Source organism: Manis pentadactyla, chromosome 16 (genome assembly GCF_030020395.1).
Source record: "Manis pentadactyla isolate mManPen7 chromosome 16, mManPen7.hap1, whole genome shotgun sequence".
Taxonomy (NCBI): domain Eukaryota; kingdom Metazoa; phylum Chordata; class Mammalia; order Pholidota; family Manidae; genus Manis; species Manis pentadactyla.
Window position 1 is genome coordinate 64,151,258 of NC_080034.1, and position 576,716 is coordinate 64,727,973.

Sequence of the window (576,716 nt, forward strand, 5' to 3'; positions counted from 1 at the left end):
GTAAGTAGGTAAGAATATTTTTTTGCACAGGTCCTTTTAAGCTTTTAAAAGCATCAATGGGTATTTTTGATTTAAGCTGTTTCTTAACATGCTTTTCTCACCTAAGATTTATAAATATTTCATTTTTTTTTCAACAGCTGTGTGGCCATGGCATAATTACTTAACCCAGATCCTACTAACAAACATTTACATTGTTTCCACCTTTTCACTGTTGGGAACACCCTGAGGAGAATCCAACTGCATATATATCTGTATTCTCATATATGCTGTAACATGATCCTTATAAATGGAGGGGCTGGGTCCAGGGTTTTAATACTTGATGTTGTCAAATTCCCCTCTGAAGCTGAATTCAGACTTCCACCAATCTGAGACACTGCCTTTCCTGCTGAGACCCTCACCAACACTGCCACCCCTTCCTCCTAGGACGGTAGGATTCGTGAGCCAGAAATGGAAAGATGGTTGAGTTTTACTTCAGAGGAGAGGAAGTGGCCCACATGGCTTGGAGAATGCTAAGTAAGTCAGGATGATGGGATCAGATCCCTAATTTGAGGAGAACCCACTAAATTAGCTCCCTATTTGTAAACTCCAGAAAACAGACATTACGGAGTAGTTGCCAAAATACTGGTTTTGCCGCACTGACCTGGGCTGGAAGCCTGGTCCTACCTACCCTTATGTGAAGTGTTTTACATTTCAGGTTCCTTGCCTATTAAGACAGGGATGAAAATATCTGCATTGCAGATCTGGGTGGAGGAGTGAGTTACAACTATACTATACATACGCAGATTAAAAAAAACACCTCTTAAACTTGCTTAATAGTGAATTAAAGAAGTTACAGATGCTCACATGTGGTATGATATGAAGTTCAAAAACAGGCAGAACTTGGTAATATATCTTAGGAATATGCATCTTTGAAAGGGAAGAAGTTCTGGACGTGGTCACCGGGGCAGGGGCAGGCAGATGTGACTTGGGGAAAGTTTGTCATTCTAGTTCCTCCCTTGGTGTCATCACACAGGTGCTCCTTATTCTTTAGACTGTACACAAGTTTTATGTCCATGTGCCCATTTTACAAACATGAAAAACGTGAGAAACTTTAGAATTATCAGAGAAACATTTCAAGTGTGTTAAGAAATATTAGTTTTATTTAACCAGTTTTCACAGCTGAATATTTATTCTATAAAAACTTTACAGATTGTACAGTTTATATATAAGTCAAACTACTGAACGAAAAAGTAGGTCCCACAGATGCAAAAATACTGCACCAACCAATCCAAGGTAAAGGCAGATTTACACACTGTACAGCTCTCCACATGGCTGGGAGGTGGTCGGTTCTAAGTATAAACTTCAAAACTGTACAAAAATAAGGTTTTGATTTTATTTCATTCTTCATACATTCAATATGATTGCAAGCTCAGAAGCCTAACAATAGGCATCTGTAATCAGGAATCAGTCCCCACTCCTGAAAGGAATGTGAATGTCTATTTACACAGGGCACTCGTGAACACGATACTGTAATCAGCATATCATGTAGACATGAAAGTGTCTGAGACCAGGAACATTGAATGTCGAATATAAGGTAGTTCTTTTTTTTAAAAAGGAATTTCTGCATTTAATAGTGTGCCAAAAGAATTTTAACTTATTAAATAAAATATATTCTAAGTGAAACTAAAAATTACACTTTATAAACATAAAAATACTTTTTTTGGTGTAGTACATCAATATCTGCAAATAGAAAACCAAAACTGTATGTATATAAAGTAGTATTTCTCACCCAGCAACAAGAAGCACTTATGTAGTTATTTTTCAAAAAGGTCAGAAAAACTATTTAAAACCCACTAAGACTAACTTAGATACTCATATTCATACTTCAGCTGAGTGATTCTCTAATACATCAAAACAAGCTTTCTTCAAGACAAACAGTGGTTTCATGTTAACTGGGTAAGAACCAGACTTATTAAAAAAGAAGGAAGAATCGACTGATTTTTCAGTGTGAACCCTCAGGGTTCTTTAGTTTGGGAGTATGTTTGTCAGTGGGTTTTTCATCAAAGACTTATCCTAAAAAGTAAGTTTTACTTTTGATTTAGAATTTCCCATCTCTGAGGTATTTGTACCTTTTTGGAGACAAAGATCTTCTGAATCTCTGTTTGGGACAGGGGAGGTGAGGCTGGCTAACAGCCTCTTTAGATTCTGTGTTACAGAAGGAAAAATAAGGAAAACGAACATTACAGACTTTTCTGCCACCCAAAACCAAAAACAGCAAAACACACTTTTCTTTTTTATACAGTACTAGCTAAAGATAACAAAAATTAGAGCTTCAAAGAGCAGTCTAGAGCTCGCCATTGTACTTCTACACTTGTGTGTATATTAAGTATAAAATAATGACGTTTGGATAAAGGAGCTTTGTAGGTACTTATTTTAAAGTTACAGTACTTAAAAACTCCTTGATAATAAATAACGTGGATGTTTCAAAGTCCTGCTTCCAAGAGCGAACTAAGAGTGAACTTGGTTCAGGCTGAGAGGACGGAGCAGGGCACCATGGCACCCAGATGTCCTGCTCTACAACTCCAGCATCACCACAGGAAGCCTGCCAATCAAAACTCATCGATTTTCCTCTGTAGGTATTTCAACATGGAGTCCATCCCTTGAGCGGAGCCCCAGATCTTCTTCAGGACTTCACACTCCCTCTCATTGGCCTGCTCCAACTCCATCTTCATGTTGCAGCGCACGAGGGCTTTGGACTCCTCAAGCACCTGGACAGACAGCAGCAGTTAGGTGGTGTGTCTGGAAGCACTGGCTCCATTTCACCCCCAAAATTATGAACACCAGTTACCCAACTGTAGTAATTGCCTGTCAATAAAATGGCTACCAGGCATCTTTTCATGATTCACATCAGGCCTAATAAATGAAGTACATTTCACACTAGACACTGGACAAATGCTCAACCTCAAAATACCCATTAAGCTGTGACCAGGAAGAGCTGTGCCACCTCCACCTCCACCCTCTTCCTTCAGGACCAGCCTCGGCCCCACGCTGTTGCCATGGCAAGTGTGCACCCCTGACCTGGACATCAACTTTTGGGATGCTCAATGCAACCTCTGAGAGGCCTGTGGAGGGGATTTACTAACCAGAATTTAATTTTAATAATGAGGGTTGTTATGTCTGGGATAGTTTAGATGGGAGTTAATCAGTTAATATTTCACCTTACAATTTGCTGAACACAATTTTGTTTGAAGACTGAATATTATCCTGCACATTCAAACAAAAACTTAGGTTTGGTGTTGGGTGTAGGGGAAGAGAAACATGATTATATGAAAGGGCACTGAAAACAGTAAAGAACTATATATATATACATATGTTGTTTTAAAACACTTTTAGAGGACATTTTAAAATCAGTAAATCTCAGATTGAAATGCATTCCTTTAATTCTGGTGCATTTACAAAGGGAAGATGAGCAGGTCTGGGGCCTGGCACACAGCACAGCTCCCATTAGCCTTTCCAGGATGAGGCTGAGCTGCGAGCAGGGGGCAGGACACAGGAAGTGTGTTCAATGTGTGAGCTCTCTGGAAGAAAAGGGGACAGTAAACATATGCAAGAAAATGAGTTCCACGTACAACGGGATTACATGAGGCAAGCTCCTTAATGCGAACCATGACTTCCTGGGTGAAGGTCCCGGGCCAGAACACCTGCGAGACCAGGCCTTTGCCACACGCCTCCTGTGCGGTCAGCTTCCGCCCACTGAGCAACATTTCATTTGCCTGAAAAGAAGAGTTGACACTGACATGAAATGGGATGGGAGGCAGGCAGAGAAGACCCACCCCCAAAATCCATCCCTCAAACTCCAACCAAAATGGTTGAACAAGGTAGCTGAACTCCGTCTAAACACGGAGCCCCAGCAGGGATGCGGCATACACTTCCCCTGGAGTTGCCCCTCCTCCCACATGCCCTGCTGGGCCCAGCCGGACCACCCCGTTTTGGAGCCGGCACTAAGAATCAACGCTGCAGGGCACAATGTCAACGCATGACAAGTGATGCACTGGGCAGGGATTTAAGAAAAAGAATGCAAAATGCTTATTTCATGATGTAATACAGAATCACAGGGACTTAACCAAGAAATCTAAGTTTGAGGTCTGTTGTTGTACTGCAGTCAGCTTAGGAGGGTCTGACTATAGTTACTTCACATGACTCAAGGAGACAGTTAACGTTTGTTTTGTTTTAAAAACACACATATATAGAGTGAACATGGCCACAGGGAAACCTCACTGACATGGCCTCACAGGCCTGTAGGCGGAGCTCTCCTGCTCACTGTTCCTGGTCATTTGCAGACCGACCACCACCAAAAGGAAGAATGAAGGTTTCTTCCTCAGGTAACAGCCCAGCCAATGGGAGACCATTAAAACTCAGCCAATAAGCAGCCACAACACATGTGACTCCTCGTTTCCTTCAATAGACTTTTTGCTTAGAACACTGCCCCTACCCTCATCCTTTATAAAAGAGCTATGCTGCGCATTGTTCTCGACTTGCCTGAGGATTTGACATAGCTTGTTTGTCCTGAATTACAATTCTCTCCTGGTCCTGAATAAGCTCAGTTTTCTGGTAAAGTAACTGAGAACTTTATTTTTGGTTAAATATTTATATACATGTATATATAAACTTGATTTTAACTGTCCTGGATTCTACATCACTTTCAAGTTCTCAATGTATAGGGATTTTTTAAAATTTTGTTATCATTAATCTACAATTACATGAAGAACATTATGTTTACTAGGCTCCCCCCTTCACCAAGTCCCCCCCACATACCCCTTCACAGTCACTGTCCACCTGCGTAGTAAGATGCTGTAAAATCACTACTTGTCTTCTCTGTGTTGCACAGCCCTCCCTGTGCCCCCCACGCACTATACAAGCTAATTGTAATGCCCCCTTTCTTTTTCCCCGCCCTTATCCCTCCCTTCCCACCCATCCTCCCTAGTCCCTTTCCCTTTGGTAACTGTTAGTCTGTTCTTGGGTTCTGTGATTCTGCTGCTGTTTTGTTCCTTCAGTTTTCCTTTGTTCTTATACTCCACATATGAGTGAAATCATTTGGTACTTGTCTTTCTCTGCTTGGCTTATTTCACTGAGCATAATACCCTCTAGCTCCATCCCTGTTGTTGCAAATGGTAGGATTTGTTTTCTTCTTATGGCTGAACAATATTCCATTGGGTATATGTACCACATCTTCTTTATCCATTCATCTACTGATGGACATTTAGGTTGCTTCCATATCTTGGCTATTGGAAACAGTGCAGCGATAAACAGAGGGGTGCATCTGTCTTTTTAACACTGGTGTGCTGCATTCTTAGGGTAAAATCCTAGAAGTGGAATTCCTGGGTCAAATGGTATTTCTATTTAGAGCATTCTGAGGAAACTCCATACTACTTTCCACAATGGTTGAACTAATTTACATTCCCACCAGCAGTGTAGGAGGGTTCCCGTTTCTCCACAACCTTGCCAACATTTGTTGTTGTTTGTCTTTTCGATGATGGCGATCCTTACTGGTATGAGGTGATATCTCATTGTGGTTTTAATTTGCATTTCTTTGATGATTAGCCATGTGGAGCATCTTTTCATGTGCCTGTTGGCCATCTGGATTTCTTCTTTAGAGGACTCTTGATTCAGCTCCTCTGCCCATTTTTTAATTGGATTATTTGCTTTTTGTTTGTTGAGGCATGTGAGCTCTTTATATATTTTGGATGTCAATCCTTTATCGGATCTGTCATTTATGAATATGTTCTCCCATAATATAGGATACCTTTTTGTTCTATTGATGGTGTCCTTTGCTGTACAGAAGATTTTCAGCTTGATATAGCCCCACTTGTTCATTTTTGCCTTTGTTTCCCTTGTCCAGGGAGATATGTTCATGAAGAAGTCACTCATGTTTATGTCCATGAGATTTTTGCCTATGTTTTTTTCTAAGAGTTTTACGGTTTCATGACTTACATTCAGGTCTTTGATCCATTTGGAGTTTACTTTTGTGTATGGGGTTAGACAGTGATCCAGTTTCATTCTCTTACATGTAGCTGTCCAGTTTTGCCAGCACCATCTGTTGAAGAGACTGTCATTTCCCCATTGTATGTCCATGGCTCCCTTATTGTATATGAATAGCCCATATATGTTTGGGTTAATGTCTGGAGTCTCTATTCTGTTCCACTGGTCTGTGGCTCTGTTCTTGTGCCAGTACCAAATTGTCTTGATTACTGTGGCTTTGTAGTAGAGCTTGAAGTTGGGGAGCGAGATTCCCCCCCCCCTTTATTCTTCCTTCTCAGGATTGCTTTGGCTATTCGGGGTCTTTGACGGTTCCATATGAATTTTGGACTATTCCAGTTCATTGAAGAATGCTGTTGGTAATTTGATAGGGATTGCATCAAATCTGTATATTGCTTTGGGCAGGATGGCCATTTTGACAATATTAATTCTTCCTAGCCACGAGCATGGGATGTTTCCATTTGTTAGTGACCTCTTTAATTTCTCTTAAGAGTGTCTTGTAGTTTTCAGGGTATAGGTCTTTCACTTCCTTGGTTAGGTTTATTCCTATGTATTTTATTCTTTTTGATGCTATTGTGAATGGAATTATTTTCCTGATTTCTCTTTCTATTAGTTCATTGTTAGTGTATAGGAAAGCCACAGATTTCTGTGTGTTAATTTTGTATCCTGCAACTTTGCTGAATTCTGATATTAGTTCTAGTAGTTTTGCAGTGGAGTCTTTAGGGTTTCTTTTGTACAATATCATGTCATCTGCAATTAATGACAGTTTGACTTCTTCTTTACCAATGTGGATTCCTTATATTTCTTTGTTTTGTCTGATTGCTGTGACTAGGACCTCCAGTACTATGTTGAATAACAGTGGGGAGCGTGGGCATCCCTGTCTTATTCCCGATCTCAGAGGAAAAGGTTTCAGCCTCTCGCTGTTCAGTATGATGTTAGCTGTGGGTTGATCATATATGGCCTTTATTATGTTGAGGTACTTGCTCTCTATGCCCATTTTGTTGAGAGTTTTTATCATGAATGGATGTTGAATTTTGTCAAATGCTTTTTCAGCATCTATGGAGATGATCATGTGGTTTTGTCCTTCTTTTTATTGATGTGGTGGATGATGTTGATGGATTTTCGAATGTTGTACCATCCTTGCATCCCTGGGATGAATCCCACTTGGTCATGGTATATGATCCTTCTGATGTATTTTTGAATTCAATTTGCTAATATTTTGTTGAGTATTTTTGCATCTACGTTTATCAGGGTTATTGGTCTGTAATTTTCTTTTTTGGTGGGGTCTTTGCCTGGTTTTGGTATTAGGGTGATGTTGGCTTCATAGAATGAGTTTGGGAGTATTCTCTCCTCTTCTATTTTTTGGAAAACTTTAAGGAGAATGGGTGTTATGTCTTCTCTGTATGTCTGATAAAATTCTGAGGTAAATCCATGTGGCCCGGGGGTTTTGTTCTTTGGTAGTTTTTTGATTACTGATTCAATTTCGTTGCTGGTAATTGGTCTGTTTAGATTTTGTGTTTCTTTCTGGGTCAGTCTTGGAAGGTTGTATTTTTCTAGGAAGTTGTCCGTTTCTCCTAGGTTTTCCAGCTTGTTAGCATATAGGTTTTCATAGTATTCTCTAATAATTTGTATTTCTGCGGGGTCCGTCGTAATTTTTCCTTTCTCGTTTCTGATTCTGTTGATGTGTGTTGACTCTCTTTTTCTCTTAATAAGTCTGGCTAGAGGCTTATCTATTTTGTTTATTTTCTCGAAGAACCAGCTCTTGGTTTCATTGATTTTTTTTGATTGTTTTATTCTTCTCAATTTTATTTATTTCTTCTCTGATCTTTATTATATCCCTCCGTCTGCTGACCTTAGGCCTCATTTGTTCTTCTTTTTCCAATTTCGATAATTGTGACATTAGACTATTCATTTGGGATTGTTCTTCCTTCTTTAAATATGCTGGATTGCTATTTACTTTCCTCTTAAGACTGCTTTTGCTGTGTCCCACAGAAGTTGGGGCTTTGTGTTGTTATTGTCATTTGTTTCCATATATTGCTGGATCTCCATTTTAATTTGGTCATTGATCCACTGATTATTTAGGAGCATGTTGTTAAGCCTCCATGTGTTTGTGATCCTTTTTGCTTTCTTTGTACAATTTATTTCTAGTTTTATACCTTTGTGGTCTGAAAAGTTGGTTGGTAGGATTTTAATCTTTTGGAAATTACAGAGGTTCTTTTTGTGGCCTAGTATGTGGTCTATACTGGAGAATGTTCCATGTGCACTTGAGAAGAATGTGTATCCTGTTGCTTTTGGATGTAGAGTTCTGTAGATGTCTACTAGGTCCATCTGTTCTACTGTGTTGTTCAGTGCCTCTGTGTCTTTACTTATTTTCTGTCTGGTGGATCTGTCCTTTGGAGTGAGTGGTGTTTTAAAGTCTCCCAAAATGAATGCATTACATTCTATTTCCTCCTTTAATTCTGTTAGTATTTTTTTCACATATGTTGGTGCTCCTGTATTGGGTACATATATGTTTATAATGGTTATATCCTCTTGTTGGAATGAGCCCTTTATCATTATGTAATGTCCTTCTTTATCTCTTGTTACTTTCTTCATTTTGAAGTCTATTTTGTCTGATACTAGTATCGCAACACCTGCTTTTTTCTCTCTGTTGTTTGCATGAAATATCTTTCTCCATCCCTTGACTTTTAATCTGTGCATGTCTTTGGGTTTGAGGTGAGTCTCTTGTAAGCAGCATATAGATGGGTCTTGCTTTTTTATCCATTCTATTACTCTGTGTCTTTTGATTGGTGCATTCAGTCCATTTACATTGAGGGTGATAATTGAAAGATATGTACTTATTGCCATTGCAGGCTTTAGATTTGTGGTTACCAAAGGTTCAAGGTTAGTTTGTTTAATACCTTACTGTCTGACCTCACTCGCTTACTGAGCTATTATAAACACAGTCTGATGATTATTTCTTTCCCTTCTTTTTCCTCTTCCTCCATTCTTCATATGTTGGGTGTTTTGTTCTGTGCTCTTTTTAGGAGTGCTCCCATCTAGAGCAGTCCCTCTAAGATACCCTGTAGAGGTGGTTTGTGGGAGGCAAATTCCCTCAACTTTTGCCTGTCTGGGAATTGTTTAATCCCTCCTTAATATTTAAATGATAATCGTGCTGGATACAGTATCCTTGGTTCAATGCCCTTCTGTTTCATTGCATTAAGTATATCATGCCATTCTCTTCTGGCCTGTAAGGTTTCTGTTGAGAAGTCTGATGATAGCCTGATGGGTTTTCCTTTGTAGGTGACCTTTTTACTCTCTCTAGCTGCCTTTAATACTCTGTCCTTGTCCTCGATCTTTGCCATTTTAATTATTATGTGTCTTGGTGTTGTCCTCTTTGGATCCCATCTCTTGGGAGTTGTGTGTGCCTCTGTACTCTGAGCAACTATTTCCTCCCACAGTTTGGGGAAGTTCTCAGCAAGTATTTCTTCAAAGACACTTTCTATCCCTTTTTCTCTCTCTTCTTCCTCTGGTACCCCTATAATGCGGATATTATTACTTTTGGATTGGTCACACATTTCTTTTAATATTGTTTCATTCCTGGAGATCCTTTTATCTCTCTCTGCATCAGCTTCTATGCTTTCCTGTTCTCTGGTTTCTATTCCATCAATGGCCTCTTGCATCTTATCCATTCTGTTTATGAATCCTTCCAGAGTTTGTTTCACTTCTGTAATCTCCCTCCAGACTTCATCCCTTAGATCTTGTATATTCTCTGCAGCTCTGTCAGCACATTTATGATTTTTATTTTGAATTCTTTTTCAGGGAGACTGGTTAGGTCTACCTCTGCAGATCCTTTCTCAGGTGTAACTATCTTGGACTGGACCAGATTTTTTTTTGCCTTTTCATGGTGATAGCAGTGGCCTAGGCAGGTTGCGGGTGTGTCAGCTGGGAGAAGAAAGTCCTTTCCTGCTTTCTGGATGCCTTGCCCTTCTCCGCTGCCTGTGACGGTTACCCGCACTCCTGGAGTAGCCACCGGGTTAGTCCCCTAAGCTGCTGTGGGTGGGGTGTCGTCAGTGCAGCGGGGAGCCCTGCGGGGAGTGGCAGGCACGCCAGGTGCGCTCTTCCGTGCTAGCGGCGACCCTGCCGGGTGGCTCTGTAGCAACAGTGGCCTTTGGGTCTGGCCCAGGTGGCTGTGCTTTGGGCTGGGATTCCGGTCGGCTGCTGGGAGCACACCTGCTCCCTCTGGCTCCACTGCAGGTGCGCGTGGGGCTCTTCCGTGCAGGCTTCTACCGGGCTCCTCTGGCTTCACTGCCGCCGGTGCACACGAGCCACGCCCGGGCTGTTCGGTCGCGCCGCTGTGGGCTAGCACAAGCCTCTCCTGCGGCACTCGGATCTGCTCTCGGTTCCTTCTGGCGCTGCCGTCCCCGGGGCGTGCGGCCACTCTCCTGCTGCTGGGCCCGTGTGTCGGGTCCGCGTCAGTTGGAGGAACGACTGGCAGGCTGCCTAGTCCTGTGAGGGGCTTCAGAGCTGCACTGCCTCCATTGAGGGCGCCTAAGTTTCCCTGGTATTCCCAGCTGCCAGGACAACTTCATCCAGCTATGGGGTCCCTGTGTCTTTAAGACTTGCTGGAAGCACTTGCTTTTCTTTTGTGTCAGGGGCGCCGGTTGCAGGGACCTGCCCACAGGTTTTGCTTTTCTGTTTCTCTAATATCCAGCACCTCATGCACCTTATGTCTGCGTTCCGGGTCCGGATTTCTACAGCTGGTTGTTTAGCAGTCCTGGACTTCATTCCCTCCCTATTCTGACTCCTTTCTTCCCGCCGGGTTTTGGGGCGGGGGAGCGTTCGGGTCCTGCCTGGCCGCAGATTGTATCTTACCCCCTTTGTGTGATGCTGAGTTCTCGCAGATGTAGATGTATCCTGGCTGTTGTACTGCATCCACTGGTGTCTCTTTTAGGAATAGTTGTATTTATTGTATTTTCATAAATATATATGTTTTGGGGAGGAGATTTCCTCTGAACTACTCACGCCGCCATCTTCCAGTAATCTGTATAGGGATTTTTATCTCATTCAAATGACAGGTTCACAGATGCTAAAATAAGGAGAAAAGGGAAGAATATATGACAAAAGAAACTCAACACTATTCTGATGTGATAATTTCTTGTCTGTAGTTTATCTTGCATAGTTAACCTTCCGGAAGACTTTGATTGACACGAAGAAGCTTCTGGGGCTCAGGCAGAACACACTTTCCGTAGGTGACCTCCTTATCCAAAGAGGTAAACCACTGTTGTGAAGTGGCCTTAAAATTGAAGATCCCAGTTGACTGTACCTATGTACTTCCCATAAATGTGAGACGGTTTACTGCATGTGAAATCCAAAGCCTGGCAAGCACACAAATAAGAAAGTTGGCAAAGCAAGTGTCTGTGGCTGATTCACTGCTTCTGCCATATGGGTGGAGGCTGGAAAATGGCTGGAGAACCAAGTCCCCATGGAAGGACTGCAAGGTTAACACTCCCCACTCATGCTGGTTCCCAAAGCCTGTTTTTGAGCCAGGCATAGATAAAGTGTGAGCATCGGGAGAGTATGGAGATTTCTAAAAAACCCCTGAACAGCCTTTTCTCAGCAGAAAGGTCTAAAATAAACAATGGTTTCAGAAGTTTGACTTGCCCTTCCTGTTACGACAGTTCTTCTAAAGGAAGACCCAAATGCAAGGAGAAGGGCTGACGGAGGTTCCTGATGAGATGGCTTAGTGGGAAGTGCTCTATGGTAGCTCAGAATTTTCTATACCTAGTTTGTTTCTTTCACTCTCAGCATACAGTGAAGATAACATACAACTGAATCAGTTCTGCATCAAGTATGTCCTCAGGACCAACTCGAATCACAGGCCTCAGCTCAGGTAGCGCTCACTGCATGTTGCTTCTCTGGCCCTTCCGTGGGGCCCTCTGCCCTCCTGTCACTTTGCACATTATTTGGTGCCATCTGGAGGTCACTTATCCCCATATCACTGTTTTCTCCCCTCCTGTGTGTCTCTCATTTCCTTTTCTGGATCTCTCAGGCCTGTGCCAGCGCCAGCCAACAGCCTCCAGGAACAACCCTCTCTCTAGTCAGTGAACAGCCCACCTTCCTCCTTTCAGAGCCTGGCCAGCTCCCTACCTGTTGCCACTGGAGATTCTCTTCCTACTTAGTTTCTCTATTCCAGATGGTTGGCTGTGCAGGGCAAAGAAGAGCATTTCTAGATTTACCCAAAACCATGGATGGTGGGACTGACTTGAGGTTGCTAACATTTTCCCATGTAAGACTAGCCAATGAGTTGGTTTCAATTATAGTCATCAAATAAAACCTAAGAAAAATTTCCCTAGTAAGATTAGTAGGATTAAATATACTCAATCTGAGTAAGTATGTTCTCAAACATGCAATTTCCAGTATTTTGGTTTCTAACTTCTACCCAAATAAGAGATTTGTAAATACATGGTTATGGAGACATTTATCAGCTGCCCTTTTGTTCCAAGATGATCAACTGAACAACAGACTACATGTAGGCAACCCACAAAAAGACCTAATGTGGCCAAACCGTCCAACTGCTTTTATAGTGTAACTATCCAGACAAATGAAAAATGCCAGACTTAAGTGGAGACCTCATTTTGTTCAGCCCAAGTGCTCACATTAAGAGGTGTGGTGAGGAGCTGCTCATCTTGGGTGGGAGGGATTGGGGAGGCCTGCCATCAAGGGGGCAGCGGCTCTGCCACACAGTCCCTGGTGCTGGTTTCTGAACTCCCCAGAGGGGCCACCTCAGGGTGACAAGGCATCAGCCATTCATGGGGCACTTCTCTACTGTCATGCCAGCAGGACTAACAGCTGCCAGGGCTACAAATGGGAGCCTGTGTCCCTCAGCTTTGTGCTCCCCTCAACTGAGGCCCCTCAGTGTCCATCACTTGCGACACTTCCTGCGCATAGGTACAGGCTCACGGGGCAGGTCCTGGAGACGGACTGTGACTTTGTGTCTGGCACACAGCGGGCACCCGGCACATATTCCCTGGGGACCGCTAACCTATATGATCCTAAGCTAATTTCCACAGCTGGTCCCTGCAGCTTAGCTCCAAAGATCTCTACCCCTGCAAGAAAAGGATGAGCACTCAGCTTGTTTAATCTGTATCTTTTTTTTAATACTGGGGTCATGATCCATTTTTCGCTTGTCCTCCTTGCAGAATTTTGTGTATACCATGTGGGGAGAAGCAGACTGGTTCTTGCCTTCCCCTGGGCTAATTGCTCCTGCACCCCACAAGCTCCCAAAAGGAACCACACAGCTCGGGCTAGTGGTTTCAGCGAGCGTCACACTATGACCCCCAACACTCACTCACTTCCTGTACAGAGGTTTCCGTCAAACACTGCTCAGAAAGGCAGGCTTCATGTGGTGTGAGACTTCAGCTCTCTGCTCTTGCTTTAGAGCAGGGTTTCTCAACTGGGCATGAAAGATACTCCAGGCAGGAGGACCCTTTGGTGTGGGGATCGTCCTGTGAGTTGTAGGAGGCTGGGCTGCACCCCTGGCCTCTACCAACTAGCATCTCCCCAGATGTAACAACCAAAAGCCTCCAGACACTGCCACACATCCCTAGGGGTTGGGGGCAAAACTGCCCTGGTTGAGAACCGTTGCTCAAGGTGCAGCAGGATGTCATAGGGAGAAGCAAAAAGGGACGTCAGGACTTGTCCAGTGGGGAAAAATACAACTGACTGGAGAGGAGGCATCTGTTTTGTAACACCTTCAGGCTATCTGTGGAAACTGGAACTTTCTGAGCACAGCAGACTAAGACCTCCAACCTTGACCATCATTTGGTCCAAGGACTCCACTTCCAAAATGTCTGTCCAAAATGTATTTAAATGTCAAATTTGCTAGGTATTTTCCCCATCTGCTCTTCCTGTGTACCTGCATCTACATCAGACATCTGCTTAGATCCTATAATGTAAGAGCATGGAGTCACTATTATTTCATTTTTCTCTTAGTAATGACTCAACATGACCTTGCAAGGACTTTACTGATGATAATGAGTCTTTACTCCCAGAACAGTAGTAACTGTGAGGAAACAATCTATTTTACAGTAATTACTCAAAATAAATTTAAAGTAATTTTCTTGAGAATGACTCTTCCCCACCAGAATCAGCTAGTGACTGTTAGGTGGGTGCAGCATGGTGAAATGACAGAGGACTTGGATGCAACCCCACTTCTTTATCAGTAAAACACGGGGTGCCACCTTGAGATGGATAGATATGCCATCCTGACGGGTCCCAGGAAGCACTCGCTGCCCAGCTGTGGAGAGTGCTGTCTGCTGGGAGAGCTCCCAGGGCAGCCTCCCCACACAGGCTCTGTCCCGGGGCTGCCACAGGGAATGGCCGCACGGGGTGGTGCGGCACTGTCAGGGTGGCACCACAGCCCACCTGCGCCCTCTCTGCCTATCCTGCCTCCTCCCCACCTCGCCGCAGATGCTGACTCTGTGTCCTCTGCACGGAAATCCATCTCAGACTCTGCTACCAAGAAACTAACTTGTGACAGGTGGGAATGGGGAGGAAGTGGTGGTGAGAGGGATTTTGGAGCAGGATAGCTCCCCAACTGGGTGGCAATGACCCCTCACCAGCTAGATGGAGCTCCCACAGCACCCAGCACAGGGCAGGCCATGCACTGAAAACTCTCCCAGTGACAGCACAGTATTTGCCAGTTGCCACTGATGCAAGTAGAGGGGCTCCTGGGTAACAAGAAGGCAGAGAGGCCAGACCACATCCAGAACTTACTGCCAGAGTGGCCAAGCTCCAGACAAGGTTAATCACCCCCAAGGAAGGTCTGTTGGGCTGTGTGGGGAAGGGGGAAGAGGATGAGACTCTCAAACTTGGCAGTGGGAACTTTAGGCGGATGCTCCCCAGCTCTGAACCTCAGAGGCCTTGAGCCTGGAGACAACGGAAAGGTCTTTCCCAGCTTTAATCCTGCCCCACCTCCTGTCCTGCCACCAGGTTTAGTGACCTGTCTCCTCTCTCAAAGGAGCTGTAAGACCAGCCAGAATGTGCTGTGGGGGCTGGGAGAGGGCACGCAGGCCAAGTCTGTAGGGTGTGTGACACGGAGCCAGGCCACACGGGTGGGCAGGACCTCACTACTGGACTGGCTCCTGGAAGCATGGGGAAGTGGCGGCCCAGGCTGAGCGCAGCTGAAACACCAGAACAGCCACAGCCGGCAGGGGAGGGGTGGGATGAGATGCCTGGAGGGGCTTGTGGCAAATGTCAGAGATGGTCACAGCGCAGGCCCTGGGGCTCTGGACCAAGGTGTGATGTCCTCAGCAGACAGGCACATGCCTTTTAAAAACAATTCCAGAGTGCTTACTGAGCGCAGGTAGAGGCAGAGCACCTGGCCATGGGACAGCGAATGACCACATTTTGGTAATGTCCAGCCGAGCTCCTCCAGGTCACTGGGGCACAGGGCCAGTGCTCAGGCAAAAACACCCAAGGGTCCAGGCGAGCAGCACGAGTGGGGGGCCCAGACCCATCTCCCCCACCACTCTCCCAGCACCACCTCCTCACACCAGAGCCATGCGGGGCCCCTGGGTGGGCCTGGTTTGTGGTGGGCTGGCTCAGGGTGTGGGTGGGCAAGCCGCTATGCGGACAGCAACTTCACAGGAGCCTCACAGCAGTGCTCGGAAAGACAGTGACAAAGGAAAATGCTGCCTAGTAGGGGATGCGCCTGGTCACTCACCTGGAGTAGCAGCGGGTGGATCAGGTCTAGAACACTGACCGGGGGCAGCACAGAATGGGCTGGTCAGGGGCCTGGGGGGCTGCAGACAAGGGCGTCTGCCGTGGTGGATGTGAATGGTGACTAGGGAGTGTGCAGTTTCCACTGGAGAGCACCCACTGTGAAGGGCAGTTTGACAGCAAGGCAGACCAGTCTGTCACTGCTAACCCGGCAGTGGCACAAGGGACTCATGGGCAGAGTGGCCGTGGTTCGAGGTGGAGCTCAGCAGCACAGGCTCCAACCTATCAAGGCCAATTTGGCTACTGACTGGGCAATCTCCAGCGTGACACTGGTGCTGAGCCACCGTCTGCCGCCATTCCAGGGGAGACGAGTGGTTGGCTGCCAAGCTGACGCTGGGCCTGGGTCTGGCCCAGCCTCCCTGTCCACAGTACGCAGGCATCACCTCTGAGAGGCTGTGGGCGTGTCTGCTCTCCGATGGGCCTGCCAGGCCCGAGGACCCCCTCACAGCCGGGAGATGTGGCAGTGGCCCCACAAGCCCGGGGTCCTCTGGCCACTTCACAGCAGACCTCTCCAGAGGCTGCCAGCCTGACGGGGCCCTGGGCCGGCCTGCAGTGTGAGGGGGCCACCGTTGGAGGTGTGCTCTGTGAGGATGGGAGCTGCCTTCTGATTCATGGCACAGTGCACCAGACTGCCATTATCAAATGGTCCTGTGTCTGCAAGAGCAAGGACACGTGGGCCTGGGGAACAACGGGAGGAAGCAGGTGGCCGGCTGCACCTACCACCCTCCCAGGAATCCTCTGAGGGATGCCGTATTTCCTGTCCTTGCAACTTTGGGCTCTGTAGACGGGCCACGCTTGGGGGGAGCGGGTGGCTTCTGCACAACGTGCAGGGGGAGAACGTGTGGAGCCCTGGGGTCACTTGGTCCCCTGAACCGAGCTGTTAAATGGACACGTGTAGCAGCCGGGCCCTCAGACCAGTCGGGGCTGTGGGGCTGCGGCTCTTCTCTCACACTTCCTTATTTTAAACTGTTTGGGAATAAGTTTGGATTTATGGAACGATTACAATAACGATATAAAGTACTTATAAACCATTCACCCAGCTTTCCCTCCCCTTAACACATAACATGTTACAATGATCAAAACCAGAAAATTACCATCAATACGATACTATTAACAAAACCGCAAACCCTCAGCCCATCTCGCCAGCTAGCTTCCCTCTGCCATCCCAGGATGGCGTCCGAGGCCCCCAGTGCACTGAGCTGTCGGTCCCGAGGCCCCTCCTGCCTTCTGGCGAGTTCTCCAGCTGTGGCGCTCTGAACCCTGTAAGGACACTGTGCAGTGTCTGTGAACACGCTGCCCTTGGGGTGCACCTGGGCACCAACCAGTTGGTGCATTTGGAAGGGTGGCGTTCTCAGGGCAGCACACGGGGAATGTGGCTGACAGCTTTCATTTCTGCTGAAACTTGCTCATCAGTGAGGTGGTGCCTGCCAGGCTTCTCCACGGCAAAGTTACTCTTCTTCTGAGGATGCAAATATCCTTTTTCTCATCATACTTTTACCCATTAATATCAACATCCAGCTGGTTCGCCTGCAACAGTTGCCAAGTCTAATCCCCTTCCTCTGAGTCTCCCCCAGGAAGAGAAGCCCCGGAACCTGTAACGTGCATGAAGAGGCAGTCGGGGGGGAGGTGTGTCGCGATCCTCTCCCAGGGAGGTCCTGCTGCTGGTAGGTCAGCTCCTTCGGGGAAGCCCTCTGCTGCAGAGCCATCGCAACTACAGCACAAACGCTCTTCCTGGGCAGCCCACACTTGGGGACAACAGACAGACAGAAACCAGCCATGTGGGTCCACTACAGGCCCCAGGCTCTGCGCCTGGGGCGGTTGCAGCTCTGCCGGCTCTGCCTCCCAGTTCAGTTTCTTCCTCTGGCCAGCCCTACCTCCTTGCTGTCCCTTCAAGAGGCACTGTGATTTCTACTTCACACTCCACCTTAGTGTCTGCTTCTGGAGACCCCAACCCTATTTGTGACACTACCTTTTGCCCTATTTCAAGGAATAAGGAATGTGATGGCATAACTGCTTGATAAGTCACAAATTATAATACAAACACAATCTCTTAGTGATGGATGGTCAAACAGAAGAACAAAAAGACACAATATGGGAAAACCCCACTTGTCTTAAGCAACTGTGCTCCTTTGCTGCTTTCTCTGAAAAGTGCTTTTGGGCTAGTAGGTCAAGGACCTTTTGATTGCAAACTCTGCTGCTTGGATTACAAACGAGTATTTACTAATAGTGAATGTCAGTGTTAATTATGTAGAGAGATATGTAGGACCTCTTTGAGGAGATCCTTTTCTAGGAAATGATGCAAAACAGTGTCAGTAAATGTTCTATGAACCAAAGTATGAAAATCTTCCATGATTTCATGAATGAAAAGTATGAGTTTATGGACAGGAACTGAATTACAAGTGCATCTGATGGTAAGTCCCCACAGAACACCCCATGTATTATTTAGAAAATAATAACCCAACTAGATTTCTTCAGGAAGTTTTCTAGAATGATTTTTTAAGAACAGGTACTCACAGATGCTCCTCCCATAATCTTGGGAAACATAACGGTGGAACAGCCATCTGGACTTTGTCCGAAGGTAGTATAGGGTGTTTGGAACCAAGCCTTTTCATTGGCCCAAACCACATCACAGAGAGGCAGTATGGACGCTCCTAGCCCAATGGCTGGGCCATTTACTGCTACAATAATAGGCTTCTTAAACTGAATGAAAGTATTCACGAAGTTTCTAAAATGAAAAATAAATGGGGAATTACTCAAAACATTGTGTATTTGAGCAACAGAAAAATCTACTGTTACAGCATTCAGTATACTAAGATGTAAACTCTGTGGAAGGTATTTTTAGCTGAGATTGGTGAACAACTCCCAGAAGATGGGACCATGGGTTTATGTACTGTGTGTTGTTAAGATGCTATGCCATAGGTGGCTGCTGCCCCAGGACGGTGTGAAGATTACAGGTGAAATAAAATCAGAAGCTGCTCTGGGGCTCTAGGACCAACAAATCTTTCTCTTCAACCTTCCTTCCCTCTAAAGACACAGAGCCCAATAAACACTGTGGGCTTCAAATGATCCATCTAGAAGCTCTCCACCAAAAACCTGATGGGACATACTGAGACAGCCTGGTACAGAACAAAGAAACCATGGGGTCTGGGTCTGGATTTGGGGTATGATTTCACACCGCTCAGTGACTGTGAAGCAACAACAGAAACTTTGAGTTTATAGAGACTTACATGGAATGACCTGGGGTATGCAGAGACAAGAAGCTTAGAGGCTGGTTTAAGACATGAGATCTAGACAAGAACAGCCAACACCACAGACACATGCTTGCATGCTACTCTGTATTCTGCTATGTGCTGGAGACTACAATTACAACAGGGTTTCAAGGACAGCAAGACTAGGGCAGGGCAACCTTCACAGAGGATGTGGACTTCATGAAACTGAGCCAATGCTATTTCTGGATTTGTTTTAGGATCAGGCTGAAAAAGTAGGCTGCTTTTCAATCTAGGGTAGGGTGGTGCCACACCATAGTGGGAATGTGCAGCTTCCTCCCACCACCAGACTCTAATTTTATGCTCAGAGGTTGCTTCTTGTTATGATTTAATATAGTGAAGAAAAGGACAAACACACTAACATAAACACTAGATAATTCCTTTAAGGCGGATCAGAATTATAGAATAATAAATTCTAAACTCTACCCCATTGTTAGAACTGAAAATAACAATCTGGGTGCTCTCTGCAAATCAGCAATTTAAAAGCTGAAGCAAATCTATTCAGATTCTGTCTGAAAATCACGACTGCATCTCACTCTTGCCTCCTCTCCCAATAGTGACACGAGGGGCCAAACATTGTTTTTGGAGGAGGGCGGGCTGGGGAGGTTTGGAGGAGTGTATGAAGAACAGGGGATGGCAGGCACTGCAGTTTGGCATCATCTAAAGTAGCCTACAGTCAGCATGTGGACCCCAGCCAGCCCCTAGATCACTCAAGGTTTGTGGGCTCTTCACAGTGAATAGGAATTAACTCATTCAAATGAATGAGTCACACTAAGACTTTCTAAATGAGAGCCTGAGGCATTGTTAGGAAGATCACACTGGGTTTTAATGATACAGAGAGAGAATCTTTTCAATAGGTTCTTGAACTAACTGCGGACAATCTACATGAAGTTACTTCAGTTGTGCCACCTGTTGAGGATTTCAGGGCAATGACACATGAGGGAAATACATTTTCTGTGCTCAGTTACTGATGACTCTTGAAAAGGTGACTGCTGAAGTGTCTCCATGGCATAAAGCAGACTTTTCCAAATTATACCTCCCAGGTGCCCTGGAGCTGTTCCTGTGCAAACAATGTCTGAAAACCAGGGATGGATGGGAGAGTAACATGAAAGAAATGATTGAAATAGTGTAATAATGAAGTGATTCCATGGAGAAGTGGTAGGAGGAATCAACTGCTCCGTGCAGCAGCGCTCCTGGTCATGTTCAGGTTTGCATAAAAGAAAAAACACCTGCTTCTGTAACAGGTGTTGCCAAATCAAGGCTGGGATTTCACAAGCCTGGAGAAATTGTTTGGAGCTGAAGTCCATCCCCTGCCCCTTCATTTTGCCTGCAATGATAACTTAATCTGAAACCCATGGATGTTTTGGGAGGGGGTGTAAGACCATCTTCCCTTTTCAGAGGCCACAATCTGGGCATTCTGATGTGTGGCCTCTGAGATGCCAGAAATGAGCATGGTCTACAGAGAAATTTGTTTTGTTTAAGAAAAACAAAAAAATCCTTAGAAATGCTTTTGTGTAGTAGGAACTTCCCAGAGCCACAAGGGCTCAGCCACATGAGCTGCACATCAAGCCACACTGCTATGAGCAGGGGGATGCGGCAGCTGCCTGCAGGCCTGGGGCAAGGCACTCAGGAGCCTGGCATTCAAGGAGAGCCTGTCCCGCTGCTTTTGGGGGGCATAAAGCAAGTCTATTTTAAAACTTAAAATTAACATATGTGAACATTCAAGGGGGTCAGTGCAACTTACAGAGTTTAAATTTCTGTTACCTTTGAATTATCTGCGAATTGAGTTAAAGGCTGTGTTGGGTATAGCAGGAGAGGAATAAGATCATTACATTTGCCAAAAAATTAATTTTAGAAGACTTAAAATAAAATAAAAATTCTATCCATTCTTTTTAAGAACATCTACTACTTCAGAAACATCACCAAAAAGTTAGAAAGTCACATAAGAATAGTCTAGGAATTGTTTGGGGGAAATCAGGCGACCAGGATCTGAAGTTTTAATAGTCTGTTCATTGCCATTTCTCAACTTAGCTCTCCCTTGATTGTCAATGTCCAGAATAGGACTGAACAGGGAAGAGCTCAGGTTCTAGGGGACTTCTGCTTGCTGGCTTTCTTCTCTCCCCACATTTCTGCTCTTCTCACTCTGGGGTAGAAGATGCCTACTTCCGGGGAGAGTTGGTCCCTGGTCCTTCAGATACCAAGTGGCAGCCACTGGTTCCCACAGATTCCAAAGCCTAACACTATAAACTGATTCACAGTAATTTTGTTTTTGTCACTAATGTGCTAAACACACATCTGTAAACTGGTTATGACCAACAATCCCAGTAACAGAATTGGCTGTACTAGACACCTGACAATTTAATATTTAAACCTAATCTTCCTATTTCCCCTATTTCTTTTGGAAACTTGCTACAGTGATGTTTTTTGCCCCAAAGTTTTAAGGAATTCAAGACAAAACACTACAGAAACAAAAGAACTGCATATATTTTAGGTGTATGAGCCAATCTTAAACACATAAAAATCAATTTAAATGCAAATGGGCAAGAGTTAAGGTTAAGTGAATCTGGTGTGACTATTTTTTAGATCCTGTCAGAGTAAATTAAGATAAATTTACATTGACAAAAATATTTTCATTTAAAGAACTAAGTGGATTTCCCTACAGCAGGATTTGGCTTTTTCCTAGAATACCAATTTAGCTTTTTCTGGGGAGCAAGCAAAGTGACATGAGGGGAGGAGAGTTTGGAGAAGAAATGATGAAAATGGAATTTAAAGTTACCTAAAAGCTCAATGAGATCTCTCCTGAGCTATCTTTCCTCTGCTTTTCCTAACAATAAGAGCCATGGTCATTGTTCAGGGTAATGGCACCGGGGGAGCGGGCTAGACTGGGGTTGGGGCACCAGTGAGACTTACCAGTAGAGCTTAGCCAGGGACACGTGTATGGGAGGGGTGAGCGCTGGCCAAGTCCTATCTTCTTACAACAGCAGAGCTCCCCAAACCATAGTATTTTGTGTAAAGTCAGTGTGAACTTACAGAAAATAAACAAGTCACCACCAGAGCTGTAATAGTTTATTTTTAAAAAACGAAAAATAAATCCATTTACTCCATCCAGAAAAGATGGAATGGGTTAAATTAGGAATATGTATACATTGTCTTAGAGGTCAAACAGCTGTATTTGAAATGGAGTAACAAGATGGTCCCATCTAGTATACTATAAGTATGAAATTATTTAGGAGACCAGAAATAAGACTTAATAAAATCAGGTTATAAAATTTCAATCTATTTTTGAAACAACAACCACACAATAGCCTGAAAAATGGTGATGTTCAAAAAGATTAAAGAACAGATAACTGCCTGCATGCATGCATCTGTATATAGTATGAGAAAGCATTAATTTTCAAAATTATAAAAAATATTACAAAAGGCAAAAAGCAATGTCCATAACACCAAGGGGTGGGGTTCCAGGACTGTCTGATGGGCTGTTGAGGCAGGCCCATCAGAACCGTCTCAGGGGATGTGTCAGAGAGGTGCCCTGCCCTGGCCCAGGCCGCCCAGACAGAAAGTGCTCCCACCGATCCTGTGTGCCCCTCTAGCACGTGCAGCGGACCGGTGGTCAGTGCTCAGGGCCTTAGCCTTTTGGAGCCCAGCGAGTACCAAAAGAAGCTAAACTGTAACTCTCCAGTATCTGGGGATTCTGGAGAAGATCCAGCCTTTTTATTTCCATCTTACAAGGCTGCCTCCATGTCGTCACCTGTAAATTACAAAGGCATATGCAGAGGGCCCCTAGGGGTCGCCTGGGGATATGCCACTTCAGGGAGGGAGGTAGAGCAGCACAAAGGTCTTTCTGGTTGATGACTGGGTTTCATTCACTTTACATAAAATTAACCTCTGAAAAATTAGATACTTATGATTACATTTACAGTGATTAGGATGAGAAGTGAGGGATATAAACAAAATCTGTGTCTGGGTATGCTTACAGCAGAGTCATGTGGTTGCAGGGAAAGCTCTGCAGTGTCATGATACAGCAGTGGAAGACCCAAACACAGGATGGAAATATCTGAAGTTATACTGTTAAATGAAAAAAGCAAGTTGCAAAACAACACACAGTATAGTCCCACTTATTAACAGAACTAAGAATAAGTTTGTATTATTTGCATGTGTGCTTGGAATACATATTTGAAACTGTTTAGAAAAAGGTTGGGGAGGATGGGGAGGAATACAAATGAACAGTGAGAGAAAGGGGACTTCTATTGTTCATTCAATATTATTGTTTTATGTGTAGTTGGAACTCAGGATGAACTTGAACAAGAATGTTAACTGTTTATACTAAAAAAACCTTTTCATATGATGCTATGGAATTAGCTTGTCATAAAGCTTGGCTATTTATTTTAGAGTCCAGCAAATGGTAAGTTATTATGTGAAAGGGAATGCATCTTTATTTAAGGACTGAAGACAGAACACACTCATAGTGCAAATAATGGAAACTGTGGCCCTATATATACTCTGATCATGAGAACATTTCCTGAGTGCTCACTGGGTTTGAACCAGCCCCCAAATCAGTTTGCTCAAGGAAAGGAGTAATTTATGCCAGGCCCACAGAAAAGACAGATGACTTAATTTTGCTACTAGTGTCTCTTGGTGGAAGGAGACCTTCATTTTATTTGCAAGGTTTGTTTGAGCCTGTTCTCCCAGGTCTGGTACACTACCAGCCCGCTCAGACCAATGTTTAGAAATATCATTTATGCATACCTGATAGCTTCCGCCATTTTAGTGCTTTCTCTTTTTCTGTCATCTGTTAAACGCCGTATGAAATAAATAAAGTCGAGTCCACAGCAGAAGACGCTGCCCACGGCGCTGAGCAGCACGAGCTTGCTGTCGTCGGCGGCAGCCGTGCTCAGCGCACTCTGCACCTCCTTCATTACCTGAAAGTCACCAGAAGTTAAGGTGGCAAAGAGCAGTTCTGATACAGGATTCTAAAAGCACTTTATTCCTGGATAATCTGGACCATAGAACGTGTACAGTCTGAAACTGGCTCCTGTACCTACTGCAAGTTAACATGATTCGTAGAGTACTTTTGGTAACCAGAGATGGGGAACGCTGGGGGCAGAGTATAATCACAGAACTGATTAGGAATAGAGTACAATTACAAAGATGTGTGAATCTAAGTTACCTTAATACTCTAGTCATTGTGACTCTAAGTAGACAAAGCAAGTCCATATTCTAGTCACTTGGCATTTCTACAGTTTGGACAGCAGGTGGCACATCCAACCAGCTGAAAAAAACTAGTCCAGTTCCCTGGGGTTTTTTTTTTTTTTTTAAATACCAGTCTACTACAGTCATAGAAATCCTAATAGCTTGAGGCATAAATGTATTAAGTACAGTATGCTAGCACGAAGTAGTTTTAGAAGGCACAGAACCATTTAAAATCAGCTCTATGAAGCACTTACAAATGACCAATGAAGGGACTCTGCAGTTTAAAATGTACCAGGACAAGCCATGATCTGGTTTGTCATGTGACCCTGGTCAGGCACACACCCTTTCTGTAGTTGGGTATTCCTATCTGGACAAAGCCTGACCTACTGGCTCACAAGTAGAAAACAACGGCTCCTAGAACTGAAAATTTTAAGAAAGTTACTGTGTGGGTTCAAATACTTCCAAACTTAGATATTTCACAGAGTAGTCTCTTAAGCTTTGTAAGCCATCAATCTCCCTCCATCCTTGAAAGCTAACTTCACTAGGTGCCATCAGCATGAACATGTGTTGAAATCCCTGTGTCTGTAAGTCCAGTACAATGCAGCAGTCTGAGTAGGAATGATGGTAAAACACTCTGAAGGGGCTGGGACCCAGGGCACTGTAACTTTGTCTGAACAATGAACCCTTTGAGAATCTGAGAAAAGCTAAAGAATGGCATGTGCACACACAAATTTTATAAGTGTGCCTTCGGGGAGCCCCCTGGCCCCAGATTAAGAGCTCTGGCCCGGAGGTGAAAGAGGACAGAGGCAGAGCTACCAGCTCCCCTGTTCAAGCTTTGTCTACACCAGCCCACACCCAGGAGAAAGAGGATGGACACTCAACAGACACAACTGTTTCAGTTTCCCTGTGGTCCTAAGCGTTAACAGGAGCAAGACTGCCAAATTCACCTCTGCCTCCAGCCTCCTGGGGGGCACTATGCATCGGCCCAGAAGGAGATTGAGAAAGAGCACTAGGAAGGGTGCCAGTTCCGCAAAGCAGGCCCGGAAAACAGGCTGGAGAAACACGCAGCACAAATCAGCCCAGGGAACGTCTCTCACCTCTGGATTGAGTGAGTTATTCTCTGATGATTTTGTTGACAACAAGATGTGGGTGAAGCCATCCTGCTTCCTGACGACAATATCTCTGTATCTGTAGGCACTTTCTGTTTGCCTCACACTGAAACGCAACCGCTTGTCAAAAGGCTGGTCTCGTCTGTCGTCAATAAATTTCCTTTTCCCGGCTGTCACTCCTGTAACAGATGTCTGTATGTTGGTTGTCCCATTGGCTGTTAATGCATCCATAAACGGAGATGTACCTGCCAAGAGTTTGAAATCACAGTGGTCTGTGATGCCCTGCCAGTTCACTCCCCAGGGTCACCTCTGAATTAGGTAGTACTCGTTACAAACCCAGGGTTTAATATATTAACACAAGACTAAAACAATTAGAACCTTCGGAAAGTCTACTTTTAAAGGCACTTGTTTTCCTTCAAAGTCTGACAAGGAAATCACCCTCTTGCTTATCTTGCCTAAAAAATGAAAATGGAAAAGTACTTGCTGAAAAGATACTATAAAGTCTGTGACATTTGAAGAACGGGATTAAGAGAACCGGTTTTAGGTGGAGTACCTATTCCATCCAGGCTTGAGAAGTGGAAACAAAAACAGAACCAAATCAAGAAAATATCTTACTGCTAGAGCTGAGGCTATCTGCCTTTCAGCTGAAATTGCTTTTCCTGAATGCAAATCACCTGGTACAGACTTGGGATGCACCCATGAGGTTCGGCGGGTCCTGGGGCAGCACCTGGCCACCAGTGTAGAGCCGAGCTCCCTGGTGGGGCACCTTTCTTCTGATGCCCTGGGATGTGACTACTTAGAACAGATGCCCACTGGTCCCAGCTCTACATGTTCAAACAGCCCTTTAAATAGTTGAGGACAGCGCTCTCTCCTGCCATATAAAACATTCTGCTACTTCTCCCTCCTGGGTCAGCTCCTCAACATCAACTTGGTGGCTGTTTTTCAGTTGGTCTTAAAGATATGGTCCCCTGAACTTAATATTTTAATATTTCTTGTTATAATAAAGTCAAGAGTTTCGCTGAATACTTTCCTAGAGTTACCAAGACATGTCAGGGTTAAGAATTCAAGTAGTAAGGTAAATAATTATCTTATTGATATGAACTGTCTAAATATTATCTAACGTGGTAACAAATGTATAGAATCTTTGGGTGGGGGAAGAAGGGAAAGAAATGTAAGAAAGCTAGATCAGAATTTACTAATAAAATTAGCAATGGTAGAAGTTCTCTGAGGGGAAGAATATGAATTATGAGTCAGAAATATTTCCACTAGAGCAAAAGAAAACAAGTCAAGGCCACCAGAAAAGACTCATGAATGGACATTCAGAGAAGTTAAAAAATCTTGGTGAAAGAATTTGACTTTCATTCAACTGACATAAATACCTTGCAGATTTATTTAAAAAAAAAAATTCAATTTTTTTGAACTTTGAAAGGGATTTTAATCTTTGTGTGTGTGTGTGTGTGTGTGTGTGTGTGTGTATGTGTGTGTGTGTAGTACAAGAATCTGAAAGGATATGAAGATATGAAGATACATGGTGAAAGGCCTTCCACTCTCCATCCTGCCAGCTCAGGCCTCACCCTCTATAGTTGAGCCACCGTGTTTGGTTTCCAGTGATCCTTCCACAGTGTCTTTATGTATATGCAAGCAAATAATACAAATATTTCTCTTTTGCTCCTTTACACTCCTTGTGTAAAAAACACAAATGGCAGTATACAAAAGATGGTTGTGTCATATCCTGCTTATTCATTTGATGGTATTTTAGAAACTGTTGTCTCTCAAGTCATAGTTTCCTTCTTTTCTAAGGCTACACAGCAAGCCCACTGAACGGACGGTCTGCAAGTCATTTTACCAATCCACATTGCAATAAACATTAATATTCAATGATTTTTTGATATTACAAACTATGCTACGATGCATAACCTTGGCTTATGTCAACCCAATGCTGGCAAATCTACTGGGTAAGTTTCTAAAGGATTTGTAACCTGGAGTATTTCTGAGAGCATGTGGTAAGCTGTTACCAGTAGGACAAGGTTCCGCTGAATCAACGACCTTTTCTTCCTTTAAAGCTTCAACCTCTCCTCTATCAGATCCTTGCCTGCAAGTGTGTCTACAAATGCTCTCTGACAGCTTCTGCTCTCAGAACCCCACATTTGCTCTTCTAAGCAGTACCCCCCATCCTCATACCCATCACAGCCTCACCTGGCTTGTACTGAGTGAGTCTCTACTGTTCCCTCTGCCAATCATTCCTATGACACTCCAACCTGGAGCCAGAGGCAACATGACCAGATAACTAGAGTACTGAGAAACAGGTTATGGATGTTCTGAACCACTGAGTCTGGGTGCCTAGAGACAGGGAGCAGCCATGGGGGAGTCTGGTGCAGCTGGGGGAGGAGGACAGGGAGAAAAACTTGGTTTTATCCATGGCCACTGCTCAGGTAAAGATGCTACAGACCTTAGAAGAGGGGATGGAAGAGGTCAGGGTTGGAGGTAAATACTTGGGAGTTGGTCCCTAGGAATCATAGTTACACTGAGAAGTAGGAGTACCCAAGAGTGGGGGGCACTCCTCCGGGGAGAGCCACATGCTGGGCCAGGAGGCAGCAGAGCAGCAGGAAGGAAGTAACAGGCTTCCCAAGGGAAGGAGAGAAGGCCACAGAGAGGCGGTGGAGGAGGACACGGTGATGGGAAGGGAGAGTAGAAGCCATGAATAAACTTGGGCAAGTTGTCTCACTGGAGGGCTAATGGTAAAAGCCAGACTACAGGATACACTGAAAGACAAATTGTTAAATTAACAAACATAGATGTTCAAGTCAAGAATTTGTTAAAATGCTGTCTTAAGGAACACAAACACAACTGCAGGTGAGAGGACACTGATATTTAGGTGAGGCCGACCAGAATGATTTCCCTGCCTAAAAAGAGATCACATCAGGAATAATCCTGTGCAGAGGCAAGCTGCACGGCCACATGACTCAGGGGCAGGGCAATAACCAGAGTGAGTGAGTGGAGACAAGCCGGGGGCTCTGGCCTCTCAGGAAGAGAGGGCCCTGCGGACCACGCATGCCAGTGTGCCGATAACAAGTGAGAGCTTTTTGGGTCTTCAGGAGATACTAAACCTGAATTGGATTTTTAACTGGCATAATAGCAGAGCCCTGCACAACGATCCCAGCAGCACAGGGGAAGACAGAGCCCGCTGGCTTTGGATCAGCTCCTTCCACCCCTGAGCTGCTCGTGCAGCACACATTTCTCAATCCTCCAAGGAGTTTTCCCAGGGGCTCCCTTCCACAGAAGCAGGATTTCTGGGGTCTGTGTAGCCTTTATACCTAAGCTTCAGAAAAAGCCCCACAATTTCTTTGAGGCGATAGGTCCAATGGAGCTCTCCATGGTTCTGCAAATTTGGAAGCAGATTCATGTTGGCTCATGCTGACCAGGCCTTCATCTCCCTGTTGAAACTACTGGCTCACTGGTGACATTAGGGTTCCTGCGGATTTCAGAGCCTGTGATCTGGGCCAGTGCCTCAGCTACCACACCCACCCCAGTATGGCTCCTGGGACCCTCTACTGCTCACCTCTGTGGACATGTGACATGTCACTGTGCCCTATTTAGGAAGAGTCACAGCAGGATTGAGTCTCAGAATCATAGACTGCCAGCACTGAGCTAAGGCTTGACACTCACCTCCTGCCCTGTCAGTCAAGCGCCTTGGCCCCTCATTCATGACTCTGCAGCTTGGTGTCCTTTTGCTGCCCAGGCCTGCACCCACCTCAGGGACCCTGTCCTTACTCCTCCCTTTGCAGAGAATGCCCTTGCCCCAGAGCTTCAAATGGCTGCTCAAGTGTTACCTCAGGCAAGCCTTCTGGGGCCACCCCATGGATGCCCCCGCCCCAGCCTGCTGTCCTTGGGGCACTCCTCTCCAAAGTTCTTCCTCATGTGGTTGTATTTACAGTATGTATTGTCATGTACTCCACCAAGGTCCCCGTCCATCTCAGTCACGAGTGTGTCCCCGAGCTTAGAACCAACACTCTGTACATACTTACTGGATGGAGGAACGGGATGGACCTGCAGGGCCCTGCAGTTCACCTCCCTGAACTTAAGAGTTGACTAGGTGGGTGCCTGCCTGACCGCTGGGTGCCAATGTGAGAACAGTCAGCACTGTGCTTCAGAGCAGAATCCATTGCTAAGGTAAACACCAGGGTTTAGGGAAAAATATCCTGCATGATGCCAACTGTGAAAATTTAGTGTGGCTCACTAGACCAACAGCTCTCATGAAAACGCAGGAGCAAAGGCTGTCTCAGTGAGGGACCTAGATTTACTGGCATAAAATTCAAGTAGGAAGAAAACCCATTTTAGTTTCTCTCCTAGTAAGTGGTTTTCTTTTAATATGCTTGAAAGCAAAGAAGATAACCCCAAACATATATTGTTAACCTGTTAAAATTCACTACCTCCAAAAGCATGTTTCTTTAAAAAGGAAATGTGCCTCCTGCTTCCAACCATGAGAAACAGTAACAGGACTTCCTCACTTGCCAGTGAGAACTAGAAAACCGAACAAAATCCATGTAACAACTGTTTCAGAAACTGGCCAACAGGCAGTGCAGGACCACGTTAGCAGCATGAAGGGGGACAAACAAGGTGAGCCAACAGCCCAGCGGGCCTTCTGCCTGGAGGTCATTTCCACCGGGCACGTGCAGGGAGGGGAGCCCACAGACAGCCTGGTGAAAGCGCCAACCCGACCACGTACACTGCGGGGGAAGAGGCTCACGAGGCTGTAATTTGTGGGGCAGAGTATCTAAAAGGAGAGAGCTATGCAGAAAGTTCCAGAACTGCCTACAGATCCTCTTCAGTCTCTGATGAACACCAATCTGAGCATGCATAGGGTGAAATTTCACAGGGCTTGGCAGAGAAAATTTTCTGAGGAGAAAGAACAATTTCCTATAAACTGGATAACTGCGGAGTTCACAAAGGGCTGGGAGCCCTCAGCAGCCAGAGTGGAGAGACTTCAAGGAATACATGGGGCATTGGGCAGAGACCCTAGAACGGCTGCAGATTAGTTATGGAACTAGTCTCGCTCTGGAATAAAGGGTACTCTAGAAATGCATTAATAAACTTGGAAACTAAAGCCTTGGAAGGATCAAACTGATATGCAAGTTAATAACTGGTGCCAGAACAAACCCAATGCTTTTAAAAGCATACAGCAGAATTCAGCACCCCGAAATGCAAAAGTCACAACATTTAGCCACCAAAAATTACTAGACATGTGAAGTAGGAGGAAAGTAGGACCCATGATCAGGACTAAATCAGTTAATAGAAAGAGGTCTAAAGAGGAGATGATGGAGTTAACAGAAGAGGATGTTTCCAAAACTGCTGTAAATTACCTCAGTGTGCTCAAGGACTTAAAGGACGACATGAACATATGAGGAAATGGAAGATTAGAATAAAAATCCCATCTGGTATGTGTGATAGATTAGGTGCCACATGACAGCAGAGAACTTGAGAATGTATCAAAAGAGCCTCTCCAAAGTACAGCACAGAGAGGAGAGAGGAAAACAGCGAGCAGAGCCTGCGAGCCCTGTGGGAGGATGCTAGCGGGCTAGCATGTATGTGATGTGAGCCCAGGGAAGGGTGTGTGTGTGTAAAAAACACTTGCATAAATCATGGCTCTCAAAGTGTTTTCCATATTTGATGAAAACCAGAAGCTGACAGACCCAAGGAGGTTCACAAATGCCAACCAGGATAAACACAAAGGAAACCAAGACACATCACAATCAATCGGCTGAGAGCTAGTGATAAAAAGAAAATTTTCAGAGCTGGGAGAGGAAAAAAAGACTTTAACAGATACAACAATTTAAGAACAGCTGTATGTTTATCTTCAAAAGTATACAAGATAGAAGAAAGAAAAGGACTGGCATCTTTAAAGTGCATAAAGTAGAAAAAAATATCAGCTTAGACAGACAGTGCATGTGTAGCATAAATGTCCCTCAAAAACAAAGGAGAAAATTTGTAGCCAGCAAACCTGCACTATAAAGAGTGTTAAAGGAAGTTCCATGGACAACATGGTATCAGACAGAAGTGTGGATATAGTACACAGGAATGGAGAACACCAGAACTGGGGAAGATGAGGTAAAAATGAACCTGCACAGACTGCATATTAAGTTTAGTTAACTAAAAATGGAAAAGTAGTTAACTGATTGGCTTAATCACAAGAAAAACCCTTCTTTCACACCAACCTAACAAAAATAACTAAAAACCACTTTGCATACATGATCATCTTCAAGGAATGGACAACTTTCTGGAAAAATGTGAATTTTTCTGATACAGCAGAAACAAATAAAAATAACAATGGAAAGATAAAAGTAAAGTTCCTAAAGCATTATTTCTGAAAACTGGGTCGAGCAAGGCAAGGAACTGCTGACGGGGGCTGTAAGACTTTCGGAGCTGTACCGAAGCAGGACACCCAGCCAATGCATTTGGTGAAGAAAATTCAACTCCGATGGCACTGGTAGCACCCAACGCCGCCACACCCATCTCACTGATGGCCCACGGCATCACAATCCCATTTTATTAACAGCAAATACTGTAAAGTTATCCATCTCTCTCAATTTCAATTCTAACAGACTTCTAATCACAATCTCAGTGGTTAAGATTTAGGTGGAAGACAAGCTAAGAAATGTGTCAAAGGAGGGGCGGAAGATGGCGGCGTGAGTAGAGCAGCGGAAATCTCCTCCCAAAACAACATATATCTATGAAAATATAACAAAGACAACCCTTCCTAGAATAAAGACCAGAGGACACAGGACAATATCCAGACCACATCCGCACCTGAGAGAACCCAGCGCCTCGCGAAGGGGGTAAGATACAAGCCCCGGCCCCGCGGGAGCCAAGCGCCCCTCCCCCCAGCTCCCGGCGGGAGAAGAATAGGCAGAGCGGGAGGGAGACGGAGCCCAGGACTGCCGAGCACCCAGCCCCCGCCATCCGGGCCAGAGTGCAGGACCCTCGATACTAGGAAAACAGGGCAGTAAGAACAGTGAGCAGGAACTGGAGGCTGGGCACGGGAGGACATAAGAAAAGTACGCAACAATTTTTTTTTTTTTTTTGCTTTTTCGTTGTTTTGTTTTGGCGAGCGCTTTTTGGAAGTCTTAAAGGGATAGGGACCCCAATCCTAGGGAAACAGGGCAGCAAGACCGGTGAGCAGAGGCCTGAGGCTGGCACCAGAGAATAAAGAAAAACGAGCAATCACCTTTTTTTTTTTAATTTAAAATTTTTTTTTTTTTTTTTGGTGGTCGTTTTGTTTTGTTTTGTCGGGTGCTTTTTGGAAGTCTTAAAGGGGCAGGGCGGGTCACTTAATCCAGAGGTAGGGAATCCGGGATCTCTGGGCACCCTAACCCCTGGGCTGCAGGGAGCAGGGAGGCCCCTTACGGAGATAAATAGCCTCCCAGCAGCTCCTGCTCCAACGCGACTCCACCATTTTGGAGTAGCTGCCCGAGCCAGGCCACGCCCACGGCAACAGCGGAGATTAACTCCATAGCAGCCGGGCAGGAAGCAGAAGCCCTGTCTGCGCGCAGCTGCGCAGCACAAGCCACTAGAGGTCGCTGTTCTCCCAGGAGAGGAGGGCCACAAACCAACAAGAAAGGAAGTCCTTCCAGCCGTCACTCATCCCAGTTCTGCAGACTATTCCTATCACCATGAAAAGGCAAAGCTACAGGCAGACAAAGATCACAGAGACAACACCAGAGAAGGAGACAGACCTAACCAGTCTTCCTGACGAAGAATTCAAAATAAGAATCATAAACATGCTGAAAGAGATCCAGAGAAATACGCAAGAGAAATGGGATGAAGTCCGGAAGGAGATCACAGATGCCAGAAAGGAGATCGCAGAAATGAAACAAACTCTGGAAGGGTTTATAAGCAGAATGGATAGAATGCAAGAGGCCATTGATGGAATTGAAATCAGAGAACAGGAACGCATAGAAGCTGACATAGAGAGAGACAAAAGGATCTCCAGGAATGAAACAATATTAAGAGAACTGTGTGACCAATCCAAAAGGAACAATATCCGTATTATAGGGGTCCCAGAAGAAGAAGAGAGAGGAAAAGAGATGGAAAGTATCTTAGAAGAAATAATTGCTGAAAACTTCCCCACACTGGGGGAGGAAATAATCGAACAGACCACGGAAATACACAGAACCCCCAACAGAAAGGATCCAAGAAGGACAACACCAAGACACATAATAATTAAAATGGCAAAGATGAAGGACAAGGAAAGAGTGTTAAAGGCAGCTAGAGAGAAAAAGGTCACCTATAAAGGGAAACCCATCAGGCTAACGTCAGATTTTTCAACAGAAACCCTACAGGCCAGAAGAGAATGGCATGATATATTTAATACAATGAAACAGAAGGGCCTTGAACCAAGGATACTGTATCCAGCACGACTATCATTCAAATATGACGGTGGGATTAAACAATTCCCAGACAAACAAAAGCTGAGGGAATTTGCTTTCCACAAACCACCTCTACAGAACATCTTACAGGGACTGCTCTAGATGGGAGCACTCCTAGAAAGAGCACAGCACAAAACACCCAACATATGAAGAATCGAGGAGGAGGAACAAGAAGGGAGAGAAGAAAAGAATCTCCAGACAGTGTATATAACAGCTCAATAAGCGAGCTAAGTTAGGCAGTAAGATACTAAAGAGGCTAACCTTGAACCTTTGGTAACCACGAATTTAAAGCCTGCAATGGCAATAAGTACATATCTCTCAATAGTCACCCTAAATGTTAATGGGTTGAATGCACCAATCAAAAGACATAGAGTAACAGAATGGATAAAAAAGCAAGACCCATCTATATACTGCTTACAAGAAACTCACCTCAAACCCAAAGACATGTACAGACTAAAAGTCAAGGGATGGAAAAACATATTTCAAGCAAACAACAGTGAGAAGAAAGCAGGGGTTGCAGTACTAATATCAGACAAAATAGACTTCAAAACAAAGAAAGTAACAAGAGATAAAGAAGGACACTACATAATGATAAAGGGCTCAGTCAAACAAGAGGATATAACCATTCTAAATATATATGCACCCAACACAGGAGCACCAGCATATGTGAAACAAATACTAACAGAACTAAAGGGGGATATAGACTGCAATGCATTCATTCTAGGAGACTTCAACACACCACTCACCCCAAAGGATAGATCCACCGGGCAGAAAATAAGTAAGGACACGGAAGCACTGAACAACACAGTAGAGCAGATGGACCTAATAGACATCTATAGAACTCTACATCCAAAAGCAGCGGGATACACATTCTTCTCAAGTGCACATGGAACATTCTCCAGAATAGACCACATACTAGGCCACAAAAAGAGCCTCAGAAAATTCCAAAAGATTGAAATCCTACCAACCAACTTTTCAGACCACAAAGGCATAAAACTAGAAATAAACTGTACAAAGAAAGCAAAGAGGCTCACAAACACATGGAGGCTTAACAACACGCTCCTAAATAATCAATGGATCAATGACCAAATCAAAATGGAGATCCAGCAATATATGGAAACAAATGACAACAACAACACTAAGCCCCAACTTCTGTGGGACACAGCAAAAGCAGTCTTAAGAGGAAAGTATATAGCAATCCAAGCATATTTAAAAAAGGAAGAGCAATCCCAAATGAATGGTCTAATGTCACAATTATCGAAATTGGAAAAAGAAGAACAGATGAGGCCTAAGGTCAGCAGAAGGAGGGACATAATAAAGATCAGAGAAGAAATAAATAAAATTGAGAGGAATAAAACAATAGCAAAAATCAATGAAACCAAGAGCTGGTTCTTCGAGAAAATAAACAAAATAGATAAGCCTCTAGCCAGACTTATTAAGAAGAAAAGAGAGTCAACACAAATCAACAGTATCAGAAACGAGAAAGGAAAAATCACGACGGACCCCACAGAAATGCAAAGAATTATTGGAGAATACTATGGAAACCTATATGCTAACAAGCTGGGAAACCTAGGAGAAATGGACAACTTCCTAGAAAAATACAACCTTCCAAGATTGACCCAGGAAGGAACAGAAAATCTAAACAGACCAATTACCAGCAACGAAATTGAAGCGGTAATCAAAAAACTACCAAAGAACAAAACCCCCGGGCCAGATGGATTTACCTCGGAATTTTATCAGACATACAGGGAAGAAAGACATAATACCCATTCTCCTTAAAGTTTTCCAAAAAATAGAGGAGGAGGGGATACTCCCAAACTCATTCTATGAAGCTAACATCACCCTAATACCAAAACCAGGCAAAGACCCCACCAAAAAAGAAAACTACAGACCAATATCCCTGATGAACGTAGATGCAAAAATACTCAACAAAATATTAGCAAACCGAATTCAAAAATACATCAAAAGGATCATACACCATGACCAAGTGGGATTCATCCCAGGGATGCAAGGATGGTACAACATTCGAAAGTCCATCAACATCATCCACCACATCAACAAAAAGAAGACAAAAACCACATGATCATCTCCATAGATGCTGAAAAAGCATTTGACAAAGTTCAACATTCATTCATGTTAAAAACTCTCAGCAAAATGGGAATAGAGGGCACGTACCTCAACATAATAAAGGCCATCTATGATAAACACACAGCCAACATTATATTGAACAGTGAGAAGCTGAAAGCATTTCCTCTGAGATCGGGAACTAGACAGGGATGCCCACTCTCTCCACTGTTATTTAACATAGTACTGGAGGTCCTAGCCATGGCAACCAGACAAAATAAAGAAATACAAGGAATCCAGATTGGTAAAGAAGAAGTTAAACTGTCACTATTTGCAGATGACATGATACTGTACATAAAAAACCCTAAAGACTCCACCCCAAAACTACTAGAAATGATATCGGAATACAGCAAAGTTGCAGGATACAAAATCAACACACAGAAATCTGTGGCTTTCCTATATACTAACAATGAACCAACAGAAAGAGAAATCAGGAAAACAACTCCATTCACAATTGCATCAAAAAAAATAAAATACCTAGGAATAAACCTAACCAAAGAAGTGAAAGACTTATACTCTGAAAACTACAAGTCACTCTTAAGAGAAATTAAAGGGGACACTAACAGATGGAAACTCATCCCATGCTCGTGGCTAGGAAGAATTAATATCGTTAAAATGGCCATCCTGCCCAAAGCAATATACAGATTTGATGCAATCCCTATGAAACTACCAGCAACATTCTTCAATGAACTGGAACAAATAATTCAAAAATTCATATGGAAACACCAAAGACCCCGAATAGCCAAAGCAATCCTGAGAAAGAAGAATAAAGTAGGGGGGATCTCACTCCCCAACTTCAAGCTCTACTATAAAGCCATAGTAATCAAGACAATTTGGTACTGGCACAAGAGCAGAGCCACAGACCAATGGAACAGACTAGAGAATCCAGACATTAACCCAGACATATATGGTCAATTAATATTGGATAAAGGAGCCATGGAAATACAATGGCGAAATGACAGTCTCTTCAACAGGTGGTGCTGGCAAAACTGGACAGCTACATGTAGGAGAATGAAACTGGACCATAGTCTAACCCCATATACAAAAGTAAACTCAAAATGGATCAAAGACCTGAATGTAAGCCATGAAACCATTAAACTCTTGGAAGAAAACATAGGCAAAAACCTCTTAGACATAAACATGAGTGACCTCTTCTTGAACATATCTCCCCGGGCAAGGAAAACAACAGCAAAAATGAGTAAGTGGGACTATATTAAGCTGAAAAGCTTCTGTACAGCAAAAGACACCATCAATAGAACAAAAAGGATCCTACAGTATGGGAGAATATATTTGAAAATGACACATCCGATAAAGGCTTGACATCCAGAATTATATAAAGAGCTCACATGCCTCAACAAACAAAAAACAAATAACCCAATTAAAAAATGGGCACAGGAACTGAACAGACGGTTCTCCAAAAAAGAAATACAGATGGCCAACAGACACATGAAAAGATGCTCCACATTGCTAATTATCAGAGAAATGCAAATTAAAACTACAGTGAGGTATCACCTCACACCAGTAAGGATGGCTGCCATCCAAAAGACAAACAACAACAAATGTTGGCGAGGCTGTGGAGAAAGGGGAACCCTCCTACACTGCTGGTGGGAATGTAAGTTAGTTCAACCATTGTGGAAAGCAGTATGGAGGTACATCAAAATGCTCAAAACAGACTTACCATTTGACCCAGGAATTCCACTCCTAGGAATTTACCCTAAGAACGCAGCAATCAAGTTTGAGAAAGACAGATGCACCCCTATGTTTATCGCAGCACTATTTACAATAGCCAAGAATTGGAAGCAACCTAAATGTCCATCAATAGAAGAATGGATAAAGAAGATGTGGTGCATATACACAATGGAATACTACTCAGCCATAAGAAAAGGGCAAATCCTACCATTTGCAGCAACATGGATGGAGCTGGAGGGTATTATGCTCAGTGAAATAAGCCAAGCGGAGAAAGAGAAATACCAAATGATTTCACTTATCTGTGGAATATAAGAACAAAGGAAAAACTGAAGGAACAAAACAGCACCAGAATCATAGAACTCAAGAATGGACTAACAGGTACCAAAGGGAAAGGGACTGGGGAGGATGGGTGGGTAGGGAGGGACAAGATGGGGGAGAAGTAGGGGGGTATTAAGATTAACATGCATGGGGGGGCAGGAGAAAAGGGAGGGCTGTACAACACAGAGAAGGCAAGTAGTGATTCTACAACATTTTGCTATGCTGATGGACAGTGACTGTAAAGGGGTTTATAGGGGAGACCTGGTATAGGGGAGAGCCTAGTAAACATAATATTCGTCATGTAAGTGTAGATTAGTGGTACCAAAAACAAAGCAAAACAAAACAAAACAAAAACAAAAAGGGCAATTCCTGTGTGGTAACCTCCAATGAGTTCTACACAAGGGTATAAAGGGCATATAAAAGTGTAGGCAAAGGGTCTGTTTGTGTCTATACAGAAGATCAAAGCCTAATTGGGCTACCCCGAAAATGAACTAAGATACGATATGAAAAAGAACTTCCAACATCAGCACTCTCTGGAAGACTCATGCCAGAAGATGATCATCAAAAAACCCCAACAAAGATCCACGCACTGCTACAGCTGTAGATGCACTCATCCCACCAGCTCCTGGACTTGCCATGGGAATGAGGAAGGAGATATCTAAGCTGGCCTGTGCATACAGTAAAACAACAAATTTGACTGGATCTATACTGTTGGAACTCAACCAAGAATTTGGAGAAGTGCAAATTGTAGCGCTCCAAAATCTTACAACTACAGACTATTTACTGTTAAAAGAACATAAGGGATGTGAACATTCCCCAGGAATGGGTTGTTTTAATTTGTCTGATTTTTCTCAGACTGTTCAAGTTCAGTTGGACAATATCCACCATATCATAGATAAGTTTTCACAAATGCCTAAGGTGCCTAACTGGTTTTCTTGGTTTCACTGGAGATGGCTGGTAATTACAGATATGCTTTGGTTATGTAACTATACTCCTACTATGTTAATGTGTGTGCGCAATTTAAGTAGTAGCTTAAAACCTATCCATGCTGAAGTTACTCTACAAGAAGATATGTCAAAGAAATAATCAATCTTCCCATGTTTTCTTCCGCCTGCTACTTCTATAGCTTTTCTTCTTCTCTCCTAATTACAACCCTTAAATAGAATTCGTGCCTCATATCAAATTTACCGAGTATCATAATTCTTCCAAGTGGTAAAGATACCTCAAGACAAATGCTGGGCATAGAAGCCACAGGGCATAAATATGCAAAGAAGTAAAAAGCTAACCTTTTCAAACAATAAGGCTTCCCTCTCACTTACCAACTCCACATTTCCCTGTATGGCCCCGGAAGATGACTGGTTAGCCAGAGACGGGTAAGATTCCTCAAGGGAGGAACAACCTAAGACAGGCACAGTCGCAGGGGGGCCATCAGGTGAGAAATTGGGGATCAACAGAGGTGAGGCTTAGAACCTCACCCCCCCTGTTCTGAGAGAAATCTTCTGCATACGTGGATGTTTTATTGCCCTGGTCTAGCTTGGATTAACACATAGTCTACAGGCACACACCTGATCATCTACATTTGCTCTCTTACAACACTAAACTATGTTTTCTACCTTTATCTTGTATCTACCTACCACTTCAGCATTTTATTAAAAATAATAATAATAAAGAGAGAAATGTGGTATCCACATATAAATCAAGTATAAAAACCAAATGAGTATTCATATTTGAACTGTTTATAGTTCATAATGCATGAGCAAAATCGAAAGTTTCTGTGGTGACTGCCCGTGTACTGTTCACTATGTAACTTATTCATTATGTAAGAATTTGTTCTACATGTAAGAACTTGTTTGTTATGCCTCAGAAGATTGGAGACTGACGAAAATTAGGCTTGGGGTGGATTAATGATTGTGCATTGAGCATTGACTCCCCTATACAGAATTTTATTGTCGTTAACAACCATTTGATCAATAAATATGAGAGATGCCCTCACAACAAAAAGAAAAAGAAAAAAAAGAAAAAGAAGGACAGACTTTCAATGGTAAAATAAATAAGTAACCGGGATGTAATATATAACATAAGGAATATAGGCAAGATATTGTAACAGCTTGGTAGGGTGATAGCTGGAACCTAGAATTATGTATATAAATGTTTTATCACTGTGTTGTACACTTGAAACTAATGTAATGTAATACTGTGCGTCAACTACCCTTCAATAATAAATAATTATTAAAAAAAAAATAGAAATGTGTCAAAGAATAGGGGTGAAATATACCTTCTAGTCATACATTATGTAGCTCACAGGGCACAGTTTCTAAGAGTACAGGGAAAAATGGCCAACTAGGATCAGTTTAGGAATAGCTCTTATGATGACAATATATGCATTAGAAACTGACGTAAGTCAGACTGTTCAATAAGTGGTAATGACAAAATGGTAGTTAATTAAAAAAAAAAATCTAATACTACATACCAAAATAAAACATAGAGATACACAACCACAGAAAAATTCATGTGATGGAATAGAAACATCAAAACATGAAAATCTGATTTCACAAGTAAAAAATGAAAAAATCCTTTCTACCTTTAGGCTGGGAAAACTTTTAAATATGGCAATTAAATAAGGGCTGGTGAAGAGCACAGTTATGTACCAGGTACATTTCTAGAGCAACTTTGTAAGATGTGTCAATCGGCCTCTGTCCATGTAATTTTACTTTTAGAATTCGACTCCTAACAGAAGGAAAGAAATATATGAGAACATATTTTCAGATACAAAAGGTACTCAACTAACCTTACTTTAAAAATGGAAAAATTGTGAGGAGCCCTAAATTTCACAAGGAAATGGTTACATGACTTTGGGTACAAATCCACCTGACACATATTAAACAGCCATTAGGATGTTTATGAAGGTTTTTAAAATATAGGTCAGTAAGTGTGCATCACAGCGGCTACCATTTCACAGTACAGGTGACGTGTTATACCCATACAGGACATCCAAAAACAGAATCAAGCTCGTGTTCTTTTACTGTGTTATCACCCCAAAATTATACAGGGAAGAAGTGAAAATGGAAGACAACAAAATGTATACACAGTGTCAACAATGTGTAAGTGTGAGTTTATTGGGAATGTAAACACACAAAAATAAATGTTAATAATGGCTCTTTCTTGGTGATAGAATATGGGTGATTCTTATATTCTTGGTATTTTATAAATTTCTATAATAGTAATGCCATAACCTGGGTAAAAACAAGTTGAAAACAGACTACAGCATCCAAAATCCAGACAAGAATTTCTGGAGTATTATTTTTAAATAGATAAAGATTTGTTGCTATTTTTCCAAGTACATATCAGTTTTCGGTTGTTAAAGCAAAATTTGGTAAGTTTAATAATGCTGTCAAGGCCATATGGGTCTCAATTGCAAGAATAGTTCAAAACCAGTTTTTAACCATTTCAGATATTCATGGCCATTACTTTTAGTCTAAAGTTAGAGAGCAAGCACTGTAGTATCTACAGAATTATTAACCCTGCTTTATTATGGAGTTTAACACTACAAAATATTGTTTTCCATGCCTACTGAACCTGATTCAATTTAATTATACAAAAGCCCACCATTTTATTCCGATTACATAGTCTGCAAACTGAATTCATTAATGAAACTTTCCAAATGACTGTGGCAGTAAAAACAGTCTTTAAAACATCAGCATCCCTTTTCTCCATAACATGTTAAATGGATATTTTATAAATAATTGTAATAGTTTCTTTGCTCCAACTCCTTCAATTACAGTTCCCCACCCACAGGGTTGTTGTCTGGGTTTAAGGTTGTAGATACTCACTTCAAAAAAGCCATTAATATATTGTCACTGCTTTGCTCCAACATGACTGTTATATTAGGAAGAATTTGAGCATACTACAAATTTCACATGTATTTATGCCTGATTTTGTCTGGAGAAAGTTGTGACCACACAACCACACTCAGGTGAACCTAGCTGGGCAGGAATATACAAAACCCACATCTCCAACAGCCAACCCATCACAGGGGTTCCGGCTTTGTGTGACTGCAGATACCCACCCTTCCCCACCACCTTCACAATAACCCACGAACTGTGACCCTTCCAACACCACTCCCACCAGCAAATTGTAGGCCTTTTCAAGATAAAGTGCTGTATTTATTGTAGTATTTATGTTTTTAACCATTTAACTCATCAAATTGTGCTACCAGTTTTATTAGGGTCCTACCTTATTCTTAAACATGCCAGTGACAAAGGTTTTGAATGCTGGGACCGCTGTCTTATTTGCCCCACAAGTCCTGTAGTTTCTAGTGCATGATTTTGCATTGTGTGGTGATTTTTAGGAATGCACATGTCATATTACAGCAAAACTGGCTGTAACTTTTCTTTCCATTGCTCATTATTAAAGTCATTCTTTTTGCCTGGGCAGTTTACATTCTTTTTGCCTGTTTGAGAAAGAATTTATTCACAGCCACGTTTTAGACCTGGCCTTAAAAGTAAAACCATCTAACTAATGATTTGCTTCAAGAGGCCATACATAAACCAATCAGCAACTGCTCAATTGGGAAAAAGGATAAAAATGCTTATAATCACACCCCACATTCAGAGAGGGCTTCATTTTTCATCAGCCAGATCCTTCTGGGAGGACCTTGCTCATGTCATGCAGGGGCTCTGCCCACCCCACTGCAAAGTGCCTGGACACTGCTTTTCCTGCCCCAAACTGGGACGTACAGGTGAGGAGTCAGACATATGGGGTCGGGGGTGGCCAAGCCTTTTCAAAGCTGAATGAAGACTTTCCAACATCTGCAGTGAGCACAGTCTAATGGATTTTTTTCTACAACTCTTAATGGGTTCTGCTTTCTCTGCCCAATCCTTTCCCCGGTCACTCCCAAATCTCCATCTCTATCCACAAATCTTTCTCTAGAGTTTCAGGCTCACTTTCAAGGTAATTACATCCCTTTTTATTTGAAAGAGCAACACCTTCCACAACTGCCCGTAGGAGACCTGTGTTTTTATAACAGAGCAATGGTCCCTCAAGTGTAATTCCAGCAAACCTGGATGCATGGAGGTGTTCCTCCCCAAGCTGATCAGACCATGTCACTGGCCGCAGACATCTTTCCTGCACATCAGTTAGGGGAACATCTCGTCCTGGCCTGCTACCCTCCAGAGGGGTGAAAAGGAGGGTACAAATGGTCTTTAATATCTGCCAGTGCTGTGACTCCCAGTCCCCACAGAACAGTGCCCACCTCCAGTCAGATGTGCCGAGGACCACCTGCAGCTCTAGATTTGGCATGTAGAGACTGAGTGCCAGCCCACTTTCACATCAACACTGAGGCCCCGGAAGGCTTTGCTTGGGAGTGGCTTTATTTTTGTACACTGAATTAGGACAAACCCAGGAAAATAGCCACTTAAGTAGCCGGAGCCTTGTCATCATACACATTTAATGTAACTAAACTGAAATATAAGAAACCTTTTAACAGAATCAGCCTGTCTAATTTCTGCTGCACAAGCACATCTTCCCATCCTGTCCTTTCCCAAGACTTGGCTATGATGTGGATGGACGCCCTCCCCACCTCGCCCCAAGGGGCCACCCTGCCCCAACCACGTCCTAGTCATTAGGCACTGCTACTTCAGCCTCTGGACCCCAAAGATGGCAGAATAGCATAGCAGACAGGCCAGAATGTCTTTGGTGACCAGCACCATGCTTCCCATATAAACATGCTGGAAACCAAAACAATGTCCTGCCAGATCAGCCACACACCCAGGCCAGGCAAAACCATCAGTCACACCGAAACAGAAATGCCTGAGCAGTTTCCTTCCTACTCCAGTTGCTGTAGCAACTGTTATCCAAAAGGAGAGTAGAAGGTCCTCTTCTTTCAGCATGGCTACCCTACACCTAGTGTGATCACAAACTCTTGGGGTGCAGTGTTCTCTCCCCCTTTCTACACAGCACTGCTTTCAAGCTTGGGGACATAAAACCAATTTTGTGCATGCCAAGCAGTATTTTTTCACTTTAAAATAGAATAGTCTAGGAGAAACTGGAGACCACGGCATACCTCACTGAGGCCATCAGATAAAATGCATCTCTTGCCACAGGCTGCATGGAGAAGCTGAGAACACTGCTTTGGGCCGCCGCACAGGTCCCCATCTTGGGAGAAAGCTTGAGTGTGCTCCCAGGCTCAACCCACAGAGGGCCCTCACTGGCCGCCCCGATCTCAATGCAGCATTCCACTGCTGAAGGCAATCGTCACACTGGGCTCTACAAGCTGACTCCCCTGAGGACTCTCCCTGGACCCCAGCACAGCAGTGGATACTCGGGACACATGATAAAAGCATAAGGCTGAAATTCAAGTGCTCACTGAACCGACATGAATGCTGTCTGCTTTCTCAGCAGGGCCACCAAGCTCTCCCCCTCCCTGACTCACTCTGACCTGGGAGGCGGTGGCTCGATCAGAGAGCAGGACATCAGGTCGCTGTCCTGACCTGCCAGCTAGAGACCCAAGGGGTCACAGCCCTCTGGGGTCATGCCTCCTCCCTTGGCAATGGGAAGAAGGCATAGCTGCATCTGCTGCCCTGCACAATCACATCTAATGCATTAAGCCTTCCTCGGCCTCTGCACTGTTTCTGCGATTCGCCTGGTTCACAGCAGTTCTTCTGTTTCTTGACCACCCATTAGTCAGCCTCACTGTTTCTCTAGCTTCTAGTTTTGTTCCTGCACACAGGCCCTGGCCAAACCATGGCTATAACAGTTTCGTAAAACCTCTTAGTCAAGTGTTTTCCCTGTAAAACAAGAACCAAAAAACCCAACTTAAAACTTATCAGATGAATAATTAAGGTTTTTCCATAAGTTAGGTCTCTTTCACATCTCTGACGTCTCCTAAGAATTAGTGAGATACTCTGCTCCAGGTTCCAGCCACGACCATCCCCAGCAATTGAATAGGAGCCAGAGCCATGCTGAGCCTGTGCATGCGGGCTAAAAAACTGTACCGAGTGGCTACTGGCAAAGTATTGGCACCTGGAAAAACACACTGCAATCAATTTGTTCTTCAAATAGCAAGAGATTTATCTAAGACAATAGGCTGTGTAAAAGCCCTTTTAGTCCATGAAGCATAAAATAATTCCTTGAAACCACTAAGTAACTCATGAATGCTAGAAATATACTGAAAGCAGATAAATGGGAAATCATGAAATGAATCGGTCAAAAACCTGAGTTAAAAACACAGAATTAGGGAGCATTTTGAAAATCAACAGAAGGAAGGACATAAATGCTGGTTTCTTCAATTAAAATTATTCTGTTTAATAACTAACTTTTCAGAGAGAACCAATCTAAAAATACTAGTATGAAAAGCAATGAGACTTGAAAAATACTATTTTGAGATAAAAAGAAAGTAGTAATCAATGAGACTATGTAACTTTAAATAAACTTTAATAATTTCCTAGAACCTATATAAGACCAGTCTATTAAACCAAAGAATTATGAATCAGGAGACATACAATACTGTAATATTTGGTACGTGAGGGTTTTTAACACATCTATAGCAGGGGTTTTGAACCTGACTGCACAAGAGGATAACGGGACAGCGTTTTAAAAAAAATGCTCTTTGGACCACATCCCCAGCTACCTAGGGTTTCAGGGGGCAGAGAAAGGCCCTTTTCCCATATAATTCTGATGCACATTGAGGTTGAAGACTACTCTTCTAGAGTAAGTGGGTTTAGTGTCTTTCACTGAAGGAACATGCTTGTATTCTGAAACAGGATATTCAGAGTAATTCAAAGGACAAAGCCTGACTCAGAAGACTGAGCCTAGATTAGCAGCAACATTTCTTCCAATTCAGAGGAGGCATCATTAAAGTCCAAATAACTGAACAAATAAATAAGGAATGTGAGATACATACAGGATGGAAGCAAGGTTGGGAAGAATATATGGAGATGCCAAGTGGATAAAGAAGGGTATCAGAAATGTGGAGAAACCTGAAATAGTCAGATATTTAACATAATTGCTTTTCTCTAGTAATAAATAAATTTAGCAAGTAAATCAAGGATAAAGTAGTAACTCAGGATCTGGGGACCAGCAGGGAGTTTTTCAATGCTGGTCAACATGGACAGGATAGTACAGCTTTCTTTCCTCTTTAAAAACTGTGTTCACAGGAACACACACTCATTATTTCACAGTTAAGTAGCCTCAAATATGGCAACAGTCTAATAGTTGGCTCTTGCAGTACCTGTATTTACAATTTTTCACAGTTAGTATTATTCAGGAAAGTAAAAATGTCCACATTCTGACTGGACTTCACTTTGACAACTTTTCGTCTGTTTCTTATTCTTCAATAAAAGCAAGAAGAGAAATCCCAGTGATCAATCATCCTAGTTTCTCAGAAGAAGTAAGCAGAGGTCAGAGACACGGGTGGCTACTAATATCCATGGACTAGTCCACACTAGCCAGGTGTAGCACCAGGCATCTCAGTAAACCTCCACATCTTACGAGATGAAAACCCAAGGTCCACAGAGCTCAACTGCTTTGCCAGAGGTTGCTGAGTAGTGAGGGGCACCCAGCTCAGACTGCATTCAGGTCTACTAGGTGCACAGATGCTCTCTCAATCATACTCAGCCTCCTGCTGTGGTGGTGAAGACGTATCCATGTGAAAAGTTGCAGAGCAAAAGGTGAATGATGTGAAAATGAGTGAGCAGTGACAAGAAATGTCTTCCAGAAGGTTGGGAACATTCCCTGGCAATGTTTTATAACACTTCATAGAGTTGGATTTTAATGGGCTCTCAAATACTTTTGTGTATAGTGGGAGCTCAATAAATATTTGTTGAAGATAATTGGTAAAAAAAAAGACTACGGCATATGAGGGTACTATGCTGATAGCAAAGAAGTGGACGTGGCTAGTATGTACCCAGGGGCAGTGATGAAAAGTTTCCACTAAAAACCAAGATGGAAAGGAACAGACGAAAGTCAGCCTTCTAAGGGTTACACCAAGTTAAAAATAAAAAATTAAAGGGAATATGGATTAAATACCAGAGGCAACGGAGAAGGGCTAAAGGGGATCAACAGCTCACCTACTCTCTCTGTAACAATTAAAACTTCAGCCTAGCAAAGAGGAATGTGAAAGGCCCTCCAGGGGCCAGAAAGTATGTTTAAAGCCAGTCTAAACAAACAACAAACAAACAAATGAAGGGCTGTTGTAACTACCAACACATGTCTAATCGATCACTTATTACATTTTAAGGGCTCCAAACTGGAGTCTTCATGTTACTTGTAGTAACTAAAAGAAAGGACAGAAGGGAATGATTAGTCACAAATGGGGAGAAAATCCATGCTGGGGTCACCATGTGTGAGTCTAGTTCCCTGGGCAGAGAGATGAGTTAGTATGCAGTCATCACCGGTATTCCTGGTCCTGCAGACAAGTGTGGGAGAAGTAATACCGTGCATGCATACTGAAAGGCTTCCTCATTGTGCTGACGACCCATCCATCTCTAAGTCCTGCACTTCTATTTATGCACCTGAAAGCTGAAACTGTTATCATCAAACTGCCTACAGCAGGATAGAAAGCCACAATTTTCCAGAGAACAGTTCAGAGATGTATCATGCCAGGGAGACTGCTAAAAGAAAAACAAAGCTCATGTACAATTTTAAACTGACATAGGACTTGATTAGTAAAGAGGCTCTGCCATTTCACTTTAACCACTCCTGTTTACCCTAGTCCTGCCTGGACCTGTGGGGGGCATTGGCTGTGCCCCGAAAGGCTCTGCCTGCAGTGCTCACCTGCTCACACCCTGAAAGCAGGTCCGTGTCTCCAGGGGGCTTCTATGGACTATGACCTTCAGAAAATCATAGTTCCGTGTCAGCAGGTCAGCTTGGTCCCAGAGTTGAGTTCATCTACAAGCCACACTGACTCTCTTTAGGGCTCATGGAGACAGAAAACAACAGGGCCCCGTGTGGAGCCCTATCCCACAGGTTAGGGGGCACCTACAAATTCCCCTGCCTGTCACAGAAGGGAGGAACTCCTATTGAAACAAACCTCTGAACTATGTGTTACCACCTCAAAGCCCATTTTAACCATTTTTAAGTGTGTGACATTAAGTACACTAACACTGTTGTGCAACCATCAACCCCATCCATCTCCAGAACTCTATCTTCTTAATTTGGAACTCTAAACCCATTAAACAGAACTCTCCAGTCTCCCAGAAACCACCACTCTACTTTTTGTGTCTATGAATTTGACTCCTTTAGAGGCATCATATTAAGTGGAATCACATGAATTTGTCTTTCTGTAACTGGTTTATTTCACTTAGTGTAATGTCCTCAAGGTGCATGTTGCAGCCTGTGTCAGAACATCAATCCTTTCTAAGGCTCAGTAATATCCCATTGTATGTATATGTCACATTTGGTTTATCCACTCATCCTTCACCACACATTGAGGTTCTTCTACCTTGGGATATTTTGAATGATGCTATGAACATGAGTGTGCAAATATTTGAGTCCCTACTTTAACTTCTTTGGATTTACACCTTAAAGTAGAACTGGTAATTCTGTGGATTATAATAGAAATATCTATATCTGTTGATATACAAGTGGATCATATGGTAATTCTGTTGAGTTTTTTAAAGTTATATTTAATATTTCCCTAAATTAGCTAGCATTTTTAATTAGTAATTATAATCAAACTCCAGGAGAAGATTCAAATCATGGACTGGACTGTAACTCCTTCTACTTCCTTGCTAAGTTTCTTTGGTTTTCCTAAGATAGGGAAGAAGAGGTAAGGATGTAAAATCCTTTAAATGCTGGAGGGGGTTAATATAATCAAAGATAAATTGTACAAGGGTCCTTAGCCAATTCCGAGACTCTTAGTCTACAGGCAAAACCCTTGTAAGATACATTATTTATCTTTTGATGGCCAGAAATTGCTTTCTCCCAGCCAGTCTTGCAGTTTTAATGTACACATACAGGTTGCATGTTTCCCCGAGGGTGGGATCCAGGTCTCCGCAAGTGTGTGCCTCTGGTTCTGAGCACTAGCCTTGCTTTTAAAGACACATAAAGCTTGCTGGAAGACACTTAGACACCAAGAGAATAACGGAACTTGAAGATTTTTGTTCTTTGGGACAAAACACTTCAACTAGCAATGTCACTGTAAACAGTGCAAACACCTACAGTCAGCTCAGGGTATAACTAGAGATGACCGAGGGTCCTTACTCATGTGTTAGAATTCTGTGGTGTAAAGGTCAGGACTCTACAGCATTATTCTATGTGGAAGAATCCCCTGCCAGTTTTAATCTCCATTTTGAGTTGTGCTGAGCTCCTCAGAGATTATTAGTCCCTAAGGGGATTTCGACTCCTAAATCTAGAAAAGCAACCGAGTCCTCAGTAGACCAAAGGAAATTTAAGCATCCATCTTTACAGTTTTTTCACACACACAGCAGTAACACAGTTACAAAGCTATCAGCAACGAGCATTTCATAATCAAACTAAAGAACAGTGAGGAAGTGGAAATCTTTAAAAGTGCAATGTACTCTTTGAAGAGGTTGATAGAAAACTTTATTCAAGCATAATCAATCTTTAATTAAAGATGCAAATTCGAGCTACTGAGTTTAGTTTTCCTTGTGACAAACCAAAACCAAAAATGAAAAAACTATTAGCAATATAAATTCTATCATTCTAACTAAGCATATCAGGATAAATTCCTGAAGTAAATACAGTAAGACATGATACTTTAAATTTAGTGTATGTTATTTCATCATTAATAGCTTTGAAAATAAGTCAAATATTGGAGAGAAAACTTATTGAAAATCTGTATATTACCATGTCACCAAAAGTACCAAAAAAAAAAGGGGAACAGAAAATAATCAGACCTACCTTCCTCTTTAGTGCTGAGAATAAATGAATAACAAGAAAAACAAAAATACAAGGATAACAACTACCTACAGTATAATTCTCCAGCAGTTGAATCTTATTATTTACATCTATAAAAATTTTATTTCCTGCAAAAAATGTTCTACCTTATTTGACACAGGACTGAATTCTCTCAACACTTTTTTTCATAATGTTTTTCATTTCTAGAATCAACCAGCTTTTGTAACTATTGCTTTAGTAAGATAACTAATCCAGTACAATCTAGTTTCATTTTAATAATGGCTGTTTATTTCAAATCCTAGATATTAAAGGAAGACACTATCCTGGTTAGACACACATATATAGAGTATAACTAAGCTTCTACTCTAAATAAAATTAATTCACAATCTATGCTTCCTGCATCTAGTATATTCTAGGCTAAAATGTTCAAGGGCTAATTTTCTACCTCTAGTGCAGAGACATTTTACAAGAGAGCAAGACTTCAAATGCCTCCTTTGGAAGTACATTACTATGCAGAGTAAGGGTGGGTTCAGGCATTGGCTGGTATTCACAGTAAGGTCCACTCCTGCCTTCTATCTGCAATGCCAACTGCAACAGGCTGAGAATGAAAACTTGTCATATATACTTGCAATGTTTTCCAAGTGCTACCATCAGTGTCTTGAGTATTTCAACACCAGTGTACAGCAGGGGACAAAAGTATTAACTTTGCCATATGAACTATCATTTTAAAGCAGCCCTCCTTTCCACCCTGCATCTCATCTCTGAATTATACAGTTTCAACTAGAATAACAGATGCATTAATTTTAATTGTGTTTTCAGAGGCTTTCATATAGTGACTAGACATGTAGTTCCTTATCGTTATCGATCCTGAAGGGCCCGAGACCATTAAAGCTACAAAGGCAGTCTGCTGAAAGCACAACTAACCCTCAAAAAGATGAAGCTGGAGGTAAAAACATTCAGGAGAAAAGTAAATCCCATAGTTAGTTGCCAAAAAAAGAACACATAACTTAGTTCTGGGTTTTATAGCGGCTAGAGCGAGGTTGGGAACTCCATTAAAAAAAAGAGTTTCTAAGATAAAACCAAACCTAGTACTTAAGATAACCTGGTACTTCTAAAAGAAGTTACTCCCTGAGAGCCTTTGAAAAGACAAGAGAACAATACAACAGACACTCAGCCATCCCCAAGCCAGAGGCCAAAGGACAATATATGATGTAGCAGACGACAACCCAACAGAATGCCCTGGTACATAAAAACAATGGTTTTCCTAACATTTCCCTGCAGACAGGGCTATTTCTTTCTCCCTAAACACAGTGTTACGTGGGACCTCGGAAACAAAGCTGACAGAAGCAGAGTTGCTCTGCTGGGTGGGGCACCTGGTGGCCCCTCATCAGCCTCAAGACCAGCCTGTTGGTGCGGTGTAGACCGCGCAGGGGGTGGAAACTCGATTCAGGGGCCTTGCCCGGCAAATGGGGAAGTGCCCAACTTCCTTGGATTTATGAAGCACCATGAGAAAATGGAAACATATAATTTTATTTTAAAAAGAAACAGGCTTTGAGGAATTGAGAGATGCCTGTGTTCTCAGAGAGCTCAGCTGTTTGCCTAGGATGAACTACCGAGATAAACCTATGGTCAGGCTCCCTGAAAGGGGGCACAGCAGGCCTGGGGAACAGAGCTCCACCTGGATCTTGTCACTCACCCTTCCAGGCAGTCTCTGGCTGGCCTTTCAATTAGTTTTCAGACCATGTGAATAAGGTCAAAACTTAACCCACAGTGAACTTTCAGGAACTGTCCTAAGTATTTGTGGTATTCATTCAATCTTTCCTTTTAGTTCTTTTTGGTCAACATATTTTCATCTCATGATGACTTAAAGGAAATTTACTCACAGGAACATATATTTTATATGTAGAATATCATGAAAGTTTAAAAAACTTGTTATGAAGTATCATCTCCTAATGGATGTACACAGTGTAGAAGAATACAGTTTGTGTCAGAAAGACAGTCATTCCAAACATATTTGCAGCTTTATTTTCTCAGAACTTTAAATTAATTTCCACATATTTTAAGTTTGAAGCAATCAAGTTGCCCATACTGGTATTAAAAGAAACACACAAGACCATCTAACTTTCAAAGTAACAAAACCCCTAACATTAAGCTCGTACAAATAGTTGACTCTCTTGAGAGCAAGGTGATTCAATGTTTTTTGAAGGGCAATCTGACAACTTGTATCAAACACATGAAACAACAAAAAGAACCTCTGATGAACCTAAATCTAAGAATTTATCTTAGAGAAATAATCCTGGATATCCATTAGGATTTGACCAAAACAAAGTTCTTTGCCATGTGTCCGACTTCTGGAAGTTTGCTGTAAGAAAGACTATAACTACACCCAGTGACACAAGAAGGTAGAGATGATCTATATGGAGCCAAGCCTGACACACGGGCAGTGAGGTGTGTTCTTACATACACAATATGCTAAGCACAATGGGGGAACAGCTGGCTCTGTCCCATCCTCTCATTCATCCTCACCTACTGATCCATTTCCTAGTGTCCCAGTTACAAGGTCAACCTACTTTTCACCACTGTCCCACACACTGTGGTACAGCTGCCAGGCTTTTACTGTTACAGTAAAATAAGCTGATGTTTGAGCACAAGCTAACCACTCAGAGAAGTCCTACAGGCCATGCTGCTAGTGGTACAAAGGCTGAACAGCTCCAGTTGTGGCTCATCATGGATGATGCCATCTCTGGACATCCTGTATCTGCTCTAGTTACAAACCAATCCTGCAAACCCTGTGTTCTATTACAAACGACAGTCAGATGGGGAAAACAAATCAACCATTCAGAATTAGAAACAGATCTGTTATGGTTAAATGGTTGGTTAAAGAGCTAGACAAACTACAAGACAGTAAATTTTCTCGAACTCATCAGATAGAGGTTGCAAGGCAACCAAACAGCCTGAAATTAAAGGAAAGTCAAGCCTGTCCAAGGAAAGATGGGGGCATTCAGGGTGTCTCGTTTGGGGAAGATCATGAGAGGAAGGCAGGGTCTCTAAAAGTGAGTGAGAAGAAATCAGCTAAAACTCTTGAGGACTGCTGAAGGCTGCGTGTGGGCCAGCAAGACAGTACAGAAGTTCGCTCATAAGACAGACTGGGGTGAGGCAGGAGATAGGACACGACCTCCCTCACAGCAATGCAGGCACAGAGGAGGGGGTCAGCCACTCCTGTGGGAAAGATACAAGCCCTCTGTCTTGACCTTTCTCTCAGGCCTCTGGGGGAAGAGCAGCAAACTCTGTTGACCCATTAAAGCAGAAGGGAATTGGGTGTGGAGGAAAAACCCTTTCACCCCTTGGGAAGGAGAAAGAATCCTGCGAAAGCTCTACCCCCAAGGTTGAAGCACACAGGGTGTAACACTGAGATGGGACCAGAACAAAGAACTGCCCTGCTTCCACTGCCTCTTGTGTCCAGTAAAAACTGAGTAAGAAATCAACAGCAGTCTACTCCTAGGGGAGGTGCAAGAGCATGGAGAGAGAAAAGTCCTCTGTGACTCAGGCATACAGGGCAGCTGAAAGCTGGTGGCAGAGCACAAATATTGAGAAAAACCTTCTGGGCAACCACAGCAAAGCAAAACCCAAACGAAGCTCAACTCCTGACTAGAATGAGTCAATACCCCATACTACCTGCCTGAGAAGAATCAAACCCATTTCCAGTCATAAATAGTATTTATCTCAGTCTCTCCTGTTTTTCACAAGATGTCCAGCACTCAGTCAAAAATTATGAAATATAAATATCAAGAAATATGACTCATTGTCAAGAAACAAGACAATCAACAGAACCAGATGCAGAGATGACCCAGTTAATGGTACAATCATATGAGGACATTAGAATAGCTATGATACATATGAAAGGATTTACTAGAAAAGGTAGACAACTTGCATGAACAGATGGGCATTTCAGCAAAGAAACAGAAACTGTAAGGAGTTAAATGTTAAGTTAGAAAGAACAATAAACTCTGGAAAGAGTCTGATTTCTAGAGTTGTCACATTTTTTTAAATATTCGGTTTTCAACAGGAACAAATCAAAAGACATGTGAAGACAAGAAAGAATGATTCACACAGGAAAAAAAGTAGTCAACAAAATTGTCACCAAGGAAGTCCAGGTGTTGGACCTAATAAAGAATTTAATCAGCTATTTCAAACATGTTCAAGAACTAAAGGCAAGTATGAGCATCATGCCTCATCAAACTATTAATAAAGGTAGACTTTTGAAAAAAACAGAAATCCTTGAGTTGAAAAAGTATAATAATTGAAATGAAAAATTCACTAGAGTACCAGATTTGGACTGGCATTAGAAATAATCACCTAATCTGAAGATAGGTTAATTGAGATTATCTAGTCTGAGAAATAGCAAGGAAAAATAATGAAGAAAAAGAAGACAACCTGAGAGACCTCTAGGACACCAATAAACACACCAACATACATATTATGGGATTCCCAAAAGGAGAGGAGATGAAGGGTCAGAAGGAATATTTGAAGAAATAATGGACAAAACCTTCCAAAATATGATGGAAAACATTAATATGCACATTCAAGAACTCAAGGAACTCTGAACAGAATTAAAGAGATCTGTACCTAGACATATCATAATGAAAATACTAAAAACAAAGAGAGAATCTTGAAAACAGCAAGACGGAACCAAGATGTCATATTCACAGACCCTTGATAAGATTAACAGCTCATACCTCAACAGAAACCATGGAAGTCAGAAGTCAGTGGGGTGCAATATATAAAGTGCTGAAAGAAGAAGACTGTCAAGTAAGAATTATACAGCATAACTATTCCTTGATAATGAAGGAGAAATTAAGACATTCTCAGATAAAAACAGAATCTGCACTAAACTGACGTACTTTACAATAAATACTAAAGGGAGTCCTTCAGGCTAATAGGAAAGGACACTGGATAGAGCCACATGAAGAAATTTAAGACACTGGTGAAGGTAACTACATAGGTAAATATAAAAGGGCAAATGTATTTTCGTTCATAATTCTTTTTCTCGTATCTGATTCAAAAGATATTTACATAAAGCAATAATCATAAATCTGTGTTGATGGGTGTATAAAGTAAAATGATGGATTTTATACCACAACAATGGCACAAAGGAGAGGGAGGTAATGAAGGTATAGAAGAGCAAAGTTTTCTTTCTTTCTTTATTTTTATTATTATTACTTTTTATTTTTTTATTTTGCTATCATTAATCTACAATTACATGAAGAACATTATGTTTACTAGGCTCCCCCCTTCACCAAGTCCCCTCCACATACCCCTTCACAGTCACTGTCCATCTGCGTAGTAAGATGCTGTAAAATCACTACTTGTCTTCTTTGTGTTGCACAGCCCTCCCCGTGCCCCGCCCTCCACTATACATGCTAATCGTAATGCCCTCTTTCTTTTCCCCCCGCCCTTATCCCTCCCATCCTCCCCAGTCCTTTCCCTTTGGTAACTATTGGTCCATTCTTGGGTTCTGTGATTCTGCTGCTGTTTTGTTCCTTCAGTTTTCCTTTGTTCTTATAATCCACATATGACTGAAATCATCTGGTACTTGTCTTTCTCCACCTGGCTTATTTCACTGAGCATAATACCCTCTAGCTCCATCCATGTTGTTGTGAATGGTAGGATCTGCTCTTTTCTTATGGCTGAGCAATATTCCATTGTGTATATGTAGAACATCTTCTTTATCCATTCATCTACTGATGGACATTTAGATTGCTTCCGTATCTTGGCTATTGTAAATAGTGCTGTGATAAACATAGGGGTGCATCTGTCTTTTTCAAACTGGAGTGCTGCATTCTTAGGGTAAATTCCTAGAAGTGGAATTCCTTGGTCAAATGGTATTTCTATTTTGAGCATTCTGAGGAACCTCCATACTGCTTTCCACAATGGTTGAACTAATTTGCATTCCCACCAGCAGTGTAGGAGGGTTCCCGTTTCTCCACAACCTCGCCAACATTTGTTGTTGTTTGTCTTTTCGATGAGGTGACCCTTACTGGTGTGAGGTGATATCTCATTGTGGTTTTAATTTGCATTTCTCTGATGATTAGCGATGTGGAGCATCTTTTCATGTGCCTGTTGGCCATCTGGATTTCTTCTTTAGAGAACTGTCTATTCAGCTCCTCTGCCCATTTTTTATTTGGATTATTTGCTTTTTGTTTGTTGAGGCGTGTGAGCTCTTTATATATTTTGGATGTCAATCCTTTATCGGATCTGTCATTCATGAATATGTTCTCCCATACTGTAGGATACCTTTTTGTTCTATTGATGGTGTCCTTTGCTGTACAGAAGCTTTTTAGCTCGATATAGTCCAACTTGTTCATTTTTGCCTTTGTTTCCCTTGCCTGGGGAGATATGTTCATGAAGAAGTCACTCATGTTTATGTCCATGAGATTTTTGCCTATGTTTTTTTCTAAGAGTTTTACGGTTTCATGACTTACATTCAGGTCTTTGATCCATTTGGAGTTTACTTTTGTGTATTGGGTTAGACAGTGATCCAGTTTCATTATCTTACATGTAGCTGTTCAGTTTGCCAGCACCATCTGTTGAAGAGACTGTCATTTCCCCATTGTATGTCCATGGCTCCTTTATCGCATATTAATTGGCCATATATGTTTGGGTTAATGTCTGGAGTCTCTATTCTGTTCCACTGGTCTGTGGCGCTGTTCTTGTGCCAGTACCAAATTGTCTTGATTATTGTGGCTTTGTAGTAGAGCTCGAAGTTGGGGAGTGAGATCCCCCCCACTTTATTCTTCCTTCTCAGGATTGCTTTGGCTATTCGGGGTCTTTGACGGTTCCATATGAATTTTTGAACTATTTGTTCCAGTTCATTGAAGAATGCTGTTGGTAATTTGATAGGGATTGCATTGAATCTGGATATTGCTTTGGGCAGGATGGCCATTTTGGCGATATTAATTCTTCCTAGCCAGGAGCATGGGATGAGTTTCCATTTGTTAGTGACCTCTTTAATTTCTCTTAAGAGTGTCTTATAGTTTTCAGGGTATAGGTCTTTAACTTCCTTGGTTAGGTTTATTCCTAGATATTTAATTCTTTCTGATGCTATTGTGAATGGAATTGTTTTCCTGATTTCTCTTTCTATTAGTTCATTGTTAGTGTATAGGAAAGCTACAGATCTCTGTGTGTTAATTTGGTATCCTGCAACTTTGCTGAATTCCAATATTAGTTCTAGTAGTTTTACAGTGGAGTCTTTAGGGTTTTTTATGTACAATATCATGTCATCTGCAAATAGTGACAGTTTGACTTCTTCTTTACCAATCTGGATTCCTTGTATTTCTTTGTTTTGTCTAATTGCTGTGGCTAGGACCTCCAGTACCACATTGAATAACAGTGGGGAGAGTGGGCATCCCTGTCTTGTTCCCGATCTCAGAGGAAAAGGTTTCAGCCTCTCGCAGTTCAGTATGATGTTAGCTGTGGGTTGATCATATATGGCCTTTATTATGTTGAGGTACTTGCCCTCTATGCCCATTTTGTTGAGAGATTTTATCATGAACGGATGTTGAATTTTGTCTAATGCTTTTTCAGCATCTATGGAGATGATCATGTGGTTTTGTCCTTCTTTTTATTGATGTGGTGGATGATGTTGATGTATTTTCGAATGTTGTACCAACCTTGCATTCCTGGGATGAATCCCACTTGGTCATGGTGTATGATCCTCTTGATGTATTTTTGAATTCGGTTTGCTAATATTTTGTTGAGTATTTTTGCACCTACGTTCATCAGGGATATTGGTCTGTAGTTTTCCTTTTTGGTGGGGTCTTTGCCTGGTTTTGCTATTAGGGGAGTATTCCCTCCTCTTCTATTTTTTGGAAAACTTTAAGGAGAATGGGTGTTATGTCTTCTCTGTATGTCTGATAAAATTCCAAGGTAAATCCATCTGGCCCGGGGTTTTTTTTCTTGGGTAGTTTTTTGATTACCGATATAACTTCATTGCTGGTAATTGGTCTGTTTAGATTTTCTGTTTCTTTCTGGGTCAGTCTTGGAAGGTTGTATTTTTCTAGGAAGTTGTCCATTTTTCCTCGGTTTTCCAGCTTGTTGGCATATAGGTTTTCATAGAATTCTCTAATAATTCTTTGTATTTCTGTGGGGTCCATCATGATTTTTCCTTTCTCATTTCTGATTCTGTTGATGTGTGTTGAATCTCTTTTTCTCTTAATAAGTCTGGCTAGAGGCTTATCTATTTTGTTTATTTTCTCGAAGAACCAGCTCTTGGTTTCACTGATTTTTGCTATTGTTTTAATCTTTTCAATTTTATTTATTTATTCTCTGATCTTTAGTATGTCCCTCCGTCTGCTGACCTTAGGCCTCATTTGTTGTTCTTTTTCCAATTTCAATAATTGTGACATTAGACTATTCATTTGGGATTGTTCTTCCTTCTTTAAATATGCCTGGTTTGCTATATACTTTCCTCTTAAGACTGCTTTTGCTGCGTCCCACAGAAGTTGGGGCTTTGTGTTGTTGTTGTCATTTGTTTCCATATATTTCTGGATCTCCATTTTAATTTCGTCATTGATCCATTGATTATTTAGGAGCATGTTGTTAAGCCTCCATGTGTTTGTGAGCCTTTTTGCTTTCTTTGTACAATTTATATCTAGTTTTATACCTTTGTGGTCTGAAAAGTTGGTTGGTAGGATTTCAATGTTTTGGAATTTACTGAGACTCTTTTTGTGGCATATTATGTGGTCTATTCTGGAGAATGTTCCATGTGCACTTGAGAAGAATGTGTATCCTGCTGCTTTTGGATGTAGAGTTCTATAGATGTCTACTAGGTCCATCTGTTCTAGTGTGTTGTTCAGTGCCTCTGTGTCCTTACTTATTTTCTGTCTGGTAGATCTGTCCTTTGGAGTGAGTGGTGTGTTAAAGTCTCCCAAAATGAATGCATTGCATTCTGTTTCCTCCTTTAATTCTGTTAGTATTTGTTTCACATATATTGGTGCTCCTGTATTGGGTACATATATGTTTATAATGGTTATATCCTCTTGTTGGACTGAGCCCTTTATTATTATGTAATGTCCTTCTTTATCTCTTGTTACTTTCTTCATTTTGGAGTCTATTTTGTCTGATACTAGTACTGCAACACCTGCTTTTTTCTCCCTGTTGTCTGCATGAAATATCTTCTTCCATCCCTTGACTTTTAGTCTGTGCGTGTCTTTGGGTTTGACGTGAGTCTCTTGTAAGCAGCATATAGATGGGTCTTGCTCTTTTATCCATTCTATTACTCTGTGTCTTTTGATTGGTGCATTCAGTCCATTTACATTTAGGGTGATTATTGAAAGATATGTACTTATTGCCATTGGAGGCTTTAGATTTGTGGTTACCAAAGGTTCAAGGTTAGTTTGATTAATACCTTACTGTCTGACCTCACTTGCTTATTGAGCTCTTATAAACACAATCTGATGATTATTTCTTTCCCTTCTTTTTCCTCCTCCTCCATTCTTCATATGTTGGGTGTTTTGTTCTGTTCTCTTTTTAGGAGTGCTCCCATCTAGAGCAGTCCCTCTAAGATGCCCTGTAGAGGTGGTTTGTGGGAGGCAAATTCCCTCAACTTTTGCCTGTCTGGGAGTTGTTTAATCCCTCCTTCATATTTAAATGATAATCGTGCTGAATACAGTATCCTTGGTTCAAGGCCCTTCTGTTTCATTGCATTAAATATATCATGCCATTCTCTTCTGGCCCGTAAGGTTTCTGTTGAGAAGTCTGATGATAGCCTGATGGGTTTTCCTTTGTAGGTGACCTTTCTTCTCTCTCTGGCTGCCTTTAATACTCTGTCCTCGTCCTTGATCTTTGCCATTTTAATTATCATGTGTCTTGGTGTTGTCCTCTTTGGGTCCTGTCTCTCTGGAGTTCTGTGTGCCTCCGTAGTCTGAACAACTATTTCCTCCCCCAGTTTGGGGAAATTCTCAGCAAGTATTTCTTCAAAGACACTTTCTATCCCTTTTTCTCTCTCTTCTTCCTCTGGCACCCCTATAATGTGGATATTCTTCCTTTTGGATTGGTCACACAGTTCTCTTAATATTGTTTCATTCCTGGAGATCCTTTTATCTCTCTCAGCATCAGCTTGTATGCATTCCTCTTCTCTGGTTTCTATTCCATCAATGGCCTCTTGCATCTTATCCATTCTGCTTATAAATCCTTCCAGAGTTTGTTTCACTTCTGTAATCTCCCTCCGGACGTCTGTAATCTCCCTCTGGACTTCCTCCCTTAGCTCTTGCTTATTTCTCTGCAGCTGTGTCAGAATGTTTATGATTTTTATTTTGAATTCTTTTTCAGGGAGACTGGTTAGGTCTGCCTCTGCAGATCCTTTCTCAGGTGTTTGAACTATCTTGGACTGGACGAAATTTTTTTGCCTTTTCATGGTGATATCAGTGCCTGTAGGCAGGTTGCGGGTATGTCAGCTGGGAGAAGAAAGTCCTTTCCTGCTTGCTGGATGCCTTGCCCTTCTCCTCTGCCTGTGACGGTTACCCGCACTCCTTGAGTAGCCACCGGGTTAGTCCCCTAAGCTGCTGTGGGTGGGGTGTCGTCAGTGCAGCGGGGAGCCCTGCAGGGAGTGGCAGGCACGCTAGGTGCGCTCTTCCGTGCTACCGGCGACCCTGCCGGGTGGCTCTGTACCAACAGCGGCCTTTGGGTCTGGCCCAGGTGGCTGTGCTTTGGGCTGGGATTCCGGTCGGCTGCTGGGAGCACACCTGCTCTCTCTGGCTCCACTGCAGGTGCGCATGGGCCTCTACCAGGCTCCTCTGGCTCTGCTGCCGCCGGTGCGCGCAAGCCACGCCCGGGCTGTTTGGTTGCGCCACTGCGGGCTCACACAAGCCTCTCCTGGTCTCCTCTGGTGCCGTTGGCGCATGGATCTGCTCTTGGTCCCTTCCGGTGCCGCTTTCCCTGGCACGTGCTGCCACTCTCCCGCTACTAGGCTGGTGTGTCGGGGTCTGCGCCAGTTGGAGGAACGACTGGCAGGCTGCTTAGTGCCGTGAGGGGCTTCAGAGCTGTAGTGCTTCCCCTGGGTTTAGGGCGCCTAAGTTTCCCTGGGATTCCCAGCTGCTGGCTAATTGTGCCAGGACAACTTCATCCAGCTATGGGGTCCCTGTCTCTTTAAGACTTGCAGAAAGCACTCGCTTTTCTTTTGTCTCAGGGGCGCTGGTTGCGGGGAACTGCCCACAGGTTTTGCTTTTCCGTTTCTCTAATATCCAGCACCCTGTGAACCTTGTATCTGTGTTCTGGGTGTGGATTTCTAGAGCTGGTTGTGTAGCAGTCCTGGGCTTTCACTCCCTCCTCGTTCCGACTCCTTTCTTCCCACCGGGTTTTGGAGTGGGGGAGTGTTTGTGTCCTGCCTGGCTGCGGCTTGTATCTTACCCCCTTCGTGTGATGCTGAGTTCTTGCAGATGTAGATGTATCCTGGCTGTTGTACTGCATCCACTGGTGTCTCTTTTAGGAATAGTTGTATTTATCGTATTTTCATAAATATATATGTTTTGGGAAGTAGATTTCCTCTGAACTACTCACGCCGCCATCTTCCCGTGATCCCCCCCAGAAGAGCAAAGTTTTAATGTACTATTGAACTTAACATTTTCACAGATTAAATGTGAATTGTAATCTCTAGGGCAAAGTGAAAATATACAGTAAAGGGAATAAAGGAATTAAAATGGTACATTAGACGATACCTATTTAACATCAATGACAGAAGGCACTACACTAATGGAGTAATAGAGGGAGAAAAGGCATTAGGTATCAGTAATTACACTTCATTCAAAAGGCAGAGATTGGCAGAAAGACCTGGTTCAACTCTATGCTGTCTATAAGGGAAACATTTTAAATACAAAGACACAAGTTGAAAGCAAAAGATTCAAAAAGGTATACAATCCATACATAATAAGCAAAAGAGACCTGGAATAGCAATACTATTTTTGCTGTCTATAAGGGAAACACTTTAAATACAAAGACACAAGTTGAAAGCAAAAGATTAAAAGTGGTATACTATCCAAAAATAATAAGCAAAAGAGACTTGGAATAGCAATACCATGTAAGACAAAACAGATTTTAAAATAAAACAGTTACTAGAGAAAAAGGACATTTTATAATAAAAGTGCCAAGCCATCAAGAAAATGTAACAATTAGAAAATACATATACCTAACAAGAAATAATTATAAAATTGAGCAACTCTGACAGAACTGAAAGGAGAAATGAGACAATTTAACAATAACTGTTGAAGACTTCAATATCCCATTTTCATGGGAACTGAACTCGATAGCCTAGGCAGAAGTGTAGACAGAGGATCAGCAGGTGAAGACCTGAACAGCCTACAAACCAACCAGATCTAACAGACATCTATAGAATGATCTACTCAACAACAGTACGGCCCCTGAACAGAGAAATGAAAATTGGAAATCAACAGAAAAAGGAAATATGGTAGCCTCACATTAAAAAAGAAAGACCTCAAACTACTAGCCTAAGCTTCACCCTAAGACACCAGAAATCAAAACATAATCTAAACTCAAAGTAAGCAGGAAAAAAAGGGAACGACAAAAGTGAGAACAAAAATTAACTAAATATAAGCTAGAAAAATAACAAAAATCCAAGAAACCAAAAGCTGGTTCTCTGAAAAGAAAACAAAATCAACAAACCTTTTAGACAGACCAGGAAAAAAAGAGAGAACATTCAAATTACTAACAGGAATGAAAAAAGGGAAAATACCAATGACCTTACAGAAATGAAAAGGGTTATAAGGAAATAGTATAAACAACTGTATGCCAACAAATTAGATAACCTAAGTGAAACAAAGTCCTAGAAAGATACAAACTACTGAAACAGATTCACAAAAAAATAGAAAATGTGAATAAACTTACAGCAACATTAAACTGGTGACCAAAAAACTCCCTACAAAGAAAGGCAAAGGATCCAAAGGCTCCAGTGGTGAATTCTACTGAACATATAAAGAAGGATTACAACCAATTCTTCACGAACTCTTCCAAAAAACAGAAGAGGAAGAAACACCTCCACACTTATTCTATGAGGCCAGTATTAATCTGACACTAAAACCAAACAAAGGTATCACAACAAAAGAACACTACAGGCCAATATCCCTTATGAATATACAACTAAATCTGCAATGAGTATCAGCAAACTGAACCTAGGAGCATATACATTTCACTTATACTACAATCAAGTGGGACTTACCTCAGGAAGTTAGCACTGATTCAATATATAAGAATAAATCACTGTAATAAAGCCCATGAAAAAAAGAGGACAAAAAACTACGTGGTCATCTCAATAAACAGAAAAAGCTTATGATAAACTTAAACATTCTTTCATGATGAAAACACTGAAAAAAGAAAAAAGATAAAGAAAATTAGAGTAGAAGGGAACTTTCTCCACCTGGTAGTGAGTATCTATGAAAAATCCATGGCAAACATCAGACTTCATAGCAAAAGATTGAAAACTTTCCTCCTAGATCAGGAACAACACAAACATGTCCATTCTAATTGCTTCTATTCAACTCTACTTCAAAGGTTCTAGATAAGAAAATTAGGTAAGAAAATGAAATAAAAGTTTAGAAAGTAAGAAGTAAACTATTTGCAGATGATATAACTGTACTATGGAAAACCCTAAGGAACTTAAGTACATATGCACAACTGCTAGAACAAGTGAATGAGTTCACCAAGGTTGTAGGTCTACAACCCTGCTGAGGAATCAGACAACAATTGTATTTCTACATAGTAGCAGTAAAAAACTAAAAATGAAATTAAGGAAACTGCACATTTACAATAACATCAAAAACAAAAAATATATAGGGATAAAGAAATGTAAGACTTGTATGTACACTGTAAATAACAAAACCTCACTGAAGAAATTAAAGACCTAAATAAATGGAAAGACTTTCATGTACTCATAAATTGGATACTGGAAGACTTAATATTATTAAGGTGGCACTTCTCCAAAATTGATCAATGCAATGCCTATCAGAGTCCCAGGTGACTTTTTATAGAAATGGACAAGCCGATTCGATGATTCATATGGACTTGCGAAGAACACAGAACGGCAAAACAATATTGAAAAAGAAGAACAACATAGCACTCACTTCCCAACTACAATACTCATTACAAAGCTACTGTAATCAAGGCAATGTGGTACTGGCGCATGGACAGACATACACATCAATGGAATAGAACTGAGAGTCCAGAAAAAACCCCTATGTCTATGTCAACTAATATTTGATAAGGGTACCATGACCATTCAATGTAGGCAAGGATTCTCTTTTCAACAACTGGTGCTGGGACAACAGGATATCTATTTGCAAAAGAATAAAGTTGGATCCCTAATGTATACCGTACATAAAAATCAACTCAAAATGGATCAAAGACACACAAATGACAAGGAAGCACCTGAAAAGACGCTCAAAATCATTAGTCATTAGGGAACACATATCAAAACCACAGTGAGATACTACTTCACTAGCTTGGCTATAATAATTAATAATAATAATAATAATAACAACAACAATAATAATAATAATGAAAGAAAACAGCTATAACAACTTTTCCAAAGCACCTATCCATTTTAGATCCCCACCAGCAATTTGGAAGGTTTCCAGTTTTCTCTGCATTTTCACCAACTACTTGTTATTGTTACAGAATCTTTTCATGTGATTGCAAAGAATGCAGAATAACAAAACAATATTGAAAAAGAACAAAGTTAAGACTCAAACCTCCCGATTTCAAAACTTACTTCAAAGCTACAGCGATCAAGGCAATTTTGTATTTGCATATCTTTGGAAGGTGAAAAGGAGGGTGACTGACTGCTAATGAGTACGGGTTTCTTTTTGGAGTGATGAAAATGTTCTGGAGTTTGGAACATTGTGAATATAAATATTTGAATTTGTACTTTGAAAGGGTTAATTTTATGTTACATGATTTGATTTATCTTATTTTTTAAAATGCAAAAAAAGCACCTATCAAATACCAGAGCCTCAATAGATAGTTGTGGATATTAATTAATACAAATGTTTTCAATTTTGCTTACATAGGGTATTATATAGGATTAAAAACAGGGAAAGTTCAGAAAACTTAAATAGTTGGATTACTATTACAAGAAGGGAACATTATAGGTCAGGGTCAACATAAACTAGGGTCTCCCATCTATGGAGAACGTTAGTAAAGTTCCAGCCATATACACAAAGCATAAAATATCACAACTAAATTGGTTTTATTCCAAGAATGCAAGGTTGCCTTGGTGTTTTAGGGATGGGAGAAAGAACCCAATGTAATTTAGATGCTTAATGAAATAAATGAGAAAAACATCTCAATAGATGCAGGGAATTCATATTCATTCCTGACAGTTATTTTTTAAAAAACAAATTAGAAATAGAGTGAAATCTCCTTAACTAGTGTTGGTTTTCATGCTTAACTTTTCTTTGTATCCCTACCCTTTGCCATGCAACTTTACATTTTTCTCCATTGTGGACTGACTGTCACAGTCCTTCAATCTGGAAATAGAGGTTTGAAATAGGCTTTGAACAGGAGCTTGCTCTTTGACATTGCTATGACAGTATGCCGAGATTATCCTGCTGGAGGAGGAAAGAACTGATCTGAGTTACTTCAGCTGTTCCAGTTGAGGCCATGAAAGATCAGATGAGGATTTTAAATATTTACCCTCATCTGAAACAGTGTAATTCTGGCTCCTAGATCAGCCTATCTTGAGTTCTTTCCTAGTTCTGCCACTCCCTAGCTTATGTCCTTGAGCAAGTTGCTCAACTTTTCTCATCAACAAATGGGTTTCATAAGAGTAGCTACCTCCTAAGGCCATTCTGTGATCAAATGATTGATATATGTATAGCCCTTACAACGGTCCCAGACATGCTTTAAACACTCAATGGATACATGCTACAATTATTACATGCACAGTATTTTAGTTTACTCCTTTCAAATCTCTTTTGTAACTGATGTTATTTCTCATCTTCTGAACTATTTTTCAGTAACATCTAGAATTAGAAAAAAGAATTATTTTAAAAGACTATCACTGTATTATTTATACTTGGATTATACCTTTTGAAACAGAGTCAAATTCAATACTAATATGTCCCTATATAAGAAAAATAGGGTCTAAGAGAACATGTCCAGTGGCAATTTTCATTTCTTCATTGTCTTGTTGATCTCAGAAAGTCAGCCAAACCCAGACATGGAAGGAAGACCAGTCAAGATCAGAGCAGCGCACCCAACAATCCCAGATGAGTATGATAAATGCCGTATTTCCATAAGGTTTTGAGAATGTTTGTTACACAGCATTACAGTACTAGATGACTGATACACATGACACACAGTATTTAAAAATTTTATGGCCCGGAATTGGCCTAAGAACCAATAATGGAATAGAACAGAATGTGTTAACAGACTGACTGGTACACAGATGGTCCCTGGGAATATGGACTGTTCCTGAGTAATGCAGCAGTGGTCAAAGCGCTATAAAACTTGACTGTCACACATACACCAAGGCAAATTATAGATCTAAATGTGAATGCTTTTAGAAGATGACATAAAATAAGCGAATGGGTTTGGGGATTAGGGAAAATTTTAAACAGCACAAAGAACAAAAGAAATACTGATAAATTAGAGTAATTAAATTAAGAACTTCTGCACATCAAAATAATCGGAGAAGTAAAACAAAACAAAACACAAAACAAGCACAGACTGGGAAAAGACCTTCCTTCACAATCCCCCTAACAAAGGGATTGCATCAGGGACTGTGTACAGAGTATGAAGGGCTTGTATTTAGAACATGTAGGGAACTTTTATAAATCAGTAAGAATCAACCATCAAAATATCAGCATGCATCCTGTTCATGTACATGAGAGGCTGCGGTGAGAATACAGAGGGGAGTCTTAGTGTTTTAAAGATCGTTAGCGTGCCCTCATTTTGAGTAAAGGAGCTGACACCCGTCTTTGCCAACAAAGTTTTTCAAGAACACAGCTACATCCACTTGTTTACAGGCTGTCCTTGGCAACGTTCAGGCTACAACAGCATAGTTGAGTAGTTGTAACAGAGACTGTATGACTCAAAAGCCTAAAATATTTACTATCTGGCTCTTTACAGAAAAAGTGTGCTGAGCTCTATGCTAGACTGCTCTTACACCCAGCACCATCATCTGAGTAAGGAACTGGGGGGAGAGTTAGTTCCCTGGAAGATTTGGAGGGGATAACTGTTTGGCTATCAGGAACATTTTAAAGCAGAGGATTATTTTTAAAAGTCTAAATTTGTTTGCTAGACTTCCCATTCTCTGTTACAAGCAAAAAGTGTGGCAATGTCATAGAATTGCCAAAGCCCGACAACTTAAGAGAATCATGGCTCATATTTAAAAACTCTTTAAGAAGTGATTGTGGGATTGGTTTAGAGACACCACACTTGCTCCAGAATAGCTGCCTGTGATCTTCCCTTGAAGCAGGCAAATGAAACCAGGTGCTCATACTGTTGCTGAGGGATGGGCCATCTCTGGTTCAGTGACATGTATTTGGTATATGCTGTTTATCTGAGGGGCAGGTATATGGTTCTAGTTAAAAACAATCCCCAGCCTCCTCACACACTCCAATACTTCTCTTCCTTTTTTTTTTTTTTTAAACAACTCAGGCTCCCTTCTGAGTTATCACCTTCTTAATTGTATTTGAAATTTCAAAATAAGCATCAAGATTAAAAACAAAGGAAAGCAATGGTAATTTTAGGAGGAAAAAAATTATCTTGAAAATCATATTGATTTTTACTTTGATCATACGGTATCAGTGTGAATATTGAGTCTGCCTGTTTTCTATAAACTTAGAAGAGAAAAGAAGAAAAATTTGGCTCACAGGGCAGCATTACATATAAAATTTTTTAAATCAAGTGTTTCTGCTGCTTCTCCCCACCCCACCCCCAAAAGATTCTGATGTTTCGTGGGAGCAAAATAATGTCAGCTCTCTTGGAATAATGAAGACTAAAGCTCATAGTCTTCACAACTCCTAGAAAACTTCCCCAAAGCTTGTTGTATCTCATGTTTTTTTCCATATCACATCTATCTTCAGAGGTCTCACCACCGAGACGTCCATACCAAGAGTCTTATAATATGTTGTACCTTTCCAAAACATACTCTGAGAGAGGGAGCTCTCCCTATAGTAGGACATAGGACCAATCAGTTGCTACCTCTTCCAATTAACAGGCACGGCCTCTGTGAGCATGCAAATCCACTAACTGAAACCCGAAACTAAGAGTCTAGCGGACGTTTAACAGAGGCTCTCCCACACTGAGGGGAACCTGATTCTTAACAAGGACTTTCATGAAACTTGGCGCAGATCAACGTGATTCATGAGGAGGCTCTATAGTCCCTGTGACTGGGGCCTTTGATGGTAAAGTTCTAAATCAGCAACTTTAAGATATAATTTATATCTACGTCATTGTTTGATTTGAAAGGCTGACTTAAATTTTTATGTAAGTTACTTTTACATTAAAAGCACAAAATCTAACCATCATTTAAAAAATGGTGCCAACTTTAAACTGAGAAGCAAGCCAGGCACTTGTCCTTGATTCCAAAGGCCTGTTCTCATCTCAGAGCCTGTCCAACACATTTATTCTCCCCCAATTTTAATTTGGAAAGGATAGCAACACTTCTATTTTACAGCTTCCAAAATTCACCAAGTCCTGTACTAAAAGGGAATACTTAAAGAGTTAAACCAACTTTTCATTCATGAGAAAGCAGCGCAGCTGACCTACTCTGCTGTGGCAGCATTTGGGTGCAATGTTGGGAGCCTGGAAGTGGGAAAATGAAGCAAGCCTCACTCCTGCCCTTTCCCCTTGTTATTACTCATCCACTGGTTTATGAGAGCCAGCGTTAAAATAGACCATCTCCTGTGGTGCCAGTGTGTTTTTAAAAACCACGTTGGATATACTTGCATTTCCTGTGTCTCTTCCCTGCCATCATCTCTGTCCAGGCTTTCCCATGAGGATGACCTGAGAAAGTCTGGGTTTCTGGCCTCCCCGTCCCACATGCCCTGACATAAACTGCTAATCTGAGCTTCTAGCCTCTCCCCAGCAGGTAATCCAGATAGACTCAGTGGGGACCAGCAGGGTGCAGGCTAGGGGCTTCCTCCTCTTTTAACTTGAAGCCCTCTCTGCTCTGGGCTGTCATCCTGTGCCCCCACCCATTTGTTGCAGACTTTTGAGTATTTGACTTCTCACTAGTTTGGAAAGAACCTCCTTTCCCTCTTCACCTGGGGGTGGGCAGGTAGATGCCTGGGAGAGCAGACTTATAATATACTGTACCTTACCAAAACATACTCAGCTCCCAAGGTGGAGCTGAGAAGAGCCTTCTCATCAGAGAACAAGCTTCATGCTGCTCTTCCCCCACCTACCAAATACATCTAAAGCAACTATTTTGTTTGCTATCTTACCACCCAACCCCATTTTTTAATAAGAAAGCAGCTTTTCCCTACAGACAGGCTGCACCACACATCTGGGCTCCTGGTGCAGATGAGAGGGAGTGAGTCAGCAGTCCCTGCACTTCACTCCTAGCAACAGGGGCTGCTCTGAAATAAGGGATTTTAATTTCATTCTTGTTCACCTTGGGACGGGTGGGGGGAGGCTCCTTCAAGAAGCTCTCTGTGAATCCTGACGGACCATAGCAGGAGGCCCGCTACCTTCTTGCTCAGAGCACTTTGGCCAAGGTGTCAGAGGATCTGGATTTATGACCTACTTATGTCATTTACTAGATCTGTGACCTTAAGCAATTTACTGTACTTTTATCACTGAAGAAGGAACTGTAATATTGATAACATTTGCTTCACAGGGTAACTCTAAGGATAAACAAAAAATAAAGAAAAAAAGAATGAACAACAAAATATTGAAATTATGCAAACAATAAAAATATCAGATACAATTACTGATGTTGTTAATAGAAATGCTCTTCTTCAGAACAAAGCAAAGGACAGCAATTTGATGCCTTTCCCTAGAGATCTGGATCCAGTGGTTTAACTAGTTATAAGTCTACTTTAGTATAACTGGACCCCATGCTCCTCTGTGTAGGTGCATTCCTGATATCTGTGGGTATTCCGTGTTCAAGAATCTTTCTCTGTTCAATGCAAAGAATCTAAAGAGCTTCATAGGAACCCGTAAAACCATGTACATACGCATATGCAAGTATGATGATCAGGTGAATGATCTAATTGCTCCTCTTAACAAACAGCAGCAGAGAGGGGATTCTCAAGATGGCAGCATGAGTAGGGTGGTGGAAATCTCCTCCCCAAACCATATATATTTTAAAAATACAGCAAATACAACTAATCCTAAAAGAGAGACCAGAAGATACAGTACAACAGCCAGACTACATCTACATCTGCAAGAACTCAAAATCTCACAAAAACAGTAATACAAAACCGTGACCTGGTGGGACATGAGCACTCCCCCACCCCAGATCACCAGTGGGAAGAAAAGAATCAGAGTGGGGAGGAAGTGGAAGCACAGGACTGCTAAATATCCAGCCCTAGTAATCTTAACCGGGAGCACAGACACACATTGCATAGTGTATGGGATATTAGAGGAATGGAAAAACAAAATCTGAGACTAAGACTGTAAGCAGGTTCCCACAGCCGGCTACCCTGGAACAAAAGAAAAACAGGTGCTTTAAAAGTCTTAAACAGACAAGGGTTTAACAAATGGATAAAATTGTTCTGACACACTCAGTCCAGCAGGCTGGGAACCTTAAGGGACTTCAGGTCCCCCCCACCCCCTGGGTGGCAATGCAGCTCCAAAGCCCCTCATGGCAATAAGCAGCCTGCCATTCATTAATCCCTGACGGCACCGCAAACAAACTGGCTGACCCACCATTGCTGCAGAGCAGCCAGGGAGCGCACTGGCCCACAGCAACCACACAGTCTTCTCCCAGCATGCAGCTAACTGGGCCAGACCTAGAGGCTGTCCCCTATGCACAGGTGCCTGGTACAGACAGCAGAAACTGGGGCAGAATCCAGAGGCAAACAGGAGATTTATTCTCACAGTGAACATGTGCTGCTTGCCTGCAACCCCGCCAGTGCCCTAGGCCATTCCGAGGGCTGCATTGCCCATGGCACCCAGAGGCTGCTCCCTGAACCCGGTTGACCGGCACAGGCAGAGGAAGCTGGCGCAGAGTCCGGAAGGCACATAGTGGCTCTGTTCTAGCGGTGAACACGTGTTGCTCACCTGCAACCACTGCCAGTACCCTGGGCCATCCAGAGGGCTACCCCGCCCAAGGCAGCTCAGGGGTTTAACCCAGAGGCTGCCCCCTGATCCTAGTTGCCCGGCACAGGCAGAGGAAGCTGGGGCAGAGTCTGGAGGGCATGTAGGGGGGTTCTGTTCTTGTGGTGAACACGTGCTGCTCACCTGCAACCACTGCAAGTGTGTAGGCCATCCTACCCATGGCAGCTCAGGGGATTAACCCAGAGGCTGCTCCCTGTGTGGGGTTGCCTGGCACAGGCAGCAGAGATGGGCAAGACAACCAGCAAGCAGGAAGGGACGTTGTTCTCCCAGCTGATAAATGCGACACTTGCCAGCAATCAATTCCATTGCCATGAAAAGGCACAAGAACCTTGTTCAGTACAAAATTCCTCAAACACCAGAGAGGGCCTGGTGAAACTGAAATCACAAATTTCCCTGAAAAATAATTCAAAATAAAAGACATAAGCATGCTGATGGAAATACAGAGAAATATGCAAGAGCTAAGGGATGAATTCTGGAGGAAGATAACAGAAATGAAACAATGGAAGGATTTAAGAGCAGACTGGATGAGGTGGAAGAGACTGTTAATGGAACAGATATCAAAGAACAGGAATACAGAGAAGCCGAGGCAGAGAGAAATAAAAGGATCTCTAGGAATGAAAGAATATTAAGAGAACTGTGTGACCAATCCAAATGGAACAATATTTAATATTTCCATTATGGGGGTACTAGAAGAAGAAGAGAGAGAAAAAGGGAAAGAAAGTGTCTTTGAAGAAACAATTGCTGAAAACCTCCCCAAGCTGGGGAAGGAAATAGTCTCAGACCATGAAAGTCCACAGATCTCCCAACACAAGGGACACAAAGAGGACAACACCAAGACATATAATAATTAAAATGGCAAAGATTAAAGACAAGGACAGAGTATTAAAAGCAGCTAGAGAGAGAAAGAAGATGACCTACAAAGGAAAACCTATCAGGCTATCATCACACTTCTCAGCAGAAACATTACAGGCCAGAAGACAACGGCATGATATATTTAATGCAATGAAACAGAAGGGCCTCGAACCAAGAACACTGTATCCAGCAAGATTATCATTTAAATTTGGAGGGATTAAACAATTTCCAGATAAGCAAAAGTTGAGGGAATTTATCTCCCACAAAACACTTGCACAGTGTATTTTAAAGGGACTGCTCTAAAGGAAGTGCTCCTAAGGGTACATAGATGTCACCAGAGAAAATAAAACCACAGCAAAGAAAGTAGACAGACTAAATACTGACTAAATGTAAAATAAAATTGGCTATCCACAAAATCAGTCAAGGGAAACACAAAAGAGTACAGAATAAAACACCTAACATATACAGAGTGGAGGAGGAAGAAAAAGAAGGGCGAGAAATAAACAATCATCAGATTGTGTTTGTAATAGCATAATAAGTGAGTTAGTTAAGTTAGATGGTTAGATAGTAAAGAAGCTACCCTTGAACCTTTGGTAACCATGAATCCAAAGCCTGCAATGGCAATAAGTACATATCTTTCAATAATCACCCTAAATGTAAATGGACTGAATACACCAATCAAAAGACAGAGTAATAAAATGGATTAAAAAGCAAGACCCATCTATATGCTGCCTACAAGAGACTCACCTAAAACCCAAAGACGTACACAGACTAAAAGTGAAGGGATGGAAGAAGATATTTCACTCAAACAAGGAGAAAAAAGCAGGTGTTGCAGTACTAGCATCAGACAAAATAGACTTCAAAACAAAGAAAGTAAGAAGGGATAAACAGGGACATTACATAATGATAAAGGGGGCAGTCCAAGAAGAGGGTATGACTATTATAAATACATATGCACCCAACACAGGAGCACCAACATATGTGAAACAAATACTAACAGAATTAAAGGAGGAAACAGAATGCAATGCATTCTTTAGGAGACTTCAACACACCACTCACTCCAAAGGACAGATCCATCAGACAGAAAATAAATAAGGACACAGAGGCACTGAACAACACACTAGAACAGATAGACCTAACAGACATCTATAGAACTCTACACCCAAAAGCAGCAGTATAGACATTCTTCTAAAGTGCACATGGAACATTTCCCAGAATAGACCACATACTAGGTCACAAAAAGAGCCTCAGTAAATTAAAAAAGATTGAAATTCTATCAACCAACTTCTCAGATCACTAAGATATAAAACTAGAAATAAATTGTACAAAGAAAATAAAAAGGCTCACAAACACATGGAGGATTAACAACATGCTCCTAAATAATCAATGGATCAATGACCAAATTAAAAGAGATCAAGTAATATATGGAGACAAATGACAACAGCAGCACAATGCCCCAACTTCTGTGGGATGCAGTGAAGGCAGTTCTAAGAGGAAAGTATATACCAATCCAGGCCTATTTAAAGAAGGAAGAACAATCCCAAATGAATAGTCTAAAGTCACAATTACTGACACTGGAAAAAGAAGAACAAATGAGGCCCAAAGCAGCAGAAGGAGGGACATATTAAATATCAGAGAAGAAATAAATAAAATTCAGAAGAATAAAACAATAGAAAAAATCAATGATAACAAGAGCTTCTTCTTTGAGAAAATAAACAAAATAGATAAAACTCTAGCCAGAATTACTAAGAGAAAAAGAGAATATACACACATCAACAGAATCAGAAATGAGAAAGGAAAAATCACAGCAGACCCCACAGAAATACAAAGAATTATTAGAGAATACTATGAAAATCTATATGATAAGCTGGATAACCTAGAAGAAATGGACAAATTTCTAGAAAAATACAACCTTCCAATACTGTCCAAGGAAGAAACAGAAAATCTAAGCAGACCAATTACTAGCAACGAAATTGAATCAGTAATTAAATAACTACCCAAGAACAAAACCCCTGGACCAGATGGATTCACCCCTGAATGTTATCAGACATTTAGAGAAGACATAATACCCACTCTCCTTAAAGTTTTCCAAAAAATAGAAGAGGAGGGAATACTTCCAAACTCATTCTATGAAGCCAGTATCACTCTAAAACCAGGCAGACACCACAAAAAAAGAAAATTACAGACCAATATCCCTGATGAACATAGATGCAAAAATACTCAACAAAATATTAGTGAACTGAATTAAAAAATACATCAAGAGGATCACACACCATGGCCAAGTGGGATTCATCTAAGGGAGGCAAGGATGGTACAACATTCAAAAATCCATCAATATCATACACCATATCAACAAAAAGCAGGACAAAAACCACATGATCATCTCCATAGATGCTGAGAAAGCATTCAAGAAAATTCAATATCCATTTATGATAAACACACAACAAAATGGGTATACAGGGCAAGTACTTCAACATAATAAAGGCCATATATAACAAATCCACAGACAACATCATACTTAACAACAAGAAGCTGAAGCTTTTCCCTTAAGATCGGGAATAGGACAAGGATGCCCACTCTCCCCACTTTTATTCAACATAGTTCTGGAGGTCCAAGGCATGGCAATCAGACAACACAAATAAATAAGAGGGATCCAGATTGGTAAGGAAGAAGTTAAACTGTCACTGTTTACAGATGACATGATATTGTACATAAAAAACCCTAAAGAATCCACTCCAAACCTACTAGAACTGATATCTGAATTCAGCAAAGTTGCAGGATATAAAATAAATACACAGAAATCTGTTGCATTCATATACAGTAATGATGAACTAACAGAAAGAGAAATCAGGAAAACAATTCCATTCAGAATTGCATGAAAAAGAATAAAGTACTTAGGAATTAACCTAACCAAGGAAGTGAAAAACCTAGACCCTGAAAACTACAAGACACTCTTAAGAGAAATTAAAGAGAACACTGATAAATAGAAATTCATCCCATGCTCTTGGGTAGGAAGAATTAATATTGTCAAAATGGCCATCCTGCCTAAAGCAATCTACAGATTCAATGCAATTCCTATTAAAATACCAAGAGCATTCTTTAACGAACTGGAACAAATAGTTCTAAAATTCATATGGAACCACAAAAGACCCCGAATAGCCAAAGTAATCCTGAGAAGGAAGAATAAAGCAGGGGGGATCTCGCTTCCCAACTTCAAGCTCTACTACAAAGCCACAGTAATCAAGACAATTTGGTGCTGGCCCAAGAACAGCTCCACACACCAGTGGAACAGAATAGAGAGTACAGATATTAACCCAAACATATATGGTCAATTAATATACGATAAAGGAGCCATGGACATACAATGGGGAAATGACACCCTCTTCAACAACTGGTGTTGGCAAAACTGGACAGCTACATGTAAGAGAATGAACCTGGATTACTGTCTAATTCCATACATAAAAGTAAACTTGAAATCGATCAAAGACCTGAATGTAAATCATGAAACCATAAAACTCTTAGGAAAAAACAGGCAAAAATCTTTTGGACATAAATATGAGCAACTTCTTCATGAACATATCTCTCCCTGGGCAAGGGATACAAAAGGAAAAATGAACAAGTGGGACTATACCAAACTAAAAAGCTTCTGTACAGCAAAGGACACCATCAACAGAACAAAAAGGTATCCTACAGTATGGGAGAATATATTAATAAATGACATCTGATAAAGGGTTGACACCCCAAAAATATAAAGAGCTCACGCAACTCAACAAACAAAAAGCAAATAATCCAATTAAAAAATGGGCAAAGGATATGAACAGACACTTCTCCAAAGAAGAAATTCAGATGGCCAACAGACACATGAAAAGATGCTCCACATCACTAATCATCAGAGAAATGCAAATTAAAACCACAGTGAGCTATCACCTCACACCAGTAAGGATGGCCACCATCCAAAAGACAAACAACAACAAATGTTGGCAAGGATGTGGAGAAAGGGGAACCCTCCTCCTACACTGCTGGTGGGAATGTAAATTAGTTCAACCACTGTGGAAAGCAGTATGGAGGTTCCTCAAAAACCTCAAAACAGATATACCATTTGACCCAGGAATCCCACTTCTAGGAATTTACCCTAAGAATGCAGCAGCCCAGTTTGAAAAAAGACATATGCACCCCTATGTTTATCGCAGCACTATTTACAATAGCCAAGAAATGGAAGCAACCTAACTGTCCATCAGTAGATAAAGAAGATGTGGTACATATACACAATGGAATATTATTCAGCCATAAGAAGAAAACCAGTCCTACCATTTGCAACAATATGGATGGAGCTGGAGGGTATTATGCTCAGTGAAATAAGCCAGGCGGAGAAAACACAAATATGATATGATTTCACTCATCTGTGGAGTATAAGAACAGAGAAAAAACTGAAGGAACAAAACAGCAGCTGTCTCAACAGAATCTAAGAATGGACTAACAGTTAACAAAGGGAAAGGGACTGGGGAGGATGGGTGGGAAGGAAGGGAGAAGGGGAATAAGGGGCATTGCGATTAGTACACATAATATAGAAGGGCGGCATGGGGAGGCAGTATAGCACAAAGAGAAGTAATGATTCTATAGCATCTTACTACGCTGATGGACAGTGATTGTAATGGGGTATGTGGTGGGGACTTGATAATGGGGGGAGTCTAGTAACCCCATAATGTTGCTCATGTAATTGTACATTAATGATATCAAAAGATAAGAAATGAAAAGACAAAATATAAACAGCAGCAGCAGCAAATAAAACCTGACACCAGGCCAACTGCAGTTGGGGCCAGCACCAGAGGTGACTGTTGCATTCTCAGCACAAGCTCGGACACTTCCTTTGCTACCCTGGAACTGCTCTGGTTGGAATTTAGGGTCTGCTTCTTTCCACCAGAGTGAGATGGAACTTGGATGAGGTGTTGCTCGAAAAAAGGAGAGGTTGGGCAGGACCTCTTCCCTGGGAGCCTTCCTTCTGATTCAGGCAACTTGGTGAGTGTTATTTGAACCTCTGACCAACGTGTGATGCTGAAGGTGCTAAGCCTGTGGGCCCCATTGAGCACTTCCCATATCATGGCTGAGGGAAGTACTTTACAGGTTGTGGCTGCCTTTACATCTTACTGTGAGATATGCAGCGGGACAGAGTAGCAGGTGCTGGGTTTCAGGGGACTGCTGCCCTTTGTGACGTGAGCTGTTTGCATGGCACATCATCTCACAACATCAGTGCTGATGAAAAGGACTCATTCTTCCACCATCTCTCCACCCAATATCACAGCTGATGTCTTAGGGTCTGGTGGTGATGTTGGATGTTGGTGTCTTTTTATGTTATTTGCATGAAAAACACTGTACTCTTGCATAAGCCACTTTACTAACCAGCTTTAAAAGATGACACTTAAAAACATCTCTGCAATAATTCTTAAAGAAGTACTAAGGAACTAAGGAACAGTGTCAATGATTATAATGACACTGAAGAGATCTTCCTTGCAGTCGGTGATTAAATGTCAAAATGTCTAACAGTTCACATTATGTTTCCACTTCAACCACTGAAAAAACCCAACCCCCTAATCCTGCCCTACAAAGCCCAACATGATTTTGCCCCTGACTACGAGCTGTTTCAACCAAAGCACCTTTGGTCCCTTTATTTGATGAACAGGATACTACACCTGTCAGGTAGTCCCTGCAGAGAAAAGATGACCATCATGGCCACATACAGGCGAATATGGCCTAGAGTTGTCTGAATAAATGAGAAGTGGCCCTGCTAGCAATTTACTCCAAGAATGGGTCAGATCAAATTCTCCAAAAGCAGAGCCAACAGTTTTTTCTAATGGTCAGGAGGAAAAAAATTTCCAGCTAGGAAACAGACTAGAGGATGCCCATGATCATCTCAATGTCATGCTGGAGCACTGTGAGACGCGTCTGCCACAGATGATGTTATTCTGTAGGGCTACGTACCTTCGTCTGACTTACTATTAGTGCTCACCAGGTATTTTATAACTCTGTGAAGGCAGATGTCAATTTTTGAAAACCAGTAGTGATATAAACAAACAGCATTGCCTAGAGATACAAATGATGCCTGTTCAGGAGACAAGACTCCTCCAAAGGTTAGCTTTGTGGCTGTGTAGGACATTAACTGGTTTTGTATATAATGTTGCAACTATTCCAGTGTTTTTCAGTGAGCATGTATATATTCAGCCTCTTCAGTTTTCTTTGAACCAACTTTACCGTCCTTTTGATTCCTTTATTGATTCCTTATTAAAGAAATATTTGACACATATTCATCCCACATTTACAAGTCATGTTTTTACTTTCTGAAAATTATAATTTGACAGATGTTGACAAGTTTAAAACTAACAACCCTGCATAGTAAGTTAATACAACAGGCAAGTGATTTAGGAAGAACTTTGAGGCATTGAGCTACTGCACATCTCTAAGAACAGACACTCATATTGCTGGGGTTTCTGCTTCCAGCCACAAAGCTTTAAGAAACAGCCCTGTGAACCTCATATTTACTGTGAAGAAGATGGTGTGGATACAGTTTATTCCCTAAACCAGGCAAAGCTTGTTTTCAGGTCTTAGCACTGCCTGGTTGTGTCACTCCTGAGCTGAGTGTGTACGTGTGTGTGATCTCTGTGAACTGGATTCATGAGTTCACTCTTACAATATGCTACTAGACAGCCTGAAGCCAAATCTGGGGCCCAGTGGCAATATTCACTATCATGGCATGTTTTCTCTACATTATCACACCCTTGGCTTCATCATGTTTTAATTTCTATTTGTCTTGATGTCTTCACTTGGAAAAAACAAACAAAACCGGTAGTTCCAAAGTGTAAATCATCTTAAATTCTTTTTCAAGTAAGGCCTATAATATAAATCATCAGAAATACTCCACTATGGTTTAGCTGACATTGGCTCACACCTTTCTACCCAGACCATCTCTCCCAACACTGCTGCAGCTTAAAGCCCTACTAATCCTCAGGAGACACCTCTCCCCCCTTCATCCAGGTTCTGTAGATCTCAACCACATATGCCCTCTCCTTGAATCTTTGGGCTGCTTTCTCTTAAAAGTTGCTCAGAAGCATTTACACACAGCCTTTATGTTACAGCTTCTTCTGCAATTGGCTTCTCCTAGCCCAGCAAATACCAGCATTTGGAGGACAAGGACTAGTTACGTGTGTCACCAGTTGGACCACGTAATACTTGGCACACAATATGAAGTGTGCTTCATAAATCAAACTGAGGGAAGAAAGCAGAAAGTATAAAGATAATGGTCATTAAATACAGAGTACTCATTTATTAATGAGCACCTCCTCTGCCCAGGGACAGAAAAAACCATGGAGCCTACCCTCAAGGCACTTAATCTGGTAGGAAGAAAGGTAAGAAAATCAGAACGACTGTTCCACAAACCTGAGTAGGTAGACACTGCCTGGCACAGTTCCAGGTGCTTAAGATATGGGAGTGTATAAATACATATGGTGTGCGACATCCTGCAACTTAAATTAATAAACACTAAGTGTGAAACTAGAACTGTGGATAAATGCTAGAATGTTACAGTTGTAGAAGAGAGATGGTCTATTTTAGATGGTGGGGGAAGGGGTATGGGAAATCAGGAAAGGCTTCTTGGAGAGGAGGTGTCATCTGGGCTGAGGCCAGGAGGATAAGGAATTAACCCAAAAAACTGAAGTACCTATACAAAGTTCTGAGAAAGGAGAGAGCTGGACAAATTTCAGAAACTGTAGAAAGCCTAGTGTAATCAAAGCAGAGTAAACAACGGACGGGCAGCCCTGTAGGGTTCTGCAGATTATAGGAAGAAGTTTGAATCTGATTTCAAATACATCAGAAAGTCAAGGAAGAGACTGAACTAGCACAGCAATATCTACAAAAACACCTTCTGGTGGCTAAGTGAAAAACTGAGTGAAAAAAGACAATGAAGACAAGGCGTTGGTAGCTTGGACTAGGTGGTGGTGACGGCCAGAGGTCAGGTACAGAGATGGACGCGGGCACACTAGGGCGTGGAATGAAGTGGGCTTGGTAACAGACTGGATGGGAAGGGTGAGGGGGGCAGGAATGACTATCCATGGTTTTTGCCCTGAGCTATTAAACAGATGGTGGTAGCAATCACCGAGATGGGGCAGGCTGGAGCCCCTGTTATTCTTGCCAGGATAGAGGAGGCCAATAATTAACTCAATTCTTTATAATGCTCATGATGAAATTTACTACTTTAAAAAGTTTATTATAGCAACATAAGTGACAACATGATAAATATGTTGTCTCTGTTATATATTTGCTTCCATTCCCTTTCTAGATGGATTCCTTTACAAGATTTCTCTGTCTTAGAACAACAAAACAAGTATTTTCAGATGAAATGTTTTCACATGATGGAGAGCACCATCTCATGGCGTGGCATCATGAGGAGCACAAGCATCTGGGATGGTAACGGCTCATGCACACTTACTCTACTCATGGGCACGGGTGTGGAAACTTAAGCCCATATCTAGTCTATGCAGAGTATAGATTAATCAGGTAAGCAGAATAAAGCAAAGAATAGAGCATCTAGAAAGAAAGAGAATGTGATCACTTACCCTGAAAGGCAACTCCTAATGTAAGCACCACAGTATTAGAGATATAGAGCATACTTCCATGAGGATGTGAAAAGCTGCTGACTGGAGGATTTATAGTGAGTCAAACTGTCAAAGAACTGTGTGTGGGGTTCTGGTGGCTCTGATCAAAATTAAAGGTTCATTTTTTAATGGATGGAGGTGAGAAAATGAGGGAAGACAGTGGTAAGCTTACAGGTCAGGCATTGTCTTTTAAGTAGTATTTAAAAGTAGCAGGTTTTATGCTTAAAAAAGCAGACCCTACAACCCTGGATGAAGCCCAGCTGATTCCCAATCTCAGGGCGTGCCACTGACATGACTACCACCACAGGGAGAAGTCCCTGCAGCCGTACAACAGCAAAAGGCCACCTGAGGAAAGCTGCCCAGGGACACTGCTGTGTATCGTCTCTAAGTAGCCGGCCTAATCTGCAGAGCTAAAAGGCTAAGCAAACTAGACTGAAATGAATTATCTCCCAAAGCCAATTTCTAAAACAAACATCTAGCTTTAGTGTTTCTCAAACCAGGGTCCAAGGACAATACTATCAGGAGTCCACAAGGTGAACTAAATCCTAGTGATCTAGGACTTTATACCTACAAGGACTGGTGGTCTGCTGTGAGGCTTTCACAGGCCCCTTTCCCATCAGGTTAAATCAGGCTATGGTCAAGGATCCCCTTTGGCTGTGATTCTGGTCCGTCCTTCCATAACAATCACTGAGGGATCATATCCCCTCTGCCAGTGGGCTTGTACTCCTAACATCAGCCAGGACCCAGAACCACAGGACTCATAATTCGATGTTTTTCAACTGGGTGGAAGCATTTTCTCAAGGGTAATTGGCCCTTTAGAGGGGTCCACACACTGTGCATAATGAAGAGTAATGGCCCATGAGCCCCTGACAAGAGTGTATGTGTCTTTTTGCTTATAGACACCTAATGGAGTGGCAGGGAACTCAGAGCTAAGACAGAGCCACAGGCACAGAATTACCTATTCACCTTCCAAAGATATTTTGGTTTAAGATTATAACCCCATCCTAAAAAGCAAGAGATCAAGAGAGAACATTTAATTTAACATATCATTTTACAGATGAGGACAAAGTTTATTCAAAGGTCAAGACAGAAAGCTGACCTCAGCACAAGAGACTCAAAATATAAAGCAAAAACCTGAAAGCCACAACTTGCTAAGCCACATAAATACAATACAAAAAACAGGACAGTAATTTAAAAATCCAACTTTTAGTATTTGTGGGTAAAATTGTAAAATTTCCAGAGTATCTCACCTGGCTTTAGCGCATTTGCATATCCTCAGGGGTGGAGAGAAGTCATCTCCATATCAATGGGTTATTACTTGGGCAACAGAGGGCTTGTCTGAACCTGAGAGTTTAAAGGGAGAGGCTGGCTGCTTGCTTGCTTCTTCAGGAGCAGAGGAGGGAGATGGCCCTGGACTGCAGTTTGTAAGCAATAAATGGGTTTTAAACTTTATTTCTTCCTTTGACTGATTTCAGTTTTTAGAGGTATTTTGCCCCAGGATTTCCTCTCCCTGGACTTACAGAATTTAAGACTACTTCAAAACAGCATTAGAGCCAAACCCTGGCAGTCAGCTTTTCTTTCAGTTCTTGCACAAATCAGGAAGACAGATGCCGAAAGTACTGTGGTTTTTTTTTGCATTTTCCAACAGCACCTGCTTTCCACAGTAGAACATGTTAGTGACATCCTGTCTCTTCTGTGATCCAACTCTCAGGAGGCATCCATCTGACATACTTGAGCTCCAGTTTCTAACGTGGCCTGTTACACAGTGTATGTCTGGGGAGAGGAAATTCTGGGGCAAAATACCTCTAAAAACTGAAATCAGTCATACAGAGAAATAAAATTTAAAACCCATTTACTGCTTACAAACTCCAGTCCAGGGCCATCTCCCTCCTCTGCTCCTGAAGAAGCAAGCAAGCAGCCCCTCCCTTTAAACTCTCAGGTTCAGACATGCCCTCTGTTGCCCAGGTAATTTACCCATTGATATGGAGATGAACTTCTCTCCACCCTGAGGATATGCAAATGCGCTAAAGCCAGGCGAGATATTCTGGAAATGCTACAATTTTACCCACACACAGTCATGGTGCAACTCTCAAGATCATGGCAAAGGGCCACCTGAGGCGGTCACAGGCTCACACAGATGAAAAAATCAAGAAAACCCAGGGTGCAACTGCTCATTAAATGCATATTAGAAAATCCCTCATGAAGACTGGATTACTCTAAAGCAGAACATTTACCAGGGTGACCATTCCTTCCCTTAACAAACCAAAGACCAGACTGAGACTATTCCTTTGCCCCATCTCCTCCTTGTTGGCTATTATAAAGCTGTGGCAATTTTGTCCATTCAAGTGAGGTTTATCTGGGAAAACTGAAGCACATATTTGTGATGGGGAGGGAAAGAGAATATTTCCATTTTCCCTTTACAGTCATAAAGTAGTTTGAATCCCAGGAATCAGAAATACTGTATCCGAAGTTATACCCTGCATAAGATGTCTTATATTCCAAGGCTGGTCTGGCCGTGTGGCCCTGCCCTTTCTAAAGCTTTTACACCTGTCCTGTGGCAAGTTTAATGTGGGGAGAGGAGGCATGGGCAGAGGACAATCAGCACTCAGGTGACACAGTAATTAAACAGCGTGTCCTTCCGTAATCACGTCGGTCATGCTCACATTACATTTTCATAGTATTCCTACAAAACCAAAATGTCATTTAACCTTCAGAGATAATGCCAAGTGTAGGAAACTGCTATCCAGCTTTGTTCAAAGTGTCAGCCAAGGAAGAAAATAGTACAATTATAATGCTAACACAGAACACATAGCTTAAAACCATATCAGCAACATGAAAAATAATCTCTGTCCAGTTAAGGGGTTCAGGTAATATAATGTGTGTTACATTCAATAAAAGTCACATCACATGTCCCTGTGACAGGGTTTCACTTACTGGCCAAAATGCAAAACCCTCCCTCTATTACCAATATAAAATGTAATTAAAATTGTGGGCACGGTTCCTTATATATCATGTCATGTTACTATTTGACTTAAGATTTAATAAAGAACCACCTAATTTTTTAAAAGTCTCCAACCACTGTAGGGACACAGGAATTGCCACAAAAATTATAGTTAACACTAGAAACAATCCTGTGAAACCAGAGACAAAAAATCTTGATCACAAAGGTCCAACATGTAGAAGCCAGCACAGGGAAGTGAGGGCTTCCAGATGTGAAACGTTCCAACCCAGACAAAGCCTAGAGCTTCACTGATTTAATTCTCAGAAACAAATGTTATTACTTCTACCTTTCTACTTCAAAATAATCCAGCAGTTCATCCTTCCCCACATACTGCCTGTGAACCCAGCCGTCCCCCGGAATTAAGCGTGTCACTGCAGATAAGGAATCCAACTGCTGCCCTCCTTGGTGACAGTCTTTTCCAAAACTGGAAAAGACCTGGGTCTGGATCCAGGCAGGTGGGATGGACCCTGATCAAGATTGTCCTTTAGATATACAGGGACTCTATGGGTTTATTACTATTAATCAAGCCTTGTGGGGGTTGGAGAGCAGAGAAGCCAAAACACAGACACATGTTAATATCCTAATCATTTAGCCCCACTTTCAGTAGGACTGTGATGCATGGTCATTTTTACAATCATGCTCATGGGTTTACTTACCTGCTTATCAAACTTGTCCAATTCAGGTACACCTGGGAGGGGCTGCTCTCAGCTGGCAAGGGCAGTGGTTAACTTCCTAAGGGTGTAACTGAGACCAGGGGCTCTCACAGAGGTGCCGCCAACACGGGAACAAGGAGATAGGCTAGCGGTTTATGTCTCTATGTTCGTGCCCAGGCTTTGTGATGGCTCTCTGAGTGCCGGGATGGAGGCACTGCACACAGTACACAGAGGATTCTAAGTGGCCGCTAAGGTTCTAAGTACAATCCACAATTGCATTGTGGGAAGCACAGTGATTCACATCTTTCCTGTGACAGCACACTTCCTTCCCCTTGCCACACATATATAAATAAAACCTTAAGCTGTAGACAGAAATTAGACATGACAGTGATTGAGGTAACTGGGCAGAAAAAGTGGATTCTGTTAAGGTACTTTGCGAACCTAATATGTTTCCATTAAAATAATTTTTTAAAGCACAAACGATTCTTAGATAATGTAGTGGGGAGGGTAGATGAGACATGAGCATAAATAAACTTATATAAAGTATCATCTTCCCAGAAAGGGAGGAGGGTGGTGTTATGGTGAACCGAAGAATCAGTAACAAATCTACTTGCCTTGAAGAGCAAATACATTAATTTAAAATAACCTGGAGTAAAAAACACTTTGGAGGTTAAGATTTAAACTGTTTTCTTAATATTTCATATTTTGAATGCCCCAGCAGATCCTATTTATGGTCCTGGGATAAGAGGCAATTACATTAGATCCTTATCAGTAGGGGAGATGGGTATTTACTATATGAGGGTAATTACTTCCTTTACGGAAACAGTTTATTTCATCAGAGGTCATCATTTCAGAAGAACAGGTCTGCACAAGGATTAGTTTATTATAATGTCCTTATCAACAGTCTGGTGTATATTGCTAGTGCCTTAGGGAATGCTGCCTATAACTTGTTTTCAACACCATAACCTGCCCACAAACATCCTATGGCTCCATCCATTCTGGACCATCTCAGCCTTGACTCTGGTAGGCAGGCTGTTTTACCAATGTAGGTACTTCCTATTAACTATAATGGCATTCAAATGGATCCCCCTATGGTCAGAAACAAGGGCTCTTCCATGAACACCCCCCTCCTACCAGGCTAGGAGTTCCTATAGGTTAGTGGCTGTGTTTTATTGCACTCTGGGTTTCAGCACCCAGTACAGAGCCTGGCACAAGTAAATGTTCACTAAGTTAAAGACAAAGAGGCATGGACACTCCAGAAACACCCCTATGCAGGTGGCTGATTGTTAGCGTATGGCAATATATTCGATCAGAAGCTAAAACCAAGGTTTAAAACCTGCCTTAAAACCCAAGGAAAAACTATTTCAGGAACTTAGAATCAATGACAGTTAATCAGGAGCCAACAACTTAACTTGAAGCTAAGTAAAAATAAACAAGATGCCAGCTGCAGGGGCAAAGCCATGGATGGTAGGAGAGGGGAGATGAGCCAGTGGCCCCGCTCATCAGATTCTTTGGGAGAAAGTAAATAGCAGCTTCCTCCTCCCCTCGGCACCCAGGTAACGGCAAGCGGCTGCACTACACACGCTTAATGGCAGGTGGCATGCTCTTTGGTCATTTCATTTGTTGAAGTTGAATAAATTCTTCAACTAGATTTTACCGATAAAAATAGTATTGTATTGATTTTCAAAAAAATGGCAAACATGTTTGATGAATCACAAAAGAAGAAAATACTCTTATCTACTCCACACATTTGGTGGCCACCTACCATAAAGCAGGTAGTAGAAAAACAAGGATAAAAGTCTTGGTTCTTATTCTCCAGCAGTTCTCTGTACACTGGAGATACAACTGTGAGGAGGAATATGTCAAGTCAACTTAAGAGGACGTGTGCGCACAGAGCAGGCGCAGGGACAGAAGCACAGCCTGTTGACTCAACTGGTTTGGAAGAAGCCCCTAAGTGTTCAGGCAGCAGTGAGGTGGCCTGGGGAGCTGGAACCCCAGGCACATGGCCCCTGGCCCCAGCACTGCTCTGTCAGCGTCCCCTTGACAGTTCAGTGCACCAAACAAACACCCTTCTGTGCGTGGGGGCCACAACAGGCAGGCTTGAGTACTGGCCACCTAAGGGGTGTCAGGAGGACAGCCACAAAAGCAACTGAAACAAGTCAGAGAGGGAAATGGCAAACAAAGAACAGCAGGATTCCAGAAACAATTATTTTAAAAACAAAGATGAATCAAAGTGAGGATGTAGAGAAAGTGGGAATATAAAATGGTACAGCTGCTACAGAAAACAGAATGGAGGTTCCTCAAAAAATTAAATACAACTTCCATATACAATCCAGCATTCCCACTTTTGAGTATTTATTTGAAGGAATTCAAAGCAGGACCTCAAAGAGATATCTGTTTGCCCATATTCACAACAGACAAGAGGTGTAGTAACCCCAATGTCGACGGACGGGTGAATGGATGAAGAAAATGTGGTGGATACATATTAGGGAATACTATGTAGACTTAGAAAAGGAGGAATCCTGACACAGGCTACAGTGTCAATGACCCTCAAGAACATTATGCTCAGTGAAACAAGCCAATCACAAGAAGACAAACATGGCTCAGCTCCACTGACAGGAGGTTTCTACCGGAGTCCAAATCATAGAAAAAGAAAGTAGAAAGAGTGGTGGCCATGGACTGTGGGGGAGGGGAGAGAGCACTGTGTTTAGCAGGTAGAGTTTCAGCTTTGTAAGATGCAAAGTTCTGGAGATCTCCTGTACAACAATATGAATATACTCAACACTACTGAACTGTACACTTCCGAATGGCTAAGATGGCACACTTAATGTATATGTGCTTGCTACCAAAATAAAAAATGAAAACGAAGACAAGACATGGCTCATCCTGCTAAATGTTCTGGGAGTGACCTGCTCTGCTGATGAGGGAAGAACAGGGGGAGATCAGTGCCCAGGTCCTGGGAGGGCCTGGAGAGTCACAGGGGAGCGGGAAGGAGCAAGTCTTGGGACTGAACTCTCCACAGGGGTGGACTTAACAGAAGTGAGGATCAGGCTGGAAACACCATTTTTCTTGTAGGTAGACCCTGAGAGAAAGGGGCTAATGACTCCCAGTCTCTTCCCTTCTTCCAGCCTAGCATTCCTTACAGGGAAGTGGGCACTTACACACCTTCTCTACATCCCCGGCATCACTAGCTGTGGTACCAAGGGCAACTGGATGCAGTGGCCCCAGCAGGACGCAGGAAATGGCAGCCATGACCAGGCAGGGGAGAGGCTGTTGGGGCTCCCCCCAGAGGCTCTGAGGGGACAGTGGGCGCTGGGGATGAAGGCCAAGACCCAGAGCTGGAGACCTTGAGGAAGGCTGAATTCAACTGTGAGGTTGTAAGTAAAGCAGTAACAAGGGGGTAAGAGGGGTCAGAAAACACAGGCCTCACCAAGGAAGGGCCTCTGAATGAGCCTGGGGAGGCTGGGCTTGGAGCACTGGAGTGGGGCACTGTCCACCCTGGGCCAGAGCAGGTTCCCAGTTTCAGAGAGGGCAGGAAGGAGGAGGGGAAGTCCTTTTCCAGGAGGTTGAGGATACCAGGGAATTTGATGAAGACACAGTTATGAATGCTATAGGTGTGCTTCTAAGTGCGGGGACAAATGAGAAGGGGGAGGAAACCAGCTCCCCTGGGAAAAGTGCCAGGAAAAGGCTGTGGGGCTTTGTTAGAGGCTGGAGCTTGGGAGTGACAAGGAGGAAATGCACAGAAACACACACCGAGATTATTTCCATCTCAAGATGAGGGAGCACAGGAAACTGGATAGGGTCTACTGGTCTGAAGCTCATTCTAGCGATATACTCAGCTCTCAGAGTAAATTCGGGTGCTGGGCCTGACCTTTATCTATTAAGTTGCCTCCTGGACATTGCCATACAAAGCAGGATTATTCACTGGTATTTTAAAAAGATGTTCTGTACCATTAACCAACACTGTCCTTTGTAGTTTTTCCGACTCAAAGAATCATGCATCATCCCACATTTGCATGCAAGCTCTAAACTCGCCCTGCCTCTTACTTACTTGGCAATTTCTCCCAATTACCCCAAAGAATCTTCTGATTCTCTTTTTCTCATATTCTTGTTAGAAGACAAACTCTTATGATGAAAAAAGAAGTAACAAAATCTCCAAGTCACTCCTTCACATATAATGTTAAGCACCCGTTTTATGTAAGCAACTGGACTAACTGATGTAGAAGATTCTGAAGGAGGTTAAAATGTTTGTTAAAACAGAGCTTTCCCACTCAACCATCCGATGTTTTATTGAATTTACCCATCATTCTGGATCTCTTGTACCACATTTTACTTTCTTAGGCACTCCTTTAGGATTTAACTCTTCCCAACCCACTCTAGGTATCTAACCCACCTGACTTAAAGACTCCTCTACCCAAAGCAAAAGCATCTTGGGGAATGGCTCACTAGTGCTTTCTTGATAAAAAAGACTTTTAAAAATAGCCTTTCCTCAACTGTAATTAAAAATGTAACTGATTTGCAAATAAGGTGACATGTCAACTAAGGAGGAGATAAATGCAGAGCCTAGGCCCCAAAGGAAGGACTGCAGGGTTACAAAAAGGAGATGAATACCTGACTTACACACAAGCAGAAAATGAAAAACAAATACAGAGTTCCACCTCAGGATGAGTGAGCAGCATCGGGGCTACTGGGAGGAGAGGATTATGTACAGCTTGAGAGGACCAATCAAAGGCTGCAACATGCCTAACTGAAATTATTATTACTCAAACTGAAATTATTATTACTCAAATTATTAATATTTAATACTTCTGATTTCTGTAACACAGGAAGGCAGTATTCTATTTTAAATGTACTAACTAATCTTAATTGTATCCAGACTGCTGACAGCTCAGGCCCTATTTCCACTCCCATTATTAACAGACCTGGGTGAAGCTTACCTTACCCTTGGAACTTCTGGGGAAGAGAAGACTCTTTCCCGCCTGGTTTGCTAAAAGACGCCAGCTAGAACTGCGGACAGCACCTTGCTTCCATGTGGGAAGATCTGCCTGAATGAAGCAGAGAGGGTTCTAGAGGTGGAGAGAGGAGGACTGGGGCCTGGCAGCTTTTCAGGCGATGGACCCAGTATGCCTCGATCTTTTTAACCCAAGCCAACAGATGCTATTTTTGTTTGCTTTATCCAACTTGAGTTACCGAAGTCTTGACTAATAATACACTACTATCAATATTGTGAATTATCTTTATAACAAATCCCTTGTCACCAGTGTGACACAGAAGAACTAAACAGAAGTCAGAAGAAGGTTCTAAATGTGGACCCTGCTGTCCCAACAACTCTGCTGAGTGACTTTCATTAAATCACTCATTTTTACAACCAGATTCATTTATAAAACAAGCATTCTCTGAAAGGGTAAGAAGAATGTTGGAGGAACTTAAGAGAGAACCAATGCAACAGAACAGCATGCTCAGAGGTGAGACTGGATGATTTGTACACTGTACACACACAGCTGCTCTCCTCCCTAAAATACAAGGTGTCATTGGAGGAGTATTCTGGTGGACCAGAACCCTACTGCAGATGACAGCAATAAAAATGGGAATACAGAAGACAAGCCAGATTTGTCATGCATGTTTATCCCCTACTAGGAGGTACTAACAGGAGCAAACATTTTTTAAAAAGGAATTCCACTTGAACATGTGATTTTTTTTTCTTCTGCTCTTATGCCAGTTACAAAGTTCAAGGGGGTAGGAACAGTAGTCAGAAAGATTCTTTTCTGACATATGACCTAAGGAATCCAAATACCTGTTAAATTATAAAACTGCAAGGCAATAAAATACACCTTCATATATTCAAAACTAGAAACCATAACAATAATGCAAATTAATTTGAGGTTTTCTCATTAAATGGTGATAAATCCCCTAAGGCAGAGACTAGACAGCCCTGTTTATTACACCCTCAGGCCTGGAAGTATCAGTCCTTGAATGGGTACCAGAAGCACCAAAAGTCTGATCTCTTTTGAGACGCTCCATTTGGAAGTATGCGTACTACAGCTTAAACATGTAGAGATTAGTGTAGTCCCTGCATAAAGATGACATGAAAATTCATAAGGTCTTCACATTTTGAAAAAGTTAACCATCACCCCACCCCACCCCGCACCCCACCAAAATTAGGCAAATGTTATATAAAAGGAATTGGGACAATGAATACAAGTAGTTAATTGAAATCATGTTTTGAAATCAAAGGAATAAAATACATTTTCTACTTCTCACCTGGCAGATATTTAAAATTTGATCAAGAATAGGTGAATGGAGAGAATTAAAGATGGCGGTGTGAGAGGTGAGACAGAGGCTTCCTCCTAAAACCACATATAATACGAAAATATAATTAATACAACTAATCCTGAGAGAGCAACAGGAAAGAGGACAGCGCCAGACTGCATATACCTGGAGAAAAGAGCAAAACTCATGGAACAGGGTAATGTACCAAAGCTGTGGCCCGGCAGGACCCACGCCCTTTCCCCACCCCAGCTCACCAGCAGGAGGAAGAGAAACTGAGTGGGGAGGGAGTGGAGGCCTGGGACTGCTGAATACCTAAATCCGGAGATCTGCTCTGGGAGCACAAACATACATTTCATAGTGCTTTCATGACATTCTCGTGATTATGGGGTTGGAAAGCCAAGACAGGCAGAAATCCTGGAGAGACTGCGATTCCAGCTGCTTGTGGAAAGCAGGGATCCATATCTGGCTGCTCCAGGACAAAAGCTTATACCTGCGTGACGGGCCCACTGGTTCAGGCAGTGGAGGCAGGCATAGTGGCCGGGAAGCAGGAAAGAGCCCTTTCCTCCCGCCAGGCACCAATACCGCTCCCCTGTGACTGCCGACATTGCTTCAGGGACTGAGCAGCTTCAGAGAGTAGAGATTCTGGTTACTGGAGGGCGCCATACACAAGTATGAAATGCCAAAGGAACCTGGATCAGAGTAAAATCAATATGACCCTTCGGAAAGATGATATGGACCTCATGACTCTTCCTGAAAGGGAGTTCAAAATAAAAATCATTAACATGCTAATGGAGATATGGAAAGATATTCAAGAACTCAGGAATGAATTCTGGTGAGAGATCCAATTGTTTAAGAGCAAAATGGAGGGTATTAAAAGCAGGTTGGATAAGGTGGAGGAGACGACAAATGAAACAGAAACTAGAGAAGAGGAATACAAAGAAGCTGAGGCACAGAGAGAAGAAAGGATCTCTAAGAATGAATGAATATTGAGAGAACTATGTGACCAATCCAAACGGAACAATATTCGCATTATAGGGATACCAGCAGAAGAAGAGAGAGAGAAAGGGATAGAAAGTGTCTTTGAGGAGGTAGTTGCTAAAAAATTCCCCAATCTGGGGAAGGAGATAGTCTCTCAGGCCATGGAGATCCACAGATCAACCTACACAAGGGACCCAAGGAAGACAACACCAAGACACATAGTAATTAAAACGGGAAAGATCAAGGATAAGGAAAGACTGTTAAAAGCAGCCAGAGGCAGAAACAAGATCACATACAAAGGAAAGCCCATCAGGCTAACATCAGACTTCTCAGCAGAAACCTTACAGGCCAGAAGGGAGTGGCATGATGTATTTAATGCCATGAAGCAGAAGGGCCTAGAACCAAGATTACTCTATCTGGCAAAATTATCATTTAAATTATCATTTAAATCTGAAGGAGGGATTAAATAATTTCCAGGTAAGTGAAAGCTGAGAGAATTTCGCTCTCACAAACCATCTCTACAGTGTATTTTGGAGGGACTGCTATAGATGGAAGTGTTCCTAAGGTTTAATAGCTGTCACCAGAGGTAATAAAACCACAGTAAAGAAAGTAGAACAGCTAATGACTAAGCAAATGCAAAATTAAATTAATTATCCCCAAAGTAAATCAAGGGATAGACAAAGAGTACAGAATATGATATATAATATATAAAGAATGGAGGAGGAAGAAAAAACAGGATAAAAATAAAAGAACCCCTGGATTGTCTATGTAATAGCATATTAAGTGAGTTAAGTTACACTCTTAGATAATAAGGAAGTTAAACTTGAACCTTCAGTAACCACGAATCTAAAATCTGCAATGGCAATGAGTACACACCTATCAATACTCACCCTAAATGTAAATGTACTGAATGCATCAATAAAAAGACACAGAGTCACTGAATCGATAAAAAAACAAGACTCATCTATATGCTGCCTACAAGAGACTCACTTTAAACTCAAAGACATACACATACTAAAAGTCAAGGGATGGAAAAAGATATTTCATGCAATTAATAGAGAGAAAAAAGCAGGAGTTGCAGTACTTGCATCAGACGAAATAGACTTCAAAACAAAGAAAGTCACAAGAGACAAAGAAGGACATTACATAATGATTAAGGGATCAATTCAACAAGAAGATATAACCATTATAAATATCTATGCTCCCAACACAGGAGCACCTACATATGTGAAACAAATATTAACTGAATTACAAACAGAAATAGAATGCAATGCATTCACTTTAGGAGACTTCAACACTCCACGCACTCTGAAAGACAGATCATCCAGACAGAAAATAAGTAAGGACACAGAGGCACTGAACAACACATTAGAACAGATGGACCTAACAGACATCTACAGAACTCTACACTCAAAAGCAGCAGAATACACATTCTTCTCAAGTGCATATGGAACATTTTCAAGAATAGATCATATACTAGGCCACAAAAAGAGCCCCAGTAAATTCAAAAAGATTGAAATTGTACCAACCAGTTTCTCAGACCACAAAAGTATGAAACTAGAAATAAATTATGCAAAGAAAATAAGAACAACCACAAAGACATGGAGGCTTCACAACATGCTCCTAAATAACCAATGGATCAATTACCAAATAAAAACAGAGATCAAGCAATACATGGAGACAAATGACAACAAGAATTTAACACTGCAAAATCTGTGGGACGCAGCCAAGGCCGTGCTAAGAGGAAAGTATACTGCAATACAGGCCTACCTCAAGAAAGAAGAACAATCCCATATAAGCAGTCTAAACTCACAATTAATGAAATTAGGAAAAGAAGAACAAATGAGGTCCAAAGTCAGTAGAAGGAGGGACATAATAAAGATTAGAGCATAAATAAATAAAATCGAGAAGAATAAAACAATAGAAAGAATCAATGAAAGCAGGAGCTCGTTCTTTGAAAAAATAGAGAAAATAGATAAACCCCTAGCCAGACTTATCAAGAAAAAAAGAAGAGTCTACACACATAAACAGAATCAGAAATGAGAAAGGAAAAATCACTATGGACACCACAGAAATACAAAGAATTATTAGAGAATACTATGAAAAATTATATGCTAATAAATTGGATAACGTACAAGAAATGGACAACTTTCTAGAAAAATACAACCTTCCAAGGCTGACAAAGGAAGAAACAGAACACACCAATTACCAGCAATGAAATTGAACTGATAATCAAAAACCTACCTAAGGACAAAAATCCTTGGACCAGATGGCTTCACCGCTGAATTTTATCAAACATTTACTGAAACCTAATACCCATCATCCTTAAAGTTTTCCAAAGAGTAGAGGAGGGAACACTTCCAAGCTCATTCTATGAGACCAGCATTACTCTAATACCAAAACCAGGCAAAGATACCACAAAAGAAGAAAATTACAGACCAATATCCCTGATGAACATACATGCAAATTTACTCAACAAAATATTAGCAAACCGAATTCAAAAATACATCAAAAAGATCATCCATCATGATCAAGTAGGATTTATTCCTGGGATGCAAGGATGGTACAACATTTGAAAATCCATCAACGTTGTATACCACATCAACAAAAAGAACAAAAACAACATGATCGTCTCCATAGATGCTGAAAAAGCATTTGACAAAATTCAACATCCATTCATGCTAAAAACTCTCAACAAAATGGGTATAGAGGGCAAGTACCTCAACATAATAAAGGCCATATATGACAACCCCACAGCCAACATCATACTTAACAGTGAGAAGCTGAAAGCTTTTCCTTTAAGAATGGGAACAAGACAAGGATGCCCACTCTCCGCACTTCTATTCAACATAGTACTGGAGGTCCTAGCCATGGCAATCAGACAACACAAAGAAATAAAAGGCATCCAGATGGGCAAGGAAGAACTTAAACTCTCCCTCTTTGCAGATGACATGATATTGTACATAAAACACCCCAAATAATCAACTCCGAAACTACCAGATCTAATATCTGAATTCAGCAAAGTTGCAGGATACAAAATTAATACACAGAAATCTGTGGCATTCCTATATACTAACAATGACCTAGCAGAGAGAGAAATAAGGAAGAAAATTCTATTCACAGTTGCATCAAAAAGAATAAAATACCTACAAATAAACTTAACCAAGGAAGTGAAAGACCTATACCCTGAAAACTACAAGACACCCTTAAAAAAAATTAAAGAAGATACCAATAAATGGAAACTCATCCCATGCTCATGGTTAGGAAGATTAAAATTGTCAAAATGGCCCTCCTGCCTAAAGCAATCTATAGATTCAATGCAATTCCTATCAAAATACCAACAGCATTCTTCAACGAACTACCGAAAATTGTTCTAAAATTCATATGGAACCATGAAAGACCTTGAATAGCCAAAGCAATCCTGAGAAGGAAGAATAAAGCTGGGGGCATTATGCTCCCCAACTTCAAGCTCTACTACAAAGCCACAGTAATCAAGACAATTTGGTACTGGCACAAGAACAGACCCATAGACCAATGGAACAGACTAGAGAACCCTGACATAAACCCAACCATATATGGTCAATTAATATACAATAAAGGAGCCATGGATATACAATGGGGAAATGACAGCCTCTTCAACAGCTGGTGTTGGCAAAACTAGACAGCTACAGGCAAGATTAAAGACTTGAATGTAAGTTATGAAACCATAAAACTCTTAGAAGACAACATAGGCAAACATTTCCTGAATATAAGCATGAGCAACTTCTTCCTGAACACATCTCCGTGCAAAAGGGAAACAAAAGCAAAAATGAACTCATGGGACTACATCAAACTGAAAAGTTTCTGTATCGCAAAGGACACCATGAACAGAACAAAAAGGCATCCTACAGTATGGGAGAATATATTTGTAAATGACATATTCGACAAGGGGTTAACATCTAAAATATACAAAGAATTTATATACCTCAATACCCAAAAAGCAAATAACCTGATTAAAAAATGGGCAGAGGATATGAAGAGACAGTTCTCCAAAGAAGGAATTCAGATGGCCAACAGACACATGAAAAGATGCTCCACATCACTAATCATCAGGGAAATGCAAATTCAATTCACAGTGAGATATCACCTCCCACTAGTAAGTATGGCCAGCATCAAAAAGACTAAGAACAATAAATGCTGGAGAGGATGCAGAGAAAGGGGAACCCTCCTACACTGCTGGTGGGAATGTGAGCTAGTTCAACTATTGTGGAAAGTAATATGGAGGTTCCTCAAAAAACTAAAAACAGAAATACTATTTGACCAGGGAATCCCACTCCTTGGAATTTACCCAAAGAATACTACTTCTCAGATTCAAAAAGACTTATGCACCCCTATGTTTATCGCAGCTTTTTACAATAGCCAAGATATGGAAGCAACCTAAGTGTCCATGAGTAGATGAATGGATAAAGAAGAGGTGGTACATATACACAATGGAATATTATTCGGCCATAAGAAACAAACAAATCCTACCATTTGCAACAACATGGATGGAGCTGGAGGACATTATGCTCAGTGAAATAAGCCAGGCAGAGAAAGACAAATGCCAAATGATTTCCCTCATTTGTGGAGTATAACAATGAAGCAAAACTGAAAGAACAAAATAGCTGCAGACTCAGAGACTCCAAGAAGGAACTAGTGGTTACCGAAGGGGAGCGGTGTGGGAGGGCAGGTGGGGAGGGAGGGAGGGAGAAGGGGATTGAGGGGTATGATGTTTAGTACACATGGTGGTGGGCATTACAGGGAGAACAGTGTAGCACAGAGAAGGCACATAGTGGATTTGTGGCATCTTACTACACTGATGGACAGTGACTGCACTGGGGTATGGGTGGGGACTTGATAATATGGGTAAATGTAGTAACCACATTGTTTTTTCATGTGAAACCTTCATAAGAGTGTATATCAATCATACCTTAATAAAAAAAAAAGCAGGTGGGATTGAAAAAAAAAATAGGTATGAATGGCCACTCACAATATTTACAGCTTGTTTAGAGGGGCCATCTGGCAATATCAAATTCTCAGATCAATTATAGTTCTTGCAGTTCACTCTTGTTTACAACAGCAAATCTCCAACTGACTCTCAAGTGGTTCAGGAAAAAAAATGCATATATAAGTATGTGTGTGTATTAATATATACACAGACAGAGGAGAGGATAAAGTAAGTGAGGCAGAATGTAAACAGCTGGTGAATGTGAGTTTTTCTCTTGCTGGTCTTGTCTAGCAGTCTGACATCTTATGAAAAAAGTAAAAATCAAGTATAAGTTTCAAACAACTTAGATAGAGATCTGAGTGTTAAAATAACTTCCAAGACTGACGTTGAATGAAATAGGCAAGTACTACAACAATTTATGTAGTGTGATTCCGTATCAGAATATAAATACACAGAGGAAGGTCTGAAATGACAAACGTTAAGCTGTGAACGTTCCCTCTGGGGCAGGGAATGGTATTCTGAGGGGAGGAGGTAAGGGTAAAATTTCCTGTTTGCTCAGTGTACTTTTAAATTTACTTGTGTAAAAATTCATAGTATTTACAGATTACTTATATTTAAGATAGGAGGTGTGTTACCGTTTCTGCTGTTGTAACCTCAATAAAATATATTCCTTTTTGGGGGAAAAAACTCCTCGTGCCTATAGCTGTGGTTCTCACCTAATGGATACACCCAGGTATAGACCACTTGTGCAAATGTGGATATGCCAGCAGATGGGAACAAGACACTGTGATTTGTCACAAAAGCTAGTCCACTGCTAGCAAATTCAGGCCAAACCCAGGGAGGCTAAACCAAGGAACTATCCAGGCCCAGGTGACCCCTGCTGAGAAAAACTGATAGTAGGTATATATGATATATTTATACAAAAACAGCTGCAAAACCTTTCAGAAGAATAAGTAGGGCTATTTGTGTGGCTATGAAAATATATTCAAGATGTATCACAAAATTTCTTTTTAATACCCATGACAACATGAGCCCATTGACATATTTAAAAGATGTGCATATTTATATACTTTCTGGAAGGAAAAAACTGTTAGCAGAGGTTATATCTGGAGAATAATGGGATCACAGGGAAAGGATGGGACGGGGCTTTTTTATTTGAGCTGTTTACATTATTTTGTTTTCTTGTAATTTAAATTTTTTATATATTAAAATATTTATTAAAAACCAATTACTGAGGCGGAGCCAACATGGCGGCGTCAGTAGGACAGTGGGAATCTCCTCCCAAAAACATATATATTTTTGAAAATACAACAAATCCAACTAATCCTAAAAGAGAGACCAGAAGACGCAGGACAACAGCCAGACTACAACTACACCAGCGAGAACCCAGCGCCTCGCGAAGGGGGTAAGATACAATCCGCGGCCCGGCGGGAGCCGAGCGCCCCTCCCCCCAGCTCCCGGCGGGAGAAGAGCAGGCAGAGAGGGAGGGAGACCGAGCCCAGGACTGTTGAACACCCAGCCGCAGCCACCCGCACCAGAGCGCAGACACAGCGCATGCATGGAGGGCTGGAAACTAGGGAAACAGGGCAGCAAGACTTCTGAGCGGGTGCCAAAGCTGATGCCCGTGACAAAGAAAAGCGGGGGCTTTTTGAAAGTCTTAAAGGGACAGGTATCTAACAGCTGGATGGAAACAGCATAGGTCACAGCCCAGTGGCTGGAAAGTACAGGGAAAACCGGGCGCACTAACCCCCTCGGCAACAGCTCTGAGACCCCTCACGGAGGCAAAGAGCCAAACAGCTCCCCCCCATCCATTACACCTCCGGGCGCTGCTAAAGCAGAGAAACATCCTAAGGCAAAACAAGCCCACAGAAAGGCAGAAAAGAAAAATTCCTACACTTCAGCGGGGAAAGACACAAAGACCCAGCCTACACGCAATTACCCAACACAAGACACTAGGGGTCGCAGTTGTCCCAGTAAAGAAAAGCCAGTAACAAGTGAAAAGTTTGGCCCTCCCAGCTGACAGTCAATAGCACCTGTCAACATGAAAAGGCAAAAAAATATGATCCAGAGAAGACTAACCCAGACAGCTTCTGCATCTGCTACATCTTCCCCTGAGAAGGAACCTGGGGAGATAGATTTAGCCAGTCTTCCTGAAAAAGAATTCAAAACAAAAGTCATAACCATGCTGATGGACCTGCAGAGAAATATGCAAGAACTAAGGAAGGAGAATACAGAAATAAAACAAGCTCTGGAAGGACTTCAAAACAGAATGCACGAGATGCAAGAGACCATTAATGGACTAGAAAACAGAGAACAGGAATGCAGAGAAACTGATGCAGAGAGAGATAAAAGGATCTCCAGGAATGAAAGAATTTTAAGAGAGCTGAGTGACCAATCGAAAAGGAATAATATACACAGTATAGGAATACCAGAAGGAGAAGAGACAGAAAAAGGGATAGAAAGTGTCTTTGAAAAAATAATTGCTGAAAACTTCCCCAAACTAGGGGAAGAAATGGCCTCTCAGACCACAGAGGTACACAGAACTCCCATGACAAGGGATCCAAGGAGGGCAACACCAAGACACATAATAATTAAAATGGCAAAGATCAAAGACAAGGACAAAGTATTAAAGGCAGCCAGAGAGAAAAAGAAGGTTACCTACAAAGGAAAACCCATCAGGCTATCATCAGACTTCTCAACAGAAACCCTACAGGCCAGAAGAGAATGACATGATATACTTAATGCAATGAAACAGAAGGGCCTCAAACCAAGATTACTGTATCCAGCACGATTATCATTTAAATATGACGGAGGGATTAACAATTCCCAGACAAGCAAAAGTTGACGGAACTTGCCTCCCACAAACCGCCTCTACAGGGCATAATACAGGGACAGCTCTAGATGGGAGCACTCCTAAAAAGAGCACAGAACAAAACACCAACATATAAAGAAGGGAGGAGGAGGAATAAGAAGGGAGAGAAATAAAGAATCATCAGACCGTGTTTATAATAGCCCAATAAGCAAGTTAAGTTAGACAGTAACATAGTAAAGAAGCTAACCTTGAACCTTTGGTAACCACAAACTTAAAGCCTGCAATGGCAATAAGTACATACCTTTCAAAAATCACCCTAAATATAAATGAACTGAATGCACCAATCAAAAGACACAAAGTAATAGAATGGATAAAAGCAAGGTCCATCCATATGCTGCTTACAAGAGACTCACCTGAAACCCAAAGACATGCACAGACTTAAAGTCAAGGGAAGGAAAAAGATATTTCATGCAAACAACAGAGAAAAGAAAGCAGGTGTTGCAATTCTGGTATCAGACAAAACAGACTTCAAAATAAAGAAAGTAACAAAAGACAAAGAAGGACATTACATAATGATAAAGGGCTCAGTCCATCAAGAGGAAATAACCATTATAAATATATACGCACACAATACAGGAGCACCAACATACCTGAAACAAATATTAAAAGAACTAAAGGAGGAAATAGAATGCAATGCATTCATTCTAGGAGACTTCAACACACCACTCCAAAGGACAGATCCACCAGACAGAAAATAAGTAAGGACACAGAGGCACTGAACAACACACTAGAACAGATGAACCTAATAGACATCTACAGAACTCTACATCCAAAAGCAACAGGATACACATTCTTCTCAAGTGCACATGGAACATTCTCCAGAATAGACCACATACTAGGCCACAAAAAGAGCCTCAGTAAATTCCAAAAGACTGAAATCCTACCAAACAACTTTTCAGACCACAAAGGCATAAAACTAGAAACAAACTGTACAAAGAAAGCAAAAAGGCTCACAAACACACGGAGGCTAAACAACACGCTCCTAAATAATCAATGGATCAATGACCAAATCAAAATGGAGATCCAGCAATATATGGAAACAAATGACAACAACAACACTAAGCCCCAACTTCTGTGGGACGCAGCAAAAGCAGTCTTAAGAGGAAAGTATATAGCAATCCAAGCATATTTTAAAAAGGAAGAACAAGCCCAAATGAATGGTCTAATGTCACAATTATCGAAATTGGAAAAAGAAGAACAAAGGCCTAAGGTCAGCAGAAGGAGGGACATAATAAAGATCAGAGAAGAAATAAATAAAATTGAGAAGATTAAAACAATAGCAAAAATCAATGAAACCAAGAGCTGGTTCATTGAGAAAATAAACAAAATAGATAAGCCTCTAGCCAGACTTATTAAGAGGAAAAGAGAGTCAACACAAATCAACAGTATCAGAAACGAGAAAGGAAAAATCACGACGGACCCCACAGAAATACAAAGAATTATTAGAGACTACTATGAAAACCTAAATGCTAACAAGCTGGGAAACCTAGGAAAAATGGACAACTTCCTAGAAAAATACAACCTTCCAAGACTGACCCAGAAAGAAACAGAAAATCTAAACAGACCAATTACCAGCAATGAAATTGAAGCAGTAATCAAAAAATTACCAAAGAACAAAACCCCCGGGCCAGATGGATTTACCTCGGAATTTTATCAGACATACAGGGAAGACATAATACCCATTCTCCTTAAAGTTTTCCAAAAAATAGAAGAGGAGGGGATACTCCCAAACTCATACTATGAAGTTAACATCACCCTAATACCAAAACCAGGCAAAGACCCCACCAAAAAAGAAAACTACAGACCAATATCCCTGATGAATGTAGATGCAAAAATACTCAACAAAATATTAGCAAACCAAATTCAAAAATACATCAAAAGGATCGTACACCATGACCGAATGGGATTCATCCCAGGGATGCAAGGATGGCACAACATTTGAAAGTCCATCAACATCATCCAGCACATCAACAAAAAGAAAGACAAAAACCACATGATCATCTCCATAGATGCTGAAAAAGCATTTGACAAAGTTCAACATCTATTCATGATAAAAACTCTCAGCAAAATGGGAATAAAGGGCAAGTACCTCAACATAATAAAGGCCATCTATGAAAAACCCACAGCCAACATTATATTGAACAGCAAGAAGCTGAAAGCTTTTCCTCTGAGATCGGGAACTAGACAGGGATGCCCACACTCTCCACTGTTATTTAACATAGTACTGGAGGTCCTAGCCACGGCAATCAGACAAAATAAAGAAATACAAGGAATCCAGACTGGTAAAGAAGAAGTTAAACTGTCACTATTTGCAGATGACATGGTATTGTACATAAAAAACCCTAAAGACTCCACCCCAAAACTACTAGAAATGATATCGGAATACAGCAAAGTTGCAGGATACAAAATCAACACACAGAAATCAGTGGCTTTCCTATACACTAACAATGAACCAACAGAAAGAGAAATCAGGAAAATAACTCCATTAACAATTGCATCAAAAAAAAAAATTCCTAGGAATAAACCTAACCAAAGAAGTGAAAGACTTATACTCTGAAAACTACAAGTCACTCTTAAGAGAAATTAAAGGGGACACTAACAGATGGAAACGCATCCCATGCTCGTGGCTAGGAAGAATTGATATCGTCAAAATGGCCATCCTGCCCAAAGCAATATACAGATTTGATGCAATCCCTATGAAACTACCAGCAACATTCTTCAATGAACTGGAACAAATAATTCAAAAATTCATATGGAACCACCAAAGACTCCGAATAGCCAAAGCAATCCTGAGAAAGAAGAATAAAGTAGGGGGGATCTCACTCCCCAACTTCAAGCTCTATTATAAAGCCATAGTAATCAAGACAATTTGGTACTGGCACAAGAACAGAGCCACAGACCAATGGAACAGACTAGAGAATCCAGACATTAACCCAGACATATATGGTCAATTTATATTTGATAAAGGAGCCATGGAAATACAATGGCGAAATGACAGTCTCTTCAACAGATGGTGCTGGCAAAACTGGACAGCTACATGTAGGAGAATGAAACTGGACCATAGTCTAACCCCATATACAAAAGTAAACTCAAACTGGATCAAAGACCTGAATGTAAGTCATGAAACCATTAAACTCTTGGAAGAAAACATAGGCAAAAACCTCTTAGACATAAACATGAGTGATCTCTTCTTGAACATATCTCCCCGGGCAAGGAAAAAAAACAGCAAAAATGAACAAGTGGGACTATATTAAGCTGACAAGCTTCTGTACAGCAAAAGACACCATCAATAGAACAAAAAGGAACCCTACAGTATGGGAGAATATATTTGAAAATGTCACATCTGATAAAGGCTTGACATCCAGAATAGATAAAGAGCTCACATGCCTTAACAAACAAAAAACAAATAACCCAATTAAAAAATGGGCAGAGGAACTGAACAGACGGTTCTCCAAAAAAGAAATACAGATGGCCAACAGACACATGAAAAGATGCTCCACATCGCTAATTATCAGAGAAATGCAAATTAAAACTGCAATGAGGTATCACCTCACACCAGTAAGGATGGCTGTCATCCAAAAGACAAACAACAACAAATGTTGGCGAGGCTGTGGAGAAAGGGGAACCCTCCTACACTGCTGGTGGGAATGTAAGTTAGTTCAACCATTGTGGAAAGCAGTATGGAGGTACATCAAAATGCTCAAAACAGACTTACCATTTGACCCAGGAATTGCACTCCTAGGAATTTACCCTAAGAACGCAGCAATCAAGTATGAGAAAGACCAATGCACCCCTATGTTTATCGCAGCACTATTTACAATAGCCAAGAATTGGAAGGAACCTAAATGTCCATCGATAGATGAATGGATAAAGAAGATGTGGTACATATACACAATGGAATACTACTCAGCCATAAGAAAAGGGCAAATCCTACCATTTGCAGCAACATGGATGGAGCTGGAGGGTATTATGCTCAGTGAAACAAGCCAAGCAGAGAAAGAGAAATACCAAATGATCTCACTCATCTGTGGAGTATAAGAACAAAGGAAAAACTGAAGGAACAAAACAGCAGCAGAATCACAGAACTCAAGAATGGACTAACAGGTACCAAAGGGAAAGGGACTGGGGAGGATGGGTGGGTAGGGAGGGATAAGGGGGGGAAAAAAGGGGGGAATTAAGATTAGCATCCATAGGGGGGTGGGAGAAAGGGGAGGGCTGTACAACACAGAGAAGACAAGTAGTGATTCTACAACATTTTGCTACGCTGATGGACAGTGACTGTAAAGGGGTATATGGGGGGACCTGGTATAGGGGTGAGCCTAGTAAACAAAGTATTCGTCATGTAAGTGTAGATTAATGATTAAAAAAAAAAAAAAAAGCAGTTCCTATGTGGTGACCTCTAATGAGTTCTACACAATGATATAAAGGGCATATAAAAGTGTAGGCAAAGGGTCTGTTTGTGTTTATACAGAGGATCAAAGCCTAATTGGGCTACCCTGAAAATGAACTAAGATACGATATGAAAAAGAACTTCCAACATCAGCACTCTCGGGAAGACTCATGACAGAAGATGATCAGCAAAAAAAAAAAAAACTCCAACAAAGATCCACGCACTGTCACAGGTGTAGATGCACTCATCCCACCAGTTCCTGGACTTGCCATGGGAATGAGGAAGGAGATATCTAAGCTGGCCTGTGCATACAGTAACACAAAAATTGGACTGGATCTATACTGTTGGAACTCAACCAAGAATTAGGAGAAGTGCAAATTGTAGCACTCCAAAATCTTACAACCACAGACTATTTATCGTTAAAAGAACATATGGGATATGAACAGTCCCCAGGAATGGGTTGTTCTAGTTTATCTGAATTCTCTCAGACTGTTTAAGTTCAGTCGGACAATATCCACCATATCATAGATAAGTTTTCACAAATGCCTAAGGTGCCTAACTGGTTTTCTTGGTTTCACTGGAGATGGCTGGTAATTACAGGTATGCTTTGGTTAGGTAACTATATTCCTATTATGTTAATGTGTGTGCGCAATTTAAGTAGTAGCTTAAAATCTATACATGCTGAAGTTACTCTACAAGAAGATATGTCAAAGAAATAATCAATCTTCCCATGTTTTCTTCCGCCTGCTACTTCTATAGCTTTTCTTCTTCCTTCCTAATTACAACCCTTAAATAGAATTCATGCCTCATATCAAATTTACCGAGTATCATAATTCTTCCCAGTGGTAAAGATACCTCAAGACAAATGCTGGGCATAGAAGCCACAGGGCATAAATATGCAAAGAAGTAAAAAGCTAACCTTTTCAAACAATAAGGCTTCCCTCTCACTTACCAACTCCACATTTCCCTGTATGGCCCCAGAAGATGACTGGTTAGCCAGAGACGGGTAAGATTCCTCAAGGGAGGAACAACCTAAGACAGGCACAGTCGCAGGGGGGCCATCAGGTGAGAAATTGGGGATCAACAGAGGTGAGGCTTAGAACCTCACCCCCCCTGTTCTGAGAGAAATCTTCTGCATACGTGGATGTTTTATTGCCCTTGTCTAGCTTGGATTAACACATAGTCTACAGGCACACACCTGATCATCTACATTTGCTCTCTTACAACACTAAACTATGTTTTCTACCTTTATCTTGTATCTACCTACCACTTCAGCATTTTATTAAAAATAATAATAATAAAGAGAGAAATTTGGTATCCACATATAAATCAAGTATAAAAATCAAATGAGTATTCATATTTGAACTGTTTATAGTTCATAATGCATAAGCAAAACCGAAAGCTTCTGTGATGACTGCCCTTGTAATGTTCACCGTGTAACTTATTCACTATGTAAGAATTTGTTCTCCATGTAAGAACTTGTTTGTTATGTTTCAGAAGATTGGAGACTGACGAAAATTAGGCTTGGGGTGGATTAATGATTGTGCATTGAGCATTGACCCCCCTATACAGAATTTTATTGTTGTTAACAACCATTTGATCAATTAATATGAGAGATGCCCTCACAAAAATAAATAAATAAATAAATAAATAATATAAAAACCAATTACAAATGCCTAAGGATAATTTTAAATCAAGATATGCTAAGGCTAAACAATCTCAGGAGACAACAGGAAATATACCTAACTATAAGAATCTAAAATGTACTATAAACAAGAACTGAGTAGTGTATTTTTATTTATTTCCCATGTTAACTCTATAAAATCATAAATCTGCAATAAAGCACAGCACAGGATGGTAGTCAGTCTTTGGCAAGCATCAGAACCACCTGGAGGGCTTGTTAAACAGACTGCTGGACCCACCTGAGATTCCATTTTGGGAAGTGTGGGTGGAGCCCGGGATGCACATTTCTAACAGGTCCCCAGATGCTGCTGCTGTTGGTCTGGGCACATTTTGAAAACCGGTGGTACAGGACAAAAATAAAAAAGAAATAGGAAACAGAAATAGCAAAGTAAACAGTCCAGAGCTCTGAAGTGGGTTCACTGGGTTAATGCAGCCCCAGTCTCAACCATTCTTGCACCACCATAAAACCATCAAGGTGCAGTGAGGAGGGAAGTCTGAGCACAGAGCTCAGCATCAGGCTAGGATGCCTCCTGCTGGGATACGTGCTGGTCAAGAGCTGGCTGGTGTATGCCTTGTACTTCTTACCACTTAAACTTGCCATTATCATACTTAATTCATTTTTGTCTAAAATCAGATACAATTACAAAAGTCCAGCTGACACTTGAATGAGAACTATGTCTAATGCTTTGGAAAGACTCTAAGTAAGGTCAAATGAGGTAGGAAGTGAGACAACGGAAAAAATACAAAGTCCACGGACTGTGAGCCCAGATTTGTAAGTATTGAAGCTCTTGCTCCATTTTAGTGAAATCCAAACTGGAAATAGTCGATGATGCATTATGAGTGTGCTTCACACAAAACGCAACTCCAATCAATGTACCCATAAAGAAAAGGGCTTGGCTCTTCAAACAAGAGCAAATGAAAGTATCCCTTATTTAAAGGCCTTGGCTCCACATCAATGACTGGCAAATAATCCCATATATGTAAGTTTTAAAATAAAATGATCATGGTTTGAATGTTTTCAAAGACTCCCAGGGATGCCCAACTCCACAGCAGCAGACTGCCTCCTAGACAAAAACCTCAGCTCGATGGAGCCTCATGTCTAAAACTGTTAGAATCTGAAGCACCCCAGGTTTGAGGGCCACTGAGCTCACACCCCTAGGAATGAGTATGAATGGCTGTGCCTGGGTGCTAACATCATTCTGCTTAGGAAGGGAGCAGAGGGAAGTTGTGCGTCTGCTTGCCTCAAAGGTTTACTCCACTTTGGGTCAATTTTAGCTTCTATCCCCTTTTTATGTGTAAGTAGGTTTGTTCCTTATGGGATAATATGTGTGGAAGCATCTAGGGTGGGACCTGTTTACAGGAGGTTCAGACAAATGTTTGTTGGTTTCAGATTTAAATCTGATCAAATCTCCATACACACTTTTAGCCAGCTGTTTGCTATGGCGAGGCTCCAAATGTCCTCTCTTCTCCAGAAGACATTTCCCATGGTGCCCCTGCTCAACAGTTCCTGCCTCTGGGCCCTGGTCTCTTGACTTAACCTTTCCTGGAGGGAAGTTCTAATTTCAGCACCTCAATAGTAAGTGGCTCCCTGGAGCTACTGATTTGGCACTACTGCTTCTTGATAGTCTCAGAGAAGGGGGACAGATAATCTGTTTGATATTCTTCCTTAGAGGAATTTATCCTTCAGCTCCTCAGAAGAAGCCAATTTCTCCTCAAGACTTTCTCCCAGGAGAGATGTCTTTGAAATGCTCAGAGGCTAGAAGACATTTTGTGTGTCATAAGTCACTTTCCTCCTAAATCTGTTTGTTTAACTTAATATCTAGCAGCCAACCTTACATGATAATATTGGTAGGGTTTAGATCTCATTTTTTTTTTAAGTTGGCTTATAGTATTTTCTCAGGTATCATATTTGTGGAATGATGATCAATTATATACTTGAATCCATAAAGTACAAAGTAATGGTGATCCAATTTTTAAAAGCAATTGTTTCTCATCTAGGATTAATTCATCAGGCAATTAAAAAGAGCAAGAAGACATTAAAATTTCTCATATTTCTGAGTGAAGCAATATATTCATCTCTTAAACCTTTGTTTCATGCTTAAAGCAGTTAAAAACCAAATACACATATGGTTATTCTGTAAAAGTAATCGTGTTTGTGCTAAAATTCTCCTGAAACATTTACTCTTTTGGTTAACACATATTTAAATATCTGCTGTGTCTGGTGGCAGAAATTCTCTCCTCCACACATGATTTATGTTTTAAATAGGAGATGGTTCATTTCCCAATGATTCCATGAGTATCTGCTTCAATTAGTTTCAGAAAAACAAATCAGTTTTCTTACGTAGTTCTTAAATTAATGTGGACAGTAAAAACAAACAACTACTTTAAGAATTTATGAATGTGAACCAACAAGCTACCAGCTTCACTCTGCTTTCTATATTCAGGAAAGATACACCCTGAGGGCACATAAGAGGTATTCTGGAATGTTTCTGTGCTTCTGGCCCATGTACCTTGTCATTTCAATAGCATTTCTTCCCTCGCGTTCAGTGTGACCCAGCACCTTGGCTGACTCACAACTCTATTCTACTTGGAATCGTTCCCTCCACAAACATTTGCAGAGCACCTACTATGCACAGATAAGATTCAGCACTGGCAAAACAACCCTTTCTTGGAGCTTACATTCCAGTGGAGTTACAAGGGCATCTTTCTATCAAGGAAAAACCTGAAGGGCAGCAAAAGTACTGACCCTCCCTAGGTCTGCAGGTGGTCAGTCTGTCTCCCACACCACCTGCCTTTGCCATTGTGCTTCTTTCAGAAGGGACACTCCAATGGAAGAGGTGGGGGAGGAGATTCTGGTTCTTTTCCTTCTTGATCCACAAGCCTGATTTAGATCATGGCCACAGGGGATGTCATTCACCACTGTCCTAGAAATATCTGCAGGTGTCTTCTACACTTTCTCTCAACTAAGTGGAAAGTATATTCTCAACATATATAGAGGACTCAGGGCCAAGAGAGAAAAGCAGTCACAAGGGTCTTGGAAATACAGTGTTACTCCAATCCCAACCTACCTACCTCTCTGGAAACATGATTAAACAATTTAAGATTTTATGCTTACATGTCCCTTATGGACATTTTAAAGGTTTCAAGTGGGAAGAGTAATAAAAAAAGGAAGCCACCAACTCATTATTTAAATAGAAGCCATTATCCTTCTTATATATAAAAATGAAGGCTTTTACTGAGGGCCGCTAGCCCAGTGTAACTGTGGTAAAAGTAGAATGTAGAAACTTAAGGGTCAAAAGTTTTAGGACAACACAGAGAAGACAAGTAGTGATTCTACAACATTTTGCTACGCTGATGGACAGTGACTGTAAAGGGGTATATAGGGGGGACCTGGTATAGGGGAGAGCCTAGTAAACAAAGTATTCGTCATGTAAGTGTAGATTAATGATAAAAAAAAAAAAAAGTTTTAGGAAATCATGCCCTGCTCCATAAAAATGTATGTATACACAACTTTTGTGGACAAAGGGAACCACAGATCTTCTGAAGCCTTTTGTGTCCCCTCACCTCTCAGTCTCCCAAATATTGCTGTGACTTCCTAGAGTAGGGGTTAGCAAACTCTCTGTAAAGAGCGAGACTGTCAATTTCTTCAGCTTTTGCAGGCTATATGATCTCTGTCACAATATTTCAAGTCTGTCTTTATAGCTGGAAAGCAGCCACAGACCATAAATGGATAAATGACTATAGCTGTGTTCCAATAAAACTTTATTTATGGACACAGAAACTTGAATTTCTTATATTTTCACATGTCATGAAATATTATCCCTCTTGATTTTTTAAAAACATTAAAAAACATAAGAACCATTCTTTAGCTTGCAGGCCATAAAAAGACAGGTGGTGGGCTGGGTTTGGCCCACGGGCTGTAGTTTGCCAATCCCTGTCCCAGGGTCAACCCAGGCCCAGGCCTTCTTTGCAGCACCAGAGCCCAGCACAGTATCTGGCCCTCAGTAATTGATAAAGTAGAAGATGTTTCTTTGCCTAGTGGAGAGTGCAAGCAATGGTAAGAACAGGCAAGCAGGAATTGAGAAGCATGTTCTGATTCCACCTCTGCCTTTGTTTTTTTCTGCCCAAACATCACAATCTCTGGATGTGACTTCCCTATCTGTGAAAGAGAGCATGCTCTTAGATGATTTATGCTCTTCTACCTCTGAACCTCTAAGGTACTTCACTTAAAATGAGAAGAGAAAGCTGCATCAATGAGTAGGTCAACAATGTGGGAAGTCAACTCTGTAAGGAAACTCACACAGGTCTCAGGCAAAGGCAAACCTTTGGAGTGGGGAAAAGGAGCAGAATCTGGGTCAAGCATGTATATGAAAAACACTAGCAAGACGGCAACTTACTGTCCAAAGGGAAACCCCGGACTCTCTTTATATGCCTCTTCACGCCATACAAAGGCATAAGCCAAAACCTGCTGGGTGCACCATAGCAGGAAGGTAGAGTGGTGTCTTAGAGGAATGTTTCTCTTTGGAGGAAAACAGCTCTACTAAACCATCATTTCATTTTGTTTATATTATTTTATGAAGCAGTTCAGGGAGACACACTCAGGTAAAGAGGCAATTGTAATACTGTCACAGAGGGCAAGGAGGGCATGAGATGAAACAACACGAGCAGGTAGCCCTGAATCAGGAGTCAGTTCACGAGGTGCACGAGGGCAGGGAGGAGAGCAGAACACTGATGTGGAGAGATGGAGCAGAGGACGCCCGAGGACACGTGCCAAGGAAATGGCAGTGCAGTCAGAGTAGCAATGGGGTACCCCCCTCCTGCCTGAGAATTACAGAAAATGGATGGAAACCATCAAAGGCAGGAGTAGGAGGATCAGTGAGAAAGCTACAGCAGGAAAAAACTACCAGACCTGTGGTGAGGGAAATCAGAGAAATAGATGGTAGACTTCTGAAAGAAGTGGAGGCGCACAAGGCCAGGGAAAGGGAAGGGAAGGGGCTGTGTGTGCTAATCCCCAGGTGTGCTGTCTCAGGAGACCAAAGTCCACGACACAACCAACTGAACTGCAGAGTTCAGGGGCAGGCATTACAGTAAAACAGAAAAGACCATCCAATGTTGAAGGGGCTCCTACTCTGCAAAAGGACAATGGGATCTGAACTATTCCACAGAAATGAACCCAAGTCCCAAAGGCTCTATTAGGTAAACTACGCCCTCACTGAAAGGCATTTCTGGTTACTCAAATGGGTTGGCAAAACAGACCATAACTGTTCATCAATACTGGTCACACTTAGAAAATTCAGGTAGCCTCCTAACATGAGTTAGGAGATATCTAAGAGCAGGAGACTTCAGAAAGAAGGTTGCTGTTAAAAAAAGTACCAACCCTAGCCTACTTAAAGTGATACGCTATTTAACGCAAATCAGTGTGGTGGTAGAGCTTGTGGACGGCCGATTAAATAGATGGTGAGAGCGGACTGAGGAGATAAATGCCAAAGGTGTCAAGGAAAGAGTGAAGCTGGTAAAATCTCTCAAAGGTTCTTCCAGATATCTCTGCTAGACATGGACTCTGCAGAGTCCCCAGGCTTCCATCAGCCCACTCTGCAGGGCAGGCCCACCATGGAAGGAAGCAGCACCTTTCCAGCTGTGAGGCAATCACCAGGCATCCTGAGCAAAGCCCATGGCTGCCGACAGAGGTGCTACCCGCTGAGCAGCTCACCTCGACACTTACCTTTCCCGTTAACAGCTAATCCTGTGGCCATGGCCGCAGTCACGGGGCCAGACACCTGAGGCACTAGTGGGTGTATTCGGGGCCTGCTCCCCATTCTAGCTCGTTCTGCCCCAGGGCCCAACAGAGCTCCAACTGGCTTTTCAGCTGCTACTTCTGGCGCCACCGTGTCCTCCTGACCTTGCTCAATGGGGTCCAGTTTTTCAGGGCTCTCATTCTGAAAGCCGTCCACTGCCGTCCTGCTCTTAATGGGGCTTTTAGGCACAAGTATCTTTATACCTGATTTTGCTAGGTCCATATTCTTCCGGTTTGCGAGAGATGGAGCTGTGTTTTTCCTGAACTTCTGGCTGGCAGCAAATAACTGACTGTTTTTAGGCTCGAGGTCCTTGCCAATCACTAGTGATTTAGGAGAGGTCTTAGAAAAGTTGCTGTTGGTGGATCTGGAAATCTGTTTCCTAGCATTGTTTGGAGAGGTTCTATTTGCTCTGGCTAACGTGCTTTCTCTCTGCTTCTCGGTGTGGCGCCTGTTGAAGTCGTGGATGTACTCCTCGCAGTTCACCAGGTGCTGCTCCGGTTCCCAGGTGTCGTCCTCACTCTCATAGCCTTTCCACCGAACCAAGTATTCTGTCTTCCCTTTTTTGTTTTTCCTTTTGTCAACAATCCTTTCAACCTGTTTCATAAAAGATAGAACAACAACTATAAATATATTATTTGGAAAAAGTACAAGTTTAATAATGAAACATCACAAGTAATGAAAACCACAGATAATGAAAATGATCTTCTCTTCCTCAAGCCAAATCATTGGAAAATAGAATAGGAACAGAACATTTGGGATTTTTTCAATTTCTCTGACATTAAGTCAAACAAAATGTTAAAATTTTATGCTCAGAATACACGGATGCACACTAGGTAGCTCATTTTCATTGTGATTCAAAGGGGGCTCTTTAAAAATTTTTGTTATTAAACCCTGACCACCTGAGTTGCTTCTCAGTGACAACTGGACCAGCACTAGTCGTCTACAGCCTATTCATCCCTAGGTTGCCAACAACAGGCACTTAAGCAATAGCTTGGCTGTGCAACAAGCCATGGTGGGCTAAGAGCCCTCTGAGGTGCAGAATTGGTTAACCCAGGAAATGAGGTCTGTATTACAGTGTCACGTACAAGTACTCAGTTCAAATTAAAAAGGTCAGCAGAGAACATGATGACATCTTGATGGTAATAAAATGGTCTGGAATGATCAGGTTATGTACCTTCACATCTTGGCTTAAACTAATTTCACATTAGCATCTTTAAGGGAAGACGCTGTTTATCTTTGAATTTGATGAGCAATATATCCTGTACCAAATTTATGAATTCACACAAACTTGCCATGAAACATACTGTTACTACTGGGACAAGTTCTACTACTTTACCATCCTAAGTGTAAATGTGGTATCTTTTATGACTCACATGAACAAAACATACTTGCCACAATGCCCCCACACTATTGGAGAAATACTTCTTAGAATCTGTTGTTACCTCTCCAGTTAACATAGAAGCCACCAGCCTTCTTCCCCAGGGCAGCATGTACCTCTGTACCTTGTGGGTAGAGGCCTACAGCCATAGGACAGCTCTTAAATTAAGGATGCAAAGGTCTAAGCCCATCGATTATCAAGCATATCAATAAATTTCTGGCAAAGTTACAGGTCAGATCAGATGATGTAATGGTGTACCTATTCTCCAACATTCAAAATTAACAGGATGACTGAGTACACTTGTAGAGTTTTGGAAAATGGTATAATGCCCCAACCCCACCACCTCCCCAATTCCCAACCCCCCCTGCCCCTGGCAAAGCCCTCCAATATCTACATGGGATATAGCCCTTAATTACTTCAGCCCAGAAAAGCCTAAAATTAAATACACATCATTACTTCTGGGCAAAAAAAGAGTAAGAAAAGCCTAGTTTCAGCAGAGGGCAGAGTCCACACCTAACAGATCTCCACCAAGGCAGCACCTAATGCCGGCCCTGCACGGGCGAGTCCACACAGCCCGTGATATGGCACAGAAAGCTCTCAAAGTGATTTCCCCTACTCGTTTGCCTGTGAAGAATTATGCATAAGGATGTAAATATTTCAATATAAGTAAAGGATTATCTCTGGAAAGGTCTATGCAAATCAATTTCAAGGCACAAACAGTTTTAAAATTGTATATATAAGGGGTAAGGAAATGATTACTTAGGTGAAACTACTTTTAATCCTATCCAGTTTCCATTCCAGAATAATGAAATATACTAAGACAGAGCATCCATTTTCCTTTCTTCCATTTCCTTAAAGCTGAAGCAAGGGAAGTGGGGGGGAGAGGTCTTTCTCCTCCTCTCCTTGTATCAATTGCTTTTCCTCTCTACCCCGTTCCCCCAACCTTCACTTGCCACCTTGCACTGGTCCTGCCTCTCTCAGGAAACCAAGAGGAGGAACAGGATCAGTCCAGCAGTGGCAGCGTGTGTTTTATGTATACCCAGTGGCCAGACTTTGTTAAACACTGGAAGAGGGCAGTAACAGGGTTCACGTTAGACAAGAGGGGTCAGCAAACTTTATATACAGGGCCACACAGGTCATATGGTCTCCCAATCACTCAAGTCTGCCACTCTGGCATGAAACCATCCACAAATAGCATGTAAATGAGGTGGCATTAAAAACTAAACAACTCTATTTATGGGTACATTTAAAAATTAAGAGTCTTACAATTTTTGTGATAAGGTAAAATACTTTTGATTTTTTTCCAACTATTTAAAAATATAAAACCCATTCTTTGAGTTGATCTGAGTTGGTTATAGTTTGTTGACTCTCACATTTGACTGTGAAGGAAAGAAAGAACACAAGACACTCAGGTCGTGGACATGGTGCCCTAATAATCTGCATGGGGGAGATGGTTTGCAAGTTGACAGGACACATTCGGCTGACAAGGAGTCAAGAAACATGTCTTTGAAGTGACAGGTCTACATGAGTCACACCAAACACAAGACACAGGGTGGGAAGGATTAATAACCACCACAGGCCTCAAATACCAACCTCAGACTAAACAGGAACATGAGCATCCCCACCCCATTCAAGGAAAAATGTCCTTCCCCTTTGAATGCTTATAAGTCTTGCTGACCCCTTGTCAGAGTGGCAAAAATAAGTTATCTCTCACAAAAAGGCATCACCTAGATTTAAAAAAATTTTATTGTACTACTAAGCCGAAAGTTATTTGCAGAGCACTTTTTTGGTGGTGACAAAGTAAAACCTTGCTCTCAGGTAAACTAATAAATAAATTTTCTTCAGGTTTTCAGTCCCTTCCCCTTGTCAATTATGAGAAAACAACTGTTTAAGTATATGCACGTATCTACTTCTAGCTACAGAATTTCAATGCAAAGAATTTAAAAACTCCTTAAAAGTATAGAATTGCAAGCAAGTTCTACTAAGACTTTAAAAAACTAAGACAGAGTAAAGGAAAAAAGCATGAAAATCTCATCCAAATTACCTAGACATTTTTTATGCAATGCTATTGACAATCACATGCAGAGTAAAGTTCTGGCAAATCCAAATCATAACAGTCTTCTCTGACTACCGGTGGTATAGTAAACCCACCAAGTTCTTTTTATTATGATTTCCTTCTAAAATTCAATCTAAAAAACCAAAACGTAAAACAAGTAAAATGCAGGATTTCCTTAACATTACAAAGTCCTCTGATAGTTTACAAAGCAGTGAAATTAGTCAAAAAGGATCACTCCAACCAAACCCACTTTACCCACCTCATCATCTCCTTATCTCTAGGCCCAGGAATGTACTGAAATGTGCTATACAGTTGCATAAGGCAAACTGAAAAAGGATGGACAAAAGGTTGACTGACACATGAACAAAAATCCTTGGAGAAATCCAAACTGGTTCAAGAGCTCAGTTCAAGGAATAAAGAGTAACTGTGCTATTGCTGCAGTTAAAATACCAAACAGCCTGAGAAATATCAGGCAAGGCCTGCAAATATATCTGCTTACAAGAAAAGACCAAAGATGCAAAATAATCACAGTAAGGAAAGTTTGGCATATTGTATCATCACCAGTAACTGTCAGCAGCAGCGCTTGTTGCTAATTCTTGCTCTGATTCCTCCCAGAACAGGGAGAGCAGGGGGCCAGGATAACTGAAATGACAAGCAATGCTGAAAGCTCTTCTCAGGTTGGGGTCCTATACCAATGGCTGGATAATTCAGAGAAACAGCACTACAGGAAAAAATTAATAAATAATCAAAGAATTCTAGTGGACCTTTGAAAAGCAGTAACTCTTTAAGGATGAGGAAGATAGATTTTTCACCAGCCATCTGAAAGTTATGTTTGCTATTAAGAACAGGAAAAGCTGCCTTAACTACTAGGGACATTTGTTAACTATTAAAGAAGCAAGCAGATAGTTCCACTGCAAGAAAAATATTAACATAGCTATTTGGGGACACTGGAAAGAAAGTAGAAGCCCACAGAAACTCAGGGGATTGGATCCTTGAAACAAGGGACCCAAAGGCTTCTGCACCCCCAGTCTGCTGCTTGGAGAGCTCAGGCAGAATGTGCAGTCCTACAGACTTCAGGTCTCAGAGGGCAGAGTTGGGAGTCAACATGGGTGGCTAAAAATTTAGGGAAGAAATCACAGACAGAAGTCCTCACAGAAGGGAGAGCCCACCCCCCAATAGCATGTCAAACCCATCAAATCCCAGGCAGACTCCTGACCAGACCATACAAGTGCAAAGAAACATTTGGTACTTTGGGGGCACCCAAGGACATCCCCAGGTCTGATGATTCACTAGAAGGACTCCTAGGACCCAGCACACAGGACTCATAGCTATGATTTGTTACACTGTAGGGACACTAAGCAAAATCAGCAAAGGCACTAGGCGAGTGGGGTTAAGTCTGGGGAAACCAAGCATGAGCCTGCAAAACAGGACATGCTCCATTCCTCCAGCAAAGCGCTGTCACAACACATGCAACATGCTATGTACCAGGGAAGGTCATTAGAGATTCAGTGCTCAAGGTATGTACTGGGGATTGTATATAAGCACCTTCTGCCTAGCATGTATCAAAATTCCAGATTCTTGGAAGGAAAGCAGGTATTCAGCATCAACTACAACACTGAACATCACACTCAAACTTAAGAGAAACCAATGTAAGGAAAATGGAAACCAGCTGGTGAGTAGAGGATGGGAAGAGAAGACATTACATGCAAGGCCACAACAATGGAGGCCAGCAGACAATAGAAATATACTTTAAAGCACTGAAAGAAAAAACTGTCAAGTTAGAATTCTTCATCTAGAAAAAAACATGTTTCAAAAGCAAAGGCAGAGTTCTCTTTCCTGGACGGCAGTGTAAGGAGCTCTGTAGACTCACTCTCCAACCAAACAAGCAGAGCTGGGGAACAATACTTAAAAGAACTAAAGCCTCTAGTAATTGTCCTATGGTCACAGAACAAATGAAAAAATATTTATTCAAGAAAATATGTTAACAGAGATTCAGTGAAAAGATGGTAGAGTAGGATGGGCAAAGTGAAAACTTCCTCCAAGGAAGCAATTGTAACAAACACAACTAAACCTGAAAATGTCCTGAAGACTACAAAAAAGACCATGTACAACTGGTGAAGAGAGAACCACACTGAGAAGGGCAATGGGGCAGAACTGTCATCAGCCAGGATGCAAGCCCTTCCCCCATCCCAGCACCCAAGTGGGAGGAAGAGGAACAGACTGCAAAGGGAATAAATGCTCAGGAATTTAGCACACCAGCCCTGGAGATCTGCTCCAGGAATACAAGTCCATACTGCATTGGGCTTTGATTATTAACAGGGCTGGACATCAGGGAAAATTAGAGGAACCTGGTGGGCTGAGGCTCCAGTGGCTTGTGGAAGACAGGCGCACCCCCTTGGTCCTACTGAGACCCAACACAGAGGTGACAATTTGAAAGATTTACCAGCAGCAGGAAGTGTGCCAGAAGAGTGGGGGTTGGAGGGAGCTCTCTCTGGAGGAGAAAGGGCATGTGGATGTTTTCCCAGTGTTCCCTCAGACCAACTGGTTCAGTGCTTGTGGAGCCAGCTCGAAGCGCTCTGTCTCCCTACCTGCAGCTCAGTGACCTGGTGCACTCCTCTGCACACCTGCCCCACTGGGCCCAGCAGCATGTGAATTTGCTGCCTGGAAGAAAGAAGGCAGACCATACTTCCCTGGCTTTCCTAGACCTCCCTCAGCCCAACTGGTTGGGAACCAACTCTGAAACTCTCTAGCTCCCTCGCTGGTGGCTCAACACATGGCAGCATTGCAATTCATACCTGCCCAGCATGCTTGCTTGGCCTGGCAACAGCCTCCACTGACAGGCAAGCAGTGGACGGCCCCACCCACAATGAATCCCAGCATAAGGACCTCATATCACACAAAGAGCACACAGAGGTGAGCTGTGCAAACAGGTGGGCCCTACCCACAGCCCACTAATAGCAACTGTGGCTCAACCACAAGAGAACCAGGCACTGGCAAGCAATGAGTAGAGCTTTTGAGCAGCACAGGACACGTTCTTAATGAAGCCATTACTTTCCAGACCAGGATGCTGAGCTGATTTGATACAAAGGAAGAAACAGAAACCCAGACAAAATGAGGAGGCAGAGGAATATGTTCCAAACAAAAGTATAGGATAAGACACCAGAAAGAGAGTTAAACAAAATGGAGATCAGCAATCTTCTTGATAAAGATTTCAAAGTAACAATTATAAAGATGCTCACAGACCTATGGAAAAGAATTGATGATCTCAGAAAGAACTTGAACAAAGAGAGAAAATATGACAGAGTTGCCTAGAGCTGAAGAATACAATAACTGAAATGAAAAACATGAAGGAGGGAATGAGTAGTAGATGACTGGAAGCAGAGGAAAGAATCAATATAATGGAAGATAGACAACATGAAAGTAACCAAGCTGAGGAACAGAAAGAAAAAACAACTTCTAAAAATGAGATGCTGAGAGAGATGCTGAGAGAGCTGTGTGACAACTGTGAATGAAAGAGCAGTCATAATAGCTGAAAACCTCCCTAATTTGGGGAATGAAATAGATAACCAGTTCTTGGAAGCACAGAGCCCCTAACAAAAGGAACTCCAGTAAGACAACACCAAGACATATAGTAATTAAAATGACAAAGATTAAAGATGAAGAGAAAAAACTTAAAAGCAGTGAGGGGCAGTTATTTATAAAGGAAACTCCAGAAGGCTACAGATTTATCAGCAGAAACTTTACAGGCCAGAAGACAATGGCATTAATATTTTATGTATTGAATAGGAAGACCCTACAACCAAGAATCCTTTACCCAACAAGGTATCATTCAGAATTGAAGGAGAGATTAAAAGTTTCCCAGATAAACAAAGGTTTAAAGAATTCATCACCACTAAACTAGCCTTAAAGGTATGTTAAAGGGACTTCTTTAGATAGAAATGTTTTTTAAGTCTAAATATTTTTCACTGGTGAAAATAAACCTACAGTAAAGGTATTAGGCCAATTATGTACTAAGCAAACATGAAGTTAAAAAAATGAGTAGTAAAATCAACTATATGCATAATTAGGAATATAAGCCTAACACAAAATTAGTCAAGGGATACACAAAAAAGAGGTAGATCATGATATATTATACATAAAGTGTGGAGGAGGAAAAGAATAAAATAGTACTTTTAGAATGGGTTAAAAACCTAATGACCATAAACTTAATATAGACTATTGTATTCTTAGGAAACTATCTATGAACCTTATGGTAACCATAGGCCTGAAGCCTAAACTAGATACACAAGAAAAATTTTTAAATAAAAAGAAAAAGAAAAATGAAACCCAAGCATAACACCAAAGAAAACCATCAAATCACAAGAGATGAGTATAAAAGAGGAAGAAAAGAACAGAGAGGGATGACAACAAAACAAAAAAACCAGGAAACAATAAAACAGCAGTAAGTACATACCTATCAATAATTACTTTAAATGTAAATGGACTAAATGCACCAATCAAAAGACAAAGGGTGACAGAATGGATTAAGAAACAAGACCCATCTTTATGATACCTACAAGAACTCATTAAAAACCTAAAGACATATATAGACTGAAAGTGAAGGGATGGAAAAAGATGTTTTTCATCCAAATAAAAGGGAGATAAAAGCAAGAATAGCAGTACTTGTATCAGAAAAAATGGACCTCAAAACAAAGAAAGTAACAGAAGACAAAGAGAACATTACATAATGATAAAGCACATAGTCCAACAAGGACATAACAATTGTAAATATCTATCTATGCACCCAACACAGGAGCACCTAAGGCTATAAAACAAATACTAACAGACTTAAAAGGAGAAAGAGACAGCAACACAATCCTATTAGGGGACTTACACAACACACTTCCATTAATGGATGGATCTTTCAGACTGAAAATAAATAAGAAAACAGAGGCACTGAATAACACAATAGATCAAATGGCTTTAAGGAATATATACAGAACACTCCACTGAAAAACAGCAGGATACACATTTTTCTCAAGTGCACATGGAACATTCTACAGAAAAGATCATATACAAGGACATAAAAACAGCCTCATTAAATTAAAAAAGACTGAAATTGTATCAAGCATTTTTTTCAGATCACATGGTATGAAACTAGATCGATTATATGAAGGAAACTCAAAAAAAACCACAAACACATGGAGGCCAAATAACATGCTTCTAAATAATCAATGGATCAATGAACAAAGAGCAAATAAAATACAGGGAGAAAATTGAAAACAGAAACATAACATTTCAAAATATGTGGGATGCTGCAAAAGTGGTTCTAAGAGGACACAGCAGTACAGGTCTACCTCAAGAAACAAGAAAATTCCCAATCAAAACTCAGAACTAAAAGAAATAGAAAAAGAAGAAAAAATGAAACCCAAAGTTAACAGAAGGATGGACATAATAAGGATCAGAGCAGAGATAAAAATAGAGTAAGAAAACAAATTAATGAAAAAAAAAAACAAGAACTGATTCTTCAAGAAGATAAACAAAAGAGACAAACCCCTAGAACAGATTTAACAAGGAAAAACGAGAGTACACAAATAAAACAAGAAATAAAAAGAAGTTAACAACTGACACAACAGAAATCCAAAGAATTATAAGAGAATTCATTTTAAAATTATTTGCCAATAAACTGGACAACCTAGGAGAAATGGATGAATTCTTAGAAACATACAATCTTCCAAGACTGACCCAGGAAGAAACAGGAAATTTGAACAGAATGATTACCAGTAACAGAACTGAACTGGTAATCAGACAACTCCCAAGAAACAAATGTCCAGGATCAGATGGCTTCATAGTTGAATTCTACCAAACATTTAAAGACCTAATATTCACCCTTCTTAAAGTATTCCAAAAAACAGGAGAGGGAATACTTCCAAACTCATTCTATGAAGCCAGCATCACTTTAAAGGCAAGACCGGGGGACTGTGCTACTGGGCTTCACAGTATGCCTTCTACATAAGGCCACTACATTCACGAGCAGGAAGCCTAGTTGACCTACTCAATACACAGAGACAAAGAGAGACAAAATGAGGAGGCAGAGGACTATGTTCCAAATGAAAGAAAAAGACAAAACACCAGAGAAAGAGCAAAACAAAATGAAGATAAGCCACCTATTTGAAAAAGAGTTCAATGTAATAGTCATAAAGATACTAGACTGGAGAGAAGAGTGGATGAACGCAGGGAGAACTTTAATAAAGACATAGGAAATATAAAACAATAATTTAGACTTGAATATACAGAAACTGAAATGAAAAATACTCCAAAGAGAATCAACAGTAGACTACAGAATGCAGACAAATAATTCAGCAATCTGTTGTAGTGAAAGCAACCAAGCCTTAAAGCAGAAAGAAAAGAACAAATGAAAATAAGGAGAGGCAGAAATCTAGCACACAGGCCCAGGAAGCAAAAAGAGCCCCACACAAGACAAATTCAAGGAGCTCCATACCAAGACACCTAACAATTACAAGTCAAAAATTAAAGATACAGAGAAAATCTTAAAAAGGGCAACAGAACAGCATAGTTACATACAATGGAAATCCCTTGAGGTATTTAGCTGACTTTTCAGCATAAACTTTGCAGACCAAAAGGCACTGGCATGACATATTCAAAGTATTGAAGGAAAAAGAAAAAAAAAACTACAACCAAGAATACTCTACCAGGCAGGGTTATCATTCAGAATTGAAGGAGAGATGAAGAGTTTTCCAGACAAACAAAACTTAAAGGAGAGCATCACCACTAAATTGGCCTTATAAAAATGTTAAATGGACTTCTTTAAGTGTAAAAGAAAAGGCCATAACCAGAAGTAAGAAAATTAGGATGGAAAAAATTTCCCTGGTAAAACCAAACATACAGTACAGATCAAAATCTTATCAATCACTTTTAAAGCAAGTATGAAATTCAAAAGATAAAAGTAGCAAAATCAATTACACACCTAAAAATTAGTGAAGGAATAAACAAGAAGATATAAAATATGAAATTATATATGTAAAACATGGAGAGGGAAATAAAAAAGCAGTGCTTTTATAATGTGTTCGACCATGAGCCTAATATAGACTGTTATTCACACAGGGTACTATATATGAACCTCATAGTAACCAGAAACCAAAAACCTATAAAAGATTTCTAAAAAGGAACCCAAGCATAATACTAAAGAAAATCAATAAATCATAAGGTTAGAGAGAAAAAGGAACAGAGAACTATAAAAACTAGGAAAAAATTAACAAAATGGCAATAAGTATACACATATCAATAATTAGTGTAAATGGATAAAATGCTCCAATCAAAAGACACAGGATGACTGAATGGGTTAAAAAAAAGAGACACACATCTATATCCTGCCCAGAAGATACTCAACTTCACTGAAAGTATAAGGATGAAAACATATTACATGCAAATGGAAAGAAAAAGCAAAAGCTAGAATAGTAGACAAAATATTAAGTTTAAGACAAAATTTAAGACAAAAATTAAGAAAAGATAAAGGGCACTATATAATGATAAAGGGGTCAATCCATTAAGAGGATATAATAAGTAATATAGTAAGCATCTTTGCATCCAACATAGGAGTACCTAAATATATAAAGTATTAACAGACATAAAGGGAGAAATTGACAGTAATACAGTAATAGTAGGGGATTTTAACACTCCACTTACATCAATGGATACCTCATCCAGAGAGAAGATCAATAAGGAAATTCTGGCTTTGAATGACACATTATACTAGATGAACTTAATAGGTATATATGGAACATTACATCCAGAACAGAAGAACATATGCTCTTTTCAAGTGCACATGGAACATTTTCCAGGATAAACCACAGGCCACAAGTCTCAATAAATATAGTAAGATACAAGCAACTTTTCTGAGAACAACAATGGAATTAAACTAGATATCAATTAAAAGAAAAAACTCGAAAAAACACAAACACATGCAGGTGAAATAACATGCTACTAAACAACCAATAGGTCAACACAGAGATCAGAGGAAATAAAAAAACACCTGGAGACAAATGTAAGCAGAAACACAATCGTTCAAAATCTGTGGGATGCAGCAAATGCAGATCTAAGAGGGAAGTTAATACCAATACAGGCTTTCCTCAAGAAACAAAGACAATCTCAAACAATCTAACCCCTCACCTAAATGAAGTAGAAAAGGAACAAAGCCCAAAGTTAACAGAAGGAAATAATAAAGGTCAGAGCACAAACAAATGGAATTGAGACAAAAAAAAAAAGACTGATGAAACTAACAGCTGTCCCTTACAAAACATAAACAAAACTGATAAGCCTTTAACTAGTCATCAATAAAGAGGACTCAAGTAACATAAAAAATGAAAGAGAATTTACAAATGACACCACAAAAATACAAAGGACTGTATGATATCACTATGAAAAACTATATGCCAATATAATCAGACAACCTAGAAGAAATGGATAAATTCCTAGAAGCATGAAATCCTCCAAGACTGAATCAGGAAGAAATAGAAAATATGAACAGATTGATCACTAGTAACAGAATTGAACTGATAATCTAAACTCTCAACAAACTGAAGTACAGTACCAGGAGGCTTCACAGGTGATTTCAACAAACAGTTAAAAGAGAGTTAAAACTTAGCCTTCTCAAACTATTCCAAAAAATTACAGAGGAAGGAATGTTTCCAAGGCCATTCTATGAGGCTGGTATTACCTTGATACCAAAACCAGACAAAGACATTACAAAAAAAGAAAATTACAGGCCAATATTCCTGATGAACATAGATGCAAAAATCCTCAACAAAAATATTAGGAAACCAAGTTCAAAAATACACTGAAGGGATCATTCATGACAGTCAAGTGAATCAATTCCAGGGATTCAAGGATCAATATCCACAAATCAATGTGATACCCCACTAACAAAAGGAAGGATAAAAAATACACAATCAACTCAACAGATGCAGAAAAAGTATTTGACAAAATTCAACATCCACTCATGATAAAAACTCTCAACAAAGTGGATATCAAGGGAAGATATCTCAACATTATAAAGGCAAAATATGACAAACCCACAGCTAACATAATACTCAATGTCAAATGTCAAACCTTTCAGGAACAAGACAAGGATGGTATCATTTTTTATCAACACAGTACGAGAAGTCCTAGCCACAGCAATCAGACAAGAAATAAAATGCACTCAAACTGGTAAGGAAGAAGTAAAATTATCACTATTTGCAGATGGCATGGTATTATAAAAAACCCTAAAGACTTCACCAAAAGCTCTACTACAACTAGTGAATGAATTCAGTAAAGTTTAAGGATTCAAAATCAATATACAGATATTTGTTGCTTTTCTGCAGACTAGCAACAAATTAGCAGAAATAAAAATTAAGAAAACAACCCTATTTACAATTTAATAAAAAAGAATAAGATACCTAGCAATAAATTTAACCAGACGTGAAATACCTGTACACTGAAAACTGTTAAGCAACTGATGAAAGAAACTGAAAGACATAAATAAATGGAAAGATATACCATACTCATGGATTGGAAGAATACTGTTAACGTGTCCTTACTACCTAAAGCAATCAATAGACTGAATACAATCTCTATCAAAATATCAATGGCATTTTTCACAGAACAACAAATAATCTTAAAATCTATATGGATAATCACCAAAGACCCCAAAGAGCCAAAGCAACCTTGAGAAAGAATGAAGCTGCAGGTATTAGGCTTCCTGGTTTCAAACTAACTACAAAGCTATAATAATTAAAACGGTATGGCAGTGGCACAAAAAAGTAGGCAGAGAGATCAATGGAACAGAATAGAGAGCCCTGAAACAAAGCCATACTTACATGGCCAATTAATCTATGATAAAGGAGCAAGGAATACACAGTGTGGAAAAGACAGTTTCTTCAATAAATGATGCTGGAGAAACTGCACAGCTACATGTCAAAGAGTGAAAGTGGACAACTTTCTTACACCACACACAAAATTTAATTAATCAAAATGCATTAAAGACCAAAATCTAAGACCTAAAATCACAAAACTCCTTATAGAAAATATGTGGTAAACTCTTGAACAGTCTTATTTATTTACTGTAGCAATGTCTCCCCAGGTAAAGGAAACAAAAGCAAAAATGATCAAGTGGGATATCAAACTAAAAAGCTTCCATAGAGCAAAGGAAACCATCAAAAAAATGAAAAGACAATCTACTGAATGGGAGAATACATCTGCAAATGGTATATCTGACAAGGGGTTAATATCCAAAACATATAAAGATCGTATACAACTCAACACAAAAAAACCCCAAATAACTTGATTAAAAAATGGGAAGAGGACTCAAATACATATTTTTTCCAAAGACATACAGATGGCCAATAGGCCCATAAAAAGACGCTCCACATCACTAATCATCAGGGAAATGCAAATCCAAACTACTATGAGATACCACCTCATACCTGTCAGACCAGCTACATTCAAAAGACAAGAAATAACAAATGTTGGTGAGGATGTAGAGAAAAGGGAATTCTCATGACTCTTGGTAGGTATGTAAATCAGTGCTGCTATTACAGAAAATAGTATAGAGGTTCCTCAAAACATTAAAAATAGGAGTACCATGCAATCCAGTAATTCCACTTCTAGGTATTTACCCAGAGAAAATAAAACCACTAAGTTGAAAAGTTGTATGCACCTCTATGTTTACTGCAGCCTTACTTACAAGCAGCCTAAGTGTACATAGATAGATGCATGGATAAAAAAGATTGGCACATATAAATAATGAAATACTACTCATCCATAAAAAATAATGAAATCTTGACATTTGTGACAACATGGATAGACCTTCTTGGGTATTATGCTAAGTGAAATACGTAGGACAGAGAAGATAAATAACACATGATTTGTCTTATATATGAATCTGAAAAACAAAACAATAGACCAAAAAAATCCCAGAGACACATAAACAGAGAGGACAAAGTAGTGACTGCCAAAGGGGAGGATGCTAGGGGAAAAAGGCAAAATAGGTGAAAGGGATTAAGATATATGACTGATGGTAACTACACTTATTGTGATGAGCTATTCATAATATACATAAATGACCTATCACTACCTAAAACGAATACAGTATTATTATATGTCAGGTATACTTCACTTAAAAAGAAAATGGGCCAAACAAGAAGCAAAGGGAAATTTGAAAATATCTTGAGAAAACAAAACCACAACATAGCATGATTTATGGAATGTAGCAAAGAAATGATGAAAAGGAAATTTATAACTGTAAATGCCTAAACTGGAAAACAAGAAAGATCTCAAATCAATAATCTAACCATCCACCTTAAGACACTGAAGGAAAAAAAAAAGCAAATTATATCTAAAGCAAGCTGAAGGAAGGAGAGTGGAATTTCATGAAATAAATAGAAGATCAAAACAAAACAAAACAAAAAATCAACAGAACCAAGTTTCTTTGAAAAGATCAACAAATTGACAAAGCATTAGCTATACTAATCAAGAAAAAGAATACCCTTAAATTACTAAAATCAGGAATGAAAGAAGAAACATGACTACCAACAACAGAGGAATAAAAAGAGTAATAATACCTTGAACAACTGTATGCCAATGATTTAGTTAACTTAGATGAACTGAACAAATGCCAAGAAACACAAAGGACTGAAATTGACTCAAGAAAATATGGATAGATGAACAAATAAAGATTTAATTTATAATAAAAAACTTCCCTCAAAGAAAAGCACAGAAGCTGGTGGCTTCACTGGTGAATCTTGTCAAAATTTTAAAGAAAAAATAACCCCAATTCCTTGAAACTCTTCCAATAATTAGAAGAGAGAAGAGATGTAAGAATGACTTCTCAGATGCCAGTATTATCTTGATACCAAAACCAGGACATAAAAAAGAAAGCTATAAATATCTTTTATAATATATACACAAAAATTCTCAACAAAATAGTAAGAAATTGAATCCAACAATATTTAAAAATTATCGTGGCTAAGAAGGATTTATCCAGAAATGCAAGGTTGGTTTGACAGCTGAAAATCAATGTATATAGTACACATCAATAGAATAAAGGAAAAAAAAATCATATCATGTCAATACATGCAGAAAAAAAACAACCGAGGAAATGCAAAGGAAAAAAATCTTCTGTCAATGCATGCAGAAAAGACAACTGAGAACATTCAACACTTCTTTATGATAAAAACACTCAACAAATTGAGAATAGAGAGAACTTCCTCATCCTGATAAAGGGCATCTACAAAAATGCATGGCTAACATCATACTCAATGGTAAAAAACTGAATGCTTTCCCTCCTAACATCAGACACAAGACAAGGATGTCTGTTCTTGCCACTCCTATGCAATTCTGTACGAGAGTTCTAGCTGGGTAATTAGGTAATAAAATGAAGTAAAAAGGCATCCAGATAAAAAGTAAAGTAAAATTATCTCCATTTACAGAAGACATGACCTATACAGATTTATATTAAGGAGCCCAATAAAAACTATTAGAACTACCAAGTGAGTTTAGCAAGACTGCAGGATACAAAATCAATATATGAAAATGAACTGTATACAGTATAACATATCAGTTATACACAGTAGCATTATCAAACCAAATATGAAATTAAGAAAATAGTTCCATTTATGAAAGCATCAAAAAAAGAAAAAATACTTAGGAATATATTTATCAAAAGCGGTCAAAGACACAGAAACACTTTAGTACAAAACATTGTTGAAATAAAGACATAATTAAATGGAAACTGCGCATGTTCATGGATCAGGAGACATTATAATGTTAATATTATAGTATTTCCCTAAATGGTCTAAAGATTCAGTGCAATCTCTAGTAAAATTCCAGCTAATTTCTTTGTAGAAACTGGCAATGTTAATCCTAAAATCCATATGGAACTGCAAGGGATGGAAAAGAGCTCTTCTAAAGGAAGAATGACCTTTAAAAAGAACAATGAAGTCACAGGACTCACACTTCCAGATTTCAAAATTTATTGCAAAGCTACAGTAATCTACACAATGTAGTACTGGCATAAAGACAGACATACAGACCAACAGAACAGAATAGACAGCCCAGAAATAAACCCTTGCATATAAGATTAAATGATTTTCTACAAGGGTACTAAGGGCATCCAATGGGGGAAACAATAGTCTTGTCAACAAATGATGCTGGGACAACTGGATATCCACATGTAAAGGAATCAAGTTGGACTCAGGTGTACCTCACACCACATATAAAATTTAACTCAAATGCATCAAAAATGTGTATGTAAGAGTTAAAACCATAAAACTCTTAGAAGAATATGTAAGTGAAAAGCCTTGTGTCCTTGATTTAAACAATGGTTTATTAGATATGACACCAAAATCAAAATGCCACAAATATAGATAAACCGACCATCAAAATTAAATACATTTGTGCTTCAAAGACCACCACCAGAAAGTGAAAATACAACCCACAGAATAGGAGTAAATTTTTACAAATTGTATCTGTTAAGAGACTTGTATTGAGAATATAAAAAGTCTTACACACAAAAATAAAGACAAGCCAGTTTAACAATGGCAAAGGATCTAAAAGGCGTTTCTCCAAAGAAGATATACAAATGGCCAATAAGCACATTAAAGATGCTCAACATCATTAGCTATATGGAAATATGCATCACAACTATGCCTGTCCTGTATTTCTATCATCCAAAGCTGTCAGCAAACCTACTCTAAGGACCGAAGGGAGACACTTATTTGTGCCTGCAAGACTGTTTGCTACAGTGCGAACAAATGCAGTCAGTCTCTACTCCCAAGACATACAGAAACACAAAAGGTCCCCAGAGAACTGTTTTCCCAAAACATCATCCCTGTTTCTACACAAACTTCCCTTTGAGGACACAACTCCATCAGCCACTGACCAATCTGAGCAATAGAGGCTGAGCCCAAATCCATTCAATCTGCCTCACACAACATTTAATTAAAGCTACCATCAACAGGACTGCATGAGGACAAGCCACCCTGTGGTCCTGTCCTTACCCAGGCCTCTCTGTGCCTGTGGATGGCAGGGAACATGGAAGGCCCCCCGAATACCTTACCATACGTCTATTACTGAGTGGTATTTGTGATAAAGGTGCATCACTGTCAGACTGCAAATGGTCTGGGAAGCTGAAACAGCACAGATAAGTTTCCAGGCCTCCATGGTAGGGCCAGAGCTGGCTAGTCAGACTAGAACACCACCATATCAAAAAGTGTCAACAGTGGGAAGGCATCTTCTTACTGCTATGGCCCAAAGGTCCCACAGAATCAACCTGCCAGGAGGCAAGTAGGCTAAGAGCCTTATGATGTGGTTCCCGTCAGGCAATTGGGGGCACTTCTGGCAGGAATCAAAGGTTGGATATGCTATGACCACCTGTGCACTAGAAACACAAAGGCCGTTGACTCCAGTCTGTGCTGGAGGATGTGTGGCCTTGTCTGGTATAATGACAGTCTGGACAGTGCAGGCCTTCAGCAGCTTGATTCCAGTGCGTCTCATGAGAGCACAGACTAATTACCAAAAGTACCTGCATGAGTGACCCAAGTCTGTAGTCTTCCAAGTGGCAGACCAAAAAAGCCCAAGTCAGTAAAAATTTCACAAGGTTCAAAAGTGGGGTACTCCACAGAGCCACAGGCAAGGCCTTGAATTCTGCCCAATGAGAAGAGCAGCCAAACTCTGGCTGAACTGCAGTGGACGTGTCTGAGTGGACACCATCATTTTCACCCTGACTGAACCATTAGTGAGCCAGGCCCCCATGGAGCCAGTGGCTCTGCTTATGGGGAAGGAGTGGGGGACAGATTCTTGCCACTCTTCACACAAAGCCAAGATGCTACTGGGAAAGCACATCTAGTTCTTCTGTGTGGTGTTTCCATTTAACAATGGGGGTTTGTCGAGCCCTTCCCATTGCGTTTGTCACTAATTTCAACCTCATCACTCCAAAATGGGATTGTCAGGCCTGAGTCACAAGACCTCCATGGGACAGGCATTCAGTTTTGACAAGAACTTGGAATAATAGCTGGCTGCTTTTTAAAACGGTGTACCTTGCAGCCAAGAGAGCTGCAGCTGGGTGGACAGGTTCCAGCATGACCAGCTAGATTTGGCCTCAAAGGATGCCAATTTGCAATTTAGCCTACATAAAGGACCAAGTGGAATAAAGCAAGGCGCACACTATCTCCAAAAGCCAAGTCCAGTAAGGTGCTGGGCCTCCTTTTCAATGTGGGGGCTAAATAGACAAAAGCTAATGTTGAGTGCGTAAGGGAGTGCGCACTCCCCCAAACCTTCACATGTCAAGTAGGCCTCAACTTTGTTGGGCTGTATCAGCCACCTTTGCCGGTGACAATATCCCAGTTAGGGCTTTGAGACTGAGGCTTCCGATGTGTCTACTAACATGACATCATCTGGAGAGTGAACCCTGTGATGTTCACTCTATATCCTAATCCACCTACTACTGGCAAATTGTGGGGGAACTTACATACACTCAGAGGAGTAATCTACACACAGCTCTTTCTGAGAGACTCCTCATTGAAACGTATGGGATGGGGAAGTCCAAACATATACAGTTACTACTACACATTCACAGTACAGCAACAATAGTAATTGAAATGACCCAATGGGCTCTAGGCACAGGGTCATGTTAACCCCTTTCCCTTTTGCACAAAGCTTGGCCAAACTCCATCAACTGAATTCACGTACCACTTACTCCCGCAAGACAGGGTAGGATGGTGACTAGGATGGCTGTATCTCACAAAGGCGAACATGTTTGAGCTCCTCCCTCTCCAAAGTCCCCTAGAATACCTGGACAGGTACATATGGCCTGTAGCCCCCTTTGTGGGCAGGGAAAGGTCAACCTGACCCCTAAATATTTTTCCATAGAGCAGCTGGGATCAAGTAGAGGTGGAGAGAGGGTCAGGGCACAGAGAACGTAGCGACACTGCCCAGGAAACAAGCACATCCACCTTCCATTTGAGGGGCAAGGTCATTTCTGACATCTGCAGTTTGGGCAGTCTCGGCCAGCGTGCTCTAGCTGGGGCCCTGGTTGGCACACTTTGGCTGATTGGGGCATGCCTTGCTCAGCAGCAAGTTTAAGGCACATAACTTAATTGTGGGCATTTGCTGGCTACTTTCATGACATCTCATGTGGTTTTAACAGAATTTTCCAGGCAGTGGGGCTAACTGCAAGACTTTATCTCAAACTTACTTGGTTTTTCATTCTTCAGTGGGTCACCTTCATCAGCAGTGGATATACAATCTGGGGCAGGAAGAGCTCAAATACTAGTCAAGGTCCCATCAATGTTTTCCCACAGGAAGTCTCTCAGGGAGGGCCACACCTCCTTTTTGGCAGCCAGGAACTACTGCAAAAACACTGAATCTTTTACTGTCTTCCCCAAAGGATGGAGGCTGAATGACAGGGTTGGAGAAAGCAAGTGGTAAGGCAGCCCACCTGTTACCGTTCTGCTTTCACATGTCCCAACTCCTCATCCCCAAGAGAGCTGGCTGAAGTTCCATCAATCTGGCTGCTTTCTGCCCATAATGGTTGTGACTCCCTCCTTTAACTTCTTGAAAACAGTCAGAACCATCTTCCCACCAAACTGGTGAGGCTGTTCTCTTCCCAGAGAAGAGTTAGCAACAACCAGGGCAGCTTAGTAGCTGAGCTCAAATACAACCACGTGGCTGATAGTTAAGAGTTAGCCTACAATTACCTCCCAGTTTCCCTTCATTATCTGGTAATGAAGTGGGGATCATTTATTTATTGCCAGATTGATGATTTGGTCAAGATGCAAAGCTACTGATCCCTATGGGTTTTCCCCAAATCTCACCATATGACCCATGAGACTTTCATCCTCCCCTCTGAGAAAACCATATCCTTCTCAGCTTCTTGATGGGTCTGTGATATTACCTTACTTGCAAGCTAACAAGTGAGCCTGAGACATGTTCAAGGATGTGGCAGCAGGCAAGAGACTCTTGGGTCATAGACAAAAGGATTTTAATTATAGTAGTTGCAGTAGCTGGAGTACCAGCATTTTCTTCCTCCACTTTCCACAGAGTGACACAAAGAGGGTTAGGTGAGACCTGTGCACACAATGGGTTATGCTGGTTATGCTACAAAAGAGGAAGTTACTGAGCTTTGGAAGCCAAATCTTTTTATGATGGACAGTGAGCATGCTAGCCCCCACCCCTGGCAGGGAAACTACTGCTGTCTTCTATGCAAATATATTTTTGAAATCCTTAGAAGATGTATAAGGTGAGGGGAGCTGGATGAGGAGGGTAAGAGGTATAAACTTCCAGTTGTAAGATAAGTACAGGGGATGTAATGCACAACACGATGACTACAGTCTCGACTGCTGTGTGGTGTGGTTCCAAGTTGCTCTAAGTTCATGAACTAAAAGACTAAATACTGTTTGAAAATGTATTTTCCCAAATGCATCTAGAGATGCAATACAATCCCAATAATAATCCCTGTAAGCTTTTAAGTGTCAACTGCCAAAAAGATTTTAACATTTACATGGAAAGGCAACAAACCTGAAAAGCAACTCAAAGCAATCTTGAAAAAAGAAGTAACTGGAAGACTCAGCCTTACTTCAAAACGTACTATAAAGTAACAGCTTTCAAACAGGGTGGTACTTACACAGGATCTACAAAGAGAATGAACCTGAAGACAAAGCAAGCACAGAAGTAGGCTTTCGTTTATACGTCGTATTGTCTATTGATTGATTCTTGGTGACAAAGGCTTCCAAAGCAATCCATTTGGCTGAGTATTTTCAATAAATGGTGCTACAATACTGCCTATCCGTATGCAAAAAAAGTGAACCACAATCCACATCACAAACTTAAAACATACTAATTAATTCAATATGTGTTATTGGTCTACTTATGAACACTAAAACTATGAAGTTTTTAGGGCAAAACACAGGCCATCAACTTTTATGCTTGGGGACAGGCAGTGATTCTTGAGATCACAAAAAGCAGTAACCATGAGAGAAAGAAAACTGATAAATCAGGCTTCCTCAAAAAACAATGTTGAAAAATGTACATTGGGAGATAATAACCATAAAAAAATCTCCAATGACTGCTCCTTAAGACTGATAAAGAATTACTGTAATTCAAAATATAATTAAAAAGTCGGCAAAAGATTTGAGGATAAATTCCCAAAACAAGATACATGAACAGATGGTGAACACATTAAAAAAGAAATGAACATCATTGTCCATGAGGTAAAATAAATTAAAAATACAATGAGACCACAACACACCCATTAGAATGGTTAAAAGGGAAAAACACCCATCGATGGGCAACTGGAATATTCATATATTGTTGGTAGGACTGTAAATGGTATAGCCATTTTGGTTAAAGGTCTGATTGTATTTTATATAACTAAACAAACACTGACCCTATAACCTAGCAATTCCAATCCTAATTACTTGCCCCCAGAAGAATGAAACTACATGTCAACAAAAAGACTTATACAAAACAATTTATAGCAGCTCTGTTCATTAAGGTCCCAAATCAGAAATAGCCCAAGTTTCCAATAAGTAATTGGAAAACTGGTATGTACACATACTACTACTCAGAAAATGAAAAAAATCGACTAAGGATACACACAAGAACATGGCTAGGTCTCCAAAACCTTATGCTGAATGAAAAATACTCACTTAAAAGAATACTTACTGTATGATTCAATTTATAAAGAAAATTCTTGAACAACCCAAAAAAACCTACTACTACTACTACTATTGTACTACTTTTTTAATTTTGTTATCATTAATCTACAATTACATGAAGAACATTATGTTAACTAGGCTGTCCCCTTCACCAAGTCCCCCCCCCACCCCATTACAGTCACTGTCCATCAGGGTAGTAAGATGCTGTCGAATCACTACTTGTCTTCTCTGTGTTGCAGAGCCCTTCCCATGCACCCCCCACATTATTCATGCTAATCTTAATACCTCCATTCTTTTTTCCTGCCCTTATCCCTTCTTTCCCACCCATCCTCCCCAGTCCCTTTCCCTTTTGTAACTGTTAGTCCATTCTTGGGTTCTGTGATTCTGCTGCTGTTTTGTTCCTTCAGTTTTTCTTTGTTTTTATTCTCCACATATGAGTGAAATCATTTGGTAGTTGTCTTTCTCTGCCTGGCTTATTTCACTGAGCATAATACCCTCTAGCTCAATCCACATTGTTCCAAATGGTAGGATTGGTTTTCTTCTTATGGCTGAATAATATTCCATTGTGTATATGCACCACTTCTTTATCCATTCATCTACTGATGGACACTTAGGTTGCTTCCATTTCTTGGCATTTGTAAATAGTGCTGCGATAAACATAGGGGTGCATCTGTCTTTTTCAAACTGGGCTGCTGCATCCTTAGGGTAAATTCCTAGGAGTGGGATTCCTGGGTCAAATGGTATTTCTATTTTGAGTTTTTTGAGGAACCTCCATACTGCTTTCCACAATGGTTGAACTAATTTACATTCCCACCAGCATTGTAGGAGGGTTCCCCTTTCTCCACAACCTTGCCAACATTGCTGTTGTTTGTCTTTTTGATGGTGGTGATCCTTACTGGTATGAGGTGATATCTCATTGTGGTTTTAATTTACATTTCTCTGATGACAAGCGATGTGGAGCATCTTTTCATGTGACTGTTGGCCATCTGAATTTCTTCTTTGGAGAAGTGTCTGTTCATCTCCTCTGCCCATTATTTAGTTGGATTATTTGCTTTTTGTTTCTTGAGGTGCATGAGCTCTTTATATACTTTGGATGTCAACCCTTTATTGGATCTGTCATTTATGAATATATTCTCCCATACTGTAGGGTACATTTTTGTCCTACTGATGGTGTCCTCTGCTGTACAGAAGCTTTTCAGCTTGACATAGTCCCACCTGTTCATTTTTGCTTTTGTTTCCCTTGCCCGGGGAGATATGTTCATGAAGAAGTCGCTCATGTTTATGTCCAAGAGATTTTTGCCTATGTTTTTTTCTAAGAGTTTTATGGTTTCATGACTTACATTAAGTCTTTGATCCATTTCAAATTTACTTTTATGTATGGGGATAGACGGTGATCTAGTTTCATTCTCTTACATGTAACTGTCCAGTTTTGCCAGCACAATCTATTGAAAAGACTGTCATTTCCCCATTGTATGTCCGTGGGTTCTTTATCGTATATTAATTGACCATACATGTTTGGGATAATGTCTGCAGTCTCTATTCTGTTCCATTGGTCTGTGGTTCTGTTCTGGTGCCAGTACCAAATTGTCTTGATTACTGTGGCTTTGTAGTAGAGCTTGACGTTGGGGAGTGAGATTCCCCCAACTTTATTCTTCCTTCTCAGGATTGCTTTGGCTATTCGGGGTCTTTGGTGCTTCCATATGAATTTTTGAACTATTTGTTCCAGTTTGTTGAAGAATGTTGTTGGTAATTTGACAGGGATTGCATCACATCTGTATATTGCTTTGGGCAGGATGGCCATTTTGACGACATTAATTCTCCCTAGCCAAGAGCATGGGATGAGTTTCCATTTGTCAGTGACTTCTTTAATTCCTCTTAGGAGTGTCTTATAATTTTTGGGGTATAGGTCTTTCACTTCCTTGGTTAGGTTTATTCCTAGGTATTTTATTCTTTTTGATGCTATTGTGAATGGAATTGTTTTCCTGATTTCTATTTCTACTGGTTCATTGTTAGCGTATAGGAAAGCCACAGATTTCTGTGTGTTAATTTTGTATCCTGCAACTTTGCTGTATTCCGATATCAGTTCTAGTAGTTTTGGAGTTGAGTCTTTAGGGTTTTTTATGTACAATATCATGTCATCTGGAAATAGCGATAGTTTAACTTCTTCTTTACCACTTTGGATTTCTTGTATTTCTTTGTTTTGTCTAATTGCTGTGGCTAGGACCTCTCTATGTTGAATAAAAGAGGGGAGAGTGGGCATCCCTGTCTTGTTCGCGATCTCAGAGGAAAAGCTTTCAGCTTCTCTCTGTTAAGTATGATGTTGGCTGTGGGTTTATCATATACAGCCTTTATTATGTTGAGGTACTTGCACTGTGTACCCATTTTGTTGAGAGTTTTATCATGAATGGATGTTGAATTTTGTCGAATAGTTCTTCAGCATCTATGGAGATGATCATGTGGTTTTTGTCTTTCTTTTTGTTGATGTGGTGGATGATGTTGATGGATTTTTGAATGCTGTACCATCCTGGCATCCCTGGGATGAGTCCCAGTTGGTCGTGGTGTATGATCCTTTAGATGTATTTTTGAATTCAATTTGCTAATATTTTGTTGAGTATTTTTGCATCTACGTTCATCAGGGATATTGGTCTGTAATTTTCTTTCTGGTAGGGTCATTGCCTGGTTTTGGTATTAGGGTGATGTTGGCTTCATAGAATGAGTTTGGGAGTATTCACTCCTCTTCTATTTTTTGGAGAACTTTAAGGGGAATGGGTATTATGTCTTCTCCGTATGTCTGATAAAATTCCGAGGTAAATTCATCTGGCCCGGGTGTTTTGTTCCTGGGTAGTTTTTGGATTATGGCTTCAATTTCTTTGCTGGTAATTGGTTTGTTTAGATTTTCTGTTTCTTCCTTGGTCAGTTTTGGAAGGTTGTATTTTTCTAGGAAGTTGTCCATTTCTTCTAGGTTTTCCAGCTTCTTAGCATATAAGTTTTCATAGTAGTCTCTAATAATTCTTTGTATTGGGGTCCGTCGTGATTTTTCCTTTCTCGTTCCTGATTCTGTTAATGTGGGTTGATTCTCTTTGTCTCTTAATTAGTCTGGCTAGAGGCTTATCTTTTTTGTTTATTTTCTCAAAGAACCAGTCTTGGTTTCATTTTTTCTATTGTTTTATTCTTCTTAATTTTATTTATTTCTTCTCTGATCTTTACTATGTCCCTCCTTCTGCTGACTTTAGGCCTCATTTGTTCTTCTTTTTCCAATTTCAATAATTGTGATGTTAGACTATTCATTTGGGATTGTTCTTCCTTCTTTAAATATGCCTGGATTGCTATATACTTTCCTCTTAAGACTGCTTTCGCTGTGTCCCACAGAAGTTGGGGCTTTGTGTTGTTGTCATTTGTTTCCATATATTGTTTGATCTCTTTTAATTTGGTCGTTGATCCACCGATTATTTAGGAGCATGTTGTTAAGCCTCCATGTGTTTGTGGACCTTTTTGCTTTCTTCATAGAATTTATTTCTAGTTTTATACCTTTGTGGTCTGAAAAGTTGGTTCATAGAATTTCAATCTTTTAAAATTTACTGAGGCTCTTTTTGTGGCCTAGTATGTGGTCTATTCTGGAGTATGTTCCATGTGCACTTGAGAAGGCTATCTATTAGGTTCATCTGTTCTAATGTGTTGTTCAGTGCCTCCATGTCCTTACTTATTTTCTGTCTGGTGGATCTGTCCTTTGGAGTGAGTGGGTGTTGAAGTCTCTTAAAATGAATGCATTGCATTCTATTTCCTCCTTTAGTTCTGTTAGTATTTTTTTCACATATGCTGGTGCTCCTGTGTTGGGTGCATATATATTTATAATGGTTATATCCTCTTGTTGAAATGAGCCCTTTATCATTATGTAATATCCTTCTTTATCTCGTTACTTTCTTGGTTTTGAAGTCTATTTTGTCTGATACTACTACTGCAACACCTGCTTTTTTCTCCCTGTAATTTGCATGGAATATCTTTTTCCATCCCTTGACTTTTAATCTGTGCATGTCTTTGGGTTTGAGGTGAGTCTCTTGTAAGCAGCATACAGATGGGTCTTGCTTTTTTATCAATTCTATTACTCTGGGTCTTTTGATTGGTGCAATCAGTCCATTTACATTTAGGGTGATTATTGAAAGATATGTACTTATTGCCATTGCAGCCTTTAGATTCGTGGATACCAAAGGTTCAAGGTTAGCTTCTTTAGTATCTTACTGCCTAACTTAACTCACTTATTGAGCTATTATAAACACTGTCTGGTCATTCTTTATTTCTCTCCCTTCTTATTCCTCCTCCTCCATTCTTTATATGTTGGGTGCTTTATTCTGTGCTCTTTTGTGTTTCGTTTAACTGCTTTTGTGGGTAGTTGATTTTATTTTTTGCCTTTAGTTAGTATTTGTTGGTCTGCTTTCTTTGCTGTGATTTAATTTTCTCTGGTGACATCTGTTTAGTCTTAGGAGTGCTCCCATCTAGAGAAGTCCCTCTAAAATACCCTGTAGAGGTGGTTTGTGGGAGGCAAATTCCCTCAACTTTTGCTTGTCTGGGAATTGTTTAATCCCTCCTTAATATTTAAATGATAATCATGCTGGATATAGTATTTTTGGTTAAGGCCCTTCTGTTTCATTGCTTTAAATATATCATGGCATTCTCTTCTGGCCTGTAAGGTTTCTGTTGAGAAGTCTGATGATAGCCTGATGGGTTTTCCTTTGTAGGTGACCTTTTTCTCTGTAGCTGCCTTTAAAACTCTGTCCTTGTCATTGATCTTTGCCATTTTAATTATTATGTGTCTTGGTGTTGTCCTCCTTGGGTCCCTTCTGTTGGGAGTTGGGTGTACTTCCTTGGTCTGAGTGATTATTTCCTCCCCCAGTTTGGGGAAGTTTTTAAGCATCTATTTCTTCAAATACACTTTCTATCCCTTTTTCTCTCTCTCTTCTTCTGGTACTCCTATATTGTGGATATTGTTCCTTTTGGATTGGTCACACAGTTCTCTTAGTATTGATTCATTCCTGGAGATCCTTTTGTCTCTCTCTGCATCAGCTTCTATGTGTTCCTGTTCTCTGGTTTCTATTCCATCAATAGCCTCCTGCATCTCATCCATTCAGCTTTTAAATCCTTCCAGAGATTGTTTTATGTCTGTAGTCACCTCCCTACTTTGTCTGTTAGCTCTTGTATTTTTCTCTGCAGCTCCATCAGCATGGTTATGACCTTTATTTTGAATTCGCTTTCAGGAAGATTGGTTAAGTCTATCTCTCCAAGCTCCTTCTCAGAAGCTGTCTCTGTGATTTCCGTCTGGATAAAATTCTTCTACCTTTTCATGGCGATAGAGGTAGTTGTGGGGAGCTGGCGCGTGTGTCGGCTGGGAGAACATCCCTTCTTGCTAGGCCTTCCTCTCTTGGGAGAACAGTGACCCCTAGTGGCTTATGCTGGGCATCTGCAAGCAGATAGGGTCTCTGATTCTTGCCTGGGCAGCTGTGAAAGCTCTGTCCTGCTGCTGTGGGCGTGGCCGGCCTCAGGCTGCTGCTACGCTATGGTGGAGCTGCGCCGGAGGGGGAACGAGCGGGAGGGCTTCCTGGCTGGGCTGCTGCCCAGGGGGTTAGGGCGCCCAGAGTTCCCGGGATTCCCAGATGCTGGACTGAGTGTGCTGGGGCGCTTCTGTCCAGCTGTGATGCCCCTGTCCCTTTAAGACTTTCAAAGGGCACTCACTTTTCTTTTGTCCCAGGGCGCCGGCGGCAGGGACCCGCTTGCAGGTTTTACTGTTCTGTTTCCCTAATGTTCAGCACACCGTGCACTGTGTGTCTGCACTCCTGGTGTACATGGCTAGGGTTGGGTGTTTAGCAGTCCTGGGCTCCCTCTCCCTCCCCGTTCCAACTCCTCTCCTGCCGGGAGCTGGGGTGGGGGGTGTGACCTGGGCCGGGGCTTGTATCTTATCCCCTTCGCGAGGCGCTAGGGTCTCGCAGGTGTAGATGTAGTCTGGCTGCTGTCCTGTGTCTTCTGGTCTCTCTTTCAGGAATAGTTATATTTGTTGTATTTTCAAAAATATATATGGCTTTGGGAGGAGATTTAAGATGCTCTACTCACGCCATCTTGGCTCCTCCTGTATTTCTGTACTATTTTTATTAAGGTATCATTCATAAACACTCTTACGAAGGTTTCACATGAGCAACATTATGCTTACTACATTCACCCATGTTATCAAGTCCCCCCAACACCCTATTGCAATCATTGTCCATCAGCATAGTAAGATGCCAGAGTCACTACTTAGTCTTCACCATGCTACACTGCCTTCCCCGTGATGCCCCTACATTATGTGTGCTAATCATAATGCCCCTTAATCCCATTATCCATCCCTTCCCTTCCACCCTCCCCAATCCCTTTCCTTTTGGTAACTGTTAGTCCATTCTTGGGTTCTGTGAATCTGCTGCTGTTTTGTTCCTTCAGTTTTTGCTTTGTTCTTATACTCCACAGATGAGTGAAATCATTTGGTACTTATCTTTCTCCACCTGGCTTGTTTCACTGAGCATAATACCCTCTAGCTCCATCCGTGTTGTTGCAAAGGTAGGATTTGTTTCTTTCTTATGGCTGAATAATATTCCATTGTGTATATGTACCACCTCCTCTTCTTTATCCATTCACCTACTGATGGACACTAGGTTGCTTCCATATGTTAGGTATTGTAAATAGTGCTGCAATAAACATAGGGGTGCATTCTGTCTTTTTGAATCTGGGATCTTGTTTTCTTTGGGTAAATTCCTAGGAGTGGAATTCTGGGGTCAAATGTTATTTCTATTTTTAGTTTTTTTGAGGAACCTCCATATTGCTTTCCACAATGGTTGAACTAGTTTACGTTCCCACCAGCAGTGTAGGAGAGTTCTCCCCTTTCTCTGCATCCTTGCCGGCATATGTTATTCCTTGTCTTTTGGATGTTGGCCATCCTAACTGGTGTGAGAAAAGCCTACTATTATACAAGGAAAGCAAAAACAAAGGTTGGTAGAGAACTGACTGGGAAGGGGCATCAGTAAATATTCTGGGGTGGTAGCTTTCTAGCTGGTAACTTTTGGGGTATACAGGAACATGCCTTTGTTAAGTTCAGCAAGTTTATAGTGTTTTAAGACCTGTGCATGGCATTGGTGGAAAATTTTGCATCAAAGGAAAAAAGCTACAAAACAAAACATGGAATTCTAGGTAATGATGTGCATGTTAAATGAAGTCTTTATGAGGAACTGTACTGACATCTGCTTCACTTTAAATAATGTGTCAACAAATAAGATACATAGATGGGGACTGGGATGAATAGTGTAATTGGAAATGTCACCACTGGAAGGTTCTTTGGCAGTTCCTTATAACATACACCTACCTTGGCATTTCTACCCTAGGTGTTATACAAGAGAAACAATAACACAGGACCACAAAAGGACTCGTACAAGAATGTTCACAGCAGCTTTATCATAATAGCCAGAGAAAATGAATCAGCCTAGGTATTCACCAACAGGAAAGTAGACCAACAAAATGAAGTGTATTCCTACCATGGACTGATGCTCACAATTAAAAAGTACTACTATTGATTCATACCATCAACATGGATGAATCTAAAAAAATTACCCTGAGCAAATGAAACAAGACACAACAGAGTGTGTATTACATGATTCCACTTGTATGAGCTCCTAGAAAAAGGAAAATCAACCAGTGGTGAGAACAATCAGAACAGTGGTTGTGGCTGGGGCAGGGGGATGGAGGTCAGAGTGTGAGAGAGGGTATGGGAAACAAGGAAACTAATGTGACGAAAGTATCTCTCTAGCAAGATGGCAGCTACACAGGTGAATGCATTTGTCAAGGCTCATCCAACTATACACTTAAGATGTATGCATTTATTGTACATGAGTCATACCTCAATGAGCAAACTTAACAGAAAAGAACCTAGGCAGCCCTTAGACTGGAATGAATCATGGAATGACAAGATGCTTCTGGCAGAAAACATCAAAAACAGCCGCTGGACTTTCAGAGACTGGAGTCATCCTCGTGGGCAGAGTTTCCTGGACAGCACACAACCCACCAGTTCCTACAGCTAAAGTGGAGGGTGAGCCTTGCTAAGCCTGATGACTAAGCTGAGAGGGGGAGGATTGAACAGAAAAACTGAAAACATGTGACTATGTATATACAACAAAGAATCACCATCAAATAAAAATGACAAGCTATGAAAAGAATGGATTAAGAGACTATTAATTTTACTGCATAAAAAACCTGTCAAATTAGTAAGGCCCACACTCTGACAGAGCAAGCAAAGAACTGTGAGTAAAGCAACTGACAAAGAAAATACAAACCACAGCAACCCTGTGAGCAATGTTTAAACTCACTAAGGTGAGACACCATTTTCTGTCTCTAAGGCTTGTACTTTAACTGCTGAAGGTGTGTGAGCTGTATGAGTTTATGGAGGGCAATTTAACAATTAACATCAGAAGAGTTTAAGACAATCTTATCTATGCTTGAGAATTTAGCTAAGTGATTAACTCAAGAAGACAGCTGACCAATGATTAAAGATGCTCAAGGCTCAAACAGAAGAGCACATGAGGTGAAATCTACACCCCCAGAAAATGCACCTACTCAACTACTTTAAACCAGGCTCTCAGAGCTGTGCTCACCCTAAGACACATAACCAAAGGCACACAGGCTTTCAGTTTTGAAGTCCTTCAATAATGATTGACAGAATTCTGTATTATTATACATTCAGCAATTTATTCTTGAGCCAGCTTGGTAGGAGAAAGGTTTAGGAATTTCCAATGGCCATGTTTTCCAAGATGTTAAATGGTAAATTAACTTCTAATTAAAAACAAAGGAGGCATAGGAAGGGTAGGAAGGGATTAAAGATGGCATGAGAGGTGAGACAGAGACCTCCTCTTAAAACCACATATAATATGAAAATATAATTAATGCAACTAATCCTGAAAGAGCAACAGGAAAGAAGGCTGCAACAGACTACATACACATGGAGAAAAGAGCAAACCTCATGGAACAGGATAACGTATCAAAGCTGTGACCCAGTGGGAACCAAGCCCTTCCCCCACCCCAGCTCACCGGCGGGAGGAAGAGAAACAGAGCGGGGAGGGAGTGTAGGTCTGAGACTGATGAACACCTAGCCCTGAAGATCTACTCTGGGAGCACGAACCTACATTGCAAGGTACTCTGGTGATTAGTGGGGTTGGAAAGCTAGGACAGGCGGGCTACCTGGAGAGACAGAGATTTCCAGCTGCTTGTGGGAAACAGGAATTAATATCTGGCAGGGCTGGGTGGGCAGTCTGAAAGACTTCCTAACAGCAAGAGGGCTACTAAAGGGGCAAGGACTGCACAGAGCTTACTGCTCAGGAGAAAGGACAGGTAGACAAAATTGTCCAGGTGCACTCTACCCAGCAGGTTGGGAACTTAAATGATCTTCCAGCTCTCCAACCCCCTGGCTGGCTATGCAGCTCTAAGGCCCCACCATCATGATACGCAGCCTGCTGTGTCTTCCTCCCAGCTAGCCTACACCTGGCTCATAAAATGGCAGCTCCTGCCCTGGCATCAGGCCAGCCACAGGGAAGCCCGCCTATGGCAGCTACAAACACAAAGCACAGGAACTTACACCTGTGTGTTTGGCCCACTAGGTCTGGCAGTGGAGACAGGCATAACAGCCGGGAAAAAGGAAACAGCTCTTTCCTCCCCCAAGGCACCAGCACCACTAAGCTGTGACCCCCGACATCGCTCCAGGGCCTGAGTGGCTCCACAGAATAGAGCTTCTGGACACTAGATGGTGCCACATACAAATATGAAATGTCAAAGGAATCTGTTTCTAAGCAAAACCTCAACACCAGAGAAAGGACTGAGTAAGACTGAATTAATAAATCTTCCTGAAAGAGATATAGAAATACAAATCATAAACATGCTCACAGAGGTACAGAAAAATAATCAAGAACTCAGGAAAGAATTTAGGGTGGAGATCCAATCATTGAAAAGCAAAATGGAGGGTATTAAAAGCAGATTAGATACAGTGGAGGAGATGATAAATGAAATAGAAACGAGGGAAGAGAAATACAAAGAAGCTGAGACAAAGAGAAAAAAAAGGATTTTTAGAAATGAAAGAATACTGAGAGAACTGTGAGAGGAATCCAAACAGAACAATATTAGTATTATACGGGTACCAGAAGTAGAAGAGTAAGAAAAAGGGACAGAAAGTGTCTTTGAGGAAGTAATTGCTGAAAACTTCCCCATTCTTGGGAAGGACAGTCTCTCAGGTCATGGAGGTGCACAGATTTCTCAACACAAGAGAATCAAGAAGGACAACACCAAGACATATAATAATTAAAATGGCAAAGATCAAGGATAAGGACCAACAATTAAAAGCAGCCAGAGAAGGAAATAAGATCACATACAAACTAAAACCCATCGGGCTATCATTAGACTTCTCAGCAGAAACTTTACTGGCCAAAAGGGAGTGGCATGATATATTTAATGCAGTGAAGCAGAAGGGCCTCAAACCAAAAATACTTTATCCGGCAAGATTATCATTTAAATTTGAAGGAGGGATTAAACAATTTCACAGCAGCTTTATCATAATAGCCGGAGAAAATGAATCAGCTTAGGTATTCACCAAAAGAAAAAAGCATGTATTGCAGTACTTACAGTATCAGACAAAATAGACTTTAAAACAAAGTCAGTCACAAGAGACAAAGACTGACATTACATAATGATAAAGGGGTCAATCCAACAAGAGGATATAACCATTATAAAGAAAAGCAAAAACTGAGAGAATTTAGCTCCCACAAACCATCTCTACAGTGTATTTTGGAGGGATTGCTAAAGATGGAAGTGTTCCTAAGGTTAAATAGCTGTCACCAGAGGTAATAACACCACAGTAAACAAAGTAGAACAGCTAATTACTAAGCAGATGCAAAATTAAATTAACTATCCCCAAAGTCAATCAAGGGATAGACAAAGAGTACAGAATATGATACCTAATAAATAAATAATGGAAGAGGAAGAAAAAAGGAAGAGGAAAAAAAAAGAACCCCTAGATTGTCTTTCTAATAGCATACTAAGTGAGTTAAGTTATACTCTTAGATAGTAAGGAAGTTAACGTTGAACCTTTGGTAACCACGAATCTAAAGCCTGCAACGACAGTAAGTACATACCTATCGATAATCACCCTAAACGTAAATGGACTGAATGCACCAATCAAAAGACATAGAGTCACTGCATGGATAAAAAAACAAGACCCATCTATATGCTGCCTACAAGAAACTCAATCAAACCAAAAGACATACACAGACTAAAGGTGAAGGGATGGAAAAAGATAATTCATACAACTAATAGAGTGAAAAAAGCATGTGTTGCAGTACTTATAGTATCAGACAAAACAGACTTTAAAACAAAGAAAGTCACAAGAGACAAAGACTGACATTACATAATGATAAAGGGGTCAATCCAACAAGAGGATATAACCATTATAAATATCTACGCATCCAACACAGGAGCACCTACAAGTGTGAGACAAATACTAACAGAATAAAAGGGCAAATAGAGTGCAATGCATTCATTCTAGGAGACTTCTACACTCCACTCCAAAGGACAGATCAACCAGAAAGAAAATAAGGAAACAGAGGCACTGAAAAACACATGAGAACAGATGGACCTAACAGACATCTACAGAACTCTCCACCTAAAAGCACCAAGATACACATTCTTCTCAAGTGCACATGGAACATTTGCAAGAATAGATCACATACTGGACCACAAAAAGAGCCTTGGTAAGTTCAAAAAGATTGAAATTGTACCAATCAGTTTCTCAGACCACAAGGATATGAAACTAGAAATAAATTACACAAAGAAAATGAAAAATCCTACAAACACATGCAGGCTTCACAACATGCTCCTAAATAACCAATGGATCAGAGACCAAATAAAAACAGAGATCAGGCAATATATGGAGACAAATGACAACAATAATTCAACACCACAAAATCTGTGGGAAGCAGCAAAGGCCGTCCTAAGAGGAAAGTATATTGCAATGCAGGCTTACCTCAGGAAAGAACAACCCATATGAACACTCTAAACTCACAACTAACGCAACTAGAAAAAGTAGAACAAATGAGGCCCAAGGTCATAGAAGGAGGGTCATAATAAAGATTAGAGCATAAATAAACAAAATCGAGAAGAATAAAACAATAGAAAGAATCAATGAAAGCAAGAGCTGGTTCTTTGAGAAAATAAACAAAATAGATAAACCCTTAGCCAAACTTATCAAGAAAAAAAGAGAGTCTACACACATAAACAGACTTAGAAATGAGAAAGGAAAAATCACTATGGATACCATAGAAATACAAAGAATTATTAGAGAATACTATGAAAAACTATATGCTAGCAAACTGGAAAACCTAGAAATGGACAACTTTCTAGAAAAATAACAACCTTCCAAGGCTGACCAAGGAAGAAATAGAAAATTTGAACAGACCAATTACCAGCTGATTTAAACTGGTAATCAAAAACCTACCTAAGAACAAAACTCCTGGACCAAATGGCTTCACCTCTGAATTTTTTTTTTTTTTTGCTGGTGATGCATTTTTTTTTAATGTTTACTAGGCTCTCCCCTACCCCAAGTCCCCCTCACAAACCCCATTACAGTCACTGTCCATCAGCATAGTAAGATGTTGTAGAATCACTACTTGTCTTCTCTGTGTTGCAAAGCCCTCCCCTTTCCCCCAACCCCCACATTATACATGCTCATCATAATACCCCCGTTCTTCTTCCAAGCCCTTATCCCTCCCTACCCTCCCATTCTCCCCAGTCCCTTTCCCTTTGGTAACTGTTAGTCCATTCCTGGGTTCTGTGATTCTGCTGCTGTTTTGTTCCTTCAGTTTTTCTTTTGTTCTTATACTCCACATATGAGTGAAATCATTTGGTACTTGTCTTTCTCCACTTGGCTTATTTCACTGAGCATAATACCCTCTAGCTCCACCCATGTTGTTGTAAATGGTAGGATTTGTTTTCTTCTTATGGCTGAGTAATATTCCATTGTGTATATGTACCACTTCTTCTTTATCCATTCATCTACTGATGGACACTTAGGTTGTTTCCATTTCTTGGCTATTGTAAATAGTGCTGCAATAAACATAGGGGTGCATCTGTCTTTTTCAAAGTGAAGTGCTGCATCCTTAGGGTAAATTCCTAGAAGTGGAATTCCTGGATCAAATGGTAAGTCTATTTTGTGCATTTTGAGGAACCTCCGTATTGCTTTCCACAATGGTTGAACTAATTTACATTCCCACCAGCAGTGTAGGAGGGTTCCCCTTTCTCCACAACCTCGCCAACATTTGTTGTTGTTTGTCTTTTGGATAGTGGCCATCCTTACTGGTGTGAGGTGGTATCTCATTGTGGTTTTAATTTGCATTTCTCTAATGACAAGTGATGTGGAGCATCTTTTCATGTGTCTGTTGGCCATCTGAATTTCTTCTTTGGAGAACTGTCTGTTCAGCTCCTCTGTGCATTTTTTTATTGGATTGTTCACTTTTTGTTTGTTGAGGTGCATGAGCTCTTTATATATTTTGGATGTCAACCCTTTATCAGATCTGTCATTTATGAATATATTCTCCCATACTGTAGGGTACCTTTTTGTTCTATTGATGGTGTCCTTTGCTGTACAGAAGCTTTTCAGCTTGATATAGTCCCACTTGTTCATTTTGCTTTTGTTTTCCTTGCCCGGGGAGATATATTCATGAAGAAGTCGCTGATGTTCACATTCAAGAGATTTTTGCCTATGTTTTTTTCTAAGAGTTTTATGGTTTCATGACTTACATTCAGGTCTTTGATCCATTTGGAGTTTACTTTTGTGTATTGGGTTAGACAGTGATCCAGTTTCATTATCTTACATGTAGCTGTTCAGTTTGCCAGCACCATCTGTTGAAGAGACTGTCATTTCCCCATTGTATATCCATGGCTCCTTTATCGAATATTAATTGACCATATATGTTTGGGTTAATATCTGGAGTCTCAATTCTGTTCCACTAGTCTGTGGCTCTGTTCTTGTGCCAGTACCAAATTGTCTTGATTACTATGGCTTTGTAGTAGAGTTTGAAGTTGGGGAGTGAGATCCCCGCAACTTTATTCTTTCTTCTCAGGATTGCTTTGGCTATTCGGGGTCTTTGGTGTTTCCATATGAATTTTTTAACTATTTGTTCCAGTTCACTGAAGAATGTTGTTGGTAATTTGATAGGGATTGCATCAAATCTGTATATTGCTTTGGGCAGGATGGCCATTTTGACGATATTAATTCTTCCTAGCCAAGAGCATGGGATGAGTTTCCATTGTTAGTGTCCTCTTTAACTTCTCTTAAGAGTGTCTTATAGTTGTCAGGGTATAGGTCTTTCTTTCACTTCTTTGGTTAGGTTTATTCTTAGGTATTTTATTCTTTTTGATGCAGTTGTGAATGGAATTTCTTGCCTGATTTCTCTTTCTATTGGCTCATTGTTAGTGTATAGGAAAGCCACAGATTTCTGGGTGTTACTTTTGTATCCTGCAACTTTGCTGTATTCCGATATCAGTTCTAGTAGTTTTGGAGTGGAGTCTTTAGGATTTTTTATGTACAATATCATGTCATCTGCAAATAGTGACAGTTTAACTTCTTTACCAATCTGGATTCCTTGTATTTCTTTGTTTTGTCTGATTGCCGTGGCTAGGGCCTCCAGTACTATGTTTTTGAATTCGGTTTGCTAATATTTTATTGAGTATTTCTGCATCTACATTCATCAGGGATATTGGTGTATAATTTACTTTTTTGGTGAGGTCTTTTCCTGGTTTTGCTATTAGGGTCATGTTGGCTTCATAGAATGAGTTTGGGAGTATTCACTCCTCTTCTATTTTTTGGAAAACTTTAAGGAGGATGGGTATTATATCTTCTCTGTATGTCTGATAAAATTCCGAGGTAAATCCATCTGGCCCAGGGGTTTTGTTCTTGGGTAGTTTTTGATTACCGCTTCAATTTCTTTGCTGGTAATTGGTTTGTTTAGGTTTTGTGTTTCTTCCTTGGTCAGTCTTGGAAGGTTGTATTTTTCTAGGAAGTTGTCCATTTCTTCTAGGTTTTCCAGCTTCTTAGCAGATAGGTTTTCATAGTAGTCTCTAATAATTCTTTGTATTTCTGTTGGGTTTGTCGTGATGTTTCCTTTCTCTTTTCTGATTCTGTTGATGTGTGTTGATTCTCTTTTTCTCTTAGTAAGTCTGGCTAGAGGCTTATCTATTTTATTTATTTTCTCAAAGAACCAGCTCTTGGTTTCATTGATTTTTTCTATTGTTTTATTCTTCTCAATTTTGTTTATTTCTTCTCTGTTCTTTATTATGTCCCTCTGACTTTAGGCCTCATTTGTTCTTCTTTTTCCAATTTTGATAACTGTGACGTTAGACTATTCATTTTGGTTTGTTCTTCCTTCTTTAAATATGCCTGGAGTGCTATATACTTTCCTCTTAAGACTGTTTTTGCTGTATCCCACAGAAGTTGGGGCTTTGTGTTGTTGTTGTCATTTATTTCCAGATATTGCTGGATCTCCATTTTAATTTGGTTGTTGATCCATTGACTATTTAGAAGCGTGTTGTTAAGGCTCCATGTGTTTGTGAGCCTTTTTGCTTTCTTGGTACAATTTATTTCTAGTTTTATACCTTTGTGGTCTGAAAAGTTGGTTGGTAGAATTTCAATCTTTTTTAATTTACTGAGGCTCTTTTTGTGGCATATTATGTGGTCTATTCTGGAGAATGTTCCATGTGCACTTGAGAAGAATGTGTATCCTGCTGCTTTTGGATGTAGAGTTCTATAGATGTCTACTAGGTCCATCTGTTCTAGTGTGTTGTTCAGTGCCTCTGTGTCCTTACTTATTTTCTGTCTGGTGGATCTGTCCTTCGGAGTGAGTGGTGTGTTGAAGTCTCCCAAAATGAATGCATTGCATTCTATTTCCTCCTTTAATTCTGTTAGTATTTGTTTCACATATGTTGGTGCTCCTGTGTTGGGTGCATATATCTTTATAATGGTTATATCCTCTTGTTGGACTGACCTGTTTATCATTATGTAATGTCCTTCTTTATCACTTGTTACTTTCTTTGTTTTGAAGTCTATTTTGTCTGATACTAGTACTGCAACACCTTCTTTTTTCTCCCTATTGTTTGCATGAAATATCTTTTTACATCCCATGACTTTTAGACTGTGCATGTCTTTGGGTTTGAGGTGAGTCTCTTGTAAGCAGCATATAGATGGGTCTTGCTTTTTTATCCATTCAGTGACTCTATGTCTTCTGATTGGTGCATGCAGTCCATTACATTTAGTGTGACTATTGAAAGATGTGTACTTATTGCCATTGCAGGCTTTAGATTCGTGGTTACTAAAGGTTCCAGGTTACTTTCCTTACTATCTCAGAGTCTAACTTAACTCACTCAGTATGCTGTTAACAAACACAATCTAAAGGTTCTTTTCTTTTTCTCCTCCTTTTTCTTCCTCCTTCATTCTTTATATATTGGGTATCAGAATCTATACTTTTTCTCTGTCCCTTGATTGGCTTTGGGGATAGTCAATTTAATTTTGGATTTGCCTCGCAATCAGCTGCTCCACCCTCCCTAGCATGATTTTACTACCTCTGGTGACAGCTATCCAACCTTAGGAACACTTCCATCTGTAGCAGTCCCTCCAAAATAGACTGTAGAGATGGTTTGTGGGAGGTAAACTCTCTCAGCTTTTGCTTATCTGGAAATTGTTTAATCCCCCCTTCAAATTTAAATGATAATCTTGCCAGATAAAGTAATCTTGGTTCCAGGCCCTTCTGCTTCATGGCATTAAATACATCATGCCACTCCCTTCTGGCCTGTAAGGTTTCTGCTGAGGAGTCTCTTGTTCGTCTGATGGGCTTTCCTTTGTATGCGATCTTATTTCTGCCTCTGGCTGCTTTTAACAGTCTGTCGTTATCATTGATCTTTCCCATTTTAATTACTATGTGTCTTGCTGTTGTCTTCCTTGGGTCCCTTGTGTTGGGAGATCTGTGGATCTCCATATCCTGAGAGACTATCTCCTTCCCCAGATTGGGAAGTTTTCAGCAACTACCTCCTCAAAGACACTTTCTATCCCTTTTCCTCTCTCTTCTTCTTCTGGTATCCCTATAATGCAAATATTGTTTCGCTTGGATTGGTCACACAGTTCTCTCAATATTCTTTCATTTTTAGAGATCCTTTTTTCTCTCTGTGCCTCAGCTTCTTTGTATTCCTTTCGCTAGTTTCTATTTCATTTATTGTCTCTTCCACCATATCCAACCTGCTTTTAATACCCTCCATTGTGTTCTTTAATGATTGGATCTCTGACCTGAATTCATTCCTGAGTTCTTGGATGTCTTTCCGTACCTCCGTTAGGATGTTCATTATTTTTATTTTGAACTCCCTTTCAGGAAGAGTCACGAGGTCCATATCATTTAAATCTTTCTCGGGAGTTGTATTAACAATTTTACTCTGGACAAGGTTCCTTTGGTATTTCGTGTTTGTATATGGCGCCCTCTAGTGTCCAGAAGCTCTATTCTGGAGCTGCTCAGCCCCTGAAGCAATGTTAGGGTTCGCAGGGGAGCGGTACTGGGGGTAGGAAAGAACTGTTCCCTGCCTCCGGGCTCCTGTGCCTGCCTCCACTGCCTGAGCCTGTGGGCCGGGCACACAGGTATAAGTTTTTGTCCCAGAGCAGCCAGACATGGATCCCTGCTTTCTACAAGCAGCCGGAATCCCAGTCTCCCCAGGATCTCTGCCTGTATTAACTTTCCAACCTGGTAGTCATGCGAGTCTCATGAAAGCACCATGAAATGTAGGTTTGTGCTCCCAGCGCAGATCTCCGGAGCTAGGTATTCAGCAGTTCAAATCCTTCCACTCCCTCCCTGCTCCGTTTCTCTTCCTCCTGCTGGTGAGCTGGGGTGGGGGAGGGGCTCGGGTCCCGCGTAGCCACAGCTCCGGTACGTCACCCCATTCGCTGAGGTCTGCTCTTTTCTCCAGGTGTGTGCAGTCTGGCGCCGTCCTCTTTCCTGTTGCTCTCTCAGGATTAGTTGCGCCAATTAAATTTTCTAATTGTATCCAGTTTTAGGAGGAAGCCTCTGTCTCTCCTCTCACACCACCATCTTTAATCCTCTTCACCACTGAGTTTTATCAAACATTTAGTGAAGACCTAATACCCATCCTCCTTAACATTTTCCAAAGAGTAGAAGAAGAGGGAATACTTCCAAATTTATTCTATGAGGCCAGCATCACTCTAATACCAAAACCAGGCAAAGACACCACAAACACAGAAAATTACGGATCAATATCCCTGATGAACGTGGAAGCAAAAATACTTAACAAAATATTAGTAAACTGAATTCAAAAATACATAAAAAATATCACCCACCATGATCAAGTAGGATTTATTCCAGAGATGCAAGGATGGTACAACATTCGAAAATCCATCAACATCATTCACCACATCAACAAAAAGAAGGATAAAAACCACATGATCATCTCCACAGATGCTGAAAAAGCATTTGACAAAATTCAACATCCACTCATGATAAAAACTCTCAGCAAAATGGGTATAGAGGGCAAGTACCTCAACATACTATAGGTCATATATGACAAACCCACAGCCAATATCATACTTAACAGCAAGAAGGTGAAAGCTTTTCCTTTAAGATTGGGAACAAGACAAGGATGTCCACTCTCCCCACTTCTATTCACCACAGTACTGGAGGTCCTAGCCATGGCAATCAGACAACACAAAGAAATAAAAGGCATCCAGATTGGCAAGGAAGAACTTAAACTGTCCCTGTTTGCAGAAGACATGATATTGTACATAAAAAACCCTAAAGAAACCACTCCAAAACTACTAGGAATCTAATATCTGAATTCAGCAAAGTTGCAGGATACAAAATTAATACACAGAAAGCTGTGGCATTCCTATACACTAATAATGAACTATCAGAGAGAGAAATCAGGAAAACAATTCCATTCACAGTTGCATCAAAAAGAATAAAATACCTAGAATAAACCTAACCAAGAAAGTAAAAGACGTATACTCTGAAACCTGCAATACACTCATGAGAGAAATTAAAGAAGATACCAATAACTGGAAACAGATCCCATGCTCATGGATAGGAAGAATTCATATTGTCAAAATGGCCATCCTGCCTAAAGTGGTCTACAGATTCAAAGCAATCCCTATCAAAATACCAACAGCATTCTTCAACAAACTAAAGAAGATCACTTTAAAATTCATATGAAACCACAAAAGACCCCAAATAGCCAAAGCAATCCTGAGCAGGAAGAATAAAGCTGGGGGGATTATGCTCCCCAACTTCAAGCTCTACCACAAAGCCATAGTAATCAAGACAATTTTGTTTTGGCACAAGAACAGACCCATAGACCAATGGAACAGAACACTGATATAAACCCAACAATATATGATCAATTAATATATGATAAAGGAGCCATGCAGATACAATGGGGAACGGCAGCCTCTTCAACAGCTGGTGTTGGCAAAACTGGATAGCTACATGCAAGAGAATGAAACTGGATTATTGTTTAACCCCATACACAAAAGTAAATTCAAAATGGATCAAAGACCTGAATGTAAGTCATGAAACCATAAAACTCTTAAAGACAACATAGACAAATTCTCCTGAATATAAGCATGAGTAACTTGTGTTTTTTTTTTTGTATTCTGAGAGGGCATCTCTCATATTTATTGATCAAATGGTTGTTAACAACAATAAAATTCTGTATAGGGGACTCAATGCACAATCATTAATCAACTCCAAGCCTAATTCTCAACAGTCCCCAATCTTCTCAAGCATAACGAACAAGTTCTTAACATGGTGAACCAGTTCTTAACATAGTGAATAAGTTTTTACATGGTGAACAGTGCAAGGGCAGTCATATCACAGAAACTTTCGGTTTTGATCACGCATCAAGCATGAGTAACTTCTTCCTGAACGCATCTCCTTGAGCAAGGGAAACAAAAGCAAAAATGAACTCATGGGACCACAACAAACTAAAAAGTTTCTGTACAAAAAAAGGACACCATTAACAGACAAAGGCATCCTACAGTATGGGAGAATATATTTGTAAATGACATATCCGACAAGAGGTTAACATCCAAAATATATAAAGAACTTAAACGCTTCAACACCCAAAAAGCAAATAACCCGATTAACAAATGGGCAGAAGGTATGAAGAGACACTTCTCCAAAGAAGGAATTCAGATGGCCAACAGACACATGAAAAGATGCTCCACATCACTAATCATCAGGGAAATGCAAATTCAATCCACAATGAGATATCACCTCACACCAGTAAGGATGGCTAGCATCAAAAAGACTAAGAACAACAAATGCTGGCAAGGATGTGGAGAAAGGGGAACCCCCCTACACTGCTGGTGGGAATGTAAGCTAGTTCAACCATTGTGGAAAGCAATATGGAGGTTCCTCAAAAAACTAAAAATAGAAATACCATTTGATCCGGGAATCCCATTCCTTGGAATTTACCCAAAGAATACAACTTCTCAGATTCAAAAAGACATATGCACCCCTATGTTTATCACAGCACTTTTTACAATAGCCAAGACATGGAAGCAACCTGTCTGTCAGTAGATGAGTGGATAAAAACACAATGGAATACTATTCAGCCATAAGAAAAAAACAAATCCTGCCATTTGCAACAACATGGATGGAGCTGGAGGACATTATGCTCAGTGAAATAAGCCAGGCAGAGAAAGACAAATGCCAAATGATTTCCTTCATTTGTGGAGTATAACAACGAAGCAAAACTGAAAGAACAAAATAGCAACAGACTCACAGACTCTCAGAAGGGACTAGCAGTTACCAAAGGGGAGGGGAGGGGTGGGGGAGGGCGGGTGGCAAGGGATGGAGAAGGGGTTTGAGGGGTATGATGTTTAGTACACATGGTGTGGGTATCACAGGGAAAATAGTGTAACATAGAGAAGGCAAATAGTGAATCTGTGGCATCTTACTACACTGATGGGCAGTGACTGAATTGGGGTATGGGTGGGGACTTGATAATATGGGTGAATGTAGCAACCACATTGTTTTTTCATGTGAAACTTTCATAAGAGGTTATATCAATAATACCTTTATAAAAATTTTTTTAAAAAGATATACAAAGAGCTTCTTACCTAGACACATAGTAGTCAAACTACTGAAAGTAGACAACAAAGAGAAAGTCTTATATTTCCTGACCAGAGGAATTGTTAGAAATCAATTTTGGAAAATTTCCAAAACTTGACATTAAAGAACCACACTTCTGAAAATTAGGCAACTTGATGAAATGGAGAAACTCCCAGGAAAATATAAATGATCAAAACTGACTCCAGAAGAAACAGAAAATCCATACAGATTTACAGATAATTAATAGATTTAGTAATTTAAAGTCTTCCTACAAAGAAAACCACAGGTTCGGATGACTTCACTTATGAATTGTCTAAAATATTTAAACCAACTCATTCTATGAGACTAGTATTTTGCTGATAGTAAAGCCAAACAACCCCATAGCAAAGCCAAAAACATAATTAAAACTAGAAAATAAAATGAAACATACAATATTTTTCATAAACATTGATACAGAAATCCTAAACCAAATTCACCTATATATATACATATCATTTCCAAGTAAGATTTTTTCCAAACACACAAGGTCAGTTTCACTTCTGAAAATCAAGTAACATAATACACTGTATTCATGGAATATAGGAAAAAAGCAACATGATCATCTCAAGGTTCACAGATAATGTATTTGATGAAACACAAATTTATGACCAAAATTCTCAACAAACTAGAACAGAGAAAGGAACTTTCTCAACTTGGTAAGGAAATCTATAAAAACCCTACAGTTAATATCACACTTAGTGCCAAAGGCTGAAGATACTCACCTAAATATCCTAAAAAGTGTACGCAAGATGATTGCTGTTGTAAATACTGGCAGTGCCATTGTAAATCTTTGAATATTATATATTCAAATTGGTACTCTAATACAGGTACACAGCTGATTATCTGTTTATCATGTTAACCTTACTAAACTCATAAATTCTAAGTATTTGTCTATAGTTTCTATGCTGACAACCATATCTGTTCATAAGGAGAGCTGTTTCTTGCTTTCCAGGGCTTATACCTTTTGCTGTTGCCAATCTTAAAAAGAGCACTTCCAACATTCCATTACTATTACATTTAGAGTAAGTTTGAGTAGATAATCTTTATTGCTAATTTCCTAAGAATTTTTATCATGATATGTATTTTAATCACCTTTCTCATCCTTTACAAGTTCTGTCACATTTTGTTTCTTAAAACAACTAATTTTTCATAGTTTTCAAACTAACTTTCAAAGAACAAAGTTTTAGACTTGTATCCTTGTTTTTGAGTTATTTTCTATTCTTATCATCCCTTCCTGACTTTATTCTGCTGTTCTCTAATTTATAACAGGCACTTGACTCATTCCAGTATTTTTGATAACCGCCATTTCCAGATGTTCTCTTAATTCCATTATGATTTCTTCATTGACCCCTAAGTTATTTAGAAAAAATTAGAAATTCAGCTTCTAGTTTAAGCCAGTTATGATCAGAGAACACATTATGATATAATTTGGTATTGTTGATACTTGCTGCTTTGTGGCTTAGTGTGTGGATAGCTTTTGAACATGTCTCTTATTTTCTAAAAGAATGCATCTACTTATTAAAGGTAAGATTCTTTATGTTTACTCATAATAGCTCAAACCAATTCTAGCTATGCAAATCTGCTATTCTAATTTCTGTCTGCTCAATCTACTAGTAATTTATGGACAAGTCATTTAACAATTCCCACTGATGATCCATCTGAAATTAAATCAAGCTTTGTCTTACATATTTTGATTTTACCAAATGTAAACAAGTTTAAACTTACTTAATTTCATAGAGAATTGTTTCTTTTGAAGAACATGTTTTGATATAATTTATTTTCTTATTTTAATGGTATGTTATAAAAACTTCCAAATGACCATGTTTCTCCCTTATTTTGCCTTAAAATTATACATTACCAAATCTGACAACCTCTGACTTTTAACTGACACATCCTTTATTTACTGTGATTACAGATATATTTGTATTTACATTCATTTTGACCATTTTATTTTATTTACCTTTGGTTTTTCTATTTTTCTTTCCTATGATTTGTATTTCTTTTTTGAGTGGTTACCTGTAAAGTTTTGACAGGCTTATCAGTTTTATTAAAATCTGAAGTTATTTCTCCCCCCCCAAATAAAAGGAGTAAACATTACTCCTATCACCTAACTCCTTGTTTCTACAAATTTTAGTTGTACCTATTATGCTCAAATTTATCAACATTACTATTACTATTTTATATAGCTAATTTGTTTTTTTTTTACCAGCTATTTCCAATATCTTTGCTTATCCATCACCTTTTATATTACAAGCCTTTCTAGGCTCAATTTCTTTTTGAAGAACACATTTTAATGAACCTTTCACTAAGCATCAACTAGCGGTAAACTTGCAGTAGTTTTTGTCTGAAAGTACCTGTTTCATTTTATTTCTTGAATGATATTTTGAGCTACAAAGTATTCTAGGGTGGCAGCTATTTTCTCAGCTCAGTCTTCAGATTTCAATAACTGCTGCCACAGACTGTAGTCAATGTCATTCTCAGTCCTACTTATTTATTTATTGAAGTATAAATGATCTACAAAATAATTGTTTAAAGTATAAAATTATATACATTGTAAAATGCTCACCATCATAAGTGTTACCATCTGTCACCATACAAAATTACTACAATTATTACTGATTATATTCCATGTGTTTTACTTTCAACCCTGTGACTGCTTATTTTATAACTGGAGGATGTACCTCTTTATCCTCTTCACCTATTTTACCCATCCCATTACCCCACCTTTCTTATGGCAACTAGAAGTTTATTGTCCATATTTATGAGTCTATTTGTTTTGTTTCATTTTTTAGATTCCATATGTAAGTGAAACCATATGGTGTTTGTCTTTCTCTGATTTATTTCTCTTAGCATAATGCCCTCTAGGTCCATCTATGTTGTTGCAAATGTTTCATTCTTTGTTGTGGCTGAGTAATATTTACACTCACACACACACCACATCTTCTTTGTCTATTCATCTATTGATAGACACTCTGGTTGCTTCCATATCTTGCCTATTGTAAAAAAATACTTTAATAAACACATGGGTGCATGTATCTTCTCAAATTAGTGCTTTTGCTTTGGGAAAATTCCCAGAAATGGAATTACTGGATCATACAGTATTCCTACATTTAGTTCTCTTGAGGAGCCTCCATACTGTTTTCCATAAAGGCTGCACCAACTTACATTGTCACCAACAGTGCATAATGGATCCCTTTTTTCCACATCCTCGCCAACACTTGTTATCCCTTATCTTTTTGATACTAGCCATTCTGACTGGTGTGGTATCTCACTGTGGTTTTGATTTTCTGACTTCCCTGATGATTACGGATGTTCAGCATCTTTTTCATGTGTCTATTAGCCATCTGTCTTCTTTTGAAAAATGTCTACTTAAGTCCTCTGTCTTTTTACAATCAGATTATTTATTGTTGTTCAGTTATATCAGTTTTTTATATATTTTGGATATTAACTCATTGTCAGATATATCATTTGAAGATATATTCACCGACTCAGCAGGTTGCCTTTTTACTTTGTTGATGCTTTCCTTTGCTGTACAGAAGATTTTTAGTTTGATGTAGTTTATTTTTACTCTTGTTTCCCTTACCTGGGGAGACACAGCCAGAAAAAAATTACTAATGCCAATGTTCAAGAGTTTACTGCCTGTTTTCTTTTAGGAGTTTCCTGGTTTGAGGTGTTACATTTAGGTCTTCAATCCATTTTGAATTTACTATGTGCAAGATGTAAGAGAGAGGTCCAGTTTCATTCTTTTGCTCATAACTGTCCAGTTTTCCCAATACCATTTACTAAAGAGACTATCTTTTCCCCATTTATATCCTTGCCTTTGTTATAGATTATTTGACTATGTAAGTATGGGCTTCTTTCTGGGCTTTCAATTCTGTTCCATTGACCTATGTGTCTATTTTGCACCAGTACCACAGTGTCTTGATTACTGTAGCTTTGTAGTATAGTTTGAAATCAGGAAAACTAGAACCTCCAGCTTTGTTCTTTCTCAAGACTGATTAAGCTATTCATAGTCTTTTTTGATTTCATACACATTTTAGGATTATTTGCTCTAGAGTTTTTTGAAAAATGCCATTGGTATTTTGATAGGGATTTCACTGAATCTGTTGAAGGTTCATTGAACCATTGAAGACTGCTTTTGGTGGTGTGGCTATTTTGACAATACTAATTCTTCCAGTACAAGAGCATGTAATATCTTTCCATTTATTTGCATCTTCTTCGCTGTGTTACATCAATGTCTTAAACTTTCAAATGTGCAGGTCTTTCACCTACTTCATTAAATTTATTCCTAGGTGTTTTATTCTTTGATACAAATGTAATTAGGATTGTTTTCTTGATTTCTCTTTTGGCTAGCTTGTTATTAGCGTATAAAAACACAACAGATTTCTATACAGATTTCTGTATATTGATTTTGTATCCTTCACCTTTACACTATTTATTTACTCTAATAGTGTTTTTTTTCTTTGGTGGAGTCGCTAGCATTTTCTATATATAGTATCATGTCATACAGTGACAATTTTACTTTTTTCTTACAAATTTGGATGCCTTTTTCTCATCTGACTCCTGTAGCTAGACTTCCAGTAATACGTTGAATAAAAGTGATAAATATGGACATCTTTGTCTTGTTCCTGATCTTAGAAAAGCTTTTGGCTTTTCATTGAGTATGTTAGCTGTGGGTTTGTCATATATGACCTTTATTATATTAAGGTATGTTCCCTCTATAACCACTTTGTTGAGAGTTTTTATCAAGGATGGATGTTGAATTCTGTCCAGTGCTTTTCCTGTATGTACTGAGATGATCATATAGGTCTTATCCTTTGTTTTATTAATGTGGTATATCACACTGATTGATTTGTAGATATTGAACTATTCTTGCATCCCTAGAATAAACTTCACTTAGTCATAGTGAATGATCTTTTAAAGGTATTTTTAAAATTTGGTTTGCTAATATTTTGTTGAAGATCTCTGCATCTATATCCATTAGGGGAATTGGTCTGTAATTTTCATATTTTTGTAATGTCTTTGGTTTTAGTATCTGGGTAATGGTGGCCTTGTAGACTGAATCTGGAAGTATTCCTTCCTCTTTAAATTTCTGGAATACTTTTAGAGGATTAGTATTAAGTCTTCAAATACTTAGTAAAAATTGCCTGTGAAGCCATCTGGTCCTGTACTTTTGTTTGTTGGGAGTTTTTTTATTACTGATTCAATTTTATTAAATGCATAATAGGTCTGTTCAGATTTTCTACTTCTTACTGGTTCAGTTTTGGAAGATTAAGATTGCATGTTCTCAGGAATATATCCATTGCTTCTAGATTGTCCAACTTGTTCATATGTATTTTTTCCTAGTAGTGTCTTTCAGTCCTTTGTATTTGTGTTGTTGGTTGTAACTTTTCATTTCTGATTTTGAGTCCTGTCTATTTCTTGAATCTGGGTAAAGTTTTTACTTTCATTGATCTTTTGTATTTTTTGTCTTTATTTCATATCATTCCTCTCTCATATTTATTATTTCCTTACCGCTACTGACTTTGGGCTTTGTTTATTCTTCTTTCTCTAGTTCCTTTAGGTCAAGGGTTAGAATGTTTATTTGGGATTTTTCTTGTTTCCTGAGGTAGGCCCATATTAACTTTCCTCTTCAAACGGCTTTTGCAAATTCAAAGATTTAAAACTTTTGTGTTCCTATTTTCACTAGTCTCTGAGTATTATTCGATTTCCCTTTTTCTTTCTTTACTGGCCCATTGGCTGTTTAGTAGCATGTTGTTTAGCTTACATGTGTTTGTTTCTTCTACTTTTTCTTGTAATTGATATCCAATTTCATACCGTTGAGGTTAGAAAAGTTGTTTGGTATGATTTTGATCTTCATAAATTCACTGAGACTTGTGGCCTAACATGATGTATTCTAGAAAATGTGCACTTGAAAAGAATGTATATTCTGTTTTTTTGGACGCAATGTTCTATATATATACTTGTTAAATCCTAGTCTAATGTATCATTCAAAGCCACTATTTCCTTGCTGATTTTCTGGGTAATCCATCCATTGATTTAAGTGGGATGTTAAAGTTCCCTACTATTATTGTATTAATGTCAATTTCTCCCTTTTTATCTGTAAATGTCTGCTTTATATATTAGGTACTCTTTTGTTGGGTACATAGATATTTATAATTGTTTTATCTCCTTGCTGGACAGAACCCTTTATCATTATGTAATGTCCTTCTCTGTCTCCTGTTACAGCCTTTGTTTTAAAGTCTACTTTGATGTAAGTACTGCTACCTAACTTTTTTGTTTTACTTCCATTTGCATGAAATATCTTTTTTCTATCCCCTAAACTTTAGTCTGTGTGCATATTCAGGTCTGAAGTCTCTTGTAGGCAGCATACAGATGGATCAGTTACCTCGTATCTTTTGATTGGAACATACATCCAATTACATTTAAGTAATTATTGATAGTTATGTACTTATTGCCATTTTGCCCATTGTTTTCTGGTTTTTGTAGTTCTCTGATCTTCTTTTGTTATCTTCTCTTGTGCATCATGAGTTTCTTTAGTATTAAGATTACATGCCTTTCTCTTTATTTTTTAACTATTATAGGTTTTTGGTTATGGTGAGTTATACATAACATCCTATGTGTATAGCACTACATGCTGACAAGTGCTTTAGTTTGAACACATTCTATCAGCACTACATTTTTTACTCCATCCTCTATGTTTTACGATGTTGTACTTTACATCTTCTTATTCTTTTTATTTTATATATCCCTTGACTAATTTTTTAGGCATGACTGATTTTACTCTTCCTTTTAATCTTCATACTAGATTTTAAGTAATTGGTCTACTACCCTAACTGTTTGCTTTTACTAGTGGAAATTTTCCCCTTTAATATTTTCTTTCATCTTTAGTTATGACTTTTTATACTTAAAGAAGTCCTTTTAACATTTCTTATAGGGCTGGTTTAGTGGTGATGAACTCTTTTAACTTATGTTTACCTGTGAAGCTATTTATCTCTCTTAACTCTGAATAATAACCTTGCAGGTAGAGTATTCTTGGCTAAAGGTTTTTTTTTTCTCTCAGCACTCTGAATATATCATGCTACTCAATTCCCTTTCTGGACTGTAGAGTTTCTGCCAAAAATCAGCTGATAGCTTTATGGGGGGTGGGAGAGTTCCCTTTTATGTGATTTGTTGCGTCTCTCTTGCTACTTTTAAGATTCTTTATCATTAATCTCTGACATTTTAATTATTACATGTCTTGGTGTGGACCTCCTTGGCTTCATCTTGTTTGGGGGCTCTCTGTGCTTCCTGGACTTGGATGTCTATTTCCTTCCCCAGAGTTAGGGAAGTTTTCAGCTATTATTTCTTCAAATTAGTTTTCCACCCTTTCTTTCTTCTCCTCTTAGTATTCCTGTAACACAAATGTTAGGATGTTTGATATTGTCCTAGAGCTCCATTAACACATCCTCATTTCTTTTTATTCTTTTTTTCCTGCTGCTCCACTTGAGTGCTTTCTATTACTGTCTTCTAGATTGTTGATCTGTTCTTCTGTGTTCTCTAATCAGCTGTTGATTCCTTTTACCATATTTTTCATTTCATTTATTGTACTTTTCAACTCTATTGGGTCTCTGTTATATTTCCTTTCTCGTTGTTGAAGTCCTTGCATTCATCCACTATTTTGAAATCCAGTTTTGGCTCGCAGGCTGGAGGCTGGGTCGGCATGGGTCAGGATTGTCTGGTGAGTGTGCTGCAGTGTGTCCAAGGGGGTGCAATCAGGAGAAGTCTTGCTGACTGCTGCTGGGGCTGTACTGATAGAGCACGCAGGGATAGAAGGGGTGCAGATGGTTGTAGTCCAAGTGTGTGCTAACGTAGCTGCAGGGAATGCTTTTATATTCAATGGATATAATAATTATTTACTATGGGTTTTACGTTTATATAGTGGAAGTAAAAATAATTAGGGTAAATTGTCCCCAGGCAGAGCTGGTGTCTTGTTTATGGGCTTATGGCCTACTTTTCGTAGACTTAATCCAAAATCAGAATAAACTCACCCCCGCCCCCCAAACAAGAACACAAACACTTAATATTTCTTTCAATGTCAATAGGTACTGGGGGTCATATGTAATTACTTGAATGGGGGACTTTTTCCTTTCCACCCTACAGTGTTTTGTTTGTTTAACATAGGATATTAAATAACAAATGCCAGGCACACACACAAACATGCTTGGTAACTCAGAGGGCTATCCAGCACTCAGATAGCTCTTTTTGTTTCTGGTTCCTACAGGTTCCCTTATTTCCTTGTTTACTACCAGAATTAAAAAAGGTAAGAATGCTTATTGTGGTTTAATAGGGAATATACACTTTGTGTTGGCTGCTTAATTTTAAGGAGACAGTCAAGATTAATGTACCTTGTAATCCAGGTGCTTGCTGAGTGGAGGAATAAAATTACTCAGGGACAAATAAGACACCAGGGAGCCACTGTGTACTGAGCACGTTTAAAGAAACAGATCTAAAACAGCACAACACAAACTCAACATAACAGTTTTTCAAGGGTGCTAAGGAGCACACTTATCCTACAAGTCTCTTCCTACTGTTAGAGAAAAGGTGGGCTATGATGCACTGGCCCTCTTGGTCCTCAAAAGAACCTGATGCAGGGAAGTAAAGCACAAACATGGCCACGGCCTGCACAAGAACCCCAGCTCAGCTACACAGTTGACCACAAAAAAAACACGTATGGATGGGTGACACCAAACTTCCAAGGAGTTCTGGGGGCACCTCCATCCCAGCCACCAGTTTGACCCTGAGACAACTATACCAGGTGAACCCCATTTGCAGCTTAGTGGCTTTCAGGCCTGGGTGAACAACCCACAGGATGCTAATCAAAGCATCACTGCATAAGCCATAAATTGATATAACTAGAAAGAGAATGTACATGCTTCCATAATGTTTTGCTCATAGCGTTACATTTTTCATGGACATTTATAAGTTTTGATTATTTTATATTTTTAGGTCCTCTGCATCACATAAATAAGTAACTGCTCTTAATGAATTAACCCCTCTCTACTTATTTTAATTATCAATAACAAGTCCCCAACTGGAAACACATCCCATACACTAACATGTCCATGTTACACCATCATGAGGCATTATCACAGTAGTTGGGGGGATAGGAAGAAAGAAAATATGGTTGGCAATGGTGGTGATAATTACATACATGTAATGAAACACTGAAGTTGTAGTTCCAAAGGGAAAAACAGGAACTATAAACTTGTTACTAAGATTCCTGTCCATTGTATTGGTGTCTACAGAAGTCAAAATATCAGTCAAGTCCTGAACAGCTTTTCAGAACGTTACTCGGCCACCTGCAGTCAGCGTGTAAGGTGCTGAGAGGAAAAGGCAGCAAGGAGACAGAAGTGGGGCTGGCAAACGGTCAACGTTTTATTCAGCAAATACCTACCATAAATTTTTAAAAGGCATTATCTATAAATGGGGGCATCTAAAGAAATCTATCTCCTAAGTAAGGCAGAGTCCCTACAATGCCAAGTGTGCAGAACCAGCACTAATCAAAAAATCTAATTATCTAATAAAAACACACAGTAAAAATGTCCTTTTATGTAATAGTCACAGAAAAGACAGTCACCATCACATCAAGCTTCTCTTACACAGAGACTGAGTGTGGTAAGGGGTCAGGAAGAAAGCTCTGGAGATGAATACCAGCTCAGCCAGGAAACCATAGCACTATGTCCTTACCTATACAAGCAAGGACAACTAGCCTGAGGACTTGAGATGGTTAAATGAAGTATATCCTACATTAAACAACACACCCAGGGCACGGCAGACCTGCAATACATGACAGTAAGTAATCCAAGGTGACTATTACCAGAAAAAAACTACAAGTAGGAGCATCCAGCTCACAGAATTGAGCTCACGTGTGCAATAAAATTGCCCTGTCTGTTTTTGTAATCCAAACATAAGGATGGGTTTGTGCCAGAGAACACACCTTCTACTGTCACTTCTGTTGTGTGACTCATGGAAAACATTACAAAATAGGAATCACTAAGGGAAGCATAATAAGACACTCCCGGGCCCCACACTAAACAAAAAATTTAACCATAAACAACTCTTAAAGAAATAACTTATCAGTACAAATGCACAAATATACTCTAATACTATACTGAAAGTACTCTAACAAAGGAATCACTTGTGAATAAGCCCAAAATGATCTAAAGACATAGCAGGTAATTGATATTTAACATACTATTAACATAGGAGGTAATTAGCATTTACTGGGTGCCCAATACATATTCTTGCATTTATTCCTTATAAAACTATACGGATTAAATCCTATCATTCCCTTTTTCCAAAGGAGGAACAGAGGCAGTCCTAGTATGAACGTAAGCAAGTCTAATTTCAAAATCTATACTTGCCACTTTCAGACTGATGGCCTTAAATTTTAAGTCTAAATAAACAACGAAAGAATTCAACAAACCTAATACTTATAAAAAAAAAAAAAAGGCCAGAAAAACAAGCATGATATGTACACCCCCCCCAACAAAGGGAATTCCATGGATGGGGTGGGCCAAGCCGGGCAGTCACCCCTCTGGACTCTGTGTGGCCTCGGCAGGCTATTTAAAAGCACCACAGCTCCAGTGTGTCAGCGCTCAGACGGTTGCTGTTAGGCATGTGGGCATAAAGCGTTCTGGTGCCCATCAACTACTGAGACTAAATTCATGCTAGCCATTATTACATATGAATAAGGAGATAATTGGGAAGAATGATCAATAAAGCAGTGGTTTGGGTCTGAACTCTTAGATTTTATGTGAGCTTCCCCATCGGTGCAACTTACTTTACTGCTTAAATTTTCTACTTAAGTATGCTGTTTTTTAAATACAAAAATCAAAGCTATTTTTATTTTAGGGGTGAATAAAAATCTCACTTTGGACAAGAAGCATATATGGGGATCATAGGAAGTTATCCAAATTGAAGATTTTGTATTAAAAAGTCTGCACAACTTTCAAGGGCCTTGGAACACAACACAGGATGCAAGGAGCCTTGTGCTACTGCAATGCACCAATCAGTGACGTGGTCAGATCTTTAGATTAACTAAATACAATCCCACATCTTTAAATCATGCTATTAAATCATGCTTTAAATCATGTGTAGAGGTGGTCCTCTACACAGGCATGATGAAAGTACGTATCAACAAAAGCTGACCAAGTTTAACAGAGTTCAAGGGGAAGCAGCAAACATCAGATGCTCTGTGCAGTTAGAAGAAGGGCTTGGGATAAGCCTTAATCCAACAGGACTTTCTGAAAAGCGAATGACAAGAAAGAAAATTCTTGAATCCAATGACAGATATTACTGAAACAGATAGAAGGAATCAGTAAACAAGTGAGGCTGTGAGCCTAAGTCATCCCCCAGGATTTACCAATCAGGAAACCTTTGGAAGCATTCATACATACCAAACAGGCAACACCAATTTTCTAAACATGCAACCCTGATTAAAGGGACTTCAGAGGCCAAAAAAGCTGCCAAGAAGGACTAAAGTTTGCTAGAGTTACCAGAAGAAAGTGGACTCTGTTAAAAGTCCACTGGACCTGTTTTCCAACAATCTTTAGCTGCTTTAACCCCTAGAGTAATATTTGAAGTTTTTAAATTTTAAATAGTCTCATATATGCAATACTACTTTATACACATAAAAAATTTCATAATAAATTTGGATACTTCTTAGATACCATTGGGAAGAAGGATGTTTCTTTTTGAGTACAAAATTTTTTCTTAATTATGGAGATGGATAGTCATGCTTGCACAATAATGTGAATGTACTTAATGTCATGAACTGTACTTAAGAATGGTTAAGATGCAAATTTTGTATTATGTATATTTTGCCATAATTTTTTCATTGCTCTTTCCTAATTGGAAAAGATCACATATTATTGCAATGAACCACATATGACCACTGAGAGGTGGAGAAAAGGTGCTTGTCTCTTAAGTTCATTTTTCTCTCAACTGAGACTTCCTAGGGTGGTTGAAAAAGAACTGCCAGGGATTTAACCCCACATTGACCACACAGGACAGCCATCAACAAAAGTGTCATGACTACACTTGTCAGAAAGGGCTTTGGCTTTCTCTTTCTAGCTATAATGAGGAAATGTCTGAAAATTACAAATTAAAGATCCTAGTATCTTCTTGACTTTCCCATTCAGGTGTAAAAGGCATCTCAAAGTTTTACTGGCTCCTGAGTTCTTGATGCTTCCCCAACCCCCAAGTGACCCCAGTGGCAGCCTTCCCTGAGTTCCCAACTTGGCCATCAACTCTACTTACAGTTGGTGCCGTCCTCAGCTTCTACTCTCACACACAGATCTGGGTCTTTCCAGATAGGACCATCTTCCTGGTTCATGTCACCCTGCTTCTGCCCTTGAAACCCTTTGGGTTACCCAGCTGAGGACTTCCAATGGTGCCTCACTACTCCCCTGACACCACGGCACCCCCCATACCATTCCTTGCAACCAAGGGCCTTTGCACTTCTTGTAGCCTCTACCTTTAAAGTCCTTTCCTCAAGTATCTTATGGTTAACTTCCTCAATTCCTTCTGATCTTTACCCAGAAATTACTTTCTTACTGAGGTTAGTACCCCAGCTCTCCTACCAGAATTCCAAACCATATCCCCCACCCCCACTCTATCTTTTCTCCTTAGCATTTATCACAATCTGACATACTACATATTTTGTATCTTATTTGCTGCCTACTTTTCTTCCAGAAGGCAAGAATTTTTGCTTATTTTGTTCACCCTGATGTGTGTTTCTAAACACAAAGCTTGCATGCTCACTGTGTATGTGAAATTCCTACAATCTCTATGAGTAATGAAGTTCAGAGCCCAGGGCTTTTAATCTGCCAGAACTTAAACTGTAACTCTTTTCTTCTAACTGTCCAAGGTAAACATTTAACCAGGCCCAACCTGTCCTCTTAGCAACAAATGGGCAATGGGCATAAAAACTATGTCATAAAAGGAGACACTCCAACAATAAGCTTGACCATGATAAAGTAAGGGTCTGAAACCTGGCAACTCTGCACACTCCCACCTATATTTTTCTAAGTGCCAGTGGAGACTCATCAGTGTGCCACAAAATCAGTTCCAATGACCTTTTATAAAGCAAACTAGAACAGAACAGACTATATTGCGTATAGTGGGGTTAATGTTCTCTGAAACTTTACATTTTGTATAGTTACCTATGTGTGTATTACACTGTGATTGTGGGTAAAATTGTAACATCTCCAGAGTATCTCGCCCAACTTTAGTGCATGTGCATATCCTCAGGGGTGGAGAGGAGTTCATCTCCATGTCAGTGGGTAATTACCCGGGCAACCAAGAGCATGTCTGAACCTGAGAGTTTAAGTGAAGGGGCTGGCTTGCTTCTTCTGGAACAGGGAAGAGAGAGACGGCGCTGGACTGCAGTTTGTAAGCAATAAATGGGTTTTAAACTTTATCTCTCCCTTTGACTGATTTCGGTTTTTAGAGGTATTTTGCCCTGGGATTTCCTCTTTCCAGACTTACAGTGACATAAAATGTATTTCTAACTATGGGCTATGGTCAAGAAAACTTCTGAGGAAAAGGGTCCACAAATAGCTTTCAGGAGGGTTTGTGACTTCCCCGGCCCTCCCCACAAGAGACAAAAAACCATGTGGAAAAATTCTGGGGCTGCAAATGTGCAATTTTCTAAGTGGAGACTGTGTGGCTTTCTGGTAGATTCCAGAAGGGATCCATGGTTTAAATAGGTTAGAAACCTGTAGGTTGAGATGAGAAAATAGTAAGAGAAAAGTCAATTCTCTTTCACTGCACTTCAAAGGGCTCAATATTGGGCTTTCCCTGGTACTTTCTTGACAATCTATTATGGATCAATTAGTTTATATAAATCATCCTTCAATCTATCTATATAGTCAATCTAAAATCCTAGGCTTACCATTCATTGAGATAATTATTTTCTTTCATTCGATCCTAAACCAGCCTTAGACAAGAATCCTAGCATTTGGTAAATAAGCTCGTATTTACCTACCCATGTATTTTATGATTTCAACCAGGTCTGGCCAAACTCCAGCCTAAGCCCTGACTCTGTAAGAGGCTTGGCTGACGATTATCAGAGGCCTTATCAGACTTGAACTTCCCTTACCCTTAGTTAGCTCTTAAGACAAGTGACCAAAAGAGAAAAGGGCAAACCAGCATAAGCCAGCACAGGGGTGCTTCACACATCTCCCTGTCACCTACACCCTGAGGGGGTGAACATTTGTGGGGGACAGTGACAGTCTCCTGGAACTGAGTCTACATAAATGCTACATAGGACAAACTTTCACCTGCCAGTCTTGGAACCACTTTTCTACTCACAAAAGGTTATGAGACTGCCTGGCATTTTATCCCAGGCAGCTCAGCATCTCACCATGTGAGAACACTAACCATATTAGAAGACCATCTTTACTTTCTCTTTATCAACACCTCTGAAATGAACACATCTGGAGCTCCCAGTTGGTTAAGGGACCACGTCACTTCATCAACCAAATTGATTCATTATGGGTACACATTCCTTTGTACAGGGAAGAACTTTCAGGTTAAAACTGTGAGATTTTCCTATTTCAACCTCCTGTGTTCTGCTCCATTTAGCCAGGCCCACCTCCTTGCCATCCACCACAAGAGCAGCATGGCAGGTACCAAACTGTGGGAGGCACTCGAGCGTCAGCTTGGCAACCTGGCCATCGGCATGGAGGCCATGCAGCACCCAGAGGTGTTAACAGTTGAAGAAATGATGCTTTACATTCAACATGTGAAGGAAGCACATAGTAAGAACTTATTCTCTAAAGACAAAATGAAAAAGGGCTATTGGCTGGTGACAGTTCTTCACGGCAGACTAATTTAAATGACCTTGCCAAGTAGTTAGGTGTTGGGAGTGGAAATCTGCGGTTTACTGATCAAACAGCCAGGCTAGACAAACTAGAAGCTGGCCAAGGTTATGCCACACTCTTGGCACTCTTCTGTGATGATGGAGATGTGAAATCTGTTCTGGACTCTGCTTGTTTGGAAGGTGGACATAAAAGGTGTGCTTTCATCCAATGACCAATGTTGCAAGAGTGGGACTGAGCCCTGAAGAGTTCCTCGCATTTGTGAAGAAGACAGGACATGACCCCATCATATGAAATTTTGGTGAAAACTAACTGAACTAATGCTGAAAATACTTTTATTTGTGGAAGTTGTTTTTCTTATTTGTGATTAATTTTTAAAAAGCACTAAAAATGGTAAAAATATTTAGCACCTTGGTTTGGAAACTACCTGTCATTTTAGGAGGAATTTTTCATCCTAAGGGAGCTATTTTTAGAAAGATGTATTGAGGTAGTTTCACCTCAGAGATTCCACTGCCTGTCCCCATGACAATTACTCATTATAGAAATGCCTTCAATAATTAAGAATAAATTAACATCAAAACTAAGACTGTTAACTATCTAAGATGCATGATTTTACATCTTTAGGGTGTTTATTGTACTTGAAAAGAGATGCAAAAGCTGCATAAATTATACATCAAGGGGAAGAGCAAAAGGAATATAGCCACATATTAAATTGTTGACAGTGTTGATCTCTGAGGAATGAGAATAAGGAATAACAATACCCCATCAAGATAATTAAAACAAACATGGGTACAGGGCAAAAACTTTCCATTACTGGGTATCATGTTTTTAAACCAGTGATTTTTTTTCAGTGAAATATAAGGTTACTTTTTATAAAAGTGTATCTTTAGAAAATTTTGATCTAGAAAAACAAACTAAGGAAAATGTGATAATCACTACACTAATGAAATTACATTTTAAACAGCAGCAGAGGACTATCTACAGGAACACAGGCCATTAAGAAAGACTTGTTTAGTCTTTGTTCCAGTTAGAAATGTGAACATACTTAAAAGAGTTTCTTCTGACCTGTAAGCTATATTAAATTTTACTCACCCCCTTTCAATTATGCTATCTGAAACAGTCTAAGAACCCAGGATTATGTATTATCAGTAGTCATATGGAAACTGGTTCAAATATAGAGGAAAACTGACATTTTTTCAACTTACTGAAATTCAAACAGAGCCCTTCATTAGCTGAGGATGTGAAATAGACTAGAAGACTACAAAAACAGTTTAGCGGTCTTAGGAAAATTTTCATGTTTTCCTCTAGTACAATCAAATAGGATATTCATTAGATAACCATATTTTCCTAAATTTGATCACTCAAAATATAATTTCTATTTGGCAGAGATATGTACTTAATCTGTTACTAAGAGATAAAATACAAGTAAAACTGTCATTTCTTAATGTATATGATTAGAAACTACAAGTCTACCCATGGCAGAATTTTTATAAAATACAGGATGGATTTAAGAGATATGGAATTAGTAAGAAATATTTTCGATAAATGATAACCTTATTCTGAGGTGCCATGTCAGTTTTTACCTATTCTACACTTTATCTCTAAGAAAGAGGAAATTTTAGGTTGCTTTGCAAATAATATGAAGGTTTAATGAACAGAATAAAAGATAAAACCTGACCTACCTGCCCTCCCCACCTTACAGTGAACAACAGACCCAGAAAGACTGACATAAGGCTGATTGCCAACTCTTACCAACCTGCATTCCAAAGTCTATAAATGAAAATGAGGTTGATTTGCAGAACCTATTACAGTATTTAAACCTATTTTGGGATCAACAGTACTGATAGACTCTCCTTCTTCCAAAACCTTCAATACTCATCCCGAAATGATTAGGACAGAATCATCTCATCAAGATTATGGGCTATGTCTGAAAATAGGTTATCTAGAGTGGGAAAGGTAAGAATCATATTTGGCTAAAATTATAATTTTTCAATGATTACTAACCACTTGTTATAAAAATCACTGTTTTTTAAAATCAGTTGATAAATGAATATTAAACCAACTTCCTATTTTTAGGATTATCAAAGACTAAAATGAAAAAAAAAGTTAAAACTGTGAGATCTGGCAAAGGAAATATCTAAGTATCAAATCATATAAAATATAAGTAAGATGCTGACATTTTAGGAAAAGTGGCTTAAAGAGGAAAAATTTCCTGAAGAAGATGAACCTTGAGGTGGCAATCACTTGGGTTAGGTTAACTGAGTCCAAGAGACAACTGCAGTGAGGAGAACCAGAAATTAACCTGCTCAAAAGTGTATCTAGGGTCTTATGTGCTGAGAACTGGTGCTGGGGGTTAACAATTAACATCTTATGTGCTGGCTGGAAGAACTGGGCTACAGGGATGGGTAGGACTTTGCCCTCCAGCAGCTGCTGCACAAGGCCAGGTGCACACAGTAGGCTCCAACCTAGAGGACACTGGAGGGGGCACACTGGGAACAGGGATACGCTGTGCTGAGAACTGAGAAAACACATTCCCAGGAGATGCTCGCCTGTGCTGGGTTTTTACAAAAATAAAATTGGGAGGACGATTCCAGGGAGAAACAAAAGATGCAAAGCAGAGGAGTGAGCATCAAATGGGTTCTGAGAACCTCAAGTTGCTCCGTTTGTACCCGCAGGTGTTATGCACAGAGAGACCTGGGCCTGGCTCAGAGCACAAATCTTGAAGTGCCACACCAGAGGCTGGACTTTATCCTGTAAGCTATCTGCCTTTAAATTAAAAAAGGGAAGAAAGAAAGAAAAACCCCTCTGGCAGGAATATGGGGTATCACAAGGAGAAAGGCGGGAAGCGGGCAGTGAGAGTCAATGCAACAACACAGACAGGCCTGAAGCAAGAAGGGAGTCAAGCTGATTCGAGAACTGATTCCGGAGACACTGCAGAGCTACCCCTAGTACCACAATGGGGCGGGGAATTTACACAAGCGACCCTGACTGGGCCCTCTGGATTCAGATGCAGGCTCTGCCACTTAACAGCCAACTCTGGAAAAGTCACGGTACCTTTATCTTCTTTGTGCTGTGGTGTGCTCATTTTACAGAGGAAAAGAAAAGTATGTATCCTCAGGACTCGTATGGAGTCTGGATGTGGCAGCACTTTTAAAGCATGAAGCAGTACCTGACTCACGTAATGCTCACTAATGGTTATCTACAATATTACTGTCGCCGATTATATAAGTACAGGTAAGCCTGGGCCACCTTACTGGGCCAAAATGTGAGAAACAACTCAAAGATTAATGAGAGATTGTAAAAGGAACAAAGGAATCTGCAAAAGAGCACCCACTGGCTAGAAACTGGACAATCCAAACAAAAAGAATGACTGTCTCAGACTCACCAGGTAAACGTCAAAACCCACAAAGATACACTCAAAAATTTAAAACCCTCACTTATAAATGAAGCTAACTTTTACACTAAATTTAAACTTTGAAAAAGAATTAGGCCCTGCCTTTCTAGGAGGAATGGTAGTCCACCCCAGTTGATAAGCAAAAAAGCTCTTTACAAAATAATTTTACCTACTAAATATAGAAATGTGACAGAATTAGAAAATCATCATAGAGCAACACCCACTAAAGATTCAGCAAGGCCCATCCACATGTTGAAACATTAATGGTAACAGGATTTCTGCTCAGTGCCAGGTTATTTGCCAAGAGCAGAGGGAAAAGCACCCTTCATAAGGGAGATACCACTAGCCAAGCCATCAAATCCAGCATCCACCAGTGGGATGCCTGCTATGGGGGTCTGGTGATGAGTAGCCAGCATTTAACCCAAACTCCCAATTGGCAGGAAGCGCAAGGGGTAGAAAAATAACTTACAAAACATCATCAGGAAACAATCAGATAAATCCAGAATGTGAGGCTGTCAACAAGTAACTGGCCTGGTCATTTCAAAAAGTCAACATAAAAATAAGTAAACAAAAGTAGGGTGAATGTTCTAGAAAAGGGTATAAAACAGCCCACTGTGTTCACTACTATCATCATCACTGCAGCTTACATCTAACCTCATTTCAATTGCTGGCTGGCAGTTTCTGCACCCTCTGCCCTGGTATGAGATCATCTACCATATCTGACCATTAGTGTTTCATGGTTAAATATGAAGAATGATGGCTACATGCGTCTACCAAAACAAGGCTGAGAAAACCTGAAAATATGCAGAGACACACTGTGGGGAAGTTGGGGTTCTGAAGGCCAAGATCCTCACTGAACTTAAACTACCTGATGATGTAACTGGCCTGTTGCTAGGCTACCGCTTCCACACCTTTAGGCAATAAGCTATTATTGCGCTATATAAAGAACTCAGCCCAGTGCTCTGGGCAGAGGCAGAGACGCTAGTGCTTGACCTATGCTGGGAGAACACACCAGGTAATAAACCCTTTCACCCCAAAGAACGTTTTGCTGTCAATTTCTTTAGTCACATTGAATCCATAGCAAACTCGCCTGGGGCTGAATCCCATTGGCAAGACACGCACTGTTCAGCCTGTCAATACCAGTGACTGCCCAGAGCATCCATAAAGGCAAAGGACGGTTAAACAGGAGTGACTATATCCCACTGGGTTCTGGGTGTAGAGGGTTGGATATAAACAAATGATCTCTGTGTTCCTACCTTCTCAAAGACCCCTTAACCAGAGACAACCCCCAGACTTTAGTTTTCTGTGACAGGACAGGATGAAATGCCATAAGTCTTGTCTGTCACAATGAAGACAATGCAAAGGCTTACTCCTGACCCACAGGGAGAACTAAGCCCGTCCAGGAGCACAATATGGCAACGTGCTCACACTTCTAAGAAAAACCTTCAGCTGTATCAGTAACAACAGCTAATAACAATCAATCACTTCACAGATCTACGTGCCAGGCACTGGGTTAAATCTTTAACACAAATCACCTGATTTGAGTCCCACACTCCTGGCCTATCCATTCTACAGATGAGAAAACTAAAGTCACTAAGAAGTTGAAGGACTTGCCCAAGGTTACAAATTAGCAATAGAGCTCACATGTGGTGGTTCCAAATTACTTTCCAAAACATATGATGTCCTCTGGCTTTGAAAGTGAACAAGTCACCCTGTAAAACTATGCCCACCCATCTAAGTAAGTGTTGTCATCGTCACTCACAGAGTTACTGCCCCAAAACGAAATGTCAGGATTTTATTTGAGTCAGTGAAGGGACGGTGCTTACTGCACAAAACCATTAAAGGCCATAAGATTAGATCACAAATCCTAGTCAGTCAGTCTTAACTAGCCACAGACCCTAGTAGTCAATCTTAACCAGTCATTGCAACAACGCTTGATACCTATTATTTTGCCCTGTTAGTCAAAAGTTATTAGTTTTTTAAAAATCAGTAGGATTTTCTACTTGTTCAATTAAGAACTCTGTATTGCCTAATAATACTCATTTTCCAAATAATATTTTAACTCCTGAAAATTTTAATATCCCAATTATTTGTAGCTCTCCTTCTTTACCCTCCCAAATGGAAAATCACTTACCTCATTTACCAGACAGTGTTTCATTAGCTTAGTATATTCTAGTGTGTGGTTTCTAAAAACTGACTAACCGCTTTCAATGATCAAATGACGTATTTCCATTTCCTGATCTAAAATGTCATAACAAAATTTATTATATTCAATGTTCTCATTGAAAAACATAAATTTAGCGCCACAGAATTTTTATAAGAGCTCCATGAATATTTTAAAAATCAATACTTTCAGGTCACAGAACTGAAATTTTAGTAAAATGTGATACCTAGGAACGGTGAGAAGTGCTAACACTACATCTTTTCAGCTGTACTCAACTAGACTGGAAGCAGACACTTGTCTATTTAAGACCCAACTATATCCCTAGTGCCCAGCACATGGATGCTCAATAAATATCTACTGAATAAATCACAATAATGGCACCTAGTTTGTAGCATTATTGTGAAGATTCAATAAATTAATACAGATGGGATTAAAGATGGCAGCATGAGAGGAGAGACAGAGTCTTCCCCCTAAAACTGGATACAATTAGAAAATTTAATTGGCGCAACTAATCCTCAGAGAGCAACAGGAAAGAGGATGGCGTCAGACTGCACACACCTGGAGAAAAGAGCAGACCTTACCAAACAGGGTAACATACCAGAACTGTGGCACCACAGGACCCGAGCCCCTCTACCACCCCAGCTCACCGGCAGGAGGAAGAGAAACGGAACAGGGAGGGAGTGGAAGGATTTGAACTGCTGAATACCTAGCTCCAGACATCTGCTCTGGGAGCACAAACCTACATTTCATGGTGCTTTCATGAGACTCGCATGACTACCAGGTTGGAAAGTTAATACAGGCAGAGATCCTGGGGAGACTGGGACTCCGGCTGCTTGTGGAAAGCAGGGATCCATATCCGGCTGCTCTGGGACAAAAACTTATACCTGTGTGCCCGGCCCACTGGCTGAGGCAATGGAGACAGGCACAGCAGCCGGGAGGCGGGGAACAGCACTTTCCTCCCCACAGGCACCAGTACCGCTCCCCTGTGACCCCCGACAATGCTTCAGGGGCTGTGCAGCTCCAGAATAGAGCTTCTGGACACTAGAGGGCGCCATATACAAACATGAAACTCCAAAGGAACCTTGTCCAGAGTAAAATTATTAATACAACTCCTGAGAAAGACTTAAATGATATGGACCTTGTGATTCTTCCTGAAAGGGAGTTCAAAATAAAAATAATCAACATCCTAATGGAGGTACGGAAAGACATCCAAGAACTCAGGAATGAATTCAGGTCGGAGATCCAATCGTTGAAAAGCACAATGGAGGGTATTAAAAGCAAGTTGGATATGGTGGAGGGCACAATAAATGAAATAAAAACTAGAGAAGAGGAATACAAAGAAGCTGAGGCACAGAGAGAAAAAAGGATCTATAAGAATGAAAGAATATTGAGAGAACTGTGTGACCAATCCAAGCGGAACAATATTCGCATCATAGGGATACCAGAAGAAGAAGAGAGAGAGAAAGGGATAGAAAGTGTCTTTGAGGAGGTAGTTGCTGAAAACTTCCCCAATCTGGGGAAGGAGATAGTCTCTCAGGCCATCTGGAGATAGTCCACAGATCTCCCAACACAAGGGACCCAAGGAAGACAACACCAAGACACATAGTAATTAAAATGGGAAAGATCAAGGATAAGGACTGATTGTTAAAAGCAGCCAGAGGCAGAAATAAGATCACATACAAAGGAAAGCCCATCAGGCTAACATCAGACTTCTCAGCAGAAATCTTACAGGCCAGAAGGGAGTGGCATGATGTATTTAATGCCACGAAGCAGAAGGGCCTGGAAACAAGATCACTTTATCAGGCAAGATTATCATTTAAATTTGAAGGAGGGATTAAACAATTTCCAGATAAACAAAAGCTGAGAGAGTTTACCTCCCACAAACCATCTCTGCAGTCTATTTTGGAGGGACTGCTATAGATGGAAGTGTTCCTAGGGTTGGATAGCTGTCACCAGAGGTAGCAAAACCACGGTAGGGAGGGTGGAGCAGCAGATTGCGAGGCAAATGCAAAATTAAATTGACTATCCCCAAAGTCAATCAAGGGATAGAAAAAAGTACAGAATTTGATACCTAATATATAAAGAATGGAGGAGGAAGAATAAAGAGGAGAAATAGAAAAGAACCTTTAGATTGTGTTTGTAACAGCATACTAAGTGAGTTGAGTTAGACTCTTAGATAGTAAGGATAGTAACTTGGAACCTTTGGTAACCATGAATCTAAAGCCTGAAATGGCAATAAATACATACCTATCAATAATCACTATAAATGTAAATGGACTGAATGCACCAATCAAAAGACACAGAGTAATAGAATGGATGAAAAAGCAAGACCCATCTATATGCTGCTTACAAGAGACTCACCTCAAACCCAAAGACATGCACAGACTAAAAGTCAAGGGATGGAAAAAGATATTTCATGCAAACAATAGGAAGAAAAAAGAAGGTGTTGCAGTACTAGTATCAGACCAAATAGACTTCAAAACAAAGAAAGTAACAAGAGATAAAGAAGGACATTACATAATAATGAAGGGGTCAGTCCAACAAGAGGATATAACCATTATCAATATACATGCACCCAAAACAGGAGCACCAGCATATGTGAAACAAATACTAACAGAACTAAAGGAGGAAATAGACTGCAATACATTCATTTTAGGAGACTTCAACACACCACTCACTCCAAAGGACAGATCCACCAGACAGAAAATAAGCAAGGACACAGAGGCACTGAATAATACACTAGAACAGATGGACTTAATAGACATCTATAGAACTCTACACCCAAAAGCAACAGGATACACATTCTTCTCAAGTGCACATGGAACATTCTCCAGAATAGACCACATACTAGGCCACAAAAAGAGCCTCAGTAAATTAAAAAAGATTGAAATTCTACCAACCAACTTTTCAGACCATAAAGGCATAAAACTAGAAATAAATTGTACCAAGAAAGCAAAAAGGCTCACAAACACATGGAGGCTTAACAACATGCTCTTAAATAGTCAATGGATTAATGACCAAATTAAAATGGAGATCCAGCAATATATGGAAATAAATGACAACAACAACACAAAGCCCCAACTTCTGTGGGACCCAGCGAAAGCAGTCTTAAGAGGAAAGTATATAGCACTCCAGGCATATTTAAAGAAGGAAGAACAAACCAAAATGAATAGTCTAATGTCACAATTATCAAAATTGGAAAAAGAAGAACAAATGAGGCCTAAGGTCAGCAGAAGGAGGGAAATAATAAAGATCAGAGAAGAAATAAACAGAATTGAGAAGAATAAAACAATAGAAAAAAATCAGTGAAACCAAGAGCTGGTTCTATGAGAAAATAAATAAAATAGATAAGCCTCTAACCAGACTTATTAAGAGAAAAAGAGAATCAACACACATCAACAGAACCAGAAACGAGAAAGGAAACATCACGATGGACCCAACAGAAATACAAAGAATTATTAGAGACTTCTATGAAAACCTATATGCTAAGAAGCTGGAAAACCTAGAAGAAATGGACAACTTCCTAGGAAAATACAACCTTCCAAGACTGACTAAGAAACACAAAATCTAAACAAACCAATTACAAGCAAAGAAATTGAAGCAGTAATCAAAAAACTACCCAAGAAAAAAAACCCCGGGCCAGATGTATATAACTTAGAATTTTATCAGACATACAGAGAAGATATAGTATCCATTCTCCTTAAAGTTTTCCAGAAAATAGAAGAGGAGGGAATACTCCCTTAACTCATTCTATGAAGCCAACATCACCCTAATACGAAAACCAGGCAAAGACCCCATCAAAAAAGAAAATTACAGACCAATATCCCTGATGAATGTAGACGCAAAAATACTGAACAAAATATTACAAAACCGAATTCAAAAACACATCAAAAGGATTATACACCATGACCAAGTGGGATTCATCCCAGGGATGCAAGGATGATGCAACATCTGAAAATCCATCAACATCATCCACCACATAAACAAAAAGAAGGACAAAAACCACATGATCATCTCCACAGATGCTGAAAAAGCATTCGACAAAATTCAACCTCCATTCATGATTAAAAACTCTCAAGAAAATGGGTATAGAGGGCAGGTACCGCAACGTAATAACGGCCATATATGATAAACCCACAGCCAACATCATACTGAACAGTGAAAAGCTGAAGGGTTTTCCTCTGAGATCGGGAACAAGACAGGGATGCCCACTGTCCCCTCTTTTATTCAATATAGAGAGATCCTAGCCACAGCAATTAGACAAAACAAAGAAATACAAGGAATCCAAATAGGTAAAGAAGAAGTTAAACTATCGCTATTTCCAGATGACATGATATTGTATATAAAAAAACCCTAAAGACTCAACTCCAAAACTACTAGAACTGATATCGGAATACAGCAAAGTTGCAGGATACAAAATTAACACACAGAAATCTGTGGCTTTTCTATACACTAACAATGAACTAATAAAAAGATTAATCAGGAAAATAATTTCATTCACAATTGCATCAAAAAGAATAAAATACTTAGGAATAAACCTTACCAAGGAAGTGAAAGACCTATACCCTGAAAACTATAAGACACTCTTAAGAGAAATTAAAGAGGAGAGGACACTAACAAATGGAAACTCATCCCATGCTCTTGGCTAGGAAGAATTAATGACGTCAAAATGGCCATCCTGCCCAAAGCAATATACAGATTTGATGCAATCCCTATCAAATTACCAACAACATTCTTCAACGAACTAGAGCAAATAGTTCAAATATTCATATGGAAACATCAAAGACCCTGAATAGCCAAAGCAATCCTGAGAAGGAAGAATAAAGTAGGGGGTATCTTGCTCCCCAACTTCAAACTCTACTACAAAGCCACAGTAATCAAGACAGTTTGGTACTGGCACAAGAACAGAGCCACAGACCAGTGGAACAGAATAGAGACCCCAGATATTAACCCAAACATATATGGTCAATTAATATATGATAAAGGAGCCATGGACATACAATGGGGAAATGACAGTCTCTTCAACAGATGGTGTTGGCAAAACTGGATAGCTACATGTAAGAGAATGAAACTGGATCACTGTCTAACCCCATACACAAAAGTAAATTCAAAATGGATCAAAGACCTGAATGTAAGTCATGAAACCATAAAACTCTTAGAGAAAAACATAGGCAAAAATCTCTTGGACATAAACATGAGCGACTTCTTCACGAACATATCTCCCCGGGCAAGGGAAACAAATGCAAAAATGAACAAGTGGGACTATATCAAGCTGAAAAGCTTCTGTACAGCAAAGGACACCATCAATAGAACAAAAAGGTACCCAACAGTATGGGAGAATATATTCATAAATGACAGGTCCGATAAAGGGTTGACATCCAAAATATATAAAGAGCTCATGCAACTCAACAAACAAAAAGTGAACAATCCAATAAAAAAATGGACAGAGGAGCTGAACAGACAGTTCTCCAAAGAAGAAATTCAGATGGCCAACAGTCACATGAAAAGATGCTCCACATCGCTTGTCATCAGAGAAATGTAAATTAAAACCACAATGAGATATCACCTCACACCACTAAGGATCGTCACCATCAAAAAGACAAACAACAACAAATGTTGGCCAGGTTGTGGAGACAGGGGAACCCTCCTACACTGCTGGTGGGAATGCAAATTAGTTCAACCATTGTGGGAAGCAGTATGGAGGTTCGTCAAAAAGCTCAAAATAGAAATATCATTTGACCCAGGAATTCCACTTCTAGGAATTTACCCTAAGGATGCAGCAGCCCAGTTTGAAAAAGACAGATGCACCCCTATGTTTATCGCAGCATTATTTACAATAGCCAAGTAATGGAAGCAACCTAAGTGTCCATCAATAGATGAATGGATAAAGATGTGGTACATATACACAATGGAATATTATTCAGCCATAAGAAGAAAACAAATCCTACCATTTGCAACAACATGGATGGAGCTAGAGGGTATTATGCTCAGTGAAATAAGCCAGGTGGAGAAAGACAAGTACCAAATGATTTCACTCATATGTGGAGTATAAGAACAAAGAAAAACTGAAGAAACAAAACAGCAGCAGAATCACAGAATCCAAGAATGGACTAACGGTTACCAAAGGGAAAGGGACTGGGCAGAAGGGGTGGGAAGGGAGGGGTAAGTGCAGGGAAAAAGAAAGGGGGCCTTACAATTAGCATGTATAATGTGGGGGTGTATATGGAGGGATGTGCAACACAGAGAAGACAAGTAGTGGGTCTACAGCATCTTACTACGCTGATGGAGAGTGACTGTAATGGGGTTTGTGGGGAGGGACTTGGTGAAGGGGGAGTCTAGTAACCATAATGTTCTTCACGTAATTGTAGATTAATGATAATAAAATGAATTTTAAAAAATAAAAAAGAAGTGTGTAGGCTTTATAATATTTTCAACCTTGATATGTGCATCAATTTAATCTACTCATCTGATATATATTTATAGTGATAAGAAAATACTAATCAATCCTATCAGTTATTTTGTATCCAGGAAATTATATGCACTAAGCTGTAATAAAGAATCCTTCTTTTTAATAAATTTAAGTATAATAAGAAAAAAAATTTAATACAAAAAAAGCCCTCATTATATACACTATTTATAAGGCCTTTTTACTAATATTTTGCCCACACAATCCTACGAAGTAGTGTAGATAAAATGAAGGTTCCTGTGGCCAGGATTCTCACCTGGCCCTAGTTGGCTAGCTCACTACACACGTGTGGGCAATACATTGTTAATGACTCTATATAAAGAGCCCTGCCCAGTGCTGTGGGCAACATGGTGGCCCAGCTGCAGAAGAGCAGAGCAGAGGTTGGAGTGGTGGGAGGACCGAGTACAGAGGGCCTGAGGACAGCTGTGCGGGCAGAGAGGCCCAGAAGCAGAGACCGGCTTGCTGCATGCAGACTCTCTCTGAGTGGATGGGATTTTAGTGACTGACCTGCCACCATGGAAATAAAGTTGGTTATAACCCTTTCACCCCAGGAACATTCTACTGTCATTTCTTTGGTCACAGTGAATCCATAGTGAATTTGCCCGGGGCTGAAATCCACTGGCAAGACAAGTAGGTTGGACGTCTTTTTGCCAATTTATTCGCGAGGTTCCTACAATCACACAGCTGGAACTGGCCTCCCCTGACCCACTCCCTGACCAGGCCTGTCCCCTGCATCTCCTCACCCACCAGGGCACGGCGGTTTACTTTCTTGCTCCTGTTGTCTCTACCTGTGTTCATGAGGGCAGGGAGTTCATCAGCTTTGTTCCCTGCTGCACCCCTTGGGCTTTTAAGTGTCTGGTCCATAGCAGGTGACAAGTAAACAGGAGTTCTATGACTGTTGAAACTTGGGGGCAGGGACTTTGTTCTGGCATGAGGAGTTTTAACACTTGGGGGAAATTTTACTTTAAAAATAAGAAATAAGTTAAATGGACAAAGTTCTCTGAACAGGTAAGTTTACATTTAAAAGCAAAGAAGTGAGAAGGAAAATAAGAACACTTAATAAAAAATAAGAATACTTATCTCAAATAAATTATTAACAAACCATGCAGAAAACACTTCAGATTAAGATTCTATGATAAAGACACACTACATAAATACCAAGCTGTTCAGTATTGATATTACTTTCTATAGCTTCCCATTTATAACTGTCACCCTCAAAAAATACTTGTACTTGGCAGATAATCACTCATCTGTGCTTCCATAAAGACTTATTTTGCCAAAAATGAGTATTGTCCATTTTAGTAATTGGCCTATCACTCCACAGTTTTAACCAGCTTCAATATCATTACAAAGCCCTTCACCCATAAAATGATGCTTTACACAACTGTTGAGTTTAAAAAACACTAATACTTTTAGCTAGGAGAATTTAAAGGAGAGATTATGAGCTAAGCAAAAAGTTTTATCTAGATGTCCCCCCAAAATCAGGATACTCTTAACACTGAAAAAATCAGGACCCTCTTAAATAATCATACTTTTCTAAGGTAAGCATGATTAAATCTAAACTTTGATCAATAAAAAGCATTGATACAAGGTAAGGACAGCTAAGGCCTAATAAAGTACTATCTTTTTAACCTTTGCAGTTACACAAAGAAATGTTCAGGAAAATCAGTCAAATATTACTAACAAAATGAACAGTAAGTTTCAACTATCCTACACCTGGAATAAGTTGCCCGTGCCTATAGGGCCTTTACAAAGCAACAGATCAAACCACACTGGTGCCCTCAGAGGCTTCACACAGACACCTGAAGGCAGCTCCCTCAAACTGTTATCCATAGAATTGAGGCTTAATACTCTCAACTAGCGCATCCTAAATTCAAATAAAGATTAAAACACATGATGATCTGGAAGCTATAAATAGCCAAACAACAAAAATTCCCTTGTGAAATTACTCTCCAGGAAGAATTCTTCTCCTTATCAAAATATTTGCCTTTTCATTGAATTCAGTGAAAAAGGTCAGCTGCTCACAATGCAGATTCTTCCCTGCGAGGAAGACCTTCATTGTTATCATTTAAACAAGAAGCTGTGCATTGTTCTTAGATGCTTATTCATATTTGCTTTGTCAAAAGAGAACATTTTCAAAATTGTAGTGGTAGGCATAAAACTGGCTCTAGATATAAGCTACTGATTTCACATAGTGGGAAAGAGTATCATAGGTAATTCTATTGTAAAGTTTTCATGAAGCTCATTTTCTATAAAAATTTTCCATAGGAAAAAAATTATGGACTGAATAAAGAAAATAATAACACTTAATAAGAAATAAGAAAACTTAAGATTGCACCCCAAAATTAGTAATACAGCACTTAAGATTAAAAATCTTTGAAAACCAAAGAATCAATTTGCTGCACTCAAACTTTACCCTAAGTTTCATCAATTCATTAAACAAATATTGAGTGCCTACTATTTGTCAGATACTGTTTGTTCTAGACCCTGGGATCTCATACAATGGACCCTCCCCAGCCCAAATCCTACCTTACACAGGTTATTTTTTCCTGGAGAAAGCCTACAATGTTTTAAAGAACAATTATGGTTAAACTTCATTAAATGTCAATATTTAGAAGCAAAAGCATAAACAAGTAACAAATTTCTAGTTTCAACACTGGTCATCAACCAGACTTTACGAGATGTTGAATCAAAGTACGAAACATGTCCCACTACTATGGCTCTCAAAGAAGCATTAACAGATGGTTAGCCATCCTCACAGCAGCCCCGACATGTTGGAAACACTTGAGAACTCCTGCTGGGAGTTCCTGATTCTATCCCCAGAGAGCTGGAGGCTCCCACATCTTCTTCCAGCCTTCACCATTGATCTCTATCCTGACTGTAGGGAAATACAGTTGCTCTTGTATTTTAAAATCCAACTGTAGTTGTTAATGTTTAAGGGGGTGTTTTTCACCTGTTCTTAAACCACAACTTTTAAAGTCTGAAAATAATAATTACACACTGGTTAGTCTTGGAGAAAACTGAAGTTTTACAGGCAGAACTTGAACTATACAATGAGCTACACTATACAAATCCTACTTGATTCACTCATCCAGTTCCAGACAAGAGAAACAATGGGAAGATCCTTACCTTGAATTTTATACCTATAATCATCTTTAAGCAGTTGTTATGTATTTCACGTTAGGTTAAGAATAAGGAAGTGATTTAAGACCTAGACCCTGCTATCACAAGACGTTCAGTCTACATAAAAATGGTACAAAAAAATGAATAAATACAATTTCAATTCAAAGATGTACAGAACAGCCCTCTTGGCTGATGCGAGAATGTGGAAAAAAGACATTCAGGTCCACTTACAGTACACTGGGGAACTGTAGCAGCTGGGTGATGTCAAATGTGGGAATGGGGAGGAAATGGCAGATGATGAACCAGGATAAACAAAGGCCACAATTTCCCACATGCTAATGTTTCCCCAAGACTTAATCTAAATCTCTGGGACAGAAACCAGAACTTTGCAACGATCTTCATGCACTGATGAATCCGGTGCACACAATCACTGAAGGGCCATTAGTTTCATTCATGGGTAGTCAGTGCTGGTTTTAAGCATGGAATAGATACAATCAGACTTGGATCTCATCAACTTGCACAGCAGGGCAGTATAAAAGTAGTGTGTGGAATAAAAATGAGGAGAGTAACCTTAAGTGGATGTGAGAGTACTGCCAAACCTATTGGGAAGCTATTCTGCTGACCAAATTGGGAAAAGGAGAAGGAAGAACCATCCAAGTTACAGAAATGCTTAATTTTAAAGATTTAAATAGGACAACCATCTGTTCCAGTTTGCCTAAGACAGTCTTGGCTTACACCTGCTCTCTCAATGTGCAATCTAGTTTTGCATGCATCTTTTTTCATTTTTAATTCGGTATCATGGTTCACATCACAATAAAATAAGCCAAGTTTGGTTTAATATATCTCAATTTTGTATATCTAGCTTCTGCCACAATCTCATTTGGAAGTGTGCAAGACACATATGCCATTAACAGAGTTCTCATTTTACCACATGGTTTTAAATCTGAAAGTCAACCAGTAATACACGACATAGTCTCCAGACCCTTTCCAGGCCCAAGGTTACTGTCACTCCCTCCTTAAAGGATAACAAGGCACCGTGACAAGGCACTCATTGATGGAACAGAGTATGCTAGTGTCACTGACTCTTGTGCATGAAATATGTAAGAAAGAGTTATATCCAGAAAGCAGTCTGACAGTTACTATAATGATTCTGTCATTTATTGAATGGAATAAATCCAGTTATTCGACTTTATTGTTTTGATTACTTTTATTTTGCAATAAACCATTTTACTAGCAATGAACTAAAAAACTAAAGGCAGATTTACTGAAAAGATTTAACAAATAGGTATTAAATTTCCATTTTTTAAGAAGGTTACCATGGGATGTCAAGCCTATCAGTGGACCTGTGACCACAAGGAGACATCAGCTGTACAAATGTCAGCACCCACTTTCAAAACTGTTTTTTAAGAAGAAAATGGCCAAAGAGAACCAATTAGCATGTAGCTACAGAAAAATTTACATTTACACAATTACAACATTTACATTTCTTTCTGAAATATGACTTTTCACTTAGATCAAACAAGTGTTCCAATTAATTGTGCTTATTTTTTCCTTAAATTTTCTCCTACATATATAAAAGGTAACACAATAAGCCACTAAATATTGGCTTCTCTAGATATGGAAGGACTTTATAAGCAGCTAGGTAATTGCCAGTTCTCATATAGAAAATCAATCTCATTAGTGGTTCTATTTTTTTCATCCAATTCATTCAACAAAGGTCAGGTAAGCATGAGCTGTAGGCCAAATCTACAAGATAAAAATGGTGTTTACAGTTCTCAGTGGTTGGAAACATTGAAGAGAGAATAATCTGTGATATGTGAAAATTATATGAAATTTACATTTTAATGTACATAAAGTTTTGAGACATGGTCGTGCTCATTCATTTACATATTGTCTATAAACATTCAGGCTACAGTGGCAGAACTGACCTCCAGGCCACAGAGTATAAATTATTTACTATCTAGTCCTTTATAGAGAAGATTTGTTGAATTCTGCCTCTAGAAAATTAAACATCTAAAATTATAAATAATACTGTAAAAGGTCAATGTAGAGTACTATTGTTTTGTGATTTTAACATGAATACAGATTTTCATATACATGGTGACAAATTTCTGAAAGGATTTAAAAGAAATTTAAAAATACTTCAGTATGGCAATATGCATTCTCTTTTTGCTGCTCATTTAATAAACCTTTAAGAAACTATCATAAAAATAATCCAAATACTGTAAATGGTTTAGACTTTTAAGTGATAATTCTAAATTCTGGCTGCAGCACTGTATTCAAAATCAGCTGGTTATCTTTTACCAAAACTTTCAACAAATGGAACTTTAAGTCACCTTTTGAATCTTTTGGCAAACTACAATAATTGAAATCAAAATTTGCAAAAAAGACAGTGAAATTAATCTCTATAAAAGCAAGTAATTGAAAAAACCAAATAGCCAGAGTTTTTAAAGAAATAAACTAATTTTTAAATTCAGAAAGTATGCTTTTGAATATCTCAACACAAATAATTGTTTTATAGAGCTCTTGTTTTTAACTGGATAAATTTATATTCTGTACTAAGGAGGAATGAAATTGAAAGACTAAAAGTTCTATAGCATCCAAATTAGCAAAACAGCCAAACACATAAAAAAATCAACTTACTGAACAATTTTTGTCTTGTGAAATTATTTGTTCAACAAAGGTATTCTAAATGGAGGTTAAAAAAAGACAGATCTTGTGAAAATATGTGAGCTGAAATCTTTCACATCTCAATTTTTTTCAAAGACTGAAAATATTCTCCCTTTAGCACAAGTTGCTCTGAGCTGAAATCATTTCAGTAAAAAAAAATGTATGGCTTATGAATATCAAAGTATCTCAAACTTGTTAACTAAAAAAGCAACTCTGAAGAAGTTTGCAGGCAATATTATGATAATTTTATAAATAAAAACAATGTTGGGGAAAATATTCTTCAGAGTAACAGTAACATGGTACTTTTAAAGTATGTGACAATATACCATAAATAATTATGACTTTTTCTTATTCGGGTGATCAATTTAGTTATTTAATGCATAAAAGTTTACTGATTTAGATTTCTGAAAATAGCTTCTTTGAATAGAACTATTTTACTTTACAGGTCTATCAATATAATTTGATCAAAAAGTATTTACAAGATTATGTAACAATTTTAAATCCTTTTCCTCTCATGCCACTCCATTTGAATGATAAATTATATAGTTGCCCTAATTATAAAACCCTGTGAGGAATGTGTGCAGAGTCAAATTGGTAAAATAAAACAAATTGCCAGTTTATATCCCTTAATATATGACACTGCCTACTCAGGTCCATGCCACCAAGACTGGTTCATCTACCTTATCTGGACACTTATCCATTCCACAAGAGAGTATCAAGATATTGGGAATACAGAGGTGAACAAAGACACCAGGCAGATGTGTAAGCAAGCACACAGACACACAGAGCCCACATCCACCACTCCACGCCCAGTACACGCTCATGAGACAAACCCCACTTTGCTCCATTAAGCTTCCTTATCCCCAGTTCTCACACTGCATTCTGGACAAGGTCTACAACTCATACGGCCATCTCTAGGAGGGAGCTGGAAGCAGAAACCACACTCTCCTTCTGCTGTTTCTCACCTTCTTCCCTGACTCAGCACTGCGACATCTCGGGTGACATCCCAAGCCTGTCTCTCAGTCACACTAAAGGCCAAACCTGCCTAAAACTCACCAAGTGTATTTCTTTGCTGTCTTCCTTCTATCACATATGTGTAACTTATTTTTTCCCTGTTGCATGGTGGTGTGCACTAAAAAAAAGCTTTTAAATTCTCAGTTTCCCCCTACTGCTAACAGATTTTTAAAATTTTTAATGAGAAGTCCCTTAAAAGACTGCAAAGGATAAAGCGTTTACTGCAGAAAGAGAAGAGAGAAGAGAGTAACAGCCATCCTCCTGGAAAAATGAAGTGGAACTTTTGAGGGAGATTGGATAAAAACAAAAAAAAGTAAATCAACTGAAAATTTATCACAGGAGTTTAAAGTCCCAACTCCTCTAGGAGGTTGGAAATCTGGAAGCACGTATATAAAACAAAACCCGCCTTCGGTTCGGCAGTCCTCTTTTCTACTGTACATGGCTATGGGTGGCATTTGTAGCTGACTTGGAAACAAGCGTTATGAATACCACTGACTTCAAACTTCTGAGATCAAAAGCACCAATTAAAAAGGAAAAGTTAGAGAACACAAACCTTTGACAAGTGGCTGCCAGTAATGTGGCTATTAGAATGTACATAACACAGTGGCCTGATCTATAGCATAGCTGGGGCTGATAAAGCAAAATTATTAATGCCATTTAGGTCTCTATTTATAGTAGGGAAGTGTTTCCCAAAACATAATACATGTTCAGCTGGTGATACACAAGATGACTTTTAGGTAGCACAATAATGAGCACTTAAAATTAACATTATGCTTATATCAATGTATATCAGAAAAACCACAGTTAGCACCAATTGCTTAACATTAAGTTTAAAGGAGTAGTGTGGTCCCAGCTTCTGCAGACTGCGTGCATTGTAGGAATGGTGCTTATGCACACTTGAATGTTTAAATTCTTGAGTGACCTTCCACCAAAACCATTCCAAAGTATAGACAAGCTTGAGAAAACGGTGGAGTAAGCAGCTCCAACTTCTCACCACCCCAAAAGAGGCATCGAAAAAAAAACAAACGGGAACTGTTTGAACCAACTTTGTCTGACCTTTGGAAAGACGTCACAGGTTTACAGCAAATAAGTGAACAATGAATATGAAAAAGTAACTTTAAACACTAGGAAAGCTGTGTTGTATTTTTACTTGTTCTTGCCTCATCCTCTCCCCAGTGTGAGAGCAGTCTGTCTTAACAAAGGCAGCTTGCATTCCCGATGTGGGTCCTTCGTTCCTAGATCTACAGGGAGCAGAGCAGACTTTATTTCCAAATTATAATATAGCTGTGTTTTAATCTGGTGGGGAAGGCTACATAAAGAACTAACACAATATGCTTGAACACAGGCCTGAAGGGAGGCGGGCATCACTCAAAAACATTGCAAGGTAAACTAACAGCCCACAGACATGTGGCACAAAAGATTTTGGCAGTGACACACAGTAGACTCCATGAAGCAAAAGAAAAGCTTGGGAAAAGAAATCAGAATATTCAAATGCACTCTAAGAGGGGAGATAGATGCACATGCCCAAGTCAGGACACCTGTTCAGAAAAGACTTTAGAAGACCCTTAGCTTTCAATTCATTACAAACCTGTCTAAGTGCTGAAGGAGTATCCAGTTACAAAGTCAATATGCGAAGGATAGGCATGGCAGTGTTTTCTTTGTTTGGTCAGTATCTGTCAAAATCTGTCAAAACACTTGTCCAACACAAGCTAAGGAACAGAGACTTCATCTACTATACAAAACAAGGAATACAGTCTTTGCAAAAATAGATTCTTACTGCCTTCAACAATCAAAAGAACCCACCACAACATGAGACGGGGGAAAATCTTATGTTCAGAGTTGCCACACTGTAGTATTCAAATACCCAGTTTTCAACAACAAATCAAAAGGCACACAAAAAACAGGGAAGAACTCCATGCAAAGAACAAAAATATCTGACAGAAACCAGCCATGAGGAAGCCCAGACATCAGATTTACCAGTCAATAGCATTTTTTAACTGACTTAAATATGCTAAAAAAGCTAAAGGGAAATGTAGAAAATTAAAAGAAACCAGGAAAGTAATTTTAAAACAAAATATAGAAAAAGAAATTATAAAAGGATCCGAATATTCTGGAGCTAAAATGTATGATCACTAAAATGAAAATTTCAACAGGGGTTCAGAAGCAGATGTGAAAAAGTATAAAAATTAATTCATGAATTTCTGACTAGGACAATTAAAATTACTAAGTCTGAGAAGCAGAAAGTAAAAATAATGAGGAAAACTGAACAAAGCATCAAGAACTAATGGGACACCACTAATGGATGAAAAAACAAATTATGGGAGTTCCAGAAGGAGAAAGGGATAGAAAGAGTATCTGAAGAAATAAGGTCCCAAAACCTTTCCATATTTGAGGAAAGACATCAATCTACAAACCTGATAAGGTCAACAAACTTCAAGCAGGATAAACTCAGAGACTCCCTCCAAGATACATTATAATTAAAATACTGGAAGTGAAAGACAGAATACTGAAAGGAGTGAGAGAGGTGACTAGCTACGTACAAGAGACCCTCAATAAGACTAGACGAGTGGCCGATTTCTCATTCAAAATCATGAAGGCTAGAAGACAGTGGGAGAACATATTTAGGTGCTCAAAAAAGCATGTTGTAACTGAGAATTTTGTATCTGATAAACTGACCTCCAAATTGAAGAAAAGACATCCACAGATAAATAAACTCAGAGGGAGTTCATTACAACTCAACTTTCCCTAAAAGAAATGCTAGAGTCCTTCAGAATCTAATTAAAGCATGACAGACAATAACTGAAAGCTGAAAAATAAATAAAGCTCTCAAATAATGGTAAATATATTTGATTTTAGTAGCCAGTACTAATGAATTCTGGAGTTGTAAATCCACTTTTTACTTCATACATGATTCAAAAAATAAATGCATAAAAAAATTATGTCTGTATTTTTAGGCACCTTATGAATAAAGATGTAATTCATGACAATATAAAGGAGGCTGATGGACCTGTACAGAAGCAGACATTTGTATGCTATTTAAGGTTAAGTCAGTAACAAATCAAACTACACTGCTGTAAATTTAGAATGTTAAATGTAAATGTCATGATAAAAACAAAGAAAATATCTAAAAAATACAATACCCCAAAATGAATGAGATGCGCATCAAAATTGTTTACTACCAAAAAAAAAGAAAAAAGAAATCAACTAATCACATAAAGCAGTGATCAAGGAAATGAGGACAAAAGTAGAACAAGACATACAGAAAACAGCAATATGGAAAAACTAAGTCTCTCCTCAGTACTTATTTTAGCATAAATTACACTTTCTTATCAAAAGGCAAATATTGGCAGTATGAGTATAAAAACATATCCAACTATATGTTAGGTACAAGAGACTCACTTTAGATCCAAAAAGGCACTAGAAGGTTGAAAGTGAAAAGATGGAAAAAAGATATTGCATGCATATAGTAACCAAGAGAGCAGAGATGGCTATAAATATCAGATAAAATAAATTTTAAGTAAACAACCATTCACAAGAGACAAAGGACACTAGTAAAAAGGACAATTCATGAAGAAGATATAACAACCTATATGCAGCAAACAACAGGGTGCCAAAATACATGAAACACAGAGCAACAGAACTGAAGGAATAACAGACAATTCTTCTACAGTTGGAGACTTCAATAAAGAAAGACTTAGAGATAGGTAGTTAGTAAGGAAACACAGGACTTGAACAACACCATGAACCAACTAGACCAAACAGGCATATATGGAAGACTCACCCTAACCGCAGCAAAATACACCATCTTCTCAAGTTCACATGGAAAATTCTCCAGGACAGATCATATATTTAGGACTCCACATAAGTTTCATTATTTTAAAATATCTAAATCATACAAGTATGCTGTGGAAAGAAGCTAGAAATCAATAGCAAAAGGTGAACTTGGCAATTCATAAATATGTGGAAATTAACACATTCTTAACTAATAGGTAAAAAAAATCAAAAGAGAAATCAGAAGATACTTGGGAGATTAATGAAAATAAAATCACATAAAATAATCCATTAGATTCAGTGAAGGCAGTGCTCAGATGGAAAGTTACTGCTCTAAAAGCCTACATTAAAAAAGAAGAAAAATCTCAAATCAATAACCTAATTCTGTATCTTGAGAAACTGAAGGAAGAACACTGAACTAAACCCAATGGTAGCTTAAGAATGGAAACAAGAGATTAGAGCAGAGATAAAGAAAATGAAGAATAAATAGAGAAAAACCAATGAAACAAAGAGTTTGTTCTTTAAAAAGAATCAACAGACAAATCTTTAGCTAGACTGATGCAGAAAAAAAGATGCAACTAATTAAAATCAGAAACTGAAGTGGGGATACCACTACCAATCTTACAGAGATGGAAAGTAATTTAAGTTAGTGAACAAATGTACACCAACAATTATAACCAAGATAAAACAGACAAATTCCTAGAAACACAAATTACCAAACTAGTCAAGGAAGGAGAAAGAGTATATCAAAAGACCAACAAGAGATTGAATCAGTTATCAAAACCTCCCAACAAAGAAAAGAATACCAAGTAGCTTCACTGATGAAGTCTACCAAACATTAAAAGGAGAATCAGCACCAAACTTTCTCAAGTTCTTCCCCAAAACAGAAGAGGGAATATTTCCTAACTTGTTCTATGAGGCCTGCATTACCAAAAGCCAGATAAAGATGTCACAGGAAAATAAAATCTCTTATGAATATAGGTGCAAAAATCCTCAACAAAATACAGAAGATTCTCAATATTCACAAGAGTGATGTTTTGTAAAGTTGTCACAAATACTGAATTAATCAATGTTGAATCATTGTTCTTACAGTAAGTAAATGTGTACACACACACACGCACACACCTCACATAGACCATCTTAAATCCTAAAAATATTTATTCTAATATACTTTATTTTCATTTTACAAAGGAGAAAATGAGGTTCAGAAGTGTTCAGTGACTTGCCTGAAACCACCCCACGAACAAGTACCAGAGCTGGGATTCAAATTCCATCATCTGGCCCCAAAGCCAGAGCTGCCTGCACAACAGTGCACTGCCACCCACTGTTTCCATCCTCTGGTCATCCGTGTGACAGCTGAAGTGAGAGAGGAGTGTCTCCTTGGTCAAATTCAGTTGGGAAAGTTCATGTCAGGTGACTCAATTTTTCACCACTCTAGGCATGTCCATGAATGACCATGAAAGTGCCACAACATTCATTTGAGGATTATAAATAAATTTTATTAGCATGTAGAATTCACAAATATGGAATCCACATATGAGGACTGACTGCACTAGCAAACTGAATCCAACAGCATATAAAGGGATTATGTACCATGACCAAATGCGATTTATCCCAGAAATACAACGGTAGTTTAACTTAAGAAATTCAAATAATACATCACACTAACAGGACAAAGAAAAAATATGCAATCATCTCAATCAATGCAGAAAAAGTCACTGAAACAATCTAACACCCTTTTGTGATAAAAACGTTCAACTAATTAGGAATAGAAGGGAACTTTCTCAACATGATGAAAGGCATTTGTGAAAAACTCACAGCTAAGATCATACTGAATGGTGAAAGACTGAAATTTTCAGGAATAAGACACAGATGCCCCACTTTCACCACTGCTATTCCACATTGTACTGAAAGTTGTCAGAGCAATTAGACAAGAAAAAAGAAATAAGAGGAATCCAAGTTGTACAGGAATTAGTAAAAGCTATTATTATTTAAAGATGATGGGATATTCTGTATAGAAAATACATATAAAGAATTCACAAGAAGGCTTTGCTGGATCCAAGATGGCTGCATGAGTAGGACAGTGGGAATCTCCTCCCAAAAACATACATATTTTTGAAAATAGAACAAATACAACTATTCCTAAAAGAGAGACCAGAAGACACAGGACAGCAGCCAGACTACATCCACACCCGCGAGAACCCAGCGCCTGGTGACAGGGGTAAGATACAAGCCGCAGCCCAGGTCACACACCTCACCCCAGCTCCCGGCGGGAGGAGAGGAGTCGGAGCGGGGAGGGAGAGGGAGCCCAAGACTGCAAAACACCCAGCCCTAGCCATCTGCACCAGAGCGCAGACACACAGTGCATGCGTGGGGTGTTAGAAACTAGGGAAGCAGGAGAGTAAGACCTCTGAGCAGGTCCCGAAGCCGGTGATCCTGTGACAAAGAAAAGCGAGTGCTTTTTGAAAGTCTTAAAGGGACAGGGACCCCACAGCTGGATGGAAGCATCCGGGTCACAGACCAGAAGCTGGAAATTCCAGGGAACTCCGGGCGCACTAACCCCCTGGGCAACAGCTCTGACACCCCTCACGAAGGTAAGCAGCCAAACAGCACCCCGTCCATTACCCCTGCGGGGGCCCGCCATAACAGAGCAGTGGCCTGAGGCTGGCCACGCACACAGCAAGGGAGCGTCCTCCATACCAGCCTGGCAAGATACAGAGACCCAATCTACATGCAATTGCCCAACACAAGCCACTAGGGGTCACAGTTGTCCCAGTAAAGAAAGGCCAGGAGCCAAGTGGAAAGAGTCTTGACTCTTCCAGCTGACAGACATGTCAATAGCTCACCATTACACCTATCAACATGAAAAGGCAAAAAAATTTGATCCAGACAAGACTAACCCAGACAGCTTCAACATCTTCTACATCTTCCCCTGAGAAGGAACCTGGGGAGATAGATTTAACCAATCTTCCTGAAAAAGAATTCAAAACAAAAGTCATAACCATGCTGATGGACTTGCAGAGAAATATGCAAGAACTAAGGAAGGAGAATTCAGAAATAAAACAAGCTCTGGAGGGACTTCAAAACAGAATGGACGAGATGCAAGAGACCATTAATGGACTAGAAAACAGAGAACAGGAACGCAGAGAAGCTGATGCAGAGAGAGATAAAAGGATCTCCAGGAATGAAAGAATTTTAAGAGAGCTGAGTGATCAATATAAAAGAAATAATATAAGAATCATAGGCATTCCAGAAGAAGTAGAGAGAGAAAAGGGGATAGAAAATGTCTTTGAAGAAATAATTGCTGAAAATTTCCCCAAACTAGGGGAAGAAATGGCCTCTCAGACCACAGAGGTACACAGAACTCCCATGACAAGGGATCCAAGGAGGGCAACACCAAGACACATAATAATTAAAATGGCAAAGATCAAAGACAAGGACAAAGTATTAAAGGCAGCCAGAGAGAAAAAGAAGGTTACCTACAAAGGAAAACCCATCAGGCTATCATCAGACTTCTCAACAGAAACCCTACAGGCCAGAAGAGAATGGCATACAATGAAACAGAAGGGCCTCGAACCAAGACTACTGTATCCAGCACGAATATCATTTAAATATGAAGGAGGGATTAAACAATTCCCAGACAAGCAAAAGTTGAGGGAATTTGCCTCCCACAAACCACCTCTACAGGTCATCCTACAAGGACTGCTCTAGATGGGAGCACTCCTAAAAAGAGCACAGAACAAAACACCCAACATATGAAGAAGGGAGGAGGAGGAATAAGAAGGGAGAGAAATAAAGAATCATCAGACCGTGTTTATAATAGCTCAACAAGCGAGTTAAGTTAGACAGTAAGATAGTAAAGAAGCTAACCATGAAACTTTGGTAACCATAAACTTAAAGCCTGCAATGGCAATAAATACATACCCTTCAATAATCACCCTAAATGTAACTGGACTGAATGCACCAATCAAAAGACACAGAGTAATAGAATGGATGAAAAAGCAAGACCCATCCATATGCTACTTACAAGAGACTCAAACCCAAAGACATGCACAGACTTAAAGTCAAGGGATTGAAAAAGATATTTCATGCAAACAACAGAGAGAAAAAAGCAACTGCTGCAATACTAGTATCAGACAAAATAGACTTCAAAATAAAGAAAGTAACAAAAGATAAAGAAGGACATTACATAATGATAAAGGGGTCAGTCCAACAAGAGGATATAACCATTATCAATATATATGCACCCAATACAGGAGCACCAACATATGTGAAACAAATACTAACAGAATTAAACGAGGAAATAGAATGCAATGCATTCACTTTAGGAGACTTCAACACACCACTCACTCGAAAGGACAGATCCACCAGACAGAAAATAAGTAAGGACACAGAGGCACTAAACAACACACTAGAACAGATGGACCTAATAGACATCTATAGAACTCTACATCCAAAAGCAACAGGATACACATTCTTCTCAAGTGCACATGGAACATTCTCCTGAATACACCACATACTAGGCCACAAAAAGAGCCTCAGTAAATTCCAAAAGATTGAAATCCTACCAACCAACTTTTCAGACCACAAAGGCATAAAACTAGAAATAAATTGTACCAAGAACGCGAAAAGGCTCACAAACACATGGAGGCTTAACAACATGCTCCTAAATAATCAATGGATCAATGACCTAATTAAAATGGAGATCCAGCGATATATGGAAACAAATGACAACAACACAAAGCCCCAACTAGTGTGGGATACAGCAAAACCATTCTTAAGAGGAATGTATATAGCAATCCAGGCATATTTAAAGAAGGAAGAAAAATCCCAAATGAATGGTCTAATGTCACAATTATCAAAATTGGAAAAAGAAGAACAAATGAGGCCTAAGGTCAGCAGAAGGAGGGACATAATAAAAATCAGAGAAGAAATAAATAAATTTGAGAAGAATAAAACAATACAAAAATCAATGAAACCAAGAGCTGGTTCTTCGAGAAAATAGACAAAATAGATAAGCCTCTAACCAGACTTATTAAGAGGAAAAGAGAGTCAACACACATCAACAGAATCAGAATCGAGAAAGGAAAAATCACAATGGACCACACAGAAATACAAAGAATTATTAGAGAGTACTATGAAAACCTATATGCTAACAAGCTGGGAAACCTAGGAGAAATGGACAACTTCCTAGAAAAATACAACCTTCCAAGACAGACACAGAAAGAAACAGAAAATCTAAACAAACCAATTACCAGCAACGAAATTGAAGCGGTAATCAAAAAACTACCCAAGAACAAAACCCCCGGGCCAGATGGATTTACCTCGGAATTTTATCAGACATACAGAGAAGATATAATACCCATTCTCCTTAAAGTTTTCCAAAAAATAGAGGAGGGAATACTCCCAAACTCATTCTATGCAGCCAACATCACCCTAATACCAAAACCAGGCAAAGACCCCACCAAAAAAGAAAACTACAGACCAATATCCCTGATGAACATAGATGCAAAAATACTCAACAAAATATTAGCAAACCGAATTCAAAAATACATCAAAAGGATCATACACCATGACCAAGTGGGATTCATCCCAGGGATGCAAGGATGGTACAACATTCGAAAATCCATCAACATCATCCAGCACATCAACAAAAAGAAAGACAAAAACCACATGATCATCTCCATAGATGCTGAAAAAGCATTTGACAAAATTCAACATCCATTCATGATAAAAACTCTCAACAAAATGGGTATAGAGGGCAACTACCTCAACATAATAAGGGCCATAGATGATAAACCCACAGCCAACATCATACTGAACAGCGAGAAGCTGAAAGCTTTTCCTCTGTGATCGGGAACAAGACAGGGATGTCCACTCTCCCCACCGTTATTCAACATACTACTGGAGGTCCTAGCCATGGCAATTAGACAAAACAAAGAAATACGAGGAATCTAGATCAGTAAAGAAGAAGTCAAACTGTCACTATTTGCAGATGACATGATATTGTACATAAAAAACCCTAAAGACTCCACTCCGTAACTACTAGAGCTAATATCGGAATTCAGCAAAGTTGCAGGATACAAAATTAACACACACAAATCTGTGGCTTTCCTATACACTAACAATAAACTAATAGAAAGAGAAATCAGGAAGACAATTCCATTCACAATAGCAACAAAAAGAATAAAATACCTAAGAATAAACCTAACCAAGGAAGTAAAAGACCTATACCCTGAAAACTATAAGACACTCTTAAGAGAAATTAAAGAGGTCACTAACAAATGGAAACTCATCCCATGCTCCTGGCTAAGAAGGATCAATATCGTCAAAATGGCCATCCTGCCCAAAGCAATATACAGATTTGATGCAATCCCTATCAAACTACCAACAGCATTCTTCAATGAACTGGAACAAATAGTTCAAAAATTCATATGGAAACACCAAAGACCCCGAAGAGCTAAAGCAATCCTGAGAAGGAAGAATAAAGTGGGGAGGATCTCACTCCCCAACTTCAAGCTCTACTACAAAGCCACAGTAATCAAGACAATTTGGTACTGGCACAAGAACAGAGCCACAGACCAATGGAACAGAATAGAGACCCCAGATATTAACCCAAACATATACGGTCAATTAATATATGATAAAGGGGCCATGGACATACAATGGGGAAAGGGCAGTCTCTTCAACAGATGGTGCTGGCAAAACTGGACAGCTACACGTAAGAGAATAAAACTGGATCACTGTCTAACCCCATACACAAAAGTAAATTCGAAATGGATCAAAGACTTGAATTTAAGTTATGAAACCATAAAACTCTTAGAAAAAAACATAGGCAAAAATTTCTTAGACATAAACATGAGTGACCTCTTCTTGAACATATCTCCCTGGGCAAGGGAAAGAAAAGCAAAAATGAACAAATGGGACTAAATCAAGCTGAAAAGCTTCTGTACAGTAAAGGACACCATCAATAGAACAAAAAGGTATCCTACAGTAATGGAGAATATATTCATAAATGACAGATCCGATAAAGGGTTGACATCCAAAATATATAAAGAGCTCACACACCTCAACAAACAAAAAGCAAATAATCCAATTAAAAAATGGGCAGAGGAGCTGAATAGACAGTTCTCTAAAGAAGAAATTCAGATGGCCAACAGACACATGAAAAGATGCTCCACATCACTTGTCATCAGAGAAATGCAAATTCAAACCACAATGAGATATCATCTCACACCAGTAAGGATGGCTACCATCCAAAAGACAAACAACAACAAATGTTGGCGAGGTTGTGGAGAAAGGGGAACCCTCCTACACTGCTGGTGGGAATGTAAGTTAGTTCAACCATTGTGGAAAGCAGTATGGAGGGTCCTCAAAAAACTCAAAATAGAAATATCATTTGACCCAGGAATTCCACTTCTAGGAATTTACCCCAAGAATGCAGCACTCCAGTTTGAAAAAGACAGATGCACCCCTATGTTTATCACTGCACTATTTACAATAGCCAAGATATGGAAGCAACCTAAATGTCCATCAGTAGATGAATGGATAAAGAAGATGTGGTACATATACACAATGAAATATTACTCAGCTATGAGAAAAAAACAGATCCTACCATTTGCAACAACATGGATGGAGCTAGCGGGTGTTATGCTCAGTGAAATAAGGCAGGCGGAGAAAGACAAGTACCAGATGATTTCACTCATGTGTGGAGTATAAGAACAAAAGAAAACTCAAGGAACAAAACAGCAGCAGAAGCACAGAACCCAAGAATGGACTAACAGTTACCAAAGGGAAAGGGACTGGGGAGGATGGGTGGGAAGGGAAGGATAAGGGTGGGAAAAAAGAAAGGGGGTATTACGATTAACATGTATAGTGTGGGGGGGGCACAGGGAGGGCTGTGCAACAGAGCGAAGACAAGTCGTGATTTTACAGCATCATACTATGTTGATGGACAGTGACTGTGAACAGGTATGTGGGGGGGACTTGGTGAAGAGGGAGCCTAGTAAACATAATGTCCTTCATGTAATTGTAGATTAATGATACCAAAATAAAACTAAAAAAAAAAAAGAATTCACAAGAAAAGCTTCTAGAGCTGATTAACAAATTCAGCAAAGTTGCAGAATACAAGAAAAACAGACAAAAATCAGGGCATTTCTATACACCAGCAATGGATACTAACCAAAGTAATCTACAGATACAGTGAAATGTTTACCAAAATTCCACCAACATTTTCTGCAGAAATGGAAAACTTGATCTTCAAATTCATAATGAATTGCAAGGGGACCCAGAGAACCACAACAATCTTGAAGAAGAATTAAGTTTTAGAAGGCTCATGCTTCCCAGTGTCAAAACTAAATGCAATGCTGTCATAATCAAAGTGTGTTACTGGCATAAGTGTAAACACACAGACCAACAGAATAGAACTGAGACTGTATAAATACACTATACACCTATGGCAAATTGATTTTTGACCAGGGTGCACATGCCCAAATTAACATACAAATATATGTTAATGTTCATTGCAGTTATTAGTCATAATAGCCAGAATATTTAAACAATCCACATGTCCACCAAAAAGTGAATGGATAAATAAAATATGTGTACACTTATAAGCCATAAAAAGGAATGTGGTTCTTACACATAGTACAATATGGATAAACCTTGGAAACAGTAAGCTAAAAGTAAAAGAAGGCAGGCACACAATGACAAATGTTACATGATTCTACTTAATGTAGAATATCCAAAATAAGCAAAATCATTGAGACAAAAAAAGTAAAAGAGAGTTCTCTGTTACATAATGTGTATATATACATACACACACATACATTATAGAGAATGAAGAGTTATTTTACTTACTGGTAACAGAGTTTCTGCTTGGGATGATGAAAAGTTGTGGAAATAATAGAGATGGCTGTACAACACTGAATTAATGCCACTGAATTGTACACACGAAGTGATTATAATGGCAAACTCTGTTATACATATATTTTTTATGACAATAAAGGAAAAAAATACAAATGGATTGTATACTATATGTCCAAAGGCCAATCAAGATTCCTGAACACCAAATCCCCACATGTATTATGCAATCCTACCAGTGATGCCCAAGAGTTATTCCTATAAGTTGGCAGTATTTTGTTATATGTACTATGTCCAAGTATACATAATTGGGAAACTGAATTGGGACTATATTTGTTCTTTCCGTTAAACTTTTCACAGATAAGATTAAGTGATTAAAAAGTCTTAAAAGTAAAGGTCATCATGGAAATATGAATACTAACGGGAACTACAGAGAAGAAAACTCAAAATGTTAACATTTATTAAGGAAAGATGATGAATCCTCTCTTTCTACAGAGACTTCAAATGCCATTTAATCCTGAAACTCCAAAGCTGTATAATGTAAACTAAACACTATCTGCTAAGATATGGGCTTGTTTAAGCCATTTGAATTTATCCTTATAAGGTAGTATTCTACATGTAAGATGAAATGAATTCCCTTATGAAAATAAAAGTGGAGCTATTGAGCTACTTTTTGTTAAAAGTATATGGGGGCCTCTGTTACCTGCATAATCTAGAGATGAATTAACTTGGAAGCCTCATTGAAAATATTTTGCACATTATTTAGAGGACTTAAAAGACATAAAACAAATGTTTCATTTTCCCTACCAGATGGCAGCAATGAATGTCTAAGGGACCTCCTTTCACTGATTCATATTTTGTGTAGAATGGCTTTTGGTGGCTCCTTGAAACTAGCCACTTTCATCACTGTATTAGAAATTCTTGGTGTTTAACCCTTTCAAAGGAAATGGGTAGGTATCTTTTGCATATCCAACTGTGTATGTGTAACTGCCTCTCAGTCTGGTTAACATAAAGTTACAAAACTACTAATCAGTCAATCAGTATGACTGACACAAAACCTCAGTCTTGTTTCATTAAGAAGCAGTGAGCATTCTTATCACTTTATTTTGAATGATTGCTAACAACTATATTCCCATTGACAAATTTTCAGGTATACATTTTTATAACTTGCCATGCTAATTGTATTTTTTTCCCCAAACTAACATTGTTGCTTTTTTTTGTATTTCTCTTTAAGTTAAGTGATCCTTCTATTTGTGACAGTGGTAAAGTTTACATTTAGAAAAGGAAAGCTGATTTAATGAAAAAAATTAACAGTATCACTGTTAGACATGTGTAACACCACATAACTACTATGTGTAGTACACACATACTTATAAACCAAGAACTGAATTTTGGGAAATCATGATAGGGCTTTGATTACGTAATGAACAATGGGTTGGCACATTCTTAAGTAATCCCAAAGGAGTATAATTGATTAAGTTTTGCAAAAAACATATTTTAAGGGCATATGGAAATCCAAGGAGCCCTTTGATATAAAGACCTCCTCTACAAGAGTGATAATCACCTCCCCTCTGATTTACATTCTGGACTTCTGAACCTTCATTTGGCCCATAAAGGCATTAGAATTCACTAAAATGAAAAGTTGAGAAAGAAACAAATAGTAATCAGGTAAAATAAGAATCTAATTGCATTTAATTGAAGCATAGTTTGATATACAACACTGCATTAGTTTCATGCGTATAACAGTGATTTGACCTTATGTTACAAAATGCTTCTCAAAATAAGCGTAGTTACCATCTGTTAAAAATACAAAGTCATTAGATAATTGACTATATTCCCTATGCTGTACTTTTCCTGTAACTTATTTATTTATTTATTTTGGTGTCATTAATCTACAATTACATGAGGAACATTATATTTACTAGACCCCCCCTTCAACAAGTCCCTCCACCCACACCCCATTAGTCACTGTCCATCAGTGTAGTAAAATGCTGTAAAATCACTACTTGTCTTCTCTGTGTTGCACAGTCCTCCCTCTGCCCACCCGACATTAAACATGCTAATTGTAAGGCCCTCTTTTTTCTTCCCCCCCCTTCTCTCTCCCTTCCCACCCATCTTCCCCAGTCCTTTTCCCTTTGGTAATTGTTAGTCCATTCTTGGGTTCTGTGATTCTGCTGCTGTTTTGTTTCTTCAGTTTTTCCTTTGTTCTTATATTCCACATATGAGTGAAATCATTTGGTACTTGTCTTTCTCCACCTGGCTTATTTCACTGAGCATAATACCCTCTAGCTCCATCCATGTTGCTGCAAATGGTAGGATTTGTTTTCTTCATATGGCTGAATAATATCCCATTGTGTATATGGTACCACATCTTCTTTATCCATTCATCTACTGATGGACACTTAGGTTGCTTCCATTTCTTGGCTATTGTAAAGAGTGCTGCGATAAACATAGGGGTGCATATGTCTTTTTCAAAGTGGGCTGCTGCATTCTTAGGATAAATTCCTAGAAGTGTGATTCCTGTGTCAAATGGTATTTCTATTTTGAGCTTTTTGAGGAACCTCCATACTGCTTCCCACAATGGTTGAACTAATTTACATTCCCACAAGCAGTGTAGGAGGGTTCCCGTTTCTCCACAACCTCGCCAACATTTGTTGTTGTTTGTCTTTTGGATGGTAGCCATCCTTACTGGTGTGAGATGATATCTCATTGTGGTTTGAATTTGCATGTCTCTGATGACTAGCGATGTGGAGCATCTTTTCATGTGTCTGTTGGCCATCTGAATTTCTTCTTTGGAGAAATGTCTGTTCAGCTCCTCTGTCCACTTTTTTATTGGATTGTTCACTTTTTGTTTGTTGAGGTGTGTGAGCTCTTTATATATTTTGGATGTCAACCCTTTATCGGATCTGTCATTTATGAATATATTCTCCCATACTGTAGGATGCCTTTTTGTTCTTTTGATGTGTCCTTTGCTGTACACAGCTTTACAGCTTGATATAGTCCCACCTGTTCATTTTTGCTTTTCTTTCCCTTGCCCGGGGAGATATGTTCATGAAGAAGTTGCTCATGTTTATGTCCAAGAGATTTTTGCCTATGTTTTTTTCTAAGAGTTTTATGGTTTTATGGCTCACATTCAGGTCTTTCATCCATTTCAAATTTACTTTTGTGTATGGGGTTAGACAGTGATCCAGTTTCATTCTCTTACATGTAGCTGTCCAGTTATGCCTACATCAGCTGTTGAAGAGGCTGTGCATTTCCCCATTGTATGTCCATGTCTTCTTTATTGTATATTAATTGACCATATACATTTGGGTTAATGTCTGGAGATTCTATTCTGTTCCACTGGTCTGTGGCTCTGTTCTTGTGCCAGTACCAAATTGTCTTGATTACTGTGGCTTTGTAGTAGAGCTTTAAGTTGGGGAGCGAGATCCCTCCCACTTTATTCTTTCTTCTCAGGATTGCTTTGGCTATTCGGGGTCCTTGGTGGTTCCATATGAATTTTTGAACTATTTGTTCCAGTTCGTTGAAGAATGCTGTTGTTAATTTGATAGGGATTGCATTAAATCTGTAGATTGTTTTGGGCAGGATGGTCATTTTGACAATATTAATCCTTCCCAGCTAAGAACATGGGATGAGTTTCCATTTGTTAGTGTCCTCTTTAATTTCTCTTAAGAATGTCTTGTAGTTTTCGGGGTATAGGTCTTTCACTTCCTTGGTTAGGTTTATTCTTAGGTATTTTATTCTTTTTGTTGCTATTGTGAATGGAATTGTCTTCCTGATTTCTCTTTCTATTAGTTTATTGTTAGTGTATAGGAAAGCCACAGATTTGTGTGTGTTAATTTTGTATCCTGCAACTTTGCTGAATTCCGATATTAGCTCTAGTAGTTACGGAGTGGAGTCTTTAGGGTTTTTTATGTACAATATCATGTCATCTGCAAATAGTGACAGTTTGACTTCTTTACTGATCTAGATTCCTCGTATTTCTTTGTTTTGTCTAATTGCCGTGGCTAGGACCTCCAGTACTATGTTGAATAACAGTGGGGAGAGTGGGCATCCCTGTCTTGTTTCTGATCTCAGAGGAAATACTTTCTGCTTCTTGCTGTTCAGTATGATGTTGGCTGTGGGCTTTGCATTCACGGCCTTTATTATGTTGAGGTACTTGCCCTCTATACCCATTTTGTTGAGAGTTTTTATCATGAATGGATGTTGAATTTTGTCAAATGTTTTTCAGCATCTATGGAGATGATCATCTGATTTTTGTCCTTTTTGTTGAAGTGGTGGATGATGTTGATGGATTTTCGAATGTTGTACCATCCTTGCATCCCTGGGATGAATCCCACTTGGTCATGGTGTATGATCCTTTTGATGTATTTTTGAATTCGGTTTGCTAATATTTTGTTGAGTATTTTTGCATCTATGTTCATCAGGGATATTGGTCTGTAGTTTTCTTTTTTGGTGGGGTCTTTGCCTGGTTTTGGTATTAGGGTGATGTTGGCTGCATAGAATGAGTTTGGGAGTATTCCCTCCTCTATTTTTTGGAAAACTTTAAGGAGAATGGGTATTATATCTTCTCTGTATGTCTGATAAAATTCCGAGGTAAATCCATCTGGCCCGGGGGTTTTGTTCTTGGGTAGTTTTTTGATTACCGCTTCAATTTCGTTGCTGGTAATTGGTCTGTTTAGATTTTCTGTTTCTTTCTGTGTCTGTCTTGGAAGGTTGTATTTTTCTAGGAAGTTGTCCTTTTCTCCTAGGTTTCCCAGCTTGTTAGCATATAGGTTTTCATAGTACTCTCTAATAATTCTTTGTATTTTTCTGGGGTATGTCATGATTTTCCTTTCCCATATCTGATTCTATTGATGTGTGTAGATTCTCTTTTTCTCTTAATAAGTCTGGCAAGGGGCTTATCTATTTTGTTTATTTTTTCAACGAACCAGCTCTTGGTTTCATTAATTTTTTTCTATTGTTTTATTCTTCTCAATTTTATTTATTATTCTCTGATCTTTATTATGTCCCCCCTTCTGCTGTCTTTGGGCGTCATTTGTTCTTCTTTTTCCAGTTTCAGTAAGTGTGACTTTAGATTATTGATTTCCGATTGTTCTTCATTCTTTAAATCGGTCTGGATTGGTATATACTTTCCTCTTAGAACTGCCTTTGCTGCATCCCACAGAAGTTAGGGCTTCGGGCTGTTGTCATTTGTCTCCATATATTGCTTGATTTCTATTTTAATTTGGTCATGGATCCATTGATTATTTAGGAGCATGTTGTTAAGCCTCCATGTCTTTGTGCGCCTTTTTGTTTTCTCTGTACCACCTATTTCTAGTTTTATACCTTTGTGATCTGAGAAGTTGGTTGGCAGAATTTCAATCTTTTTGAATTTACTGAGGCTCTTTTTGTGCCCTAGTATGTGGTCTATTCTGGAAAATGTTCCATGTGCACTTGAGAAGAATGTGTATCCTGCTGCTTTTGCATGTAGACTTTTGTAGAGGTCTGTTAGGTCCATCTGTTCTAGTGTGTTGTTCAGTGCCTCTGTGTCCTTACTTATTTTATGTCTGGTGAATCTGTCCTTTGGAGTTAGTGGTGTGTTGAAGTCTCCTGAAATGAATGTATTGCATTCTATTTCCTCCTTTAGTTCTGTTAATATTTGTTTCACATATGCTGGTGCTCCTGTGCATATATATTTATAATGGTTACATCCTCTTGTTGGACTGACCCCTTTATCGTTATGCATTGTCCTTCTTTATCTTTTGTTACTTTCTTTGTTTTGAAGTCTATTTTGTCTGATACTAGTACTGCAACACCTGCTTTTTTCTCCCTGTTGTTTGCATGTAATATCTTCTTCCATCCCTTGACTTTTAGTCTGTGCGTGTCTTTGGGCTTGACGTGAGTCTCTTGTAAGCATCATATAGATGGGTCTTGCTCTTTTATCCATTCTATTACTCTGTGTCTTTTGATTGGTGCATTCAGTCCATTTACATTTAGGGTGATTACTGAAAGATATGTACTTATTGACATTGTAGGCTTTAGTTTCATGGTTATCAAAGGTTTAAGGTTAGCTTCTTTACTGTCTTACTGTCTAACATAACTCACTTATTGAGCTATTATAAACACATTCTGATGACTATTTCTCTCCCTTCTTATTCCTCCTCCTCCATTCTTTGTATGTTAGGTGTTTTTTGTGTGTGCTCTTTTTGTTTCCTTTGACTGCTCTTGTGTGTAGTTTATTTTATTTTTTGCCTTAATTTAGTATTTTATTTTTCCACTTTGTTTGCTGTGATTTTATTTTCTCTGGTGACATCTGTTTAGCCTTAGGAGTGCTTCCATCTAGAGCAGTCCCTCTAAAATACCTGTAGAGGTGGTTTGTGAGAGGCAAATTCCCTCGACTTTTTCTTGTCTGGGAATTGTCTAGTCCCTCGTTCGTATTTAAATGATAATCGTGCTGGGAACAGTATCCTTGGTTCAAGGCCCTTCTGTTTCACTGCATTAAATATATCATGCCACTGTCTTCTGGCCTGTAAAGTTTCTTTTGAGTAGTCTTATGATAACCTGACAGGTTTTCCTTTGTAGGTGACCTTTTTTCTCTCTCTGGCTACCTTTAATACTCTGTCCTTGTCTTTGATCTTTGCCATTTTAATTATTATGTGTCTTGGTGTTGTTCTCCTTGGGTCCCTTCTGTTGGGAGTTCTGTGTGCTTCAGTGGTCTGAGAGGCTATTTCCTCCCCCAGTTTGGGGACGTTTTCAGCAATTATTTCTTCAATGACACTTTCTATCCCTTTTTCTCTCTCTTCTTCTTCTGGTACCCCTGTAATGCAAATATTGTTCCGTTTGGATTGGTCACACAGTTCTCTTAATATTCTTTCGTTCCTGTAGATCCCCTTTATCTCTCTCTGCGTCAGCTTCTCTGCATTCCTGTTCTTTGATTTCTATTCCATTAATGGACTCTTGCATCTCGTCCATTCTGCTTTTAAGTCCTTCCAGAGATTGTTTCATTTCTCTGTATTCTCCCTCCTTAGCTCTTGCATATTTCTCTGTAAGTCCATCAGCATGGTTATGACCTTTATTTTGAATTGTTTTTCAGGGAGATTGGTTTAATCTATCTCCCCAGATTCCCCCTCAGGGGAGGATGTCTGGGTTATTCTTGTCTATATCAAATTCTTCTGTCTTTTCATGGTGATAGAGGTAGTCGTAGGTAGCTGGTGTGTGTGTGTCAGCTGGGAGAACCAAGTCCCTTTCCACTTGCTCCTGGTCTTCCTTTCCCGGGAGATCGGCGACCCCTAGTGGCTCGTGCTGGGCAGCTGCACGCAGACGGGGTCTCTGATTCTTGTCCAGGCCGCTGTGGAGTAAGCTCTGCACGGTTCCTGTGGGCGTGGCTGCTTTCAGGCTGCTGCTCTGCTATGGCGGGGCCATGCCGGAGCGGGAACAGGCGGGAGGCTGTTTATTGCCATGAGGGGCCTCAGAGCTGCCCTGATGCCCAGGGGTTTAGGGCACCCTGACTTACCCGGGATTCCCAGCTGCTGGGCTGAGTGTGCTGGGAAGCTTCTGTAAAGCTGTGAGGCTCCTGTCACTTTAAGACTTTCAAAATGCACTTGCTTTTCTTTTGTCCCAGGGGCGCCAGCTGCGGGGACCCCCTCGCAGGTTTTACTGTTCCGTTTCCCTAGCACCCAGCACCCCACACACTGTGTGTCTGCACTCCCAGTGCGGATGGCTGGGGCTGGGTATTTAGCAGTCCTGGGCTCCCTCTCCCTCCCCGCTCCGACTCCTCTCCTCCCGCCAAGGACCTGGGGTGAAGGGCACACTCAGGTTCTGCCGGGCCGCGGCTTGTATCTTACCCCCTTCATGAGGCGCTGGGTTCTCACAGGTGTGGATGTAGCCTAGCTGTTGTCCTGTATCTTCTGGTCTCTCTTTTAGGAATAGTTGTATTTTCAAAGATATATATATTTTTGGGAGGAGATTTCCTCTGTCCTACTCACATCGCCATCTTGACTGGTCCCCCTACTTATTTATTTTATAATTGGAAGTTTGTACCTCTTAATCCCCTTCATCTATTTTTGCCAATCCCTTTTTCCCCCTCCCCTCTGGCAACCACAAGCTCATTCTCTGTATCTGAGGCTATTTCTGTTTTTTGTGTTTTAGATTCCCCATTAAGTGATATCATATTGCGTTTGTCTTTCTCTGCCTTACTTCACTTAGCATAATACCCTAAAAGGTCTGTTTACGTTGTCATAAGTAATAAGGCCACATTTTTTATGGCCAAGTAATATTCCATTGTGTGTGTATGTATGTATATCCATTCAGCCATCAGTGAGCACCTGGGTTGCTTCTGTATCTTAGCTATTATAAATAATGCTGCAATAAACATAGCAGTGCATTTACATTTCTGAATTAGTGTTTTTGTTTTATTTGGTAAATACCTAAAAGTGGAATTATTGGATGGTCTGTATTTCTTCTTTTAATTTTTTGAGGAACCTCCATGTGGCTGCAATGTACATTTCCACCTACAGTGCACAAGGGTTCCCTTTTTCCCACATTCTTGCCAACACTTGCTATTTCTTGCTTTGTTGATAAAAGCCAGTGTGACAGATTTGAGGTGGTATCTAATTGTGGTTTTGATTTGCATTTCCCTGATGATTAAAGATGTGGAACATCTTTTTATGTGCCTGTTGGCCATCTGTATTTCTTCTTTGGAGAAACATCTGTTCAGGTCCTCTACCAATTATTTAACTGGGTTGTTTTTTGGATGTTGAGGCAAATAAATTCTTTATATATCTTGGATGTTAAACCTCTTACTGGATGAATCATTTACACATATATTCTCCTATACTATAGGTTGCCTTTTTGTTCTGCTGATGGTGTCCTTTGCTGTACAGATGCTTTTTAGTTTGATGCAGTCTCCCTTGTCTGAGATGTGTCCAGGAAAAAACTGTTCATGCTTATGTTCAAGAGATTTTTGCCTATGTTTTCTTCTAAGAGTTTTATGGTTTCATGTCTTACATTCAGGTGTTTGATCTATTCTCAGTTTATTTTTGTCCATGGAGTCATACAGTAATCCAGTTTCATTCTCTTGGATGTAACTGTCCAGCTCTCCCAACACCAGTTATTGAAGAGGCTGTCTTTTCCCCAATGTCCATGGCTCCTTTATCATATATTAAATGACCATAAATGCATGGGTTTATAGTTGGGCTCCCTATTCTGTTCCATTGCTCTATGGGTTGGTTGTTGTGCCAGCCATACTGTTTTGATTACCTTAGCTTTGAAGTACAGTTTGAAGTCAGGGAGTATAATACCCGCAGCTTTGCTCCTTCTCAGGATGCCTTTGGCTATTCGGGGTCTTTTGTGGCTCTATCTGAAATTTAGAACTATGTTCTAGTTCACTGAAAAATGCCATTGGTATTTTGACAGGGCTTGTACTGAATCTGTAAATTGCTTTGGGCAGGATGGCCTTTTTGACAATATGAATTCCTCCTATCCATGAGCTTGGGATAGATTTCCATTTGTTTGTGTCTTCTTTAATTTCTCTCATGAGTGTCTTACAGTTTTCAGAGTACAGGTCTTTCACCTCCTTTGTTAGGTTAATTTCTAGGTATTTTATTCTTTTTGATGCAATTGTAAATGGAATTGTTCTCCTGATTTCTGTTTCTGCTAGTTTGTTGTCAGTACATAGGAATCCAACAGATTTCTGTGTATTAATTTTGTATCCTGCAACTCTGCTGAATCCAGTTAATAGTTCTAATAATTTTTTGGTGGCGTCTTTGGGGTTTTCTATGTATAATACCATGTCATCTGCAAAATAGTGATGGTTTTTAACCTCTTTCCTTACCAATTTGGATGCCTTTTATCTCTTTGTCTGAAGAAAGCATTATTAATAAGATTAATATAATCAAAAGGAGGGAAAGAAAATTTAAAAATTACTTTCACATCTATTAATACTGAATATCTATTCTGTGGCAAGAACTGGGTAAGATGTAAGAGTTCTCAATGTGAACTTCACATTCTGGATGTGAGGTAAGACCTTTGGATTGACTGATTGATTATTTATTTTTACAGATTTTAAGATGCTTCATTATTGCAGTCATTCTGTATATTCTGAGTATAGGCAAGGTCTCTGGATTATCTATTTATTTATTACAGATTTTCAGATATTTCATTATTGTTATAATTCTGCATCTTCTGTATAAGGCCTCTGTATCTTACTACCTTTTTTTCTGTTATTTTCACAGGTATTTGGAGGACTGTTTCCATCCATGCAGGTAGATATGGCAGCACCTTGTGGGCACAATTTCTAATCATTTGCCAATGCCTTCACCAGGGAATTAGTTTAATTTGGTCTTACCTTCTTTCCCCTAGCCCCTGAAAGTTGCTCTGTCTCCAAAGCCTAAATGTCAATGTGATGCAGGAGAACAGAACACACACTGCTCAAAAGAGGACTGTGGTGAATGTCAAAGCCCCTCATCTACCTGCTGTGGGCGCCTCCCAAAGGCCCTGTGGCTGAACCTAGCTAGGAACCCTGAGAAGCCTGATCCCACCAGAAAGAGAGAACAGCAGAATACAGCACCAGAGGAACCTCTGTTTCCCATGGAAGACTGAGTTTAGAATGTTGAATTGGTAACTAAAAGCTGAGTCAGCCTGTTATGTAATACACACAATAAAAATCACAGTATGCGCTAAGGAAAAACCTTGCTTTAGGGACAACCATTGGGGAAACTGCTTTTAATGTCTTTTGTTTGACCCTCCAAAGAGTAAAGTGGGTATTTTTAGTTATCAATTCCAAGTCATAAGGGGATATTCAGTCCCCTGAAACAACAGGGCAAGTACCACAACTTTAAAACTTCTGATCTAATTGGTGTGACTATACACTCTTAGGAAAAATCTTGATTATTGTGATTCTAAAAACTTTCTATGTATCTACGTGACTGTAAAGGCCAACCACCACAGAGAACCTAAGAGGAAGGCAGGTTACGATCAGACAGCCCCTTCTCCTGCATCTCTCTGCTGAGTCAGCCTTCTGTAGTGCCCCTCTGTCCTGCTCGAGTGTCCAGGAGACTACTCCACCACTAAGACCTGGTACCTTCCCTTAAACTGCGTTTCCTTATGTCAGCACCATGGGCACACTGGGCTGCAGAATGCCTCACTGTTGGGGGGGTCCTGTGTACTGTGGGGTGTTACGCAGCACCCCCAGCTTCTTCTCCCTGATGCCAGGAGCACAGGCCTCCAACTGGGTCATGACAATTAAAAATGTCTCCAGACATTATCATACGGCCCCTGGAAAGCAATCAAGATCCAAGTCCTTCTTTAAAAGTCACTTTCATGAACATTTGGCACCAGATTAAAAGGCAAGAGGAGAAATAAGAAGCAGAGATCAATGAAAAAATGACAATCAAATTAAACTCTGACAGTTAAGTTGTTATCTATAAATTGCAGCTATCTCAAACCTCATGTTGTTGTCATAATACCTGTAAAGTGATGAGTTTTATAGCTCATCCCAGTAAATTGATAAGCTCTACTATATGGTTATCAATAAACCAGAAAGAAAAGGGACAGAAGCCACTACTATCTTGTAGACAGATTGTTTAGTGGATGTCACAGAAGCTGGGCTCAGATCTCAACTTGACTAGTACTACCTCTGTGCAAACCCTTCAACCTCAGGGTCCCAGATTTTTCCATCTATCCAGTGGTGAACTGTGAGAAGATCACATCACTTCCCAGTTTTGAACAGTTAAGATTGTCTAAGCAGGGGACATTAACAGCAAAGGAAGCTCCAGACTCCAAATTAAAAATTGTAATCCTATGCATTCCTATTATTATCACAGCTTGATATATGACTGAGATGTATTATAAAACATTAAATCCAACACACATGAGTAACACCCCTATTCAGAAAAAATTATTAAGCGCTACACATACACACACAAAGGAAACCTTAAAAAAAATTCTGGGTAACACTTTGATTATGAAGGTTAATATAGATTTAGATTTAAAGACAATACTCAAATTCTAAACTGATGGTCACAGGGGCATGGGGAAGCATTCCCAATTCACAGGGACCTACACAGAGAACAGGGCAGTTACATAGCACTGGCGTTAACTTTCACAGCAGACATGTAGACACAGCAGGCAGGAGAGGATCAACCCCTGGGGAAAAAAACCTAAATCAAACAAAAACAAAACAAAACATAGTCCTTAAGCCTCTGTTCCAGGTACCTGGTAAAGGAATGACACTTAATATAAATATGTGATTTTTAATGCAAAAAGCCTGTGGTAAGAGTTGGCCTTTACACCTTCTCAATTTAATCTTTTTAGTAAGGAATGCAACTGTGCCTTCTTCCTCCTGAAGGAAAGTTAATGTGATGATAAAGGCCCTCAGATAAAGGAGGAGAGCAGAACATGAGTAGGAAACAGTGCACCAAAAAAGGAAAGATCCTTTTGTTCATGGAAGACAAAGTATAGCTCAAGATCAGTAACTCTGCAAGTCTAATGAACTTATCTCCCAACCTTAGATTTACACTCGATAAAGAAATAATGATGACCCCCTGCCCATACAATCCACCAGCGGCAGAGACTGCAGTCTGAGCTGCATACAGTACATTAAGTATACAACATACACAGGAAAGAAGGTCTCAAGCATTCTTCAAAGTCCCTCCTTTTCTTTGAATAAGTGATCTTCCCTAGAAAGGTTTATCAGTATCATTATACTGTCCACTTCCTTTTTGGTGTTTTCTAGCTTACATCATAGTAGTTAGCTATTATATTACTCAAAGATAGGAAGACCAAAAAAGTATAACCTCAGCAATAGCCATAAAACAAGAATTATCAAATACTTATACTAACGCTTTTAAATAAAGATATTCTTTCAAAATTCCTTTCGAGGAATCATCTGTTCCAAGAAATTGGACTACACAGATAAATTCATCTCGTTTGATTCAGTGAACTAGTCCAACATACCCACATAAGTTTACATTACATTTCTGGTAACTGGGCATGATGAGTAATAAATAATACTGAAAATACTGCCTAAGTGTTGATGAGATTTAGACTATCAAGTCACAACACAGCACAAGTGATTCCAGACAACTAGTTATAAATTTAAAGGTTTAAAGTGATAAAGATACTAACATTATACTTGGGAATGCACTGTTTAAGTTCAAATATAAAGAGAAATGCCAATGGACTTGCCTGCATTTTAAGAAGTGAACTCAGATAAAACACAGAAATATAAAGAAAATAGAGAAAATACATGTGCCACAAAGGGTAAATATCCTTAATATAAAGTTACTAAAAAGTGATTTTTTTAAGCTAACTATAAAAAGGCTAATAAATTTTCAAAAACACATAGCTTCTAGTGATCTAAGAAATACAAATTAAAAGAACACTTTTCTATCAAGTGACCTAAGTTTATTTGCCCTAGAATACTCAGGGCAGAAAGGGAATATGCTAGGACTGGCCCTCTCAAGTGCTGCTCATGGGAGTGAGTACTCAACTCCAACAGAAGCTTAAAATGTTCATGACTTCTGGTCTAGTAATTTCACATTTTTAAAAAAATCCTCTTAAAACAGGGAGGGAGATCAGAGAGTAGGTCACAGTATATTATTATAAGCATGTAACTGTAATTAAGTATCGTCAAAGAGCACACAGTTCCACGCATGAGTATTGGAAAGGCTCTACTAGAGATCAGGTGGTTCCCAGGTGTTTCTGTGATTGCTATGCTCTGTAACTCATCTGTGACATACTCTTTGCATGTACCGTAATTACAAAAACAAAATGTAATTAAAAAGTAAATAAAATGCCTCTAAGGATTAAATAGACTTTGAAATAATGTGACAAGTAGGATATAAAACATTTATTGGTTATATTTACAAAAGTTATTTTAATCATGGAAAATGCTCATGACTTATAAAATGCAGACACAAATATATCTTGTCAACTGTGTTAAATATGGGTGCACGCAAATCACATGTGTGCATGGAGAGAGTGAGATGATAGTCTCTGTGAAAGCAATACTTCACATAATCTATACTAACTCTACTAACATACATAGTTGTTAGCTTGTTAGTGTTTTATCATTATAGTCAATCAGGCTAACTTTTTGCTCACTGAGAAATGAAGGTGTAATTGCTTCTCCTATGACAGTATTTGCAAAGCATTTAAAACAATATCCAGTACATGAATAATAACAGTGAATCTTGGTTAAGTATTAACTTCTCAAGGATCTTATTTTTGTCTTTGTAAAATGTAAAATCCATTTACTACTTATAAAACTCCTAAAGTGAAATTACATACATACACAAAGAGCCAAAAGAATTTTGACCAAAAAGAACAAAGTTGAGGGAGACTTGCATACTGGATTATCAAAATACACTATACAACTAACTACAGTAATTAAATTCTGTGAGGCTATTGCAGAACAGATCATCCAGTGGAGCTGCACAGAAACTTCAGAAATTTATGGAAAGTTAGGATATGTTAATTGGTAGTATTTTCAAACATTGGAAATTCAACAAGTATTGGGACAACGACTATTTCATATGGAAAAAAAATTTAAATTCAATCCCTATGTCCTCTAATAGTCTCCAACAGGATAAGCTAAGTAAAAGAAAATAAAACTATAAATATACTATTAAAGAAATATATGATTTCTGTAATGTTGACATAGGAAAGGACTTCTTAACCAACACATAAAAATCAGTAGTCACCAAGAAAAAGACAGGACTATCAAAATAAACATTCCATAGAGCAAAGATATATATCTAAGTTACGACAGGTTGAGATTATGAAAAAACACTGTCATCAAAGTACTACTATTTATAACATGAAGAGTATTTTACTGATTGGTAAGAACATTAATTAAAATGACCCCCCAAAAAGAAAAAAACATTATTAAGACAATCATCTACCAATTTTTGTCCATTAGCAAAACTTAACAGCTAATAAAAACCAATGTTGATATAAATACAAGAAAACAGACATCAGCCTGAGTGCTAACAACCAGACTATTTGGAAAGCAATCTAATGGTACACAGAATTTTTTAAATGTGTTTCCTTTCTGACCGAGAAGTCTATTTGAAAAACTGAATAATCTGAATGTCAACAAAGAAATGGCTAAATTACAGTATATCCATACCGTGGAATAAATACAAACTATAAGGCCTGCAAAGAGGTAGGACAGGTTGATATGTATTAAGTGACTCTGTAACCACGCACAAAAAAATACTTAAATTCTAAAAGAAAAGGCCACATAGTTGTATTTATAAAACCATCTAGTGAATATTTGAAAAATCCTATCTATACAATACATACACATACATATGTGCACTCATGCTCTGAACGTTTAGGTGGGAGGATGAAACATGTTCCCTTTTCCATCTGTGGTATTTGTTATTATGAGTATATAACTGTGTACTATCAAAACCTGAGTTCCTACTGATAGGCTTAGAACCTGACTTCAGGACTGAAGCGAGGGCAAACACATGGTCACAAACTGGGAATACTGGGACTGTCTGTGAAGCATGGGGCTGAGACTATTACTACCAAGACCTGGCTGGCTCTCCATTCTCTCCCACTCTTTCAAATTCATTCCACCTGAATAACACAAGCTGCCAAGAACCCCACACGGTAGGTGCATAGGATCTATTCTCAATCTTCAATATGCCTATCAGCTCTAGTCTTGTGATATGAAATCCTCAGTTACCCAAAGCAGAACTTCCTCAAACTGTGTCCCTTTGATTTGGTTAGCTTTCTATATACTAACGAGGACAGTGAAATTTGCTCAGTTTCATTTTCTAATAGGCTCGAGTCAACTACTTAAAAGTTATTTTTCCCCTCATGATTTCAACTCTAACATAATTTGCTAAATATAAAAACAGCTGTTCACACAAATTTTAAGAAAACTTATTACTCTAACATTTTCAGGAAATACTGTTTTCACTGAATTTTGCTAGGAATAATTTAAGTGTGGAAATGAAACTCATGTGAATGCTACACAGACCTGCCAAAAATTAACACATATTGCTATTAGATATAAAAAATACTTAGCAAATAGTAACATCAACAATTCCGCTGAAGGCAAATTCCACCAAAAGGCCAAGAAACAAAGAATTATATTCTATTAACAACTTATACCAAACCAAACCAGAATAGCACAAAGAAAAAAAAGAATGTGAGGGTCATCTCACTTACAATAGAGATTTAAACTTCCTAAACAAATAATGCTAACTGAGCCCATCATTGGCAAAAGCATAAATGATGATCAAGTAGAGTGTATCCCAGGGAAACCAAGATAATTCCATATAAGAAAATCTATCGGGAGACGGAGCCAACATGGCGGCGTGAGTAGGACAGTGGGAATCTCCTCCCAAAAACATATATACTTTTGAAAATACAACAAACACAACTAGCCCTAAAAGAGAGACCAGAAGACGCAGGACAGTGGCCAGACTGCAGCTACACCAGCGAGAACCCAGCGCCTCGCGAAGGGGGTGAGATACAAGCCCCGGCCCGGTGGGACCCGAGCGCCCCTCCCCCCAGATCCCGGCGGGAGAAGAGCAGGCAGAGCGGGAGGGAGACGGAGCCCAGGACTGCCGAACACCCAGCCCCAGCCATCCAGGCCAGAGCGCAGACACAGTATATGCCCAGGGGGCCCTGGATACTGGGGGAACAGGGAGTAAGACCTCTGAGCGGGTGCTGAAGCTGATGCCCCTGTGACAAAGAAAAGCGGGGGCTTTTTGAAAGTCTTAAAGGGACAGGGACTTAACAGCTTGACGGAAACAACCCAGGTCACAGTACAGCAGCTGGAAATCACAGGGAAAACCGGGTGCACTAACCCCCTGGGCAACAGCTCTGAGACCCCTCACGGAGGCAAACAGTCAAGCAGCCCCCCCATCCATCACCCCACCGGGCGCTGCGAAAGCAGAGAAGCAGCCTGAGACAAATTCCGCCCACAGAAAGGGAAATTTCTCCCTCCCGGCCAGGCAAGACACAAAGACCCACTCTACACGCAATTACCCAACACAAACCACTAGGGGTCGCAGTTGCCCCAGTAAAGAAAGGCCAGTAGTAAGTGAAAATTTTGGCCCTCCCAGCTGACAGTCAATAGCACCTGTCAACATGAAAAGGCAAAAAAATATGACAAAGACAAGACTAACCCAGACAGCTTCAGCATCTGCTACATCTTCCCCTGAGAAGGAATCTGGGGAGATAGATTTAGCCAGTCTACCTGAAAAAGAATTCAAAACAAAAGTCATAACCATGCTGATGGACTTGCAGAGAAATATGCAAGAACTAAGGAAGGAGAATTCAGAAATAAAACAAGCTCTGGAGGGACTTCAAAACAGAATGGACGAGATGCAAGAGACCATTAATGGACTAGAAAACAGAGAACAGGAACGCAGAGAAGCTGATGCAGAGAGAGATAAAAGGATCTCCAGGAATGAAAGAATTTTAAGAGAGCTGAGTGATCAATATAAAAGAAATAATATAAGAATCATAGGCATTCCAGAAGAAGTAGAGAGAGAAAAGGGGATAGAAAATGTCTTTGAAGAAATAATTGCTGAAAATTTCCCCAAACTAGGGGAAGAAATGGCCTCTCAGACCACAGAGGTACACAGAACTCCCATGACAAGGGATCCAAGGAGGGCAACACCAAGACACATAATAATTAAAATGGCAAAGATCAAAGACAAGGACAAAGTATTACAAGCAGCCAGAGAGAAAAAAAAGGTTACCTACAAAGGAAAACCCATCAGGCTATCATAAGACTTCTCAACAGAAACCCTACAGGCCAGAAGAGAATGGCATGATATACTTAATGCAATGAAACAGAAGGGCCTCGAACCAAGACTACTGTATCCAGCACGAATATCATTTAAATATGTAGGAGGGATTAAACAATTCCCAGACAAGCAAAAGTTGAGGGAATTTGCCTCCCACAAACCACCTCTACAGGGCATCCTACAGGGACTGCTCTAGATGGGAGCACTCCTAAAAAGAGCACACAACAAAACACCCAACATATGAAGAAGGGAGGAGGAGGAATAAGAAGGGAGAGAAATAAAGAATCATCAGATTGTGTTTATAATAGCTCAACAAGCGAGTTAAGTTAGACAGTAAGACAGTAAAGAAGCTAACCCTAAACCTTTGGTAACCACAGACTTAAAGCCTGCAATGGCAATAAATTCATACCTTTCAATAATCACCCTAAATGTAAATGGACTGAATGCACCAATCAAAAGACACAGAGTAATAGAATGGATAAAAAAGCAAGATCCATCCATATGCTGCTTACAAGAGACTCACCTCAAACCCAAAGACGCGCACAGACTTAAAGTCAAGGGATGGAAAAAGATATTTCAAGCAAACAACAGAGAGAAGAAAGCAGGTGTTGCAATTCTGGTATCAGACAAAACAGACTTCAAAATAAAGAAAGTAACAAAAGACAAAGAAGGACATTACATAATGATAAAGGGCTCAGTCCATCAAGAGGATATAACCATTATAAATATATATGCACCCAATACAGGAGCACCAACATACCTGAAACAAATATTAAAAGAACTAAAGGAGGAAATAGAATGCAATGCATTCATTCTAGGAGACTTCAACACACCACTCACTCCAAAGGACAGATCCACCAGACAGAAAATAAGTAAGGACACAGAGGCACTGAACAACACACTAGAACAGATGGACCTAATAGACATCTACAAAACTCTACATCCAAAAGCAACAGGATACACGTTCTTCTCAAGTGCACATGGAACATTCTCCAGAATAGACCACATACTAGGACACAAAGAGAACCTCAGTAAATTCCAAAAGATTGAAACCCTACCAACCAACTTTTCAGACCACAAAGGCATAAAACTAGAAATAAACTGTACAAAGAAAGCAAAGAGGCTCACAAACACATGGAGGCTTAACAACACGCTCCTAAATAATCAATGGATCAATGACCAAATCAAAATGGAGATCCAGCAATATATGGAAACAAATGAAAACAACAACACTAAGCCCCAACTTCTGTGGGACGCAGCAAAAGCAGTCTTAAGAGGAAAGTACATAGCAATCCAAGCATATTTAAAAAAGGAAGAGCAATCCCAAATGAACGGTCTAATGTCACAACTATCAAAATTGGAAAAAGAAGAACAAATGAGGCCTAAGGTCAGCAGAAGGAGGGACATAATAAAGATCAGAGAAGAAATAAATAAAATTGAGAAGAATAAAACAATAGCAAAAATCAATGAAACCAATAGCTGGTTCTTCGAGAAAATAAACAAAATAGATAAGCCTCTAGCCAGACTTATTAAGAGGAAAAGAGAGTCAACACAAATCAACAGTATCAGAAATGAGAAAGGAAAAATCACAACAGATCCCGCAGAAATACAAAGAATTATTAGAGACTACTATGAAAACCTATATGCTAACAAGCTGGGAAACCTAGGAGAAATGGACAACTTCCTAGAAAAATACAACCTTCCAAGACTGACCCAAAAAGAAACAGAAAATCTAAACAGACCAATTACCACCAACGAAATTGAAGCGGTAATCAAAAAACTACCAAAGAACAAAACCCCCGGGCCAGATGGATTTACCTCGGAATTTTATCAGACATACAGGGAAGACATAATACCCATTCTCCTTAAAGTTTTCCAAGAAATAGAAGAGGAGGGGACACTCCCAAACTCATTCTATGAAGCTAACATCACCCTAATACCAAAACCAGGCAAAGACACCACCAAAAAAGAAAACTACAGACCAATATCCCTGATGAACGTAGACGCAAAAATACTCAACAAAATTTTAGCAAATCGAATTCAAAAATACGTCAAAACCATCGTACACCATGACCAAGTGGGATTCATCCCAGTGATGCAAGGATGGCACAACATTCGAAAGTCCATCAATATCATCCACCACATCAACAAAAAGAAAGACAAAAACCACATGATCATCTCCATAGATGCTGAAAAAGCATTTGACAAAGTTCAACATCCATTCATGATAAAAACTCTCAGCAAAATGGGAATAGAGGGCAAGTACCTCAACATAATAAAGGCCATCTATGAAAAACCCACAGCCAACATTATATTGAATAGCGAGAAGCTGAAAGCATTTCCGCTGAGATCGGGAACTAGACAGGGATGCCCACTCTCCCCACTGTTATTTAACATTGTACTAGAGGTCCTAGCCACGGCAATGAGACAAAACAAAAAAATACAAGGAATCCAGATTGGCAAAGAAGAAGTCAAACTGTCACTATTTGCAGATGACATGATACTGTACATAAAAAACCCTAAAGACTCCACCTCAGAACTACTAGAACTGATATCGGAATACAGCAAAGTTGCAGGATACAATATCAACACACAGAAATCTGTGGCTTTCCTATATACCAACAATGAACCAACAGAAAGAGAAATCAGGAAAACAACTCCATTCACAATTGCATCAAAAAAAATAAAATACCTAGGAATAAACCTAACCAAAGAAGTGAAAGACTTATATTCTGAAAACTACAAGTCACTCTTAAAAGAAATTAAAGGGGACACTAACAGATGGAAACGCATCCCATGCTCATGGCTAGGAAGAATTAATATCGTCAAAATGGCCATCCTGCCCAAAGCAATATACAGATTTGATGCAATCCCTATGAAACTACCAGCAACATTCTTCAATGAACTGGAACAAATAATTCAAAAATTCATATGGAACCACCAAAGACCCCGAATAGCCAAAGCAATCCTGAGAAAGAAGAATAAAGTAGGGGGGATCTCACTCCCCAACTTCAAGCTCTATTATAAAGCCATAGTAATCAAGACAATTTGGTACTGGCACAAGAACAGAGCCACAGACCAATGGAACAGACTAGACAATCCAGACATTAACTCAGACGTATATGGTCAATTAATATTTGATAAAGGAGCCATGGACATACAATGGCGAAATGACAGTCTCTTCAACAGGTGGTGCTGGCAAAACTGGACAGCTACATGTAGGAGAATGAAACTGGACCATTGTCTAACCCCATATACAAAAGTAAACTCAAAATGGATCAAAGACCTGAATGTAAGTCATGAAACCATTAAACTCTTGGAAGAAAACATAGGCAAAAACCTCTTAGACATAAACATGAGTGACCTCTTCTTGAACATATCTCCCCGGGCAAGGAAAACAACAGCAAAAATGAACAAGTGGGACTATATTAAGCTGAAAAGCTTCTGTACAGCAAAAGACACCATCAATAGAACAAAAAGAAACCCTACAGTATGGGAGAATATCTTTGAAAATGACACATCCGATAAAGGCTTGACGTCCAGAATATATAAAGAGCTCACACGCCTCAACAAACAAAAAACAAATAACCCAATTAAAAAATGGGCAAAGGAACTGAACAGACGGTTCTCCAAAAAAGAAATACAGATGGCCAACAGACACATGAAAAGATGCTCCACATCGCTAATTATCAGAGAAATGCAAATGAAAACTACAATGAGGTATCACCTCACACCAGTAAGGATGGCTGCCATCCAAAAGACAAACAACAACAAATGTTGGTGAGGCTGTGGAGAAAGGGGAACCCTCCTACACTGCTGGTGGGAATGTAAACTTGTTCAACCATTGTGGAAAGCAGTATGGAGGTACATCAAAATGCTCAAAACAGACTTACCATTTGACCCAGGAATTGCACTCCTAGGAATTTACCCTAAGAATGCAGCAATCAAGTATGAGAAAGATCAGTGCACCCCTTTGTTTATCGCAGCACTATTTACAATAGCCAAGAATTGGAAGCAACCTAAATGTCCATCAATAGAAGAATGGATAAAGAAGATTGGTACATATACACAATGGAATACTACTCAGCCATAAGAAAAGGGCAAATCCAACCATTTGCAGCAACATGGATGGAGCTGGAGGGTATTTTGCTCAGTGAAACAAGCCAAGCAGAGAAAGAGAAATACCAAATGATTTCACTCATCTGTGGAATATAAGAACAAAGGAAAAACTGAAGGAACAAAACAGCAGCAGAATCACAGAACTCAAGAATGGAATAACAGGTACCAAAGGGAAAGGGACTGGGGAGGATGGGTGGGTAGGGAGGGATAAGGGGGGGAGAAGTAGGGGGGTATTAAGATTAGCATCCATAGCAGGGTGGGAGAAAGGGGAGGGCTGTACAACACAGAGAAGACAAGTAGTGATTCTACAACAGGTTGCTACGCTGATGGACAGTGACTGTAAAGGAGTATATAGGGGGGACCTGGTATAGGGGAGAGCCTAGTAAACAAAGTATTCGTCATGTAAGTGTAGATTAATGATTAAAAGAAAAAAATGCAGTTCCTATGTGGTGACCTCTAATGAGTTCTACACAATGATATGAAGGACATATAAAAGTGTAGGCAAAGGGTCTGTTTGTGTTTATACAGAGGATCAAAGCCTAATTTGGCTACCCCGAAAATGAACTAAGAAACGATATGAAAGAGAACTTCCAACATCAGCACTCTCGGGAAGACTCATGCCAGAAGATGATCATCAAAAAACCCCAACAAAGATCCACGCACTGCTACAGCTGTAGATGCACTCATCCCACCAGCTCCTGGACTTGCCATGGGAATGAAGGAGATATCTAAGCTGGCCTGTGCATACAGTAAAACAACAAATTTGACTGGATCTATACTGTTGGAACTCAACCAAGAATTAGGAGAAGTGCAAATTGTAGCGCTCCAAAATCTTACAACTACAGACTATTTACTGTTAAAAGAACATATGGGATGTGAACAGTGCCCAGGAATGGGTTGTTTTAATTTGTCTGATTTTTCTCAAACTATTCAAATTCAGTTAGATAATAACCATCATATCATTGATAAGTTTTCACAAATGCCTAGGGTGCCTAACTGGTTTTCTTGGTTTCACTGGAGATGGCTGGTAATTACAGATATGCTTTGGTTATGTAACTATACTCCTATTATGTTAATGTGTGTGCGCAATTTAAGTAGTAGCTTAAAATCTATACATGCTGAAGTTACTCTACAAGAAGATATGTCAAAGAAATAATCAATCTTCCCATGTGTTCTCCCACCTGCTACTTCTATAGCTTTTCTTCTTCCTTCCTAATTACAACGAATTCTTAAATAGAATTCGTGCCTCATATCAAATTTACCGAGTATCATAACTCCTCCAAGTAGTAAAGATACCTCAAGACAAATGCTGGGCATAGAAGCCACAGGGCATAAATATGCAAAGAAGTAAAAAGCTAACCTTTTCAAACAATAAGGCTTCTCTCTCACTTACCAACTTAACATTTCCCTGTATGGCCCCGGAAGATGACTGGTTAGCCAGAGACGGGTAAGATTCCTCAAGGGAGGAACAACCTAAGACAGGCACAGTCGCAGGGGGGTCATCAGGTGAGAAATTGGGGATCAACAGAGGTGAGGCTTAGAACCTCACCCTCCCTGTTCTGAGAGAAATCTTCTGCATACGTGGATGTTTTATTGCCCTTGTCTAGCTTGGATTAACACATAGTCTACAGGCACACACCTGATCATCTACATTTGCTCTCTTACAACACTAAACTATGTTTTCTACCTTTATGTTGTATCTACCTACCACTTCAGCATCTTATTAAAAATAATAAAGAGAGAAATGTGGTATCCACATATAAATCAAGTATAAAAATCAAATGTGTATTCATATTTGAACTGACTGTTTATAGTTCACAATGCATGAGCAAAACCAAAAGTTTCTGTGATGAATGCCCTTGTACTGTTCACCATGTAACTTATTCACTATGTAAGAATTTGTTCTCCATGTAAGAACTTGTTCTTTATGCTTCAGAAGATTGGAGACTGACGAAAATTAGGCTTGGGGTGGATTAATGATTGTGCATTGAGCATTGACTCCCCTATACAGAATTTTATTGTTGTTAACAACCATTTGATCAATAAATATGAGAGATGCCCTAACAACAACAACCAAGAAAAAGTACACACTTCCAATTGTAAAATAAATAAGTAACCGGGATGTAATGTATAGCATAAGGAATATAGTCAAAATATTGTAACAACTTGGTATGGTGATAGCTGGTACTTAGAATTATCATGTATATAAATGTTGAATCACTGTGTTGTACACCTGAAACTAATGTAATGTAATACTGTGTGTCAACTACCCTTCAATAAAAAATAATTATCTAAAAAAAAAAAAAAAATACATATATAAAAAAAAAAAAAAAAAAAAAAAAGAAAATCTATCACTACTATCAGATAAAGGAGGAAACAACAATATCAATGGATGCTAGAAAACCATCAAATTAAAAAACCCACTCATGATTTTCAAAAGTATACCGCTGAGCCAGAAATCTGATCTGGAATGACTAACTACACTACAAGACAGTTTTGAAAACTTACTTTCACAGTGAAATATTAGAAGCATTCCCAGCAAGTGAAAAAGAAAACAGCAATGTTATCCATCACGTTACCATTCAACACTGTCCTGAAAGTTCTCAGCCTGTATCAGATGAGAAAATGAAATCAATGTACAAGTATTAGGATAAAACCATAATCAGAAAGTATATGATTGCCTACTCAGAAAATCCCGTAGATCTGACAATCAAAACCATTACTGTCCAGCAAAAGAACCAAGAAGTACAAGGCTAATAACATCAGTGATTGTCCTATACACTGGGAAGCAATTTAAAAATCAATCTTTAAAAAAAAAAATCCCTAATAGCTAGGAAATTCCCTAATTTCCAATAGCTAGGAATATTACATAAACATAAACCTAACAGAAAATAAACAATATATACAACCCACACATATATAATTGCAAATATACATACACAACCAGTTATAAAGTTTTACTCAAGGACTGAAATATATTGAGAAATACCATGTTCAGGAATGAGTATCAGAAGGTTTGACTTCTCCACTCAAATTAATCTAGGCATCCAATATAATTTCCTACCATGAGAACCCCAACAGAATTTTTCACAGAACTTGACAAGCTGACTTTAAATTTCTGACAGAAGATGAATGTGAAATTTCTTAAAAAGCCAACATAATTTTGAATCACAACAAAGAGGGGAATTGGCCAACTTGATATGAAAACATATAAAGCTGCAGTAATAAAACATTATAAAGAATAAAGGATATACAAATTGATCACTGAAACAAAATAAGAGTCAAGCTGACACAGCCACCCGGGAGGGCAATTTAGCTGTACCTTTAAATTTTAAATGTTCACCCCCTTCCATCCAGTCCTTTCATGGGCACCTGTACAAGGATCCACTCTGGAGAGTTCACTGCAACTCTGGCTGCCACATAAACACAAAGCTGCAAGCAACCTTAATGTACCTCAAAGGAGAAAGGACTAGTCATTTAACAGCACAGAAGGAAAGTTAGGAAGCAGCTAAGAGAAGAATAAGACAGGCCTACCACCCCTCAACCTGGAGAGACCTTTAGAAGTTTCTACGGCATCTTGCTGATGGACAATAGTTATACCAAACCGTCTGTATGTATCTTGAACACACTTTGGCTGGACATACTAAGCTAGTAGGACATGTTTATAAAGTCATATGTGTGCAAAAGCCTAAAGATTCTGCTAGAATGCAGATTCTGGTTCAACAGGTTTGCAGCAGTGCCTGTTGGTCTGCATTTCTAACCAGCAGCCCGTGAGATGCTGCTTCTAGCCCATGGACCACACTGCATCAAGCTAGATCACACAGATGACCTGGATGGCTCCAGAGGAAATGGCTACCAAAGGTTACTGAAGTGCAAAGGGGACAGGGGAGGGGGAAGGTGACAGGGAGATGAGATCATGAGTAGGAGTAAAGGGGGCTTCAGCCTTATCTAAAATGTTTTTTTTATTTCACAGTAATAATGTAGTTAAGTACTATGTAATTAAAAGCTAGTTTTTAAAAACCCATATAGACCACTTTTGAGTATATAGTTACTGAGTTCTAGGAATCTCAGCAGCAGGTACACAAAGAGGGTCAATTGATGTTGGCCAGCTCTGCTCCTCAAATAATACTCAGTAATTAGCTGGAAGACAACAGCAGCTGAGGGAAATTGATAAGCTGGTTGTGATAGCCCATCACTATTGCAGAGGTACTTTTAACAACACTATTTTAAATCAGGTATTCTATTTTTGTTTAAAAAGTTTAAGTCTCTCAGGTAATTGTAGATTAATAGTACCAAAAAAAAAAGTTTAAGTCTAGTAAGTTTATTAAAAATAAACTGCTGTTTCTACCTAAAAAACATCTATGCACCATAATACAGGAGTTTTCCACATGGCCTACTATGCTTCGTCTTTACTGCATATTCTTGCTAATTAATCCTTCCAGAGGAAATCCTTCTTAACTACTAAAGAATTAATGAGCATGCAGAAATGTCCCTTCTATGACAACTATTAAGAAGTCTCCAGGCCTGGCCCTTGCCAGTACGGAGACCTGAAGATTCATTAACTCCTGGTAAATCAGCCTCTCTATGGCTGACATGAAATGGTATGTTGCTGACCAGCCACTTCACTATTTACTGAAGGAACTATCTGCAGTAACTGGATGTACAGAAAATGACCACTCAAGTTCACAGTGGGACTTGCAAATTTTATTATATACTAGGGCAAAAAAAAGATTTTGGTGGAAATACAGTCATTAAATAATAAATCAGGAAAAAAGTCTCAAGTCTAGTGGTAAATCATTCCCTACAGACAAGACAATGATGAAACTTGAAAGAAACTCTGATAGGTAACTGATATTAGTCACATAAGCACAAAGAATCATTAAAAGGTACTTATGAGGAACAAATAACTTTTAAAGCAGTACCCTCTGAAAAGGCAGCAGATTAATTTCTTTAACTCATTCTCATTGAGGTATTACTTGGGAACTGATGCCCAAGCTGAGTCTTTGTTAGAAAGCATACCACAAACAGGGACAGCAAAGGGTGAGCAATTGTGCATTTGGAGAACTGTGTATTAATTAGGGTGTCATCCTGTAGGCAAGAGGGAATTATTAAGGAAAAAACAAACACAATACTGAGTCAAAAGATAATGTGTGTGGAGGAGAGGATTAAAGATGGCGGCATGAAAGGTGAGACAGAGGCTTCCTCCTAAAACTGCATATAATATGAAAATACAATTAATACAACTAATCCTGAGAGAGCCACAGGAAAGAGGCCTGCGCCAGACTGCATACACCTGGAGAAAAGAGCAGACCTCACAGAAGAGGGTAACGTACCAAAGCCATGGCCAAGCCCTTCCCCCACCCCAGCTCATAAGCGGGAGGAAGAGAAACGGAGTGGGGAGGGAGTGGAGGCCTGGGACTGCTGAATACTTAACTCCTGAGATCTGCTCTGGGAGCACAAACCTACATTTCACGGTGCTTGCATGCTACTCTCGTGATTATGGGGTTGGAAAGTTAATACAGGCAGAATTCCTGGAGAGACTGAGATTTCAGCCACTTGTGGAAAGCTGGGATCCATACCCAGCTGCTCTGGAACAAAAGAAAGGCGGGCAGTCTGAGAGATGACCTAACAAGGAAGCCCTTAGCAAGATGGCTGCTAAAGGGGCAAGGATTGCACAGAGCTTACCGCTCAGGAGAAAGGACAGGTAGACAAAATTGTCCAGGTGCACTCTGCCAAGCAGGTTGGGAGCTTTCACGATCTTCAGGTGCTCCAGCTCCCTGGCTGGCTACACAGATCCAAGGACCCCTCCGTGATAGGCAGCCTACTGCGCCATTCTCCTGGGCAGCCCCACCTGACTCGCAAACCAGCAAACCCTACCCTGGCATTAGGATAGCCAGAGGGAAGATCTGTCTACAGCAACTACAAAAGTGAAGCATAGAGGCTTATACCTGTGTGCTCGGCCCACTGGTTCTGGCAGTGCAGGCAGGCATAGCAGCAGGAGAGTAGGGAATAGCTCTTTCCTCCCCCTAGGCACCAATACAACTCCCCTGCAACCCTCAACATTGCTTCAGGGGATGAGCAGATCCAGAGAGTAGAGCTTCTGGACACTAGAGGGCACCATATACAAATATGTAATGCCAAAGAAACCTCATTCAAAGTAAAATTATTAATACAACACCTGAGAGATTTAAATGACATCGACCTCATGAATCTTCCTGAAAGGGAGTTCAAAATAAAAATCATTAACATGTTCATAGAGGTACAGAAAAATATTCAAGAACTCAGGAATGAATTCTGGTCACAGATCCAATCGTTGAAGAGCACAATGGAGGGTATTAAAAGCAGATTAGATATGGTAGAGGAGATGATAAATGAAATAGAAACTAGAGAAGAGGAATACAAAGAAGCTGAGGCAGAGAGAGAAAAAAAGATCTCTAAGAATGAAAGAATATTGAAGAATATTGACAGAATTGTGTGACCAATCCAAACTGAACAATATTCACAGTATAGGGGTACCAGAAGAAGAAGAGAGAAAAAGAGATACGAAATGTCTTTGAGGCGGTGACTGCTGAAAACTACCCCAATCTGGGGAAGGAGATAGTCTTTCAGGCCACAGAGATCCACAGATCTCCCAACAAAGGAAGACAAGGAAGACAACACCAAGACATATAGTAATTAAAATGGCAAAGATCAACAATAAGGACAAACTACCAAAAGCAGCCAGAAGAGAGAAATAAGATCACATACAAAGGAAAGCCCATCAGGCTATCATCAGACTTCTCAGCAGAAACCTTACAGGCCAGAGGGAGTGGCATGATGTATTCAATGCAATGAAGCAGAAGGGCCTCAAACCAAGATTACTTTATCCGGCAAGATTATCATTTAAATTTGAAGGAGGGATTAAACATAAGAAAGAGCTGAGAGAATTTACCTCCCACAAACCATCTCTACAGCGTATTTTGGAGGGACTGCTAAAGATGCAAGTGTTCCTAAGGTTTAACAGCTGTCACCAGAGGTAATAAAACCACAGTAAAGAAAGTAGAACAGCTTATTACTATGCAAATGGAAATTTAAATTAACTATCCCCAAAGTCAATCAAGGGATAGACAAAGAGTACAGAACATGATACCTAATACATAAAGAGTGGAGGAGGAAGAAAAAGGAGGAGAAAAAAAAAAGAACCTTTAGATTGTGTTTGTAATACCATATTAAGTGAGTTAAGTTAGACTCTTAGATAGTAAGGAAGTTAACCTTGACCCTTTGGTAACCATGAATCTAAAGCCTACAATGGCAATAAGTACATACCTATCGATAATCACCCTAATGTAAATGGACTGAATGTACCAATCAAAAGACATAGAGTCACTGACTGGATAAAAATACTAGACCCATCTATATGCTGCATACAAGAGACTCACTTTAAACCCAAAGACATACACAGACTAAAAGTGAAGGGATGGAAAAAGATATTTCATACAACGAATAGGGATATAAAAGCAGGAGTTGCAGTACTTGTATAAGACAAAATAGACTTCAAAACAAAGAAAGTCACAAGAGACAAAGGACATTACATAATGATAAAAGGGTCATTCCAACAAGAAGATATAACCGTTATAAATATCCAGGCTCCCAACACAGGAGCACCTACGTATGTGAAACTAATACAAACAGAATTAAAAGGGGAAATAGAATGCAATGTATTCATTCTAGGAGTCTTCAACACTCCACTCACTCTGAAGGACAGATCAACCAGACAGAAAATAAGTAAGAACACAGAGGCACTGAACACATTAGAACACACGGACCAAATAGACATCTACAGAACTCTACACCTAAAAGCAACAGAATACACATTCTTCTCAAGTGCACATGGAACATTTTCAAGAACAGATAATACACTAGGCCACAAAAAGAGCCTCAGTAAATTCAAAAAGAATGAAATTGTACCAACCAGTTTCTCAGACCACAAAGGTATGAAATTAGAAATAGATTATGCAAAGAAAATGAGAGAGGGGCGGAAGATGGCGGCGTGAGTAGAGCAGCAGAAATCTCCTCCCAAAACAACATATATCTATGAAAATATAACAAAGACAACCCTTCCTAGAATAAATACCAGAGGACACAGGACAATATCCAGACCACATCCGCACCTGAGAGAACCCAGCGCCTCGCGAAGGGGGTAAGATACAAGCCCCGGCCCCGCGGGAGCCGAGCGCCCCTCCCCCCAGCTCCCAGCAGGAGAAGAATAGGCAGAGCGGGAGGGAGACGGAGCCCAGGACTGCCGAACACCCAGCCCCAGCCATCCGGGCCAGAGTGCAGGGCGCTCGATACTAGGAAAACAGGGCAGCAAGACAGTGAGCAGGCACTGGAGGCTGGGCGACAGAGGACATAAGAAAAGCGCGCGACCATTTTTTTTTTTTTGCTTTTTTGCTGTTTTGTTTTGGTGAGCGCTTTTTGGAAGTCTTAAAGGGATAGGGACCCCAATACTAGGAAACAGGGCAGAAAGACCGGTGAGCAGAGGCCTGAGGCTGGCACTGGACAATAAAGAAAAACGAATGACCACCTTTTTTTTTTTTTTTAATTAAAAACTTTTTTTTTAATTCAAAAATTTTTTTTTCTTTCTTTTTTTTTTTTTTTTTTTGCTAGGCGTTGTTTTGTTTTGGCGGGTGCTTTTTGGAAGTCTTAAAGGGGCAGGGCGGGTCACTTAATCCACAGGTAGGGAATCCGGGATCTCTGGGCACCCTAACCCCTGGGCTGCAGGGAGCAGGGAGGCCCCTTACGGAGATAAATAGCCTCCCAGCAGCTCCTGCTCCAACGCGACTCCACCATTTTGGAGTAGCTGTCCGAGCTAGGCCACGCCCACAGCAACAGCAGAGATTAACTGCATAGCAGCCGGGAAGGTAGCAGAAACCCTGTCTGCGCGCAGCTGCGCAGCACAAGCCACTAGAGGCCGCTGTTCTCCCAGGAGAGGAGGGCCACAAACCAACAAGAAAGGAAGTCCTTCCAGCCGTCACTCGTCCCAGTTCTGCAGACTATTCCTATCACCATGAAAAGGCAAAGCTACAGGCAGACAAAGATCACAGAGACAACACCAGAGAAGGAGACAGACCTAACCAGTCTCCCTGACAAAGAATTCAAAATAAGAATCATAAACATGCTGACAGAGATGCAGAGAAATACGCAAGAGAAATGGGATGAAGTCCGGAGGGAGATCACAGATGCCAGAAAGGAGATCGAAGAAATGAAACAAACTCTGGAAGGGTTTATAAGCAGAATGGATAGAATGCAAGAGGCCATTGATGGAATTGAAATCAGAGAACAGGAACGCATAGAAGCTGACATAGAGAGAGACAAAAGGATCTCCAGGAATGAAACAATATGAAGAGAACTGTGTGACCAATCCAAAAGGAACAATATCCGTATTATAGGGGTCCCAGAAGAAGAAGAGAGAGGAAAAGAGATGGAAAGTATCTTAGAAGAAATAATTGCTGAAAACTTCCCCACACTGGGAGAGGAAGTAATCGAACAGACCACGGAAATACACAGAACCCCTAACAAAAAGGATCCAAGAAGGGCAACACCAAGACACATAATAATTAAAATGGCAAAGATAAAGGACAGGGAAAGAGTGTTAAAGGCAGCTAGAGAGAAAAAGGTCACCTATAAAGGGAAACCCATCAGGCTAACGTCAGATTTCTCAACAGAAACCCTACAGGCCAGAAGAGAATGGCATGATATATTTAATACAATGAAACAGAAGGGCCTTGAACCAAGGATACTGTATCCAGCACGACTATCATTCAAATATGACGGTGGGATTAAACAATTCCCAGACAAACAAAAGCTGAGGGAATTTGCTTTCCACAAACCACCTTTACAGAGCATCTTACAGGGACTGCTCTAGATGGGAGCACTCCTAGAAAGAGCACAGCACAAAACACCCAACATATGAAGAATCGAGGAGGAGGAACAAGAAGGGAGAGAAGAAAAGAATCTCCAGACAGTGTATATAACAGCTCAATAAGCGAGCTAAGTTAGGCAGTAAGATACTAAAGAGGCTAACCTTGAACCTTTGGTAACCACGAATTTAAAGCCTGCAATGGCAATAAGTACATATCTTTCAATAGTCACCCTAAATGTTAATGGGTTGAATGCACCAATCAAAAGACACAGAGTAACAGAATGGATAAAAAAGCAAGACCCATCTATATGCTGCTTACAAGAAACTCACCTCAAACCTAAAGACATGTACAGACTAAAAGTCAAGGGATGGAAAAACATATTTCAAGCAAACAACAGTGAGAAGAAAGCAGGGGTTGCAGTACTAATATCAGACAAAATAGACTTCAAAACAAAGAAAGTAACAAGAGATAAAGAATGACACTACATAATGATAAAGAGCTCAGTCAAACAAGAGGATATAACCATTCTAAATATATATGCACCCAACACAGGAGCACCAGCATATGTGAAACAAATACTAACAGAACTAAAGGGGGATATAGACTGCAATGCATTCATTCTAGGAGACTTCAACACACCACTCACCCCAAAGGATAGATCCACTGGGCAGAAAATAAGTAAGGACACGGAAGCACTGAACAACACAGTAGAGCAGATGGACCTAATAGACATCTATAGAACTCTACATCCAAGAGCAGCGGGATATACATTCTTCTCAAGTGCACATGGAACATTCTCCAGAATAGACCACATACTAGGCCACAAAAAGGGCCTCAGAAAATTCCAAAAGATTGAAATCCTACCAACCAACTTTTCAGACCACAAAGGCATAAAACTAGAAATAAACTGTACAAAGAAAGCAAAGAGGCTCACAAACACATGGAGGCTTAACAACACGCTCCTAAATAATCAATGGATCAATGACCAAATCAAAATGGAGATCCAGCAATATATGGAAACAAATGACAACAACAACACTAAGCCCCAACTTCTGTGGGACACAGCAAAAGCAGTCTTAAGAGGAAAGTATATAGCAATCCAAGCATATTTAAAAAAGGAAGAGCAATCCCAAATGAATGGTCTAATGTCACAATTATCGAAATTGGAAAAAGAAGAACAGATGAGGCCTAAGGTCAGCAGAAGGAGGGACATAATAAAGATCAGAGAAGAAATAAATAAAATTGAGAAGAATAAAACAACAGCAAAAATCAATGAAACCAAGAGCTGGTTCTTCGAGAAAATAAACAAAATAGATAAGCCTCTAGAGCCAGACTTATTAAGAAGAAAAGAGAGTCAACACAAATCAACAGTATCAGAAACGAGAAAGGAAAAATCACGACGGACCCCACGGAAATGCAAAAAATTATTGGAGAATACTATGAAAACCTATATGCTAACAAGCTGGGAAACCTAGGGAAATGGACAGCTTCCTAGAAAAATATAACATTCCAAGATTGACCCAGGAAGAAACAGAAAATCTAAACAGACCAATTACCAGCAACGAAATTGAAGCGGTAATCAAAAAACTACCAAAGAACAAAACCCCCAGGCCAGATGGATTTACCTCGGAATTTTATCAGACGTACAGGGAAGACATAACACCCATTCTCCTTAAAGTTTTCCAAAAAATAGAGGAGGAGGGGATACTCCCAAACTCATTCTATGAAGCTAACATCACCCTAATACCAAAACCAGGCAAAGACCCCACCAAAAAAGAAAACTACAGACCAATATCCCTGATGAACGTAGATGCAAAAATACTCAACAAAATATTAGCAAACCGAATTCAAAAATACATCAAAAGGATCATACACCATGACCAAGTGGGATTCATCCTAGGGATGCAAGGATGGTACAACATTCGAAAGTCCATCAACATCATCCACCACATCAACAAAAAGAAAGACAAAAACCACATGATCATCTCCATAGATGCTGAAAAAGCATTTGACAAAGTTCAACATCCATTCATGTTAAAAACTCTCAGCAAAATGGGAATAGAGGGCAAGTACCTCAACATAAAAGGCCATCTATGATAAACCCACAGCCAACATTATATTGAACAGCGAGAAGCTGAAAGCATTTCCTCTGAGATCGGGAACTAGACAGGGATGCCCACTCTCTCCACTGTTATTTAACATAGTACTGGAGGTCCTAGCCACGGCAATCAGACAAAATAAAGAAATACAAGGAATCCAGATTGGTAAAGAAGAAGTTAAACTGTCACTATTTGCAGATGACATGATACTGTACATAAAAAACCCTAAAGACTCCACCCCAAAACTACTAGAACTGATATCGGAATACAGCAAAGTTGCAGGATACAAAATCAACACACAGAAATCTGTGGCTTTCCTATACACTAACAATGAACCAACAGAAAGAGAAATCAGGAAAACAACTCCATTCACAATTGCAACAAAAAAAAAATAAAGTACCTAGGAATAAACCTAACCAACGAAGTGAAAGACTTATACTCTGAAAACTACAAGTCACTCTTAAGAGAAATTAAAGGGGACACTAACAGATGGAAACTCGTCCCATGCTCATGGCTAGGAAGAATTAATATCGTCAAAATGGCCATCCTGCCCAAAGCAATATACAGATTTGATGCAATCCCTATGAAACTACCAGCAACATTCTTCAATGAACTGGAACAAATAATTCAAAAATTCATATGGAAACACCAAAGACCCCGAATAGCCAAAGCAATCCTGAGAAAGAAGAATAAAGTAGGGGGGATCTCACTCCCCAACTTCAAGCTCTACTATAAAGCCATAGTAATCAAGACAATTTGGTACTGGCACAAGAGCAGAGCCACAGACCAATGGAACAGACTAGAGAATCCAGACATTAACCCAGACATATATGGTCAATTAATATTGGATAAAGGAGCCATGGACATACAATGGCGAAATGACAGTCTCTTCAACAGGTGGTGCTGGCAAAACTGGACAGCTACATGTAGGAGAATGAAACTGGACCATTGTCTAACCCCATATACAAAAGTAAACTCAAAATGGATCAAAGATCTGAATGTAAGCCATGAAACCATTAAACTCTTGGAAGAAAACATAGGCAAAAACCTCTTAGACATAAACATGAGTGACCTCTTCTTGAACATATCTCCCTGGGCAAGGGAAACAAAAGCAAAAATGAGTAAGTGGGACTATATTAAGCTGAAAAGCTTCTGTACAGCAAAAGACACCATCAATAGAACAAGAAGGATCCCTACAGTATGGGAGAATATATTTGAAAATGACACATCCAATAAAGGCTTGATGTCCAGAATATATAAGGAGCTCACACGCCTCAACAAACAAAAAACAAATAACCCAATTAAAAAATGGGCAGAGGAACTGAACAGACAGTTCTCCAAAAAAGAAATACAGATGGCCAACAGACACATGAAAAGATGCTCCACATCGCTAATTATCAGAGAAATGCAAATTAAAACTACAATGAGGTATCACCTCACACCAGTAAGGATGGCTGCCATCCAAAAGACAAACAACAACAAATGTTGGCGAGGCTGTGGAGAAAGGGGAACCCTCCTACACTGCTGGTGGGAATGTAAGTTAGTTCAACCATTGTGGAAAGCAGTATGGAGGTACATCAAAATGCTCAAAACAGACTTACCATTTGACCCAGGAATTCCACTCCTAGGAATTTACCCTCAGAACGCAGCAATCAAGTTTGAGAAAGACAGATGCACCCCTATGTTTATTGCAGCACTATTTACAATAGCCAAGAATTGGAAGCAACCTAAATGTCCATCAATAGATGAATGGATAAAGAAGATGTGGTACATATACACAATGGAATACTACTCAGCCATAAGAAAAGGGCAAATCCAATCATTTGCAGCAACATGGATGGAGCTGGAGGGTATTATGCTCAGTGAAACAAGCCAAGCGGAGAAAGAGAAATACCAAATGATTTCACTCATCTGTGGAATATAAGAACAAAGGAAAAACTGAAGGAACAAAACAGCACCAGAATCACAGAACTCAAGAATGGACTAACAGGTACCAAAGGGAAAGGGACTGGGGAGGATGGGTGGGTAGGGAGGGATAAGGGGGGGAGAAGTAGGGGGGTATTAAGATTAACATGCATGGGGGGGTAGGAGAAAAGGGAGGGCTGTACAACACAGAGAAGGCAAGTAGTGATTCTACAACATTTTGCTATGCTGATGGACAGTGACTGTAAAGGGGTTTATAGGGGAGACCTGGTATAGGGGAGAGCCTAGTAAACATAATATTCGTCATGTAAGTGTAGATTAGTGATACCAAAAACAAAGCAAAAAAAAAAAAAGGGCAGTTCCTATGTGGTAACCTCCAACGAGTTCTACACAAGGGTTTAAAGGGCATATAAAAGTGTAGGCAAAGGGTCTGTTTGTGTTTATACAGAGGATCAAAGCCTAATTGGGCTACCCCGATAATGAACTAAGATACGATATGAAAAAGAACTTCCAACATCAGCACTCTCGGGAAGACTCATGCCAGAAGATGATCATCAAAAAACCCCAACAAAGATCCACGCACTGCTACAGCTGTAGATGCACTCATCCCACCAGTTCCTGGACTTGCCATGGGAATGAAGGAGATATCTAAGCTGGCCTGTGCATACAGTAAAACAACAAATTTGACTGGATCTATACTGTTGGAACTCAACCAAGAATTTGGAGAAGTGCAAATTGTAGCGCTCCAAAGTCTTACAACTACAGACTATTTACTGTTAAAAGAACATATGGCATGTGAACAGTCCCCAGGAATGGGTTGTTTTAATTTGTCTGATTTTTCTCAGACTGTTCAAGTTCAGTTGGACAATATCCACCATATCATAGATAAGTTTTCACAAATGCCTAAGGTGCCTAACTGGTTTTCTTGGTTTCACTGGAGATGGCTGGTAATTACAGATATGCTTTGGTTATGTAACTATACTCCTATTATGTTAATGTGTGTGCGCAATTTAAGTAGTAGCTTAAAACCTATACATGCTGAAGTTACTCTACAAGAAGATATGTCAAAGAAATAATCAATCTTCCCATGTTTTCTTCCGCCTGCTACTTCTATAGCTTTTCTTCTTCCTTCCTAATTACAACCCTTAAATAGAATTCGTGCCTCATATCAAATTTACCGAGTATCACAATTCTTCCAAGTGGTAAAGATACCTCAAGATAAATGCTGGGCATAGAAGCCACAGGGCATAAATATGCAAAGAAGTGAAAAGCTAACCTTTTCAAACAATAAGGCTTCCCTCTCACTCACCAACTTCACATTTCCCTGTATGGCCCCGGAAGATGACTGGTTAGCCAGAGACGGGTAAGATTCCTCAAGGGAGGAACAACCTAAGACAGGCACAGTCGCAGGGGGGCCAACAGGTGAGAAATTGGGGATCAACAGAGGTGAGGCTTAGAACCTCACCCCCCCTGTTCTGAGAGAAATCTTCTGCATACGTGGATGTTTTATTGCCCTGGTCTAGCTTGGATTAACACATAGTCTACAGGCACACACCTGATCATCTACATTTGCTCTCTTACAACACTAAACTATGTTTTCTACCTTTATCTTGTATCTACCTACCACTTCAGCATTTTATTAAAAATAATAATAATAAAGAGAGAAATGTGGTATCCACATATAAATCAAGTATAAAAACCAAATGAGTATTCATATTTGAACTGACTGTTTAGAGTTCATAATGCATGAGCACAACCAAAAGTTTCTGTGATGACTGCCCTTGTACTGTTCACTATGTAACTTATTCATTATGTAAGAATTTGTTCTCCATGTAAGAATTTGTTTGTTATGCCTCAGAAGATTGGAGACTGACGAAAATTAGGCTTGGGGTGGATTAATGATTGTGCATTGAGCACTGACTCCCCTATACAGAATTTTATTGTCGTTAACAACCATTTGATAAATAAATATGAGAGATGCCCTCACGAAAAAAAAAAAAAAAAAAGGACTTCCAATGGTAAAATAAATAAGTAACCGGGATGTAATGTATAGCATAAGGAATATAGTCAAGATATTGTAACAGCTTGGTAGGGTGATAGCTGGAACCTAGAATTATGTATATAAATGTTCTACCACTGTGTTGTACACTTGAAACTAATGTAATGTAATACTGTGCGTCAACTACCCTTCAATAAAAAATAATTATTTAAAAAAAAAAAAAAAAAAAGAAAATGAAAAATCCCACAAACACATGGACACTTCACAACATGCTCCTAAATAACCAATGGATCAATGACCAAATAAAAACAGAGATCAAACAATATATGGACACAAATGACAACAATAATTCAACACCACAAAATCTGTGGGACGCAGTGAAGGCCGTGCTAAGAGGAAAGTATATTGCAATACAGGCTTACCTCAGGAAAGAACAATCCCATATGAACACTCTAAACTTACAATTAATGAAACTAAAAAAAGAACAAATGAGGCCCAAAGTCAGTAGAAGGAGGGTCACAATAAAGATTAGAGCAGAAATAAATAAAATCGAGAAGAATAAACCAGTAGAAAGAATCAATGAAAGCAAGAGCTGGTTCTTCAAGAAAATAAACAAAATAGATAAACCCCTAGCCAGACTAATCAAGAAAAAAAGAGAATCTAATTACATAAACAGAAGCAGAAATGAGAAAGGAAAAACCACAACGGACACCACAGAAACACAAAGAATGATTACAGAATACTATGAAAAATTATAAGCTAACAAACTGGACAACCTAGAAGAAACAGACAAATTTCTAGAAAAATACAAAATTCCAAGGCTAACCAAGGAATAAACAGAAAATCTCAACAGACCAATTACCAGCAACAAAATTGAACTGGTAATCAAAAACCTACCTAAGAACAAAATCCCTGGACCAGATGGATTCACCCCTGAATTTTATCAAACATCTAGTGAAGACCTAATACCCATCCTCCTTAACGTTTTCCAAAGAGTGGAAGAAGAGGGAATACTTCCAAACTCATTCTATGAGGCCAGCATCACTCTAATACCAAAACCAGGCAAAGACATCACAAAAAAAGAAACTTACAGACCAATATCCCTGATGAACGTAGATGCAAAAATACACAACAAAATATTAGCAAACTGAATTCAAAAATACATCAAAAAGATCACCCATCATGATCAAGTAGGATTTATTTCAGGGATGCAAGGATGGTACATTCGAAAATCCATCAACATCATCCATTACATCAACAGAAAGAAGGACAAAAACCACATGATCATCTCCACAGATGCTGAAAAAGCATTTGACAAAATGAACATCCATTCATGATAATGATAAAACTCTCAACAAAATGGGTATAGAGGGCAAGTACCTCAACATAATAAAGGCCATATATGACAAATCCACAGCCAACATTATACTTAACAGCGAGAAGCTGAAAGCTTTTCCTTTAAGATCAGGAACAAGACAAGGATGCCCACTCTCCCCACTTCTATTCAACATAGTACTGGAGAGGTCCTAGCCATGGCAATCAGACAACACAAATAAATAAAAGGCTTCCTGATTGGCAAGGGAGAAGTTAAACTGCCCGTTTGTAGATGACGTGACATTGTACATAAAAAACCCTAAAGAATCCACTCCAAACCTACTAGAATATTTGAATTCAGCAAAGTGCAGGATACAAAATTAATACACAGAAATCTGTGGCATTCCTATACACTAACAATGACCTAGCAGAAAGAGAAGTTAGGAAAACAATTCCATTCACAGTTGCATCAAAAAGAATGAAATACCTAGGAATAAACCTACCCAAGGAAGTGAAAGACATATACTCTGAAAACTACAAGACACTCATGAAAGAAATTAAAGAAGATACCAAAAATTGAACCACATCCTGTGCTCATGGATAGGAAGAATTATTATTGTCAAAATGGCCGTCCTGCCTAAAGCAATCTATAGGTTCAATGCAACTCCTATCAAAATACCAACAGTATTCTTCAACGACTAGGGAAAATCATTCTAAAATTCATATGTAACCACAGAAGACCCCAAATAGCCAAAGCAATCCTGAGCAGGAAGAATAAAACTGGGGGGATTATGGTCCCCAACTTCAAGCTCTAATATAAAGCCACGGTAATCAAGACAATTTGGTTTTGGCACAAGAACAGACCCATAGACCAATGGAACAGACTGGAGAACCCTGATATAAACCCAACCATATATGGTCAATTAATATATGATAAAGGAGCTATGGACATACAATGGGGAAATGACAGCCTGTTCAACAGCTGGTGTTGACAAAACTGGACAGCTACATACAAGAGAATGAAACTGGATTACTGTTTAATCCCATACACAAAAGTAAACTCGAAGTGGATCAAAGACCTGAATGTAAGTCATGAAACCATAAAACTCTAAGAAGACAACATAGGCAAAAATCTCCTGAACATAAGCATGAGCAACTTCTTCCTGAATGCATCTCCTCGAGCAAGGGAAACAAAAGCAAAAATGAACTCATGGGACTACATCAAACTAAAATGTTTCTGTACAGCAAAGGACACCATCAACAGAATAAAAAGGAATCCTACACTATGGGAGAATATATTTGTAAATGACGTATCTGACAAGGGGTTAACATCCAAAATATACAAAGAATTCACACGTCTCAACACCCAAAATGCAAATAACCTGATATGAAGTTCTCCAAAGAAGAAATTCAGATGGCCAACAGACACATGAAAAGATGCTTCACATCACTAATCATCAGGGAAATGCAAATTAAAACCACAATGAGATATCACCTCACACCAGTAAGGATGGCCAGCATGGAAAAGACTAAGAACAACAAATGCTGGCGAGGATGCAGAGAAAGGGGAACCCTCCTACACTGCTGGTGGGAATGTAAATTAGTTCAACCATTGTGGAAAGCAATATGGAGGTTCCTCAAAAAACTAAAAATAGAAATACCATTTGACCCAGGAATCCCACTCCTTGGAATTTACCCAAAGAATACAACTTCTCAGATTCAAAAAGACATATGCACCCCTATGTTTATCACAGCACTTTTTACAATAGCCAAGACATGGAAGAAACCTATGTGTCCATCAGTAGTTGAATGGATAAAGCAGATTTGGTACATATACATAATGGAATACTATTCAGCCATAAAAAAGAAACAAATCCTACCATTTGCAACAACATGGATGGAGCTGGAGGACATTATGCTCAGTGAAATAAGCCAGGCAAAGAAAGACAAGTGCCAAATGTTTCCTCATTTATGGAGTACAACAACGAAGCAAAACTGGAGGAACAAAATAACAGCAGACTCAGAGACTCCAAGAAGGAACTAGTGGTTACCAAAGGGGAGGGGTGTGGGGAGAGATGGAGAAGGGGTTTGAGGGGTATTATGTTTAGTACACATGGTGTGGGGGATCACGGGGAGAACAGTGTAGCACAGAGAAGGCACATAGTGGATCTGTGGCATCTTACTACACTGATGGACAGTGCCTGCATTGGTGGGTGGGGTCTTGATAATATGGGTAAATGTAGTAACCACGTTGTTTTTTCATGTGAATCCTTCATAAGAGTATATATCAATAATACCTTAATAAAAAATAAAAAATAAAAAATAAATAAAATTAAAAAAAGATAATGTGTGTTTGTAACAAATATCACTAAGGGCTGATTTCCTTATTACACTAAAAAAACTCAAAAGTCTTAAAAACTGAAGGACACAGAACTAAAAATGGGAAAAATACATGATAGGAATTCACAGAAAAAGATGCCAAAAATCAATTTACATATTAAAATGTCACAAAAGATAAAGAGTATATCAAACATATGAAAAATTACTGAAACTATTAGCAAAATCCAAGTTAAAAACTGAGACAGCACCTATCAAATTAGTGAGAAGCATGATACATTCTCCGGGTGAGGTCATGGGGAAACAGGCCTCTCACACCATGGTGTTGGGAATGCAAACTGGGACAACCTGCTTGAGGAGAATTTTGCAACAGCTCACAAAATTACACTTACTTTTTGACCCACCAATCCCACTGTAGACCCCCAACAATATAAAACTACACATGCATGAGGTTATTCACTGCAGCACTATATATAACTGCAAAATACTGGAAACATTTTAACTGCTACACATAGGAAAGCAGATGAACAAACTATGGTACATTCACACAATGGAGTTCCTTTAAAATAAAGTTCCTATTTTTAAAAATGAGGATGATCTCTCTGAACTGACTTGTAGTGATTTCCAAGTTACATTGACTACTAAGTGAAAAAAAGCAAATCACAGGAGTCCAACATGCTACTCTTGTAGAAAGAAGAGGATCTAAGAAAATTCACATGTATCTGCTGACTTTATACAAAGGATATATACAAAGGACAAACCAGAAACTAAAGAGATTGGTCACGCACAGAGGGTGGGAGGGAAGGAAGTGGATGGCATGGTGGAATGAGAATGGGGTAGTAGGAAGGATGAGGGAGGTGCATTTCTGAGTCTGCCTTTTGGTAATATTTCACATAGCCCAAAATTCATAATCACAATCTACTAGGAGGTGGGGGAAACCAAAATGCAACACAAGCACTAAGAATGAACCAAACGATATTACAAATTAGTAACACAGGAAGAGGTAGAAAGAAAAAGTAACTTTGAAAGCAGTAGTATACAAAGACATTGTAAGGTTAAGGATAACAAAGCTGCCTACAAATCTATACTGTAGAGTTTATGAGTCAGCAAGCTTTTAAGGTGCAGACAGTAATTATTTTCAACTATGCAGGCCATATGGTCTCTATTGCAACTACTTAACTCTGCCATTGTAGTGAGGAAGAACCATAGACAATACATAAACAAGTGGGCAGACTGTATTACAAGAAAACTTTATTTACAAAAACAGGAAGTAGGCTGGAGTTGGCCTGATCCACTGGTGCCTGATCTAGTTAGTAAAGTTGTTTCTCAAGGGGTTTGGTTTATCAATTGTGAAACTACTTTTATGTGCATTCTGGAGTTGAGCAAATGTATTATAGGTTATAAGAAAGTGGCTTCTTACTGTTGGAGAGAGAAGTTACAAATAACTACGAATGAATGTTTAGACTGAATACTGTGACACTGAACTGGAAAGGGGGGTTACCAATATGATCTCTTCCTTTTTCAATACATATATAGATCCACAGGGAGATGTGTGTGGACAAGTATATATAAACATACATGTATTTCCACAGCTCTGTCCAATGGGAGGGTCTAGAAACAGTAACACTTCAGTAGCAACAGCATGCCTCGTGCCCACATTGACTTTCTAAATATTCTCTAATACAGCCAAACAGCATTCTTTGGAGAAGTGGTTGATTCCAGAGCTGGGGTAAGGAAAATTCAGGATGAGTCCTCAGCCTCTTGTGGGGGCTGAAGATAAGAAAGAACTCAAAAAGGAAGAGGGGAGGGAATGTGACAACAGGCCACAAGGGCCAAACACAGGAACATTCAGTGACTAGAACCAGAACAATCTGAGTAACAAAATTTATTAGAGTATCAGATTACAACACACAGCATTTTTTACAGCTGCCAAGCAATGAAGACATAAGTAACAGGATGAGTGAATGAATGAATATACAGAGAAAAAGTGAGTTGTTCTTTACAGAAAAACTCCAACTGATAAATCGGAAAGCAAGCACAAACAAGGGAAACAGAAAATCACCATCAAGTAAACACCACAGAAAGAACCATTTCAGGTAAGATTCACCAATGGAACAGTAAAGTTAGTGGGCAAAAGTTCAAGGAGAAAGTGTATTTGCATTAGTTTCAATGTTGTCTCCCCCAAGATATGTATTAAGGTAAAAATTATAACTTTACAGTGGAGAAACATGGCAGACACCACCTTAACCAAGTGATCAAGGTTACTTTTACCAGTATTGTAAAATAACGTCATTCACAGACCCCTCCTCCCAAAGTGATGCATGGGTGGGCCAAACTGTGTCCCCCCAAAATACTAACGCTGAACTTCTAATCCCTACAACCTCAGAAAGTGACTGCATTTGGGGACAGGGCCTTTAAAGAGGCAATTAACCTAAAGTGAGGCTCTAAATGTGTGACTGATCCAATCTGACTGATGTCCTTACAAGAGGAGGAAATATGGACATATAACAAAGAAAAGCCAGAAACATGCTCACAGTGGGAAAACCCCCTGAGGACACGGGGAGAAGCCATGCAGAGGTCGCAGAAGAAAATGAACCTGCCAACACCTTGATCTTGGACTTCCAGCCTCCAGAACTGTGAGGAAGTAACTCTCTGCTGTGTCTGGATTTTGTATGGCAGTCTGAGAAACTGATACAAAGGACACAAGATTCTTGGTATGGGATTCTTGCCAAAAATGTACTAACTGGAATTTAATCATGAAAAACCACATAGAAAACTCGAATTTAGGGACACTACAAAAATCACTTACAAATACACCTCAAAAGTGACAAGACCATGAAAGGAAAGACTGAGGAACTGTCTCAGATGAGAGGAGACTGAAGAGACACAGCCGAATGCGCGGGCTGCATCGGGCACAGGAAAAGGACATTAACGGGGAAACTGGAAAAATTTGACTAAAGTCTGTAGTTTGTCCCAATGTTAGTTTTCTGGTTTTGATGACTGCTGTGGTTATGGGAGACACTAAAATTCAGGAAGTTGAGTGAAGAGTATATAAGACCTTGTTACCATTTTTGCAACTTTCTGTACATCTAATGTTGAGAGCCACTAAGATATTCTGATAGGGAAAACACTAGGCAGGGTTTTAAATGTCAGAAAAATCACTCAGAAAGCAAACAGAGAGGGTACTAATTTATTGTCTTTAGTTCCAAACTACCTTTCTTTGCCTGTTTGTGACACTGACTCTGGATGTGTATGACACACATTTCTCAACTGTCAAGACTGCTATTTTAACAAGCATTATTAGACTTGGTTTTAGAAGTTCCTAAAAGTAAAGCAAAATTTACTTGAAAGTTTAGAGGACAAAGGCTAATTCACTCAGTGATTGGCCTCTTAGTTTTTAGTGTTTTCAGATACTAGTTTATGTACATTATTCCCACTCAAAAGCACCTTCTAGTCCAGTCTATTCCCTTGTGTGTGTACTCTGAAGACTTGATTCAAAACTTTATTCTAGCTTAAACTACTGTTAACAATGGAGCTACTATGAACAATTTCTCTTTTAGCATATTCATATCATAACAAAGGTAACTAAACTAAATGTGCAATATGATGTCATTGCAGAAACTCCAGTCAAGAAAATCTGTTGCCATCATTTATTAACAGGAAACAAGAAAAAAGAAATAGGAAAACTATAAGAGTACAGAAGTAACCTGAAACACACAGATAATACAGAAATGCAGAAAATACATACATGCTAAATGAGCTAACAGTTCTACAATTTTGTGTTTTCATCTAAGTGATGAAGTAAAAAGCAATCCAATTATGAAGCATAATTACTCTTTTCAAGGGTTAATTTGCTACTGAAAGTCATTTTCTCAAAGACCTGGGAATTTCTATAACTGTAAGGGTTGGAGAATGTATCAAGAGGAGCAAAAAAATTTCTTCCTTCTTAACAGCCATTTGTATGTTAGTCGAAGTCTGAGAAATAGTGCTAGAAGAAGGTCAGTCAGAGGGAAGGCTGTCTTGCTGTTTACAGGGGTGGGAAGAGAGATGGTTAGGTCTCGCTAAGATTAACCATGGGAGAAGACATTTTAATTTTACTAAAAATCAGTAAATCAAACTGCTTGCACCATCATTTACTACTGGTAGAGAAAGAGAAGGCAGTAAGGATCAGAGAACTGGGTTTGCAACCACAGATCTGGAAAAAGCACAATGGGAGTGATGAAAGTCTTTGTTTTGGGAGCTGAAGTGTAATCCTATTTCAGCATGTGAACTGTTCTTCAGCTCTAAAAGGGGGTGATTAATATCTGCTTTGCTGCAATGTAAAGAACATATGAGTTAAATTCTGTCTTTCACTCCATTATGATTCAACAATTAGCTTCTCTTAATCTCAATTACAGTATCTTTGTGTGTAAAGTTCCTAAAGGGAGGATTAAGCAAGATTATTGGCAAGGACCTTTCTTGCTACAATGTTCTATGAATTTATAAAATGTGGGGAGTGACCTGTATTTTCCTAGATTTAATAAAGTAACTGCTACACTTTTTTTCTCTCTTTTATCTGTACTGGTTTAGTCTGTAAGTGACCTCAACCCCCAACTGCACAAAAATTATGACACTTACATTAATTTCTTAAGAAGGTAGCAAACTCTTAGAACATACAGAAAACATATTTCAAAAGCCAAAAAGATTAAGAGAAAAAAGAAAGCCCTGTTAAGCAATGAGACAGACAAGTCATGGAAAATGACAAGTTTCAAGAAAAAGAAATAAAGTTTTCATTTTCACCAATATGGCAGGAAAATACCTTAAAGTCCTTCTACTATAATGAACACACACACACAAAGCCAGGTTGAGATATTTTTTAAATGTTTCTTAAAATGCATCACTCACAGGCTGGCAAGAAGGGAAATCTTTACTTAAAGAGGAAAATGCAAGAATCAAGAAAGGTAAGCAAAATCGGAAGCCAGATAATACCCCAAGGACATCCACTGACGCCTGGTGGCCTAGAGGCAAGGAGACAAATGTGTGGGGTGGGGAGTTAGGCCAGAGACCCATGCAGACAGGCAAGATCCCAGGCTATACTCTCAAGTAAAAGGGTGACCAGGGGACAGAGAAAGGGCTGTCAGTCTCATCAATACTGGACGGAGGAAGAAGCTGTTGACAGAACTGGGAGAGAATTCTCACTCACATCCCAGCATTCAGAGCGGGATTTAAAGCCCTGCTTCATCTCAAGACAGGCGGAACTGTGGGAGGATGAGGACAGCAAGAGGTTTCCAATCTCCCCAATTCCCTAAAACTCCAAAATTTTCAGGATATAGCCAAAAGAAAACTAGATATCGCACAAACCACCAAGTACTATTAAGAAGGGACAAATCACCAAAAGCTGTAAGACTCAGATGTACGAGATCTGTGCAGGAGGAAGCAGGGGGAAGCAACAGGGCATCCGACGGATGGGGACAGAAGCACCACTCTACCAATGGCATGCCCTGGAAAACACAGCAAGCCATGTGAAAAAGCAGGCAAAACACACTCAATTCATGGAATCCACAGTCAGGCCTTGAAGGCACTGGAGCTGTTCAGGCTGTGAAAACAACCAGCTAAAGCTTTCTTCTACTAAAGAAAACTGCTGGGCACGAATTGAGCAAGACAGGAAGAGCAGGGCAATGGGAAGAGAAGGTCCAGATGAAAGTAAAGAGTAAGAACAGCAGGACAGAGCAAGATCTCAGTAAGCACCAGGCACATTTCAAATACAACAGAAGAGGGAGCTCTGGAGCTGTGACTTCAGAAAACTTCTCACCCATCCATCTAATTAAGTGCAGAAAGACCAAAAACAAATGGAAAAAAAAGAACAGTGGTTGAAGCTCACACAAATATACTCAAGGAGGGGGAAAAAAACGAGAATGACCACACAAGTGAGGAAAGATGAGAAAAAGCACAGCTAAGTGACATATCCTACATCAGAAGAATTGTACCCTAATATTTTAAAGCAAACTAAGAGTCAATTCCCTATAACAGCAGGAAGAGTGAGGAGGTCATGTGAACACCCACAGGTATCATTTATGAAAACCAAGTTGTTAAGAAAACAGTGTTTACAATAGCTAAGGAAAAGGTAAATCTCACAAACTACAATCCTAAGGGGTAAGAATTGTTGAATATATGACTTCTTGGTTTAGGGGGCAGTGCAAAACCCTTAAAGTTTTGGCTGCAAAAACAGTGGCAGGAAAAACCAGAGCCTTACAGCTAAAGATGCCAGGTATCAAGAGCTCAAGGTTGGGGAGGTAACTAGAAACAAGTGCTTTGTGATGGCACAAGAACTGTAGAAGTAACACTCAAATTCAAAGCATAAAATGCTGAAATCCCTGGCTGACAGCTGAACTACATATGCTCAGAGTAGCATGGTGAAAAACCAGTCAAGGACCAGAAAGAAATTTTCTTTTGAAAGAGTAACGCAGAGCCAAATCTATGAATTTGATGTTTTCCCAAATGTGTTCAGCTAGGGTCACAGAAAGCTTGAAACATCAGAATACAGAGTCCCATACTGGCAGAACAGCTAGAACCTAGGGAAATCCCTAGAAGGAAGAAAACCTCACAGAGAGTCAGTATGTTTCTACCCAGGTGTTCAGTTGACTTCCCAACTTTACAGGCACAGGGAAGACCCACAGGGCTCCAGACTAAAGAAACATCAGTGAGAAGACATAGAACAGAGTGGAGATATAGACAGATGCATATCACAGGGTAAAACAAAGTTTACAGCTTGACTCTAAGCAATTTAACCGTCTGCTACAAAAACCCAATAATCCTCAGGAGGCATAAGAGTTCAGTTACCATAAGATGTCCAACTTTCAACTAGAAGGGCACAACAGGGAAGTATGACCCATGTGAAGTTAAAAAGACAATCAATAGAAACTGACTGAAACTGAACCTGGATATTAAATTTAACAGACTTCAAAGCAGCTACCATAAATATTTCAAAGAATTTGAAGAATATGCTCAGGGAATAGAAGGCAAATATGGTATCAATAAACAGTTAAGGCAATGTCAGCACTGAAAAAAAAAGAACAAAATGTTTACTAAAATGAACTCACTAGAATGCCTAAACAACAGATTGATGCTGTCTTCTGCCATCTGTAAAAACTTGAGTACAGAAGAATTTAAAGAAAAGAAAGAAAAAGAGATGGATAAAAAAAATGAATAAAATCCAAAGACATCTTTATCTTGTATCTACCTACCACTGCAGCATTTTATTAAAAATAATAATAATAGAGAAATGTGGTATCCACATATAAATCAAGTATAAATGAATATTCATATTTGAACTGATTGTTTATAGTTCATAATGCATGAGCAAAACCGAAAGTTTCTGTGATGACTGCCCTTGTACTGTTCACCATGTAACTTATTCACTATGTAAGAATTTGTTCTCCACGTAAGAACTTGTTTGTTATGCCTCAGAAGATTGGAGACTGACGAAAATTAGGCTTGGGGTGGATTAATGATTGTGCATTGAGCACTGACTCCCCTATACAGAATTTTATTGTTGTTAACAACCATTTGATCAATAAATATGAGAGATGCCCTCTCAAAAAAAAAAAAAAAAGTACACACTTCCAATTGTAAAATAAATAAGTAACTGGGATGTAATGTATAGCATAAGGAATATAGTCAAAATATTGTAACAACTTTGTATGGTGATAGCTGGTAGCTAGAATTATCATGCATATAAATGTTGAATCACTGTGTTGTATACCTGAAACTAATGTAATACTGTGTGTCAACTACCTACCCTTCAATAAAATATAATTATCTACAAAAAATAAATAAATAAATAATCCAAAGACATGTGCCCATAAGAAACAGCACAGTAAGTGGACTCCAAGGAGAGAAAGGAGAAAAAAAATCTTAAGAAGTAACATCTGAAAAATCCCCCAAAATGCTCAACATACCTCAGAATAAACACAAATAAAGCTACTAAGACTTAGTCATACTGCTAAAATCCAATGATAAAGAAAATCTTGAGAGCAAAGAAAACTGACATTACATAGAAGAAAATGACAATGATAAAAATACAGACTGACTTCTCATTAGAAACTATGAAGTTTGAAGACACTGGAACCACATTCAGACTGCTAAAGAGGGGGGAAAAACCTATCAACCATGAATCTAATATCCAGCAAAATACCCTTTTAAAATGAAAGTGAAATAGGGTCATTTTCAAATGAAAAACCACTTATCACAGGCAGATTTGCACTACAAGAAATACTAAAGAAATTCTCCACTCCAAATGGAAATTACACTAGATGGCAACATGGATCTATAGGAAATAGGAAAAGCCAGAAATGGTAATTATGTGGACATATGTAATACATAATTTATTATATTTCTTTAAAAGATGAGATCTTAAAGCAAAAATTATGACACTATTGACAGGTTTACAAAATATAAAGATTTAACACATATGACAATACTGAGAATGAGAGAAAAATAGAAATATATTATGGAATAACATATAAAGATGTAGTATATATGACAATACTGCTAAGGATAAGAAGGGAAATGGAGATATACTATTAAAAAAATAGTGTTTTACTACAGGTGATTCACTATTAATGCTGAATAGATTGGGATATAGTTTAAACACACATTTTAATTCCTAGGGAACCACCATCTATCCCACAAAAAGCAAAACAAATATAGCTAGAAAACCAACAAGAGTTTTACTAACACAAGAACTAAAAGAAGAGGAATGACGACAGAATACTCTACCTAAAAAAAGCAAAAAATTAAAGACCTAAATACAACCATACTAATAATTACTTAAAATGTAAATGGACTAAACATTCTAATCAAAAGACAGAGATTATCAGATTGGATTTTTTTTTAAAAAAAAAAAGCAAGAGCCAACTACAGTCTAGTTTCAAAAGGAGCACTTTAAATACAGACAGAAACAAACTAAAAGGCTGAATACACACACATATACACACATACATACTCCAAGGCTGGAATGGACTTATTAATAAACAAAGTAGACTTCAAGGAGCATTACTACAGACAAAAAGGGACAAAAATCATAACTTAAAAATTTGAACAGAATAGGAAGATATACCATGTAGCAAAATATGAATATACGGAGAGGGCCGGAAGATGGCGGCGTGAGTAGAGCAGCGGAAATCTCCTCCCAAAACAACATATATCTATGAAAATATAACAAAGACAACCCTTCCTAGAATAAAGACCAGAGGACACAGGACAATATCCAGACCACATCAGCACCTGAGAGAACCCAGTGCCTTGCGAAGGGGGTAAGATACAAGCCCCGGCCCCGCGGGAGCCGAGCGCCCCTCCCCCCAGCTCCCGGCGGGAGAAGAGCAGGCAGAGCAGGAGGGAGACGGAGCCCAGGGCTGCCGAACACCCAGCCCCAGCCATCCGGACCAGAGTGCAGGGCCCTCGATACTGGGAAAAGAGGGCAGCAAGAACAGTGAGCAGGCACTGGAGGCTGGGCGACAGAGGACATAAGAAAAGCACGCGACCATTTTTTTTTTTTTTGCTTTTTTGCTGCTTTGTTTTGGCGAGCGCTTTTTGGAAGTCTTAAAGGGACAGGGACCCCAATACTAGGGAAACAGGGCAGAAAGACCGGTGAGCAGGGGCGAACGACCACCTTTTTTTTTTTTTTAATTAAAAAAAATTTTTTTTTCTTGTTTTTTTTGTGGCCGTTGTTTTGTTTTGGCGGGTGCTTTTTGGAAGTCTTAAAGGGGCAGGGCGGGTCACTTAATCCAGAGGTAGGGAATCCGGGATCTCTGGGCACCCTAACCCCTGGGCTGCAGGGAGCAGGGAGGCCCCTTACGGAGATAAATAGCCTCCCAGCAGCTCCTGCTCCAACGCGACTCCACCATTTTGGAGTAGCTGCCCGAGCCAGGCCACGCCCACAGCAACAGCGGAGATTAACTCCATAGCAGCCGGGCAGGAAGCAGAAACCCTGTCTGCGCGCAGCTGCTCAGCACAAGCCACTAGAGGTCGCTGTTCTCCCAGGAGAGGAGGGCCACAAACCAACAAGAAAGGAAGTCCTTCCAGCCGTCACTCGTCCCAGTTCTGCAGACTATTCCTATCACCATGAAAAGGCAAAGCTACAGGCAGACAAAGATCACAGAGACAACACCAGAGAAGGAGACAGACCTAACCAGTCTTCCTGACAAAGAATTCAAAATAAGAATCATAAACATGCTGACAGAGATGCAGAGAAATACGCAAGAAAAATGGGATGAAGTCCGGAAAGAGATCACAGATGCCAGAAAGGAGATCGCAGAAATGAAACAAACTCTGGAAGGGTTTATAAGCAGAATGGATAGAATGCAAGAGGCCATTGATGGAATTGAAATCAGAGAACAGGAACGCATAGAAGCTGACATAGAGAGAGACAAAAGGATCTCCAGGAATGAAACAATATTAAGAGAACTGTGTGACCAATCTAAAAGGAACAATATCCGTATTATAGGGGTCCCAGAAGAAGAAGAGAGAGGAAAAGAGATGGAAAGTATCTTAGAAGAAATAATTGCTGAAAACTTCCCCACACTGGGGGAGGAAGTAATCAAACAGACCACGGAAATACACAGAACCCCCAACAGAAAGGATCCAAGAAGGGCAACACCAAGACACATAATAATTAAAATGGCAAAGATCAAGGACAAGGAAAGAGTGTTAAAGGCAGCTAGAGAGAAAAAGGTCACCTATAAAGGGAAACCCATCAGGCTAACGTCAGATTTCTCAACAGAAACCCTACAGGCCAGAAGAGAATGGCATGATATATTTAATACAATGAAACAGAAGGGCCTTGAACCAAGGATACTGTATCCAGCACGACTATCATTCAAACATGACGGTGGGATTAAACAATTCCCAGACAAACAAAAGCTGAGGGAATTTGCTTTCCACAAACCACCTCTACAGAACATCTTACAGGGACTGCTCTAGATGGGAGCACTCCTAGAAGGAGCACAGCACAAAACACCTAACATATGAAGAATCGAGGAGGAGGAACAAGAAGGGAGAGAAGAAAAGAATCTCCAGACAGTGTATATAACAGCTAAATAAGCGAGCTAAGTTAGGCAGTAAGATACTAAAGAGGCTAACCTTGAACCTTTGGTAACCACGAATTTAAAGCCTGCAATGGCAATAAGTACATATCTTTCAATAGTCACGCTAAATGTTAATGGGTTGAATGCACCAATCAAAAGACACAGAGTAACAGAATGGATAAAAAAGCAAGACCCATCCATATGCTGCTTACAAGAAACTCACCTCAAACCCAAAGACATGTACAGACTAAAAGTCAAGGGATGGAAAAACATATTTCAAGCAAACAACAGTGAGAAGAAAGCAGGGGTTGCAGTACTAATATCAGACAAAATAGACTTCAAAACAAAGAAAGTAACAAGAGATAAAGAAGGACACTACATAATGATAAAGGGCTCAGTCAAACAAGAGGATATAACCATTCTAAATATATATGCACCCAACACAGGAGCACCAGCATTTGTGAAACAAATACTAACAGAACTAAAGGGGGATATAGACTGCAATGCATTCATTCTAGGAGACTTCAACACACCACTCACCCCAAAGGATAGATCCACTGGGCAGAAAATAAGTAAGGACACGGAAGCACTGAACAACACAGTAGAGCAGATGGACCTAATAGACATCTATAGAACTCTACATCCAAAAGCAGCGGGATATACATTCTTCTCAAGTGCACATGGAACATTCTCCAGAATAGACCACATACTAGGCCACAAAAAGAGCCTCAGAAAATTCCAAAAGATTGAAATCCTACCAACCAACTTTTCAGACCACAAAGGCATAAAACTAGAAATAAACTGTACAAAGAAAGCAAAGAGGCTCACAAACACATAGAGGCTTAACAACACGCTCCTAAATAATCAATGGATCAATGACCAAATCAAAATGGAGATCCAGCAATATATGGAAACAAATGACAACAACAACACTAAGCCCCAACTTCTGTGGGACACAGCAAAAGCAGTCTTAAGAGGAAAGTACATAGCAATCCAAGCATATTTAAAAAAGGAAGAGCAATCCCAAATGAATGGTCTAATGTCACAATTATCGAAATTGGAAAAAGAAGAACAGATGAGGCCTAAGGTCAGCAGAAGGAGGGACATAATAAAGATCAGAGAAGAAATAAATAAAATTGAGAAGAATAAAACAATAGCAAAAATCAATGAAACCAAGAGCTGGTTCTTCGAAAAAATAAACAAAATAGATAAGCCTCTAGCCAGACTTATTAAGAAGAAAAGAGAGTCAACACAAATCAACAGTATCAGAAACGAGAAAGGAAAAATCACGACGGACCCCACGGAAATGCAAAGAATTATTGGAGAATACTATGAAAACCTATATGCTAACAAGCTGGGAAACCTAGGAGAAATGGACAACTTCCTAGAAAAATATAACCTTCCAAGATTGACCCAGGAAGAAACAGAAAATCTAAACAGACCAATTACCAGCAACGAAATTGAAGAGGTAATCAAAAAACTACCAAAGAACAAAACCCCCGGGCCAGATGGATTTACCTCGGAATTTTATCAGACATACAGGGAAGACATAATACCCATTCTCCTTAAAGTTTTCCAAAAAATAGAGGAGGAGGGGATACTCCCAAACTCATTCTATGAAGCTAACATCACCCTAATACCAAAACCAGGCAAAGACCCCACCAAAAAAGAAAACTACAGACCAATATCCCTGATGAACGTAGATGCAAAAATACTCAAAAAAATATTAGCAAACCGAATTCAAAAATACATCAAAAGGATCATACACCATGACAAAGTGGGATTCATTCCAGGGATGCAAGGATGGTACAACATTCGAAAGTCCATCAACATCATCCACCACATCAACAAAAAGAAAGACAAAAACCACATGATCATCTCCATAGATGCTGAAAAAGCATTTGACAAAGTTCAACATCCATTCATGATAAAAACTCTCAGCAAAATGGGAATAGAGGGCAAGTACCTCAACATAATAAAGGCCATCTATGATAAACCCACAGCCAACATTATATTGAACAGCGAGAAGCTGAAAGCATTTCCTCTGAGATCGGGAACTAGACAGGGATGCCCACTCTCTCCACTGTTATTTAACATAGTACTGGAGGTCCTAGCCACGGCAATCAGACAAAATAAAGAAATACATGGAATCCAGATTGGTAAAGAAGAAGTTAAACTGTCACTATTTGCAGATGACATGATACTGTACATAAAAAACCCTAAAGACTCCACCCCAAAACTACTAGAACTGATATCGGAATACAGCAAAGTTGCAGGATACAAAATCAACACACAGAAATCTGTGGCTTTCCTATATACTAACAATGAACCAACAGAAAGAGAAATCAGGAAAACAACTCCATTCACAATTGCATCAAAAAAAATAAAATACCTAGGAATAAACCTAACCAAAGAAGTGAAAGACTTATACTCTGAAAACTACAAGTCACTCTTAAGAGAAATTAAAGGGGACACTAACAGATGGAAACTCATCCCATGCTCGTGGCTAGGAAGAATTAATATCGTCAAAATGGCCATCCTGCCCAAAGCAATATACAGATTTGATGCAATCCCTATGAAACTACCAGCAACATTCTTCAATGAACTGGAACAAATAATTCAAAAATTCATATGGAAACACCAAAGACCCCGAATAGCCAAAGCAATCCTGAGAAAGAAGAATAAAGTAGGGGGGATCTCACTCCCCAACTTCAAGCTCTACTATAAAGCCATAGTAATCAAGACAATTTGGTACTGGCACAAGAGCAGAGCCACAGACCAATGGAACAGACTAGAGAATCCAGACATTAACCCAGACATATATGGTCAATTAATATTGGATAAAGGAGCCATGGACATACAATGGCGAAATGACAGTCTCTTCAACAGATGGTGCTGGCAAAACTGGACAGCTACATGTAGGAGAATGAAACTGGACCATTGTCTAACCCCATATACAAAAGTAAACTCAAAATGGATCAAAGACCTGAATGTAAGCCATGAAACCATTAAACTCTTGGAAGAAAACATAGGCAAAAACCTCTTAGACATAAACATGAGTGACCTCTTCTTGAACATATCTCCCCGGGCAAGGAAAACAACAGCAAAAATGAGTAAGTGGGACTATATTAAGCTGAAAAGCTTCTGTACAGCAAAAGACACCATCAATAGAACAAGAAGGATCCCTACAGTATGGGAGAATATATTTGAAAATGACACATCCGATAAAGGCTTGACATCCAGAATATATAAGGAGCTCTCACGCCTCAACAAACAAAAAACAAATAACCCAATTAAAAAATGGGCAGAGGAACTGAACAGTTCTCCAAAAAAGAAATACAGATGGCCAACAGACACATGAAAAGATGCTCCACATCGCTAATTATCAGAGAAATGCAAATTAAAACTACAATGAGGTATCACCTCACACCAGTAAGGATGGCTGCCATCCAAAAGACAAACAACAACAAATGTTGGCGAGGCTGTGGAGAAAGGGGAACCCTCCTACACTGCTGGTGGGAATGTAAGTTAGTTCAACCATTGTGGAAAGCAGTATGGAGGTACATCAAAATGCTCAAAACAGACTTACCATTTGACCCAGGAATTCCACTCCTAGGAATTTACCCTCAGAACGCAGCAATCAAGTTTGAGAAAGACAGATGCACCCCTATGTTTATTGCAGCACTATTTACAATAGCCAAGAATTGGAAGCAACCTAAATGTCCATCAATAGATGAATGGATAAAGAAGATGTGGTACATATACACAATGGAATACTACTCAGCCATAAGAAAAGGGCAAATCCAATCATTTGCAGCAACATGGATGGAGCTGGAGGGTATTATGCTCAGTGAAACAAGCCAAGCGGAGAAAGAGAAATACCAAATGATTTCACTTATCTGTGGAATATAAGAACAAAGGAAAAACTGAAGGAACAAAACAGCAGCAGAATCACAGAACTCAAGAATGGACTAACAGGTACCAAAGGGAAAGGGACTGGGGAGGATGGGTGGGTAGGGAGGGATAAGGGGGGGAGAAGTAGGGGGGTATTAAGATTAACATGCATGGGGGGGTAGGAGAAAAGGGAGGGCTGTACAACACAGAGAAGGCAAGTAGTGATTCTACAACATTTTGCTATGCTGATGGACAGTGACTGTAAAGGGGTTTATAGGGGAGACCTGGTATAGGGGAGAGCCTAGTAAACATAATATTCGTCATGTAAGTGTAGATTAGTGATAGCAAAAAAAAAAAAGGGCAGTTCCTGTGTGGTAACCTCCAACGAGTTCTACACAAGGGTATAAAGGGCATATAAAAGTGTAGGCAAAGGGTCTGTTTGTGTTTATACAGAGGATCAAAGCCTAATTGGGCTACCCCGAAAATGAACTAAGATACGATATGAAAAAGAACTTCCAACATCAGCACTCTCTGGAAGACTCATGCCAGAAGATGATCATCAAAAAACCCCAACAAAGATCCACGCACTGCTACAGCTGTAGATGCACTCATCCCACCAGTTCCTGGACTTGCCATGGGAATGAGGAAGGAGATATCTAAGCTGGCCTGTGCATACAGTAAAACAAAATTGGACTGGATCTATACTGTTGGAACTCAACCAAGAATTTGGAGAAGTGCAAATTGTAGCGCTCCAAAGTCTTACAACTACAAACTATTTACTGTTAAAAGAACATATGGCATGTGAACAGTCCCCAGGAATGGGTTGTTTTAATTTGTCTGATTTTTCTCAGACTGTTCAAGTTCAGTTGGACAATATCCACCATATCATAGATAAGTTTTCACAAATGCCTAAGGTGCCTAACTGGTTTTCTTGGTTTCACTGGAGATGGCTGGTAATTACAGATATGCTTTGGTTATGTAACTATACTCCTATTATGTTAATGTGTGTGCGCAATTTAAGTAGTAGCTTAAAACCTATACATGCTGAAGTTACTCTACAAGAAGATATGTCAAAGAAATAATCAATCTTCCCATGTTTTCTTCCGCCTGCTACTTCTATAGCTTTTCTTCTTCTCTCCTAATTACAACCCTTAAATAGAATTCGTGCCTCATATCAAATTTACCGAGTATCATAATTCTTCCAAGTGGTAAAGATACCTCAAGACAAATGCTGGGCATAGAAGCCACAGGGCATAAATATGCAAAGAAGTAAAAAGCTAACCTTTTCAAACAATAAGGCTTCCCTCTCACTTACCAACTCCACATTTCCCTGTATGGCCCCGGAAGATGACTGGTTAGCCAGAGACGGGTAAGATTCCTCAAGGGAGGAACAACCTAAGACAGGCACAGTCGCAGGGGGGCCATCAGGTGAGAAATTGGGGATCAACAGAGGTGAGGCTTAGAACCTCACCCCCCCGTTCTGAGAGAAATCTTCTGCATACGTGGATGTTTTATTGCCCTGGTCTAGCTTGGATTAACACATAGTCTACAGGCACACACCTGATCATCTACATTTGCTCTCTTACAACACTAAACTATGTTTTCTACCTTTATCTTGTATCTACCTACCACTTCAGCATTTTATTAAAAATAATAATAATAAAGAGAGAAATGTGGTATCCACATATAAATCAAGTATAAAAACCAAATGAGTATTCATATTTGAACTGACTGTTTAGAGTTCATAATGCATGAGCAAAACCAAAAGTTTCTGTGATGACCTCCCTTGTACTGTTCACTATGTAACTTATTCATTATGTAAGAATTTGTTCTACATGTAAAAACTTGTTTGTTATGCCTCAGAAGATTGGAGACTGACAAAAATTAGGCTTGGGGTGGATTAATGATTGTGCATTGAGCATTGACTCCCCTATACAGAATTTTATTGTCGTTAACAACCATTTGATCAATAAATATGAGAGATGCCCTCACAAAAAAAAAAAAAAAAAAAAGGACAGACTTCCAATGGTAAAATAAATTAGTAACCGGGATGTAATGTATAGCATAAGGAATATAGTCAAGATATTGTAACAGCCTGGTAGGGTGATAGCTGGAACCTAGAATTATGTATATAAATGTTCTACCACTGTGTTGTACACTTGAAACTCATGTAATGTAATACTGTGTGTCAACTACCCTTCAATAAAAAATAATTATTAAAAAAAAAAATATATATGAATATACATGTAGCAAAAGACAGAGCTCCAAAATATATGAAACAAAAACAGAAGGAAGGAAGAAATAGACAGACAAATGCACCATCGTAGTTGTAGATTCTAATACACCTCTCAGTAACTGATAAAACTGGACAAAAATCCAGTTACAATATCAAACTTAACTTAGCTGGTATTTATGAAACACTCCACCAACAACTCAATAATTATATAACCTTTTTAATTGCACATGGAACATTCACCAAGATGATTATATTCTGGGCCATAAAACAGGTCTAAATAGATTCCAAAAGTCTGAAATCGTACAGAAAATGTTCTCTATAATTTGTAAAAATTTAAAATGAAAAATTTAGTAAAATCTCAAGTATCTGAAAATTAAACAACCTAATTCTAAACAACCTGTGGGTCAAAGAAGAAATTACAAGGGAAATTAGAAAAGATTTTGAACTAAACTAAGTTAAAAGCATATCAAACTTTGCAGGATACACTAAAGCAAGGCTTGAAATTTATAGCATTAAATGTTCATCTTAGAAAACAAGAAAATTCTTAAACCAAAGACTAAACTTTCACACTGTGAAGCAAAAAGAAAAGCAAATTAAACCAAATGTGAAAGGATGAATGATAATAGAGCAAAAACAATTATCTGCCAACAAATTCAATACATCAAATAAACTCCATTAAAGACACACCACCAAACTCAAGGAGAAATAGTAAAACTAAGTAGCTTTATATCTAATAAAAATACTGAATTCATAATCTAACTTAACCACAAAGAAAACTTCATTATCAGGCAGTTTCACTGATAAATTCTAGTAAACATTCTTGGAAGAATCAAGACCAATTTCAGAAAACAAGAGGAGGGAATGCTTCTTCACACCTTTTATGAGGCTAAGCATAACTGACATAAAACAGAGAGAGAAAATTACAGACCCATATATACCTTATTAACATAGACAACAATTCCTCAAGGCATTAACATACATTAAAAGGACCAAACATAATCAGATCATTCATACTCAGATCAAAAGTATATTACATCCACTCCTAGAACCCTTATGATAAAACTGCAGAAATATCAGAAAACAAATTACCACAAACTCAGATGACCTACAGAGAGGGGCAGATTACTCATCAGCCAGACTAATACAATGTAATTGACAACCAATAAAACTTATGTCCAGATAAAAAGCCATTAAGAGTGATAACAATAGTGAGATCATCTTTAGACATACAAACACCAAGAACTTACTCTCCCACATCCTAAGATAATTATAGAGATGTGATTTGTTCTATTCTTAGATAAGTAAAAGTATATGTCCACACAATGAACATTTATTGCAGCATTATTCGTAATAGACAAAAAGTAGAAACAATTCAGCTGATGAATGGGTAATTAAAATGTGGTACATCCACAAAATGGAATATTATTCAGCCATAAAAAGAAATGATGTACTGATATATTCTACAAGGATGAACCATGAATCATAAAGCCATGCTTTTAGTATATTAAGAAAGAAGCCAGACACAAAACCACACATTGTATGATTCCATTTTTTAAAAATATACAGTATAGGCAAATTCATGGTGACAGAAAGTAGATTAGTGGTTGCTAGGGATGCAGGGTGAAGGGGTAGGGGGGAACCTGACAACTAATGGGTATGGTGTTTCTTCTAGGTGATGAAATGTTCTGAAATTAGTGGTAACAGTTGTACAATTTTGTCAGTGTATGAATATACTAAAAGCCACTGAACTGTATGCTTTAAAAGGAGGAATTCTATTTGGCATGCAAACTTTATCTCAAAGAAAATGGGAAGACGGAGAGGGGAGAGAAAGAATAAGATGTAATTCAGGAACAAGAATCAGCCCATATAGAAGCAAAGGGATAAACAAAGTAAGTTTTCAAATGTAATGTTAGAATTAAAATAACCTGTAAAAAAAGAAAAAAAACAATGTGTATTTTTAAAGGATAGAGCACTAGACAATATAAGTGGGGTAAGATTCCAAAAAAACAGCTAACGCTGTGCTATGACTTGTTAAACGCTTAAAGATGATAGATATAGCTTAACAAATATATCTCATTTTTGGTACACTGAAAAAGAGTTGAAATATTCTGGATAAGCATAAAATGGGGGACTGGATATATTAAAAAGGTAAAGACTGATGACATCCTTACCACATTTAAGAAGAAGAAAAAGTACTGAATAATTTGACTATTCAGAATAGTTAAGCAGAATTTAAAGAAACTAACGGCAACCACAAGGTCAAAGAATTTTTACCTTCTAAACCAGCAAAGGAAAAGAGCAAGTCCATATGGAAAAATCTCTCAAACCAACAGTTAAAAAGATAGAAGTAAGCCAAGAAGGATGATAAACAGCAAACATTAACAAGTCCAAATAGTTCAGAAATCATATATTTAAATGTAAATATAATAAACCCATAAAGCAACACACTGAAGCTTTTAAGTATTGCTATATGCTACTTGAGAGATATACTTGTAAACAAAGCCAGAATTTTTTAATTAAAAGGAAAAAAATACTACCCCAAAACATTAGAATAGCAACAGATAACAAATTGTAAGGAAAAAACTCATTAGCAGAAGGGTACTACATACTGAAGGGTATATCAATATTTGACAAATACCTAAGTTTGAGATATATATATGTATGAATTTGAACCTTGAACCAAATACTGAACTCTAATTCCAAAATAAAATCTTTCAAAAAATCACAAAAGGAAATCTCCATGAATTTACAGGATTCTTAAAGACCATTCTCTGACTGTGATGTAATGAAATTAAGAAGTAGTGAAGAATGAGTTTCACCTTTAAAATATCTAAATTTAAGTTCTAACTTTTAAGTACTCAGAAACAAAATTCCTGGAGGCTGTAAATTTTTAAAAATTTTTTGGCTTTTAAAACATATGAATAAATACCCTAATGAAAAAAATTGGTGAACATGCTTTAAATAAAGAAAAATCTAAAGATACAATTGAAAAAATAATAAGTCACACCTGTAAGATGTGAAAACTCTACTTAGAGGGTAATTTTCTAGCCTAGCTAGCCTTCATTAAAGAACAAGAAGAGCTAAGTGTTCAACTCAGCAAGCCAAGAAAAGAACCAGATAACCAAAAGAAGGTAGAAGGAAATAAAGAGCAAGAAATAGAGGATAAAGATAAAAAGGATCAATAAAATTGAAAAAAAAAAAACTCTTAAAAAGAAATGAGAAAATATCTGTAAAAAAAAGGTACAAAAAGCATGAAGAATGTAAAGGTGTATGATCATAGATTTAGTATAAATTTTTAAAAATCCTAAGAATATTTTTAAATAAAAACTTCCGGACACAACTGACTTAAGAAATAGCACTACTAAATCGGTAAGAGCTAATTATTTAATGGATAATCAAATACCTCCTCTTCTATCTTACAGGGCAACAGAGGCCTAGATTGATTTCATAAGCAAGTAAATCCAAACCTTCATAGAAGAGAAAATACAAAGATTCTGTAATTGTTTCAGAATAGAAAAAAGTATTAAGTCGGTTACCTATTTTTCAAGTGACTATTTTAACCCTGATTGTAGAAAGAACTTACCAATTTACATAAATGCACTATAACTAGGCAGAGTTTATACCAGAAATGCAAGGATGGCTCAACATCAGAAAACATATTAATATCCTACATTAAAAATTTCAAAGGCAAGAGAAGGCAAATGACAATCTCTAATAATTGCAGAAAGCATATTCAGTACAATTAATTAACCAGTCACAAGTAAAAACTACTCACAAGCTAGAAATAAGAGAACCTTAGTATTGTAACCATATTTTAATAAAAGGGTTTCTAGCAATTATCTACAGCTTTTACTCAATAATGAAATTTCATAGAACTTTTAGAATTAGAAATAAAACAATGTTGTTATTCCCAACATTGTACTGGATGATCCAAGCCAATGTAACAAAAAGAAAAAGAAATAACATAGGTATGAGTTTGAAAAGAAAAATATATAACCATACTTATTCACACAAGACATAATCATCCACATATAAATATGAAAGAACAAATTTTCAACTAACAAGACAGTTCAACAACATTGCTAGATATAAAGATCACACATAGCCTTTCTATGCACAAGTTTTAATTAGAAATTATAATTTTAAAGAGATTTCCATTAACAAGTGCAACAATCAACTAAAGTTTCTAGAAACTATAGTTGCTAAGAGAGGCTGGGCAAAACTATTTAAAAGTTCATTAACAAACATTACTGAAGAACCAAAAAGGTAGGGGAGAGGCGGGGAGAGAGAGAGAGAGAGAGAGATGGAGAGATCTGCACGAGGGAGCACGCGTCCTGCCCATGCTCTTGAATCTGATCCCCTCCTCCAAGCAGTGTAAGGCATTCCAGCTACTGCCCTCCCTTACTCTCCCAATTAATTTAATTTCCCCTTCCTATCATCTCTTTCCCATCACCATGCAACATACTGTAATTTCTCCTACCTTAAAGCAAACAACTCTGGAGCCTACCTTTGCCCTCTTAGTTCCCTTTTCACAAAACTGGTCCCAAGGGTTGTTTATATATAATCATCGCCTCCAATGCCTCCCTTTCTATTCTCTCATGAGTTCCTGCCAGGCTCCAGCCCCCTGTACTCCATCAAAACAGCTGGTGTACCAAGTAGCCTCTGTGCTGCCTAATCTAGAGTCAACTCTCAGTCCCAGCAGCAGCACAGAACACAGTGGATCATTCCCTCCTTGAAATTCTCTTCACCTGGCTTCCTGGCACCACAAAGCTCTTGTATCTCCTACTTTCCTGGCCACATCTCTTCTCAGTTTCCTTTACTGTGTCTGTGTCACCCAAGTTCTATATAAGAATGCCTGCAAGATTCAATCTTCACATTTCTTCTCTACCTGCTTAATCCCCTGGATGATTCAATTTTCCCATGGCTTTAAAAAACTACGTATGTATTCTACAGGACACACCTGTCTCCCAAAACGACCTCCTGCCCAAGTATATATACCCTAAACTCTAGCCTGTTACTGCTTAACACCTCTGTTTGCGTGTTTAAAAGGCATCTCAAACTTAACATGTCTGAAATCCAACTCCTATTTATTCGCCCACCAGCCAGCTCCACAATAAAACCAAAAGCTGTGCCTTAAGCAGTAACACCTGTCTGAATAAATGATAAATCCCATGTTTCTACTTACTCAGGCCCAAAAACTCTTGGTTCTTTATTTTTCTTTTCATTCCCTCATATTCAATATCAAAGCCATGAGTAAATCCTGCTCAGCTCTACTTGCAAAATATGCCCCAAATGCAGTCACTCCTCCCTACCTCCATCATACCGCCACCCGGTCTTCAACTACCATTGTCCTTTGCCTGAATTCTCTTCCCAGCTTCCTAATCACTCTCCCTGCTTCCTTCCTGGTCCCCTACAGTTTATTCTCCAAATAGCACCTAGAATAACCTTAAAATTTTTTAAATTTGATTACATCATTCCTCCAATGCCTTCTCATCTTAGTAAAAATAAAACTCAGTCCTTAGCACATCTACAAAGGTCCTATGTGGATGTCTACCAGTCTCTCCCTCAGTCTCCACACATTGGCGTCCTGACTGCTGCTCAAACTCTTAAGAACACACCAACCTCAGGGGGTTTTCCTTTGCTTTCAACTCCCAAATGTCACCTCATCCATGAGGCTTTCTTTGACAATTTACATAAAAATAACACACACCCCAAGCCAGTTGCCGTATCCTAATTAGCCTGCAGCCACCATTAGAATATAAGCTCCTTGGGGCAGGCAGGGCTCAATCTGTTAAATTTACTGCGCATCTCCTTTGCCACAGATAAATCCATTAATAAAATGCAACATCAATCCAATCCTAACTTGGTTTCTTGCATAATTCAACAAGATGATGATTCCAATGAGGAAATGGAAGAGCACACCACCAAGAGCTGAGAAATTTTTTGGAAAAAGTGAACAAGATAAAGATATCACGCAGGGCAAGTTTTCAAAATTTATAAAGCCATACTAATTATAACAGTATGGTGTAACCAAGAAAAGACAAGTATGAACCAAACAGAAGAAACAGACCTACACATGGATGGAAACTTCCTATGTGGCAGAGGTGGCAAATAAGTGGGGAGAGATGGACTATTTAATAATTATCCACGTTTAAAAAAGAAATCAGATTCCCAACTTCATACCATACATTAAAACAAACTGTATGTGGATCAAAGTTCATACTGTTAGAAGCAAAGCTTTTTAGATGAAAAGAGGGAAAACAATGGTCTACAGATAGGAAGGATTTCCTGAAGAAGAAACAAATAAGGAAAATTAATTTGACTGTATTAAGATGTAAATTATCACTAATTTGGCAAGTGAAATATGTAACCATATCACAGACTTAAAATGTTTTAATGCAGAATGAAGACACACCACAGACAGAAGATATTTGCAATATATATAACAAAGATCAACATTACAAGGAACTTGAACAGATCAGTAAGAAAAAGGCAAAAGCAAATGAACCAATGAAATAAAAGGGTTTTTATGTAAAATTCTACTCCTTCATGTTAACATCTGTTAAATAGCATGTATATAATTCTTCAAAATAACTGTTACCTGTATGCATCTACTCTTCTGTTTGTATTTATGCCCAGAAGGGTGGTCCTCTGTGGTTCATAGTAGCTAATCTGGCGGTAGAGCATGGGATCATTTTTTTTTTCTTTCTCTTTGACCTCCACCATCTTTTCTCAATAAATACACATAGGAGCTTTACAACAAACCACAAATAAGATGATCAGACCATATAAAATCTGAGATTACAAAATTCAGAGGACCTGCTGCCAAGTGACTGTCAAATGGTTCAAGGAGTCACCTTAAAAGGCCAAACTCTTATTTCAAAGAAGCTGTTGACAAACACAAAGCATTCTCAAGAGCAATGTCTCCTCTTTTAGGATGCCCTCAGACTCAGTCTTTTGAATATGCTCTGTGGTGCCAAATCTTCACTCCCTAAGGGAGAAATGAATTTTGGAATGAAACTAAGTTAATTCAGAACTTTAAGTCTAGTGAGTTGAGTTGATATGCTGTAAATCAAAAGTGGTTTCTCACAAACAAGATGAAGTGTCCTAAGAAAGAAACCCATCACTACGCCTCAGGTCTCTGTTTCTTGAACATTTCACAAATTCCTAATTTCCACACTAAGCTTATTTCACCCTATGGATTCAGTGATACAATGAACACTATTGGTGACAAAAATCACATGCTCAAAAAAAAAAAATCACATGCTCATTTGCCACTGGTGCTTTCTTGGTTCTTAGGAATGTTAATGCTTGCCACCATACATATGAGTCTTTTCCTAGAATGTGTTCTCTGAACATGTTACTTTGTTCTGTTTCTTAAAAAAAAAGGTAAATGTCAAATCATTGTTTTATTCATCATCTTTGCAGAAACTTTCAAATTCTCTTTCAAAGCAAGCACTTATTTTCTTTGGAAAAAATTTTGGACAAATGGAGTATCTGATCTGTTTTGTTTTTATCAATACTTTGTGCTTCATTGTAGACACCTATTTAACTTGAAATCTTCAATGACAGTCAAAAATGATGATGCATTCAGTTCACTCTCCTTGCAAATTTGCTTAATCTCATGCAAAGCTTATTCATTTTCCACCCTGTAATTAGTCACTCATTTTTAGGTCCACACAAAAGATTCATGCTGCTGTGCACAGAAACCTACTGGCTCCCTTTGAAATTACAGGTAATTAGTTGAGCATTCCTATTTTGCTTCCACAATCTACCTTAGAAAATGTTACTGCTCTAATCACACCTGTTCTGTGTCCTCCTTACTGACCCTAAGTATGTTGACCATAGAAGAAACGCAGATTCCGGTATTGATCAGTATCCTGTTTGTCTTTTATAATGGAACTACTATCATCTGTTAACTTATACTACAAAGTTTAAGAAAAATGAGTAGGCGTTTTGGTTAAAATGTCAGTGTGTCTTATAGAACAATAACATCTCCAACACCTTGAAGTAAACCCTACCCCACAGACGTAGTGTCTCCTGAGCTCTGAGCTTTCGTATAGCATGCAAAAGGTTATCTATATATACTTTAATATAGTACTGAGTCACATGACTAAATTGCTCATTGAAATTTATTAGATTTTTAAGCAGTCTTCCCATTTAAAATGTTCCCAGTATATTATCATGTTATTTATAATCTCTCTTCCAGAAATCTTTCAAATATCACTTTTAACAAACATATAAATCATTTAAGGATGTTTACTAAACAGCTTTGTGCTAAGATATCTCTCGCTACCAAATACCTAAAATAGGTAACAAGGTAAAGAGCAAATCTTTCTATGTTTGCTGTTCTTTTGTATCACTATTGATGCCTTCTTACACATAACACACAAGAAAAACTTTGAATGGATGACATGTTCTAAAATGATGAGGATGTATACAGCACAAGTGAAAAATCATGTTCTACTAAGGATAAACACAGGGGAGTGGGGATCAAATAGAAGTAAAACTGCTTAGTTTTGTTTTAGAAAGACAGTTCATTAGTTTACTGTCTTTAAAAAAAAAAACCTTTTCTGAGCAGTTCAATTACACCTCATAAGATAAGTGAGCAGACAGAGGTCAGGCTCTTAAAAAGGACGAGAAAAATGACAGGGGAGACCCACAGTGACACTCAATCCCATTTCCCTTGACTCAGAGTTAGAAAAGGCCAAAAATGCAAGAGAGCTAGAAAAAACAGAAAGTAACTTGGGAACAAATCTTCAATAATTGATCCTAGACAATTTTCAGTGACCAGAGCCTCTGATACATGCCTTCCCTCCCAAGGAGACAAACCACCGCTTGTGGCTTTCTGCTCAGGCAGCGATGCTTTAGTTTGAATGGCTGGAGTCCCTGCCCACTAGGACACCAGGAGCTGCCTGCGGTTGGCATGCCAGGACTGGGGACCCAGAAATGGAGCTGGCCCAGCAACAGAGGCCGTGGTGGGAGGGCCGACTGTGAGCCAACCAGGTCTGCCCCAGGACCTGTCCCTTCATGAGGGATGCTCCTAAGGAGGGAAGCACCAATAAGAACAGGAGCTTCTGACAAGCTGTGGCTCCTCACTACTATGTGCCAAAGGATGTTTAAGGATGTTACTCCTGTGTGGCCTCCCCAGGGCTCTAGCTGACCTCACATCACCTGGGGGATGGAGCCCCACAGAGGGAGTGCACCAGATGCCATGGAGGACGCAGAGACATCCCTTCTCCAGGGAGCAGACATCAGCCATGGTCCTAACAGGGGGCATGGGGCTCCCGCCAGGATGGGAAGATTCTACAGAAGCTCAGCACCCTCTTTTGAGTGGTGGGAGTTGGTGGAAGAGCAGAAGGCTAGGAATCTCCACCCTACTTTAGTTCCCACCCTATCACCTGGGAGAGCGAGGGGCTCAGCACCTCAGTGGGGCATTCCAAAATTCTGCCAGGACTCTCGGACCCTCAGGCCTAGGTCACATTAATGTCTTACTTGCCCCAGCATTTCCTTCTCAAACTCTAAGTGGAGTGTTCTTCTTCAAGGAAGAGACCTGTTTCACTATACCAGAGGCTTTTTCAATAGTTCACCAAACTCCAGGGCATGTCTCTCTCACAAAAGAAATTAGTCAAGACAAGGACGCTGTGGTTTCCACTTTCCTTTCAGGGGGTTATGCCTGCCAGTTGAGTTTTACAACAATTCTCCTCCCACCCTCCCTTCCCTTCATGGTCTTTCTTCTCCCAGGCCATCTTTTCAGCCCATCCATTACCACAGTCTCTTTTCTGTTATTTTGATCAGGTTCCTGGATAAGATGAATGTATCTGGCCTTAACTTCCTCCTGCCAAGGTGTACACACATACTTTGACAAGATCTCATTCCACAATCTTTTAAACTCATTCTACATAATCACTGCAACCTCATAATACTTAAGTAGTCCCAGTCTGCAGCTATTTAGCATGGATGGTTTCCCCTAAGAATACATTTTTGGGTATCTATCAATTTAATCAACATTCTCAAAACACTCATTTTTGGGCAGAAACTAGTGGTGTTGAATGATTCTATGTGAAATAATTCTGGAGGAAATTTTCCTCACACGGACCTTCTGAGGGAAGAGCACAACCGATCATATCCTAGTGAGCACCCCACCCCCAACATAAACGTCTCTCTCCATCCTTAAAAATGATAACAAAATAATAGCTTAACTCTTGCTTTAAGCTCAAAAGCTCATCTGCATACAAAAGGGAAGTTCAAGGACAATCATGGGGCCCTGTTATGCTTTGATTATTCAATATTCTCACTTACACATCACCAAATCAGCTAACACATCCTTACCTACCATCACCATGGAAGATAACACAGTAAATCCCTGTTCTTAAACTGGGGTACACATACAAAACAGATCAGGAGTTATACGAAGACACTAACTCATGGCCCATCACCCTCAAATATCAACCTGAAACATCTCCCAAGATTTATAAATAAGAATTAACTGGTAAGTACTTTTAAAACACTGAATATCAAACCAAGAAATATTCTATGGAGTAGACTGTGAACTTCACAAAGGTTTTAGGAAAACAAGAATTCAAAAACAAGCCAGGCTTCCAAGATGCCTTTCAATCCCCAACTCCCTCCTCCATCTCCCTGTGAGAATGCTTGTTCTCTTTCTTTTGCTATCAGGAATACCTGAATGAAAATTTTGGAAAACATACCATAAAAGTAAATTTGATTTTGTCACTGACATGCTAAAACTTTAAAAAAATCATTTTGGATAGCTCTTTTCAACATACACCTTTTCTTTTTGTAAATGTGCCCTTCACATGCTCTATGGGGCTTAGGAGCCCATTATCCATGACCCAAAGGTGCCATCACCAGCTACTCTTCAGCTAATTCCAAAAGCAATCTTATTGATGTCAACTCACCTGCCACTGTCAGCTCCCATTCCCTTAACATGCATGTGTTGATAACATGTTAAAGAAATCAGTTAAGTCCAAGGATATCATACCTAAAATGAAGGTAAACAGTCCCCAGGAGAGACGAAGAGCTGTTCGATGTTTATGGGGTGTGACACCTTTTTACAAGCCAAGACTTTTTTGGGTCCTGGTTCTCACATATTCTAAACAGCTGAAGCTCCCAGATTAGTTACATGCTAAAACAAGAAATGCTTCTGTATGCAACTATGTGATGCCCTGAAATCCTCAACTACTGAGGAAAAATGGGTACATTTTAACTAAAGACATTTATGATGTGCAATCAACACTGTTGGGCTTTATCAACAAAAACTAGGAAACTACTGACCTCTTAAAAATGTCACATGGCAGAGCCCACTGCAAAAGGAAATAACACAAAAATAAAGACCTTTCCTAAATACACTGTGGCTAACTTTTCCAACTAGAAAATACTATTGTTAAACATTACGTGCCCCCAACTTTTCACCAACTGTTAAACATAAATACTGTGACCAACACTGTAAACACTCTTTCCAGGAACACGGTATTCCTCCAAATTATTTATATCAAAATACAGAAATAATTTTTCTCCAAAACACACTGTAGGGTTTTTTCAAACAAGATACCTAAGAGCACTATTCTGATATATATGGTATAATTTCAAACAGTATAACTCCAGTCACTACAATGTTTATATTTTAGCTGAAAGTCAGCAATTATTGACTGTTTACCATGTTCAAGTCCTCATACTAGACATTATGACAAACCAAAAAACAGACATGTAGGCCATCATTTCAGGAGAAAACATACACATTATTTAATACCTAGAGAAAGTAATATATAATCAAGTTCAAATTAATCATTAATAGTGCAAAGCAAAAAGTAAATTAGTCACACAGGGTTTGAAGAAGAGGATTGCTTCTGGTAGTGAACTCAGATGGGGCCCCAAATGAGGACTCAGCAAGTTGATGATCCATTACTTATTGGAAATAAGACAACACAAAGGTATAAGGGAAGGGTTGGGCTGTGTAGGTTTGGTCAGAGTAAGCCAAAAACTGACTTCACTAGCTTAGATCAACTAACAGGCCAACCATAGGTAAAGTTAGAGAAGATAAGCTTAGATATCAGGGCAGGTAGAACACAGATGTCAAGTATCTTGCTACAGAAGCATTAGCTTTTTAACAATTACATCCATTTTCATAAATGGTTCCCTTGAAATCTAGTTTATACTTATTTGAATTTTACATCTTTAGGTAAATCTCAAGTGTTGGCTTAAGCCCTGGATCCCTATTCAATACCACAAATTCCAGATCAATGAGGTTCTTCTGATTCTGGCAAAAAAGAAAACAAGGTTACAAAGGGAACTCTCACTAAAAAATGACTAGATATTCAATAAAATACAATTCTTAATACTTTATTGGGCTTTCAGGAAGCAAGGAAAATATCCAAATTCCCCAGCAGCTGCCCCTAACACAACCATAAAGAATGATTCAATTACAAAAGTAATCCAACATCAAAGACCAAAAAAGCAAGCCAAAATTTGGGGGTGGGGAACCGAGAATATTTAGAAGTAATAAAAAATGTAACTGCTGAAATTAAAAACTCAATGGATGAGTTATAAATAGCAGCTCATTAGTGAATTGTAAGTTAGATCCAAAGAAAACACCCAGAATGTAAACAAAACAAAAATGAGGACAGGGAAATGGGAAGGTGAGAGACAGGGAAGAGAAGACCCAATAAATACCTGCTTGAAATTTCAGAAGAGGAGGATAGGAGAGCAGCAGTATTTGATAAAATGACCAACAATATTTTTTAGAACTAATGATGGACAAATACACGAAAGAAGTATAACATATACAAAGCTTATTAAGAAAGTCACACAGAAATACATTATAATAAAACCAGAAAACACCAAAGTCAAAGAGAGGATCTCAAGAGCAACCAGAGACAGAAGGCAAACTTCCTATAAAGGAACTCTAGACTGACCAAAAATAACAGGGTAACCAGAAGACTATAGAAGATCTTCAAAATGCTGAAGGAAAATGGCCAATTAACTGGTTTTATTTGGAATTAAGTCTGCTTTTTCAAAAATGAAGGCAAAATAAAGGCATTTCCAGATTAAAAAAAAAAAACTATAGACTTTTCCATAAATAACCCTTCATTAAAGAAATCCCTAATGGAAAAAAATAATCCTGGAAGTAATTTTTCAGATTTGAGTGATGATAAACAGGTAACTCCAAACAAATATTGTCTGTATGGAATAGTAACATTCTATTTTGTGAGTTTATTTTCATTGGGAGTAACAGACACTGGAAAATAATAGCATGTATATTTAAAGAGTAGATCAGAGTTAAAGGATTCTAATGTCCTTTTATTGTCAGAAGTGGAGCTAAAATACTGATTCATTTTAGACTTTATGCATGTATAATTTCAAGAATAGCCATTTAAGACAGGAAAAAGCATACAACTTCCAAACCCAATCAATGAAGTTTAAATATAGATTTACTGCAGGCTCTGGGTAGAGCAGAGCTGAGTTTGGCAAAAATAACATTAAAGTAGTCAGTGAAGGGCAGTGAAAGGCCCAGTCTTAACACAACATCCTAAGAACAAATTTAATACATGTTTTAAGTCATGGATCCCTTTGAGAAACATCAAAACTGTTGATCCTCTCCCCCAGAAAAATGTTCATGTGTGTTTATACAAATTCTCATACAAATGCAAAAGACCTTTCCCAGACTCTCCAGAGATCATGGATCCATGAGGCCTTGCCCAGTTTTAAAAAGCTGAAGAGAATTAAGTTTGTGTGTGAAACAGTAAAGTTGGAAGTTCTCCCCATCTTAGAGCTGAAACCACATATGTGGATGAGGAACCAAGTGTAAAAGGAAGAACAAAGGGCATACCTTTGGGGGAGGGGATCTGGAGTAAGGGGTCAAGACTGGAGAGTCATTCTTATAATTCACATGTAATTGAACAAGTATGCAACCTTTGCTAACCACCCAATGTTTTAAAAACTCTCATGTAATAACTAAGTTAATAACCAGCACTGGTCAAAGAACATGCAAAAAGGACTAGTCTGGTTCACCTAGCTACTCTAATGCAAAGGCAAAACCCAACCCCTCCCTACCTCAACTTGTGGCCTCTAAACACAGACAAGGGCAATCCAGAGGCTTCTAAATCTAAAGATGCCTTTTGAAACAGATTCCTGTCACCATCTAACACTGAAAACTGCAATCTCATGGTTTGCACCCAAGAATCTGTATTTTAAAAGCATCCTAGGTAATGCTGATGCACCTAACACCACACACAACATAAAACTATTACTCCTTATTCCCCAAAATTTAACTTATATTGGCTTTGTGCATCACAGATATTCAAAACTATGAATCAGACCCCTGCAAATCAATTTCCTACATGCCATGAAAATTTATTTGCTAGTTAAAATCAGTATAGAGCACAAGGAAAAATTCAGTGATTCTTAGATATCACAGTAAGAACTGAAAGACTTATTCTAGTAACACAGGAATTGAGAACAAATTCAAAGGAAATGCACACCCAATGTCTCCGCACTATTGTTTAGGTAAATAAATCAATATTCTCAGCAATACATATTTAAGAGTGTCAATTTTCAAAATATATAGACACATTTGACTTCACTGTCCCACAATTAACCCCAGAAGTCAAATAATTATTTTCCTTTTCTTATCTTGGTGATCTCAGTCTTTTACAAGCCAGTTACACCACACAAAAGAGACACTGATGGTCTATCTTGACCAACATCCATGGAAGTTCTGTTGATCTCTGTGACTTCCATCTCAAGTATGTATGCAAATTTTATTTATGACTATGCTTTTGCCAATGTACATAAAATTCTTGTGGTACATGGGAGAAAGGAACAATCGAAAGTAATGAGAAAGACTAAAAAACTTACTTTTCCCCAAATTCCTGATTATCCTTCCAAATTAATTAACCTTAAGACATTTTTTATAAGCCCAGGTACAATTTCATTCTTAAAGATTACTTCCATTTAAGATGTGCATGTGTTGGATAAATACCTTCTTAGAAGGCCAAGATTAGATCACTGAAATCTTACTGAAATTTAAATTAGCTAATACATCAGTTCTCAAGGGAAAAAACCCACATCCACCGAGAAAAGGTAATTACTAAGATATACAAATATGGAGAATGCTTCTTCCATTTTATTACAGTATAGATTCCTCATTCATTCAGTCTCAAATGAGCAAAGTCTCATGGTGGTTACTTATCCACTAGATAAAGTCCTCTTGATCTCACCATTTTCTTTGGTGACATAATCAGTTTACACGACACTTTGAAATCCCAAATCTCAAAGGAAAACAGGTTTGGTTTCAGGGTTTGGGAGCTGAATGGTTCCCCATCTCCCTGCTCTTTAGTTAAGAATGCAAGCTAAAAGACGTTTCTTAGAATAATGTAAACAGTGCTAGGGTATAGTATGCTTCAGCAACAGTAAGTTGCTTTTACATGCTAATGTCATTTAAGCTTCACAATCCTTTGAATCAGTTATTGTCATTCCCATTTTACTGATCAGGAAGTTCAGGAGGGATAGTTACTTAACAAGATTGGTCTCTATTCCCTTCCCTACAAAAAAGGAGAGAGTGGAACCCAGAAAAGTGGAACTTGTGGCTCTAAGTCTAGGGCTGGGATCAAGGCTAGAAGGCCTTTAATTGCTCCACCCTCCACATGCCCCAAGCCCAGTGTAAACCTCAGCTCCACAAGAGCTGCTCGTCTTAAGCAGAGATTAGTAAACTAAGACCAGCAGAACAAATCCAGCCCACTGCCTGTTTTTGTAAAACCGATGGGCTAAGAATGGTTTTTATACTTTTCATTGGGGGTGGTGGTGTAGAATTTCCTGACTTAAAATTATCACATGAAATTCAAATTCTACTAGCCATAAAGTTTTGTTGGAAGACACGGCTCATTCACTTAGGTATGTCTATGGTTGCCTTTGTGTGGCAACAGTTAGAGCTTAATTACAACGAAGACTGCATGGCCCCCTGGTCTAAAATGTTATCTGGCCCTACACATGATCTAAAGAATGTTTGTCTTTTTGTGAAAGCTATTAAGTTATTACAATGGGTAAGTCAAAAATCTATCTTCCCTAATCCCTGCTGGAAGATACAGGGAGTAAATCTATCCTTCAACTGACAGTAGCTCTTTCAATTTTGGAAGGCTGATGCTTGGCCCCATCTTGTCCAGGCTCTGTTCCCTTATTTTTTATTCATTAGCATAGTTACAAAAACCACTTACACATTTACTAAGTACTATTACCACATACAAGGTACTGAGCTAAGTGTTGGAGATCTCGTTTCTTTTCAGATGAGAGAACTAAGCTTAGCAATCAAGTAACTCACTCAAGTTCATGTAGCTACTGCACAACTGTGCTCTCACCATATCATGTTACTTCAAAAACAAGACTTTGAACTCCCCCCTTTGTTGATATATCCCTCTAGATCTGATGAGTTTGAGGCCAAACATGATTTCAATTTAGGCAGAACTGGACAAAACAAGGCAACTAATGTCCCATGACCTGGCTACCAAAGTACCTTGGTGTTTTCCCAGCCATGTCAGTTTGTCAGACTGCAGTGTTCATTTACAACTGCACATCATTTCTGCCTCACAAATAATACTGCCTTGATTAAAACAATTAATTCTGTATCTTTAGAAACAAAACCAAGCCTTGGGGGAGGCATCAGATCAGTGAAAAATACAGTAATAACCATCACTTTCTGAGTGCTCACTGTGGGACTTGTGGAATATGCTTTACATATTTTTTCATTTAAATTTCATAGCTCTATGAGATAGACAATGATCCCAATTTTACAGATCAGGAAACTGAGCCTCCAAGGTTAATTTACCCAAGGTGCAAAGGTTGGAATTCAAAAACTAGGTTCTGACTCCAAATCCAGGCTCTCAACCACTATGGAGAATTTTCAAATAACTATGAATCATAACACAGCCATAGCATTGCCCTTAAGTAAAAGTTAGAAAGCTCACCCTGAAAGACAGCACCTCAACTATGGTCCTGTAACACTCTTCATCAAAACTAAAACAAAACCCATAATCCAAAGTTCAACTGTCTAAGTGTATCATTTCTTTGCAACGTACTTATTTCTTCCCCAAAAGATGCTCTTTGAGGATATGAACCATTTTCGTATCTCCCTATTTCTCTACAAAAGCTCCATAAGGTATTCGACAAACAGGCTAAATGAATACAAACTTTGCACAAAATGTGATTTATAAATGATTCTGCCAGTAAAGTAGTCAGTAGAAAACCTGAAGATATAGAATAAGCAAAGAATGAACTAAATTTAGTTCATAAAGCACCTGTGGTAAATTTATCTTCTTCAGGATCATTTTTCATACACATACGATACAACTTATGTATAAGGTGCTACCCTCACCCAAACATTAATGGAATGAGTTAACTGATTAAGTACTTAAAATCACAGAAATGAAGAGTAAAATACTCAAGCCTAAATTATCAAAAAAACCAAAACTCCCTCATATCCTCATATTATGTACTTTCTCAACGGTACATCATAGCCCAGAAGACCTTCTGCATCTTAGCCTCTACTTCTGGGCCGACCCCCTACACAGCACTTTCCTTCCCAGAAAGGAAGCTTTCTGAGAACAGGGAGATTTTTTTACCCTTACATACACAAATGACCTAAGATATTATCTTGAACATAGAATAGCATAGCTAATGTGTAAAATGGTTGAACAGAATGGAGTATTTTCAGTGCCAGCTAAGGTACGCTGACCATATACAATGTAAGGTGAGGCAACAACCTTACCATTAATTCTACAGAAAGCAGCCTTCTACTGAGAACTTTTGCAAACACTATTAAAAAGCAACATAAAGTTTCTAGAAGGCTACCATTGTTGGCAACAGAGTGCCATTCCGTGCCAATACCAATATACACCCACATACGACACCTCTGAAAGCTCACCTGGTCCTTATTAAGAGTTCACAGGAGCCAAGGGGCTCTACCTGTTACAGATGCTTACTTAAGTCTCTAAACACCCAGGTCCCTAAACGCATCAAAAAGGTGAATCCAGAGAGTATGGTATAGTTTTAAGCCTTTTACGAAGATGTATTTACAAATACATATGTGAAACATAAGAATCATTTACCTAAAAGAACAGAAAACCTCACAAGCTTCTGCACTCCCAGGAAGACTACTTTGAAATACGTGAAGAAGTTACATCTAGACACACAAAATATGTCTTAAGATCCAAACTGATAACTCCAAAACTGAAGCTAGCAAACCCATCGCCCATAACTTACAGTTCTGATTGTGCCCCTTCTGACTTGAAACGCTGCGGCGCAAATGAATGACGGTGTATCAGCGTTAAACTTAAATTTCCTGGCTCTGGCCACAATGCTAACCTAATTAAAGCATGTGGTCAACGTTTAACATTTTCAGTGCGATATTTGGCATCGCTTTGGCTACCAGCTGAGTGGAGAGACAGCTGCACTCTTCCTCTTGCCCCACCAGCCACCCCCAAATCCGGAGGCAAAACCCTCTCCGAAATGCTTCATGAAATGGACAGGAAAAACACCCCCGCGCTGCCCACAGACCCCGCCGCTCAGTGGCGGGGGCTTGACGCCCCTTCGCCGCGCCGGGAACACTTTAGGCTCAGTCTGAGCAAGTCACTTCTGTCAGCGCTACTTCCATACGGCCGCCAGCCAGCCCCCCAGGAGCCCGGCAACTCTGCGAGCCCCCACCCGCCGGGCCGCTCGGAGCAGCGTGGCTCGCTCCCCTCGCACGATTTCCGTCCAGCAAACTGCGGCCGCAAGGTGGGGCGAGGCGGGCGCCGGCGCGGCCGGGCCGTCGGGCTGGACGCGGCCAGGCGGCGGTCGACGGGCGGCGGCGGCCCGAGGGTCCGGAGGGGGAGGGGAGATACCTCATACAGCTCCTCGGAAGCCATGGTGGGCGGCGGAGTTGCTGGAGGGCGGGAGGGGCAGGGTCGGGGTGAGGCGCCGCCGCCGCCGCCGAGCGGCCGACACTTTGTTTCAGTTGGGTCTCTGCGTGGCCTGCGCTTCCTGCTCCCGCTCCCGGCGCCGGGTGCTCGGCACGAGCGAGCAGCTCACTCTGCCAGTGCGGGCCGGCGGCGGCGGCGGCGGCAGGGTTGTGCGCAGGAGCAGCTGCGCAACGAGCCCTCCGCGCCCCGCGCTCACTCCCCGGCGGGCCGGCTCGGACTGGGGCTCATCGCGCCCGCCGCGGGGCCGGGACGGGCTGGGGCGGGCGCGGCGGCGGTGCACGGCGGCGCAGCTGGCTCCGTGGCTCCCCCTCTCCGGTGTAGTGCAAAAAGCTTCCTACTTGCGACCGAAAAAAAAAAAAAACTGCCTCAGCTACTGAGCATGCCCAGTGCGGCTGCCCGGCCCGGCAAAGCCACACTCCCGCGCTCCGGGTTTTTGGGCCGCCCAAGGGAGAGGGGCGGGGCGGCCGGAGGGGCGGGGCGGACCAGGGGCGCACTGGGCTTCTCTGGGCCCAGGCGGGCGGGCGGCCGGCGAGAGAGCCGACAGGAAGGGGAGGAGCATGGACGGTAGGCGGGGCTGAGGCGGGAGGGGAGGGGCCTCTGGGAGGGGCGGGGCCAGACTCCAAGTCGCCGGGACGTTGTCTGACCTGCCGCGACGCTGTCCGCCCGCCCGCCCCGACGTGGTACTGGGTGCTGGGTCCGGGGCGGGTGAGACCAGGAACGCTGAGGGTCCAGGCGAGGGGCGGCAGCGCCCACTAGAGCAGGCATCCGCAGGCCCGAAGTTGGGCAGGGGGCCGCGAGGGCGAGCCTGCCCTGTCTGGGCCCGACGGCAGCGCTCGGGCCGCCGCCCTCAGCGAGAGCGCAGAGCTGCCGCCTCCAAGCGCCGGCCGTGGCCGCCTGTGTGGGGCCAGGCCGGCCCTCAGCGCTGGCCGCGTGGCCAGGTGGCACCCCACGCCGTACCACATGCCCGCCTCCCACGCGGCAGGCGCCAAGACCCGGAGCCCGGACCTTGCGCCCCGCGGGGTGGTCCCGTGCGCTCGCCCGGCGGCAGGCTGTGGGTGGGAGCCGGGGGGAGCCCAGCTCACTCGAGGGCGGTGCGAGGGCGCGGCTGCCTCCACTCTGCCCGCAAGCTTCCCAAACCCCACGCCTTGCGGGTCCTCTCGGAGCGTCCACCCCTCCGAGGACGGGCTGGGAGTAGGGGCCGCGATCCGGACTCCGGGAAGGCCTGGGTTCTAGTGGAACCAAAACTGTCCGTGGTGGTTCTCTTTGGGGAGAACAGTCCGGACAAATACATAACAGGACCTCTCGGTCAGAACAGCGATGGGCTGGCCCTTCCTCCACTTCACAGGGAAGATGGGCAAAGTAAGGACGACCAAGACGGCCTCCGTGGCCAGCTCCCCAGGGCACTCCTGCCGGGAGACTGGACGTTTTCCCATCCGTGCGGAATGAGGAAAGGGCTTCCTGGCCCGACTTCCCCAAACAGCCGGTACCTCTAAACCTTGCGGCAGAATGCCGCCGGACTACTACACCCGGCACTGCAGCGACACTTACATTCTCCCCCATCCTCACACCTGGAGGCCACCCCCAAATCCGACATTTCTCCCAATACCTCCTCTCCTGTCACCACGTTTCTGGTGCTCTAGCTCTAGTTCAACCGACCTCCCAGTCGTTTTTATTCCTCCACCAGTTTTATTCCTAAAGCCCAATTGAATTGTGCCCCTGGATATACAGTTTAACAATCACAAGGCATTTCACAGACTCTGTGGGGTTTCCTGCCCTCCGCACGCCCAGGGACAAGCACAAGGCTTGCCCTTGAGTCACTTCAAGTCGAATCACCGTTTTTTTCACGCCAGTGCCTCCGTGCAATTCCCTCTACCAGGAATGCCCTCTTTCAACCTTGAACTCCAGCTCCGAGGTCACCTCAAAAGGATGGCCTATTACTATCAGGGCAAAATGAGTTACTCCCTCTCTCCAGGGGCTCCTGAAGCTCTCAGGCGTGCTCACTGAAGCACTTTGTATTTTAACTGTTGTGTTCAATCTTCTCTCCTAGCCCCGTTTCATTGACTGCGACCTTCCCCCAGATCTCATCTTCAAATTTGACTCCCCACTTCTAGCACCATTCTCTACAAACAAAATAAGTTTTTATTCAGTGAATTGGAATTAACAATGTCCCCAGTAAGCTTGATACCCACACACCCAATTCCCATTATCAAATGCTTTGGCAACAAAATCACAAATTTAAGTCTCCACCTCTACTTTTCAAGGCGCTCTCAAGCTCTGCCTCTTTCCCTTACGGCCGATCCAATTCTCTCCCCCTCCCCTAAATACTACCTCCTCTTTCCTCTCACTTAGCATTTCCATTATTTGCTGCATTTGATAAGTGTCTTTAGGCACACACATTCATCAATGTTGAGTCGTAAACTCCTTGCAGACAAGGACTAGGACTACATATCTGCGAAGTCTCAAAGCAATTAACTAACACTACTTCAAGTGCTCACATCGTTGCAGATGGTTAAAAATCACACAAGCATAAAGAACTCAAATTTAAAAGGAATCCTTGATATAAAATTAGTAGACATATCTCTCACACAAATCTTTATATAATGATAGACCGGTATCAATATAAACAAATCTTTCTTTTTTCACCATCAGAACAGAATTTGTTAAGCATTCGCTAGTTGCTCCACCATGTGCTTAATAGTCTGTAATGTTAAATATATAGTCTCTAAAGCCTCCAGTACTGCCATTGTTACCAAGGGAAGGGACTGAAGAAACAAGGATAGAAAGACACTGGCAAAAACCATACTTAGGTACTGAGCTAGCACATTTGACATACTATATATGTGTATATCTAACCAAAGTGTAAGGTGACTTTCCTCATTGTGAAAAAAGGGGTAGGGGATTATAGTCTAAAAAAGGGTAACTCCAAAAAGTCAATTTACAGGGCCCTTTAATCCTGATGACCTGGATTATTTATGTTGCTATCAGGTCACCAACATAACAAAACAGGAATAAGCCAATCTCCTAAACTCAGCTTCAGCCGCCTTTCTGTTACAACGATTAGCTAGGTTTTCATCTTATTTAAGAACACTGGGAGAGGAGACTAGCACCGAGATGCCTGACTAGTGACTTAGAAACTGACCAAGACTTCAGCTTCAACTGTCCACTTTGTTCTTCTCATCTGCCCTCTATCCAAAACATATATATATATATATAAAAGCTGTTTTGTTTATATATATTTTTTACCCCAGTTCATTTGTCTTTTAAGCAAATTCTGCTTTCTTCCCTCACTCTTTAATATAAACAACATTTAATCGGTGCTCATAATGTAAGTAAATATGTCCAAGATTATTTAATGGCTTTGAATTTATACCACCTTTTATGAAATAGTGAAGTTTTGCAGTAGTTACCATGACCACGTGTGTGGGTGCTGTTTAAGTACTTTCTCAGTGAATTGAGAATAAAAGTGAAATCACCATAAACACGAGGAAGATATCTGCATTCTAACAAAAATACATGTAGCACAATAGTGTGTACTAGTAAAATATATAAATCTTGAAGATTATATAATTAGTCAACATGGAGATGATATTCATGCAATAAAATATACATCTATCAGCATTAAGTTTCAACTCTTACCTGACCTGAGCCAATGGTGGACACCAACATAAACCAGTTTACTCCTTCCCCAAATTCGTCCAAATAATTGGTAATCAACAATCAATACCACCCAAGGTAAGACTTCAGATTGCGAGTCAGAGCCATTTCCAGTCTCGGCGGAACGATACTACTCTCTCAAATGTCAGATTCCCTTCTTTGCCATTCAACAGCCCAACCAGTTACTTATTCCATTCTCCCAATAATCTGCATTTCATCTACATTTGAATCCCAAGGCTCTCCAGAGGAGGTAGGGGATGGGACTGGAAAGACAAAAGAAGCTAGAATCTAGCAATTTAACTACTTTCAGAGCCGAAGGCAGCTTACATGACTGGAAAAGCTGCTGGTAATGATTCCCTTCGTCAATGTTGCACCCCAAAAATACAATCTATGTTGGCTACCTCCTCCAAAACCCCAAATTCAACTGTGGTTTTTATGAGGAAGTGACCTAAGTTTGTTTGTGCACACTATGGCAAAAGAGATATCAAATACCGTTCTTGATATAGGGTATCCTTCAGCAAATTCCTATCTCAGTCACCTACTAAAAAAGCTAAGAAAATTACAAGACCAAAAAGCTAAAGAGAGCATCACCGAGAACCAGTCAGAAGATGAATTCATATGCTCCCTAGGCCTTTCTCTGCACTTGGAGCCTATCAGTTCTTCCTTTCCTGAAAGCTTAAATTGGATACCAGAACTCTTTTCTTTTCTGGACAACTTTGAACCTTTGATTTCTGGTTTCAGCTGCTGCTTCCTTTCCTGGTTAAACAGTCAGTTTCCCCCACTTCAGTTGGTAGCCTCTCCCTGCCTACATCCTTCTGGGTCCCAGGTATTTTTCTGTCTTTTGCATGGAAGTTAGTATCCAATCCAGTTCCCACACTGTTGTTTCCTGGCCAACTGCTACCATTTATTTAATCTATTTAATCTCTGGCCCTAAGTAATATCAATTCTGAGACTTCACATTTGATTTCACCCATTTCCACTTAGGCTGAGGTTCCACCATTGTCCAAACCTCATCAACTCACAAATGTCATTTTCTTTCTCAACTAGATTTAGTTTTTAACTGCGGTTCCTTTTTCTATTTAACTAATGGTGATTCTACCCATAAGAGTCCTTGTAATACTCAATTGTATTTTCTTTCAATTGAAGTAATTGACCAAGCCTGAGGAAGTTTTTCATCTATTACTTTATATATTACCCCACCTCTGGAAAGAGAAAATAACCAAAAGTCATAAAGAGTAAACAGCATCAAGGTCCTGCGGTGACATTCTGGTTGACTTTACACCAAAGCAGTATCTAAGTTCATTTTGGATTCTTGAAAAAAACAAAAAAATGTAAATGTCCTTTAAATTATTGTGCTGGGAAGTTATGTTTGTCACTCAATGAGGCCATCCCAGTTACCTCTTTACCTTCTGGCCTTTTCTACAGAGAGAGAGAGATGATTAATAAGAGAAAGCAAGTAGCAGGGGATGAGCATGGACATTCTGGCTGGTCAGGAAAACAGAAACACCAGGCCCACCAAAAACCTGAACCCAGAATTAGCCCAGGACCAGAGCAGGTGGGGATTAAATCTAAAGCAAAGAGTAAATGAATATGAAAGTAAATCTGGGCCACACGAACACACAGAAACATGTACTGCAGGGTTTGACTGTTTTTCAATCACTAGCATTGTCTAGTGCAGATGTTCTCAAATTACGGTCCCTGATCAGTAGTAACAGATGCACTTTGAAACTTGTTAGAAATAGAAATTCTCTACACACCACCCACCTGCTGGCACCCAATAATCTGTTTAACAAGTCCTCCAGGTAATTCTGAGGCTTGCTAAAGTCTTACAAGCACTGGTTTCATCCAGTTTTGTTTGTGTCTTTGTTGTTTTTCATCAAGCTACAGATTTCCAACCATTAGTGGATCTTAAGATCATTTTAGTAGATCTTGACTAGCATTTTTTAAAAGAGACAGAATGGAACAGATAGAATGGAATGGAAGTGGGAAAAAAATCAGAGTGCATTTGTCACACTCCTCTAGGGTAACTATTGTTTCCGTTATACATACACATTTATTCTTGTACATATACATATATATGTATATCTATACACACATGCACAATTATATATACACACACACATACATACACATATATATTACTATGTGTTAGGTCATAATGAAAAATGTATTTTTTACATTTTGATGATGATCACATATTTGAAAACCAATGTTGAGAGGTAGGTAGCAAACCCGTACAAAGTTGGATTGCTGATTATACACAAATGATATTGCCAAAGTGATCTAAAACTGTTCTTAAATGGTTTAATGCTCTTCTTTGTAGTTACAAATTATTTATCCATAAATCTTACAAAGATTTTCAGACCAGGTTCCTTCCTGAATTATCATATTCTAGAGTAATATATTTTGACCTAATTTATAGTATACATTTTAGGCCTTTTCTTTCCAAAGCATGTAGAAGCATTTCCAAAGACTATCACTAACAGACTGAAAAGTGAGTGCAGTTTAATTTGGTTTACAGCAACATTTTTAAAAAAACAACAAACAAAAAACACTTACCCAATACTAGGAACTGTTATAAGCACTTTGCAAATATTAACCTTTTTAATTCAACAAGCACCTATTAAACATCATAGCTAACATTTACAAAGAAACCTAAGTAAGCACATCCATCCAGAAAGTAACTTTTTAAAAAGGTATGATTATTGTCCACATTCCTAGTAAGTGGGGAAACTAAAATCCATACTCATCTCCAAGTAAGTCTAGGGCCTGAGCTTTGAACAATTAAGTTACAGTCATTCAGTCATTAAATAAATATTTATGGACCACTTATTGTGTGCCAGGCACCAAGCTAATTAATGTATATACAATCATTCCTGCCCTCAGGTAGCTAATAATCTATTGGGATAGGTAGACTTAAATTGTCAGGAAATAAGTCAATTCTAAATCAAGGAAAATTGTGGGAAGCTGTGAGCATCTATGACAGGGAGATGAGCTTGGTCTGCGGTTCTCCCAGAGACAGTGTCGATCACCCCATAGATATTCTGGACATGCCTGGGCACCAAAAGAGCAGGATCATTGAAAAATTATTTTCAAATGATTTGTTACTTTAAGAAAAAGCATCTGTATGGTCATTTTGGGGCAAATCAACATTTCAACTTCCATGCAATTGCTTTATAGTTTAGCACTTAAAAAAAAAAAGAAATAGCAGACATTCACAATGACAAAGAATAATACAACAAAAGCCTGTGTACCCACTCTATGGCTTACAAATATTTCCATATTCAAGCCAGTACTTGTCATACTTCTGAATAATTTAAAGAAGGGAGGGAGTATACACTATATTCTGTTCAGTATTTAGGGTTTATTGTTATTTTTTATAAATTTGTTAACAATGGATTTAGATTTACAGGAAAATTGCAAAGACTGTATACAGAGTTCCCATATACTCCACACCCTTTGCCCTACTATTAACATCTTATATTTGTCACAATTAATGAGCCAATACTGATTCATCATTATTAACTAAAGTTGTTCCTCCAGTTAGATCCTTTGTTTTTATCTAATGTCCATTTTCTATTACACGATCTTATTCAGGACACTACATTGCATTTAGTGATTGTACCTTCTTTGGCTTCTCTTGGCTGTGACAGTTTCTCAGATGTTTTTATGACCTTGACAAGTTTTGAAGAGTACTGGTTGTATATTTTGGAGAGTGTACCTCTGTCCAGATTTGTCTGATGTTTTTCTCACACTTTGACTGGGTTTATGTGTATGGGAGGCAGACCACAACCACACAGGTACAGTGCCTTTCTCCTTATGTCATATCAATGGCACACATTATCCAGATCACTTGTCCCTGTTGCTGACCTTGATCGCCTGGCCAAAGTAATACTTACCAGGTTTCTTCCCTGTGAAATTACTCTCCTGACATGCTGTCCCCTTTCTATTCTGTGCTGCTTGGGAGGGAGTTGCAGTGGGCAGCCCATACTGAAGGAATGAGTAGCTATCCTCCTCCTCCTCCTTGAAGCAGAGTACCTACCAAAACTACTTAGAACTCTTTTGCACAGAAGATTTGTCTCTTGCTCCCCTCTTACTAATTTATTCAATCATTTATATTAATATGGACTCATGGGTATCTATTTTTGTACTTTGGATTGTAATCCATACTTCATTATTGTGTTACTCTGATTGTTCCAGCTTTGGCTATTAGAAGCTCTTTTAGTAGGCTACTATGCTCCTCTGACATACCCTGATCATCATGGGTGGGCGGGGGGTTGTTTGTATATGACCACCTGTTTACTTTCTGATATTATTAGATGCTCCAAGCTCATCTCCTATATTTTCTGCCCCAGCTTTAGAATGAGCCATTTCTCCGAGTAGCCCTAGTTCTTTTTCTTGAAGGAACTTTCTAATATGACCATATTGGAAAGCAGGGTCTGGGTACTAGGTGTGCTCGTTGCTCCTGGGACTTCTTTAGTTTTTGATGAGGTCATAACTAAACTAGTGAGCTAATATCTGAAGGATGAATGAAGTAAAAGGACGGTGGAGATGGTTCCAGGCTGAGAAAAGGGCTTGTACAAAGGCCTACATGTGGAAGGAACATGTCTTTGAGAATCTGAACGAAGCTGGTGGGAATGCAGAAAACAGAAAGATGGTCATGAAATAGGTGAGTCCGGTAGGTCATAACAGTGTCCCTGATGTCTTAAGCAATAATCTGATCTGTATTTTTTTAAAACCTTGGCTCTATGAAGAACAGGTGGTTAGGGCAGAGTAGTTAGGGGATTACTGCACTATTGCATTAACTTTTTGATACTTTTGAAAAGGTAACGGAATTATTTCAAAATACATTTTTGGTGAATGCCTTGCTGATGCCAAACACATACTCAGCATGCCCCACGCCCATGAGGAATGGACAGTGGCCTCAGGACCTCCAGTGCAACATTGAATGGAGTTCTGATGGTGGACATCCCTTCTTCTTGATTTTTATTACAAAGAGAAAACTGTCCCCATTAGGAGTGATATTTGCTAATTTTATAGGCATCTTTAATCAGATTAAGGACGTTCCTTTCTAACACTAATTTTCTAAAATGTTTTTATTAAATCATGAATGAATAGTGAATCTTGCCATCTCTTGAAATGATCATATGATCTTATTCCTTCATTTTGCAAACATACTGACTTCTTTTAGATTTTAAGCCAATTTTCTGTTTCTGGAATAAACCAATAAACCAAATTTTGTTTTGATGCATTATCCTTTTTATAAATTACTAAATTTTTAATGTTTATAATGTGTTTAGGATTTTGAATCTATATTAATAAGAATGGTTGGTCTGGAATTTTCCATCCTATGTCCCTGTCAGGTTTTGATGTCAAGGTTATGCACGTCTCATAAGAGTATGAGTTGGCGTATAACTTCCTCTTCTCCATTTTTAGTTTGTGTATTAATGCCATTATTTCTTCTTTTACTATCTGTTTACATTTGCTTGTAAAGCCATCTGGTCCTAGAGCATTCTTGGTGGAGGGCTTTATATTATAGATTCAAAGTATTTAATCAAGGAATAATAAGGCTTTCTGTTATTCCTGTGTCAGTTTATCCTTTTATCTAAATTTTAAAATTTAAAGGCATAAAACTATTCAGAATTTTATTATTGGTAGGATCTGTAGTAATATCCCATTTTTCATTTTTCATATAGAGAAGTGTGACATCTGTCCTTTCTCTTAAGGCCAGGGCTCTATTAATTTATTAATCTTTTGAAAATACTGACTTTGAACTTTTTTGATTCTTTGTTTTAAAAGTGTCTTTTTATTATGCTTCTACCATTATTATAGTATTTCCTTTTTATTTTGGGTTTTATTTGTCATTTTTCTAGTTTATTTAAATGATTTTGTTCATTGACTTTGTTTTTCTTTTCAAATTAGTTTAAACCTATAAATTCCTCTTCATCCCCCAAGTCTTGATTTTGATATAGGGATTTTTGGGGTTTTTGTCATTTGCTTATTGAGACTTATATTCCCAACCATGCTTTAGTTTTGTAAATATTCTACTTGGTACTTCAAAAAACTGCATTTTGCAATTGTTAAGTGCAGTGTTACTTATATATAAAATTTATATTTTATTTTTCTAATGTAAATTATATAACGATATATAAATATATATGTATTTATATAACTAGTAAATATATATACCTTATATATATATATCATATTTATCATATATATGAATATATATTATATTTTTTAGATATGGATATATATATTCAAGTTTACTATTTATGTTGTTCAAATCCTCTGTCAGTTACTGGAACAGGTATATTCAAATCTCCCAATATGATTGTGAATTTGTCTATGTCTTTTCAGTTCAGTTAGTTATGGCTGAATAGTATTCCATTGTGTATATGTACCACATCTTCTTTATCCATTCATCTACTGATGGACACTAGGGTTGCTTCCATATGTTGGCTATTGTAAAAAGTGCTGCGATAAACATAGGGGTGCATATGTCTTTCTGAAGCTGAGAACTTCTATTCTTTGGGTAAATTCCTAGGAGTGTAATTATTGGGTCAAATGGTATTTCTATTTTTGGTTTTTTGAGGAACCTTCGTACTGCTTTCCACAATGGTTGAACTAGCTTACATTCCCACCAGCAGTGTAGGAGGGTTCCCCTTTCTCCTCATCCTCGCGAGCATTTGTTGTTCTTAGTCTCTTCATGCTGGCCATCCTAACTGGTGTGAGGTGATGTCTCATTGTGGTTTTGATTTGTATTTCCCTGATAATTAGAGATGCACAGCATCTTTTCATGTGCCTGTTGGCCATCTGAATTTCTTCTTTGCAGAAGTGCCTCTTCATATCCTCTGCCCATTTTTTAATCAGGCAGTTATGTGCTTTTTGTTTGTTGAGGCATGTGAGTTCTTCATATATTTGGGTGTTAACCCCTTGTCAGATATGTCATTTACAAATATATTCTCCCATACTGTAGGATGCCTTTTTGTTCTATTGATGGTGTCCTTTGCTGTACAGAAACTTTTTAGTTTGATGTAGTCCCATGTGTTCATAGGTTCATACAATTTTAAACTGTGGTCTACCTACTAATGATGCATTTTGTCATAAAGATAATAATAATATGTTTCACTTTAAGTCTGCTTTGTATGATAATTAATATGGCTATAAACCAACTTTCTTTTCATTTGTGTTCATATGATAAATAAATCATTCTCTATCTTTGTATTTTTTAATTTCCTGGATCTTATGTTTTAGATCTTTATGTTTATGTCTCTCATAAATAACAGTTTTGTTATTTAACCCAATATGATAATCTTGTCTTTTATTGGGGTGTTCAGTCCATTTACATTCAAGGTAATTACTAATATATATAGTTTTGGTTTTACCATATGTTTCGATGTTTTCTATTTATCCTGCCTATACTATGTTTCTTTGTCTTTCCTTCATCAATTTATTTCAGACTGACTGAGAACTGAAAAAGAAAAATTCTATCTTTTTCTCATTATTATCATGAAAGTCATATATTCTTTTACAGTATAGATGGTGGCAACCCTAGAAATTGTAACATGTATCTTTCTCATATCTAAATGTAATATCATTTTCCTGGGTGATGCAGCAACCTAGGAATACTTTACACCATTTATTCTGTATCCTACTGACCTATGTCCCAACATGATTTATTCCATGTCTCATCCTATGGTTGTTTTGTACTTTAATTCTTTAAGTGCTAAAGGTCATTATAATTATTGGTTTATACAAACAGTACTTTTTTGGATTCACCCACACATTTAACCCTTTTTATTGCCCTTTGTTTTTTTCACTACATTTCCAATTTTGTATCTGAAATTATTTTCCTTCTGCTTAAAAACAACTAATATTTTCTTTATAAAAGATTGCTAATGATGAATTCTCCCATTTTTGTCAGAAACTGTCTATTTCACCATTTTGTAGAAGGCTCTGTCACTCGGTATAGAATTCCAGGTGGGCAATTCAAAAAAAATGAAACCATTAAGATTTTTTCTTCCAGCTTTATTTACATATAATTGACATATAATATTATATAAGTTTAAGGTGTACAACATGATGATTTGATACATTTATATTCTGAAATGATTACCACCATTAGGTCAGTTAACATCTCCATCACCTCACAGAAATACAGTTATTTTGTGGTGAGAACACTGAAGATCTACTCTTAGCAATTTTAAAGTATATAAAACCATATTGTGAACTATAGTCACCATGCTGTATAAGATGCCCAGAACTTATTTATCTTATAACTAGAAGTTTAAATTACTAAGATTAATTAGTTCTGGTGAAGTCTCAGTTTAATTTAAAAAGGAAAGAGTACAAACACTTGGACATTAATAGATATATGAGTTCCTAAGTCATATATATCAGGCATTTATGACTAATGACTTTAACTCATGTGTGTTCAGTATTAGGCATATGCAAAACATAAACTGGTCTAACTATTGTTATATAGTAGAGCTTCTTAGGAGACCCGATTTAGTGGACATGTTAGAATGACTTGTAATTAGTGCATCAATTGTCTTAAATTACTAAAGGATGTATTAAAGTAGAGTAAGAATTTGATTAGTTGGAGCCTAATTAACAAAACCTCTCAGATTATTTTGGTGTTTTATTTTTTTACAAGTATGGGAATAAATTGAAAGACCACTCAAATGAGAATGGTTCAGAGCTTGCTACAGCAAGGGAGTCAACCAAAATCACTTGTAGTGAGAAGGGACTCAAAGGCAATCAGAGGAGTGGGAAAGCTTATAGAGAGAAAAAGGGAAGTAGATATGCTCTGGTTGGAAGATTTTGGCAAGGGGAAGTTGAAAATGGGCTAACTGAAGCAGGTATCTTGTGTGAGTGGTTTGGGAACACAGTTGGCTTTTCCTGGTTGTTCCTGAGTTGGAAGTGGGGACCAAAAAACACGGGTTTGGCAGTCCAAATTCTGACTATTCTCGGACAATTGCTGCAGAAAACATGGTTTGGCTTCTTGGATTGGTTGTAAGGTTATTTCATATTTTCTCTCAGCATTTCTAATAGAGTTAATTGTCTTCTGATTTCCATTGATAAATCTACTATATTTTTGCTACTTTGAAGGTAATCTGTCTTTTCTTGTTCTTTTAAAAGATTTTTTTCTGTCTTTGGTTTTCGGCAGTTTACTATAGTGCATCTAAGAGTGTATGCATTTATCATACTTGGCATTCATAGGACTCATTGAATCTATGGGTTGATATTTTTCACCAGTTTGGGAAATTTTCTCAGCCATTATCTCTTAATGCTGCTGCTGCTCAGTGTCTTCTTCTGCTCTTGAGATTCAGTGAATGTATGTTAGAGCTTTTCATTGTAGTCCTACATATCTTGCTATCTTTTCTGAGTTTTTATTCTTCTATTTTTCTACTAATTTCTAAGTACTTTCTTCTGACTTACCTTTCAGTTTACTAGATTTCTCTTCATTGTGTCTGATCTGTTCTTAAATGTTTTTTGTGGTTGCATTCTTTAATCCAGACTATCCATTTGATTTATTAGTCTCTTTGTTCATGGTTGAAATTCTTAATCTTGTTTGATTTTTAAAAGACTCCTTCATTTTAATAATATAGTTATTCTGAAGATGTCTCAAACTCTAATATTTATACCCTCTGTTGTTCTGTCTCTATTGTCTGATGTTTCTATTGATTTTAGTTCATGTTATTTTGTTCCTTGTGTGTCTGATTATTTTTTATTATGTGCCAGATACCATATTTGTGAAACTGTAGAAATGTTTGAAGTCTGGGATGATGCTATCTTTCTCCAAAGAGGATTTATGTGTGCTTCTGCTAGCTATCTAGGTGCTCAAACACTCAAAGGTCACATAAAACCAATATATGGCTTGAGAAAGTTCAAACCTGAGCTAGTCTCTAGGACTGCTTACTTCTGAATTACTCTTTTTCCTAAGGTCACCTTGAACATTTCTATAAAACAGAGTTTTAGCTTAATATTATAACATATATTGGAAATAGTCAGAAGGGTGGGCTAGATCCTGCAGCTGCATAACACTTTACATCAAATTGAGAACATTTTAAATTTCCATATCAAGGAATGGTGCAAGGCCAATGTATTTATTTATTAGAAGTAGGATAGGTCTGGGAATTGGGTTGGTTGGGAGAGAATTATAGAAAAAAAACATAAAGTGAAGACTTACTGAGTTATCTGTTTTTCTGACAGGCTTATTATTTGACAGCTGTATCTGTATTAAGTCCATGTTCCTCATTCTTTACTAGAAATCTTTCAACCAGGTATTTTCCTTTCTTGCCAGGAAATTAATCCTAATTTCTGGCATAAATTTAGCCAGAGTTTAGATTTCTCACTCTGGATAGCTCAGTTTCATATATATACCTTCCTCTAGCTGGAAATAGATGGCCTTTCCCTACTTTGCTGAAGCTTCCTCTTCTTTCTTTATTCATTGCCAACTCCATGAATATTCCTCTAAATAAAGCAAGCTTTTTTCTGACCAATCCATGAATCGCATTAAGCCCATCAACACTGAACAGTCTTCTGAAAGCAACATTAGCATGTATTTATTCTTGGGTGTGTTTAGTACTTGGATCATCATCTTTTTTTTTTAATAATTGCCATGCAGTTTTCTATGTGTTTGTCCTTGTGTATGTTTGAATGCATCTCCACTCTCTGCTTTAGAAAGAGAGCTCCATCAGGAGGTTTAGCCAATAGTACTATGAACCTAAGAGCTCCCAGTATATAGGGTTTAGCAATGATGGTATATTCTCTCTTTAAAAAAAAAAATTCAGCTTTACTGAGGTATAATTGACATATAAAACTGTAATATTTAAAGTCCACATTATGATAATTCCACTTATGTATACATTGTGAAAGGATTCTCTCCAGTTAACACATTCATTACTTCACATATTTATTGTTGTTGCTGTTTTTGGTGATAACATTTAAGTAGTACTCTTCTAACAAATTTCAGTTATACAACATGGCATTACCAACTATAATCACCATGCTTTACATTGGGTCCTCAGACCTTATTTGTCTTATAGTGAGAAGTACATCTTAATGTACCATCTCTACTGGTACATTCTTAGAATACATTTTTATGGAGCAACACATTTGATGGAACAGGGGAATGTTCCCTCTTGACTAGGGGAGGATATGACTGTATCCAGCTGAAGTCAATTCATGTGGATAAAGAAGATTGTTTCAACCCCAGGTTGACTGACTGACTAGCTTCAGCAGAAGAAACAATAGACTTGCTTGGGGGAATACAGGAAAAATGAAACTAATTTGCTCAGGGAAAGATTGCCAAGGTCTTATTATTTCTAAAATGAAAAGATCAGTGGATAATTTTAAACACTGGAATCTGAAAAATTACAAAAAATAAAAAATTGAAAACAATTTTACTATCTAATATGTAAGTATGACTAAAAAGTTGTGGTGTGTCTACATAATGAAATATGTGACCCTTAAAAACAAGATTTTTAAAAATATGGGAAAATACATATGCTTTAATAGTAAGTAAAAGATCGTGAACACAATGCATAAAAGATCTCTGGAGGGAAACATATCAAAAAAACTTTTCAACTGGAATTACTAATTTTTGTTAGGGAGGAAAACTGGGTGTGTGAGGGACAGAGGTCAAAGGAGACTCTTCACTTTATATCTATCTTCTGAGCTTGAAATTTTGTGTGCGTATTAGTTATTTTTTCAAAATTAAAATAAGTAAAATGAAGAACCACAAAGTATAAAGGCATATGCAGTGTACTTTCAACTATGTGAAGATGTACATAGAAAAATATCTAACAAGTATGCTAAAACATCAACATCATTCTCTCTGGAATTACAGGGCTTTTATTCCTTCTTCCATTTCTGTATTTTCCAGAGTTTTAGATAAGCAAAATTATTTTTAATTAAAATTATTTTATTTAGAAATAAGTAAACATGAAATTAAAAAAATTTAGGAAACTTATTTTAAAAATCCTTTAAAGGTCTATAGCAAATAATCAAGTTTTTTCAATTTAGTGATAAAGTCATCCTTTGGATTATAAATGAATAAAATTAATACATTTTCTTCAAAAATCATATGGAAAAAAGATTCCTCTTTCCATTAGTAGAAAAGATAAATTTTCACTTAAAGAATGAAGCATATTCTGAGAGTTAGGTGGTTGAATTCTCACAGTGGTTTTACAGTTGTTATATAACCTTGGACAAATAATTTAACTTCTATAAGACAAATAATTTTCAATTCTGAAAAAAAGAGCTTGGGCCAGATTAGGGTTTCCAAGCATTTGGGGTACATGGACCTGTAACATTTAAAAAATACTGTGGAACTCAACATCAGTGTGCCAACTTTCTGTTTTATTAAGGAAAGTCATTATAGCAACAACAAAACTCACAAGTACTACCTACCCTCTGCCATACACCATCACCATTGTTCCATGAAACAAAAGAATTTTAGCACATATACAGAGTAGGAGAGTCATAATCACAAAATATAGGGTAATCTTTTAAATTGTATTCTTTAGTTTCAAACACAAAAAAATCATTATAAAAATGTTTTTCTCATTTTCTTTCAGACCTGAGTTTGGGAACCATTGGTTTAGATAAGGACCATTTCAACTCTAAAATTTTATGATTCTAAATATAGAAATATGCAACAAACTTATTTTAAATAGTCTGAGATTATATTCTATACAGTTATTCATATCGATTCATTATGTATGCTATGGTGGCCCAAACCAATCATTTATACTCACATAAAGTTTAAGAGTTCAGTGACTCTCTTTAATTACCAAATAATCATAATAGTTTTATTTTTCACTACACATTGGCCTGCAAGCTCTATACTTCATTGAACATCACAATAAGCTATGAGGTAGACAACAATAACTCTATGTTCTTTGAATTTGAAAGTAACTGAATTCACACTGTTGACTGGACTGAAATTCAGGTACTTAATCCCAAAACACATGCTCTTTTCATTTCCTCTATCAAAGTAATTTGCTTTTTTAAAATAGTGTATTGTTTGAAGATGATTCACATAACTCACTCCAAACTTTAGAGGCATATAGAAAGTGTTTGTAAATTCATCCTTCCCCTATAGGAATGTAAAATCCGACCAAGGAGGCAAGACACACAACACACACGTGCACACACACACACACACCAAGAATTTTCCTTACAAGACAAGTCAACATATAATTGTGCTGAATGAAAAATAACAAAGGCATTTGGTGGACACTAGAGGAAGGTTAAAACCATAGGACCAACTCAGAGGCTTGGGTTGAGCATTTCAGGGAAAAGAGGTAGGAAAAGAGTATTTATTTCAAGAGAGGAAAGATTGTGTGAGCTCAAGTTTAGAAGGACCATAAAATGCCTAATCCAGGGAGAATGATGAGTGAAGGATAGGTCCTGGGCTGTAGTGGCTGATAAAATTAGAAAAACAAGTTGGGGTTGACTTGTGAAAAGCTTAGGTTGTCTGGCGAAGGACCTTAAGATGTTGTGATCAACTGAAGGCTTCCGATCAGCTTCATGACAGGGCAACCTGCCCTCTGGAAGGTTCCTCAGTAGTGGTTCAGGCAAGGAGGGTATGCACAGGAGCCAGAGGCAGAAAGAGAAGATAGCAGTTCACAGGGACATTAATGAGAAAGTGTGCAAACTAGAGGAAGAAAAGAAGGGGAAATCAGGGAGCAGCATTATAAGACTTGGTGATGGATTTGATGTGAAGAGTAATGAGGAGGAGGAGGAAGACCAAACAAACATCCCAAATTTTAAGTTTCTATATTTAGTAGGAGAATTACGGTATCATAGGCAACAGTAAGGATATAGCAAAAGTTTGTTTTGGAGAAGATAAAGGGAATTTAATTTTAGGTATACATTTTGGGAGGCAACTTAATGTGATAGACTTGAGTTCAAATTTTATTTTTGCAATATTGAAGAAAACTTGGTGAAGGACCAGGGCAAATTTCTGTACCTCTCTTATTCCCAGCTTCCTAACAGGTAAAGCAAAGGTGATAAAACCCACCTATAGCATAATTTAGAGGATTAAATGAGATTTGTTTTTTAAGTGCCTGTGGTAGCATGTAGTATATGCAACCAATAAAAAATACTTTTTTGTTATTGCTAATGCTTGTGATAGCAATAAAATTGTTAACAAACAAAATTGACAGTGATTGCTAAGGGCTGACACAATGAATCTGAGGTCTCAGTGGAAGTAGCCAGTAGGTAATCTGAGCCTAGAAGTTGGAACTTAAGTGAATATTCAGACTGGAGATTCATCTATTAAGATAGCTGATGCTTTAAGAAAGATTAGTTATCCTAACAAGCATGAAGGGAGAGGCAGTCAGACTGAGAGCTGAACCTGGGAAATGCCCACAGTCACAGGGTATGAGGAGGAAGAGAAAATATTTGATAAGACAAAGACTTAATCAGAGCAGGAGCAAAAGAAGAGAGAGGATGCAATACTCATCCTTTGATGAATTTGATGCAGCATTAAAGAGAGAGATGATTTCAACAAAGTAGCAGCAAACATTTCCAAATGTTGCAGAAAAGGCACATACCATGTATCACTTAAATTTTAGAACAATTTCAAGAATTGACATGATCGTCAACCATACATATTAGATATAATTTAATAAGATATTTTCAAGAGTATGTATTTATCACCTTGGGTGATGACTTTCTAATTAGAGTAGTCAAATATTAATTTAACAAATTGGAAGGGCTTGTAATCAGTGTTAAAGTACTAGCCAGGCCTGTGAAGATTATGAAAATGATCTAATGGAATTTTAATATGCATGTAGGAATAAAACTTGTTGGGAAATAACTCTTTATATTAAAATATTCCTTCTTACAAATTACACTCTTAATTTGTCTAATATACCCAGAGAACAAAGAGTAAACTTCAACCATTCTTTTTCCAAATTGTCACAAAATCCAAACAATACAGTTCAGTTGATTGAGATTTTACTGTTTTGCATATTGATGAGCCCAAGAGCTAAATGTCAAAGATCAAATGCCTTATCTTCCATATTTGGCTATAAGTTTAAGAGATCTTATGGAGCTAAATATATCATCTGAAATGAAAATTTGTCAATTTCCTGGACATGGTGATGTGATTGGTTTACATTCATGACTTACACATGCCTCTGAAAAGTCATAGCTGAGCATCATCCCCAAGACCCCGCTGCTACAAGTACTTGCTATACAGACTTCATTTACTGAAATGATGCCAGGGACTCTATTCAATTCATTTGAAATTTATGAAGTCACTACAACTGATTTATAAAAACCAGTTGGTTTACAAAATATACAAAAAGAGATAAAAGGAATTGTCAAAGGGAAGAAGGAGTAAGTAAATTAAAGCAAGGATAAGATTATTCCAGAGTAATATATTCCATTTGCTAAACAAATTTAGCTCCAAGATTCCTAGTGGCCAGAGCAGGAGGAACACACTCCCAGTTACAGGGTTTGTGCTGTTATTCATTAGATAAGAAGTGGTTTAGTAAAATTGGATCTCCTGAAGCTGCAATCCCAGGGGAATTTCTCCTCTGACTGGGTCCTCATAAAGAGGAATCTGGCAGTGTGGCAGACTGGGCTCTCCACAAAATTCTTGCATTAAATTCAGTGACACCTTTCTTAGGATTGGGTCTGATAGCACCCTTCTATGTATGCTTAATTCAGTCAGTCTATTCCACAAGGAGGCAAATACCTATGATCTAAACATGCCATGCTCTTGAAGATCAGCTTTGATCCAAAGGCAAATTTTAGGGTATCCAGCAGAGTGGATAATTTGCATACCCCTCAGGGAATTCCCACAAACATTATTTCTCAAAAATCAGCATTTGCTAAAGGACTGGACAGCAGGGAGTTCAAGGTTGTATTCTCCAACAAGAGGCAGTAATGCAGGTTGTCTGTGTGACTGAGGCAGGTGCACTCAAGTTGGTCACTGGCAGACCAAGGGAAAGGACAAGCTTCCTTCGTGACAATGAGCCAATCCAGCAGACCTCGCACCTCTAAGGGACCTCATGACTTAGTGACTGCACACAAGTCACCATTTGATTCCTTTGGGTCTCTTTTCTCAGTTTAAAAAATAATAATAAAGATCATTAAACATATATATTATTTTGAAGTTTCAAATATAGTCCCTCATCTTCTTTGATTTGGTCCTTACTGCAATGTGATAAGGCGTAGAGGGTTTAATCCTCACTTTCTAGACAGTGCCCCTAAAAGGAAGTGGGGAGTTCTAAAGTTCCCTGAGGGCTTAGAGTCCCAGGATTTTCACTATGGGATAGCCCGTCTATCTGTTCTTTGAGACCACAGCCTCAGTTGTTTTAGAATTCACCTATGCCTTTTGGAATATAAAATCCTGGGAGGCAGGCCATAGGTTATGTTAGGAGGACACCATGAAGGTACTTAATCAATATTCTCCTGATTTCAGCCCACACCATGCACTTAAATCTTGCCTGTTCCAATTTTTCTTCCCTGAAGTTAAGATGAAAGCCTGTTAAACTGCAAGTTCAGAAATGTACATCATAAAAGACTTTTATTCAGAGGTAGTCTCATTGCTGTTCACAACATTCATCTTTGGAAGGAAGGAAACACATCTCTGTCCTCGGGTTGCCAGCCTCAGGGGTGGTGATGGGGCACAGCAGAATTCCCAGGAGCACCCCACACAGGATACCTTGTGAATATTAACATGGGCAGGAGGCTGCTAGGAAGACCTGGTGTCCCCCTTCTATTTGCCCCACACGTTATTGCTGCTTCATTCTAGAGGGGATTCGTTAGGTCACATGAGCAGCAACATGCTGGAGACTGAAGAAGCTATTTAATGGCTGCAAAAATAGAGATGCCATGCGGGCTGGCACACAGCTGTGGCCTGCTGGTATCACCAGATTCTTGCTGGACCCAGAGCCAACAAAACAGTTGCAGAAAAGATGAACAAGTCACCCCATAGCATGTTAGTATTCCTTCAACTTGGAATAAAAGGGAAAGGCTTTTTGTTAAGCATTTACAATAAATGAAAGTGAAGGTTTCCTGGATTAGTTTGCCTTTCCAAGTATGGTTTCTTCTGTCGTTTTTTCCCCTCCCACTGGGAGAAGTTTTAAAACCACAGTTGGATGGGTAGAGGTAAAACTGGTCTATATCAGAATAGGAAAGAAAGCTTTTCATATGAACCTGAATTTGTTTTCTACCCTTAAGCCTTGAGAGTGCATTTGTGAGAATATAAGGTGTTTTATCCCCATTCTTAAAGTTCTCTTTGTAAACAACAGTCCTCTTCATTATCATCATTAATGTTCTAACACTGAAATGGTTTAAAAGCAAAAGGAAGCATATTTGAATATATTTTATAAAGGGGAGTGGGAGCAAAGTGGGGAAAGTATATTTAAATGTTTAAAGAAATGTTACTCTTTTGGCAGAATTAGTGTCATGTAGACCAATGCTTCTTAAAGTTTAATATGTCTACAGATTAACCCAAGACCTCATTAATAGACAGATTCAGACTCTGTAGGTCTGGGATGGGGCCTGAGAGTCTGCATTTTAAACATATTTTCTGGTGATGCTGTTGGTCTAGGGACTACACTTTATGTAGCATGATTGTAAACCTACAACATTTCTATCATTGAAACTTTTTGTGTGCTATCCTCATTTAGACCATTAAAAAAGGCATTTTGCTCAAAGCCAAATATCTGTATTTAAAAACTCTAGAAAGACATATCTGATTTTTTTCAAAGTAACAAACTTATAGCAAGCACAGAATGTCCTTTTAATTCTTTTTCTAGCCTTTATATTTATATACACTGTTCATACCCATTTAATATGTCATATTTATTAATTTTAAGAAGACTAAGTAGTAGCTACCTAATTAGGAATGAGAAGACAAGCATTCCAAATCATGAGAACAGCATATGCAAATGAAATATTTACACTTAGAACTCCTTTATACCACATGGTCCAGTTGGCTCCAATTGTCTTGGCACTCACCCTCAAAAGTGTCCCAGTTTAGAAAATAAATAATAAAGTCACTCTACTTCTAGCTCATACTTCTTGTATAGTCATCTGGCATTTAACATTGTTGTCCTGTATTGCTAATTATTTCTACTTATATCCAAGTCTTAGGTTTCCAATGAGATTATAACTCATTTGATGGCATCAGTAGACTCATTCATTCACTTTTATTGAGCGTTCTTCAAAGCAACCTGGGGTCATTGTCCAAATGCAATTCCAAGTGGGATTCAGCTAGCTCTTAAAGTTGGAAAATATCAGTCTATTCAATAAATATCTGGGTAGCAGGGGCAACTCTGGTAGAACACACGCATCCATCCGTCCATCCATCTACCCATCTGTCCCTCCATCTGCCCATTCATCTGTTCTTGAACAAAACCTTATTGAGAGCCACTCTTTGCCAGGTGCTGGGGTAGGTCCTAAAAGTACAACAGAGATCAAAGCACAGCCTCTTCCTCCTAGACCTCTTGTTGATTCCTTCACAGAGAAATATTTATGGACTCATATTTTAAAAAAACACAAACATTTTTTTCCCAGTTTATTCAGATGACAGAAATAGGAGCAGGAAATAAGCATGTTTTGGAATAAGGAGATCTGGGACTACAGAGACCATGATTTTGGCTCAGGCTTCAAAGTGACTGAACAGTGTGCTCACAGGGAAGTAACTTCCATCCTCCAGCCTGAGTTTCCTCATCTGTAAAATGAAGGAGCTTAATGATTGCTAAAATTCCTTCTAGTCTTACAGTTCCATTTTAGGAGTTAAGATGTTTTCTTCTTCTCTCCTATTAAAGAGTTCTAGGAAGGAAAGAATTTTAGGAAAGCTTTGAATAGCAGAGGGAATAAGATTGCAAAAGCCTTTAGGGATGGCTAATTATATGCCAAGAGACTTCTTGGCTTTCTGCACATTTTCCTTTTTTACCTCTCTCAACTCCATTATCAGTTTTATAATCTACCATGATTTTCCTTCCTTTTTTTAAAATTTTTCATTAAAATTTGTTTTTCACATGTTTGCCATCAATCTTTCCATCCAATCATAAAATCCTTCCTTTCGTAGCTCACCCCTCTGTCTGCTCAGTCTATGGGCTTTCTTCCTTTGCATCTCCTAATGCCATCACACCTCAGTTTTGCTCCTATTTCAATTCTTTTAAAAAAATTTATTGAGGTGTAATTGATGTAATATTGCCTTAGTTTCAGGTGTGACAGTTGTATACATTGAGAAATGGTCACCATCATAAGTGTAGTTACCATCTCTACCTCGATTCTTGCTATCAATTTCCATTTTTGTTCACTCAGAATTGTTTCTCACACTCCATCAGAAGCCACTTAGACATTTGTCATGTAACCTGTGCTTTTAATAAGCACTCTTTATGGCTTTTCCCCAGCGGAAGATGGAGCAGTAGGAATCTCTGTCTCCTGAAAAATCTGCCTATGTGACCTGCTGTATCAAGAAGTTACCTGACAGGCTCTGTGAATGTGCATTCATTCATTCATTTTCTCAACAAATATTTATTAAACACCAGGAATGGACAGATTATGTCAAGGCATAGGGACAGAGAATAAAAAGAAGTTTAAGATATGATAGTTCTCTTCGTATACTTAAAATATAGGAGGAAAGACAGACTTGTAAACAAAAGAATTACTATGCAGTATGACAAATGCCACACTGCTATGGGAACATGGGGTGGGAGCCCCTAATGATCCCTGTGGGAAAGCTCTCTGGGGTATTGCATATGACTTGCAAAACACAGTAGTTTCTTCTCTGCCACTGTTGCCAGGTGTCCTTAAGGTAGGGGCTGTGTATTGGTGTGAAATAGATGCATCATGCTCTGATTCTGTTTTGTCTGTGCCAGGCACTAAAGTAGCCAGAACCTGAGTTGTCCATTTTGCAGATAAATGCACTATGTTCTTGTACAGTCTACGACAAAAGGATCAGGATTCAGATAGGCAATTTATACCTATGTTTTCAAAGCAAAAAAACAAATATGCAATTCTGGGGAAATACGTGGTTGAGGAGATGAGAATTACAATGGCAAGTGTGGGGTCTTGAGGGGCAGTTCACCTCAGTAATAACCACCCCTCCAAAAAGAAAGAAAAAAAAGAAGAAAAAAAGTGTGAGATGTCTATGGATTTGAATCTTATTGATTCCCTTCAATTAAAATTGGGAAATGTTTTAAGTAATAATCTACTAGTGTCTATGAAGTTTTAGCACTAAATAATTTATCAGAGTAGCTAGGAGTGAGATCCTGGGGTAAAGGATCTAATTTTGGGTAGAGATCAGAGCCACTCTCCTAGGACAGGGCAGGACCTCAAGGAGCAGACTGGGCATGAGGCCGCCTGTGGGGGAAGACCTGGCTAGTGTGAGTGCCACACAAGGGTGAGGAAGGCCTGGAATGTCCAGTAAGGAAGAAGGTCCACCTTAATCTTCCTGGTAGTTTCGTCCTTTCTCTAGTTCCAATTGCTCTGGGTGCCAACAATCATTGGCCTGCTTTTCCAGGCCAGATCTCACTGGTAAAGTCTAGACTCCTATGACTTCTATTTGATATTAACCTGCCCCCAAACCTGCTGCTCTTCTCCTGTTTCTGGTCCCACTCACCCACCTAATTTTCCAAGCCAGGAACCAGGTACTGAGCTTGGCTCCCCCTTCTCTGTCTTCTGCTGTCCTTAAGCAGGCACCAAGCTCTGCTGCCTTCACCAAGTCAGCAGCGTTCCAGACTGCCCACTTCTGTCCATTCCTGATGTCCACATTAGTCCTGTCCGTCATCATTTCAAGACTGCATTAACTTGATGAGTTACTCACTAGTATCTCCATTTAAGGTCATCCTTCAAACCATCCTGTACCCTGAAGCTAGAATGAACTCTTGAAAGCACAAATCTGACATGTTTCTCTTGTGCCCAACATTCCGTTATCCTCAGCATAAAATCCAAACTGATTAGTAGGGTATACCAGGACCTTCAGGATTGAACCTAGCCTTCAGGCTGCCTCTTGTCACACCGCTGCCCATGGCCCCCAAATTGTAGTTGTATCCACAGTGCCCTAACAACTCTGAGTTTTTGACAAAAAGATTTTTGACATGTCCCCTCTGCTGGGGTGGCCTTCCTACCCACCTCACTTGGTTAACTCCTAGTTATCCTTCTAGGTCTCCACTTGGGCATCATTTCCTAGAGGAAGCCCCTTTACCCACCATTTCCCAAGACTGGGTGCAACATGCCTCTTATGTCCTTACACGGTACATGCCTCATTACCACCAGCACTTAATGTCCTGTTCTGTAGGTACAGGGGTTTGAATCCTGTGACTTTCCAGTCATAGGTGCAGGGGCTGGCACAGAGTGGACACCCAGTATTTTGTGAAGGAAGGAACAGAGGAAGAAAAGGGGTGTCTGAGAGTGGGATAAAAAGTCTTCAAACCCTATTTGAGCTCTTTACTCATTTACCTAACCTTTTCCTCCCCTCCTTTCCGTTCATTAAAACCATAATATGTGGTTTTAAAATACCAATTAATAAGTGATAGCTGGAGTGAGTGACATTCCTTCTGATGAAACCAGATTGATATGCAGGTGATGAGTGCGTGTCCAGTGCTGAATAGATAACATGATTCAGTCCCTCCCTTAAGGAAAAAGCAAAACCCAAAAATATATGATGAACAATGTACCAGAATGGTGAAAAAGTAGCTTTGGTCTCTGAGTGACCTGAGTTCAAGTCTAGACTCTGACATCTGCTATGCCCTTGGGTAAATTATTTAACTTCTCTAAGTCTCAGTTTCCTTATCTATAAAATGGTGATTGCAGTAGTATCTCATAAGTTTTTGAAGATTAACTCAGGTATATAAAGAATTTAACAGAGCACCAGAAAATGTTGGGTATTGTAATAATCAACAGCAGCGGGACTCTGAATGACTGATTTCAATATGCATCTCTCTTCCTCTCACAGTTTAGCCATTTACTGTCAGATTCTGAACTGATGGGCCCCAGACACCTTTCTCCTTTTCCAGGCATATCCTCCTTCCCACCTTTCATCTGACCTTTGCCCTGCTCAATAGGGATTAAGTCCCCTGCTCTTCTGATGCCAACGGAGCCAGGAATTAGTTGATATAATCATGAACACTTTGGAGCTCTCCTTATGAGAAACATCATCGCAAATCCTATTTCAACTTGAGAAAGGATTTACAAATGCAATGTAGGAAAAGGAGCTGTTATCACACTCACTCATGGATGTTTTATCTAAGTCATAAACTCTCAGGTTTATGTTATTTCTAGGAACAGTTATGACTAAAAAATATGTTTCTTATCATATTATACATATAGGTAGTCTTTTTTTGGAGGTAGCACCTTGTTCTATGTCTGAACCACTAATATTTTCCATCTTAATATTTGATGCAGCTGAACTCCATCCTTATCAATATGAAGTTTGACACCTGGGAGTTGGGTGAGATAAGTAATAAAATCCAGTAGTGTCATTGGCTTACTGAAGAAGGCCAGGGACTGAGAAGTGATGAAATAGATATTGTTGGCTGGCAAATTTAGTGACCTTTGTGCTGTGGTAAAACATTTGATCCATGATTACCTGCTGAATCAGGTAAGGAAAACGTGCAAACTGAGTGTGTAGCTAGCGCAAAAAGGTAGGAAATGTGAAAATTTGGTTTGTATTGGTTGCTTCTTGTGGTGGTTAGCCAAGTACAATAATGAAGATAAGAACTTGGGGTGAACCTTGTCCTGCCAGCAGAGATGGAAGGGCCTGGAGCTTTGGTAAGGGATTGTCTGTGCGTACGAGTTCTATAATTGGGCATCTTGCAGAGGTGAAAAATCTAACTACTTCTTTACCTAGACTGAAGCAGTAGTAAGAAGTGATTGCATGCCCACCCAGCCTTGGCAGGAGATAGGAATGTGGCCCGAAGCCCTTTTCAAACATCTTCCCTAGGTATCTCTGCACAACAGTGGAAATAGGTACAGCCATAAAGACAGATGAAGGGTGTTGCCATGCCACCTAATGTTTTCTTTGCTTTAAAAGATCTCAAGAACAGTCACCTTCACTTTGAGAGGGAAGGGATGGACAGAGCATAAAGAGCTATCAATAAAAGGTCAGAATCTTCACGCTTAGAGGGTTTCTAGACATAGTTTCAGGCTGTGGTAACTCACTTGGAACTGACTGGAAGCAAACAGTTTGGAATCTTACTACATTTGGACAGAAGCCTCCAGCTGGGCTGGCAAAAACTTCTGATTATTCAATTCTCAAAGAATCCCTGGGTCCGGCACCTGCACAGGAAAGAAGTTGCCTGTGGAAACCATGCAGCTCCCAAATCATATCTTCCAGAGGCCCCGGCTTGGGTCTAGCCAGGGAGCAACAGGACAAGGAAGAGTCCTCTAGAGGGAAAAGCCAGAGATCACGGAGGACAATGCACAAGTGTCCCTCCAAGGCAGCAGCTTCCAGAGGGGCCAGTCAGGAAGGTACTGCTTTGCCAGGACAGGGCGTCTCTGCCACTCCAATCCCACAGGATTTGATAATTGCTATAGACCCACACCTGTGGTATTTCTTTGTCCTCCCTTTTCTGATGGGGGTTTTTATTGTGGTAGTTCTGCTCCTACCTCAGCAATTCCATTACAAGTAAATGCAGAGAACTGACAGTTTGGTTTATAAATTGCCAGACTATGAAAAGCCACATCGGGATGTGATAGAAATGATTGCATGTCACCTAGAGACCCAGGAATTTGAGGTGCAGTAATGGGGTGAGGCTTTGGGGTCATGACGATGATGTCCTGGAGCTACCAAATTAGTCCTCGGTTGCCCACCTTTGGATTCGTTTAAACTGAGAAAGTTTTATCTTCTGTAAGCTGCTTAAACTTTAAGAATATGGAGCAGTTGATTTAGTGGTGTGGATTTGAGGTCTGGCCTACTGATCAGCTGAACTATTTCCTAGGAGGTTGAAAAGAAGTATCCAAGTTGCTTCCTTTAGTTTTGGAAACAGCCAGTGTTAGACTAAATTAGGATGCAAACATTCCATAATGTTTTACTAAGAGTGATCGCCGAGTGTGTGGCCCCTCTGGCAGATGGCACCCTGCCTGCTGAGGGGACAGAGAAGAGACCTAGGGGTCATGGTTTTGGGGGGAAGAGCTCTGTCACCGTGTCACCAAGCTCTCTGAGCTAGCCTTGGTATCCTGTGTTATAAAGAAGGTGTAGTTTCCGGTGTCTGATAATTTGGGAAAAGGACTCATCAGAAAAGTAGTAAAATTTAATATATTAAATTCAGTTCAGTGGAGGTTGATTTTACTTTCTATGGGCTTACACAGGAACTTAGCACCCACATTACTGACATTTTGCATAAAATAATTCTTCGTCATCCGGGGCTGACCTGGGCATTGTAGGATGTTCGGCTGCACCCTGGCCTCCACACCTGGCCCCAGTTGTGATAGCCAAAATGTCTCCAGACATTGCCACACATCCCCTGTGGGTTAAAATTGTCCCCAGTTGAGAGCCATTGGCTGAGTGAAGCTCAACACTAATTTCACATGGCTCTGCAGCACAAAGAGCCTGCTGTTTGTGGGTGTGCTTCTTGGGGAGGGGGTACTACTTGCTCTAACTGGGATGTAGGACCGAAGCACATTTAAGTTACCTATGCTTTATAGAAATGTCAAAAATAGCTATAATTTAACAGTACCTAATAAAAGTCATGTTCCTTAGTACTTCACATTTACTACTTTTTGGGGAAAAGTTTTAAAAAGTATAGGAAAATGCACACACACACAAAAAGTCCACAAGAAATATGAGCTCATAGATACAGAGAACAGATTGGTGGTTGCCAGAGGTGGGGTGCAGGAGAAGAGGTGAAGTAGGGGAGGTGGGTCAAAGGTACAAACTTCCAGTTATAAAATAAGTCATGGGGATGTAAAGTACAGCATGGTGACCATAGTACATTACACTGTATTGCATATTTGAAAGTTGCTACAAGAGTAGATCTTAAAAATTCTCATCACAAGAAAAAAAATGTGTAACTGTGCTGTGATGGATTTATAAGTAGGCTTTTAACTTATAAGCCTGTATGTAGGCTTATAAATGTGGTCATTTCACAATGTACACAAATATTGAATCATTATGTTATACACCTGAAATTACTATAATGTTATTTGTCAATTATACCTCAAAATTAAAATAAGACAGCAAAGTACATTAACAGTTTTTCTATATATATTTCCTTCCCAATTTCCTTTCCCATCAGAAATTTGGTATGTATCCAGGCCATGTTTCTACACTTTTACTACATATATGTGCACGTGTAAACAATATTCAGTGTTGCTTTGGGTATTTGAGAATATTTACATAAATGGTATCACACTGTATGCAGCATTATTTTATTCAAAGTTATGTTTTTGTGATTTCCTCCATGTTGCCACATATACATCTGGTTAAATTATTTTAACTTGTGTGTAGTGTTTATTGTATGAATGTATTGCAATTTATTTAGCCATTCTTCTACACGTGGACATTTGAGTTGCTTCCAGTTAATCTCTATTATAAAGCAATGCTACAGTAAAAAACTTCATATGTTTCTTTGTGTACATGTGCAAGTGTTTCTTTAGTAGAATTTTTGGCTCAGAGGCTGGGCCTGTTTAGAACATTACTGGATAATGCCAAATTGTTCTTCAAAGTGAATCAATTTATGTTCCCACTAACAGTGAATGAGAATCTTTGATTCCCCACAATCCTCTACAACACTTGGTTTTATCAGAAATACAAAATTTTTCTAACCTTGTGGGAGGGAAATGTCTCACTCTAGGTTTATTTGCATTTCCATAGTTTTAGAGAAGTGTTACATCTTAACCCATTTGTATTGGATATAGCATTTTCTTCTATGAATTCGTTCATATCCTTTGCTCATTTTTTCTGTTGGGCTTTCATTACAGTGTTTCTTTAAAAGCCTTTGGTATGTTCCATACTAATACATTCTTTGTTCTATATTATTACAAGTATCTTTTTTCAGGCTTTTGTTTGTCTTCACTTTTTCTAAGATGTCTGTTACTGTGTTGACATTCTAAACTTTATGTAGTCTAATTTATACACATTTTCTCTTATCATTTGTCATTTTTGGGGCCTTATTTAGGAAATATTTCCTATTCCAAGGTCATAAAGATATCATCCTATGTTTCTAAAATTTTTAAAGTCTTATTTAAACATTTATTTCTTGGAAACTTTTGGCATCTTTCTGTATGTATGGTGTGAGGTAAGGAGCTCATATATTATCTCTCAAACTTACAACAACCCTATGAGATAGGCATTATTCCCATTTCACAGATGGGAAAACCAAAATTTAGCTAAGTGACTTGCCCAACTGTCATACATAATGAAAAGCAGCAGAGCCGGGTCCTAAATCCAAATTCATTTGGTCTCCAAAAGCCATGCTGTTTCTTGTGTGGCATGATGCTGTTCCAGAAGCCCAGGCACAAATGAGCATAATACTTTATTTCTCAAGAAATTTTATTGCATTCTGATCATGAAGGTGTCACCTTTCTCCAAGCATATCTTAGAATGGAGATTCTGAGGTTAACTCCTTTTCTTTAGGACAGAAGTTCAGGCCCACTTTGGCCCAGGATCCTCCAGGCCTTCTCTGGCTTGAAGCTCTAGTGGTCAGTTAACCAAACCTTTGACTGAGCCAGGAATAAAATAGAAGTTAAGAAGCCTCAGCCATCACTGTTTCCTGGAATTCCATCTATATATTCAGATTCTCTTTCTTTTGTTGCTAGTTGTTCCCTGGTGGTGGTATGGTGGCATCAGGGCAGAACGAAGAGGGAAGGGTACTGGAGAGTCCAAAGCACTTATTTATAGCATGTTACTGTTTTTCTCATTGATTTATAAGACTGTTTCATAATATAAGATTATTAGCTCCATTTCTGTAATTTTTGCTGCAAGTGTTTCTTCAAGTTTATTATTCTTCTCTTAGTTTTGTTTGTGATCTCACCACTTTTCAACCTATCTTTTTGTGTAATCAAAGCTTCAATATTCCCCTACATTCATTCTATTACTTTTGTGTCTAGAAATCTCTGACTAGTAGACTTAGATCAGTGAAAATCACATATGATTTCCTTTAGAAAAACTTTAAAAGTTTTCTTTAAAACTTGTTTTTTGTCATATAAACAGAATATTAAAAATTTTTTTTTCATACAGTACAAAAGAGGTTAACATGACATATAACTCCCTTCTTTTCATACCAAACTCTACTTGCCTGAGGTAATCCCATGGAACAGTATCTCGGGTATCAATTCCAGACTATTTTCACGAATGTAGAGCATAAACAAATTCACAGCAACAGGTCAGTTATTGAACCTTGTCAAGCTGTCTCAGAGTTGTGTGTCCCAAAGTTGAGGATGATAGCCTTTAATTTTCTCCAGTCTTACGGAAACTGCAAGCCTCACCAAGAGGCCACCGAACCGGCCCTGCAGCCGCCTCCCCCTTCTCTTGCTGACCTAGATAAGCACAGGCAGGAAAACTGGGAGGATGGCTTTCTGGAGCAAAGAGTCCCCAGTCTCAGGTGAGCATTCTTGATCTGGAGTCCCTCATGGATTTGTGGATGGAATTCAGGGGGTCCATGACCATGGGAAAAATGGTCCATCTTTATTTTCACCATCTTCTAGGTGAAATTTAGCATTTCTTTTGGCTATGAACATAGGCAGCAAACCAGAGTAGTACTAGCAACAACTAACTTTGTCACCTGTAAAGACCACAGGTGTTTTCATATCACATAGAGTTGTTGCAGGTATCTCAGAATATCGTTTGTAGTCATCACTACTTGGAAATTACTGCTTGGACTTGTTATATGATGTGTTAATAAAGCAGCATACATATGAGAGTACACATTTTAAAAACGTTTTTGATAGTTGCATTTAAAGTAGTTTCCTTTGTAATACTGTGTACTTCATTGTGTAAATTTAAAAACATTCTGAGAAGGGATCCATAAGCGTCACCAACCTGCCAAAGGGATCCACTTGTAAGAAAGATCTAGAGTGAGAGTGTGGTTTGGGGGTGCTTCTGTCAGCTCCTCAGAGCCAGTTGAGGGGCTCTAAGTTGCCACTAGTAGAATCTGAGTCTTGCCATCTTGCTGGAGCCCCAGCAGGGTGGCTGGTGGGTGAGGACCCCCTGTCCCTCACCCTCAGGCTGTGATGACAGCTGGCTAGGAGCCTGGGGGTGAGGCTGTGAGCAGAGCTTGCCCCAAGTGTGCAGTATGTCCCCTAAAGTTTCCAGAAGGACCCACACATGTGGCCCCTCTGGGCTCACGGGCACAGCTGCCAAGATGGGACAATGTAGGATTTGAGTAAAAGGACTTTTGCCCTTTTCTCTTTGCCTCCTTTCCCCCACGCTCAGGGGGTTAAAAGCAGCAGAGACTGGGGAGAAGAAGAGTCCCTGCCAGAGAAGCACTTACTTTCTCCTCCTTCCCAGATGGACTCCTGGGCCACAGGTCTGGCCTGGGAAGGACAGAGGGGAAAAGTGTTTGCATGGATGTGGAATTAATCTCTGCCAAGCCTGGTCTGACTTTCTACTACCTGAAATCAAATCTTAATGGCCAGACAGAGGCAGCTCATTCCGCCTGAAGAGCTGTGTGTTGAGCTCAAGTAGTCAAGAGAAGATGCTGGAAGGGAAGGTTTGAAGGCAGAGGATGAAGGGAAAAATAAAGCCATTTCATGGTGTACATAGTGAGGTGTAGCATGTCCATTGTACTGGTCTTCTGGACTTGCTTATCTTTTTTCTTTTTCTAACACAACTCACCTTTTAAAAAAAACTTTACATATCTGTGTCACATATATTTTTATGGTTCTATTTTTAAAAAACATAGAACCCTTTTACCCAGGTGGAATTTTGCTATGCTGTGTGAGGAGAGGGTAACATGATTTTTGCCCCTTTGTTAGGTGTCCCGGTGTGGCCAGAAAGTCCTGGATTGTCGCCGCACACCTACCTGGTTGGTTTCACTGGGAACATATTCCCGTTCCTCCTGAGGCTTGCAGGGCTCTTGTTGATGGCCATTTGGCCAGCTGCTGCCCAGGCCCTGGTGGACGGAAGGAAGGACAGCTCGCTGAGTGACATGGGAGACACCGAATGTTCATCGAGAGTCTGTACTAGAGCTCAGAGGGATGCCTGGCAAGATACATGGGCGTTGTCTTGGTGTCAGCGCCTCCTGGCTATGGGCCAAGGTCTGAACAACAGTGGAGGCCGATTCTCAGATGGCTGAAGCCAGCGGCCAAAGGCTAAATGGACTTTCTGAGAGCTTGTGGTCTGGGGCAGCTTCTGTAGCTCCCACGTCTCCCTTTGCGGTGCCGTGGACCTCACCACCCCATCTGCCCAGACCACGGCTTACTCCAGGCTCCCCCATCATCCAAACCCTCCTTCCAACTTACTATTCCTGCCTTGTTCCTGACCGATACCTTTTTGCTTACTTGAATTTCTCTTTTACTTTCCTTCTCCGTCTTAAATCTTCTTTCCTTCCTTTCCTTTTCACTGCTTACTTAATGCTCCCTCTTTCTTCGTTTTTCTCCATTACTTTTTTTTTTTTACTCAAACCTGAAGGGATAGTGAGAATTTTCTTCCCACTTTAAATCAACCCTACATATTACTTTTTAAGTTACCACATATTTTTAATTCTGATCATGTACTACTTCATATATAGAGCAGGATATAAAATAAAACAATCCCTCTGTATTTGACACCCAAATGAAGTAAACATTACCATCTTCCTTTCTCCCCTCCACAGGTTACTGCTGCCTTGAATTTTCTTACATATTAATTTTTGCAGGAGGTAACATTCTGAGAAATATTTTGTGGATCCATAAGGTGGGATGGGAGGTAGAGGGAGCCAGGGTCAAAAAATCCCCTTCTGCTCACAAAGCATGTGCCTTAGACTGAGGCCTGGCACAGTCCCTGGAGATCTCACCTTCTGAATTGGATCATGACAGCCCCTTTAAAAGGTATGCTGGTTATTTAAGTAGATGAATATGTTGGTACCCTTTACCACTGTAGAATGGATTTATATCTTAACTACTCAAAGATGAGAAAGGATGAAGGTTCATGATTAGCAACACCTCTGTGACAAAGGCCCCGGGGGCTTTCGTTAACTATAAGATTTATATCAGCCAAAAGTGTTAAGTGGCTTTGAGAAAGATGAGCACAATCACAGAGTGTACTACCTGAAGTGCACTGTTCCAAGCACAGGATATACCAGCAATGCAGTATTCACACCAGAGCCAGGGTAGCACGCACAATGTTAAAACATCACAACAAAGTGATCAAAGTCACACTTGCTCAATGCCCAAATTTTGAAAACACATAATGAAGACGAAAATAGCCATGTCTCCAGTAATGGCACCACTCCACATAGACACATGTAACAGTTTTTTGAAATATCCTTCCAGTATGTTTGCCAAATTGAAGCTGGAAACTGAGGTGCAGCAATGCACAGTGAGCACCGGGGAGGCAGCTGGTGGTGTGGGAAGGGTGTGGCCTCAATTCCCTGGAGTCTGCCTGGGCCAGGTTCCTAGGTGGTCTCCTCACTGTTAGCTCCCCTCTGTCCCCATCCTTCCACAACAAGGCCACCAGGTTTCTTCCTAAAGGACAGATTGAATAGTGCCATTCTCTCCATGAAAACCAGGTGTGGTTTCACTGTCTTCAGGACAACAATTCCACTTCTTAGCACAGCATGAAGAGTCCCGCATGGCATCAGATTTCATCCTTGGCTCAGCTCCAGTGACATCTCCAATGGCATGACATGGAGATGACATGGACAGAGGCCCAGTCACACAGTGAATTTTCTTCCACTCTGCAAAGCATGCATTTCTAGTTTTTGCTCTTACAGTGTTTTGTGAGCAGACTAACTTTCCTTACATTTCTTTTCTCTATTGACTGTCTTTTTTTCATTCTTCAGTATTGAATTCAAACGCTCTGTGAACCTCTCTGAGCTCTGTGACTCTGGGCCCTCCTCCCAGGGTCCTCTGGCCGTTGGTCCCTCTTCCTTCTGCACTCGCCCAGCACTTTGTTTTCCACAAAGGGAATGGATTTACACACCTGTCTAGATGTTATGCTCTTTGAGGTCAGGGAGCCTGTGCCACTTTCTTTTTTTTGTAGCCCCTCTCCTCCACCTCAGGACAGACACTGCAAATGTGCATCAGTTGGTTTGACTGCCCGCAGGAGGAGGTTGCCTACAGGAAATGTAATCTACTTGCTACACTGATGTACGACTTCTCAGCCCTGCAGTCCCGTCCAGCTTAGCTCAGGAATAGGACTTTGAAATTGATTTGCTGAACCAGAAGACATTTGGTGTCAGTACTGAAGCCATTAAGCTTTGTCTACCAAAGAATTTCCTCCTCTCACTCGGAAGCATGTAAGTTACATTATCCAGTCACAGAGTCTCAGAAAAACACAGAATTAGTAAGTCTTCACGATCAGTTCTATAGTGGACCTTCAGCAGATGCTTCTAATCTTGGGCTGATTTCACTGTGCCACCCTGATCATTTTCCTGACGACCAGCGGTTGTAGACACTAATTCTAACAAGATCTCAATCAAAACATCATCAGGAAAATTTATTTTCAGGAAAATTTATTTTCTGGAAGAAAACCTCACTTGATGATTTCAGACTAGAAAAGCTTCTGGATTTTTGGATGTTTCAGGTAACCTGTACTACTTTCTAATCCTAATAGTCAAAAGGTGATTGGAGCACTCACTTTTTTCAATGATGGGTTGGAGGACTGTGCTTTCTGCATGTTGACATGAGGGGAATGGTTAGATCCATATCCAGATGTGACAAATATTCCCTCCTTTAAGAGCAAATAACCTGGGAGTGACCCTAGTCTGTCTGGACTTTGGATATATAAGAGGTCTGAGGAAGTAAAAAGGTCTGGAAATATGGATGTGGGTCTGAACTCTCAGCCTGACTTGTTGATTCGTGTGTGTGTGTGTGCACGCATGCACACACACACACACACATGCAAAATGAGGTTTCAGAGGAAGTAGGTTCAAATGAGGCTTGAGGGAGGACTGAGCAAGAAGAGACAGCAAGGCCTTTTCTAGATCTTTCATGTAGGCTGTGTGGCAGCAGAAGGAGAGTATGATTTGGGGAAACTCTAGGGGCAGAAACAAGGGTGCTAGAGAGGAAGGGTTCATGTGGCTGGAGAACAGGGAGTTCGCCCCACTTCTTTGGTCGTCCTGACCACTCTGCTGTAATTGATGGGTTTGCGTGGCTGGCTGCCATACTGGACTGAGACATTAAAGCTTAATTTGAGTTGACTGGATGCTGGGAAGGATATTGGGACTACAGAGGAAGGAAGAGCTCTGGGAAGGTGCGCTGCTGGGACTGGGCTTGGCGCATAAAACCAAGACCAGGTCCACGCCTAGCTTTATGCGGGTTTGCACTCAACTAATGGCATAGCATGAGATTATACGAATTGTTTAAATTGCCTACAGATTGTATCCCAAGCTTGCTTTGGATTGTGCAAAAGTCATTTTCTACTTCAGATAGCCACCTGCCCTTGTTGTATGGGAGTGGCCAAGATAGGACGCACAGCGAATGGGCCCCATGACATTCCGTTGAAGGAGAAATACTCTCAGGTCTCTTTACAGCTGGAAGCAGAAAGCTACCCTTGCACTGAAGCCTTCTGTCCCGGGGCTAGAATTCCTTGACAAGTCCTCAGTGATATTTACTTCCTTTCCCATTAATGAGCAAGAGCCGGACGCTCCTCCTCAGGAGGGGAGTGGAAACTTTCCCAGTTTCCTGGGGAGTGTCCTTTCCCAGGACCTTCGGACAGTTTAATTGGCCTCTCAGTGCCAGGCTTTCCTCGTCTTTTCATTTTTTAGTTCCGCCAGTCCTCAGCTCAGGACTTAGAAGCAGACATAATTCAAAGTGTTCTAGAACCAAGAAAGATGGAGGAAGAAGGCTGTGTAAGGAGAGGGAAGTGAGGAATCTGGGGCTGAGAGACATCAAAGGTGAGTGCCTCTGACAGCCACTGCTGAGGCCAGGAGCGCCTCCAGAAATGGGGCTCACTCCAGGAATGGGACTCCAGGGGGCAGGGAGGGCAGTACATAGGAGCTGAGACCAAGGCGAAGTCCGGCTCCCCAGCGCAGCCACCAGGAATGTTTGGAGAGCAAATGAGACTCTGATGTGGACCAGTCTGTGGCTAATCATACGCAAACAAGCCTAATTTTCTTGGGTGTAACCACAGATAAAAGAAGGAACAGTCTAGGTCACTTCATGTCAGTGGAGCGATAACAACCTAATGAAGAAAAATTGTTCAGCAAGTAGAAAAACAGAAAACTTAGAAAAATAAATTCTGAAGCATGGGCCGACTATAAAATCAAGACTTGCTAGTCGTCTAAAATATTCCAACCAACAAATGGCTTCTGTCAACAGCACAAAGCTTGCTGCCATTGCCCCAGAGGAGAGGCACTAACAGACTTTAAATGTGGAAAAGGTTGGTAACACAGAAGTAAGAGCCAGCAAGACGGAAACCAAGTAGTCTTAAACCACAAACACCAGAAAAAACGTCAGCATACCATTTGTCACCATTTCACCACTAGCCTTGCTAAATAGAGGCCTTTGAGTGAGCTGAGTCCCCAGGTGGCAGCTGAAATCCTCAGCAAACACTGCATTTTATTGTGGTGGCGTCCCACCCGAGAGCGCAGCTGGAAGCAGTTTGTCAATGTGAATTCAAGAAACAGACTCCATGACTGCTCAGGGCTTATGTTAAATACAATATCAAATGGAGGTACTCGAAAATTTTAGTTTATTTTGGTGGGGGCTGGATAAGGATGGAATAAAGAGTGGGAAGGAGAAAAGAAACACTAGGTTTGGAAAAGCAAATAATCCTCGTTTAGAATTGGCCAAGGGGGGCTGAGGAGAGTTCTCCCTCATCGTTCCGTCTCATTCATGCTTCTCACAGCCTGCGGGCAGGAGCCCAGGAAGAGGTGTGTGTTGCCAATCCACCTGGTGTATAGACGAGGAGTTTTTTATTTGCTGGGTCTGAGAGGAACCCTTAAGTTTCCTCTCAATAAATACGGAAGATATCTGTGCTTGTCCCTCACCTGAATGCATGTTGTGTGGATAAGCTTCATTATTGATTTGGATTATATCAAGTGGGTGAAGCAAAGAAACCCACAAGTCTCTGGAAGGCCTTTGTGCAGTGGGACCTCATACTTGCCTGGCCTCATCTGCTCATCTGCCTGCGAATGGCTGCTCAGCGTTGAGAGATGAGCAGACACGTTTGGAGATTCAGTGACATACATTTCTCAAGCTGCTGAACTATGAAGTTGCTAAAACTATGTATCAAAATGTATGTGTCCTAGAGTAAGATTTGAAGTATGAGAGTAGGAAACAACATTAATTTAGGGCCTACTTAGTGCCAGGTATTTTTCAAAATCATATGACTTCATCTTTATAAAAATCAATGAGTTATTTTCCTCATTTTACAAAGGAAGGAATGAAGTCTCAGAGTAACTCTTACAGAATCATTCTAAAGATAATACGCACCCTTTGCATGAAAACGTGTGGTCTTTTCATAAGACATTAGCTGCCATGATGCTGTGGTTGTGTGAGGAATTGCAGCAGTTTGAATGCTATCAGAATGAAATCTAACTTTATATTTATTAGTACTCTAACCTCTGAAGATTAGACTAGTGGTGGTACAGGGGCCAGGCTCTGTTTGGGGGATCACATTGGTCATGATTTCCTGTAATCTTTCTTCTGTTAACTTAAGCTTCCACTTAGCAAATCAGATGTTGCAGGCAGTGTATAAGCACAGTTGCCTTGCGTTGCTTGGTAATTTGCCCATCTGTTTCCAGCTTTGACAAGAATGGACACACTTCGGAAAAGTGGGGAGATGCTCACCTTCAATAACAGCAGGTTGATTCAGCATAAACATGCTGGCAGAATACTGCAGGGTAAATTCGACAATGTAACTCATTGCGAAGATAACTTCACATTATTTTGTTGGAATTATAAAGGGGGGAAATAGATGCAGAGCTCAAGCTAAAGCTCAATCATGAAAGTAATGTAGGTAATTAATTTCCTATTTACACAACTATCTCTTTGACCATGAGGTTTCATTCATTTTAAGTTAACTAAAGGTAGACCAGGTCAAGAGGCATAGAGAACTAATAACTTGATTACTTACTTCTGCAAGGACCAGTTATATCTTAATGCTCAGTTTTTTGGTACTTGCAAGTTGTCTCAGGAAAAAGGTTTTTGTGTGCCTAAAACAATGCTTTAAAAGTTCTCCTCTATTTTAAATAGATAATAACAGAGGCTAGGGTCTCTGTTGCCCTGCAAAATTTAATTGATAATAGCAGAGCAGGTCTCTCTGGTGCCACGCAAACCCACTCTCTGCTTTGCTCTCTGGCTTGGGACGCTGACAAATGGGGTTTCCTTCAGCAGGCTCCCACCTTCTGCCTTTCTTCCCGTTGGATTCAGTCAATGGGAGGCATAGCTGCAGGTCTGGAGGGTGGGAGGGCAGAGGTGTGGGCCCCTCCCTCCTGAATGGGGGTGAATCAGGTAGGGCAGCCCTCAGGGAACACTTGCCTTCTGCAGGTTCTACTTATCCCTCTCCCTGCCCCCCGCCCGTTGTTGCTCACCCAGGGTACTGCCTGACAGCTTGTTGGGTCCCCTAACTCTGCCACACCTCCATAAATAACCTCTTCATGAAACTCTCCTGAAATTACCCAGTCTGATGGTGCCATCTGTCTCCTGCCTGAATCCTGACTGATTCCTGTTCAGCACAGTGATTTATACATAGCAGGGCATTCCATAAAGGCTTTTAAATTAAGTTAAACAGAGTGGTCCGACTATTCTGATGTTTTCATGCAAAGATTGATTATCATATATGCAACAGGGGTAGCCAATTGTCCCGTTTGTTTGGGTCTCATTACAAGTTCCCAGGATGTGGGACTTTTAGTTTTAAAGTAGGGACAATTCTGAGCCAACCAGATGATTGGGTCACTGTAGCATGTACTCTTTTAAAGTTTGTAATCAGGTTTTTAAGAACACTGTCTTATCTTTCAAAGATTTCTGTGGCCATATACAAGCTAAAGTTATTTTATGAAACAATAATAGGATATTTCCCATGTATGAGAAAATCTGTCTGAAATTTTCTTAAGATAAGTTGTTGCAATGCAAACAGAGGAAGCATTATTCTGTTTTATCTCTTTAAATCTGTTTTCTTTGCAGGGGAAGTCACCCAAGGGCTACTAAGACATAAAGGAGTGATGTGTGAGTGCTTATTAGGAAGTTTTGAATGAATAGAGTGGCAAAGGGCATTGCAGTGAAAAATGGGGCTGCTCGAATATAGTTTCTAATTTAAAAAACACTTTTAGACATTTAAAATGTTAGTTTCTTGTATCCCTGTCTTTCCAGTGTGCTATTATAGTGAGAACATAGGAAGATATTAACAGATTATGAAGAGTATATTTTATTATTTTGTGTTACTAATTCCATTTATTTGTATATTCTAATTCCTACAAGATAGATTGGTTGGAAAAGAAAAGCAGTAACCTCAAACAAAGCTAACATTGTGAGAAGAAATCTTTATTTACATGTCAGAGTATAGTCTGGTTATTTTATCTTTTTCCATTAGAAATGTGTTTATTAAATGGCTATATTAACAGCTATCATGATACTTTAGTGAATAGGCTACCCAGGAGGAGGAAATTTAATTGGGTTACAAATCTCCCACGATCTGAATGCCTTTCAATTCAAGATATTATTTTCTGCTAGGAGAGCTTTTTTGTCTGTTCACTGCAGGAAGCCAGAATTTCAAATATGTATCCTTTTACCCCTGCCATTTAATATCAATTTTCTTGCTGTACTTCTGCTCGCCAAATCCTTGTTCCCTTCTAAGAGCTGGACAAGTTATTAAAAAAAAATTGGTGATATTGACTGGTTAGATTAGAATTTAATAACTTACCTCAGGTAGCTCAAGATAGCTCCCTTTGGTATTGCGTCTACACTGAAATCGCTGTTGTTAATATTGTTTCCAATGATCAACTGCTGCAAGGAATGAGTGGAAGATATTGACCTAAGAGTATTAAACTGAGCTCATTGTAATAAACATTTCTTGAATGCCTACTGTGTGTAAGAGGATAACAGAAAATCCAGTTTCACAATGGAAAGGTGCTAATTGAAACATCAAACTATTGGCAAGAAAAAAATTAGTCATTACTTTGGTTAGTTTTTAAAAAATTGCATTATGTATATTCATATTCATAGATATTTTTAGACAGAGTTTTCAAGACTAGATTCTCCTTTTCTTTTGTAACCTCATGAAATTTGCAAGAATTTAACTCAATGTCTATGAGTAAAATTTTTTTTCTGCAGAGAAAGGCAATGACATGAAATAAGATTGTGGAGTCCCACAGTAAACTCTCTCTGGCTTCTGAGGCTTGCCCACAGATGTACTTTGCAAGTTTAGTATGTGATGTTTGTGGCTGATAATGCAGTGGAGTTTGAGTTTAATGGAACTCAGTAATTATTGGGTCATGATCCTGGGCTGCTATTACCACTGAAATGGACTGCAGAGAGGAATACAGTGGCCAAAGGGGCCACGACTCTGTTGAACACAGAAGGGAGGACTGAGTCCAAATCTAAGTTTCCTTAGATTTCTGGCAGAGACAATTTTCTTTTTTCTGTAATAACAATAGAAGGTATATTGGGGAAAATAGCAAGACAACTTGAAAATGAAAATTCTGGGGGCCATTCCAGTGAAGAGATCATGCTGATGAAAGATCAAGAGAATTTTACAGTACAGATGGACAAATTATCTGATCTTAACTCAAAATGCACATAATGGTTATCCTGTCTTTGTTGTCTTCATTGTAGCTCATTCTTTTGGCTCTAGAAGTCATTTTAATGTTCAGGAAAATGGGTTATTAACAGCCATGAAAAGTGAATATCTTATTGATGAAAGCATTAGCTAATAAATGGTCAGCTCTGGCCTTGTAAAAATGGGGGCCAGATGGGCATGGATTGGGAGGGAAAACCATGTGATGGCTGAAAAATACTTAAAAGGGAGGTAAGGGGAGGTCAAAGGTTAAACTGTTTTATGTTAAGTTTTATCTAAGGACAATATGTATTAATACAGTGAAACATATCTTTGGACCCTGTAATTCCACTTCTAAAAATTTATATTAAGGGAAAACACTGATACATGCACAGGAGTGTACATACTGTTTATCACAGTATTATCTAAAAGCAGTATAAAGGTGGAAATAATCTGAATATCTGTTAAGGGGTTGGAATATTCTGTAGGAATCCCAGATGATGATGTAGATGTGTATGTCAAAGAAGGCCATGACATAGTATTTGGTTAAAGAGAAAATAATACCAGAAGTTATGTCTAACATCATCCAGTTTTTGTTTTTAAAAAAATATGCAAGTAAAAAAAGAGAAACAATATGCAGATATTAATTTGTATTAACTGCATTACTTAAATGGAAGTTTGGTCTTACAAATAATACTATCTCTGGGTAGTAAGAATATGGGTGACTTTTTTCTTTTCTATTTTAATATTTTCAAATTTAAAAAACTGTAGCGGTATTACGTTAAAAACCAGAAAAACAACAAAAACAGACAAAAAACCCTTTTATTTTAAAATTGGAAATGCAACTCTGCTGAAATGGAAGACCTTGACCGTGGATCCTGGATACGTCAGCTACAGCAGAAAGTCTCTTCTCTGGGAAATTAAAAGCCTCAGCTGCAAGTGGCTCTGGAAGCTGTGGCAGGGAGGGCATCCCTTAGTCAAACTGTGGGCCGCGGACTGAGAACAAAGTCTTCATATGGAAGTTTGGACTTTTTACCTCCCACCCACCCATCTCTTCCTGCTTCTGTGTATGTCCCCACTGCCTGCTAGTGCTTGCACTTGAATGCCCCACTGATTTCTGACGCATCATTTTCCAAACTGAGTCGGACCTCCCACAAGTCTTTTCTGATGGCATGTAATCTCTCCCTCACTTGCTCACTATAGCTTGTGTGCCTCTGTTGGGGCAACTGTTTCCTGCTACCTGTATCATACTGACTTGAGCACCTGTTTTATTTCCCTTGCAAAATGAAAGCTCCTTGAGGCAGTGTCTCTGTCTTACTCCTGACTTTCTATCCTGAAGCACTTAGCTCTGTGCTTTTCTGGTGAGAGGCACCCAAAAGTATATACAGGAAATAAATGAAAGGATGGACAGATGACTTCTGCAGGTTGCCAGCTCTTGTGACATCTGAACTTGCTTGTTATTTCTTAGCAATGTAGAAAACAACTTTCCCATTCTATTTTGCCCTGCCAAGACTCTAGGCATGCCTTAGTAAAGATAAGGCAGAAAGAATTAGTGCTGCCTTCTCTGATATTTGTAAACACAGGGTGTAGGATGAGCTGTCATTTGACTTGGAGGAAGTGGAAAATGGAACCCAGCCAGCTATTTCTTAGGTCATTGAAAGTTATTAAAGAAAGCAATAAGACACACAAAAGTAACCATTGCAATAAAACGGAAGCTCTGGCTACAAAAAAATTCATTAAGAGAAACCAGATGGGTGAAGATTTAAGGAGAATGGAAGGAGAGCTTGCAAGAGAGGAATAGTCAGAACAGCTATGGTATGGTAACTGTGGAATACCAGAATGGTTATGTTGAACAATTTTTGAATATATAGCAGTAAAATCATTATTTTTGAATAAAAGGGATCCCCTTAGGAATTCTGCCCTATTGCCTCAGAGCCAAACCAGATGACGGGAAAGTCTTACCATTGTTTCTCTTCAGAAATAACTTCCGGGCAGAGCTTCCTGTATTGCCAGCTCTCATTCCTGCTTTCCCCCAGGCTGGTCTGTGTCCTGCCTGGAATACCATAAAATTCTTCTGAGCTCTGTGTGTTCTCTGATTACCACCTGCAATTGCAATCCCGACAAGAGGGATTTACTAAAGTAAATGGAAAAATGGAGGTCCACAGCATTTAACTACTTTCCCAAGTCCACATTGAATTTGAGAGTGAGCCAGCATTTTGTCTGTGTGCAGAGGAAACAATATATATCATTAAGCATTGTATCAAAAGGAGCAATGCATTTAAAATGATAAAGAATAAAAACCAATTTTTAAAGTTGTCAAACCTGCTCTTCGTCATCATCATAGATGTCAACATCTTGCTTACCTGCAATGTATAATGAAGTTTTATAATATATTAAAGAGTAAGTAAGCCAAGTGGCCCAGTGTTCATCATGAGGTCTGGAAGGCTGCCATTTGTGGTTATGAGGATTTGTCTTCATTGCACATTAGGGACAAACTCAGGTCCTCCCTCTACGTTTTCTGACTGGCAGACATGAAGATGCCAAGGAGATGGTCCTTGTCCTCAAGTGACCTATCATCTAGTAGGTAGACAATACACGTCTTAGGTAGATAAACACATAACCAACATCTTATACAAAAGGTCTGAAAATGAGGAAGAAGAAAAGCAGTGTTCGCATGGAGACCAGGAAGGGATTCATTCTCAGCTAGGGAGAGCAGGAGCAAAGGCCCAGAGGCATGAAAAAGCATGGTGAGTTTTCAGAGCTGAGAGTGGATTGGCATGCCTGTGGCAGACGATTTATGGAAACAAGTTGTCAGAGATGGTGCTGTAAAGTCTATACCTTTTGCAATTTATTTTGGATAAATCAGAAAACCTGAGGTCATTTCCCTTGGCTTTTAAATCACTTTTAAAAAAATTATTTTCACTCATGTCCTGTACAGCTAAGCAAAACCTAACTCAGGCAGTGCTTCAGGATCGCTGTTGAGGGATCTGGGAGAGCTGTCTCATTATACCAGTCTGAACACTGGAACCCTCTGGTCACCAACACTGACCAGCGCTCCTGAGGTGTGTTGGAGAATGTGCGATGTGACCCTAGAGGGCTGACATCATCCCCTAACTTGTCCAAGTGTCCTCACTGGGCTCCCTATGAATGGCAGCTGATCTTTTATGTCATAGTTTAATTTGAGATCAAATGTGCTTTTCTTGGAAGCTGCCATTCTGCTTTTAGTCAGGGAATGTTCTAGGTAGCTGAAAGCTGAAAAAGCTGGAGGCCGGGGAAGCACAGCCGCTCCATCGGATATGACCAGCCACATCGCAGTGAAGGGGGCCAGGTGGGGCTTTGGCCTCGTGAATCATAATATCTTTTATGTTGGAAAACTTATGATACACCAGGCCCGGGCATTGCCCTGAGCATTCCACATGTGTTCCCTAATTTAATCTTTCTGACAACACTGTGAGCAAGAATCTAACATTCTTATAGGGAATTGTACTTCACAGACTGTAACTCCCCTGAAGTAATTCTGTAAGAGGTGAAGCTGGGACTTGAACCCAGGCACTCTGATGTTCCTGTGCCTTTATCCCCCTTCCTCTGTCAAAACCTCATTTCAGAAAAGGCATTAGAAGCACAGTGATACCAGGTGTAGTACCTGTGGAGGGGCAGTATCATGTAGTGGTTAGGGACGAGGACCATATAGTCAACCTGATACGGGTTGTGTGCCCGCTCCGTACATTCCCTGTGTGTAAACGACCTCACCTCAGCCTGCCGGAAGATGCTGCCAACAGCCGCACATACCTCAAAGATTGCATGAGTGTGAGATGAAATGATCTGCACAACCATGCTGACACATGGTGGGCTCTCAATAAAGGTGAGTTGTTATTTTTATCCACAGGTTTTGTGTGCGCTCTTCACCACTGGGATATTTGTCTCACCAGTTAAATAGTACTTAGGCCAAAGGAAATGAATCTAATGGTAGAATTTTTAAGACTCTGTACTGAATTTTTTAATGAGTAATGCATTTGTAAGAAGTTCAAAAAATACATAGTCAAGTTGCCTTTAATGGTGGAATTAAATTGCTCATAAGGAATTTGATTTGTTATCAGTTCTGGGGGGTGGAGGTTCTTTCTTGGCATCTGGAGTGATGCACGGTCTTGGGAGCCAGCTTTCTGATATCCTTAGAATTCAAGGGTCCTTTTCCTGCTGCTCCTATTAAAGCCCAACTGGGATTTGTGAGTACAAGGAATGGAGGAGCCTGGTAAATAGAGAAGCACCAGATTGGGGGAAGCAGTTTCCAGTCCTTCTGTGTCCCCAACGGGCTGTGTGATCTTAGCCCTCACTTCCTGATTGTAAAGTTGGGGTTTGAAACTAGAAAGTCGTCAGGTCCATGTTCAGGGACCATTTCACCTGCCCCCCTCAGGTGATAGATGTGGGAATGATGCACGTGTTCCCACAGAGTGGGTCACGTACTCAGTAAGTGGGAGCGAAGGCGGGAAAGAGCCCTCACCCCTAGTTCTCGTGGCTTGGATATCTGCCGCACATATGTGGCCAACGCTTTCCTTTGCTCTCTCATCCAGTTTCTCATAAAAGGGAGGCATTTTAAGCTCTAAAATTTTCTGGCTCTACTATTGTGAATCTCCTCTCTCCTGGGGACTGGCAGAATTGTTCCAGCATGAATTAGTGTATAGATAGAGGGAATAATGCCTCTTTCTGCCCTGGCTTGGAGGATCCCAGTGCCACAGGACCCAGGACAGGAGAGAACCTATAGTCAGCAGCTGTCACATGTGCCCTTCAGCTGTATCTGGGTGGGTCGTCCTGCCTGCCCACGACTGTCCTGGGCTTCTAAGCAAAGCCACCGACTGCTGGGGATGGGGAGAACAGCAACTTGTGTCACTGCTCCCATTTCTACCCTCAAGTGGGACCCTGCCAGCTGCCATGCCCAGGAAGAAACGCAGGGGAATTTCCCCATCCCCCACACCCCAGGAATGGAAATCACGTCAGCTTCTGTGAATGAGTGGGGTAACAGACTCAGTGTGGCTCCAGGGCAGAGTTATGACTCTCCTGCTGCTACAGGCTCCTAGCCTGAAAGCCCAGAGGCCGGTGGCAGCAGGGCCTGCTGCTACATAACTGTTGTTTTTTCTTTTATGCTGCAATAATGGCCTGCCTTCCCCCAACCACAGCTGGGGGCCTCTCACTGACCAATTCGGACAGGTACATCCTCCGTCCAACCCAGAAGACAAACTCACATACACACAGAGAATGGTTATCCAGGGAAGCATTTCAGAAAACGGCTCCAACGTCTGGATAACTCTGAGCACTGTGGTTCTGGGCTGTCGTCTGGGTAATGTCACCAAAACCACCAGGCAAGGGACCTGTCACTGAGAGAGACATAGCTCAGAAGACAAAGTCAGAGCAGTGAGAAGAAGGCATTCTGTTTCCTTGAGAAGTCAGAGGAGAGCCCAGTGGGGCAGGACACAGGGCATGGGAGACAAGGAAAGCAGAGAGTCATGACTCAGCACGCAGACAGCAAGAGCTGTGGGGCTCAGCCTACTTGAGTCATTCGTCTTGACTCTGCCATTTATCAGCGGTACGACCTCCAGTAAGTCACTTCACCTTCCTGCTTCCCCATTTCCTCCACTGCAACAGGGCAGGGTTGGATTACAGGGCCTTGTCTGGGGACAGCATTCACTTAGCACACCGCTGCTTCTCCACACAGGCTAGGGGCTGGACAGACTCGTCGTAAGCTGTGGTCCCTGCCCCTGTGGAACTTGGGATCCTGTTGGGGAGCACAAGGCATGGGCAAACAGTGGTGATAAATTCATTGTGTGGGACTTGATGCTGAACTGGAGGCTTATTTCAACCACAGGAATCTAGAAAGGGACAGAGCAGAAGTCTGGGAAGCTTGGAGGTAAAACATGGGAAGGGCCTTGAAGGGTGCTTAGAAGGTAAGTTGGGGAGAGGAGCAAAGACTAAACGTAGGAGCACAGTGCAAAGTGGGACCCGGGGACCCTGCCGAGGGGAGCAGAGATGTCGGTGGAAAGAAGCAGTTGTCCAGATGGGGCCCATTATTCAAGCCTTGTGAGCCACCGGATTCCTTTGTCCTTCCTTCTTGCACTTATTTATCTTGTTCGAGTAGATATTACATAAGCTATCTAGAGTCTTTGTCTGAGGGGACTTAGAGTAAAGTGTGCACTGAAAGTTTTGTTTAAAAAAGATTAATTTGTGGTATTAAGGTTTAGAGGTAAAGTTGATCAAATTAAGGAGCAAACAGGCAGCAGTTCTCAACCCTGGTGGCACATTGAAAAATTATGGATGCCTTGGTCCCTTCTGTGGAAATTCTGATTGATTTGGTCTGGGGAGGGGTCTGCGCATAGTCCCTTCTTTTCGTTTTCTTCCCTTCCTCCCTTCCCTCCTTCCCTTTCTCCTTCCTTCTTTCCTTCTTCACTCTCTCCTTCCTTCCTTTCTGCAGCTATGTGGGTGTGAAGGGATAAGGACCTGAAATAAAATAGTAGCAATCAAAATGGAGAAGAGGAGATATTTTAAAAGAAAAAAGTGTCAGCTACTTTGCTAATAATGAAACATAGAGAATTAAAGAGACAGTCTTTTCATTTCTCCAAAATGTTTGTTGAGCACTTACCATATGCCTCACACCAGATCAGAACCTGTGGGAAATTCAGGTAGCAAGACCCTGGTCTGGCCTTCAAGGGGCCAGTAGATGACAAAGAAAATAACTGTAATAAATGAGAATATGGAAACTGGCTGAAGGTTAATGTTTTTTTAAGGTGCAGAGATACAGAGAGGAGGGGGTAGGTTCCCTCTAGTGGCTGACAACGAGGAAGTTCTCCACGGGGTACCATTAGTGGCCTTTTGAAACCTCAGCAGCTTTTCAGCAGGTGGGGGTGGAGGAAGGGTGATACAGGGAAAGGATAGGTGTGGAGGTGGCTGAGCATAAGGAAGGGCAGAGCTAATGCATGGCCATGGGCAGCCTGATCCCTAAGGAGCATGTGGTATGTGTGGAAGGCTTGCTGGGGATGGTTGATTACTTCTGGAAAAGGCCAGAAAAGTGGACTGAAGTCAGATTTTTTTGTTAATGCTACCTTTTATTTTTTAAAAGTTGGCAGTGTTTTATTTGACCTTAGTAGTGGCTGTTTCTTTAGATATACATATAAGCTTATCAATTTTTTGCATGTATATTATTTCACAGATTCGAAATATTTAAAGAATGGTAGATAAGTCAATGTGATATAGTTATAAACATACATGCACCTAACAATACAATCTTGAACTGTGTCAACTAAACAAATAGGAAAAACATACATAAATTAACAATTTTAGTTGGAAATTTCTAACATGCATCTCTAAGACCTGGAGGTCAAATAGAAATGAAAATACTATGGACATGAGTGAGCTGAAAATGCACTTTAAAGAATGTATGTATATCCAAAATAAGCAGAAACTGCATTCTTTCTAAACGTACATATGCCAGTTACAACAGCAGACCATAGATTAGGCCATAAAAAGAGCTTCAATAAATTCCAAAGAAGCAGTCCCATCCATACAATGTCTTCCAACTGCAGTGCAATGAGTTAATGTTTTTTAAAAGATAGCTAAAATAAAATCTGACATGTTTAGAAACTAGGTAACACATGCTAAATAGTACTTGGTTTAAAAAACCCCAAATATTTAGAACTAAACAAAACCCTATATAATAGAATGTGTATAACACAGCTAATGCAGTACTTAAAGGCAAACTTACAGCCTTAAATACACAAATGATCATGAAGGTTAAAAACAAATAATTTGCAACAATGAGATACCACTTCAGACCCATTAGGATGACTATTATCAAAAAGTAAAATAACAAGTGCTGGGAGAATACTATTAACTTTTTAATTAAGCTGTTATTTGTGTACAATAAAATACATCCTTTTGGAAGTCAATTTTTTTAAGGTCTTGAATGTAGGGTAAGAGATCTGGATGACCAAAGGTCATGTGATGCAATAAAAATTAAACAGACTTGACATTGTATTATAGTTCCATCATATTGCTGTGTTATCTTAGACAAATCATTTGAGTTTCAAGGCTTTATTTCCTCATTTTTGATGATGTTAGAACTACACTTTCAGGGGAATATGGAAAGGATCAAATAAAGTATTGTACCTAAAATGTTTGGCACATGGTAGGGCCATAAGACATATTAGTTCACTTTCCATCTTACTCATGAGAATCTTCAAGGGTGGGACTATAGTTTTTAGTTTGTAAAGCACCCTAGGTGGTCCTGATGTACAGCCGAAGTTTAGAATCATTTGTGTAGGCAGTGGGGGCCACAGCAGGCTTTTGATCAGGGAAATGGCATGATTAAAGGCATACATAGGGACTGTTAGTCTGCAGTGGTGTTCACTGGGCCTGGAAGCCTAGGAGAATGAGGAAAGGCAGAGAGTGAAGAGCAGGTGGAAGATCTGATTCAGAGGGGATGGTGATGAGCTTAGTTTTATTTAATGCTTGTTTATTCATCAACAAACATTGATTCAAGCTTATGCTGAGTGAGGCTCTGCATTTCATACAGAGATAAAAGGAATCCTTGCTTCCCTGACTTGTCTCTTAAGGAATAATTCTTGGACTGCTTTCTGTGGCCATCGCTTCCTTGTATACTAGTTGACTCAGGGGTGCAGTGCAGGAAAGTTCAGGAGAAGTAGGGGTTTCCAGTTGACTATGGAGTAGGGAGGTGCTCACTGGGGTGGTGACTAGTGGGACACTTCTTTGGCTTTCCTCTTCCCTTTGGGATCATCTAGCCTGGGATCCCCAAGCACTTCCTAGTCTCAAGCTCACTCTTAATACAATTCCCTAGACTCAGGTTCTGGTTCTTCTTTTTTACAACACTAGCAACTGCCAGGCAGGGGAGGAATGAACATTAAACCATGAAATCATTCATCTAGCATGACTGTAACAGTGGCTCCTGGAAGGGGCTGCACAGAATTCTTGCTCATCTTTCTTGGCTAGTCAACTTCTTGGGACAAATACGTGGGACCTCAGAGGACTCCTGCTGGCTACTTCTCATGTTAGTGCAAAAGGATAACTGTTGTCAGACCCTGAAAGAAGGAATAAAATTTCCCTTGCTGGCAAGCAAGCAGGGGATTTTAATATCTTATTTTGTTCTCAATAGGCCTGAATATCTGTGTTTTTTTTTTGACTTGAGGTACCAGGTCTCGTGAAAGCCTTGATAAAGGGAATTAAACTAGGCAAAAGGGTCAGAGAGCATCCCCGAGGAAGAGAGTATCAACGTCAGATTGGAAGGAAGAATGGAAGCTCAGTAGGGGAAGAGCAGCAGGGTGGGAGGCTGGAGGTGGTGGGTGGGTGGAGAGCCCTCAGCCCCATGAGCCAGGGCAGAGCATGGACCAGTCAGGGCCCTAGCTCTGTACAGGGGAGGTTGGAGGCTACGTAAGGAATGGACCAAGGCCTGTAGCCAGGGTAACTCCACCTTTATCCTAAGATCAATAAGGTGGCATTGGAAAATTTTTAAAGCAGGGAACTAAAATGAATTAGATTTTCATTTTGGAAAGATCATGTGGCTGCTCTGTAAAGATGAGATTAGAGAAGGGCCAGAGTACTTTTGGGAGTGGTTCAGGTGAGAGATGGCCATAGCTTGGTCTGTGTGATGTCCTAGGTACAGAAATGAACCAAAGATTTAGGAAGCAGATTAGATGGTCCTCGGTGATGGAGTAGAAATGATGTGGATCATTGGGAGTTAAGACTGCCTGTCAGTGGTGATCCTTGTGTCCTGCTGTCAGTCAGCTCCACAGGCCTAGAATGGGATGCCGCAGCTCTTCTCCACATGGCTCTCTGGCTTGCTGTAGACTGACTGTGCTTCTAAAATTCACACTGAAACCTAATGCCCAATGTGGTGATATTAGAAAGTGGGGTCTTTGGGAGGTGATTGTGTCATAAGGGTAGAGCCCTCATGAAAGGCATTAGCACTGTTATAAAAGAACCCAGAGAGCAACCTTACGCTCAGGCCATGTGTGGACACAGTGAGATGACTGCCTATGAACCAGGAAGTGAGTTCTCACCAGACACCAATCTGCTGGTGCCATGATCTTGGACTTTCTAGCTTCCAGAATTGTGAGAAATAAATGTTTGTTGTTTAAGTGACTCAGTCTATGATGATATTACAGCCCAGAGGGACTGAGACATGGCCTATATCTCTTAATGACACAATCATTTTTCCAGCAATTCATTCTAAAATCTAGACATAATTTTGGACTTTTCTAGCTTTCTTCTATCCCCAATTCTGGACTCCATCCTGAACACTGTAACCAAGTTATTCTTTCTCAGACATTGCCTTCACCATTCTATTCTTTCCACAGAAACTTGCAGTGACTCCTCATTGGCCTGAAGTGAAAACCTGAATGCCTTGTTTGAGACCTCAAGGCTTTCTGCAGTCCATCTCCAGTCCACTTGCTACTCTCTGCTCCCTTGTAATTGTACTTTTAAAGCTCTTTCAAAGTTACAGAACCCTTTGTTCAGGTAGGATCTTTGGTTCAAAAATATGGCAGCTCCATAAGTAAAACATATCAAGATGGAGGATTTGGTGGAAGTAAAGATGGGGACTGATTTCCTCTCCTTCCCTGTTGCCTCCTTTCCATCCCTACCTGCTTTGTCCCCTGAGACGAGTCTCTTCTGAATGTCAGTTGAAATCCATCCCCTTCCAGGAATTCTCTTAGGTAGAGATAGGTGTTCTCTTCAAGGAACAAGTGGGTCAGTGAACCCAGCATATGTTTCCCTCCACTGGGGCCCCTGGTCTGCCTCCCCTTTGATGATTTCCCCGTCAGGCACGGCCTCTGCCTCATTAAAGGCCGCTCTGTGATGTATTGCGAACGTCTTCACCACACCTCTGCAGTGGTACTGCTTCTTGTAGCATCCTTCAGGAAGCCGAGGACATCACAGCAAACACAAACACGACAAACAAAGCCGTTTTACAGGGGCCATCCGCTGTGGTACCAGCACTGCCTTGGTCTGATTGGATTTCAAAGACATTCTATCCAGAGCAGTGGTTTCCAAACCTGGAACTTGTGTTTACTAGTGGTTACTGAGTTCAGAACCAGGAAAACAAGCTCCAGAAATAGCAAAGGAGGATGGAGAGATTTTGAGTCCAGGGAAGCTGAGAGGACAGTGATAACAATATGATAGTGTGCTATGTGGGTAACATAATTTACAATATATTTTCCTCATGAAGGAGCAGAAGAACTGGAAGGGCAGGAGAAGACATAGGCTTGTAGGGATCATCTTGCTCTCTTTCACTTTTGAGCAGATGGAATTCACAACACTTTTGGGAGAACTACACACAAACTTCCAGCAGGTAGTTGGACATTTGGGTGTGGGACTCAGGAATGAAGTCAGAACAAAGCTGATGTAGGGTGAGAGCCACCTTGCAGGGGAGGTAGTTGAAGCTGTGAAAGGTGTGAGCTTTCTAAGGAAGACAGAAGAGTGAGAACTGTGAAATGCCTGCATTTAGTCTCTGGAGGAAGGAAGCAGAGTGAGGTGGGAGACATGGCAGAAAGGCAATGGAGGAAGCTTACAGCGCAGGGAGGGAAGAGCTTCCAGGAGATGTGGGTGGTTGATGGGCTAATGCTGTTACCGCAGTTACTGAGGATGACGGGTGAGCAGAGGCCGGTGGCTTTGGCATTCAGGATTACCTCGCAGTTTCACAGGGGTCTGTTTGCTGGGGATACAGAATTGTTTTTTATTGGGCTCAGATCCAAGTGGGAAGCGAGAGGTACCCCTTTCCCTGCAGGGACTCCTCAGAGATAATTTCCACCTGCAAGCCTCCTGGCCACATTCCTACTCTTGCTTCATATAGAAAACATTCTTTCTGAAGGAATCCGATTACCCAACAAAGATGGATTCGAGCCAGAAACACCAATTATTATGGGTGATTCTGAGAGTTGATGTCCTTCAAAGGAGAGATTGGACTCCTTTTTTGAGGAAAAAATTTACCTTGAAGAAGAGATTGTTAACCTTAAGACCCTTACATATAACTGAGGTTCAGAACCCTTCATTGCTAACTTCCTGTGAAGAATTTACTTCTGAAACTTTTAACAGGCACCTTCAAACTACCATGTTCTCTAATATTTGCTGGCCGGGAAAAGGGTCTCCACGAAGCTCCGAACTGGGCTGGTTGTCCCAGAGGACAGAGTTCTGATGGAAACAGTAGGTTCATTGAGGTGTTTCTGTGATAGGATGGTGAAGAGAGGTCTGTTTGGCAGGAGTTGATGTCAGTTCCTAACTGTTAATAACTTGGTATTTCATTTCCTTCTTTACTTAGTATGTATATCTATACTGATAACTCTTTTTCTAGCAAAAATTTTATTTTCACATTGAAAATATTGTGTATACGTATATGTCAAATATTTGTTAAGTTGAACAATTGTTGATTATATAATTTAGCACTTTCATTAGTTTTTTTGCATGCTTATCTTTCACTTTCTATTTTGTCTTTTCATGGTGAAAAATTTCAAAGAATACAGAAAAATATGAAGAAGAATACAATGAGCACACATGTAATCTATACCTAGATTTAACAATTTTTAATATTTTGCCATATTGGCTTCATATGTGAGTATTATATATGCACACATATATATTTTTCTAAACCCTTTAAAAGTTAAATTACATACACTCAGAAGCTTCACCTCTAAGTACCTCAGCATACCTCTCTAAAAATTATATTCTCCTACATAACCACAATACCAGGGTCACAATGAACTAAACCAATTTTTAGTTTATATCTAAATTTAAATTACAGTTCAAGTTTTAAATGGTTGCCTTATAGTATTATTTAGCTTGTTTCTTCCTCATCTGTATTTCCTGTATCTGGAAATTATAAAGAACTAAAGGTTTAATTAGATTAAAATTAAGCATGTTCAGCAAGGACCCTTTATGGGTGATCCTATGCGCTTTGTATTGTATACAGGTTCAGAATAACACATTTCTAACACCTTCAAAGCCTGCTATGTTTCCCTTTCCAGTAACTCCCCCACCTCTTCTTACCAGAGACAGCAATTATCCTGAATTCTGGGTTGAGCGCTTCCTGTCTTGTCTTTACTGTATTACCACATACCTATGTATCTCCAAATAATAATTTTTTCACTTTGAAAGTTGTATAAATGAAATCATACTATACATATTCTTTGTAAGATATTTTCATCAACACTATTTTTACGATTTAGCCACATTGATTTGTGAAGCTGTAGGTCATTCGTTTTCATATCCATTTACTATTCCCTTGTATGACTATATCACAACTTATTTATGCATTCCACTTTTGATAGACTGAATTGTTTCCAGTTTTTTGTTATTACAAACAATGCTGCAGTAAATATCCTTGTACATATTCATGGCTTATATATCCGAGAGTTCCTCTAAGGTATATATCTAGCAATGCAACTACAGGGATGTATGGTATATGCAACTATAACTTTGCTATGTGTATTGATCAAGGTACAATTACAAAGTACACAATACACCTTCACATAGTAAAACAGAAAGGGATTTATTAGAGGTTATTGATCATTTACAGAATTGTTGGGAGGGTTGAAGGAACAGACTATAGGCCTAGCTTCTAGGAATGATTTCCAAAGTCACATCAAAGGACTGGACCACCAAGAAAGCTACCATTTTTCCCTTCATCAGGAAGCTATGCTTTTAATTGGAAAGCCGCCAGTATAGCTCTGGTTCCAAAGCCACACTGCCTTGGGTACAATTAGGAAGCCACTTCAGCTAAATCAGGAAGCCATTGTTAGAACTGCTGGCACCAGAACCTCTGCCTTGAAACCACCTTTTAAAATCGGGAAGCCAGCATTATAATCCTGCCATCAAAACAAATGCCCCAAGCCTGCATCTCTCCTCCCTTATCTCAGCTCAAATCTCACTGGGCACATTTGACAGGTCAAACCTTAATCATATCCAGAACCTAGCTATAAGAGTGTCTTGGAGATGTAGATTTTAGTTTCCTGCCCTTTGAAATATAGGATGGCACAGCAGAAAGAATGAAAGTTAGAATAGAAGTTGAACAAAGTAGCTTCCAGTAATGTCATATTGCTTTCCAATGGGGTGGAGCCAATCTAAGCTCCTGCCAAGCAGTGCATGAGAATATTTGTGGTTCTACATTCTTGCCAATGCTGGGTTTTGTTTTTGGAAAGCTACTTTATTGTCATCTTAATTTGCAGTTCCATGATTAATTATGAAGTTAGGCATGTCTTTATATATATATATATATATGTTCATATATTTGGCCATTCATGGTTCCTTCTTACCAATATGCCTGCTTATATCTTTTGTATATTTCCTCTTCTTTTTCTTATTTATTAGGATCCTTCACATATTCTGGATAATGATTCTTTATTGGTTGGTGATATTTTACAAATACCTTCTCAGATTGAAGCTTGTCTTTTCACTTTTCAAATGGTGATTTTACTGAACAGATGTCCTTATTATTGATCAATCTTATTAATTTTTCCTTTATGGTTTGTGCTTTTCTTGTTTGCTTAAAATTATTTCCCTATCTATGGATCATTAGAATATTCTTTCATATTTTTAAAACAGGCTTCAAAATTTTACTTTTCCTGTTTTAGTTTCTGATCCACCTGGAACTGATTTTTATGTGTGGTGTGAGGCAGGAATCCGTTCTCATTTATGGAGAACCTCTCTGACCTGCAATGCCAGATCCATCATATATCACGTTTTGACTTAGGTGTTTTTGTTCCACTGTTCTGTTTGTTATCCTTGTATTAATAATATACAATCCTAACTACTGAAGCTGTGTAATAGGCGTGATTCTGGTGGAACACATTCAACTGTCTCAGCTATTTTTGGCCCTTGGCTCTTTAAACATTTTAGAATTAGATTGTAAATTTCCAAGAAAAATCCCATTGGGATTTTCTTAGGAGTTTCATTAGTCTATGGAACAGTTTGGAGAGAAATGAGATCTTTAAGATATTTACTCTTATCCATAGGAAAAATACATCATTCTGCTTATTTAGGTCTTACTCAGTATCTTTCACCAAAGTTTTATAACTTGCCACAAAAAGGTGTTGCACATCTTTTGTTAGACTTATTCTTCGATACCTTATTTTGTTGTTACTATTAGAAATGGTGTTTTTAAGAATTTTCATTTCCTAACTTCTTTTGTTATATTTAGAAATAGATAGAAATATAGTTGACTCATATTGATCTATCTGGCAAACTTACTGAACTCATATTAATTTTAATAATTGATAGATAATTTGGAAGTTTTCTATGTAAAACAAAATATCTGCAAATAATTTCAGTTTGGTTTCCTTTCTGATTCTGTGTGTCTTTCCTTATCCTTACGTCTGTGCACAGGTTAGGATTCCAATACAGTGCTGAGCAGAAGTGGGAATAATAGCATGTAACCTTTGATTATTCCTGATTTTAAAGAGCATGTGTTAATATTTCACAACTGAGAAAGAGGTTTGCTTTTATTGGATTGAAGATACCCCTTATCATCTAAGGACATTCCTTTCTCTATCTAGTTTGTAAAGGGATTTTTTTTTTTTTGTCTCATGAATGCTCTTTTGAATTTTATCCATTGCTTATCCTATGCCAATTCAGATTACAACATAGTTTTTCTCCTACTAATGATACAAATTGCATTAATATATGTTCTAATGTTGACCTAAATTTCCATTCCGGAATACACCAGGAATGATGTTTTTTTTCATTTTTTCATTTTGCTAATATTTTGTTCAGGATTTTGACATTCATATTCACAAAGGGACTGGTTTTCAATTTTCCTTTCCAATACTGTCCTTGCCTGAGTTTTTATACCAAACTTGCAAAGGCTCATAAAATAAGTCTGGTAAGTATTCTTCTTCCTGATTTCTAAAGAGTTTATATAAGGTTCCATCACTGGGTTTTAAACATGTTATAGTCAACCCAATTTAGTGGAGAAACCAGTACTTGGAGTCAGAGACATGTTTGAGCTCTCATCTTTATCATTTAGTAGCTGAGGGCTTTGGGGCTGGTAACTTTCACCTCTGGGACTCAGTTTAGTCATCAGTTAAGTGGGATTGCTATGTACACACTCCCTCCCTCAAAGGGCTATTAATGCATTATCATGACCATTAAATGGGACACTTTATGTAAAAGGACAGCATAAATCCTGTAAGAAAGAGCTTATATCTCTGCCAAAGCTGGCCTTAGGGAAAGCATTGTCCTGTGGATATTTCCAAAGTAGATTTCATCTCTGATACTGTAAATCAGGTGCAGGGAGTGTTAATTCTCTTCGAGACTTCCTCTACTTACCAGGCTGGCTTTGGAAGCACTAACAGTGTATTTGCAGAAGAGATCATATTGGCAGTTTCTGAAGTCCAATTGTGGCCTTTCTTTCTGAGCCTTGGAGAGGGCCCAGGCCACTGAATCATTGAATGCTGGGCTGGAACAGTCTCAGAGATCAATGGCGAACTGCCACCAGGAAGGTGCTTAACTCATATCTAGGGACTTATGATCTTAGTTTTAAATAGCATGTTAATTTTTGTCTGTGTATTTTAATTTACAAGAAGAATACCTTTGCATGAATGGTACAAGAGAGACCTCAAATGACAGGAGAGATTTAAATGAAAAGTCAAAGTTTTCCTTCTTCTCTGGTCACCTCAGCCTGTCTCCTCCTTAGAAATAACTTTGTAAACTTTCTCTTTTTAGTCTTTCTGGTTGTTATGCCACAATTCTAAGTGATATGAATTTACCTGTACTTCCTGATTTCTAAGTTTTTAGACAGTTGTTCTATTTTCTCCCCACCACAAAAATGATGAATTTACCTTACTTACCTTTATTTCTCTTCACTTTCTGCTAGCCACATTTTATTTTTAGTTCCTCTCTTGGTTACCACTATAATTATATTTAATAGTATTAATAATATTTAATAATACACAGTTTTAAATAACATTTTTGAACTTTTACATCTTGACCTATCAATTCTAGAGTTTCCCTTGAAGTCTCACTACCTAAGAGGAGAAAACTGGATCCTCTGCTTTTCCCTTCCCCTCACTGCACCCCCATGTATCTTCTAACCCCTGCCACCCGTACTGTTACATTTCAGGGTCTCAGTTCCCAACACAAACTCTCTTCTATAATCATGTATGTCCCTTACACTCTTGCCTACAGGTTGATCCTAAAAACTGAAAGCCAATATCCAGTTTACAATATTCAGATTATATAAATTTGTATTCAATGATATTTTGTAATGTGAAAGCAAAACTAGTGAAGGACATAAGATCCTATGTTAACAAATCTGGGTTCTTGAAGGAAAAGAAATCTCAAAAACTAGTGGGAAAAGTGGTTTCCAGGAGAAGGGAGACAGGACAGCATATCGTAACCATTTACTTTTTTTTTTTAAACCAATTAAAAAAACAATTAAAAAACCAGGCTCCTCTCCTGGAATGGTAGGAGAACACATATTTGGTTTTTGTTTGTTTTTTTGGAGTATATACATTTTTTAAATAACTTTTTAAATTAAAGTGTCATTAATATACAATCTTATGTTGATTTCAAATGTACATCACAGTTGTAACCATTACTTTTATTATGATTTATGCATCTATGTGATAAATGAAGTGATCCAACTTTTAAATTATACCTTTTCTTCCAAGGAATCCATTTTATTTACAAACACTTTTTTTAGAGCTTGCTGAATTTTTCTAATTTTGGAAATTTGGTAATTTGGTTACCATTATAATTATATTTAATTTGGATCTACCGCTTTCTAGGCCTGCTGCACAGCTATCACCCTGGGATTTCTTTTCACTGTCTTCTTGTGGGTTAAGACGACTGTGTCTCACGTAGTGTCACTTTCTTGTGCTCCTTTCTTGTTTTGCTGTGGTGTTACGTGAGTGACAGTTTCAGAGAAGGTCACTGTGATAAATGCCTGAGTGCTCTCAGATACAGTGATGTCTAGAGTTCATACGTATTTGTGGTTGATGACTCAGCAAGGTGTACATTTTTATGTTTAAAATAAATTTTCCTCAAACTGTAAAGTCAATACTCCATTGTCTTATGCCACTGAATGTTGCTGATAAGAAATCTGATGTCAGTATAATTCTGGATCTTTGGTAGGCAGCTTATTTTTTTTCTGGAAACTTTATATTTGGCATTTCAAGATGATGGTATTTCTAGGTATGTGTCATGCTGTAATTCCTTCTTCTCATGACTTGGTAATGTCTGCAGACTGGCATCTATCTTTTGCTCTGGAACAATTTCAGTAATTTTCTGTCTTGAATGTTCTCCATTCTCTTTTTCTTGAACATCTATTATATGAATATTAGACTTTCTGAATTGATCCTCCTAAGTCTCTTAACATCTTGAATGTTTTTTTATAAATCTCTGCATTTTTATTTTACAATCTGAGAGATCGTTTTTCTTCTAGCCCTTTTATGAAATCTTTTATTTTCAGTATATTTTTAAAATTCAAGAACTTTGTCTGTTTATCACATTTTTTTTTGGTAAGCATCCCATGTTTCTTCTTCTTCTTCTTTCTATTCTTCTTTTAAATGTACAAACTATTATTTTTCTATGAGATATTGATCAGAAAGTTTTGAAGGTCTCTTCTGGTGCCTGTATTATCTGTTTCCTCTAGAGTATTTTGTTCTTGTTTTATTCCTTCTTTCTAAGGCTAGCTATTTTTTCCTTGAATTTATTATCAATTAATTGATTAAAGTAGCATTTATTTAGTTCTACCCTGAGTCAGACACTGAGCGAGACAGACCAGGGCCTTTCCTCATGGAGTTGCACCTTAGGGAGAAAGTAAAAAATATCAAGTAAGATTCATAAACAGGAATTTCAGTTTGTAGTAAGTGTCATAGGAAATAAGCTGGTGATGAAAGGAATGAGAAGGTGGAGGCCTTTTACAGCGAGCGGTTGGGAAGGCCTCTTTCAGCATGGGGCAGCTGACCTGACACGGGCCTTGTGATAATACCAGAGGGAAGTGGGGCCCTGGTCATACAGGGCCAGGTCATACAGCGCCTCTAGGAAGGCCCTGGTGTAAGGGGTTTGGCTTTAATTGCAGCAGGAAGCCCCTGGAGCATTTCTAGAGGGGTTGATGGTCAGATTTATGTTTTCAATGATCAGCTCTAGCTGCTGAGTGGAGAACCATCAGAGATAGGCAAGAATGGCAATAGGAAACCTTGAGGAGACTCTTGCAGGGCAACTGCTGCCAAGAGAAAGATTAGGGAAGCTGGTGATGGCAGGGTGATGGGAGGGAATAGCCACCAGGACAAAATGGGTCAGGAAGGCAGGACAGAACATGCTCCACGGTGAGAGTGGTCACTGTGTGAGCTGCTGCTGAGGCATCACAGGAAGTAAGGGCACAGCAGTGCACTCAGAGAGGGAGAGTGCTGAAAGGGGAACTCAGGTGGGGTATTCGCCCTGGCTCTGGGCCTGGGGACCGCAGAGGACAGTATTGTAGCGATTGATTTATCACTTTCTACTGGTAGCTGGGAATTGAAAGTTCCTTTAATATTTGTTCCCAATTTCATAGAACTGTCCGTATTTCTTCCAGAGCCTTCCCCTTCTCCATACATTTCCCTCCTATTCTTATGATTAGATTAGGAAACATCTCTAATGAGGAACAAATGTTTTTTAAAATCTTTCTTTACCTCCCTATAATTCCTGATTGTGAAAAAGAAGGGCTCTTGAATTTCATTTTGTTAATGGGGGTATGTGTGGGGGAAGCTGCCCTGAAGCCTGGTCGGGGCAGAGCTGGAGCAGGTGCTAGGGAATTATCAGATGAAGTTATTGAAGCTATGATATGCCATTGGGGTGCACTTCGTATTTGAAATCAATCTAGAAATTAAACCATGAACCTATCAATTTTTCTTTAGAAACAAAATAAAAACCATGGGTTTGTTTCCAAAATACCAACACACCTGTGAGCTTTTTTTTTTTTTTTTTTTTTTAATAATTATTTTTTATTGAAGGGTAGTTGACACACAGTATTACATTACATGAGTTTCAAGTGTACAACACAGTGGTAGAACATTTATATACATAATTCTAGGTTCCAGCTATCACCCTACCAGGCTGTTACAATATCTTGACTATATTCCTTATGCTATACATTACATCCCGGTTACTAATTTATTTTACCATTGGAAGTCTGTCCTTTTTTTTTTTTTTTTTTTTGTGAGGGCATCTCTCATATTTATTGATCAAATGGTTGTTAACGACAATAAAATTCTGTATAGGGGAGTCAATGCTCAATGCACAATCATTATTCCACCCCAAGCCTAATTTTTGTCAGTCTCCAATCTTCTGAGGCATAACAAACAAGTTTTTACATGTAGAACAAATTCTTACATAATGAATAAGTTACATAGTGAACAGTACAAGGGCAGTCATCACAGAAACTTTCGGTTTTGCTCATGCATTATGAACTATAAACAGTCAGTTCAAATATGAATACTCATTTGGTTTTTATACTTGATTTATATGTGGATACCACATTTCTCTCTTTATTATAATTATTTTTAATAAAATGCTGAAGTGGTAGGTAGATACAAGATAAAGGTAGAAAACATAGTTTAGTGTTGTAAGAGAGCACATGTAGATGATCAGGTGTGTGCCTGTAGACTATGTGTTAATCCAAGCTAGACCAGGGCAATAAAACATCCACGTATGCAGAAGATTTCTCTCAGAACGGGGGGGTGAGGTTCTAAGCCTCACCTCTGTTGATCCCCAATTTCTCACCTGATGGCCCCCCTGCGACTGTGCCTGTCTTAGGTTGTTCCTCCCTTGAGGAATCTTACCCGTCTCTGGCTAACCAGTCATCTTCCGGGGCCATACAGGGAAATGTGAAGTTGGTAAGTGAGAGGGAAGCCTTATTGTTTGAAAAAGTTAGCTTTTTACTTCTTTGCATATTTATGCCCTGTGGCTTCTATGCCCAGCATTTGTCTTGAGGTATCTTTACCACTTGGAAGAATTATGATACTCGGTAAATTTGATATGAGGCACGAATTCTATTTAAGGGTTGTAATTAGGAAGGAAGAAGAAAAGCTATAGAAGTAGCAGGCGGAAGAAAACATGGGAAGATTGATTATTTCTTTGATATATCTTCTTGTAGAGTAACTTCAGCATGTATAGGTTTTAAGCTACTACTTAAATTGCACACACACATTAACATAATAGGAGTATAGTTACATAACCAAAGCATATCTGTAATTACCAGCCATCTGCAGTGAAACCAAGAAAACCAGTTAGGCACCTTAGGCATTTGTGAAAACTTATCTATGATATGGTGGATATTGTCCAAATGAACTTGAACAGTCTGAGAGAAATCAGACAAATTAAAACAACCCATTCCTGGGGACTGTTCACATGCCATATGTTCTTTTAACAATAAATAGTTTGTAGTTGTAAGACTTTGGAGCGCTACAATTTGCACTTCTCCAAATTCTTGGTTGAGTTCCAACAGTATAGATCCAGTCCAATTTTGTTGTTTTACTGTATGCACAGGCCAGCTTAGATATCTCCTTCCTCATTCCCATGGCAGGTCCAGGAACTGGTGGGATGAGTGCATCTACAGCTGTAGCAGTGCGTGGATCTTTGTTGGGGTTTTTTGATGATCATCTTCTGGCATGAGTCTTCCAGAGGGTGCAGATGTTGGAAGTTCTTTTTCATATAGTATCTTAGTTCATTTTCGGGGTAGCCCAATTAGGCTTTGATCCTCTGTATAAACACAAACAGACCCTTTGCCTACACTTTTATATGCCCTTTATACCCTTGTGTAGAACTCGTTGGAGGTTACCACACAGGAACTGCCCTTTTTTTTTTTTTTTTTGCTATCACTAATCTACACTTACATGACGAATATTATGTTTACTAGGCTCTCCCCTATACCAGGTCTCCCCTATAAACCCCTTTACAGTCACTGTCCATCAGCATAGCAAAATGTTGTAGAATCACTACTTGCCTTCTCTGTGTTGTACAGCCCTCCCTTTTCTCCTACCCCCCCATGCATGTTAATCTTAATACCCCCCTACTTCTCCCCCCCTTATCCCTCCCTACCCACCCATCCTCCCCAGTCCCTTTCCCTTTGGTACCTGTTAGTCCATTCTTGAGTTCTGTGATTCTGCTGCTGTTTTGTTCCTTCAGTTTTTCCTTTGTTCTTATATTCCACAGATAAGTGAAATCATTTGGTATTTCTCTTTCTCCGCTTGGCTTGTTTCACTGAGCATAATACCCTCCAGCTCCATCCATGTTGCTGCAAATGATTGGATTTGCCCTTTTCTTATAGCTGAGTAGTATTCCATTGTGTATATGTACCACATCTTCTTTATCCATTCATCTATTGATGGACATTTAGGTTGCTTCCAATTCTTGGCTATTGTAAATAGTGCTGCAATAAACATAGGGGTGCATCTGTCTTTCTCAAACTTGATTGCTGCATTCTTAGGGTAAATTCCTAGGAGTGCAATTCCTGGGTCAAATGGTAAGTCTGTTTTGAGCATTTTGATGTACCTCCATACTGCTTTCCACAATGGTTGAACTAACTTACATTCCCACCAGCAGTGTAGGAGGGTTCCCCTTTCTCCACAGCCTCGCCAACATTTGTTGTTGTTTGTCTTTTGGATGGCAGCCATCCTTACTGGTGTGAGGTGATACCTCATTGTAGTTTTAATTTGCATTTCTCTGATAATTAGCGATGTGGAGCATCTTTTCATGTGTCTGTTGGCCATCTGTATTTCTTTTTTGGAGAACTGTCTGTTCAGTTCCTCTGCCCATTTTTTAATTGGGTTATTTGTTTTTTGTTTGTTGAGGCGTGAGAGCTCCTTATATATTCTGGACGTCAAGCCTTTATCGGATGTGTCATTTTCAAATATATTCTCCCATACTGTAGGGATCCTTCTTGTTCTATTGATGGTGTCTTTTGCTGTACAGAAGCTTTTCAGCTTAATATAGTCCCACTTACTCATTTTTGCTGTTGTTTTCCTTGCCCGGGGAGATATGTTCAAGAAGAGGTCACTCATGTTTATGTCTAAGAGGTTTTCGCCTATGTTTTCTTCCAGGAGTTTAATGGTTTCATGGCTTACATTCAGGTCTTTGATCCATTTTGAGTTTACTTTTGTATATGGGGTTAGACAATGGTCCAGTTTCATTCTCCTACATGTAGCTGTCCAGTTTTGCCAGCACCACCTGTTGAAGAGACTGTCATTTCGCCATTGTATGTCCATGGCTCCTTTATCAAATATTAATTGACCATATATGTCTGGGTTAATGTCTGGATTCTCTAGTCTGTTCCATTGGTCTGTGGCTCTGCTCTTGTGCCAGTACCAAATTGTCTTGATTACTATGGCTTTATAGTAGAGCTTGAAGTTGGGGAGTGAGTTCCCCCCTACTTTATTCTTCTTTCTCAGGATTGCTTTGGCTATTCGGGGTCTTTGGTGTTTCCATATGAATTTTTGAATTATTTGTTCCAGTTCATTGAAGAATGTTGCTGGTAGTTTCATAGGGATTGCATCAAATCTGTATATTGCTTTGGGCAGGATGGCCATTTTAACGATATTAATTCTTCCTAGCCACGAGCATGGGATGAGTTTCCATCTTTTATTGTCCCCTTTAATTTCTCTTAAGAGTGACTTGTAGTTTTCAGAGTATAAGTCTTTCACTTCTTTGGTTAGGTTTATTCCTAGGTATTTTATTTTTTTTGATGCAATTGTGAATGGAGTTGTTTTCCTGATTTCTCTCTCTGTTGGTTCATTGTTAGTATATAGGAAAGCCACAGATTTCTGTGTGTTGATTTTGTATCCTGCAACTTTGCTGTATTCCGATATCAGTTCTAGTAGTTTTGGGGTGGAGTCTTTAGGGTTTTTTATGTACAGTATCATGTCATCTGCAAATAGTGACAGTTTAACTTCTTCTTTACCAATCTGGATTCCTTGTATTTCTTTATTTTGTCTGATTGCCGTGGCTAGGACCTCCAGTACTATGTTAAATAACAGTGGAGAGAGTGGGCATCCCTGTCTAGTTCCCGATCTCAGAGGAAATGCTTTCAGCTTCTCGCTGTTCAATATAATGTTGGCTGTGGGTTTATCATAGATGGCCTTTATTATGTTGAGGTACTTGCCCTCTATTCCCATTTTGCTGAGAGTTTTTAACATGAATGGATGTTGAACTTTGTCAAATGCTTTTTCAGCATCTATGGAGATGATCATGTGGTTTTTGTCTTTCTTTTTGTTGATGTGGTGGATGATGTTGATGGACTTTCGAATGTTGTACCATCCTTGCATCCCTGGAATGAATCCCACTTGGTCATGGTGTATGATCCTTTTGATGTATTTTTGAATTCGGTTTGCTAATATTTTGTTGAGTATTTTTGCATCTACGTTCATCAGGGATATTGGTCTGTAGTTTTCTTTTTTGGTGGGGTCTTTGCCTAGTTTTGGTATTAGGGTGATGTTACCTTCATAGAATGAGTTTGGGAGTATCCCCTCCTCCTCTATTTTTTGGAAGACTTTAAGGAGAATGGGTATTATGTCTTCCCTGTATGTCTGATAAAATTCCGAGGTAAATCCATCTGGCCCGGGGGTTTTGTTCTTTGGTAGTTTTTTGATTACCTCTTCAATTTCATTGCTGGTAATTGGTCTGTTTAGATTTTCTGTTTCTTCCTGGGTCAATCTTGGAAGGTTATATTTTTCTAGGAAGTTGTCCATTTCTCCTAGGTTTCTCAGCTTGTTAGCATATAGGTTTTCATAGTATTCTCCAATAATTCTTTGCATTTCCGTGGGGTCCATCGTGATTTTTCTTTTCTCGTTTCTGATACTGTTGATTTGTGTTGACTCTCTTTTCTTCTTAATAAGTCTGGCTAGAGGCTTATCTATTTTGTTTATTTTCTCGAAGAACCAGCTCTTGGTTTCATTGATTTTTGCAATTGTTTTATTCTTCTCAATTTTATTTATTTCTTCTCTGATCTTTATTATGTCCCTCCTTCTGCTGACCTTAGGCCTCATCTGTTCTTCTTTTTCCAATTTCGATAATTGTGACATTAGACCATTCATTTGGGATTGCTCTTCCTTTTTTAAATATGCTTGGATTGCTATATACTTTCCTCTTAAGACTGCTTTTGCTGTGTCCCACAGAAGTTGGGGCTTAGTGTTGTTGTTGTCATTTGTTTCCATATATTGCTGGATCTCCATTTTGATTTGGTCATTGATCCATTGATTATTTAGGAGCGTGTTGTTAAGCCTCCATGTGTTTGTGAGTCTCTTTGCTTTCTTTGTACAGTTTATTTCTAGTTTTATGCCTTTGTGGTCTGAAAAGTTGGTTGGTAGGATTTCAATCTTTTGGAATTTTCTGAGGCTCTTTTTGTGGCCTAGTATGTGGTCTATTCTGGAGAATGTTCCATGTGCACTTGAGAAGAATGTATATCCCGCTGCTTTTGGATGTAGAGTTCTATAGATGTCTATTAGGTCCATCTGCTCTACTGTGTTGTTCAGTGCTTCCGTGTCCTTACTTATTTTCTGCCCAGTGGATCTATCCTTTGGGGTGAGTGGTGTGTTGAAGTCTCCTAGAATGAATGCATTGCAGTCTATATCCCCCTTTAGTTCTGTTAGTATTTGTTTCACATATGCTGGTGCTCCTGTGTTGGGTGCATATATATTTAGAGTGGTTATATCCTCTTGTTTGACTGAGCCCTTTATCATTATGTAGTGTCCTTCTTTATCTCTTGTTACTTTCTTTGTTTTGAAGTCTATTTTGTCTGATATTAGTACTGCAACCCCTGCTTTCTTCTCACTGTTGTTTGCTTGAAATATGTTTTTCCATCCCTTGACTTTTAGTCTGTACATGTCTTTGGGTTTGAGGTGAGTTTCTTGTAAGCAGCATATAGATGGGTCTTGCTTTTTTATCCATTCTGTTACTCTGTGTCTTTTGATTGGTGCATTCAACCCATTAACATTTAGGGTGACTATTGAAAGATATGTACTTATTGCCATTGCAGGCTTTAAATTCGTGGTTACCAAAGGTTCAAGGTTAGCCTCTTTAGTATCTTACTGCCTAACTTAGCTCGCTTATTGAGCTGTTATATACACTGTCTGGAGATTCTTTTCTTCTCTCCCTTCTTGTTCCTCCTCCTCGATTCTTCATATGTTGGGTGTTTTGTGCTGTGCTCTTTCTAGGAGTGCTCCCATCTAGAGCAGTCCCTGTAAGATGTTCTGTAGAGGTGGTTTGTGGAAAGCAAATTCCCTCAGCTTTTGTTTGTCTGGGAATTGTTTAATCCCACCGTCATGTTTGAATGATAGTCGTGCTGGATACAGTATCCTTGGTTCAAGGCCCTTCTGTTTCATTGTATTAAATATATCATGCCATTCTCTTCTGGCCTGTAGGGTTTCTGTTGAGAAATCTGACGTTAGCCTGATGGGTTTCCCTTTATAGGTGACCTTTTTCTCTCTAGCTGCCTTTAACACTCTTTCCTTGTCCTTGATCTTTGCCATTTTAATTATTATGTGTCTTGGTGTTGCCCTTCTTGGATCCTTTCTGTTGGGGGTTCTGTGTATTTCCGTGGTCTGTTTGATTACTTCCTCCCCCAGTGTGGGGAAGTTTTCAGCAATTATTTCTTCTAAGATACTTTCCATCTCTTTGCCTCTCTCTTCTTCTTCTGGGACCCCTATAATACGGATATTGCTCCTTTTAGATTGGTCACACAGTTCTCTTAATATTGTTTCATTCCTGGAGATCCTTTTGTCTCTCTCTATGTCAGCTTCCATGCGTTCCTGTTCTCTGATTTCAATTCCATCAATGGCCTCTTGCATTCTATCCATTCTGCTTATAAACCCTTCCAGAGTTTGTTTCATTTCTGCGATCTCCTTTCTGGCATCTGTGATCTCTTTCCGGACTTCATCCCATTTTTCTTGCGTATTTCTCTGCATCTCTGTCAGCATGTTTATGATTCTTATTTTGAATTCTTTGTCAGGAAGACTGGTTAGGTCTGTCTCCTTCTCTGGTGTTGTCTCTGTGATCTTTGTCTGCCTGTAGCTTTGCCTTTTCATGGTGATAGGAATAGTCTGCAGAACTGGGACGAGTGACGGCTGGAAGGACTTCCTTTCTTGTTGGTTTGCGGCCCTCCTCTCCTGGGAGAACAGCGGCCTCTAGTGGCTTGTGCTGCGCAGTTGCGCGCAGACAGGGTTTCTGCTTCCTGCCCGGCTGCTATGGAGTTAATCTCCGCTGTTGCTGTGGGCGTGGCCTGGCTCGGGCAGCTACTCCAAAATGGTGGAGTCGCGTTGGAGCAGGAGCTGCTGGGAGGCTATTTATCTCCGTAAGGGGCCTCCCTGCTCCCTGCAGCCCAGGGGTTAGGGTGCCCAGAGGTCCCGGATTCCCTACCTCTGGATTAAGTGGCCCGCCCTGCCCCTTTAAGACTTCCAAAAAGCACCCGCCAAAACAAAACAACGACCACAAAAAAAAACAAGAAAAAAAATTTTTTTAATTAAAAAAAAAAAAAAATTTTTATTTAAAAAAAAAAAAGGTGGTCGTTCGTTTTTCTTTATTCTCCGGTGCCAGCCTCAGGCCTCTGCTCACCGGTCTTTCTGCCCTGTTTCCCTAATATTGGGGTCCCTGTCCCTTTAAGACTTCCAAACAGCGCTCGCCAAAACAAAACAGCAAAAAAGCAAAAAAAAAAAAAAATGGTCGCGCGCTTTTCTTATGTCCTCTGTCGCCCAGCCTCCAGTGCCTGCTCACTGTTCTTGCTGCCCTGTTTTCCCTAGTATCGAGCGCCCTGCACTCTGGCCCGGATGGCTGGGGCTGGGTGTTCGGCAGTCCTGGGCTCCGTCTCCCTCCCGCTCCGCCTGCTCCTCTCCCGCCGGGAGCTGGGGGGAGGGGCGCTCGGCTCCCGCGGGGCAGGGGCTTGTATCTTACCCCCTTCGCGAGGCGCTGGGTTCTCTCAGGTGTGGATGTGGTCTGGATATTGTCCTGTGTCCTCTGGTCTTTATTCTAGGAAGGGTTGTCTTTGTTATATTTTCATAGATATATGTTGTTTTGGGAGGAGATTTCCGCTGCTCTACTCACGCCGCCATCTTCCGCCCCCCCTGTGAGCTTTTTTCAAATTCCAAATTCTTGCTAAGTAGAGATCAGAGCCAATTGGTGAAGGGTGTGGAGAACTATCAAAATGACTAATATGTGCTTGCCAATCTAAAGGCATTATCTCCTTTTATCCCATTAATACTTCTGTGTGGTAGATTATTTTAATTCTTATTTTACAGATGAAGAGATTGAGGCCTGGAGAGTGATTGTCCATTGGTCACACTAGTAAGAAATATGCTAGATAGTAAAGCCACTTCTGATGTCAAGGCCCATGCTTATTCATACTTTTTCCTTCCTTCCTTTTTTTCCCCCTAATTTAGCTTTTGGTTTTGGTAAAGCTGTATGTGCATAGAGTACAAATATAGAAATCATTCTACAAGGCTGTTTATAGCAGTTCATTTTCTCACTCTTTAGAAGCACCACTTGCAATGCCCACTTGATTCTCTTGACACTCACTTTCAAATTTGTAAGTAACATAGTTCTTGTGTGTTTTTTTTAAAGTTTTGAAATTAAGTGTTTGCTTTACTTGTAGAATACAAGGACTTTGTTCTCTTTTATACACGTGTTCCCCAGAACACAATTCATCTTCTCCATTCTTTCAATATAATTAAATTGTATTTCTGGTTAGCTCATTATTTAAAGTTTATAATGACAATGCATGCTGAATCAAGCCACACACAGTTATTACCTTTTCTTTCTGTTACAGCTTTTTGTTTTCCCTAAGGTTGATAATTGCATTCTTGTTCCATTTGCTTAGTCTTCTATATACTTGTCACTAATTCAGTGCCAACTCTTTCAATATATTCAATTACATCTTCTCAAAGGAATCTCTTCTTCATCATCTGATATCCCCCAAATTAGACTGGTTGCTATGTACACTAGTGACTTATGTGTCATCTTGAGTTCTGCCTTTACCCATTATCCTGGGTAATTCCTTCACCTCTCTCTCTGCAGTTCTGATAAGGTCTTTATCCTACCTTCTCATTTAATTGATAGCTGAGTATAAAATTCTAGGTTTCAAACATTTTTACTTCAGAAATTTAGAGGCTTTGCTCCATTATCTTCTGGCTTGTTTTTGAAACTGTGTGTGTGTGTGTGTGTGTGTGTGTGTGTGTGTGTGTGTGTTTTCTCTTTTCAAGTTTGTAGTGTCTATTCTCTGTTCCTATTGCTCTGAAATATCAGTGATGTGCTTTGTTGTGGATCTGTTCTGTTTCTTCCTCTGGGACTTGGTGGGTCTCTTTTTATGAAGAAACAATGGCTTTCAGTTCTAGGTGTTCTCTTGAATTATTTTGCTGATGATTTCTCTGTTTTCTCTTCTTGGAATTCCTTGACTAATTTTCTAATTTTTTTCTATTTTCTATTTCTTTTCCTTCTTGCTTTTCTTTCTGGGAATTTTTCTCAACCAAATCTTCTATTTTAAGCTATAGTATTTTAATTTCCAAGAATTACTTGAATGTTCTTTCATAGATTAAAAAAATGGGATGCAATATTTTCCACTATTTTTCTAAGGATATCTTTCTAATGATGGTTTTGGGTGAAAGTATTCTCTTTCTACTTGCTTTTATTTGTTTGTTTTGGTTTCTGGCTTTCATATAAACATATTTGATTGACTCTAAGACCCTTCATGCTAATGCTTTATTGACCTTACAGGAAGGGGTCTATGAAATTATTTAAAACAGCTGTAACCTGACTGCCTTGGGCTGACAGTGATTATATAACCCATCAATTTGTAAAATCATCCTGGATTTCAGAGATGATCATTCAGAGATGTGAAAGATTTGCATCTTAGAAGCAATGAAACAGGGGACTTTGCTACTCTGCTCACAGTTTAAGAGTGGTGTACCAAAAATCTGTTTGAAGCTCTCTGTCTGCAGTGGTGATGGTGGTGGTGGTGGATGGAACCTTTACCTATCACCTACAGTGATCTTTACTGTAAGGTGGTTTGAATGTCTGTTCATTAGGAAATCCTCTGGTGATTATTTTCTCTGGGGCTGTTAGACTCTCAAGAATTTTGAATCTTCTTTCTGCAGGATATAAGCCCAGCTACCAGCCTTCTGAGAGTCAAGAGAGGAAGGAAGGCTGGGGACCCAGACATTCAGTGTGTCTACTCTTAGTGTGTCCTAGGCTTAGTCCTTCTCTTCCACACAGTGCTCCTGGCCCCACTTCTGCATGGTGTTCCTTAGCCTGCACATGTTCAATTATACCTCTCCAATGGGCAAAAACCTTCAGGCCACTTCCCTTTGTGGAGTTGGGAAGGAGAGTTGGTGGGGTCTAAGTGCTCTTCAAACAAACTTTCAACCTAACCTCTGTGTTCAGCCCTCTTTCTCCACTTCAAAGGGAGCCCGGTCTGCCGACTCCTGAGCCCTTTGAAGGACTGCATTGTGAGTCAGGCTGCGTCTTGGCTCTCCCTACTCCTGGTTCAGGTTTGCTAAATCAATTACTTCTCTTCCTTCACTTTCCAGCTTCCAATCCCCTCCTTCCCCAATTCTTTCTGTCTTTTTGGCTCTGTGACTTAAAAATCATTTCACTGTCACTTTAGTTTGGTTTTGGGAGAAAATGGAGGTAAATATTAACATTCAATCTGCTATCTTAAACTGAAATTCTTCATTTATTTATTTTTTATTGAAGTATAATTGATATATAATCTTATATTAGTTTCAAGTATACAACACAGTGGTTCAACAGTTACCCACATTATTAAATCCTTGCCCCCACTAATGCAATTACTATCTGTCAGCATAGAAAGATGTTACAGAATCATTGGCTATATTCTCCATGCTGTACTACTGTCCTTGTGACCAACTTATGACTGAGAATTTTTGTGCCCCTTTATCCCCCTCACCCTCCCCACCCACCCACCCCAACCCCTGCCCCATGGTAACCACCAGTCACTTCTCAGTGTCTATCCTCATTTATTTCTTATCTCTAAGGAAGATATGCAAGCTCAATTCAGAACACTTGGAAAACAACAAAAAGTACAAAGGCAAAACTTAACCCATAATCACATCACCAGAAATTACTACGGTTAACATCTGTGCACAAAGTCTAAATACTTCTTTGTGACAAATTCTTAATTTTGGATATGAGTAAACTATCATGCACATTTTAAAGATTTTGACATATGTTGCCAAGCTGACCCATAGACGAGCTATTCCCATGTACAATTCAACCAACGATGTAGAAAACCCTTTTTTTTATATTGTCATCAAAATGGTTAGCATTCTTAAGCTTTTGCCGACCTTCTAGGCAAAAAAAATGTCTTTTCATTTGCCTTTCTTAAATCCTAGTGACTTTATGCCCTGTAACACATATAGTCCTATAAAATTTCATATGAATTATCAATTTGTATATCTTATTTTATGAATTACTGTTTTCATTTCCTTTGCCTATTACCTATTAGTGTTTTTACCTTACTGATTCATAGGAACTCTATATGTTAAGGCTGTTGACTAGATACTTAAAAATAATTTTCCATTTACCACTACATTTTTTAAAGGTCTTTTTGATTTTGTGTTGTCAAGCAATTGATCCTCCATTTTTTTATTAAGGTATTATTGATATACACTCTTATGAAGGTTTCACATGAAAAAACAATGTGGTTACTACATTCACCCATATTATCAAGTCCCCACCCCAATGCAGTCATTGTCCATCAGTGTAGTAAGATGCCACAGATTCACTATTTGCCTTCTCTGTGATGCACTGTCTTCCCTGTGACCCCCCACACCATGGGTGCTAAACATAATACCCCTCAATCCGCTTCACCCTCCCTCCCCACCCACCCTCCCACACCCCTTCCCTTTAGTAACCACTAGTCCCTTCTTGGAGTCTGTGAGTCTGCAGCTATTTTGTTCCTCCAGTTTTGCTTCATTGTTGTACTCCACAAATGAGCGAAATCATTTGGCATTTGCCTTTCTCCACCTGGTTTATTTCACTGAGCATATGTCCTCCAGCTCCATCCATGTTGTTGCAAATGGTAGGATTTGTTTCTTTCTTATGGCTGAATAGTATTCCATTGTGTATATGTACCACATCTTTTTATCCACTCATCTATTGATGGACACTTAGGTTGCTTCCATATCTTGGCTATTGTAAAAAGTGCTGCTATAAACATAGGGGTACATATGTCTTTTTGAATCTGAGAAGTTGTATTCTTTGGGTAAATTCCAAGGAGTGGGATTCCTGGGTCAAACGGTATTTCTATTTTTAGTTTTTTGAGGAACCTCCATACTGCTTTCCACAATGGTTGAACTAGCTTACATTCCCACCAGCACTGTAGGAGGGTTCCCCTTTCTCTGCATCCTCACCAGCATTTGTTGTTCTTAGTCTTTTCAATGCTGGCCAACCTTACAGATGTGAGGTGATATCTCATTGTAGTTTTAATTTTTGCATTTCCCTGATGATTAGTGATGTGGAGCATCTTTTCATGTGTCTGTTGGCCATCTGAATTTCTTCTTTGGAGAATTCTCTTCATATCTTCAGCCCATTTTTTAGTAGGGTTATTTGCTTTTTGGGTGTTGAGGCATGAGTTCTTTATATATTTTGGATGTTAACCTCTTGTCGGCTATGTCATTTACAAATATATTCTCCCATACTGTGGGATGCCTTTTTGCTGTGTTGATGGTGTTCTTTGCCATACAGAAGGTGTTTAGTTTGATGTAGTCGCATGTGTTCATTTTTGCTTTTGTTTCCCTTGCTCAAGGAGATGCGTTCACTTCTTTAATTTCTCTCATGAGTGTCTTATAGTTTTCAAAGTATAGGTCTTTCAGTTTTTTGGTTAGGTTTATTCCTAGGTATTATATTCTTTTTTGATGCAATTGTGAATGGAATTGTTTTTCTGATTTCTCTTTCTGCTAGTTCATCGTTAGTGTATAGGAATGCAACAGATTTCTGTGTATTAACTTTGTATCCTGCAACTTTGCTGAATTCAGGTATTAGATCTAGTAGTTTTGGAGTGGAGTCTTTAGAGTTTTTTTATGTACAATATCATGTCATCTGCAAACAGTGACAGTTTAACTTCTTCCTTACCAATCTGGATGCCCTGTATTTCTTAGTGTTGTCTGATTGCTGTGGCGAGGACCTCCAGAACTATGTTGAATAAAGATAGAGAGTGGGCATCCTTGTCTTGTTCCTGATCCTCCCTTTTATACAAACGTCATTGTTATTCTGTTCTTATCCCAAAACTATGCTTCCTTACGTGGTCTTCTAGTTCTTACATGGTTTCGTAAAACATGAAGTAAGGCTCTTAGTTTTCCTTATATTACTTAACAATTATCTCAGCAATATTTATTTAAAATATATTTACACCTTGATTTGATATCTCCCTGCATCAGTTTTGGCGTGAAGACCATGCAACTTCAGTTCTCCATGCTTCCCCTTAAGAATAGGTGAGTTTGTCTTTCTTTATGAGTCCCTTTCCTCATCTGTCAGTGATGTCTGGGAACTGCATTATTTTTGATGTTGCTTTTTTGCAGCCAGCTGTTCCCTTACTCATTCATTTCACAAGCTTATATGGGTCCTCTACAGTGCTGGCAATTGTGCTAAGCACTGGGAATACAAAACAAAGTAAGACAAGCCCTCTGTGGCAGTCACTGTAGTAATTCAAAGACTGATTTCTCTGGGAGGACGAGTCTTTTCTATGCAGGAAAATGCAGGATTACAGAGAGTCTGGAGGAAATTGAGCAAATGGTAATGGTGGCTGTTTCTGGGGGTGTGATCTCAGTTGAATACTGATTTCTTCTTTATTCTTTTCTGTATTGCTTATATTTTCTACAAGCATACACATTATTTCCTAAAGTCATCCTTATTTTTTGTTAAATGGACATCAATTTCACAGAGTTGGCTTCATTGTAATCTTTGGTTCATAACACTCTCTTGGGTCCTGCATTACCTTTATAAAAGGAAAACAAAGAGAAGAAATCTCCAGAGATTAGGGCAGACCCCAGGGAGGGAGGCTTTCTAGAGAACTTCACAGGAGAGTGTTCCTGGGGTAGACACACCGGGGGTGATATGAGGGTCCGAGGTATACAGCCTGGAGCAATGTGGCCTCTGGGGAATCATGAGTAATTTAGCTTGTCAGGAGCCAAGTCTGTAAATGGGAGTGGCCGTGTGTTGTCTGGTGTACATGGAGAACGTCAGAAATTAATAATTTTAAGGTTGTGAGAATTTGCATGTCTAAGGAGCTCATATATCCAATTAAACTAGCCCTTGGGGCATTTTCTCACAAGTAGAGGATTAGATATTCTTCCTATTAAAAAGTGTAACTTTTTAATACATCTCTAGCATTATATTAACACCAGAGAAATAGAGACTCTCTAAGCTAGAGAATTCCCAGATGAAATAAACAGTGTAAATAAATGCACATTTACACAAATTATTTAAAAAATGAGAAGTTTAACAAAGATCACCTTTTCTGTCCAGCATTATCAATTTCTCCGTCTCTACTACACTGTTCCCCAGGACGTGCAGAAATGCCCTTGACTCACCTTTGACCTCCGTGCCTGTCTACTGACCAATTCATTTCTTTGTCTTCCTCCCCAGAAGAATGACGCCGTGTTGTCTGCCCCCTTTTCCACCTGTCCTTCTCTCCTGAGTAGTCGCAGTCAGGCTCTCAGCCGTTGTTTCCAAGGTCAACGGAGACCTCCGTCCTCCACTGGTCCATCGCCCTCCTCCTTGTCCTGTGTCTTCCAGCAGCTTTGGCAAGGTTGATGTTTCTGCCTTTTGGACACATTTCTCTGAGCGTTCATTCCCTTCCATGCTGCTGGTTTTCCTGCCACCTCACCAGCTGCTTCTTCCCAGTATCGTCCACCTATGACTAACCCCTAGATGTGGGGATACTCTAAAACCCAGCTCTGGAACCCCCATTTTTCTCCGTAATGATCCCATCTGTATCCTTAGCTTTCAATGCCATCTCTATACTGAAGATCCCCAGAACCTTCATTTCCCCCTGGATCTTTAGACTCCTAAACCCACCTGCCCTCGTGACGTCTCCACTTAGATGCTTACTGAGCACGTCAGGCTTACTCGGCCGAGGCAGATCTCTTGCTTTTCTACTTCATGGCTGCTTCTCCAAGTCTTCCCCGTCTTAGTGAACGGCACCACCGTCGCGCCCCCTCTCTGGGAGCTCACACACTGGAATCATTCTTGATGCAGCAATTGACACTTATCCACCCAGTCTTGCCAGGTTTATTTTGAAAGTGTATCCCAAATCTGACCACCTCTCCCCATTGGCACCACTTAAATTCTAGCCAGAGTCACTGTGTTTCCTCAGCTGGGTTACTCAGCAGTCTCCTAACTGGCCCCCCTACTCGCTTCTCACCCCTTTCCAATAATTTCTCCCCAACGTGGTTGGAGTGGTCCTTTTGAAATGCTAACCTCAGGCAGAGCAGCACACCCTCTCATGGCTTTGGGTCCCAGTGAGAACGGACCCAGACACCTGCTGAGGTTCTGTGCCTCGTGCTCAGGCTCCACCTCCCTCACTGTCCACATTTTGTACATTCTTCCCCTTCATTTTCTGCCTTTCAAACATACAAGATTGTACTTGCCCTTGAACCTTGGAGTGTGCTGTTCCCTCTGCCTAAAGTGTTTTCCCCAAGATCCTTGAGTGGCTGGCTCCTCATCATTCAGATCTTCACTTAATTACCACCTCTTCAAAGAAGGCTTCCTATTGCACAGTGTTTTAAAAATTTCCAAATAGAACTTATTCCTATCTGATATTCCCTTTTCCCTCAATCTTTGCTTTCCCAACTAGAATGAAAACTCAGAGAGAGCAACAGTGTTATGAGACTTGTTCACAGCTGTATCTTGGACACCTACAACAGGACCTGACACTCAATAGATGCTTGTTGAATGGGAATATGGCTATCTTGTTACACCTTCATAATAGCTCTGTGACAGAGGTATTCTTGTCCTTAGTTTTTAGGTGGGGAAATGACATCAAAGAGGCTAATTAGTTTGTCTGAGGTCAAACAGCTATAATATAAGGGTTGGGATCTGATTCCAGAGACTTTGATTTTAATCCTTATGATACTGCCTTCAGTGTCTGGAATTGAGACCTTATTTTATAAAAATGGGGACAGATTCCTGAAATATGTGTAAGCAGATGAGTTAACTTTATACTTGAGGAAGCAAACATATGCCAGAAACTGTTTAATAAAGTGTTAAAAACAGTTTCCACCAGCAGGGCTGATAGAGTTTAAACAAAATTATTTCTTTTCTTTTTTTTTTTGTAAACCTATAATTAATACATAGTGTTATTTCTATTAGAACCTGCAGCTTGAACACAGATCTTGTTATTGAGTTCACAGAACCTTAGGAAGACTGATAGCTTTGTTGCATTTAGCCTTGGCTTGTCACAGGAAAGTCCCGACCTCTCTGGCTGTTTCCCATAACGTTTGCTGCATGATATGTACATGAATGATTTTGTGCACGCAGAACCCTTTAAGTGTTTCAGAGTAAGATGGTTCTTTAGGGAGCCCATCTTGAGTGTGTACTAAGACCTTTGAACTTTGTGGTCCACAGAGAGTCACCTAGGGTCTGAAGTGGGTGCTGCTAGCTCATGGAGGAGAAGTTGTCAGGACCACACCTCCCCAAGTCCTACCTGTATGCCTCTAGGACACCTGACTCACCAGGACATTCTACAAGTGTCCTTTTGATCCCTGGCACTGCTTAGAAAATGGTGGGTGGGGTGGAGGCAGGGAGGGAGGGACATTTTGGTGGAGAAGTCCAAAGGCAAAAACCCATTTGTTTCTGTACTTTGCTTATACAGAAGGTCAATACTCCTCTGAGTATCAGGACCAATCAGAAGAAGACATTTTTGAGACAATTGGGGAAAATCTAACATGGACCATGTATTAGATGCTATTAGTTTTGTTGGGTGTGACAATGGTATAATGGCTGTATTTTAAACATCCTATCTGTTGGAGATACATACTGAAAAATGTACCAGTGAAATATCCAGAAGAAAGTTTCTGTGTTTGTTTGGGAAGAGGGTGTAGATAAAATAAATGAGATAGAAAGCTGATGGCTCTTTAAATTGGATACAGGGGGATTCTTCATATTAGTCTCTCTAGTTTTATAGAAGCTTGAAATTTCCTCAATAAAGAATAAAGTGGTTTTTAAAAAAACCATCATTATTATCCGTGAATTTTGTCAGATTTATAAACTACCTCTTTTAGTTGAGCTAAGCAACTTAGTGCTGCAGGGAGTCCTTAAGGGGTTTATATAGAGGGAATGTCAACCAAGATCCTAAAGGATATGTCCTCTTCTGCTCAGTGCTCACAATTAAGGGCTAAAAAAGAATCTGTTTCAATGATAATAAGTGTTCCATGCAATGGTTAATTTTATGTGTCAACTTGGCTAGACTATGGTATCTAGTTGTTGGGTCCAAAACTAGTCTAGATGTCACTGGGAGAGTATTTTTTGGATGAGATTAACATTTAAATCAGTAGACTTTGAGTAAAGCAGATTGCCTACCATAACATGGGTGGGCCTCATCCAATCAGCTGATGACCTTTAGAGAAATGACTGTACTTTCCTAAGGAAAAGAGAGTTCTGTCTCCATATGCCCTTAGACTTGAGCTGCAACATCAGCTCTTCCCCAGGTCTCCAGCCTGCCAGCCTGCTCTGCAGATGTTGGACTTGCCAATCTCCACAATCATGTGAGCCAATTCCTTAAAATAATTCTTTCTCTATAGATACATCCTCTTGTTTCTGTTTCTCTGGAGGACCCTGACTTACACATAGACAATATGAGGTATGCTGACTGAGTTGTCTTGTCAAGTAAAGTTTCAATTCTTTGGTGCAAAACTTCGTAAAGCATAGTCTCCTTTTTGCTCATAATAAATAGATCCCACTGACACTAACTGACACATTTTTACATGATTCATGACACTGCCACGCTTTAGGGCCATCATGGGAGTCCATACTGTGGATGAAACCTCTAGGAGCCTGGGGAGGCAGAAGCTCAGGAAGGGTTGGAGTTGAGTAATCAGCATGTAGCTGGTGCTCAATGAACGTGTTACGGCAGCCTCACTGGAAGGATGCCTCACTAGGGAGGACACTTTAGAATTTAGGATTGTTTTTTCTTCTTCAGTTGAGAAGTTGGCAACTCTTTCAAGATATAGGCAGGATGGAAAATCAGAATGTAACCATTCTAGGAAGAATTGCTTACAGGGCCTCTCCTGCAAGGACAGGGTAGGTAGGCCAAATTATGCCTCTGAGTGGCTTAAAGCTGCTTCACCTCTAGCGTGGGATCTTTAGGCAGGAAAACTAAAAGGGATTTCAGGTGTGTGAGCAGGACCTGGCTCCTCCTCAGCCTTGGGACCTGCAGGATACCTGGGAGGTATCATAGGGTTTCTTAAACTAACATAGGGTTTCTCAGCCTCAGCCCTACTGACATCCTCCTTTGCTATGGGGCCAACCTGTGTATTACAGGATGTTGAGCAGCATCCTGGTCTCTGCCCCCTTCCCAGCTGTGACAGTCAAAATGTCTTCAGATGTTGCCAGATGTCCTTTGGGGAGAAAAATTACCCCTGACTGAGGACCACTCCCTGTGTTAAAGGGAGAGGCCCCTTATGAGACCTGCTGCCTTTTGAGCTCAGCATGACGCAGGGCTCCTGCTTCCCCAAAGAACCCAAGAACTCTTCCTAAGGGTTCAGTCTCAGGCCCCTAGGTAGGGAAGCAGAGGCCCCAAACCTCACATTAGCATTCTGACTAGATTCGCAGAATCAAGGTCTGCCTGGATTGGCCATGTGTCCCCCAGTCAGCTTAGAACTGCTGCCAGAGAGGCTAGAGGGCCGCTGGGACACCAAGATGTCCTGTGCTCCTCGGCAGAGCTTAGAAGCCCCGATGCCACAGCATCACAGTCCAAACGTCTGGATTCCTTGACCGCCTGGGGTGGCTGAGAGGCCTTCTGCTCAGGCAAACCCCAGGGAGCCCCATGGAGTCCCCACTGCTGTGGGCCCTTGGTCTGCGTCTCTCATCCGTGGAGCTGCCCGTTCTCTGAGCCTTAGACCTCACCCGCCAAACTGAGCTGCAGTCTGTGCGCTGGGAGACGGCTGAGCTGCGCTGGGCTCTTACAGCCCCACTCACGGCGCCTTTTGCCTCGGAGGGCTGCAGATTTCATAGTGCGAGGGTGCCGGAGGGAAGGACTGAGACTGTCACGTGGTCTTCCGCCCCCTGGCACCCGCCCCCCCCCCGCCCCCGCCTTCTCCCTTCCCTCATGCTTGCTCGCCTGATGTCATTTTCTATGCAGATATTGTTCCCTGTTTATTATGATGGGGCCAGTGGTTGCCCACAGGTTAACTGGCTTTGGGGCTGCTGGAAAGGCTTAATTAAGCCTTATAGATGGGGTATGTACACTCAAGGACTGGGATCACATTACCCCATGCAGCCAGGAAACAAAATCAGAGGAGCTTCCCACCTGGCGGGTGTCAGGTGATATGGTGGTTTTAGAGCAGTTCCACAAATTCTTTAGCACCTCTCCATCAAAAGGTGGACTTTAATTCCCCTCCTTTTGAATATGGGCCAGTCTGGTGACTCACTTTGAGCAAACAGTGGCAGAAGTGACGCTGCATGCCTTCTGAATGCTAATACTAGGTCATGAAAGGCAGTGCGGCCTCTGCCTGGCTCTCTCTCAGTGCCTCTGTCTCTGTCTCTGGGCCCCTGGAGATGCTTGCTCCTGCTTCCAGACCTTGGAAAGGCCCCAGCCGACAGCCAGCACCTACACCTGACACGTGAGTGAGTCAGCTTTCAGGTGTTTTCAGCTACCCGGCCACCAGCCATCGGCTTCTCTAGCTGATTCTTGGTGGAGTGGAGATGAGCTCTTCCCCTGCTGAGACCTTCCCAGGTGCCAGATTTGGGAGCAACACAAATGCCCTCATTGTTTTAAGCCACGTGCTTGGGGTTATTTGTTATGCAGCAATAGAAAACTGGAAGAGAGACAAACATTGATAAGATTTAAAGCTACCACTTATGAGCACTTATTGTGTGTTCAGGCCCCATGCTAAACATTTTATATGATCACCTCATTTTTCCCTCACAGCATCTCTGTAAGGTATGGTAAGTTTGTTATTAACCCCATTTTAGAAATGAGGAAAATAAGGCCCAGAGACATTCAGTAACTTGCTCTGGGTCATGATGTTGGTGAGACGTAGAGTCAGGATTCAAACTGGAACCTGCGCTCTACACGTTACAGAACAACTTACTGGCAGCATTGGCGGCAGGGTTCGTGCCATAGCATCCTGGGGTGCAGGAGGGGACCCGGGTGTAACTACTTCCAACTGCCTGGAGGCATCTGCTGCCTTTAAGCCACAGCAGCTCAGCCTCGCTTGCTGGTCCCTGCCCTGCCCGGACACCCTGACTGCTCTCTGCCCAGCCCCCTCATCCCTCTGTCTGCACAGAGTGCCTCTCAGAGCATGGCCTTGACCACCTGCACAAGCCACCTGGGCAGACTCACTACAGGGACATCTCTGGAGGTGAAACCCAGGAACCTGTATTTTAATCAAGCTCCCCACGTCCTTCTTATGCAGAAGAAATCTCAAGACCCATGGCTCCACAGACACATGCAAAATACATACATACAATGAAATATGATTCAGCCTGAAAACAGGAAGGAAATTCTGACACAGGCTACCCATGATTGAACCTTTAGGATATTAGGCTCAGTGAAATAAGCCAAATGCAAGAAGACAAATACTGTAGTATCCCACTGAAGTGAGGTCCCTAGAGTAGTCAGACTCATAGAGATGGAAGGGAGAAGGGAGAGGAAGAGGTTCAAGAGTGAGCTGCCAGACTTCCTCCTATGGGCAGTGGGTAGTGTTTGTGACCAGGGTCCCAGCTCCGGCACTGGGTCCTGTGCTGGGTTTGCGCTAAGGCCATGCCACCCACAGGCTGCTCCCTTGCATGACTGAGGGCAGTGGGAGTGTGAAGGCATGTTTCTCTTGACACAGGCATTTCCCCTCATAAAATCTTTGCATATTTAATTCCATCTTGGCCACTGCTTTTTGTAGGAATAGGACTAACACAAATTGGCATTCCATTTTGCGAAACTGGAAAGAAGGGTCCAGCCAGTGTCTGTAGTGATGAAGACCTCCAACAACTCTCTGAGAGCCCTGAAGGATGCGTGGGGAGCCACAGGCCTCCTGCTGCCCTCTGCAAGGTGGCCCTTATGTTGGATGAGGGGACCCTTCTGGCTGGTATGATGCTTGGGGAACAGTTAGGTGGGGCCCTGAGGCTGTGAAGAGGCTGAAGGTCACCTTTTCCATCCCAAGGCTGCTAAAGGCCAGACTCTCTGTCCTTCCCTTCATCACCTCCGCTGTCCCTGCCGTGCATCGCAGGGGATGGGCACTGAACCAGGGGTCCCAACGGTGGGTACCAGCCTGGAGGAGTGAGAATACTTCACCTTGCAGAGTCATCAGCGACACACTCATGCGTCCCACCTCACAAGGCTGCTGTGATGAGGCACAGGGACCCCCGGGCAGTGGAGAAATGCTACAGAAAAGGAAGGCATGGCTGAGTCACCGATTGCTCTTTACTCCCTGTCCCTTCCTTCCCTCCCTTCTTTCTCCTTTCTTCTTCATGATCTCCCTTCCTCAGCTCTGCTTTCTTTCTTGTGAGTTTTCCATTTTGCGTATCTCAAAGTAAGACAAGACAGGAAACCTGCCCTGAGTTTCCCTAATGAAACTGCATGAACAGGTTGGTGGTCAAATGTTGATGCGGTACCTGGTTGCCACCCACTGACCCCTGTGCCCCTCTCTGGGGTCTGTGCTGAACACTTCTGTGCTGCAGAGGTTAGAGGAGAGCTGGTTCCCTCTGGCTTCTGTAGATCTGGGGATTCCTACCTGGGAAGGATACATTTATCAGCATCTAGCTACAGGGAAAACACACACACACACACACACACACACACACACACACACAACACACACATGAATTGCAAGATACAGTAAGATGGTTTTGTGTCAGCCTTGAGTGAACACAAATGGTTTCTGCATTTAAAAAGAAAAATGCCTGGGAGAATTGGGTCAATTGTTCACCATAGACAAGGGAAAAAAGTCCTTTATACTAATTTGAGGTTGTTAAAATGCAATCTAGGTGCTAAGTTTTGAATTCATTGCCAAAGAAATAGAGGTCCTATACCCTGGGTACTACTTTCTCATCTCCTAACTTTGTTTTAGTAATCGAAAAGCGTGATTGCCTAGGCTGCAGAGTTCCTAGGATCTATAACGTGCCCTTCACACCTGTACATCTAATACAGCAGCTTTCAGCTGGAGAACATGTGCAAAGCAGGAAGGATAGGCTGAGAGAGTGTTTTATATCCTTTGGCACAAGCCAAAGAGATTGGGGTGTGAGGAGATACTCCATAGAAAAGAAAGCTACATTTTGGAGTAAGAAAACATAAGAGAACAGGGAATTTAAGGTCGCGTTCTTCTCATTTTGAAGATTCCTGATGTCCCCTTTCACCTGTTGGATACTTTCCCATCAGTCAAAGGATTTCTCCTCCTCTCTCACTCCCTTATTTTTTCCAGCATCAGAAACCTTTGCTTCCTCTCAGGGTAATATTTTAGTAAGTCTACTGCCTTTAAAACAAGTCCTCATTCTTAAGCTTGCTGTTAGTCATTTACTTGGAACTAAGCTTCAGGAGCAGGTGGAGGGAAATAGCAGCTCTGCACTGCTTTTCTTCCCCTGACCACCCAGTCGCGTCCCCAGCTGATGCAGCACACTGCGTGTCTTCTCAAAGGATATTTTCCTTGTGAGAGAAACACGATTAGAAGCAAAATACTGCAGGAGCAGTGCTTCCCATGGCCATGGACGTGGTTGCAGCACTGGCCCCTCTGGAGGGCTGGCCAGGCTAGCGTGTCAGAGTGCCCCGGTTCACTCATGAGCACAGGGTGCGCTCATCAAGGAGGCGCACCCGCTGGGCCCTGGCCAGCCACTTCAGGCAGAGAGAGCCCAGCAGCTCCTTGGGACACTGGCGCCTCTCCTGGAGTGTGTCTTCTCATGCAAGCCCACCACATCCCAGTTGCTTAGCTTCTCTGGGCCTCTGTTTCCACATCTATAAAATGGGGACAATAATAGGTACCATAGAACTGTAGCAAGAGTTTAATGGGCATAAATCTGCCTCACACTTAGCAGTGTTGCTCACTATTATTATCATCATTATTTCTGAAGGATGAGGAGCGGCTGTCTGGGCTGAGGAGCCGTGGTGGAGGCAGGCAGGCCAGCCGGCCAAGTCAGAGAGCCAGAGTCACTTGCCCAAGCCCTTCGACGGTAAATAACTTACAAACGTAGTCTTAATGATTTGGTGTTTTGAGTGCCATCTCTGTGTCTGCCATGGCAGAAGACACTTCATAAACAGTCTCTCTACTCCTGACAGCAACCCTGCATTGACCTAATTAACCCCATCTTCTGGGAAGAGAAACTGAGGCTCACACAGCTTAGAGCCTTGCCCGAGGTCACCCTCCAGGCAGTGGAGGAGTAGGAAGCAGCCTGGAATGACTTCTTCCCCCTACATCACACTAGCCCCTCTGCTAATTCCTAAGCCAGTGTTAGCCAGCCCCCACCTCCCAGAGGTCTAGGGCGCCTTGGAATACAGTCTTGCACAGGCAAAAAGAACTAAGGTTAAGCAATGCATTTGCTTGGAAAGAACCTTACATTTGGTACGCACAGTACAGGAATGAATGAATCCACCACCAAGTGCAGTGTGCTCTCTGGGACCTAAGGCAGTCCTTGCTAAGTAGCTCAGAGCCACAGCAGGTGTTAGGCTGTGGTGATTGGGTGGTGGGCAGGTTAGGGTAGAGAGGATGCAATTTTTGAGGAAATAAAATTAACATCCCAGTTGTGCTGGAAAAAAACAGATTTGCCAAGGGATCTGAGAGACCCCAAGTCTCCACAAGTTCAGTGTGTCTTCTCTCTGGTGGCCACACTGTCTGTGGCCAGACCTCAGTGCAGGTCAGTGGCTCCCAGGGCCACCTGTGGTGTGCTCTCTCCCAGTCTTCTCCCTCCTTTCTCCAGGCCATGCCTCCTGTTCCCTATGCTTGGTGAGAGAACTTCTGTGTGTGACTGTACCCACATGCGAACGTGTGTGTGACAAGGAGGCCTCTGGTAGCCCTCCCCAAAGGGCTGGACACAGAAGGCATGAGGGGTAAAAACCTTGCAAATACCAAGGGGTGCAAGTCCTTTGCCTGTGATCAAAGCAACACATATTGTGCCCACTTACTTGTCCTGTTTTATATTGTTCTGAATTTAGGAGTTTAAACGTAAACATAGGCAGGAACCAAGCCTAGATGTGATGCTCTAACTAACACAGAGGTGGACATAGAGCTGGGCCTCTGGTGAACAGGTTTCCCACCTGTATTTGCAGCCTTCTCCACCTCTTGCCATTCTGGGCAAGATTTTTATAAAGCCCGAGGCTGTAGCTACCTCTGCACTTTGCCATGGCATGAGTCCCGAAATGCCCTTTTTTTGTGGCTACTTGGCATTAGGTTTCTCTCTTGTGCAACCAAAAGACGCCTGTCCAGTATGATATGGCAACACTGGAGAACAAGAATTTACTATTAAATAAGTAACATTTGTGTAGTACTTAAAGTTTATAAATAGTAATACCAAACATTCCTAAGGTGTTTCCCATATGCCAGACACCATAAGTCCATTATACAGAACAGATCTCAAGTTGTTCTGAAATTATCATCCTCATTTTTTTTTTACAGAAAGAAGACAGAGGGCCAAAGGGGTTAACAAAACTAAGGTTACATAGTTTATGAGATAGTTGGGATTAGAATCCAAGGGCCTGGCTCCAAGCCCTTGCTTCAAGTACTCAGCTATACTGCCTCTTACAGTAACAGTAAAGATAATTATCATGTGCTCTACATAATATGGGAGGTTTCACAATGTAAAGAGGTGCCCAAGATCATGCAGCCAAGAGACCCGACCAGGTTTTCTCTTACTGAAGCCTGACTCATATCATGCTCCACTGCCTTACCTGTGAAGAATAACAAGCCAACAGTGGTTGTTCAGGTAACTAGCTGCAGAGGTACCCACCAGGCAGGTGGAATCTTGGGTCTGGACCCCAGGCACTTGGCAGCACAGCAAAGAAAAGGTTCTGGGGGCATCAGTGAATAGGGGAGCACCACCCATGGCCCAGCACACAGGGAGCTAGAGACGGAGTTTAAGGACAGAGATTGGCTGTGAGGAGCATTTCTGAGAGAAAGTGATTCAGTGCCCATGAGACTGGGGAAGGAAGAAAGGTTCTGCAGGTGTGGTGTAGGCAGTCAGAGGGCAGCCACAGACGTGGATGTTTTGGCCAAAGTTTGGTAAGGGGGATTCCAGAAGGCAGGAGTAGCAGAGTACACAAAGTGTAAGGTGGAGATAAAACACCAAAGCCTGGGTTTGATTACATCTTTTAGTAGCTGTGTGAACCAGCCCAAGTCACTTCCCATCCAAGGACCTCAGTCTCCCTGTAACAGGGAGTGTGTGAGGCTCCCTTAGCTTCTAGCCTCAGACCTGGCTTCCCAGGCTTGTCCTCTGGGCCTGCTCAGATGAAGTTCTTACTTGTCTGGCAGGGTTTGTTTTGAGCCTGACCTTATGCCCTTCCCATTGTTTATTAGTGTTTTCTTTAAAAGAAGAAAAGAAGCAGTCATTGTGGTGTGCCTTTGTTAAATAGACAGCTGGCTGTGATTGGGAAGAGTCTGGCCACCCAGCACTGGCCTCGCCCAGCTGGTGTTGGCTGTCTTTGCTCTACTGGGCCGACGTGGGCTGCCTCCTCACTGGGCAAGTTTAAAGATTCCATATCTGTGCCTTCAACATCCGGGAAACATGTGTGCTGGTGGATCCCAGGGATTGTCTGGGGACAGTTGCACCAAAATGATTATGAGCTTTGCAGACTTTCCATTGGAAACATATATTTCCCTATGGACAAAAGTGAGAGGCTGTGGTCTGGTGGCTAAATGGAGCCTACTTGATATTCTGGTCACATTGCATCCCTGCTTGTTTTATATTCAGGCATCCACCTTGAGAGACAGTCTAGCTGCACAGGCTAGTTCTGTGACACCAGTTCTCGTCCCAGGTAGTCCCGGAAGCACTTAAGTGCCACATTTCACCATGTGAACTAAGTTCTCCAGTTCCTGTGTGTGTATTTTTTAAAACTTTACTCATTGTTTTGGGAAAGGTTAACCTCCGTTTTAAATCACAAGATTCTGCTGAGAGGAAGGAAGTTGAGTATCTCTGGTATGTAGGTCATGTGTTCCAGTGTATGCTTGAAAGTATAAGAGGGCTCTCCTGGTCCATTTCTGGAATGCTTAACTGGAAGGGGAAATTTCAGCCTTTCTGGGCCTGTGGGAAGACAGAGGAAGGAAAGAAGTAAGTAGCCGGGAGAGCTGAGATGGCCTCTCAGCTTAGTTTGCTCCTTCACCGTTTTATGAGTCAACTCAGCTGCTGTGACAAATACCACAGACTGTGGGGGTTGAATAATAGGCATTCATTTTTCATAGTTCTGGAGGCTGGGAGTCTATGATCAAGGAACTGTAGGCAGGGTTGGTCTCTCTGGGGCCCCTCTCCTTGGCTTGTCAATGCCGCCTTCTCCCTGGTCCTCTCCTGGTCTTCCCTCTGGGCGCGTCTGTGTTCTGGTCTCCTTTTCTTATAATGGCACCATAGTAGTCAGAGAGTCAGATTGGATTAGGGCCCACCCCTAGGACCTCATTTTACTTTAATTACATCTGTAAAGACCCTTTCTACAAATATGGTCACATTCTGAGGTACTAGGGGACTTCAACATATAAATTTTTGGTAAGATGTAATGTAGCTCATAGCAACCTTCTACCCATTAGAAGCCTAGTAGGGTTAGCGACACCAGTGGAGGGCACCTGCCGCTCGTGTTTGGGTGTGAATTACTGACGACCTGCCCTCCTCCCAGGCAGCTGGCTGTGACTGACCATGTAAGGTCTTAGTTGTTTTGGAGAGTAAACTTTAGGGAAGGATGTTGCCAGGTAAGGTGCTGTAAGAGGGGATTTAGGAGGCCAGTGGGGAGCACGCTGGGCTAGCCTGTGGCAGCTGAGAAGTTGGTAGGTAGAGAAAGCGTGAGTGGGGAAGCAGCACAGAACGGGAGGCGAGCTGGCACCAAAGGGCAGTGTCAAAGGTTTCGGATCACAGATACACAGGCGGCGACAGCCAGATGCGATCAGTGAGCTCACTGTCCCGGCAGGGCTCCTGGACTGGAAGTCTGTAATATCCTCCTCTTTCCTGTGCTTGGAGAGAACTCATTGCTCTGGTCACCATTCAAGGGACCACCTGGCAACCAGCACCTGCTTACCCTGCTGGTATAGAGAGGACAGGTCAGGCACCAGCACTGCAGGAAGTGTATTTACAGGAGGCTAACCTGCTACCCTTTCTTCTGGTAGCAGACTCTGTTTCCTTGATGCCAGAAATGGGTGTGTGACCCACGATGGGTAGATTATTTCACTGTTTTGATCACAGTGACTGTTCTGAGAGACATAATCAGGTTGAGCCAAGGGGCCTTTTGTACTAGAGCAGCCCAGAGAAAGGCTCTTACTCTCTGGTTAAAGAGCTCTTAAGGATGGGTCAGAGTGGCTGCTGTCACAAATCAACCCCGTGGAGAGGCTGGTTTGGCTGGGTGACGTCTGCATGAGAGAGAAGAGAGGGCGAGCCTAGTCCCTGACTGGAGGCCCTGACTTGGCTGTCCCCAAGGCCACCTCCACCCCTGCCTGCCCTTCTTGTGGCTTGGTCCCATAAACCAATAAATCCTTCCTTCACTTGGATTTCTGCCATTTGTGATCAAAAGAACCCTGACTATTCAGGTAGAGCATGGATTGAATGGAAACTTGTGAAAATACAAAGAGAATTACGAGGGCTTAAGAGCTATGTTCTGAGCAGTAAGAGCGGAAGGCGTGGGCCTACAACTTGGAGGAAAAGGTATGATACCTTTCTGGTGATTGAAGACAAGCAAAGTGGTTTAAAGTGTCTTTGGCTTTTACTTTCTGAAAAGCCAAAGTGTGAAAAGAAACTTGACTGACAGGGAATTGAAACCCAAGATCAGCGAGGAGACAGCAAGAACAGGCTGCCCACCTTGAAAATGAGCTTGTCCCCGAGCCCTGCTGAGCCGTGTTAGGATACCTCGCCATGTGGCTTGGAGAGATATTCTTTTGCAGGTATCAGGACAATGGGATGACGTGCTGTGAAAATGGAATAAGGATTAGGTCAATTTTCAAAAGATGCTGGGATGCAGCATGGAGTTCTCAGACCCTCTGGGGGACAGGGTTGTCGCACTTTGGTTGCCGCTGAACCTCTGGTTTAGACAACCAGAAATGGAGGAGCAGCTTTGGCTGGAAGCTGGTGAGTGGGGAGAGGCAGTGACAAGGGAATGGATTCTGTTTTGGACAGCTTGGTTTTGAGGTACCTGCAGGACATCTGTGCCAGGCTGCTCAGATGGCAAATTGAACACTTTGATCTGGAGTCAGGGCTGGTGAGGTAGCTCTGGGGGCATGAGCAGGAAATTTGTAGACAGATGGTGCATGAGACCCTCCCTGCCCCCCAGGGATTCCATGCATCTAGAAAAGAGAAGATCAGGCCCAAGCCAGAAACTTCAGGGTGACTTATTTTGCGAGCCCAGTGGAGGAAGAAGAGCCGATGGAGAGAGGGAGGGCCTAGGGAGACACTGGCCAGCAGGGTCAAGCACCACAGGATGGCCCTGCTAATGAAGCAGGAACACTGGATCCCAGGCTAGGAGGTCAGCAGTGACGTTTGAGAATCTGTGTCAATAACCAGGGACATAGAGATTGTATAGGAGAAGTGTGATGATGAGAAACATCCCCTTGTGTCCTTTCTCCCACGACCTTGGCCTCAGCTCACGTCTTATCTCTCACCAACCTCTCAGTCATCTTTGAACTGGGCATCTGCCATTGCTTCCTTCCCGCATCCACGCCAGATTCCATACTGCCACCAGGCTCATCTTCCTGAAGCACAGCTCTTGGCGCTGAGGAAGAACATGCAACCCCTGAGCCCAGGACTTAGTTGCAGAAATGCTGACCTCAGAGCCCATTCAATGGGCCCTGACATCTCAGGGGCCATGCACTGTATATGAGCTTACTTGTCTCTCAGGAGAAGCCCCTCTGGAAGCAGGATGGTAAGAAGGTAGTGTCATGCTCCATGTCACATAATCAATCAAAGATGAGGTTACAGAGGTTCAGCCGTCTGCACTGGGTGGCTCCGTCCTTACCATGGGTGCTGTTGTCCAAGCCAGCAGAGAGCAGAAGCCCTTGGATGGAGGCCCAGCTGTGGCTGAAGAGGCGGGAGTCAAGCCAGGCCTGAGAGTGGAGTCCATCACATCACTCCTTTACGTCCTGTTGGCTGGAATTGAGCCACATAGAGGAACTTAACTTTAAGAGAAGCTGGGGAATGCAGTCTCGCTGAGTCCTGGGAGGAAGGGAAAACTGTCGCCAGTCTCTGGTGGTCGAGGCATTCGAGATCTTGCAAAATCAGGCCCAGCCATTTTCCAGTCCTTTCTTCCTGCAGTGTGACCCTCCTCCAAGGCCCTGGGGTGCCTTATGCACTGTAATGATGAGAATGATGAGAATGTGGAAGCAAGCACGTTCCTTCTCCTAAGCCCAATCTGCTTCTTGAAACCCCACTCGGGCTCTAAGCTACAGGGACATGCCACCTCTTCCATGGAAATAATTGCAACTTTGCAATTATTTCCTCCTTTGGTAATTTGTTTGCCTCAGATCCCATCATTTTTTACCTCCTGCTTGTATTATAGTTATATACATGCAAACTCTTGCAGGGCAGGGTAACTCATAGCTAACCTTGCTCACCTTGTACTTGCAGTAACTATAGTTCTACAATCCCAAATCAGGGTGTTTGGTCTGAGAAGTCTTAGAGTATACATACTAGATCATTTGGATAAAACATTAGGTAGTGGCATTCTTCAGGAATGTTCTGGAGAAGAATCCTGGAGAAATAATAGAAACTCAATTACTGCTGATGGGCTGGAATGGAATTGAATCGCTGTATGACTTAGTAACATACAAAACAAGAGAGTGTAACTCAGAGGGACTTTTCAAATTGTAGCAGGCAGAGCTGGCTTGAGACATTTCCGAGGGCACTGGTTTATCCAACATAATTACTAGCATTCCGAGATTCTATCAGCTAAACTGAAATGCATAGACAGTTCACTGAAAAAGTACAAAAATAAAAAAAATGCAGAAACGTGGTGTTTTAGGGTCAGCATTCTGTGCTAGCACAAGACCCTTTGAAATCCAGTGCATGAGAAGGCACTCCTGGGTTCTGAGCTGGTTTTAAGATGAATGGTTTTATTTGGTGTCTGTTATGGTTCATTCAGCAACTGGAAGCTTGTTTACAACTCTGTGGCTGAGGGCCTGGGAACTGTCTGTGAATTATTTTATCAACAAGTCAACTAGGGCTGGCTGGCTTCAAGTCTGCTTATTGCTTGACCCTCAGTTGTGAATGCTAATACAAGGAGGACGTTATTTGAGTAGTAAAAATGTGTGTATCTGTCCCATTCATGGCTGAGATTTTATTGGCATTAATCTGAGTTGAAGCAAGAAGGAACAGATGAAAAGGGTGAGCTGGTGTGGAAGCTGGACTGTCGAGGGCAGGCTGCGGAGCTGACTGAGCCTGGTTTTCAGGGGCTGGGCTGGGCGGGCTGCCCGCACTTCCCTGCCTGTCTCACGGGACTGGAGACGCCTCTCCAGGCCGCCTGCCCTGGTTCTCCCCCGTGAGGCGTGCTGCAGGGCCGTGGGGAGGAAGGTGCTGAGAATGTGGGAACAGCTCTGCCCCCACCCACTGGTCTCCTCCAGATCTTCTGAGAGCAAGTCCGTGAACCTGGCCTGCTGGGGAGCCCAGTCCGTCATGACTCCAGTGGGGGTTTGGTAAAGGCTCTTCCATCCTGCCCAGTCTCTTAGTTTTTACTTTTTCTGGATTTTGGCCCAAATGGCAAATGTTCCCAAGACACACCCACGTGCTTTGCTCCTTCTCTTTCTTCTTTCTGGAATGTCTCTCCTTCCCCAACCTGTCTTGACCCAGCTGGAATCCAAAACATCCTTTAATCTGTCTCAAATGGCCCTCCCTCCATTCTGTTTTTGATGGTCACACCAGTTATGAACTTCCAGTTCAGGGTCTGTCTTTGTATCCGCTGCTGCCCCGCTCCCTTGCCCCCCCGCCCCCCAAGTCCTGGCAGCTCTCACGTCCTCAGTGTTTTCTGGGGGATGGGCACTGTGCTTTCCACCCCCAAGTGCGGAGCCCCCTGGCTTCCCCCCGCCTCACGGGGCTGCTGGAGGACCGAGCAGCTACACGGACAGCAGAGGCCAAAGCGATCGGCGTGAAGCTCAGAACTCGGCCGCATGAAGGATGGCTGGTGGAAACCAGGGACTCGGTCTGGGGGACCCAGGAGTGCCCCCTGGACCCCTCTGATATCTGGGGGCTGCCCTGGCAAGCGCAGGAGCTTCTGAGTCTCAGTGACAAGCCCAGGTAGATGCCCGTGGTGGGCCCAGCTGAGGTCCGAGGAGCGGGGGCTCTGCTCGTTAGGAACTTACTTTCTGGCAGGGAGAGCTGCCTGCAGGCGGGCTGGGCTGCTTGAGGGGGCGGTGCGCCGGTCACCACTGCCGGATGTGTTGATGGAGAAGCGGCTAGAGCTTGGGAGAAAGACTGACCTCTGACGGCCCCGGGGAGCCTGTGTGGCCACTTGACTTGCCCACAGGGCTTCAAGAAGGCTCCACCTGTAAGTTGTACAGCATACAAATGTGAATATTACTATAACATGGAGATTATTTTTACTTGTAGAAATCCTGTCTCCTCCCCCTTCTAAAAGCAAATGTTGGGTGTGGGGTGGGGAGGTCAGATCCTGCTTGTTGGGGACTAAGCGGGAACGGGCTGGGAGTGCCTCCCTGTCCCCTTGAGGGGCTTCTTCTTGAAGTGTCCTGCCTCAGCACCCTCCTGTGCCCTTCCAGGGAGGTCTCACTGCCTTTCCACCGGCTCTGCCCTCAGTAAAGATGGGCGTGGGGAAGGGCAGCAGGGCTGCGAATCCCAGGCAGGGAACTTTTTTGTTGTTGTCGGGGTGGGGTTGGTACAAGGTGGCCAATGCATGTTAAAAAATAAAATATGGCCACAGAAGGAGTTGGCAGGAGCTTAAGCTGAGAGCCCAGTCCTCTGAAGGGCTATTTATAAAGTTGGCGCAGCACAGCGTGTCCGACTTGGTGGGGCTCCCTCCCTCCCAGGGCGGAGCGGCCCCAGAGCTCAGGGAGGATGAGGGCAGGATGCCTGGCTGTGCTCAGCAGGGCCTGGTCGCCACAGTGAGAGACACCCCGTCTCACAGGCTGACTCTCAAATACATGGTTATTGGTGGCTGTGGTTTATTTTGGGTTAGAAGGGTGGGGGGGGCAGTGAGGTGAGTGCAGTTGCTTTTTTCCATTTGCTGAAGATATTATATTGAAAAAAATTATGTTCAGAGAGTTGAAAGAGATGCATAGATGCATGGAGTAAAGCTGTTTTATTGTCAATGAAATCATAGCTATTGAGGTTAACTCGGGCTGTTCATAAAAGCAACACTAAAAGCAAGTGGCTTGTGAAAACAAACTGAAGAAAGAAAAACATTGAGAGAGAATAATGACATATGGGGAGAAATAAGAGAAGGTCTGAAGGGTGCATCAGACAGTCTTTGGGCAGAGTTGGGTGCAGCCCTCGATGGTGGGCTTTCTCCCAGTTTCGTTGCTTACCAGCTGTGTGGCCCTGGGCCAGTCACTTAATCTCTCTGAACCTCAATTTTTTCCATCTGTAAGTTATCTTAATCATCTCTGCACTGTCAGCCTCACTGAGGTGCTGTAAGTCCATCTTTGTAAGTAATATCAAACATATACAAAATCGATTCCTTTTCTTTCTTTGTGTACAGTGTCTGCTATACTTTAAGCAAATTGGCTTCTTGCTTCTCCTTCATCATGCCCACCTGAAAAATGATGTTTTTGTACCTACTTAAAGTGCCACTTGGGGCTTGCCTCCTGGCTGTACCATCCAAACGGATGGTGGTGGTGGGGCCTGCTTTCCTAACAGAGGTGTACCAGAGTTCTCTCCCTCTGCTCTCTGCTCCGCAGTGCTCCAAGTCAAAGTCCTTGTCTGGCCTCTCATTTTCCACTATCCTCCCCCTTGACCACCCAGTCTTACCCACACTGTCCTCCCTTAATTCTTTGAACAAGGCAGCCATGTCCCTGCCACAGGGCCTTTGTACTTTCCATTCCCTCTGACTGCTCTCTTCTCCCTGCCAGCCATGGGTCTCTTTCTTTTACTTCTTCTGGGATTTCCTCACATGTGAGGCCCACCATATTTAAAATGGTGCCACCCATTTCTCCTTTGTCTTCCTGATTTTATTCTTCTCTATAGCATTTACCACCATCCAAGATACTACATGTCTTACTTATTTATTGTGTGTCCATTCCACACCCACCCTAAAATGTAAGTTCCTTGAGGGCAGGTATTTTTCTCCTTTTGGTTCACTGCCCATTCTCTAACATCTACCCTTATAAAATAAGTTGAGGAGTAAGCTTTTTCCATTGTCAGAAGAGTTTGTATCAACTTGAAATGATCTGTTCCTTGAAAGCTTGACCTGACCTGTGAATCCATCTTAGCCATACTTTTTTCATGTGAGGGAGAATAATTTTAGTCAGTGTGCCTATTTCTTTAATAATTATAACACTATTGGAAACTTTTTGCTTGGTTTAGTTTTAGCAAGTTATATTTTTGTAGAAATCTGTCTAAGTTTACAAAATTGCTAGACTGTCATTTTTGATCATATACTCTTATTATTTACCAAGTGTAGTTTATGTCTAGTTACAGCCCCTTTCACTTATAATATTGCTTATTGTAACTTTTATCATCTTATTTTGATAAATCTTGAGAAATTTATTTGTATAGTTAGTTTTAGCCAAGAACCAACCCTTAGCCCTTCAGTTTTTCTGGTGTATTTTTGTTTTCTATTTTGTTGATTTCTGCTTCTACTTTTATTTTCTGATTTCTTCTGGCTTGAGTTTGAGTTTGTTTTGCTTTAGTCCCCCAGACTTCTTAAGACAAACACCTAGCTCCCTTTTAATAGAAGTATTGAGCTATAAATTTCCCTCAGTGTAAGCATTGGCTGCATTCCAAAAGTTTTTTATGTATGGTGTTTTTACTGTCATTCAGTTTTAGATATTTAAATTTTTTTCATTTTGATAGTTCCCCTTTAATCCATGATTATTTAGCATGCTACTAAACATGTAGGCATTTTAAATTTATATTTTAAACTTCTAACTTAAAATCATTGTGGTCAGAGTTCCAAGTCTGCTTTATTCTTAAGTTTGATATTAATTGAGAATTTTTTAATGGCCTAGTACATGATAAAATTTTTGCATACATTCCATATGTGCTTGAGAAAGATACATGTTCTCTATTATTTGGAAGAACTCCCAATTCAATGTTATTTGAATGTGTTCTAACTTGTAATTGAGTCGTTGATATTTTCTGTCTTTGCTGATATTTTTGTCACCTTGATGTATCAATAACTGGAAAAACCATGCTTAATTAATCCTAGTTCTTAGAGTTTTACCTAATATAATTCGAGGCTATTTTATGCACCTGTATATTTAAAGTTGCTCTCTTTTTGGTGAATTAAAACTTTTATTATTTCATGGTAACCCTCTCCATCCCTAATATTGCTTGTTGTGTTAGTGTCTAGCTTAAATGATACCAATATGCTATATCACTTTCTTTTGCTTCATATTTATCTAACATGACATTTTCCATCCTTTGGCTTGCAACTTTTGAATGTCTTTATTTTTAATGCTGTTTCTTATAAATAGCACATACCTGGATTTAAAATACTTAATCTGTTAATCATTTGAATAGTGAATTTTGTCCAAATACATTTGTTTTAATTATTGATATGTTTGGACCTATATCTACCTTCTTTGTCTCAAGTTTTCTATACTTCTTTAGATCTTTTTCTTGCTTTTGAAGAAAATGTATTAGAAAGACAAAAACTTTCATCCTTGGTCTCTCTCCAACATCTGCCAACCCTGTCATGTAGTTACTATCTACACTTTTAATCTCGGTTATTATTGATATTTTTCTCTTTTTCTTTAGTTTTAGTTATTTTTTAAAAACAACATAAATTCTTCCAAGTTATTTGGTCCCCTCTGCTTTATATATATATCTCTTGCATCAATTCCTGCAATTGCTTTCCTTCTTTTTCATGTACTTCATATAAAACTATTTTTCATGAGTCTTTGTGGTGACATATCTGAGGGCTTATATGCTGGGAAATTAAAAAAAATATCAAGCTGTGTATTTGGATGGCAATTCAGTTGGTTACAAAATTTCAGGTTTAAAGTTCTTTTCCTCCAATACTTAAAAAAATGTAATTCTATCAAGTTATTGCATCCATTGTTGAAGCTGGAAAATATGATTTCTATCTGACTCTGCCTTCTTTCCCTGCAAACATTTTAAACCATTTGGAATTCTTAAGTTTCATAATAACATGTCTAAGTGTGAAATTTACCTTATGTCTTTTTTTTTTAACCTGCAAATCTGAGGTTTCTAATCTTTTTTAATTTAGGGGAATTTAATCTATAATTTTTTGAAATTATGCCTCCTCTCCATTTTTATTATTTTCTCTTTCTGGGACTTTTATTATTTATATGTTAGCGCTAACTTCTACTTCTAACTTCCATATCAGCTTGCTTTTCTCTAACATATTTTTTTTCTTTCACTTTTCTTCTTTCTGGGATAATTGATCAATCTGGTCATTCAAATTGTTAATTCATTCCTTGGCTGTTTCTGTTTTGCTCTTTATGCCATCTAGATATTCTTTATTCCAAATATTATGTTTTTGTATCTATTGTTTATTGTTTTTTCTCCTGTTTCATCTTGATAATATATTCTGTTTCTTTAAGTTATGCATATTAGGTTAATTATAAATTCTTGCATCTGTGTCCTAATATTCTGGTGGAATCTTTAACACTCTGTATTGTTTTTATTTTGAAGAGGTTGTGTTCTTGAATTGTCTCATTGATTTGGCTTCTGAGTTTGTTTCCCAGAGAGTATCATCATTTCCTCAACAATGCACCAGAGCCCAGCTCCTGTCAGTTTCAATAAGCTCAGGGAGGAAGGGGTGAATGAGCCCTTGATGGGCAGAGCTCCTCACTCTGAAAAACAACTAAAGTCAGGACTTTACTTCTGCACTCCAGAGGGAAGCAGAATTGGGAGAAGATGCTCTTTAAAATGAAACTCCTCAGCCCCCAGGGACTGGAGGAGAAGGGATGAAGGTAAACAACTGTCTGGGGGTTTTTACTCTGAGCTTACATTTTTTTAGCTCCTCCCCCACATTCAACTTCCACAAGGTCTGATTTTACTCTGAGAACAAATGGATGAGAGTTTGGGGGCAGGAGAAGAACCCCAACAGCCCCTTTTCCATTTTATCCATATACAGCTATTCTTGCTTCAAGTAAAAGCCACCTGCTCTTATAGACACACAAGTCCCTAAAAGCACTCCTTTCATCCCAGGATTTCTTAAAGTGTTGCAGGGATTATTTTCTCTTGTTTTTAGGTTATTTTAGTTGAAAGAACCTGTAGTTGAGATTGACAGACTCTTAATACAAACCCCATAGGCCACTTTCCATATGTCAAATGCTCCCTTTTATCTGCTCCACCCACTATTCCCGCCAAGCTGGCCTTCTAGAAATCTCTGCTCTACACCTTTGGGTGTTACAGCTTTGGGTCATCCCTTACTTTACTCCAGTTTGTTTTTTCCCTATCCTTAATTTTTCTTTTATACTACAAAGTCACACTTCATCCAACTCATGACTTACTTTAGAGAGCTTTAAACAAATCACACCAATTCTTCATCTAATTTATTCCAGCTTGACCCAAATTTCTGCTCAATAGAAGACAAAGTTAAAAGCGAGAGGGATATAGAATGATTCATCTCCAAATGGAGTTTGACAGCACCTCACCCCCCACAATGCTTGTCTCTACCCTGCTTATCCAGGTGACAATCTTGTTCCCATTATTCTGCTTCAGAGGCAGAACCATTTTCTTCAAAATATGAATTCAGACTTAGGGTCATAGTGGAAGCCAAGGATAAGATTGGGCTAAAAATAGAAGCATTAAGTGAATGCTTGAAAAACTGATGATGAGACCCTCACCAGTCTTCTTCTCTTGCCTTCTGCCTAGAACACTGGAAGCCAGAGAGGTTCCTTCTCCCCAAGTGTGGAAAATTCATCCTTGGAGGAACTTCTCGTCCCCAGAGAAAACACCTTTGGACAATGACATTTTTCCAAAAGAAAACTCAGCTTTCTTGATCATTTCTTGCAGCTTACCAGTCAACAAGTTCCACCCATGCACACAGAGTGGACATTCTATTTTAAAACATATATTTCCAGTTAAATATGGACCAACAGCTAAGGATCACTACACATTTGAGGATAACCTTTAATATGAAACACTGAAGCTAGCATTGTCTCTGGAGGAGACAGACATGCAGGGAGGAGGTGAAAAAAACCTTGGAGAAAAGGAACAATCTGAGAACAAGAAAGAGCTCTTTTAAAAATATGAGAGGTGAAACAAAATTACCAGTAAGTCTTGGAAGATAAAAAGAATCTCTTAGAAAGTAATAAAAAGACAAAAAATGGGTGACAGAGAAAAGTGAGAAAATCAAAAGCTGCTTAGGAAGTCCAACATCTTTCTGTAGTTTTAGGGAGAGAAATAGAAAAAGTAGACTGTTGGAATTTTTAAAATAAATCATACAAGAAAATTTTCTAGAACTGAAGAACATAATTACATAATTTTCCAATTTAAATAAGCCCATGAGAACCTAGCATAGTTATTGAAAAAAAGTGGGTAAACTTTCAGAGAGATAAAAAATGTTATGAAGGATCAGGAATTAAGATTGCATCTGATTTTTCAGTAGCAATGGTGAATATTAGACAATGATAGAACAATATTTCTAAAAATCTGCAGAAAAAATTATTTCAGTAAATATAGAACTTGTCAAATGACTATACTGAAGGATATATAAAATAGATAAAAGTGAAATCATATCTCCTGGGTATAAGGCATGGAGTTCCAAGATCCTCCTACATTTAAAAATCAGTTTTATTGAGGTATAATTTATGTAAAATAGAATTTGCTAATTTTAAGTCTACTATTTAATGAACTTTAATTAGTGGTTCTCAACTGGAGGCAATATTACGTCCCTCCCCCTGCTCCAGGAGATATTCAGCAATGTCTGAAGACATTTTGTTTATCACAAGTTGGGGGACTGGGCTCCTGGCAATCTAGTGAGAGTCTCGGTGTATTGCTAGACACCTAGGAGTGCATAGGACAGCCCTCCACAACAAAAAACTATACTGTTCACAATGTCATTAGTCATCCTGGACCCTGACAATCACTGCTCTGCTTCCTATCACCATTGCTTTACTTTTTCTAGAATTTCATATAAATGGAATCATACAGTATATAATCTTTTGGATCTGGACTCTTTTGTTCACCAGAATGTTTGAGATTCATCCATGTTAGTGCATACATACATCAGTAATACATTCCTTTTAATTGCTTTTTAGAGTTCTACTGCATAAATGTACCACGGTTTGCTTATTCACTTATTGAAAGAAAATTAGGCTTGTTTCCAGTTTGGGAAAATTGTGGATAAAGCTGCTATGAACATAGGTGAATATGACTTTATGTGGACATTTATTTTCATTTTCTTTGGGTAAATGTATAGGAGTGGAATTGATGGGTCATATGGTAAGTATATATTTATAAGAAACTGTCAAAGTATTTTCCAAAATGGCTCTACCATTTAACATGCTCATCAAAAGTATGTGAGTTCAATTTCTCCATATGCTTGTCAACACTTGTTGCTGTCAATCTTTTAAATTTTAATTAACTCAATGGCTGTGTTATGATGTCTCATGTAGCTTTAATTTACATTCCTGTGATGAATAATTTGTTAAGCATTTCTTCATATGCTTGTAAACATTTGCATATCTTCTCCTTCAAAAGTATTTGTTCAAATCTTTTCATCATTAAAAAAATTAGGTTGTTTATATTTATGTTACTGAATTGTAAGAATTCTTTACATATTCTGTATACAAATTTTTTCTCAAAGAAATTAAAAGAAGCCTTAATATTTGAAAATATTTTCTCCCACATTCTGGCTTGCCTTATTTTCTTAACATCTTCAGTAAGAAAGGTGATTTTAATTTTGATAAAGTTCCATTTATTTTTTTCTCTTATGATTAGTGTTTGTTGTGTCCTATGAATGAGATCTTTGCTACTTTAAGATTGCGTGTATTTTCTCCTGGAAGTTTTATCTTTTACATTGAAATCTATCAGTTAACATTTCTCTCTGGTTTGAGATAGGGTCACATGGATAGCTGGTTGTTCTAGCATCATTTGTTTGAAAAGACTGTCCTTTTGTCATTGAATTACCTTGTTACTTTTGTTGAATATCAGTCGGACATTTTTATATGTGAGTTTATTTTTAGATTCACTATCTGTTCCATTGATTTATGTTCCTATCCTTATGCTAATACTTCACTATCTTAATTTCTATAGCTATTTAGTAAGATTTAATCTCAGTGCTAAATAATCAAACCTTTTCTTCTCTTCTAAATTTTTTGGACTATCCCAGGCTCTTTGACTTTCTATATAAACTTTGGAATTTTAAAATCAACTTGTAAATTTCTACAAAACATTGCCTTGTTGACTCTATAGATAAATTTGGTGACAATTGATATTTTAGCAATATTAAGGCTTCTTATTCATGAATAGGTATATTTCTCCATTTATTTATTTAAGTCCTTTTATTTCTCTCTGCTACATTTCAGTTCTCAGTGTATATATCTTTACCATAGGTATTTCATATTTTTTGCATTGTAAATGATAAAGTTTTTTAAAAATTCACTTTTCAATTGTTTATTGTTGATATATAGCAATACTATCGAGTCTTCCAAAATTGATAAAATCAACATTGACGTTAACTGACATTAACACTAAGTTTAAGATGTACAATGTGATGATTTGATACACATATATACTGTGAAATGTTTACCACAGTAAGGTTATTTAACACATCTTTTATGTAACTGCCATTTTGTTCTTGTTGTTATGGTGAGAACATTAAAGCTCTACTCTCATAGCCACTTATACTATATTTAATAGAGCATTATTAATTATGGTCAACCATGCTGTACATTAGATCCCTGGAAGCAATTAATCTTATAACTGGAAGTTTGTACTCTTTGACAATGTTACCCCATTTTCCCCACCCCTCAGTTCCTGACAACCCACCATTCTGCTCTCTGTTTCTATGAGTTTGATGTTTTTAGATTTCACATATAAGTGAGATCACACAGTATTTGTCTTTTTTTGTCTGACTTTATTTCATTTAACAAAATGCCCTCAGTTCCATTCATGTTGTTGCAAATGGCAGGATATCTTATTTAATGGCTGAGTAATATCCCATTGTACATATATACATATATATACCGTATCTTTATCCTTTTATCTGTCAATGGACACAGGTTGTTTCCATGTCTTGGCTATTATGAATAATACTGCAATGAACATGGAAGTATAGATATCTCTTTGAGGCAGTGATTTCATCTTCTTCAGACATATACCCATAAATAGGATTGTTGGATCACATGGTAGATCTATTTTTAATTTTTAGAGAAAACTCCATACTGTTTTCCTTAGTTGCTATATCAATTTACAGTCCCATAAACAGTGTATCAGGGTAACCTTTTCCCCACATACATGCCAATATTTGTTATCTCTTGTCTTTTTGAAACAGCTATCCTGAAAGGTGTGAAGTGATATTTTATGGTGATTTTTTTGATTTGCATTTATCTGATTATTAGTGACTTTCTTCATGTACCTGTTGGTCATTTGTATGTCTTCTTTGGAAAAATGTCTATTCAAATCCTCTGCCCATTTTTTAATAGTTTTTTTTTTTTAACTTTTGAGTTGCATGAATTCTTTATATACTTTTGGTCCTAACCTCTTATCAGATATATGGCTTGCAAATATTTTTCCCATTCTATAGGTTGCCTTTTCATTTTGTTGATTGCTTCTTTTGCTGTGAAGAAGACTTTTAGTTTGATATAGTACCACTTGTTGATATTTGCTTTTGCTTCCTTTGTTTCTGGTGTCATATTCAAAAAAGTCATTGCCAAAATCCTTGTCAAGCAGATTTTTTCCTATATTTTCTTCTAGGAGTGTAATGGCTTCGGGTTTTATATTTAAGTCCTTTATCTATTTTGAATTAATTTTTTGTGAATAGTGTTAGATGGGACCCAATTTTATTCCTCTGCATGTGGATATCTAGCCTCCCCAGCACCATTTATTGAACAGACTATGCCTTCTCTGTTGATATTCTTGTCTCCCATGTCAAGTATTAGACCATATATGTGTTTATTTCTGGGCTGTCTATTCTGTTCCATTAGTCTGTAAGTCAGTTTTTATGCTAATACCATACTGTTTTGATTACTATAGCTTTGCAATATAGTTTGAAATCAGGAAGCCTGCCTGCCGCTTTGTTCTTTCTCAAGATTGCTCTGGGCATTTGGGTTTTTTGTGGTTCCATATAAATTTTGGGATTTATTTTTCTATTTCTGTGAAAAAATGCTGTTGGAATTTTGATAGGAATTGTATTGAATCTACAGGTGGCCTTGAGTGGTATGGACATTTTAATAATATTAAGTCTTCCAATCCATGCACATTGGATATCTTTCCATTTATTTGTGTCATCTTCTATTTCCTTCCTCAATGTTTATAGATTCTGGTGTACAGATCTTTCACTTCTTTGGTTACATTTATTCCTATGTATTTTATTGGTTTTGATTCTATTGTAAATGGTATTGTTTTATTTCTTTTTCAGATGGAACATTGTTAGTAATGCTGTTGATTTTTAAATATTGACCTTGTATCTTGAAACTTTGCTAAATGTACTTATTAGTTCTAGTAATTCCAGTAGCTTTAATATTTTCCTTAGAATTTTCTATGTAGATAATCATGTTTGCAAATTAATAGTGTTTCTTCTTCTTTTCTAATCTGTGTGACTTATAATTCTTTTTCTTTCCATATTGCATTGGCTATGACTTCCAGTTCAGTGTGGATGGGAATGGGAGAGTGAACATTCTTACTCTGTTCCTGATCTTAGTGGGAAAAGAGTTTTTCACCATTTTATATTAACTCTAAGTTTTTGTAGTTGCCCTTTGTGAGACTGAACAATTTCCCCCTTTGCTGAGAGTTTTTATCATGAATAAGTGTTAGATTTTGTCAAATGTTTTTTCTGCATACATTGAGATGATCATGGTTTATCTCTTTTATTCTTTTAATGTGGTGAATTACACTGATTTAAAATGTCAAATTATCCTTCAATTCCTAGATAAACCTCACTTAAACATGATGTATTATCCTTCTAAAATATAGTTTGTTTTTTTTTGGTAGTATTTTGTTAAGGATCTTGCCTCTATACTCATGAAGATTAGCCATAGCTTTATTTTCTTATAATGTCTTTTTTCTTTAGTACCAGGGTAATGCTGGCCTCATAAAATAAGATGGAAATGTTCCTTGTCTCCTATTTTCTGAAAGTATTTGTGTAGAATTGATATTATTTCTTCCCTAAGTATTTGATAGAATTTGTCAGAGGTTTCTAGACCTGGAAATTTATTTGTGTGAAGGTTTTTAATTATAATTCCATTTCTTTGGTAGATATAGTTTTATTCATAGCTTTTCTTCTTGTGCCGTTTTTGATAATCTGCACCTTTTAATGAATATGACGATTTATCTAATCTGTCAAATTTATTGGCATATAGTTGTTTATACTCTTACCTTATTATTCTTTTAATATTTGTAGGATCTATGATGTTCCCCCTTTCATTCCTGAGATTGGTACTTTGTGTCTTCTTGGTTAACCGAGTTATACTCATCCATTTCATTGATCTTCTCAAAGAACAAGCTTTTGGTTTCATTGGTTTTTCTCTATTGTTTGCCACTTTCTGTTTCTTTTTACAAGAGAGAAAATTGTAGTCATAGTTTATCCTTTGCCTCAACAGTGAACAATATTAAATATTCCTATTTATGTTAATACTGACTCAAAAACACACAATTAAAAATTATTATGTAACTCTATTTGAAGGATGAGAAAAATGGGGGAGGGAAGATAGTTTATGAAAATCTTATCTTAATCCTCATAATAGGAAGTCAATGGATTAATCAACATATAAGCATATCATTTTGAAATGTGAGGTAGATACTCGAAAGAGCTAAAGAAATTGAAAATGGTAGTATTTAGAAGATGAAACTAGGAAGTTATGTAGGAGGCTGTCATTTCTTACTATAAGGTGTTTTTGTATTGATTTTTAATATATATGGATGTAATATATATTGATAAAGTAAAAATCAATTTAACATTTTAATGTTAAATGTCTCAGTGTAGGAGAAAGCACACCTAGAAAACAACAAGTTTGGAGAGGCAGCTGCTCCTGATGCTTGCATCCCAGGTAAAGAGAGAAAAAGAGTAATAAGTCTAGAGAGGCAGTTGAGAGTTCTGGGAGAGAGTGCAGACCAGGTCTCAAGGGAAATGCCTCTGACTTTGAATATTGCTAAAAGATGCCTTTATTTTTCATTTAGTTAAGAAGATTCTGCATTTGCTTTTATTCTAATGAAATTATCATAAAGGTGAAGTTATAAAGCTTCATAACTTAGTTTGTGGCCAAACTTATGATTGCCACATACATATCTCCATAACATAGTAATATTAGCTAGTTCTTTATAGTTTATAATTTTCATGTGAATTGCTTTATTTAATCCTCAGGTTAGCCCTGCAAGTCCAGTATTTATAGATAGTATCTTCACTTTGTAGCTGAATGTAGTTTAGAAGGTTTGCTCAAGGTCACACTGGTGATAAGTGCCAGAAGGAGGACTCCAATCTCATTACTTCCACTAATATTTCCATATACACAGTCATACCACCAAACAATTTCAAACATGTTGATTTATTTATCTGCATATCTTCAAAACTGTAATCTGACTACTTGAATGGTAGGTAGCAGGATGGAACATATACTGACCTTGGTTGAATAGGTTTGGGTACAGACTGTACTATAGTAGCTTGCTGCACGACCTTGGGGATATTACACCATTTATCGGAGCCTTATTTTCTCTAACTGAAACAGTATTACTACCTTTTTCATAGGGATATTCTAAGACTTAATATATATAAAATGCTTATTACAGTACCTGGAGGTTAGTATGGACTCAATAATTGCTTCATAGATTTATCACTTTTGTTAACTATAAAGGAGTTATATACTCTCTCTCTCTCTCTCTCTCTATATATATATATCTAATGATTCATGCTTTCTATTTTTTACATAAGAGAGTAACAATATTGACTCATTATAAAAATGATATTAAGTTTTCTGAGTGGAATGCTCAGTTAAAAAAAATGAAGCATGCATATGTAAACATCAAAGTTAAACTGAAACTACTTTAAAAATTAATTTACTTTTGGAGATCATCTTTACAGAACATGAATCACTAGGAATCAGGCTACATCTGAATAAATCCTACTTTTGTAAAGTGGTATAAATGCAGAGAAAAATATGGATAAATTTATATAAAACAGTTAATAATGGTGGTCATCTATAAGGGTTGGGATCATGGTGGGGGCATTGACCCATTTACATTTTTAGTACTTTTAAAAAAATAATGAATACATACTACCTCTATTGTCTGAAAAAATATGATTTAAAAACAATTATATGAAATAAGCCTCTCTTTTATCAAAATGTTTGTCATGATTTGCTTCATGTTGGTTCCTACTGATCACTGCTTCCAAAATGCTGAAGTCTTCCTCATGGTTGACATCAGCTAATGTTCCTATTTCTAGAATTTCTGTAAGCTAGAATTTGCATCTGTGCCCTAGAATTTGCATCTGGTTTCCATACAGGAGCTGTGTTCTTCAGTTGTCTCTAGGTCTGGTAGTCAACATTTTTGGATCAGAGAAAATTTGCTCATCTGAAAGGGGAAATATCACTGCTAGGCTTTCCAGCCATGAATATGATTTGCTAAGGACACTATTGCTGTCAAAACCATTTTAATTAAAATATTTATAAACAGAGATTAAGAAGAGAATTGGCTGTTACCTCATACCCCAAGATGGCATTAAAGCTTTTCTTTTCAATTATTCCTAGTTATTTCTAAAACTAACGCTACACTGAATTTTAGCCTTTCTCTCCCTTTCTGGACCAGTTGAGGGTCTATCCAAAGCTCCCTTCCTCAATTCCGTCTCCCCACATTTTCCTTTTGCCCCTTCTCTCTGGAGCTGAGGCTTCTTCCGGGAGCTGGGAGGCGGGGGAGAGGTTGGCTTCAGCTTCAAGAGCTGTGGGAGCGGCTTGGCTCCCTGCGTCCCCAGGCAGTCTCGCTTCTTCCAAGGGCTCTTGGAATTGGGTGTCCAGCAGCTGCCAGGAAAGTCCTAGAGTTTCAAATGCTTTCCGATCTCACCTTATCACAGTCTTAAAGATGGCATCATTCTCCAAGCTGACAACTTGTCTACAAAGGAGGAAGACTGGAGAACGTTAGTTCTGTCCAGGTGCTCCCGTTACTGACTGGTCCTGTGGATGCGAGCAAGCGCAGTCCAGGCACTGACTCCTCTCGAGGCAGTGTGCTCGAACATCAGCAAAACCTTTCCCCTCGTGCCGCTGCTGAGCTTCGATTCCTGGAAGGAGCAGGAGCCGGCTGCTGTTCTGGTAGCGGCGTGTGGAGCCACCCAGGAGGCCCTGCGCCACCCCCACGTGAGCTCATGAACACTTGTTGTCCAGACTCAAGTTCACGGCATCTGCATCAATGTTCTCACTTGAATATGAGACTTTAAAAGAAATTACATCTGGGATGACTCCCCGTTTGAAAGAATTGAGGCAAGTTTTAAAAAGTCTGTCACAGGCCGTGAAGGAGAAAGCTGACGGGCTTGTCCGATGGCTCAGGCTCTGGGGAGTGGGCCGAGCATTCCTGGTGGGTCGCCCATCAGAGGTGTGGACGGCTGACAAGTCCTGTCCACAGAGTCTTCAAAGCCAAGATCAGAATAAAATTGGTGTGTATGTTTGGCATTTGACCCTATTCAAAGTTGCTTTTTGAGAAGTGTGACCATATATAGAGAGACTCTTGTGATAAGATAGAATGTGGCTCAGGCTTTAATTTTTAAAACAAAACTGTAACTTGGACGCCTCCCTCTGAGTGCCTGGAGCATATGGTTCCCCTTTCAACCAGCAACCCGAGTCTTTACCCTTGGGCAGAGGTATAAAAGTTGGTGGTTCAGAGTATATGATTTGGAGTCAGACAGCCTAGAGTCAGACATTCAGTTCTGCCACATGCCACTGAGAACACTTAACATGCTTGTTCTTCAGTCTTTCCTTCTATAATCTGGGCAAATAATAGTACCGACCCACAGGGTGGCTGTGAAGATGAGTGAAATAAGGTGTGCTGAGCACTGGAGACCTTGCTCTGTGCTAGTGGGTGGTACCACAACAAGAGAGGCTGAAGGAATGCGGGGCAGTTTTTGTTAGTTATCTTAAATGCTCAGCTCCTGTCAAAGTTCAATGAGAACATTGATCTTTGAGAATAATGACCATGAGAATTGCTGATATTTATTTGGTGCACTTACCATGGGCACGGTCTTACTCATTTGCTCCTCACCACAACCTAGGAGGAGAAGCCCACAGCACATGCGATCCACCCATTCCTCTATAGTAGTTCCCATAGCAGGTCGGGTGAGATGAGCACAAGGCTGCCTCCAGAGCGGAAAATTCTTTCACAGGCTATGATGTAGCTTTATGTCCTCAACCTTTATTGAAGGTCAGTGCCAGCAATAGCCATGTGATAAACACTGTTATTGAATGCAGTGCATTTCATTGCCCAGAAGCCTTTATAGAAACCATATGTCATGAATTTCTTTCAGAGCTAAGAAAGAGGTTGTATCTCTTGATGTTTTCTTTTATTAGACAGATAACTGGGCTTAATGCCTAGAGACTCTAATTCAGTAGATTTGGGTAGGATTGGATAACTGCCTTTTAAAAATGCTCTCTCCCTCTGAGAATCAGGCCCAGCCAGGGTTAGGGGCCCCTAATGGGGGCTCACCAGCTTTCCCTGTGTGCCCTGGTTGTTTGGCATTGTGGAGCTAAGATCTGTGCTCAGTGATAGCTCACTGCTCTTAACTGAATGTTAGTGTCCCTCAAAATCTGTATGTTGAATGCTAAGTCAGATGTGATAGTACTAAGAGGAGGGGCCTTTAGGAGGCGATTAGGTCATGAGGGTGGATGAATGGGACCAGTGTCCTTATAAAAGAGACCCCACAGAGCGCTCTCACCCCTCCATCATGTGAGGACACAGTGAGACGGCCTTCAATGAACCAAGAAGTGGGCTCTCAGCAGACATGGAATCCGCAGGCACCTCGATCTGGGACTTCCCAGCATTCAGGACTGTGAGTAAAAGTTGTTTTCAAGCCACAGGTCTATGGTGTTCTGTTTTGGCAGCCTAAATGGACTGGGATAACTCCTTTAGCCAAGGTTTTCTGGTAGAAATTTTGCTCATTTTTCATGCCTCATCTTTTGTTCTTTAATTTACCTTCTGTTAATAATTTTATTATTCCCATGTCACTTCTTGTAAAATGCCTCTAATCTGGCTTCCTTCCCTACAAAGTGTCTTGAGGCACTGTGACGTGAAGAGAGACTGCTCTCGGGGAAGGAGCTCAGCCCCCGGATTGTGAGGAGAGGGCCGTGATGAGTCCACGGGAAGGCACTGGAGTGAGTGCAGACGCAGAGGTGGGGGACAGAGGGCAGGGTTTGTCTCATTCCGGGGACCTCCCACTTGGTTCCACTAATGTCGGTTCAGATGCACTCCTGGCTCACAGTGTGTCAGCATGCAGCAATTATTTCGTGCTTGTTAACAAGGTGATGGGACTTCTGTGACAATGAACTTGGCCTAGGTGGCTCGACACAGAACTTACAATCAGCGCTCCTTGCTTTACAGCAGCCTTCATAGAATAAAAAGAGGCAATTCCAAAGGTCATTGCAAGATTACAAAATAACCAGTCTGACACATGTGCTGTTCCATTTGGGAAGCTGACTGATACGGGTCTGGACGAAATGACATTGGCTTCAGTCTGGAACTGGGTCTAGGTTAAGACAGAAATACATAATGTGACTAGCTGCAGGCATTTGTTGGTTTTACTTTCTCTGTAGGAAAAAGAATTTTTTTTTCATATAGTGTGAAAAATACTCCAATATTACCAGACTGTATTAAAATAATGGGATTGATGGAACAGTTTTCAAGTTAAATTTTGAGTGAAGCTTTGTGTTATTTCCTCCTCTGTTAATCAGTGTAAATGAATTAAAACCAAGTGTACCCAGACTTTTTCATTCCAGAGGTGATCATAATCCAACTATTTAATCTGGACACACTCTTCCTGCTTTCCAAGGAATGATTTGTTTCATTTATACTTTCCAAGCAACTGCTCTGTGTATACTTTTGCATTAGATACTGTCACTGTCCTTCAGGAATTCACTATTAAATTGGGACAATGCATTGTGCATAAGATACAGAAATGAAAATGATTAGCATCACGAAGCAGTGTAAATTAACTGACAAAAGGAGGTGGAAACACAAGTTAGCAGGAATTCCGAAGCAGGCATAATCACATAGGCCTCCCCAGAGCCCTGTGCGGGTCTGTGTAAAGCCCTACGTTTGGACACCCCTCTGCAGCATCTCTCCCCTCCCCAGACACAGGGTCTGTGCACCTGGGGGAGCCTGCTTTCCCCTTTCCAGCACCACATCTTTGCCAAATGCCATTCCCCCCACTCAGAGCATCCATCCCCCTTTTTCACTTAGCATAATTCTCCCAAGGTTTACAAATGGAAGTCCTTGAATGTAGGGCTTTGAATATGAACTTTCTGTTAATGGGAATCACTCCTTACTTCTGAGTAGGGTTGTAAAATGGTAACTGTGAACCAAGGCTGAATTTGTGAGAAGAGAATCATTTCCACATAACATTCCACATAACAGGCTTATGTCTCCTATTTATTATTTACTTTAGGATATTTGAGAAGGTGCTAGAATAATTTATTTATTAGTCCCCTCTGTGAGAAAAGGGATAAAGACAAAGCAACCTTAGTCATGACAAGAACTCAAAAGATCTTTCTACACTCTGGATCCCAGAGATGATGTCTGGAAGTGTCGCAGCTTGCGAGGGTGGAGCAGTTGCTACCAGCATCTTGTGGGTGGTGGCCAGGGATGCAGCTAAGCACCCTGTGATGCACAGGACAGTCTGTCTGTCACAAAGAATTATCTGGATGAAAACGTTAACAGTGCTGAGGAAGTTTGCACAGTAACTAAGGAAACTTAGAAGTTACTGATTGACTCCCAGCTCAGAGAAGGTTGCTTGGAAAGGTATATCTCAGAAAAACAGAAAACAAAATAGTAAATCTGTTCAGCCTACAGCATTTTGACCAGTCCAATGAAAAGTCCAGTTCATTCATTAGAACACCCATTGCCAACTGTTTTCTGCCTTTACAGCCAAGCATTCAGTACAAAGCTGACATTTCTGACTGACCTACACATAGCGATGCCAAACAAATGGCTTCGGGGAGGGCATACACTGAATCATTGCTAATGCAGTGCCGTCAGCCTTTTAATTTGTTTAGTTTCCCCTTGGGTGTGTCAAGAGCTCCCACCTTCCCAAGTATGACTGGGTTAGACAGTTCTTCCTAGTTCTCATTTTTCTCTGGAGGAAATGCCATGTGTGTGGTGAAGGCTGGGGAAGGCAGGAGTCCACGGTGAAATCCTGAGGGGAGCTGAAAGCCTCTGTCTGGATTTTCCCTTCATAGGGTTGGGGTCTTAGTTGAACAGAGGCTGTTGATGAGCTTTAACTATTGTTTTGCATGTTTATAATACATTTATTTGGGGGAACCAGGTTCAGAGGATATTTTAACTTTATTTTGATGATGAATGTGTAGAACTTATGTACATGTTTTAATAATAGAAATGATCTGCACACTTAGGTGTCATTTGTATTAGCATAATTTTTAACCCATGGAAATTAATTCAACAAGTATTTTTCACATGCCAACTATGTATAGACTTGGTACTAGGTACAATGACATGGGATTCATAGTCTAGTCCAGGAGACAGCCAAGTAAAAGGGTAATTGCAGTATAGTGAGCTAAGTGCTATAGCAGGACAAGTACACAGCTCTTTGGGAGCATAGTGAGAAGTCCCTCAGCTGAGACCTGAGACCTGAGACCTGAAGGTAGTTAGAAATGAGTGATAAGAAGCATATGCAGGAGTGGTGGTGGAGTGGGATGGTATTCCACTGTGTATGTACTGAAGTTCTCAAGTCAGTGAACTTTAAGACGGTCAGTAGAGTTATTTTGAAGATACAGATTTAGGATTCAGGAGCACAGTAGCTGAAAAGTTCATTCATTGGACTGACCAAGAATAGTATATAGAACAAGAAGAGAAAAGAAACACAAACAAGAAATGGCCAGGTGATAGGAACCAAGACTTATAGGAACTGGCAAGAGAAAGTAAAGGGCCAAGCCATAGCTGGTAGAATATATTTGCAATATCAATATGTAAAGAACCTTGGCAAATCAATAAGAAAAAAGTGAATAACCCAAGGGATAAATGGACAAAAGAAATGAAAAAGCATTTTAAAACAAATGAAAGAAACTTAACCTTGTTGGTAACCTGGGAAATGCTAATTAGAACCACAAAAGATAGTTCTCACCTATGAGATTAGCAAATTTAGAAAGGCTGACAATACCAAATATTGGGAAGAATATGGAGCAATGGGAACTCTGATATGCTACAGATGGGAGTGTAAATTAACACAACCAGTTTGGAAAAAAATTGGCATTAACTTAGTAAATATGAAGATGCATATATCTTACATGTTCCAGGGTGTCAGGAGGTATGTGGCAGTATTGTTTATAATAACAGAAAACTGGAAATAACCAAAATAATTGCTGATGATAGAAAAGAAAAATTTATTCCTGTCTATTCACAGAATACTATACTATAGGGCACTATAGGGCAGTGAAAATTAACAAACTGAAATTCTGTGTGTTGTGGATCCAACTGGGTTCTTGTAAAATTCCTATGTTGAAGTCCTAATGCTTAGTACCTAAAAATGTGACTGTACTTGGATATAGTCTTTATAAGAATAGGAAGTTGGGGCCCAGACACATAAAGAAGGAAGACCCGTGAAGGCCCAGGGAGAAGACAGCCATCTGCAAGCCCAGGAGAGTGGCCTCAGAAGAAACCAACCCTGTTGACATCTTGCCCTCTGGTTTGTAGCCTTCAGAAATGTGAGAAAATAAATTTCTGTTATTTAAGCCACCCAGTCTATAGTGTTTTGTTATGGCAGCCCTAGCAAACTAATACAGTGTGTCAATATGAATCAATGTCAAAAATATAAGGTTTGATGAAATTGCAAGTCACAGAATACTTATAGTGTGATTCCATTTAGTTAAAGATTAAAAAAAAAGATTTATAATTTGGGACTTTATGTATAACTTCACACACAGACATACATATAATAAACTCTTACATTTTGACACTTTTCAAGTGATGAGGCTGTATTACCCTCCCTTTGAATGTAGGCTGGACTTAATGACTCACTTCTAATGAACAGAATAAAGCATAAGTGATAGTGTGTGACTTCTGATACTAGGTCATGAAGGGCAGTGACTTGTCCTCTCTTAAATCACTTGCTCTGGAGGAAGCCAGGTGTCATGTTCTGAGGACACTCATTTAGCCTAATGAAGAGATCCATGTGACAACGACCTAATGCCTCTTGCCAACAACCATGTGAGTGTGCCATCTTGGAAATGTGTCTCCAGATCCAGTCCAGCCTTCAGATGACATCTTGATTGCAACCTCATGAAAGATCTGGATCCAGATATGCCCAACAAAGCTATTCTAATTTATGAGCACAGAACCTGCAAAATAATAAATGTTTATTGTTTTAAGCTGCAAAATTTTGGGATAATTTGTTACACAGCAATAGATAGCTAATACAATATATCATACAGAATGAATTTAAACATAAATGTCAGGATAATGGGAACCTCTTGGGTGGAGGGAAGGAGATACAATTAGGCAGGGAACAAAGACACCTCAAAGATATTGGTAATACTTTATTTATTTTTAATTTAGGTAGCAAGCACACATTGTATTCATTTTATTATTAAAAAAACTGTATAGATCTAGGTAATGTACACATAAATGTTACATGTCTTTTATATATGGGAACTATTTCATTAACAAAAAAACTGTGGCCAGAGAAATAGAAAGAAATCTGAAAGTTGTTTCATGACAGCTTAGAAATGAATGAGGACACAGAGAGTGGGTAATGGTGCTTAAGAAGTAGGGCTGACTAGAAAAACACAGGAGGCTTGCCAGCCAGCACTGAGCATCTGGCACACCATGGATGTGGAGTGAGCAGCCACCTGTTAGGCTGGTTGCTTCCTGCCATCCATGCCCAGTGTCCCAGATTAAGCATCAAGAACACACCTCATAAATAGCCCTGAGGAGCAAAGTGTTGCCCTTGCCATTTATACCTCAGTCCAAGTGTCAAATCTTCCATGAAGTTCCCATGGTCTGTCTCTCCCTCCACCTCCAGGTTGCCGGATAATTCCTTTTCTTGTGCCTTTACCAAAATAACAACACTGATGATTGTTAATACCACGTTCCAGAATCCCTGGGTTAATGGTTCTTATATATAACTACTTTTCATCTTTACCACCATCCTGTGCAGTAAATATTCTTATTATCTCTATTTTACAAAAGAGTTTACACAGTAGTCATAGTGGGGCCAGGAGTTGTTTAACTCTAAGATATCAGGGCATAACCACCACTCCACACCACTCCTAACTGACAGGTACAGTCAGGGATCCCAGCTCATGTTATAATTGATGGCAATGATAACTTTATGTTTTTGAGCTATATATCTTGTAGATGGTTCATACCTGTCATAACTCAATTTTGTGTCCTGGCACCTGTTCAACCAAATGAATGAATGAATGAGTGATGGGCAATGAGGTGAGATATTCTCTTGGTCACAAGTCTCTGTTCTCCTGTAGCAGACCAGGTTGGTGCTCTTTGCCCGTGTATTGGACTAGATGTTTGTGTCTATCTCAAATTCCTGTGTTGAAACTCTACCTTTCAAGGTGATGGTATTTGAAGGTGGGGCCTTTGGGAGATGATTAAGATTAGATGAGGTCATGAGGGCAGAGCCCTTAGAATGGAATTGGTGCCATTATATGAGTCACCAGATAGCCTGCTTCCCTTCTTTGCCCTCCACCATGTGAGGGCAACCAGGAGATAACATCCTGAAACTTGAAAGAGAATTTTCACTGGAACTTGACCATGCTATCACCCTAATCTTGCACTTCTAGTCTCCAGAAATTTGAGAAATAAACTTCTGTTGTTCAAAAGCCATCCAGTCTTTGGTATTTTGTTACAGTAGCCCGAAGGGACGAAGGCAACCCCGTATCACCTAAGATCCCTTTTCAGTTTCATACACATCGGTTCCCACATTGCTTTCAGTTCCAAGGGCCAGCATGTGTCTCTGTCACACACATTGTCACAGGGCTGTCCCCAGGCTGCCAGAGCCTGCTTTATGTACACTCATAAACAGACAGAAGTGTCTGGAAATTTATGTTCTCCTAGAGAACAATGATAAATGAGCATGTGGGTATAAACAGTACAACTCCTTTGCTCCTGACTGGGACAACTTTGAAGTATGACCAATATTCTCTTTAAAGCTCCTCATGAGGGATCAACCCAAAGGTACTCTCCCTGGGCCTTTGTTGGTATTTTCAAATATGGCCACAGCCGGATTTCCCACCCACATGCTCTTCTGCAGTGGAATCTTGCCTAGGCCCATCAGGGTTTGGAACCCAGTTCCCCTCCCCTTGCATGGGGGCAGTCTGATTACTTGTAACCAATAGGATGTAGCTGAGTCAATAGAACTTCCCCATTGACCTCTTAACTAGGTCAGAAAAAGTCTTGCAGCTTCTGTAATGGTCTCTTGGAACACTTCTTCTCCAATAACATTGTCTGTTGGGAAGCTTACTCTCAAAACCCAACAGCCATGCTTTGTGAAGCCCAAAGCCACATGTAGACCCACTGCTCAACAGTCCCAACTTCATGTCATCCCACCTTAAGAGCCACACATGTAAATAAAGAAGCTTCCAGTTGGCTCTAGCCCTTATTTGTTGAACCATCTAGCCTCTGAGTGTTCCCAGCTCAGTCCCAAATATGAAGGAACAGAAAAATCTGTCCAATTTGCCCTATTCAAATTCCTGACCCACAGAATCTGTAGACATAATAAAAAATAGCAGTTAATCTACACCTAAGTTGGGATGGTTTGTCATGCAGGAGTAGAAAACTGGAACATAATATTACATTTTTGTGTGGCTTCTTTCCTTTCCCTGTCCTCCTTTCCTAGCCTCCTGCCATTGGAACACATTCCAACAAATTGCTTTCATACTAATTTGTGTCTCAGAGTAACCTTACCAAGGACACCTCCCAAGCTCATCTAGTCCGGAAGTTGGGGCTGGGAAAATGAGCCATCAGGAGCCTGGAGGAAGAGCACAGACACACCTGTTGCTGCTTGTCATCACTGCGGGACTCTTACCTGGGTGTGTTCTTGGCTGTGCGAACCTGGACATGAATTTGTTGGTGAGGACGTGAGCATATCTGGTTATAGATTCAAAGGGAGAGAAGCTGGGACTGGGAAGGTTGGAGGCAGGGCACGTGACCTGCAAAAGCCGAGCTGAGTACCTGGATGGGACATGTGGACGAGAGCTACCATGAGGCCAGTGCCCAGGTCAGGACCATGCTGGGAAATACAAGGTCATGTAACAGGATCATGGGAGGCCATACAAAGGCTCACATCCCAAGAACAAAAAAAAACAGCTACTACTAGAGGATGGTCAGAAGTCTGATGTCACTGGTTGGAGCTGACACAGAGCAGACATGCACATGGGGCCCCTGTGACCCTCGGAGACCTTGTTAGATGAGGTGATATTTCCTCTTTTTGGCTGAAGTCTTCTAGGTGGTTCCTGTGGAAGCTTCCCCTACCATAGCCAGGCTGTCCACACTGAGTCGATGCCTAGGGTCACCAGCCAGGAAGAATTGTGTGGACCTGGGCTGGCAGCAACTTTACTAGCTGATCTGTGAGCACAAATGCAGCCTGGGCATCGGAGAGCCAGAGAAATACAGCCTGGAAGACTTGGCATGTGGGAAGTAGTTGGCAGGTGGAGTGCTGTAGCCTGCCTTTCAAAACGCCAGAAAAATTGGTTAAGGGGAGAAGCGTACTTAATTTTTCTAGGAAAGATTAACAAACAAAGATAGAGGAAGAAGGGAAGTCAAGGCCTTGCAGTGTGGCCAAAGCTCTTGAGGTTGTTTGCAGGCCAGTGTTTCCATCTGGGAGGAGTGCTGATTCACTGGTCTGTCACTCAGCCTCCAGAGCGCCTTGCCCTGATGAACTTTAACCTCAGGAGGCACGTCCACCTGGACTCAGCCAGAAGTTGGGCTGTGTCAGAGCACTCTACCAGCATGGCCTGGACTCTCCAGTGAGAAAGAGAAACAGGAAAACAATTGTTTGACAACCTACTTAAAAAAATAAATAACATTTTAAGTTTAAAACAGGAATATGACAAAAAGTTCAAACTATACAAAAGAATATACAGTAAAAAATAAATCTCTATTCCACTCTAAATCCTAGAAGCAAGGACTGTTCTAGTTGCCCACCTACAGCCAAGGACTGTTGTCAGTTTCTTACGCATCTTCCAGAGCTACTTTGGGCATGCAGATTATATGGATCGGTAGCCACTTACCTGTTTTCACACCCTAGATATTTCACCACATCCAGTGTGGGCTGGAGCCTGCCTATCGGCTCATAGGAGCCCACTGTTATACTGTCAGGACTTTTGTGAGCTGGTTGTTACACTCGGCATTATTAAAGATGAAATTATATGACCTTACATTTAAATACATTATATTAAACATTCAAAACTAATGGCTTCCCACTTGTTTTAGTATATTTTACTCTTATGTATATGGCCTTGATGTTATGTCTATTGCATCTCTAGTGTGGAAATACTATTTACTAATATAGGCGAGTGCTATTTGCATCTCTTCCCTTCTCTGTGTTAAGTGAGGACATGCTGGTGGCTTGGAAATGGTTATGGTGGAAATATTTACATCTTGGATATCAACACACACTATAAATCAAAGCTTGGTTTATTGTTTTGTTGATGGTTTGGACTAGGGGTCCACAAACTTTTTCTGTAAAGGGCTAGACAGTAAATATCTTAGGCTTTGCAGGCTACAGTCTCTGCTGCACCTACTCAACTCCGCTGTTGTAGCAGGAAAGCAGCCACAGATGATAGGTAAGCAAATGAACATGGCTTGGTTCCAAAGTTTATTTACAAAACCAGACAGTAGGCTAAACTTTGCTTGAGGGCTGTTGTTTGCTGACTCCTGTTCTAGACTTAAGTAAGTGATGGGGAAATAATGCAGATTAAATGTAAAAGTGTTGTGTCTAACTCCTTTATGTCGTGAAGAGCACAAAAAGTTGAAGGAACATTCTTCCAGGAGTCAAAGACTATCATCTGATCCAGCAAAGCTGCTCTTGTAATTGATTAACAAGTGAAGTTCCAACACACATTGTTTTACTCATGAATAAAAATGAAATATCAATCAATCTTCATGTTTGAACCACACTCAGAAGTCAATGATATAACTGAGTTTTTTTCCTGATTGAATAGTATTTAAGCTCTTCTTATGGTCTGATTCTGTGACATGATTGTTGGTCACAGAATTATAAATCTGACAGTGGATTTTATAAGAAATATCAATCACACTGATGTTATAGAATGGAATTTACAAAGAAGAGTGCTGTATATTTTATTATTTGTATATTGTGCACTATATATCCTTTACATTAGTAACATTTATAATTATCTTATGTGCATACATACATTATAATTTGTTTACATTTTAAACATTTACCAGCTCAGTGTTGCATATGACCATTATAATAGTTCTGTTCACAATATATTTTGAAGAATCTAAATAGATCTGCCTCATGCTTTTCAGCAACCCTATTTTTTTTAACAACTTATACTATTTTAGATATGTTCACATTTGTTTAACCACTCTCCTACTGATGGGTATCTATACCGGTTATGTCTTTCATGTTTGGAAGCCAAGCTACAATGAACATTCTTGTGTACATTCCATTGCCACATATACAAATATATCTGTAGCATACATTCTTAGAAACAGAGTTGTTGGACTAAAGAATGCATGTATTTGTAATTGTGATAGATATTGACAAATTGCTTTTCAAAGAAGTTGAACGGAATACCTATACTCCCCACTAACATGCAAGACAGTGCCTTTTTCTTTATACATTTGCCAAATGGTATATTATTACACTTTTTGATTTGGGAAAATCTCATGGATGAAAATGGTTATCCTTTTGAATTTAAGTTGTTATGAGGGAGAAGAGACACTTTTTCATGCTTAAACAGAATTGGTATTATTATGTGAATTATTTGTGTTCTTTACTCATATTTTATTACTTTTCTACTAATATCCAAGATTTCTTTATGACCCTCCCAACAGAGTATGAGCTCCAGAAGGCAGGGAGTTTTAATTATTTTGAATTCCCAAAAGCTTAGAATGGTGCCTGGCACATAACAGTTACTCATTAAGTATTTGTTAATTAATTAATTATGAAGGGATTTAGCCCCTTGTCTGTAATATATGTTGCCATATTCTCTCCCAGTTTGTCATTTGCCTTTTGACTTTGTTTGACTTAAAATATTTTTTTCCTTTGTAGGAGTTTTTTATTTTTATACAGTCAAATGTAGAAATTTTTTCTTTTATGGCTTCTGTACCTCTGTGTCTTATTTGGAAAGATAACCCTTTCTAAAAATAAAAATTCTCTTGTGTTATCTCCAAATAATTTACAATTAGATTGTTCTATGTTTAAACATTTGGAACATCTGGAAATTATGTTAGACTAAGTGATGAAGTAGGCATAGAACTCATTATTTTTCCATTTGGTTGCCCTGTTAATTCACTGAGGTATCTCATTCCCCCAGTGATGTGAAATTCACTTGATCATACACCAGATTCCCATATGTGGGTGATCTGTTTCTAGTCTCTCTATTTCTCCATCTGTGTGTTCATATTGCCAACACCAGGCTGTTTTAATTACTAGTGCCTACTCTTTTACATGGTGTTTATAGCATTTGAGTGATCAAACTCATGTAAATATCACAGTTTGATCAAGCCATTTTGGCCTTAGGCCTAAACATATAGTTTTAAAAATATGGAGAAAGTGCTTTTGCAGACATCATTTCACTTGAGTTTTACACTTCCATGAGGGAGGTGGTGTCAGGGCTTCTGTTGTCCCACTTTACAGATCAGGAAGCGGAGGCCGAGAGGTCAGGGGCTTGTTGCCCAGGATCAGTGGTCTGGTAGTGTCTAACAGTATGGATACTCGGTCCCAAACAGACTCCTACTCTTTTCTATAACAAAATACTGCTTAATGGAAAAATAACAACTTAATTAAAATAACAACTAAGACAAAAATTACTCCATTTTACATATTTTTCTTTTTCTTTGTACTCTCTTATGCTGTCTTTCTCAGATCTAATCAAGAAGCAGAGATGACTTAATGTCAGAGCACCTTGGAAAAGATAAGAACTTGTGTATTGAAGGAGTCTTAGCACAGCACTTGACATGAGTACGCACTCAGCAAGTGATAGGTATTATTTATGTTCCTATTCATTTGATTAAGAGCATGAGCTTGGAAGCAAGACAGAGCTGAGTTCCAATCTCCACTCTTCCATTTATTAGTGGGTGACCTTGGGCAAGTTACTCAACTGCTCTGAGCCTTGGTGGCCTTGTATGTAAAGTGGGTACTGTAATAAAATAGAACTCTCAGCGTTTTGTGATAACTAAATGAGATACTATCTGAAGCTTATCTGAGCACAGTGTCTGGCACATAGTAAACACTCAATCAATGTTAATAGTTTTCTCACTGATAATTTTTTGAAGGTCCTAAATTTATTTCCCCCCAAATGGGGACGTTCCTGTTGTCTTTCTTCAAGAAAATCAGGGATAGTTAGTTCTCCAGTTATTCTGTATTCACGGATACACTCTTTCGTACCTGATGACTCTCTGTTGTCTTATCTGAAAAAACAGAAATAAAAAACCATGCAAGAAGCTTACTTTAATTTAGTCTCCACTTGCTCTTGCTAAGTCCCACTGAATCTGTCTGCATTATTTGCTAAGAAGGGTTTCTGTAATAAACTTATAGTGTAAATAGGATTTGGAAAGAGTGCTGAAAATAATTAAGGAAACTCTTTCCAAACATGCTTAAATACTTGAGAAGTAGCATTTCAATACAGACGATTTATCTGAGATTCCTGAAGCACTCATATGTATTTATAGACTAGTGATTGCTGTTACTTGTGTACTGTTATGGATTGAATATTTGCACTCCCTAATTCACATGTTGAAGCCCTAACCCCTGATGTGATGGCATTAGGAGGCCATCCTTTGGAGGCAATTAGGGTTACGCAAGGTCATGAGGGTAGGGTCCTGTGACGGCATTAGTGCCCTCTTTACGAAGAGACACCAGAGTGCTCTCTCTCTCTCTCTCTCTCTCACCTTGCCTTGTGGGCCCCGAGCAAGAAGGGGGCCATCTGCAAGCCAGGAAGCAGGGCTTCAGCAAGAATTTAATTGGCCAGCGACTTGGTCTTGGACTTTCCAGTCTCCAGAACTATGAGAAAAAGTGTCTGTGTTTAAAGCCACCCAGTCTGTGGCACTTTGTTACTGCAGCTTGAGCAGTCTGAGAGAGGTACCGATTTTTCTCCTTGACTCAGTACATTCATAAGCACAGGTTGTGCCCTGCCCTTCTCCACTCCTCCTGTGCCCAGTGTGGTGTGCCTGGCCCAGAAGCAGGTGACTGTGAAGGGTCGGGGCTGAAAAGATGTTTGTGGAAATAATAAATATGTCCCAAGAACTTTTCCTTGGAGATATTTCGTTTTTCTAGATTAAGTGATTAATTTATCTTTAATTGCTCATTGAACAGTCCTACTCAGATACCCTGTGGTCCCCTCAAGTTAGCTAACTGCATCCTTTTATTCTATAAAATCAGCTCCCCAGCCCAGTTTCCTAATTTTTCCCCCTAGCACCATCATGTTTCCAGGATCAAAGCTTGGAGATGTTTTTGCTCCTCTTCCTCTTTTCTCCATATTTGGTAAGTCACCAAGTCCACCATTCCTACCTTCAAAGCATCTCTTGTCTCTATCACCTCCTCTGCCTATGCCCTCCTCTAAGCCTAAGCCCCATCACTCATTTCTGCATTACTAGAATGATCTTACTCTCTTTAGCAGAAATCTTTTATATCTCACATGATAATATATTACCTTTTGTTTGTTTGCTTTTTTTTAAATATCAAAGTTAAGCAGTCACAAAGGAGATGTATAAGGAAAAGATACTAATTTCCCTTCAATTCCCCTTCAACCCCACTTCCTTAAAGGCAATCAGCATTAACAATTTGATATGTACCTTTCTACATTTTTCTCTATGTTTATATATATATATAGCTTTAAAAAAAGGTCATACAGTACATGTAATTCAATGGAGAAAAGATAGTTCTTTCAAGAAATGAGGCTGGAACAACTGGATATTATGTAGGGAAAATGAACCTTTACCCTTATCTTGCACCATATGCAAAAATTGAAATGAAATAGATCATAGACCTGAAACTTCTAAATGAAAACAGGAGAAAATCTTGGAATAGGCAAAGATAGCTTGAATAGAACACTAAAACACTACTCATAAAATAAACAATTGGAAAGTGAGGTTTTATTAGCAAAGTTAAAAATTTCTATTCTTCAAAAAACACCATTAAGAAAACAATAACTCAAACCACTGACTTTAAGAAAATATTTTACTACATCTGTCTATATATATGTAAAATTGGTGTCCAGATATAGAAATAACTGACAATTCAACAAGACAACCTAATTAAAAAACAGGTAGAAGACTTGGAAAAACAGTTCATAAAAAATATACAAAGATGTACAAATAGCCAATAAACACATGAATAGATGCTCTTCATTAGTTTTCATGGAAATCCAAATTAAAGGCATAATGAAATACCGTTATCATCCAACTAAATGGTTAAAATGAACAGACTGACAATACGAAATGGTGATAAGGATATGGAACAACTGGAAACCTCATATATTGCTGCTGGGGAAATTATTTGGTGTTTCTTTATAAAGTGAAACAGATACAATGTGACCCAGGAATTTTCCTTGTAAATAGTTACCCAAGAAAAATGAAGAGATGTTTGCACAAAGTTTTGTATACAAATGTTCATTACAGTTTATATAACAGGCAAAAACCGGAAACAACACAAACATCTATCAACAGGTGATTGTGGTATGTCCCTATGAAAGAACCATGCACAGAATTAGAAAGGAGTGAATTACTGATAGAGGCAACAATAAGGATGACTCTCAAAATACTATGCTGAGGAAACAAAGCCACATACACAAGAGAACACCATTCATATAAGACCCCCAAACAGGCAAAACTATAGTAACAGAAAACAATTGCATGGTTGCCTGGGACTGGAAGATTCACTGCAAAGGAGCACAGTGGAGCATTCTGCATGATGGATTTTTGAATAGCCTGATTGAGGTGATGGTGAATGGAGGTATGTGTTTTAAAACTCATTGAATGATACATTTAATGCTTATATTTTATTGTTTGTCAATTACAACTCAATAGAATGTGTGTGTGTGATAACAAGAGAGTGCTGTACATATTATTCTGCTCTCTTTGCTTATCAGTGTATTGCGGACAATGCTCTCTGTCAACATACTGAAACCTAGTCCATTCTTTTAAATAATTGCATAACATTTCATGGTATGGACAAGTTCTTTTTGATAGACATTTAAAATGTTTCCTTTTTTCTTTTTGATGACATGGCTGCTGTAAACATCTTTTTATGTCCATTTTTATATAGTAGGGCTTTTATTTTTGAAAGGGTGGATTTTCAGAGTTTGCATTGCTGGTTCAAAGGGTTATGGACATTTTACATTTTAATAGATAATGTCAAGTACTTTTTATAAAGGAAAGTCACTCTCTTCAACAATGTGAGAATACTTGTTTCCTGCATCATCAACAGCCTTGTACAAAGCACACTTCAGAGATATTGTGGGTTTGATTCCAAACCATTGCCATAAAGTGGAATAGCAAGAAAGTGATTCAAATGAATTTTTTGGTTTCCAAATGCATATAAAAGTTTATATTATACTATAATCTGTAACTGTACCATGGCATTGTATCTACATAAAAATGTACATACCTTAAATAAAAAAATACTTTTTTGCAAAAAAGTGCTAACAACATGTGAGCTTTCAGCCAGTCACGATCCTCTTGCTGGTGGAGGGTCTTGCCTCTGTGTTGATGGCTGCTGACCGCTCAGGGCGGTGGCTGCTGAAGGTTGCGGTGGCTGTGGCAATTTCTTAAAATAAGACAACAATGAAGTTTGTGACATTGACTCTTTCTTCCTTGACTAATTTCTCTGTAGTATGCAGTGCTGTGTGATAGCGTTTTACCCACAGAACTTTCAAAATTAGAAGTTCTTTTCAAACCCTGCTGCTGCTTAATCAACTAAGCTTAGGTAATCTAATAGGCTAAACCCTTTGTTGTCATTTCAGCAATCTTCATAACATCTTCACCAGGAATAGATTCTATCTGAGGAAACTACTTTCTTTGCTCATACATAAGAAGCAAATCCTCACCCATTCAAGTTTTATCATGAGATTGCAGCTATTCGGTCATGTCTTCAGATTCCGTTTCTAATTCTAGTTCTCTTGCAGTTTCCCCCATACCTGCAGTTACTTCCTCTACTGAAGTCTTGAACACCTCAAAGTCGTCATGAGGGTTGGAATCAGCTTCTTCCAAACTCCTGTCAGTGCTGATATTTTGAATTCTTCCCATGAGTCACCAATGCTCTTAATACCTTCATCTAGAATGGCGAATGTATTCCAGAAGGTTTTCAATCGACTTTGCCCAGATCTGTCAGAGGAATCACTGTCTACGGAGGCTATAGCTTTACAAAATATATTTCTTCAATAATAAGATTTGAAAGTCAAAATTACTCCTTGATCCATGGGCTGTAGAATAGATGTTGTGTTAGCAGATCTGAAAAAATGTTGATCACATTGTCCACATCTCCCTCTGGGGAGACCAGTTACATGATCACTGAGCAGTGATATTCTGAAATGAATCTTTTTTCTCTGAGCAGTAGGTCTCAACAGTGGGCTTAAAATAAGTCATGTTGTAAACTATGTTGTAAACAGATGTGCTATCCAGGCTTTGTTGTTCCATTTACAGAGCACAGGCAGGGTAGATTAAGCATATTCTTAAGGGCCTTAGGATTTTCAGAATGGTAAATGAGCACTGGCTTCAGCTTAAAGTCACCAGCTGCATTAGCCCCTAATAAGAGAACCAGCCTATCCTTTGAAACTTAGAAGCCAGCCATTGACTTCTCCTCTCCAGCTATGCAAGTCCTTGGTGGCATCTCCTGCCAGTGGAAAGCTGTTTTGCTGATATTGAATATCTGTTGTATGGTGTAGCCACCTTCATGAATCATCCCAGCTAAATCTTCTGAAAAATTTGCTGCAGCTTCTACATCAATGTTTGCTGCTTCACCTTGAACTTTTCTGTTATGGAAATGGCTTTTTCCCTTAAACCTCATGAACCAACCTCTGCTAGCTTCAAACCTTTCTTCTGCAGTCTCCCCACCTCTCTCAGCCTTCATAGAATTGGAGAGAGTTAGGGCCTTGCTCTGGATGAGGCTCGGCTTCAAGGACTTTTGTGGCGGGTTTGATCTTCTATCCAGACCACTACAACTTTCTCTGTATCAGCAACAAGACTGTTCTGTTCTCTTATCATTCATGTGTTCACTTGAGTGGCACTTTCAATTTCCTTCAAGGACTTTCCCTTTGCTTTCACAACTTGGCTAACTGGCACAAGAAGCCTAGCTTTAGGCCTTCCTTGGGTTTTGACAGAAGCTTAATTATGTCTAGCTTTCAATTTAAAGTGAGATATTAGTGATTTTTTCTTTCACTTGAACACATAGAGGCTGTTGTGGGGTTATTACCTGCCCTAATTTCAATACTGTTCTCTCAGGGAACAGGGCAGCCTGAGGAGAAGGAAAGAGGTGGGGTAATGGCCAGTCTGTGGAGCAGCCCATCCACACACATTTATTAAGTTCACTCTTATATGGGTATGGTTTGTGGTGCCCCAAAACAATTATACTAGTAACTTCAAAGATCACTGATCACAGATCACCATAACAACCATAATCATAAAATTTTTGAAATATTATGAGAAGTACCATAATGTGACACAGATGCAAAGTGAGCAAATACTGTTGGAAAAATGTCACCCATAGACTTGCTCACCGCAGGGTTGCCACAAACCTTCAATTCGTAAAAATTGCAATGTTGGCAAAGAGCCATAAAATGAAGCACAATACAACAAGCTATGCCTGTATATTATCACTGTTTTTGCCATGCATTTGGTGGAAAATAATCTCACTCTAATTTGCATTTCTCTTGATACCAGATGTGTTGACCATCCTTTTCTTTTTCTTTGAGGATACTTGGATTTTATCTTTCAACAACCACCTTTTCATATCATTTGCCAAATTCTCTATGGGGTTATTTTTCTTCTTTAAAAGTTCCATTTTCCTACCAATATCTTAGCAGGGCATTTTTTGTATTGCCTATTTTGTTATTAGAAAATTATTTTTGTTGCCACTCACCTATCTCATTATTTAATGAACACAGTGTAGTCATTGAATGAATTTCTCTGAAATAACCTGTAAGGCTTAGCACCCTTTAGAAGTAAAGCCTTATGGGAAATTTATAAACGGTTAAGAGTTATCAGAAAAGAAGTTCTCACTTTCTGACTTTACAGACATTTCTGATGATTCAGATATTCCTTCACCCAAAAATGAAAATATACAAGCAAGGTTATAAAAATCAAATGCTATATTCATTAATATAGATACTTAAAAGTAGTGTATTGGTTTCTTTTAGAAATAATAAACTCAAAGGACATTTTCACATGATACCAATACTAGATCAGTGTCACTTCCCTGTGACTAGGAAAAAATTCTATTAATTAATAATGGAATAAAGTCTCAATGATTTAGACGGAATATTTCTTGTGCTCCCACAACTCTAGACCCCAGTTAATCCTCTTCCATATTTTAATTGGTGGATTGGTAGAGCCCTGAAACTTTGTTGATGATGGTAATTTCCTCACAAAAGTATTCCAGCTTGTTAGAGAACCTGGCAATTTCTTTTCCAAGAATTGTCCATCCATAAAAATCCAATGGGATGCAGATGCATTCCAAGACTGGAAAAAGAAGCACTGAGTTTGGACTGTTTTGTGCATTAAAACAACACAAGATTAAGAAATATAATCCTCTCACTGTGAAATGAAGACAGGTCTCTCCCTGCCCATTGATTGTTTGCCCAGAAAGCCTTATGTCTGGTGCCCAGGCTCAGTTGCCTTAAGTCCAGCCCTTGAAAGCTGGGCAATAGAGAATAAATCGCCCTTCCCTCCACACCCATGGCCACGAAGAAGACAGCACCCCTCCACCTGTCAGCCAGCAGCCTGCATCACTAGTGTGATTCCCCTGCTTTCCTAATAAACAGCCCTGTGAGTGAGGCCAGCCTGGCATGATGTCTCCAGGCAGGGGTGAGAGTTGCAGCTAAGAGCTCCTAGGAGACAGCTGCCAGTCCATTCCAAACCAGTCATTCTACAACTCCTCTTTTTCACCACTCCCTCCCAAAATGTTAGCATTTTCCCACTTTTTTCTGGATAAAGAACTTTAAGAAACTTAAAACCTGGTCCCCGAAGGAGCTCTCACTGTGCCCTGCCGGATAGGCCTGCCCTCCTCCTCATAGCGTTCCTGGCCTCGCCCACTGGGTCCTTCTGCTCCTTGCACATGACCCCCATCTCCCTGCCCTCCACGGTCCAATTCAGGTGCGGCCTTGTTCACAGACTTCTCCAGGTCTACCAGTCTGTGCTGATCTGCCTTTCATCTGACTTTACTAGAATCTGGTTAACGTTTATCTGGGCTTTGAATCATCTTTTGGAAATTACAGTTTTGTAAGTTTCTGTTCTCTTCTTTCTGCTTTAGCATGTGGCACATACTCAATGGATTGTCACTGAATGCTGGCAGGGGGCAGAGACCATGTCTATGTCCTTTCTGTTCCCCTCCTGGTCTGCAGTGCTGTAGCAATGCTGAACACATGTAGTAATCCTGTCACTTCTCCTGGGGTGACAGGGAAGATGGAGAGAACAAGGCTTCATAGTTAAGAATTGTCAGGGCTTCATGAGGAATTGGATCTGGGGCCAGGAAAAGAGGAGGGCGTACAGATGCCAAGATCTCCGAGGAGCACAGCAGGATTGACAGTTGGTGCCACGCACCCGGATGGAACACTGCCAGAAGTCCAGACTTGGGAGGCAGGTGATCATGACTTTGGTTTTGGACATATCAAACTTCAAGTGCTTTTGAGATACCTGCAGTAGGGAATGTTAATACCCTACCAATAGCCATTCTCCCTTACTCTTTCAGTAAGAAAGGTTAGGCAGTTAGAGATGACTTTTCCCAACCTTCCTTGCATCTAGGTGTTTCCATAAAACTAACTTCTGGCCGTGGAATGTGAGTGGAAGTGATGTGGGTCATGCTCTTAGGAGGAACTCACGTGGCTTCCCTTGCCCTTGTCCTCTTCCTGCTGGCTGGGAAGCAGTTGTGATGGGATTGGAACAACCGTCTTGGATCCAGAGCCAGGGATGTCATACGGAGGACAGCAGAACCGCTCTATCAGCTTGGGCCTGCTTAACGCTGGACTGTGGTGTGAGGAGGAAATACACGTCTACCTCCTTTGCATTTGGGGGTCTGTTTGTATCTTAATCACGCAATATCCAAGCGGGGATGCCAAGTAGGCATTTGGGTGTATGAACCTGGACCTCAGAGGGAATATCAGAAGGAGATATGAATTGAGAATTCATTAAATGTGGGAATAATGAAAGCTGTGAGAGTGGGTGAGATTGTCTAGAGGCAGAGGTTAGGGAATGAGAGGAAGAGTGGTTTGGGATACAGCTTCTTTGAGTCACTGGGTCTGAGAAAGATCATGTAAAGGAAACTGGCTCTGCTAAAGTGGGAGATGGAAGCCCAGCAAGGAGCAGTGTCAGGGGGTTCAAGAGGAGCTGGTGAGCACTTTCAGTGGAGGGAGGGGTGAGTAGTACTGACCTCACACAGTGTCCTCTGGTGCCATGTGTGGGCCAGCCTGGTCAATGATGACTCGAATGTGCTTGTCAAACCAAGGGGTTGTTTGCTAACGTTGATTATTAGTGCTAATGTAACTTCATAAAAATTCACATCTCTGGCAAGAACACAAGGAGATCTAATTATTATTTCTCAATCCAATTTTCATTATAACTTATCCAGAAACATTAGAAATCATCAAACTTAATTTGATGCTTTATATGAAACCCTACACAACCCTAAGTATGTTTGTATCATATCTCCAGATTCCATATATTCATTTTTTTAATTAAAAATTTTTTTAAATTGTGGTGAAAAAAATTTTTAATTTACTATCTTTACTATTTTTAAGTGTGTTGTTCAGTTGTGTTACATACATTCACATTATTGTACAATAGATCTCCAAAGACTTTTCATCTTGTAAAACTGAAATTATTCCCATTAAACAACTTCCAATTTTCCCCTCCCCCCACCATTATACCTTCTGTGAATTTGACAACTTTACATGTAAAGTGTAGTCAGGCAACATTTGTCCTTTAGTGACTGGCTAATTTCAGTTAGCTTAGTGCCCTCGAACCTCATTCACTGGGCTCTGTGACAGGATTTTCCTGGCTTCTTCAGCCTGGAAATATTTTGTTGTGTGTATCTACCACATTTTGCTTTCACAAACTCATTTTATGGACTTGACTTTCCAAAACATTTATTCCTCTGGTGAAGTTCCTTCTGGGCTTCTCTACCTAGAAAGGATGTAGAGGAGAGATGGCAAACTGGCTAACAATTTTCTTCAAGGAAACTGGCCCTCTAAATCAGGGTGGGCAAGCTTCTGTTAAAAGCCAGATAGTCAATATCCTTGGCTCTGTGGGCCAGACAGTCCTGTCACAACCAACCAATGACTCACTCCAAGGTATGCCTGCCTGTGTCTTGCATTTTTGTAGTTATTGATGTGTTTGCTCATTGTCTTCCCTCTTAGACTGTAAGCCTTGAAGGCAGGGGCTGTCCTCTCCTACCCTCAATGGACAGCTGGCACATCAAACACATAGTAAGGAGTTCTCATACACTATTTTTCCTTGTGAGTGATGTAATTGATGGCTGCTTATAATAAGGGAAATACGGTATTTGCTGACTGGCTGCCTTCACGTTAAGTGAGTGTCCCTATGGCACCAAGTACCCTGGAAAGGACTGGTTCACACGTTTACCTAGTGAACAGTGTCCGGCCATTTTAAATGTTCATTTGTTATTTTAATGTATGGCATTCTCTACAATGAGAAGTTCTCAACTGAATGTCTTGTGATAGACTGTCAGAGGTTTGGGTGTCAATGTGATGGAACCAAAGATCAGAATGTAAGACAATCTGATAGCACTGTGAGGGGTTGGGGCAGAAATATTCTCAGGTAGTATAGGAGGTAACAGCTTATGCATTAACATGAAAGGAGATGTTTTATCCTTCTTTCTGTTCCTACTGACATTGAAATTACTGAGGATAGTGGTGTTTGTTGATCACTGTTCTAGGGCCCTGGCCAGTGGGCAAGTGGGGCTGACCTCTTCTCTTTGTTTTGCTCTCCAGGCCATGAGCCCAGCATGGGCCATGTCACCTGGCAGGGGCACCTCTTTCTAATTCATACATGGCATCTTGTGGGCTGGCTGTGCCTGGACTGACTCTTGCTTAGTTCCACTCAGTATAACTTTTTGTCTGGCTTATCCAGACCTAGTTTGTATACAGTGAAGTCAGACACCATTTGTCCTTTTGTGTTTGGCTTCTTTCACTCAGCTTAATGTCCTCAAACATCATCCATGTTGTACAATGTGGCAGGATCTCCTGCCTTTCTTTCTGTCTCTGAGTTTTCCTTCATATAATCTTTCCCCCAGATTCTCCAAGGTTGCCGTCATCATTCCCATGCTCAGAAAACTTCTGTGGATACCTAACATGCACATGATGGACGCCCGATCTCCTAGCCCGGCAGCCCAGGCTTTCTCTGGGTCTGGTCCAGTGCCACCTGCATTTTTTGCCTTTACCTCCCACTACCTACTCAGGACTGGCCCTACCTGACTGGACACTTGCTGATTTCCCAGCATTACTGTGCTGGTGGTCAGAGTAATAACGGCTTACACTTATTGACTCCTCAATGTGTGCCAGGTATTGTTCCAAGAGCTTTGCATGCCCTGTCTCATTTACTTCTCAGAAGAGCCCTCTGAGATAGGTTCTATAAAAGTACATCCTTTCAACCTAAATGTCTTTACATGCTGTATCTGCTTTACTAAGAACAACCCAATGAAATAGATTCTATAAAGCCATATCTCATGAATGCCACATGCTGTTGACATCTATTTTTTAATCTTTCCTATGCATGATCTCATTTAGCTGTCTCAAGGACTCTGTTCAGTATATTATTATTGCTGTTTTTCAGCCCCAAACAACTGAAGCTCAGAGATATTAAATAGTTTTCAAAAAAGCACATAGTTTATTATAGGTAGAGCTAGTTCTCAGGCCCTCTGTTGGTTTGATTCCAAAGACTGGGCTCTCAAAAGGCCACTGGTTCTCAAATGTAATCACCCATAAGGATCATGAACCACTGGGAGCCAGTTTAAAATGGGCACTAACTCCAGCAATCCTGTCCATAGACCTGGGAGAGGGCCTGGGAATATGTGATTTTTTACACATTACCCAGGTGGTTCTGCTGTAGGTGCTTAGGTGCTTTGTAGAACACACTCTGAGAAACCCTGTACTAGACCATCCTGCTTAAGTGGTGACTCTAGACCTGTTCTTCAGCTACCCCTGGATCAGGATTATTGGGCGTGCTACTCAGTGCAGAGCAGGATGCTTCCATCTTATCTGTGTGGTAAGAGGCAATGCACCCACTTCATCCTGAAGAGGCCCTGAAATCTTTCAATATGGATTTCAGAGGCAGAGCGAAGATCTGCTTCACACCACTTAAAATAGCAATCTGCTTCTTCAGAGGGACAGTGTTTCTCATTCTGATTCTGGAGGTGAAAGAAGGAGTTCTCTGGAAGAGCACTGCAAACATTGGTGGTACACTGAGATCCTGCAGTGTGGCCAGTGGAATACTTGGGAAATCCTTGATTTTCCTGATAGGTTTTACAGAGGATAGTAATAGTCAACAGAGGACTAGCTGAATCCAAACACTGAATATTGCTTCTGTGGAGTGTTAGAGTCACAGACCCAGGCTACGGATTGCTGAAAGAATGAGAATTGTGTTGAGTGTAGAATCAATGGACTGTACATCTACATTTGGGAGGCCCGGCAAGGTTCTCTTTTAGGACTGTACCGAATGCATTCATGAAGGTAAATGAACTTGCAAAAATCAGGATCAACCACAGAGCTTTGAACCAAAGGGGATTATTCTCAAGCTGTAATATATGATGCAATTTATCCTATTAGGTTTTAGAGTTTCTTGGGGGACCAGTGAGTCTTTTTTCCTCCCAATTTCTCCGTTTTGGAATGGAAATGTCTATCCTATGCTTGTCTCACCACTATATTTTGGAAGCAGATACTTTGTTTGTTTTCACACATTCACAGTTGGAGAGGAATTTTGCCCCACGGTGAATCTTACTCCAAGTCTCACCCATACCTAATTAAGATGATATTTACATGAGACTTTGGACTTAGAGTTAATGCTGGAATGTGTTAAGACTTTTGGGTATGTAGATAAAGTGAATATATCTTTTTTTTTTTTTGGCTTTATTTTTTTTAATTTTTAAAAAATTCGTTTTGTTATTATTAATCTACAATTACATGAAGAACATTATGTTTACTAGACTCCCCCCTTCACCAAGTCTCCCTCACAAACCCCATTACAGTCACTGTCCATCAGTGTAGTAAGATGCTGTCGAATCACTACTTGTCTTCTCTGTGTTGCACATCCCTCCCTATGTCCCCCGCCACATAATACATGCTAATCGTAAGGCCCCCTTTCTTTTCCCTGCCCTTATCCCTCCCTTCCCACCCATCCTCCTCAGTCCCTTTCCCTTTGGAAACTGTTAGTCCTTTCTTGGGTTCTGTGATTCTGCTGCTGTTTTGTTCCTTCAGTTTTTCTTTCTTTTTATACTCCACATATGAGTGAAATCATTTGGTACTTGTCTTTCTCCACCTGCCTTATTTCACTGAACATAATACCCTCTAGCTCCATCCATGTTGTTGCAAATGGTAGGATTTGTTTTCTTCTTATGGCTGAATATACATTCCATTGTGTATATGTACCACATCTTCTTTATCCATTCATCTACTGATGGACATTTAGGTTGCTTCCATTTCTTGACTATTGTAAATAGTGCTGCGATAAACATAAGGGTGCATCTGTCTTTTTAAAACTGGGCTGCTGCATTCTTAGGGTAAATTCCTAGGAGTGGAATTCCTGGGTCAAATGGTATTTCTATTTAGAGCATTCTGAGGAAGCTCCATAGTGCTTTCCACAATGGTTGAACTAATTTACATTCCCACCAGCAGTGTAGGAGGGTTCCCCTTTCTCCACAACCTTGCCAACATTTGTTGTTGTTTGTCTTTTGGATGGTAGCCATCCTTATTGGTGTGAGGTGATATCTCACTGTGGTTTTAATTTGCATTTCTCTGATGATTAGCGATGTGGAGCATCTTTTCATGTGCCTGTTGGCCATCTGAATTTTGTCTTTGGAGAACTGTCTGTTCAGCTCCTCTGCCCATTTTTAAATTGGATTATTTGCTTTTTGTTTGTTGAGGTGTGTGAGCTCTTTATATATTTTGGATGTCAACCCTTTATCAGATCTGCCATTTATGAATATATTCTCCCATACTGTAAGGTACCTTTTTGTTCTATTGATGGTGTCCTTTGCTGTACAGAAGATTTTCAGCTTGATATAGTCCCACTTGTTCATTTTTGCTTTTGTTTCCCTTGCCTGGGGAGATATGTTCATGAAGAAGTTGCTCATGTTTATGTCCAAGAGATTTTTGCCTATGTTTTTTCCTAAGAGTTTTATGGTTTCATGACTTACATTCAGGTCTTTGATCCATTTCGAATTTACTTTTGTGTATGGGGTTAGGCAGTGATCCAGTTTCATTCTCTTCCATGTAGCTGTCCAGTTTTGCCAGCACCATCTGTTGAAGAGACTGTCATTTCCCCATTGTATGTCCATGGCTCCTTTATCATATATAAATGACCATATATGTTTGGGTTAATGTCTGGAGACTCTATTCCATTCCACTGGTCTATGGCTCTTTCTTGTGCCAGTACCAAACTGTCTTGATGACTGTGGCTTTGTGGTAGAGCTTGAAGTTGGGGAGCGAGATCACCCCACTTTATTCTTCCTTCTCAGGATTGCTTTGGCTATTTGGGGTCTTTGGTGAATTTTTGAACTATATGTTACAGTTCATTGAAGAATGCTATTGGTAATTTGATAGGGATTGCATCAAATCTGTATATTGCTTAGGGCAGGATGGCCATTTTGGCGATATTAATTCTTCCTAGCCAAGAGCATGGGATGAGTTTACAATTGTTAGTGTTATCTTTAATTTGTCTTAAGAGTGTCTTAAAGTTTTCAGGGTATAGGTCTTTCACTTCCTTGGTTAGGTTTATTCCTAGGTATTTTATTCTTTTTGATGCAATTGTGAATGGAATAGTTTTCCTGATTTCTCTTTCTATTAGTTTATTGTTAGTGTATAGGAAAACCACAGATTTCTGTGTGTTAATTTTGTATCCTGCAACTTTGCTGTATTCCAATATCAGTTCTAGTAGTTTTGGAGTGGAGTCTTTAGGGTTTTTTATGTACAATATCATGTCATCTGCAAAGAGTTACACTTTAACTTCTTCTTTTACCAATTTGGATTCCTTGTATTTCTTTGTTTTGTCTGACTGCCATGGCTAGGACCTCCAGTACTATGTTGAATAACAGTGGGGAGAGTGGGCATCCCTGTCTTGTTCCTGATCTCAGAGGAAAAGCTTTCAGCGTCTCACTGTTCAGTATGATGTTAACTGTGGGTTTATCATAGATGGCCTTTATTATGTTGAGGTACTTGCCCTCTCTATACCCATTTTGTTGAGAGTTTTTATCATGAATGGATGTTGAATTTTGTTTAATGCTTTTTCAGTATCTATGGAGATGATTATGTGGTTTTTGTCTTCTGTTTGTGGTGGATGATGTTGATAGATTTTCCAATGTTGTACCATCCTTGCATCCCTGGGATGAATCCCACTTGATCATGGTGTATGATCCTTTTGATGTATTTTTGAATTCGATTTGCTAATATTTTGTTGAGTATTTTTGCATCTACATTCATCGGGGATATTGGTCTATAATTTTCTTTTTTTGGTGGGGTCTTTGCCTGGTTTTGGTATTAGGGTGATGTTGGCTTCATAGAATGAGTCTGGAAGTATTCGCTCCTCTTCTATTTTTTGAAAACTTTAAGGAGAATGGGTATTATATCTTCTCTGTATGTCTGATAAAATTCCGAGGTAAATCCATCTCGCCCGGGGGTTTTGTTCTTTGGTAGTTTTTTGATTACCGCTTCAATTTCGTTGCTGGTAATTGGTCTGTTTAGATTTTCTGTTTCTTTCTGGGTCAGTCTTGAAAGGTTGTATTTTTCTAGGAAGTTGTCCATTTCTTCTAGGTTTCCCAGCTTGTTAGCATATAGGTTTTCATAGTAGTCTCTAATAATTCTTTGTATTTCTGTGGGGTCCGTCGTGATGTTTCCTTTCTCTTTTCTGATTCTGTTAATGTGTGTTGATTCTCTTTTTCTCTTAATAAGTCTGGTTAGAGGCTTATCTATTTTGTTTATTTTCTCGAAAACCAGCTATTGGTTTCATTGATTTTTTTGTATTGTTTTATTCTTCTCAATTTTATTTATTTCTTCTCTGATTTTTATTATGTCCCTCCTTCTGCTGACTTTAGGCCTCATTTTTCTTCTTTTTCCAATTTTGATAACTGTGATGTTAGACTATTCATTTGGGTTTGTTCTTCCTTCTTTAAATATGCTTGGATTGCTATATACTTTCCTCTTAAGATTGCTTTTGCTGCATCCCACAGAAGTTGGGGCTTTGTGTTCTTGTCATTTGTTTTCATGTATTGCTTGATCGCTATTTTAATTTGGTCATTGATCCATTGATTATTTAGGAGCATGTTGTTAAGCCTCCATGTGTTTGTGGGCCTTTTTGCTTTCTTTGTACAATATAGTTCTAGTTTTATACCTTTGTGGTCTGAAAAGTTGGTTGGTAGAATTTCAATCTTTTTGAATTTACTGAGGCTCTTTTTGTGTCCTAGTATGTGGTCTATTCTGGAGAATGTTCCATGTGCACTTGAGAAGAATGTGTATCCTGTTGCTTTTGGATATAGAGTTCTGTAGATGTCTATTAGGTCCATCTGTTCTAGTGTGTTGTTCAGTGCCTCTGTGTCCTTGCTTATTTTCTGTCTGGTGGATCTGTCCTTTGGAGTGAATGGTGTGTTGAAGTCTCCTAGAATGAATGCATTGCATTCTATTTCCTCCTTTAGTTCTGTTAGTATTTGTTTCACATATGCTGGTGCTCCTGTTTTGGGTGCATATATATTTATAATGGTTATATCCTCTTGTTGGACTGACCCCTTTATCATTATGTAATGTCCTTCTTTATCTCTTGTGACTTTCTTTGTTTTGAAGTCTATTTTGTATGATACTAGTACTGCAACACCTGCTTTTTTCTCCCTGTTGTTTGCATGACATCTTTTTCCATCCCTTGACTTTTAGTCTGTGCATGTCTTTGGGTTTGAGGTGAGTCTCTTGTAAGCAGCATATATATGGGTCTTGTTTTTTTATCCATTCAGTGACTCTATGCATTTTGATTGGTGCATTCAGTCCATTTACATTTAGGGTGATTATCAATAGGTATGTACTTATTGCCACTGTAGGCTTTAGATTCATGGTTACTAAGGTTCAAGGTTAATTTTCTTACTATCTAAGAGTCTAACTTAACTCACTTAGTATGCTGTTACAAACACAATCTAAAGGTTCTTTTCTGTTTCTCCTCCTTTATCTTCCTCCTCCATTCTTTATATATTAGGTATCATATTCTGTACTCTTTGTCTATCCCTCGATTAACTTTGGGGATAGTTAATTTAATTTTGCATTTGCTTAGTCATTAGCTGTTCTACTTTATTTACTGTGGTTTTATTACCTCTGGTGACAGCTACTCAATCTTAGGAACACTTCCATCTATAGCAGTCCCTCCAAAATAGACTGTAGAGATGGTTTGTGGGAGGTATGTTCTCTCAGCTTTTGCTTACCTGGAAATTGTTTAATTCCTCCTTCAAATTTAAATGATAATCTTGCCGGATAAAGTAATCTTGGTTCCAGGCCCTTCTGCTTCATGGCATTGAATACATCATGCCACTCCCTTCTGGCCTGTAAGATTTCTGCTGAGAAGTCTGATGTTAGCCTGATGGGCTTTCCTTTGTATGTGATCTTATTTCTGCCTCTGGCTGCTTTTAACAGTCTGTCCTTATCCTTGATCTTTTCCATTTTAATTACTATGTGTCTTGCTGTTGTCTTCCTTGGGTCCCTTGTGTAGGGGGATCTGTGGATCTCCATGGCCTGAGAGACTATCTCCTTCCCCAGAATGGGGAAGTTTTCAGCAACTACCTCCTCAACGAGACTTTCTATCCCTTCTCTCTCTTCTTCTTCTTCTTCTGGTTCCCCTAAAATGTGAATACAGTTCCGTTTGTATTGGTCACACAGTTCTCTCAATATTCTTTCATTCTTAGAGATCCTTTTTTCTCTCTGTGCCTCAGCTTCTTTGTATTCCTCTTCTCTAGTTTCTATTTCATTTATTGTCTCCCCCACCGTATCCAACCTGCTTTTAATACCCTCCACCGTGTTCTTTAACGATTGGATCTCTGACCTGAATTCATTCCTGAGTTCTTGGATGTCTTTCCGTACCTCCATTAGGATGTTCATTATTTTTATTTTGAACTCCCTTTCAGGAAGGTCCATATCATTTAAATCTTTCTCGGGAGTTGTATTAACGATTTTACTCTGGACCAGGTTCCTTTGGCGTTTCATGTTTGTATGTGGCGCCCTCTAGTGTCCAGAAGCTCTATTCTGGAGCTGCTCAGCCCCTGAAGCAATGTCAGGGGGTCACAGGGGAGCGGTACTGGTGCCTGTGGGGAGGAAAGAGCTGTTCCCCGCCTCCCGGCTGCTGTGTCTGTCACCACTGCCTGAGCCTGTGGGCCGGGCACACAGGTATAAGTGTTTGTCCCAGAGCAGCCGGATATGGATCCCTGCTTTCCACAAGGAGCCGGAATCCCAGTCTCCCCGGGAACTCTGCCTGTATTAACTTTCCAGCCTGGTAGTCATGCGAGTCTCATGAAAGCACCATGAGATGTAGGTTTGTGCTCCCAGCGCAGATCTCCGGAGCGAGGTATTCAGCAGTCCCAGGCCTTCCACTCCCTCCCTGCTCCGTTTCTCTTCCTCCCGCCGGTGAGCTGCGGTGGGGGAGGGGCTCAGGTCCCGGGAGCCACAGCTCTGGTTCGTTACCCCATTCGCTGAGGGTACTCTTCTCTCCAGGTGTGTGCAGTCTGGCGCCGTCCTCTGTCTTGTTGCTCTCTCAGGATTAGTTGCGCCAACTGTATATTCTAATTGTATCCAGTTTTAGGAGGAAGCCTCTGTCTCTCCTCTCACGCCACCATCTTTTTTCAAAGTGAATATATCTTGCATGTGAGAAGGATATACATTTTAGGAAGTCAGAGGTCAGACTGTTAATTTTGTCCCCTCCAAATTCATGTATCGAAGTCCTAATTCCTAATATCCCATAAGGTGACCTTATTTGGAAATACGTTCATTACAGATGAGATTAGCTAAAATGAGTTCATACTGGACTAGTGTGGGCTGCTACCGAATATCATAAATGTCATAAAAAGGGGAAATTTGGTTTCAGACACACATACACAGGGAGAATAGCATGTGAAGACAGAGAGATTGCAGTGAAGCATTTACAAACCCAAGAACTCCACAGATGGCCAGCAAACCCCAGACACGAGGAGAGAGGCACAGACTAGGTTCTCGCCTGCAAACCTCAGGAGAAACCAATTCCATCAACACCTTGATCTTGTACTTCTAGCCTTCAGACAATAAAATTTCTCTTATTTACAGCCACCCAGCTTGTGGTACTTTGTTAGGGTAGTCTTAGAAAACTAACACAGATTTCGGCAGGATGTAATGCTTTCTGGACACAGACCATCCTCCTTGAAGACTGTCTTTATCCCTAAGTCATCAATTCAGGGCTCCATTTTGAGAAAATTCTAAGGTACTGGGAAAATATCAAAAAGATAGCTGGAATTAGAGTTTCATTATCAAAATGTCAATGAGGCTTAGTGTCTCTGTGGTGCCAGGCCCTGAAGCCATGGAAGGAACAAGTGCAGCCCACAGCCCACCCTCACGGCGTGGGGCCAAGCACTACTGAGCATCTGTTGTGACCTGTAGTAGATTCTCTTAAAAACAAGCACTTGAGTGTAGTGAATTCTTGAGTGCTCTCCATTGAGCCCCACGTAGGATGCTCTCTTGTTAACTGTGCCAAGACAGTTCTGGCTTGCCCTCCAGCTCAGTAAAGCCTGGAGTCAGGCAAGCAGGCCCCAGCTTTCCGGCACCAGTGGTCAGGGCAGGTTTCACTCTGTCTGCCATCTGCTGGTGTCTGACCAGTGAGGAGCCTCCATGAAGACAGCTGGGGCAGAGAGTTGGAAGCTTATGCTAAAGATGTAAGGGAAGCTTTATTTAACTTGTATCACAGGCTGCCACTTAACAGGATTTGGTCATAGAGCTGAGTTTCAGCAACTGTTTTTTTTTTTTTTTGGCAAAAGGAGATATTTCCAAAGATGAGGTGTATGGAGAAGTGATGTGTCCAGACCAGTTATGGGGCCATTCCAAATCCTTGCAAATAGTGTGGAGGATATATTGAATACAGTCGCAAACACCTATCAGGTTGATTCCAGGCTCTTGACCAGGGACCTGCTGGCGTGGAGACATAGCCAACTCCCCTGAACAGTTAGCTGGCTGATCAGGCAGGAATGCATCCTCACTGCGCAATGCCTGGAGACCCTGGGACTTTGCTGAAGACACTGCTGTCAGCTTGCCCTTGTCTCCACAAAGATCATATTGTCAGATGGACTAATGGCTTGTGAGTGAGAGAATTCACTCTGTAAAATCCAGGTTCTCTGGGACAGATGATGTTAAAACTCCAAAGAATGATTACCAGTGCAGGTCTTGCATTTAGTTCTCTATCTTGACCCTTTTCCAGCCAGAATTCTTAGCTGCCATGGCACACATCCCAGTAAGCCCCTGCTGGCAGAGAGCACATGTGGCCATTGGCTTTGGAGGCTTTAACGTGATGGCAGCTGCTGTTTGCCCACATTGCCAGGGTTGCCAGACTAATTTGTCCAGTTACAGTGGGCTGTTTTCCTCTAGTGGGAAAACGCTTAGGGCTTCCCTAGCCTAGGGCAGAGACGGGCTTCATGGGAAGTCAGCTAACTATGTAGGGGGTGGTTCATATTATGGGGAGAAGGGAATTCAGTTGGCATGAGGGATTTTGTGGTCCTGAATAGAAAAAAAGAATAATAAGTGGAGTACATGGTCAGGTGCAGTGTTCACAGGAGTTGGGGGTGCCTAATGAAGTGGGTTCACAGATAAGGTGAACAGCTTGGGGGCCACCCCATCACTCATGGTCCATATAGAAAACAGAAGTCATGCAAAATACTCTCATCAGAGATAATTTAATACAAGGAATTTATTACATGGGCAGAGCTGAGAAGCCACACAGGGGATGGAGGCCAATTAGAGCTTAATAAAGCAAGCAGCCTCAGCCAGCTGTAATATCAGAAATGTATTAACAGGAGTCCCGATTCTGGGGCACTGGGTGGACTGGGAACCAGTCCAGGCCTGCTGAGTGGGAGCTGGGACCGTGGAGGGAGGTGAGAGAGGAAGGCACTGTCAGAGATGCTGCCTGAAGCAAGAGGGAGAAGATCCTTGTCCCCTTCCTCTCCTGGAGGCCTTTTGCTGGCCCAGCCTCCTGGGAAGCCACCTGGCAAGGACTCCAAGAAAAGGGAGAGCATGTGGATGTCCCTGAGAGCAGACAGGCAGGTGACCAGAGTGACTGTGATGGACAAGAGACTGCACTCTGCGCCTTTAGGAAGTATCTATTAGTGTCACCATGGTGTCTCTGGAGATCAGAGAGGGGTAGTAAGTTGCCCAAGGTCACACTAGGGCAGAGCCAGAATTTGAACATAGGGCTGTCTGGCTCTGGGTATTCCAATCCCACGCTGAGGAGTAGGATTTCGGATGAAGAGGCTTTCTGGGAATGCTTGGGAAGAAGAGCACTGGACTGAGAAGCTGTGCAGGTGAGGAGTCTCAGGTGATTCAGTGCCCCATCCCAAGCTTCACAGGCTCCTAGCCTGGTTGAAGTCAGTGCAAGTGCCAGGCACCCATGATGAATGCAGAATGGCCCATCACATGCCCATTCCCCTCCTTGGTGACCATGTGAGGATGTCTGGACCAAAGATAAAAAGGTACCTCTTCATGGTAGGAGGCTCCACAGACAGGTCAGAGCTGGAGAACAATGGGAAGGCTGGGGGTGGTGCCTGTGCAGCAGGTCCTTCACCCTGCTTGGATTCCAGCCTCAGATTTTTAGAAGCAGCCACATGAAAAATGAGAAAGCCAGTTGGGCCATGGTGTCGGGGGTGGGGAAAGGAAGCGAGGGAAACTTACAGGCCATGCCAAGATTTGAGAGCAAGAACGGCAGCTCTTGGGAGCAGCTGCGGGCAGATCACTTGCGGCCGTGCTATCTGCTGGGCAGCCAGCTCCTCTCCGGGAAGACAAAGGCTGTCTCACCCCCCAGGTCCTTTGAGCCCATCTCTTTTTAACTCACAGTTGGATCTCCCCATGAACAACATTTTGTGGAGGTTTAGAAGGGATTTTTATGTTGCAAGAGTGTTTGCTAGCTGGTTGTCCAGCTGCAGGGCTGAGTCTGCAGAATGTGCTGGGAGGATCTGAACTCAGATGATGAGGCCGTGTTTGCTGCAATGCTGACTAATTTATGTGCTGCATCACAGGATGGTGTCGAGATCGTTAACATGTTTTGCAAGTTCATCAGCAGGTTGATTCAAGTGCTTATTGCATGGGACGCAATCTATGAAAGGCTTTGTCCTCTGTGTTCTCTGGATTGATGATTCCAAAACATTGTCACTAAGAGGTCAAAACTCCTTGCTGGCCGCTTGCATCCTGTTAGCTCCGTCTGAGAGCAAGGAGAAGCGTTTTATCCCTGTGGCAGCGTCCAAGCCGCAATGCCTCTGGCTCACCACTGTGTCCCCACAGCACCACTTTGCAAACCCTCAGTCCTGTGGGATTGCTAAAGCGGCTGACAAGAAGTGTTGCTTCAAAAATGCTAACAAGGGTAAATAGAAAACTTTTTTAAAACAACTGTTAACAAGTGAAAGAAAAGGGAAAATTAAAATGGCACTTTGACTCAGTGCTTCTTACTATCCCAGCCTGTGCCCTGGTACTTTCCTTTTGTAGAAACAAACCATTGAGCAACATGGTAATTTATTTGGAACTGCATGAAAAACATCCCTTTCAGGTCTGAATGGCGCAGTCTGGCTGTTGATGACCTCATTTCATTAGCCAGTTTGGCCTGAAGAGCATTAATTATATGCATCACAATCACACACCTAGGACTCTGCTTCTGTGTTTAGAGAATAATCCACTTTATAAACAATCTACTTTGTTTAGCACCATGTACACATGATGTGAGCGATGGTGCTCCTGGGTGAGATTGGACAGGAGGAGGGGAAGTGAGCACTCGGTCCATTTCCTGGAAAATGGTAGCCACACCTGCCTGCTGATAGGCTAGGAAAATGGGCCTCTGCAGCCCAGCCCTGGCAAAAGCAGCTTGGCACTAACGGCTCTGGGCCAAAGGTTTCCATGTACCCACTGTGGCCGCGTGGGTGGCTGGCTGGTCTAGCACTCCTTCCTGGGGCTCTGAACTCATTCTCTCATTCAAGAGGCATTGGATGGATGGCTCTTCCACATCTTCTGTGGTGGGTGCTGGGGATACACCAGGAGAAGGCTGGTGCATCCAAGGAATGTGGAGTCCTACAGTCAACCAGCGCTTGTGGGGGAGGCGGTGGGATGGCGTGGGGGCGGGTGCACGGAGAACACAGACGACGCCATTCCCTAAGGCGGTGGGAGGAGTGAGGGTGGTGCCTGGCACAGGGATTGTTAACTGCTGCTTCTGTATTTGCACACAGGAAGGCCTACCTGAACTATGAATTTGGGGGAAACATTATCACTGAGTTTCTCTCTCTCTCTTTCATCTCTTTCTCTTCCTCTCTCCTCTCCATTTTTCTTCTCTCTGCCACAAGTATGGATGGTGGTCATCTGGTTAGTCCATAGCATAGGGAGCAAGTCCATGGCAGCACGGCTGGGCCCTCAGGGCAGGCATGGAGAGGCCAGAGTCTGGAGAAACACCAAAATCTGATTGTCAGGGTAGAGATAGGGATCCCTAGGCTGGGCATGGTCAGAAATCAGGGTGCAAAGACAGAGGTGGACCAGAGGGTGGCTGCAGGGGAGGAACCTGGGAGTCCAGGAGGACTGCTGAGGGGGAGGAGAGCAGACACGGGAGAGAAATGACCACCCACAACAGTCGGCAGCCCTCACACTCCTGCTGCCGGTAAGAGCTCTCTGAGACCAGAGTTCAGTCTGAGCTGCGGGCAGGGACTCGGTGAGGGGTTCCGGGCAGAAACAAGGGCAGCCTGGCTCCTGTCTGGACTCAAGTTGGGCCATTTCATTTGGTTGTTGTTTGTATCCTGAAGTGTGGATCTACAGAAGTCCCACTCACTTCTGAGAGAAGTAGTTTTGAAGTAACTTCCAAGAAAACTCAGCATATCAAGAAACAACGTCTCACTGGGACGCTGGACTGTGGACCGGCTTTCATCTCAAGTTTCTTCAGATGATTTCCTCCTACGTTATTTTGAAAAAAGATGCTGTTTGTTCTGTCACATGGAATGGTAATTACTCACTCATGGTAGGATGTCCCCCTCGAGACTCGCAAGAGCAGGGGAAATTCTTTTCACCACTAGCCCCGAGGATTTCTCATGATCTTGGTTTCCATTTAGGTCAAAACCTGGATGAAAGGATTTGATCCAGCCCTGAAGCGAACTCTGATTTTGATCCTGAAGGAGACAGAGCTAGATGAAAATGAGGCTGCTCTTTTATTTGTTCTAGGAATGAAGAACCATATCCTGTTACAAACCAAACAACTATTGTGAGCTGGACTTCTAGTTCAGGTCCCACTTCTAAATCAAAGCCTCTGTAGGCAAGAAGTAACTGTGAAAAGGGGCTGATTTTTTCCTACCAAAATGTTGTTAGAATATATTATTGTATGTCTACTGTCTTAATCCATTGGGCAGCTATAACAGAGGACCATAAGCTAGGGGGCTCAGAGACCTCAGAGATAGACTTCTCACAGTTCTGGGGGCTGAAGTCTGAGATCAGGGAGCACGTATGGCCGGGTGAGGTGTCTTCTTGGCCACAACTTCTTCCTGTGTGCTCACTTGGTGGAAGGGGAGAGGGATCCCTCCGGGCAATGTTTCATAAATGGCACTAATCCCGTGTATGAGGGCTGTACCCTGATGGCCTAGTCACCTCCCAAAGGCCCCACCTTTAACACCATCACCCTGAAGCATTAGAATTTCAACGTAAATTTTGGAGGGACACAAACATTCGGCCCATAGCATCTACTTCCTTTTTGACTTGGTGTCTTCCTAATAATTTTATAAATGTAATTAGCAATAGCAGGATTCCTAAAGAGAATTTCCAATCGGTGAAAACAGGACGACTTATTTTGGATAATCATGGACACTTCTATTTGAAGAATTTTTTTAAAAACTCCTCCTTAACTTCCAACCTGTCCAATATATTCAAGTCTGTGAACTTTATTACTTCTAGATTCGATATTCTTTAAAGAATTAAAAAAAATTAATTGTGGAAAAAGCAGAGAACACGAAGTTCGCCATATGACCCATTTCTAAGTGTGCAGTTCAGAAGCACCAAGGGCATTTACGTCATTGTGCAAACGATTTTGAGAGTTCTTTTTTCTTGTAAAATGGAAACTCCCCATCTCCTCTCCTACCCTAGCCACTTGCAACCACCCTCTCCTTTCTGCCTCCATGGATTTGATGGTTCTAGGAACCTCCTGTAGGGCGAACACACTGGAGATGTCTTTTTGTGACTGGCTTATTGCACCGAGCGCAATGCCCTTAACAATTTGCTCTTCTTTTATTTCATCTTTAAAATAATATTTCCTCTTAACATCTAAGGGCAAGCCTATTTAAACTTTGGAATTCATCAACAGAATTTAGAACATATTCCCCAAGCCTGGAAATTTTCAAGACAAGTATGTCTCTGGGGAAATACCACATTGTGAAGAATGAAATGGGCTAATGCCTCCCTCGTGAAGGGAGAGAGGTCGTACCAAGTGCTGCCATCTGAGAACCTCCTGGACAGCAGGGACCTGAGCCCACAGGCCTGAAGCCAGGGGCTAGGGGCGCTCTGCAGATGTGCATGCCCACAGTGGGTGCCTGTGGTCACGCTGCCCTCCTGGGGCTGCTGTAACAGCTGCCAGTGGAGTGGGGCTGGCAGTGGCTCTGGGGGGGAGACATCTGCCTGGGCTGTCACCAGAGTGGAAGAATAGGAGGCAGCTGCATTCAGGAATGAGGACGGGAGCAGAGGATGCTGAAACAATGCTCCCGGCCTCCTCGCATGCCTGCTCCCCAAACACGGTGCCCCTAGGTTGGTCAGGGAATGCTAAGAAAGCTGTTCCAGTCTGTTCTTGGAAAGAGTGGCTCATGCTGAAGCAACTGCCAAGCTGTGTCACAGAAATGCTGAAACAAGGAGGGGCTCGGTGGGAACACCAGCCGTTCATCTCACTGACGTGATCTTTCAAAGCTTTTTGGAGTCTTCCTATGTCTCAGCAGCTGTGCAAATAGTCTTGAAGAACCTTGACACCATCTTTTACCAAGAATTGTAATTTGCTACCATCAATAACATGGATTTCCCACCCCAAAGAGTTAATGTGTTTCTTGCTATTTGCCAAATCCTCTACTATCTAATGACTAATGGAAAATGCAGTGGTAATTTTTACTGTTTTGGCATTGTTTGCTATCAGAAATGACACTGGAACAAAAGGGTAATCAGTTATGATTGCATTCAAAAATTTATTCTCTCCTGAGGGAGGACCACACTCAGATATCAATAAGAGTTGGTAAAAACATTGTGTATAGCCATTATAAATTATCTATATAGTAATTTTCCCTTTGAAAAGCCATGTTCCCATCCATCAGCCCATTTTGGTGTCACAAGAAGGTTCATGATATTGTTTTGGTTGAAAAAAATGTAGCTTAAAGGAGAAATGACTTGTCTGAGGCCACATAGAACATTGACTGGGGCTAATATGTAAGTCTCCCAAGTCATAAACCAGAGCTCTTTGTACTAAACTCTACTTGAGGAGAGGAATGTGACAGAACCTTAGCAGGAGATAGAAGAGATACCCATTTCTTTCTCCCACTGACTGGCCGTGTGCTCTCCCCTCCCAGCCCAGACAATCTTGGGATATTAAATTAGTGATAACTTGAAAATCAAGGGGGCATAACTATTAGGTTCAACTATATAAAACTAATATCAAGAATTTCATGCTTCAAACTAATTGGCCTCTCCAAATCTATATAGTTTACATTTCCCTTGCAGCGTCAAAGGGTCTCCTTGATGTTTCATTTAACTGGTTGCTTTCCTTTCAATTTTGTTGCCCCCATGATCTGAATGGGCCAGTGGCCTCAGATCATTAATTTAGTGGCATCCATAACCAAATTGAGCCAATTGTAGAGGCAGTAGGCCAAACTACGCAATTAATCCCAAACCAGGCAATTCAGGGTCATGTAAATATGACTCACAAATGGCCAGCCTGCAGGATTTTTCAACAGGTCTGACCACCTTCTTGTTACTGCACATTTTGCCTGAAAAGGGAATTAAATCAGTATTTTTTCCCATTCATCTGGCATAAATTCATGTGTTCTGGTGAGTGGGAGACAGCTGATTTCCAAGGCTGTTACAGGAGGATGATTAGAAAATCAGGAAGGTATCTTGGCCAAATGTCAAGAATGAAGGAAGGGCCAGTGAGTCAAGTGGCTGAAGAGACACATTAGAGTCATTCATTCTCATCACAGCGGAAGCTGGGAAATTGCACCACTGGCCAGGCTTCCCACCATCTGGAGCGGAATCAGGACACTCCCACCAGGCATGGACAGGGCCCAAGTTGGGGCAGCCTGGCAGAGGGGCCTCAGCCACCCTGTAGGAAAACACAGCCTCCTGCTTACCGCAGAAGGCAGAGAAATGAGAATGGTGCTTTCTGCACTTTTTGTAGTCATAAAGTCCTTTTGTGAACCACTTGTTATTGGGCATGAAATGATAAAGCTGAAAAAGCCCCCATACAGCTTTTCAGGGGTGGTGTTTTTATGGCATGGCACCCAAAGTTTCTCATGGTCCCTGTTCTTGGTGATAAGAGCCTCATTTTCCCTTTGTCCTCCAAGTGGAAAGAGCTCACAAAAGAGCTAAGTCAGGCTAAAGAACCCCAATTCCCACAGCAGGATTACAGACCCGGCAAGCTGAAGCTAGAAAGATAGACGGGGCTGAGGGACGCAATCCCAGGATGGATGTTGAGGAGCGTGTTGGAGGGAAGCAAGACCTCCATAAACTCAGTGCCTCGAGGCATACTGGGAAGCCAGCTCTCAGGAAAAAATACAAAACAACCCTGATTTGTAAAGACTGCCAATTTCTATGGTGTAAAAATACTTACTCTGTGGTCAATTTCAAACCACCAATAGTTTAACAACCAGCTTGCTCAACTTTTGGGCGTTTGACAGTCTCTTCTGAGCCTGTAGGAGCAAGTGGCACAGATGCAGCATGACTTGTGGCTTAAAGATGGGAACTGGGCAAATGCATGAGCAAAGGTTAAAGGGTAAGGATCCTGGGGGAGGAGTGAGTGCCTCAGGGTGGACTCTTCAGCTCCCTATCCTGCTCTCCTCCCTTCCTCCTAAGTTCTCCGTAGAGAGCTCCCCAGATAAGTCACTTCTTGGGACAAGGTCCTGGTCCAGGCTCTGTGTCTAGGCCTGAAACACTGACCTGAAGCACTGCACCCACTCAGTCACCCCCTGAAGCACCCACAGATGGGTACTAGGAATGCCCATCTTCTTGAGATGCCTTCACATGGCTGCTGTACTGTCAATGTGCTCCCTGCCTGAAGGCGCTGCCTGCTCCTGCGCGGGCTGTGGCCTGTCTCCCAGAGGGAAGCTGTGGAGAGGCTGTCGCGCGGCTGCAACACGGATTGGTCCCAGACACCTCCCCTAGCGTGCCCCATGCGTAATTCAAAATACCCATCTCCAGAGTAGAAATGCAGCTGCATTGTTAGGAAGGTAGACTCCAGCTTTTAAGGAGGATGGCTTTACAGAACAATAGGAGAGGATGGGTTTATTCAGAAGGAAATGTGCGTGACTCCACTGGAAGGAATTCAGTATCTGATGATAAATTTGTCTTCCAATTATGCAGACGTTAGGGCTGTGTCATCTGCACTTTGGCAAATGTGCTTTTTAGCTAAGCCTCAGCTTCCTTCTGTGCAAAGACGATGGCAGCGCTGAACTTATCTGTGACACCTGTCTGTGCTATCCTCCTATGCTTGGAATACTACTGGCTGTCGAGGTGAGGTTTCCTCACACTTTCTATGTAGTTTTCAGTCCCTTTGTAAGTCTGATTATTGTTTTTTTGTATTCCTGGGACATCTAGTGTTCCACTAATTGTCATTACTTAGCTGTGCCACAAATAAAGTGTTTTTGGCTAAATAAACCTGGGGCACCCTCAGTTGAACTCACACTTTCCTGCTTGTCTTCTTCAGAATCTCTGATATTTTAGGGTGCATTGTTTACCTCTAAGAGGGAAACTTAATGCTCATAGGTTCCCAAACTTTTTGACTTCAAATGATTTTTTTCTAAGGAAAATTAGTCTCCTAGGGCTGTCATACAAAATACCACAAATGCCATAACAGAGATTTAGATTTTCATGGTTTTGGAGGCTTGAAGTTCAAAACCAAGGTGTTGGCAGGAACACGTGCCCTTGGCAGGCAGCAGGGAGAGTCTGTTGCATGCCTTTTCCTTCGCTCTGGCGTTGCCAGCCATCCTTGGCGTTCCGTGGCTTGCAGATGCAACCAGAGGGTGCTCCCTCTCACAGGCATTCTCCCTGTGTATAGACGCTGTACAGACACCAGTCATTTTGGGTTTGGACTACCCTACCTGAATATGGCCTCATCCTAACTTTATTAAAACTGAAAAGATCGTATTTCCAAAAAAGGTAATATTCACAGGTACCAGGGATAAAAGCTTCAACACATCTTTTTGGGGGATACAATTCAACCAACAACGTATTTCCTAAAACTGGTACTCCAGCAAATGAACACATTTGGGAAAGGCTGTCCCAGCAACTTGAAATGTAATTGTGATTCACTAACCAGGTGCATGGCAAGACCCTTAGATCAGGAGTTCTTAATGTGGTATCAATGGGTATGTGTCCTTAGATGAGTAAAAAATTGTGTCTTTGTACTATCTGTAATTACAATTTAGCATTTCCTTCATTAATGAGTTCAGGTGACAAATGGCAGTACTATCAGAGGTACTGGTGACTTTATCACCAGTAGAAATCAGGTATTTTCTTCTCACACTACAATTATTGCAGACATCTTGGGATATCATTTATACTCATCACCATTTCAAAATCACAGTGGCAGTAGATCTTGTTATTTAATGTGTTAATAAGGAAACACGTATACTATTGTAATGCAAATCTGTCTTAATATTTTGATAACTGTATTTCCAAATCATCGGTTTTCTTTGTAATCCTTTATGCTTTTGTTTATGCATTTTTTTTTTGTAGATAATTATTTTTTATTGAAGGGTAGCTGACACACAGTATTATATTACATTAGTTTCAGGTGTACAACATAGTGATTCAACATTTATATACATGACAATTCTAGGTACCAGATATCACCATACCAAGCTGTTACAATATCTTGACTATATTCATGACATCCCGGTTACTTATTATTTTACCATTGGAAGTGTGTACTTTTTTTTTTTTTGTGAGGGCATCTCTCATATTTATTGATCAAATGGTTGCTAACGACAATAAAACTCTGTGTAGGGGAGTCAATGCTCAATGCACAATCATTAATCCACCCCAAGCCTAATTTTTGTCAGTCTCCAATCTTCTGAAGCATAACAAACAAGTTCTTACATGGTGAAAAATTCTTACATAGTGAATAAGTTACATGGTGAACAGTACAAGGGCAGCCATCACAGAAACCTTCGGTTTTGCTCATGCATTATGAACTATAAACAGTCAGTTCAAATATGAATACTCATTTGATTTTTATACTTGATTTATATGTGGATACCACATTTCTCTCTTTATTATTATTATTTTTAATAAAATGCTGAAGTGGTAGGTAGATACAAGATAAAGGTAGAAAACATAGTTTAGTGTTGTAAGAGAGCAAATGTAGATGATCAGGTGTGTGCCTGTAGACTGTGTGTTAATCCAAGCTAGACCAGGGCAATAAAACATCCACGTATGCAGAAGATTTCTCTCAGAACGGGGGGGTGAGGTTCTAAGCCTCACCTCTGCTGATCCCCATTTTCTCACCTGATGACCCCCATGCGACTGTGCCTGTCTTAGGTTGTTCCTCCCTTGAGGAATCTTACCCGTCTCTGGCTAACCAGTCATCTTCCGGGGCCATACAGGGAAATGTGAAGTTGGTAAGTGAGAAGGAAGCCTTATTGTTTGAAAAGGTTAGCTTTTTACTTCTTTGCATATTTATGCCCTGTGGCTTCTATGCCCAGCATTTGTCTTGAGGTATCTTTACCACTTGGAAGAATTATGATACTCGGTAAATTTGATATGAGGCACAAATTCTATTTAAGGGTTGTAATTAGGAAGGAAGAAGAAAAGCTATAGAAGTAGCAGGCGGAAGAAAACATGGGAAGATTGATTATTTCTTTGACATACTTCTTGTAGAGTAACTTCAGCATGTATAGGTTTTAAGCTACTACTTAAATTGTGCACACACATTAACATAATAGGAGTAAAGTTACATAACCAAAGCATACCTGTAATTACCAGCCATCTCCAGTGAAACCAAGAAAACCAGTTAGGCACCTTAGGCATTTGTGAAAACTAATCTATGATATGGTGGATATTGTCCAACTGAACTTGAACAGTCTGAGAGAAATCAGACAAATTAAAACAACCCATTCCTGGGGACTGTTCACATCCCTTATGTTCTTTTAACAGTAAATAGTCTGTAGTTGTAAGAGTTTGGAGCGCTACAATTTGCACTTCTCCTAATGCTTGGTTGAGTTCCAACAGTATAGATCCAGTCAAATTTGTTGTTTTACTGTATGCACAGGCCAGCTTAGGTATCTCCTTCCTCATTCCCATGGCAAGTCCAGGAGCTGGTGGGATGAGTGCATCTACAGCTGTAGCAGTGCGTGGATCTTTGTTGGGGTTTTTTGATGATCATCTTCTGGCATGAGTCTTCCAGAGAGTGCTGATGTTGGAAGTTCTCTTTCATATCGTATCTTAGTTCATTTTCGGGGTAGTCCAATTAGGCTTTGATCCTCTGTATAAACACAAACAGACCCTTTGGGCACTTTTATATGCCCTTTATACTCTCGTGTAGAACTCATTGGAGGTTACCACACAGGAACTGCCCTTTTTTTTTTTTTGGTATCACTAATCTACACTTACATGACGAACTTCATGTTTACTAGGATCTCCCCCATATCAGGTTCCCCCTATAAACCCCTTTACAGTCACTGTCCATTGGCATAGCAAAATGTTGTAGAATCACTACTTGCCTTCTCTGTGTTGTACAGCCCTCCCTTTTCTCCTACCCCCCCATGCATGCTAATCTTAATACCCCCCTACTTCTCCCCCCTTATCCCTCCCTACCCACCCTTCCTCCCCAGTCCCTTTCCCTTTGGTACCTGTTAGTCCATTCTTGAGTTCTGTGATTCTGCTGCTGTTTTGTTCCTTCAGTTTTTCCTTTGTTCTTATATTCCACAGATAAGTGAAATCATTTGGCATTTCTCTTTCTCCGCTTGGCTTGTTTCACTGAGCATAATACCCTCCAGCTCCATCCATGTTGCTGCAAATGGTTGGATTTGCCCTTTTCTTATGGCTGAGTAGTATTCCATTGTGTATATGTACCACATCTTCTTTATCCATTCATCTATCGATGGACATTTAGGTTGCTTCCAATTCTTGGCTATTGTAAATAGTGATGCGATAAACATAGGGGTGCACTGATCTTTCTCATACTTGATTGCTGCATTCTTAGGGTAAATTCCTGGGAGTGCAATTCCTGGGTCAAATGGTAGGTCTGTTTTGAGCATTTTGATGTACCTCCATACTGCTTTCCACAATGGTTGAACTAACTTACATTCCCACCAGCAGTGTAGGAGGGTTCCCCTTTCTCCACAGCCTCGCCAACATTTGTTGTTGTTTGTCTTTTGGATGGCAGCCATCCTTACTGGTGTGAGGTGATACCTCACTGTAGTTTTAATTTGCATTTCTCTGATAATTAGCGATGTGGAGCATCTTTTCATGTGTCTGTTGGCCATCTGTATTTCTTTTTTGGAGAACTGTCTGTTCAGTTCCTCTGCCCATTTTCTAATTGGGTTATTTGTTTTTTGTTTGTTGAGGCGTGTGAGCTCTTTATATATTCTGGACGTCAAGCCTTTATCGGATGTGTCATTTTCAAATATATTCTCCCATACTGTAGAGATCCTTCTTGTTCTATTGATGGTGTCTTTTGCTGTACAGAAGCTTTTCAGCTTAATATAGTCCCACTTATTCATTTTTGCTGTTGTTTTCCTTGCCCGGGGAGATATGTTCAAGAAGAGGTCACTCATGTTTATGTCTAAGAGGTTTTTGCCTATGTTTTCTTCCAAGAGTTTAATGGTTTCATGACTTACATTCAGGTCTTTGATCCATTTTGAGTTTACTTTTGTATATGGGGTTAGACAATGGTCCAGTTTCATTGTCCTACATGTAGCTGTCCAGTTTTGCCAGCACCATCTGTTGAAGAGACTGTCATTTCACCATTGTATGTCCATGGCTCCTTTATCAAATATTAATTGACCATATATGTCTGGGTTAATGTCTGGATTCTCTAGTCTGTTCCATTGGTCTGTGGCTCTGCTCTTGTGCCAGTACCAAATTGTCTTGATTACTATGGCTTTATAGTAGAGCTTGAAGTTGGGGAGTGAGATCCCCCCTACTTTATTCTTCTTTCTCAGGATTGCTTTGGCTATTCGGGGTCTTTGGTGTTTCCATATGAATTTTTGAATTATTTGCTCCAGTTCATTGAAGAATGTTGCTGGTAGTTTCATAGGGATTGCATCAAATCTGTATATTGCTTTGGGCAGGATGGCCATTTTGACAATATTAATTCTTCCTAGCCACGAGCATGGGATGAGTTTCCATCTGTTAGTGTCCCCTTTAATTTCTTTTAAGAAGGACTTGTAGTTTTCAGAGTATAAGTCTTTCACTTCCTTGGTTAGGTTTATTCCTAGGTATTTTTTTTTTTGATGCAATTGTGAATGGAGTTGTTTTCCTGATTTCTCTTTCTGTTGGTTCATTGTTAGTGTATAGGAAAGCCACAGATTTCTGTGTGTTGATTTTGTATCCTGCAACTTTGCTGTATTCTGATATCAGTTCTAGTAGTTTTGGGGTGGAGTCTTTAGGGTTTTTTATGTACAGTATCATGTCATCTGCAAATTGTGACAGTTTAACTTCTTCTTTACCAATATGGATGCCTTGTATTTCTTTGTTTTGTCTGATTGCCGTGGCTAGGACCTCCAGTACTATGTTAAATAACAGTGGGGAGAGTGGGCATCCCTGTCTAGTTCCCGATCTCAGAGGAAATGCTTTCAGCTTCTCGCTGTTCAATATAATGTTGGCTGTGGGTTTATCATAGATGGCCTTTATTATGTTGAGGTACTTGCCCTCTATTCCCATTTTGCTGAGAGTTTTTATCATGAATGGATGTTGAACTTTGTCAAGTGCTTTTTCAGCATCTATGGAGATGATCATGTGGTTTTTGTCTTTCTTTTTGTTGATGTGGTGGATGATGTTGATGGGCTTTCGAATGTTGTAAGATTCTTGCATCCCTGGGATGAATCCCACTTGGTCATGGTGTATGATCCTTTTGATGTATTTTTGAATTCGGTTTGCTAATATTTTGTTGAGTATTTTTGCATCTACGTTCATCAGGGATATTGGTCTGTAGTTTTCTTTTTTGGTGGGGTCTTTGCCTGGTGTTGGTATTAGGGTGATGTCAGCTTCATAGAATGCGTTTGGGAGTATCCCCTCCTCCTCTATTTTTTGGAAAACTCTAAGGAGAATGGGTATTATGTCTTCCCTGTATGTCTGATAAAATTCCGAGGTAAATCCATCTGGCCCGGGGGTTTTGTTCTTTGGTAGTTTTTTGATTACCGCTTCAATTTCGTTGCTGGTAATTGGTCTGTTTAGATTTTCTGTTTCTTTCTGGGTCAATCATGGAAGGTTGTATTTTTCTAGGAAGTTGTCCATTTCTCCTAGGTTTCCCAGCTTGTTAGCATATAGGTTTTCATAGTATTCTTTAATAATTCTTTCTATTTCTGTGGGGTCTGTCGTGATTTTTCCTTTCTTGTTTCTGATACTGTTGATTTGTGTTGACTCTCTTTTCCTCTTAATAAGTCTGGCTAGAGGCTTATCTATTTTGTTTATTTTCTCGAAGAACCAGCTCTTGGTTTCATTGATTTTTGCTATTGTTTTATTCTTCTCAATTTTATTTATTTCTTCTCTGATCTTTATTATGTCCCTCCTTCTGCTGACCTTAGGCCTCATTTGTTCCTCTTTTTCCAATTTCAATAATTGTTACATTAGACCATTCATTTGCGATTGTTCTTCCTTTTTAAAATATGCTTGGATTGCTATATACTTTCCTCTTAAGACTGCTTTTGCTGCGTCCCACAGAAGTTGGGGCTTAGTGTTGTTGTTGTCATTTGTTTCCATATATTGCTGGATCTCCATTTTGATTTGGTCATTGATCCATTGATTATTTAGGAGCGTGTTGTTAAGCCTCCATGTGTTTGTGAGCCTCTTTGCTTTCTTTGTACAGTTTATTTCTAATTTTATGCCTTTGTGGTCTGAAAAGTTGGTTGGTAGGATTTCAGTCTTTTGGAATTTTCTGAGGCTCTTTTTGTGGCCTAGTATGTGGTCTATTCTGGAGAATGTTCCATGTGCACTTGAGAAGAATGTATATCCTGTTGCTTTTGGATGTAGAGTTCTATAGATGTCTATTAGGTCCATCTGCTCTACTGTGTTGTTCAGTGCTTCCGTGTCCTTACTTATTTTCTGCCCAGTGGATCTGTCCTTTGCGGTGAGTGGTGTGTTGAAGTCTCCTAGAATGAATGCATTGCAGTCTATTTCCCCCTTTAGTTCTGTTAGTATTTGTTTCACATATGCTGGTGCTCCTGTGTTGGGTGCATATATATTTAGAACGGTTATATCCTTTTGTTGGACTGAGCCCTTTATCATTATGTAGTGTCCTTCTTTATCTCTTGTTACTTTCTTTGTTTTGAAGTCTATTTTGTCTGATATTAGTACTGCAACACCTGCTTTCTTCTTGCTGTTGTTTGCTTGAAATATGTTTTTCCATCCCTTGAATTTTAATCTGTACATGTCTTTGGGTTTGAGGTGAGTTTCTTGTAAGCAGCATATAGATGGGTCTTGCTTTTTTATCCATTCTGTTACTCTATGTCTTTTGATTGGTGCATTCAGCCCATTAACATTTAGGGTGACTATTGAAAGATATGTACTTATTGCCATTGCAGGCTTTAAATTCGTGGTTACCAAAGGTTCAAGGTTAGCCTCTTTAGTATCTTACTGCCTAACTTAGCTCGCTTATTGAGCTGTTATATACACTGTCTGGAGATTCTTTTCTTCTCTCCCTTCTTATTCCTCCTCCTCGATTCTTCATATGTTAGGTGTTTTGGGCTGTGCTCTTTCTAGGAGTGCTCCCATCTAGAGCAGTCCCTGTAAGATGTCCTGTACAGGTGGTTTGTGGGAAGCAAATTCCCTCTGCTTTTGTTTGTCTGGGAATTGTTTAATCCCACCATCATATTTGAATGATAGTTGTGCTGGATACAGTATCCTTGGTTCAAGGCCCTTCTGTTTCATTGCATTTAATATATCATGCCATTCTTTTCTGGCCTGTAGGGTTTCTGTCGAGAAGTCTGATGTTAGCCTGATGGGTTTTCCTTTATAGGTGACCTTTTTCTCTCTAGCTGCCTTTAAAACTCTTTCTTTGTCCTTGATCTTTGCCATTTTAATTATTATGTGCCTTGGTGTTGTCCTCCTTGGATCCTTTCTGTTGGGGGTTCTGTGTATTTCCATGGTCTGTTCAATTATTTCCTCCCCCAGTTTGGGGAAGTTTTCAGCAATTATTTCTTCTAAGATACTTTCCATCTCTTTTCCTCTCTCTTCTTCTTCTGGGACCCCTATAATACGGATATTGTTCCTTTTGGATTGGTCACACAGTTCTCTTAATATTGTTTCATTCCTGGAGATCCTTTTGTCTCTCTCTATGTCAGCTTCTATGCGTTCCTGTTCTCTGATTTCAATTCCATCAATGGCCTCTTGCATCCTATCCATTCTGCTTATAAACCCTTCCAGAGTTTGTTTCATTTCTGCGATCTCCTTTCTGGCATCTGTGATCTCCCTCCGGACTTCATCCCATTTCTCTTGCGTATTTCTCTGCATCTCTGTCAGCATGTTTATGATTCTTATTTTGAATTCTTTTTCAGGAAGACTGGTTAGGTCTGTCTCCTTCTCTGGTGTTGTCTCTGTGATCTTTGTCTGCCTGTAGCTTTGCCTTTTCATGGTGATAGGAATTGTTTGCAGAGCTGGGACGAGTGACGGCTGGAAGAACTTCCTTTCTTGTTGGTTTGTGGCCCTCCTCCCCTTCACAAGGCGCTGGGTTCTCTCAGGTGCAGATGTGGTCTGGATATTGTCCTATGTCTTCTGGTCTTTATTCTAGGAAGGGTTGTCTTTGTTATATTTTCATAGATATATGTGGGTTTGGGAGGAGATTTCTGCTGCTCTACTCACGCCGCCATCTTCCGCCCTCTCCTGTTTATGCATTTTCAAACACTGTTTTGAAAAGGAGACCATAGGCTTTCCCAGACAGCCAAAGGTGACCATGGCCCAGAAAAGTTAAGAACCTCTGTCCCCTGCCATGGTCCCCAGGACCCAAACAACCCAGCTTCCATAGAAGGGTTTAACTGAGAGATTAACACTAATAGATTCTTTCCATTTTTACAAACAAAGAATTAATAAGTAAGCTGAACACAGACCTTATAAAACACTTTATCTGTAAATGAAATATCCATTTAGGGCAAAATGTAAAAATGAAATGAACATGTTTTAAAGTTATCTTATATAATTATCTACAATTATCGTCGGTCACTCTGTATTGATCATTAATAGGTCACATTACCAAGGAAAGATTTGTCTAGATATCAGGGTATATTTTGAAGACTCCCTGTATATGCATCAGAGTATCTGCATAATTCACAGAAAACACACATTCCTTTATGTGTGTGTTCAAATATATTGAATAGTTGAATATATTCTTTCCTAGTGGAGACTGAGGAGTCCAGGCAAACTGGGCCAAGTCTCTGAGCTGCATGGAGGAGCACAGGCACAGTAAGGCCCAGAGTCTCGGTAGAAGTCACCAAGGCAGCGTTTCCGCGGGACACGACGCTCAGGGGCACTTTGGCCTCGTGAAAGCACAACAGCCCGAGTGCAGTAAGGCTGAATTCCAGGTGGCTCTGCCTCTGGGCAGGCATGGAGCTTGGCATGTCGCCTGATCCTCTGCGGCTGTTTCCTCCTCGGTGATAATGGGGAGCCTGGGCTGTGTCTGGCCTCCCTCTCAAGGCTGTGGGAGGTTTGCTTGAGATGACCGACGTAAAAGCATTTTGTAAACTACAAAAGTGCTGTGTGAATATGAAACAGAATGATTCTTTAATTTCTTGTGGCAACATTACAATGGGTGTTAGCTGATAACCTTCTCTTGTATTATAAAAAGAAAGCTGGCCTCTTTTATCTTAATCCCTCATGGACACTCAAACCCCAGAATCCCCATCCAGTGTCCAGAAAGACGCTGGGGGTTGTAGGTCAGCGAGGTCCAGGATTTCATTTCCTGTCCCTTTCCCTCAAGGCGCCCAATGCCCTGTGCGCCCCCAAACGTGCAAAAGTGGCCTCTGCTGCCCTCTTCTCCGTCCTTCCCAACAAACCATCCTGCAGGCAGCTCACTCACGGCGGAGGGCCTCGTGGCTGGCTGTCCAGGAGAGCCATCTGGGGTTAAAAGCTTCTGTTTCAACCCTGGCACCCTTCTTAACAGCTTTCTGAAAGAAGTGTTTCTTGAATGTTCCCCCACACACCTCAGTTCAGGCCCAGACACATGGCTTCCATCAACCCTCGTGACGTTCTTTATGCTTCGGGAGTTATCCCCAGCTTCCGCTGAGAACGCTGAGGCCCTGCTGGTTCCACTAATTTGCCTGCTGCCTCCAGAATGGAGGCAAAGTGGTGGTTTAAGCTGAAGTCGTCCAGGCTGACTCTCCCAGAGTGTCACAGGCCCCTTCTGCTGAAAAGTGTGGCTAGACAGGGGCCCTGCAGCTCATGCTGCAGCCTCACCTCCATTCCTGCATTCTGCTGCATTAGAAGAATATTCCTGGAGTTGGGAGATGATATGTGTGACTTCTGTCCCTTTGGTACCTTCTTATGGCCACTGTTGACCTCCACTACTTTACACATTCAAGGTAAGGATCGGGAGGGGGACCTGCCTACAGGCAGGCAGGCACACAGGTCTGCAGCCCGCAGGAACACACGTGGACTAAGAGTGTTTGCTCTGCACCCACAGTCTTACCTTCCTCAACCTGGACCCTTCACCTAGGTCATTACAGAGGGCCTGCAAGCCAGGCTGCTCCAGGTCCAGGCACTTCCCCAGGAGGCCATTGCCCTGTGGTAAGGTTCTGACTTCCTGAGCTGCCATCATGTTGGGATTTGAAAAGCCTTGTGTAAGGGACCTTCCTACTGGGTCCCACTCGTCTTCCCAAGTCCCTGACGTTCCCAGCTGAAATGCCATTTCTTCACCAAGCCATTATGCTTCCAAGAGCCCTGTGTTGAAATGTTTATATCCTATGAAGGTTTATCCATTTACCTGCTGCCTGACATTACTCCTCCTGGAGCTCTGTGATACAGCGTGAAGCTACTCTGAGGTCTGGAATCTTAGTTGTGTGTTAAGGCAAATCACTTATGCTCTTGAAGATCAGTGTCCTTGTCATGAAATGAAGATTTTTGTCTTTTCCTCACATACTTCTATAGGACATTGGTTGGGATCATTGGATAATAGACAAGAAATTGATTTTTCTACAGAGAAGCCCATTTGACAACATGGAGGATAGTTTCATTACTGTTTCTGGGGAAAAAAATGTATTGGTTTGCTACCCAGTATGGTTCACAGAGAGCAAGGGAGAAAAGGAGCATGAAAGTTTCAAAGGAGCAAGTTTGGAGAAAAAACTGCTGTCTGTGAAGGTCCCACTGAGGTCGGGGGCTGCAGTGGTGAGCTCCACATACCCTGGGCATGACCCCAGAGTCTTGGGAATCCAGAGAAGATAGACTGAGAGGGGAGGAGAGAAAGTTCAGTGGGAAATGCAGCACAACTTCCCTTATTCACATTTGGTCTGATGGCAGCTCATCCCACCTCTGAGGTAGGAGAAGAAACAGCAAACGCCCTGCAGGCTCCTGTGAGCACATTTCAGACTCAGCAGGAGGATGGGCCACCTACCGAGAAGGCGGCAGACCAGCAGGCAGGGCAGGAGATACCCTAAAGGAAAGTGAGGAAATAGGCTCATCTGGGCCTGGCTTCCTTGGGGTGGACTGACTGAATGGCACCAGGCAACATAGGTGGACACTGGGTGTGGTGGCTGATGGGGCCAGTAGACCATCCACCTGGTGCAGCACCCAGGTCTTGGGAAACTTGACTTGTGCAATGGGGCAGGATCTTAACTTTGCACCCATGCTGGGTGAGGGCAAGCTCCACCCAAAGCACTTCCTTCTCTGGGAGCCGTGTGTCCCTTGTGGTCAGTGGATTTGGGTACCTGCTTCCTCAGGTGCTCCTTCTACAGTCCAGGGTACAGGCCCAGGCTTCGCCCTGATTCTCTTCCCTGGGGCTGTAGGCAAGTCACATCACCCCCCTGGGCTGCCCTGCTTGTTTCTATAAGGTGAGGAGATTGGCCAAGATGACCTCTAGGATCTCTTCCAGCTTGGCATCAGCCTGCGCTATGATCCAAGGCTAGTTTCCAAGGAACATAAGAAAAAAAATATGGCAGATGTGGCCGGAGCCTGTGAGATGGGATTTTACAGATTTTCTGAAATTAAAGAATCTTTACATTAAAAGCAAACACTGGAGTCTAGCATGCCTCAAAAACAAAAAAAGAAGAGTTACCAGATGATCCAGAAATTCCACTTCTGGGTATACACCCAAAGGAATTGACACAGAGACTCACACAATTGCATTCCAGTGTGCATAGCAGCATTGTTCACAAGAGTCAAAATGTGGAAACAACCATTGAAGGTGACCATTGACGAATGACTGGAAACCAAATGGGATATATACATATGATAGGATATTATTCAGCTTGAAAAAGGAAGGAATTTCCGACACATTCTACAACCTTGAGGACATTATACTGAGTGAAATAAGACAGACACAGAAGGACAAATACTGTATGGTTACATTTATATGAGGCACCTAAAATAGGCAAATTCATAGAGATAGAAAGTAGAATGGTGGCTACCAGGAGCTGGAAAAGAAGGAAATGGGGAGTTATTGTTTAATGTACAACATTTAATATATAGGATACAGCATTTCAGTTGGGATTATGAAAAAGTTCTGGAGATGGAGGGTGGTGAAGCTTGCACAACATGGCGAACTGATCTGAATGCTAAAAAATGTTTATTTTTATGTTATGCATATTTTATCACAATAGAAAAACAAATATTGGACTACTTATATGTGTTAACATTTTTAATTTGGCATACAAAATAATGGTAATAAAGCATAATTTGAATTTGTGCTGGCTTATAGACCTCTTACTGATATGAATGAAACCATTCATTGAATAATTAATTAAAAAATCAATTAGAGTGGGGAATTTCTTAAAAATGATGTTTCTGTATTACATTTTGATTTAACTCAAAATATTTAAATGTACATTTATTTACCAATCTTCTGGTCTTTCTTTTGTGTATAGGTTTGCTGCACAGAATTCAGTATGGCCTCCCTTGAATAAATTGCACCCAAGGTATAACATTTACAAATTCTAATTTCAGGGATTTTAACATAGCATGAGATCTTAGAGGCACTTGCAAATACAGATGAATGCAGAATTCTTCTAGATTTTTATAACTCTTCTTTGTTTCCAGTTCTTTTATAATTGCAATCCCAACCCAACTCCATATCTCTATATAAGTGTCTACATAAATATATTTAAACAACTAGTCTTCATAAAGTTTTTCCAAAACATTCAACATGTTTTATTGTGAAAATAAAATGACAATTACAACCAGCCTAAACAGGCATGGGACCAACAATTCCCAGCTGTAAGCATAGAACTCAGTTAGAGGGAGCAGCAGCACGCAGTGCATCATAAAATGAGGAAAAAGATAGGCTGTAAAGTGGGAGAAGATATTTAGAACATATAAACTGACAAAGGACTGGGTTGTTAAATATATAAAGAATTTAACAAAATCAATAAGGAAAAAAATAACCCAATAGAAAAATGTGTTTAACACTTCAACAGGCATAAAACCAAAGAGGAAATCCAAATGGCCAGTAAACATGAAGAGGCTCATTTCATTAGTTATCAAGGAAATGCAAACTAAAACCATAGTGAGATACCATTATTTATGAGATAGGCAAAAACTAAAAGTTTGAAAATATTAATTGTCAGCTAGGATTTGGAGCAGCAGGAAATCTGGTGAAAGTTGTAAACTGCTAATACCTTTTTGGAAACAGCTTGCATGATCTAGGAGACTGAAGATGCAAAAGATCCAGGTATCCTTGGTCCAGCAATTCCACTCCTGGGTACATACCCAGAGAAACTTAGGTAAATGGGAGGCTAGGTGTATGTATGTGCAAAAATGCTCATTGCAGCCTGTTTCACCTCAGCAGCATTGGGAAACAATCCAAATACTTACCACCTACAGAACAATACACAAATTTTAATATGGTCAAACAATGAAAAACTATGTAAGAATGAAAATGGACAAACTTACAGATACATAAAACAATAGGAATAAGTCTTCAGACACAATTTTGAGCAACAGAAGTGAGACAATGAATACAGTGTGCCCACATTTATTTTAGGTCAAAAAGCAGGCAAAAACTAAACTCTGGTATATTATTTGATGATGTATACATAGGTGACTGCCTCTGGGGGTGTTATGAGCTGAATATTTGTTTCCCCCCATCCAATTCACGTTGAAGCTCCAAACTCCAATGTGATGGCATTAGGAGGTGGGGAATTTGGGAAGTGATTAGGTTTTGATGTGGTCATGAGGCTGGAGACTTCATGATGGGTTCATAAGAGAGGCACCAAACGGCTTGCCTCCTCTTCCTCCCTCTGCCATGGGTGGACATGGTGAAGACAAGGTGGCTGTCTGCAAGTTAGGCAGGGGGTTCTTAACAGAACCTAAGCACTCTAATCTCAGACTTCCAGTCTCCAGAACTGTGAGAAATAAATATCTGTTGTTTAAGCCACCTAGTTTATGATATTTTGTTATAGCAACCCAGACTGATACAGGGTTGGGCTGAGTTAGGGGCACAAGGGGGTTTCTGGGTACTGGCAATGAACCCTCAAGGAGGTTTACAGAGGAGTTTACCTTCTGATTAGTCATTAAGCTGTATGTGCATGTTTTATCCATGTAAATGTATGTACATTTCAATCAATGATTCATACTAAAAATGAGAAAAGAAGTATGTGGGTGTGCCAGTGAGTAGCTTCTTTCTCACCCAGCCGAATGCACATTGTGGCATGTCTTACAAGGGAGCAGGGGGCAGTGGTTAGGCTGGAAATACCTGTGAAGCTGGGTGGAGGACATGAGAGGGGCATCTGAGAAAAACATGATAGAAATGAAATGGTGATACGCTCAGGTTGAGAATAGAAGTTCTGAGGAATTATAATAATATTTTCTTTTTCATTTTACATTATTTATTACCTAAACCACAGTATGACAAGTCTAGTGCATTTTTCTCTTCTTGGTGACACTTCTTTTGAGTTCCTTCTCTGGTTCAGTACTTGTATTTGGGAGACACTGAACATTTTCTGGGTATTTGCAGGTATAACATGGATAAAGGCAAAGAAAGGAACTATATTCAGAAATAATCTTATCACAATATATAAAGCTTAATCATGAGACACAGTTTCACAAAATATTCATAAAACAAAAATATACCAGGCCTACCTATATATCCAAAATGATTCCATAGGACCTGGCAAGCTCCCACAGAAACCTCAGTTTCCTGAGATGGAGTTTGAAAACCCTGTTGTTAGAATAAAAGATGCAATGTTGGGAGTGTAGGAGGAGAAAGGGGTGCTGAGAAATGCCCTGCTCTAGTAACTCATTCTTCATTATTCCATGATGGCTTTGTTATATTTTGAGGCTGTTGACTCATGGGTCTGATGACTGAGATGCTAGAGGAAGAGGCACTCTCTTTCTGCTCCCTTCCCCCAACATGCAAGGACAACTCTAATTTCATTTGCGTTCAGTACATGTTTGTCGAATTAAATTCTTGAAAGCATCTAAATGGACATCAAAGAACTCTGAAGATTCAGAGGAATGAGGTTTTCTAAGGGATCAATTATGACTAGGAAATGGGAAAAGACTTCTTGAAAAGGAAGGAAGTTGTGCTAAGCCTTGAAAAATAAATAGGTCAGGGATGAGGTTGGATTTGAGGAGGTTACAAAGGCACAGGGCAACAGAGAACATGCATGGTTGTATATTGGGGTTACATCTGGTTGAGTTTGCGGAAAATCAGAATGAGAGAGTTAACTGGAAGTGGAGTTGAGGAAGTTTATGCTGGAACCAGAGACAGTGCACTTTGCTTCATGGGCAAAGGGAAGATGAACGATTTGAAACAGAGGTGTGCCTGGGTCAAGGTCCGTCTGGTGACAGTATATAGGCTGGATTAGAGAAATGACTGGCTGGAGACAAGGGAATGAGTTAGGGGACTGTTACAGGAGGTCTAGGCAGTAGGTGAGAAGGGTCAGACAGACAGGGCTGGAAAAGCAAATGGAAAGTTAGGAGCAAATGATGCTCAGAGAAAGGAAAAAAAGAAATTAGTGGCCAAATGGTTTGAGGAGTGCAGATAAAGACAGAGATGGCTGAGGTTTTTAAGACCCAGTAACAAGGAGTATGAAGGAACCATGAATGGAAAAGGCCCCTGGTATGTGTGGGCAGGTAAGTGAGTTGTTTTCCACTTCCTGGGTTTGAGGGGCTGGCAGACCACCCAGGTGGAAACATTGCACAGCTAGACATTTAGAACTGGAGGCCTGGAAAGAATTTGGGGCTGGAGCAACAAACTTAAGAGACCAGGTCCCAGAAGTGAGCCCTAGATGTGGTTTGGCTTCAGAGTGAAGAGTGTGGAGCAAGAGAAGACAGGATTTGGTGAAGGCGAATATTTTAGTAAAGAGGGATTAAAGAGATGTCATGAGCCAAAATCAAAGGACAATATAAATTTTTGTCATTTTGTAGAGGAAGAAATTATTTGGCACTTAGCTGTGTCAACTCAGCCCTAAAATCCCCATAGCCAGAGGCATTTATGCTTCAGTTCAGGATTGGGCCAGTCTTCGGTTCTGCGAGGAAACCCAACATGGTGATTTTAAGTGGTTCCAAGAAGTTGACTTACTTGTGGAACAGTCTTCTGCTTCACCATTTGTCTTTGTTGCAGGTTGTATCTAATACCTGTAACAGATGGGGGGTGGGGTGCTTAAACCTTAGCAGACTGATGAATGGCTATAATTCCACTTAAGAAAGAACAATGAGTAATTAATACAAAGCTCTTAGTATACATCAGTCACTCATTTTACAAGCATTATCTGGCTTCATCTTTAATCCACTTGACCAGATACTAACACCTTCCCATCTAATAGAAAGGAAACTGACGCTCAAAGCAAGTAAACTCACAAAGCTAAAGTAGCAAAAGGTTGGAATCCAAGTAAGCTAACCCCAAAGCCCTAGCTTTTAACTACTACATTATCTTGAGATAGAAAGGAAAGAAGCAGGAATAAGAGTGTGGATGTAAGAAAGATGAAAGTGAGAGAGCTTTCAAGAAGATGAATTGAAAATGTTAATTACCAATGAAGCCTAGAACTGACAGTAGGAGAGTTCCCCAAGTCTATAAACTAGTGGAAGTTCTTGATGTCCTGGGCATTATAGGAAAAATAATGGTGGTCTGACCCATTCTCCCCACTTACAGACAGACAAAGCCATCTCTGATAAGACTTACAAAGTACTTGAGAATCATGAAATTCAAAGTGAAGTCTAAGAAGAGTGATGTCAGCAAGATGGCAGAATAGGAGTTTTCTACTGGCACCCCACAGAATACTGGTTTTGACAGTGTCCCATGGATGAAAGCACTTTTGACGGAGTCCAGGGGTCTAGTGGAGAAGTTCCAGCACACTGTTAGAGCAAAAAATCTCCAAGACTGGATGCAGTGAAGAGGGTGAGAAGAACAGCTTCCCCTTAAACCTCCATCACCTCTCCTCCAAGGAGGCACAGTGCCAGGAAACCCCCCTCACCTGCACTTCTCCCATGGGGGAAAGGGGCAGTGTGTGAGTGAGCACCCCACTTCCTCTGCTGTGTGGGAGGCTGTCCAAGAAATCCACTTCTTTTCAGCCCCACCCAGAACACTGAGGTGATTTGTATAGCTGAAGGGTTGGGAGAGGCTGGGATCATAGCAACTAGGGCTAAGAAATGCTTCACAGACTCCCTCTGGAAGCCTCCCATAAGCCACTTGGGATGCCTCACCTACAGTCCACGTCACTGGCCCGTGGGCACCTCCATGTTGTGTGCACTTCAACCTCCTGTCCTGCCCCCGACACCCACCATGTGGCCAGCTCCTGGTGAATTCTCATCTCGGTGGTGAGTGAAAGCCTTTCCAGATGATTGCAGAATTGGGAGAAAGCTCACAAATGAGCATTTCATGGCACTGCTCTAGGGAAAACAACTGTGATGCTCTTAGCACCTGGCTTGCTCTTGTGTGACTGAGAGAAAGCATACAATCTTGAGAATCCCCCTCTAAGAGGGAGCAAAAAGTGCAAGTGCAAGATGGGTGCATGCATAGAAAAATTCTGAGAAAGCCTCAGAATCCCTATCTGAACAGACTGGTGAAAGCATTTCTCTTTGAGCTAATACATATAGGCTAAAGGAGGTGACAGCTTTTTCAAATGCAAAGACAGCAGTGCAAGACTCCAAGGAACACAAAAAAAGTTCAAAGAAGTGTGATGACACCAAAGGAACACAACAAATTTCCAGTAACCCACCCCAAAGAAATGTAGATCTATGAATTGCCAAAGAATTCAAAATAATTATTTAAGGAAAGCTCAAAAAACTACAAGAGAGAACAGATAAACAGCTGAAATCAGGAAAACAATATGTGAATAAAATGTGAGGTTCAAAAGATAGAAACCATAAAAGAAAGTCAAACTGATTTGGAAGTTAAGAATATGAATGAAATGAAAAATACAACAGAGAGAGCATGAGTATCCACTTGATCAAGCAGAGGAAAGGATCTCTGAACTCAAAGAAAGATTTTTTGAAATTATCATTCAGTCAGAGAAGAAAAAGAAAAAAAGAATGAAAAACAGCAAAGAATCCCTATGTGAATTATGGGATACCACCAAACCAAAATAACATGAATTACGAGAGTCCCACAAGGTGAAAAGGAAGAGATGATAGAGATATAGATAAAGATGATAGATAGATAGGAGAGAGAGAGAGAGAGAGAGAGAGAGAGAGAGAGAGAGAGAGGAGAGAGAAAGAGAAAGGGGACAATAGCTTATTTAAAGGAATAATGGCTGGAAACTTCCCAAATCTGGGAAGATAGATGGGCTTCTAGCTCATAAGTTCCCAAATATATTCAACCAAAAGAGTATTTCACTGAAACCCATTACAATAAAACTCAAGAATTAAAGACAAAGTTTTGAGAGTAACCAGAGAAAAGGAACATATAGCATACAAGGGCACCCCCATAAGGCTGTCAGTGGATTTCTCAGCTGAAACCTTGCAGGCCAGGGAAGAGTGGGATGATATATTTGAAGAGCTGAAAGAAAAATCTGCCCAACAAGAATACTTTTTCTGGCAAAGCTGTCTTTCAGAAATGCAAGAGAAATAAAGATTCCCAAACAAACAAAAGCTAAGAGAGTTCATCACTTCTAGGCCTGCCTTGAAAGAATGTTAAAGGCTGTTCTTCAAGTAGAAATGAAAGGACACTAAATTGTAAGATGAAAACATGAAAGTATAAAACTTAGTGATGAAAGGTAGTTAGTCAAATTCAGAATATTCTGACACTGTAATGGTGGTGTGTAAATCACTTAACTCTAATATAAAGGGTAAAAGACAAACATATTTAAAAACTCTAGATACAATAATTTGTTAATGCGTATACAATATAAAAAGATGTAACTTGTGATATCAAAAACATAAAATGTGGAGGAGAGTGAGTAAAGGGTAGAGTTTTTGTATGTAATGGAGTTTAAATTGTTAGCTTATCATAGCTGTTGTAACTATAGCTTTTATGTAAGTCTCATGGTAATGACAAAGCAAAAACCTATAGCAGATGCACAAAAGTCAAAGAGGAAACAACCTAAGCATACGTTGTGGAAAATCATCAAATCATAAAAGAAGACAGCAAAAGAGGAAGAAAGGAACAAAAGAACTATAAAACAGCTAGAAAACAATAACAAGATGGCAAAATAATTAACAATTACTTTAACTGTAAGTGAATTAAATTCTGTTATCAAAAGGCATGGAGTGGCTGAATGGAGAAAAAACAAGACCCAACTATATGATGCCTATAAGAGACTCACTTCAGCTCTAAGGACACACATAGGCTGAAAGTCAGTAGATGGAAAAAGATATTCTTTGCAAATGGAAACCAAAAGAGAACAGGAGGTAGCCGTACTTACATCAGACAAAATAGACTTTAAATAAAAAACTGTAACAAGAGACAAGTTCATTATGTAATGATAAAGGAGTCAGTTCATCAAGAGGACATAGTAATTGTTGATATATGCACCTAAAATTTGAGCTCCTAATATATAAGCAAATATTTTAAAAATCCAAGGGAGAAACAGACAGCAATGCAATAACAGTAGGGTAGTTCAGTATCCTACTTCAACAACAGATATGTCATCCGGATAGAAAATCAGTAAGGCAGCGTTGGACTTGGACTATAGTTTAGACCAAATGGACTTAACAGAACGTTCAGTCTAACAGCAGCAGAATACACATTATTCTCAAGTGCACACAGGACATTCTCCAGGAAAGATCATGTGTTAAGCCACAAACATCTCAAGAAATTTAAAAAGATTGAAATCACATCAAATAACTTTTCTGGCCACAATGGTATGAAACTAAAAAAACAATAACAGAAAGAAAGCTGGACAATTCACAAATATGGGGAAATTAAAAAATACAACCCTGAACTACCAATGGGTCAAAGATGAAGTCAAAAGGGAAATTAAAAAATACATTGAAACAAAAATGGAAAAACAACATACCAAAAACTGAAGGGATGCAGCAAAAGCAGTTCTAAGAGGGTTTATAGAGATAAATGCCTACATTAAGAAAAAACACATTTCTCAAATAAGCAACCTAACTTTATACCTCAAGGAACTAGAGAAAGAACAAACCAAGCCCAGAGTTAGCAGAAGGAAGGAAATAACAAAGGTCAGAAAAGAAATAAATGAAGTAGATATAAGAAAAACAAGACAGTATCAATGAAACTAAGAGCTGGCTTTTTGAAAAGATAAACAAAATTGTCAAACCTTTAGCTAGGCTAAGAAAAAAAAAGAAAACTCAAATAAAATCATAAATGAAAGAGAAGATATTGTAAGTGATACCATAGAATTACAAAGGATCATAAGATATTACAAAGAACTATTACATGCCAAGAAATTGGATAACCTAGAAGTAGAAAAATTTTTAGAAACATACATACTATCAAGGCTAAATTATGAAGTAGAAAATTGTAACAGGCTGATAACAAGTTAGGAGATTGAATCAGTAATCAAAAATCTCTCAGTAAAGATAAATCTAGGAGCAGGTGGCTTCATGGGTGAATTTTACCAAACATTTAAAGAAGAATTAATAATAATAATATTCAAACTGTTTCTTAAAATGAAAGAACAGGACACACTTCAAAACTCATTTTAAGAGGCCAGCACTGTATTGGTACCAAAGCCAGACAAGGACATTAAAAGCAAAGAAACTTTTAAGCTAACTTCCATGATGAACATAGAAGCAAAAATCCTCAACAAAATACTGGCAAACTGGATTCAAGAACACATTAAGAGGATTGTTCCCCACAACCAAGTGAGATGAATCCCTGGGAAGCAAGGATGGCTTGACAAATGCAAACCAATGCATAACCTTAAGACTGAAGGATAAAAATCATATGATCATCAAAATAGATGCAGAAAAAGCACTGGACAAAATTCAACATATTTTCGTGGTAAAAACATTCAGCAATTAGGTATAGAGCAATGTACCTCAACATAATAAAGTCCATATATGAAAAGCCTACAGCTAATCATACTCAATTATGAAAAGCTGAAATCTTTTCTTTTAAGATCAGGAACAAGACAAAGGTGCCGACTCTTGCCACTTTTATTCAACATACTACTGGAGTCCTAGCCATGGCAAACAGGAAAAGGAATAAGGCATCTACATGGGTGAGGAAGAAGGCAAATTGTTCCTGCAGATGACATGATCTTATATATAGAAAACGCTAAAGACTCCACCAAAAAACTGTTCGAACTAATAAGTTAGTTTAGTAAAATTGCTGGACACAAAATCAACATCCAAAAATCAGTTCCATTTCTACATACTACAACAAAATATCTGAAAAAGAAATTAAGGAAACAATGACATTTACAATACTTAGGACTAAACTTAACCAAGGAGGTGAAAGGCCTGTCCTAAAGATTATAAGACTTTAATGAAGGAAACTGAAGAAGAAACCAAAGGAAAAATATCCCATGTTCATGGAATTAATATTATTAATTGGGGAATTAATGTTCACTGGGGAATTAGTATTGTTAAAAAGTCTATACTATCCAAAGTAATCTATAGATTCAGTGCCATTCCTACCAAATTCCAATGGTATTTTTCACAGAAGTAGAAAAAAGCAATCCTAAAATTCATAGGGAACACCAAAATACTCTGAATGGCCATAGCAATCTTGAGAAAGAAGAACAAAGCTAGAAACATTACACATTCTGATTTCAACCATATTACAATGTTATAGTCATCAAAAACAGTATAGTACTAGAATAAAAACAGACACATCAACCAATGAAACAGAATGGAGAGCACAGAAATAAACTATCAACACATCTTTGACAAGGGTGCCAAGAACACACAATATGGAAAGGTTAATTTCTTAAACAAATGGTGCTGGGAAAACTAGATATTCTCATGTAAAAGAATAAAACTGGATCCCTACCTTAGGCCACTCACAGAAATTAACTCAAAATATATTAAGGACTTGAATGTAAGACCTTAAATCATAAAATTCCTAGAAGAAAACGTAGAGAAAAAGCTCCTTAACATTTGGTGTTGGCAGTGATTTTTTTGGACATAGTACCAAAAACACAGGAAAGAAAAGCAAAAATAGACAAGTGGAACTACCTTAAACTAAACACTTCTGCACAGCAAAAACAAAAAACAAAAAACAATTAACAAAATGAAAAGGTAACCTATGGAGTAGGAGGAAACATTTGCAAACCATATATCTGATATATTAAAAATATATAACAAACTCATACAACTCAATTGCAAAAAAGCAGACACCTTTATCAAAAAACGGGCAAAGGACTTTGATAGACATTTTTGCAAAGAAGACATACAAATTGCCAACAAGCACATGAAAAGGTGCTCAACATTGTGAATCATCAGAGAAATGAAATAAAAAACACAATGAGATACCATCTCACATGTGTTAGAATGCTATTTCAAAAAGACAAGAGGTAAATGTTAGTGAGGAGGTGGAGAAAAGGAAACACTTGTACACTGCTGTAAGGAATGTAAATCAGTACAGCTACTGTGGAAAATAATATAAAGTTTCCTCAAAAAATTAAAAATAGCACTACCATATGATCCAACAATTCTACTTCTGGATATATATCTGAAGGAAATGAAATCAGTACCTCAAAGAGATATCTGTATTCTCATATGCATTGTAGAACCATTCACAATAGCTAAGATAAGAAAAAGACTTCACTGTCCATCAACAGATGAATGGATAAAGAAAATGTGTTATAGATATACAGTGGAATATTACTCAGCCATAAAAAGGATGTCTTGGCATTTGCAACAACATGGATGAACCTGGAAAACATATGCTAAAAATAAACCTAAGCCTGAGAAAGGCAAATACCATATGATCTCACTTATATGTGGAATTAAAAATGAAAGTCAATGGATAGAAACAGAGTAGCATGTTGGTTGCGAGGGACCAAGGGGTGGAAATAGGGAAATGTTGGTCAATCAGCACAGTCTTTCAGATATAAGATGAATAAGTTCTGGGGATCTAATGTACAGCATAGTGACTATATTTAACAACTGCATTGTGTACTTAGAAGTTGCTAAGAGGGTAGATCTCACTGCCCTCCACCCTCCACACACAGAATGGTAACTAAATTGTGAGGTGATAGATGTATTCAGTAACTAAACCGTGGCATTCATTTCACAATGTATATACATATCAATCATCACTGTTGTGCACTTTAAATATATACAATTTTATTTGTCAATTCTACCTCAGTTAAGCTGGAAAAAAAATTTAAACCAATCCTGAATCCAGAGTTAGTGGGAGGCAGGTGGGAGTCGGTGTGGCCTCCTTCCCCAGCCTACCTCCAGCTTGTGACTTGGCCTCCTGGGGTGGCTAGCATTCTGTTGAATTGATGAAGGTGAAAAGTGAATTATGCAGCATCACCAAGAAGCACAAGCTTCTGTCTTGCCTTCAGGGAACCTTGGGGAGGTAGGCTCAGAAGGGTGGGGAGAGACACAGCCTTAGAAATGACAAACTCCCAATTTTATTTTTATGAATGGATTAATGTAGAGAAACACTTAATGATATAGAAGGATGTCGTCTTTGTTGTTGCCCCATTAGATAATCTCTAAGGACCCCTCCAGTGGTTCCATTCTGCAATCCTAAGAGTATAAGAATGTGTGAGAGAGTGTGTGTGTGTGTGTGTGCGTGCTCATGTGTGGGGCAGTTCCCTGTGTATGTGTAGAGGTGAAAATGCCATATTCTCCAGGGCCTGGGAGAATAACAGAGCAATGTGGGCCCAGGTAAGAAGCTGTAGGAGCTGGTGGAGGCTGAAGGAAGGAGCATTGGTGGTGGCAGTGTGTGTTTATCTTTAGGAAATTAGAGGGAGACTTCCTTTTGTGGCTTGGAATCCCTTCTCACCTGGACAGGTCTTCACCTTCAGTGACTTTTCTTAACTCTTTATCTGTGGTCTGATGGGCCCCTCATAGCCTCAAATGCGCAGCCTGACCCAAGGGCTCTGCAGAGAAGCCAAGAAAGCTTGTACATGGCTCCCAGTGAAACATGTCTCTGCAAAAGCCACCTCCTCTGCTTTCCCCTTGCGTCTAGTGACTGGAGGATTAAATGAGATGGAGCATGAGAAGAGTTTAGCTCAGTACCTGACACATCAGCAGTAGTTGGCAGCTCCTGTAATGTGGCAGGGACAGGACTAGAATCTGAGTCTGTGACTCTCCCTCTGGTCACAGTCAGCCTGGCCTGTCCCATCACAGGCTCTGGACGCCTCTCTTTCATCTTCAGGGGTCCCTGAGAGCAGAGAGTGTCTAACCTAGCTCACCCGTGACCTGTATCTCTAGGGATTGGCATATAGTAGGTGCTTAATATATATATTTATTAAGGGACTAAATGGATGAATGAATGAGACAGTGGGTGGACATACTGGGAAAAGTAGGTTATAGTTAGATCGTAGAAGATCTGGGATAGGAACTGGGGACTCATTGAAAGTTTTGAATGGGGATATTATCTCTGTACAGGGGATGTTTAAGAAAGAGTAACCTGAAGGCTTTATGGAGAATGGGCTGAGGGGCAGGGTTTTTAGAGAGCGGATGGAATGGAAGCCAATGAAGAAGCAACCAGGGTCAGGGAGGCATCCAGTGCTGAGACTTTAGACTCATCTGTTATCAGTGGGGGTGAGATAGAAAAGAAGGTGTAGCCAGGAGATGAACTGACAAGTGACCATAAACATTTTCATCCTGTGACCTCTGCTTCCGGTTTCTGCCTATTTTTCACCCTCTACAATAATAAAAGTAAAATTGCTGAAAGACTCCAAACAGTTAAGAAGAGTAGGGGAAAAGCTACAACTTCCCACTGTTTTGCCCATCTACCCTGGCTTTGGACAGGAGGTGGACAGGGATGGGGGGGCGAGGTGTGGTCTGGGACAGGGAGAGGGTGAGAGGGCTGGGCCAGGGGGAAGTGCTGAGCACCTCAGCACAGTGACCACGGCATTCTCATCTTTGCAAACGGTGGAAATTCTGGACTTTACTGGTATGGAGTGAGACATAGAAGAGGAGAAAGAGTGAGTAACTTTTAATTTTTTGACCTTTTAAAAGCATTGATATTTAGGTTTTTTGAAATGGTTATATACAGTGTTCCAAGGATTTTATAAATTCCTCTCTGGGGACAGGCCCCCAGGGGAGAACATGCCATAAGGGAACATTCCTGCTTGCGGCACAGGGCCAGCAGGGAGTTAAAAATTTCCTCAGAAATACAAACAATCATCTTCAGATTAAACCTTTGCATTCGGTTATATTTTGCTTTGCTGGACCTTGAGGTGTTTAGAGACCTGTGGTTTGATAAGCTCTACCTTCAAGGACATATATAGACAACAGAAACCTGACATTTCCTGTAACAACCTCAGAAAGGGGACCAAGAATTGGGTCAGGGACAGGAAGAGCACAGCATGATTTCCTATGCCTGGAATCTCCACATTTTTAGTTTTATTATATCTTCTTTGTTTCTAGACATGATTAGTAAAATCTTCCAGACAGAATAGGCCTATATGCCTTGTCTTTAGTATAGCATGCTGGGGAGGCTGGGGAACCTTCAGCTAGGCTTAGGGGCGGAGGAACCAGAGAGGATCAAGAGGTGAAGACAGCTATGAAGAGGAGAGGAGAGCCAGCTGGTACTGGGGCCTTTGTCAAAGAAGGAAAAGAAGAGCACCCTAGCAATTGCTAATCTTATGTGTCAACTTGGCTGGACCATGGTGCCAAATATGTGCTTAAACATTATTCTGGATGTTTCTATGAGCATGTTTTTGTTTGAGATCAACATTTAAATTAGTGGACTCTGAGTTAAGCAGATTGCCCCCCATAATGTGGGCATGCCTTATTCTAACAGTCGAAGACCTGAATTGAACAAAAGACTGACTTTCCCCAAGCAAGAGGGAATTCTGTCAGCAGAATATACATATATATATGTATAAACATCCGGTCGATTCTGTTTCCTTGGACTAATATAGAATCTTAGTTATGACAGTTCCACAGATTTCCAGTACCTCCATTCTTAGGATTGTACACAGATAATAGAAGAAACTAGCTTGAGCAGGCAGACTCTTCAGAGTTAGTGCCCTTAACTAACTATGTTCATCACTCCTGCTTGTTCTGGTCATCCGTGCAAAGCTTGATGAGCTCAAGCCATGAAAACCAAGCATGCTGAAAGTTCGGAGAAAAGTCTTTGCTACATTTATTATGGGATGTCTAGATATTATTTAGATTGTTATGGAAAATACTGGAAAGCCTGGACTGGTTCACTGATGGAAGAACCAAGCAGCACTCGGAGGTTTTGGAGTGTTGAGGCTTTATTTTACACCGGTGGGCTCAGAGGGGAGTAATCTCCCAAAAATCTGAGCCCTGAGCGCAAGCAAGGGGAGCAATTTATATTATTTTGATATGTGGCATTTCGGCATGCGCAGGGCAAAAGAGGAGCCTGGAGGAGGGGAGGGGTGAGCTGGGAGGGCTTTGCCAACTGGAGGAAAAAAGTGGTTTGCTGACCTTGATGACTGTGTTGAGTATTTTCCTTATCAAGATAAAAGAAGGCACTACTTGCCAAATAGGATTCCTTTGACTCAACATTAGAAAACTGACATGGAACAGAGGGCACAACATTAGAAAAACATTTTTCTTCAATAATGAAGTTTATTCTGAAGTAGATGATTAACCCCCAAGTATACTAGTCTGTCTTAGTATTCTGATTCAACAAAGTTTCAGTTGATTAGCATTCCTGACTTGGTGCAATGCAAGGCATAGCTTTATGACTTGGACCATGTTTGTTGAAGTGAATGGTTTTCCTCACAGTCCAGGTGAGCAGCAATCATGGCTGACATACTTGTGCAGAGTAGGCTACTGAAGCTGTTCAGTGGAGAAAATAGAGCACAGGTCTTTCTGGCCAGAAGTAATTTCTGAGAAACAAGAGCTGTGCCAGATGTTCTGACAATCACTGTTAAACAGATGCCCATGAATCCAAGAACAGTATCAGCCATGATTATACCATAGCCACGGGAGGCCAAGGAGAACTGACCTTCAGCCAATAGAAGAGGGGTGGGAAGAACTAGTCTTAGCTCCAACTCTTAGTGCTAAAAGAAAATGTTGGGTTAATTAGTTTAGTCTTAAATCCTGATGTTATCCCATGGTGGGGGCAAGGGGCAATGATAAATTTCTAGCAAAAATACAGAAGTTGATTTCAAACATTTTCATTGTAATAACACAGCTTTAAAACACTGTTCAAATGCCAGGAGTGAAAATAACACACTAGACAGTGAGGCTTTAGTAGGAGAAAAGTGAACCTTTTGTGACATATACTCTAGCCTTACCAAATTACTAGCTAAGCTCCTAGAAGGCCATGATCTCTCCTCATTCTGAATCTTTCCCTCTCTTCGCTGAAGACTACCTAAGGTCCTTAAACATTTGGTCTCTCCATGAGAGACCGATTCACTTTCAGAAGCCCTGCTGCTTACCCCTTGCGGCTCTTCTCAGTAGTAGAATTGTTGCCTCCTAGACCATATGATCCTTGAGGGAAGGAGGTGTGACTTGTGTGTAGTTATATCTCTGGTGCCTGGAACAGGCCCTGCCATGGTGTAAGCAGCTCACTTTTAGTCTCCCTGAAGTTTGGCCTTGCCCCAGACTCCTCTGGATCTGATTCAGTCCCAAAGCAGGGGCACTACAGAGCTTATTTATTCTTATCTAGATGATCCCATTGTTTGGTCTGCTTTGATCACAGAAACCTACTTCCTGCATTTATTCTTTACTATATAGCCCCTGTCTGCTACCCCAGTTCTTCCAGAGAGTGGATTTCCTTTCTTTGGACCTCAGTTTCCCTTGACTATATCAAACACCTGCACCTAGGTTTCCCCAGTTCTGATGGTAGTTAAGGGCAGTTGGCTCCACTGAAACTGTGCATCACCTGTTTACAGCACTTGGCAAAGACATGACCCTAGATCCTAGGCTTCATCTAAGCCATCACCAAATGGAAATTTTGCCTTGCATCCCCTTCTTAACGTGTTTTGGACCTAACTTTAAGTGCATGTCCTTTAATAGGTGATCCCTGCTCTTGCTGCGTTTTCTAGCACTGGGCTCTCCCATGGCCCTGAGAGACCTCTTGGACTCCAGATCCTGGCTTTCCTGGATCTGCCTGTGCTTCCTAGCAGTTCCCCAATGTTGGGGATGGGTGGTGGGTGCAATTCCATAAGCCTAGGGCTGAACAATAATGTGGCTCAGAAACATGCTCATAGGGCTAGACTTTCTTTATTTGGAGATACAGTTTTTCCCCACATATTGCAAATCAAAGACCTGCTGTACTTTACCAAGAAAAAGCCTATTGTGTCCATATCAGGTGGGGTCCTACTTCTGTTCTGTAAATGTAGGGGTCTGTCAAATAGAGATCCAATCTGATTCCCTAAAGATGTCACAATTCTAATACTTAGAACCTGGGCATACCTTACATGGCAAAAAGCCTGCCAATGTAATTTAGGTTACTGACCTTAAGATGATGAGATTACCCAATCTAATAATCTGAGCCCTTAAAAAGCAGGGAACTTTTTCTGGACAGAGTCAGAGCGATGCAGCAGAAGGGAAAGGCAGCGAGATTCATGAAAGGGATTTAGTGTGTCTTTGCTTGTTCTGAGATGTAGGGGCCAAATGCTAGCACCCGAGAGAGGTCTCTGGAACTAAGGGTGGCCCCCAGCTGATCACCAGCAAGGAAAGAGGGGTCTGCCTTCTTTAACCACTAGGAAATGAATTTGACCAACAATCTGAGTGATTTTGGAAGCAGACTCTTCTCCAGAAATCTCAGTTAGGAATACAGCCCTACTGATAGCTTGATTTTACCCCTGTGAGACTCTAAAAAGAGGACCCAGCCAAGTCGCACTATACCCACCCATCCAAGCCATGCTGTACCCCCCACACAAGCCATTCTGTACTCCCCAGCCAAGATAGCCTGCACCCAGACTTCTGAGCTGTGGAATTGGGAAATAATAAATGGTGTTGTTTTAAGCAACTAAATTTGTGTTGATTTGTTCTGCCAACAGTAGAAACCTAATACAGGCCTTTGTTGAGTTCATAGCCTTTGGGAAGATATGCCATTTCCTGTAGCATCCAAGATTCTCAGGCTGCAAAGCACCTCTCTGAAGCTCCTCCTTGTCCATGGTTAGTGCAGAAAACCCTGTCAGCCAAGAGCAGGGAATTTTCATCTTGTCTCACAACAGCTTTCTTCCTGGCTAGAAGCTTTCCTCAGCACAACATGGAGTTCCACAGCCTTCCTGGTGAGCAGAAAGTGGTCATTTCATCACCTGGCCAGGGACAGGGAGCTTGCCCAGTCCAGCCAGACTTCAAGAAAGCCTTCATAAAAATGTGAACATTCCCTGTCTGTCAAGGACCTCTGCATGGTCCCTGGTAGTCCACCTCATGCTCCATCCAGTGAGGCACGGATTATTGATACAATTTACAGGTGAGGAAACACACTCACCCTCACTGTCAGCTGGCTGAACCCTGGTGGAGATGAGATTAGAGATCCCCCTTCCCCCATTTCTGTAAGATGAGCTAACTGTATCTATTCTGGGGGTTTGTTGTGAGGACTAAGTGAGTTTTAAGATTACAGTCTGGGTTCTTAATTAATACCAGTTTCTTCTCTGTTGATAATAGTAATATAATAACAACCACATGCCAGGCACACTGTATGTGCACTCACCCTACAAGTCTATGAGGTACATGGTGTTGGCACTCCCATTTTACAAAGGCTGTGAAGAAGGCTGGGGCTGTGAAAACTTTGGTTTAAGAAAGACATAGCTATGAAATGGAGTACTATGCAACCCTTAAAAAGAATAAAGCTGTGCTGTTATGGCATGAGCTCCAAGATTATATTTATCACATAAAATTATGATTGCCTTTGGCAGAAAATAACTAAATATCCTTCTGTAGTGGCTTAAACCGACAAAGGTTAATGTATCTCATGCAATAAGTAATCCAAGGTGGGCAGATCTGAGGCTTGTGTGGGTTGTGGTGCGCCATCAGGTTCTAAGTCGCCTTTTCTTTTTAAACTTTTAAAATCTTAAAAATTGTGAATCATAGTATATAAGCAGTGCATAAAACATAATGTTCAATTTAATAAATTATTGGAATGTGAATATTATGTAACTACCTAAGTTGAGAGTTGCTACATCCCGGAAACTCCCCCTTATCTTCTACCATTCACAAACCCTTCCCGCTCTCTAGAATTAACCAGTCCCTGACATTTACGGCAAACGTTTCTTTCCCTTTAGAACAGTGGGTCTGAAAGTGAGGTCCCTGGATCTGCCATATCAGTATCAACTAGGAGTTTGTTAAAAATGAAAATTCCCAGGTCCTACCCCAACTGTACTTAAGTGGAAACCCTGGAATGGGTCCCAGCCATCTGTGGTTTTAACAAACCTTCCAGATGATTCTGATGCCCACTCAAATTTGAGAACCATTGCTTCACATAAGGCACCATGCAAATGTGCATCCACGAACAATACTCTAGGTATGTTTGAATTTATGTAAATATACATATACATTATCAGATAGTATGTATTCTTTGTCCTCTTCTCTTACTTGATATTAATCTCTTGTTTTTATACTAAAATATATCACTTTCAGAAAAGTACCAAAAAAAATGCGAGCATTTGTTTCATGCATCTGCCACCTCCAGCTGCAATATTTTTACTTTGCAGCAAAAGCATAGATAGCATCTCAAATGTTTCTAAGAAAGGCCTGTTAAGCAGGTGAGTCACCTCTCTGAAGACTGCCTCCTGTTCAGCAAAGTGAAATATCCATCTGCAGAAATAGGGCTGGAACAAAGGGCTCTGGCAGTTTTGCCTGGATTCCCTGTGAATGGCTGGCTGCCTTGAGCAGGGCCCAGTGCTAATGAGGCCAGCACCAGGCATTAGCTCTGTAGGCTGGCCAGTTAGCTTCAGTCTGTTCATTCAAAATACTTTTACTGAGCACCTAATATAATATTTGTAAGGCCCTGTGCTCGGGGCTGGGGGAACCAAGAAAAACAGAGTCAGACCCACAAAAATTTACAGTCTGGGGAGGAGATGGACCTGTAAACAACTATCACCAGTGGAGTGAGGGATGAACTGATGTTACATAAAGGATTGGGAAATCATCTGTGTGTGGAGGCAGGAGATGTTGATCCTACCTGCATATTCCAAAGGAGGCTTCACAAGGGAGATGACATTTGAGCCAGACTGTGATGGAGAGGTGGGGAAAAACAGCAATCGATGACATATATTTGGTACTTTACATTTTATAATTTCATTTCAGTGAAATTTTGATAGACAGACCATGACAAAGGTGTTTTAATGTCGGGAACTAGGGTTAGGCATAATTAGCATAAATCATTAAAAATTCATGTTATTTCCTGTGAGTAGGTGTTCTCATTGATTACTAGGGTGTTACTGCCTCTCAGTGCATGGGAGATAGATACTGATGTACACCTCCACTATGTCTGCTGTTATTTCTATATCCATCCATTCATACTGAAATCTTTGAGTTCACACTAATGTCTTCAATTCCAAACAACACGTCTGGGTTTGGTTTAGTTTTTTTCCCTGTAGATATTTGTACCTTCCTTTTTTAGCAGTGAAATGTAGCCTGTCTTAGTCTATTCAGGCTGCTGTAACAAAAATACCATAGACTGGGTTGCTCATAAACAAAATTAATTTATTTCTTACAGTTCTGGGGTCTGGGAAGTCCCAGATCAAGGTGTCGGCACATTTAGTGTCTGGTGAGAGCTTGCTTCCTGGTTCACAGGCAGCTGTCTTCTCCCTGTGTCCTCACATGTGGAAAGGACGAGGGAGCTCTCTGGAATCTCTTTTATAAGGACACTGATCCCTACATGGGGGCTCCACCTTCATGATCTAATCACCTCTCAAAGGCCCCACCTCCTAACACCATCACATTGGGAATTAGGTTTTAACATATGAATTTGGGGGGGACACAACATTCAATATATGGCATAGCCCTATGTGAACAGCATGGCTGGAGAATAAAATGTATATTTAGAGAGATAAGATATATTTAGTGAGAGGTGGTTTGGGGTCTGCTTGGACCTTAAGTGTCATGATAAGAAAAGACTATCTTTTAGGTATTGGTGAGTTATTCAAGGTTTCTGAGGAAAGAATAATAAGATGCAATCAAAAGATTAAGAGAAATAATAGAAAATCAATAGAAATAAATATGTATTTTTTATATTGGACTATGTTCAGCTTAGTTACATGATTCCTCCGCTCAGTATTCAGTCCTGTCCTGCCTAGGAGCCCCGCTGTGATAAACAAAGCATACATACTCCTTCACCCTCTGGCCTCCCTTTTGCTTGGAATCTGGAAAGTCACAGGGAATGGGCTCTAGAAGATAACCAGTGCATGTATGTCCCCTCTCTCCATGTTGGTGAAAAGGATCCATTTTACCTACTGAAGAGCAAAAGTTCTACTAAGAATTTTAGAATTGGACATTAGTTATAATGGGAGTAGATTTCATTATTATTAAAGGACCCTGGCATCCGTTTTTTCAATGAATATGTAAAAGTCAGGAAGCTTTTGGTGGCAAATAATTGAAAACCCAACACAACTAGCTTAAATGCTAAGGAATTTTAATGATTCCTGTGCCTGGAAGTCCAGAAGAGGGCTGGGTTCTGGGCTGACTTAATCCAGTGGCTCTGGACCCATTTGTCTGGATCTTTTTGGCTCTGCTTTCCTCTCAAGTTTGTAGTGAGATGATTACGCCACTCTGAATCTCCCTGCAGTTCCTGACATCACCCAGGAGAGAAAGAAGAGTTTCTTCTAGCATCTCCTCAGGAAATGGTAGAACTTTTCTAGAAGTTTCCTGCAATGGTCTCCTTGTATCTTAGAAAAAAATTTTTCCTTTTTTTTTCTGTTTTTTGTTTCTGAAACAATCTTAAATTTACAAAAAAGCTTCAAACAGTACAAAACCTTTTTTTCTCTCAAGTATTTGAGAGTGATTTGCCAACCTGATGTTCCATCCACCAGAATAACTCTGTGCATATGTCCTATGAACAAAGACATTCTCTTACAATTCTCTTCGACAGACTCCATTCGAGTTTAGCTACTCATCCCAGTAGTGTCTTCATATAACCCCTGACTCCCAAGACTTTGACATTTTATGAGTATAGCCCAGTTATTTTATAGAAAGTCGCTCACTTTGGGTTTATCTGATGTTTTCTCATGGTTGTATTCAGGTTTTGCATCCTTGGCAGGAATAGCCCAAGAGTGGTGCTGTGCTTGCATCCTGCAACCTGGCACATGACTTCAGTTTGTTTCATCACTGGAGATGCTTATTTTGATCACTTGATTAAAGCTGTGTCTGCATATTTCTCTGCTGTAGAGTTACTCCATTTTCTTTCATAATAAGTATTTTATAGGGAAGTACTTTGAGACAAAGTGAATATATACTTCCTCATCAAACTTTCAGTACATTTACTTATCTATATATTTACATCATGAATTCCTATTTTGTTCAATGGTCCATAATCTGTAACTATATTTTTATGATCGAATTGATTGGTGGGAGCCTCTTTAGCTGAATACTGTGTCCTTTTGAAATGTTCCCTAATCTTTTGGTCACTTCTTTGCTTTCTGGTAGAACAAGGTGTTACAGGCTCATCGTGTCATTTCCCTGCTGGAATCATCAACTCAACCATTTCTCTAACAAGCCCTGGCTCCGTTCAGTGCAGAATGATATTTAGAAGCCAGAATTTGGATAATGAAGTGTTCTTATTTTTCCTGGGTATCACTGTTTCTAGATCCTCTCAGAAGATAGGGAGAGGGAATGTATTTTAGAAATATACTTGCACTTACCTCTGTCTTTACTTCTACATTGAGATATATACCTCTCTATAAAGATATGTATTTTTATATATTTCTGTATCTATGTCCATAAGTTGATACCAATATCTCCAATTCCAAAACAGCACCACGGAGTTCTAACTAGTTTCTCCCTCTCCACATTTATAACTTCCTACTCCAACAATGAGAACTCGGCTCCCACAATTCTCATACTTGCTTGTTTGACTAGTTCCCTCACTGCGATCAGTTTCCCATCGCTGCAGTCACCTGCCGGGCCGGCCATTCCCTCTGCTCCAATGCTCTTTCTCACTCTACACCTGGTTTACCTGGTAGAAACCTGCTCTGCTTTCAAGACTCAAACCAAAGCTCACCACATTTATAAAATTTTCTTGAATGTTTTTGTTTTATTTTAGCCCCACTCTACCCGGTACAGACTTTTATCACATACTTTACACAACATATTTGTTTACATGACTGGTCTCTGAGCTTCCTGGAGGGAAGGGGCGAGATCTTATTCACCTTTGAATCTTTCCATCCCCAGAGCCAAAACAGTACTGGGCATGTGATGGGCTCGTGGTTTAAAACAAAGGAATGATCATGAAAGGCCTCAACTGAGTGTCAGTCCTGCTAGAGGAAGTGCTCAGATCATGGAAATAGAAGCCAGACTCCTTGGGATGGGTGATGAAAGGGGAGGGCAGTGGGAACCAGTAACATAATTCATATAGACTTTAATTCAAGTTATCAAAGCCCTAAGCAAGCAACACATGAAGTCAACACATCATAAAGGAAAAATGTAATGCATTCTACAATACAGAAGCAAAACAATATTGTCTCAAAAAACCTATCACAAAAAGGGGAAAGAAAAGACAAAGTGTGGAAAAATATTTGCAATTCATACCACAAAGAGTTAATTGTCTTAATATACAAAGAGCTCTTAGAAATCAGTAAGACAAAGATCATTCAATAAGAAAAATTAGACAGGCATTCAGAAAAAATGAAAATCACTTTCAAGCATATGAAAAGATATTCAACATTTTTCATAATTAAAGAAATGGAAATAAAAACAATAAGGCACACCAATTTTTCCTATAAGATTGGCAAAAGTTTTAAGTCCAATAATAGCCATTGTTGGCCCAAGCGATACAGGTTTGGAGAAGCATGCATCTATCAACACTTCAGTGGAAGTAAAACTTTGTCCAACATTTTGATAGAGAATTTGTCAACATTTTTGACATTTTAAATGCACATACTCTTTAGTTCAAATAACTATACAGGGAAGAGGAAAGGGAGGAGAACTGAGATAGACTGTTTTTTCAGAATATATTTATTCTGCCCTGACTGGGCTCTACTCCAAAATCCTTGCTCACATAATTTCCCGTTCATGGTGGTTGTTTACATTATTGGTCTTTTCTCAGCAGTCAGACATTGTCCCTTGGCTCCAGCACCAAGGAGCTGTGCTTCACCTCCTTGGAAAGATGATTCCAGAGAAATGCCTTCAGTTTGACATGGTTGCTGAAATGAGAGCTGTTTGTTTTCAGTAACAGGAAAGTGTTTGTCCCACCCTTTAGTGGGAATTGTTGTTGCTACCTTAGCATGCATTCTTTCTTCTTCCTACCTAACAAACTGGAAGAGGCCTGGGACCAGGCAGTAAGTAATAGAGGGCGTGGAAAGCAGAGGGTGGGTATGAAAGGGGAAAACTTGTCAAATTTCATTCTTATTGGAAGGGGGCAGTTTGTGTGTCAGTGGAGCGAGGAGGCTGGGGGGTGTGCAAGTGAAGTGAAGAGTGGGATCTAGGGGTACCCCAAGGTTTCTTTTGGTGTGTATGATGATGCTGATGACCAAGAAGAGAATGTGGGGGAGAGGCAGATATGTAGGGCAAGGTAATTAGTTTCAGAATCACTGTGTTTGATGTGTTGGTGGGACAACCAAATAAAGACTGCCAATAGACAGCTGGAAATAGCTGGGATTATGGAGAAAATTCAGACAGAAGATACAGATTCCTGTCACTCAGTGGTCAAGGTTGACAGTGAATGAGATGATGAAGTAATGAAGGAAGTCCTGTATCTTATATATGCACTTTAATTTACATATATGTAGCACTTGCTATGGACTAGGCACTTTGCAAATATTTACTCATTTAACACAAAACTTTGAGGAAGATATTATTATCTCTATTTTGTGGATGAGAGAATTGAGGCTAGAGAAGTCCCTCAATCTGACAAGGTCATAGTGGCACACACAGGATTTGAAACCAGGCTATCTGGTCCCAGAGTCTATGTTCTAACCTCCACTATACCACACTACCACTTTACACTGCACGGTGATTGTCAATGTATTTATCAGGAAGTTTATAGGAGCATGAATAACTCCCCCTTGTTCTGTCTGGGACTCCAGGTATGTTTGTGTACTCCCTGCCCTTACAGATAAAATTGAGACATCTGAGTTGAGCAGCATCCTCTGGTTTTTGAGTAGAGGTACCATGTTATGTTATTGGTGCCTCTTACTTCTCCATGGATGCAGGACATTGAAATGACAAAAGGTGACTTACAGGGAGGGCCACTGGGCTAACTGGTTCAGTTTCAGTTGATTTCCAAGCACTTTTTCTACTCTTCCTCTCAGTGGCTTTTGTTTTGTACAGATGGTATTGTAAATTTACCATTCCCACACTAAATCATCTCCACAGACATCACGTATCAGTGACAGACAACACACAAAAAGAAGACATTAATAGGTCATGGCACATTTGAAAACAAGACAAAATTTTCATAGTCCAAAAATGTAACAGAAGCATAACTCAGAGGGACGTGCTGAAATCATTGGCCTTCTGGGCTTAGGTCCTGAAATAGCTACAATGGATGGGAGTTTATATAGTGCAAAACCATGGGCACTAAAAGCACTTTACATGGGTGGTGGCTTTGAGCCAGGCTCAAAACATGAAACAAGGTGCTGGGATGCCTGCCTCCCCCACCACTGAAGTGATAGAAGCTGGAAGAACTTACTACTGATTTTTTATTCTGTTTGGGGGCCCCTGGCTTATACAAATATCAGGGAGGTGGGAGGAAGCAGACCCATCCCTATAACCAGGACCTGGATCAAGCTATCTGCTGTTTCAGTGACTGAATATGTGATATCCCATTCACTGTGACATGGAGATTTTGAGAAGATCTGTATTATTTGGTTCAAGATTGGGAAAGGGCCTGGACAAGTAGATGACTACCAAACTGCTAGGCAGGGAGTGGTAGGCATAGGAAGAGGAGGGAGGCAAAGGGAAAGAAAGAAAGAAAGACAGAGCAGGTAGGGTGGCACAGAGGAAGTCTTCTTCAAGATGAGCCTACAAACTAAAATTCCTAAACATATTTGAAATGAATGCTAAGAAAGACTATCAACAGAAGAAACTTTTGGGAGATTAATTCACTCTTGACAAAATGATAGTAATAGAAGACTAATTAGCTAGTCAAATTGGACTTCCTTTTCTTTCTTTTTTTAAAAATTCATTTATAATTGACATAAAATATCTTATTAGCTTCAGGTGTACATCATAGGGATTCAGTATTTTTATACATTGTAAAATAATCTCCATGATAAGTCTAGTTACCATCTGTCACCATACAAAGTTATTATAGTGTTGTTGATTATATTCCTTATGCTGTACATTACATCCCCATGACTTATTTATTTTATAACTGGAATTTTGTACTCTTATTCCCTTTCACCTCTTTAGCCTGCCCCCCAACCCCTCCCCACTTTGGTAATGAACAGTTTATTTTCTGTATCTATGGGTCTGTTTCTGTTTTCTTTTGTTTGTACACTTATTTTGTTTTTAGATTCCATATATAAGTGAAATCATACAGTAGTTGTCTTCCTCTGTCTGACTTATTTCACTTAGCATAATATCCTCTAGGTCCATCTGTATTGTTACAAATGGCAAGATTCCACTCTTTTTATGGCTAAGTAATATTCCATTGTATATATGTACCACAATTTTTTATCCATTCATCTATCAGTGGACACTTAGGCTACTTCCATATCTTGGCTATTGTAAATAATGCTGCAATAAACATAGGGGTGCATATACATCTCTGGATTGGTTCTTTTGTTTTCTTTGGATAAATACCTAGAAGTGGAATTGCTAAATTCTATGTTAGTGATATTTTTAATTTTTAGGAACCTTCATGCTGCTTTCCATAGTGGTTGCCCCAATGTACATTCCCACCAAAAGTATACTAGGGTTCCCTTTTCTCCACATTCTTGCCAATACTTGTTATTGTTTTATGATAATAGCCAACCAACCTGACAGGTGTGAGGTGATATCTCCTTGTGGTTTTGATTTGTATTTTCTGATAATTAGTGATGTTGAACCTCTATTCATGTGCCTGTTGGCTATGTGTATGTCTTCTTTGGAAAAATGACTGTTCAAGTCCTCTGCCCAATTTTTAACCAAGTTTTTAAAAATATTAGGTTGTATAAGTTCTGTATATGTTTTGGATATTAACCCCTTATTAGGTATATGATTTGTAAGTATCTTCTCCCATTCAGTAGGTTTTCTTTTTATTTTGTTGATGGTTTCCTTCACTGTGCAAAACCTTTTTAGTTTGATGTAATCCCATTTGTTTATCTTTTGTTGCTCTTGCCTGAGGAGACTTGTTCAAAAAAATATTGCTGGGACCAATGTCAAAGAGTTTATTGCCTACGCTTTCTTCTAGGAGTTTTATAGTTTTGGGTGTTACATTAAAATCTTTATCCCATTTTGAATTTATTTTTGTATATGGTGTAAGATAGTGGTCCAGTTCCATTCTTTTGTGAATAGCTATCCAATTTCTTAACATTTATTCAAATGACTGTTCTTTCCCTATTGTATATTCCTGACCCTTTTGAGATAGATTAATTGACCATACATGTATGAGTTTTTTTCAGGCTCTCTATTCTAGTCCATTGATCTATGTGTCTATTTTTATGCCAGTACCATACTGTTTTAATTGCTATAGCTTTGTAATGTAGTTTAAAATCAGGGCATGCGGTATCTCTAGCTTTGTTCTTCTTTCTCAATATTGCTTTGGCTATTTGGGGTTTTTGTGATCTCATACAAATTTTAGAATTCTTGGTTGTAGTTTTACAAAATGGCATTGGATATTTTATAGGGATTTCATTGAATCTGTAGATTGCTTTAGATGGCATGGACATTAAAACAATACTAATTCTTCTAGTCCATGAGAATGGGAGAACTCCCCATTTAATTGTGTCTTTTTCAATTTGTTTCATCAAAATCTTACAGAGTATAGCTCTTTTACCCCCTTGGTTAAATTGATTCTTAGGTATTTTATTCTTTGTGATGCAATTGTAAATAGGATTGTTTTCTTAATTTCTCTTTCTGATAGCTGATAATACCAATTTCTGGAAATATTGTATTCTGTAATTCTACTGAATTCATTTATTCGTTTTAATAGTTTTTTTGGTGGAGTCCTTAGAGTTTTCTATGTATAGCATCAGGTCATCTGCAAACAGGGACAGTTTTATTTCTTCCTTTCCAACTCTGATGGTCTGTAATTTCTTGCTTAACATCTTGAGTGTGATGTTGTCTGTGGATTTGTCATATATAGCTTTACTCTGTTGAGGTATATTTCTTCTATACCCATTTTCTTGAGAATTTTTAATTGTAAATGATACTGAATTTTGTCAACTGCTTTTTCTGCATTTGTTGAAATGATTATATAATTTTTATTGTTCATTTTGTTAATGTGGTTTATCATATCATGTTGATTGGTTTGCAGATGTTGAATCATCCTTGCACCTTTGGAGTAAATCCCACTTGGTCATGGTTAATGGTCCTTCTAATGTATTCTTGAATTCAGTTTGCTAATATTTTGCTGAGACTGCATCTATGTTCATCAGGGATGTTGGCCTGTAATTTTCTTTTTTTGGTGGTGTCTTTGTCTGGGTTTGGTATCAAGGTAATAATACTGGCCTCATAAAATGAGTTTCAAAAACTTTCTTGCCAATTTTTTGGAATATTTTAAGAAGGATAAGTACTACTAACTCTTTAATACTTTGTAGAATTCATGTGTTAGGCCATCTGGTCCTAGACTTTTGTTTTGGGAAAGTTGTTAAATTACTGCTTCTATTTCATTACTTGTAATCAGTCTATTCAGATTTTCATTTTCTTTTTGATTCAGTCTTGAAGGGTTTTGTGTTTGTAGGAATCTACCCATTTATTCTAGGTTTTTAAATTTGTTGGCATATACTTGTTTATAGTAATCTCTTATGACCCTTTGTATATTTGTGGCATCAGTTGTACCTTTTCTTTCATTTTAAGTTTTATTTTATTTGGAGCTCTCTTTAGATTATTTGAGATTTCTCTTATTTCTTGAGGTAGGCCTGTATCACTGTGAACTTCCCTCTTAGAACTGCTTTTGCTGTGTCCCACATATTTTGGGAAGTGGTATTTCCATTTTCACTTATCTCAAGGCATTTTTTGCTTTCCTCTTTGATTTCTTCATTGACCTATTGGTTGCTTAGTAACATTTTTAGTTTTCATGTGTTTGTGTTTTTTCAGCTTTCTTATTGTGATTGACTTCTAGTTTCATGCTGCTGAGGTCAGAAAAAGATGTTTGATATCATTTTAATGTTTTTGAATTTATTGAGCCTCATTTTGTGACCTGAAATGTGGCCAGAGAATGCTCCAAGTGAACTTGAAAAGAAAATTTATTCTGTAGTTTTTGGATGGAATGTTCTATATATAGCTGATAAGTCCATCTGGTCTAATGTGTTATTTAAGGTCAATACTTCCTTATTGATTTTCTGTATGAATGATCTATCCACTGATATAAGTGGGGTTGGGTAATAAAGTCCCCTTCTATTATTGTATTCCTGTCAATTTCTCCTTTTAGGTCTGCTAATGTTTACTTTATAATTTAGGTGCTCATATGTTGAATGCATAAATATTTACAAATGTTATATCCTTTTCTTAGATTGACCCTTTTATCATTATGTAATGTACTTTGTCTTTTGTTTCAGTCTTTGTTTTATAGTCTATTTTGTCTGATACTTATATTTACTCATGGAATACTTATTGCTGCTCATGGCATATCTTTTTTCATCCCTTCACTTCCAGTCTGTATATGTTTTTAGATCTGAAGGGAGCCTCTTGTAGGCAGCATATAGGTGGCTTTCTTAGTGTTGTGTTCAGCTCCCTTTATCCTTATTTTTTTGTGTTCCTATTGTAAGTTTTTCATTGGTGGTTGTCATGAGGTTCATATATATGACCTATATATAGCAATCTATTTTAAACTGATAGTTGTTTATGTTTGAACACATTCTTTATCTTTTAGAACACATTCTAAAAGCACTACATTTTTACTCTCCCCACCACATTTTATGTTTTTGACATATTATTTGACATCTTTTTATTCTGTGTATCCCTTAACTACTTACTGTGTAGCTGATTTTACTACTTTTGTCTTTTAATCTTCAAGTTAACTTTTAAAGTGGCTGATTTACTGCCTTTACTATATATTTACCATTACCAGTGTGATTTTTTTCTTTCATGTTTTCTTATTTCTAGTTATGGCCTTTTATTTTCTGGTTAAGTAAGACCCCATAACATTTCTTGTAAGTCCAGTTTAGGGATGACAAACTCCTTTAGTTTTTGTTTGTCTGGGAAACTCTATCTCTCCTTCAATTCTCAACGATAACCTTGCTGGGTAGAGTATTCCTAGTTGTTAAGTATTTCCCTTTCAGCACTTTAAATATATCCTTCCACTACTTTTTGACCTGCAAAGTTTCTGCTGAAAAATCAGTTGATAAACTAATGAGATTTCCCTATGTGACTCTTTTTCTCTTTCTCTCTGTAAGATTTTCTCTTTATCTTTAAATTTTTCCATGTCTTGGTATGGATCTCTTTAGGTACATCTTGTTTGGAGCTCTGTGCTTCCTGGACCTGAATGTCTATTTCCTTCCCTGTTTTTTTTGCCCCAGATTAGAGAAGTTTTTAGCCATTAATTCTTCAAATACATTTTCTGCCCCTTTCTCTCTCCTATTCTCCTGGAACCCCTATATTTTGTATGTTATTATGCTTGATGTTGTCTCAGAAGTTCCTTAAGCTATTCTCATTTTTTAAATCCAGTTTTTCTTTTTGCTCTTCTGATTGGGTGGTTTCCACTATCCCACCCCATTTCAAGATCACTCATCTGTTCTATATCTCTAATCTTTTGTTTATTCTCTCTAGTGTATTTTCAGTTCAGTTCTTCTACTCTTCAGCTCTGTGACTTCTGTTTTGTACTTTATTATATTTTCTAGCTCTGTTGAAGTTCTCACTGTGTTCCTCTACTTTTCTCCTAAGTTCAGTGAGCATTTTTATGACTATTACTTTAATCTCTTTATCTGGTAAATTACTTATCTCCATTTCACTAGTTTTTTTTAAAAAACACCTGGGATTTTATCTTATTCTCTCATTTGGAACAGATTCCTCTGTCTCTTCATTTTGTATGACTTTCTATGTTTGTTTCTATGAGTTAAACAGAAAAACTATCCTTCCCAGTTTTGAAGGAGTGGCCTTGTGTAAGAATAATCCCTGTGTAGACTGTGTGTGCCTGGTGGCTGGCTAGAGCTGCATGGCCTGGGGGGTTCTGGGGGGCTCCCTTCTGGGGCTGCCTTGGTGGGCTGGTGGAGCTGGAAAGGTGCAAGCAAAGGGAGTGCTTGGGGGCTCCATGCTAGGAATGCCTTAGTGTGATGGCTGGAGCTGGAGTGGGCATAGGCTAGGGGTTCCTAGGGCACTCCATGTCAGGCCAATCTGGCAGCAGCTGAAACAGGTATGTTGGCCAGGGTGCTTTGTGAAGGGGGTACCATGGCAGGATGGCAGGAGCTGGAATGGGTGTCCAGCAAGTGTTCCTGAGGCACTTGGTGCTTGGGCTACCTTGCGGGGGTGGCTGGAACTCGTGTGGGCTGGCACCAGGGACTTGCTGGGATGGCCCTATCAGGGTGGCTAGAACATGGACCCTGTTCCTATCCATGCTGTCAAGGTGGAGGGGATGATGTAAACATGGTACCTGGTGTCTCTGACAACAGAGAGAATTTCAGCTGTTTCCCCATCTTTGATGGATGCCCTAGGGTTAGTAAATAGATTTCCTACATTTACAGTCTACTTACTCTTTAAACCACTTTTTTTTTTGCTCTGCCTCAGGTCTGGTGAGTCTGCACACAGGCCCTTCAGTTATATCCCTCTCTTCTGCAGGTTGCTGTATTGTGGGTGTGGTTCCCATCCTTACTGTAACCCTAACTCTCCTTCTCTACATGTTGTTTCTATCCTTCATTGTGCAGAATCTGTTCATTCAACCCTCAGTTCTTCTTCAGTGGGAGGACTTGCTCCATATAAGCTGTAGAATCAGTGTATCATGGGAGGAGGTGAGTTCAGAGTCTTCCTATACTGCCATCTTTACTGCCTTCCCTTTCCCACTTCCTTTTCTTATTGATCATGCAACTAGACTACATTTCTTAGCTTTCCTTGCAAGTACGTATGACTATATGTTTGAATCCTAGCCAATAAAATGTGAGTAGGAATGAGGTATGCTATTTGCATAGCTGGTTCAAGACAAGTAGTGATTCTACAGCATCTTACTACGCTGATGGACAGTGATTATAAGGGGGTTTGTGGGGGGGACTTGGTGAAGGCGGGAGCCTAGTAAAAACTTCCTACATTCAGGAGCAAGGGAAACCCTCCTACACTGCTGGTGGGAATGTAAATTAGTTCAACCATTGTGGAAAGCAATATGGAGGTTCCTCAAAATGCTCAAAATAGAAATACTATTTGACCCAGGAATTCCACTTCTAGGAATTTACCCTAAGAATACAGCAGCCCAGTTTGAAAAAGACAGATGCACCCCTATGTTTATCGCAGCACTGTTTACAGTAGCCAAGAAATGGAAGCAACCTAAGTGTCCATCAGTAGATGAATGGATAAAGAAGATGTGGTACGTATACACAGTGGAGTATTATTCAGCCATAAGAAGAAAACAAATCCTACCATTTGCAACAACATGGATGGATCTAGAGGGTATTATGCTCAGTGAAATAAGCCAGGTGGAGAAAGACAAGTACCAAATGATTTCACTCATATTTGGAGTATAAGAACAAAGGAAAACTGAAGGAACAAAACAGCAGCAGAATCACATTACCCAAGAATGAACTAACAGTTACCAAAGGGAAAGGGACTGGGGAGGATGAGTGGGAAGGGAGGGATAAGGGTGGGGAAAAAAAAGGGGGTCTCACCATTAGCATGTATAATGTGGTGGGAGGGGCACAGGGAGGGCTGTGCATCACAGAGAAGACAAGTAGTGATTCTACAGTATCTTACTATGCTGATGGACAGTGACTGTAATGGGGTTTGTGGGGGGGACTTGGTGAAGGGGGGAGCCTAGTAAACATAATGTTCTTCATGTAATTGTAGATTAATGATACCAAAAAAAACACTTCCTACGTTCACTCTCTTAATTTTTTCTCCATTTATAAGCTGACTGGGGTAGAGACATTCATTGTAACTTTGAAAGCACATGTGGAAAAGGTCAGAGCCTCCATGAACCTGGGTCCTTCAATGATCTTTTGGAGGGGAGATGGCTTGCCAGCCTGTTCACCCACAGTATTCTGCCATTACATCTTTGGATCCTCAAATAGATCAAAGAAAGAAAACTTATTTAAAAGATGAATAAGACATAATGAAAATCAGGTAGAAACAAAGCAAGAGTAGGTTTTTTGAAAAAATAAACCAATAAAAAAAACCTAGAAATGAAAACAATAATAAATGAAAATTAAAAACTCAATAGCTGGAGTACCCACACATATAAGGCCAATTAATATATGATAAGGAGCCATGGATGTACAATGGGAAAACAACAGCCTCTTCAACAACTGGAGTCAGCAAAATTGAATGGCTACATGTAAGAGAATGAAACTGGATCACTGTCTAACCCCATACACAAAAGTAAACGTGAAATGGATCAAAGACGTGAATGTAAGTCATGAAACCATAAAACTCTTAGAAGAAAACATAGGCAAAACTCTCTTGCATATAAACATGAGCAACTTTTCCTGAACACATCTCCTTGGGCAAGGGAAACAAGAGCAAAAATGAACAAATGGGACTACATCAAACTAAAAAGCTTCTGTACAGCAAAAGATACCATCAGTAGAACAAAAAGGCATCATACAGTATGGGAGAATATATTCATAAATGACATAACTGATAAGGGGTTAACATCCAAAATATATAAAGAACTCACATTCCTCAACACCCAAAAAGCAAGTACCCGATTAAAAAATCAGTGGAGGATATGAACAGACAGTTCTCCAAAGAAGAAATTTCAGATGGCCAACAGACACATGAAAAGATGCTCCACATTGCTAATCATCCGGGAAATGCAAATTAAAACCACAGTGAGATATCACCTCATACCAGTTAGGATCACCACCATCCAAAAGTCAAGGAACAAAAAATGCTGGAGAGGATACAGAGAAAGGGGAACCCTCCTACACCATTGGTGGGAATGTAAATTAGTTCAACCATTGTGGAAAGTTATATGGAGGTTCCTCAAAAATCTAAAAATAGAAATACCATTTGACCCAGGAAATCCACTCCTAGGAATTTACCCAAAGAAAACAAGATCTCAGATTCAAAAAGACATATGCACCCCTATGTTTATCACAGCACTGTTTACAAAAGCCAAGATATGGAAGCAACCTAAGTGTTCATCAGTAAGTGATGGATAAAGAAAATGTGGTACATATAGACAATGGAATATTATTCAGCCTTAAGAAGAAAACAAATTCTACCATTTGCAACAACATGGATGGAGTTAGAGGGTATTATGCTCAGTGAAATAAGCCAGGTGGAGAAATACAAGTAACAAATCATTTCAGTCATCTGTGGCATCTAAGAACAAAGAAAAACTGAAGGAACAAAACAGCAGCAGACTCACAGAACCCAAGAAGGGGCCAGTGGTTACCAAAGGGAAGGGAGTGGGGAGATTGGGTGGGGAGGGAGGGAGAAGGGGATTAAGGGACATTATGATTAACACAGATAATGTAGGGGGGTCATGAGGAACGCAGTATAGCACAGGAGATAAGTAGTGACTCTATAGCATCATAGCACACTGATGGACAATGACTGCAATGGTGTGGCGGGGGGACTTGATAATATGAGTGAATGCAGCAACCACAATGTTGCTCATGTGAAACTTTTGTAAGATTGTATATCAATGGTAACTTAATAAAAAAATTCAATAGCTGGAGTAAATTCTACACCATACACAGGTGAGAAAAGAAAATTGATGAATTGGAAATATCACCAAATGTAGTCTATAGGGAAAAAGAAACAAAATATTAAAAAGAAATTAAGAGTCACAGAAGGGTGTTCACTGGGGTTCTAATAATTATATAAATGGAGTTGAAGAAAAGAATTGGCTCAATGGTGGAAAGTAAAACTTGAAAGCATATTGATACCTTTTTCAGAACTGAAGAAAGCCATTTCTTCTCGGATTAAAAGTATATACTGAATCAATAACAGTAATTCCACACCTAGATGCATTGTAGTGAAACACTGAATATCAAGAATAAGGTTAAGATATTAAAGGCTATCCGGAAAAATAAACAGTAAACCTATAAAAAATAATGACATCAGACACCTACTTAACAATAATAGATGTCAGGAGACACTGGAGCAGTATCTTCAGAGCCCTGACCAAAAGTAGCTGATAACCTGGAATTCTCTACCTGGCTAAACTATTACTTATGAAAGAGGGCAAAGCAAATGAATAAAGTGAGTTCACCACCGACAGATTGTTACTTGAAAGAACTAACAAAGATGTATTTCAAACAGAGGAAAAGTGAACCAAGAGGGAAGAAGGAGGACCTGAGAAACAGAAATAATTAGTAATATATATATTACCAAAAAAAAAATCAATAAAAAATCTAATTTTTGTGTGTATGTTTAAAAAGAAGCACAACTCAAGTTCTTAATATTCACAAGCAGGGGGTGTTCAGAGGGTAATTGAAGAATGCTGAGTTTCTTGTCAGGAGAAGAAAGGAGAATGAAAAGACTGAATAAATTTAACTTTCTTTTTTATGTTTAATTGTAATTGTTAAAAATTGAAGAGTAAAATGAAAAGAATAGAACACAATATATCCTTCCAAATCAGCAAAGGCAATAAGAAGACATAAAGAAAACTTAGATATTTAACAGAAGTTAGGAAAGGAGAAAAGAAGAAATAAAGGAAAAAACATAGTAAAACAAAACCTCAAGAATAAGATGATAGAAATATGTCCAAATGAATCAGAATCACATTAAATATAAGAAGCTGAAGGTCTTTAAAAAGACTGGCCTTCAGATTTGGTTTTTAAAGATTATATTCAGCTTTGTGCTATTTACAAGGAACATATTTAAGAAATGACACAGAAGAGTAAAAAGCTAAATTGGAAAAGTTAATTGGCAAAATTGGCATACAGATTTTAGGGCAAAGATTCATTAATAGGGATAAAAAGGAATATTCATAATAAGAAATGAACAATTCTGCAATAAGAAGTAACAATCACAACTTTATATGTCATTAACAATACACCCTCAATATAAAGCGAAACCAACAGAATTACAAGGAAAACTCATAAGGAAATTTAAAGATTAAACTGATAGAAATAAAGATGGAAAAGATTTCAACAGCACAATTTAAAAAATCGGTTTAATTAAATAATAGGCCCAGGGTTCCTATAGCTAACAGAGAAATTATACATTATCTTCAAGCATAACTGTGAACACTTATAAAAATTGACTATTAATAACATAATCATATTCTCTATCATACAATTAAATTAGAAATCTATAATAAAAAAGTGTATATGACAGAAGATAAACTCATGTATTTGTAAACCATAAAAATAGCTTTTAGATTAAAGGGAAATCAAGGTAGAAATTACCAAGGGAACAATTGTGGCTTTCTACTTATTCCAATTAGCTTGTTACCTTGCTAATGCACCAGCTTGTTTTATTACCTTGATTTACGTCTAAATAGTTCCTCTTGTATATTTTCCTTTCCCCCTTCTGCCATTTTTCTATTTTGCAATCCTTTTTCTTTTATTGCGCTTAAGAACATTTTCCAGAAATCTTTACTTTTATAGCTTTTTCATTTTTATTCTTTTTCTATCTTCAATACTGTCTGCCTTTACATTGTAAACTTACGGTCTCAATGTTTTTTTACTTTTGAGTGCTTACTTTTTTAAAAACATTTAAATCTCACTGACTTCTAATCTTCCCTCTTAAACATCCATCTTAACTCATTGTTTCACACTCAATCTTTTAAAATAATTACCCCACTTAAAAGTTTTAGTCCTTTCAAACTTTTTCTCTACCCTTTGAAAAATCTTCTCTAAACTTCTACCTTGTATTCATAATTTTACCTAAGTATTTTTCTTCTGTTAGAACTTTCCCCCTAATTTTTAGAATAAGAGCCAGCCTTGGGTGCCTGGCATCAAAGCGGTGGCATGGAGGACACTCAGGGTTGTGGGTACCCTTCCCTCCTTCCAAACACCAGGCTCCACTTTGGCTCCTGCTGATGGATCTCAGAGCACATTAAGGTTCAGTTTCCACTCCGGGGACTCTGCTCTATGGTTTTCTCTGTGGAGATGAAGTACTTGATTTACTGGAACAATTTTTCTTCCTCAGTATAACCTTTGTACTGTGACGCTTCTTTACCACCAACGTGCCACGAGGCTGCGGGGACCGGATGGAAAGCAGGCGGTCATGCCTGGAGGCCTTGGCCTGAGCCAGGAGGGAGGTGGGTGGTTTTGCATTCTGTGAGTCACAGTAGTCTCTCTTAGGCTGCATCACTCACTCTTACACTTTATTTCCAAACTGACCTGCCTCTCAGTGGGAATATAGAAAATGTTTTGTTGATATATGATTCTTTTTTTGTTTTCTCGTCTATTATAGAGTTCAAGAAGAATTTGGGTAGGGCAAAGGTTTTTCTGGGTAAGGGTTTAAACATTGGGATGGCTGCCATCCTGCTGGGTAGAATGATTCACCATTTGGCAAGGCCCAAGTGGAGCAGCCAAATCAGAACCGATAGGACTGAGAGGCTGGATTCACCCCTTCAGTGGGGCCCCTTGGCAGAATTCTCAAAGCACAAGAAGATTTCCCTGCCTTTTCATCCACAGGAAGAGGACACTCTTCTGAAGAGGTTAGAGTCCCTGAAATAAAATGTGGCCAACTTTTGGAGCCTTGGCCTTACTGACAATACCATCTTCCTTACTCAGCTTTCCCCACCATGGCTTCCTTTGGGTTTCCTAAGTCTACCCCTCACTCAGTGATTAAAGAGTTCTTTCTTGGATGTGTGAAGTGCTAAAAGTAAGAATGCTGGTGTTTAGGTTTTTATGAAAGATTTAAGTACTTTGTCATTACAGGAGACCTTAGTTTAGAACTTGCATCTTCCTATTTTCAAGGAGGTTTTGAGCCCTTATCCTTCCCATTATTAAGGAAACATAATTGGAAACAGGATCAGTACACTTCTACATTTGTCACCTGTAGTGACCCAGCTGAGCTGACAGGAGTACCTCTCCAGTTTTGATTTGGTTCCCTGGCAAGTTTCCCTGTTTTTCCTGACTTGTGCATTCTCTCGGTCAACGTGCATGCTCTCAGCCCATACGTATGGTCTCCTTTGACTGTCTTTTAACTGTTTGTTTACTTTCAATATCTTAAGGCAGAATTAATCATCTCTGGTTATCTGAAAGTCAAAATTGGCTCATTTAATTCACTTAACAAGTGTCTATGGTGTTTCCACTACAAGCAATATCTGAACATTATTGGAAAATGGATGAATTACTTCCCAACAAACCATTCTTTTAGAGGTGAATGTACTCATCTAATGGAAAATTTCTCACTATACTTATTTGAAGGACAACAAATATAGCCTGACTCTTTGCCAAGACCCATAGATTTTTTGTCTTCTCTGCCTCTGGACCAATCAGATAGACCCCTTCATAGGGCAGGTGTCATTACCCTTCACTGCATATGACAGCAGAATGTCTTGCAGTGAGCACCGACTATGCATTTGTCAAATAAGTGTGTATTCCCCACCAAAAGGCTTTAGAAGACTTTACTTTCTTTCTAAAAAATGCATTTAGCACCTTCCACGGCTCTCATCTTGGACTATAGGTCAGCAACATTTCAAAAACGAGATGCAAGTTGGAGACTCTACCTTCTTAGGTATGCGGAAGTTCTCACATGATGACTCTTGATATTGTTGGGGATGGAAAAAGGGGGAGGAGATAGTGTTCCTCTTACCATCAGAATGGGGGTGCCACATAGCAATTGACCAGGGCAGCAGATGGGGTGTTTAGAATGGTGGCAGAAGCTTTGCCTGCTCCTAAGGAAGTGATTCCACGAACTACCTTCGAGGTGTGTGTTGAAGTTTCCAGTCCCCTGAATTAGAGAGGCAGTCTTCCTCAGTGGCGTTCATGGTACCAGGAACCTGAACAGACTCCTTCCAGGTAATAGGAGATGCCAGGTTTGGGGTTTCCATGTGCTGCTAAACCAGCTCAACTTGATCCCCCATGAAACCTTGGTGCCCAAGATTCCCTTCAGAATGTCTGCTCTTGGAATAATTCATCTGCTATTTTATTCTGCATTTCCTTCAATTTTCCTTCTTTCCCCCTGACTTCTATTGTCTGCATGATATGCCAGAGAGCAAAGTGGGTGTCTATGAATTGTCTCATCCTATCAGTATCCGTAAGGAGTGGTATGCTTGCAAGTGATTAACAACCAGCTCTCCAGGGGGGAAGAAAGCCTTGATTTGCAGTGTTTGCCAATTTCCACCATGGATGATTTCAAGATGCCAATCTCCATCACTGACACGGAGCTGGAAGGAGATGCATAGTCTCGCCAGCTGGTATGAGCTGGTTCAAGTACGACTGTATCTAAAACCTCTTATTTGAGGAGGCCCCAGGAGATACAGCCCCCAAGCTAGAGACTGTGGGTCATAGTGGAGCCATTCAGAGTTGCAGAGTGGGTTCCCTGGAAGCAGGCTCAGAGATGGCGACTGGGGAGGAAGCAGCATTAGGGAGAAGCAGCAGCCAGACTGTGACAAAACCCTCAGAAGTGTCCTGTGCGGGGCTGAGGCAGCTGGGCCTTAGAACCCAGCCTGATCCAGTCTCGGGATAGACCCTGAAAGAGCTGACAGGTGGGGGTTCCCTGCTGACACATCCCCGCATCTAGGCAGCTAGTCTTCTTCAAAGGGAGACACGGGCGGTGCATCTTGGGGACAAGCACACCCAAGTGTACCTAAGCCAGAGCGTGGCCACCCAGCCACAAGGGTGGGGTTGGCGCTTTCCGCAGGAGCCCCTGACAGCCTGTTTTTGTCTTCAGAGAACCACCTAGAACATTCTGTCCCTCACCTGGTTCCTGTCTGTGCCAGAGCTCAGCTTTGTCTGGAGCCTCCGCCCTTGGGCCCATCCTGCTCATAGTTGGACCCCTGCAGGCTCCTTCCCGAATCCTACCCAAGTTCTGCTCTGCTTTGCCCTCACAGTGCGAGCATGGGCATTTCTGCTGCATCCTTCCAGGCATCTTACCTCGGTTGCTTCCAGTTTCTGGACTCACTCCTTGGTACTGGCAGCTTGTGGTGAACCTGCCTTTCTGGGAAGACGGGTCTGACCTGGGCTCCTGGCTCTGTGCTGGACTCTGGCCCAAGGGCAGGAAGCAGGGCGGTTCTGTGCATGGGTGGGGCAGGCAAAGGTAGCAGTCCACCTACCCAAACCAGTGTGGAGAAAGCGAGAGGACTTGGCCCAAAGAGGAGCACAGGAGCTGAGAGTGACAGTAGAGCTCTTACGGCTTATCCTCCTCATTTCCTTTTGGGGACACGAGGACACACAGTAAATGACTGCCCACAGTACCATGGCTGGTTAGGGACAGAGCTGGGAACAGATCCCTGTCCAGCTCCATTTTTATATATCCTTCCCCCTGAAGTATGATTTGTTCCTTGAATTACAGTCCCCTTTTAGCCCTCTCCAAGACGGTTTGTGTGTTTTGAAATGGCCTCATTAGCAGACTTTATGTTCTCCTTGATTAGCTCCTCTGAGCACCCCACCCCTTTCTGGAAGGTGGCCTGTCTGTTTGAGGAGGAATTACTCTGCCTGCTGCCAACTGGGAGCTGGATTTACATGCCAGCTGGGCTGCAGGAAAATCATCTGGCATAGCTACGGGGCTCACCAGACTTCCTGGCCTGCAGGGCAGCTGCACCGTGTGGACGCCTTCTGCCCTGCGGGAGGCAGTCCTGAGCCTAGGCCTGTGCCCCCCGGGAAGCCACTCAGGGTGCCCCAGGAGCTGTTCTTCCGGCCCCAGGCCCTGTTGCTCCCACCGCTCCCTCTTGTATTGGCTGATTTTTCCTCTTTTAGGGTGCTCTTTTAGTAAACATTGTATCTGAAAGAAATCATCCCGTTTTACTCTTGTAACATAATTCTTTAGCATATAATGCTTCATTACCTTTAAAACTTCCTAGATTTTATCTGTAATTATGTATGTCATCCTGATTTCCATTATTTCATAGTAAATTTATCTTTCTAACTTATTCTTTCTGCAAATTTTAAACGAATTATTTAACCAGTTTCCCCCCTCAATGATGAGCAAAGAGGTGTAGGCTTTGCGGGTTGGGGTAGGGCTGCCCTGGCTGCTGAGGAGCTGACGCTCTGCAGGGAGGCTTGAGGGGCTCTGGGTGTTACTGGGCTGTGTCATGTCCCTCTGGCCCTCTTTCACTAAATTCTCTTTCTTTCCTCAGACAAATGCGGTGATACAGAAATAACCAGCAATGAGGACTGGCAAAGCTCCCACAACCTACACATAGCAGGTATAAAATAGTTAGGTACTAAAGTTGAGGAAGGACAGGAGGTGGGGTGTGATGTGGTCACATAACGATGATCATTGAGTCAAGGAAATCTGAGGAATGGCAGGAAGTTGTTTTGTTGGCAACAGTGTCCAAATAGCAAGTTTCTTTCTTTCTACCCAAACCCTGGGTCATATATCAATACTCCACCCCTGCCCCGCCAAATCACAGGACAAAGCAAAGAGCAGGAATAGCGAAAGAAGCCATTTTCTAGCTAAGGAGCAGCTGCTTTTGGAACACCAAGGAGCGAGTGCCTCAAAGAAAGAAAAGCATTGTGCATTTCAACACTGTACAGCGCCCGCCTTCACCAGAGTCTAGAAATGCATTGATGGAAGCTCTGCACTTAGAAACGGAGCTCTGAAGAATGGCAGGCGATGAGATAGAAGGGTCTCTGCGACAGGCATTAAAAATCCAGAATCAAAGAAGGGCCAGACAGAAGGAAAGGACTGGGGCATCCAAGCCAAACCAAGACAGAGGCATTTGCCCCAGCCAGGTCCTCTCCAGTGAGGAGACTTAAAAGTTAGCAGCAGAGCTCCAGTGGTTATAAAGTGTAGCATCATATGTGAAGAATTATGCTTCAATTAACCCTTTAGTCAACTGAATGTTTTTCTCATTCTTTTTTGTATAGGTTTAATCATTTGTAGTGATTTCTCTTGTGAAAGAACCTGTATTAGTTTGTTATGGCTGCTGTAACGAATACCACAGACTGGATGGCTTAAACAATAGACATTTATTTCACATAGCTCTGGGGGCTGGAAGTCCATGATCAGGCTGTAGGGGGATGGTCCTTCCGAGGCCCCTCTCCTTGGCATGTAGATGCCGCCTTCTCCCTGTGTCCTCATGAGGTCTTCCCTCTGTGTGTGTCTCTGTCCTCATCTCCAGTTCTTATGAGGATGCCAGTTAGATTGGATTAGGACCCACTCCAATGACCTTGTTCTAATGTAATTACTTCTTTTAAGGCCCTGTGTCCAAATGCAATTACATTCTGAGGTTCTGGGGGTTAGGACTTCAACACATGAATTTTGGGGAACATAATTCAATCCATAACAGGACATTTCCAGATACTGTTAAGGGTGGCTATCTGGTCAGCCTTCACCCAAGTGACAGTTTCTGCCAGGATTCTGCCAGGATCCATGCAGAGCAGATAAGCAATGCACTCTTAGGAATACTGCCTTATCAAGGCTTATTCCTTTCAGAACCTAAATACATTAATCTGGGTACACTGGTGGGCACAAGGGCCCACATTCCTCAAAGCTGGGTCCTGGTCCTGTCATAGTGATAGTACAACACCGCTGTGGTTCTTACACTTCCCACTCTCCTGGCCTTCAGTGAGGACGGTCTAAAATCCATTGTCTCCATTCTCTGATCAAATGCATACTGCATGTGAATATTTGTTAGATTAAAGTATGGAATTCTCTGGTCAGAGGCTGGGCTTTCCATGACTGGGGTTGATTCTGTGAATGAGCTGGCACTGGGCATGAGAGCGCTCTATGTAATTGGGTCATGGAAGAGAGGTAGCAGATCTTGTTAGATCGATCTCCAACGTCCGTTCTCTCCATTCAGAGTCACACTTGGAATTCTCCAGCAGGAAGTCTTACTTGGAAGTAATGGAAACAGTAAACCTAGGTTTAGAATGAAGTCAACTTTAGGCCTTCATCATTTATTAGCTGTGTGACGTTGGACAAACTACATCACCTCTCTGAGTCTCACTTTCTTGAGTGCTATCATGCAAGGTTGTTGTGGGGGTTAGTGAGATAATGCAGGTAAAGCACCTGGCTCTACTCTTGCACACATGTGACCCTATCACTCTAAACTGTATCACTTGTGAAACACCAGAATGTACCACTGTACCATACCATGCCTGGCTATGCCATGCCATGCCATGTGCTTATTAACAACTCCAGAACGTGGACCCAGACTTACCCTACTCGGTTTGGGGCCCTTTCTAATGTGTTCCCCAGTGTTCATCCCAGCCTTGTCCCCTTTGGTTGGGTTAGCCTATATGAATTCCATTCTTGACTTCTAAAGTGGGCTCCCAGCTCTGCTGGCCTCCTTGGATTTTGGCATCTCCCCAGCCTCTCTGGGAGACATCGTCTCTGCTTCCCTAGCCTGCAGCACACCCCTCCTCCACACCCACCAGGGCTGGGAGAACCACTATGCCTTGCAGGAAAAAAAGATTTCTTTTTATGTTAATATACAGCTATATGTTAATATAAAACTTTAAGATTTAAATGTAATTTAATGCTTAATCTAAAAAAAACTAACGAGTTAACTTAAGATTTACTAACGAGAATTTATCTATATTTCTATATATACACTTACATGTGTTTATAGTGCACATATATATACATATAAACATTTTTAAAAATTAGGGCTATTATATATATTTATGTAAAACATTTAATTTATACAAATCATGTTTATCTCTTTTACATATTTATTATCTCAAATAAAAATAGAAAAATATGATCTACAAAGAAAATCCACCTTATTGGCCATAGTTTTGGTATGATTTACACTTCTAGTTCTCTTCTGACTTTTAGTACCTACAGCATCCTTACCTAGATAGTGTCTGTGAATGAATATACTTCATGAGAGGGACAATTATAATTTGATGGTGCCCCAGAGTTTCTTGCCGACTACTTCAGACCAAGGAGGAGTTGAGAGGGTACCATGACAGACAGAGAAGCTATTTAGCTACTGAATTTGTCCCTCCTCTTTTCCTGGTATTTCTCCACTGAGGAAATGGACTAATGTCGCAATCAATAGAGGACATTAAAAATATTTTTACATAAATCGAGGTTAAATGTGCCTATAAGGGTACATTTTCGTTACCTGACTTGAACCTAACATTCATTTAGTGTGTGCTTTACTGTTCAGGAGAGTAGGATCACTAAACACATGGGTCCAGGATGCTGTACTGTCTGCACAATTCCAAGGGAGAGGTTCTGATAAGAACTTGGACCAGAAATGGCAGCAACGTTTCCATTTGTCAGGTTACCTTTCCTGGAAACCTTCAGAGTCATCTGCTTCTCATTCAGTCATTTTGTTAGTGAGAAGTTCTAACTCTGTTGGTGAGAGTTGTGCTGCGGGTATAGAGAACAAAGTTACTAATCCCTCTTGGGGGAGGTTTTGCGGTGACATCCGAGCTGGATCTGAAGGATGACAGAGAATTTGGTGAATTCGGTGGAGTGTTGAGGAAGGTACTTCTCATTTGCAGTTGCAAATAGTAATTAAAGATGTCCCCCTTTTTTGGGGGGGCTCATACCTTGGGTTTATTCCATTTCTTTCTTATTCATGACTGTCCTAGTTCAGGCTGAGGATCATGCCTTAACCTTGGGCTACAGCCTCTGGACTCACGTCCCTGCTTCCGCTGCATCCCGCATGCCCCTCAGAATCCAGCACTGCCTCTTATACCTTCAGTGTTTATTGAGTAATTTATGGACTCAATGAGTCATCATGAAATGCGGCCCTTATTTCTTTCTGGTTTTCTGTTGTCTGTAAATGTACAGGATGAAGCCTAAGATCTATTTCTGGCATTTAATGTCTCCCACATTCTGGCCCTAACCTGTTCTTGCTTCTTGCTTTCCCATTACATTTCTGCACCAACTTTTCTGCCCAATGGTTCTGCTTACTCTTCCTTAAACTCACATGGAAAGTTCAAATCTCCAGGCCTTGTTTATATGTTCCTGATTTCTCTACAGCTCTCCTCATCTTGAACAGCCCTTAAGACCCCACCAAAGGTTTCTCCCTTCACAAACCTCTGTTCTCCTTTATTCCTGAAATGTAGATTTCTTTCTTTCTTTCTTTCCCAATCTTCTGGTTTTCCCAAACTGCTTCCTTTTAAAAACTTGTAATTTATATATTTACCAATCCATTTTGGAATTAACCAGCCCTGTATTGTTGCCTTTTCTTATAGTGAGCATGTTTCCATGTGTATTATTTTAATGGAAAGTTCATAAGCTCTTTTTTTTTTTTTTTACAAAAAGCAGGAATTTTGTGTTTATTTGTATGGGAGCAGTAATTTTATATTTATGTGTATGCCTTAGACTAGTGCCGTGCAAACCGTGGAGTGCAGATCCCTGTCCATCGGCAAACTCCTATGGATCTGGAATGAGGTAAGTACAGCAAGTGAGAGTAAGATCTTAGTTTTCAGGCAGTGTGCCGTTGCCATGACATCCATATCCAAGCATGAGTCATGGGTTTTTTGGGTCAACAGGGAGTAGAGCAGACGAGGTGCTGTTGAGGTCTTGCATTGAGGCTCATATTGTACAAAGCGCATGCAAGCCTTGAGCAGTAGGCTAATCATCAGTCTGCATGGGCTGGGGATGATGCTGGCTGGGCCTTTACCCCAGAGAGAGAAGCACCACCCTGAGCATCTAGGATGGGACCTTGCACATCTCAGGTGCTTAGGTGGTGTGAGGAGATTGATAAACACCAGAGCTGAGCACGTCGATAGCCATGTTTTCTTCTCTATCCCTGTATGAAAGTCAGAAGCATCAACATAAATACAATGCAAATTCAATTCACATTGCATACATAACCCAGACGTTACTAGGGTTACCCTGACCCCTAGACCTAAATGAGATTGCCCTTTTATTCTACAAATTATGGGAAGTCTAAAGCCTTCCTCAAGATTTATGCAAGGTTTTGGAGACTTAGCAACCCATAGCCACCAGAGGCTCTTAGGACTTATTCCCACATCCATCACCCTGAGCTCTCTATAGCCTTGACCCCAATGGGAAATTCAGCCTTTTTACTAATTTTCACAACTCCCTATGCTCTCAGATAGAAAAAAGTCACCAAGGCCTTTGCACAGGTAGCAGACTCTACCAAAGATTTGGGGAGACAGAACAATTTTTATAATGCAGAGGTGTCTTATTAAAAAATCATTGCTCAAGTGTTTCACTACTTGTAATGCTTCTGGAAGCATCTCAAGGATCTGACTTTCTGGTCCTTTCCTTCCATCCTCACCTGGGTCTTCTGTGGATGATACAGTCAGTTCGTCTAACCTTTCCTGAGTCAGTGTTTTTCAGGGGCCCTTGATGACGCATTAGTCTCCTCCTGGGGATGCTGGCACAGTCATCATCTCTCACTTCCTACAAAATGAATTTCACGGCTTTATTAGTCAGCCTTAAACTCTTAAAATTATCCAGACATTCTTCCCACAGATTCACCGGTGTGTGTGGACTGTTCATGGGAACTGAGGTCCACTGAGAAACAGATGACGCATACCTCATGTCCCCCTTCTGCTCACTCAGGGGCGCGTGTTCATGCAGCAGATTCATGGAAATCAAATGCATGTGTGATTGGCTCCATCTACCACCCCAATTGAGCCTCTTCTTCCCCCCATTAAATTCTCTAATAAGAATGAGGTGGAGTGATTTTTTTCCCCATTGTATCTACATATAAAAATCACTTGTCTTGAGAAACTAGGAGACTCAGCTGCTTCTTTCTCTTTGAAACCCACTCATGTGCACCTAGACGTCCATGGCTTGGTAGCAGAGAGGACACATTTGCAGAACAGTAGGAAACCTTTGGGATATGGGAGGTCACTCTCCCTTACTCCGTGAACTGCACTTTGAGCAACGAAACTGGGTCAATGAAAATTAAACTAGCCAACGCCTTCCCTAATTCCACGGGGCTGCTTTTCTTGCCTATTTTCCAACATCTTTATTTTCTTGGTGCAAAAGACTTCCCTGTTCTATTTTCAAGAATCCACGGATGCTGCCCAACGGTGGCATTGTGAGAAGGGAGAGCTCAGCTGTAGTGTAACAATAGGAGAAACCCCCTCGGGACCGGCGGTGATGTCACTGGGAGGCAGATAAAGGCGATGCTTGTGTCTGGGACAGCCCAGAACTGAAAGGGAGAGAAATCCAGGCTCCTGGAGTCTCAAGATGGGTGATTATTCTCTCAGAGCCAGAAGTTGCTGAATCCTGGGTGTACCAACTATATCTCCCTGCAGACGGGCCAGGGAAATCACTCCTGCCAGTGCCAAGGGAGGAGGGATGGGAGGAGAGGGGGCATGTGGAGCTGTGGCGGCAGCTGTTCCCCAGGAGGGGGGTGGCAGAGGGGGCAGGGGGAGCAGCACCAGTCTGCCTCCCCCGGTGCCTGGGCGATGGGATGAGCCTGAGCCTAGAGGAAAGGAGGAAGGGAGGCACAGGGACATGGCTTTGTGTGGCCAGCACGGCCAGTTGCTAGGGCTGGGCAATGCCAGCTCCTTCGCTGTCTCCCCTGACTCTTCCCAAAGCCCTGCCTCTTCTCCCACATTTAAAGAATCCTTCTCAGTTTATTGGGAGTAGATGGCTGGCACCTTGTCCCCAAAGACTGACAAAAGAAGAATGTGTCAGCCAAATTCTGTGGTTTTCCTCCTGGGCGTGGCCAGATGAGTTAAATGCCCCCGCGCCACCCACGGCCCAAGTACAAGCAAGTGAGAACATTGCTGGCTGGGACTTCTGCAGAAGTCGGGGCGTGGGTGGCAGAAGTGAACTGAGCCAGCAGGGCTGAACCTCGAAGTGGCACTTTTGGGGGCCTCTGCCGTGCTTCCAGCTTGGGAGGGCCAGGCTGACCTTTCAGGGACCCGGAAAGGGCTGAGCTGGTGGCTGCTGTGTGTGGGCTATTTATGTCCATGTAATAGTTGGTATGTCATTGCCTGGACAGTGTCCCTGGCTCCACTGTTTTTGTCAATTGATTTCACAGGAATTCACTCATACAGTTGCCAAAATCCAGGACTGCAGTACACATCTGCCTGTTTCATTGACATGTATGTTCTTCAGTCCCTGTAACTGGGGGAGATCTCATGTCACCGTGAGCCGCTATGCTTGATGTCAAAAGCTCATTCACCCCTCTTCCCACTGCCTGCTGAGTCTGTGTGAGCCGGGGGGAGGCAGGAGGGAGGGGGAGACAAGGATGGAGAAGGGGGTGGGAAGGAGGAGAAGAGCTGGCAAGGGTCTGCAGTCCGGCCCAGCTGTAGCTAGCAATCCCCTGGGTGTAGGAGGGCTATCAGAGGGCCCCACGCCCCGCTAGGCTTCCCCCCATAAGCAAAGTCTCTGCCGGTGGGTGGGGGGAGCTGTCGCATTTTTAAAACCTCCCCAAGGCATCACTCCATGGAGAACCACCACACTAAACCCACGGCACAGCGGTGCCAGAACTCCGGCCCACCAAGGAAAATCCTATCAACAGATCTCTCCCTCCCTCACTACTGTTCATTTGCAAGAGAGTTTGGGGGCCCCTCTAGGGGCAAAAGCCTTGTAAACTCCTGGGAATACACATAAGATGCTCTTTGTGGGAGGAGTGAAGGCAGTGTCCTCATTTAATTCCCAAAAGAGTTCTGTGGAGCAGATTTTACTACCCGCATTTGTCATGGGAGAGACTAGGCTTTGCAAGGCTGCTGCCCCCAGACCACAGCTGTAAGGTCCTGGAGCCAGCATTCAAACTCGGAGAGTTCTGGTTTGTGGGTTCACACTCTGTTTGCCTCTTTGCCTCCCTGGGCAGAGGAGGTGTCTGAAGAGTCTGGAAGAGCTGATGTTTGCCTGTTCTTCACACTGGCATCGCCGCTCCCCAGGCAGATACAGGAGAGCAGTGCGGCCCAGGCTGCGGGGACGTCTCAGGCAGAGGCAGGCGGCTGCTGGCAAGGCGGGCGCTCTGCCAGAAGTCCAGCCCGGAGGGCCTGGGCGGGTCAGGAAAGGGCCCGACATACATTCAAAGGAGAATAGCTGTTATTCTGAAGGGTATGAGGAGTCATAGAGGACTTCAGAGCAGGGGATGGCTAGAACTGTGCCTTAGATGCCTTGCAGATAGCGCCTGGGCCAGGAGCCATGGGAGATCCGAGGGATACTTGGGACACAGTGCTGCTCAGGTGGGTGGAGCCCCCCGCAGGAGGACCCCCAGGCAGAAGGAGCCCCCTGGGGCAGGTGGAGCCCTGACAGGAGGACGCCCAGCACGAGAAGCTCCCCAGGAAGGTGGAGCCCTGGGCAGGTGGAGCCAGCCGAACCCGCCGAGGACGCGGGGCTTTGCGAGGACATTCGCACTTGGCCAACTGCCCTGTAAGAAATGCCAGTCAGGCTTCCTGGGCTGGTCAGCAGGACTCATCTTTTTGTCTGTGAATAACTGTTCCTCTTCTTTCTCCTCACCGACTGTTTCACACGTTTCTAGCCTTGCATATGGCCACGTGGGGCTCATTTCTGAGGTGAACGCGATGAGACGGCACAGGGCTCCCGAGTGCCTCCACGCCCCTGAAGCAGCTTTGCCGGCCCCAGGCCCCAGTGGGCTTCAAGGATGGCCCTTTCTGGACCGCGCAAAGCTGAGCTTTCTCCTACGGCTGTGCTGGTCTCTGTCTCCTTGGAACCGGGCCTTCCTGAGTGCCCTGCATCGGTGCCGGCACTTTTGGTCCTGTCTTTACAGTTGAGGACAGAATGGTGTGAACTACGGCGTTCCAGGTCTGCTCTGAGGACCGCAGGAGCCGCAGCGTGCCCTTGGGAACCAGCCGCGGCGCGGCACCACTGTGCTGCTTTCCCCTCTTCAAGGATTGCAATATGAGCGCTTCAGTTAGTGTTGGGTACGGTGCTCCAGGACGTACTTCCCACATCCACCCCACACCACTGTTGTGACCGATAAGAGTTCCCGCAGGAGTGCGGGTGAGGAACCGACGCACACAGATGAACTCGGAGGATATGAGCTACAGCCCGGACATGCGTGGGTGACAGCCTGGGGGAGGGGAATCTGAAATGCAGAACAGACATCGAAGGAAATGCAGCTCTAGTTCCAGGCTCTGGCAGCTGTTCCCATCCTTCCTAACCCTCCCCAACTCCACCCTCAATTATTGATTAGAGAAAACCTAGGGTGACTGGTTTTAATGAATAAGATGGAAATGATGGGAAATTAACATATCAATGACTTGCGTTCAAATAGTTGGTTTTGAAGTGATTGAAAAATTATTCTCTTAAACATTATAAATCCTCTCCTACATTCTGGTTTTTGACAATAAAACCTGACTTAAGCCAAAAAATAAATGGTTGCTTTTTTTTTTTTTTTGCCCTTTTTGCATCTGACAAAGGAAAATTTCAACCCAGCCTAGGCCCAGTCTTCTTCAATTAGATACTGAAGACTTCCAATTTAACTTAAAAATATTTATACAGTATTTTTATTTCTGATCACATTAATAATACATGTACAGTATGGAAAACTTGGAAACTAAAGAAAAGTAGAAAGTTGAAGATAAAATCACCTATATTGTAACTCTCTCTCTAATACATTTATGTAAAATTTTTCAGTAAAACTATATGCATAGTGGACTTGCTGTTTTTAACATTTAGTGATATATTGAGAACATTTTCCCATGCCACTATATAGTCTTTGACAATATAGTTGTTATTAAGTGCACAGTGACAATAGTTCAGAGTTTGAAAATATCTTCTTCTCATTGAAACTTGGGTCAAAACAGGGTGCATTCACCTACCTTTTCTCCCAGACCATAGCTGCCTTCCCCTTTAAGTTCAGAAGGTCATTTTTCCCCCAATATTTTTTATTGTGGTAAAATACGCATAACATAAAATTTACCATCTTAACCATTTTTAAATGTATGAATCAGCAGTACTACATAATTCAATTTGTTGTGCAACCATCCCCACCATCCATCTCCAGAACTTTTTCACCTTCCCAAACTGAAACTTCGTACCCATTAACAATAACTCCCCATCCCCTTCTCCCAGCCCCTGGACACCACCACTGCACTCTTGTCTCTATGAATTTAAATACTCTACATACCATATAAGTGGAAAAACACAGTATTTGTCTTTTGCAATTGGCTTATTTCACTGAACAAATTGTCCTTAATACTCATCCATGTTGTAGCATATGTCAAAATTTCCTTCCTTTTTATGGCTAAATAATATTCCAGTGTATGGATATATCACTTTTGTTTATACATTCATCCATCAGTGGACACTTAGGTTGCTTCCACATTTTGGCTATGGTCAATAATGCTGCTATGAACACAGGTATACAAGTATCTATTCAAGGCCCTGCTTTCAATTCCATTGGGTATATATCCAGAATAGGAATTGTTGTATCATATGATAATTCTGTTTTTAATTTTTTGAGCACCTGAAATACTTTTTCTATAGTGGTTGTACCATTTTACATTCTCACCAAAAATGTACAAGTGCTCCGATTTCTCCACATCCTTGCCAATATTTGTTATTTTTATTTATTTTATTTTTTTAATGCCATTCTAATGCATATAAGGTGATACTTCATTGTGGTTTAAATTGCATTTCCTTAATGATTAGCAATGTTGAGTATCTGTTCATATACTTGTTGGCCATTTTTATATCTTCTTACAGAAATGCCTATTCAAGTCCTTTGCCCATTTTGAATTGGGTTGTTTACATTTGAGTAAAAAATGACCCTGTAAGTCAGCCCTTTTAATTCCTACTCTATGCCTCCTCACCTTGCCACTTCCTCAGGGTCTGACAAGCTGGCCATCCTGTCCTCATGGAGAGTCTGCCTGCTGCTCCTATGGCTAATTTAAGCAGACGTGTAGGATATGACTCAGCATAAGTTATGTTTATCACTTATATTGTGGGTCCCACACAGATGGGAACTTGCAGAACAGGTAAATTATGGACTGAATACTTAGATCACAAGAAGATTCTATGCCCTGCTATATAGTTTCAGAAAGAATAGCTACAGATCAAACATTTAAAATTCAGAGTGATTTTCTATGGTACTTTTACCTTAACTTTAATCTGGTTTATAATACTAGAAAGGAAGTCACCAAGTCACGCATATTGCAGCTTTTTACTCACCAAGTAGTTCCATTACTCAAAGCCAGGCATTCTATAGGTGCCCTATTAAACTGCTTTTAAGTGGGAGATGAGTGTGCCTTAAAGCTTTTTCCAAGTTAAAATGATGTTATCCATCTTAAAGACATAGATTGTCCATATTCTTATATTGTTTAAACATAAAACTTTTTTCCAGGCAGAAATCATACTTGAAATTTATAAATACAGTCAGTAGAAGTGCATTCGTTGAAGCAGGACTGAGGAACCCACTGCCCTCGCCCTGGGTCTGCCTTCCTCCTTCTCCCAGCTCTGTACAGCTCAGGGCAGCAGCTCTGAAGGTTCTGAAGCACAGCTTGGGGACCACGGGGAAAGAGGGTGGTTGGGTATTTAGTGCAGTCTAGATTGGGAAGAATTTAGTACTGACCTTAGATTGTTTTGGGGAAGCAAAGATTTGGCTGGGAGAGGAAAGATGGGTCACTATTGTGAGTCATAGAGTGTATGGGGTCCAGAGACAGTGTCCCAGGCAAGGATTTGGAAATCAAAGAGGTGAACAGTGAGAACAATCAAATCTGGGGCAAAGAATCTGCTGCAGTGCCCAGGCAATTCTGAGTGGGTAGACTCAGGAGAAGGTGAGGGTGAGCTCACAGAAGCTGTTCACCAGGGGCAGCAACTGTTTATAGGACGGTCTGGCTGGTGTGGGGTGTTGGGGGGTGTTGTGGGGTGTGGGATGTGGGAAGTGAAGATCTACAGGTACACACTGTTTCTGGAAGTCCGTGTGGATGCAGGACTGCCATGGACAGCTGAGCAGATCATGTACTGCAAGGGTGTGAGTGGGACAAACCCAGGTCACATGTCAGTTGCCAAGCCCTCACTCCGGTGTGGGGCTGCATTTACTAGGAGGAAGGGACATCCTTTCTAATTCACACAAAGGTACTTCATGAGTTAGACGGGGCTCTGAGTGAATGCAGTTATTTTGGGGCTAGAATTCTAGAGTCCTAGTTCTCTGCTCAAAGGATCTCAATCATCTTACATGACTATCAACATAAATGGCTTTTAACTGGAAATGTAACACAACTGCATTACAGTTACTGGTCTCAAATTCACTATTCATTCATCCATTCATACATCCAACAAATATTTATTGAGTTCTTACTAAGTGCCAACCACTGTTCTGCGTGTTTGTGAAACATCAGTGAACAAAGTAGACTAAGAGTTCTGCCCTCATGGAGATTACATTCTCACAGGGGAGTTAAGATAATAAACAATAAATATAAAGGGCAAATTTTCTTGTATGTTGGAAGTTGGTAAGTGTTAGGGAACAAAGAAAGAGGAGGATAGGTGAGTAAGTCAGGAGTTCTGGAATGGGGGAAGCGGTCTGCAGTATTAAACAGAGAGGTCAGGCTAAGGCCTCAGTGAGAAGACGGGAGTCCAGGAAGAGCAGTCCAGGTGGTAGGTGGAATGAAGTGCTGGAGCAAAGATCCTAGTATTTGCATCTGGCTGCTGTGCTTGAGGAAAAGCTCTCAGGGAGGCCAGAGCAAGTGGAGCATCAGGAGCAACAGGAGATTTGTAAGAGAGGGGAGCAGAGAGGTGGGCCATTTAAAGCCTTTGACTTCTCCCTGAGTGAAATAGGGGAGCCACTGGGGAATTCTAAGAGAATAATGGGACAATCTGACTTGGATTTTAGCACCATTGAGAGTGGATGATGGGGGAATAATCTAGAAGCAGAAGATCCATCAGGAGGCTATTGTGAAAATTCATTTGGGAGATGATGGGCACTTGGTCCAGGAAAGTGACAGTGGAGAAGGTGAGAAATGGCAGAATGTAGACAATATATTGATGGTAGAGCCAGTGTGATTCCCTGGCAACCACTCATCAGCTTTGTATCTCTATAGATATGCCTTTTATGGACATTTCATATAATGGGATTATTTCTATGTGTGTTCTTATGTGTGTTTTCTTTCACTGAATGTAATGTTTCTAAAGTTCATTTATGATGTAGAATGTATCATTAATTTCTTTTTATTGACTAATATTCTCTGTTGCATGGATACATTACATTTTGTTTATCCATTTCCAACTGACAAACATTTGGGTTATTTCCAGGTTTGGGCTATTAAAAGTAATGGTATGACATTCATGTACCAGTTTTTGTGTGGACATGTTTTTATTTCTTTTGGGTAAATATCTAGGAATGGAATTGTTGAGTTGTATGTGAAGTATATATTTAACTTTTCAGGAAATTGCCACACTTCTTTTCCAAAAGTGTCTGTGCTGTTTTACATTCCCACCAATAATGCATAAGGATTCCATTTAATCCACATCCTTGATAACACTTAGTATTGTCAGGGTTTTGGATTTTAAACATTCTACTGGTTTTGTAGTGGAATTTCACTATAGTTTCAATTTGCATTATGACTATGACTAATAATGTTGAGCATTATTTCAAATGCTTATCAGAATTCATATATTTTTCCCATTTTTAAATGATAATTTAACATTTGCTTTTAAAACCCTTTTTATTTTGAAATAATTTTGGATTTACAAAAAAAAGGAAAATAGTACAGAGAAATTTCATATCAGCTTTACATAGCTTCTCCAAATGTTATCATCTTATATATATGATGGTATGGTTGTCAAAACTATTATATTAACATTGATATAATACTATTTACTGACTCATAGACTTTATTTGCACTTCACCACTTTTTCCACTAATGCTATTTTTCAGTTTTAAGATTCATTCCAAGATCCAACCCTTTATTGAGTGGACGTCTCCTTAGTATCTTTCAATCTCTGAATGTCTTCTAGTCTTCCTTTGTCTTTCATGACCTTGATACTTTTGAAGAATACTTGTCAGTTATTTTGTAGAATTTCTTTCATTTGGGTTTTCAAGTGTTTTCTCATGACTAGATTGAATTTCACTTTTGGCAAGAATATCATAGAAGTGAAATGCCCTTCTCAGGGTATCATATTAGGGGTTACATGTTGTCAATATATCCTATTGTTGTTGATCATTATTGGTCTTATTTTATTGATTAAGTTTGTGCATGATAGATTTCTCCACTCTAAAGTAACTATTTTCTCTAATGTAATTAATACAAATCTTGGGGAAGATACTTTGAGACAAGGTAAGTATGCTGTTTTTTTTGTGACTTTTCCCCATGAAGTTTAGCATCCATTTGTAGACTTGTCTACAGTAATGATTACTATGGTCTTCCAGTGGCAATTTTATATTCTCTTCATTCCTTCTTTATTTATTATTTGAAATTCTTCTGTTAAGAAAAGCTTCTCATTATTCATTTGTATCAGTATGGACTCATGGAGATTTATTTTAATTTATGGGTTATAATCCAGTAGTGTTATTAGTAATTTTACTGCTCAAATTTTTCCATTTGGCTCCTGTGTCCTTTCAACAGACTGCCATCTGGGGGAGGAGCCAAGATGGTGGCGTGAGTAGGGCAGCAGAAATCTCCTTCCCAAACCATATATATTTTTGAAAATACAACAAATACAACTATTCCTAAAAGAGAGACCAGAAGATACAGAACAACAGCCAGGCTACATCCACACCTGTGAGAACCCAGTGCCTCATGAAAGGGGTAAGATACAAGCCATGGCCCAGCGGGACCCGAGCGCACCCCTGACCCCAGCTCCCGGCGGGAGGAGAGAAGTTGGAGCGGGGAGGGAGAGGGAGCCCAGGACTGCTAAACACCCAGCCCCAGCCATCTGCACCAGGAGTGCAGACACACAGTGCGTGGGGCGCTGGATGCTAGGGAAACGGAACAGTAAAACCTGTGAGGGGGTTCCCGCAGCTGGCACCCCTGGGACAAAAGAAAAGCGAGTGCCTTTTGAAAGTCTTAAAGGGACAGGAGCCTCACAGCTGGACGGAAGCATCCTGGCGCACTCAGCCCAGCAGCTGGGAATCCCGGGACACTCTGGGTGCCCAAACCCCCTGGGCGGCAGCACAGCTCTGAAGTCCCTCATGGTGATAAACAGCCTTCTGTCCGTTTCCCTTCCGGGGCAGCCCCGCCATAGCGGAGCAGCAGCCTGAGACCGGCCATGACCACAGCATCCTGTGCAGCCACCTGGGCCAGTCTCAGAGACCCCATCAGTGCACAGCTGCCCAGCACAAGCCACTAGGGGTCGCCATTCTCACAGGAGAGGAAGGCGATGAACAAGAGGGAAGGGACTTTGTTCTCCCAGCTAACACAGGTGCCAACTGCCCATGACTACCCCTATCACCATGAAAAGGCAGAAGAATTTGATACAGACCAGAATAACCCAGACATCCCCTGAGAGGGGACCTGGGGAGATAGATTTAACCTATCTTCCTGAAAAAGAATTCAAAATAAAGATCATAACCATGCTGAAGGAGCTGCAGAGAAAAATGCAAGAGCTAACCGATAAAGTTGGGAGGGAGACTACAGAAATAAAACAATCTCTGGAAGGACTTAAAAGAATGGACTAGATGCAAGAGGCCATTAATGGAATAGAAATCAGAGAACAGGAACGTAGAGAAGCTGATGCAGAGAGAGATAAAAGGATCTCCAGGAATGAAAGAATATTAAGAGAACTGTGTGAGCAATCCAAAAGGAACAATATCTGCATTATAGGGGTACCAGAAGAAGAGAGAGAAAAAGGGATAGAAAGTGTATTTGAAGAAATAATTGCTGAAAACTTCCCCAAACTGGGGAGGGAATAGTCACTCAGACCACAGAAGCACACGGAACTCCCAGCAGAAGGGACCCAAGGAGGACAACACCAAGACACATAATAATTAAAATGGCAAACATCAAGGACAAGGACAGAGTATTAAAGGCAGCCAGAGAGAGAAAAAAGGTCACCTACAAAGGAAAACCCATCAGGCTATCATCAGACTTCTCAACAGAATCCTTACAGACCAGAAGAGAATGACATGATATATTTAATGCAATGAAACAGAAGGGCCTTGAACCAAGGATACTGTATCCAGCATGATTATCATTTAAATATGAAGGAGGGATTAAACAATTCCCAGACAAGCAAAAGTTGAGGGAATTTGTCTCCCACAACCACCTCTACAGGGTATTCTAGATGGACTGCTCTAGATGGAAGCACTCCTAAGGCTAAATAGATGTCACCAGAGAAAACAAAATCACAGCAAGGAAAGCAGACTGATCAAATACTAACTAAAGGCAAAAAATTAAATCAACTACCCACAAAAGCAGTCAAAGGAAACACAAAAGAGCACAAAATAAAACACCTAACATATAAAGAATGGAGGGGGAGGAATAAGAAGAGAGAGAAAAAAAGAATCATCAGACTGTCTATAATAGTTCAATAAGCAAGTTAAGTTAGACAGTAAGATACTAAAGAAGCTAACCTTGAACCTTTGGTAACCACGAATCTAAAGCCTGCAATGGCAATAAGTACATATCTTTCAATAATCACCCTAAATATAAATGGACTGAATGTACCAATCAAGACACAGAGTAATAGAATGGATAAAAAAGCAAGACCCATCTATATGCTGCTTACAACAGACTCACCTCAAATCCAAAGACATGCACACACTAAAAGTCAAGGGATGGAAGAAGATATTTCATGCAAACAACAGGGAGAAAAAAGCAGGTGTTTCAGTACTAGTATCAGACAAAATAGACTTCAAAACCAAGAAAGTCACAAGAGATAAAGGACATTACATAATGATAAAGGGGTCAGTCCAACAAGAGGATATAACCATTATAAATATATATGCACCCAATACAGGAGCACCAGCATATGTGAAACAAATACTAACAGAATTAAAGGAGGAAATAGAATGCAATGCATTCATTTTAGGAGACTTCAACACACCACTCACTCCAAAGGACGGATCCACCAGACAGAAAATAAGTAAGGACACAGAGGCATTGAACAACACACTAGAACAGATGGACTTAATAGACACCTATAGAACTCTACACCCAAAAGCAGCAGGATACACATTCTTCTCAAGTGCACATGGAACATTCTCCAGAATAGACCACATACTAGGCCACAAAAAGAGCCTCAGTAAATTCAAAAAGATCAAAATTCTACCAACCAACTTTTCAGACCACAAAGGTATAAAACTAGAAATAAATTGTACAAAGAAAGCAAAAAGGCTCACAAACACATGGAGGCTTATCAACAGACTGCCATCTATTTTGAGCACTTCTTTGCTTTTTCGTACAATGAGATGCTCCAGGCTCTTGTGTCAACCCTTTCTCACAGAAGCTGTGGTTTCTTTGTTATTGGAGATGGTATTTAGAAACAAAGATCAAGCATTAGGTATACTCATTGCTCATGGGTTGCCATTTTTATATGTCCTCTTAGGAGATGGATCTTGGAAATATATGCATGTATAATGATCTTTGCAAACACACACACACATATTTATTTAAAAACTTTGAGTTCATACTGATATTTCTGAGTACAATGCAACACCCCAGGGCTTATTTTAGCCTTCCCCTTTCCTTATTTGTATCATGTTTCTTCAACAGTGAGAGACTTGGCTCTCATTAACTAAAATATATTTATTTATTTGTTCAGCGCTAATGTGTGCATAATGTAGTCTCAGATTTGCTAACCCATACTCCTTGAGAAACAAATTTATTAACTAAATAACTAAAATAAATTACTGTAATATATTTTAACAATACAATAAAAGTTCTTTTTGTCTTTAACCCTACAATACACTCAAAATGCTGTTTCCCAACGTAACTTAGTTTAGTTCCTTTGTTCCTCACTCCCTTTAGCATGGTTATTTTATTAATATGTAATACAGTCAAGTTCATTTATTACATTTTTAAAATTCCATTTTGGGTTTCTCCCACATTATGGTTGATTTCTTTCAAATTTACATACAGTAAAATTGGGTTTTTTTATAGATGCAGTTTTATGGGTTTTGACAAATGGATAGAGCCATGTATCCACCCTATCTCATGATTTAGAATGGTTCTGCCACAAAAAATTACTTTCTGTTGCCTCTCTTTTTAGTTAACCTCACCCTACCCCCCATGCCCCACCCTCAGACCCCTTTGATTTGTTTTCCATCATCCATATAATTTTGTCCTTCCAGACAGTCACATTAATGGATTAATGTAACATATAGCCTATCGGTTCTGGTTTCATTCACTTAGCAAAATACATTTACAATTTATCATTGTGTTGCATGTATCAGTATAGTTTTTTCTTTTTTACTTTTGAGTAGTGTCCTATTCAGTGAATTTACCACAGCATTTTAATCCATTAATCTGTAGAAAGACATCTGGGTTGCTTCCAATTTTTGATGGCTGCAAATAAAACTGCTATAAACAATACACACAGGTTTTTGTGTGAACATGTGTTTTCATTTCTCTTAGGTAAATAGGAGTGGGATTGCTGGGTCATGTGTTAAGTGTACACTTATGTTTATAAGATATTGCTGGACTATTTTCCAGAATGGCTTTACCATTTTGCATTTCCACCAGCATGTGTGAGATATGTAGTTGTCCTGTATCCTTATCAGCTCTTGAGGTTACCAGTATTTTAGTCATTCTAATAGGAGTGTAATGGTATCTCTTTGAGGTTTTAATCTGTATGTCTCTAGATGGTTGAACATTATTTAATCTGCTTTCCTGCCATCTTCTTTGGTGAAATGCTGCTTAGATTTTTTGCCTATTTTAAAATGGGGTTGTTTTAGCTCCTATTTTTGAATTGAAGTAGTTTACTATATATTCTGGAATCAAATTTTTGTCAGCTATATGATTTGTAAAGTTTTTCTCCCAGTCTGTAGCTTTTTTCATTTGCTTGATAGGTTTTTAAAAAGCAAAAGTTTCAAGTTTTGGTAAAACCTAATTTCTCAATTTTTATTTTATGGGTGTTTCTGTTATCATATATAAAAAATTTTTACTTAGTCCAAAGTCAAAGATTTTTTCCTATGATTTCTTTTAGAAGTTTTAGTTTTAGCTTTTATATTTATGCTACAATCCATTTTGAGTTAATTTTTTTGAATGGTGTGATATAAGGATCTAAGCTTGTGTGTGTGCATGCGTGCGTGCGTGTGTGTGTGTGTGTGTGTGTGTGAGAGAGAGAGAGAGAGAGAGAGAGAGAGCAAGAGAGAGGGATAGAGAAAGAGATGGAATTCTCCTGGAAGCATTTGTTTTTAAAAAATCTGTGGTTTTCCTCATTGGCCACTTTGTAAAAAATCATTTGACCATAAATGCATGGATGGATTTCTGCCCTTACACTAGTGCTGCCTCATGTTGGTCTCTGTGTTTACATAGTCAGTTTGGAAATCAATCAGGTGCAAATATCCCAACTTTTCATTGTTTTTTCTTTCAAAACTTTTTTGGCTATTTCAGGTTTTCAGATTTCTATATGAGTTTTAGGATCAGTTCATCCATTTCTACAAAAATGCCAGCTGTGGTTTTGGGAGAGATTGCTCTGAGTCTCTAGACCAATGTGGAGAATATTACTATCTTAATAATATTGCCTCTTCTAATCTATGAACATGAAATGTTTCTCCATTTATTTTAATCTCCCTTAATTTGTTTTGGTAATATTTTATACCTTTTGTATACAGATCTTACACTTCTTTTGTTAAATATACTAAGTATTTTATTCTTGATGTTATTGTAAATGAAATTATGTTCTTAATTTCATCTTTGTGCTTTGTTGCTAGAATTTAGAGACATAATTGATTTTTAATATTGATCTTATATGCAGCAATCTTGCTAAACTTGTTAGTTTTGGTAGCATTTTTTTTTCTTTGTAGATTCCTTAGGGCTTTATACATAGAGGATCATGTCATATGTGAAGAGAGTTTTACTTCTTTCTTTTGAATCTGTATGCCCTTGATCTCTCTTTTTCCATTTATTTTTTTCTGTAGTAAACTGGGCAGAACCTCCAGTAAAGTGTTGAATAGGAGGGATAAGACAATATTCTTTCCTTTTCCAAATGTTATGAGGATAGAATTCAATCTTCCATCATTAAATATTATGTTAGCTTAGGATTTTTGCCATAGATGTTGAGGAAATTATCTATTCTTATTAAGAGTTTTTATCCTGAATAGGTGTGGGATTTATCAAATGTCTTATATGTGTTTTATTGATAAGTTCATGTTGTTTGGTCCTTTATTCTATTAATATAGTGCTTCAAGTTAATTGATTTTTTTGGATCTTAAATCAACTGCATTCCTGGGATGTCTCACTCAGCCATATTCCTTTTTTGATATTAGTAGATTTGGTTGGTTAGAATTTTTTAAGAATTTTTGTGCCTGTATTTATGAATGTTGGTATGTAATTTTCTTTTCTTGTAATGTCTTTGTTTGGTTTCAGTTTCAAGGTAATAGTGGCCTCATATAATGAATTGGATTGGGTTTTATTCTCCTCTATTTTCTGAAAGATTATGATTGCTATTATTTTCTATTTACATACTTGAAAAGATTTACCAGTGAAATCATTTGGAGGCTGGTCTTTTCCTTGTAGGAAGATTTTAAGTTGTAAATTTAATTTCTTTACTTTTTATAGCTCTGCTTAGATTTTCTATTTCTTGAGTCAGTTTTGGTAATCTGAGTCTTTTTATGAATTCATCCATTTCATCTAAATTGTCTAACTTGTTGTCATAAAGTCGTACATAATATTTTTTAGCATTTAAATTTCTGCAGCATTGGTAGTGCTATTCTTTCTTTCATTCCTGGCATTTCATTCCTCATATTGGTTATTTATGTCTTCTCTCTTCTTCTCTTGATCAGCCCAGCAGATATGTTTTAATGTATCATTTTAATTTTCTGTTGAGATTTTTCTTTTTAAAAATCGAAATATAATCCATATCCTATAGGATCACTCACTTAGAATGGACAGTTCAGTGGTTTTTAGCATATTCACAGTCGTGCGACCATCATCATTTAATTCTAGGACACTTTTATCCCCACACACACGAATCCCTGTGCTCATCAGCAGTCATGCCGCATTTCACCCTGCCCCCAGCCCTGGCAACTATTTATCTACTGTCTGTCTCTATGGATTTTCCTATTCTGGACATTTCATATTAATGAAATTGTACAATATGTTGCCTTCTGTGACTGGCTTATTTCATATAGCATAATGCTTTTAAGGTTCATCCATTTTGTAACATGCATCACTATTTTATTCTTTCTGTGGCTGAATAATATTGTTATATATCCGTATTATATTTTGTGTATCCATCTGTCTTCTGATGGAAAACTTAGTTGTTTATACCTTTTGGATACTATGAATAAAGCTGCCATGAATATTCATTTACAAGTTCTTATGTGGCCAGATTTCTAAGTCTCTCAGCTATACACCTAGGAGTGGATTGTTGGATCACATGTTAACTCTATATTCCACTCTTTCCCCCAGCAATGTATTAGGATTCCAGTTCTTCCATATCCTCTCAAACTCTTGTTATTGTCCATCCTTTTGATCATAACAATTCTGGTGGCTGTGAAGTGATATCTTACTGTTGTTTGAGTTGTGTTTCCCTAACCACTAATGATGTTGAGTATCTTTTCATGTATTTATTGTCCATTGAGCTCAATCGTTTGTCCCTTTTTAAATGTATTAATCCTATCCTTTTTTTGTTGAGTTACAAGTTATGTTTTTGTTGTTTGCATATTCTGAGATACTAGTCAGTAGTAATGTTTCCTCTTTCATTCCTGATTTTAGTGATTGAGGCTTCTTAATTTCTTGGTCAATATAACTAAAGATTTGTCAAATTTATTGATCTTTTCAAGGAATCAACCTTTGGTTTCATTGATTTTCTCTAGTGTTTCTCTACCTATTTACTTAATTATTGCTCTGTTAATTGATGTTCTAATTTTTATTATTTCCTTTCTTATGTTTGCTTTGAATTTAGCTTGTCCTTTTCTACTTCTTAAGGTGCAAGTTTAGGTTGTTGGTTTGAGATCTTCTTTTCCAATGTAAGTTTTTACAGCTATAAATTTCTCTCAGCACTTGTTTTGGTATGTTCTGTTTTTGGTTTTATTTATCTCAAAGTATTTTCTAATTTCTCTTGTGATTTCTTTTTTGACTCATTAGAGGTTTAAGAGTATAATTTCCATATATTTCATTTTTCTAGATTTCCTTCTGACATTGATATCTAATTCCATTCCACTGTGCTCAGAGAACATACTTTAAATTATTTCACTTTTTTAAAGTTTATGAAACTTGTCTGGTGGCCTAACATATTGTCTAGCTGGAAGAATGTTCCATATCCACTTCAGAATAATGTATAACCTGCTGTTGTGTGGACTTTTCTATGTGGGTAAAGTCTCCAACTATCACTGTTGATTGTGTACCTTCCCTTTCAATTCTGTTAGTTTTTGCCTCATTTATTTTGGGGCTTTGTCATAATTGTCACATTCTCTTGACAGATTGACCCACTTATCATTACAAAATGTCCTTCTTTGCCCCTAGTAATTTTTTGTCTTAAAGTCTGTTTTGTGCAATACTAGTATAGCCATTCCAACTTTCTTTTGGTTTTTGTTTGAATGGCATATCTTTTCCATTATTTTACTTTCAACCTGTTTGTGTTTTGAATCTAAAGTGTGTCTCTGGTAGACAACATAGCTGGATTATGGTTTTTTCCTTAAGTCTATATTGCTGATCTTTTCCTTTTGATTGGACTATTTAATCCACTTATATTTAAAGAAATTACTGATAAGGCAGGATTTACATCTGTAATTTTGAAATTTTTTCTATATGTCTTATGACCTTTTTCCTTCTATTCTTTCATTACTGTCTTCTTTTGTGTTAAATCAATGTTTTCTAGTATACTATTTCATTCTCCCAACATTAATTTTACTATATTTTTGTTATCTTCTTGTGGTTGCCCTGGGGCTCACAATGAACATTTTAATTTATAACAATCCAGTTTGATTAATATGAACTTGAGTTCAATAGTCTAAAAATCTTTGCTCCTTTGTAGCTCTATTCTGTCCTTCTTATGTGCTGTTATTGTCCTACAAAAGACTTGTTTATACACTGTATGGCCATCAACACAGTTTTATAATTATTAAATTATGCCAGTCTTTTAAATAAGATGAAAAAAAAGTCTCAATAAAAATATATTTATGGCGTACTTATATTTATTTATGTAGTTATCTTTTCAGTTCTTTATTTACTTATGTGGATGTAAGTTATCATCTAGTATGCTTCATTTCAGCCAGAAGGATGAACTTTTTGTTGGGCAAGTCAGCTGGTGTTGAATTTCCTGAGTTTTTGTTTATCTGGCAATGTCTTAATTTCTCCTTCATTTTTGAATGATGGACTTGCTGGATCAGAAATTTTAACTGACAGTCTTTTTCTTCTCTTAAGTACTTTGAATATGTCAGCACATTGATTTCGGGCCTTCATTCTTCTGATGCAAAATGAGATGTCAGTGAGGATCCCTTGAACATGATAAATCACTTCTCTCTTGCTGCTTTCAAGAGTATTTCCTTGTCTTTGTCTTTCAGAAATTTGAGTATAATGTGTAGGTGTGAATCCCTTTGTATTTATCCTACTTGGTGTATGTTGAGCTTATTGGATATATGGATTAATCAAATTTCATCAAACTTGGGAATATTCCAGCTGTTATTTCTTCAACTATTCCTTCTAACCCTTTCCTTTGCCTCTAGAGTTATCATTGCATATATGTTAATATGCTTGATGGTGTCCCACTGGTTTCTGAGAGTGTTCATTTTTATTCTTCTTTCGGAATAGAGCATCTCAATTGACCTATCTTCAAGTTCCCAGTTCTTTCTTCTGCCTGCTCAATCTTTTTTTCTTCAGCTTTCGAACATTTTTTTTGGTATCATTAATCTACAATTACATGAGCAACATTATGCTTACTAGACTCCCCCCATCATCAAGTCCCCACCACATACCTGATTACATTCACTGTAGTAAGATGCTATAGAATAACTACTTGTCTTCTCTGTGTTGTACAACCGTCCCCATGCCCCCCCCACATTATGTCTGCTAATCATAATGCCCCTTTATCCCCCTTGTTCCTCAGTTCCCACCCATCCTCCCCAGTCCCTTTCCCTTTGGTAACTGTTAGTCCATTCTTGGGTTCTGTGAGACAGCTGCTGTTTTGTTCCTTCAGTTTTTCTCTTTGTTCTTATACTCCACAGATGAGTGAAATCATTTAATGTTTATCTTTTTCTGCCTGGCTTATTTCACTGAGAATAATACCCTCTAGCTCCATCCATGTTGTTGCAAATGGTAGAATTTGTTTTCTTCTTATGGCTTAATAATATTCCATTGTGTATATGTACCACATTTTCTTTATCCATTCATCTACTGATGGACACTTAGGTTGCTTCCATTTCTTGGCTATTGTAAATAGTTAACTGCGATAAACTGCGATAAAGCTGCGATAAACATAAGGGTGCATCTGTCTTTTTCAAACTAGGCTGCTGCATTCTTAGGGTAAATTCCTAGGAGTGGAACTCCTGGGTCAAATGGTATTTCTATTTTTAGTTTTTTGAGGAACCTCCATACTGCTTTTCACAATGGTTGAACTAATTTACATTCCCACCAGCAGTGTAAGAGGGTTCCCCTTTCTCCACAACCTCGCCAACATTTGTTGATGTTTGTCTTTTGGATGGTGGCCATCCTTACTGGTGTGAGGTGCCATCTCATTGTGGTTTTATTTTGCATTTCTCTGATTAGCAATGTGGAGCATCTTTTCATGTGTCTGTTGGCCATCTGAATTTCTTCTTTGAAGAACTGTCTGTTCAGCTCCTCTGCCCATTTTTTAATTGGATTATTTGCTTTTTGTTTGTTGAGGTGCATGAGCTCTTTGTATATTCTGGATGTCAACCCTTTATCGGATATGTCATTTATGAATATATTCTCCCATACTGTAGGATGTCTTTTTGTTCTATTGATGGTGTCCTTTGCTGTACAGAAGCTTTTCAGCTTGATATAGTCCCACTTGTTTATTTTTGCTTTTGTTTCCCTTGCCCCGGGAGATATGTTCATGAAGAAGTTGCTCATGTTTATGTCCAAGAGATTTTTGCCTATGTTTTTTTCTAAGAGTTTAATGGTTTCATGACTTACATTCAGGTCTTTGATCCATTTTGAATTTATTTTTGTGTATGGGGTTAGACAATGATCCAGTTTCATTCTCTTACATGTAGCTGTCCAGTTTGCCAGCACCAGCTGTTGAAGAGGCTGTGATTTCCCCATTATATATCCATGGCTCCTTTATCATATATGAATTGACCATATATGTTTGGGTTAATATCTGGACTCTCTATTCTGTTCCACTGATCTGTGGGTCTGTTCTTGTTCCAGTACCAAATTGTCTTGATTACTGTGGCTTTGTAGTAGAGCTTGAAGTTGGGAAGCGAGATGCCCCCTGCTTTGTTCTTCCTTCTCAGGATTGCTTTGGCTATTCAGTGCCTGCTCAATCTTATATTGAGCCTCTCTCGTGAATTTTTCACTTCAGCTATTGTACTTTTCAACTCCAGAATTTTTATCTGTTTGTTTCTTTTTTTAAAAAATAATGTTTATCTCTTCATTGATTTTCTTTATTTGGTGAGATGTTGTTCTGATACTTTCCTTTAGTTCTTTCAACATTGTTTTCTTTACCTCTTAGAACATATTTAAAATAGCTAATTTAAAGTCTTTGTCTAATAAGTCCAACATCCAGGCTTCCTCAGAGACAGTTTCTATTGCTTTTTTCTCTAAGTATATACCATACTTTCTTGTTTATTCACATGTATTGAAGGCAAATTCTGGCACACTAAGACCCCCACCCCTTAAGATCCAATCACCAATGCAGAACACACCCTATCCCTACTGCTTAAAAACACGCTTCCTCACCCACGAGCTGCTGCTCCCTCTCTGGCGGCAGCCATTTTCTCTTTCAGATAATAAAATCTCCTGCGTGGGCCCGTGTCTCCTGAGCCATTCTGGGTAAGGAGGGTCGCGGCGAGATACCTTTTCGTTGGTGCGGTGACTTGGATGAGGTTCTCCCATTGACTTTGCTCTTCCTCCGGGAACCTGAGCTGCTCTGGGAACCCTCACTGCCCGATCCTCCTCCACAGGCTCACCGTCCATTTCCCCAGTTGCTTGTCTTCTTGCCCAACACTGGCCCTCAATTTGGTAAGTCTCGCCTTCATGGTCAACTTAAACGTCCCTTTGGAACCTGGGAAGTGACCGTTGAGTGTCCAGAAACCCCAAGGGCTCCTCCGGGACAAGGGTACTCCCAACCATGACTTTCAGAGTTACGGTTGATCCCCATAGTCGACCTTTCCTCACCTTCCACCTTTTCCCACAGTAAGAATCTCTACCCCTTAGGATTTGATATCCTTCTCATCTAATAAAATCCTGGTACCAGGTATCAAACCTCCTCGGTGTTTTTGCCTCAACAGCTCGGTTAGAGGTGGTGACAACCCCCTCTGTCTGGTCTTCTCTGTGACCTCAATTGCTCTGGGATGACTCAGTGACTTGTGAACAGTCTCATTGTCACCATGGGATCTGGCCCGTCCATTCCCGCCCATTCACCACTAGGGTGCTCACTCAATAATCTAAAACCCCTCCACCTCACTCCAGACCTCAAACCTTTTAAGCTTATTCCCTACCATAATGAGATCTGGCCACAATATTCCTTGGACAATCAGTCTAAATGGCTTCCCAATGGTTCTTTAGATCCTAAAATTCTCCACGACTTATACAATTTCTGTGAGTGCATGGGCAAATGGAAAGAGATCCCATATATCCAGGCTTTCTCCTACCTCTGAACCAAGCCCGCTGTCTGTCTCCCTTGCAATCCTAAACATCTTCTCCTCACTCTAAAAAACTTCACCCCACCACCCACCAATTCCCACCACATCCTCTGACTTTGACCCTGCTGATGAACCTCCTCCCTACTGATCTCAAACCCCTACAGCTCCCCCTCAACCACCAGTTCCTCTCCTGCCCCAACTTCCTTCTCTGCAAGATAGAAATCCCAACCCTCTCAGTTCCCCTAGTGCCATTGCAGGAGCCACAGCACCTCCTCCTCCTCCACAACCAGTTTCCCTTCCCTCACCCAGTCCCGTGCCAAGCCCTCCAGTCACTCACTCTCAAACCCAGATCCTAGCCCAGCTACGGGAAGTAGCCGGTACAGAGGGCATCATCCGGGTCCATGTCCCTTTCTCTCTCTCCGACCTACCTCAAATTGAGAAAAGATTAGGCTCTTTCACCTCCAACCCAGCTACTTACATAAAAGAGTTCCAGTACCTAACTCAGTCATATGATCTTACCTTTCATGATATTCACATGATCCTATCCAACACACTTTTGCCCGAGGAGCGTAGGCGAGTCTGGGAACAGGCTAGAACTCATGCCAATGAGGTTCACCAAACTACTCCAGCTCATTCAATTGGTCCTGAGGCGGTTCCTGACCAAGACCCTAATTTGGACTATAATACGGCAGGGGGAGTCACCAGTCGAGATCAATTCATCACCTGCCTCATGGCGGGTCTCAGGAAGCCAGCCAATAAAACCATTAACTATGAAAAACTCCAAGAGGTTATTCAGGATAAAAATGAGAATCCCTCTATGTTCCTAGACCACCTCACCAAAGCTCTTTTACAATATACAAACCTAGACCCTGAGACCCCAGATGGGAGACAATTATTCATGACCTACTTCCTCACCCAGAGTTTCCCCGACATTAAGGCTAAACCTAAACGTCTAGAGAAGGGACCCTTAACTCCTCAGGCAGAAGTCCTGGCAGTGGCCTTCAGAGTATATAATGGAAGAGATGAAAAGGCCCATAAACAAAAATATCACATGCTGGCTAAGGCCTTTCAACCTACCCCAACCTCTGGTGCTCGGGTGTCCTCACCTCCTAAGCAGCAGCCAGGAGGACCTCCTGGTCCCTGCTTCAAATGTGGTCAAACGGGTCATTGGGTCAGAGCCTGCCCAAATCCCCAGAAGCCCCCTGGTCCATGCCCTAAGTGCCATCAGGAGGGACACTGGGCTGCTGACTGTCCTCACACACCGAGAGGTGCCAGGCCTTCCAGGTCTAACACTCCACACATAGACCTTCTGGGTCTGGCAACTGATGATTGAGGGGGCCTGGGACTCCTCCACCCGACCACTACCATCACCATACAGGAGCCCAGGGTAACCATTGTGGTAGCAGGTAGGCCCATCTCTTTCCTTTTGGACACCGGGGCCACCTACTCAGTCCTGAAGGAGTTTTGGGGACCTCCCTCCCTCTCACAGTCCTCTATAGTCAGGGTAGAGGGCACAGCTTATCAACCTTTACAAACTCCCATGCTTCACTGCCTCTTTAAGGGCATTGCTCTCTCTCACTCCTTTCTAGTGATTCTCCATTGTCCGGTTCCCCTTATGGGAAGAGACCTTTTATCCAAGCTAGGGGCTCTTATCTCCTTTACCTTTGGCCCACGCCTCAACCCTAACTTGCCTTCGATCCCTTTTCTACTTGCTCTCCAAACCATTCCAGACCCACCTCCCTCCCCTTTTCCTCTTACCCCCTTGCCAAGTACACCCCACAGTCTGGGGACACCTCTACCCCCTCTATCGCCACCTGCCTATCCATAACCGTCAAACTCAAAGACCCTACCTCCTTCCCCTCACAATCTCAATACCCCTTCTATGAAAGGGCCTTTTGCGACCAGCCAGTTCCCCTTACAGCACCCTGATACTGGCTATCAAAAAACCTAATGGCTCTTATAGGCTAGTTCAAGATTTAAGAATTATCAGTGCAGCTGTTATTCCAATCCATCCAGCAGTCCCTAATCCCTATACTTTGTTGTCCACCATTCCTGCTTCCACCCCTCACTTTTCTGTCCTTGACCTCAAAAATGCATTCTTCACGATTCTCCTCCATCCCAATGGGACCACTTACACCTTCAACTCCACAGACTACAAATCCTCCAGTAATCTATGCTACAACCCAAACAGGACCTCCTTACAGCTGCATAAGGCGGCATGTGTGCCCCACTCCAAGAACAATGCTGCTTCTACACCAACAAGTCCGGTCTCATCCAGGATGGTGCAAGACACCTCCGTGAACAAGCCTCCAAACTCTTAGAAAATTCCCCTAACAACCCGTTCCCTTACCCCTTCAATTGGCTCCTGCCCCTCCTAGCCCCTATTACCTTTATTATTCGTCTTCTCCTTTTCCTTCCCTGCTTCATTAACTTATTCCAAAAATTCATTCAAAATCAAATTTCGAACATTTCTAACCATTCTGTCAACCAGTTACTCCTCCAGGGCTGTCAAGGCCTTCTCATGAAGAATAATGAAACCAGCTAGAAGACATCATGAATCATCTCAAGATGCCCGCCCTTCCCCACCTCTACAGCAATGGCCTCGCTAACCCCAGAATCTGCACCCCTTTCCAGCAGGAAGTAGCTAGAGAATGAGATTCTACACCCAGTTTCCCAGAGGCCTAATTTAGAAAAGAAAAAGATGGGAATGAAGGCAAATTCTGGTATGCAAAGACCCCCACCCCTTAAGATCTAATCACCAATGCAGAACATACCCCACCCCTACTCCTTAAAAACGCACTTCCTCACCCACGAGCTGCTGCTCCCTCTCTCTGGGGGCAGCCATTTTATCTTTCAGATAATAAAATTTCTTGCATAGGCCCGTGTCTCCTGAGTCATTCTGGCGTAAGGAGGGTCATGGTGAGATATCCTTTCATGTATTACATTTATTTTAAAAACTGGAAATTTGAAATACTATAATGTGGTAACTTTGGAAGTCATATTCTCTCCCTTCCCAACATTTTGTTGTTGTTGTTTTATTTTTGGTGCAGAAATTGTTGTTGCTCTTTGTTTAGTGACTCCCCTGAATTAATTCTGTAAATCCTGTATTCCTTGTCGTTTGTAGCCACTGTAGTCTCTGCTTGCTTATTAGCTTATTGGTCAGCTAATGATTGGGAAGTGATTTCCTGAAATGCCTGGAACAAATAAGTCTCCCATTTTTTGCTTAGGGGCTCAGTACTCATCCAGGCAGTTTATGACTCTGCCTTAGGCTTTACTTCCTGCTTGTGTAGTGCCTCAAGGTCAGTCAGTCATGAGAGCTGAGGACCCTCTTGGGTCTTTCCTGAGTATGTACACAATTCTGTGTATGAGCACTACTCTGTGCATGCATGTGGTTTTATGATTTCTAGTAATTTATTAAAGCTTTTTCAAACCTCCTATGGACAATTCATTCTTCAGTTTTTCATTTAAAGCTTTTTATCAGTTTATTTGCCCCAACTTTTATCACTACCTCAGGCAACTGCAATGTTAAATGATTGTCACTGGGTTTTTTCTAGAAATGGCCCCAAGGAAAGGCTGTTTCTATTGGGCAAGTTCTGAGTAAGGTAAAATAAAAACAAATCTTGCAAATGGGATATTCCAGGGAACCACCAGGCAAGTCCAATAATGACATTTTTCTGGGAATGGGGTTTTGAAAGAGTTCCAACCTTTCTAGTGACTGCTGGGCTACTGGATATCACTGCATTTGCGGGCTGTTGATTTTCAGTGTCTAGAGCTAAGGAGAGAGGGATGGCAATAGGGCAAGTTAAAATGCCAGGAAGCTCAATGTTCTTACTGTGGATTCAGCTGTTTTTCTTGAATAAATTCTCCCACACAGTTTCAAGCCTTTGATTAATTTTCAGAGTTTTGAAAAGTTGACTTTGCCATTTTTTGCCAGTGTTCTAATGGTTTTCAGGGAGAGGAGGATTTTTCACTGTCCTTATTCCTCTATTCTCATTTATATCACCTGAGTTGGCTTTTTAACTATATTTAATTATATTTTATTTCTTAGTGGTTACTCTAGTGATTACAATATGCATCTTACCTTGTTACTTCCTACTTCAGATTAGTTTTGACTTAATTCCAGTAAAATATAGCAACTTTGCTTCACTATAAATCCATTTCCTTTTCTCTTTTGTATGTTTATTGTTTTATATCCATATTATATCTATAATATATAACAGATATAATATAGATATAGATATTATATGTAATATCCATGTGTTTTTAAAAACCATCAGTAGTCAGCAGCAAAGCTATTACTTTTCATTATTTGATCAAATTACCTGGCTGACCAAGTGGGAGGGGGACTGGAAGTGACCCCAGCAATGAATCTGCAGATGCCTACTGTTCTTCCCCCAAAGTTCTAACAGCTTTTCATGGATAAATACCTTTTCATTTGTTGTTTACCTTTGGTAAACTTCAAGAACTATGAAACTGTTTTAAATGTTGTTGTCCAGTGTTACACTTGTTTTCTTAGGAGAGGATTTGCTGACCTCTTTATTCTGCTATAGCCAGGAGTCTCATTTCATCAAAAGATATGTTATTTTCATCTTTATTAGATAATGTCAGACTATTTTTCAAAGTACTTTTTATCAATTTAACCTCCTACCAGCAGTGTTTGAGAATTACATCCTTGCCCACAAATAGCTTTTTCAGGTTTTAAAGAGTTCTTTATCAATTTTAATCTTACTCTATGGATTACCTTTTCATTCACTGAATGGTATTTTTCGATGAACAGATTTAAGTTTAATGAAGTCAGGTAAATCAGTCTTTTCTTTTGCACTTAGTTATTTCTAGCAGAGGTTATGAAGATATTCTCCTACATTATCTCCCAACATCTGTATTTTTATTTTTCATGTTTAGGTCTTAGTCTACCTGCAATGGACTTTTATGCATGAAGTAGGAATGGAGTTTGTCTCTTTCTCTTTCATGTGTGTATCCAGTTAATTTAGCATTATTTATTGAAAAGATTATCCTTTCCCCACTGTTCCTGTTTTCAATCCTCACTTATACAAATTTTCAATCACTATCAAAATTGATCTTGGTGTATTCATGGTCAAAAGAGTACAGTCAGATTTTTTAAATCTATCCTCTCTTACAATTGATTAAAGAATATTTTTGGTGATTTTAATTTCAAATTTTCCTTTCACATCATAGAAATCCTTTAAAAATGTCCTGTAACTGATGAAGAAATTTTAATGAATCTGGACAGTATGCAAAAGGTATAATCTAGGCAACTTTCAAACTGTGTCACTGATATAATAATTACATTTTATTGGTTTATTCTTTAGATTTAAAACAATTATAATTAAAAACAAGAAATATCAATTTAAAAATATTAATCAAATTTCTTAAAATATTTTATATATTAACTAAAATGTGCATTCATCAAACAAACTGCACACTCCTCTTTTTCACTGTTTTAAAATTTAAACACTGATCAGAGTTCTAAGCAATCTCATAGAATGACAGAATTTAAATCATGCAAGTTCTGTTTTTTATCTTACAATCACTGCTTTATTTTAAATCTACTGTTTAAGCACAGGTGTATGTGGCACCATAGGGTACACAAATAGCAATTTTGAATTGTTACAAACTTCCCCTTGATACAATTCTAGTATTGTGATTTCAAAAAATTTAACCTCCATGTAAAATACAATGATTCTTTCTTTTAAAAAAACTTTCCAGTTAAAGGTATAAGTCCATCAAAATTCACTCATTTTTATATAGACCTGTGAATTTTGACAAATATATTTTGTTGTGTATCCACTATCTCAATCAAGATATAGTACAATAAGAAATAAAATCAATATCTTGAAAAGATATCTGCAATCAACGGCAGCATTATTTGTACTAGTCAAGATATGGAAACAACCAAAGTGTCCACTGACAGATGAATGTATAAAGAAAATGTGGTATAAATATATACACACAATGGAATATAGTCAGCCATTAAAAAAAAGCAAATCCTGCCATTTGTGACAACATAAATAAACATCGAGAGCATAATGGTAAATGAAGTAAGTCAGCAAGAGAAAGATGAACACTGTATGATCTCAGCCATATGGGGAATCTAAAAAACCAAACTCAGAAACAAAGAATAGATTGTAGTGTAGATAGTAGAATGGTTATCAGGGGCTGAAGAATGGGGTAAATGGGTGAAGGTGGTCAAAGAGTACAGTCTTCCAGTTATCAGATAAATAAGTTCTGGGGATATAAGATACAGCATGGTGACTATATACTTGAAAGTTGCTAAGAGGGTAGATCGTAAGTGTTCTCACCTTGTCCCACACACAATGGTAATTGTGTGAGGTGATGGATGTGTTAATTAACCTTATTGTGGTAATTATTCTGCAATATTTACGAATATCTAATCATTACATTGTATACCTTAAACTCACATGATGTCGTATGTCTACTGTATCTCAGTAAAGCTAGAAAACAAAAGGTATAGAACAGTCCTATCAATCTCCATGTCCCACCTTAGTCAACCTTTTCTCCCTGTCACCTTTATCCCTGGCAATCATGATCTGTTTTCTGTCCCTATAATTTTGCTTTTTCCAGAATGTCATGTAAATGGAACCACACAGCATGTAGCCTTTTGAGTTTGACTTCTATTACTGACAGTGTATTTTATATTTTTCCATGCTTTTGTGTGTACTACCAGTAGTTCATTTTGCTGAGTAACATTCCATTTAAGGCATGACCCCCATTTATCCACTTTCCAGTTGAGAGATGTTTGGGTCATTTCCAGGTTTTGGCAATTATGAATAAAGTCACTGTAAAATTTCAAGTATAGGTTTTTGTGTGAATATAACTTTTTCATTTCAGTTGGGCAATTGCATATAATGTCAGATTTATTCCTAAGTACTTAGTATCTGTTGATGAAGTAAATAGTATCTTAACATTTTTTTCATATCAAATACCTGTTGCTGAGACAGAGAAATGCAATTGAATTTTGTATACTGACAATCTACCCAGAAAATATGCTGAATTTGTTATTTAATTCTAATAATTTAACATGGATTCATTTGGGATTTTTATGTATAGTTTGCTGCAAATCTCATATTTTTAAATTAAGAAGTTCCTTTTTATTTTTAATTTGATAATATTTCTTTAAAATTTAATGTACATGAAGAATATTGATTTTTGTGCCCCTAAGCACTGCTCAAAAGTCTCAGTGTAGGTACCGAGAAGGGGAGCAGGTGGATTCATTTATATTGGAGTTTTTTTGGTAGTTATGGAAATATAATGGAGCAAGAGTTAAGATTCTGGCAAGGAGTGGCTAAGGTGGTGGAGCATGCAACTGAAATTGGACTGGGATACAAAAAGCATGAGAAAGGAAAAGAGGCATGGGTGGGCATTGCCAAGGAGAGGGTCAATGGATCAGAGGACCCCTTGAGGTTGGAGTAAATGAATGAAGCAGAAAGAACCGTTGATTGTAGTCAGGGACTAGAACAGTAGTTCCAGCTCCGGTTGCATATTGGAAATACCTGTGGAAGTTTAAAACTGGTGGGATGCCTGGGGCCCAGTCTGTGTCAATTAGATGAGATTCTTAGGAGGCAGAGTCCAGGTGCAGGTCTGTGGTGGCCACCTGGCTTACTGTACAACCAGGGTCAAGAAAGCTGCCTCAGAAGGTGTGCACTGGAGGTGATTCCAGCAGTGTGGTGTGAAGAGTGCAGCTGTATGGTGGCGACAGGGTGTGGCGGACTGGGGCAGGACACAGAGAGTGACGTGGACAGGCTGTGACCCAGAGCCCCCCAGGGCGTGCACAGGTGTTTGGGGGAAGATGCCAAAGTCTGAGGGATGAAGGGGAGTGACTGGAGGTTGGAAGATGACAAGAGGAGTAGAAGCTTTTACAAAAAACATGGACAAAAAGTGACCTGGAACCAGGAGTGAACATGAAGGATGGCACTGACCCTGGTGCACCCAGAGGTCACTGAATGTGGGGGAAGAGCAGCTCCCCTGGAAGTGGCTGCAGGGGACATGGGGAAACAGAGTAGGTGGGGAACTCCTGAAGGTCAGCAGGTGTGGGAATCACTTGGGACATGTCAACCAGTTGTGTAAAATCATATAGACGCAACTGTGTAACTCATCACGTTTAACTCCAGATGTTGCCTGCTCAGCAGTTCAGAGCCAAGCTGGGGCCTGCCTCTACGAAGTCTACGCACTGGCACAGATTTGGGGCCCTCGTTTTACTGCTGGCTACTGTTATGTTCAGTTTGCCTTGAATCCATTATTGTTTTCAAATTTTATTTCATCTGGGATTATACATATCTAAGTTGCCTGAAACATATATTTGGTATGGGATGGATTATAAATAAGTTAATACAAAAGAAATACAAAACAATTCATTACAACCTTCTTTCCAATAATTAGTTCCCTGGTGTTTTTAACATATTCTTCTGTGTAAACATCATTTTCCTAAAACACATTTATTTCATGAGAAAAACATATTTTGATTTGATCTTATTTTTCTTGTATAAATAACAGAACATTTTAAAGAAAGAGAGTAACACTTTATATGACCTTCTGATGTTAAAAGAATCCATATCTTGGATAACATAGAACAACTTGCTTCCCCTTCATTTCTGGCCAGTAAGTCTTCTGAACCTTAGGTTTGCTTTGTCAAAACTGGCAAAGAAGGACTGTTTGTAAAGGTGACCACAAACAACTGAGATGCCATGTTTAGCACCTGGTTTTGACACTTGCATGTAGAAGTGTCTGATGGATGATAGGAAAACAGTAAATATAGGGAGGTGTTTTTTTTTATGTTGAATGAGGAGTGGATGCTGATCCAATGTCTGAAAAAGTGTGGCTTGGATATCCAACAGCTCTGATTGTTGTTTGTATCTGATTAAATGCTCAGAGGACAGATGACATGGTGGTTAAGGGCTTGGGTGCTGGACTTGGTAATTACCAATCTTTCTAAGCCTTTGCTTTATCATTTGTGAAATGGAGACAGCAGTAGCCTCTATCTCATGGAGATGGAGTGAGAATTCAATAAGAAGATGCATTTGAACCTGTAAGTGTAGTAAACTGTTTATAGATGTTAACTGGAAAAAAAGTAAAGACTTTCACTTTGATTTTCCTCACTATACTGGGTTATTCAAATTGTTGCAATGCAATTACATGTGTCTTTCTGAAAAGATTAATTCCTTAAGGATAGAGAATCTGCCTGTTAAGCCCCACAGTGCCAAACACAGTAGACTCTCTCATGGACTAATTTGTTCTCTGGATCTGTATCTTAACAAATGTCACTGGCATGTCTGAGCCAATATAACTTGAAGAAATTTACCAGGAAACTGCCTATAATGTGAATCTTTGGTCTAGTTTATTGATCCAGCTGCCTTTAAATGCTTATCAGTTGCCTTTTCAGTTTTACACTTGCCTTTTTAGCTCACAAATTTATTTACTACTTTCTTGATGCTTAGATGATATGAGTATTTTGGATATTAATAGTGTCTTTTCAAAGCCAACTTAAAAAATTTTTGGTTTAATTTTAGTATTTAGTAAAGCAGAATATTTCGAAGTAACTTTTTCAGGAGTATATTCTCTTGCTGTTCTCAACACCTTTGGGAATTGATGGTGGTGTCTGAATGGTGGAGATGTGAGGTTTTTTTCCCACCTTCCTAATAGAATATTCCACTGGGAAATTTTCTAATTTTCAGGATGTGTTGGGGCTTTTGTTTTTCTTCATCAACAAATATAATCATTAAATCCCCAAAGCAGAAACATGAGAAAGTGAGCAAAAATTCTCCAAGTGATCCTTGAAATCATGAGTATGATGGTCAGGCCTGTGAATGCCCACACACCCACATGTTCTGTGGCTTTGACTCCACCCACCTTAATACCTTACCACTCCAAGCCAGCTGGGGAAAGTCTATTGTAAGGAACGTGGCCGCCGGTGTGTGCCATGCGAGTTCTCAAGCTCAGAAACAAAGGCCGGGGGGCGTGGGGGGCAGTCCAATTTGACTAATGAAGAATACAACTTCCTAGTTCAACCATTATGGAAAGCAATATGGAGTTTCCTCAAAATGCTCAAAATAGACATACCATTTGACCCAGGAATTGCACTCCTAGGAATTTACCCTAAGAATGCAGCACTCCAGTTTGAAAAAGACAGATGCACCCCTATGTTTATCACCACACTATTTACAATAGCCAAGAAATGGAAGCAACCTAAGTGTCCATCAGTAGATGAATGGATAAAGAAGATGTGGCACATGTACACAATGGAATATTATTCAGCCATAAGAAGAAAACAAATCCTACCATTTGCAACAACATGGATGGAGCTAGAGGGTATTATGCTCAGTGAAATAAGCCAGGCGGAGAAAGACAAGTACCAAATGATTTCACTCATCTGTGGAGTACAAGAACAAAAGAAAAACTGAAGGAGCAAAACAGCAGCAGAATCACAGAACCCAAGAATGGACTAGCAGTTACCAAAGGGAAAGAGACTGGGGAGAATTGAAGGGTAGGGAGGGATAAGGGTGGGGAAGAAGAAAGGGGGTATTATGATTAGCATGTATAATCTGGGGGGTGGGGGAAAGGGGAGGGCTGTGCAACATAGAGAAGACAAGTAGTGATTCTACATCATCTTACTATGCTGATGGACAGTGACTGTAATGGGGTTTGTGGGGGGGACTTGGGGTAGGGGAGAGCCTAGTAAACATAATGTTCTTCAAAAAATTTTTTTTAAATAAAATTAAATTAAGAAAAAAAAGAATACAACTTCTTGAAACCCTTTCTCTTTGTTCAAAAATAGGTGTGGGAATGTAGTGGATGTTCTTTATAAGATAAAAACCTACATTGTAAAGAAAGCCAGCTCAAGCACTGGGGATTTTTCATGTCAGTTTTCCTGGTATTTCAGTTGCCTTCAGTGACTTTGACACTTTATATCTCAGAATCGAAACTGAATTCTAAATCCTAATTAAATATTTTGGCTATGGGTTTGATTCATGGTACCGTTTTGTTGTTAACTGCGGTCTCTCGAAAGTCTTTTAAAAATAGTATCTTATGCTGTTGGTTTTAACGAAAGTCTGTGGCTCACTGAATTTACTCATCCTGTCTTCTCGAATATATATTTTTTAATTGAAAAAGTGATATATACAAATGGTTAAAAAAATCAGCAGTATAAAAGATTATAAGTGTAAAAGCAGAAACAAATCTTTCCTTTACCACAGACCTCCAATCCTCCAAGACTCCCTCCCCAGAGACAGCCACTGTTACCATTTGTGTTGCATATTTCTGGAATTTTCCATGCATATACAAGCATATATATGTATGCCCATTCTAGGCGCGGTGATCTATTATCTCGCTTTCTCCACTTAATGTCTCTTTCCATATCTGCTCATATAAATCCACCTCATTGTTTTTCGAGGTCCTTAGTCTTGTCTTTCACATTTTAATTTAATTTTTAGAACAACAAGACTTTCATTTTCATTTTCACCTTCTGTTCCGGCCAGCCATAGACTGCCACACCCCAGAACAGGCCTTGTGTGGCCTCACTATGGTTGCCCTGGGAACATCTCTTGGAAACACAGTGTTTTTTCCTTCCTGGCATTCATGAAGCCTGTAATTCCATGATTACGCCTTTGCCCCTTTGATTTTAGCTTAGTCCAACTTACTCAATTGCAAAGATTCCTGGGAATCTGGTGTTCTTTTTCATCGTGGTCTCAGTACAAAGGAATTTCTCAGGTCCTTTTCTGGGAATAAGTTGAGCTGGGATAGGAACTTGACCAAACTGGGGTCTGTGTGAATAGGGGGTGAGGGTGTGAGGAGACAGGGAGCAGAGTTGGGACCCATTGTTTTTCTGCAGTCACACCCATTTTCCCTGAATCCCCTCATGGTCGGACATCATAAATGGAAGATAAGGTCTCTGGAGGGTTTCTCTTCTATGTTTTATTCATTACAAAGAGTGTAATTTGCATGCTCAGGAGAGTCCTAACAGAGGAGTGTAGGATATACTTCCCAGTCTGAGCAAGAGTTCCTTTCTCTCTGGGAAAATACCAGGTGGGAGTAAGGATTCTATTGATAATTTGATAACAGCTATGACTCTGCTTGGAAAAATGAACAAATATATAACAACTTATACACTACTGCAGAGTTACTGTTTTTTTGTATGTTAATGCTACTATTTATTGAGTAGTAGTTCTGTTTTGGCGGCTGAGTCAAACAGCTCTGCATACTTATTTATGTATTTTTCTTTAGGCCTTACAATAATAGTCTTCATTTAGGTGTTGCTAGCCTCATTTTACAGATAAAAAGGCTAAGGCTCAGAGAGTTTAACATGCACAAGGTATCAGAGGATAGAGCTGGGTTTGAATCTGTCTGAATTTCAAGCATCCTGTTTAAGGTACCTCTTTGACCCACTGAGGTTGATGAGACCCTGGCTTGGGAAGAGCCTAAGCAGGGAAGATGCTGCTAGCAGACCGGACAAGCATTAGCCCGCATCTGTGAGCGTGCCTCAGCAATGGCAGGAGGAGCCTGAACATGCCAAGCCAAATACACAAACATAGAAGGCAGAACATACGGAATAAAGTGTCCTCAAAGTACCAAAAGCAGAAGGAGGGAGAAGAGTTGGGGTTTTTATCTTAGCATGTGGTTATATTAGCACTAACACTGTGTGCTAATCACAGGTGAAACACTGATCTAAGAGCATTACATGTTCACCTCACTTAATCCTCATATGAATCTTCCCAGTAGGTACTATTGTTATCTCCATTTTGTAAAAGGGAAAACAGGGACAGTGAGGTTATGTAGCTTGCTCCAGGTCATGCAGCTAGTATGGGTCAGAGCTAAGTGGTGGGGTAAGGGTGTGAAAATGGCAGTTGTACAAGTCTGTCCTCTTACCCCCAGGCTGTGCTGGCCCTGCACCATTTGTTGGCAAGCCCCCTCCCTTTTTGGCATCTTGGTAAAATGCCTTACGATGATTTTTCAAGGCCAATCCAAATGGCCATTCCCTGCAGACTCTTTCCCAATCTCCGTTTCCTCCTCTCCTGGCTTTAATCAGTCCCATCTAGCTGTCTTTGGCTCACATATACTGTTGAGGCCTTTAGGATGTATATTTTAATTGCCAGATTACAAGTATCTTGAGGTTGAATAAGGCACATTTTATTTACCGTTGACGCTTAAAACAGCACTAGTGACAATAGTAGGTTCTCCCTACCTGTTTCCTGCATGGCTTGTAGGCTAGAATCCACTTTACTTTGACCCTGTTGTATAGCCCCTCGGCACTGCAGGCTATGAAAAAAAGTGGGATGGACAGGAAATCACTGCAGGGACTCATGGAGCCCTAGACTGTTGCTCATTGATGTCAGGACCCAGTAACAATTGGGGGAACCTAACAGCACCTATGGTGACCAGACCCCTAGCTGCTGCCCTGGAAGTAGGTATGGCCTTCACAGCAGTGACTTCACTTGCCTTGCAAACAAGTGTCTGTCTTCTATTTCTGTCTGCTTTTATTCTTGCACAGTTCACTCCTGTGTATAAACTCAAAAAGAGAGGCTCTGACTGCTTTGGCTGGTCACTATCTAGTGTGAAGTGTCCTTATTCGGCAGACTTCTCTACCAGGCTCTCTCTTAGACCGTTAGCCCTTTGTATATGGCCCAGGCATAAATTTCTGGATATGACAAATCTTGGTAGAATCCAGAATGTCCCTGTATTTTTGTGTGTGTGGAGAGAACTATTCACTACACTTTGTATTTTGTTGAATGTCCAATTTACTAAGCTTCAATCAACATTCGTCTATATATTCCAACACATTACACATTAAATGAAGAACTTATAAATTTAACAAGTTTGATTTCTCCCAAATTTAAATACTGATTGCAAATTAATTTAGGTGCTCACAAATCTAACATTATCAAGCACTCTTGGTGTCAAAGGAGACAACACATGCAAGCAGTATTTTAAAGATTACAAAGCTAGTTGGTACTTGATTTAAAAATGCCTACCAGTGTGTTAATAACATGGATTTAAATTTGTTACTGCACCGTCTGTGTTTTTATTCTTTAATTCTTGTCATTAGCCTTACCATTGTTGTTCTTTACTCACCTAAACTCACCAGGGCTGATAACAACTCTGTTTTTGTGTGACAAGAGAAAAGTGGTCCTTCCTCAAGAAAGAAAAGAAAAAAAAAGGACTATGTTATTTATCATTAATAATAATTACAACTGTCAACCTTAAAATTAAAACAGTTATTTTACCAGCAAAAATGGATTTATTCGGAATAGCAAAAAATTGCAATCCAGGACATGTAAGCAATGGCAGAACCATAGGCATGTCCAGAGAATAAAGGAGAGGAACACTCTTTTATAGAGAAAGGGGCCAAGTTAGGTGGGCTGTTTTAAGCACAAAGTCTCCTGGAGTAAAGTAAAAGTTCTACATATAGTGGCTTCTCATTGGCTGAGTTATGATGGCCTCTCATTGGCTGGACTGTAAGGGGAAGGGGAAGGTGGAAGCCTTCTTCCTGCTGGTGGTAAAGTAGCGAAAACAGTATGGTGTCCATCTCTTTAAATGGGATCTATCTGAGATTTAAGAGCAGTGGTGGAACTGAGAGCTTCTCCTGCAGGCCTCCCCATGCCGTGTTAGTGAGGTTTCCCATAGACACTACTAACTTACTGTAAGTGAATTATACGAATCAAATGATTGAACACACAAGGATAGTTCAAGTTTTAAACGATAATAATTAGAACATTTTGAGTTAAATTCTCTGTTATAAAATAGTTACATGTTTGCAGTCATGGAAATCATTTTTTAAGGGACATTTTCAATGTTCATTAGTTTCAATATTTTGCTTTCTATAGAAATGGCTGCCATAATGTATAGTCTTTCTTATGACATTATAGACCTTAAGCAGTTTTAAAATAAATTTGATGTTGAGCAGGTTTTCTTCTCCACTGATGACCTACATTGGCAAAATTAAATAGATCCTGATAGCTACAAAGCTTTATACATGTATCTAATTGACTATTGCTGGAAATAAATTGCAGCACTTCAATGGGAGGCATACTAGATTTTAGGAAACAGGGATTTTAGTTCCATTACCATATATCAAAGTCCCATCAATATCCTGCTCACTGCATCCATCAGTCCATTTTAATGGTAAAATTTTGTGTAGCTGTTGCATTTACTTTCACTGTTTTTCTTCGAATTATGTAAAGTTAACCTTAAAATTAAAACAGCCAGTTATCTTACCAACAAGAACAGATTTATTCGGGAATAGCAGAGAATTACAATCTGGGACATGCAAGCTACAGCAGAAACATAGGCATGTCCAGAGAACGTGAAAAGAGAGGAGCATTGTTTTATAGAGGAAACGGCTGAGTTGGGAGGGCCGTTCTAAGCAACACATGCATTGGAGTAAACTCAAAATTTCTCAGTCTTTCCCCATTTTCAGTTGCTCCACAGTTCCATGTACTGTGGCTTCTCATTGGCTGAGTTGTGACAGTCTCTCTTTGGCTGGGCTATTGCACAGAGGTGGAAGGTGGATGTCTTCTTCTTCCTGCAGGGAATCAGAGTAGCTAATATGGGGAGTCCATCTCTTGAGATGGGATTTAAGATTTACCAGGAGTAACAGGCATGACAGCTTCTCCTGCAGGCCTCCCGATGCCATGTCAGTGAACGTCCCTTAACTAATCCTCACAGTACGTTATTTAAAACTTTGAAAAGGCCATAACATTCTTTTGGTTTTATAAACCTTTCTTTTAGGTATGATATTTTGTTTTCAATATAGAAGAAACTAATTTTTTCAACCTTATTTTAAAATTTCAAATTTATAGAAAAACTGAAATAATAATACAATGAATATCAAAAATCTTTTTATCTACATTCATCAGTTAACATCTGACCACATGTGATTCCATTTTTTTGTTGAAACACTTGAAAATTACAGATGTTGTGATGTGCTTTCTTACAGTACTTCTACATGTGTACACTGAGAACATCATTTTCCTGAGTCCTCAATGCCATGATCACATCTAAGAAATCCATTAATTCATTATAATCTAATATGCAGTACATATTCAAATTTCTTTAATTGCCTCTCAATGATCCTTTACAGATATATACCCCAGGATTCAATCAAATTTGATTTATTGCATTTAGTTAATATGTTTCTTTGCTGTCCTTTGATCTAAGTGTGTCTCTTCCCTTTTTGTTGTTACTGTTCATGCTACTGACACTTTTGAGGAGTTCATGTCAGTTGTTTTGTGAAATATATGCCAATCTGGATTTATTTGATGGTGTCCTTGTGATTAGATTAAAATGAAACATTTTTCGTGAGAATACCTCTGAAGTGAAGCATTAAGTTCTTAGTGTGTCACCCTAGGAGGCTTATGATCTCAGCTTCTCTTTTGTTGGTGATGCTGTTTGACCAAGAAATCCATTTTGAAAATCAGTTTGGATGGTAATTAGGCAGATCATGAGATTTTCAGTTAAAATGAGTCTTCTTCTTTCTAGAATTTCTACATTAGAGAAGTTGGCATCAAGGTCAAGAGACTCTGAGGTTCACGAGTGTCTTCATAAACAAGTAAGGGAGATTGTCATGGGATATCTAGGGGAAGGGCACTTCAAGCAGGAGAACAGCAAGTGCAAAGGCCCTGTGGCAGGACCGTGGTTGGCATGCTTGGGGAACAGGAAGGAGGCCAAGGCTGGAGAGCCATTAGCTGGAAAGAGGCCAGGGATGAGATCCATGAGGAGGTGGAAAGCAGATCCTGAATGCCCTGAAGGACCCTGTAGGAATGTTAATTTCAGGCTAAGGGTGATGGGGAGCCACTGAGAAATTCTCAGGAGAGTGAAGTGATCTGACTCACATGTTTTTCTTGTCATTTTGAATTTTTTATGCCTAATAAAATTCCCCTTTCAGACTGGAACAGATTTTTGTTTTGTATATTCTTCTTGTGCATAGATTAAACAGGAAAGCATTAGTGAAAGAAATTGTTTAATGTATTTCTAAGGCAATGCAATTGTATTACAACTGCCACCTGACTGATAGCAATTTAAACACCATCCTGACTTCAAGGATGTTAAAATGTGAAAAGATATGATAGGAAACACCTGTGTATCAGTCCTTTGCCCCCAAAATTCAATCCCTGCTCCACTGAAGCCTCTTCCAAATGCCTCCCTCCACATCTACCTCCTTCCCACTCTGCAGACATCTACACTCACAACATCTGTGTTTTTCATGCTGTGGATAAAATGAAGATTCCTGTGGTCGGGATTCTCACCTGGGCCTGGTTGGCTAGCTCATTACACACGTGTGGGAAGTATGTCGTTATTGACTCTATATAAAGAGCTCCGCCCAGTGCTCTGGGTGACACAGTGGGACGGCTGCAAGGCTGCAGGAGAGCAGAGGCTGGAGTGGTGGCAGCTTTGAGGACAGAGACTGGGACGGCTGTGTGGGCAGAGAGGCCCAGAGGCAGAGACCGGCTTGCTGCATGCAGACTCACTCTGAATGGACAGGTTTCTAGTGATTGACCTGCCACCATGGACATAAAGTTGGGTATAATCCTTTCACCCCAAGAACGTTCTACTGTCATTTCTTTGGTCACATTGAATCTATAGTGAACTTGCCCAGGGCTGAAACCCATTGAAAGACACATGCCCCCCTTTTTCTACTGTTACTCCAAACATACCTTTTTGTATACAGCATTTTGGTCTTGTCTTTGAACTGCTCTGTACATCACCTTCCTCACTCACCTTCTCACTCAACAATATGCCAGGGACACCCTCGCTCCTGCGTGGGGCTGCTGCTCGTTTTCACTCTGGACCTGTGTCCCACTGCATGCCTGTCCCACTTTGTTCTGTTCAGGGATATTTGGCCTCTCCCAGTGTTTGTTGCTACAAACTGCTTTCCTAAGAACATCCCCAAGTTGTCTCCTGGAACGTGTGTGAGCCCTTGTCTAGTGCGCAGACCTCAGGAATCGCTAGGTCCTCAGGTAGACTTTCTGGTCCCGTTTGCCAGCAATCCAGATGCATCCCTCCTGCCTCTTCGAGGATCCCGAGGGGGCAGCAATCCTGCTGTTGCTTAGCCTAAGGCCTGAACTGAGTGCCTGTTTGGGGGGACCTTGGGGGTGGCGAGAAGCAGGAGACAGGAGGTGGGGAGTAAGGGGACAAGAATAGAAGATGGGGAAGAAGAGGAAGGGGGAGGAAGAGAAGGGGAGGGAGACAGGAGAAGGTGGGGGAAGAGGGGAGGAGAGGGCAGTGGGGGGGACAGGAGGAGACAGAGTGGGGGGCGGGGAGGGAGATGGGAGGAGGGGAGGGGGGAAGGAGGGGGGAGGGCGACAGAGGAAGAGGAGGCGGCGGCCAAGTGCGGTGCTCCCTGGCGGCCTGCGTGAGACCCGGGGGACTGGAGCCGGGCCCAGGCAGCCCTTCAGGTATCCGGCTCCCTCCTAGGGGGTCGTGGGCGGGGCCTCGGGCGCCCCTGGGCCGGCGTGGGCGGGGCCTCGGGCGCCCCTGGCGGTGTGTGGGCGGGGCCTCGGGCGCCCCTGGGCCGGCGTGGGCGGGGCCCATTTGGAGACGAGGGGTCTCGGGCTGCCGCGCGCTGATTGGGCCGAGGGCCCTGGACTCCCAACAGAGGCTGCGTTTCACTCCGAGGGTCCCTTCATCTCCGTCCGTCGCTGGGGCCACAGGAGGAGCTGAGCGGCTCTCGGGGCCCTGCCCTCTGGGCGGCCCCTGTTCGGCGGGGTCCAGGGCCACCGTCCCCGCTCCCCTGGCCCCCTGCTGCCCGCACGGCGGCTCACACGGACGCCCCCCTCTGCTCGCGGGGTCGCGGGGCTGCTCCGGCCGCACGAGGGAAGGGGCGCCCTGGGCCCTCCGGCGTCGCCGGCCCCACCGCGGCCGCGCCCTCGCCCGCCCGCCTCTGGCCCGGGGCCGCCTCCGCACAGGCCTGCGCTGTCCCTGCCCCCGCCGTCGCCGCACCCGCGCTGCCCTGTGGAGGGCCTCGAGCCCTGCCCGCGGCCGCAGCCCCACTACGGCCGCGCTAGGACACCCACGGGGACCTGGGGGCTGCGCTCTGGCACCGCCGTGGGTGTTGTACCCAGCAGTACCACCACGCCTGCTGCTGGTACTGTGGACACTGTGGCCAAGGTGCAATCATGGTGACTGCAGAAGGAATTGGCTTGGGGTGGGTACACTAGGTGGTCCCTTAGGAGCCTGTGTGGGTGTCATGCTGGCTTCCCTCTCGCAGTGCAGTCAGGAAAGGTGACCCAGACACCGAGGGGACATGTGAAGATTAGTCCACTTGACCTGATCCTGACCCTTAGGGAGCTCTGTGTGCGCTTGTCTCTTTCTGCCGTCTCCTGCAGTCCAACCACATGCATCGTGCCCCTGGCTGGGGCGGCCTGGGCACTGCTGCCATGCCACTGGAGGTCACAGGTGTGAGTTCTCCCCAGGAGGCCCTGAGGCCGTCCCAGGTGACCAAAGGGGACACAGCCTGACACAGCCAGTGGGTGGTGGGGCTGGTCATTTGTCACCCACAGCCACCATTCAGTCAACATGCAGATCAGTCACTTCTCCTCCTCTGCTGATCTGGACGAAGTCAGACACTGCTGTCATGACTTTATCAGCCTCCCCTGCACAGCTTCCTTGCAGGGCCCTGAGGAGTTGTGGGGTGTGGCCAGGAGAGCCATGTGATGCAACAACAGCCATCCACTGCTCATGCTAAGCTTTTTTTAAAAAGACAACTGTGCCTCTGGTACTTGATCCATTGGGGGTTCCCCAGACCACACAGCCCAAGCAAGAGGAGAGACTGCAACTGCCCATCTCCCTTGGGGCTTCTGCCTCATGTCAACACCCTCTCCTGCTGGGCCGCATTTATCCTCTATGCCCTTTGTGATCTCCCCCCATCATACTCCTCTTGTCTTGTGTCCTTGTCCCCTATACCTAGCTGGCCCTTCAGGACAGGATCACTGTCCCCTTCCCCCAGATGCACTCTCACGTCCACAGGTAGCAGGCCCACCCTACTGAGGGAGCAGGTAGGAGCCCACTTAAATTTTAACAGTACTGCTCTGGCTGCTCTGTGGGAAATAGACTTGAGGGAGCAAAGTGGAAGGGAAATCACTTGGGAGGCTACTGCACCAGTCCAGGCAAGAGATGACTGCAGCTTGGGCACAGAGGGTACAATGGTGATGGACTGATGTTGGTTGGGTTGAAAATCTAACTTGAAGAGATCGAAAACTGGACTTGCTGGTGGACTGGATGGAGGTGAGGGTGCAAAGTCAAGAATGCCTCCAATATTTTGGCTCCAGCAGATGGGTGAATGGTGGTGGTGTTCACTGGGATGTGGCAAACTGGAAGGTACAAGCTTGGAGTGAGGTGGGGATCAGGAACTCAGCTTTGGACTACTTAAGTTCAAGTTGCCTATTAGACAGCCAAGGGAAGATTTTCTCTGCCTAGGGAGTCTGGAGTTCAGGGAAGAGTGTGGAGAGATAAATTTGGGGTCTTCAGTATATAGATGGCATATGCAATCATAAAGGAGTAAGACCACTTAAGTGAATGCAGATAGAGAAGAGATCTGAGGATGATCCTAGGGGCACCTCTAATACCTAGAGGTCTTCGAGAAGATTCAGAAGATGGGAAGATTCAGCAAAGGAGGCTGAGAAGGGGTAGCCATTGAAGTAGAAGAGAGTAGGAGAGAGAGTGGTAGCCTAAAAGCCAAAGAACAGAATGTTTTGAGAACAGTGAAGTCATCAACTCTGTGAAATGCTGCAGATAGTAATGAAAATAGCCATCAGATTTGGCCACGTGAAGGTCCTTGTGATTGATGAGATCTGTGCCAGTCGGAGAAGGCCTGGTTGGAATGGTCTAGGGAGAACAGGAATTGAGAGTGTGGTATAGTGGTTTGCACAACACCCTGGAGTGGTTTGTAAATGGTAGCTGAGAAACGGGCTGGGTGTTGGAGAAGAAAGGGGATTAGAGGGGATCTTAAATAACTTTAAGAAAGATCTTTTAAACTTAATTTATTTTAAACATCTTTATTGAGGTATACTTTACATACCATAACATTCAGCCATTTTAAGTGCAATTCAGTGATTTTAGTAAACTTCCCAAGTTATGCATCCATCACCATAACAAGTCTAAGAACATTTCTACTACTTGAATAATACCATTTGGCCCATTTAGAGTTAATCCAGTCCCTACCTTCAGCCTCAGGCAAACACTAATCTCCTTTTTGTCTCTATAGATTGGCCTTTCCTGGGAATTTAATATAAATGAAATCATACAACATATTGTCCTTTTTGTGGGGCTTTTTTCACTTAATCTAATACTCATGTTGTAGCATGTATCATTATTTTGTCCCTCTTTATTGCTGAATAGTACTCTATTAGAAGGGTATACCACATTTTGTTTCTCCATGTACCAGTCGCTGGGCATTTGAATTGTGGAAGATTATTATTTAAGATGGGGATTGTATTAGTGTGCTCAGGCTGCCATAACAAAATGCCACAGACTGGGCAGCTTAAACAACAGAAATTTATTATCTCACAGTTCTGGAATCTAGAAGTCCAAGATTAAGGTTAGCAAAGTTGGTTTCTGGTGAGACCTTTCTTCCTGGCTTGCAGACACCACCTTCTGGCTGTGTGTTCACATGAGTTTTTCTCTGTGCATGGAAAGAGATTTCTGTACTCTCTTCCACTTTTTATGAAGATACTGGTCCTATCTGATTAGTGCTCCACCCTTATGACCTCATTTAACCTTAACTGCCTCCCTAAAGGCCCCATCTCCAAATAGTCACAATCGGAGTTAGGGCTTCAACATGTGAATTTGGGGACGGTGGGTATGGTGGGGACATGTTTTGGTCCATAACAAGGATATTGCATCATATTTGTATGTGAATGAGAATGATCTATATAGGGTTTCTCAACCTTGACTATTGACCCCACTAGATTCCAGTAGTACCCCCTGATCATGACAACAAAAAATGTTCCCAGGCATTGTCAAATGTTTCTTGAAGGGGTGCAAATCACTCTTGGTTGAGAACCATTGATGAAGTAGAAAGGAAATTGATAATTTGGGAGAGAGAAGTTAATTAAAGAAACAAACTACTTGAATAGGCAAGAGGAGGTGGGGTTCAGTAGTTAAGTGGCCCTAAAGAGGAGCAGAGAGAATTCATCCACTGGGACAGGAGGAAGGACACAGGCAGGTTGGGTGGTTGGTATGCTGATGGGAGGATGTGCTGGATTTTTCTTACACTTGCCTTTCTTAGTGAAATCAGGACTGTGTAGCCTGGACTATGTGGCACATACATAACTCCTGGAGAGACAGTCATGTTTTATTGAGGACCCTCCAAGGGAAGAGGGAATTGCTGTTTCCTTAGAAGCCAATACCTACCACATTCTTCCGTCATCAAAGCACAGCACATTGTTTAGTCCACTTACTATGATTGGACGCATATTAGAATTCTTGATGTCTGTGCATTACCAGATTGTAAATTATTTGAAGATGGGAAGTGTCTTGTGCATATTTGTATCTTCTGCAGCAAATAGCTCAGTCCACAGTAGGTATTTAATAAATGTTGAATTTTAATGAACTTTCACCAAAACTGTATAATCTTTACTTTCTAAAGAAATTGCTTCACAAAACTAGCAACTCTCATAAACCTGACTGGCGGAACTAGAAGTTATATAAAAGAAAAAAGATGCACTATTAATTATGATTTGGGGAATGCTGTCAATTATTTCCAAAAATGATCTTATCAACAAAGCTGGGTGATAAAAACCAGTACTGCTTAATCTTCAATCTCTTTATGAATCAGCTGATGGTGTCAAAGTGCAGATTCTGACTCAGGTGGGGTCTGAGAGTCTGCATTTCTTACAAGATTTCAGATGTTGATGCTGTTGATCCAGGGACCACATATGAGAAACAAAGTTCTAGGTCCACAAAAGATTGGATTGTATAAGAGGTCAAAGAGCTTGGGCAAAGGGCTATCAAGGTCATTGCTAAAGGTGGGAGTTCTCAGGGAGGCAGTAATAGGAGAGAGAGCGTACCCTTACAAGTGCCACATGACTTCATCAAGCTAGGATGTGGACACTGAGAATCAGCATTGTGCCATGGGTTCAGAATTCAAAATGGCCTTGATAGCTTAGGGACATGGAGAGAAACAAACAATAGTGAGGTTCAGAAGAGACAAAGGGCCTTGTGCTTACAGAGGAAATAACCAGTATTTCAAATCTATGATGAGCAACAATAGGGTAGCTGCATGTAGAACTGAAAAGTCTACAAACCATGTGGATCCCATGCTGATCATGAGTCAGCAAAAAAGTGCTCTGGTTTGCAAACCAAGTAAAAAAGTAGACCACACAATTAGAAACCACAAAGCAATCCCATTATATTAAGCACTGTAGAACCTTGCTAGAATTCTGCATCTAGAGTTGAGTTATACAAATCTAGGAAAATGGAGAACTCAAAGAAGATTCAAGCAAGAGCATCAAGAATGATGAAAAGACTCAGAAATTTAATGTTTAGGGGAGAAGGCTGCATGGTGATATAATAGCTTTTTTCCTCAAAGTGGTGAGCAGTACTTGTGTATTTCTCTTGACCCACTAAGATAAGATGCCTTCAAACTGCTCCAAGAGTGATTCTGGTTGGATATGAAAATAGTCCCTGGGAGAGAGAGAGGATTGTTAGGCTCTGGAATGCTCTATCAGGGGGAGATCTTGGACACTCTTCCTCCCAGAGGCCTTTTCCTGTTTTGGGGGCATTGTTAAGTGAAATCCATCTTGAAGACAGAGGGCTGGCATAGCTAAACTTTTGAGCAGTATCCACCAGTGGCACTTTGAGCCCCTGAGGACCAAAATGGTCCACAAAGTCAAGGCTGGTCACTTTCCTTCTCAGGATGTCCTGGGGATCACTGAAGGTGCCCAGGCTAAGGGGTCACTTACTGGTGACATTTCTAAGAGCTGTTAAGCCTGCTGGGCACATTGAATGAGGCAAGGACCATGGGGGCCTGTGGTAGGGTCTAGGTAGGGTTCCAGGGGCTTCACACCTTCTGTTTCTGGTTTGGTTCCTCAGGGCCAGACAATAACACTGCCCCTGGGGAGTCCTGCCTAGTGCACGGCTGGCCTGGAAAACTGAGGTCAATTCAAGATCCCATGGTGGGATTCACGTAGTGGGGGCAAGGATTCGTATTCATATGAGGACATAGTAACATATATGGGTGACATAGGTGGGTGAAAACTGATGTGACAGGGACTTAGTGCTCATTTTAAAGCACACAGCAGCTGGTCAGACCCAAGTGATTTTTGCCATTCAAGAATGATTACCCAGATCTTCTGAGCTTTCAGGAGAAGTCAGATACCTGGATTTTACATTTAGATCTCCTAATTTAAAAGTGTAGTGGAAAATGATAAAAATTCTAGAAATACCATGTAGAAATACGTGGGCCAATACCATGCAATACCAAAAAATTCTGGAAATATGTGGGCCAATACCATGCAGACCAAGCAGACAACAGCTGTGTCTGGATTTGATCTACTTGTTCCAAGTCTGATGCCTCTGATATAAACCAAGAATTGTGACTCATGAGAGAGAATCAAGTGAAGATCGAGCCCAAGGGGATGGTGTCAGCCACGGTATCAGAGTTTTGCCCTGCCCCCCAAGGGCCAACAGAGGCTCTACAGTATGACTTTTATTGAGTGAGGTACTTATAACAGATGTTTCACTGTGAATTAACTGGGTAGCTGCAGCCATGGAGAAATGTCTAACAGTTCACTTCTACAGTGTCGCCCAACTTCCCCCTCCCACATGAGATACAAAACAATGTCCAACATCAGAGAAGCCCACGCTTCTGGATGTTAACAGTAACTTGCCTTTAGGTTCAGTCATTTTCATGGCGGCAAGTACCAGACTGTTTTTTGAAGACCTGTGGACGTGTTTGGGATGAGAAAGCTCCACCTTGTCAAGAGCAGGCATTCTGAGCAATAGCATGTGGAAACTGGGCACCACTAGCCATTATAAACTGAGCACCTGACAGGAAAGATGCTGCCAGGCTCTCGCTTGGAGGACAGATTGAGATGGTGGTGGCTGGCTGCCCCTCTGGGTGTGGAGGAGAGGGAAGGTGGGGAGTGAGCTAACCTTGCATTCTCGGATTTGCACAAAATGGTGATAAGTTGTACTTTTTATAAGTGGCTGTTAAAAAATAATATTTTACCAAGGACCGCTTTTCAAGTCTCTACTAAGGGCTGATAGTGTGCTGATTGCTAGGAATCCAGTATCCCAGGCATGATTTCTGCTTCCAAATTATTTGCCTTGGGAAGAGCTGGACAAATGAGACAACAATTTCTATTCTGCTTGGTCTTTAACACAGTTGGAGTTCACAGCAATGGAACATTTGAAGTGTTTTGTTTTTGTTTGTTTTCTTCTCTGTGTGTTTTATGAGATCAAAATGAGACAAGGAAGCTGGTAGCATGTCTCTGAGTATTCTTTCTGCTACTAAGAAGGAATCTGGTTTTATTGTTTTCAGTAGAAGTAATTGTAAATTCTGAGCTGCACAGAATGCTCTCACAAGTAACAGGTTCCGGAATAATCCTATAGTAATTATGTGGTTTTCTTTGGCTTGAAAAAATATTGATATTAAAAGGATATACCAGTGGATAATCTTTTGGGGAGAAATTGTGCTATACAATTACAAAATTATTTTTTGTTCATTAAATAAATGTCTTGACATTTTACAATATCAATAGTTTACAATAACAATAGTAATAATAGTTACTATTTTGTTGAGGGTTTATCCTGTGCCAGATCCTTACAGGCAATTTCTTTAATCCTCCCAACAACCCTTTTGAAATAATCAGTGTTACTATTTTGACACTTTATCGATGAAAGCTGAGGTTGTAGGAACATGCCCAAGGTCACATAACCAGCAAGAGACTGGACAGGGATATTTGCCATCAAAGCTTATAAAATAGCCACCACCGCTCTATCCCGCCCCTTAGCAGCGATGAGATTTGAACACAAGTAAAAACAGCGCGTTTCTGATTGTTCCAATCAGGGGTAACCTTTTGTTACAGAGACGTATTTTTTAACTATCCTTGCAGTTGGCAGATGTTTATCCTCTGACAGTGAACTTGGCTTCTGAAAACATTCTAAAGTCCTTGGTACCATGCCTAGAGAACATGACACTTGCAGTCTAAAATGTGGTGAAATTGAAGTATTATAGCTGTCTTGAAAATGTTTCTAAATGTGGTGTTTAGAAATGTTTTATTCAAATGGTAGAGGAAAGTGAGAAACACCTATCTCCTGAGACTCCTATCATGAAGGGACCTTAAATATACATGCATGGTTCTGGCCAGTGATGATTTCCCCATTTCATTGGCTTCTTTGCACCCCTGGTCCTGAAGGAATGAATGACCAGGCACAGCATTGTGGTTCAGCAAGAAGTATATTGTTGGGTTGATTGCACAGTGGCACATCAGAGAGCCCCGTGTCACCTCTCTCCTTTTTAGTCTTTGGGGCAGGGTGCTGAGCTCTGGCCTGCAGTTCAGAACTTCCAGGTTTGCATGTGGTTCTCAGAGAGCATCTCCTCTAGCTCTCTCTTACTCACTTTGGCTGGGAGTCTGAACTCCTTCTAGACTTCTCAGGCTTGTCCAGAGTCATGGAAAAAGGACAGTGCCAATTGCAACCTTCCTTTCCTCTACATCCAGAGAGAAACAACTACTACAGTGGCAAGCCAGATGTTTTGCTTCAAGTCTTTTGCTTCAAGAACCTTCCCCACAAGTATGCCTTAAATGGAATTTCAAAGCATCTACTTTTTGTCTTGCCTCTGTCAAGAGCTCTTAATCTGTGGTCCACATGGCCTGTGGGCAATTACTTAACCTCCCAAGACTTCTGTTTCCTCATCTTTAAAATGGTTGTGGTGGTGAAGGTGGGCGATGATGAGATCTACCTCATCTACCTGTTATTTGAAAGAGCACCCATTTGACTGTTTTCACTTGAAACTACATTTTAATTTGGGCAAGTAACTTCTGTGAGCCTCAGTATCCTTATCTGTACAGTTGAAATAATGCTTCATATATCATAGTTTTGTTGTCAGGATTAAAGAAAAGAATATATGTAGAGAATTAAATCAGATCCTGAAACACAGAAAATGCTCAATATTGTGTTCTAGAAGTCCATGGATGGCTTTGGAGGGATGCAATCCATGAATCTTAAATTATATGCAAATATGTGTGTGTATATTACATGTACATTTTCTGGAACAGAGTTCCTCAACACTCATCTTGTTCTCAGTTGAGTTCAGCCTTCCCCCATCCATCTCCAGACAAAGTCAAGAAGCACAGCTCCAGAAGCTTAGATATGAAGAACTCATGAATACCCTAGACACAGCCTCCTGAATGGGATTGAAATTGGCCCTGCCCATGCACTGTCTCTTGTGTTTGATTTAATATTGATTCTCTTCTAAACCCACATCCAGCTCTCCAGCCCACACCTTTTCCTCACAGCCATTTATTATTTGTGTGTTTGTGTATTGTGACCAATCTGCCTTTCCAACTAGACTGTCAGTTCCTTGAAGGCAGGGACTTAAACATTCTTGTGCCCCCAAAAATGGGAGGCTAAGCACAGACCTCTAAGCCTGGTGGGTGCTCTGGAAACCCTCATGAAATAACTGAAGGTCTGGACTCATCAGAGCAATGTGCCCAAGAACCTCCAACAGCCCAAGTTGGGAGGAGAATCGAGGGAAGACTTGAACCATTCAGACCCAAATGCAGTTTGAAGCTGAACGTATTTCCATCCTCTGATGGGACAAGTTCCCTTACTCCAGTGTGATTGCTGGGACAGGTTGGGACAGGTTGGTAAAATGTGGAAATAACAAGTTGGCTTGCAAATGCATTAGCTAGCTTTGCTTAGCTTTACCTTTTCAAAGAGAAAAAGGCAAAACAGGTAATACCTGTTCTGCACTGAAGAATATATTTTTAATTGGACGAAAAAGAAATCTGCTGAGCTTGGCCACGTGATTCAGGGGAAACTCGCTTTTTTGGTCTGTGAATCTGGACTGTTACATAATATTCTTCTCACCTCAGGAAAATGATTTTGAAATTTAGGAATTTAAGTAGAGGAAAATGAGTTTTTAATTATTTTGTTTAATTACTAGGAGTAAGTTTAAAAAAAAAAAAAAAGGTGAGTCCTGCCAAATTTTACCAAGTTTGGTCAAATGCAGAGCAAGCATTACCTTTTCTGCTTCTGTCTTGTCCTATCATCTTTCTTTTAAGTCATTCCAGTAAAAAGACTTACTGGGTTGTTATTATGTATCAAGTAGAGAAGGTAAAGTAGTTCATGAAGCCCTTAATTTCTCTGCACTTATTCAAATTATTAATTTTCACATTAATAAGTTTTGTAACCATACAAAGACCAAGAGAAAAGGGTCACTAAAAATCCTACTAGCCATAATTATGTAATCCCTTACCACTATTACAAATTTTTTAGTATTTCTTCCTCGTGTGTATAATAAAAATTATAATGATAGTTTCTGTATAAGTTTGTACCTTGCAGTTTTCATTTAAACACTCACACAAGCATTTTTCTTGATGAGACACGGTCTTTAGAACCATCATAGTTAGCAGGTATATAACACTTTATTGAGTATTTGTGCCATATTCTCCTATTGGTGAATATTTAGATTGTTTCCCTCATGTGCTGTGGAATCAAATGCCACAGTGAACATCTTAGGGTGTGAAGGTTTTCTGAAATTTGAATAATTTTTCTAGGCCTATTTCCCAGCATTAAAATCAGAGTCCTGGATCAGTGAGTGTAAAGGCTTGGATGCTATTGATGTGAATTCCTCACTGCTTACAAAAAGGCTTGAACCAGCTTACACTGACAACAGCAGTAGGTGAAGGTTCCAGGGTTCTCAGTGGAGTTTTTATTTAAATGGTGCTATGGAAATGAGCTGTGGTGGCCTCCTGCTGAGCTGCTGCCCCTAGGGGACAGGTAGGAGGAGGCAGGAATGCCTCAAAGGGCCACCGAAGGATCTAGAACCTGATCTCACCCTCTCTCCTCCAAGAGGATTTCCTTTCTGTGGACTAGAGAGCAGTGTTGGGGTATTCTAAAGTGCTGAGCCAGGGGAGGAAGGGGAAACTAGCAAAAGTTATAGTTCAGGCTGCGGTGAGACCCCCGAGACAGCCCTCACCCGTTGCTTCCTCTTGCGTGGGCCATTGAAAGAGGAAGGGGAGCCTCTGCTTTGTGTCAGCTTTCACTTTGTCCAGGACCTCTTTACTGAGCTAATGGTCCAAGGCAATCCGTGTTTACTGTTCTAGCCATTATGTCCATAGATATGCAGCACCACATCCCCGCATGTAGAAGACTGTCTAGAGAGAGGAGGCATTCGATACGTATTTGTTGAGTGCCAGAAGGAACAGCAGAAAGGGAGCTAGCAGAGGCCTTATTCCATATGAGGAATGTGGCAGATCTTGCTGTTTGCAGACCAAATACATGTTTCCCTCTTCTTCCTGATTGTGGGTAAAATTGCAATATTTCCAGAATCTCTAACCTGACCTTTAGTGCATCTCCATATCAATCAATAGGTAATTACAAGGGGTAGTGAGGGTATGTCTGGACTGGAGAGGTTGGGTGAAGTTCCTTTTTTTTTTGCAGCCGTGTTGCAAAAGATGTGGGAGAGCAGAAGTGGATGACTGCTGGTGAGCAATAAATGGGTTTCTCCCACTTTATTTCTCCCTTTGACTGATTTTGATTTCAAAGATATTTTGTTCTGGGATTTTCCCCATGGAATTATATCTGTCAGTAGTCAACAGGACCTCTGAACATGAAGTCTGTCTTCATGGGTGCAACGCTTGGGCGAGCTGCCCCTAGAGATGGTGAGGAGATAACCTGGAACCCCCACTGTGGTTGGTGGGGAGGCCCCAGGGGCTGCAGCAGTGGAGGGTGCAGCTTCACACAGGAGCCCCCTACCTGTGGGACTTTCAATTGGGGAGCCCCTAGTGGGGAATTGGTCTATGGCAAAGCACCTCCTAGATGGATTAGGCCTTCCCCAGAATTGGGGAAAAGTGGAGACATCGGAACTGTGGAATTAGCCCTCCGTGAGACAGAAGACTGCTTAGAGGCCCTGAGTGGCAGTGTAGCAGCCGGGATTGTGGGAGAGAGACTTCGGCAGGAGGGGGACACACTTCAGCATTGCCTGGAGGAGCTGGGCAATGGCCTATGGGATGCCCTTAAGAAAGAGAGAGAGTTATTGAGAAGACAGGTCATGCTCCTGGGAGGTACATTAGCAGCGAGGGAGGAGGAGCTGGAGAATCCCCACTGCAGGAGACCATGAGGGAGGAAGAAGAAGGAGCAGTGCCCTCAGCCCAGGACATGGTGGAGGACCTGCTGGGAGAGGATGAGGGGGCGGGGCTGAGGGCTGATCCACTGCCCAAGGCACCAGCATCTCCCATATTAGAGGCCTGAGTGGTTGTAATAAAGAAAATAAAAATGCAACAGCCACAGGCTCCTCAGGGGGACTATTGCCCCCTCCCCAGGCTGTGGAGCACCCCATGCTCTGCCCTTATACGCAGGATGAGCTGGTGGACATGAGCATCTGGTTTTGACAGAAGCCATCAGAACCGCTGCCTACATGGCTTTTGCTTCTCTTGGATATGAGGGTGGAAAACATTGTTATGTCCGGTTCTGAAATGGCTTCCCTGATGACTCACCTTCCCTCCAGCAGCGGTTGCAAAGTGCCTGTCACACCTCAGGGAATCAGGCACTTTTGGATTGGCTGACAGCAGCCAGGGCAGTTTGGTCTAATCAGGGTGATTTACCATTCTTACCCACTAGGTGGAAAATGTATGCAGAGCTACAACAGTTGTTATGGGAGATGGGAATGAAAAATATAACACGGACGCCCAGGGCCCTGATGAGGAGATGGTCACAGCAGGAATGAGAAATCTGGTGCTGCATACAGCTCCCCCATCTCTCTTTGGGTCCCTAATGACTGTTCTTGCACCCCACATAAGGTAACCCATAAGGGAGACAGATCTGGGGGAGGTTGAAACAAAAAGAACACAGAAGGCAGTATGGGCTACAACTGAAAGGAGAGGAGCAAGGGGCCCAGTGAGGGTGTCAAGGACCCAGATGTGGGTTGATTTGATAAAGGCCAGGATAATGAAAGAAAAACTTGATGGGCAGCCCAATAGGATCTTGTTAGAACTGTGGCACCAATTAAAGCCAGAACAGCAGTTTCACTCACTGAGGTCCAGGACACGGAAGCTGGAGGCAAAGCCCCATGTCTGGTCTGTGTCCTGCAAAACTTCCTGGGGGACAGTACTCAGGATGCTCCTGGGCCCTCATCTCCACAGGAGGATGATTGGGCATCATGGTTTGACTGAGGGGTGGGGGTCAAGGCCCCCACCATGGGAGACATGGTGGGGAATAGAGGACACATGTAGAAATAGCAATTTCTTTGGTCCCCCATGAATGTACAACGTATCCTGGTGCTGGTGGGCACAGGAGCTGAGGGTTCTCTGATTCATGGCAACCCTGAGCATTTTCCCAGACCCCTGCTGTGATAGATGGCTATGGGGGTGAGGCAATTAGAGTGAAGAGAGCCCTAATCCCACTGGGGATAGGGCGTTTACCCCCAAAGGAGTATACTGTGTATATTTCTCCCATTCCTGAATATATTTTGGGGGTAGATATCCTGCAGGGCCTGTGGTTACAGACCACTGCAGGTGAGTTCAGACTGAGGGTACATGTGGTAAAGGCAGTTCTGAGGGGACATGCTAAGCACCCACCTGTAGCTCTGCCTGTACCTCGGTGGGTGACAAATACTAAGCAGTATAAATTGCCTGGAGGGGCACAAGGAAATTGGAGAAACTCTACAGGTGTTGGAGAAGGTGGGCATCATAAAGCCCACTTATAGTCCTTTTAATTCTCCAATGTGGCCAGTAAAAAGCCACATGACTCTTCGCATATGGCTGTGGATTACAGGGAATTGAATGCCACTCCCCTTTGCATGCTGCTGTCCCCTCTCTAGCAGCCATTCTGGACACCCTCATTCATGAACCAGGGATGTATCATTATGTTGTGGATGTTGCTAATGCCTTCTTCTCTATTGACATAGCACAGGAAAGCCAGGAACAGTTTGCCTTCAGTTGGGAAGAATGGCAGTGGACATTCACTGTCCTTCCACAGGGATATCTCCACAGTCCCACCATTCGTCATGAACTTGGCCAGGACTTGGCCACATGGAGGAAACCACAAATGGTGTGGCTGTATCACTACATTGATGATATGATGCTCACGTCTGATTCTCTTGCAGATTTAGAAGGGACAGTTCCTAGACTGCTGCAACATCTACAGGAGAAGGGATGGGCTGTGAACAGCACCAAGGTTCAGGGACGTGGTTTGTCTGTAAAGTTCTTGGGAGTTGTCTGATCAGGTAAAACTACAGTTATCCCAGAAGCAGTCATAGACAAGGTCCAGGCTTTCCCTACCCCTACCACTGTGGCAGTATTACCAGAGTTTTGGGGACTTTTGAGCTACTGGAGAGTGTTTATCCTGTACTTGGCACAAATTCCTAAGCCCTTATACCAGTTGGTTGAAAAGGTATCAGGTGGGACTTGGATGAAACATGTTCAGCTGCTTTTATTGCTGCTAAGTGAGCAGTCAAGGCCACACCAGCTTTGAGTGTAATGGACTCATCAAGGCCCTGTGAGCTAGATGTTCATGTAACTGAACATGTTTATGGATGGGGCCTTTGGCACCAGCTTCAACAGACATGCCAACCTATTAGATTCCGGTCACAACTATAGAAAGGAGCAGAGGTCCAGTGCACCTTGACAGAGAAGCAACTGGCTGCTGTGTACCACGCCTTGCTGGCTGTGGAACCCATCACTGAAACAGCTTCAACCAAGGTAATAACCACCTATCCCCATTGCAAGGTGGGTGCAAGACTGGACCCAAAGGCCACAGAGTGGCGTGACACAGATGCCTGAACTGGCCAAATGGGGTGCATACTTACTGCAGTTAGCACCATCTCCAATAGCCCCTTAAGTGGAAAACTCCAATGCTTATTGGGGCCAGCCACATATACCAGTGGAAAGCAGGAAAAACTTGTTTTTGAGCCATTGGTAGCCAAGAGTCCTTGTCAGGGAAGAAAAGTCACTATACCTGAAGATGCTTGGTATACAGATGGCTGCAGTTGTGGGCAGCCCCTGAAGTGGAGGGCTATGGCTTTCCATCCTAAGACTGACACAATATGGATGAATGATGGAGAGGGGAAGAGCAGTCAATGGGCTGAGTTGTAGGCAGAATGGTTGGTGATCAGCCAGGAGCCCTCCCTTATAGTTGCCTGCACTGACAGGTGGGCTGTCTATTGGGGCTTGACCCTGTGGCTACTGACATGGTACCATGCCAACTGGTTGGTTGGTCTCCAGCCTCTTTGGGGGCAAGAACTGTAGCAAGACCTATAGGCCTCTGGTCAGATTAAGACAGTTACTGTGTATCATGTGACTGGCCATTTGCCTCTGGCATCCCCAGGGAATGATGAAGCAGACACATTGGCCCAGGTGTGTTGGCTAGAAGGAAAGCCTGCCTCTGATGTAAACCAATGGTTACATCAGCATTCGTTGCACACAGGGCAAAACACAATGTGGGCTATAGCCCATCGGTAGGGCTTGCCATTGACCTTTGAAAAAGTCAGCAGAGCCCAGAAGGAGTGCCTTGTGTGCTCTATGAGGGAGTTACACTGAGTCCTGCAGCAACATGGGACAATAGTAAAGGGGCCAATACAACTTGTCAGGTGGCAAATAGACAATATTGAGCCTCTGTCCATGTCAGAAGGATGTTGGTATGTCATGACTTGTGTGGACACAGCTACTGGCCTGTTAATTGCTTTTCCTTCACATTGTGCAGATCAGCAAACCACCAAAAGGGGCTTAGAGCATCTCTCTACAGCCTATGGCCGGCTGCAGGTGACTGAGAGCAATCAAGGCACCCACTTTAGTGGACATGCATTACAAGAATGGGTGCAGCAGTTAGGAATAAAGTGGATGTTTCATGTACTATATTACCTTACTGGGGCAGACATGATAGAGAGGTACAAGGGTTTGTTGAAATCTGGCCTGAAGTCGGACACCAATAGTCTATGGGGCTGGTCATTTCGCTTATGGACAGTGCTACAGCATTTGAATGGGAAGCTCCAAAAAGGAACCTTAAGCCCTGTGGACATTCTAACACATAATTGTTGCCTCTCCTATACAGCTGTATGTGTAAACGAAAGAGGAGTTATCGAAGCCAGAATATGGCCAGCAGAGCAGCACCCTGCTGCCAGCCCCCACTGCATTAACCCTGGGGACACTGCTGAGTGGGTGGGGCCCTGGACATTTTGACACATGGACCAGCGATGGCTGGCCCTTCTGGCACCTTGGGGAAAAGGCCTGGAAACTGGCCTCCTGTGTGTTTCTGGAGTAACAGCAGAGTGGCCCCCAAAGATCATGGTAGGGTACCCAAAACGTCAGAGAGATAAGAGCATCTTATGGGGAAGTTTTGTTTCATCTTTATGGCCAGTGCATGCACCTCCCTTAGCCCTATGTATTGACACATCTGTAACTCCCACAGAGAGGGGGGTGAAAGTGTGGTATACTAGACCAGGACGAGATCGTCCTATCACAGGACCAATCTCTTGCATGCATCTTACTTGAGGGACAAGATTTGCCTATGTTGGTGTCATTAAAACATGTATCTTATTGCCCTTAAGGTTATTTTCTTCTACAGTCCCTGTGGCCTTGCCCCCCACCTCTGGCTGCAGCTGCTGCATGATGACTACTCTGAACTCCTTGCCCATTCAGCTACTGACTGCCTGTGGAATGGGTGAGCTATGGACTAAATCTGCATTAGACTTTGAACTTAGCTGAATCCTCTGGCTTGAGAATTATCATGATTTTATTGCTGTTGTTATTGTATGTTATTAGTCTAGTTACAGTGCTCCAGTTTTCTTGCACAGGGTCCATTGAGGACAATGGGGAGGGATCAAGTAGATTGTGGGGCTAGATTTCTGGAGGGGTGGGTTTTGGGTAAATTGCAATATTTTCAGAATCTCTTTCCTGGCCTTACTGCATCTCCTTATCAATAGGTGTTTCCAAGGGGTAGAGGGAAATTGTCCATCTCCATATCAGTAGGTAATTACAAGGGAGAGTGGAGGGCATATCTGGACTGGAGAGGTTGGGTGGGGGCCCTTTATGTTTGCAGCAGAGTTGCAAGAGACACGGGCTAGTAGAAGTGGGTGATCGATTGTGAGCAATAAGTATGTTTCTCTCACTTTATTTCTCCCTTTGGCTGATTTTGGTTTCAAAGGTATTTTGCTTTGGATTTTCCCCCATAGTTACACTGATCAACTGAACTTTCATTTTATTTGGGGCTTTTGGGTACTAGTGATGTAACTCATTCCCCAAGGCCCTTGCATCTAGGGCCAGGGCCGGATCAACAAGCTCTGCAGAAATCATCTCAGAGTCTCTGGGGAAGCTCGTTTTCTCTTTTCTTGTTTTTTCTCTTTCTTTTTGTGATCCTGGAGGTAGAAGAGCCATCTTACCACCAAATGATGACAAATGTGAGGATGGAAGTCGCAAGCTAAAAATGGCAAAGAAATGGGCAGCTGGTATGCCAACACCTTCATGGGATTGCTGCATGAGCCCAGAAAACTAAACCCTTTTAGATAAGCCTCTTTGGTTGGGTTTTCCGCTACACAAAGCTGAGTGCCATCCTTAATGATACAAGGAACTGGAAGCCCAGGAGGTTTCACCTTGCCCAAGGTCACAATGATGGTGTGGGTCAGAAATGAGATCAGAACCTAGGTCTACTTAGTTAAACAGGCCCTCTGATTTCTGCCAACACCTCCCTTCCCCCATTACCAGTGTTAGATTGGAAGCACCCTCAAAAGTACATTGAGATTTAATGCATCTTCAAGAATTTTTGGAAGAGAGTTGATAAATATCTTGATAAATATCAGTTTCTGACTGATTTGTTGAACAACAGGTACCTTATCAACACAAGGGTTTTACTTTTTAGGGTATATGCTCTAGTCTAAATGTGAGCTCTTTAGAGGGATATTTACTTAGTAGAGGGGAAAATAAAATACCAGGAGAATTTTCTTGTTTTCTTTCATGGTTTCATTACCTAAGTTAACTCTGCCCTCATATTTCATGGAAAACTGGAAATCAAATCTGAAAATTTGATTTGGGATTGATATTTCAAAATACTGACATGACCTTCCACATGTATTTTTGTTTTTAAAGAAGTTGAGAAAAGGCTGGGGGTACAACTGCCTGTCCTCTCACTGTGTTAAAGTAGGGATCTTTTGGCGACACTTCTTAAAGAACATTTGAATGACATTTGAAAAGTATCTACACTGTTCACGGAGTTTTTTTCCTGGCTAAATAGTCCTCTGGTTTGTAGAAGTGAATTATGGAAGAGACCAGATAAAAGAGAGAATGAGGGCCAAGTTCATGTGGTGTCTCATTTGCTGAGATGACCCGGTGGGAAAGCATTTCCATAAATCAACCAGAGTGTTTCCTCTCATAAGCCACAGAGAAACTGCTCTGAAGTTTTGCACTTGGAGCATTTGTCAGCAATAGGTACTTCCCAGAGGCAGCGTGAAGCAAACCAAATGTTTTGGTCCATTCTTCATGAGTCACACTGAATTTTAGAAAACAATTAAGGATGTAGTTCAGACAGTCCCATCCCTGCCCTACTGTTTACTATATTCATTAGTCAATTTTGATTTTTTTTCATGTATTTGTTGTACTAATTTTCATTGTTACTCTTCATGTGTTAACCAATATGTCAGACAACTTCCTCCAGCTGGTATGTTTACTCTGTGACTCAGTTCCTCCCTTCTTTTCATGTTCTGTGCTGGTCACAAGTCCAAAGACTTATGGATGTCATAGGACCCTGAATAGCCCTTTACCTTTGTTATTCCATGGCAACTCAGACGACATGCCAATACCTTGGCCATGTCTTGGGGGTGCTGCTGGTGCTGCTGGTACTGTCTTGCCCTCAGCCCATGCCGTCAACATGGGTGATTACAAAGTGGACAAATGCAACTTCACATCACACACCACTGACCACACTGCTTCACAAACACAGCTGGTCTCTGGATTGCCAGTGATGGAGTATAATGTTCTCATTAAACATCCATCTGTGATGTCACATTACCTGGCAGCCTATATGAACAGCCCATCCAACACACACCTGTTTCTTACAACTGAAAAAATGACAACTGCTGGTGACCCTGTGGACTTGTGCTACCAGATTCAGTAAGGAAACATAAAGGATGCCCAGTTAAATTGTGAGTTCAGATACACAAGGAATAATTTGTATAGCAAAAGCATGTCCCAAATATTGTATGGGACATACTAACACTAAACAAGTATTCCTTGTATATCTGAAATTCCAGTTTAACTGAGCATCCTCTGTTTTGCCTGGAAACCTGGTGTAGGCTCCGGGGAGATCTGTGAGATGCCTGCAGGAGTACACGGATCCTGAAACCATATTGGCCTGGGACTCATTTTTAATGACAGACGGTTCTCTGGGGTGCTGCTCCCACCTTCCTTAATGGAGAATGACTGACAGGGTTTCTTGCTGGACGCTGGCCCTTCCCTTGTGGGGCATGGGGAGTCTTCTGCTCTCTTGCCCTTTGCATCATTCTCCTCCTCTTGGCACTTGCCCTTCCCTGACTTCCAGGGACCTAGAGCTTCTCCTGCTGGTCTTTGGCCATCAGAAACTCCCTCGGGCTGGAGGGCTGAGTGTGCTCCAGCATTCTTTCTTTCTTCCTCCCTGTCTACCCAACTCACCTCACCCCAGATAACCCCCCGGGGACACTAGGGTGCGAGGGCTGACAGACGGCCTGGCTCTCCTGGGAGCATTGCTCTTTGGCTTATGTGGGGGATGCTTTGGGACTATTCTCCTTGAAAGCAGCACGGCAAAGGGAAGCCTTCTGGACAGCAGGCGGGTGTTTATGACCTCAGAAATTCTCAGGCTCCGGCATCTGCTCCCGGATTCTGGTATCTCACTCTACTAATAATCCTGGTTCATGAGCTGGTTGCAGCCCAGGCCCCGCCTCTTGGAGCCACCAAAGGGGGATTAATCTCCTCACCACAGCAACCTCAGGCAGACCTTAATGAAAATGCAGGAAATTTCTTATTAGGAAATGGAGGAGAATCAAAGCAAAGAAAATGGCCCAAAGCCTATAAATGGCTCTGTCTGCAGAGGTCACTTTTTTGGTCCTGACCCCCACCCAGCATAGAAAAGCCTGCTGGGCACAACCACAAGGAAAGCAGTCTTGGCCCTTACCCACTCCTTCCACCTCTCTGGGACCAGACGAGCCCCCAGAGGTAGGACTGTCTGGTGCTGCCTGAGGTGTGACCCCCACTTGCTCCCTGTACCTACTGCCTCCTTTCACAGCAGGTCACACGACACCACCCCAGTCCTCAGCGCCCCTCTGCAGGGAGGGCCCAGCGTCCAGAGTGGAGGAGGAACTTCTCCTCTGACCTCGTCTCCCTGGTCCCCCTGCCCTCCTCGGCCTCTGGTCTTGCCTCCTGGAGACCCATGGCTCTGCCTCCATTTCCTTTGTCTGGTTTAGTCCCTTCAGTGAAGGTGTGTGTCTTTCCCAGAGGCTCCAGGGCTGCCTGGAGGTCCTGCAGCCTCGCAAGCAGTCTCCATCTTTCCTGGGATGTGTCTGCATCTCCCCAGCTTCCTCCCCTCCATTTTCTCTTATCAGGCTCCCTCTCCTCCGGCCCACTCACTAGGTTCCCACCTTGGGTTGGCGAGAAGTCTCTGGCCCTCAGTTCATTTGCTGCGAAGATAAAGATCTCAATTACAGATGTCTGAATCTTCAAAGAGCAGCAGTGAAGTGTTGTATTATTTGGTTACTAAACGTGTCTGGTTCCATATGGTAGGATATAGTGATATAGGGGTCATAATGGTAGGAAGAGAGTGACAAGAAAAACCAGTTTGTCAGCAGAGAAATTTGGCCATTCTGGAGAGTTCTAATTCCCATTCAATGTATCAAACATTTGCATATGTGACCTGATTTACTCCTTCTAACAGCTTTGTGAAAGATGAGGCAAGTAAGACATTCAAGGGTCCCTCACACCCCACCCCAAACTGTCTCTCTTATGGGGCTATCACCCCTATGTATGTCTTCGTTAGGGGCTGAATTGTGTCCCTCCAAAATGAATATGTTCAAGCCCTAACTCCTAGTACCTCATAATATGATTGTAATTGGATATAGGGTCTTTATGGAGGGCATTAAAGCAAAATGAGGCCATTAGGGTGAGCCCTATTCCAAGACTGGTGTCCTTATAAGGAGGGATTAGGACACAGGCACACACACAGGGACGACCCCATGAGGACACCGAGAGAAGGCGGCATCTACACGCCAAGGAGACGGGCCCCAGGGGAGCCAACCCTGCCCACACCTTCGTCTCAGACTCCCAGCCTCCAGAGCTGTGAGGAAATAAAAGCCAGCCTGTTGTTTAAGCTGCCCAGTCCCTGGTACTGGGTTATGGCCGCCCCTAGCTAATGCAGCCTTTTATCACACATCAAGGTGTTCATTTCTCTGGCCTGGTATGAGGCTCCAGGTTGTAGGCTGTGAGGGAAAAGTGGAGGGGCTAGAGGTGATGCCAGGTCGGGCTGCTCTCTCCTTGCCCGATACCTCCTTTCAAAGCCCCCTGTGCCTGTAGGTGCTGCCATGTCCTAAACATAGAAAGGACAGCTGGGAGGAGCGAACACAGGTTTGAGAAGACCCTCGGAGACATTCTCAGAGCGCTATCCCAGGATGTGGGGTCTTGCTTCCCAAATTTTATGAAGGTTGTACTTAACGACTTAAAAAACAATCCATATAGAGAGTGGAGGAAACATGGTAAAACAGAGGCAAAGAGGGAAAAACTCTGATTCAATAGCAGTAATATCACCTACTTGGAAAACACATTACAGGTTACTAAGCACTTAATGCTGATGGTCATTATCAATCCTGCACAGTGGACATCAGGTGCTACTGTTATTATTATGTCCATTTTACAAGTGAAGGTGAGTGTCTCACCCAAAGGCATGCAAAGAGGATGGCTGGAGTCAGAGCCCCGACTCGGCCCTGGGGCCACACGGAGTCGGGTTCCCCTGCCGCAGCCATCCTTTCCTCCTGTGGCACCCCCCATGTGAAAGTGTCGAGATGTCCTCATCCAGTGGGGGCAGGCGGAGGTCCCGACAGGTATGCCCACCTCCAGGAGCCCACCCGCTGTTCCCTGAGCTCTTTAGCTTTCCTCTCCTCTCCACTGAAGGAAGGACGTGTGATTTTGCCAGGTTGAAGGCATTAACACCCACTTCTGACAGCCCTCACGGCCTCCCAGCCAGAAGCCAAGCAGAAAGTCAAAGCTGGTGTGTTTCCACCAACCCCAGGGTGGCTCCGTTTAAAATTAAAGCTCAGCATGTTGTCTTTTTCTAATTCACAATTTATTGTAGAGGGAGAAGAAAAGCTCTTGCCCTAGCGATTAAATTTTCAGAGGGATCACCTTTTAGCAGGGCTGTAAAAAAGTTGCTGTGGAAGGCAGGGGTATTTAAAGAATGTGAGCTGGAGTTCTTTTTTTCTAAGCCCTTTATTTCATCTGCACAGTGCTAAGGCATTTGTCATGAGAGAGGCATTTCAGAGCTCTCAGGTCAAGTGCAATAAACTGGTAAGCAACAGCCTACCACTGAAGTGAAAATTTTTAAATGCTTAATGGTTATTAATAGGGAAGGCTGTCTGTCACCGTGCATGCTGCTTTTCGCTCTGGGCTCCCTCCTCTTGAGAGAGAAAATAGCTGGGTTGGGGATTGGAAGCTGCTCTGGGAGCAGCAGTTAGGTGTCACTTGCTTCTAAGTTGCTTCTAAGTTGCTTCTTGGTTAAGTGCTAGTTCCAGCCCGCCTGGGCCATGTTTCCTTTAGGCAATACAAGAAACCTCTGTCCTTGTAGCTATGCCCTCCAGCCCCAGCAGCTAAGTGTCTTTGAAAACCAGAACTTCCCAAGATTTGTAGGGAAATCTGGGAAGGCTCAGGCTCTGGTCCAAATAAATCAAACAGGGTAAACCCTCGGTGCTAGGGCCTCTCCCTCCCCATTCATTTGGAATTAGTGCTTGTTTAAGTTGGGGTGAGTTAGAGGAAGAGAGGGTGTGGTAGACAAACTCTAGGGGAACCCCTGTGGCTCCCAGCCCTGCTGTTATGCCCTGGAGCCCCCTCGCCTGAGTGTGGGTGGGTCCTGTAAATCGCTACTAACCCGATGGGCTGTGGCAAAGGTGATGGCTGCTTCACCGTATCCCGTCGTATTAGAATCATCTTCCCCGCGGACTTGCTTGCTCTTCTGCTGGCTGTGAGGAAGCCAGCTTCCCTGTAACCACCTATGGAGAAGGCCACGTGGCAGGGAACTGCGGGGCCTCTGGGGGTGGAGGGCAGCCTCCAGGGAGAGCTAGGGAGCAATCTGAAGCTGTTAGTCCTACAACTGCAAGGAAATGGTTCTTCCGACAACCTGAGTGAACTCAAAAGCAGATTCTTGCCATCAGGGCTCCAGATGAGAACACAGCCTATCTGGCTCCTTGATTGCCTGTGAGACCCTGAGCAGGGGACCCACTTAGGCCATGCCCAGACCCCTAATGCCCAGAAACCGGGAGATAGTACATGTGTGTTATTGACAGCAGTGAAGTTTGTAGCAATTTGTTATATAGCAGTAGCTCGCTAGTAGAAGGACCTGCAGAATAAATGAATAAAGCAACATCATGGTGTAGTGTGTGTAGCTGCTAAAGAAGATAATCTGTGTAAGCCGTTTTGGAAGTGCCATTTGTACTTATGGAATAGGCAACCGTGGACTTCTTAGCCATCCTTTAAAGAAGATGTGGCAAAAATGCCTCAGAGAAAATCTGGGGAAAACACTGAATTTGTTCCTTGGTGGGTGTCCCTGTGAATAGAACAAGCCCATCAGAGGGCAGGCAAGTGGCGTGGTCATGGCGGGGAGAGGGCCGGCCTATCCGGTGCACAGGAGGAGGTGACAGCAGAGCTGTCAGGGGGCTGGTGGTGGGAGAGAGGTGAGGGAGGGGCCTGGGGAGGTCAGATAGGCCCATGAAGCCATGAGGACTTGGGCTCTACCTGAGTGGCATGGGGAGGGCCTGAGGAGTGTTTGGGGAGTGACATGATCTGACACATCCTAAAGCCGCCTGACCTCTCAGTCCTCTGAGTTGATTAGAAGGAGGCAGATACCTGGGTGGCAGAGATTGTGATTCCCTTCCATACCCCTCACACCACTTAGCAAGATGTCCAACATATTAGCCACCCTATGTGTGTCTGTTGGATTGAATTAAATGTGTAAACTGTCTATTATTGCTGTGAGATTTTTTAACATTACAAAGAGTTAAAATCCCAAACATTAATGCATTCTTTGACTGGTTTATTGGAGCCATTGACATAACCGGTGAAATGAATGGTAAAGCTGTGTTGATGAGTAGGGCATTTCTGGATTTTTATCTTCCCCAAAGTTCATGGAAAAGAAAAAGAATGGGCATATGTTACCTCAGGTGGGCGAGAGGCACCCCTTCTTTTGCCTGGTGATGTTAAAGGGAATAGGATGGAATAAGGCTTGGCCAGCTTCTGCGTGTCTGTGTGCGTGCGTGTGTGCATGTGTGTGCGTGTGTGTGCACTGGGTTCTGGGGAGGTGGGTCCTCTCCCCCAAGGCTCTTGTGTGGCTTTGCCCATAGCACCCATTGCTTAAGCTATCATCGGTCTATTCATCAAATTTTACTTGTGACTTCCACTCTGTTGTTATTCTGAATGCTTTACTTGTTTTTCATTCCAGAAGGGTCAGGATGCCAGGAACCTCTAGGAACAACAATGCACTGGAATGTATTAACAGTTGGGTAGCTAAGGTATATATGATGATTAACTCTATGTATCTACTAGGCTAGGCCACAGTACCCATATATTTGGTTGAACACCAGTCTAAATGTTGCTGTGAAGGTATTTATCAGATGTGATTAAATCAGTATGCATTGACTAAGGCAGATTACTCTCCAGAATATTGGTGGGCCACATCCAATCAGTTGAAGGCCTTAAGAGAAAGACCAAGGTTCCCTGAGGAAGAGGAAATTCTGCCTCCAGACTTCCCTAGACTCAAGACTGCAATGGCAGCTCTTGCCAGATTTTCCAGCCTGCAAGCCAGCTTTGCAGATTTTGGACTTGTCAGCCCCCACAATCACATGAGCCAATTCCTTAAAATAATCTCTCTCTATATATAGATACATCCTTATTTGATGTTATTTCTCTGGAGAACTCTGGCTAATACAGCATGAACATTCTGAGACTGGAGATCTGTCTACTTCTGTCCTCTCTCCAAAGGGGGGTCCAGGTCTCCATTACTCTCTTGTTTTCGACCTGGAATGAAGCATGGGTTCTGTCTCCTAATGAGAAGGCAGTGTCCGAACGAGGGTAGGTGGAGATATACCACCCAACACAGGTCGTTTGTGAGCAGAACACTGGGAGGCAAGCGTGCAAGCTAACATCTCAGCTGGGCCCAGGCCCTCAGCATTTTGGGCCTCCCCACCTGCCTCATCTCCCCACATCCCAGGGGTCCAGGCCTTTGGTAAACCAGGCACCTGCCCTTTCCTCAGGCACCACCTACCCTAAAGACCCTTCCCTCTGCTCCCCACTCCTCATTAAAGGTGTCTCGATTCAGAGGGGATCTGATCAAACCAGGGACTCAAAGGTGTGGGCGCCTTGTGGCCTCCGCATCTGTCCCGGTGGAGAGCGCGCAGGTGAAAAGGTCTCCGAGTAGGGGCTTTATGAGAGGGCATCTGTGAGCAGATTCAGGTGTCGCGGCTCCCTTCGCCCCCCAGTAGCCAACAGGGAGGAAGAGGCATGGAGGCAGGCTGGTCATATTTAGGGGCAGCTGCACGGTCACCCCCTCACTATGACGTCCCCTTTCCTTGAGCTCTGGCCTCACCTGCTGACGACAAGGACAGTGTGGCTGGTCCTGTGATGTCAGGCCTCCAGCCTGGGAACAGGGGCCATTTCCAATGGGTCCTCACTGATGAGCTCAGCACATGGGACTCAGAAAAGGCTCAGTTCGTAAGGACACTGGGACCAGATTGGGCACCCTACACACTAGGAAGGCTGGCCCCACGCCAGTAGTGATCCTGTCCCCGAGTTCCACTAGGACCTGCTGGCCTCACCGCCTAGTGACTGACACGCACTAAGTCTTGGTAGCAGCAGGAATGGTGCCAGTCTGAGGAGGAGTCCTACTATTTTCTCTTTTTAGAAAACTTGTTTCCTAAATGATGAGACCAATAGAACCTACCCAAGGGAAGGGTCCTGGGGCAGGCCAGTCAGCTGCACCCAGCAGCTCCTCTTCCTGTCGGGAGTGGGCTGGCCAGGATCCGGCTAGATCCCTGAAGAGGGAAGAGACCTGCCATCTCTTAGGCTGTGTCAGTCGCCTCATTCCTTCCATCGTCACATCACTGGGAGAGTCTGACAGCCAGAAGGAACCTTTGGCTCCTCCTCTCTCTCCTTCCAGGATCCCTGCAACCATCTTTTCTGTGCTCCTGAGAGGTACTTGAGCTGGAAATAAAGCACAGCTACATCTGCCCCCCAAGACTGTAGCTCATGGGGCTTACATGAATCACTGGGGCACACGGATATCCAAGGAGCCATCTAATCCATGGGGTGAGAAATAAACATGCTCTTCTAAAAGGACAGGAGTGGTTTTTCTCATCATGTATCAACATGGATTAATCAGCCTATAGGATATGCTAGAAGATGATACATCTTCCCAGATAGACTTTGCATTATGAAGCCAACTCAGCTCTGGGGGGGTCTGATTAATGTTCAGCGCAGTGCTGAGGATGGAGGAACAGTGAGCGTCTGAGCAGCCGGCCAGCTCAGCAGTCCAGGGAGTCACCTGTCTTCTGAGTCATAACAGGGCATCACCTGCATGAGAAGGGCAGAGGGACAGAGACAGAGAGATAGAGAAGCAGAGAGAGAGAGAGAGACAGACAGAGACAGGGAAGGGACAGAGAGAAAGACAGTCACAGAGAGAGATAGAGATACAGGGCAGGAACAGCTTCATGGGAATGGGGAGGGTGGGTAGGAGATGGAGGCCGGAGGATGGTTTGTTCTTGCAGCTGTAGTCCAGGTAGAAGTGACCCCATCTCTCTTTTCACCCACCAAGCTAGTCAGGGACCCCAGGCAAGTGTGTAGCTGATGCAAGGAAGTGTCTGTGGAGAGAAGGGCCCTTGTGCCCAAAGGTGTGGGCACCTTGTGGCCTCTGCATCTGTCCCCACAGAGAGCGCGCAGGTGAAAAGGTCTCTGACTAGGGGCTTTATGTGAGGGCATTCTGTGAGCAGATTCAGGTGTCGCGGCTCCCTTTGCACCTCCCCCTCCCCCAGTAGCCAACAGGGATGAAGAGGCATGGAGGCAAGAGGCAACAGGGATGAAGAGGCATGGGAGAGGAAGCCTTGTGCTTTCACTGTCAAATTAGCCTTTCACATGAGCTTTTCAGCACATGCCTGGGCCCCACTGGCAGCTGCCTCTCTGCATCAAGAACTAGGTCTTCTCTTCTTCACTAAGCTAAGAGCCAAATGTGCCCTCCCTCATCACTGCAGATATCACTGCAAACTGTGGCAGGGCCTACAGGCGACGGGAGGCAGGCCTGTGTGCGGCCCTGTCCTCCCAGCCCACTGCAGCGGGAATGCGCATGATGCTCTCCCAGCTCTCCTCTGAAGCTCTGCAGGTGCCCGGCATGCAGGGCTCTCAGCCCCTGCCAAGGGCCTGCCTTTCTCCAAAAGCCTCTGGCTTCTTCCAGTGCATGTCTCCAGTCACCTGGCTGTCCCAGCATGTGGTGTTGTCCCACCTCTTTCTTTCTGCCCCTCCCTCCCTCTCTTCCTTTCTTCTCCTCCTCCTCCAACTTCTGGAGCCCAAACAAGTTTCCCCTCTGAGGGTAATTATTACAGAGTCCTTAATTTGGAAACCACTGTTTGGTCTCCAGCAGGAACCCTGTAACTCCGACAAGATTTGGGAGCATATAAAATGAGATTCCACTGCTTATGTCTTGAGAATAAAATGTGCTCTGTCCCTTCCTGCATTTCACGTGTGATAACGGACATGCTTGTTATGCAGGGAATGGGTGGTGCGCACAAGTGGTTATTGCCACAGGAAACCGCACAATAGTGGAAGGCAGCCGGTTGCTCTGATCTGGAGGGGCAGATCTTGAAATACGTGGTACTTCATTGTGGTCCATGATGTGGTGAGCTGTACCTCCTTCCCTGCTTTTTCCATGAGCAGACAGGCAGAGCTGGTGGGGAGGTGTGTGGCTTCAAAACCACTGGAGAGGAAAAGATCCACTGGATTCCCTTACAACACTGTGCATGTGAGCACCCAGGTGTGTGCAGTGTGTGTCTGGGACCTCCTAGCTTCCTCCTGACCGGTTTGCTGCTTCTCCACCAGGTAGATGGGGCTCTCTGGTTATTGGCTGCAGCAAGCTAAGGGTGCCTGAATAAATTCCAAGCAAATTCCAGGCACTTCTGAGCATACTCTGGATCCACTAAATTCCCAGGGCTGTGAGCCAAGAGGGAAGACAGGTGCTGTTGAGACACCCAACTGAGTGAGGGACATTGGCCTGCCTGTTAGAGGCTGCACTTCAGGAGATACTGACGTGCGCAGGTACACACAGGCCACCTCTCCTTTCACTGAGCACATGCACGACTCCCTCCTGGCTGAGCTCCCAGAAAACAGATGCCTGACTCCCAGGAGGAAGCATGCCCCACCTCACCTCATCTGTAAAATGACAATATGCATTGCCTACATGATAGAAGGGGCTGGACTCACACCTGAATTGTGAGCACCCCTGAACTCAATTTCGGGGAGAGCCTTGTCTTGCCTGAGAGTTTCAGCCCCAGGCAAGTTTCCTTTGGATTTGGTGAGACCAAAAAATGGCAAAGGAAAGTTCTTGGGGGAAAAGGGTTTACACCCAGCTTTATTCTCATGGTGACAGGCCAGGTGCTAGAATCCCATCCGCCTCAGAGCAAGTGTACATGCAGCAAGCCAGTCTCTGCCTCTGGGCTCCTCCGCTGCATCGCAGCCCACAGCCTGCGGCTCTGGAAGCATTGCACATGCACAGTGGGCAAGCTGACCAGGGTTAGGTGAGAATCCTAGCCATGGAACTTCTATTTTCTCTATAAGCCTATAAAAGTCTGCTTTATTTAATAACCCTTATTTATCATGTCATATTCTCTTATATCTGCCTTTATGCTGCCTTTATTTCTCTATATTTCTTGACCTAAGACAAAGCCCACATTTTTTCCTTGCTCCCTTCCTGCCAAACAGTATTGAGCCCAGCCCATGCCCACATCCTGCAGGTCCCTGCTTTCTGGCCATCCAAGTCCCCAGCTAAGCCAGGGGCGGGTGCAGCCCAGAGCATCATGAATTATCCAGGCTGCAGAGCACAGACAGAGCAAGCAGCTCCACCCAAGGGGCAGCATCTCAGAAGTGAAATTAAATGGCAGGCTGGGCACACTGTTCTTGTGGAGAGGCCAAGCAGAGAGAGATTCAGGAATGAGCCAACAGGAACCAGAGAAGCCAGACAAGGGAGAGACATGTCAAAGCTGAGGCCTGGAAATGGCACTTAAGAACTCCTCTAACACCTCTGTCTGGCCTGAGGGTTTCAGTGCCAGGCAAGTTCACTATGGATTCAGTGAGGCTGAGGAATGACAATGGAACATTCTTGGGGAGGAAGGATTTGTTACCTGACCTTATTCTCCCAGCGGTGGGTCAAGCACTAGCATCATGCCTGCATCCAGCAGTCTGCAGGTCTGTAATCCACTCGGTCTCTCTCTCCACCCAGACCACTGGGCAGAGCGCTGTGCTCAGTGACCCAGTCAATGAGAGCTTACTGCCTATGGGTATGGAAGCTGTAGCCTAGCAGCAGGCCAGTCACATCATCAAGTAGTTTAGGGTCAGGTGAGGATCCTGGCCATAGGAACTTCAACTTCCCCCACAATCTAGCAGTTGTGTATCATGCATGTGTTCACCAGACGAATCAGCCCTGCTTCACACCTAAAGGCTGTCCCTCTGGGGAGCACAAGCCCTAGCCAGGGGGTAATGCTGAACTCCTGTTAGGGAGTATGTGTTTGTCCCCCAACCAAATTCATATATTGAAGCCCTAACCCCTAATGTGGTGGCATTTGGAGGCAATTAAGGTTAAATGAAATCATGAGGTTGGGGCCTTTAATCTAACAGAGCTGGTGCCCTTGTAAAATAAGGAAGAGACCAGAGCCCTTTTTTTCCTGGTTCTGTAGGCACACTGAGAGAAGACGGCTGTCTGCAAGCCAGAGTCCTTTCCAGGAACTGAATTGACTGGAACCTTGGTCTGGGGCTTCCCAGACTCCAGAACTGTAGATATAAATGTCTGCTGTTCAAACCACCCAGCTTGTGCTGTTTGTCTTGGCAGCCGGAGCAAACTAAGACAACGCCCAAAGGCCATGAAACCTGTGCACTGTTTACTAGGCTCAAGGAGATTCCAAATGCTTTGCATAATCAACTCATTTCATTCTCACCATTTTAACCTCACAAACCAGTGAGGTAAGTGCTGTTTCATCTCACTGCAGAGATGGAAACACCAGCCACAGAGGGGTCAGAGGACATGTCCAGATTCGCATGCTGATGTATGTAGCGTCTGAATCTTGCACCCAAACTGTCTGGCACCAGAGCCTGGAAAATTCACAGCTGGGCCTCCATGCCCATGGGATTTTGAGGGTCAGTCAGGGCAAGACACTTTTAGGTTGCCCTGACTAGTGCTCTGAGGCCGCTGCCATCCTGTCCCTCTGTGGGACCATCCCTTCCAGGGCAGGTCAGTGAACAGGGGAAACAAAGTGTCCCAGGCTGCTGGTCTGGGGGTCAGGGAAGGCGCAGAGAAATCCAGCCTCCTTTTCTCTCTGTGTGACAGTCTTGGCTTTTGTCTCCACTTTCTGAGCCCAGGAAGACTCTTCAGTCATTTCCAGGGCTTAATAAGGGTGGCAACGGACTTAGCTGAGCTGTAGAAACAAGGATTCCAGAGAGCTGGTCAGCTAGCCTCATGACCATTCAGGGGGGCCTCTCACTGGGCGCAGTGAGCGGATGGTAAACGTTCCCTGCCTGTTTCTCAGGAAGGCGATATTTCACTGCCATCCACGGTGACCAAGGAGTGGACCATCAGCCGAGGCTGTGCATGGCCCTGACTGCTCCATGTGAATGAAAATGATGGCTTCTGACACAAGAACCATGATGGCTGTCAGTTCCTCTAATACTAAAAGCCATTATTTTAAAGGAAGAAATCACTAGTCCAGAAGGAGTGGGTAAACAGTATGAGAACACCATCTGTGCCACCCAGGCTGGTGAGGAGGCTTACCATGAAATTTATTGAAACAAACAAGTGTTCTCAGACATCACCTTTCCTTGGCAGATAATGGGCAGAAGAGTGGAAAGGAAAGATCCAGAATAAATCCATTATCTCAGCTATAATAGAGGAATATGTACATGAGGAGAGGTCGTCTGCTGGAAGGAAGCAGCTTTCAATATTAATTTTCTCTTTTGCTCTTCTCCTAATATTTGACTTTTAATGGAGATTTAAACTTTGTTTTCAGCAGCTTTGTGGTGTACATTTCTAAATCACAACTAGTTAATACAATTTCTATTTTATCAAGCATTGAAAAAGCATTTCAGAAATCCACCTAGCTGATGTGTTGCAGTAGACGTACAGACCTATTTTATTTGCTGGTGAGCTGCAAATTGGTGGTGGCCACAATGACAACAGTGTCGGGGCTCTGTTAAGTGAGTGATGATGTATCAGGCATTTTATCAAGCATTTCATATGCATTATCCCAATTAAGCCTCCAAACAACTATATGAATTGGATACTTTTCTTATCCGTTTTTACAGATGAGGAAACACAGGGACAGAGAGACAGAGTAACTTGTCCATGGTAGTTGGTGAGCATTTAACAGACTAGATATTGAGATCATACTTAGTACCGGGCCTGCTCTGGCTAGAAAGTCATATATGCCCTGCTTCCTTCTGTGTGACCGCCAGGACTGGGGTCACTGAGCTGCCAGTTAGAGACTGGCCTAATTCCAATGAGTAGATCTGTGCCTTTTCTCATCTCCATTTCCCTCTGTCCTTGTTTCCTCTCCATTCTGATTGCAGCAGAACACTTACGTATATCTACTGGCCAATCACTCCCTGTCAGGGGCTGAATTGTGCCCCCAAGCCTAACTCCCAGGACCTCGGAATGTGACAATATTTGGAGATGGGGTCTCTAAAGAGATGACTGAATTAAAATTAGGTCATTAGGGTGGGCCTTAACCCAGTGTGAGTGGTGTCCTTATAGGAAGAGGTTTGGATACACAGAGGCACCACAGTCCTGTGTACACAGAGGGAGAGGTGGCACCTGCAAACCAGGGAGAGAGGCCTCAGAGGAACCAACCCGCTGACACACTGATCTTGGGCTTCCAGCCTCCAGAATTGGGAGACAATACACGTCTGTTGTTGAAGCCAGACAATCTTTAGGATTTGTATGGCAGCCAGAGCAGACTGAAACACTCACAAAGTATCAACAGTTGAACACGATTTGGTTCCAGTCAACATGGAGACCCCAGTCCAGAGAGAGTGACAGACAAGGTAGCAAATATTTGCAATGCAGTTTGGTGAATGTTCTCAGAGGGGGTACCCGAAAAACTGTGGAAAGCCACAGGGCCACAGCGGGAAGACCCAGTGAGAAGGAAGCCAATGAGAGATGATCTTTGAGCAGGATCAGGAGGGATATGGGTTTTCCAGGCTAACAGGAGAGAAAGGCACTCCAGATGAAACAGCAAGGACAGAGGAAGCTGGAATTTTGGGATCATAAAGCATGGTAGATCCTCAATAATCTCAGACTCAAAATTTGCAGTTTTGGCAATGTTTAAGTGAACAGACAAGTCCTTGGCATGAACTAATCTGTAACTTTGCAAAGGAATGAAGATGAATATGAGGGAGTGTGCTGCTCGTTCGGGGGCAGGCCTCCTTAGCTACCGAGTGAGCTTCTGCATTGCAGTGACATGTTCAACACAAAGCACGCTTTCAGTCTCATACAGACTCCGTGAGAAGCTGTGTTGCTGATTAGGAAATTGAGGAAATTATCTGTTAGAGTGATATTCATGACTCTGAGCATTTATGGAAGTCTCTAGGGTAAATCTCTTGTGGAGGTTAAGGATCATTGTAGGTCTAAGATTAATGTTACCCTGTGTTTGATCAGCGTATGTTTCTTTCCTGCCATTGTTCCTTTGTTACTTCAGCTGTTCACCTATCACGTACTTCTTACTAAGAATTCCTCCTCTGTGCTAGGCACTGTGCTAGGTGTACAGTTGTGACAGAGCACACATGGTCTTTGTCCTTCTAGAGCTCACAGACCAGTGGGGAGGGGTTATTATCAAGGACGCAAACACACGATTCTGAATGGTGATAAATGCTTTTAAGGAAAGGGCCTGGTGCTGTGGGTGAGCGTAACAGGGGTAGGGATAGATGGTAGGGGGTCAGCAAAGGGCTGTTTGAGGAGGTAAAGAGTGAGCAAGCCTGTCTTCCCAACAGGGAAAGCTCTAAGATGTTTGAGGTCTCTGAGATGGGAGTAAGATTTATTGGAGGAACGGAGAACAGAGAGTATGGAGCATTGTGAGAGAAGGAAGAGCAGTCTAAGATGAGTGGGTGAGCAAGGCCTGTGGCCACCACACGAGTTTGGGGTTCATCCCCCATGAAATCAGGAGACCTGGAGGGCTTATAAGGAGGGAGTGCCAGGATCCAGTTTCCACCTCGAAATCCTGCCTGTGGCTCTCCCGTGGAGAACAGATGGGAAGGGCACAGCGGATGCCCCCTCAGAACACAGGTTCCCAAACTGGGCTGCAGATTGGACTCCCTTGGAAAATGTAAAATAATACTGATGTCTGCCCTCCCCCACCTCTTCTAATTCCAAGCATTCTGATTTAGTTGGTCTGGGGTGCAGCCTGGAATCTTCAAGAAACTTCTCAGGTAATTCTAATGGGAAGCAAAATTTAAAGACTTATGAATCTAGAAGGTTCAAGACATGATGGTGGGGGGCACTGGAGCTGTGGCTGTGAGAAGCGAAGTCATGAACAGATAAATGAGATGCACGTTAGAGGTAGAAACTGCAGCTTCGTAGACGCTCTGGTTCTGAGTGGCAGCGAAGTAGAGGAATTGAAAGCTTCCTCAGAAGTGAAGTCTGAGCCACGGATAGACATTTGGAAGGCAGCACTATTTGGGCTGGTGTTTAATGCCATTGGGATAGAAGCAATGGAAAGGGAGAGGACATGGATAGAGAAGAAGAGCTCAGTTTTAATAACAAGGAGGGGAGAGAAGAAGCTAGAGCCTGAGGCTGAGGTGGGAATGGGAGGGGTGGGTCTGGAGGAGGGTGCCTCCACCTCCTTAGTTTCCTACTGCTGTGTGAAAATGTCCTGCATTTATTATCTCAGTTTCCTTGGGTCCAGGTGTTACTAATCCTAGTTCATGCTACTTGCCACATGACAGGCCAGTGAGTTGAGAGATGAGGTGTTGGGGCAAGGAAAGAGACTTTATTTGGAAAGCCAGCAGACCGAGAAGGTGGCAGACTCGTGTCCTAAAGCACCATCTTAACCCAGGGTTGATGTCAAGCTTCTCGTATACTGAGGAAGTGGGGAGCAGGAGGGGCTTGAGGTCAGGAGGTGACGATCGACCTCAGACATCCGAACGTCAGCGAGGGTCTGAGGAGGGGAGTGAAACTCCTTGTCCTAGGTTAGTTGTCTCCAGGCAGTTTGCTGGCATGGGTCTGCCTGCCCATGACGTTTGCATAAGCCTTGACGATCCGGTCATTATTTTTGTACAAACTTCTTTATCTCCTCAGGGGAGGTGAGTTTCAGGTAAGGGGGCTGGTTGCATCAGTCTTAAGTCATGAGCAAAATTCTTTTTGATGATTAACGAGCCTACGTGCAGGGCTGCAGGGCTGAGCAGAAACTTTGTGACCCAAAGATTAAGGCAGCAAAGAGATGGATGCAATGTGAAGGTGGAGATGCCAGGTTTCTCACTGTGTCACACAGGCACGCTTCGGGGCTCAGGCAGCTGCAACGAGGGTGACAGCCGGGGCTGGGGGCGCCCTGCAAACACTCGTGCTGGTTGGCAGAGTTCAGTTTCGTGTAGCCGCACGTCTCTCAGCAGCTTGCATCCTCACGGCCAGTGAAGGTACAGAGAAGCCTGCCTGCCTTTGATTCATTCTTTTCTCTCTGCATGCCCTTCTTGGCCTTTGTCCTCTCTTTCTGAGTGCAGGAAGACTCTCCAGTTGTCCTGCATGAAATATGGAAACTGACTCAGCCAAGCTGCAGGGTCAGGGATCACGGAAGGAGGAGAGAGCATCTCTGCTGCTGTGATCCTCTCACCTCCAGATACACTTTTAAAAGGTTCACCTCATTAGGCCAGACCCACCCAGGATAATCTCCCTTCTGATTAATTCAAAGACAACTGATTAGAGACTTCATCACGTCTGTAAAACCTCTTACCTTTGCCAGGTAACATGACCTCCTGAGAGGTATTCATGAACCCCACGCACACTCCAGGGAGGGGGTTGCATAGGGCAGCCGCACCTGGCAGCAGGAATGTTGGGGCCATCGTGGGATTCTGCTTACCACTGTGTTCACATCAGGTGGAATTTTTTAAAAATAGTGTTTGTTTTTCTTATCTGATTGCAAAAGTGATATAAGTTTACAGGATAGAACCTAGGCATCTGTAGAGATATACAAAGAGGAAAATTAAAATCCATTCACAAGGCCGCCGCCGCCGCCGCTTGGGCCGCCACCAGCGCTGCCGTGCTGCAGCCGAGGGCACCCGGGCCTCCGCCCCCTCCGCGTCCTCGGGCTCATTCCAGCAGCCTGTTAAAACATGGTGGATTACTATGAAGTCCTGGGCGTGCAGAGACATGCCTCGGCTGAGGATATTAAAAAGGCATACCGGAAACTGGCATTGAAGTGGCACCCAGATAAAAATCCTGAGAATAAAGAAGAAGCGAGGAGGAAATTCAAACAAGTAGCTGAAGCGTATGAGGTGTTATCAGATGCTAAAAAACGGGACATCTATGACAGATATGGCAAAGAAGGATTGAATGGCGGAGGTGGAGGCGGGGGCCACTTTGACGGTCCGTTCGAGTATGGCTTCACATTCCGCAACCCAGAAGACGTCTTCAGGGAATTTTTTTGGCGCAACGGACCCGCTTCCATTTGACTTCTTTGAAGACTCATTTGAAGAATTTTTTGGGAATCGAAGGGCTCACCGCGGAAGCAGGAACCGAGGGACAGGGCCATTTTTCTCTGCCTTCAGTGGATTTCCGCCTTTTGGAGGAGGATTTCCTTCTTTTGATACAGGATTTACTTCCTTCGGTTCACTAGGTCACGGGGGCCTCACCTCATTCTCCTCCACGGCATTTGGTGGTAGTGGGATGGGCAACTTCAAGTCAGTGTCAACTTCTACTAAAATGGTTAATGGCAGAAAAATCACCACAAAGAGGATTGTCGAGAATGGTCAAGAAAGAGTTGAAGTTGAAGAAAACGGCCAGTTAAAGTCCTTGACGATAAATGGTAAGGAGCAGCCGCTGCGCTTGGATAACAAGTAGCTCAACGCACACGTGTAGCAGAATTTTAACTCTTAACAAGCATCATTTGAGGATTGACAGGAGCTTTTTTTTTTGAAGATTTCAGACGAACTCGACTTTGATTATAACTGTACCTAATCTAAAGTATTTATACGCAGCTCATCGGAGCCCTGTTTGTCATAGACTTTTGAGTTTATTGTTGGGACCACATAATAGGACCATTTTTTTGTCTTTAAAACTGTTGTAAATCTCTGTACGCACTTTGCTTTTTTATTAAACGTAATCTGAGGTGGCCGTGACTTTCGTACACTAACACCAGCACGGACCTGCTTTTCCATTGTGTTTGAAACGTGAGCCACGTAGTGTCAGCCTGCTGTGAAGTTAACATTGCCGGGATGAATCCTCCACAAAAATAATTGCAGTTTTCCTCAGTATTTAGTAGTGAAAGATATTAATGGTAATACATTTCTCGTTTAGTATAAATTGAGGATGTTTTCTAGTTGTGCATGAATGCTGGCAAGTTAGTAAGTTTTGACAATTGTTTAAATATGTAATGTTAAGCTTGGGTTTAAAAAAGTAAAGCTGGTAAACTGGGTCTTTGTCATTTGCTTAAAAAAAAAAGAAAATAAACGCGAATGTGTTTGGTGCATTCTTTCCTGAAAAAAAAAAAAAAAAAATCCATTCACAATATCACTTCTCCACTAAAATATGAACATTGTTCTAATTTTTATTTATTTATATTTAAAAATGGGACCATCATCTAGAGTTTTTTAGATTTGCCATTGGTTTTTTGAGAATATGAATATGGCTCATAGTACCCAATTGTATGAATATGGATTCAATCTACTTACTCTTCCTTTTTACACTCTGGTTGCTTCCAATTTGTAGCCATTATAAGTGGTTTTGATGAATTTACTCCAGCACATCTAAGTGCCTGTTCATAGCTCCCTATTCACTCAAAGGTTTGAGGCAGAGATTCTTCAAGTGGTGGAGCCAGATGCCAATAAAAAAATCAATAAGAAATGAAAAGCATCCACAATCTGGATGAGTTATTTGGAAAATAAAACGAGTTTTATTTGCGCACAGTTTTTTTCACAAGCGGTAGCCAAGATACTCCTAAAGTGGTTTGGCATAGGGCTTTGGGAATAGAGGGGATGAATTTATCCCACCCATGGGCTTACCCAGCCTCATGCAGGAACTGCCTGGTACAAGGATGTGGTTATGCCATTGACATAGTTTCCTAACAGTTCCTGGAGGAAAAGACTGGAGTGTAAGAAAGGGGATGAGAAAAAACTGGAGATGAGTTGGGATCAGGCAGGAAGGTGGAGGAGGAGGGTGGGGAGCTAGGGGGTCCATCACTGTAGAGAAAAAGAAAAGAAAGTTATCTTGCCTGGGAGATGTGATAGCTGAGCAGCCCACCCTGAGTTGGCATGAAAACTGCCTGTAGTAACAAGCTCAATAAAGGGATTTAAAACATACTGATCATTGTGTCTCTGTGGGTTTGGGTTTAACCTTGGTGGTTGGCTTACTTGAGAACAACCGCTTGTACCTCATGTGCAGAGGTAAGTCAGAGCTCACCAGGGCCTCTGTCACCTGGGACTGAGGACGTCTGGACCCCGTCTGAGGGTGTTTCATTCTGGGAGTGCTGGCCTGCATACTGCTAAAGTTTCCTGTAGAGTGGGACACTGCAGGAAGGCAGTGCATTGTTTTCACTCGGAATTTTCTAGGACTGCACATGTGTGCTGGGGGTGGTGTGAGACCAGGGAATAGCAGCAGTGATGAGCCAGCTATAAGGGGTCCCTGCAGCAGGTCCCTGGGAGATGTTGGGGAAGCTGGTCCTTGCATAGTTACTCATAACACATGAAATGTGTTTTGATCCACGCTGGTGTCCTCTTTCCAGGTGAGTGGGAGCTATTTCTCCCACAGTAATTATGCCCAAGCCCTTGGCTGTTTGGCCTCTCCTGGGAGCAAACTGCTATTCCCTTTGAAGAGGGTATGACTCTATGTCTCCCCTGCCAGGCAGCCCACTGGGCTCTCTCCTCCCTGTAGAAGCTGTCCTGTGGGGCAGTTGTCAGCATGATAGAACCAATTAGCATGGGAATTAGCCCAGGGCATCAAGCTCTCGCCACCACCTCCAAGGAAGCCTGGCTTTCCCTTTCCCCTTTTATAGTCTCAGTGAGGACCCTAAGCCAGTTATAGGACTCGTGAGTGTGTGTTTGGGGAAGAATGACTCACTGGTGGTCGGTCCATGTTAAAGCCCCAGGAAGTGGTTTTGCTCCTAGGACTTCTAAAATCCAGTGCTTCTCAACTTTACAGCGGTTATACTCAGAGGATCAAGCATGGGTGTAGATTCAGTGGTTCTCAACTGGGGGTGATTTTGCCCCTAAGCAGACATTTGGAAATGTCTGGAGACACTTTGATTGTCAATTCTGAGGGTGGGGGTGGGAAAAGCATGAGGGTGCTTCCCATCTAGTGGGTAGAAACCAGGAATCCTGCTAAACATCGTACACAAGACATAGTACACAAGCTCCCACACCCAAGAACTATTCTACCCGAAATGTCAGTAGTGCCAAGGCTGAGACACCCTGGCACAAACCAGAGTATTACCACTACTATGAGGAAGCCTCTGTTCTGAGTTTACAAGATAGAAACCTAAGTTTGCCTGGGAGCCGGCTGCCTGCGCTCTATTTAGGGCAGGAACCATGACCTACTTTTCATTTCTTTCCCTGAAGCAAGATCAGTCAAAACGTTTCAAATATCACCAACGTGGGAGAAAACAAACAAATGTCCAATCTATTGGCTCGGGGTTAAACAACTCATTTACATAACAAGGAGACACTGGAAGCAAAGGAAAATCTGGGCTCCAATTGCCTCGTTAAGAGTGTGCCTTGAGGAAGAGTGCTAGGCTCGTCAAAAGAATCCTCCCCAGCCTTTGCATGCCTGCGTGCCAGTATTCAGCGCTGCTTTCCACCAGGCCGTGCGTTACTGGGCAGGAGACCTGGAGATGGCGTCCCTCTGGGCAGTTTATGCTAAACTAGTTTCGTGGACCCTTTGGGTACCAATTCCTCTGCTCTTCCTCCATTACAGACAGTGCCTCCAGGACCAGCAGTCAGGGAGAGGGTCTTGAATCACCAGGCCATAGATTTAATATCGGAGACCACCTTCCCTTCCCATGCCAGGGCCTGTAACAAACAGCTTTCAGTGTTTTCAAAATGCTCACACTTAATGTGATATCTGAGGTTCCAAGAACCCCAGGATGGGCTTATGAGCTCTGAAACTGTCACGAAAACCTGCGTGTGGGTTCAGTTACCCGAAGAGAGAATCTATGGATTTCATCACTTCCCTTAAGGAGCCTTTTTCCCAATATTAAGGACTATTGATATGGATTCATTCATTCGCCAAATATTTATTGAGTGCCTATTATGTTCCAGTACTGTGTTAGGGACCAGAGATGAAAAAGAGAACTAGATGGTGGTGAAACATCGACTGAGAAAAGTATGAAATGAATCAAGACACATGGAAGAAAGTAATTGCAAAATTTAAAGATCCTAAAAATATTCTTTATTTGATATCGATAGACATTTTTATTTGCACATACATACCATTGTAACACTGCCACACAATGGAAAAAAAGCAGAGGAAAAGTTACGGTGGTGGATATTTAGATGAAGTGGATTTTTATTAGCAGGTAATAAAAATCTCTAAGCTGCTGATTCTGAAAATAGAACTTAATTTGTTCCCCCTCAAAAATGTTTTTAAAATTTAATTGTTAGGTGAGTTGATCATCCATGTTTCCTACAGCTTGTAATTTAAGCTTTTTGTTAAAATGGTATTGAAATGAATTCTTTCTTTCATAAAGATAGAAGTAAACTCTATATCTGCCTCACCAGTTTACCAGTTTTCTTCATTGTAAACCCTTCTTCCCTTTTTCCTGCTACAGTTACACAATCTGCCTCTTGACCAGCCTTGACCCCGAGATTCAGCCTGGAGGGACAGGAGGTGGGTCGGGGTGAGGGGGGTCCCTCCCCCCACTGTCACTCCTGGGTCACTGCACAGGATAGTTTGGGGCCGGACCCTTTGTCCCCTGGACTCATGGTTCCAAGCTGAAGGGCAAGACTTCCACTCCCCTTTGGGACTTAGAGTTCATGTTTTTTCACGTGCACATCACCTACTCAAGGTCCCCTGTGAATAAAAGCTTTCTGTCTAAATCTTGGACACTCTAAGGTTGCCTGTATTTCCTTTTCACGTTAAATAAGCCAAGTGTTATGAGCCCACCATTTCCCCGTGCCAAGGGGAATCCAGTTCACGCTGTTTGCCTTGGGGATGTTTAGTATCTAAATTTCATGACACTTAGAAAGCACCTGAGAATTTGTATAACAAATCCAAATGTCTCATTTTATAGATGAGGAAACTGTGCTTGTAAGAAGTCAAGGTAAAAGCAGCAGAACAAAAACTAGAATCTATTTCCTGACTTTGTCCCTGGAGCTCTCTTCACAACACTAGACACAACACACAACACTTGCTATTTGACATAAAACATCAAGATTACTTTTCTTCAGTCCTTTCAAGGCATTGTTTGGTGGCCCCTGATAGTGCCTGGCTCACAGTAAACGTGGGTTTCCATCTTGGATGGATGGGTGGTCACAGCCAGCGCACGTCAGAGGAGCCGCGTGACCTCTCAGTCAGAAGAGAGGGGCACACGCTGTAGGCCAGCTTCTTGGCTGACAGGTAGCCAGAAGGTGGATCACAGAAGAGGTGAACTCATTAGATGCTGACATAGGAGAAAGGGGAAAATAAGTGTCATTTCTCCATTGTGGCCAAGATTCTACTTCTTTCCCAGATAATATGCTGCTTGATGTCCTCAGGTGCTTCCACCTTAGCAGCAAGGTCATGCCATAAATATCTGTTTGGTTGCTAAGGACAAGTCAGCAGGTTCTTGACTAATGTCATCCTCTCTTCTTAAATAGGAATGGAATGTTTAACCTGGGCACTGGCTGCCCTGGAATAAAGATGATTTTCCCCAGCCCCCTTTGCATGGAGTATGGCCCTGTGATCATCTTCTGGCCAGTGAGACTCAGGGGACAGTGTGTGTGCAGTTTGCCTCAGAGGGACCGAGTGTGCTGTCCCTTTCATCCTCCCTGCCGGGTGGACTTCGCATGTGCCAGGGAGCCCTCTGGGAAAGGAGGGTGCAGTGGGGCAGTAAGAGCAAGAAGATTGTCTCGGTCATGTGAGCTTCCACAGCGAACACCATAGACTGGGTGGCTCCGGCAACAGAGGTTTCTTTCTCACGATTTTAGAGGCTGGGAAGACTAGGGTCAAGATGCCAGCCAATTTGGCCTCCCGTGAGGATCATCTTCCCAGCTTTCAGGTAGCTGCCCTATTGCTGTGTCCTCGCATGGTGGGGAGAGGGCTGGCCTCTTCTCTTGTAAGGATGCTAATCTCATTATGGATCCTCACCCTCGTGACCTCATCTGACCCTAATTATGTCCCAAAGGCCCCGCCTCCAGATACCATCACCTTGGGGGGTAGAGCTTCAACACATGAATTTTGCAGGGACACCAAGATTCAGCCCAGAAGAAGGATAAAGCTCACAAGTAAGACCCCCATGCCACTTAGCCTTTTACGTGAGAGAGGAGGGAATTTCTTACTTGCTAAGCCACGTTTGGGGCCTCTTTTACATCCAGATGGACTTATAATTTAACAAGTATAGGGATTAGGTTTGTTTTTATTGACATCACACTAATGTTTTCTTCTGTCATCTTATGGGACACAGGATAATACGCATTCAGTGAATGCACAGGGAGATTCTTACCATAAACACGCATCCAGGCCACAGGGGAAGTGTTTCCACGTGACTCTGCTCTCCGGTGTGACTGACACATTCTCACCAGACAACAGCTGTGGCTGGGCTGTGATGGTTCACTGAGTAACCTCCCTGAATCACAGATTGCCCAGCACCCTGGGGGAGGACACTGCACCCTCCTGCCCACTGGACCATGGAAGAACACTCCTTTGATCTGGAAGCCTTTCATTTTTGTCATTGGAAGGGAGGAAAGGAGGAAGAGCTTGATGTGGGGTGAGTAACAGCGGCTGTATTTGTTTCCTAGTGCTGCCATAAGTAAGTACCCCAAAATGTGTGGCTGAAACAACAGAAACTTACTGTCCCACGGCTCTGGAGGCTGGAAGTCAGAGAGCAAGGTGTCAGCAGGGGCCCCTCCCTCTGAAGCGCTAGGAAGGCTCTGCTTCATGCCCCTCCGCCAGCCTCCAGTGTGTCTGTGACCCATGGCAGCAGGAGTCCCACGTTCCATGGCGCTCTCCCTGTGTGGAGAACGCGCCCACCTTCTGCATGTCCCTGCATCCAGATTTCCTTGTTTATAAGGAAAACAGTTGTATTGAATTAGGGCCCACACTAGTGATTTCCTCTTAACTAATTACAACCCCAATGACCTTAAAGTCCTATCCTGAAGTACTGTGGGTTAGGACTTCAACAGAGGAAATTTTGAGGGGAACACAACCCGTTAACAAGGGAGAAGCATTGACAGGATGTTTCAGCTAATTTATTCCATCCAAACACTTGCAGGAGAGGGAAACCAAAGTATGAAAGAGAAGTCTGCAGGAACCAGGGTTGGTGCCACGTCCTGAGCGGGAGCAAGGACACATTTCCTGGTGCCCCCACAGTGCTGCTGTGATCTCACTGGACCTCTCCCCATTTCAGCACGGCCCACAATGGCCAGGTTTGAGGGGATTATGTGGAGATCCAGTACCTCAAAGCCAGGTGTCCCAGCTCCTTGTGTGGCCCTCCGTCCGTGTGTACAGCTACTCTTCCATCCTGCCTGGGAGCCAAGGATAAAAATGATTACCTGCTCTGCCTGAAGGCCAGTACCAGAGGCTGGTGATATATTTCAGAAAGCGCAATTTATCCTTTCTCAATGATAAAAAGGATGCACGCTCATTAGAGCTAAGTTGGAAATGATACAGAAGTTGAAAGCACATAGGAAAATTATCCCCAATCCCAAGACCTGGACATCCCCTGTTAAATTTTGACCTGTATTTCATCCGTTCCTGTCTTCTTTTTCTATGTATATTTTATAGTGTATGGACATAATCTCTATTTAACTTTATGCCTTGATTTTTCACATGACATAATATGGTATTTCCTATGTTGACAAGTATGCTTAAACATTCTTTCAATAGCTGAATAATATTGATGACCAAATAATAGTAATACAGAGAAACTGATATTTTCTGCATTCCAGACATTGTTCCAAGCAGTTTGTATACATTTTTCTATTTAATCCTAATAACAGCCCAGTGGGGTAGGAATTATTCTCATCACATCAATTGATGAGAAAATTGAGGCTCAGAGTTTTAATACTTTGTCTAACATCACACAATTATTAAACAGCCAAAAAGGGACTTAGAGACAAGTTTGTTCAATTCTACTGTCCATGCTTCTAATTACTGCTTAATTTCACTATTCTTAGACATACAGTTTGCTTCCAAGTTTTTTCTGTTATAAATAATGTAATGTACATCTTTGGAAAGAACATTTTTTCCCCTAGGTGAATTCACAGAACTGAAATTACTAGAACTAAGACTTGAACATTAAAAAAAAAAAATGTGTTGTTACATTATTGCCAATTTTTTTTCCAAAATTTTGTGCCAAATTATATTCCCTACAATACTGTTCTGGCTTCCCTTCACCTAGCACTGGACAATTGGAACTCTCCAAACACCACTGCTATTTCTAATAGCAGAAAATGGATTGTTTTTGCTTTTTGTTTGAGTTTATTTGATTACTAGTAAGTTTATGCATTTTTCATATTTTAAGCCATTTGCATTTTCTGATAATCTGGGCCCTCTTATTTGTTATGGTCTACATTTTTGTAGGTCAAAAATTGTTGACTATTAGCTCAGCCAAATGTTTTTTTCAGAATGTGAATATTGGCTATAAATATTTTGTTGATTTTTTTATAGTTTTTTTTTTTTTTTCACAGAATGAGCATCCAGTAATCTGGAAAGTATTTGAATAATGAAAATAGCATGTTAATGATTTCCTTGGACTAATTGCTTTGATCTTTTTTTTTTGCTTTTGTGTTTATTTGTCTCTTCTACACTTCTGGTTTTCCCCACTCCCTCAGGTTTGAGTCCAGAAAGATGATCTTTATGAGGTAAATCACGGCTTGGCATTGACTTTGGAGACAGAATATGAAAAGTCATTGAAAGAATTATAGTTGCCAATAAAAAAAGTAAAATAATATATCTCCATTATCTTTTATGCCCTTTTGAAGTAAAACAATTAGAAATGTAGCCTGAATGCATTTGGAGGCACAGCTTTGATGGCAGCAGCTCAGGGGCCCTTAACGAATGAGTAGTCATGGCTTACGTGAAAGGACACACCTTGTGTGCGTGACAGCTCAGAACTGGCTGTGTCTCCTTCTTAACCAAAATGAAGACAAAGCCAGACCATCTGGCTCTGCAACGATTTAATGTCTTCTCTTTCCTGTAGGTAGACACAGAATCATTTGAAAGTAAATTCTCATGGCTGCATATTGCACGCACAGTTTTAAACATCTAAAAGAAAAGAGAGCTGCTCAAGTTGCTTGTCAAATGTAAGCTAGTGATAAAAGGAATAGAAATGCTGCTGCCTCCATAGCTGTAAGTGTTTCAGAGATTACTAATAAGCATTTGCTTTTTAACACCTGATGCTCAAGACCCTCATTTGTAGAAACAATTTCTGTTTGCTTGGAGAGAAGAGTGTAGTCATACCTCAGTCTGTTTCCTTGAGCCTAGGGTTTAAATGATTCACACCAACTCTCCCTTGGTGTTAAATACTTTTTCATGTCAAATACCGATTATCTTCCATAAACATGGGAATCAAATCTTGGATCCTTCTGTGCCCAAGCCTTTGATCACCCAATGGTTCTTGCTGCCTGCCTAAAGTGTAAATGAAACTGCATTTTATATTTACAGCATGGCTCCCAGGAGGGGAACTGAAGATGTTACACATGAGGTGTTTGCAAATACAATAAACTGTTCTCTGTGGGTGAAGATGACATCCCTGACCCACCTTCCGAGAGGATGAGCTCACAGTTGGTTCTCACAGGGAGAGCACCACTTGTGTCAGTCACCTGGCCTGCATTTATCAGACACCGGCCAGGCTGGGGGTGAAGCCAGCGAGGAGAACAACATTTTCCTCTGTGCAGAGCTAACTGACCCATTCATGAATCCCACGAGTCAAATCTGAAACTTCAGTCTTCCTGGCACCAGCCACAGACCAACATGCTAACAGGGACCAACTGTTTCCAAGCCATGTAGGACAAACTCTTTAGCACACTGAGTTCTGCCACCTAGAGCAGGCTTCTCAGCCAGCCCCGGTTGCATGGGCTGGAATCTGTGCGTAGAGCTCAGCCGGCTGCCGCCCACATACTGGCCTTGCTTGAGCTGGACTTGATTTTGTGAAGACGATTTATGCACACATCCCAGATGTTCCCTGTAACAGCCCTGGGAACAGCTACCTAACAACACATGTGCTTTCAAAGGGTGACTGAAATGTGACCAAATGGTCTAGCTTATTGCCTGATTACTGGACATTTAAGACCTGACCCTGTTTCTTCATTTCCTCTCTGTGCTGTTGGGCCTCACTTCACTAATGGGGCAAGACCCTAACAGCTGTGCTTGCAGTCAGGGTTTGTTGTGAATACTCTGAATATAATAATCATTGCTCACAAGAACATTGCAATTTTTAAAAAAGGATTAAGAACAGAAAGGGAGAGAAGCTGGTAATGGCTTGAAATGAATGTGTGGGAAATGTAATTATACTTTTTAAAATGATGACATTGTGTCCTATCTGTTTTCCGTCAGAGCTTATATATCCGTATCCCCTCCCAACCACTGGGCTCCAGAGCTCTCCCTTGGAAGAATGTCAGGAGCGACAGGCTAGTCTGGGTGGCTGTGGTGTAAACCCCTTCTTGAATCCCCTGCACAGACGCCTGGTCCTCCCCGTGGGCCCGGAACCGAAGAATGCAGGGTGTGCCATGGCCCTCTTTAATTCTCTCGGCACCCCCTAACCAGCTCTCTGGCTTCCATTCCCTCTGTCCCAGCCAGTCCCGCAAGCTGCCATTATTCAGTCCTCCTGGGGCCACCCCGCAATACGCCATCTGCCGAGTGAGGAACAGGTGCCGTGTGAGAAGCACCGGGAACGAGGAGCCACTGCCTCTCCTTGGCTTTCCAGACTCTCCCTGGTCTGACATAATCCTACTCTCCAACCCCCTTCTCAGCCCCACCGGCCTGCCCTGAGGCCCCCACTCTCCTATTTCCCGGCCTAGGTCAGGCGTCCTGTCACGGGCCTCTCGATGCCCTGAGGCTCTTCCTCCCAGCCCTCCTCACTGTCCCAATTCCAGTCCAGCGTCTGCGCGGGTCAAGGCTGAGCTGTCATCCTCCCGGCAGGATCTGGTAAATAGGCGCTCCGGCAATGTTTGCCGACAGAAGGAGTGACTGTCCTAACGGCCAGACTGGCCCTGCCTTTTCACATTCTAGAGCCATTCCTGTTTGTTCCACACACTGTGGTCACTTCTATCCCCAAGCCACTCCCACCCCCTTCCCACACAGTCCACATCTCATAACCTTCATCCTGTACTAGGCCCCTCCCACCCCCAACCCACCTGACCCACTCTGAGTTCTCCCACTTCCCAAATTCCTGGGGTCCTCACTGCACTAGGATGTGGACCTTAATCATATACTGCCTTGCAAGGAGACAGGAATTGCCCCTATTTGCGCCTGGACTTCCTTATCAAATTTGTATCCACTTCCCCCAGCTCCTCTGAGTCCTGAGCAGAGCTGCGCACAGACCAGCTGCTCAATAAACATCTGCCTGATGGATTGCAGTTGGGCACCTTCTCTGCCTCTCTGCAATTATCTACATCCAATCCATCATTCAAAGTCTGGCTGGAGATTTGTGGGTGATGCCCCGCATTGAGCTCATGGCTGGCTCCTGGTCCAGACCCACACTTTCTGGACCTTGTGCCCCTGTGAGATGACATGTCTGAGCCCCACTCTCATGTGTATGTATATCTGTTACTTGTAAATTGCATGTGTGTCCTGGCTCTGTGGATCATTGGTGTGCTCCTGGGGAACACGCACCCTTCACTGGACACCACAGCTCTTCCACACAACCCATCTGGTGTTGCCATTTCTTCATGCACCCAGACACCAAAGAACCAAGGCCCAAGATGTGTGAATGGGTGCACACTGCCAGCTCAGGATGACCTCCAGTGCCAGTCACAGCTTCTGGTCCTGGACCTTGACATTCCTCAGTGTGGAAGGCCAACAGCAGAGCTCTTTGAGACCAGGTCACCCACCACCTGGAGACTGAGCACGAGGTGCCCTTATTTCTTTGAAAGGCACAGAGTTGGCACTTAACACATGTTGAAATATAATAAAAACTGATCCCTGATGGCAAATATCCTACCCTGGCATCTTCAAACATTGGTTGATGAACCTTATACAAGGTTTCTGAGGATCTATGTACTCATCCACACGTTTTTCAGTTGACATCTAAAATTTTGTATCATAAGTTTATTTATTATTAATAGGAGACAGGAAGTGTTAAATATTTTGTATGCTAAAATAAGATGAGGATTGACTGTAATTTAAATAAATACTTTACTTTTTTGGCTAAAACAAATTTTCATTACTTTATTGAATAAAGCATGCCATAACTGAGCGAGAGCAGGTGAAAATTTTGTTTGTGTGTTTGGTTTATTATATTTTGGAAAATCCCATAGTTCTGGAAAAATTCCATTTTAAAGGATCAACATGACAAGCCTTTGCTACTTTGGATATTCTGAATTATGAACCCTCATGGATCAATGTGGCCTTCCTCCTGAAAAGTATGTATCAGAAAGGGAAGGACAGAAAGCCTTATGGGCTTAAGGGCCTTGGCTTATCATTAATTTTAATGTATCCCATTGTTTCATATGCCATCCTGCAGCAAAGATCCAAAAAAAGATTTGGGGTGGATGATGGATATGTCTTTCTTTTGTAAAATGAGAAAAGGCATATTCTGAGCATAGGCTTCTTTCAAGCAGATCAACATTAGCAGAGAATACCAATGGGCACTGAGGCCCTTATGACTCTCTTTGCCTGAGTAGCATGTGCAGAGCCTTCAAGTCTTCAGACAGCGTGTACCCCAGTTGGAAGGACAGTGGCCGTCCCTACTGGCTCAGCAAAGGGTCAGCTGGAGTAGAGAGACGAACAATTTCTGACCGAGATGGGGAGCTCATGCTTCCCCTCTGGCTCCATGGAGAGGATGGCCCTCATCTTTACCGTGAAGCAGGCTGATCTGGGCTGCCAGAGGCAGCCAGCACAAAAATTAGAACACTCCTGGATGTTAAATTATCAAGCATTAGAAACGAAAACAGAAGCTGAAGGATAGCAAAGCCAGATGCACAACAGAACAGGCCAAGTCGGAGGAGGAGAGGCCAAGCGTGGGGGTGGGGGTGGGCAGGCACGGCTGAGCAGGGGCAGGAGGGGGCATAAGCAGGGCATAGGAGCTGGGAGTGGTCCGTGGTCAGTCTGGGCCAATTCAGGTGCACTGTGGTTCTTTGTGTAAGCCCTTCACTGGGAAACCCAGGGCTTGGGTTCCTGGGTCCCTAACTTGTAGGTTTGCCTTACAGCAGGAAAATTGCTAACCCTTGCTGTATGAACTGCTATAAATAAAGTCTGGCCCCAAGCTCTGTAGCTCTGGCATTTCCTGATAATCCTTCCCTCTCCCTGGCCCCTGCTCATGTTCTAGTCCCTGCGTCTTATTTTTCTTAGATAAACCAGACCCTGCAGGCCTTTGTGCCTAAGCCATCCCCTCCACCTGGAATGCCCTCCCATTAGTTCACAGATCATTGCCTCTGCGCCTCCTTTCTCCAGCAGATTCACCCCCATCTCGCCCCTTAAAGAAGGATTTCTCAAAATTGGATCCACAGCCATGTCAGCATTATCTGGTTTTTTTGGTAGGAAAAAAGAGTAGATTCCTTGGAAAAACTTGCTGATTTGGGATCTAGACTATTGCAATTCCTGTGACATTACCTAGAAACCTGCATTTTTATAAGCTGCCCGGATGCTCCTATGTGTTGGGATCCACTAGTGCTGTGTCCCCCTCATCCAGCTTCCCAGGCTGGAATCCTAACCCCCAAGGTGATAGAATTGGGAGGCAGGCCTTTGGCAGGTGCTTATGTCATGCAGGTTCCCCAAGTGGTGTGCAATCAGGATTCTCTCGGTGTCCCTGGGCTTCCTCACACCTCCACTGCAGCAAGGCAATGTCACATTGTGATTTATACATGTGCCTGTCTCCACTAGTCTCTGAGTTTTCAAGAAAAGAAATGCCTTTCATCTTTGTTGACTCCACACCAAACACAGTGAGGGCTTGGTACATAGTGATGCTTAATCATTGTTTGTTCAGTGGTCAGAGTGTCCCTATTCTCAGAGACCTCCCCCCAGGTATCAGTGAGCATAATGCTCTCAGATTCAAAAAGAACCACCTGCTGGGGTGTAGGATAAAACTAACTGGCTCTGCAAGACGCAAAGGGCTGACCCAGGCAGGAAGTGGTGGCCAAACATCTTGCAGCATGGAGCCAACTTCAGGGTCTATGGACTTAGGCTAACTGGTTAGGATTGTCAGCAGTAATGGTGAGGTCTGCCATGTCATGGTGGAGAAGTGTGGACTGCTTCTCAGTGCAGATATCCCGGTGGAAATAAGCCTTCACTCAGTGTAGATAGACTGGTCTCCAAGAGTTGTCTGTAAGCATGTGCAGTTTATTGGATTCTTTGTAAGGCAGTGACCAAAATAGATTACCTAACCCCCATTTCCTCTTTCTGCTTCAGTATCTGAATTTTTGGAAGGAAACAATGTGCCCAGCTGAAAAGCTGCATTTCCCAGTCTCCTTGTGGGTAGGGGTGGTTAATGAGATTTAAGCCAAAGTCATGTGTCTGCCATCCGCTCTTCCTTCATGCGGCCTGGAACAACACTGCGATTGTAGCAGCAATTCTGCAACTGCACATGGACACGATGAGCAAGAAGCAGAAAGCTTGGAGTAGTCAGGGTTATTGGTGATGGCATGGGACCAACATTTTCACCATGTATTGCAGATCTTTGGACTACTTCTAAGTGGGAGACAAAACAAACAAGCACACAAAACTCTATATTGTTAAGCCACTGATGTAAAGCTTTTCTGTATAAACAATACTTATATTGCTTGTGAGCTGATGCCCAGTATAGATTTCTTGTTTGCTCTTCACATGACCTCTGAGAGATGTAAGACTCACTCTTCATCTTCTTGTAGCTGCTTCCAGTCCGACAGGGTCATTGAGGATCTCTGCTCTAGACTCTTCAATCTCTAAGTTACCTGAAAAGCAAGCAACTAGGCTCACTAGCCACTTGTGACATCTGCCAGATATAGGTCTTCAGACTCTGCTGAACCCACAGTGCCTGGGGAACTGTGGAAGATAGTTTCATAGACTCTTTAATTTTTACCCAGAGAAACCACACAGCTGGGAACCTATTACTCCTGAGATTTTCTTCCTCAAACAAAGTTGCCTTTGATTTTTAATTGCATGTGTTTGAATCTTCCAGTCTGCAGTTGACACGAAGTTTTCCTGGGTACTGAATGCCAAGATTATAAGGGAAAACTTCATAATATTATCAGAGGAAGAAGAAGCATGTACAAAACAATATGTAAGTTGGTGTGGGGGGGCTTTGGGGGGCACAGGATTTCAAGATACAAGGACTTCAAGTCTTCCAATATATGAAGGAGCATTTGCAGTCAGTAAGTCCAGAAATCTTTACTAGGAAGATCCAGACAAAGCTCTAAGCATCATTTCAGCCCAATGTACAGAAGGTACATCTGTAGTCTGGTCTGAAATGTTGTATATAGACTGAATCTAGCTGAGGGAAGTCAAAAGGATCTACACACAGCGATCAAAACAGTAGAAAAAGAGGTCTGAATAAACCTTTTGGGAGTCAGAGAACTGGGTTCAAATTCCTCCTGTGCCTCATTATGAAATGAGGGCACAGTATCTATCTGGCAAGGTTACTGTGAGGATGGTATTAAAAGCTGTGTGCAAAGGGCCTGGCCACAGAAAGCACAGAATAGAGGCATGGGAGCGGTGAGCACAGCGGTGATCAGTACGGGCTTTGCCATCCTAGAGATGATGGTCTGATCTAGCCTCCTTTACTTGCTTGCTCTGTGACCTTGGACCAATCAGCTAACTTTTCCAAGCCTCAGTTTTCTGATTT

General features: G+C 40.8%; 2 protein-coding genes and 1 pseudogene across 4 annotated transcripts; 2 read left to right on the forward strand and 1 right to left on the reverse strand.

Moving 5' to 3' along the window:
* Window positions 1-1,117: 1,117 nt before the first annotated feature.
* Window positions 1,118-278,758, reverse strand: CDYL (chromodomain Y like). Of its 3 annotated transcripts, none has more exons than XM_036929813.2 (7): window positions 278,383-278,758; window positions 111,079-111,745; window positions 25,331-25,521; window positions 23,790-23,962; window positions 18,292-18,502; window positions 3,609-3,752; window positions 1,118-2,747 (listed from the first exon to the last, which is right to left on the reverse strand). In XM_036929813.2, exons 1-7 carry the CDS (start codon window positions 278,404-278,406, stop codon window positions 2,589-2,591), a joined length of 1,569 nt encoding a protein of 522 aa, XP_036785708.1. In that variant the 5' UTR covers window positions 278,407-278,758; the 3' UTR covers window positions 1,118-2,588. The 3 variants fall into 3 exon arrangements, with proteins under 3 accessions (XP_036785708.1, XP_036785707.1, XP_036785709.1); XM_036929812.2 differs by having other exon boundaries at window positions 25,331-25,587; window positions 278,383-278,755; XM_036929814.2 differs by having other exon boundaries at window positions 25,331-25,587; window positions 111,355-111,745; window positions 278,383-278,753.
* Window positions 165,153-169,695, forward strand: LOC118934370 (prolyl-tRNA synthetase associated domain-containing protein 1-like; annotated as a pseudogene).
* Window positions 278,759-560,617: 281,859 nt separating the features above from the next.
* On the forward strand, window positions 560,618-562,082 carry LOC130681296 (dnaJ homolog subfamily B member 6-like). Its single transcript, XM_057493970.1, is given in 2 exon segments — window positions 560,618-561,030; window positions 561,032-562,082. Coding segments are annotated over 2 exon segments (726 nt in total). The 5' UTR covers window positions 560,618-560,724; the 3' UTR covers window positions 561,452-562,082.
* Window positions 562,083-576,716: the final 14,634 nt, after the last annotated feature.

Coding starts and splice junctions, on each gene's coding strand:
- CDYL (XM_036929812.2), bottom strand. CDS start 278,406: ATGGCTTCCGAGGAGCTGTATGAG. Junction 23,963..25,330: donor ATAACTCACTCAATCCAGAG/GTGAGAGACGTT, acceptor GGTGACTTTCAG/GTAATGAAGGAGGTGCAGAG. Junction 2,748..3,608: donor TTGCCTCATGTAATCCCGTT/GTACGTGGAACT, acceptor CTGTCTGTCCAG/GTGCTTGAGGAGTCCAAAGC.